A 576716-nucleotide genomic window follows, 5' to 3' on the forward strand; every position below is an offset into this window, starting at 1 on the left:
GCCCGCGGGCCGGGACCGGCCCGCCAGGCGGTCCAATCCGGCCCGCGGGACAAATGTTGGAGTTCCGTTTCTTTCGGCCCTCTCTCAGCAGTCTGCTGAGCTCACTCCCCCGCCCCTCCCTCACAGATTGAGTGAGCGCCACTTCTCCTCTCCCCCCCGCCCCTCCCTCCCTCCCTCAAGTTGCAGCGGACAACAGAGACACAGAGCCGCCGACTCTCACGTATTGACTACTACAACACAACAACAGCGGCTCGTTGCGTAGTGTAAGGACAGCACCGACATTCACCGCTAAAGTCCTGCTCTTGGTCCAGCTCGGCTCGAGTTCTCACTGGGCCTGAAAGTTAAAACCCAACACGGTCCGACCTGCTGATGAAGCCCCGGCGCGACGTGGCCGGAGTCATTAGCACAAATTCTCGATCCGAACCGGCGTGTCCGGTCGGGTTGGTGGGGCAGAACCGGCCTGGGGGCAGAACTGGCCCGGTGATAAGCCAGATATAACCTGTAGTTACGTATCCACGCACAGCTGGGAGCTCAAAGCAACAGAGGAGGGGAACAGAGAGAGAGGAGAGGGACAGCGCAGCTACAGGTGTGTGTGTGTGTGTGTGTGTGCGTGCGTGCGTGCGTGCGTGTGTGTGTGTGTGAGAGAGAGAGAGAGAGAGGGAGATGTATTTTTCCTATAGCTACAATTTAATATCAGCCCAATACCTACAATTGTCTGTGTCATTTGCCACATGTGGTTTTGACCTAGAACTGACAGCCTTTTTAAGGATTTGCCTCTGACAAAAATATTAAGCCACTACTGGCTGCTAATTGGTGGAAACTCATAATTACATCATGGAAATAGTATAAATAGGCTATAGGCCTATGTATATCCTATATTGCCATTCAGTTAAAAAAAATATTACAATATTACTTTTGGTTCATATTGCCCAGCCCTAAATTTCAGAATGTTCATATTTTTTTGTAAAAAGGATAGCTCATAAACTGTACACATCTTAATAATGTACTTTGCACAAAGTACAAAGGGAAAAATGTGGAGTTCTTGTTATTTACAGGTTAATATGCAAATGCGATCATTTTACTGTTCCGGCCCTCTTGAGATCAAATTAGGCCGAATGCGGCCCCTGAACTATAATGACTTTGACACCCCTGAATTGGAGGCATAGTGACAGGACCACCACTGTCACATAAGGAAGGTTGGATATAGGCCGATAGTTGGCTAGGACATCTGGGTCAAGAGAAGGTTTTTTAAGTAAGGGTTAATGACAGCCACCTTGAAGGCCTGTGGCACGTAGCCTGTGGCTAAGGAAAGATTGATTTGGTTCAGAAAAGAAATGTTAATTAAGGGGAAGACATCATTAAGTAGTCTTGTCGGAACTGGATCCAGCAGACATGTGGCTGACTTGGAAGAAGTAATTGCAGAAGTTAAGTCTGACAGGTCGATGGGAGAGAAGCTGTCCAAGTGTGTACCAAGTCTGGGAGGTGCTTCTATGGGTACTGTAATCTGTGGTCCATTACTAGCAATTTTTGTTCTAATATTAACTATCTTTTCGGTAAAGAAAGTTAGGAAGTCGTTGCTGCTGAGAGTTGGAGGGATGGATGGCTCAACAACACTATGGTTCTTGGTTAGCCTGGCCACAGTGTTGAAAAGGAACCTGGGGTTGTTCTTATTCTTTTCTATTAGAGATGAATAGTAATTGCTTCTAGCATTACGGAGTTCTTTTTTATATATTAATAAACTATCCTTCCAGGCTTGACGGTCTTCCTCATGTTGGCTGGAATGTGTTTTCCTTTCCAGCTGTCTGGTCTTCTGTTTCAAAGTGCGCAAGTTTGGGCTGTACCAGGGAGCTATTCTTTTCTGATTGATAACTTTCTTTTTCAGGGGAGCTACAGCATCAAGTGTTCCAAGGAGTGCTGCTGCAGTGCTATCCACAAGATAGTCCACCTGTGTGGGGGTGAAACCAGCATAACTGCCCATAATATGGTTACAGAATGTGGTGAAGTCAGCATCACTGCCCATAATATGGTTACAGGATGTGGCACCAAGCTCTGCTGGAATAACCCCTTTTCGCTCCTATAAATTCTGTAATATTCGCCTATCCAAGGCGTACCCAAAGTAAATTGAATGCTGTTCTTGAACTGTTTGGAGAATATGGATGGGCTTGGTCTCTTTTGAAAGGTAACACTCTGAAGTTTTTCCCCAAACTGAAATAATCACTATAAGTGCTATTATCATTGAGTAATCTAAGTTGGAACACACTGAATTAGAATGTTTTTATTCTCGCCTGAATTTTTTTGTTGCAATCAGATGCCTGAAGATGAGTGTAGCTGAGAATTTTAGCTGGAAAACACAATGGGACCACAGCATGAAGCCTTACCTGGCCCCAGTTCAAATTTGATAACAATCCTGCTAAAAATTAGTATTTTACACATGTTTTTCTAAGTGTATATCTAGGCGTTTTCCTAAAGTTGCCATTGAGAAACAATACATGCGCCAAAGTGCAGCATTTGCATTGTTACGCATGAAAATGGCAGTGCTGCCTTTTCCCAGGGACCGTGAATGCAGCACATCGTTTTTTTCGGAATTTCATTGGCTATTCAATGCATCAGTTGCCATCGGGATCGGTTCCTATTGGCTGAAGCCATTCAGCGCTGTCGGAGGGGATGTTCCTCATCAGACACAGCCACTCATTCGCTATTGCAGGCGGCAGCCGGGGACAGGGAGCTTGTGATTGGTCGAGTGAGCTGTCAATCGAAAGGTCAGAGTGCAGCGCCATTTTGTGAAGTGAAATAAACATTGTTTTCATGTAAACGCCGGACTTATGAGGAGAAATAAACGGATTTACTGGATATACAATGCGTAATTTCATAAGATGCAGCAGCGGGATGAGGCTATCTACCGGTACAACCGTGTGTTTTGGACTAAATACTTTACTGGATTGGATTTACTGGACTTTTCTGAATGTAACGACACCAAGTTTGTGGGGAAACCCTGTGATCCTGAGCCTGCCCTGACACAAATCGTGAGTTATATCGGCTTTTTACGAACTTTGTTAGCATGTTTATAGTCTGATTCGAGTGTTGCTGTGATGATTATATTTAGGAATGGTCGGCATATCTTTAATCACAAGAGTTTTAGCTTTCCAACGATATGTGGCATGACTATTTCAAGTGACTGGTGACATCCTCTATGACACCTCCCTGTTTAAAACCCCCCCGGGGGCCCGTGGGCGGGCCGTTGGAGCGGTAACTGGATAAGCTCTTTAAATCTAGAAACAGCAGTGTCAGATAGACATCTACTGTAGCGGGATTTTTTCCCAGGTAGGATATAATTTGTTAAAGTAAATTCAAATGTTATTAAAGAATGGTCAGACAAGACGGGGTTCTGAGGAAGAACTGTGACATGGTCAGCTTCTATTCCATAAGTAAGTACTAAGTCAAGGATATGATTAAAAGTGTGAGTGGGTTTGTTTACCCTCTGAGAGAAGCCGACTGAATCCAAAAGTGACTTGAATGCAGTAGCCAGACAATCATCATCAACGTCCACATGAATGTTAAAGTCACCTACTATAATGACTTTGTCTGAGCTCATTGCTAAATTTGACAGAAAGTCAGGGAATTCGTCTAGGAACTCAGAATAAGGTGCAGGAGGACGATACACTACAGCAAGTAAGAGTGGTTTTTCTGCTTTCCAGTCTGGGTGAGAGAGGCTGACAGTAAGGCTTTCAAATGTATTATATGAACTATTATGTCTAGGGTTGATAATCAGATTTGACTGATAAATAGCAGCCACTCCTCCTCCTCGGCCTGTGTTACGAGGCACATGACAGTTAATGTAACTAGGAGGGGTAGATTCATTAACATATTCATCTTGCTGCAACCAGGTCTCAGTTAGTGTTAATATGTCAATATGGTGACTTGTAATTAAGTCATTCACTAGGAGAGACTTGGATGGGAGAGAACGAATGTTGAGCAAACCACATTTAATAGTTCTATTAGTTTGGCTTGCTGGAGCAGTGGTTTTGATTTTAACTAAGTTGCTATAAACAACTCCTCTAGATTCGGGTTTAGGCTTAGACAGCCTCGAGGCAGACACAGTTTATATAGGCTGGGTGGGTGACAATACGAAGGACCCAGCAGAGGGGCGTGTTAAACTGCGGCTCTGCCTGCTGGTCTGAACTGTGGGTGCTTGTCAGGGATTAGCACGGCTAATAAAGTTCCCTATGTTACTAGATAGGAGGGATGCGCCATCCAGAGTAGGATGGACGCCATCTCTCCGAATCAGACCAGTCTTTCCCCAGAAGGAGGTCCAGTTATCTATGTAAGCCACGTCGTTATCTAAGCACCACCTAGACATCCAGCGATGGAATGAACGCATGCGGCTAAACATATCGTCACTCACTAGGTTGGGCAGCGGGCCAGAGAAAATTACGGAGTCCGACATTGTCTTTGCAAAGTTGCACACCGAAGCCATATTAACCTTAGTTAACTCCGACTGGCGAAGCCGGGTGTCATTAGCGCCGACATGGATTACAATCTTACTGTATTTAACCTTACGTTTACATGCCAGCAGCTTCAGATTAGCCTCAACGTCGCCCGCTCTGGCCCCTGGGATGCACTTTATGCTCGCTGAATTCTCTACCTTCACGTTCCGTAAAATGGAGCTGCCAATGACTAATGCCGACTTCACAGCGGGGCTGTGAGCAACAGAGTCAACATGTTGAGTTACGTTCTCAGCGGGTGTGTCACTGAATGGGGAAAAGCTGTTGGAGACGTGAAGGGGTTGGTGGGCCAACACAGGCTTTTTGTGTCTATGTTTCCCTCGGTTTGTTGTCACCCAGCCGGACTGGCTAGTAGAGCATGACACGGGAGTGGATTTTCACTCCCGTCCCATCCCACTCCCAGAGAAAAAATCCCATCCCGTCCCAATCCCGGGCCAGAGTAAAAAAATAAATCCCATCCCGTCCCACTCCTGTAGAATGACTCCCAATCCCATCCCGCTCCCACTCAAAATTACTCCCACTCCCATCCCACTCCCGTTTTTATTTTTTATTCATTATTCCTGACTTTATTCTGTAGCTCACACTTAACGGCTTCATCTCCTCCACCTCCCTCCATTGTTGTCAGGGTTTATATGATATATTATGATATTATATGATATTAACTCTGATATGAATTATATCTTATTATTTAACTACTTAAATTACAGTAGTATAAACTTATTTGTTGAACTCAGCCTGATGTAAACATTAAAACTCAGTATCCAGTCACACAAGCAGCTCCATGTCCCTGTGTGATGTTCAGGGACAGTCAGGACAGTTGGTGGACAGACAGAGAGCTTTAAGGTTGAAGAAATATTAATTAAAGCAGATAACAGCGGCACGGCCGTTTCGGCTAATGCTGTGTTCAAGGCAGGCTTTTGAAACCGTAAGTTACAGCTTCAAGTCACAACTACGACTTGGTAGCGTTCCAGGTAACCCGTAGCTCGTGTTTTTACCGTCCTGTTGTCTGTGAAAGTTCCCTATAACGGCCACTCGTAACTTCCGACCCGTGAACTCGTACCAGATCGAACTGGTATGACTTCACAGGAAGGAAAAACACAAAGTACGAGTTTCCTTGAACGCACCATGAGTTAGCAGCCCCCGCCCTTGTCAGGCATTAATTGGTCCTCGTGCTACGTCACCACATTCACGCGCATCCCTTGGCTGCACACACAGCCCTTCATGCCGTTCTCTCCCCTCATTGGATAACACTTGTATCCCACAAGGAAAATTTTCTCCTCGGGTTACAGCAGAGCAGAGTGACGGAGAGACTCGTGTTTAGGCTGAAATACTTCATGTAAGTGATTGCTGACGGAAAATAGGACTATTTAGGACTTATATTAACAAAAACATTCCACTGATATCTGCTTTAAGGGTGCACTGTGAGGCTGTGACCCGACCACATGTCAGCTTTAGGAGAGAAAACTCAGCTGTTCTCAGTTCCACCGCGACCAGCGCTTTTTTTTTTTTTTTTTTTTTTAAATAGCCCCGCGGTATCAACCCAGCTGAAACACGGGAGGACACGCTGTATTTATCAATGCTTGGTCGCCGTGCTTAGACACCGGGAGACACAACCCGAGACCGGACACCGGAGGAGAAGCAGGTCGGATGTGCACGAAAAAACAACACCGAATGCGCGCCGCTACGGCGTCGCTTTGGGTTGTGAGCGCACATGACGCGCGTCTATCTGCCTTTTAATCAAGGCGGCGCCCAAAATCACCAAGGCTGCTAAGTGAAAGAGTAGAAGAGAGAAGAGAAAAGTGCCACTGAAAGATGACTACAAACATGGACGCATCTGACCTTTTGGTTGTTTAACACGGCTGAAAATCATCATCTATTAATGGCGTTCCCGCTCCTGCCCGCTCCCGTTGATTTTTATTCCCGTCCCGTCCCAATCACGGGATCAATAAAATTTTGACTCCCATCCCGCGGGAATCCCACGGGAATCACGTGACCCGCGGGAATTCCCGACAAATGTCATCCTCTACTGGCTAGTTCCCGGCTGCACGGGGGCTGGGGGGGAACTGCTAGCGGCGGCTAGGCTAGGTGGCTCTGCACCGGCTAAGCTGGACTGTGAAGCTACTATAGCTGGACTAGCCTCCATGGTGCAGAGCCGGGACTCTAACTCGCTGAGCCTCGCCTCTAGAGCTACAAACAAGCTACACTTATTACACATACCATTATCACTAAAGGAGGCAGAGGAGTAGCTAAACATCTGACACTCAGAGCAGGAGAAGGAGAGAGAGGAGGGGGAGCCATAGCTAGTATGCTAAGCTAACTAGCGGACCTGTGGCAAATACAACAAGTTGAATGGAGAAATACAAAGAGAGTCCTGTTAAAGACTTAAGTGACAGAAAGTTGTGTAATGTAGGAAAACGTGGTGCACACTGGTGCTTAAAGTGATTAAATTAGCAGAACACTAGACGGAGGATTGAGAAAGTCTAACACAACACAGCAACAGTGCAGCAGGTACAGGCAGGAAATGACGTAACACGCTCACCGTAAGTCCAAACTATTTCCACTGTCTCCTTTCAACATAAAGGATTAGAGACTCGACTCAGCCTCCTCTGGCTGACCAAGCTCCTCACCCTATCTTTATAGCTGCACCCAGACACCCAATGGATGATCCTCCTGTCAGGTGCCGGAAAAACTGTCTGTAAATCTCCGACTCTATTTCACTCCCATACATGTCCAAGATGTTAGGATACTTGAATTATTCGATTTAGGGGCACCAACTAACCCCAACCCAGAAGAGGCAGTTTGCTGCTTTCTGGTTGAGAACCATGGCCTCAGGCTTGGAGGTGACTGACTCTCATCCCAGCTTCCTCACACTTGGCTGCAAAATGTTCTAGTGAACACGGGGGTTCACGTTGTGATGAAACCATCAAAACCACATAATGTACAAAGGGAAAAGATGCAACTCTGAGGTCCAATGAACAGCACAGACAGAATCAGGGACAAGGGACAACCTTGGCAGAGTCCCAACACTCAAGGAAAAAAGAGCTACTTTATATAGAGGCTGTGACACAGCTCTCACTGTGGTTTAACAGGGTCTGAATGGCTCTTGGCAACAACCCCTTGGTCTTGCATTCAGCCCATCTGCTTCTCTATTCTATAGACTAAAAACCGTCCACCTCTTGCCTCTGAGAGTGGATGGGGGTAATTGTGAGGAAGACAGAGTTACTGAAGTGATAATTTTTGATGTCATGAACGGTATGGAAATGGGAATTGAAATTTCTCAAAAAATTATGAATGAAACATTAGTTCTTGGCATTCGAACAAAACAATTTGTGCTGAATTCAATTGAAGGCAAGGCAAGGCAAGGCAAGGCATCTTTATTTATATAGCACATTTCATACCAAGGCAACTCAATGTGCTTTACATAAAGACAAAACATTAAAAAAAAGACGCATAAGACAGAATAAAAACAAACAAAACACTAAAAACAGAATTAAAAGCAAGAGCAAATAAAAGTAAAAGAAAAGAAAATAGATAAAGTTTTAAGTTCTCAGCTATAAGCACGAGAAAAGAGAAATGTTTTTAACCTGGATTTAAAAGTGCTTACAGTTGGGGCTGATTTCAGTTCTGCTGGTAGTTTGTTCCACTTGTGTGCGGCTATATAACATAACAGCTAAATGCTGCTTCACCATGTCTGGTCTGAACTCTGAGCTCCACTATTTGACCTGAGTCAGTAGATCTCAGAGCTCTACTGGGTTTGTACTCTACTAACATGTCATTCATGTATTCTGGACCTAAACCATTCAGTGATTTGTAAACCAGTAGCAGAACTTTAAAATCTATTCTGTAGCTGACTGGGAGCCAATGTAAGGTCTTAAGAACGGGGGTGATGTGATCTGATCTCTTTGTTCTGGTTAAAACTCGAGCTGCAGCGTTCTGAATGAGCTGCAGCTGTTTGATGCTTTTTTGGGGGAGACCAGTCAGAAGACCGTTACAGTAGTCTAGTCTACTGGAGATAAAAGCATGAATCAGCTTCTCCTGATCAGTTTGGGACATAAAACCCTTAATTCTGGATATGTTCTTAAAGCAGATAACAGCGGCACGGCCGTTTCGGCTAATGCTGTGTTCAAGGCAGGCTTTTGAAACCGTAAGTTACAGCTTCAAGTCACAACTACGACTTGGTAGCGTTCCAGGTAACCCGTAGCTCGTGTTTTTACCGTCCTGTTGTCTGTGAAAGTTCCCTATAACGGCCACTCGTAACTTCCAACCCGTGAACTCGTACCAGATCGAACTGGTATGACTTCACAGGAAGGAAAAACACAAAGTACGAGTTTCCTTGAACGCACCATGAGTTAGCAGCCCCCGCCCTTGTCAGGCATCAATTGGTCCTCGTGCTACGTCACCACATTCACGCGCATCCCTTGGCTGCACACACAGCCCTTCATGCCGTTCTCTCCCCTCATTGGATAACACTTGTATCCCACAAGGAAAATTTTCTCCTCGGGTTACAGCAGAGCAGAGTGACGGAGAGACTCGTGTTTAGGCTGAAATACTTCATGTAAGTGATTGCTGACGGAAAATAGGACTATTTAGGACTTATATTAACAAAAACATTCCACTGATATCTGCTTTAAGTTGATAAAAGGCTGATTTGGTGACTGATTTGATATGGCTGTTGAAGGTCAGATCTGAGTCTATCAGCACGCCAAGGTTTCGGACTTGGTCTTTAGTTTCTAAAGACAGTGACTCAAGGTGTTTACTGACAGCAACCCTTTTCTCTTTATTTCCAAAAACAATGACCTCAGTTTTTTCTTGATTTAACTGAAGGAAATTTTGGCTCATCCAATTTTTGACTTGCTCTAAACAGTGACATAATGACTCTATTGGACTGCAGTCATCTGGAGACAGTGCAATATATATCTGTGTGTCATCTGCATAACTATGATAGTTGACATTAGAGTTCTGTAGAATTTGACCCAAAGGCAGCATATACAGGTTAAACAGAAGGGGTCCAAGGACTGACCCCTGAGGAACTCCACATGTCATAGCCACTCGATCGGATTGATAACTACCAATGGTCACAAAATAACTCCGTTCCTGTAAGTAGGACCTGAACCATTTTAGGACTGTCCCGCTGAGTCCTGCCCAGGTTTCCAACCTGTCCAGCAGTATACTGTGATCCACAGTGTCAAACGCAGCACTGAGATCCAACATGACCAGAACTGACACCTCGCCTGAGTCAGTGTTCAGCCTTATGTCATTTAACACTCTAATAAGAGCTGTTTCTGTACTGTGGTGAGGTCGGAAGCCTGATTGAAATTTGTCAAAGAGTCCACTGGAGTTCAAGAAGTTGCTGAGTTGATTAAAAACCACTTTCTCAACAATCTTGGCTATAAAGGGAAGATTTGAGATGGGTCTGTAATTGGTTAAAATGGTAGTATCCAATGTTGTCTTTTTTAAGAGTGGCTTGATGGCAGCTACTTTCAGGGGTTTAGGAAATGTGCCTGATTGAAGTGAGCAATTTATTATTTGCTGCAGATCTGTTTGGACAGAGCTTATAATAGTTTTTAAAAAGTCACATGGTATTGTGTCAAGACAACATGTCGATGTTTTAAGATGCTGAACTGTTTCTTCTAAGGTTTTTTGGTCAACTGTATTAAACTCTGACATTACAGTTGATTTATTCCTAGGTGATTTTAGGGATTGCATCATTGTATTATTTTGCTGATTTGTGTTGATATTTAGCCTTATAGATTTGATTTTTTCATTGAAAAAGTAAGCAAATTCATTGCATTTTTCTGTGGAAAAGAGTTCTGAAGCTATCTCTTTTGGGGGGGTTGTAAGCTTATCAACCATAGCAAACAGAGCACGAGTGTTGTTGATGTTCTTATTAATCATTTCATTAAAGTGTTGCTGTCTAGCCTTGAATAACCCATGGTTAAAATTACAAAGACTTTGTTTGTAGAGGTCATTGTGGATTTGAAGTTTAGTTTTTCTCCATTTACGCTCAGCTTTCCTGCATTCTGTTTTCAGAGCCTTTATCACCAAAGTGTTCCTCCATGGTGTTCTCTGTCTGGTCAAGGCCATCTTAGTTTTAAAAGGTGCAATGATATCAATGACATTTGAGATTTTGCAGTTGAAATTATCCAGGAGTTCATCAACTGTCTCTGCACTCACAGTTGGTGACATGACTATAGCCTCCATAAACTTAACACTGGTATTCTCATTTATGAACCTTTTCCTAACAGATACAGAGGGTAACTGCATGTTCGGAGTTATCTGTAAGTCAAAGAACACACAGAAATGATCAGAAAGAGCCAAGTCCTTGATATCAACAGAAGTAATGTCAACACCTCTACAGATAACCAGATCCAGAGTGTGGCCTCGGGTGTGTGTGGGCCCTTTCACATGTTGGGAGAGGCCAAAAGTGTCAAGAAGAGAGCAAAGTTCTTTGGCATTTGTGTCCATGTTATTGTCTATGTGAATGTTAAAATCCCCTGTTATGATAAAAAAGTTGTAGTCAGTGCAGATAACTGACAGCAGTTTGGCAAACTCATCAAAGAATTTTCCTGGGTATCTTCCTGGGTATCTTGAAAGCCTTAAAGCAGAAGTAAGTGATATATTTGTGTTAATATAAGTCTTAAATAGTTATATCTTCCGACAGCAATCACTTACATAGAGTGTTTGGTCTGAAACACGGGTCTGTCAGTCCCTCTGCTCTGCTCTGAGTCGAGGAGAAAACATTTATCGTATCCTACAGTTTTTATCCAATGAGGAGAGAGAACGGCATGCAGGGCTGTGTGTGCAGCCAAGGGACGCCGTGAATGTGGTGACGTAGGGACGAGGACTGTTATGGTGCGTTCAAGGAAACTCGTTTTTTTCCGACCTGTGAAGTCGTACCAGTTCGATCTGGTACATAGACTGTACAAAAAGACGTACTGGTACGATTTCACCGGTCGGAAGTTACGAGTGGCCGTTATAGTGACTTTCACCGGTAAAACAGGTCGGAAAAACACGAGTGGGTTGCCTGAAACGCTACAAAGTCGTAAGTTGTGACTTGAAGCTGTAATTTATGATTTCAAAAGCCTGCCTGGAACGCAGCATTAGCGAAAACGACCGGATCACTCACTTCTGCTTTAATTGTCATTGCACATTAAAAATACAATGAGACTGGAACCCCTGCTCCCCTGTGGTGCATACAATAAATATAATAAACACAACATTAAAGCCCCGGTAGGGGAGAGTGGGGTAATGTGAGACACTTTTTACATTTGCTCCCCTCTAAGCGAGCTAAAATGATTTATAGGGGTGTGCATTGGCACTGCCCTCACGATTCAATTCGATTACGATTCAGCAGGTAACGATTCGATTCGATTCGATTCTCCGATGCATTGCAATGCATCAAAATTCTACTGCACTCAACAAGGCAAATTTTTCATCAGTCATGAGATATTGAACAAGAGATTTTATTGGCTGCTATGTGTGTATTATCACTCTCCTGTATCTTTGACAAAAATGTAATGACATAAATAAAATAAAATTGAATGGTATGTATTGGATATGGCATTTAAATCACTTCTAGGGCTGCCCCCAAAAATTTGCGATTGGTCGCAGGAAAAAACAAACAAACCTTTGGAGCCCTGTCTCAAATTCAATATGAAAGACTATGGGGCTTTTATTTTGAAGGGCCAGATACAGGAAGTCGTGACACTTTTTGTTGTTGTTTTTTTACACGGCACAGAGGTCTCTCTCTCTGTATCTGCATCAGAGACCCCCGTACACAGCCTGAGCTCAATCACTCCCCCTCCTCTACTGTGTTTATTGGTGATAACGGGCATGCTGCCTGTAGTAACGGTAAAACCCGACCGGCTTGTTGAATCTCGGACCCAACACGACCGGACTCACGAGCGTTAATTAATTAATTCTCAACCTGACCGCGAGTGAAAAAAAAAGGAAAAAGAAAGCCAGCGGCAACACTGCTACTGCTGGTGCTGCCGCTTAGCAGCTACAGGCTGCGCATGTCGTTGCTCCGTAAATGCCCCCGGAGGTAATTGTAACTTCACAACTTTATTTGAGGCCAGAAAATAAACAGTGACATAATCGATTATGGCACGTTGCCGCATCGATGCTGAAATCGTGCATGTCCCGCATTGCAATGCATCGCCGAATCGATTATTGTTGACACCCCTAATGATTTATCAGTAAAATTTACACATTTCCCATTAATTCAGGATGTTTCCTAGCAATGGAAATGATCAGAATGTATTTAGAACGAAGGACAGTGAAAATATGATAGTTTTTTAAAAAAAAAAAGTGGTTTTGTGTCTCACTTTACCCCAGCTTAGGGGTAAACTGAGACAAACCAGAGAAATCAATTGGGTAAACTGATCCACTTACTTTTTCCACTCTGAAACTACCATAACAACACATGTTGTAACAGTTAGAATCCTGACAGCTAGCTTGACAACCACACTTCCCAAAACTAATGTTGGACTAGTAGCAGAATCATGGGGATTGGTCAATTAAGCACTTTTTTTTTCTCAACACAAAGTGACTCAAGAACAAAATCAAATACAACACAAAATGTTTTAATTAACATTCAAATGACAGAACCAGTTAGATAGTCTGGAGGTCAGATTGTAGGTCCCGACAATTGTGACCATTTCGATCAAAAGTCCTCTTTTATGTGGGGGGGAGCCGACAAAGTGGAATGTGACTAAAATTGAATGTAACCAATATTAAGCGAGCTGACTGAAGAGCACATCATAACAAAGCAGTGTGGCTACAGATCATGCTTGATCACGCAAGATTTCTGGCTTGGGGGACAAGATTCTAGAGTAAATCTTTGTGTGTGGTGTGCTCACAGTGTCTCACTCATGGATTTATTAGGTATAATACATCCATGGTCTCACTTTACCCCGCAGCATTTGTCTCACTTTACCCCAACACCCCCATTTTAGAAAAAACGACCTCTCTTAGAAATTCTGGCTAATTTTCAGCCAGCATCATCACATGGTTTTATGTGTTGGTAGTTCATCATCATGTATCATAGAAGTTTTTCTACCTGAATCAATTTGCTTTGGCACAACAGTTGATTAAGTTGACAGCAAGAAAATTTACTTTTACATGCAAAAATCATATTTTTGTGAAAAAAACATGCTTTCCACAGCATTATGAGGTCCTCTTCTTCATGGCCATGGGGAAATGGAAGGGGCTTGAAAACATAATGGTCAGATGACCATAAACGCGTTCCGTTTTCTAGATACAGGGGGTGTCTCACATTACCCGGTGTCTCACATTACCCCACTCTCCCCTACAGAGCTTTCAACTGGATGTAGTCTCTGGTTTCTGCTGATGTTTCTCTGTTACCTACAACAGCAAATGAGCCCAAAGATACACTATTTCTAAATAGTCTAATTCTATACCTCTGGAAGGCATGGTCGGGTCAGACCACTGACGAAACGATACGAATAGATACATTACCTCATCCATATGCATGCTGCAGATAGCTGCTAAAAAAAAAAAAAAGTTTTCAAAGCAAGTCCCGTCTTCTTTCCGTCTCCAAGAGAAATCTACACGTGCTGGCCAGACAAACATCTTCACGACAGTGGGAAATGCAGTCTTCATTCCGGTAAAACACCACTGCTTTCGTCCACAGGGGCCACCAAAATCAACACTAAATGAAAAGTTTGCTTTACGTTTGCTTTAAGTTTGGTTTTAAATACAACCACATACGGACAACAATAAGAAGACATGTGTGAGGTGTCTATGATGATAATTATTCTTTTCTCATTTTTAAATAAATAATGTGTCCTTTCTCAAACTAAATACAGATTTTCTTGTCATGTCGAGTCATGTAACTATCACAATTACCAGGAGCTTTTTAATTAAGGGAAAAATGTACAATAGCCACAGGAAAAATCCTGCTTAGTTCCTCTTTAATGTTTCAACAGTGTTTAAATTCCCAGTTGTTTTGTCGTCCAAGCTGTTATCAATGCTTGGTGTTGAAGGAGCAGAGTCAGAGCAGGCAGCACAGCCTCAGTGTAGGTCATAGTATTAGACGAGTAGAGATTGAATTGTTACAATTTGAAGATTTCATAAGTGAAGGTTTGTCCTCTGACCATGGATAATGTCTCTGTTGTCAGAATATTCACTCTTTCAGGGATAAACGAGACAATGAATTACAGATTAACTATTTTCTCTCTCACTTTACTGTATTATTGTGTGATTTTGTTTTTCAACGTCTCTCTTGTCATCATCATTATATCAGATGAAAACCTCCATGAACCTATGTATATTTTGTTGTGCAGTTTTTGCATGAATGGACTTTATGGGACCACAGGTTTCTACCCTAAATTCCTCTTGGATTTACTGCTTTCTAGCTGCCAGGGCTTCAGTCCATGAGCCAGGCCACTACTCACAATTGAAAGGGTGGGCAAATTCTTGTTTCTATTTTCTTCTTCCTATCCCACTGTCCACGTTATTTATTGGTATGATAGCCTTTGCAGAGGAGTAGCTTAGCAATATTTGTCATGCATTCACTATTTTGACCATAAAAATGTCATATCCCAATAGTGACCATTCTCGTATGTTGTACATTTTCATAATTTTTGTGCCACTACTAATGATTTAGATCACTTTTGCAGTTGCAGAAAGGCCCTGCAGATAATATTTGTTTGCACCACTAGTTGGTGCCATTTCCTCTGGGTGCATGAGTTACACACATGGAAGAGTACAGGAGAAAATCAGCTTTAATACTGCTGTTAGTAGGTGGTTCTCACCCTTTTTTGAACAGACCATACCATGATCCTCTTACAGCCTCTTACTGCAGAATTTGTTGAAAATTAGTTTTAGTATAGGCTAATGTATTCAGAGATGGCAACACCACGCACACTTCACACGGACAACAGTGAATGAAAGATAAATAAAAGAACAGAAATCGCTCGTGCATCAATTAATGCGCTCTAGGCTTATTAAAAATTTGAAAAGGAACGGTCATTACCTGAGGACTGAGACACTGGCACCAAGAAAAAAAGTGCTTTATTAATTGAAAGTGTGACAGTTGACAGTCCTGTCACTATGCCTCCAATTGATCATGCGCCCTGGCTACTTGGCCACAGGGAAATCCCTTTGGTTGAATGGTCAGAGTGCATGACTCTTACTCGGGAGATTGGGATTCAAACCCCGCCGGGCCCTCCTACGTTCTGCCACAAAAACAACTTGTGAGACCCCTGTGCTTGGTGGGCCGCTGCCAGCTATTTCACATCTGAACACTGGGATGTTAGTTTCAGTCTGAGAGCGCCAGAGCTAACCAGGTTCAGACGGTTGCGGTATTTCGTCTGCATCTGGAGAGCTTGGTTGAATCCCTGTTTGACGAGAACGTGGGGAAAGCGAGGAGCAGGAGATGGACCCTCTTCCACAATGGGGGTAAACACTGACCTTGTGTTACACACATCGCACGCCAACCAGAGGTCTGGAACGTTGCTTTTGCCTCTTCGTCGTTCTAAAGATCAATGATGGCTCGCTTGGATTTCGGGCTAACAGCTGGCAGCATCTGCTTGCCATGGCTCCATCACCCAGTCAGGCACATCTAGCTGCTCGAGGTCCCTGAAATCGAAACCGAAGCTCAGGCACAGAACTCCTGGGAGTTCCTTTTTTTTTTTTTACTCCTAGGAGTTCCACATACGCCCCGCCCACTGAAGTACATGTTCCCCTGTGGGAATCCCCTTAGTGGAGATAGGAATTTTTGCATTGATTGAGGAGGAGAACAACACATTTGAAGCGGTGAAGGAGGAGGATTTACTGATAGCTTATTATGCGCGATTGTGGAGGAGATGGAAAGAAAGAGGCAATGTACCCAGGGGGCAAAGCAAAAAAACGGACACGGAGCGTTGTAAAAGGTTTGACACCAGAAATGACATCTAGGTACTTCAAGGATTAAAACCTGGGTGGACAACCCGGTCAACTAGCTGCTGGAAAGCTACAGGGGGCCAAAACCCCTTTCTTGGGTCATTTTGCTGGCGAAATGATGTAAATGCAAATATTTAGGTACTACAATGGCATAAATAGTCATGCAACTATAAAATTTGGCAGAGAGTATCTTGACACATAGGGGGAGGCATGAAAAAAAGATTCTGGGGTTTGTTGCAACTCGATTTTAAGATATCACCCTCAACATCCCAAAAAAGACCAAAAAAAGTACTGTTCGCCTGACAAATTCTCATGAAAATTATTATTTTTCAGCACTTTATGGAGAATATCTATGCCTAACATGTATATAGAAAATTTCCTTAATTCATAAGCTTCCATTTGAGTCCAAGATAGCCTTTCTATCTCAAAAGCCCCACTTGCTGTGGCCAACGGTCTTGTCTATCTATCTGTTCACTTTGGGGAGACCAGAAATAGAATGGTTTCTGATCATGCTAGTTAACATGTAGTTTTTCACAATAGGTGTTGCATTGTTTGGAGACAGCCTGTAGCTTTCCAATAGCTAGTAGAAGGGCTATCTTGGACTCAAATGGAAGCTTATGAATTAAGGGAATTTTCTATATACATGTTAAGCATAGATATTTTATATAAATAATAATTTTCATTAGAATTTGTCAGGCGAACAGTACTTTTTTTGGTCTTTTTTGGGATGTTGAGGGTGATATCTTAAAATCGAGTTGCAACAAACCCCAGAATCTTTTTTTCATGCCTCCCCCTATGTGTCAAGATACTCTCTGCCAAATTTTATAGTTGTATGACTATTTATGCCATTGTAGTACCTAAATATTTGCATTTACATCATTTCGCCAGCAAAATGACCCAAGAAAGGGGTTTTGGCCCCCTGTAGCTTTCCAGCAGCTAGTTGACCGGGTTGTCCACCCAGGTTTTAATCCTTGAAGTACCTAGATATCATTTCTGGTGTCAAACCTTTTACAACGCTCCGTGTCCGTTTTTCAAAAAACTGGGATTTTGCCCCCTGGGTAATGGAGGTGCCATGTCCGACCTCTAATATGAAATACCCAGGGACGGATCTAGGTTCATGGGAGATCCGAGGCTTAGCCCAGAGAGGAAATCTGCCTTTTTTTTTTTGTCTTTGACTGTGATAGGCCTACTGGAAATTTCAACATATCAACTTTAGGTAGACAAAAGCATTGTCCTGAAGGGTCCACAAACAGGTGTTACATCATAAAAAAAAAATATATAAAACATGATCATAAGCTAATCATAAGCTACTCAAATAAAAATGATAGCCTATGGCAGTGCATGTAATCCTGATTGACATCAGCCTCCCTACCCACAGCATTACGCTTTAAAAAAAGGAAAGAATCTGAATTTAAACTCAATTTGTCTGACTTACATTTACACAACTCACAAAAAGTTAGGGATATTTGATAAGAATATCCCTATAAAAAAGTTCATGCTACAGTGATATTCTATCATGAGGCCTTTTAAGTAGAAGGATGCAATGGTCATTTCTTTATCTCAAACAAAAGCTAACAGTGGTGGTTATAGCACAACAAAAATCTCAATGTCTCAATAACTTTGTGTTTTCTTGGTCTCATGATGTCAACATGTGAACATGGTGGAGAGGAGAGGGAGAGAGAAGAGGACTGTATACAAATTGTCATTGAACCAGAACATTACAACTGAACCACTAAATCAGAAGGTGCTTGTGATTTTTGTACTGTAGTTAATCACCTTGTTAGAGAACAACACGTTCTCACCCCCAGTGCGTCAACAGCCTGACGAACGGTCACTCTCCCTCATCGTCACATGCCTGACTCATTAGGTGCCCGTTTTTCGTCAGGTTTTGACGCGCTCGGCTTTCAGTTGATTCCAATGCAATCCCCTTCGCGGCGATATGTGACGCTCAGAGCAAGTGATCCAGCCGACCCGGCGTGCGGCACTGAAAGACGCTGTGAGCAGAGGAAAACTTTTTTTTTTTTTTTTTTTTTTTACTTTTCCTTAAAGCTTTATTGAACCTGATGCTGCTGTGTCTGACGTAGTTTACGGCAAGGACGTCCTTTCGGTTATCTATTTATTTATTTAGTGATCATGGTGTTTGGTGCAGAATAATCAATCAATAAATAAATAAATTAGGTCGGAAGCTACGTCAGACCGGGGGGGGGGGTTGTGGATTCTACAGGTGAAGACCACTTCCGCGTTCAAAAAGCTGCTCTGTTTAATCAATATTCTGAAGAAAGATCTGATTATTAGCCATAACGCTGTAACCATCCAAGGAAGACTGTGTAACAATATTATGTGCTTCTGCTGAGTCCAAACGCCCTGTGTAATATCAACTTTATTTTAAGAAAACACGTTTTGTGTCCAATGTCATATCACGGAGAAGCACTACATTACCCATAATCCTCATATTTATCAGCGACGTGTCTAATTGACCCTTCGCGTAAGCCCCGCCCCCTTGGTTACTGTTGCTACGCCGGGCAAGCTTTCACTCCCAGCCATGCTCCTGGCAATATTTGGTATCGATTCCAAAGGAAATATCAGCAAATGTCTGGATAAACTGTTCTGAGATAATAGAGAGAAGAAGTCACAAAGATCATTCATAGTTTTCAGTGACGTGACTCGCGCAGGAGGATAAAACATCTGTTCAACGACACGACTGGACAATATACAGAGCAGCAGTAAGGACCGGTAATTTTACCGTCTATCAACCCACGAAGACTTAGGTCATCTCACTGGTCATGAAACGTTGTCAAACTGCAAGTTTTTGGGCGATTGTGAACCACACACAGCTTTCGCTGCTGTTTTTTTCTCTCCCACCGCTGTATTAGTCAGTGAAAGCAGTCCCTGTCTGGAGGATCCCTCGCCTAAAAGCCCAGGTAAAAGCCGTAAAAGTACAGCTGTCATTTCGGAGGTGAACATATATGGTTATCCCCATATTTACACTTGCTCAAGTCGAAAAAAAAGTCCGCTCGTATCTGAACATCTCTATATTGCTGCTGCCGCCGCCGCCACCGCCGTAGTAGCAGCAGCAGCAACAACATCCTTCTCTACAAACAAATGTTTTTCGTCCTAGTCTCAAAATGTGTCCACAAAAGCAAACGTAATGACTCACTGCGGAAAGCTTGCCAGGCTTATAGTTACGGTTGCTAACGTAGGATTGGACAATAGCCGTTTGTGGGAGGAGTTGGCGAAGGGTCAATTGGTTGAGCTTGCTGTTACCAGCAAATGAAAAAATAAAACAAATTGAGCTTATATTATTTTCTTAGTAACTAAAAGGTCTTAACATCTTTTTTGTTTTCAACATTGAATAAAAAAACGGTGCTATATTGTTAAAATTCAACAATAAAGTGCATAAAAGTTGGCTTGACTTTTTTCTTTTTTTTCTTTTTTTTCATAATTTTCACCAGCATCTCTCTGGTCCACATCACATCACATTTAATGTAATTTTTAATTCAATGAGTGAAATTTTATTTTTTATCTGAAAAACATTATTATGAATTCAAGGGTCAGAGGTAACTGATTAGTGTTAAATGTAACCTTTTTGACCCTGTTTCCTTGAATAAATCACTAAGACTTTGATGCGGGAAGCTGAGATTTTGATTTGATTTTGTTCAGAGCACTAGGGACAAAGTTTCTGTAGAATTTCAGACCTGTCGGACGTCCAGAAGGGTCACAGCTGACCGTCCAGGCTCGTTTCTCGGCCTTCAAAGCCTAGATTTAGAAGCCTTCTGTCTAATAACGTCTACATCCTTGGGGTTATAAGGCTGAAAGTTTAATGTATTTGTCCGGGGCCTAAGGCCATCCACCATGTGCAATTTCAAACCCGTGCGACCTTCACAAGTGTCAAAGGTCACTGATTTGTGACCTTTTTGACCCTGTTTCCTTGAATAAAACACCAAGACTTTGATGCGGGAAGCTGAGATTTTAAAATGTGGTCCAGAATGTCTAGTAGATTGTGTGTGCAAAGATTCAGAGCTCTGTGACATTCAGAAGGGTCACAAATAGCCAAAAAGCAATGCTCCTTTCTCTGACCTCATATTAAAGGAGAAATGTTTAAACAGCAATTCTTTAATAGCTTCCAGATGCTTTGGCCTATCAGGCTGAATTTTTAGCTAAAGGAGCTGGTGTACGATCAGGAAGTAGGGGAGCTGTGCATAAAGCCAATTGGTAAGTGTCAAAGGTCACAGGGGTCAAACATCAAAGTGAATCCAGCCATTCCTGCTTTTTCTCAACAAAACATACACACTTTAAGTTATCATCATGAAATATAAATATGTTGTATATCAGAGAGTCCTCTATCAGAATATTTTGGTCCCGTTGCTCTAGGGACCCCGGGGGGCCACTTGGCTTTCCCATGCTCCCACAGAGTTGGGTCTCGGGGTGATGGATAAGGGCCTCACCATGAGTCCACAGGCCAAGTTTCAAGTGATTTGGTCGGTTTCTATGGAAACAGCGGCCTCAAGGATACAGAGGAATGCGGCTGTTTGAAGCCCCGCCTCTCGAAAAGTAATGGCTCAACCAGGACCGAACACACATCTACGCGTTCGTCTTGGGCCCCCGAACCATGTATTAAAAAAATCAGAACTGTACGACTTTTGGAAATGTGTTTTGTCTATTTCGGCCTTTCTGACTAAGAGGGTCTCTCATGCTTTAAGTCTGACAGACTCTGCAATGTAGCATACAGCTGTTGTGTAACACCTGTAATGTATACAGATAACTTGGACTAGTCTCTAGGTTCAGGAAGAGTGGTGAGTTTAGTGTTAAGAATAACAGACCACAGACCAGTGAGTGAGTTTTTAACTGCCGGCTTATTTATATAGAAAATGATCAGAAAAACAGTAAACATTAAATGGTACCAACATTCATACACACATACATTCGATAAGTGAAATGTTCAATCTCCCTTCAACCATTCAAAATGAAACCAAAATCCCAGGAAATCAGGTTTATTTATCCCTATTTATTTCTTCTGTGTTAATTCAACCTATTTGAGTTGAGATATAATTTTGGTTTAGGTTTCCTATTTTGGTTGTTTAGTTCTTGGTATCTATTTTGAGTTTGTTCAGTCTAAGTTCTCGTTTTATTCTCGGTTTAGGCCTATTTAAGAGTTTTAGTTCTATTTCTCTTCTATCCCTTTAATTTGCTTAATCAGCTATGTTTAAAGCAGAAGTAAGTGATATATTTGTGTTAATATAAGACTTAAATAGTTATATCTTCCGACAGCAATCACTTACATAGAGTGTTTGGTCTGAAACACGGGTCTGTCAGTCACTCTGCTCTGCTCTGAGCCGAGGAGAAAACATTTATCGTATCCTACAGTTTTTATCCAATGAGGAGAGAGAACGGCATGCAGGGCTGTGTGTGCAGCCAAGGGACGCCGTGAATGTGGCGACGTAGGGACGAGGACTGTTATGGTGCGTTCAAGGAAACTCGTATTTTTCCGACCGTGAAGTCGTACCAGTTCGATCTGGTATGAGTTCACCGGTCGGAAGTTACGAGTGGCCGTTATAGTGACTTTCACCGGTAAAACAGGTCGGAAAAACACGAGTGGGTTGCCTGGAACGCTACAAAGTCGTAAGTTGTGACTTGAAGCTGTAATTTACGATTTCAAAAGCCTGCCTGGAACGCAGCATTAGCGAAAACGACCGGACCACTTACTTCTGCTTTAAAGCAGATATCAGTGGAATGTTTTTGTTAATATAAGTCCTAAATAGTCCTATTTTCCGTCAGCAATCACTTACATGAAGTATTTCAGCCTAAACACGAGTCTCTCCGTCACTCTGCTCTGCTGTAACCCGAGGAGAAAATTTTCCTTGTGGGATACAAGTGTTATCCAATGAGGGGAGAGAACGGCATGAAGGGCTGTGTGTGCAGCCAAGGGATGCGCGTGAATGTGGTGACGTAGCACGAGGACCAATTGATGCCTGACAAGGGCGGGGGCTGCTAACTCATGGTGCGTTCAAGGAAACTCGTACTTTGTGTTTTTCCTTCCTGTGAAGTCATACCAGTTCGATCTGGTACGAGTTCACGGGTCGGAAGTTACGAGTGGCCGTTATAGGGAACTTTCACAGACAACAGGACGGTAAAAACACGAGCTACGGGTTACCTGGAACGCTACCAAGTCGTAGTTGTGACTTGAAGCTGTAACTTACGGTTTCAAAAGCCTGCCTTGAACACAGCATTAGCCGAAACGGCCGTGCCGCTGTTATCTGCTTTAAGCTTTAAATCACCTTTTCAAAACCCAACAATGTAATACCAAATTGGCACACAAGGAAAAGAAATAAAAAGAAATAAAATTAAATCAAATATCAAACTTACAACTCAATTCTCAGATCTCACAGATCAATGTAAACAATAACTCAAATTTCCACAGTGTGGTGAATAACCAGTCTTTTGATTGAGTTCTTTATCCAAATGAATCCACTGTGTTACTGCAAAACCAGTCAATTTTGTCCTACCACGATCCCAGTGTCACTGTCAGTGTATGTGTCTGTGTGTAGGCGGGTTCTGCAAGCAAGGTGCTCCTCAGTTCTCCTCCGTTCGGGTCCCGTCTCCTATCGTGGGTAGCTCGCCATCTTGGTTTCTCCTCGGTGTTGTCACGGTCCACCGGTCCCGACAAAAAACCTGGCCTGCCGTATAGCAAGGCAATGCACAAGCAGGCACTTTAGCATTATATAAATCAGTAAATTAAATAAAAATAAATTACCAGTACTGAAAACTGATTAATTACCAACATAAATACAAACCGCATCCTAACATGGCGGCTCTACTTTCGCTTTCACCTGGCCGCGAGGCAACTCGACCATGTATGCTCTGTCTTTTAGCTCTTAATTACTTATTACACACATGAAAATAAAAAATACACAGCATAACAGTAACCTAAGACTGCTTTAACTTAGCTGCGAGTTATATTGTTTACACACTGGATTCGTACGGCAAAGGATTATCTGCCGCAATACACACACATAGAAAATAGTTTTCACTCACCAAATCCTCGTTTGAAACAAAACAAAAACGATTCCAGCAACGTGGACAGCAGTCGAGTACAATATCTTCCTCAAAAAGTAAAGAAAACAGGGTATAAAACCTCAAAATACACACTTTTCACTCCTAATTGTTTCTCTTTTTTTCCTCTCACTCACGAGTTATCCGCCTGCTGCTGCCGGTAGCGTTCTGCTGTTACTCTGTTTATTCCTCTCCCTCCAGTAAGCGGCGCTATTCATGGGTTGCAGTGACGTCACGTCGAAGGGACCGCCGCCATATTTGTGTCCGATTTGACAGGTCTCCTCATATGACAGCATGCAAACCGCAGGATGGAAATTACCGTTTCTTGACAAAATGACAGGGTTTCATACATCCTGTCTGGGTTTATATCTCTATAACAACAGACTAACTCTATATTATCCCACTTATTACACAGTTTATGAATTAATTAATTAATTTGAGACGTAATGTTGATCAAAGTCCTTAGTCCGGTCACATCTCCGCTGTTTGCTCCTCACCCTCCTCCTGTCGACTCGTGTGTAGTTGTTTTCAATGGGCTTTTGATAATCAATCAGTAGATTGATGAATTATCATGTAAATGTTACGATGTGCGCATTTATGTAGTCCTGTCTGTCATAAGAGATGACGGTTACGGGACACGTTTGTGTCACGGACTCGCGGTGGCACAGACACAGCTGGTCACAGCTGTGACACTGCGCTGGCCCGTCCGCTCTGTCCGCTCTGATCGCAGGTTTGGTTTCCAGCAGCGGTGAGGGAGGCAGAGAGCCTCCACTCTCCCTCTAACAAGCTACAAGTCATTTTTCTAACATCACAATTAGTCTGAAGCTGGTAAAAATGAAACACAAGGTAAAAATCCTTATAGTTCTTCTGCCCTGCTCCGCTGATCAGAGCGGCGTCCCTAGCAACGGCCCGTTTTACTTAGCAACGGTCTGTTATACAGAAATAAAAGACCCTAAATGCAGAATCAGTGAGTAATTAATAAGAAAGTAATCAAAATGCAGAATTCAATATTATTAAAAAAAAAGTGAATCCCCTCTTTTTGTGTGACTTGTCACAGCCCATGCTGCCACTGATAGACTGCCTGCAGTCAACTATTTATTCCGCCTATAACTTTACGTCTTTTGGGATGGAATAAAACTGCAGTCCGGGGTTTTTTTGGCGACTGCTATCACAGTCAACAGCACAATATAATCCTTGCATCTTTCAAATAACGTCAATTTTCGGTCTCTTGCTGATTTCCTCCAACTACTCCACTTGTTCTGGTAGCGTGACATGCTGTGATCTGTGCCCAGATTGCCCTGATTCGGACACAAATATGGCGGCGGAGAAACACAGTGACGTCATGTGAATCTAATGAATAGTCACCTGACCGGCACTTATTAAAGGAGCAGTAAACATAAAATAATGATAAATTGAACAGTACTCTGCTTTTTGACTGCTTTGATGACATTCTGTTAAATTAAACACAATAATTATTATGTTTGCTTACTTTTAGGTTTGATCTTAATTTTATAAGTTTATTGTCTTATTCATCTAGGTTACAGTTGCTCAGTGTCCATAGACATCTCCCGTATGCGCTGGGCCACACACATTGCTGAGCGGGATGGCCTTGGTGACTGGCGCAGGGTAGCGCTGGAGATTGCCTCCTTTATTGCAGGAATAACTAGAGACTCCCTTAGAGTGAACGGTAAGCCAGTCTTTGTTATTAGTAGAGCTATATTATAAGATGCCACCAACCCGCTCTCTGTTTGGTTGACGCTCTGAGCGAACATGGTGTTGATCGTAGTGTGACAGTTGACGGTTCCTGTCACTATGCCTCCAATTGATCATGCGCCCTGGCTACTTGGCCAAAGGGATGTCCCTTTGGGTGACTGGCAAGCGCGCATGACTCTTACCCGGGAGGTGTGGGTTCAATCCCCGCCCGGGCCCTCTTCACCTTGCCACAGTAGGGTGCCTTGAATGCTGATCCCTCAGTGACTGGAAGGCTGAGTCTTCTGATGCTGATGTTTTTTTGACAGATGCTCCTGTAATCGCGACGGCTTCATTGCCTCATTTGAGAAAACCTGCTCACATAGCAGGCACATGAGCAAATGTAAATTAGTTGGTGATGGAATAAATCCATAATTTATGTAATTAGCATTGTACAGCAAAGGGGTTTCCAAGGGGTTTCCCGGGGTTTCCCTGCTGCTGTGGTTTGTTGACGGGTGTTACTATGGAGACCAATCCTGCTCGGCTCGTCCGATTGTGGTCAGGGAGCAGAGATTAGATGGAAGCAAAAAAAAAAACTGAAGTGCTAGTTGTTGCCCCTGACAGCATTTCCTCTAAAGTGGCTAGCTGTTGAGGGTCCCTCTCTTCAAATGTCAACTCCAGTTTGAGAAACCTGGGGGGTATTTTTGATCAGGCCATGCTTCTTGATGAGCACGTAAAAATATAACCCGTTCCTGTTTTTTCCACCTCAAAACATTTCCAAACTCAGACACATAGTATCCCATTCTGAGCTATGATCACCCATGCTTTTGTCTCCTCAGGTCTCGACTACTTTTCATTCCAGAACATGCGCTTCAACTGGGAGCAGCAAAGTCTGGTAGCTCTGAGTTTTTGAGTTTTTACTCAACATTTGCTTTATTTTTGTTGTGTTTTTTGTTATCTACTGATTGATGCTTCTCTGGGGAGAAGAGATTCTTCAGAGATGAGCTTCTTTCATTGAAAATGGACAGATCTGGAGGACACCACCATCCTGTCCTCAGATGATCTGAAGAGGTGCTTTTGTGGTGGTTGTTGTGCTGCTGCTGGTGCAAAGTTAAAGGCTTGGAGGTGGAGATGTCCTATCAGTCCTTTCTGAGGTCAGTCATCATTGGAAATATCAACTCTCTGCCCAACAAGAGTGATGAAGAGCTGGAGATATTGGTGAAGACTCAGAAATTCTCCATGAAGTTGTTGCTAGGATACAGACTAAACATCCTGAGGCACTAGAGCACTGAAGAAGGAGGAGGCAATTCTGGACGGCCTGGATCATCCACTTCATGGCACCTTGACTGACCAGGAAAGCAGCGGTGGTGGACGGCTCCTCTCTCCTTGCTGCAAGATGGAGGAATATAGTAGTGGGGCAGATAAGCAAAATGATTTGGCCCCTCCACCAATGATCCTGCTCCACCCAGCTGCCTCTTCACCATCGTTCCTGCTCCACCCGGCGGCCCTGCTCCACCCGGCGGTTCCTGCTCCATCCGGCGGTTCCTGCTCCATCCGGCGGTTCCTGCTCCACCCGGCGGCCCTGCTCCATCCGGCGGTTCCTGCTCCACCCGGCGGTTCCTGCTCCATCCGGCGGCCCTGCTCCATCCGGCGACCCTGCTCCATCTTTCTTTCTTTTTTGTGTCATTGTCATGTGAGCTACTACACTAATATGAATTTCCCTCCTCGGGATGAATAAAGTATTCTCTACTCTACTCTACTCTACTGTAATTCTCTCTTCACCTGTCTCAATAAAACTTCTATAGACCAACAATTAGTCCAGAACGCTGCCGCTTGGCTTCTGTCCAAATCTCACAGATTCAGTCATATCTCTCCTGTTTTGGCATCCTTACACTGACTCCCTGTTAATTTCAGAATCCAGCATAAAATATTAACTGTCACAGGGCCCTCCATGGTCAGGCACCTGCATACATAGCTGATCTTCTTTCTTGGCAACGTCTTGCCACTTCAGTCAGCTGAGCGCCATCTTCTCACTGTCCTTTGCAAAAAATTAAAAACCAACGGTGACAGAGCTTTTGAGGCAGTCGCTCCTAAATGGTGGAACACACTACCGTATGAACTAAGAAATGCCTCGTCGGTCGATAGTTTTAAAAGACAGTTGAAAACGTATCTCTTCAGGTGTGCGTTATGCTATTTGTTACTTACTGTAATTTTTTTTCCTCAATTTCTAAATACAGACCCCCCCCAAAAAAAAACAAAACAAAAAAAACAATATACACCAGTTTTCTTTTGAGGTGTCTATGATGATAATTCTTTTTTTTCTCGTATTTGAATACATCTCTCATACTTCTCAATCTAAATACAGATTGTTTTGCTAGGAAATCAAAAGTATGTGTACAGATTTATTCACAAGAATAAAAACAACTGTGTTTAAATTCCCAGTTGTTCTGTCGTCCAAGCTGTTATTAATGCTTGGTGTTGAGGGAGTAGAGTCAGAGCAGGCAGCACAGCCGTGCATGTAACGTTAGTGTAGGTCATAGTATTAGACGAGTAGAGATTGAATTGTTACAATTTGAAGATTTCATAAGTGAAGGTTTGTCCTCTGACCATGGATAATGTCTCTGTTGTCAGAATATTCACTCTTTCAGGGATAAATGAGACAATGAATTACAAACTAACTATTTTCTCTCTTACTTTACTGTATTATTGTGTGATTTTGTTTTTCAACATCTCTCTTGTCATCATCATTATATCAGATGAAAACCTCCATGAACCTATGTACATTTTGTTGTGCAGTTTTTGCATGAATGGACTTTATGGGACGACAGGTTTCTACCCTAAATTCCTTTTGGATTTACTGTCGCCCTCACCAGAAATCTCATATGAAGGCTGCCTTCTCCAGGCTTTTGTCATGTACTCATTTGCTTGTTGTGAACTGTCCATCCTAGCAGTTATGGCCTATGACAGGTATCTGGCTATATGTCGACCGCTGCACTATCATGTGTTCATGTCAAAGAGGAGGCTCTCTCTGCTGGTTTGTTTCTCCTGGCTAACCCCTCTCTGTATTTTCTCATTCTGTATTATACTAACATCAAGGCTTAAGCTATGTAGTTCAAAAATTCAGAAGCTTTTTTGTGTGAACTGGATTGTTGTTAAACTTGCTTGTCCTGAAGTCGACACCATTTCAAATAACATTATTTCATATGCAACAATTATTATCTATGTGTCTCATGGGTTTTTCATTGTTTGGACATACATACATCTTGTTCAAACTTGTGTGAGGTCCAAAGATGACACTGCAAAGTTTATGCAAACATGTGTGCCCCATTTAATTTCTTTAGTTACATTCCTTGTTGTAATACTTTTTGATTTGATGTACATGCGATTTGGCTCCACAGATTTACCTCAAAGCCTTCAAAACTTCATCTCTATGGAATTTCTCCTTATTCCTCCACTTATGAATCCTCTAATATACGGATTCAAACTGACCAAAGTACGAAACAAAATCCTGTATTTAATTCATATTGGCAGAAAGTGACATCTTCATTCGACCAACTCAGAATGATTTGATGAGTAATTGCATTTAACAGGGACATTATAGATGACCAATGTTAGAAAGAAGTGGTGCAAAAGAAATGTTGTATTGTGTGTCCAGATGAAACTAATTTCAGACCCCGTTGTCTGGCAAAATAATTCAGTGTGTTGACCTTAACATATGTCTGTGTTTTGAAAATGTCTTCAGTAGAGTGTGGTTTTACATGAGGACAAAGCTGAGATGTGTTCACTAACAAAGCATTACAAACTTCTAATGTTCTTCTGTTCGGCCATTTTCTTCCGCCTTTTTACAGTCTTCTTCTAGTCCTTCATACTTTGTGCTATTTCAACAATTCATATATCAAAACGTGCAGCTTTTTTTGAACTTTATCGGCATTACTTTTCTCTTTTTAACTATTTATTCTTTTTAAAATATTTAACTTTTTCTGCAAATTAAACTCTAGACAAATTATTTTCTCCAGTTTTGTAGCCACACTTGTCTTCTGGCTAAAATTCTGGTCAAAAATGCAAAGAGACTTAGATAATAATTTAAAATATTTTTTAAATGCAGCCAGGGAGCTCTCTGCTCTCATTCAGCCCAATGCATTTTTTTCACAGCAGCAGGAGAAGGAGCTCAACTTTGTAACTTCTCCACAACTCTGTCTGTAGTCAGTTGCCAACCCCAAGGTCACTAGTTCGAATCCAGGCTGAGCAATCTTGTTATGTGATGTTGAATTCTGCTCCCCTCCCCCACCCTCAATTGGTTACAGGTGTTCGTTAAGAGACGCATTAATTGCTTCTGCCACCGTTTGCAGCACATCATCACATTACAATGGCAACATGCTTATGTCTGTGCTCTCTGTGGTGAAGTGGCAGAGTAAAGGTTTATTGATCATGAGGTCATGGGTTCGATTCCTGCCTCATTCATGTCGTACTTTCTGCTAGAGACTTCATTCAAATTCTGATTTGTAGACAAACTTCTAATGGCTCATTTATGATGCTTTTTTAAGCATCATTGAAAAATCTCACATTCATCAAAGTCTCAACCTCCACTTCATCAGAAGTGTTGGAATGGCCTAGTGGATACGGTACCTGCCATCCAACCACAAGGTCACAAGTTCAAATCCCACCTGAGCAGTCTTGTTAGTGTGTCAGCCACTTTGAACTTTAACCAATACCACTTGGTCTGGTCACATGATCAAACTTGATAATGCATATGCGCCCCCACCTATTCTCTTTACCTCTTTCAATCTTGGTTTGTGTTAACATGTTTCTTGTTTATACCACTGCACTAAGATTGATTTGCACTGGAACTACAGCTTTGGGCTTGTTAACTTCAGAGTGAGACAGAGTGCAGTTCATCAACAGACAACAGTCTCTGCAACTGTGTGTACACTGTGGCCTAGAGGCAGAGTGAAGTCTGCTGACCAAGAGGTTGTGGGTTCGATACCTACCTTGGTCAACCATTTGAATGGTGATCACTGCTTGCACTATTTGCTAATTCTGCAACAGCGTTCAGCTGCTTTCAGCATTCACACGCATTTCCATCAGGAAATGCTACTTTATCTAGTTTCCATTAGACTAATGTTGATTTAATCTCTGGTTTGCTACATGCAACATGTAGGAAAATATGGACCTGTTCTGGTCCTCTCTGTGTATGTAATGCCGAATAGGAAATTTGTAACACTAAATCATACAAACTAAGATGAATGATCCAATCCTCTCATTTAGTCTGGAATCACAGCAGAGGATGTATTTTATATGTAAAATATTACCAAAGGAAAATAAATATGAAATACTGTAGAACTTGAGATCTGTACATATGAATATAATTGATAGAGTTACCATACAATCAGAGAACAGCTATTAATGTCAAAACTTCAGGTTACCTTAATGAGAATCTTGCTGTGACTTGACAAGACTCCCCCTGAGCACATCACTGACTCAATAGTTAACATAACTAGTGAACTGACTTTGATGATTTCGGCCATTGTTCATGACCATACTGTTTGAAAAACTGAGCAAAAAATGTGGAACTTCAACCCATTCATGGATGAATTCACCAATCAGGGCAACATGTTCTGTTCATGAATTCAACGATGAAGCATTTTGAAACTGCAGATTCTCACCCTGCTGGCTTTGTCCGAGGTTCTTGAGTAATTTGACTCACACCCAGATTGTCTTCAGGGTTCACCCAGCTCATCAGGGGGACTGCAGACAAGTTGTTGTTGGTTCAGATTATTGTTTGTATAACAAAACAAAAGAAAAATAAGAGGAAGAAAGAAAGAAATCTATAGTAGTAGGAAAATTTCAAGTCAACATCTTGTCTATAAACCTTACACTGTATACAACCTCAGCTTCTGCAATATCATATGGGCCTGTAGCCTAATTACCCAAAATATCTCCAGAAAGTATAATGTGTTTAATTCACTGGTGACAATGCTTTTATGTTTGTTTCCTTGCTTGTTTGTTTGTCTGTTTTTTATATTGTAAGAATGCTGGTACTGTATGTAGGACAGGCATTAAAGCAGAAGTAAGTGGTCCGGTCGTTTTCGCTAATGCTGCGTTCCAGGCAGGCTTTTGAAATCGTAAATTACAGCTTCAAGTCACAACTTACGACTTTGTAGCGTTTCAGGCAACCCACTCGTGTTTTTCCGACCTGTTTTACCGGTGAAAGTCACTATAACGGCCACTCGTAACTTCCGACCGGTGAACTCGTACCAGATCGAACTGGTACCACTTCACGGTCGGAAAAATACGAGTTTCCTTGAACGCACCATAACAGTCCTCGTCCCTACGTCGCCACATTCACGGCGTTCCTTGGCTGCACACACCGCCCTGCATGCCGTTCTCTCTCCTCATTGGATAAAAACTGTAGGATACGATAAATGTTTTCTCCTCGGCTCAGAGCAGAGCAGAGTGACTGAGAGACCCGTGTTTCAGTCCAAACACTCTATGTAAGTGATTGCTGTCGGAAGATATAACTATTTAAGACTTATATTAACACAAATATATCACTTACTTCTGCTTTAATATAAGCATTATGCTTCTGCCTGTGCCCTTTCAGTCACTACCTTTTGTTGATAATGTTTGTAGCTATTATGTGATGTGACTGAATAAAGAATTTCATCAATAATTTCATCATCACAATGTTGAAAGGACTGACTGACTTTGCAGGTTTTGAGTTATGTGAATGAGGTTTTGATTGCTATAGGTAATTTAGTCTTATGAGAAATAAATGGACTGTTTTGAGAAGTGCATTCTCAATTTGTGGGAGAGATGTATGAAGTGAATCAGAAAATTGTATTGAAATGTATTACATTTTTTAGCCACTTGGACATTGGGCACTGACATATTGCAGTTTTATTTTAGTTGATACTGTGAACTGCCTCATAGACACACTTACATTAATCTTGGGACAACTCTATCAGTCTCTCATACTTGGTGAATTTCCTTAATTTGTTCCTACACAGGGTTTGTTTAACAGCTCAACGGCTCCCTCTACTGTCCACTCCCTGCCTCTGAAGGTTGATGGATGTGACCATGCTCACCAGCCTGAAATGTTGCGACGGTAATGGATCCACCTTTCATGTTTTGATCACGTTCATGTTTTTTCCTCTTCTCCATCATGGTCATGTAGGACGATGCTCAGGTCCAAAGTCCTGTTAAAAGTCACATTGTATAAATAACAATTATTCTCAAATGTGGAAAAAAAATCAAATGAAGCTCAGGTCTGTTTTCCTGAGATTTTCTTGAGAAAGTCTATCCATGACGCTGAAAAATAGCAGAATTCCTAATGATTGCCTCCCAATCAAGGGGAAGTGTGTAGGTCTTAACATTTCAGACGACACATCCCAAAATGCTGTTTAAACAAGTGGACAACCATCATCTGTTAAAGACGATCATGTGATGATCAAACATCTACTTAATGGACCTTTTACTAGCAGCTGCTGCTGTTCACACTGTTTTTATATTTCTAATTACAGTTTTACTCAAATAATACACATATACGATATGTAGTAAATAACTAATATCAGACTGAGAAATATGAAAACTACTTTGTAGCTTTTTTAGTTATAGTTTATGGCTTGAGGGGAAAAAAAGTCATTTGAGTCAAGATATTTGACAAAAGCACGAATCACACTGTTTCAGCTTCCTCAGAAAGCCTTTTATTCAGATTCAAAGTCAGAGTTAATGCCACAGCTGTTGCATTGCCAGTCTTTAAAAGAGTCCCTGAGTCAGAATTAACTCGATTCAGTGACTGTGCAATAGTGCACATCATGCAAAAAGTAATGACAAAAGTAAGAAACCATGATTAATTATAAAGTCTGAAAAATGCTTCGTAAGCATCATCTGTGACTACAGCCTTCTGTCTGCGGCTTTTATCAGAAGAGAGGCATCACTGAAGGTATTTACAGCTCCGAACCAGACAGACAGTGAGACAGTGTCAAGTATAATGATCGTTGCAGATAATTTTGTAAACTGCACCCGTGAGGCCAGCTCAGTTTGAATCTTGCTCTGCCGTAGATTTTCATCATTGGTACATTTGGTTGTAGCCTGAATGCATGGTCCTATCATTCAAAAGAGCTATTGCAAAAGAACAGAAGAGCATCTCGGCCATTTCTAAAACTGAAAGTCATAATGATCATTTACATTATGTACACATTTATACAGTCTATCAACACCCTGTCACACTCTGTGTGACTGTACAGTGGCAAGAAAAAGTGAGTTAATCCCTTTGGAATGACCCGAATTTAAGTATAGATTTGTCTTCTTCTTTCAGGTGAAATTCAAGTCAATCAAACCCCATCTATTTAACCAACAACACACTGTGTATTGGTCTTGTCTATACTGAAATCCCTATTTAAACACTCAAAGTGTTGGCTGCAGTCAGATAATCATTAAATAAACAGATACTGTGTAGGAGTCCAGCAAAGATGAGTCTAAAGACACAACACACAATGTTTAGTTCAGAGGCTTCAAAGAACGATAGAAAGTCAACCATATGCAAATCATGTAACATGGTGTCCATGGATACTACAGACAAGGAAAAAAAAGAAGAAGAAAAACATCCTCCACACCTGAAGTTGTCAAAAGAGCATACGGCAATGAAAACCCACAGTGTAACTGGGAAGCTATTTAACGGACTGGTGAGTTGCTTGGGAAGATAATATAGCTCTATGGAGAAAGAGAAACACTGGATACCAACTTAGAAACATCAATCCAGAGATTTAGCGGATGAAGCGTCATGATTTGGGGACAGCTTGATATCGTCACCAGCTGAAGCTCTGTAGAACTGGTTTGGTGACCGTGAACTTATCTACAGAAAAATCTGAGAAAATCTTTTAAAGTGGCCCAGTCAGACCTCAGACCCTACTCCCAGTAGAGTAAAGGTGCAGGGGAACGACCCAAAGGGAGCTGCTCACACCTCACACACCCTAATAATACGTCTGATCTGAAGCAGCTCTAAAAGACAGGGTGGTCCGAGCTTCCTCCTGAACATGGAGCAGGTCTGACCAGCAGCTACTAGGAGAGCTTGTTCAAGGTTATCACTGCCAGGACTTTACTGTAAGTCACCAGCAATGTGAATGTTAAATGATTACATTTGTCTGTTGCAAGCTCAAGAATGATGTGTTCGTTTCAATTTGTGACTTAGACGAACATCAGATCTTATTCATGACCCAACAATATAGAAAACCAGGTCCGTCCAAAGTGTTTACAGACTTTTTCTTACCACAATGTCCTGTGGGTATCTGATGGAAAACTGGCTCATGTCATTCAGAGAGTCTACTGCAAAAGAAAAACTAAGTACATCTCTACAATTTCTAAAACTGAATGTGACATTCATCAATTACCTTATGTACATATTTTCAATTTACAGTTTCTACATACCGTCACACTTTGTGACTTTATACTGTAGCTTAATGGAAAACTGTGGCTGTGTAATGATGGAAGGAGGAGGATGGATGTCAGTGTGCCTCTGTGAAAATGGCTGTGGATGGAGAAAAAACATGGGAGAACATGTTTTGTGTGGATTTAGCTACCACTGCCCCCGTTGTTGTGCGGAGCTACAATCCTTTCATCCAAACTGCAACAAGAGAAAGTCACACAAATCCAAATGAGTCGAAGAATAAGAGTTGCTTTGTGATTAAATCCTTTAATATTCTCAAGTGTTTGAATTGAAGAAAACATAAAAATAGCCTTAGAAAACAAAACAAAAGCTGACGCAAGAGGTGCCACTAACGGACTTATATTTGAGGTTTAAAAAATGTCAAAATTGTGTCAATTTGTAAAGGTATTTGGTTCCAGTAGAGAATTCAGAAAAGGAGGAAAGCAACCACAAGTTACACTTATATTTCTTTACTGAATAAAAAACATCCAGTGAAAAAAGTTTTTTTTTTTTTAACTTCTAAATACTTGTTTGAAGTTCTCAGCATCCTTTCTGCTTTGGAAAATTTGTTTTACTGAATGACAGGATGGACCAGAGTGCATTTGTAATCCGATGCCGACTGATGGGATTTAAGGGAAAACGGACAACAGGCTAAGACCCTAAAGCTTTTCACAAATGTTTGAGGTAATGCAACTCCAAGAATCTATGTGTAAAAAAAGTGATGGATTAATTAGGAATCTGATGTTATCCATTCTCAGTTCTCTTTATTTATTTATGTTGAAACTTAAGAACAAGTCACTTGACAACTAATCCCAGCAACTTGCTTTTTTTTTTTTTTTTTACTATACTGGAGGACATTTTTCACATTTTGATCTTTCACTACAACAGGGGCTCAATTAGCTTCTACATTTTCACACAAAAATTAAGCAGCACTGTCTATTAAGGCTTGCATGAATTCTGTCTGGGTTGAGAAAACTCTAAAGAAAGTACACAACGTATCGCTGCTGAGGAGTGATGATCCCAAAAATTTTAACCGACTAAACAAAAGATGAGATTAATACTACATGTGGCACGGGAGAGCAGAGGGGGAAGAGAGAAGGGGACACAAAATATCCCCTCCACGTCTTGCTACTGTCGTGTGTATTTTGGGATGCGGAACGTGATCCACTCATATACTGCAGTAATTTTAAACTGTTAAAAACCACCAACTCTGATTCTAAAATTGTGAAATGTATGAAACTGAAAGTGCTCTGACGAAGGCCAAATGTTGCTGTGCCAAGTTTCTAGTGAAACAAAGTTGGCCTGATCATGAGTGTAAAGCAGCTTTCTGTAACGACTCCTCACAGTTACAAAGACGCCTTCGACAAGCCAACACCTTTCTAACTTTAAAGACTAAACACTGGTTTTCAATTATTCATACATTTTAGCCATCAGATCAGTTGAATGTGTGCTACTCCACCACACACTGTTGTAATGGGAGGGAGAGAGGGTGGGTATCCAAACATAACAGAGGTAAGAGGTGGGTGCTGTTTTAAAGGGCTGGCGAATAAGCAATCCCTTGCCTGAGCAAGCTTGATTTAAGGCAAAGGTTGAAACATCACTACAATAGATCTATGTCAGGAAAGCAAAACATAACGCTAACAGCTGTGAGGCTACATGAAGACAGTTGGTGACCTTTTTCTGGAGTCTGGGTCCACTGCCATTCAACAGCAGAGTGGCCACATCAACCCGAGCAGAGCGAGCTGCCGATTAACTGGCATCAGAGGGCGAGTAGTTTGTTGAACTGCTTCAGTGTTCAGACTGGGATTGCTGGTTGAATTAACGTCACATTTAGGGGTCAGAGATGGTCCAGTAATGCTAAAAGAAATGAATAATAGCATGTATGCATATTCCTATTTGTGTAAAGCGAGTGAAAATAGGAATGGAGGTTGGAAAGAGAACTGAAATGTTTTCGAATGAATCCGTGGGAGTCGGTGCTGCGGGCTACTAATGAGACCTGTAACAGATGATAGGTTTCCTTGATAAGGACAGTTTCACATTCAGAGCCCTTGTTGTAATTTAACAGACACCAGCATCTCCAAACCAGGATGTTAGTGGGTCAATTCACCAAGATCACAAGGTTTTAAAGTAAAAAATGACTTCCCATCTTCACCCCTGTGATATCTAGTCCTGGAGATGATGTGGGACTTTTATTCTGAGATCTCTCCTTTAAGACTTCTGCTCATACACTTATAAAACTGAGGTGAATTAAATATCACTGTGGGGGCTCAAATGATATGAAGTGATATTTGAAAACTTCAGAGAGAGATGGCTCTGCACAGAAACAGTCTGCCAGTAACTTGGATAATCCAGTGATGTCAGTGTGGACAGTTTTCCCTATTCTTTACATTCGAAACATAGTTTCTGACTAAAACTGTCAGAACTTATCCGAGTAACTGAGTCACCATTTCAAAAAAGACACTCAGCTGTTAAGTGTAAACAAATACAAAATGAACAAATGATTTGAGCCCCATTAATAAACTTTTATCCACCTCTATTTTTTGGTGTGGAAGTGGAAATCTCAGTGGTTTTTATATCAGACCTTGATTGTATACAAACGACTACAATCTACATTGCTAGATAAGTAGGGGATAAATGCATTTTTTTTTTTTTTGTGATTTGGGTGAATTGACCCTTTAAGTTTAAGGAAACCAGGCTGGGCCTCAAGGCACCGGTTCCCATTACAAGTCCCACTTAGTGAAAAAAAGGGAGGGAGACGTCCTGCATACATATTACAGATTGCTGCAGCAGTGACGCTCTGCCCCTGGATGGAGGATAAGATTAAAAAACAGATCAGGTACAGACCGATTTGTGTTCTGTGGGCTAAAACAATGAGCACGCCCCCCACTCCCTGATTGGCTGATGAATGTGACAGGGAAGTGGAGGTAGTTAGTGCAGAGCAGAAAATGGGCGGACTGGTTGTCCATGTGACCTCAGACAGGTTAGGAGCTTGACCTCGGGTGTTACCAGGATTTAATGGGGCTGGGATGGGGACTAGCTGGATTAAGAAAGATGCAGGCAATAGATATGGCACTGCATCTCCCCTTCCTTTTGTTGTGTGTTACACCGGAGAGCTTGAACCCCCAGACCTTCCATGCTCTTTCTCAAATTAGTGCCATTAGTATCTCTAAGTCTGGTCTCTATTATGTTTTCACAGCTGGGTCTCCTCCCCGGCCTACCAACTGACTCAACAGTAGGAGGGGAATGGAGTTGGGTAGTGGTGAGACACCGCAGGGCGACCACACAGAAATGGCCGTACATGGGAGGGGCGGGGTGACACACTCTAGTTTTGTTTCTTGGCCTCCTGGTCGCCATAACTGGAGCCAGTTTTCTTCACCTCAGTGACCCCTATGAGGCGACGAATGGCTACGGAGGCTGAGGAGAGAAGAGATTTAAAAAAAAAGAAGTGAATGAGAACAGCAATTCAAAATGTTTAATAACACTGAGCCTGGAACAAATTTAAGAGCTTTGAATTTAATTTCTTTTATTTCCAGGTGAAGTGATAATCGACCAGTTTACTAGTTGATCCTCAGGAGACAGAAAAGTTTTCATTTTAGTGTCAGTGATGAGAGTGTACCCACCTATGATGAGGAAAATGGTGAAGCCAATGATGAGAAGGGGGGAGCCGCTGACAACCACTCCACATGCAAAGTTGATGAGGGGTGAAAGCAGCAGAGTGGCCCAAAACAGGAAGTTTAGCAGCGTCCATAGTCGGCGAGGAGGGATAACTGTGGGTCCGGGGAACTTGCCTTCCTTGCTGTATGATTCCTGTAAGGCATCCTGAGAGGGACATAAAGAATAATTTGTCATGTAACTTGAAAAAAAAAACACAGAAATCTCTTGTCTATTTGCCTGACACATTCTGTAGAGTTTCTATTATAAGTAAGGGGGGCGTTGTTTAGCTCAGTAGGTAGAGCAGGCGCCCATGCAGAGGCTATAGTCCTCGCTGCCTGTATCGAATCCCGACTCAGGTGGCCCTTTGCTGCATGTCATTCCCCCTCTCTCTGCCTCCCATTTCCTGTCTCTCTCTCAACTATACTATCGATTAAAGGCAATAAAGCTCAAAAATATACTTAAAAGAAATGTAAAAAAAATAATCAAGTGAAGCATCAAATTCAGTAATAAGTCTTCTCACAAAAATGGTCATAAACATTTCCACTACAACATCCAACAGTAAGGAGAAAAAACTTTGTAAATGTCCAAACGAGCCTGACTATGACTTTCTAAATAGAAAGTAATCAGTCCAAAAGTGTTTTAGTCAGTCATTGGAGACTTCATTCAAATGTGACTTCTTAGTCAAAACATGAAGTTTCTGGGATCGGGTGTCTACTTGATATTCACAAACCACTTGTTTTAGTGTTGGGAGAAAATCTTACACACAATTCAAAGCACTAGACAACGCATACAATTTGTCCTGTTTGAATTCTGATCATAAATGGTTTAATCAATTTTACCTTCTCCTGATAGAGTTTGTGCAGCCAACTGGCACACTCCTCTTCATTATCTGGTATTTCCTCCACAGGGAACCGCCTGCATGGGAGAGAATATAGAGATAGAGGTGTCAATTTTAGTCTTGATGGCCAGAGACGCACACATAATGAATAACTAGCTCAACTTGCTCATTTTATGCTGCTATTTGTGAAAAAGCAGCAAATAAACAGATGTGGAAAAAATGGTGGATATACAGAAGCTGGTAGTTTAAAATGGCAGACACAGTCATGGCACAAAATGTATATTCCTTATTTTTTTTAAACCATGACTTCTCCTGCTCAAAGCTACAAGAATGTACCTTGATGATAATGGCTGTCGTTACAACATACAACAAGGGTTTAGTCTTATTTTGGAACTGAATGTTTTTGAACACGTTGACCGAAGACTGTACAATAAAAACCTCAATATTCACTCTCTGCCTCTGCCAGATTATAAGAGCTGCCACTAGAATTTCACACAATCATTTATATCAATGGGCTTGCAAATGATTTTGACTCACACACTGTGTGATCTTGACAACGGCCAGTGTTGTCTTCACACAAACATTATGACAAAAGTCTGAGTGGCAGAGGTAGTGATTCTAATTTGATATTAAATGCTACAGATGAATGTCGGAAGCTGTATATCAAGAAACAAAAACACAATCCTGTCTATGATGATACTAAAGTCATTTCATTTAAAGCTATTCTGACTTGCATGAACACGGGCTGACATCGCATCCACACCGTCACAACAGCACCACTGCTGAAAATACATTCGAGGGGGGAAACGCTGAAAAATGTATTCTTTCATTATTGACAGGCGCCACAACCTGAGCCTAAAAGCGCCTTTGTAAACAAATAAATAACATGTGTATTCTGATATAATGGAAAAAAAGATGAAGATACACTTCATGATCAGTCTCATCAGGAGGACGCAAACACACGGACACTTTCCATTTTCCTCTCAGCAGGCAACAGAGAATGTTTCATTATCAGTAATACCCTGCGTCAGACGTGGCCTGTTATGGCAGCTTCTCGCCACCAGAGGGCTCCCTCACCTAGAACTCACCTCCACTCTGCATCGTACATCATCTTCTTTTCCTGCCGAGTGACTTCAGCCACCAGGTCTATATTTAACTGACTCAGGTCAACTCAGTGTTCCCACAAAATTATTAGTAGGATCCAGCCTTCTCCTTTTTACTGTGGTTATCTGAGTAAAATTCACACAACACTATATTTTTCTAATTATGCCGTCTGGACAAAAGGCGCACTGCTCCTGGCCCTTTCAATGGGAGCCTTCGGAATCTGTTTCCTGCTCTTTAAAGTCAGGCTGTATCCACACTAATGCATTTACGCTTTAAAACGAAAATGTTGTCCATACAAATGACTCATTTGGCGCCGTATCAGAAATAGACTCTGCCCATAACGCGCCTGATAATGCGCACAACATAACCATTCATAGACACTCGGGGATGTGCATGCCAATGTATACAGGAAGCTGCTTGTCTGCTTTGTAGTTTTGTAGCTGTAGAAATCAGGAAGAGCTACGGGGAAAATGTTTAATTACACAGCTGCTCACAAAGACTACAAGGTCCACAAAGTGTTTAACTCATTATCCATGTTGCATTCACCACCGGTAGTTGGTTTTCGACTTGATAGGTGCGACATGTTGTGACTGATCAGGACCCAATCAGGATCCAAGCGTGGGTGTGTGTGAATGTCTGCATCACTGTTTCCATAAGACTCTGTTTAAGGAGCTTGAAAACCCAACATCAGTATGGACGGCAGGCGTAAACAAAGCAAAAGTGATGCGCCTGAAAGCTAAAATGTATTAGAGTGGATGCAGCCTGAGTAAAGAGTGTCTTCCCCATCAGAGTTACTGTTCTGAAACCATAAACGTGGTGGGAGACTGGCCAACATTTTGAGCACTCTCACAGTCTCCTTCATTGTTATAGAACAAAAATGCAATTGGAAGGAGGCCAAAGGTTTAAAACGCATTCATCATCTTCCACTTGAGGAGATTCAGAGCAGCTGACAGTGTAATGCATCATTACTACAATAACCCAGTACAGAAATACACAGAGGCTGAAGTAAACAGAGGGTATTGGTGGCACTCACCTCACACTCAGGTCAGCTTTGTATTTCTTGCCGTTGACGATGCCCAGGAGAGTCGGAGTCTGGTTGTCTTTGAAGTTCAGGGTCACATCGTACACGGCAGTAACTGTAAGACACAGTGAAATGTCAAATTTAGAACAAATGACCCGTGTGTTTTGAGCGTGGGGAACTTTGTGTGTTGTGCGTGCTTGTGTTTGTATACACCACCTGTGCCCTTAAGACACTGCAGCGTTGTGGTGAATCCTTTAGTTCGCGGTAGGAGGTGGTACTTGAGCTTGGGCAGGCCTTTACTCTCCGCAACCTGCATACTGATTTGGTGTTTCTTCTCCGTGAAGCGGGTGCCCTCGCAATACAGGAGAAACTGTGAAGGGAAAAGAGCTGCGTTAGTACCCCAGAGCACACGGACACACAGACACACGCACACACACCTATGAAGTGACCTCCTTTCTGTTGTCCCATCCACTTCTTCTGCTTGGTTGATCTGTGGATCAAGTTAACCCCAATGTTAACACAGAACTAAAAATCACTGTCTTATCTAACATGTATTAATGCAGACAAGTGAATGACTGCTCTACCAACGACTTTAGTTAAGTTACATTTGTTTATCTGAACACAAAAAGCAATGTCATTAGCAGTGGCCTGATGCTTGATTTAAGCAGTAATTAGATCAACTGCTGATCTGCCTAATCTCAGCTGGCAGAGTGATTGAGTCACTGTGAAAATCTGTCACACCCGTTCCTTTACACCTTGTACAGCTCACACAGCAGGACGTGCTGCCACCAGGTACCACGGTGGTCTGAATGTAAAGCACTTGTTTATTTAAACAGAGAAGAGCTGCTTTGCATCGGCGAGCAGGATGAAGGTCCACTCACACTCCAGTGCAGTTCATCAAGTTTCACAAGGGAAAAAAAAAAAAAAAAAAACCACACACTGTGCTGCTGAGAAATTTCAAACACAGCTGGTGCACACAGAGAACTTGGTGTGTGTGTGTGTGTGTGTGTGTGTGTGTGTGTGTGTGTGTGTGTGTGTGTGTGTGTACCACTGCCAAGATCAATGTAGGTATGAGAAACTTGGCCGAAGGGCAGCGTCAGGGTATTCTTGTATTCAGAATGGGGGAAATACATTTTCTTCAGTGAAATCTAAATAACTGCCAGTGGATGATTGACGGATATTTGCACTTAATCACAACTGGCATCATGTTTTTGGGGATTCGTAGTAACTTCACAGTATTCACTGAGGTGGGAGCTGAGATGTGAGGACACATGCAGTCAGCCCAGTGAGTCAAACCTTAATGTCTAACTTAACTGAATCCTCATTTCTCTGATCATTTCTGGCCCTCTGTGGTTCTTTTCAGCCACGTCTCCATGTTCAGTTGCTGTCACTTAATATAATTCAAAGAGTAACACTTACCTCAGGCCCAAGCATCTAAGTGTTAACTAGGAGCATTATATACAACCGAGTAAGGCAGTTGTATCTACATTTGTTATATTATGCATCTGTCAACAAGTGTTTATATTGCATCTGCTTAGAGCTACATTATATTGTGTAATAAACCATTCACCAAATGTTTGTAGAGTGCTTGTAAATGCTGAACTAGAAAATTTCCTCTCGGGAAATTTTGAATGGGCCACGGGGCTACTGCCAGTTGTGCCATCTCTGTCAACATGGGAATCAAACCCACGATCTTAAGGTCAAGACAGAGCTGATCAGACAGACACATGATCATCTTTCTATAAGCACTGATATGGAGGAGCTGTAACCACATTAGGTTAACTGTGTGTGTGTGTGTGTCTTGTGTAATAGGGCCAGGACTCAATTAAAACAATTAATCTAATTAATTAGAGGCTTTGTAATTAATTAATCGCAATTAATTGCATTTTAATCGCATATAAATATTTGACCTGAGAACAGTGAGAAGCAAGGTGGTACTTAACCAAGACCAACATGCAAATTATCGATTAATTCATTAATTGATATTTGATACAGATTTAAATGGTCTTTCCTGCCAATACACTATGATGATTACTGTAATATTTAACTAGGCTACATAAATCACAGTAGCATAAACTGATTTGTTGAACGGACCAGGTGATGGGCTGACTGGTCCTGTGTAACTTCTGTGTACTGGGTGCCATTGTGCAGGGTGTTAAGGCAGCCTTCCTCCACTGCAGTCCCTATGGTCCTGGACCCTCTGGCTGGTGGGGTGGGCTGCTTTCAGCTGGGGGGGACTCTATCAGCTGCTCCCACGAGACGCATTTGACGCATTTGACACCAACAAGGTTTAACTTTAAAACCAGATTAAATCATGGTTTAAGTTTAAATTCTGTTGCACGTTAACTGTGTTTTAATCACATGAAGGTGTGTGTGTGTGTGTGTGTGTGTGTGTGTGTGTGTGTGTGTGTGTGTGTGTGTGTGTGTGTGACTGTAATCACTTGAAGCTGGCTCTAGAGTCTGTGTGTGTGTGTGTGACTGACTTGACACATAGTTAGTTAGTAGCTGCATCCTGTGTCAGTCTGATTTAGCTGTGTCTCTGTTTATAAACATTTAAACGAGCGCCAGGTGGATTGTTTATGAAGTTAACGAGCTCTGGCCTGAGGATCAAAGAGGTTACCACGGCGATAGGGGCCCCCGCAGGCTGAGACAGACAGAAACGTGGAGAAAAAGAGCCATTTTCTGCCTCTGCACCGGTCTCACATTTAGGCTTAGGGTGAGAAAACGGTAACTCCTATCAGAACAAAACACAGATCACATTGCTCTAAGGACTTCCTGAAAAATTTGGTACGATTTGGTGTTTCTACAGTAAATATTTTGGCGACGCTGGCAGTTTTAAAACATCAGGCCGTTCTGCTTCTCTCAGAAAATATTTGTATTGGACTCAATGAGGAGCAGAGACAGACGTGGCCGCACTTAGAGGCTCAGAGTTTAAATTCTGTAAGTCTCTCTGATATTTTGAGCAGATGATGAGTGACAGGACAAGTTTGTCTTACAAATTCTGAAAAAATTATGTGTGTAGAGTGTAAATTGTGGCCGTTTGGAGTTTGGATAGAGAAAAAATCTGGAGTTTTTCTGGCATCTCTCCCACTCTAACCGATGACGTCACGCACTCTGACACGAACATTCCGTGCAATACACACCCATTATAATCTCATAATTTCTCCAAAAATGATCATGGTCATTGATCATGGATTGATCAAAAACTATATGACCTATCAAAACGTGGAGTAATACGACAATACACAAGACTTGTGTCTACTGTTTAAAGTTTAAATGGAGTCCGGGCACTACTGGTCCCTGCAGCTATTTCATAGCTTTTGGGACCAGTGCCCGGTGCGATTGCCCGTGGCCCTAATAAGGGGACTGGGGGAGGTGCTACTGCTAAAACTAAGAAAAATTAAACCTATGAACTGGAATTCTCCTTGGAATGAATAAGTCCTTATCTACACTGTGCACTTTGAGTCCTAGATGGAAACACTGATAACTACATTTCACAGCAACTGCATGAGTGATTTTTTTGAAGAAGTCAATGCCTAAAGGTTATTTTAAGCTGACTTTTAAAAAGCCTAGTATGGTATTTAGGTAGATCTTTTTTTTTTTTTTTTTATATATATCTACTCTCATAGAGATTTGTCAGAAAATGGACAAACACAGTATATCTGAGTTGTACCTACCCACATAAATTCAGGATAGTCCTTGAGTCTGCCCAGTCCTCTGTAGACAGTGTTTCGGTCCTCCTCCCACTTTCTTTTGCAGAAAACTATTTCTAGGAAGTACCAGGTCCAGCCAATCAGAGGAACTTTCAACAGCTCGTGTTTGGCTAACACTTTTGAACTCTGGAGAGGGAGGACAGATATCTGGTTTTTATAAGCGATGCAAAGAAGCATGGTTTTCTAATAGTATGGACTGAACTCATTCTCAACAGCAGATGAAGTTGGCAAAGTGTTAAAACAGAGACATAAATGAGTGTTTGAGCATCATTTTTACGGCACGTTTTACTACGTTACTGACCCCTAAGACACCATATCTTTCACACATGGTCCAGCCACAAAGGAAATCGATTTCGTAGTTGTGGTTGAGGATGATGATGACATGCTCTTTGCCAAATTTGTCCACCGTAGCCTGGTCAGTGTATAGAGTGCACTCTGTCCCCGACCACCACTCCAGCAGCATCACCAGCTCTGCACAGAGATCACAACACATCATGTCCATTAGCAGGACAAAAAAAATAGTTAATCACATCATTTCTATCAGTAACAATAATTTCACTAAAGCATGTTCATTTCTCCCCTGCTTTCTTGAATAATATTACAATGTTTCAGTATTTCTTCAGTGTTTCAGCGCTTTTAGCTCTTCGGTGCAAATATAACCTCTAGCTGAGCCTTGGCTCCTCTTGTTAACCCATTCAAGTGGCCACCTGTTGTATTAAGCTCTGATGAACACACTGCACACTTTCTGCCCAGCAACAAATGCTGGTTAAATAATGTTTACTGGGTCCTGGCGACATCATGAATGACGAAGGAGTTAAAGGGACAACAAGGAGTTTCTATTTGGTTATAAAAAAGTCTCACGTTAATGTGGATGAATCTAAGCTACCCACACTTGTTAATGGGCCCATTTTCGATAAATATATCGTTTTGTCTCTATCGTTATTTTGTTATTATTAGTGGTGGCGGAGATGCAAGTCGAGCCGACCAGCGTTTCCTTACTTTTGGTTTTGTGGCGAGTCATGAGAATAACGCCGCCGAATCGCCGTTTATGGTCGGAACTACGACGGTATGTGATCGTCTTCGAACCTCTGACTTTAATTCTTGATGAATGAAAACATGAGTCCATCTTGCGCCGGTCAAAGAATTTCACGGTGCGCGGAGGCTCATAAATGTAGAGTGAAAACGCTTTGCTTTTCCAAAACTCCTCGTTGTCCCTTTAAGATTTTTCTCTCAGAACTAAAAGGAGACTGCATCTTTGAGAAGTGGCCAGATCAAGTATCACAATATGAAAATATGAAAATACCACATTGGTGTTGTTGTATACTGAATTATAAAACTTGGTTTTCGCATAAAGAACAGAATATTTTATACAAACAATATAGTAGGCATCATCTACTCACGGCTCCAGAGGGAGTAGGAGAGCCGGCAGTTGATTCTGCGGTAGAGCTGTTTGTTAAATGGCCAGAGGACGCAGGTGCAGAGCTGGATGAAGTTTATGATGAGGCCGCTCACCACAAACACAAAGCCCATCAGCAGCTGCAGGATAAACAGGCTCTTCAGATAGGCCAGCAGAGCCATGGCTGAGGAGCCTGGAGAGCTGAGTCGGCTCCTCTCTATACACTATGACCAACCTGAGGAGAAACAGCAGAGGCAATGAGAACAACTTCAGTCAGAGCTGTGGACAAACAACAAAAGAGCACGAGGGAGGAGGGAGAAAATGATGGGAGGACAGAGTGGTAAACAATTAACAGTTTCATGGAACGGCGTAGACAGAAGGATGTGGCCCTGTTTAAATCTGTGGGCTGCTCTGAGAAATTCAAAGACGAAAAGCAGCATTTCTTACCACGGTGGGGTCCTTTTACAAGCCGCGTTTACACGGCCCGTCAGCCAACAGCACAGTCCTGCGGGCGACAGCAGAGGACAGGTTGCAGTAACAGTGGCAGAGGTGATATGAAACATAAAAGGCTACAGTTCGGTGTCATTAGAGTCAAACTTAATAAACGTATGCTGTGCTTGTGTCATCAAACAGGTTGAACTGGGACAGAAGGAACAGCCACCCCCCCACCGGCAACCGTTGAAAAACATAATTCTATATTTTATTAGGGGCCCTGCAAGTTTACGTCACAGTGCTGTGTATAGTATATATACATATACACTATACGTGTCTAAAATGTCATGTTAGTTTGGTTATGACTGTTCTGATATTGACATCAGCAACGTTGACCACTGCTGTTGATCTGTCACCGACGGTTCATAGATTATTAAAGTTATTTTTACCAGATGTAGAGCAAACAACGGTTCTTGCCCCGGCCTTAGTCCTATGGTTTACATGGCTGGTCCCTTAGATTTGTGAGACAGTAATTACACATGTCAGGCAGGAAATAACTCAGACAGAAATTTGCTCTTAAATAACTCAATTAATTAAAATCATAAACGTGGCGACCGGTTGATGAGGAAAATCTTCTGCGAGGGAGCCCTTCATGTTGCCAGTGCAAAGGTCAAGGGTCTGTCTGGGCCTGTGTGACTTTCCTTCAGGTGCTCCAGGGTCCTCCAACTGGACAGACTGGAAACATTTAATTGCCCCTCAGTGAGGATGTGGCCGTGTTCATTTGACTATGAATCCATTAGAGCAAAGCATGCTGGGACAAGATAAGCTAGATGAGGAGAATGAATACATTCAGGAAAAAAGGATGGATCTCTATTATGCAGACACCTGCCACGGAGATGATGTACATAGACAGTTTGGGTTCTGTCAAAAGACCGTGTGTACACAACAAGATGCTGTTTTGTTGTAGAACATCTCTCATTACACGAAATCCTGTCCAGACTCACTCTGCCTGTTCAACTGCTGTCACTATCAGACTATCGACAGGTGTTTTCCTTAGACGACTGCTATCAACGAGTACCCGTCAGGGCGCCTGGAGAGCGACTGGCCCTGAATGGATTGTTCCCACATCTGCATCAAAGCCCATTACAGTGTAGGTCAAGCCAGTTTAAAGCTGTTCTGAGAACCCTTTCTAATCTGCCTCATGAGGAGCCGCTTCTTCGTACACCCGTGGACAGATCTGTGGTCAACGGGGCCAACGCCTGCTTTGTGTAACATCACAGAATATGGCTGTCAAATATTTATAGGTCAAAAACTTGACTTCATAGATAGACAGATCTAATTATGATTCAAGACTTTGTTCACATACAATTTGTGTCTTCTTCAATATAAAATATCTGATAAATGGATAGATAAGTAAGACTAAGAGTTGACCCTAAACTGCTTGTGGAAAATGAGACACTTTCCTTGTAAACAAGGAGCACTTGATTTGATTCGCTACCGCAAAACCATTTAAGAGTAATGCATGAATATTACACACAAGGAAATTCAATTCATTGTGGAAGCCAAACCTTGTTTGCTCCTGACTGTTATTCGATTAACTTTGCCGTGCTAGCACCACCAACATATGTACAGTCACCTGCATTCACTGGCACAACTGTGTCAGCAAATCAGCTGAAAAAAAGAGGCCTTCTAGTGTTTGCTTTTTAGAACAACAGCCTGCAAGCTAGACAACAAGGGAGACACACAGAAACGCTGTGTGCCTGCACGTCACTCTGACATAGCAGTCTTCAACCACAGACGCCGTCTTGTTCACAGGGCATCTGTGATGACGACTTTCTTGTTTCTTCAAATATTATTGTTACTTCTTGTTCACAGTTGGATCTACATAGAACAAAAAAGCCCCAAATGTCCACTGAATACAATCCCAAACAGTTTCATCTATCCTAACAAATTATAGACCAGCAGAAATCCAACTACCCTTATTGTAATCTTCTTTTCCAGCCAACTTCACCATATCACATCCTTTTAAGGGCAAACTAACAAAATTGAGGCACATAGTTGACACAAGGCCAGTTCATTGTGGGTAGGCAACAGGTCTTACCCAGTGCAATCAATCCCTCTTACAACACTGCAACACAATACAGAGAATAGCCAAGTGGGTCGGGTGTGAAAGGAAGGAAATCTTACATGCACATCCACAGGACTCCAGCTCAGTCCTCGGGGCCAACGGACATAAAAATGTTTCTAAATATCAGGAGTTGGGACATGCTGAAGTGTTGAAATACTGTCACGTATTACTGTGCGTCACAAGTCACCCGATGGGTTTGATTATCAGTCCACACATCCACAGCAGCTGTCTCTGCATTATGTTAGAGATGTGAACTTTATTCTTACTGGGAGGAGGGAGAGAGTTGCACTATTGCACATTGCACTGGTGGATCTGGTTACGTTTTTGGAACGGTGGCAGGCTACAACGCTACAGAATCAAAGTGCACATTATAGACTCAGCAGACCAACTGTGTATTGGGAGGTTAATGTGTCACAGACATAGACAGAGCTATAGGTGTTTGGCGAGTGCAAGAAATATCTAACAGTCGGTTTCTGTAAGATCCTTCAACTTCATAGCTCATGTATTTGTCCACAGTAAAACTGTTTGATCAATGAATTGACTGCAGCATGGTCTTCTGTAAAGGCTTTGCTCCCATTAGTAGATCAGTCTTTTTAAAAGAATCCTGATTGTTTGCCTTGGAGCCTACATTGCATGCATTATTTGAGTGGGCTTAAACGGCAATACCCAGAAGATAACCAAAACATGTGTTATGTGTGTGACTTAGTGTTGTTAACTGCTGTGTTGCTCTTGTTTTCTACAGGTGACCCAAAAGGTGTGAACAAGTGTCAAGAGATTATTAATGTTGAATAACCTTTTTGTTTGTTTATTACAGATACAAATTCCAACAAAAACTATCCATGAGAGGACTTATAAAAAGGGTCAACCTTGGAGACTTATTTTTGAATGTTGGTTTCTGTCCACTTTAGTATTAAATGAGGATAAAGTTGGAGACTTGAAACTTTGTAGAAACGATACATTTCAGTCTGCATTGTCTGGCCGTGAACAGGCAATGGAGAAGTTGCCCGGCTGTGACAGCATGCAGCAACTCTCTGACAGCTAAGAAAAACATGCAATGAACTTTGTTATCAGTCTCTTCCCCCTTAACACTTTTTTTCTTCTATCAACTTAATTACCAAACACTGTCATTCAAGCTGTAAAGGCTGTATGTCGCTATTTTTCCGTCATCTTCATGAGTACATTCTTGTATTAATCTTTTATTCTTCACTTTTGCTGGGATAAAGGCCTGTTGTGGGGGGTTTTTTTACATTAAGAGATTTGGTTCATATATTGATTTTAAGTAAGAGATGTATGTATACTGCTAATATTAAATCTAACTTCTCAGCTCCTCAAGTATCTTTACTGTACAAAGAGTTACAATACTTCCCTTTAGCTTCTGACACATAAATGAGGTTGATGACCCTATAAGTTTCATTACAGTTGTATCAGTCATATGAGCTTAGTTGGGCTCAATGTTTGTGCAAATTTGTTGCGAACTGCGATGGGTTATGATTTCAGTTAGAATGGTAATTTTTGCATTTCATTTTTACCAAGATAAATTAAATGATAAGGGGATATTGTTAGGTCTTGGTAGCTAACTAGCATGTTCCTTTAGGTTTGGAGAATATGACTTGTTGACTGAATCATCATATCTGTAGTCATTCCTGTGGCACCAAAATGTGTTATCCATGTTATATGTTGTGAGAAAAAAAAAGTATTTAATCATTGATGGCATTTCAAAATGTTTTAAATAAATCCTTGCATTTCTGTACAACAATATCCTATTCTTAATGGCAGACAGAGACAGCCAGTGACTCATCTGTGATAAGAAAACATTGGCTGATAGTATCAGCCTGCTCTTCTGAGGCAGATTGCTATATGTCTGCTGAAACATAACAAAACGCTGTTTGTTTATTTTACCGTTTTCTACAGAATATTGACTACTACAGTGTATTTATACAAACAATCAAATAACCATGCCAAGATAAATCTTTCTCTAAACTGCAGGTAAACAGCTCAGGTCAAATGTGACTGATGGGATCAGTGCTCCATGGCTCTCAAAATTAAAACTAGGCAGTAAAAAACAATGATTTATCACATCATTATCTCTGATCACCATACTTAAGGTATTTCCTCATACACAACATTTCCCTTGCAGGGTCCAGAATAAATACACTTGATTTGGCACAGAAGTCATCCACAGTAACATATATTGAGTGTGACGGTGCCAGTGGTGGTGGTCAACTTCCTGAGGATGCAGAGCCCACCTGTGACCCTACTTGGCCTAAGGTGAAGATTAGAGCTGCTGACTGGGTTAAAGCTGCTTAAGGGTAGACAGCTGCTTCTGCTGTGAAATCACCTGAGTGTACCAACGAATATGGCTTGCACTGACTCTCACACATGAGAAAGAAGTGCTGAATTTGACCATAAAAAAAAAGACAGCTTAACATGAGTTAAGTTCAACCACATCCTGGCAGGTACCACACGTCGATTATCGTTTTTACTCGAAAACTGTCATTTGGCTTGCAACTGTCTGCGTCCATGTGTCACAGTGAATATCTGAGATAAGTCTGCGAGTTCTAAACCGACCGGCATCTCTTTTACAAGTTCTTATTAATCTTGTATGGCCCACCGTGGCCTGTTGTGGCCCCAAGCCAAACTACCTCTCTCTCGCATTCAACTTACCAGTAGACGTAGTAGGCCATTGCCATGACCACCAACGCCCCACAAATTCCAGTGAAGATCATCACAGCACTCTGGTTCAGCATTTTGGCTCCTGGTATCTCACCAAATCTCAGCCAGAATAAAAAATATATATATATAAAGAAAGGCCTGCAGAGAACGAGGTAGCGCGGTAGTCACAGCCTGCCCTGCTGCTTCATAACCATGATAATCTCACAGAAGGAAAGAGATTATGATGACAGCAGCCAGATCCCAAATCTTGCTGGAGGCACTGCCTAATCAGCGCAACAAGTTACTGAGGCCCAAACAATTTCCTGTACCAGAAAAAATCCCAAAGTGGATCTCCATTGACAGCACGTTAAAAAAGAAAACACCAAAAACTCCTAAAGGGCACAGGGGATTCTTATTACAGCCTACTAAGGGTTGCTAGATAGACTGATAGATGGCTCACTTCTGGAAGAAGAAGATGTACTCTAAGCAGTGTCTTACATGCATTCACATCCTCTAATCCAGTGGATCAGATTAGCGCTGATTAGCAGGCTATGGGCACCCTGGATGTGTCACATTTCATTAACATTGACAAAGAAGAAGGCTGGGCTCTACCCAACAAAGGTGGAGTTAGCAGAAGGGCATATGTTGTGCTACAGGAACCAATCATTATGTTGAATTTCTTTCCTCGTCTTGCCATTGGCCACCAGTTGGCGATGCGTAGCATAAGACAAGCATAATGACCTCAGAGAGAGGGTCAATGGTTTCTTGAAGCAGTCACCCCTCATGTGTTGCCAGGCTGTGCTTTGTTTCTCTTTGGTCAAGTGTAATTAGGAATTAATTAATCAAATGCCTGGAAATCAGTTGTTGATCCTCTACTCTACCTCCCTGAAGTCTTCTTGTCAGCACCTCAGGAACTGAAAATTGTTTACAAACAGATCTATCCTCGGCCACACAAAGATGGACAACAGGGCTTGTGGGGAAGCCAACGAAAGCCTTTAGGTTTTTCGCACGGAGCTAATGTCAAATAAGGTTCACACAAGCTGACAGGGAGACGCAGAAATAAACTGTCAAGCTTTTACTGGAGCAAATGGGCCAAAGGTTATAGTACAATCCTGAGGGCTTGCCACCGGCCACTAAAGCCAAGTATAAATAGAAATAAAAATACATTGTGATAGCTGGACAATGAAGGTCATGTTTCAAAGTATGAAGTGCTCTCAGCTCTGCACATAACACCACTATAATAGCCTCTATACTACACTTAACTGTGGTTTGTAATGTCAGTATGTTAGCAATGTGTGACACAGAGCCACATCATCGACCACCACAGCCAAAAGAACCCTTTGTGCTAAACTTTGTAGGTAAAATACTGAAAGTTAATTCACTTTCTTTGATTGCGAAAAAAAACCCACAAAAAAAAACAAAACACTCATAAGCCAAAAGAGCTAACAATGAAAATTAAACAACATGAAGTGAGACTTAACTTTCACTTGCTGTGGTTATATTCCAGCTCTGTGAAACTACTACTCCACAGTTTATATGACAAACTGATATTTTCACTCATGTCAAAGTTGTGTATGGCAATAATACAAGCAATATGCTCAGTGCATTATAATATCTTATTTTGGTCATTATTGATAATTGATGACATTATACACTCACAAATCCATGCATCCACCCAATGGCTGCGTTGCTTATCTGTGCAGGGTTGTGGTTAGGCTGGGGCCAATCCCAGCTAACATAGGGTGAGGGCGGGGCAGACCCTAGACAAGTCAGCCGTCTATCACAGGGCCGACATATGGAGACAAACCTATGTAGACAAACCCTACAGACATGTTGTACAAGTACTGCAAAACAGACATATGCAGTGCATTAAAATGTACTGTGAATAAGTTAGATGCAACAATGCCTACATGCACTGTACCTGACAAGTAAACTGATGAATTAGTGTAGAGACAGAAAAACATAATGCAATCACAATCACACCTATGGGCAAGTTGGAGTCACCAATCAACCTAGATGACATATCTCTGGACTGTGGGAGGAAGCCAAGCAGTAGATAACCCACACAAGCAACTCCCCCACTGCACCACCATACCACCCATAGTGACAAATGCAATAATCAAATCCAGCAATTCACTGGCCCGACTGACATGCATTATCTCTGCAGCCATCTACTGTTGTACAAAAATGCCACAAAAAAAAAGACTACTAACACAATAAAAATCCCATTTTTGCTGTGGGCACCAAATTACTTAGTACAAATATCTGTTTTTTCCCTTAGCAATGTAAACATGACCTGTGTCATTGGGCATGCTCAGCTCAGAGATCAAAATTAAAGAGCAAATTGCTATAAAATAATTTTGAAAAAAAGTAATTTTATATTGAGGTAAACACCTCATGCATTGCCTCAACAAAGGAGTTTATTTCAGAAGTCAAAATGTATTTCACAAATGAGGTGAATGGTTGGCAGAGTGGCCTTGCATCACTTAAACACATCAACCTTTCAAAGGTCCTTCTGGGCTCTGTTGTGTTGCCACAATGTGAAGACGAGTGATAAGTGTTGAAGATACATAAAGACACTTCTGGCTGAAGTCAGCAAAATAATAATGGGACTAACAACAGGAAGGGGAAAATGGGGCAATTAGGGAAGCTGCAAACAACTTGAATACTGACCCTTTATGTTGTACATGAGAGGTCAAAGTTACTTTGTAGTTCAGCAGATCTATCACAAGGTGTAAAATTTACAAGGTTCATTAAAATATGTGTCACTAGTGTAGGACCATAGTCTAACATGCACCTCCACAGATAAAGGCGTATCTGTGTATGTCTCAAAGTCCTGGAGGCCTCTTCACAAATGACCTTTATGCACCCAAAAGTGTAGTAGGGCGGCTCCGCTTGATTAACAGATAAAAGATAACATGTCATTGGACTTTATGCAAACAGTGCTTTTATACGATATGCATGACTCACGTGTCTAATCTGATGAAGATTTGAGATAAATGGTTCAATTTCTCCCTCAGTGTCACACATGCATGTCTTACTGAGCACTCACTGCTGTGCACACTAGATTTTGGAGGCCAAAAATGTTCCTGCCTGCAGCAGAAAATACAATACATTGCAACAAGCTCGGTCTTGCGGAGAAACTAGATTACTGAAGCCAAAAAAAAGGGGGGGGGGGTTTGGCTATTTCGTTTAAGTAAATATAAAAGACCCTGGCCTCTTGTTGGCCAGAAATACTTTTTACCTGATTGAAAGGTGAAAGGTTTGAATATTTTCAGCTGTAGACCTTGTATGTTACAGTCAGAATTAGTCTTTGCTATAGACTATGTTTTGTCTGATTAATTGATACATTGATTGAGGAGTGGTCATTAAGAGACTCTGTGGAAGAAATCATCAACAATGTTGTACTCAACAAAAAATTGACAGATTTGCGATAAAACTAAATAACTTGCTATATGATTCAGTTTTTCATCGGATAACCTCAAACCATACACATTTTGTTAAATAATAACTTATGACATATTGAACAGACAACTTTATGAGCTCAGCACTCCAATAGCCAATATGTATCTCTACAATACCTGTGTGCAACCAATGAGCCAATACAATACACATGTTCCCATCCAATATCCATTACTGCTTTACCAATCAAACCAAATGCTGTGGCAGGATAGTCACAATGTTGTTGTGACAATGGTAGACACCGAGGAGCACTTAATAACATTGTAAGCATATAAATGTCAGGAATGATGACGGTCACTGTACTTGCCTGTCTCGCACCGTTTGCCTCGCTGGTTAAAACTGAGCCTAAGGTTAGCACTGGCTTTAGAGAACCGCAGACTTGAATGAACTCCAGTAACCTCACGTCTGGCGTGAGGTACGACGCAGGTCAACTCTGAGCCAGCTGGCGCACATGACGTACAGCGGGGCACAGGCGGCTTGCACTGTAAAAGCAGTTTGGTTTTTTTTTTTTTCCATAAATGAACCCTGTGACACTTTACCATCGACTCTGGCACTCTGCTCAGTTTTGCAGCCTCATGGCCCCCCGAGTTAAAACGCACCAGTGTAGATGGGGAGCATCGGTCCGGCATGGCTGGACCCCCGTGTCTAGTGACTGGGCTTATCTTCTGACACATGTCGTAAAGCTAGCAGCCCCGGGAACTCAAAGTTGCAAACAAAAATGACTCTACGTCTTATTCTTAACAATAGAAAGCCAACATGCCTGATAAACCATTGATATGGGAGACGGCAGTGAGGTTACCGCCGGCTGACAGTGACACCTGCCTCAACCTGACATGACTGTGGGGCTCAGTGGAAGGACGGAGCCAGCTGCTAACGGCGCAAGCTAACATGCTAACACGGGGAGCAAAAAATAGTGCAGCTTGGGTAATGATTGTATTTGAGGAGGAGGATGGAGTTGGCATGTTTGTCTCTTCAGTGACAGACGAGTGCCAAATCCCCCCGGCATACATCATTAGTCAGCGGTCAACTGAGTCGTACCGCCTGCTAACGTGAGCCATGCTAGTTAGCCTGCTAACGTTAGCGGTCAGTGTGAGCAGCGGAGCTCCTGTCTTACCTGGAAATATGTTCAGCTGGGAGTCACTCGGCAGGGTTTGTTGTACTTCTTCACTGCTTTCTGGCGTTCAGGGCTGTGAAGTTACTCTGTCAAGGAGCCCCCTCCAACGTCACTCGTTTCCTGAAACGCAATAAAAATGACTTGAGGTAATGCGATTTGCAGGAGCGCTATTGTTTGTCGGTTAAAGCTCCACATTTCCTCAAAGCCCATCTGAAGGCAGCGTGTCCCACATCCGGTCCGGCCCCTCATTCATTTACCAAGGAATAAATAAAATACACATTATGTGTTTTATTCACTTGACGCACTGTTGTAGCCCTACAAGATAATAAGTAAAAGTAGAATAAGTATATTTACTTAAATAGGTTAAACAATTGTATTTTATTACTGATTTACAGTCAGGTACCTCAGTTTATGGAGCAGATTATTATTAACCCAATTAGCTGGTGAGAATTTCTTGAATATTACAATTTCATTTACCAAATAGAGAGTAGGCTATATTTTTTATTCAGAGTATTCAACGTTCATTATGAATTGGTGTTACACAGCTATTTTTTTTTTTTGTATTATCTGCAACATGATTGCAACTATATGCAGTCATAACCTGTGGTGCTACAGCAGTGTAAATCAAATTATTCTAAAACATTTAGCCTTTAATTGTAGGCTACTATTTACTGCTGGTGTCTTTTTTGTCTTGTGAGATGATATGCATACAATGCATTCACTTCTTTTTAACCAGTCCTTTTCTCCTGATTCTCAGCCTTACACACCAGTGTCATGTTGTCCTTCCCTTCCCCTCCCTAAGTAGGTGTGCATGTTTCATTGACTTCAGCCCTATTTAGCCCTCTGCTGGTGTACATGCATAGCTGCAGCTTCACTTGTTCTGTAACTTCAGGAGCTGAGCACTGCTGTACACAAACCATCAGAGCCTCGTGTAACAAACCTGGCATGTCTGAGGGTAATATGGCGTTTTATCTTTCTGAACAATCAGGATGTTACACACACCATAACGAATTCAAAATATCTCTTGCATGAAGCCTGCTGATTCTCATGTACATAGCCTTCCAGATATAAATAAAGCAACCTCTTAACTCTGTTAAGTGCATTCAGGTTGCAGGTGGGCAGACATGTTGGCCCGTCTGGTTATTTGGGTTAATGCTGGCTATTCATACTGTGGATTAGTGTTGGCAAAACAGGGCTGTGTCACCTGTCCCTAATCACACAATAAAATAAGCACCTAGCAAGACTTTCTTCTCTTCCTTTCTTCCATATTAGTCATACTTTTATTTTGATTTATCTCTTTGGCAATTAAAATCACAAAGTTTGAGTATAATTAAATGTTGTCATTTTAATTGCCTCAGGGATAAATTTGTTAGTTAATTTAATTAATTATTATATGAATCATTTAATTAAATGATTTATTTTGTCCATTTCAAATGGGTAAATTTTGTCACAGTCGAGACACAAGCAAAGCACACAGGCTTACTTTGTTTTTGATTGCAGAATCATGCCATTCTCCTCTTTTCCCCAGCTGTCAGAAAATAAGTGAACTTGATAAATCTGCTAGCATTTTACATTATTAAAAGAAAAAAAACACATGTTGTAATTTGATTGATTTGACACAATGAGACAATTGTCCTAAAAGCAAAAAGGTATATATAAAAAGAAAAAACACACCTCATCTCTAAAATGAAATAAATTATTCAATATAAAAACATGACATGAAACCCATTTTCAGTAAAAGGTTAACAATTTATTATTTCTGACCTTATAGTGATCTATATCAGAGCAGCAGCTCAAGGTTTGGCACTTCACTTTCTGACATTATGTGAAGATCAAATGTTACATTACACAAAAACATTCACAACAATGTTTTTTTCATCCTAACCCTGTTAAGGCTAGTATACAATATGGACTTCCATAACTGGCTCTTCTGGAGATATGACAACAGTCAAAAATGAACACAATGATCATTAGTAAATACATTAAAGATTATCTGTGCAAATACCTCAATTTGAGATGATTAAGACATGGACAAGTTACAGCATTGTGTAATAAAAAGAGAGGTGAAAAACATTCTTCAAGAATTTGTTAAAAGAAGAATTTTAGACATCAACTATTATGATCATCAGTAAAGTTACATTCTCTCTAAAACAAAAGTCAAATGAACTGTGTAATTAAACTGTGTAGACTACATACTAATTGCATAATATGGGAGGTACAATACATATCTCAGCACTTACAATGCATCCAATCTGAATGCATAAGGTTACTATTACTTAAAGTGCATGACATAGCACACAAGTGCAATATAAGCACACTGCATGCAACTGTATCTCTGTATCATAACTGTTCCAAAGTCACAATGCAATAAAATGCTCTGTGAATCTGATGCCACTGTTATGAAATCATACATATTCTTTCGATATTTTTTCTCACCAGAACGCATTAACACCCTTGCTTTTGTATTATGTATTTCTTCTGGCCTAACACATTATTTTTGATAATATTAGTCAGTATGTTAATGTGCTTATAATGACTTGTGAGCAACACACTGCACGCTTTAAGTACTTTTGACAAGGGCTGAGTTACTACTGAGCCAAAACAAGTGGAGGCATGGACATGCATGCATCACTGGTTTTGTGTATTTTCTTCTTATTAACAGAGATTAAATGTTGTACAGGAAAAAATCATTTTCACCATAATAACTACGATTCAAGTACACTTACGCTATCTTTGTTGGCTAACATCCTTTTTTTCTTTTGAGGGCAGATGATGTCTACAGGGGCCAGAGTACAGACACATGGCAGTGATTCCAGTGTGTTTGTGAGCAGAATGTACATATAACAAATCCCGCTGACCCCATTCATGAAAACAGAGATTCTGTAAGGCAGAGACATGTGACAGTCTTTGATATGAAAATCCTACATGGAGCTGGCTTCCCGCCCAGATTTGAAAACTGATTTGTACCAGCACGATGTGAACGTTCACAGAAACAGTGCTTTCAATGTGAGGACTTTTGCAGAAGCTTTGCTTCCACAACAATGGCAGGATTCTCGATGTCGGCTTTGCTCTGAACCATCCTCAACTCCAGCTGTGCAGGACTGGGCCTCTTCCCAGGGCCAGCCATCTCTGAAAGAAAGAAGGGAGAGACGGAGAAGCGTTAAAGGGGAATTTCCGTTTTTTACAATCTGGACCTTATTTCTAGCATAAAATACGATCATTTACTCACCCATTTGGTGTCATTACGAGTCGTTCCGACAGAATTAGATCCAGCAGAGAGCCGCGCATATCCATATAATGCGAGTCTACAATAATACGAGCGGAACGCAGCCTCTAAATAACACATTATCTGCCACGAAACTCATTCATTTCACCAATATTTTGTTATGATACGCTAGTGCTATTCCCCTCTGAGTCCAGGGTTAGCTGTTATCATTATCCGGGGTCTGTAGGTTGACCTACTGACCTCTGACCTGGATGATGTCATCTCTGAGCGCCGTGCGGCGCTGCTTGTTGCTACTGCTAATACTATGGTTCGTTTCTGCGTGTTTCCGACTTGTTTGAACAAAATGAGCAGCTTCAGCTTCCACAGGCTTCCTCTCCGCAACCTGGACTTACTAAAGCTCCGGCTAGTTGCACTCTCGGCTGGATCTAATTTCATCGGAACGACTTGTAATGACATCAAAGTTATCTGGGTGAGTAAATGATCGTATTTTATTCTAGAAATAAGGTCCAGATTGTAAAATTCCCCTTTAAGTAAAACACCAGGATTTTGGACTTTGGCTTATGGGTCAACCTAGTGTTCAGTGGACTGTTAATCATCTTGTAGATTTCAACATGCTGTATTTAAGACATTGTTCCTTCCCTCTTCTTAAATGCTATTTACTGAATACTTGACAATACCAAAACCAACACTATGAGAGGCCAAATAATGTTGAGTATTATAATCAGATGAGTGAGAGATGTGTGTCTTGACCATCATTTCCTTGAGAATACTATTGGTTAGCGTGTTATTTATAGCTAAAGGGAGCAAACAATAATAATCAAAATAATGATAATAGTAGTAACAACCAAGTAAAACATGAGCATTTTACCATGGGCATAAGTAATGGTCCTCTTAATGACGTGGTGCATGACTGACACAGTCTTTTCACAGGCAGCCTGTGACAAACCGAGGGGAGAATAGGTTACATCAAGCTGGCATTTGTTCATTACAGTACAACACTATTGATCCGAATCCTTCAGCTGCTGGAATGAAAGTAGTGTGTTGTTGACCTTCAGGTTCTTGGGGTGATGATGAGTCCAGGCTAGTAACATGGCAGCAAACAGGTCTCCAGTTCCAACAAATACAGCATCCACTTTGGGGATGTCCATGCAGATTTTCTGATTAGTGTTGGTCCCATCTGGTTTCACTGCAGTGGCAGGACAGGGATAATGGGTGAAGCTGAACTAAGTAACATGCTTATGGTGTTTTCAACCACTTGCAACAAAGGCTGCAAGAAAGCGCTGTGTAAATAAGGTTGGCCTGACACTTTACCTATCTTTTGACTCCCAAGAGCCACCAGGAACTGGTCTCCAAGTTTTGAAGGCAGATCTGTACTAGTGAGGACCACAGTCTCTGGTCCCATTTTATGAAGCAAGTCCATCACCTAGAGAATACACAGGAACACATGTTCTCAAGTTTTGTACTTCCTGGTGTCACAAACTAAATCCAAATACAGAAGAAATGGAAATGCCAATGATACTCACTTCTACAGCATCTTCCTCAGTGTTAATTTTCCTCCCAGTTAATAGCCTGTGTAAAAACATAAAGTATTCACAGATCTACCCGTGACAGCTATATAACATAACTATATTACATAGCTTTTCTTTCAGGTTGATGATTATAGGTTCACTCACTCTGCCTCAAACTGGTTGGGGGTGAGGATGTCGGCCAAAGGTACTACTTTGTCCTTGTAGACTGGCAGCAGGTTTTCTGGGACGTACTGGAACAGGCAAAAAATACAGCATTTTTAAAAACTACAGTACACAGCTACATCCATAAAATAACATTATTCTAAATGATGGCAAATAGTCATAAATGAAGGGGTAGCAGATTCCCCCCCAAAATGCTTTTTCAGACAGAATATCACATACAATAAAGTGTTTTGAAAGTTATTGCTATAAATCAGAGGAACAAAAAGAGTCTAGTGTTATTAATCAATATGATGTGAAAGAAAAACAAGAATCACAAGAGGAATTTACCATAGCACCTTGGTCTCCCATAACGGGATCACAAACTGGGGAGAAGAAAAACAATTAAAAACATAAGCACAATCCATAAAATAATATCACACCTCTAAAACAAAACAAAAGAAAATCTTACACTCACCATATACCAGCTTAGGATTGGCTTTCTTTAGCTCCTGAATAATGTCAACCACCATCTCCAGAAAGGAAGTGTCCCTGCTGTATCCTTGGGGAAGAATGCGTAACAATAATAAAATCACCACAGTACAACATAGAGTCTCTCTAGCTCACCTCTATACATTACTGCACTTAAGATATTCCAATGTCATCTCAGTTGTCATGAAATGAATGTGAATTCCTGTGTATTCAGGATGCAGCTCGAGGAGTTCAGTTCACATCTAAAAACACTGTAAAACCAAGTGTTCATAAAAATGTGTTGCTTGCTCGAGGTCATCATGTTTGAGCACCGTCTTTTTGTGTTTTTTTTATTTGGGTCTAAGGTCTCCCTCCATTCACTCACCTGTGAGGATGTAGTCATAGTGGTTCACCTTATTGAGCTTGATGCCCTCGTATAGCACATTCAGCTCCTCAGCTGTCAGTACTTGCCCCTTCCAGTGGCTGTAGCCTAGGATTCAAGAGACATATCAAATTCTGAATGCTGCTTGGATTTCATGGACAACACAAATACAGACAAAAAAAAAAATGAAAATGTGCAAATGCATCAACAAAAAGCATTCGTCACACTGAACAAATGCAGATTTCAAGTTTCAGATCCATCAAAGGCACTGTTTGACAGCGAAATCAAAATGTTTTCAGATTTTGAGGACAAGTGAGGGACAAAACCATTTTGTATTACTTAAACCAATAGAAACACTGTCACATTGTACTAGCCCAGCTGTGTTTAAATCTAATAAGAAGACATTCCCTTTTTGCCCTATCTCCCCATCCCCCCCTGTCTCTCTGCTGAGATTCATCTCCTGTGTGGTGTTGAGGGCCAAACAGGGCCTCCACACTGACTGAATGGGATGCTTGTATACTGACTGCCAGCTTCCCCCTTCTTTGTCCCCTTTTCACCATTAACCTAGAATAGAACCTCAAAAGCTGTTCGTGCTGCATGAGAAACTGAGATCACCCGAAACCAAAACTTGACCGTGAGCCAGTGAGAGCACCTCAAGCAGCGAGGACTTCAATAACAAGCTCCAGGCAAAGTAGAGGCATCTGCTGTAGTTGGAGGGGAAAGTATATACAGTACTGAAAGTAAACATTTCTGAATATTAAATATTGTTGACACAGAAGCAGCATTACAGTTTACACAGTTGTGTAATTTCATCCAAATGCTTAAAACTGGACAGTTTCCCTGTAGAGCAGATATATTGATTCAAGTGTTTTCTGTGCAAATGTCTCCTACCCCTGTGGTGAAAGCACATTCTTCACATACTTTGGCACATGAACCCTGATAATAATCCTATGATCTCTGCTGGTTGAACCAACAAGTTTCAACTTAAGAAATTATTCATGATCTTTCTGTTCTTAAGAAAGCAGTGAGTAACATTTTATTGGTAACTGTGATATGTGATCAGCAGGTTTCACAACACCAACAGAAGTGACTTTTTGCCGACTAGATGACATAGAATAGAACACATTAATTAGCACGCCTTTTACCCTGGCAGGTGTGCCCTGTTACTTCAGAGTTCAGCCATGAAGGAAGTAGTTTAAACACTGTTAAAAAGTATTGGGTAAAGGAGAGTTAGGCAGTTGTTGTGGTTGTGTGGTGTGACATGGAATTTACTCATCCCGTAACTACATGTATAGTTGCTCTGCAGACTGACTCAGGTCTAGTATTGGTTATGAAGATCCTCATACTATTTTCATTGCTTGTCTTTTGTAGTCTATTTCTGAGACTGAAAACCTCATCTCAATGCTTAAGAAAGTATGTTAATAGTGACTGTTAACGCTGTGTGTATTAAGCACTGACATTGAAATGTGTTTTCTGCATTAATTAAACTCTATTTCACTACAAAATAATTCAAATGTTTTAAATTATAACCTAAGGTATCATACAGTTACTTGAGTTTATTTTTTGAGACAGTATTACAAATTTCCTTTTTATTTAGTTGAGACTGCATTAGGTAAATGATTTTACGTAATAAAATACAAGAATACAGACTGTGTATAATACAGTACCGGTACCTAAATTACACAACACACCTCAGTAATGTCCTCTGTTGAAGTCTGACTGAACTCTCTAAGTTGTTCTTTGAAAACATTTAGCATACAATGTGATTCTCCGTTTAAAACCAAATGACCCCAAAGGTGGTATTTCACAGAGTCAGACATATCATGCAGAGTGCATCAGAGACTGAGAAGACAAAGTACGAGGAAGGACAGTGATTAACTCTGCACATCACATGTTTACCCCCTCCTCTAAAGACAGTCCTCCTTAGTTTGTTAACTTTGCATTGATTGTTTCCCACTTAAACAAGTTGAGTGCATCCTTAAAACCTATGATTATGTCAAAATGTTTACAACCCTGCATTGGTTGTGTGTTTAAAGCAGATATCAGTGGAATGTTTTTGTTAATATAAGTCCTAAATAGTCCTATTTTCCGTCAGCAATCACTTACATGAAGTATTTCAGCCTAAACACGAGTCTCTCCGTCACTCTGCTCTGCTGTAACCCGAGGAGAAAATTTTCCTTGTGGGATACAAGTGTTATCCAATGAGGGGAGAGAACGGCATGAAGGGCTGTGTGTGCAGCCAAGGGATGCGCGTGAATGTGGTGACGTAGCACGAGGACCAATTGATGCCTGACAAGGGCGGGGGCTGCTAACTCATGGTGCGTTCAAGGAAACTCGTACTTTGTGTTTTTCCTTCCTGTGAAGTCATACCAGTTCGATCTGGTACGAGTTCACGGGTCGGAAGTTACGAGTGGCCGTTATAGGGAACTTTCACAGACAACAGGACGGTAAAAACACGAGCTACGGGTTACCTGGAACGCTACCAAGTCGTAGTTGTGACTTGAAGCTGTAACTTACGGTTTCAAAAGCCTGCCTTGAACACAGCATTAGCCGAAACGGCCGTGCCACTGATATCTGCTTTAAAGTATCTTTCTTATTTTTCTTCTCTTTTACTGATTGTTCCTTTCCTGTCTTTCACCATTCACCACCACCAACAGCTGAGACTTGGTGGCATTGCATTTAAAGTGACACAGCAGTTGTCTAACTATTTCTTTGTAGATATGACCAGACTTTCAGAGGAAGTGGAAATCTACTTTGAGGGGAAATTGAGCCATCTGTATTCAGTTTCACACACAGAGAGAAGTTTAATATCATTCAGCCGACCTGTGTGATTGGAGAACTGGACAGAGTTGATAGAGTCTACTTCAAAGCCCAGCACCTGAGAAAAGAGAAAAAAAAGCAGCTGTTAAAGCAGAGCAGTGACGTCAGCACAGGGCCAACTCTATATGAGGTTCTGATTATTATATTGTGGGAACAACATGGCGAATTACTGTGACAGCCATTTCATCACCTTTCAATTTTAGTTCTCATTGATTATACACTCGCCATGCACTTTTTTTTAGGAATGCCACACTAACACTAGGTAGGATCTCTCTGTGCCTCTGGTTTTTGTGGCACAATATTGGAAACATCCCTGTGAGATTGCTGCACGCTGATATGACTGCATCACATCATTTCTATAGATTTGTCCGCTGTACCTTCATGCTGCCAATTCAATTCTACCGCATCTCTAAGGTTTTCTGTTAGATTTAATATCTGATAACAGGTCTGATAAGGAAGCTGCTGAAAGTCACTGAACTCTCCTGCTCACAAAACATTTAGAGACAACTTTTACTGTAAAACGGTGCATTATGGTGCTGGAGGTAACCGTTATAAAGATGGCAGACTATCGTTGTAAAGCTGACGGACATGGTCAGCATTAAGAGTGTGACTGGTCGGTATGAAGGAGTGAAGATGTGCAAAGAAAACAGTCCCCATGCTATTACACCTTCAACTGAATTCAGACTCATCAGACCAGGCTGTGATTTTTCAGTCTTTAACCATCCAGGTTTGTTGGGCCTGTGCCCATTGCAGGGTTCCTACACATTTGAAATTTCAAGATTCCATACTTTTTCCAGACCCTAATTTCCAGAGTTCTTGGTAAAAAAACAAAAAACAAATTATTTGTGATATTTGAGTAGATAGATGGTCATAATATTTTTTTAAAAGCATGCAATTAATCATTTGTTTTCATTATTCTGAATGTGTATGCCATTATGTGGAGATTGTAGCTAGGTACAATAGCGCATACAAAATAATTAACCCAAATAACTTCAGATAAGACCAAACCCAGATAAGTATTAAGATAAATATATTTCCATACAATAGTTTCCATTTTCCATACATACTCCTACTTGCGTAGGAACCCTGCCACTGCAAACTCAAATCTCTATTCTTGGCTGACATGAGAGTAACTTGATATGGTCTTCTGCCACTGTATACCATTTTAAGGTTTGACATTCCCAGATGCTTTTCTGTTTATTACAGCTGTTATTACATTCAGCTCACACAAGTGTGGTTATTCTATTCATTTACAAGATGTTTCTGTCTGAAGAACTTCTGCTCATATTTTCAGCTTTTCTCTGTCATTTTGAGGGGAGACTACTGTTTATGAAGGAAACCACAAGTCTGGCCCAATAACCACACCACAGTTAAAGTCGCTGGGTTCACTGGGTTGTGTGAACATTAACAGAGCTCCTTACTGTACATGTATCTGCATAATCCTAAGCACTGCTTTGCATGCCACATGCCCATCTGATTGGATAGTTACATGACTGAGCAAGTGTGCAGGTGTTCTTGCTAAAATGCTAAGTGAGCGTGTAATGCTCTGAATACTTTCTCCTGCAGAGTTACAAAAACCTGCTAGATAAGATAATCATAGGCCTACACTTCATCATGATGTTAGCTTTTCTTGTTATCTTACGCAGTGTTTAAATCTATCAAATCCATTGCACAGTCCAACAGTGATTCAATTTATCTGACAAGATGCTGTATTCACTGTTATCAGTTTACCACCTCAAATTGCAAATAGAGGGATTCGCATGGAAATCAAAAGAAACCAATCATGTTTTAAGTGGCAAATTAGAGGCAGAAATCTCTAAGTCTCCATTGTGCTTCTATGAATATGAAACTTAAGTCTGCACAACTTATCTTTTCACAGTCTACCCTTCAGCCTGGTAATATAATGTAACCCAACAAGCTTATCAAAATGAAGTACGGGTTTGGGAGCAGGTGCACTGTTTACAACCTGTAGCCTGGGTTAGAGTGAGTTGAGAAAGAGGGGAAATACCAAGAAGCATCTGGACTCACTGAACATGCTGACATATGTAACGGTGCTACTGTATGCGCTGTCTTTGAACAGCGCGTCTTTGAACTGAGTTTGGTGATGTTCAAGCATTAACATTTTTAAGTCAATGTGTATTGAGCTATAAAAACAAGAAAAATGTGAAAACAAACGGCCTGTAATATGTCTGCAGGGTGGTTGATTTATATAACATTATAATTCAAGACTTCTGTCGTAAACGAGGAAGCTGAAGTTATCTTCCGTGCTGTTTCCTTTAGCAGCTTTGTTTCAGTGTTTGCCCTCAGACACACTGAGCCGCTGCATGCAGCCACCTGCGGGGATCATCCGTGTCTTACCTGCAGCGGGAATGTTGCAGACTTGTTCCCGACGTATCCCCTGACAACATGACTCTGGATTGACAACACACGACACTCCATTACCGCAGCCGAGCTAACTGAGTTCACAAACACCGGGCCAAGACGAGAGACGCGACGAGTCCAGACTAAAGCATGAGACGTGCACAGGGGTTGACAGGTAGAAACTTAGCATGTGACGAACAACTCCTACATTGAAGGGCGAGCGTGGCGCTGCTGCGAGTGACATTTACAGTTTTCCTCAGGCAGCTGTAGGGACACCTAAAGTGGTGCGTTCAGGGGTTCACGAGAAACGTGGGACACGCCGGCTTTCTACTAGACTAAGTGAATGAATTAAAATATTATCGAATGAATGAGATTCTGAGATTCATTCAACCCCAAATCATTTGGACTTTTTAAAATCATTATTATTCTACTTGTAATTACAAAAGATCATTTTTAAATAAGGGCTGAATATAGCTAGCTATATAAGACTATGAAGTTGAATATGCTACTGTTCTAAATAATCATGGACATTGGTGGGCCATACAAAAAGGTGATTAACTTCAAATCTCAACCTCATTCATATGAAATGCAGCACAAAGTGCTTTATCATGTTAAAAACAAAAATATAATAATTATATAATTAAAATAATTATTATAAACTGGATCAAGACACCAGAGATTTAATTGTTTATTTTAGATCCCCATTACTGCCTCATCTGAATGTAGACTACACATTATCTATTAGCCTATATATGCTCAAATATAGGCCTATAACAAACACCACAATTATCCTCAATCCTAGCCTAAGCTAAATGGAACATGTATCAATAAAGTAACAATAACCAGAAACAAAACACTAAACTAAACTTGAACAAAAACAGGTGCAATGGATATAAATGAAGCAGACATAAAGTAACTCCTAACAGAAAATGATAAACTAGTTTAAGAGTTAGATGCAGTCTAAAACAATCTCTTTCTGTATTACATCTTTTCTCAGTGAGTTTTCACCAACTCTCACCCATTACAATTCATTATGCTTTTTTCGACACTGTAGCCTACCTACCTAAATGAGCAATGCAGTAGGCTACAAGTCTTGCAGCTCTATTTTGAGTATTGTTGGATTCTATTTAGTTGTAGTTTGGATGCATTTTACCAGACTGCTTGGCAATAGTCAAGATGTGACAACCCAAGGGATTTCATTACTTGCTTATATTGTGTTAGTTAGAAAATAGGAAAATTCTTCTAGTGATTGAAATACTTCTAGGCCTACTCATTTTTGCTACAATGTTATATAGCCCAGGAAAGTGTTTCATCTGTTGTAACCCCCAGCAATCTGGTCTCCTTACCTTGTTCAATATTAGCTCCAAGCAAGAAAATACATAATTTTTGCCTACATTCTTTAAGCATAATTATTATATTATTATATATTATATTATAATATGCAAATCCCAAAATGTTCCAATTTGGAGACCTGTAAATGCATAATGAGGAGTTGTTTTCTTCTGCCGTTGGTGCTGCTCAGTCTGCTAGGCATCAGGGGAAAGATAAAGGTCTCAGTGGTATGTTTTACATGTTTTACATGTGTTTAAAATTCTCATAACTATTAGTTCAACCTCCACATTTAGTCATTTGTGCACTTTTATCATTCCTCTGAACAAACTGCAAATTAGACAGACAGACAGGGACATCTGGATATGCAGGAATGATTTACAGTAGACTAGCCTATAGGTCCAGTTACAATATGTAGGCTACTGCAATATTGTGTAGAGTGCACAGCTCTACCCAAAGGGTGTTTATGTTTGTTGTATAAATGATGACTGTAGTTTTTCAACAACAACAAACAAAAACAAAAACAAAACAGCACAGGGAAAAAAAGAGACAACATTGCGTGTCACGGTACAGTGAGCACGTTGTTACCATTGATCTATTTTATGAACTTAGTAAATTCATATAGCAACATGGTTGTCACATACAGAGACACTGAGCTCCAGTGTCCCCCCGTCTTAAGTCCTGTTGAGTATCCCTCCGCCCTGCGCAGCCTGTATTCATCCACACAGCGCGGAGTTAGACCCTCCTCCTACGTCTGGCCGGGGAGGAGCCAGGTAGCCGCTCTACTGACACGTAAGAAACCTGCGTAGATTTTAAGGGACGCTTCATCTTTTCCTCAAGTGAACGTGGATACGGCTGCTTCGCCTCTGACTTGATGTATAGTTGACCGGCTGTCCCGGACCAGAGGCCTGTTCGGACTCACGGAGCGACGCGGGACTGTAGGGGAGGAAGAGCCGACGAACAAGATGAGATTTTCAGCGTTTATTTCTGTCCTGCGGTCGGTCGGCCCGGTGGTAATCGGCATTTCTTTAGGGTTTACGTTGAGTTTATTGAGTGTGAACTGGTCGGAAGAAGCGTGTCATCTGGATGGCAAACAGGGTGAGGATGTGACTTTGAGTCAGGATGGACAGCTCAAAGGAGCCCGAAAGCCCAACTCCATTTCGACTCTGAACGATGTGGAGTCCGAGGAGGATTTTGAACCAAGAATAGTCCCATATAAACAAGTCCAGCAGAGTGCCCCGAAGAAAGTTTTCAGGTAAGTTAAGCTTTTACTTGCCTGCTCGCTTTAACTGTTCAACCCTTTCTGCAAGTGGGCGGACATTATTGCACTATCTATTTGTTTTGAATTTAGGCCACATGATAATACATAACAGTGCAGCAGGCCGCAGTTTCATAACTGATCAATCATTGTGTTGGTCAACATAATACCAGGTGTACAGGTGTCACTGTCATGTGGCTGTGAGATTTTACAGTAGCAGCCTAATGAATTAAGGTAATGACAAAAAATAATTGACGGATAAAGTGTAACACAGGAGGCTTTTCCCTCCCCGTCTAAGATCAAATTACAGTAAGTCAACTGTCCAACTTCCTCTGCTGGTTTCTACCTGCTAACAGTCCCCTGGTGAAGAGCCAAGAATAACTACATATGTTGTGGCATGTCTCCAAGCTGAAGGATATGTGCTTTAACATTTTCTTTGTAAACAGGTAAACATTTCCAAGATTTCCTGGACACAGCGCTTAAATGAATGTTATCCCATATCAAAATAGTTGCATTTCATCACATTTCTGAGAAAGAGTTTTCCCTGAAGAAAAGTTCTGCCCAGGTCAGAGGTGTAGCGTTAAATCCCCGCGCTTCATAACCAATCATTGTGCCACAGCAGTTTGTACATAAGGATTTGAGCTGACTGAAACTTAATATATTTTCAAGATTGATTAATCTGATGACAGCTGTCTAGAATTAGCGATTGGTTTGTTAATGGAGTTGCAAAAAGTAGGATAAAATACCTATTTAGTGCCAAATTAATTCAGTTTTGTTTGATGGGTAAAAACTCATTTATCTAAAGCAGCTTTTTTTCTTGAAAGGAAAAAAAGGTTTCTCAGGATATCTGAGGATCAGTTTCCTTTCATCTGATAATACAGTATCTCTTACTTGAGGCATAACTGATGCCATTTACAGTACACAATGAAATTAAGTAAGGTTGGGCCTCAATTGCAGTGATGAATCACAGTGCAAGTTTGTGCATGTTTACCTTTCTTTTTTAAAACGTCAACCATTTCTGCAAAATTTGGTGGACAAATCCACAGGTTCAGTCTTAGTCCAGAAGTTTTGTGTTTCATAAACTTATATTTTGAAATAATGTATCACTGTTCACACTGATGGAATCAAGTGATACAGTAAACCTGTAAGGTACAGATATATTTAGTGTTGGTTTTAGTACAGCATTATTTAAAGCACTATTTATTCAGTCGCTGTTTGATGTCTCTTTTAGGGCAAGATACATAAGCACAGAGCTGGGGATGCGAGAGCGTCTCTTCGTTGGAGTCCTGACATCGAAAAACACGATCAACACCATGGGCGTAGCTGTCAATCGCACCATTAGCCATCACCTGGACTCCGTGATCTTCTTCACTGGCATGCGCAACCGCAAAGTCCCTCATGGCATGTTTGTGATCTCTCATGGAGACGAGAGACTGATATGGAACATGTTTCAGACCATCAAATACATTTTAGACCATTACATCAACGATTACGACTGGTTTTACTTTGTCCAAGATGACACCTACACAGAGGCCGACAGGATCAAAGACCTGGTGGCTCACCTGAGTATGGATCGAGAGGTTTACATGGGCAGTCCTGAGGAGTTCATCGGTGGGGAGATGGAAGGAAAGTATTGCTATGGAGGGTTCGGGTACCTCGTGTCTCGTACTTTGCTCCTGCGACTCCAGCCCTTCTTGGAAAACTGCAGGAATGACATCCTAAGTGCCAGGCCTGATGAGTGGCTTGGTAGATGCATCATTGACTACACCAACACAAACTGTGCCAGCGAATATGAGGTAGGCTGAGTGTAATCTTCACCATGCATACATTTCTTATCATTATATTTCTTTCAATTTATAGAGCTGTTTCTCTGCTTGTCAATCTGTCGTGCTCTGAAGAAAGAAAAAGAAGATGCTCGGTGTTAAAATGAATGAGAAGCTACAAAAAAGTGCTCTAAGACTGTCATTCAGAACAGCTGTGTGACAGGTTTCAGCAAAGGTTCTCCTTCTCGACAGAAAAACAAAACTGTCATGGCAGACATCATGCTTTCTCTCTGGGACAGCACTTAAAATTGACAGCCAGCCATATAAAACTGTAATTACCATGCTTGGTCAGAGGTGGTATTTATATTACAGAGTAGATTGCTAATAGCCTTTAGCCTTCCACGGCTCCAGCAGCACCGTGGAAGAGGTAAACAGGCAAGTAGAGCACAGAGTTTAACCTTGCCTTGGTTCAATGGTGTGAAAATCCCCTGTGGGTCAACATGCTGTGTTCCTGTAATGTCATTAGCATTTAAGGTCAAACAAGCTCTGTGGAGCCTTGATCTCTGGAGCCTTGTCCCAGTGCCCTTTGTGGCGATTGTTTGCTACAACAATTTGCGTCTCCAGTGAAGGCGATTGCAGTCTCTTTCAAGGCATGAAAATGTGTTGTTGCATAAAACTATAACAAAATATAACTTAATACATTCATTCTGGTCTAGATATTGTTGTTGGCTTATTGTGTAAATGCCCTTTTCTGCCATTTTCTCCCCCTTGGCCTTGACCCAGTGTAGGAAACCATCTTGTTTCACAGATGAGAGTGACTTGCATGGCTAACTTAAGTTCCCTGAACCAGAAGAGCTCCAGTGGAGCCCCTTAGATAAGAGAGAAAAGCTGGGGAAAGTTAAAAGGCCTGGTATGGGTGAAGAAAACAGCTTGAACACAGAGCCAGACATCAACTTTTCTGTTCAGAGAGAACATTGATGACAATTAGGCACGGACAATGCTTCACTAATAGTTCCATGACAGCCTGTAAGCTGTTGGCAAACATTTGCAAAACTGGCCTCACTACTTAGTTAAGCAGTGCTTCCCTTCTTTGTTCTTTTAATAGCTTGATCAGATGGGATTCACTTTTTTTAATCACCCATGCTACATAGGGGGTTCCTCTGCTTTCAGTGTAAATGACTGTGTCTTGAAGAGGGAAACTGCCAGTATCACTTTAACCTACTGTTAGGTTTCATGTTTGTCATAATGTTACTTTTAATGCAAGGCCACAGTGTGCAGAGTCTAGTGTTTTCACACTACATTTACCATGAGCCTCTGCACGCACGGTGAAATTCTTGGACCGTCTTGTGCCGTTTTCATTAATCAAGAATGAAAGTCAGAGGTTCAAATGACGATCAGATACCGTCGTAGTTCCGACCATAAACAGCGATTCGGCGGCGTTATTCCCATGACCCGCCAGGCAGCGTCCACAAAACCGAAAGTAGGAAACGCTGATCGACTCGCCCAGCATTTCCACCACTAGTAATAATAACGATAGAGACAAAGCGATATATTGAAAATGGACCCATTAACAAGTGTGGGTAACAGATTTGTCCACATTAATATGAGACTTTTTTTTATAACCAAATACAAACTCCTCGTTGTCTCTTTAAATGTTTCCAGAACAAATTAAGTTCCAGGAAACGACCAAAACTCTGACAGGAAAAATCTGTAGTTGTACAACAATAGTATTCTGTTCGTACCAAACGAATCTCAGTATTCACTTCACTATGTAATTATGGTTGAAACCAGTCTGTTTGCTATGGAAATGAGCCCAAGACGTTGCCTGGATAGCATGTAATGTGTGTTTGAATGGAGGTAGCGCAGTATGACAGCTAAGCTTGGAATAACATTAGGCATGTGTTTGTCACACCAGATTTAAGACAACTCATGAAAAGATCTCTGTTTCATCCCAGGGGCTTCAGTACCAGCATTATGAGCTGGGAAAAAATTCAGACCCAAGCAAGGAGCAGAGTGAACACTTCAAGAACGCTCTGACCGTCCACCCAGTGTCTGACCCTGAGCAGATGTATCGGCTGCACAGATACTTCACAGAGAGTGAACTGCAGAAGACCTACGATGAGATTGCTAAGCTGCAGGTAAGCTGATCTTCAAGTGTCACAATTCACCTGGTGTTCAGTCAGAAGTAAAACCTGGCCTCTCTTTGCTCACGGCCTTCACTTTTTCAGGTCCTGAATGTTTTATTTTTAGTGTTGCATTAGCTGTTTCAGTGGCAGGGTGGTAACTGTATAGAGCTGAACACTTCTTGTGTTTCCACAGGCAGAAATAAAGAATGTGAGCGTGGTTGCTTTTGAAGGCAACCGAAGTGCTCTGTGGCCAGTGGGGATCAATCCACCGTTTGAGCCCAAGTCTCGATTTGAGGTTCTGAAGTGGGAATACTTTACAGAGGAAGAGATATATTCGTGCATCGACGGTTCTCCCAAGTGTGAGCTGCGCGGCATTGACCGCATGGATGTCGCCGATGTCATTGACACGGCTGTAGGAGAGCTGAACAAGAAGTACAAGCCCGTTTTACACCTGAAGAAGCAGCAGCTGATTAACGGCTACAGGCGCTTTGACCCCATCAGGGGTATGGAGTACACCTTGGACCTTCAGCTGGAGGTGGTAAACCAGAAAGGTCACAGCCGTTCCATCACTAAGAGGGTTCATCTGGTGCGACCTTTGAGCCAAATAGAGATAATTCCCATGCCCTATGTCACTGAAGCTACAAGGATTCACATCATTATACCTCTTACTGTGCAGGACCGGAACTATATTGACCATTTTCTTGAAGTCTTTGCCTCAAATGCCTTTGAGACAAGTGAAAATGCTATCCTAACATTCTTGTTTATTTACGACCCAGTGGAGGCACAGCAGGTTAACCAGAATGATATATTTGCCAGTGTAAAGACTCAGATCAACGCTTATGAACGGAAATACCCCACAGTAAAAATCCCATGGATTAGTGTCAAGACTGAAACACCATCCCAGATCAAGTTCATGGACATCATCTCGAAGAAACATCCAGTCGACACATTGTTCTTCTTGGCTAGTGTCAACACAAACATCAATTCAGAGTTTCTGAACCGCTGCCGCATGAATTCCATAAACAACTGGCAGGTTTTCTTCCCCATCCATTTCCAGGACTACAACCCTGACGTGGCCTATCACAGCCAGCCACGTCCTGCCACAATCGATTTGGTCAAGGATGCAGGCCACTTTGACCGCTGGTCATTTGACGACTCATGCTTTTACAACTCGGACTACATGGCAACACGTACACGAATGGTAGCGGACGTCCAAGAGAATGAGGAGATACTAGAGACGATGGACATCTATGACATGTTCGTAAAGTATTCGGGTTTGCATGTGTTCAGGGCAGTAGAGCCAGCATTGCACCAGCAGTATCGTTACCAAGCGTGCAACCCACGACTCAGCGAGGACATTTATCACAGATGTGTTCAGAGTAACCTGGAAGGTCTCGGTTCTCGCTCCCAGCTCGCCATGCTGCTGTTTGAGCAAGAACAAGGAAACAGCACTTGAAAAAATGCTGTTGAAAAATCTGCTCCTGCACTTAAATGGATGCTAAAAGCTGCGTTTGTTGTGACGACACGTCGACAGCAGTTAGAATTTGGGATCAACATGAGAAATACATGTAGTACCACCTTTACCCTAAACTCAGCCCATGTTTGGAGATGTAGTTTCATATTGTATGTGAAGACATCTGACATCATCCACCTTCCAGTTTGCATTAAGAGTTATCTGGTTCGTTAGAGTTTTAGGCTAGTTTGGAAAAAACAAAACAAAATGAATGCAGTACATTCCTGTTGAATCCTTTATTTTATTTTTTTTAATGTTTACAATACTTGTCCAAACAGATGAGTACCTATAACCAAATGTTTTTGCTACTCTTGGCTTTTTAAAAGTTGCTTTAAAATATTTTGACCACTAGAGGGCAGGAACCCAAACACAACAGAGTTGTTGGTTTTTCTAGTTCTCATGGCGAAGGTGTCCACCAAAACACACATGGGCCTACACAGGGAATCCTTCTGTGTCATCTTCCTCGCCCCGCGTAGTTCCAATGTTCACTAGGATTTCACCTTTAGTTTGTCCCACGAATTCTTTGAGTAAATATCGTACGTTACTCTGTGTTTTTGCTCACAATGGGTTTGGTGGAACCGCAGCTGTCATGGTATTGTATACAACTGGTCGATACGGTGAGTATAAAATGGCAAAAAGCTTTAGTGGGTTGTTGCTGTTGTTAGTGAGAAAGAGAAGTACTAGCAACAAGGTTTCACAGAATGTTGTTTGATTTCATTTATCCCTTTTTAAATGGAACTTTATTTTATAATTCAAATATATAAACACTGGTGCGGCACATTGCACCACCCTTTGTTTTCCCTTTGAAATGCTGAGCTTTTGAAATTTTCAGATTTGAGTATTTTCAAAAGCACATCTTTCTGTGCCTTGACACTGACTATTCATATGCTGGCTGTTCTGAAATGTTATTACTCGTTCAGGTGTTGCACATTTAATGTTTTTCATTCGAAATTTGGGATTATTACGACATGAATACTGGAGATATTCTCTTTCACTGTGGATAAAGCCTGTTACATAGCTATGAGGATCATATGATTTATTGGTTTATTTACTTAACATTTTTTATTACTTGGAAATAATCCCAATCATCCACAGGTTGTTTATGTGCCTCAAACCAGGGTAAGGGTTCCCGAAAAATATCTACTGGTAGTCCTCAGAGGTTATCCTTGTCGATTGACAGTGTGTATTTGAGTTGAATTTTCCACTGAAATTTTGAAATAGGCGTAGGAAAATTCTGAATAATGGGGAAAAATTGCCTTGGTAAATGTCTAAGTGGTTCCCCCAGGTCAATTTTTAAAAACATTTTTTTAAGTGTCCTCATTTAAGCAACCGGTACTTTAAAACATAATTTAATTAGTTTAGAAATTACTGAAATCAAGAATGTATGAAATATTTTTCTATGTCAAAAAGTGTAGACTTACAGACTCTATAAATGTTGAACTGTTCCGAAGTCTTTTTGACTGTATTGTTAAAAGTTGTGTTGGTTGAACGGTGTCATTGGCCTCCACTTTCTGAGCTCGCTACTTCCACTCTAGTGGGAGGCCTTTTCCACATTGCTGAGTGGTGGTGGAGCTAGTGGTACTTGGCACCAAACAGTTATTAGCAGATTATAATGTGCAATATCACAGATAACACAACTGGACAGATGTCCGATGGAGGACAGGACTTTTAAGGTCAGAGACATATAGACTGCAAGTATAGCAGTGTGTATCACTTTGTTCATGACATCACATAAATTAAGACTCATTTTTGTTTAATGCTAAGTAAATACACTGTAAAATCTTTTGACAAGATCGTTAATGTATTTTGCTGACACCTGATACATTTTGACATAACACTTTGAAATGTACAAAGATAAAGGCAAGTCTTTTTATTTGACTTTAATTGGATGGTATACGATGGAACACTACATCCACAGTGATCTTACACAGTGTTTACTGTATTTTCTGCTGTGTGCACACAGACCACAGTCATTTCTTAAACGCATCTCTTTGTTGACGAGAGCAGTCTTTCACCGTGACATGAATGTTCACCTTGATTCTTTGAAGAGCATGATGATACTAGATAATGTGCAGAATTGGAAAATGAATCTTCCAAAAACCACTGTGAAAGATGGATGGCTGAGATTACAATATGAAGTTGTGGTAAACTGCATCGTCTTTGCCTTGAGAACATGAGAAGCCTAAAGTTAAGGGAGCGTAGCAGATTAATCACCCAGTGTTGTTAACACAGCCACCATCTCTGAGCAAAGTCTCCCAAGTATTTTGTCCATAACTTATTTATCTGTCATTTCTCTATGAATTATGCAGATTTGCAATACTTCTGCACTAACAGAGGCTTTCATGACATTCTCTGTATGTGTATGAATATTTTATAGACAGTATTTTTAAGCCTTTTTTTTTTTTTTTTTTTTTAGCTTTATTGACACAGCAACTGATATTTTATTGTTTTGGTGACACGATCAAACATGTGTTTATCTTACATTGTATTGTATTTTGCAAATCATGTCATTTGACCATGTAGACATGTAAAATGTGTGTATTTCCTTTCCAGTTTGAATCAACTAAATTGTAAAAAAAGAAAAAAAAAAGTAGGCAAAAATATAGGCTACACTTTTTATTTTCTATTTATGTTTAGACCCATGGGTTTACATTATTTTACACACATGGGTACTATTATAACCAAAGCAATACATTTTAATTAATGCTGAGTATGTTTAATTTTTTTTTTTTTTTTTTTTTTGCTGTAATTCCCAATGAACTGTGAATTATTGTAATTTTTAAATAAAGAATATTTGAATATAAAAATAACTGTTTCTCATCTTTATTGTGTGTGTGTGTTTTTTTAGGATAATAAAATAGTATTTTTATGTGCTGTAGCTACAAAATCCAGTTTGTCCTTTAGGTGTCAGCAGAAGAGCATGTTTACTATCTGCAGCACGGGTCCTTGAATGGCGCTGGTGGGCTTGTTGCTGGTGAACAGTGTTGCTGAACTAGAAATCATATTACAATTCCAATAAATGTAGTTATAGCATTCATGGGAGCTTGAGAGCATGTGTTCAGTGGGACTGCAGTTTACATTCCCTCTCATGTCAGAGCAGAGGTATTCCTGATGTCTGGGGTTGGGTAAAAACAGGGAAAATGTTGAAACCTTAATTACAGCTTTAGTTATTTCAGGGGTCCATATGCACTACCCTGAGGCATGCTGTAAAACATAACTACAGAGCAGCTGGGAGTTAATTGTAAGTCAGTATTTTGTACTTCGTTTTATGTCAGATCCCAGGACTTTCTCCTCCTACACGGGGACACAGTTGTTTCAAGTCCTCTAGGAACCAGTCCTAGAAAATGCGGCTTTTTCACAACAATTTGGGTTCACCTGGAGGGTATGTGAAGCAGAACTACACACACCTTTCTAGGTAATTATAAGAATAGTTAACAAATTTCTTTTAAAGCAGAAGTAAGTGGTCCGGTCGTTTTCGCTAATGCTGCGTTCCAGGTAGGCTTTTGAAATCGTAAATTACAGCTTCAAGTCACAACTTACGACTTTGTAGCGTTCCAGGCAACCCACTCGTGTTTTTCCGACCTGTTTTACCGGTGAAAGTCACTATAACGGCCACTCGTAACTTCCGACCGGTAAACTCGTACCAGATCGAACTGGTACCACTTCACGGTCGGAAAAATACGAGTTTCCTTGAACGCACCATAACAGTCCTCGTCCCTACGTCGCCACATTCACGGCGTCCCTTGGCTGCACACACAGCCCTGCATGCCGTTCTCTCTCCTCATTGGATAAAAACTGTAGGATACGATAAATGTTTTCTCCTCGGCTCAGAGCAGAGCAGAGTGACTGACAGACCCGTGTTTCAGTCCAAACACTCTATGTAAGTGATTGCTGTCGGAAGATATAACTATTTAAGACTTATATTAACACAAATATATCACTTACTTCTGCTTTAAGTAGATAATGATACTTCCTCAAATAACGTTGTTTGACTTGTCTTCCCAAAACTTACAGTACCTTTGTGATGTCTTCAGTTGCCTCCAGAATCCTTGAGGTGAAAAGGCTTTCACATGGGTGGTAAAACTGAAGTGTGTTGTACAGAAAAAATAGACAACATGAAATTACAAAGTGAACTAGGCTCTGGGTTTAGAAAGCACTGGTTTTTATCTAAACTTTAATGGTCATTGTATTTACCATATTTAACATTTATAAAATGTGTTCTAACAGAGGATATAATCACAAGATCACACTTCTGTACAAAACTAAGCATTCCTCGTTACTGCAGTGATGGCCCATTAGCATTTCTGTCAGACATGGGATGAAATTATATGAATTCCTGACAGCTGCTTGCATCTCCCTGCACTTATATGTTTCTCTTCTAAGATGACCTCTCAGGTCTTTGCGGAAAAAAAAAGTTCAGCTAGGGGGGAAAAGGACAAATAGCAGATATTTGAAATAAACATCAGTGGCTGGTTGGATTAAATTGATTTTTATGGATAATTTAATGAGCATACACAGGCTGAATGTTATGGAGTTATAAAAAGGTGGACTTAAAGAGCTGTGCAAGAACAGAGATTAGTGTGGCGGCTACCGGAATCTCAGGAATGTGAGCTACATGTTACCAAGCAGGGAAGTTGTCCCATCTGCTACAGTACAAACCTGCTGGCCACCACTCAACCCTGTGGCACTTCACACAGACTGCTGCTCTAACATCACCTCATCTGTATTTCTAAAGGTTTTTGGACTGAGAATTAACCAGGTTGTGTTTTACAGCTTAGCTTAACACAGCATGTAGGGGATAACAATCTTTTCTACAGTGACTCCAGGCTATACCATTCAAGCAAAACCCTACAGAGATAAATCAACCCTGTATTCATCCCAGCACACCAGTCCCTGTGACTTGTCTGAGGATAGCTACAATTATTGATGACAGAGGAGAAGATTGTTATGCAGAGCCTGTACAGGATGCCATCAGAGACTGTGATTGGGAACCTTTTGAAAATGTCAAAGTGACACATGATTATGAATATTAAACACCCATGTATAGCACATGATTACTTGACAGGAGAAAGGGATTTGACAGATGGAGGACTGTAGAATCTCACTGTGAGCAGAAGAGATGTATAGAGACACTGTGGCCACAAACGCACCAATCAAATTAACAGAAAAATAATTGTTTCATCTGTAAACATGGTAACCTGCGATTTGAAGTATGTCGTACATTTCCCAAACAGATGTTAAGAGTAGATTTGTCTGTCCCTGGCATTTGTATAATGACTTTATAACTTAGTCTTACAATTTTTGTTCACAGACAGGTGATGTTTGTATTTACACAAACAAGCCCAAAGTGCAGCAAGACAGCAAACTAGCAGCCTGTATGCTGAACATCTAAACCAAGATAAAAAGCATCTGTTGTGTTATTAAACCCATGTAGTCCCATGTGATAACTGCATGTGATTCTAGCTTTTAGCTTTCAGCATAGTCCAATATTTAAATACGTAAATGATGGGACAAGAGGAAAAATTATAACACAGTAATACAGCAACAAGTTTAACATTTTGCTCATAAAACATCATTCTGAATATTTCATTCTCAGTGAGGATAAACTGAGCCAGCAAATTACCACTAACAAAAAAAAAAGCAAATGTGACAGCACCATAACTTTAGATTAAAGCCCAGTGATGAAGGCAAAGGGAGGAGACTGTATTGTGAAGCCCAATTAACTCTTCCTACTTACACAAATTCTGTTGTCAGTATTGGTGTCAGGTCATGCTAGGTTAGCTGGTTTGTCCAGCAACTTAAGTAGCTTATTGTTAATGTGGGTAACTCACAGTCCAGCTCTTTCCACCACACAGACTTAATGAGACACGACATGTAGCTGTTGTCAATGGTTTTGTTTTTGTCTCCATTGTTCTTCAGCTGTTTTGGGAAAGAGAGCTAAATTTCAGCCTTGTCCAGGAAGTGATGATTAAAGTAAAGTTCAAGCACTATTGGGATTTGCCAGCTATAATTGGTCAGTCAGATGTGTTTAACTACAACAGACACAACAACAGTAACCATCTTTTTTTTTTTTTTTAACTAACTCTATGTATGTGGATCAGGGCAACTGAAAATCTGTGGTTCAAAGTGTTGGCTCCACTCCACTGACAGGCCTTTGCTGCTCCCAGTGTCTACAGCAATTTTTCCCATTATTGTCTGTCTCAACAATTCGTGTAACTTTCCTTCAAAATGACAGACTGACGTGATTTGTCAGGAAAGTTGATGGCACTGTTTAACAGTGTAAATTTATAAAAGAAGCACACAAGGAAGAACCAACCAAATCAACAAAAACCTTAGGTTTTTTTGTTTTTTTTAAGTCTGCTTGTGTAACAGGTTGTTAATTTCATTCTGTGGAAAAAGGCTGAAAGCAGCTACAGAACAAGTCAACCTTCCATCATGATGTTAGTTAGTTAGTTAGTTTTATTTGTCCACGATGTGGAAATTGACTGACGCCATTATAAATTAACTAATGTAAGGTTTCCATTTTTATTCCCACTTTTCAAACTTGTGCTTTTAAAAACTGTGGTGTCCTTGTCCTGCCCTTTTAGATTTAAGTAAATCAATAAACATATTTCAGGCTCCAGAGCAATGTTTACATTACACTCCTCTGTGCAGCTGTGGAACTGAATTTATTAGAGAAAACCCTTAGTACCGCAATAAAACTCTGCCAGCTTTCTTCTGACTCTGAGAACCATGGATCAGCTCAGCTGAGCCATGTCAGTCTAATGTGTGCAAAATGTTAAAGTGCACATGCAAACACACACACACACACACACACACACACACACACACACACACACACACACTGATGCCAGGTGTACACTGTAAATAACTGCTATACTTTTACAGTGGTTCTGGCTCACGGCTGAAGGAGATGACTTGGCAAAAAATTCAATTCTGTCTCTATGCTTATGTCAGCTTAAAGTTATGATGCTAACCAAAGTGAAGAGTTGGGTGGCGGGCAGAAATGAATCAAATAAGCAAGAATAATTTGAGTACGACCATGTTATAACTCAAAACATCATCCATTCTTCATCCCTTCGCAAACAATTTGGAGGTTGTCCTGGAAAGTATTTTAGGTAACAACTAAGTTGGCAAGTTTGGCAAAAAGTATAACATAAAGGAAATAAAGATAAAGATAATAGTCGAGATCCATACAGTCCACTTCTGTTCCCCGGACAAATGTACTGATGCGTGGCGGTCTAACATATCTGATGATTGTAAGTGTACAGTAATTGCTACAATCGTGAATGCTATTGTCATATAAAAGTCTTTTCTAAAATGTATAAATAACTAAAATCAATAGTACCTAAGTTATATACTAACTGAATATAAACAACAACAGTTACAACAGAACCTTTAGAACTTTCTCATTTTAAAGTTGGACTTTTATGTACAAGTACAGTGCTACTCACTAACACCTCAACCACAACCAGACAAAGTGTAATCATGTGGAAAGATGCTCCTAGCTCTGCTAAGCCAAGGTCACACATTTCAGCCTAAATAATTCCCCTCATACCTTAGATGGATGTAACACGAATAAGATCTGCTTACTCAAGTATTCTCATCTTGTATACAATATAGAACATATAGATAATAGTACCTCTTTAAATAATTACATAATTTATAACGTGTAATATGGTACAGTGTGTTTTCCATGAAGTAGAAGGAATTGTTGGAGGAGAGATAAATGGAGGGATACAGACAGGGGAAAAAAAATCTGAGATGTTAGTTGAATAAATAAATTATATTTTTCCTTTTTTTTTTTGAGTATAAACTGGATCAAGGTGACATGCAGTCCTCAAGTGGTCCCCTTGAAGTGATCATGTACCAAAAATTGGTCCTGAAATCACGAATTGCCTGATTCTCACATGAAGCAGGGCAACGCTGAGAGGGGTCCCATCCAGAGAGAGAGAGAGAGAGAGAGAGAGAGAGAGAAAGAAAGAAAGAGAAAGGAAAGAAAAAGCTGTGTCCAATTTGTGCCTACATACTGCACGTACAAGTGGTTTGTTAGCAGCACAAGTTTGGTGTTTGACTTTGGCTGTAGCTTTTCACTGGTGACAGCAAAGGAAGGATAGAAATGCCAGGGGTCTGTGCCTGAGCTCAACACAGACAGCTCATATCCTTTGTTGTCACCAGGACTGGAAACAACGGCTGGCTCTAGCAAGCAAAGTCCTCAAACACCCCGTGGTGTCCAGTGTGATGGTGGTGAGGGTGAGGGTGATGGTGGTTGGGGAGAATCGTGTTGGCGTACGCCCCCTCTGGGTGACTCCGTGTCATGTCGTTCGGCTCCTGTTGGAAGCAGAGGATAATGTCATTTAACGGATATTTTAGCACTGCAGACTCAGGTTTTTATTAAGTCAGATGATAAAAATTCAAAAACAGTTTCATCTGTGAATGATGAATCATGTAGAGATCAGAAATCTGAGTGAGGCTGAGTTAGTAGCTAAGTGTAAAGAGACTGAAAATGACAAACTTTGCTAAACGTACTGTGTGTGCAACACGTATACTTGGCCAGACAAGCAGCTTTGGTTGTGGTTTCTCATAGAAAGATGCAAGTAGCTAGGTCAGTAGACAGCAGCTTAGTGAAAACTGCTTCTTCTTTTTTTTTTTTAAGTTCCTTTCCTAATCCACCTCCAGGTCAACTTGAATGAATGATCAGTGAATCGTTAATATTTGAGTTTCCTGTCCACACTCTGAGCTAATTCTGTCGACCACTAAACTGAACATGAGACATTTTAATGTTAGCTGAAGGCTTAGAACATCCAAACTTGTTCACAACTGTAACAATTAAATGGTAATAAAGCAGATTGTTCCTTTTTTTTCTTCGATTGTTCCTGACTCACTTCAAAAATGAACACCCAGTCATAGTTTTATTTTGTAGGATGAAACTGAGACATAATTATGGTTGGATGTGCGAGAGAAGTCTATTGTTCAAAAATATGCATCTACAAGATAAAGATGCAGAATATTACTCTGAGCTCTGGAGGAGATTAATTAGGAACATTATTCTCTTCATTATTTCAAGAATGGAAAAATATTAATTTGCTTTCCCCTGAATTATTCTTGTCTTGTTTTCTAATGGAGTCACAGTGCTGCAGGGAAAGTTGTACACTTGGCATTAAAAATAATGCCTAGTGCATTCTGTTGTGGTACAGTATGTGCTGTACCTTTGCTTTCATTTCCTCCAGACCCACTGTTGCAACAGTGCTGGTCTGCTGCTTGTTCTTCTTCTCCTCTTTCTGCGGCCTCAGCAGACGTTGTAACCGGTGCTTGATCACCTGCTTTCACCCAGAGAGACAGGGAGGGCAAGAGAGCAGAGATGAGGAGGGGGAGACAAGAGACGCAGCGGAGTGAAGAGTTTATTCACCATGATGTCTGCATTAAAGTTCCTGCCTCTGACTTTGCTTTATTCATACATGTTTGGCAGTCAGCAGGCAGCTGGCTGGGAGGCTTAAAGGGGATCCAGCTGAGGCAGGAGTTCATTTCATGATCAGAGTTAGTAGCATGTCCTGAGCATAGCGGATATTAGTTTCTCCTGCCTGGAAATGAAACTTCTCACATGAATTATACGTGATAACATTTGCACTACTAGATTTTTGATGATTATGTCTGTGAAGAACATCGAGACACTGAGACGCCCAGTAACAGTTAAAGGGGAAAAAAAGGAACATTGAGCAAAATTAGGATAAATGATGGAGCACTAATGTGTTTTGTAAACAGTGACTACTGTGAAAAAGAGCAGCGCAGTAACTGATAATTATTACTAATTACACCCCAGCCACTCTAGGTCTGATTTCATATTGTGATTAGCTGGTGTGTGTGTGTGTTTGTGTGTGTGTGTGTGTGCGTGGGTTTTCACAGACACAGTACCTCATAGACATAATCCAGTATTTCTAAGATTGTCAGGATGCTGGCTCCGATGAATAAACCCATCTGTCCACCAATGTCACCTGAAAGGAGAGAGTATTTAAGGGAAATCATAATGGACACAGCACCATAACTGTTCCTGTTTGCTGCTAATGGCAATGAAAAGAGATTGCTGCTACTATAACAACGCCTTTCACTCTGCACTGGAAATATCTGCTTGATATTCAGAGGACAGAAAAATGCAATCTTACCTAATAAACCTGCAACATCATAGGCTTTCTTTTGCTCAATTGTTTCATAGTTCAGAGCTTCAAAGAAGATGTCTAAGACCAGGAAGTTGTCTCTGGAAAAACAAGGGCGAAGAGTGTGAATGGCATGAGAATGAGAAGAAATGCACTTTTGATTTTGTTTTAGATAATAACAATAATACCAAATTGAACAAATTTGTTTAAAAAAGAAAAAAAGTCATCTCTTTAAATTGTCATGATGGGTTTGTCACGCCTACAGTGCTTTACACAGATCTAACCAGCAACCGTGAGATAATGAGGTGTTTCTGGGTTTAACTGAGATGAGCAGAAGGAGCACTGACAGCACACACCGTCACTACCATGTCTGTGATCTCTTTGGATTTAGAGAGTCTGGCAATATTAAGCTTTGTGAGGCATCATGAGCTCCTCGGTTTAGACCTGTTTACACTATAACACATGCTCGATGATTAGGAATTAGAGTATAAACACACTTTTAATGTGCTGAATACATTATTATCAAAATAGTATTGAATGCTCCATAAAACATATTGTAGAACGTGATTAACAGCTAAAGCCTTGTTAGGGGTAGTTGCTACTTTATACCTGACAGAGTGCCACATGGAAAAAACAATATAATGACATTCAAAAAAATAATCTTAATGTAGTGTACTATGTTTTTTGTAGAGCTTTCAGTTGCATTTCACTCATCTGTACAAAGTATGCACTTTAAGTACTTATTAGATGGCAGATACTGAACAAGCCCAAGAAAACTAAGTAAGCAGACACTGTCTTTAAATGATTGTGTCAAGAATAAACTTAAGAGCTTAATATTTCAATGGCTGTGCTATTCCCACAACCTTAGAAATTATTTGTCCTAAAGGGGGCACTACAGGGAAAGCCATGAAGGTCAGGAAGTTCATCTCCTAATTTACTGCCATCTTTGGAAATTAGATTTTGAAATGAGTCCACAAAATTGACATTTTGATTTACAAGAGAGTAAAAAATTATAAATTTCTATTCTCTGGGGACCATTTTGCATCTAGTAAATTTCATAACAATCAACTTATTAGACTTTGATCTATTAGGCCTTGATTCATTTTTTAAACTTTTTTCTTGGCACAGTAGAAAGGTCATGGGGTCACCTTAAAGTTTCACACTCACCTGATGGAGATCATAAATTCTGTGTTGGATATTTATGATCTCCATTTCATAAAAATGGTCATCAGTTTTGAAGGCACTCAAAGTTTTTTTTTTCCCCAGGGGTTTTAATCCTGACCTAATGGTGTTGCTAAAAATCTGTACAAGGTCACCAAAATCACATGAAAATTAATGGAGTTAACATTAGCCATGCTGTGAGAGGCTTTATGTGTAGTGGCAATCCTACACTGGTGTAATTTGGTTGGGTGCACAGGCAGAGATGCGCATTGAGTATGCCCCCTCTACACACACACACACACACACACACGCACGCACGCACGCACGCACGCACGCACGCACGCACGCACGCACACACACACACACACACACACACACACACACACACACACACCTATCTATTGAACAACAAAGGTTGAGAAACATGTATATTTGTAACCAAGAGAGATGTTGCAGTGTGTGTGTGTGTGTGTGTGTGTGTGTGTGTGTGTGTGTGTATGTGTGCCTGATGTGTATCAATGGGCTCAGGTAGTTTAAGAGGAGACAGTGTGACCTTATCTCTGTAGCTACAATTTACAGATGATATTAACCTGGACCAGCCTTACAGCTGCTGTGTTGACAACATCTTTCTTAGGGAGACACACACACATCATTAGAGGCTTTTGGGCAGCAGCTGTTCATTGTATGGTGACTTTTTTAGTGGGCTGTCATCTCAATATGTGCCAAATTGAGGGCCAGTAGGTTTCTCTTTTTCCAGATTAATTTGAGGACCCCCTAATCCTTTGCCTGGTACACCTTCCCTGATCATGGGCCTCTGATTTTTTTTGTTCAGTTGACGGACAGACAAATACCCCCTAAAAGTTAAAGAAACCATTATGCATTTAAACAGGTGCCCGACAATCAGCTGCCCATTACTAGACGGAAACATAAATTGATGCTTCCATGAACAAGAATTGATTTTTGTTTATATTTATGCTTGTCTGTTAGTGATCAGAGATTGGAGGTCAGAGTTTATGGTCCTTTTTATTGGGCCCCACATCACTGCTCATAAGTGAGTTTAGTCGTGTTGAAGGTTCGCTCTCGCACCTGATGTAGTCCTCTGACTTGTCGTATTTCCTGGAGAGATAGCGAGCTGAGCCCTTGCTGGGGATTTTGACCATGGAGAGCTCTTTACCGTAACGTGTGAGATTACAGGGCGTCTCGCATGGACAGGTGTCCCCACTGTTCTTTTGTAGCTGTGCTGCAACGCAATGGAAATGGATACTGAGTGGGTTAGTTTAGTGCTGATTTCATTTTGGCAATCACTCTGTCAGAGAATCACAGAAAAACACAAGACACGACCAAAACACTGCACAATAAACACGTATAGGCTACACACATACACATTCATTACTCTTCCTCCCCATATAAAAAAAACATGGGGAGAGAGAGAAAGAGAGGAGACGCTAACATGTAGAGTTGAATGTCACTGCAGCCTTGGTGATAATGATGTGTGGTTTTGCCACTATGTGCAGCTCTTTTCACATCACACATAATCCTTTGATCCGTTGTAAAAAATAACAATATTGATTGGTGCAGCTTTAAAGTTGTCTGTTATTATAGTTCATGGCCACAGGCATGATGTGTTTCTGATCTGATCCGATCTCAGCAGGTGTCTGTTAAAAACCAACATTACGTCACCCCACTCCAAATATAGTGTTAATGAATAGTTCAGCCTTCTATATGCACAGGGCCTATTAGACTAAAGGTAACCATAGCAACAATACTTAAGAACATAGTCATTACCTGTTAACACTCACTGCAGTTTAAGCACAGACTGTGTATAATCTATAATAAGTGGTCACAATGTACAGAAAGTCAGTTGTCTGCTATAGTTATACAGTTATACAGATATACGTATTTTGTGTGAGTGTATTTATGCTGTAAAGGCATTTTGTCTCTCTCTCTCTCTCCGAGGTTTTTCCTGTGAGAAGAAGCAATAGTTTGTGCCAGCACTCAGCATCATTAAATTATATTACCTCCAATTCCAGAAAACTACTAGTTGTTAAATGCTTCTCCCAGTTGTATTGTACAAATTGTACAAATTCATTATGGCCTTTAAATAACAAATCAATATTTAACAAAATCATCTCAACAAAATGTGCTACATATTGTCTAGTTTTATGGACTTGTCTGGTAGTGGTTAGAAACAGACTGCATGACATTAACAGAACAATATAAATCTGCATATTTAAAGAGATGTGCTAGTCCGACCATGTTTGATGGTGTTTACAGTGACTCGGTTACAGCATCAGAGAATATGGCTAAAGTACAGTAAGTGCTAGAGAGGGTTTGCAAAATGCTACTTGAGCTTCCACCCTATTAACATGCAGATGTGCACTGCTCACACAATAAGAAATACAAATTCATAATTCTACCTCTAAAACAACACCACGTCCACAGGAGAGTAAATAGCTTTTTCCAGCCTCTGTTTTCAAATTCTAAATGCATTCGGTCCAAACAAAAACGGGCAGAGGGAGCAATGAAAGCAGTAATTATAATTTGATGACTTACGTATTATATAACTCTAACAATTATGTTATTTGTATGCAGGAGCATGGTGGCACATTCTACTATTCTTTGTCTGATGTAAGAACAAAACACCTTTACAATATAAATATATAAACTTTATTTTAATTTGTTACCTTTCATGGAGGGTGGATTTATTCACACCATTTGATTCAGTAATATGACTCACATGAATATGACCCATTCTTGTAAGATATATCTAAGATTTCATTCAGCCATATTTAAATGGGGTTCGAATTCAGTGAAGAGAGACATAATTAAATTTCTGGCTTTTTTGGATGAGGGATGATAATTCTACTTATATGTATGCGATGCCTTTAAAAAACCCTTTTTTACTGCAACTGTTATGCGTTTGAAACCTTTGTTCAGCCGCGATGCCTGGTGCAGGAGAGTGAGGTTGGAGTTAAGGCTGAGTGTGGGGGTGTAGGTGGGGGCGGGGGTAAGGCTGGTGCGGATACAAAGAACACAGCGCTGGTTAAATATTAACAGTTCAACAATGGCGGCAGCACAGCCATCAAGTTCTAAAGTGACTAAATCACAATGAGGAAAAGTCATTTCAAAATATCCATTCTACCTCCAGTTATTTGTGTAACAGAAAAAAAAATCCTTATCATATTTACTGATTGTGTTTCCATTTCCCTTTGAGGGAATCTATTGTAATGAGAAAAGAAATGAAGGAAGATTGTTTCTTACCGAGTGCTTTGTCAACACAGATGATTTTACTGGGAGGGCAGATATCTGCAGTTCCTGGAGAAAAGAACAGAAAATGAGTCTGATCAATCAGAAACAAAATGATCAGTGACCCGTGTCTGCTGCAATGAGGAACCGAGCCTGTGAACAACACTCCACAGATTATCATTCATCTCCAAATGAAGGCAGGCACACAGAGGATGACTTCTATCCATAGAGCCCGGGCCATCTTGGACGTCTATCCTTGATTGCACTGAGAAATGGAGCATGGTGGCTCCACCCGTGAGGCATATTTAGAAAGTCTTTAAAAACCAATCAATGAGTCACTTCCTTGCAGACAAACATATTGCTCAGGCCATTAATGACAGGTATTCATCAGCAACGAATTAATTGGCAGAGGTGTGTTTGTCTGCCTGTGAAATGCTCGTGAGGTTAATGTTTTGTGGAAGACTCCTTCCCAGTCACTAAGAAATGTTAATTGATACACAGTGAAATAATGGCTGATGACCGGAAGAGTGAGTCCCTCTGAATAGAGTTAGACTTATTCTACATGATTTATGCTTATACGTTTTCTCAAAGAGTAGAAATGTATTGACATCAGGTAATTCATCAATAAACATTATTTTCTGAGCAAAAAAAAAACACATTAAACATTAATAGGACATTAAAATGCCCTGTTTTTTTTTCTTTTTTCTAAATATTTAGAGTGAGAAGGAAAAAGCTTCATAGTGTCTGTGTATGCTGTCTACATATCAAGAGCAATAACAACTTAATAGCATTTTTTGGGTGGTCATCCAAATATAGAAATAGGCTAGAACACTAAAATATTAATCTCCAACCAAAGAATTCAGGAAAACACAGCTTTGCTTCTACGCCACACAGTGCAGGAGCTATGCAAAAACATGAAATGCTTTATTAATGGTCACATGGTGGTGCAAACCACCTTCCAGTCGCAGCGACTCTTCCTTGGACCTAGTTGCAAAGAAACTTTTAGAAGTTTGAGAAGTGTTTTTTTTTTGAGGGAATCCACCTAACAAACAATCACACACACAAATATGTCAGTGGAAACAATCTCAAGGACAGAATTAATAACAATCATGACCTGAAAACAACATGATCAACATGATTCAACATGAAAAAGAGAAAAAACAAGACACAACAGGCTGTAAACCAATGTGTAGAATTATGTAAACAGATGATGATAAAAATCTGCCAGAATATTAATTAGACAGTTTAACAGCTGCTGGATTGTCAACTTGAGTAAGAAACACGTGTTTCCTCAAAAACAACCTCGAATCTGAAAAACATAAATCTGTAACATCAAACTAACATTGCTGCTGTGCCAGCACATGATGAAAAAAAAAACAGACACTGCAAATTACATGAGGCAAAGGCCAAACTTTTCACTGATACAGCATGGTGTTGTCACACTAAGGCTTCAAAAAGATTTTCAATTCACAAGTTGTCCTTTTGCTCCCTTGGCGAGCTACCGAACCAACAGCTTCCTTGAACCCACTGAAGGAATTTCAGTGCACTGAATATGCAACAGTAAATGTATTCTCCATTGATAAGTGCAGTCAACTATTGCGAGCTGCCTGCCGCACCACCTAAGATCTCCCCTAAAGCCACAACGGGCAAATGGCCTGGAAAAACTACCACGTTTATTATATCTGATATAACAAATATCATATCTGATGTAATACATCACCACAGAAGGCAAAGAAGCTCTGCTGCCTTCTGAACACCTCTGTGAGCTGAACTTACTATCTATTAATTCTAAAGTTTCATGGGTTTCTGAAGTACAGGTTTTTTTTTTTTTTTACTTGTCTCATTGATTTGAAAAATTGTTCCAACAAAGAGTATTTTTGAGAAAGGTGCTATTTCTCCAGACAGCTGACTGGTGAGACAGAAGACCTTTGACAGGTTTGGATCTGATATCCAGGTGAATTGGCTTTGCAGCTGTATGAGACAAAAAGACATAGAGGGAGAAAGGAAAAAGAATGAGCGGTAAAGAAAATACGACTAATTCTATGCACCGATAAGAAGTTAATGGGTGAGTTAGCTAGTTTTCCCAAAACCTTGAGCTCACTTTGTTACTCCAAAGTCAGAGTCTTGTAGTGAGGTAGCTGCAGTCACCCTGCAGAGCACACAAACTGATTAGAGACGTGTCCAGCTCACAGCCTGAGATCAATGATTTGCTGTGATTTCTCTCCACGGATCAGAACAGCACGTTGGTCCAGCTCTTACAGCTTGTGAATGTGAGATGGATATTTAAATATATGACCTACAATATTTATATTCAATAGTTTGTCTTTGTCAAAACTCTATGACTCATTAGTTCAGTTGCTGCAGTATGGAGGTAAAGTCGTATCAAAACTTAATTTCTCTGTGTTGTTTATTCATAGAACTCCAGATATTTTCAGTTGTGCTAAATAGAGTCAGGTGCACTGTGGAGATATGGAAATGGAAATGATTCATGCTACATCGTAAGTTTCCTGCCTTAACTTCAAATGCTACCGCTCCTAAAATGCCCACTTGTTAGACACGTCAGACTAACAGCTTGCATTTAGTGATTCAGCTCTTTGACTTCCTGCTCTCTGGCCGTGATGACGCACACACTGACTGAGTCTGTGTTGTGTTTGTTGCCCTCACTGCCAAAGCACAAACACAAGCTGAACAGAAAAACTGGCTACATGGAATTACAGTGGCGAGCGTCCTCGCAGAAAGACGATCTGCCTGACACACGTACAGATGTGTCCCGTCGTCCACGTCCAGTATTTGACTTGATTATTCGAGTTCTGTGGTGCTCTTACCATCACACATCTGCACAGCTGCTCAGTTGAAAATAATTCAACCAGAAGTAACTGCTTCATTAAGAATGTGTGTTTATGTACTAGTTAAAAGTGCTGTTTTCCATTAAGTCGTTTTATGTGTTTATTTCAGTCTGTATTCACAGGAGATTTGGACCGACTTACCCATTCATGCAGCTAGATATTTTTCTATATCAAATACTATCACTAATTGCTTACACTAAACTGAGCCTCTCTCTTCTTTCATCTCTGATTCATGAGACATCCACAGATCCTGACTCATTTTACGCCACATCAACCAGTAGAAGATAAACATGAAAACAGACAAGACCAATAATGTCAATCAATCATAATAATTGATGTTGGGTACAGGAGCACAACACAGCAATTTCCAAACAGCTGAGATGGATGAGCGAAAGGATCCAAAGCTCAGAGACTATGGGCGGATGTGTTACTGTACCCGGAGAGCTGGCAGCACCGCTGAAGAGCATCCCACTCCAGATATCAAGCATCAAGGTCAGGCATGTGGCAGCCCAAATTATATCTGGGCTGCAATTTTTCAAGTGGGCCAAAAATGATGGCTTCTTTGCTCAATGGGTCATTTAATATCATGCAAATACTGGGTCAGCTGGCTGCTTTTTCAATTATGCAAGAGCAACCAATTTCAAAAACAATAGGAAGTACTTGAAAATACTGACTTTGCTGAGATTTTTTTTTTTTAATCTCTCAATGTTAGTTTTGTGTACGTGTTACGTGCACAAGCTGTTCTGTGACCTTGACATCATCACAAAACACAAAAAGAACCTGTGTTCATCATTTTGTTAGCAACATGGTTATGGTTCACTGTTCTTGGGTTTTCACTACCTGCCATTCTGCTTACTTGACATTAATTTTGCAGCATCGAATGCCTCTTAATTCATGCAGAGGCTGTGTGTAAATACAAAGGCAGGATCTTACCAGGCATATGTACCATCCTGCAGCTGCAAACTCGCAGGACCTCGTTGGTCTCACAGAGCAAACGGCAGGCGCTGATGCTGTATGTGTCGTATCCTGGGAACTTCTCTTTGCTGGTCGAGCGGCAGTTCCCCCAGGGCTGGGGCAGGTAAGTCAGCTAAGCACACAGAGATTTATTAGACCCCAGTTTTAACCACCGGGGGCGAACGATTTCAGGGAGAGGAGTAATCTGCTGGTGGGGGGAGGGGAAGTGGGGATGGTGTACTGTGATGAAGACGACCTACCCTCTGCTCCTGACATGAAACAAAGGTCTGGAAGCCTGGAGAGACACCGAAGCCCAGCTGGTGGATGTAGGGAGGCTCGTCTTGACTGTGGATCTGAACTCGGATGCCGGCCTCCAGGGATGTCTCATCTTCAGGATGAATCACAGAAGGAGCACGGAGCGTTGCAAAGGCAGAGTACAAGGGAATATCAGATTGCTGCCTCATCTGACAGCTTGGACTCGGTTTGATGCAAACTCCAAACCATATTTCAGTCATGTTTGAAAAATAAACCAGCAGGGATTAATATTATGTGACAACGAGAATGCGAGCACAAATCCAAGGTGGTATATTTTGTTCAGGAATCTCCTTTTACAAATCACATTTTTCATGTTGTGGGAATGCAATCAAAAACTGCATTATTTACAGTGTATGAACCAGAGAAATGGATGGAAATGGTTATTTTCTATTTAAAACTCAGTAGAGGTATCTCATGCTGTACCACAGTATAGGATTGCAATGGACAAATACAATGGAGGCTTACTTGTCTCTCTCCAGATGGGCAGATACTCATCCTGTTGTATATCCAGCATGATCTCCAGCCCATTTCCCATTCCGCCCTGCTTGGTTTTCCTCGATGTGGTCTTGTTGCCATTAAAAGTGTAGCATTTCCCATATCTGGTGTAAACCTGGAAGAGCATAGATTCATATCATGAACATCACCATAAACATGACAATGTCCACCTGCTGGATGTGACAAGTGTGGTGCATTGAAATGAAGCCATGGAACATAAAATAAACATAGCTGGGTCTCTGCAAGTTGCAGAATATTACCCACAAACCTCTAGATGCAGTTTGCTGGCTCCATCCTTCATAGACTTTGATAAGCTATATTTGAATGAATTCCCTGCGCCCACCACACAACCCCTGCACAGTGCTGCTCAATAGCACTACTATCCCACTGAAATATCAAATGGCATGAGAGATTCTTTAATCATACTTCAAAAGAGAATAAAAGACAATAAGAGAGACTCTGCTATAAATGAACTCACCACCTATCACAGGAGCTGTCTCTGTGGGGGACACATCACCTCTTTGTTTATGCCGCCCGTCTAAACTGCTGCGCTGCAGAATATATACATCTTACGACTTATTTATCTGGCATCTCCTCTGAGTTTTCAGAGCACAGTGTCCATGTGGTGACTGTGGTCTCACCAACAAGATCCAAAACACAGGATGTGAACGACTGACATGTCTCCTAAAATACAGACACAACAACTAAGTTATTAATGTCTCCAGCCTAGATTCAGGTCAGTTGTAAAAAAACCCCACAAATTTCTTATTTCATTCTACTTAAATAATCCTTCTCTGAGCTCCTCCACTGGCGGCCACAGTGACGGCCCTTAGCAGGACATTCTCATCTCTAACCCTAATGTACATTTAGTTGCAGCTAGTGAGTGTTTTTTAGACTTTCAAAAAGAAAAGGAAGAAGAACTGGGAGGAATGGATTCAATTTATCTTCCTGATAGAGGCTGTAATCAGAAACATGCTGAGCTAACTAGCTTAGTACCTCCAGTAACTGTTACTGTAACTCTGCTGCCAAAGACCCCACTGCATCATTACTGAGTTATATTAGTTTGTGAGTCTACAGCTATAGAGTTTTGGCTACGTTAGCAGATCTGCTCTGCTTTTTATTGGATTTAAAGAAGTTTGTACCCTAACAACAGCAGCCCAAGTTACAAGAGTTTGTCTTTAGTCTGTGCACAGCACCAGAGACATGATGGCAGCCCATTCCTTTGAATAACAGAAAAAGTTGAGTCATTTTATACAATCATTAGCCTATATGAAGGAGGACAGTGATGGGGCCATTAAAGCTGAGGTCAACTGATAAGGTGCCGGAGAAATGAAAGAGAAATAACAATGCAGCTGAACAGAAAACAGACGGCAGACATATCATTAAAGAGACACTGTTGATGGCCCCGACATTCACTGAAACATCGACGTCTGTGTTCTGACTTTGATATCAGCTTGATCCACCTAATGAGCACTGTGATGTCTAAATAAGGGACACTGGTGGAACAACACAAGCTCTCATTTACAGACCACAGGTTGTATTCACATCTGAAATGGTTGAACAACAAATCAAAGCTTTGGTTGTGGGGTTCAGTCAAGTAATTCTCTGGAACAGTGGGCAATTTTGCCATGTCCACAACAGTGATTAGAGAAAGAAATGAGCACCGTTTACAAAAGCTGCTGTTTAGACAGACAGCTGTATTTTACGTATTTTTAGTCCCCCCAGGCCTTTGATCTGTGATTGTGTGCATGCATGTTTGTACTCACTGAGGCCCTCATTTATGAAACTTGCGTACACCAAAAAAATGGGTGTACACCAAATTCACCGCAAGGATCGGCATTTATTAATCTGAGCGTGAGCGTACGGTACGCACAAATCTCACGCCAGCTCTGACCAGGGGCCTCATTTATCAAAGAGGGTGTAAAACTGCTACTAAAGTTTTGCGTACGGCGAAAAGACGAAAATGGCGTACACCCGAAATATTTACACCTTTTTCAGATCAATCAAACTGTGCGTACGCACAACTCTCCGCAATAAATCACACCGGACCCAAGAATGGTGCACACGTGAACACACCTCTTACTCCACCCCCGGAACGCCTATATACAACTATATATGGTCAGCACGTGCATATTTAATTAGCCATGTGCGCTCTGTGGAGCGGCAACAAAGTGACAACAAAGTGACAACGGAGACAATGGGCGGAGGGCGGGGGAAAGAAGCGGAACTTCTCCGCTTCTCCGAAAGCAGATACACGGGCAATAAATCAGTCAGAAAAATGATCTTGCATTTTAATAAGCTACAATAAAAACCAAAACCTCCCAAATCTCAACAAACAGGAGCAGAAAGAAGTATAATCTTATGTAATCATCTGCCCCTTTATCACAGAAAATCTTTTTTTTTTTTTTTTACACCTAGATGTTAAAACAATAAGCAGGGTTTCCACGATAGTTACCATTACTTTGAACGGTTACGTTGTCTCAGTCTTTATTCTCTCGTCAGCTCCAAACTCACGTGCACCTCGTTAACTCAGGTGACAGAATAATAACAGTCTCAGTAGCTGCAGATCAGTGTGCGCTGCTGCCGGTGTGTTTTTAAACTTGGCGAGTTTGATCCTTGTCGGACGTCACACTAGAGTGTGTAAAAGCAAAAAAGCAAAATCCTCAATCCGCTCTGTTTATCAATTAACATAAAGCCTAGTGTTATTATAGAGCGGGTTGGATTGCCAGCATCAACGGTCCACCACTACCACAATTCCTTCAAAGAAATCCTACTGTCTCTTCTAAATGTACTCCGCTCCTCTGTCCCTCTCACACTGCAGTTCTCTGACTCAGCAACGGTGTCGCCAATTCCTCATCAAAAAAGGCGTAAATCACGGTACGCCAGGGTCAAAATGGGTGTAAATGTCCGCACTTTTCCCCGTCAGGTTTTGGCTTGATAGATCCCAAATTTGGCGGAGAAAAGTGCGTACGCACAAAACGAGGGGAAAATGGCGTAAAAAAAGGTGTATCCACAATGATAAATGAGGCCCCAGGTCCAGCTGATCTCCGCGGCGGAGTGTTTTTTTTTTCTTCCCCGCCACCGGGACCTGTCAGCGGGACATCGGGCCGGTGTTTCACATCCCTCCATCAGCCGAACCATGCCAGCGGTGCTGATGGTCATAAAGTCGCATTCGCAGCAGTAATATGCCTATGATTTCTCCTCAATCACTTGTGTTTAGTAAACTGCAGGAGCGTTTCATGAGATCGCTGGTTTTCCTGACGTGGTCGGTGACACGTGCGTCTGCAGCCTCCATCCACCGGGATGACGCTTATCAATCACAAAATCTATCAATCTATCAATGTGCAGATATTTAATGTTGCCGCCCTCTCCCTGTTCAACGCGGTAACGCCAGTAAAGTCCCTCTTCTTGGCCGTCTTCCGTGTCTCCTTGTCGTAAAAGGGGCAGGGCGACGCCTCTAAAGCAGGAATATATCGGGGCGTGACATTTAAATTACGCTCGTTTTCAGCCGCCGGATTTATCACCACCACGCCGGTTCTACGCCGAAATCAGCAGCGTACACACTTTTAGTAAATCACACGTGACACTTGGCGTACACTGATATTTACACCAGAATCTACACCAAGACTGCGCAAGTTTGATAAATGAGGGCCTGAGTGTGTATGTGTTTTTGAATGCCTTACAAACAGTAGCCTTCAAAGTGAGTTTTAGCAGAGGATTCAGAGAAATGGGTGTCACAATAACAGATCTCAGCTCAGTCTGTGATGTGGTTCAAAGAGGTCTCTGCTCCCTGAGTTGTGAACGCTTTGCATTTTTCTTTTTCTTTTTCTAAATTGCAGCATCGTTCCAGTGAGTGTAATTAGAAAATGGGAGGTGACAGAGTGGGGGCAGGGGAGAGGGGAGAGGGGAGTACAAGTATTCAAGTGTGACTTTTTGACTGACATGTGCTATTAGGTTGAAATGGTTTAATCTCTATTTGGCTGGTGCGGAGCAGTTGAGAAGGTAAGCTGCACTTATCATTGATCCTCCCCTCCCCGTTCATTGACACACTTAAGCCTCTGCAGGCAGACTTTATCTGATGGAGCAGGCAACAGAGGCAAAAGAGGATTTCACTTTAGAAACGCTCAAAACACCCCGACCAAGTGAATGGGTTCCGCTCTAAAACTTTGGGCTCTGGAGAACGTCGGTGTGTTCACAAATAATGTCCCCAGAGAGAATGAGGAAGTTTTCCCATCATCTCACCCAGGAAATGGTTGCTGGCAGAGTTTCCACTGGTTTATTTCTCAGCCTGTGAACCTCACCCCAGTCCTCACTTTCTGCATCTGCTCCGCGATTGATGGAGCATTTTTCCCGTGTTACATCTCACACCAAATTTAGCAAAGGTAACAGGACTGACTTGAGCAATTCCCAAGTGGGGACTTGGCACTGCTGTTGACATTCTGAAACTGAGCAGCAGCATGGTGGACACAGACTGAATGAAAAGAAGTATTGTACTCCCCCGAGTTTATAAAATACAGCAGTACACATGAGATAATTATTGTTGCACTTAATGCAGCATTGTTCACTTTGTTGTCGTGTGGAGCTCTGCAGAGATACCATTGTGTGTGACAGAGTTTCGATGCTAATGGAAAATAGATCAAAACATGGGCTTCAGTTCCTCATTATCCCGTCACTTTGTCTTTTCACAAATCTGAAACCCTCTAATGTTTTTATTTGATATCAAAACATAATACTATAGGCAGTGTTCTGATATTACATGTTGTTCTACTGTGGACGGACTGTAGATTTCAATAGGCCTATCCTCATTGTGAGGTAACAACTGTAACAACTGTATCATTTTGGTCCAGTGTCATCTCTCTCATAGAATTATTCTTGGTTGCAGGTGGCAGCTGTTATCAAACCCACCACAGAACTAGCTGCTACCTGACACAGTTAGTGAGTCACTGGTGAACACAGAGGAACAACAGTCCAGAAAATCTGTTCACGCCAGTTTAATATAAGTCTTGCATTTTTACCTCCTCTGCATTCTCTGTTTTACAGAGGGGTCCCGTGTCCAAATGTACTTCTAACACCTTCATTGATTCAGCTGAGTGAAGGACAATATTTCTGAATAAGAGTAGTGGTTGATTTCAGCCTCTGGGCAAAATATAATGAAGCTGCCATGTCTGCATGATGGGCACAACAGGATACACACATAATGCAAAGGGAGCGGGAAGGATAAGGGCCCTTATTTTAACATTGTGCCCTTTCCGTGCTAATCCAGCTCTGCTTCTGTCTCCTCTCTACATCGTACATGTGACATCTGCTGGATGTCTGTCTGTCCTGGAGGAGAGATGCTCTCTTTTTCTTCCGAGGGATTTCTTTTTGTCAAAAGAATTTTTTCTTATTCACATTAAAGGTCCAAGGATGAAGGTGTTCACGCTGCAAAGCCCTCAAAGACAAGGCTGCAGAAATAAAGGAGGCTTAAGTTGACTAGTCTCCACAATGAAAGTAGTGCATTAAGATGAAGCTCTCATCTACAACTGTCAATTCATTAAGCTTTTTTGCCTGCGTTTTCCTCTCTTCTGAGATGCCTTAGTTTCTTCTCTTTATTAGTCTCTCCATGCTAAATGCATTAAGAAACCAACACCTTAGCATGTAATTCAAAGCCCTGGTGGGGGTAAACCCTTAAACACCCTCTTTATGACTGTGATCTGACAGTCCCATGGCACTTTTCCCTTTAAATAACCTGCAGGAATCACTTCAGTGCTTCTCCGGAGGACATCCATTTCCAGGCAGGCTGCGTGTCATCGGGTTGCTTTCTGAATATGAGGAAGGAGGATTTGAATTCATTTACACAGGGTGGTAGAATATGCCATAGCACTGATTGGCAGTTGAAAACCATTAAGGCTGCCTCATGCAGGTTAAGGTTGAGACAGTGTGTTCCTTGATTTAATGGCTTCATTACATCCTGCGAGTTTAGCGACTTAGATCACAATGACATAAACTGAATATTTACATATTTCTGATGTTTTCTCAGGACCAGTGGGATGTTCCACAGGGCTGCCAGTCAGAGTATGACACTGCACAAATATCACTCTCCTCCAGTTATTAAGTCTATTATCAACTTGTTATTACTAGAGAGAGATAGCGAATGTAGTGATCCAATCAACCGTTCATTTTGTTTAATCAGTCTCCAGAATCCAGGGTCTTCCTCCTTCACCATTCCAGCATAAATCTGTGAGGAAATTGGCTCTTATCATTGGAAGCCACGCTTTCTTGTTTACAGAAAAGCATATCACGACACAGAATGGCTAGCTGTGACACACACACACACACACACACATAGAGTAGAAAAATGGCTGTAATGTTATTTCATCACAAGCCATGAGCATCAGGGAGCAGTATGACAGAAAACAGCCCTTGCTCTCCTGCTGTAAACATTCATTCTCACTGCAGCTGAGGGCGTCCCAAACCACAGTTTTCTTCCATCACACAGATGTGCTGATATTTTCAAAAGGTCAAATAGCAAAAGCAACACTGAACCTCATTTTGTTTAATCCTAATTTAGATTTTTTACATAGGCGATACATGCAGTTTGTGTTTTGATGTTGAACCCTCCCAGTTAAACAACCAAAGAAATAAATAAATCAGCATCGCCATGACAAGCCATAAATCTTACATAATGCATCTGAGACAGTGTCATCATCATTTTTGCCCCAAAACTGCACTGGAGGACAAGACACAGACACAACAATGAAAAGAAAGCCACATAGCAAAGTTGAAAAGTACTCAAGGAGACACCTCAGTACAGTCAAAACAGTTGCTGCCAGCAGGCATTAGGAGGTAGACATGAAAAGGATGTGATGTCTTAATCTTAGGGTTCTTTCTGAACGGAGAAGAACAAAGTGTGACAAGTGTGTTTTAAAGAAAAAATAAACCTACAGAGTGAACATAGCCTTTAAGTGCAAGCACAAAGTCTGGGAACGCATTTTACTGCATCCCATATGCTTCATTGAGATAGAATGTGTTGCAGCACTATTGCATTGCATTGGACACAAGGCACCTCCTTGTACTTTATTTATTTATCTGACACACCAAAACCCCCTCCCCCCAAACACACAAAAATTGCACACACATAAATTCCCTTGAGACCAGATTCTTCAGGGATCTTGTGAAGTCGCGAGCGAGGCTCATAGCAAGGTTGCAGAGATTCTGAACATTGTTAAGCTCAAGATTAGGACAGAAAAAATTATATTGATGTGTTAACACGGCCTACATGTCGGAGAAACCGACGCAAAGTGATAAGAACTTGTTGCTAAATCTTTCATCTTCTCGTGCATCGCAGTAAAGCTGCATAATTCATAAATAATCTTCAGTCAAATGTCAGGCACATTACTTTATGGTCAGTCAGTGCTTTGAAAATCTCTGCACACGTACTAGTGGGGAGTAAATAGAAATCTGGCTAATATGAAAACCTCCTTCACTCTCCCTTTAGACATAATGAATAACAAACAGTCTGACTAACCAGAGGAGAAGCTCAGGCATGCAGACAGGAATGTGCGGCACACAAGTTTTGCACCATTAGCCACCATCTCAGTGTCAGCCCCCCTGAACACAGCACCGGGGACGCTGCTCTGGATTGCCATTCAACACACTGCAGTTATTGTGTATCAATTCCAACCTTCATTACACAACTGAGTGCCAAGATCTCAATTTAGGTTTAATACAGTTATTCAAGTGAGGTAAACACTGTGTAATCAGTGGGGTGTCACGGCTTGTCTCTCTCTGCTGTTGGGTGGGAAAACATGTTAAATAAAGAAGGGTGATTTCCCCTTGTTGTCATAAGACATGTAAATGAATGCTGGATATAATGAGTGCTCCCAGCAGACTCTTTGATTAATAGGAAGAGAAGAAAATACCATTCGTGATGATCCCTCTGTTGTCATTATTGGAGTGAGGTTTACACTACGAGGTGGTGAACTTGACCAATTTAAGAAGAATGCCTTCACGTTTTGCTCTCCCATTTGACTAAGTACCATACATTAAAATGATGAGCTTAGATGTGAACCTGCAGGACTTTCTTCAGTCATTAGTGTAGGAGTTCTTACTCATCTCCTCTCTCCCCTCGCTGCCCTCTTTCTGGTTTCCTCCAGCAGAGCATCAAAAATAAGTGGAGCACCAAAGTCAGAACAGTGCACTCAGCAAACCTCTCTCTCTTCAAATGTTAGCATTCCCATTCCCCCCACCTCACCCCCGTCCCTTTTTCCTCACAAGCTGCTATTCCCCGCATATCCAAGCATACTCAGCTAATGGGGCGGTGAGAGATGCTCTTGAAAAAGAGGTTGAAAATGGACAGACTCTCCAGCACAATGCAGCAACACACAAATAGAATAGGCCACTACTTACAGCATTGTCAGAAAATGTGTTGGAGGACAATGTGCGCTCACATCGCGGCCCATAAAGGTGGTGCTGTTTTATATGTGATTAGAAGCTACTGTCACGAGAGGGATAATTCATTTGGATCACCATGGTGGTGAGACAAGTCCCTAATCAGTCTTTATGTGTAATTGAGATGAATCATCTCCAGCAGCTAAAGCTTGTAGCGGGGTCCAACTAAAATGCTAAATATCTCTTGACCCTAAAAGTTGAACAGAACGTAGCTTATTAATTGTGCTCCACAGGGGACGGCAGCTGCCATTATCCATCTCTCTAGTTTAAAATGAGGGGCACAAGGATAGTCCCAGTGTTCAAAAGGTCCTATCAAACTGAGGGTTGTATAAGTCATTCAGACTCCTCCCTGGAAAACCTTTAGAGTGCCTCTGGTTAAGCTATGGTTATTTTTTGGCCTACGGTGCTTTCGGAACAATTTCAGACTATCTGTTCCTCCACAGAGCTTGAGGTCATGGCTCAGAGGAGGGAAGTACAGTACAGTCATGCTGAATTTAAGGTATAACGCTACTCTTATAATGGCCAAGGAGCATATTGCCTGATACACGAGCCAAGTGTGACTTCCTTTTCCACTTCACCTCATTTTGCCCACAGGTCTGATCAGTCATTCTGTATGGTAGACACTGATATAGCCAAGGAGAAATCTGCCCTGGGCACTGCACCAGCAGACGGTCCCGCCTTAGGCATTTGTCTAACTGTCGACTTTGTTTTTCTGCAGCCATTTAGATATTCAGGTTTAATTAAGGTACCTCTGTCATTAACACAGGATTTCATTTCCTAAGCTCTCAATCTCATACCGGCTCTCGGCTTCTCTCTGACTCTGGCACCCACTTCCACAACACAAACACTCCCACCCAACTGCCTCTGAAGAAACGCCGTCACAGTTCCCTGGCCAACCTTTTCTTTAGTATTCATCATAACCAAGACACCTGCTCTGTTGTTTTTCTTTCCCAGGGAACTCTGGGGAAATGATATCTGTTGGATTGAAGCCACACGTTAGGGTTGATGAAACTTCCGGAGAGGAAAAGCAGGATCTACTATCTCTTGACATGAAACATCAATATAAAATATGTTGTCCCTTTGGGGATACGAGAGTGATAGAGATGCAAATAAATATCAGCTGCTAGCTCCTGTCATTTTGTGACAAGTTATTCATAACTGAGCACATGTATCAACACATACAAATGTTTGCAGCTAAAAGTATTTTAGAAATGTGTCTGCTGCATGAGATAATTTTTTTTAACCTCCTGGGATTCCTAATAAAATGCAACACTTGCTTTATTCACAAGATGGTGCAATAAGTGCACTTACTTACCAACTTACTGACTCACTTACCCAAAACTTCTCCTATTGGTGAGTGCACCATGAAACAATATTTTCCTCTCAACCGTGTAACATTTATGAGCATGGGGATTTGTGTTTTTCATGCTACATAAATCATCCAAGTAAACAAGTCTGATTAGTGTTTTTGCTCATGCGAAAGAGCTTGCTGTGAGTCAAAAGCAGATCTCACAGTCCATTAGACTAAGCTGGATCTAAAGCCAGAGCCTAAGGAAGTCTGGCAGACACAGAGGTTTAAACCACACACCTAAACACTCCCAGTTTAAATTGGTCTCTAATCACAATCCCCTCAAATGGCTGCATTAAAAAAAAGGAGATAATGCAGCAATACAACAAAGGACTGGCAGATTGAATAACAATTGAAAACCTTGGACAGCCGGTCCTGTCCTTGACTGACTGTGATCAAAGTCACAGTGAGAAACATTTTTACAGGACAGAATGACCATATTTCTGCAGAGTGTTTCTGCAGGGGCCTGATAGAGTCGATGATTAATTTCAGCGAATTAATGACATTTGAGGTGGTGACATTTCTGGCATTATAAACTCACTTTCTGGTGCTTATTCTATTCTGGAACAAAAACTCCACAAGCCCATTCAACCTCCTACCCACACAAACACACAAACACGCACATACACACATCTGTGCATTGTCTTACAAATGAGCAACTGGCATCACATTTCATTTATGAAGACTTAACACCCATGCAAACAAAACACTAATATTACTCTGCAGCATAATTATTCCACTATTTATCACTTCTACACCAGAAATGTCTTCCTCATTCCTTAGTTTACTTGTATCCCTCTATCTCTGCCTCAGGCCCATCCATCACTATTGTTGCAACGCCTACTGTTAACCAATGGAGGTCGATAAAGATTATAGATGATGTGATGCCCCTTTAATACCAGGTTATTAAGAGTGAGAGCAGAGTAATCCCTGTCTGCACATCAAAGACAGGCCAGATATCTGGCCTGCTATTAGCTGAGTGGCTGTATGCCACCTGCCCAGATGTTTGGCATGTGGACTCCAGTTCTGCCAAATGGGGATCATGAGACCACAGGACGCCTTCCAGGAAGCATCTGAAGCTCCCAAACTTCAAGGACAAGCCTGCAGTCAGTTTTTTTTCTATAATAATGTGCCAATCCCTTTATATTTGCAGCATGCGTCCGTATGCTGTTCAATGTCCATTCAAAGGTTTCATAAAGATCAATTTCACACGTTGTTAACAAGGTTACTGCGTCCGTTGCAGGAGCCTTCAGAGGCTGATGACAGAGCTGCCTCACTTTCAAATTAAAATTTGCTATGAACATAACGTGCACGTTTGATATCCTGCATCAGAGACAGAGCTCAGTGTGGATTAGAAGGAGCTGATGTTGGACTCAGTATATCCCACAGTCGTGACAGTCCCAGGCCTGTTTCCTGGGCTCTGACTGTCAGTTAAAGAACTTGCTTGTGATAGGGCCTCAAAATATTGGAAGGCTTCCTGTGGTTACAGCCCTGACTGTCAATGTGCATTTGATCTCCGCGGAGTTAACTCACACTCAAGTTGTTTGTTGTTATTTACAGCCAAAGCCTCGGAGTGAGCCTGTGCCATTGTACACTCCACTAAGCTGAGGTGGAGGTCGAAATTGATTGTCACCATTATGTGGCCCATTACTGCAACACATTACTCGCTGTCTAAATTACAGACAGAGAGAAAGACCAATTGAAATGCTGCGTTCACTGACAATGACAGGGCTAGATTCTCACACAGATAACACGGTCCCAAATCACACACAAATGTTAAATATTAGTTAAATATTAGTCATTTAACAAATGTTAAATATTAGTCACTGTTATTTGAAAAAGTTATGAAACCTAGGTAAATATCAGTGGGGTGGTCAGTTTGTCCAGGGCTCCACAACTAGAGACTGCCAAGACACAACACAAACACAAATGATTTACCTGCTACTTCAGCAACATGTCATACAGACTTCCTGTGTAGAAATTCAGCAAACATAAAGACTGCATTTCTTACACCTCTCTACATCACATATTTGCTCTATCAACATACAACACTATGTTATTACATCCCACCAGCAACTTCACATGATGATATTTTTGCTGACACTATACACCTTCATGCTCACAACAGGATAAACCCCCGTGATTCAGGCAGGCACAGACGTTTATTCTGATGAAGGAAGCAGTAACCTTGAAGTTATCATCAAATGCCTGATATATGCAGCTGATATATTCTCAATGACTTTCTTTTGCTGTTAATATTTTTAATTGTTGCAGAAATAGGAGAAAATCTGTTTTTCTTTTTGCAAACAGTGAAACCTATAAGGCAGGGGTGTCAAACTCATTTTAGTTCAGGGGCCACAAACAGCGCAATCTGATCTCAAGTGGGCCGGACCAGTAAAATAATAGCATGATACCATATAAATAAAAAGAACATTGAATTGTTCCCTTTCTTTCAGTGCATTATTAAGATGTTTACAGTTAATTAACTATTCTTTTACAAACCAACTTGACATTTCTTGATTAAATGTGCAATTTCAACAATATTATGCCTCTTACAGTATGTCTTCTATATAATTTTCACAGTTGGCAAATTCATCCTGAGGGCCGGATTGAACCCTCTGCCAGGCCGGTTTTGGCCCGCGGGCCGCATGTTTGACACCCCTGCTATAAGGTATTTATACTGGGCTGAGCAATATATTTATTTCCCCTCCCCTGGTGTCACAGTTGACTGTGGCTTCAACACTCATAAAACCAAACTATCAAAAGGCATGCATTTTTTAAACACACATTTTCTCCTTGTGGATACATCTGTGTCAAATCAATTTCAGAGGTGGTAGCCTCGACTTTGACCTTGTTTCCGAACTGCTCAAATTGTGACTGAGTTCCATTAACACAACTCAAGAGCAATTTCATTGCATTTAACAGACACAAAGCCAACCTGAATACCTCTGGTGACAAGCTCTTTAGCAGATGGAGGAGGGCTGATATAAGGCAAACACTTTACATGTCTATCACCTCCAGGAATAAGTGCATTTTAAAGAGTTAACAAACTATTAGAATGTCTGGGCTTTAATAGATTCAGGGTCATGACTGAAGACACACAATTAATTTATCTTTTGCAATTTGATATTAAATCACCAAGCGTGCGGGAATATTTCTCTTGCAACAAGGTCATCTACACCCCCAATCCCACCACCAATCAGCTAAGGTGGGGAAGCAGCTGCCGTGTGTTTTGCTCTTGTGTTTTGCCTCTAGAGCACGTGTTGCATAAGTCCGATTTCAGCCCACCACTAAAAATGCAAGATTTATTTTGACAAAAACAAAGCTATAAACCAAGAAGAAGAATCGAGACTCCCGCATCTGTTATCTATAATTCACTTTGACAGATGTCACAAACAGAGAGTGTTTATTTTAGCCGCGCTCTGACAACAAGCTGCAAATATATCACTGAAGACAGACGTCAGACGTCTTTACATCCTGCAGCCTATGAATTCTGTGCTGTGAATGATTCAATCATCAGCAAGCGATGCAACCGTGGAGATGACTTAATTATGATTTCAAAGTCTCCTGAATGACGGAGGACGAAAGACCCACCAGACTGTACACAAAGCATGTCTTTACCCTACCAAGACATTTCAAACATGAGCAGCTGACAGCAAGCGGAGAGGAGCCAGGCCACACTGTTTGCACTCTAGACACCCCTCAGCATAATCACATTGGTTGTCATCATGACTTCAACAGAAAGTCAAGACTTCCTTTTTAAAAGTGACTCTGGCAAAAACAGTCAAAGTAGATTTTTTTTTTCTCTGAAAGAAAGAGAAAAAGAAGACGAAGGCGCTGCTGTGAAATGAAATGAATATGTTCTTTGTACTTGGTGACTTAGTCTGATAAAACCGTGTTCGGTGTCTTTCAGCTCCACCAAACAGTGGCAAACAGAATGTCTCTAACTGATCGGCATGGCAGTCAATACATCAGCGTGTGCATTGGGATGAAGAAATCAATGTCAGTGTATTCCCATGGCGCCTCCATCTCTGGCAGTGAGTTCTCGCACGGGGATGGAAAGCCATCAACTGAACCTACCCAAAGGGGGTACCGATATTGATGTTTGAAAGGTTGCCTTGGTGCCAAGAAAGCTCCGTGTAAAAGCCATGGTAAAGGATTACCCAAGCAAGCATGTCCTCCTTCAGCGCAGCCCAGAACACTAGTTTCCACCCTTGGAACCATTTTGAAGGGTCATTTTTAAACACAGCGAGGGATGAAACAAACAACAGGAGAAGCTAGGAGGGGCCATCCATCACTCCTACTTGCCTCTACCCTGCTGTCTGTTGAGCTGGAGATAAAGTTGGCCTTATCTTCAATTAAGCTTGATCAAACATTGTAAAGGCCCATTCTGTAATGCTAAATAAAATCGAGCCAAAAGCTCAATTTGGATAAAAGGAACACTGTTTATATCAAGCTGAATGACAGGCAATTGCAGCTGTGCTATGCTGTATAACAATCTAACCAAATCACATTAAAATCTAGAAATGTAAATAATATGATCTGAACTGTGATTGGATTGGTTTTCAAAAATCACTTAGTACCCTTAGTTAGATCAGCTGTCATCGGTTCGACACGTCTAATATTTCATGTCTTTAAATTCATAGTCTGACACAGAGGACAGGGCTCAAATATAATTAAATATATAAATAAAAAATTTCTCACTTTGTTAACAGTAAACCACAGAGCATAATATCTACAGCACTTCTTTGGGTCATGAGTCCGCTGAGAGATTTCTGTAGAGGTTTGGGATTGTTGCATGCAGCTGAGCAGATAAGATTGATGTGCCACTGCTCTGCCAAACAGAGAATGTAATTAAAGTCATGCAACCATGGTTTGTACCATAACTGAGGCACATGCAGCCATGTCCTGCTTCTCTTGTTATTCTTTTTTTTTTTTAAGTATATTTTTTGGCTTTTTCATGCCTTTATTAGATAGGACAGTTGAGAGTGTGACAGGAAATGGGAGGCAGAGAGCGGGGGAATGACATGCAGGATAGGGCCGTCCGACGCGGGACTCGAACCGGGGCCGCCTGCAGCGAGGACTTCAGCCTCAACACATGGGGCGGGTGCTCTACCAACTGAGCTAAACACCGCCCCGCTTCTCTTGTTATTCTATTGAGTGCAGTGGCGCAGATTCTGAATTGTTTTGTTTCTACGAGATGACACTTATTGTTTGAAAGTGGTAAAGCCTGGTGGATCCAGGAATAACACAGAATTTATTCTCAACATTTACAACCAACCATCGAACCAACTTGAAATATTAAAGTACATGTTTTGATTCATTATTTTTTAATCACTTATTTAGTCAACCACGTCATGTTAAATAAATGATTCAATAAATCTGTAGTGGGGGGAACATGGAACACAGGAAATTACTGATTGGGATCACTAGTTGTAATTGTGATGTAAAACAAAGACTAAATCATTGTGTCCTAAATATTGTTTGCCCTGAGGAATATAAACAAGACACACGCACACACTCATGCACGCACACACACACACACACACACACACACACACACACACACACACACACACACACACACACACACACACACACACACACACACACACACACACACACACACACACACACACACAAACACACACAAAGGCAGCAGTGCTATCTTGCCCAAACACTATCTGGCTATGCTGCTGCTAAATGCTCCACTATGTTCACCAGCTAGTTGCTCACTTCGTCTGTAGCTTGGTGCTGCAGGTAGAGCAAAGTGGGTTTATCAGGGCTTTTACGCTGAAAGCAGATGCCTGCTGTGCCCGCATACAAGGTTGATGAGAGTGGTGAAAATGAACCAAAACATTAAAGTTGTGGGGCACAAAACCAAAAACAAACTGAAATGCTCTCTAGCTGGGTGATAATCCTCAGCAGGCCTGTTGTAACAAATGACCCCTTTCACATTACACATTTTCCATTGTTAACATAAAAATATTGATCAATGCAGCTTTAAAATGTGACTGAATTTAATCAGGGGTTTTAGCAGAAACTTATTATGGATGCTCAAGCTGACATTAAGTTTGAATATAAAAGAGATTCACTGAGGAATAAAAATGATTAGTGATGTGGAGGGCATTCATGTAAGCCAGTCAGCTGGAGACACTGGCTGTGTCCAGAATCATTCACTACCCACTATATAGTCCACTGTATAGTTATATAGACCACTACATAGGGATTTTAACCCTCCTGTTGTCCTCCTGGGCCAAGGAAGGAAGGAAGGAAAGAAAGAAAGATGGAGGAAGGGAACAGATTGGATCAGGGAAGGAAGAAGAACGAAGGGAAAGATAGGAGGAAGGAAGTGAAAAGGATGGTGGGAAGAAGGAAGGGAGAAAGGAAGGAAAGAATGATGGGCAGAGGGAACAGATTGGGTCAAGGAAGGAAGAAGGAAGGATGGAGGGAGGGAGGAAAGACCAAAATAAAGAAAGGGAACAGATTGGGTCAAGGAAGGAAGGAAAATGATGGTGGGAAGAAGGGAGAAAGGAGGGAAAGAAGGATGGAGGAAGGGAGGAACAAAGACAGGAAAGGAGTGGAGAAAGGAGGGAGGAAGGAGGGATGGAGAGACAGAAGGAAGGGAGGAAAGAAGGGCCATTTGAAATAGATTGAGTCAGTTTGACCCAGGAGGACAACAGAAGGGTTAACCATTTTGTATCAGAATGTATGTCTGAGAATGAACCCTATATAGTGGATTAATAGTATCCTAAAATGCATCATGGAAAGTAGAATACAGCCAGTGGCCAGTGTTTTTCATTTATCCAATGAGCTCACTATATAGTCATCGACAGTGACATTACTTGAACACAAGATGTGTCTTTTAGTATATTGTTTAATGGAAAAAAGCACACAGAAAAAATGACTCATAAATATTTCTGGCTTTTAGTTTTTTGTGGTGGAGGGGCATGTTGATGTGACAGTGGAACGACGGGAAAGTGCATCACCAAAATCACCTGAAATCATTCACATGGACTCACCACGGGGGTCAAGCATTCAGGCCTGCACTGCTCTCTTGGGGTTCACCACATGTGCACTCTCGCAGTGGAGGAGTGTATGGTGAAGGATGACTCATCTGACCATATCACTTTGTTCCACATCTCTGTTGACCAGTGCCTTTGGTTTCTGCTCCACTGAACTCTCAAATGTGCATTCATCTTTGTAATGAGGGGTTTACACGCTGCAACTCTGCCATAACATCCCTCTCTGCGTAAGTGTCGATGGATTGTTCTTTCTGTCAGTCACTTGTGTCAATTACACATCGCACTAATATATGAGCAGCGCAGCCATCAAAGGTGCAGTGTCACCCACAATTTCCGACCATATTTACTGACGCCTCCCCCATCACTTTAGTCACTGCTCCTATTAAAACACTAGTCAAGCATGACTGGAGCGCTGCATCCGTGCCCCCTCAACTGGGCCTGCTCATTTCACAGAGTCTGATTGGATATCATAGGTTTAATTGGACCACACATATACATCTGCATTCTTTATGTTTCTTATTATTCAGTAATTGTGATGTTGGGTTGTGTTAATTTGTGCCTTTCATCTGTCACTGTCTGTAGATTCGCTGCGGTTTGCAGTGGTGGGATGTGAAATTACTGCTCTAGTAAAACTGCAAGTACTTAGGAATGATCATTTGTAGATTAGCGCAGCAGAGATATCAGCAGATTCAAACTGATGAGGGTGATTTTGTGGGACAAGAAAAGTCTTCACACATTCTTAAAAGGTTAATCTGACAAATGAGGTGGTGACATTAAAATCTGATAATTAAGGAGCAAACAGCACATTTTCCACCGTTAATAAAACAGTTGACACACACACACACACACACACACACACCAACCAAACACAGTTTTATCACCTTATCATTTTAGTTTATTGTAAGACATAAATCATCTCTATATCATACTTGCGAACTCCACATGTTTGTTTTATCCATGAGCTGTGACCTCAATACACCAAACTGTCTTTACAGAGGACCAAACCTTGGGTATAAACAGATAAATATGAGAAGTTGACCCCACTGAAATCCCTAGTTTAATTAATGCCAGGTCCCCTCTCTGTAATTTGAAGACTCCTTTATTAGAAATGTTAAAAGTGCTCTCTCCAGGGATCGTCTGAGTCACAGGGAAATTGTGGCACAATATGTTTTTAATTTCCCAGGAGGTCCTGGCACAGCAACTATTTAACGATGGAGCAGCTTTGCTGAATGAAACTAAAAGGTATGCTTTTTTTTTTCTTTTTGTCATTATGACTGGCCCATACATGAAATATTATGCCTATTTGCATGGTCCTGAGTTGCTCTCCTTCAAAGTGTGTACTACTTACTTTTATTTGCCTTCCACCGGGATGTGCACTGGATCAAACTACATTGCCTCAGCTTCAACTGAATGGAAATCTCATGTAACAATCAGTTTTTTAGCTCTGAATTGCTGCACTCTCTAAATCTTTTTTGCCTTTTAATTATGTAATAAATGGCATTTCTAAGTTAAAGCACAATGTGCATTAAACATTAAAAGATACACATTTTAGTTCATTATTTTGACATGAAAAGAACATTATGTTTGGGCACAGCACAACACAAGTGCCTATGTGAGTTTATAGACCAACATATTTGTCATGTTCTTGCCCAGCACTTATGTTGTTTAAAGAGCAAACATACTTGTGCAACTGACAAACAGAAACCTGAAAATCTATTTACACTTCTCATAATATAACATAAAATATTTCTAATGTTGTGATGTGTGCTGTTTCTTCTTTGTAGACTTGTGCTCAGTGCATTACAACAATAGCAATCCACCGAGGCACAAGTGCACCTGGCTTCTAAAGGGAATGGGAGATGACACTGTGATTGGGTTGTTGGATGTTACACCAAACACACTTGTACAACCCATTTGCACCGTACACCTGTTTTCCTTTCTCTCCATTTTTCTGTAAAAATAGCAAAGTGATAAGGCCATGTGTTCTAGACTGTGAACTTTGGGCAGTTAAAACAGAGCCTTTTATTTTTTTAAGTCCAAAGAGCAGAGTCTACATGGCCCAAAAGCATTTAAGTTGGTCTTTATCGCTTTTGCTACTTCAACAGCAACAAAAACAAATCAAAGTGCCATCTCCCCGCCACCATGAAGTGCTTGCACCAAGGCAGGTTGCTATCATAATGGAGCAGTGTTTGACACAAAGCGTCTATCTGGGGCAACTTGATTACATATTGTGACTGTCCAGTCGTCACAATCCCAACACACACAACCTAGTGAGTCCGGTGAGGTGAGGAGGGGCTGAGGGAACCAATGCACTGCACACAGCTCTACAGCACACACCACAATATCAGACATCACTTATGTTATATTATCAGAGGTGTAATTTGACACTCACAACAAATTGATGCCTCTGTGATGAATGTAACTTGTCGGGTAGTGAGAAGGAACTCCTCTCTGCAGAGCCTCATTTATGGCCATGAAATATCCATGATGCATTGCCAATGATGAACAAAGAATGCACCATCTACTGAAAGCTACAGTGTACACAGTGCAGTCAAACATCTGAGGAGCATTTTCAGCCAACTCGGCTAGAGCATTATCCATTACAGTATCTGTGCATTGTGTACCTACAGTATGTGGGCACATTATCTATCTTGATAACGGTGACACACAATTGCAATTTACCTCAGTTGTGCAATTACCCTACTTGGTGCTGCTCATTTTCACAGTGTATTTTTAGATGTGGTTTCAAGCAACATGGATGCTGGATGGGAAAATATCACCTGCACTTGTCTGAAACTTGCATTTCATTTTGCAGCTGGACATGTCATACAAACCTACAGCAATGTCCGAGACATATTTACATCTGTCTTTGGTAATCACAAATGAGCACAAGTTCAATTGTGAATGCATCCTGGATCAGTTGAGGACACATTTGAGATGTGATGACAGATTTGGAGGTGGTCTGTGCTACATCGAAGGTCCCCCTCACCCAGTGTGATCACAAGTGGATCCACAACACTGTGGTGTGAATCTATCTACAGTGTCTATCTACCTATCTATCTGAACTGGTTGTTTGTTTGACTATAATAAAACCTTCCCAAGAGTTTATCACCAGTACTGTATTTTGTTCTTTTTGTCTGGAACATAGACCATCAACGTTACCATTAACATATAGAGTAGTCAAAATGACACAAAAACGAACTTTTAAATACAAATATTTGTTCTTCCTTCAAAGTTTCAAAAATGTTTAGGTGAAATCTATTCAAGCCTGAGAAAGTAGATGGCTCAGAAAGACTCAAGGTTAGACAGACTTCCAGTCAATTTACTGATGGAGATGTCACTTCCGTGGCACCTTAGTTATTCTCGCATCAGTACAGCTCCATTTGTCAACAGCAAAACAGAAATAGAGAAAGTTACTTTGAGCTGTATTGTTGTTAAAGTGACAGTTTCTTTAAAAACTTCATTTCCAACCTAAAACAATTTACACAATTGGAAAAAGAAATCACATACACATCCTCTTCCTCTAACAGCAGATAGATTGACAGCAAAGTGACCATATAATCACACTGTTCCTCTGATACATTTTGATCTGGGTCAAAGCTAAAGAAGTTACTTCACGCAAGAAGTTAGATCCACAGGATAAGGATTCGTTAGGGTCTGCTCACTGTGATAGTGCCCTGTCCATATTTTTAATCTTTAGAGTCCGAGGACACATCCATCATCTGCTCCTGCAGTCTGGTAGGCAGCCTGCTGCTCTCAGTCTTACTGGAAGGGTTCAGTTAACAGATGTGCTGTCAATATCACTCAAACGTGAGTTAATGTTCAGCTCAGAGAGACACATTTTCACCACATGAGCTCCGTCTGTGTGAGACTGTGCGTATCACACAGTATGAAAGGGCACACATTTCCACCCTCACATCTACTCTGCCACAGTCTGACCTTGCTTTTAAGACTATTAACCTCCTAGGATTTCCTTTACCTTGTTCATTTTTGGCCAGTTGTGGTGATCACATCAACAACTTATTGTGGGTCATCCGCTATTGGATCAACATGGTTCAGGAGCAGCAGCTGAGGAGCAGCTCTGATCCACTGTTCAAAAAACACTTTGACTCAGTCTGTGATTCACAGGCCTGGGCTGCAGGATTTCTGTCATTTCACTGCACTGTTCACAACAAAACCCTTCTTATTATTGTCCCAGTTTGTACACTGCCCGGGGTCGAATTGCAGTGAGCTGGAAACATGAGACTTGCTCCCAAACTGGAAACGATGTGCATGTGCTTCCCTAGAAATGTGAGTCCAGTCAGCCAGACGGTGGCGCTGTAATTAAGCCCCAAAAGTCAAATTTGGAAATGATTGACATGAAGCTTGACACAAATCCAGCTCTAAAAAAGCCTCTTGGACTATACACCCTATCCACCATGATGGATCTCTTTGCTAATTTGCATTTCATAATATGATCAAACAGTAATGTGACAGAATATATATATACATACATACACACACACACACACACAAATATATATTTATGCACACCACAAATTGGTGTGTGGATCCTGATCTCTCTCGCTGTTCTCCTGTGTTTGATTCCATAGTGTATGTTTTTCTACCACTTGGAGAGGCAGCAGCATGTCAATCATAACTTTGTGTATTAATCAACATTAGCATTTGGGCTTGTCTACTGCAAGCTGTGTGTTCAGGATTTGCAGTGTTGGGATTACGAATCCATCACAAGCTAGTGGGCAACTGCTGGAGGTATGTGAGCAGTGCTGGGGTTTTATAATGAACCTACTTCATCTTATGATTTAGCCACATGCATGATTTTATTTCACTCCTCAAGATTATGAAAACAGAAAACATCGACCTCTGTATTATCTTATATCTTTTTTTTTTGCTGTTGCAGTGATAGTGCCCATTCAAGCTGGAGGAAATGCTGGGATAAGGAGCTTTGCTGGACGTTGAGCATGCCATGGTGGGCTATTTTTGCTCTGGTTCAGCATCTGTGTCAGTGTGGCATACACACTGCAGAGTCAACACACTGTCAGGCCTTGTGGTTTTTGCTCCCCAGTGGGAGACTTTAAGCAGACAAAGCACAGATGACTGCTCCAGTCACAGCGCTGGTCACTGCAACGCCAGTTCCTTCACCCCACATGCTGATGGTGAAGTTACATCAGATTTTGTGACCAGAAGCTTTATAAAGTTTCTCTTTGGATGTAGACCTTCTCAGCCCTTGCTAAAATACATGGGTATCTTTTTTTCATTATTTTGTGTGAGGCTTTGATGTTAGGGATTTAATGAGAAAACGCAACTACACACCTGTTGGGAAGAAACACATTCAGCAAATCAGTAAAGCAGCTAAGCATCTGTTTGAAGTGCCTTGCCCTGTTCTCTTTTCACCTTTTAATGTGGAAAGATACTGTCTTCTAATGTGCTTGTAATATACTGCATGTTCCTCACGATGACACAAATCAATAGATATACTAATCCTGGTGTATCCACCGGGGCATTCTCTTATCCAGCTGGATTTTCACACACTAACTTAAAAATCCAGTGAGTGGTCTTTAGGGCAAGTTTCTTATTCCTGTCAGAAGTAAGGGGGATTATGTACGATACTTAAAGCTTCACCCACTTAGAGTTGAACTTTTTTTCCACATGAGGCAGAAAAGACCAACTAAAAACAGACGGGTTTTACATTTACTGACATTGTGGGAGGTGATAAACAAACCTGAAAACAAGAGCTGTGCAGATTGTCCCATCAAACTGCCAGAGAAAATATCTACTGTTTTCTTGTTTCTTGTTGACATTTTTTGAAGGTGAAACTGCATCAACATTTTAGTTGCACAAGATAAATAAATGAAATAACCAGATACAAGAAATAAAAAAAGTGCAGTTGGTTTACACAGCTCCAGTCAGTGACCTTAAACAGCTGTAGAGGACTGTTCCTGTTGTCCGTTTTAATATTGTGTGAAAAATATGTGCCATCTAATGTATGGATGGCTTTTCAGCTTCCTTCCTCTGAGGTTGATACACTGCTATCTGCATCACTGTGACCAGTCACTGTTCATTTACTTGTATGAGAGGCAAGACTGTGATGTACAGTTTCCAACACTGCTGAGTCTTCTTGGTCAAGCATTGCCTCTTGAAGGACGAGTGCTTATACTTATAACAGAATATATTTGACTTTAATCCACTCCTGTGTTTGCCTCAGTGATCCTCTTACCAGAACTTATTCCACATTAAGGGTGTTTACAGTTGACATATTCCTCACTGCTCCCTCCTTCCATCAATCCACGACTCCAACGTTGTTATTTGTAGCTATTTTGAGAGTATCCAAAGAGGATAAAACAAGGCACCTTACTGATGGTAAATTATTCCCATCCAATCTTTGAACTGTGCGTCAAAGCTTAGATTTATGACTCAACTCACATCTAAGAGAGCTCGAGATCCGACATTGTCACAGAGTAAAGAGTTGGCGTGTAATTGAATTGAAAAGCACAAAGCTAGTGGTAGGTTGCACTGGAAATTCCCAAAGCCTGCAGATTTGAAACCAAGTCACGACCCTGGTAGCCATAAGTGCCATCCAAGTCAAATCCCAGTTGCTTGCATGTGTCTCTCTCTGTCACACAGAATCCAAATTCCCCCATCAATCGTGGCGGTGGGCAACACGATCCCTGACAACTTTTCACATCAGTCTGGGGATTAGAGGCACAAGGTTTACGCTGGCCTTGCCAGAATCCAGGATAACATTTTTTGATTCAGCAATTTAAACTAATTTCAAGGCTGGCTCTGCAGCAATTTTCTGGATCAATGGAATGTCATAGCTCACTTGGTCACTAGCCCTCTTATCACAGGTACCTAATGCAGAGGGATGCTATGCTAATTGCTTGGTTCGGAGAGCTGAGGATCTACATTTCCTCCACTTAAGTCTGACGTCTGATGGTCAGAAGTGTACATTTGATATGAGCCATTATAGTTATTTCCAGCCAACTGAGCAGCTATAGGTGCAAAGACAAGATGTAACATGACATGTTGTGTTGTTCACAAAGAATAATTTACACTGTGAATAGTCTGGCACTATTATAAGAAATAGCAGGATGTACTGATTGGATCCAAAATTGTCCACAGAAATAACTCGCCCCAGCTCTCAGAGGCTACTCTGAGCAAAGCTCCAGATGTGGATCCATTGGAATTTAGATTAAAAAAAAATATGTACTGTAAAAATAACAAAACTATAGTGTTTAAAATGTAGTTTTTTTTTAAAAAGAAAAATATATAACTGCAAAATAAGCCTTGGGCAAAGATAGTTGAAATGTATTCAGTTGTGAATAGATTCCAACATTGGGTCGTACGATTTATGGAAATGCAGTATACCATTCCATTTAAGTGAACTCGTTAAACCAGCACAAAATAAATAAATATCTGCAAATCGTTTCCGTAGTGTTGCTTCAGGGTGGCACAGCTGAGGACTATCTGGAGGTCTATTTATCGGGGCTTCTGGCTTCCCCTATTCCTTTGAACATGAATAACTCAAATGTTGCAACTGAATCTTCAAGATATTAAATCTGGCAAGAGCAAAGAGAAGAAGTAGAAAAAGTGACAAAAGTGACCAAAATTGCAGTAATCGGTGAGATATTCCACAGGGTTCCTTTTTTTCACTAGTTTCTGCAGACATGCCATTTCAAGTCTGTTTTGGGATGAGACCAGAAAACATTTTTTGGGGTGAAAAACAGTTTTTTCTCCCCATCCCTTGCAGGGCCTGCTCCATTTTCTTATGTTTCAATTGCCAAGGACAGAGCAAAGCCACACAGGGTTAAAAAGCAATTTCCCACATCATGACAACTGTACAAATGTATGGTGGCAAATGTTGGGAGGAGAAAAGGGGGGAGGTGGGTGCAGATAAGGGGGTGAAAGACACCACGGTGGCAGTGGCGGAGTAGAGAGGTTAATCCTGCTGTTTAATCTGTGGAGGTATGAGGGGGTCTTATCTCTGCCGCCTGCTGCCGTTGTGCTCTCCTTCAGCATCCAGCATCCCTGACTGTCTGACATCACTCAGCACTGGGTGGTGGTGTTAGGGGCGGGGGTGCTGGTGGGGGTTGTGGGGTGGGGGGGATGAAAAGGGGAGAGGAAACACAAGCTAGCTAAAGCAACAGTAAGTGCCATGTACCCCTGGCACATGCAGTATACCTCCCACGTACCCTGCCGCGCAGCCTTGTGACAACCACAGAGACTCAGATGCTGCTGATTCTCTTCAAGATCCTGTGAGACTCGGCGCTGACAGCCTCATTTCCATATTTGTTTTGGTGCAACTGCAACAAGGGAAGAGACCACCAAAGAAACGCTGGGACTTATTGGCCTGCTGTTTGACAAGACTGTTGGCGAACCTAGCATCTGTCAACTTACCCTCAGGCAGCAGAGAAACGAGAAGAATCCCACACGGGCATAAATTGTAGCGAGATTCTCTATTTGGAAAAACTAAAACAGGGGTGTTCATGCTCGTTGAGTATCACCACATCTCATTGCAGTTGAGTTTATGGCTCTAATTAGTAACTGTGTGGTATGTAAAAGTGAGGTTAGTACTGTAGGCCTGCAGCAACCTCGCCTCTACAGCACAAAACAACTGACCTGCCTAGAGGGAGACAGACAGGATCACAGATCTCAAAATCTTTTGATGGTGACTTCCACTTGACCTTACACCCACCATTTAGGTTTCAGCCAAGGATCCAACAAACCTTCCTGCAGGGCTCCATGTAAGAAACAGCCTTGACGACTGGAAATAGAGAGAGAGAGAGAGAGAGAGGTACTGTTGTACTCACAGTGTTCATTTAAAAATCAGCATAAGGAGAGAGACAGCATCAAGTGATTTCCTTCTGACTGCCTGTTCCTGTCTATCCGTTCTCGTTAAAATACCTACTACATCAAAACGTAGAAAAAATTTAATAAAGTTCTTTCTGTGTGTCTGTGTATGGGGGTGCATGTTCTTTTGGGGTTGGCTTCCTTTTTATTTCCCTTGTGTTAGAGTATTTTTCACCTTCATCTTGATTTATATATTTTTCTTCAACCATCAGTCATATTCCATTATAATTCTCACAAATACCAGTCACGCTAAGTAAATCGTTTTCCTAACTTCAAGAGTAATGTCATACCTGACAAATTTAAAAAAAAAGATTTTTAAAAAGCCAAATATACTGAAATAGGTTACATAAAGACGGCAGTTATTTTGACAAGTTAATGGTAAAAGTTCCTTTAATAATAACTCTGCCAGAAACCATTAGAAATAATTATTTTTTATTTACACACACTGTACCACTGATTTTTTTAAAGAGACTATAGAGGCTGGATTGGAAGTTAGATGCCCAGTTATTAACATAATCTAACTTTGCATATCAATTTATGAGATAACAAGAGGAAGAGTTACAAATGTTGGCAGGAAAGACTTTTGGACCTAATTAAAATGGCTTGGCAACCATGCTTTTCAAACAGTATGCTCATGCAGAAAATGGGCGACTCTTTGCTATGATACTGAAGGAAATAAACAGACCAACAAAACAAATCCGCAACCCGAGCCTCAGGCTAAAAAAACAATCACCAGAAAATCCATTTATACATATACAGCTTCCTATTCTTTTAATGACTCTATTAATGATAACATTCCATTTACTGGCCAAGGTCCCAACTCTATTGTCCATTTTGTTCATTCTTTTAGAGCAAAATGAGAGAAAGTGCTGTTTTGACTGACTGAAACAGCTTGTTGTCTTCACAGAGCAAATCTGCAATAAGAACAGCAGAATGTTTGAGATTTGGACAGCCCAGTCAATACTGTACTTGTTTACACAGACGACTTCCCCCGAGCAGCAGAATCGCGATAGCATGCTCTGAACATTTGCATCAAAACTACAATGTCTGGATACACTGGCAAATGTTGGTTAGACAGATTTAACAGGATCAGTGCCACGTGGTTGTATGCCTTCTTAAACCAGTCAAGCTGCAGTTAACATCCATGTCTGTCCAGGCAGAGAAGATCTACACAGTCCAATAAGCACAGTTTAAAGTCAAGGTTATTGTCACCAATTCAGTGTCTGACCAAATGTGAAATATGGTCAGTCTCCATCTCTCCTGTTCTTGAGTTACAGCACCGAAGTGTTTTTTATTGCATGAAATTATGATGTAACAGTGTGACATTTTGGACATAAATGTTATTTCATCACTTATCCTGTTAGACATTTCTGTTAAAATGTGTCATAATGAGTATATGATGACCCAGAACAGTTTGAGGTTATAATGACCTGTGGCCACAGACTTCTTATTTCATCTTTCAGACCAAGTGAAATTTCTGCTGAATTTCAGGCAACTCTGATGATGCCTCTGGCCAGCACGGAGGCATAATAATAAGATTTGTCGATATGAAAATCCACGATCCTAAGAAAACCTTTTACCAGGATACTATTGGCATCAACACCTGTAAATGGCTTTTTTAAAGCAGACAGATCCATGAACTGAAAGTTCCTGAAATAAAATTGTGGACCAAATGTTCCTGTAGAGCATTAGCTTTACTCTGTACCCGAACAAAAATGGGCAAATTAAACATCTCTGCTTGAAAAAGGTCCTGTGGACCGAAACGTTGTTTGTTTTATTAAAGTCTTTTGCAAGTGACTTGACAGTAGTCTAGTACGAAGAGGAGGGTATCATGCACCCCCCGGAAATATACTTCTAACCAGTGTTTCTAGATTGGAAAAAATGTGTAGAAAATGATGAGCTATGTTAAAAAGTTGTCAGAATGTCCCATGTATCATTTTTATGCAAATTAGTGCTGCCATTATCGAAAAAACCTAATTTCACTATATCTCAGCCAATACTGCAGATATCTGAACAAATAAGGTGTCTAGAGCCATGTTTTGGGGGTCAGAGATCACAATAAAACTATTCATAAAGTGATCACATGTTGGTGGCATGCTAGTAAGCAAACCTAACCCTTTTACCAATTACAAGACGCCAATATTGGAGATACCAAATAAGGTGTCTAGACAGAGGTTGTTGTGTGTTTAACCAAGGTTTATTTGGATCAAACATCATAATAGAACTCTTCTTGATGTGACCACTCTTCTCTTTCCCATGCCAGATAAACAGTCAAGTAAATGGTTCTCCACTATGCATCACTCATCATCGTTTTCACTGAAATCTTCAAAGTTAAACTCATCCTCTCCTTCCTCTTTCTCCTCCTCTTCCTGTTCATGCTCTCCAGTGTCATGGGGATCAACCAGTGAAGTTGGTAGGATAGGACCACAGGACCACACTGGTTTCAACACTCCTTCATCAGTCTTCATCCATCCCTGCCCCTCATCATAGGGTTTTGGTTTTTCCAGAATAGGTTCATCAGCTCGCTAGTACAAGGCGACACGGTAGTTCACACGTCAGGCATGTGGCTTCAGAGCAGAGTGGCATGGAGGAAGGCAAACCAGGTCAACCTTAGACTTGCAAGTGAGTTTCTTGTCCTCCCCCACCATGTTGCGTAGCAACTTGGCACGGACAACATCCACTGAAGACTCACAACTCTGTCCAGACATGAACTCACAACCTCTGACACCAAGAACCAGCGCTTAACTCAGTGAGCTAATTATCTGGAAGTGAGACATGGTGTGTGTCTTCTCAAATAGACTCAGGGAGTCAGTGTCCGGGCAGCAGTTGTGAACGCAGATTTCTGTTATCTAAACAAAAATCTGTTAATACATAAAATGCATTTAGCTTTAGGACATGTGACATTTTGATCTGTCATCATCATCATCACCCTCACTGGGTCTCGAACTCACAATCTCTGACACGAAGAACCAGCTCTTAACTCACTGAGCTAATTAGCTGGTAGTGAGACCTGCTGTGTAGCTTCATTTATCCACTCAGGTGAGTCAGTGCCCGGGCAGCTGTTGTGATGAAATGGTCAAAATGTCAATAATTCAGTCATCTAAACAAAAATCTGATAATACATAAATTGCATCTTGACAGCATGGAAATGTTGGTGATTTGTTTTTAATGATAAGTGTTTTGCTTCATAAGAGAAAATATGATGTTTAAAAATTCCACTCTCACATTGGCTGCAGTTGTTCCCATGAGAGCAGAATTCAAAATGTTCTCAAAAATTCAGTTTTTGAATTAAAATTCTGATGCAAATTGCTCCTGTTTGTTGCTCAGAATTGCCTAAATTTGCCCAAAAGTAGCCCGGACCCGACCCATCGCTGCGCAGCAGCTATAATTAGGGTCCGGGCAGCGCAGCTGCCAGGACACTATTGTATTCCTATGAATTCTTCTTCTTCTTCTTCTTCTTCTTCTTCTTCTTCTTCTTCTTCTTCTTCTTCTTCTTCTTCTTCTTCTTCTTCTTCTTCTTCTTCTTCTTCTTCTTCTTCTTCTTCTTCTTCTTCTTCTTCCAAGGAAGTCATACTTCCCATGGGCGAAAACTCACCAAACATCACAGAAACATCCGACCCCATGCTAGATTCACTCAACTCCAAGGACATGTGCCCCCACAATAAGCGTTTAAATTTAAAAACTTTAAAAATGCCTACCAAACCAACGGTAGATGCTACAGTGTTGAAACTTCACCACAATGTAGCCTCAATACTGCTGAAACTTTTGTCCACTTAAACTTATTACAAATTTAGTTTAGTTAGGAGCTGGTTCTTGGTGTCAGAGGCTGTGGGTTCGAGACCCAGCAAGGGTGATGATAACGATGACAGATCAAAATGTGACATGTCCTCAAGCTGTTTTGCTAGATGCAATTTATGTATTAACAGATTTTTGTTTAGATAACAGAATTTCTGACTTTTTGACCATTTTTGAAATCTGCGTTCACAACAGCTGCCCGGGCATTGACTCCCTGAGTGGATAAATGAAGCTACACAGCAGGTCTCACTACCAGCTAATTAGCTCAGCGAGTTAGGAGCTGGTTCTTGGTGTCAGAGGTTGTGAGTTCGAGACCCAGCAAGGGTGATGATGATGATGATGACAGATCGATATGTCAGATGTCCTCAACATGAAATACAAGACAATTGTCCTAATTGTCGCATCACAGAAAGCCTCTAAGTTTAAAAATCCAAATAGCTTGTACTGGACCATGTGCAAAGGCTCCTAACATCTTAGATTCATAGTAGATCTTTGACAAATACATATCATTATTTTACCTCAAAAACTGATTTTTCTTTTTACTGTGGTTTCAAATCTGCCTACACGACAGTGAATGGCTTACTCAATTTGTGAAGCCACTGTTGTATGCCACTTGTCAATTAGCTCAGTGCGATAGACAACAGTCTTTGGTTCCCGAGGTTGTGGGTTCAATCCTCAACTGATGCAAATTGAACATTATAAGGTCAACTGTCTTGTCTTCCTATTCTCCTGTTTGTTGCTCAGAATTCCCTAAATTTGCCCAAAAGTAGCCCGGACCCGACCCATCGCTGCGCAGCAGCTATAATCCTTTTTATAATTGTCTGTACTGGCTGTGTTCATAGTTTCATCATTAAGCCTTCAGGTGGATGAGACTCTTTGTAATTCAACAGTTTAACCTTACAATATTTCCACAACACGCAGAATATCAGTGTCCACTAATACAGCTGTTACAGAACCAGACATTTTAATTAAACACGAATGCCCCAGACACAGTTGCAGATGTTGGATTTGGTAGAAGAAGAAAAAAGTCACAAGCATGTTTGTTTATTTCCGAACAATTTAATAATATGATTATGAGTTTAAGTGATCATTTAGCATACTGACACTGAACAAACACACACTGACGACGGTGAGGAGGAGGAGGAGGAGGACGTCCACGGTTCTTCCTCCGGCCCCGGTGGAAGACGGGGAGCAGCTGCACCGTCAGGCCACACACACAACACACACCGACCATGGAGGAGAAGTCTCGGTTTACATTTTACCACCGTGGCATTAAGCCGTAAAAATAAATGAATGTGGACGTTGTGAACGGAGCAACAGGTGTTGGACATCAGCCGCGATGAGACACTGTTGACAGACACACACACATACAGCATAAATGTCTTATCAAGCTAAATTTACTGAAAAATATGAGTTTTACAGGAGCAGTAATGTAAAACAGTCCGGTTTCACGTCAGTAAACGCAGTCATTACGAGGCGATCTCATCAATTAAAACGTTACGTTTAAGAATACGAGTTGACAAGAGACTAATAACAGACATTAACTATCATAAAGTTAAATTAACTCGATGTGACCAAACAAAAACTCACCTTTGAGCCGTGTTTTCCACTTTTCTGAGTGATTTTTGCTCCGGACAGCGTCTCATTAGTTTCAGGCATCCTCGGTCCCGAGACACACACGACCGCGCACTGCGAGTGCACGGACACAACCGTGACGTCACGCCCAGAAATGAGACTTTTCTGTGGCAGTTCTGACCGTTAGAAAACATTTTGACGGATAAAAAGTCCATGACTTAAAAATATAGAATACAAAGATTAGTAATTAACGGAGGTTACAGCTGGAGGTGTCCTGTGAACAGTTTCACAGGCTTCTCTTTTACCATTGCGGTCTATGGGAAAAATCCTTTTTGGGCCCCATGGGATTTTTTGTTGCAGTACCACGGGTGGCCACTGGGAAAAATCGGCGTGCCTGCTGAGAGGATTACAGGGGGGCTGAGTCAGAGGTGCCAAGAAAAGTAAACAGTCCGAGTGAAGCGGCGGGTCAATGCTAGTTAGCGGTAGCGTTAGCATCCGGGACAGCTAGCAGGGCTAGTACAGTATCTCTCCTACTCTGCTGCACGGAGCTTCACCTGAGCTTTGTGAGCACTGGCTGGAGAGAAAACACAGACTCTCCACCCAGAAATGTCCCGTGCACAACAAAACATCTGTGACTTGTCTCTTTTATGTTGTTTTGTGAAGCACTTTGTAAACTTGTGTTTTTAAAGGTGCTATATAAATAAACTTATTATTCTTATAATATAGCAAAAGACCAAACTGCAGAGGTGCCACCACACAAGACTAGCCCATATGATTAAGCTGGATTTCATTTCTACCATTTATTTCCTCTAGACTGTACCTTTCAAATATGATTTATTGGTTTGCCCTGTAAAAATTAACCAAATATAGGCTACATCCCTCAAATTGATACAGAGAGTAAAGCAGAATGGTATTGAGGTAATAAACCTGATGTGGAAAGAAACTCTCATATCACAGCTGTATCAAACATCATATCGAACCGAATCTCTTTGTAATTAAGTCATATCGTTATCAAATCACATTTGAATCGCATCGCATCGTGAACAGGAGTGAATCGTATCGCATCGTATCGACGGGAGCTTTAGTGTATCGTTAATGTATCGTATCGGTGGCAGCGTATCGAGATGCGTATCGAATCGGCCTCAGTGGTGGAGATATACAACCCTAGTAGAGGGAGATTATAAACTCCATAAAGCAGACAGAGCCATCTCCAAAGGAGACGGTCCTTATCAGAAATTACAGCAAACTCATTTGTTCAAATGCTTTAAAGCAGCAAAGCCAGAAGTAGAGTGACGTTATACACACATCCAAGAACTTTCTGGGTGGTTTAGGGTGAGTGTGGGTGCTCCAAATATAAAACATCTTTTCATCTCCAAAGTTCTATTCCCTAGCTTTCAAAAACATACTCATTTTTGGAAGTCATAGGTATTGATTTAGTAACACATTTCCAGATGTTGTATGTAGCATGGAGTGTCTATGAGGGAAGTCCTGAACATACAAAGTTATTTTACTCAAAGCACTCATGACCAGACAAATCATCAAAACATTGGATGCCGATGCCGGAACTGATGCATTTTCAGTTTTGAATTGTGGCAAGGCTGCATTGCTTCCTCAGTGATAAGCCTGGGCTGGCGGTGTTAATGCACAGTTGATGTCTAATGATAGGTGTATTAAGTGATCATGAGATTTTAATGGCCACTTATTGCTGGCTGTCAAAGGCAAGAGTCTCCAGAAAGCTGCAGGGAGCAGCTACAGCAGCTGTCTGTCTGCCAAATGGACAGCTTTCTGCTCCCAGCCTCTCTGCCTGTCCCAAGTTTCTTTTTGACTTTATTCTCCTCCATCAAATGAACAAATTACACATTTAACTTAACATAGCACTTGTTTCGTTGTTCAAGAGAGGCCTCTGTAATATTTCTATCAAAGCAGTTTCAACAAGCCTGCCATTCTTTAAAGGGGACATATTATGGAAATATCACTTTTTGAAGGCTCTTTACCATATAATTGGGTGTTTGTCTTGCCTTCCAGCCCCCAAAATGTGACAAAAAAATCTGTAATGGGCTCCCTAGGTTGAAATCCACGTGGTTTTATGAGCTGTTCCCTCAGTTGTCTTCCAGTGATGTAACTAGGACTCTAATTTGCATAATCCCACCCCTACCTGGGACCGGTAGAAGGGGCGGGGTAAGCAGTGGTTCATTTGTATTTAAAGGGACAGACACTGAAACCAGCCATTCTGAACATGGCTGTTTAGAGAGGATGAAAAGAGCTGTGATGTTTGATCCTTTGGGTATTTTGACCAGAGCATGTCACAGACATGTCTTTAAGACACCTGGGAACTATTTTAATTTGTGGAAAGAGAGCATAATATGTCTCCTTTAAATGACAATACCAATGGAGTTTGATGTGCACATATTTAAAGCCTGCAGTGAAGCACAATACCTATTAGATGAGCTACAGATTATTTTTTTAATTTGCTTTTATCTAGGGTTACTTCCTACTGCAACTCACTGATAACAGCAGTTCTTAATTATTAGTCACTGCTAATATTTACATTTTAATAATAAAAGGCTGTACTGTAAGAGCAAAGAAGGAACTGCAGTCTTGTATATAGGCTAGATTTCAGAGTATTTCTAGTTGATAATTCAAGTAACAAAAACTGATTCAAGCATGCCTTTAGGAAACATAGGCTGCTTGCGAAAATAAAAATGACCCCGCACAGTGCAGAATGCCGTATGTAGATTTTATTTTTGTGCTAAAGCATGTCAGAGATTGTTGTTTGTACTAAAATCATGAGGTGGCAAGGTAAGGACTGTTCACCCTTGAACTCCGTATCTAAGAAAAAACAGGTAAGAATGCATTTTCTTCCCTTTTCCTTCGGCAAAGAAGATTTCTCATCGTCAGTCTCCTGGGGAACTTTCTAAAACACATCCAACACCCACATTACTTCGATTTAAGATTTGTACCTCAGCTAGTAACATCACAGACTAACATTTCACAGTATCCGGCCATGATGCTTCGTCTTCTGTCCCTGCTTTTGTTATGTACCTGTGATTACCTCTGGGGCATCGTCTCTCCGTTAGCTCTTGGCTGGACTCCCCTGAGGCAATATTTAGCTCCAGGTCTTTCAGACATAATGGTGTTTGGATGGTAGTGCGCTGCAGGTCACACAGCATGTTGAGATACATTATATAAAACCAGAGAGTGACATCTATCAGGTCAGCCTGTATTAATTCATTCTTTGGATCAATGTATTCCTTTTCTCTTGTAAACGACACGCATCTCATCAAGCCACAGCTGAAATGCCACTGGTTTTATTGATTTCCATTAGTTCAGTTCACGTCCCCTGGGCGATGCTACGGCCACGCTGGTCAGAATATTCAAATTTTCCCAGTGTTTAACACACCGCTGACTGTAAAGATCGCATGGTGCACTTCAGTATTCCTTTCTCCAACTGAGCAGGCATATATGGTAGAAGAAAAAAAAAATACTACATAGGACATATATTTGTCCTGCTCAGTGACATTCATTCACACCTGAGGACCAGCTCTATAGTGGTGCTCCCGCTCAGTGCAAAACCTAAGATCCATTTGGAAAACCAGAGACGATCTGTCCAGTCCCTGTAGGATAGCGAATGCACACAGCACAGAACTATTCGGTGGTCCAGGGGACATACTTGAATGTCATGTTGGATCACATCACACATACTGGGAATAAGGTCAGCATCAAAAAGCGTAGAGGACCTCGGTGGCTACAAGGACGAAGCTGAGTCAAGATGAGGGGATTATCAAACAACCACAGCTGCCTGACGGACTGTTGGACTGAAATGTCTCTGTCTCTTTGACTCAATAACTGTCAGAACAAACAGGAAACAGACGTAATTATCCACAGTTGTACAAATACAAAGCTGTCAGTCCTACAGTCAAATGTTTATACGGTATCTCTTTCGCATGAGGAAAGAAACGTTCCCCGAGAAATAATCACTATGGCAACAGCCAAACAGGGCGGTCTTATCAATTCTGCAATGGAATTAAAATGATCATATCGTTGTCTTCAGGATGCTTTTGGGCTTTTAACGATATATCAGTGAATGCGTTGGTTGTCTCAAATAGTGAGTGAGTGAGTGAGTGAGTGAGTGAGTGAGTGAGTGAGTGAGTGAGTGAGTGAGTGAGTGATAGTCAAAATAATTAATAACATTGGAAGGGGCATCAAAACTTGACATGCGGACAGAAAATGCGGCTGTCTAACTGGTTGATTCGCTGAAGTAAATGAAACAAATATTAGTATTTCAACATACAGCAGCTATAAAAATACTGGTTTTGTATCGGATATCAGGAGGAACCTGCTTCAATTTAATAACATGCATTGAAAGTGTGGTATCGTAACATACAGATTGAATGTAAATGCAGTGAAATGTACTGTCTAAACTTCTATGGCTCTATCATATAGATTAAACAATCAAGGCTTTTGAAGCTTTATCCATTCTGTCATGATCAAGACCATTACACTCATTCATAAAAAAAAAAAAAGCTAAATCAGAGACAGGATCTCAGCAGGGTGTTTCTTTGTCACCTGTCTGCGTGCTCTGGCTGCTCGTGTAATGATCATGTTTCTGAGCTGTGAAGATCAAGCAAAGAGCCACGTGTGCCTCTCCTAGCAAAAGCGTCACTATAACTGCTTTTGTCAGCAACATGTGAGCACCTTCACTAAAATGTCAGCTAACAAGCTAAAGGAAAAAGAAGTGCACACACACACACACACACACACACACACAAGCTCATTAAGACGTACTATGATCTCCCTGGCCTCCAGCTGTATCACTAGGTAGTTGTAAAGAAAATTTAGCCCGGGAGAAAGTCAATGAAGTGATGATGGAAATGAGCCCCCCTGTTGCAGCTGATTGATTTTTTCAGTGAAAAATGGCAGGTACGGGGGGAGTGCTTGTCTGCACTACACAAATCGCAGAGGGTGTGGGGAATCGTTTTTACTTGGTATTCTCACACCACCTGAATTTATCTCGGAGAGTGAGGGGATAGTGTACGCCTTGAGATGCAGAGCTGCAGAACTGTTTTGACCTTGACTGAAAAATCTGAGCCAATCATAGATTAGAAAACTCACTCTGGATTTATATTTTAGAGATTACTTTTGCTTACCATTTAGGGAAAAAAAAGGAAAACTCTGAAAATCTTCTTGGTGTGACAGATCACAGAAAATGTATTTATGGTAGAAATATCCAGAGGGTTCACGGTGCTTCATTTGGCATTCAAAGACCAGCAAATATTTAGACACTGAATCAATACAACAGGGTTAAAGTCGGGGTAAACAGTCATTATTTGGCATAAAGATTTTCTAATCACCTTTCAGCATATTGTAATTCATGTGGTCTGAGAACAGTGTAAATATCTGCCACTACTGTACTGTACTTTAAAGAACCCTCATCTGGAAGTTTAGACAATCACAAGTCTGATGTGTCGCTATCAGTGAGTCATTTCAGAAATGCAGAGAATTGTTCTTGTCCTGTACACGTGACAAGTCACTAACTTCATTTTCTGTTTCTTCTAAATGCGTCGTAGTGGTTGGTTGTTTAGGTAGATTTGCCATGGAAGCAGGTGATAGGTGACTATACTGAATACAGATAATATCAAGCATTTGTAAGCTTGTGTTGTGCACTTGTATGAAGCGTATATGCCCGTAAGGGGAGAGCTGCAGGCGGGTGGCTGTTTCTCATGATTTCTGCCTACCACAGCTTCAACCAAAACCAGAGTAAATAAATACAGCACCAAATCACCACTGAACCCATGTCTGTAGTCATCCAGAATTGCCACTTGCTCAATTTTGTGACATCAGGACATAAACCGTAGTCGATGCCACACGATGTCACCAACAAGGTGAAAAGCGGTGCTTCTCGCATCTTTCAGCAGCGGGAGGTACTTCTCAGATCAAGGAGAGCACACTTAAGAGGGAAAGAGACTTAAGGCTGATTTGCAGCCTTTCCATGTGGAAACAGACTGGAGTTTTCACTCTACTGGTGTGTCTTCACCACACTCAAAATGTAGAGTAAGAAAAAATGGAGGCGTATTTCAGGTATTTCTATGTTAGAGTGCAGATTTGTTTGATATAGGATGGTCACTCTAGACTCTGGAGAGCAACTAACTGGCTTAAGTAAAGAGGCTCACCACACCATACACAGAAGAAGAAACTGAATCCAGCGATTTAGGATTGCACTTTTTTCCATAGTTGTGGAACAAGGTACATAAATATTAGGATGAATACTACTGTAATTATGAGAGGCTGATATATTCAAACCTTTACTTAATCTTTCATTTCCCTCTATTCAACCCAGTAGTATGTTTCATGTTGCCTCTGCTTTAAACACCCATTTATTGTAAATCCCACATCTCCAGTTTCTTTTACAGATTTTTTGTAGAAAAAAAAAAAAAGGATAACCTTGAGGTACAGCTGGGAAATCTGGCCCAAGAACAAAATTTTAATAAATAAAAGCTTTCACACGACACCTGAATCATGATTTGAATCGATTTTTACCCCTTAAAACCAAACTACAAATGACAGTTTTTTCATGTCTTTGGTAACGTGAACCATTTCTGCATCTGCAATTTCCACTGGGATATCTTCTTCTCATACATGGCGCTATGAGAAAAATGATCCCGCTAATATTTTAGAGCTGCTGCCACCCTCTGCAACTAACAGACTCAGTCAAACTGCTGTTTTTATTTACCACAGACTTTTGGTGAACTGCAGTAGTGGTTTGCTTGAGGTCGGCCAGTAAAAACCCCACAAACTACTTCCAGACATCTAAGTTGATGTTTCACCTGGTTTAACTATAGTAGCTCAGGGAAGTGGTGATAGCTCTGTAATCGTAATTATTAAGTATGAATCAGACAAAATCAATAAAATTGATTCATCGTCCAGCTCTACCTCGAGGACGTGATGTTCTCATGTAGATGATCACTGTCCACATTAACACGTCTGGAAACACATACAGACATGACCTTGACTGTGCACAAACTCATGTAAGTGGAGGCAGATTGTCTGCTCTGCAGTTCATTAGTTGCACCAAATACAACAATCAAGAAAACAACAATTTCAGTCTTGTAATTCGTTATGCATGTTGCTTTTAACACAAGTCCAGAGTGATAAAACCGAATCGGGGAGTGACAAGGATTCTCTTTGTCATCTTGATTTTCGAATTTTCTAATACAACACAACCTCAGATTTTTAAAATAAGAGGCTTAGTACTGTAGCTACTGTGGATGTCGCTTCAACTCTCCTGCTATTATGAGAACATCATGTGGTGGGTATGCTGCCGCAAATGTACTTGTGTGCTTCAGATTTTAAGTGCGGAAGAATGTGAAATGAGGTATTCTGTCAGATGTGGAAAAGCTCCCTCTCGGGCCACAGATTACACTGCTGTTTTCATTGGCTGATTGGTTCCATTCATCATGAGGGAAGTGAAATAGGTGTAAGAAAAATAGGTGTCTTTGCTTCTTTACATTAAAGCAAACTATTCTTTTTTTTTTTTTTTTAAATCTGAGGACTGAATGTGATAAAATTATGTCTCGGGAGCACTGATGCTCGGAAAAAATGGTGTTTGTTGATGTAACACAATGAGGTGGCTTCAGATTGTTGCTGTTGTGAAGGCAAACATGTGACAAAGACAATCTCTGTAACGATTTTCCAAACTGAAGAGACATTTTGTGTGACACTCGGCGTCAAAACATTTCTTAGTTATGACTCCTGACCGTGATCATGCAGCAGGGACCAACTTTACATGTCATCCAGCACTATTTGTCAGGCTGTGAAATCATAAAAATGAGCATGTTGTTTACTCCATCTAAGCCCATTTGAACTCCTTCACACTCAACATGCTCTTAAGTGCTCTCAGCGAGCTGCCAGTCACTTACATGACTGATATATGGAAAGAAAAGATGAAATGGACTAACAGAGAGAAGAAAGCATCTCTAATAGCAGCATCAATAAGCATCTTCCAAGCTGCATTTTCATTGGAGTGGGAGGCCAGGGGAGGGGGCAGGCAGGCGGGAAATGTTGAACATCTGAACTAATGGCCTTTTGCTGTGTTTTACAGGACTGCAGCCTGGCCAGGATTGTTCTCTGCTTCCCAGAAGACACCAGTCAGCTGGCTAATGTTAATTAGAGTCTGTCAGCAGAGCAGCCTATAAAAAAGGGTCAGAGAAAAGGTCAGTGAGCTGTATTATAATTATTTTACATGTTTAAACCAAAGCCTGTTTTTCTCTTAGAAAAATGACACTGAAATGATCTAATCTTTTTTTTCCAGAGTGGTATTTGTCTGTCTACAGTCTCACCCACATTCAGTGTGATTCATTATCTGTGAACAGTCTAAACAGCAATTTACTGTACTTGACTGACTGTTGACTGATACAACCTTTGTGATGAATTACATTTTTTTTTAAAGCCAAACATTAGCTGTGTACTGATGGAAATTACCATTTATTATTTCACTGAAATCATTATTTTAGGAAATCGTCCTAAAAAGCCTGATATAACTTGTGTTTATTTCAACCTGACACGTTCCTCCAGTTGATATTGGAAATGCAACTCCTGTGTGACAGAAAATGGGGGGAAGTGTCCGTGGTGTCGTTTTAGAGTCACAAACACTTGAAGGGTTTGAGGTGAATCCAAACTCTGTCATTACACAGAAAAACTGATAATTAGAAGATTCAACAACACTGAAACACACACAGACTTTTATTTAATGTCCAATGTAATGATTTTCAAAACTTTTTCATTGGATATTGTTACGACTACACTACCTGTGTGCTGTTGTGGTGTAGTGTGTGATGAGATGGATGGCTGGACCTGTATCGAGGAGCAAGGGTAGGTTACTCACGGTGGCTGGCTGGGACGGGACCGGACGCCAGGCCTTCACCTGCTTCTCCCCGACGGCGTTCACGGCGAGCCCAAGCGCGAGGGCTGCGTCGCCTCTGTGGCTCAGCGTTCAGGTTTTATTAAAAGTCTCTTTCGTCGAGCGTAGGTGAGTCTCTAAACAATAGTTAACACACAACAAAACCCGAGGGGAGAGGGACGAGACGCCACTTCTTCTCTTCTCTCGTTTCTTCGTCTGTCTCCTCACAGGTGCACCGTCCGTCGCTTAATGCATACGTACGCCCTCAGGTACCCAACCCCGCCTCTTCCGGTCCAGCCAATGAATGACCTGCCTGAGTGGGTGTGATGTGGGCGTGTGTGCACTGTGTGTCTCATTCATAACAATATGGTCTGCACTTTAAGTATAAATTATAATTAGGGTGGCGTATAATTAACCATAGGTTGATGGGAGTAATGTAATTTTCAAAATTTGTTCACTTACATTACATTTACAATGTTCAAAATGGAAACATACAGTGTTAAATATCACAGCACAACTTGCCTGAGATTCCTCTGTGTTGCAGTAACATAACATTTGTCCTGCCATGTTCCACCAGAGACCCCCAGAAACTGTATCCTATCCTTTGCACTCATACCATGGCCCGGTGCCAGTGTTCACACCTGTAGCTGTGTTTTCCCTGCTCCCCACTCTGAGCCCTGTTTTCACCTGAGGCTGCAGAGAAACAACAGGAACAACACAACCAAACACTTTTTTCTTTTTTTATATTTTAACCATTTGCATTATCTAGCTGGTAGGGCTGTAAACTTTATCTACCATATGAGCTAGCACTAAAATGCCCATAATAAACTGCATTTTGGACATTTGGCTGCATCCTGCTCCATTAGGCTATTATTTTCTTCTAAATTCTCTCTTTCTCCTTCTGCTGCTGCCAGTGCATCCAAACCAATGTAAACAAACACGTACCATCACATCTCTGATAAGCCAGAAGAGTTCATAGCTGTTAATGGGTTATTACCTGATCAATTACACATTGTACCACTTGAGGAAGTGCTGCTCATTTACCCCCCTACAGTAAATATAGAAGTGGCTCAAACGCTGCAGTGAGGGCACAGTTAGTGGGATGGCGCAACAAGACATCTTCTACAAGTATATGGCAGATTTTATAAAGGTAACTTTTATATAGACAGTATGGTTAGCCTATACAATAATCCGTCCAGCCATGACTCAGAAACACCATTGTAAGTTCCTGACAACCATTGTGCTACTGGGCTTTAGTGATGTGATTATTTATATCCCTAGGAATAATGTTGATAATTGCCCAGTGTGCAGGAATTAGTGTGAACTATTTGTAGCCAGGCAGAATCTGTGCTCCCTCATTGAACTGAATGTAATGTGTCATCATTTTATGAACCAAAAAACAGAATCATAGGGCATCAGATTTTGTCAACTAACATCTTCAAGATAACCCATTATGTTTTCAGTTCAACTAAACATAATAAAAGACAAGACTTTTACAAATACTGTAAGTTGTGTAACATCAGGCCAGCAGAGACAAGGAAAGATTCAGCTGTGTCTCACAGATGTCTCTGTTGTTGGCTGAGCCGACGGCAACATTATTCTGAGGCTGTTAACCCACAATACATCAGGTGACATCTGCCTGTCCTGGTGCTGACCTTCCTATTTTGTCCTCGACCCGCTCCTGTCCATCCTCCCTGCCAGTGTCAGACAGAAATCTCCCAGGGCCAAACTGTGCCATGTCCATTCACTGCTTCCACCCTGTCAACCAGCAAACATCTTCAGATTGGATTTGTCCGACGCAACACACACCTCGCCGCCCCCCCAACCCCCTGGCTAAATAGATTGCCCCCCTTCCCCCCTCCCCACAGACAGGTGGAGACAGGTAGAAATGTGTGTCTGTCTCTGCTGGACATTTATCACACCTGCTTCCCCCTCTCTTGTATCCACTAAACAATGTAGCAGAGATAATACAGCATTAGAGTCCTCACCTTCATCATGCTGACATTTGGTACGCACCGGCAGAGCCGCTGTTTGATCCAGCGCATGTTTCAACATCACATCTTTAATCTGTGTAAACAAGTCAAAGGGCAGCGTGGTTTAGGAGTCGGAGGATGGAGACACATTATTCAGGCTGAGGCACGTAGCACATCGGGTGAAACCTGCTGGAGATTAGAGTGTATAGTCATGTCACGAGGAGTCAGGACAGTCACGTCCCGAGTGTGTGCACGTGCGCGTGAATGCGGCTGTAGCAGGTGTTTTCTCGGTGACATTCGAGCAGAGTCCTTGTTCAGATCCCTGTGTGGATTTCCAACCCCGGGCTGTACATCACAGGGCAGCGTGTGACGTTTGAAATTGACATTTTTAATCTGCACTGCTTCTCTCCATGATGTGATCTACTGTACTGTCAACAAGGCCTGGGAGGTGAGGGAGACATTACAGTAATCTAACAAACACATTTATTTTAAAAACATCATAAACCCACCCCCCCTCAAGTCTATGCACCTGATTATAGGTATACAATAATTCACCACGTCTTATGGGAAAAAACGCTGCCAGGTAATTACAAGCTGAAAGTAACATTATGTTTAGAATCATTTAGGAGTTGCAAAACACGTATCACCTCATATTTCTACAAAAGAAGGCATAATGAAAATCACCTGTTCACAGCTCTTGAGATTTCCATATTAAAAGGTTTAATTAGGCAGAGAATGGCTAAGAAAACACTCAGAGGTTTGTCTGGAGGAAGAATATAGATAATACATTTTTCAACACTTTGCTGCCGTTCTCCATCTCTCTAATGTCTGTTGCCAGCAACAGCGGACATTTGTCAATGATGACTAATGACTGGGGCGTAGATAGCAGACATCATAACAACCTGTGATGCATGTGGACTGTTACACTGTGTTATTACATTTGCTCCTCTGTCTGTTTATTAGCTATATGGTACATTATTAGCTATACTGTGCAAAATTTACTTTCAAAATGATTGGATGCTGATGGTTATTCTTCCAACTCTGTAATCGGTGCTGGGATTTACCACAATGAGCTGCTTTATTGGCCGATCAATTTAAAGGTGCGCTCAATTCATTCCACACTGTTGGTTTGTCTCAGCGTGACACAACCTGTGCGTCTTTCGACAGATGCAGGGATGAACAAATGAAAAACATAAAATCACAAGGATCCTCAAAATGAAAGCCCACAGCTGCAGCGGATCAGTCTAAGCTGAGACTTGACAGTGCATACAAGTTGGCATATCTACCCAAAAGCACTCCACAATTTTTCACTGACCAGTTATAGAGTGTGTGTGGCTCTCATTGAGCAGCACAGTAAAATGAGAACATCACTCAGAACAGTTTCTATTTGAAGCTGTCATTTTGTACAAAGTAAATAACAGGCTCACACACTCAGTTCCCCCATTTACTGTGCTGCATCTCCAGTGCAGCGTGGATCCACACCCATGTTGAACATGGACGATTTTTAAATCAATACAAAAGAGTCTCTGTGAAATTGACATAAATATTTTAAAAATGCGTTATTTCTCTATAAATCTGGTAGGTGGGTCCACCACTTTGCTCTGAACTGATGTACTATTTTAGATGGATGACCATGAAATTTTGATTAATTTTGGTGCTGGATTCAGTTTGAGTTTGGATATATATAATTTACTGTATGTGGCTGTTATTCTGAACCTTTGCTGATCTTCTCAGCGCAATTTGAAAACAATAAATGGAAATTATGTCAGAATTAAAAAACAAAAACAAAATCCTCATATAATTAAAGTTTGTCTTAGCTTTGTCTGATAGAATTTAAGGGACTATGTGTTTTATACATAATTGAAAACAGGCTATTTTGAATGTTATCAACATGAGAAATTAGTCATAACATTTAGTCCTGCAACTAAAACACCTAGCAGTTAATCTGAAAATAGTGACAGGGTTTTAATTAGGTTTAAATTTCATTTGTAGGAGCTTCGTGTTTACATCTAGATGGAATACTGCACTATTAGTGTATCGTCCTGCGAAATAATTCTTAGATAAACATCTCTGGAAGGGGCATAAAAATCTAAGTATATTTATAGATGAAGGAGGTAAAGGAAAAAAAAACAGCCTGGAAACGTCATCACATGATGCTCAGGTTTAATGCAATACTGCCCTGAAAACATGACCATTAAGCCATAGCAAGGCAGCTTTATGCTTTGTTAGTAAAGGTCAGGCCAGCACATTGATGATGTGCCTATTATCTGTCTCACTGGCAATCTGTTTAAAATTACCTCATTATGTTGATGACCAAATCAAGTGCACCCCTGGGCCTCATGCACTCCTCCTTAGATACTGCTTATGCCAAGTCACGGGCTACCAGTGCCGTCATGTTAGACCTGATGAGAGCTCCAGGGCATCAAATACAACATGTATGCCAGCGAAGCCATGAAATGTTATTAATTAAGTTAAAGCCCTTTTTGTCAGGCTGCCTGATCTCATTAGGATCACAAATAGGTGACACTTCCATCTCCTTCACCCACTCTGCATAATAGTACACGCTCTGTATGACCTCATACGTATGTTGAAAGTCTCCCAAAAATATCACTGTGTTACGAGAGGGGAAAAAATATTCAGCTGCAATTTGCACTAACGTTTCTCTAAATTTTCATTTGATTAATGTTTGCAGAATCCAGCTTTAATTATTTGTTTGTATCCTGTTTAAATCAGGTTCAATAACAGTGAACCAAAATAAGATGTAGAGGTGAATATACGGATAGATACGGTAATGGAGTACAGGGAAATGAATGAGGCAGCAGCTAATAGTATTCATACTGAGGCACACCCCTGGTTTTCACAGTTTATGTAAGACAAGCTTAACCATGATTACAAAATTACAAAAATCTTTGTAAATTAATTGTAAAGGTTAGTCCCCAAATATTTAGAAATGACGGCAAAGGTGTTTAGGGAGAATATACTGTTTGTGTCGTATTAATTATGTATGTATGTTAAATCATTTGGATATGAGAAAGGAAAATTAACTCTGTGGTACTCTTTGGAAATGCATTCACTGCAGTCTGAATGATTTACTTATTATTTTAATTAGTTGTGTCTTTTGAACCTATTCAGCCTGGGAATATTTATATGGACAAAATGATCATTCGACAAACACGCAGGTATTCTGACACCAGATAATTTAATATTAAGGAAGAAAAGCAAACCAGCTACTTTCCCTGAAACGGATTATGGAAATGTAGATGCCCTGATTATGTAGAATAAAATTATATAGAGAGTACTCCACATCCCTGCTTGCTGTAACACCTGGAGTTATTGATGTGCAGAGATTGTTGTTTAGCCTGAGGAAATCTCAGGTCAAAATCACATCAAAAGCTTTCAAGAAGTATTGAATTAGTAACATTTTTTCACCTACAGTACAGTAGTTCGATTATTCTTCCACTATTCAAGTTACTTGGCCCTTTGTTTGCAAGGAACTGTATTCGAATGAATGCATTCATGCAGAACATGTAAGTGGCCACCCAAGTTCTTATTGATCAGGCTACAACACGCTGAAAGACCTGACACTTACAGTCTTTTGACTGAAATAAAAAGCAGCCAAACCTTGACACTTTACCCACTGAGATCTGTATTATTAAACAGCTCTGTGTGCTGGGTCACATGTATGGTTGATGATGCTGGACAAACACAAAAAGTCAAACAAAAGAACCATTCAGCAGCAGGCCTAAACACACAACCAGTATGTCAATAAAATAAAGGTTAAAACTAGTCCCAAATCCACAAGCATCAACAGAACAGGACATTCAGAAAGTGAGCAAAAGTGCATTTACAAGCTATAATCACATTGAAGCCATATTAAATGGAAAAGAGTGTGATGAGAACCACCCAGATAATTCTGACCATCATTAACCTCTGGCTGACCCTAATTCAGCTTCACAATCCCCTGGATTCTGAGGATTAATGCTACATTTAAATAATTAGGGTCAGCGATGGACAAACACCACATATATAAAACTTGAGCTGGCACGACCGCTATTGAATTTAATAAGATTGTGCAGCTACAATGAGCTATCATCCTATATGGAACTGCTGAATAAAATGTGGTAGGAAATAACATGTTGATTAGCCTGTTTTATGCAGCCAGAATCATTATGTATTACGTCATACTGTATTACATTATTGAATGCTATTCATATACAAATATTTGTTTAAATGCATAACAACTACTGGCTTTAAAATTGTGTGAAAAAACCCTCCATATGATGGCCGATGGTCTGTAATGATGCCAATTCATAAAAACACATTAAAATACAAAACAAATATAACAATGAGAACCTACTGAAAATGAAAAGATGTGCTGCTGGAAGCCATAACAAATACATTAGAAGCAAACACACTGCAATTACATGAACAATACAAAACCAAAAACACACAAACCCTGAAAACAAATGCAACAGAAAAACACTGCTTATCCAGCTATTGAAAACTGCACAAGTTAACTAGGTCACAGGTCTTTGAAGTTTTTTAGCCTCTTTCAGCACTGTTTTTACTTAAAGTCCCAGTATGTAACTTATTTGGCTTTTTATTAGCAAAAATCAAATATTGCTTTCATAAATACGTATTTCACTGAAGTCGAATCACACCCGCATACAAATGAAAGCTTTCTGGTACCTTAGAATGAGTTGTTACAAGTCGTTACAAATACATAAGTGGGCGACGCACCGAACCGAGGCTGCCATGTTGCATCGCCATTTTTTACGTTCAGTGGCAGCGTGACCGTAGGTAACCATAGAAACTCACCGGAGCTGTCGGCTCGGGGAGAAAGTTTTCCAGGTAGCGCCTGTTAAAACTGTCACCACTGTGTAGTGTGAGGAAGGACGGATGCATTGATGTTGCAGTCAGGCAGACGGCCGTTGGCAAACCAACCGGATGTCATTTTACTCGACGAGAGAAAGACGGTATTTAAAATGTGGGTTAGGTAAACAATACGACATCACCATGACAACATATTGTCACGCCTGTATTGTTTTGCCTCGTGCTGGCGGACCACTTGTTTACATAGACGCTTGTTTATCCTGTTACATGCAGCGTCTGTTGTCTGTCTGACGTCTGCCCGATTTCACGTGAATGCAACATCAAGAATATGTTCCGATATGCAACCGCACCGCTAGATGGGGGTAATTCCTATATATTATACCTTTAAGGCTTAGGTGTTTTGGTCCAGTCACTGCACCGTTTCCTGGGGGGTGAAAACTGAAACAATGTCATACCCCCCACCGCTCTCACATGTAACCTGAGACACACCGCTACATATTACAGTCTGTAGACGTAACGTAACAACAACGGCCGACTACTGTCGGTCACTCAGGCACTGCAGCTGAATCTCACCTGTTAAATCATCACCGATCGTCATACTACATGACTCCCAGTCAACATTTAATCCACTTGTACATAATGTTTGAGTTTGAATACAGCGGAGAAGTTTTCCCTCTTAGTGTTACAGCGCCAGACATGCTCCACACAGGCCATGCTCATACAGTACACAGGTATGTACTATGCCTTGTTTAAGGACAAGAAAACAAGAAAAATATTGTTTTTGGTGAGGCTGCGTTTCAGTGTGGACAAGGCCACAAACTGCCCAGCATCAACCAGCAGACAACGTTAGTACGCTGATGAAATACTGTAGAAAGGCATTTCGCAGCTAAACAGACAGATATTTCTCTCACATGTTGGTGGAGACAAATGGGCCTAAAAAGAGAGTGAACATTGGGCATTAGCATTCCAGATTAATGCTAATGTTATTTGCTGAATATGTAAATGCACAAGTGTTGAGCAGAATTGACAATGTTGTGTTTAAAGCTGCGTCGGCTGCACTAAAGTGGCCAAATTGATGTTAAAATGTAGGTTTAAAGGATCTGTGTGGATTTTTTGACTGTTAGTGGTCAAGAGGGCAATACTATACAGCTATTCGCTAGACAGGCAGTGGTAAATAATTTGATTTGCGAAGAAATACAGCAATGCTCCACAAGGACACAGATCTACATGACTGCTAGCACATACCAATACCTTTACCATCTATCATCATGAAACAAACAAAACATCAAGACTGTATCTGAGCTTAAATCTGTCTTTTGAATCTCTACAGTTGGCTAATGTCCATCATGCATTTGGTAGATACGATTGGGCCAATGGGATACCATATTTCTGTGAATACTGAATGTAAAATACCCCCTGCATAATACGAGGCACCCTCAACAGCCCACTAGCAGTCATTGCACTGAATCTCATTTAACACCTGCTGTTAGTATTTTGGATCAGCGTGATGTAGAGCATTAAATGCCATATAAATCTAATGCAAAGTGTGTGCTTCGAGGCTCGCAGCTTAAAGTTGATGCAAAGTTACCCTAAGTTTGTGTTTTAAAAGAAAATGGTGCACAGTTCAGACTGCAAAGGTGAGAGTTAACTGTAGCACAAATAAAACAACACTTCAAATAGATAATTGATCCACTCATTGGGAAATATAATCTGAACATCTGAAATACTTTAGGCTTCTTTAGAAGTGCTAATTAGGGATATTGATCCCATATAATAATGTTAAAGAACAGGGAGCCCATTTCTCACCATGTAATCTAGTGTGCCAGCTCAACACTTTTGTGAAGGGCATTTCTCCCAGAAAGCTTTGATGGTATGTGTGTGTGTATGTGTGTGTGTGTTTGTGTGTGTGTGTGTGTGTGTGTGTGTGTGTGTGTGTGTGTGTGTGTGTGTGTGTGTGTGTGTGTGTGTGTGTCCAAGTGTGGATGATTAGGGGGAGAGGAAAGGGTTGGTAAACATTTCTCCTCTTTTCTGTTTTCTTTCCTTCAGCCCTTCCCTCTTCGGTCAGAGCCAATGTCTTTTAAACTATTTGAGGTTAAAATCAGTGTTGCCTTGAGCTGTAATGGCCGAGTGAGTGACAGGTCAGTGACAGGAAACAAATGTGAGCCTTCATCACACTGGGCATCCACATAAACACCCAGCAACCTCAGGGCCACGCTCTGAATTGCTAATTTGTTTGTGATGAGGACAACGGGGAATGTGTTTTGAGGGGGGAAACCATGGGTGCCACAAAGTCCAACCCCAGCTTCCATTTACAAAGTCATCAATTCAGTGTGTTTTTCACTCCTCCCACGACTCCAAGACAGAATGGACAGTTTTCGGTTTTCAAGAACATTGATCAGCCTCTGCGCTGCCGGGACTGGGGATATTAGAGGGAAAATGATCAGCTAGGCTGGGAGAAATGGCTCACCGCTGGGAGGCTTTGATTGACTTCCCTTAGGGAGGACACTGCCTTAGATCTACTTCGAGGTCTCTGTTGATATACTAGACCACGACGCAGCTGAGAGGACAGCAGGTATGTGTGTGTTTGTAATGGTGAAGAACAGGAGTAACAAAAGGCCAGAGCAGGAGAAGGTGGGATGTCTGGCTCACTGTGTGTAGGATGTAAACTTGTTTTCTATTCTGGGAGGAGTGGAGATGCTTTGTGTTTCATTTTTGAGGCAACAGCTCCAGCGTGAGAAGCTAACATGGTGGGAAATAATAAAAGGGCTTGAGATAGAAGTGTGTGCAGGGTAAACAGATAAGCCAAGGTATTTATTACCTTAACTCTCTTTTAATTTGTTCTATTTGCTTTGAATATGGAGATACTGTAATACAGGGGTTTTGAAACTGAGAACTGTGCATCACCATGGAGGCACAAGAAAGTTGCGTGGGGTGTGTGGATAGAGAGACGTGAAGATACGGAGGGAGGTGAAAGAGACAGGTGCACGTTGGTGTTGTGAAAACTATGGTACTAAAGTTACTTTTGTTTAGTTTAGCACATTGATTTGACACACAGAGCTCACGGCCTGTGGTAACACTCAATGCCCCATTGCTGCAATTTTCTTCAAAAAAACAACACATTTCTTCTCTGAGTCATACCGGAGTCAAATCTGACACAAGTATATTTTTATTTTTAGCGTGACACTTTCTCCCTGACGTCCGCCGCACGGAAGCACATCTTCATATATGTTTAGAAATGATGATGGCAAAAAAAAAAAACTTGCAATTTCAGACCTTCACTGAAAATCATAACACTTTTCAAGTTTCCATGACCAAGGTAATCCATTGATCAACATCTGAACACCCACAATCCTGGGCTTTTGCGTGAGAAATCATTGGTCCTTGATGTAAGCACCAGACCAGCACTCAACTTAATTAACATAAGAAGAGTAATATAAGATAATCTGCCTCTATCTCTTAGAGATAACTGTCCCCTTTTGCTCCTGTCTGTATGTCAGGGATATGTCCATCTATGCAAAAGTAGTCACTTTCACACAGCTCCCAATATCTATTTTTCCATTTCATATACTGTATTCCATTTGTATTTCTTAATCTGAATGTAACTAAATTAAATTTAAGTCATTAAATTTAACCAATTTAAGTAGCCAGAATACTTTACAATGCAAATGTTCTATTCCACCAAAAATCTGATAACATCTCGTGGGCAGGGTTCATACATTAAATATGTTTTATATTTATTTTATGGAATGTACTCACTAAAGAAAATTCATGTTCAAAATGCTCCCATCATCAGATTTGACCGCCTGGAAGAGAAGCTTAGCTGTGTTTCTGAGTTGTGTGTGGGTTTGAAATGTGCCATTTAACTTTTCTGATTATCAAATGGTGTTACAGGCATTTCCATTAAGAAGCAATACAGAAAATGCGACATGAAAAGCCTCTACACATGGTAAACAGCTGACAAGTGAACTCTGGGGGCTGCTCCACAAAAAAACAACAGTACAGCACTAAGAGCTCTTAGCAGCAAAGATACAGATTGGACTGGTGAAAGTCATTATAAGTGAGTCAATCTATGGCCCTTACATTTACTGACCAGAAAAACAATTGTAAGATAAGCAAAGCAAATAAATGAACCTCACTCAAATGGTATATTTATTTCCCGATTTATTAAGGCCACCGCAGGCATCTGTGTTAGTTTGGAGAGGCAGCTTCTCATTCACAATGAACCAAATAGATTTTTGAGTGTAATTTGTGCTGTGTGCTATTCATATTTGTTATTGTTTAATTTTTACTTTTAATTCAAACAAAGAGCTGATTGCAGACATTTAAGCAAGTCCTTTGACTTACTGTAGATAACCAGAATTCACTAGTCCCTATGACCCACACCAGCACACTAGTGACCTTTGCTGTCATGGTAACAAGACACAGCTCTGGTTAGAAGGGTAGGTCAACGTTTGGTTATATTTAGTTTCTCGGAGTTGTCTAACAATGAAATCACACTAGTCACAGTATAAGCCAATTACACAGACAGTCTCTAACCGTTTCTCTTATATTCATTAAAAAATAGCAAACCACACATATATGTATACTTTGAACTAAATACGACTACACTGCAAAGGAGGTAAGTGACTACTGTAGATGTTTTCATCTTTTTTCATTTGCTGTAACTGGATATCCTCCTCAGTCTCACTCCCACTCAACCTCCATTGACTGAGGATTGTCAGCCTCTTCTCTACACATAACTTGTTAAATAGTTGATTTCACCAGAATTTCCCTGTATGTCCCTCATACAAAAATAACCGTTACTCTTTTTGCGGAGGTTGTAGATAAGTGATTTACCTTCAGCTGTTTTCTTTTCTCCAATTACAAAGCTTACTCATCTCTTCTACTAAATTTATGGCTGATACTTCAGTGGATAGAAAGGACAAGATACCTGAACTGTGTTTTGGCAATGGTTATCTTTGTTGCGATTGTAAGTCTGTATATAAATCTCTGATGTTCTTGTCACACTGTGCTGACTGTGTTACAATGGTTATTTTGCCGTCAGTAAATGACAGGGGCTTCGTTAGAACATATATATACTGTATATATATATATATTTTTTTTTTTGGCGTTTTTGCCTTTTTATTTGATAGTGAGTGAGATAGACAGGAAAGGGGGAGGCAGAGAGAGGGGGAATGACATGCAGGAAGGGTCCGCCCGACGCGGGAATCGAACCGGGGACGCCTGCGCCGAGGACCGCAGCCTCTACATGGGGCGGCCGCCCCAACCACCACGCCACGCACCGCCCCAGAACATATTTTAAATGTCTGGCAAACAATATCATGCATCTGCTAACTTCCTTCATGATTGGTCAAAATGCTGAATAAAACCAACAATGAGAGGAAACTGATAAATGTCTCCTTGATCCAAAGCACCACGATGTCTATAAATCAGCCCATTTCCATTCTACACCAGCTCCGTCATTCTAGACTAATGGCAAAGAATCCCTTGTGGTGCAGCATCTTTTTCTATTTCACTGCCAATTGTACAGGACATCTTTCACATTCTGTCTCTTCTTTGACACTGTCCCCTTTTGGGTTGCCAAAGCAAGCAAGGAATACACAATACATAGCTGGGTCTTTGAGCTAGTGTCTGACTGAAATACTAAATAAAACCATGGTGTAAATGTAAAACATACACACTTGCATGCCAATGTTGTACTCAAACATGTTCATTTGCATATTCCTTGGGATCGCCATGTCTTGTTTGGGAAATATTGTAGCACCACACAGAGAAAACATAGTCTTAGTACAGTAAACCACTGTGAAGTCATTACAGGTGAGGATTATGGTGCTGTGGCCAGCTTCTGTATCAGAAGACGTAATGCAGATACCTGAGAAATAAGGTATAAATCCATATGCAACAGATTCCACAAGTGTCCTCCAGCACTTGCATAATTATGTGAACTGCAGAAAGCAAAAATAATCAAACATCCACTCCCTCTCACTCTAATCTCCATGACTTTCTGCACTATGGCTGATAAAGTCCATTAAGCTGTGTTCACACCAAACGCGATGAACGCGATTTTTTCGCGCGACAAATGACAATCCGTCGCGCTATCGCTTGTGTTTTGACGTGTGACCGTTTTGTGTAAATTCGCGTCATCGCGTCATCGCGTCCCCCCTCCCCTCCCCTCTACTGTCAATCCAGCTAACAGGACGGATGTAAAAATGTGTTGAGACACAGAAAGTGCACTCATTTTACCGTAGGCTTGACAATGGACGAGGTGAAGCTGATCCTTGACGTCCTGGTCCTGGTGTAGCAGGTAGAAAAAACTCCGCTCAGCCCCGCTCGTATCGCGGCCGTTGTACGGTACTTCAGACTGACTGTTGCTGAGTTTGACTTGCTAGCAGCTAGGGTTGTTGCCAGGATCTCCAGGCAGGACACCAACTAAAGTTACAGGCTCTTCATTTCAGCTGCAGAGTGCCTGTCCATCTGTCCCCGGTGAGTAGCAGTCGGTAGCAGTGTATTGTTGTGTCAGAATCTCAACGCTGATAGGCTGTCGCGTCACGGCGTCACGCGATGTCGCCGCAAAAGTTCAATATTTTCAACTCGGGCGTTGGTGCGATTTTCGCGGCATCGCGTCCATCGCGTCGCGTGTGACGCGCGTATCGCGTCGCCCGGCGCGATTTCGCATCTAATCACGTCTGTGCATTGACTTTACATGTAATCTCGACGCACGACAACGCAGCATCGCGTTTGGTGTGAACACCCCTTTAGAGTGAAGTTCATATATCGAGACTTGACACATTTGGCCTCTGAAGTTACGGCACCACGTTTCACCCCACACATCATCGGCAAGCTGACGGCAAGAAGAATGTGCAGCACATGGGGGAGCGGTCGACATGACACAGTAAACAGGCTCAGTGCATGAGTCTGAACAAGAGAGGTACAGTGAAGGCCTGGTCCCATGTGAATAACTAGTGTGTTGAGTGTTACTTATGCAGATGCACTGCGATGGCAGAACGCGCACGCACCTATTTTGCTCAGTAGTACAGGCGAAGATTTACATTGGTACGACCTGTAGAATTCAAAAAGAGCTTCCTCCCTGCGGGTTGCACCTTACGTCGAGTAGAACCTTGGTTAACATTCAAATCATGAGCCCCTTGGCTAGTTTTAAAAAAGAAATGTCAGGTCATTATAGATCGCACTTTTTGCCGGGGTAAAACGAATACATGAAACCTTTATTACCCACAAGGCACGGGAGGAAAGACACCATCAGAATAATTCCTTTATTCTCCCAGTTTACTGGTCAGATCAGAGGCTCCCCCCACCGCCGGCTCTCCCCGCTTCTTTTACAAGTTCTTGGGCCAGTCATGTCAGGGTCAGTGCCTAATCACATTAGGGCTTGATCAAAGTTGCAGGAGCAAGAGGGAGAGCAGGAGAACCTCATTTCTCACAGTGTGGGGATTAAACCTCAAGCAACATCTCAGGATCATCAGGGCCGAGCCACGTCCCCCAGGCCCCACAAAAGGCTTCGGCTGAATGGTGGGCGGTGGACAGGCAGCCGAACCTGTTGTAATCTGGAAGACAGAATACGGAGGGCAAAGCCTTGCTCCATGTGCCTGCCTGAGATAGATGATCGGATGGATAAAATATAAAATAAAATACAGGGAGTAAATCACTTGTGCGGATGTCTCTGAGGTGGGTGATCAAATGATCTTAACTTTCCAGCATGGGGAGAACGGTGGAGCAGTCGTTCCCAGACACACTTATCAATATTTCACAGAGGGAGTTAAGAGAGGTTGTTAAGATTATTTGAATCACATCTTACAACGCCTGCAGCAAACTGAGTGCCTTCATTTACAGATACATACAGCATATGCATTTTATCACGATCAAACTGATGAATCGAGAACTCCGTGGTGAAGCGTGGTTCAAAGATTTTAAGGGACTGATTTGGGGCATAATTCCCGCAAAAGACAAACATTGTCAAATTTGGTCAGGCACATATTATTAAAAATGTTTTCACTGATGTTTCATTTGAGTGAAATCACTCTTTTCATCGTCAATTAAATGTTAATTTTTCATTCAGATTTTTGAGTGTCTTTTAACAGAAAAGCACAAATTGAGTGCTTTTCCAAATCCAAGTGAAATAAAGAGAACATACACAGTGACATTTCTTTTGACATGATATTGTTAAAGCTCTTTGGTGTTGCAATTTTATCTGACACAAAAATTGCTAATCATTTGTTTTTTTCAAAGACAGTAATGGGCCTCTGTTTGGACATGGTGCTGTCTGGTAACACAGAAGGTAATATTTTGAATGTCTCCCTTCCTATTACTTGGTCCGGGCCGGTCTGCAGATGCTGCCTGCCAGTTATATCAAAGCAAAACAAAGGTTCTAAGTAGCTTTCCATTATTCAGTCTACACAAAGCTGTAGCATATAAATTCTTCTGTTTATTTCTGTTTTTCCACTGGCTGAGCCACTGCAGCTTTCGGGTTCAGTTCTGCTCTGTTTGATAATTTTTCTCTGTGCCTATGAATGTAAAAAAGAAATTACACAACTGGCCTCAATGGAGGGTGAGAGTGCCTCCCACCACTTTTTCATCAGATGATCCTTCTCTTTTCTTTTAAATCATGACAACAACAACATTGTCTCATGATTTTCCAGCTTTACTGACACTAACCGGGTAAACAAGTGGCAAACTCCATCTTATTCTCTGCAATGCTGCTGATTTAAGTTTACAGAAGTGGCTTAGTACTACCGTAGATACAAGTAGGAGGGCAGAAACACCCTTGATTTCTATCTGAGATGGCAATTACATCCAGTTTCACACATGGATGGATTTGCTCATTAACAAGTCCATCCAACACAATCACAACTGCACTGTAAGTACTAGGTTCCTGCAAAGAGAATTTTTAATATGTTCAAATTCGCCCAAACTTTGACCACAGTCACAATAAAAACACTTATCTCAACTGCAGTAACAACAGCGCGGTCATTCCAGGGTAGTGCAGGGTGAAAAGACAACACAGCAGGATAATACTCTGGTTAATTAGGGCCACTCATTAAAAACATAATTCACATTATTAACATGATGCATGTATTTGTCACATCTGATACAAGACAGAATACAGGAGAAGTGCTGTTAGAGGAAAAGACCAAAGGGAGGCGAGGATTACAGTACTGCTGATATGGCTCAATTAGCTTCCCTGTTAACTGCTGACTTTGCCATGAATGCCTCACACTCTTTGTCAACAACAATGAATTTCTGACACATACACACATGCACACTGGTTGTGAAACAAGCTTAAGATGACTCATTTTAGGTTGGTTTCAATGCTTAATTTGTGAAAAACAAGATTCAGTATCTTATTATTATCCCAAGGGTCTTAGTTGATAGTGATTAGTTGGACCAGCTAACTAACATCATTTCCCTTCCAAAAACTAGTCACACAACATGGGATGTAAACAACAGGTTTCTATGTCAGAACTGCCATTTTCCTGATGCATGAAGTCTATTTGTGGCCTCCATTAGTGACACCTGACTAACCATGTCTTCATGAGTGCAGTGGTGACCAGCACAGGAAACAATAAGAGCAATAGAGCACAGACTTGCTGCCACTAACCAAAATAACCCCTTGCTTTCATTTTTCCCTTCAGCTGCTGATGACACGTCACCATAACTGGGGGAGTTACTTAGCCTACCTGTCAGTTTTTGTGGCTCTCTGTTTGGCTTAGCTGATTTCTACTGTCACTGTGACTCCACCAAAATGGACATGAACATGACTCAAGCACAGCCTTTTTTTCTTCTTTGTACCTTTGTTCTAGACTAAAGGAGCCAGACAGACACAGTCACAGCTGCTGCCTCACTTATTGCAGACAGAGTAGTGTAATGTGGTGTTCCCATTGTCTGAGGACATGATGCATCATATAAAAGTTTAGTAGGTCAAAGTTTGGTTGTATGTTAAAGCAGAAGTAAGTGGTCCGGTCGTTTTCGCTAATGCTGCGTTCCAGGCAGGCTTTTGAAATCGTAAATTACAGCTTCAAGTCACAACTTACGACTTTGTAGCGTTTCAGGCAACCCACTCGTGTTTTTCCGACCTGTTTTACCGGTGAAAGTCACTATAACGGCCACTCGTAACTTCCGACCGGTGAACTCGTACCAGATCGAACTGGTATGACTTCACGGTCGGAAAAATACGAGTTTCCTTGAACGCACCATAACAGTCCTCGTCCCTACGTCGCCACATTCACGGCGTCCCTTGGCTGCACACACGGCCCTGCATGCCGTTCTCTCTCCTCATTGGATAAAAACTGTAGGATACGATAAATGTTTTCTCTTCGGCTCAGAGCAGAGCAGAGTGACTGACAGACCTGTGTTTCAGTCCAAACACTCTATGTAAGTGATTGCTGTCGGAAGATATAACAATTCAAGACTTATATTAACACAAATATATCACTTACTTCTGCTTTAAGCCAGGAAAAACTCTGCTTTTTGCCTTTTACCTCTCGTGATACTCTTAACCTTATCATATCCAAATGAAAATAATGGGGAAATATGTTTTAGCAGCACAAAGGTTTCAGTGTTTTGCCATTTGTTCACCATTAAAAGGATTTATGCCCTTTTACTTTTAAAGGACACAGCACAGAGCTACAGTTGGTTTTGCCCCCCCCCCCCCCCATACGTCGATGTTGTGTTTGCCCTTTTGCAACAGCTTCAAAAACCTGTATTAAACTGTTCACTATATGCCTGAGCAAAACCTCTTCTAACCTTTCAGCTGTAAGAGAGGAATATTTCCTGCAGTGAAATCAACTCATGCGACATTTCAAAATAACTGGGTGTCAACTGCTCAGTAAACCATCAAGTACAACTGTCTGGATAGTTGATTAAATTAATGTCACAGTGATTACTGTACATAGCAGGTCTGACACATTAAAAGATTAAGGCAAAATAAGTGAGTAGACAAATTAATGTGGGTATTAAAACATGCAGGGCTTCAATCTATTCAAAGAGAGCTGAGAACAAGTATATTTCTTAGCAAAAAAAACTATTTGGGCTGATAAGGGGCAGAATTCTTGGCAGGTATTTTTTTAGTTTACGGCCCTTGGCACTGAACTAAAAAGTTAATTTCAGACACTGACTACATGTCATAATGACAATACAAGGCGAGGCATTTTAACTTCAGTAAAATTCACAGTGCGAGTTCTTGCTCTGCTCAGGATGACATGAAGATTTTTATGATAGTGTCGTACACAAACAAGAAACAGTCCTCAGAGTTGCAGAGAGATTATGGGGACTATCAACAGCAACACAACGCTGCCATTTCAATCGAAATCCAGACTGCATCCTTGCCGTCCGGGGCCTCTGGAAGGTAGTTGTATCGTTTCACTTTACATATGGTAATATATGTTTCATAATGCTCATGGGAAAAACAAGAAGTAACATAGCAACATTAACCTTTGTTTTAAACTTTGTCCCTTGCAAGTCTGCAACATTAACCTCGCCATCCAGTGCTGCTACATGCTATTTGTGTGGCTAAATTGAGGTGGTGGTGTGGAATAGACGGGGCTGCCCAGGCAATCCAGGTGTTTCATATTTCATTCCTATCGGTCAGGTCTAGCACATCTCCCAGAGACATCTAGGAAATCAGTGTGGATATAAAGGTTTTTTTCCTACGTATTTCGGAGCCATGTGGGAAGAAAAAAACTGACAACCAAGTTTTATCTGAAATGGAGCACAGGAGCAGGGGACCACATGTTTACTGCAGACTGATAATCTGAATATCGTAAAATCTGGAGAATATTAGTAAATGAGGGTATGAATTTGTCTCTTCAGACAGAATATTACCACTGTTTTTTGGTGCTCTTGTCTTTTGTAGTTTGCTGCTCTGCTAAATGTGTTTACTTATCCGTAGGGAGCACAATCAAGGGGAAATTGCATGTTCATGGCACAGATAACACAGACTGACCACCAGCAGGAGACACTTTTGCTGAAGCCAATTTATCTCAGAGGCAGACTGTCACCAAGTTTTTCAGTGAAAGTATTCTCGAGATTACACTGTCTTCCAGGGTGCAGGGATCTTTTTTTTGCAATTATCCTACACTTTACAGGATTTAGAAGGGTGAATTTTGCTTCTGTTAAATTGTTTGTACCTTTAACTTACATCTCTGCCACAGTATTCTGTAATGATGCAGCATGTGTGACAGAGCTGGTGATGATGCCTCATAACACGTTCTCAGTATCTGCCAACCTAAATCTCTTAAAGAGGGACTGTGTTAGGAAAAGGACCAAACACACTCCCTGTTTTGCTCCATTTCTCACTCTTTTGTCCACAAACCACCAGCACAAGAACAGTCTAATGAGATGCTAATCCTGAAATCGTACGCTGGTGTTTGGAGGGGTGAGGGTTTTATTTATTCAGTGGCATCTACTCAGTACACAGGCGATGTCTGATGAGATCAGGCCATAGACTTGCATAACCTGCATTAGAAAGAGGCACGGTTAAAGGTGACCTCTTCGGAGGATCATCATAAGCTCTGTGAGGATCAGTTCTGATTTATTTTTTACATCATAACTGAATTCTAAGAGTGGTAAGTTCAATTATTCAGAGGGGTGCGAATGAAAACTGGCTGTGTTGTGGTCTAATTTAAAAGAAAATCTGAAGAGTGAAATCCACGTTGACACTTTTCTCCTATTGATATGCTGGTGAGAATGCATTCTTGCTCTAATCACCTGGAATATGTCGGTTGAACGAGTCTGACACTTTTCAGTCATCGTTAGATGTCATGCTATGGAGCCAGCAGCTGACACGAATGCAAGCTGAGTTGGACAGGAAGGAAATTAAACAAATAATGGCTCGATTTGGAACACTTGAGCAGCATACGGCAGGTGGAAACAAGGGGGGAGGCTCTAATTCTGCACTCAAACCAGCTGGTCCTAAAAGCGGGGCTGCAGCCAATCTCACTGACCGTTCTGTTTCCCACTGAGCTTTTTCAGCTGACAGAAGTCTGCCAAGAGGCGTGGCACCTTTCTTCAAATCACCTTTCTCAGGGCTTTACAAGGCAGTGTATAATCATAACATGATCATGTCCACTACATCTATTGATCTGTTCACAGTACGCCTCCACTGGAGCAGCCAAATGGTATCCTTAGGCGAAGCTCTTGCCAACAGAGATATAATGACGCCAATTAGATTACAGTGATATTCAAATACACAATGGATTTATGTGGTATAGGTTGTAGTCTCAAGTTTATCTGGCTTATGCTGAAATTTGCTAATGTATCCAGTTGTCACACTGTCCCAGAGGTCCCTCAATGTCATGCTAATTAATTATTTATCATTACCTAAACGCACTAATTAATTGCCAGTTTAAAGGCATACTTTCATGGAAGATATATTCAATATGTCTCTGGGGATCACTTTCATCATAGTATACGTACCAATTATCTATCAATAACCTGTTAATTCTTTTTAGGGTAGACAGTGAAGGTCAGAGAAGAAGAAAAAAACTGTGATTTGTGCGTGAGAAACCCACTGACATTTATCCCTTACCACGGACTTTCAAGATCGGTTTAAAAGGATGCCATTACCCCCTTTCCTTATTCTCAAAGTGAATGTCAAGGACATGGATAAACAGCAATGCCACACCTCATTACTGGTCATATTTATTCTAAGGAGATGCCCTTATCACAGTGTTTATAATTAAATGGATGAGACCCCGATTTTGAAAAGATCTGTCATTTTCTCTCCCTAAGTTCCTGGGGGGTTGTTTAACGGATAAGCTATTTGTCTTTCCCAGCCATGTGCATGTTATATGCTTTTCATTTCGTTGTAAGATCAGACAATCACAGTCTGAGTGGGTCTAATTATAGAAGCCTCCCATGAGTTGGCATTAAACTACAGCAGCTCGCCGACATCTCATATTCAAATAATTGGCACGCTTAGAAAGGGTCCATGGCATTTTACAGATGTTCTTGTGCACTGTTTAAAATGAGTCAAGACACCCATTAGCTGTTCTGCGCTGATGACCAAAGAGCAAGACACTGCAAGTGACAACACAAAGCCTCTAACTTGAAATGCTCAGCCTGGTGTTAATGGCACCTCTATTGCCACATCTTCAAGATCTTGAGATAAACAAGAAAAGAGATTACACAACAATGACTACAAAATGTCTCTTTCAACTATCATTTTTTACAGTATTTTCAAATTCATAACATCAACTGTTAGAATTATATTTTGTTTGTATTTTTCAATTTACAAACAAACATAGAGACTATGAGATCCAATTTCTCACAACACATCATAGGGTGCAACTCTGGCTGCTATTACAAGTGCACGTGTTATTTATTACACTGTGCAATCTGTGTTTAATGGTTTTAAAACAGGCTAAAATATTACTGAGAAGTGAAACAGACTGTGATCCATTACACAAGATAGATTTTTTTTAAAAAGTTGGTTTCATTTCACTTTGTATATGATGCTTTACCCCTATGTGTCTCATAAATAAAAGCATTTTATATGGTCTAAGTAAAATCTAGGACAGTAGGCTATTAATGGCCGAGGTACTCCTCTCCTGGGGCAACAGTGTTAATCGGAGCAATAGGTCTCCTTCCTGCTGGATCAATGTCAGCACAAATTTCAGATTGCTTTCCTGATGTGCGCCAAGTTATCTGTGATTCAACTTTAATAGGTTATTGAACGGAGCCAGCATTTAGGGAGCAGGGCCGTATTTCACCTTATTGACAATCAAATGCACACAACTTTCTCATTAGCATGCATTAGGAAAACACAGAATTAATCTTGACAACACCATTGGGGCACATGACTACAGTTACACGCTTGTTTAAACAAACATGCCTAACAGTGACTTGGTGGTCACGTGAGTCAGGGACATAAGGAATGTAGGTAAATATAGCTCGACAGATGTTACACTGGACAAAAAAGCGACCATGCTAACTGAAGGGGAAGCACAAATCAGGAAAGAAAAGAGAAGGGCATGGATGACAGGCTTATCTAAATATAAATTAAACATTGCATTATATATGTATGATGATAAAGCCATCCACAGCATCATTTTTAGTGTTTCAAGATGTCGGTACATCATGGCTTCCCTCACTGTCACTTTGGAAACATCAAGGTTTTCAACACAAATGCCAGCTCAGAGATTTGTAATCGAGCATCTCAGGAGGCCTGAATGTTTCACATTTATTCACCAACAAATTGGTATTAAAGCTAAAGAACACCATGTAATGGATTCATCTATCTTCATACTATTACATAGCAGATATACAGAAATACAGTAAGAGCTTTGTAAATGCTATGTCCAAATGAGATCAGAAACCCTGATGTATGTGATTCTCTACCTCTATGCAAGCTCATTATACTGTAATGTGTTTGCTCTGACACTTCCTAACCAACATGAAATGCTTGGATGACAAAATAAGCGGTGGCAATTCAAACAGGATGTGCTAAATCAGATGGCATTTTGCTGCACCTGAAGGTCAAGTGTTTTGTCAGCATGGACAGAGCCTGGCAACAAAGCTGCCAACATCAGGTGAAAGATTCACTGTCCACATGTTATCCAAACAATTCGGGGAACAAAACATGTCTCTGAGCAAAGAAAAAGCCGGGGAATGGGAGGTTGCTGAGAGGAAAAAGGCAGATATTTACACAGCAGTGAATGTAGAATATTACACTATGCACAGCATATTTATAACAGTGTGAAAAATTGCATTGCAACCTACATTGCACTTGGGATATAGCAGTAGTAGTAGCAGTAGATGTAATTGAATGGTAGTTATTTTCTAATTGGCATAGCAATTAAACCGTTATTATTGTAACAAGTGAAAATAGAATCACTGTGTCATGACTAAACAGTAACTAACAGTTTACTAAGCTAGTGACACAAATATTGGCTGCTGGCAGGAGGTGAATCATTTGATAAACAAGTGCATGGGCTGTCTTCCTTCTGTTTCCTGTGCCTCACATAGATTTTAATGTAGTTGGTGGAAGCTGTCTTGAGTTGGTGAGTGTAAAAGACAGAAGAAACAGAGTTGCTGTAATCTCCCACAAATACTGAATTCATCACCTTGAAGGTTTTGAATCAGGACCCTCACATTTCAGAGCTGTGAATCAACCTCTCCTGTCAGTCTATGAAGCAACTGTTAGCTCAAGCAGCTGCAGAGCAGACAGACTTGAACAGCAGTTTCTCAATACCAACAGGAGCTATACAGCTGTTAACAATGAATATAAAACCACTTTGAATTTGTGAATGCTAAGAGTAAAATAAACATCTGAGCCACATGGTCTGATTATATACAGGTTGTTGATACTTATTCTCTCAATCCCCCATGGGCCATTTCTTGATATCCTGGTTGGAGATGGGTGGGTATTGCGTCACTTGAGTCCCCCCCCCCCCCCCCCCCCCCCCCGGTTTATTTTAATTAGGGACTCACAACATCACCTAAGAGCTCAGTGATGACACCTGGCATCCCATGTGCAGCCCTCTCTCTTTTGTGATGTGATGGCTTGCCGGAGGGCTTGTCAGGACAGGGATTAGGTTCTCTAGTCTTGTTGCATGGTTCATCGGCTAGATCAGAGTACCTCAGCTTTTTGCACTCAAACGCTTCCTCCACTGCAGCATCCCATGGTAGTGTTAGCTCCATGATGAAGAGGTTACTTTTGGGGGGGGTCAACCACCTTTATTGGCAAGGAGAGACTCTGAACAAGGTCTGCTCGCCTCTTCCACTACCAGGCTGTTGGTATGTTGGGTTCCTGTGCTGATGGCCTCTTTGGGAGTTGTCCTTGTGGAACAAATACAATGAGGTTTCATATGCTTGGTGTTGGTGCACAATCTCTTTCCTTTCAGGGTTAGGGTCCCTTATTGAAATATCTGGTTGTGTTTCCAGGCACAGTGGTCGTAGAACAGGTTTGCTTTAGTGTGTCATTGGTATGTGGCAAACAGGACATGATGGATATTTCACCACTAGTTTAGGTTGTTGGGAGCCAGAAGAACATTGTAAGTGGCTCGCATTAGGAAGCTAAGTCTTCCTCCTTCAATCTGTCAAAGATCCTTCCAGGTGACTTTAATGACATGACTTTCCCAGGTTGTTTACAGGCCTGACCACCATTGTGGATCACCATTACATCAAACTGTTTAGCCAATTTGAACCTACGTGAACAACTAGGATAGATTATTTTATACTTGTTGGTTATATTGTGATTAAAGTAGCTCTGACTGATGCTAAGTGTTACCTCCAACACACAGTAGTTGAATAGCATTAGTAAAAAGGTGACCTGGATGAAATGTTGATGGAAATTTTTAATCTACCATAGACTCCACAAAGCTTTACAAAACAGCATAAAGACATAAACTGGGTCCCTTTACAGCAAATGGTCTCAAAGATGGCCAGTAGGAGCTATTGACACAAGGAATGCATTACCTTGAATTATTCAGTATTTTCCAACATAGCCTGTTGTTCAGTAAGCTTGGTGTACATTATTAAGTAATATAGAACGTCAAGGATTTTCAGTCAGTATGAACATTACACTGGAGGAAAAAAAAAATGCATTTTGTGCATTTGCCGCTGACCCAATCTCATAGCTATTTGACAAATCACTCCATGCATCTCCCGAGAGGAAGCCACAAGGTATGCCAAACATCATCAAGGCCCGTTCGGTGGTTTACTCCACAGAGCCATATACATTCAGACAAAATATCACACCTGTCATGACACCTTAGTGTTCATGTACTATAGTTCAAACCTTGTTTGCATTCACTCTAGCCAACAGTAATGTGCCCAGAGAGGGAAAAGGACAGAGAAAAGAACTAAAAAGCATATTTGACAACTTTATGTGAAATGTGTGTGGTTACAAACTTGAAAAACCAGTAAGGACCATGGCCAAGTGTGTGACATTAGACATAATTCAGAAATTCAGAAGAGTCCAGCCAAGTGGACAGACAAGGGCTTCATGTTAGGACTATGCCAGGGGTTAATATTTACTATGACATTTGTGCTGTATGCTATTACCATCGGCTGAATTATAGCTGACTGACATTTTCATCCAAGTCATACTTCTCATGATTTCTACATTTCAAATCTATTTAAAATATCAAATATACAGGGGGTGCACACAACGGGAGCGGGAACACCGAACAATAAACTGTGAGGTGTTCTTAATCCTACGGCAGCCTCAGATGTGATATGACACATTTCTAAAAGCCTTGTCACCATTTTAGGAGTTTCTCTGGCTGGCCTGCTAAAATTAACTCTCATTTGGAAATTCTATTTTACCTCAACTTGGAAATAGGAATAAACCAGCACACCAATTTGCATTATAATTATTTTTTCTTCCCTTAAAACACAGCAACCCCCCCCCTTCCAATCTTGGTTCAAATTCACAGGTGGCTTCAAGAAGACATGAAGCACTTCCAGGGAGTTAGATGCTTTCTGGTTTGTAGTCAAAATGATCCCACACATCTTTTCTCATTTGAAACCTCTAAATCTTGGCCCAAGTCCATGATCTGAAATGTACACTCCTTCTGCGAGTTACAGTACTTCTGTGCAGTTGGACATTAATATTTTAATAAAAAATAATGAACAGAGAGGAAAACAACAACCTTTCTCTGTTTCAGTCTGTTTCTTCAATGTTGCATTTTAGTTTTCATCAAAAAATGTAAAGCTATCTTTGTTGTTGTTTCTATTTTAGTGAACACACTGGATTCATATCAACTATAAACTGCTGTCGAACTGAATTCCACTGCAAGGTGTCTCTACTTTTTTGTCCAGTCTCTGCATGTGCTATCTCTCTCAAAGTAATTAAACCCTATGTGCGAGAGGAATGAAGAAGCACGAACCCATTATGTGACGGTGGCCTAAAAGCAAGCTTGGTTAATTTTTCAGAGGAATTTCCACTAATGCATTCAGAGACTGGGAAAGATGACAAAATAAAAAGCTCACACTGGCAGCTAAGAAGAAAAGTGTGCGTTTAAAGTGTGCTTGGCCAAAGGCTTCCACAATCATAGTTATCCACACGGAGGATGCTGTTCATCATCACCGTAAACTGTAAGAAAAAGAAAAAGGAATATATATACACATAGTGATGGAGGTACATGAGTGCAGGAATACTTCATTAAGCAGGATGGAGTCTGAGTCAACTATATTTTCAAGAAAAATGCGCACTCACTACTAAACTCATTCATTAGTTTAACTCCAACAGAGATTAAAGTCTTTTCCTAAATCCACTGGTTAATGAGTCCTTTTTAAAGGGATCCTGGGGAGTGACACCAGTATTGTGGGCAGTGGCTTTAGCCGGGATGAGATGTATTGGTTTGATAGGGTCACTGAAGCAGAGCAGCTGCAACCTAAATCTTTCAAACTATTAACATGAGGAGACCCAACTTGGAAATGCCACAACACTTAATTAGCACTGTTGATGTGGAAAATGTTTGCAATATGGAAATTGAGTACAGTAAAAGAAATGCTGCTTAAACAGGCTAATACCTCCATAATCCTGGAACATGAAGACACACGCTTTTCATTTGTAAGGACTTAATGCAACTTTTTTTTAAATTTCCCAGCAATCTCATCAGGCCCAAGGGTGTAATTTCCATCAGTTCCCTTTTGCTCTTTATTAGTTAGCTCCCAATTCAGACAGAGCTGTTTTCTGGAACACAACTTTTCACACAATAAAAAAACAAAAAAAACATTGATGCATTGATCAATTTCTTACGAAAAACTTGTGATTTCACTTTCGGACCGGTTTCAGAATTTTATTTCACCTTATCAAAACATTCATTCCTCCCCATCCCCTCACAGTTCAAACTGTGACTCATCTCGTAGTGCTCAATAATTTCAGCGCCCTTTAGGGAAAAGGTAGACAGTGTATATTGATTGATTTGGGCTGGATATACGCTAAAACAAACAGATATCTTGTTCTAAAGATCAAATTCTTCAGCAACTCTGGCAGCATTAACAAATGCAGCTGAGACTGGGCCCAAAACACAGGCACAGAATAATTAGTCACACCAGACTTGGAGTAGGAAGGGCAGGGAAGCAATCTGACTGAAGGATGTATTGATCCTCCAGAGAGGGAGGGGCACCCAGTCAGGAGTCATGATCAATCTTGCAAGCCAGCTCTCTCAATCTGTGATGAAACATGTGTGTGTTTGTATGGAGGGACATGCCTGTGTATGTGTACGTATGTGTGTGTGTGTGTGTGTGTGTGTGTGTGTGTGTGTGTGTGTGTGTGTGTGTGTGTGTGAAGCCACATTAACACTACCAACAGCTCGGTGTATGACTTGTCAGAAAGAGACAAATGTCTGTGTGAGTAAAAGACTCCCAGGGGTTAGAGGAGGGGGTTTAGCTGTACCACAACATCGGAAGCCTTTATCGTCGAATTAAAAGCGATCCCTTAGCCACAGATTCTCCTCATCAAACCGAGCGCTCCAAACCGTGGCACAGTGAGAGGTTTTAGAACCGGCTCAGGGGGCGATAGAAAAAAGTAAATCTTCGCAAATATAAACTGTTTGCATATTGGTATTATCCAGTGGCTGGTCACAGGTGGGTTTCATCTGATTAGACAGTGGTGATGCATATCGAAGGAGCAGCCGACCAATTGCACTGTAATTCATCTTCCTCTGATACACTGGAGGAGGAGGAGGAGGAGAAGCAAGGGAAGGAGTGGAGCGCGACTGAAGTGGGCTGAGAGAGCAGCAGTCCTGCTTTAGCGTTCGTTGTATAAAAGCGAGATACAAGATTACTTAGTTTACTTATTTCTTTTGCATTTTTCAGGACGGGTTAAGGGAGAAAACGCTTATTTGTTTGTTTATGGGTTGCGGGAAGGGGGGTGTAATAAGACTCAGCACTGGTCTCCAGGGTTGGGTGTGTGGATCAGATATCAGACAGCATGCTAAGCTGCAGGGACACCCACAGCAGTGGAACTGTAGACGGCTAATTGACAGGCTGTTGGAGACGAAGCCAGTCCAGATAGCAAGTCACTTTCACGCTCCCACACTCCTTGCTCTCCACCAAGGGGGAAGGCGGCGGGTGGCTGGGCGAGGTGTGTGTATGTTTGTGAGTGCGAGTGCGTGTGTGTGTGTGAGTGGGTGGGTGCACTGTTAAGGGATGTGCAGGCTTTGGACTCACTAGGGAGGTGGATGTCACTCTCACAGTCGTCTACACACACACGTACATACATATTTTTATGTATTGTATATATATAGATATGTATATAGATATAGAAGGGAATAAAGAATAGAACAGAATGGAGGATATAGATATAGAAAGAAAGACAGAGCGAAAGCATGTGCATGGGAGTTTTCACAGGACTCATACGATGGGAGAGGTCGGGGCTGTGTTGTATTTCTGTTGGTACAGGGAAGACCGCGCTCATGTACCTTTTGCAGACACATCGGCTCAGAAAACCACATCTAACACGCCGCGGCAAGACTGAGCAAAAGACTGACAAATTTTGTGACCTTGCACCTACAAGTATAACGCCCTTGTGTACGCTTCAACATGCCAGCAAAATGTAAAACTTGTTTCCCCGTAGAAAAGAGCAGCACATCTGGAAACCGAATGTTATAGTTTTGGTGACTCATCTTTGTTATTGCAATATTTTTTTGTCCTATGCCCACCTATTCTTTTTCACCCCATGAACCACACAAGGGCAGTCCCTTTTTTTATTGAGATCAACTCACAGTAATGTCTCTTTTGTGCCGTGTCTTTTAGTATTGATTTACATTAATGTGGTTTGAGATTTCATCCCACCATGAAAGACCGGGGAGCAGGGTGATCATCATCTGTGGTTTATACTATTAAACATTCAATTATCTATAAAAACACACAATAGGCGCTTCAGTCGGTGTAATGACAGATTGCAGGCTAAGAGCCCCTCTGTGTTGTCCCTGTTAACCCAGGTTTTTATAGATCACCTCACATGCCACCCTATAGCTGTTTAGTTATCTCCATGAATATATGCAAAAGGGATCTGTCCTTGCTGAGAGCAAAATCTGATAATGCAGCAGCAAACACAGCTGAGAGTCAGAGCAAACCAATTCAGAGCTCTGTTTAAAAAAAGCCAAAGGGCTCACTGCTCATCTCTGCGACAGCACCACACAATAGATGAACAATTATTCAGAGTTAGACTGGGAGAAAAAATATTAATCTATTTATTCATGGCTTGTTGAATCAGCTTTATCTTCTGTGATTAATCCAAGTCAATAATGTAATCTTTAATTATAAAGAACGGCCTTATTACCTACGTCAAATAATCACGGCGGCCGACGATGCTGGAAAGAGGAAAACAAATTTCACTGCTACGTGGGTATGTATTTTCCTGCCATAAATTAGAGCAGCCAGACTATTTTGTTTTGGCCCTGAGACGTGTATTTATTTAAGTCTTTTGGGCAGTAAATCAATGCACAGACAGAATAAACTAATAACTTAAAAATAAATATATTATACTTGATTTATAAATACATACACATACGTATATATAGAGGGAGATATGCAACTATTTGAAGCACACAGAGTTTTCACCAAATCTATCATTCATGCAACAATAAATTTAATTATATAGAATTAATTTGGAAGAGAATACAGCTGCATGCAAACATGAGGTGTGTTCCATATGGTATGGTTACAGAAAATCTATAATGTATATAATATCGCAATTATTCTTCATCATGCAATTTTCCCAAGACCCCACATTCACAAAGCTATTACCAAAATAAAACATCTGGAGGTCTCAGAATGATGAATTAATAAAAAACACATTACAAGAAGCCGATCTAGAAGGAGGTCCTATACAGTAGAAGCTTTAACAGTGAGCGATGTGTGCAGAAGACTTTTAGAGTGTATGTGGGTTTGTACATGCATGCATGTAATTAATAGCACATCACCAGCGATAATGGCTTCCTTGCTGCAACAAATGATGTTCGATTTGGAGTAACAAAACACACACTTACATAAACACGAAGAGAGGTGCGCGTGACTGAGTTTCATTTGTACTGAGACTTTTTTTACTCTGCTCTCTCGCCTGTTCCCACATCTCCCAGTCCTTCCTCCCTTCCTCTCTGTGCACTCCCAGTAGTGACCCCCACCAGGACTCAGAGTAAGTGATTTGTCATGCGTAGAGGCAGCAAGTAGCCTGTAACAAATCTAACTGACAGCCCCTGAAAATGCAGATCACATAGCCGACAGAGAGGAAACAGCAGCTTGGGGAACTTTCAACAGTGTCTTAATCTGCGATGAAGTCACTCCTTGTGTGAAGGGAGCCATGGGATGTTTCATTGACTGACATGGGACAGACATTTCCTGGATGTCAGAATTGTCTCCTAATTAATGTACTTAGGGAGGACTGAGTGTCAAAGTGTCAGAGGACATTGCCGTCAAATCTGCTAGAAGCACATTATAAACTTTTAGACTCATGTTGCCGCTTCAGACTGAATTTCGTCAAACTTTTCAGCTCCCCTGAGGAGCATGACATTTCCTTTTGCCTGATACAACAACTGAGTAAAATTTCCATTCTCATGTCACAGGTAATTTCATGTCTCCATGTGAGAGGCTGCCGTCAACAAAGACAAAACAAATACCATGGCAAACAGTTAAGGGATCCAAATGAGAAGCAGTGAAAAGCCATTTTTTCTTTGGTGTAATTTGGCACATCAGAGGTAATGTAGTGCCATCCTCGTGATAAGACAGAATCTTTAGGTCTCAGGAAGGTGAGCATATCAATGTTCAACATACCCAATTAAGACTTGACATCGGCACTTTATCATCACTAAAGCAATTGCATATTCCTATTCCTGCAAGAGAGATGGGGAAATCCATCTCCCGCAAGGACAGTGCCTTTAATAAATAGTGCACAGAACACAGGCACAAACTCTCCCTCTTTCACCTGATCCCTCTCTCTCTCTCTCGCTCCCTCTTTTGCTCTCAGACACATACACACACAGACACACAAACACACACACTTTCCCTCTCATGGAAATTGTTTCATTCCTTTTAGTCAATCTGGCTAATGCAAAAATCATGTATGTCTGTCTTTAAATATTTAATCTTAACAGCAGCAAGATTGAAATACAACGGAGAAGAAGCATTACTCCTTCCCTACTGAAAGGTACAAGAGCTGAGAGAGAGAGAGAGAGGCAGCTGCTCTGCATTGTCAAAAAGAGAGAGGGGGGAGCGACTGGGAGAGATGGGAAAGAGAGGAAGAAGAGACTCTGCTATTTTCGATGACAATTTTGTTGCCATGCACTCAGAGCTACTGGAGTTGGAGGCAGCATTAAAGCACAGTTTGCCTTGGAAAAGTATACAACCACATGCGACAGCTCTCTGTTTTTCTTCTCCGGGAGCAGCCTTTGTTCTTTGACATAATAGATTCTGGTACAAGCTGAAACACTCGGTTGGAGAGAAACACTGTTGCTGCTGCTTAGAACTTAGTGAGAAGGGATACAGCTCAATGACTGAGCCGAATCCATGAATCTTGCATGCAGAAATGTATCGTGGGAACCACATGGCCCCCGGAGAAGAGAACAAGCACAAAGAGAATTTCAACTCCTCTTCTCCTAAAATGCTCACTTTACTTCAGTACTTTTGTATGAACAAGACAATAATAGTAAACGATTCCTCAAAATGTTTAAAATGTGGACATTTTTATTTTTGAGAGACTTGTTTTATCCAGAAAGTTTCGATCAAGCCAATAAACCACGACAAAGCAATGTAATTTGATTACAATTGGGTGAAAGCAGAACTTTGAGTAACTTTTTCACTCACCACAGAGAAGTCCTCCACCGAGCAGTTTTGTCCACTGAAATTGCAGCTCATGAGCATCTCTTCTAACTGATGTCCCGTCCTGTTGAAGATGTCCTGCATGTCAGGGGCAGGATACATTAAATCAGTAGGTTTGTGGCCGTCCCTGTTTTTAGGGGGCAAACCTGTCAAGTTAGCCAGGTGGTAGATGTCGGCATCGGTGAGCGCAGAGAAGCGAAAGCGGTTGATGTTGCAGATGGTCACAGCGGGGAAAACCATCTCGGGGGTCGCCTCCTCATTCAGAGCTGTGACATGAGGGTGCTCCAGGTAAGAGATGGCACACTTAGCTGCTTGGTACAGAAATAGTGCCAGTGAAGTCAAAAAGGCAAGTGCCCAGAGAGTCTGCCGGATGCCCAGGCGACCAGAGACAAAGATGTGGTTAATCCCATGAAGGGAGCAGGAGTTAGCAAACCCGGCCAAGTCCTTGGCCGGAGGCGTGCAGCTCTCCTCGATCAGGCTCTCCTTGTCCCCATCCTGCTTGTTTTTCTGCTTCTCATCCTCCTCTGCAAATTTGATTTTGCAAACAAATTCGATAGGCATGGGGGCAGCCAGGTCTGCGTTTTGGTTTTGTTTTTGATGGCAGCTATCAGCCCTGGATCACTTCCCTCCTACTTCCTTGGCTTTTGTCCTCTGAGCAGGAAAGAACTCCACAAAGAAGAGAAAAAGACAGGAGAGAGTTTGTTGCTGCTGCTGCCGCCTGTGCTGTGACTGATAGTGCTGCTGCTGCTGCTTCTGCCGCCACGGCTCCTAGTGACTAGAGCGCTGCTGCTGCTGTGCTGCTACTGCTCTGAACGCTTGTCTCACTACTTGATCAGCTCACACAGTCTCGCTTATCAGCAGTAATACAGCTGTCAAAAAAAACCCACCCTTCCCCACTGCCTCAGACCCACAGATGAAAATGCAGCATTTTGAGTCGGGCTAAAATAGGCACAGGGTACTTAATAATTCATGAGAAGGTAACATTGTGATTATTTCCTCCTCACTGGCGCGAGTCACAAATTCCCCCGGTCATCCACATGCTTCCCGCAGACAGCCCCCCTCCTGTTTAATCCACTTGTTTGGACGGCGCTTTCACTTCTTGACCTGAATAAAGTTTGTGTCAGAGGTTGCTTTGCCAAACATCCGGCGTTTGATGTAAATCACCGGGGGTCACTGCTTTTTAATGCCACCCCCAATAAGGTCTCCAGAGATTGCCTAATTGAAACAATAATGAGGAGCGCGAGAAGTGGAATTGAGCACAAGGCAACTCCTGGCAATCAATCTTGTCTTTGCAACAAAAAAGTAAAAGGCTATTGATTGAGCCGACGTGTCTGTCAGGGTAAAAGGTAGTACAATGGTGTTCTCTTTTCAGGAACTAATGGTAGCATCACAAGACTCCTGCACGAATTTGAATTAGTGAATGCCTCCTGATCTGGACCCTGGTGCTGCTAAAGATGTTGAAATAAAGTATTGATCTGCCTCCGTCTCTACCCTTTACAGTGTGTATCTTAGTGCTGTTAATGGCCCTTTTCCAAGTTGCCAAACAAAATTATGCAAATGCGAGGCAGAAAAGTGAGAGCCCTAATGCATGTTATTCCCCTTTAAATGGAATTAGTCATGCGGGTCACATCACAAGGGGCTGGGACCTCTAGAGAAAAGGCATATTTAAAAGTGAATTCAACCGCTCTAAACAAACGTGCCAAGTCAAGTTCAAGAGAGATTCAGAAATGCGGAATTACTCAAAACTGCAGAGCAAACGAGGATACAAAAGAAATCTGCTTTTCTAATCCTCCAAAACCTCTCTTCATAAAGCTGAGGACTTGTAAAACATAATATTTCTGTCTATAAACAGAGGATTTTTGTACAATTAAGCAGTAAATGTAAAGAATGATCAGATCTTAATCAGGCTGGTAAGGTTAAAAATAACACAATCTCTTTTCTCTTGAAACATGAGGTAAAGACTAAAAAAAAAAAAATCCCAAACTGTGGCTGTTTTCTTTTATGTTTCCTTTGCCATGGCAGTCCCTCAGACACCCACTTTTTGTTTTATACCCGTTTAAAGCAAGATTGCCTTTTGAAGGTGTTTTCTCTTGATAGATAAACAGAGATATCGAGGATATTGCATTCACTTGATAGAAGCAAAGTGTCCATGGTTTAGCTATGCGTCTGGCAGACACAGAGGTCTGCTAACCACAGTGTTTTATGTAGTCATTCCCAGAGGATCCTGGTCTTATTTACAGTCTCACAGAGGGAATGAGGGCTCACAGTCCACACCATGACTAAATACCAAATGTGAATAAAAAACATGCAGGCACATCTGGCACATGAAAACCATTCAAAGAGTGGATGGCATTATATTTGTTTGTCAGAGCCAATTACACTCCAAACCCTGGGCCTGTGTTGTGTTTGATGCAAAAATCCCAAACCCAAAAATGAGATACAATGGCCTAAATGTCCTGACCTTCCAGTTATTTTAGACACTGTGAATAACATTAGCACAGGTTTCTGTGCCCTCATGGTCACATCTCATGCAGCCATGAACTGAATGTGCAGGTTTTGAGTGTTATTTCTTCCTTTCAAATACAAAGCTGTGAGTGAGAGTGCTTCGGAAGAATCTTTGAGGTTCAAGATTGCCCCTCCTGGTCTGTATATAGAGACATAAAAGTAGTTTGTGCAGCTGAAAGACGCGGACAAATGATGTCCTCCCTGACAACACAGGATGACACTTTTATCATCTCACCCAAAAGCTCCATCTATTGGACATCCCTCTGGTCAATTGTGGCATTGACATAAAGTGCAGTGTAACAATTTAAGACATGAATGGGTTTTATTTCTTTGCAGATATTTTCACAAATAAAATTCAACATAATTTAGGTTGTAATTGAATTACCAAAACACCACAGGGTAAAGCTGAACAAACGATAGAACAGCTAAAGATTCAAAGGTAAAAGGGGGGAAAAAAAACAAATAATGATACAGCCTACAGTTTCTACTGTCAACCAAACAATATTAGCCTACACCACAACTCAGACCGACCAGACCTCCCTCTTTCCCTCATTCATTTATTTTCCCTCTGGTTGGAAGGCAGACAACACGCAACTTCAGTTTTCAACATCAGTGAGAATGATGAAAATTTTTGTCTCACCCTAAATATACCAGCAGCAACCAGTGTTTTGTTCCTGTAGTGGAAATAGGCTATTATTCCAGTCTCTTACCAACTGTTGAGTGTTTTCAACAGGGCTAGAGAAGCATACAGTGCATGTTGAGACACCAAGCAAAATACAACATTGTATTTACTCTTGTTTGTGAGCAAAACTAATTAGTCCAAAAAGGGAGGAAAAGGAAAAACTTTCTGTGGCAAAGTTATGGATATTTATTTTGGTGTATACTGTTGGGCTTAAAAATCCTTAATTAACTGGCCAATAACTAACTGTGAGGCCAGTTTCTTAGTAAAAGGGTAGCAGCCAGGTGATCTTTGTTAAAGAGCACTCATTACAGCTACACCGTGATTTGAACCTCTCTTTTTACCTTCAAGAGGCAGCTGACAGCTGAACAGCAGCATCAGCCAGGAAACGGCTTCACACAAGCCTACAATTTCCTCAAGAGAAGACAAATTATCCAAACATCACATACTCGTGTGAGCTGGATAATCTGGCCTTGTCACAAAGTTGTGGGAGAAGCATGAAAATGACAGGGTTACTTCAGACAGTGACTCTACTTCCAAATATTACTTTTAGATTTGTAGATGCTCTGAGAGTAAGCAGAAGCATCTGAACATAATGATGATATGAAATGTGTTCACAGTGTTTAAATTAAAACAGAAACTCTAATTCAAAATGGGAAAAGTGGAGACGGATTCAGCCTTCAGTTTCTATGGCAATGAATAACAGTCTGACATTGCTCTCCACATCCATCAATTAAGGGTCAAAGCTATATTTCCTGTGGGTTTGATTTTTACATTTTGAGAGAAAGGAGGCTTGTGGCAACATTTTGATGTATGATTCTGAATGCGAAAACTGTGGGAGTCAGAACAATTTCCATTTTTTACTAGTCTTAAATCACACAGCCTCTGACTCTGAGAATGAGCACAACAACAGTCAGTCATTTCTAAGACCCACGTGTAGCAGTGCGAGAGGCCCCTGGAGACAACAACGTTCATTAAACCCTTAAAGGAGTCTTTATGGCCACATGTAATTATCTTATCCCATGGATGTGTCTTTTTTACTTTTAAACATTTGGTCTTTGGCAAAAGTACAAATTAATAACATCATTTGTAATAAAGTTTCTAAACAAATTGTTGTTGTTCTTTGTTCCCGAATATGAGTTTTTGAACATTTTTTTAAATCTTTTTGTAGTCAAAGAACCAGACGTTGAACTCTAATGGAGTTAAAAGGTTGACATGATTTTGTGATAAAAGGCAAAATAAATGGCCATAATTAGAGTGCATTCAAAAAGTATTCAGACCCGAGCACTTCTTCCACACTTGTAATGTTTTGTTACGTGTGTAGTTACCGGTAAATGTATTTAAATCTGTGCTCAGCACCCCATTGTGGCAAAGTTAAAATAACAAAAATGAAAAGAATTAAAGAAAAACTGAAGTATCAGACTGACACGTGTTTTCAGACCTTTTACTCAGTACTTAGTTGGAGCACCTTCAGCAGTGATTACAGGCTCTAGTGCTCTTATGGTGAGACAAGCTTTGCACACCTGGATTTAGGGATTTTCTTCAATTTTTCTCAGCAGATCTTCTCAATCTCTGTCAAATTAGATAGCAAAAATGAAAAAATGAATTCAAACCATTTTAACGTGAACCTGCAACATAACTTCAAGTGGAATAAGAGACGGGGTCTGAATACTTTCTGAATTTAAGCATTTAACACCATCCAGACCTTGGACACGAACTGGATATGATCAGTTCACCAAAAATCTGAAAGCACTCACTCTTGCTGTTCATGTACAACACTGATGAAACCTTTGTCTTTGATCATCTTTACATTGTTACATTGCACTTCTACAGGTAGTTTTGTAGCCAATAACTGTCAAATGCACATACCACTGTTGTTTACATGACATAACACAAAGGCAGCTTTAATTAGACATATTATGTAGTGATCAACTATTGATTATGAAAGTCCAAACCGCTACAGGCACACTGTTAATGCACAACATGGGTACAAGATGGGATTTAAACTAAGGTCAGCATATTTTATTTTAAATCGTTGCATGGCTGAACACTGCACTTCCTATTTTGAATGTAATCACAAATAGAATTAAAATTGGCAGCTGTCAATCATCCATCAATTGACTCTTCTCTATTGATCGGTTTGTATTTATTTTTTGCTGATGCTCTGATGTCAAACAGGAAAATATATCAATCTGAAGACACAGTGAAATTGGTATTTTGTATTTCGGGGCTATGCGGTATCTCTGCCTAAATCTTTTTATGATAGAGCTGTGTGAAAAAAATGATGCTAGCTATGCACTGGGATTCAATTCCCAAGGTGCAGCCTTAAGAAAGGCTATGCCTGTACTGACAGATTTTACATACACTTCCATAGATTTTGTTCACAAGCGGCTCAACTTTTGGACTTATATGTATGTCATTTCTCTCTGACAGGTATTAATTTGTTGATAACAAATAATGAAGGCTCAATGTTACAGAGACGTCTGCTGCCTCAGCAGTAACACCGGCAGGTATCTGTGGTCAACAGAGAACCTGGCACTGAGGAGCCGGCAGGGGAAATGTCAAATTTGCATAAAAGCCACAAAATATTGTATTTCTTGTTTTTCTCGATGTTTCATATTTGAAGGTGTGGAATTGTAGAGGCTGCAGACAGCAGGCTGATATTTACCTCTTTTTTTTTCCCTGAGCAAACATGAGAGATCTCAGCTCACTGAGAGGACAATTTTGATTGAACAGTTACAATTTAATGAGGAAATGTATTGAAGAGTGCTCAAGATAATTACGTTATTAATGCCTGCGTTCACACCAAGCCTCTCAGTCTAGAATTTCTTTTTTTTTTTTTTTTTTGGGTGGGGAGGGTCTCTGCAGCCCCATCTTGTAGTGCATACTTCTAACTCCACCTGTTACTATTGGCTGAAAAACATCTGTTTAAACTACATTCATTTTACAGGAAGTTTCCATCATTATAATTGATGGAATATTTTCATTAAAATCAACATCATAGCTCTTGCTTGGATGCACCTGCTCAGTTTATTTTGTGGGTTGAGCTTGGCACACTGATGTCTGTTCAATATAATTATGTTGTGATGGAAATGTCTCCGGTTTCTGGGCCTTGCTACAAACCAATCTTTTTTTTCTTGTTAAAAGAAAAACTATGTATGTCATGATGTGGCATAAACAAGCTATCATAAAGAGCACTGCATGCAAAAAAGCTATCTTCATGTAAGCAGAAAAGTGAATTCATAGAGGATGACATTCATGCCCCCTGAAACCCATTTGTATTATCAGGCTGCTCTGATCTGCACGAATGACATGGCAGCACCACACCACACTTTCCTATCTCGCTCTCGCTGCCCTCCCTGGGCTGTTCGATGATCATGTCTGGTCCATGCAAAAATTACAAATAGGTCAGATTTGCAGTGATGATGACAAAGCACCTCACTGTGAAACACCACAGTCACATTTCAGAGGATAATATTGGCAGGATGACAAGTCACAGTCATGGCATGGACAGTGCTGGAAGATTATGTCGTGTGTACTACTGTATATTGCTCCTGCTATATTATGAGACTGTGTCCTTTTTCACCAAGATTATCCTAGTTTAACACCACAAACTGAACATGGTCCCTGTGGAGCTGACAACATGTTAATTTTTGTAAACTGACCTCCTGTGCTCCACCTCAGACAGACAGACAGAATATTTACAGTTCACACTGCAACAGACTCTGACCACATGCTCTACTGCTGGAAACACAGCGGAGGATCTACCTCAGCTACAGCTTTGTCGTCTCTTCTTTACATGCTCCACAAAGCTCTGCCCTTTGTACAATCAATGTCCATTACTAAAATCACTGAACGACCAGTACAGTATGTCTCTTGTATTGTCCAGTGTTGCTATGCACATGGTGTCAGTGTGTATGTAGTTCACACATGTATTCAGTGTATAGTTGGTACAAATTGGATGTTGCTTGTGTGAAAATTTCACTTGAATGCCCCTCATCAAAAATGAATTTTGAATGTTTTAAAGTGGCTTCATTTTGCCATTGGCACACCTTATAATTAAAAGAAGGTTTAGGAAAATTATATTAAGACAGATCACAGTCATCTGTGGAACATGTAAATTCACTCACTGTTAGTCTGAGAAACTTCGATATGAGCTCCTACAGTCATAATTGTGTTCACAAGAGGAGAATCAGAGAGGGTTCTTGTTGTGGTTTCAACTTCAGCTGGTTGACCAGGCATCTGCACAGTGGGACAATAGTGGGAGGAATAGTGTGAACCTCTCATTCATTGCACTTTCCCAGTAATGCCACGTTCATGTCATGCAGAAATACAGAGGTCCTCCACAAACCACTCATCTGATTATTACTGTATCTATAAATCTATATTTGCAAACATGCTATTGCTAAAATACTGAAAGGTGAGCTAAGTGGTCAGTGAGAGGTGACCAGTTAGCAATATAAACTGTTAAGTGGATGAAATCTGAACCTCCTGCTCTCCAAATTAAAAAAAAAAAACATGTGCGATATGTGATAGTCGCGAGTTGTTGTTGTGAAATTAAAAAAAATAAAAACTGTGCTTCTATTTGGCAAAAGACACATCATCACACTTAACACAGTTTATGTCACGATGAGAAGACACAGAGGATCTGTTAAGTTTAGTTTCTCCAGTGAATTCATCGCAGCAACACTACAATAGGAGGGTGATAGTGTGAACATGAAAAGTTTTGTCTATTTCTAAAATGTACAATGAGCAGCATGCCCAAAGCTGATGAGGCACAACCACGGACCAATTAGTAAGCTTTGAGAGTTGAGGGGGGAAAGTAAGTAGAATGAAAATAATCAGGTCCCAAGCTAAGCTTTAAATGTTGTTTATATCAAATGATAAGGTCTTTGATAAGGTGAACTGATCAAAGTACCACACAGAGTCTGATCATCTGTGATTTTGAATTAGGCTGTTCCCACCGTGAAACTGCAAAGGGGAATTTGGGGGCATTCACTTCACTGTGATTCAGAACAGAGTTTTACTGTAGCTGTCATCCGTATGAAAACGCTGAAATGACTGGTGTAGCTTGCTAGGTAACATATCAGTTGGCATTAATGCTGAGATTGGACATGGTGTGGTTCAGTAGTTTAGTTCAGCCTTTGAGAGCATAATTTCTGCAACCATGTAGTAATAGTAGATGAAAGTCAGAGGTTCTTCTGCCTAATGAGAGCTCTCATTATTAAGGTTGTACTATCTTCTGAAGGACCATATGGGTACTCATTTTTCTGTATATGTAAGAATACACTGCCCAAAGGAAAGAGAGAAAAAAATAGGAAGCTTGTGCAGTGGACTGAGGAATTGCCAGGAATTGCAAGGTTCAGTGACTTTTTTATAGCCCTGAGGATCACTTCTCTTCAAGTCCACACAGACAGCGCCACTCTCACAGCAGTGTAAGTAAGTAAGTAAGTAAATTTAATTTATATAGCACTTTTCATAGATAAAATCACAAAGCGTATTGCACATACACACCCCTAATATTTGTATGAAAAACAGACAAAGAAGTTTAACAATTAACATGACCACTGTGTCCTTTACTGGAGATGAAAGAATTGTGTGTTTGCCATAACTTCTTTAGATGTGTCAGATCTGGAACAGGCCACTGAACTTGGCATTAATTTTTTTTTTTGTCTGCCGATGAATGTGAACGATTTCTCATGAATGATTTAAAACTACTCACACAAGAACAAAAGAGATGCAGGTAAATGTAAAATTATTGATTGAAATGCTGAAACAGTAAAAGTTGGCTGTTGACAAAGGGCACCCAAGAACTGCCTTGCAAAATAGCAGGGACCTGCCTTTATAGCTGAAGGTCACAGCAGCAAAGCAGGTAACTGAGGCAAGTCTTTGCTTAGTGCATTTTTTAGCTCTCTAAACTGACCCCCCGCATGAAAAATGAAAGAAAATGTCTCTCTCCCATAAGCAAGTGGAACAAAAGCTAAATGTCACGAGTTGAATCTTTTTTTTCTTTTTTTTTTTTTTTACAGAAAACCCATTCATGTGAAACATCGACAATATATAGTTTATAGTAAATAATAAATAAGCTTACTTTCTAACAGACTCACAAAAACACAAACTTTTCAGAGTTCATGGTGTCAGGTTGCGGGCTGCAGTAGGATGACAGCGTTTTGTCAAGAGTAAAACAATTGACTTTACTATTTTAGACTGAGTCAACTGAAGCTGGGAACAAACTTGAAGACCAATAGAAACAGACTAATAGAAAAAGAGATTAGCTAACACTGACTACATACTCCATCACTAGTCACTGTTTAAGAAAATATGCCAGAGTGGTACAGTACAAGAGGTTGAATAATAACCTGCATATTGTTGAAGTAGCTCGTAGCTCTCCTTGCTCGCTCTATCCCTCTGTATTCATCCCTACTGAAACTCTGCAGAAGCATAGCCAATGTTAGCCGACATGGAATGGATTTTACTTTTTTGGCACTTGCACAGACAATGACATTTTTCTTTATTTGATATGTCATCGTTTCTCCTGAGAATACTTGTGAGTGGATGAAAGCTATGCGACCATATGACAGAATACATTCCTTATAACAATTAGAGCTCTCTGTAGAAGAGCACGTCATTGCCCTGACTGAACAGACAAGACTATATTGTTATCATGATCTAACTGTTAGCATTTGATATCTCGATGCTGAGCGTTGGATCTCATTACTGGACAGATGCTGACTTGTTATTCTGCTCACAGCCTGTCAGCACAGGACAGATGGGATGGGGGGGACAGGATGGGAAGCCTGGGAGGTACCGCTGACCCTCCTCCCCTCCCCATTAGCTGCACCAACAACATGCCACACGCATCATGGGCCTGACCCATCCTTGACTCTGATGGAGGCTCACCTGCCCTCCAGTCCCCAGAACAATAGGGCGCGCTCCCCTGCCAGCTGTGTCGAACAGCCTGCACCACTGGCCCGCTGAAGCCTGAACAAATTCAACGCTCGCCACTGGGAGACTTCTCGTTGATTAGGCCTGTGACATTTTATAAACTATGGCATGAATAACTGAAAAATTATCAGATGACTGCAAGGAAAATAGGCTCGGAGAGGGTCCATGGAAGGAGCAATCATAGCTTTGGGTACTGACATCTTTGTTGGAGGAAGAAAACATAAGAGTTTTGCAAGCTATTTAAGATTAGATCATTTAATTCTCTTTTTATGGGTCCTTTTTAACATCCAACAGGGAAAACAAGAGTGTTTCAATTTTCTCATTTACAGCTCATTTTCTGTGGGTCGATGAGCATTACTCCAGCAAAATAAACTAACTAATAAACTAAAATAATACTGACAAATAATTACTTAAACCTAAGACATTTATCTACAAATTAGATACACTGCTGGCAGAAAGTTTAAACAAGGATAATAATCTTGCTTCTTTTTCAAAATAGACTCCAAACCTCACTTGGATGTCATTATATTTAAGGTCCCTGCTGAGCTGTAGAAAGCTCCTAATAAAAAAATGAAATATGAATCAAGATGTATTTGTTCTCAAATTCTAACCTGTGGCATAATTATTGTGTCAATGCACTCACTGTATACTGGCATCAATTCAGCATCTGAAATAACAGATTATTTACAGTCACCAACATGTTCCATACACTTCTTAATCACATATATTTAAATATAACTGTGTAGATCAGGCTCTGCTCACTGAAAAGTCTCTTGTATACTGCACGTAGTTAAAATCATAAAAGCCCAAAGAATTTTAGTATCATCCTATAAAGTTGTGTGGCTCACAAAACAGACTAAAAAAAAGAATCATCACATTGAAGTAAACCGTGCAGAGCCATTTCCCATGACACTATTCAAAAGTGAGAACACATCGGAAGGGTAGAAGTAGTAGTAGTGCTGTTCATGATATGTAAACTGAAGGTGTAAAGTTGTTTATCTTGTATAGTGTGTAAAGTGTGTCTGCTGTAGGGGATCCTGGTGATGAAGGTCACAGGCTAAAATGTTTACACTTGTGTCAGCTGCTCATTAAACTGAGGCCTCTGTATCATATGGTTGGCTTGTTTCTTTTCTTTCTTTCTTTTTTTTTGCAGTGTGAACCTGAAACCATTTACTGTCAGCTGTGCAGAACAGCCTGCTCCACTGCCCCGCTGATGCCTCAACAGATTCTCTGCTTACCACTGGGAGACAGTTTGACTGTGATTTTATGTTCATTAGGTTTGTGAGACTCTGTAAACAAATGGCATAAATGCAGCATGCACATATAGTGAGTATGTCTAATGCATCAGAAATCTGTTTTTCTAACTGATGAATACTAAAACATTATTTTGAAAGGTAAGATTGTATTGATTTGGTAAAATCTTGTCTTGAGAAATGGAAAACTGCTTATTTGATTGCTGTAGATTTTTCCATCCACAGAACGTAATTCATGTTGCTGCTTAGACGCGAAGTAGAAAACAAAAAGGACAAAACAGTTATCTATTGAAAACCTAATAAATATAAAAAGTGACTTTTCATACTGGGTTGGGGTTTTATTCAAATAGTCAGCTTCTCTGCTAAGTGGAGGCTGCCACTGCCTCTCGCATCCAGAGAAACTGAAGCTGGGATGTGTAAAGAGGGGCTAATACTTGGATAGATGACGAAAGTACACTTGGCTTAGACAGTCAAATCCCAGCCCTGACGCAAGATATTAGAACCTGAATAAATCATGTAATGTTGCTGTATCATCCCTGCCCTGATCAATCTTGCCCGATCAATACATCAGTCTTCAGACATGATATCTGAGGGACAGAAGAGCTGGCAACTGGTCATTAGCATCAGGTGAATGATTGGCTGACAAGGAGGCTCAGTGGGGGCAGGGGAAGGGGACTCATAGCAAGGGCAACGACGGGTGAGAAGCATAAATATTGCAAAATGGCCACCTGATAATGGAATTCTAGCAATTGCAAATAGAGACGGATCAATTTTAGCCATTTCGGGTAAGCTTTCACATAAGCCATCTGCTACGTGCAAACTCTGGAGATGGGTGCTCTTTATTATTTCTTCAAGTAACACCCTAGTCTAGGTCAGTCTTTTATAACTAAATCTGGCTATCCTGAGCATGATGTTCAGTTATCTGACGACACCTCATATTGTTCGGTCAGTTTATGAATGCACGTCGATTCTTATTTTGTTCTGTGGAGCAAGATAAAGAAAGCAATAATCCTTTGTATTAAAAGTATTGCCATGGCTCCTTCAGTTCATCAGAGCACTCTGTGGAAGAACAACATACTGTGATACTGGTTGCTGATTAATTCATGTTAAACTTGCTCACAGCAGGAGCGAAGCATCTCACTCTACAATCTCACAGGGACATATTTCCTCATTAGGGAACATTTTAACTACTGCGCAGCATTTTGTTTTCACTGTAAACAAACTGTACATCTAATCTAACCCATGTCAGATGCAGTGTCACTTTAAGACGATGACTCACCGGGTGGCTTTGTTTTTCTCCAAATATTACTCTGCAAATTGTTCCTGATAGTTCAGTTATTAGACACCAATTACACAATTAACTAATCCATATTTGTTATGTCGGCACATCAGTCATCACTTGAAAGTGTTCCTGTTTACAAAATGTTTTTCACAAAAAGACCCTTTGCCATGTCACAGCAAGAAAATTACACATCTAAATAATAAAGTCAATGGTGGCTGAATTTCTTTGAGCTTCTTTGTGGTCCTGTGCGTGCTGCCTCACTGGGACATTCAAACAAGTCTGGAAGAAATATTCCCAGAACCCAAATTAATGTTGGCTAAGCAGCTTGAAAACATAAGGGTGCCACCTTGTTAAGGCAAATCCTTCAGCGAGCACTAAGAAAACCTTTGAAAATAAGCACAAACCAAAAATTACATTTCTTGCACACTGCTAGTTTCTGTTGTTGTGTTTGTTTTGCATTCTTGCATGTGTTTTTGCGGCTGCATCGTTTGCCTTTGTCACCGTAGAAACCACACAGAAACACTGTTAAAGTTAAATTTTGTACTATTTTATAATATTTTATACTGTACTAGAACCCTGTTATCTCGACTTCAGTAGATCAGTTGTGTTAGTCAGAGGAAATTAATTAAACCTCATGTATTGGTGGGAGTATATGTTTTATAATTTGATGGCGCTCTACAGTATATGTTTTATTTAATATATATTCTTCGGCATTAGCACTACAAAGGAGACTGAATCTCTGTATCGGTTAAGTGGATATAAAAGCCAGAATTGAAGGGGGCTGTCTCTTTTATTAACGGGTCAGAAATCACAGAGTGAAAATCTAATTTCCTCACCTAAACAAGACTGGCCAGAAAATCAAAGACAGGGGGTATATTTTTAATCTATGAAGTATTTTGCCTATGAATTAATGGTTGGTCTTTTGACAGACGGCAGCACTAATAAGACCAGCACAACGCATAATGGCATGTGACCTTTTACAGTGCTTTTGGCTTCACCTCCAGATTGGAACATTTAGCTGTCGCTGTGGCCAATTATTTCTCAGGTACCTCCTGTTGTGCAGGATAATAACACTTAATTAGCCGGAGAACGCAGGGCGGGTTCTCTCTTTTTTCTCTCATCTGCTATTCCCTATATCACTCTTTTTCCTCCGTTGGAACGCAGCGCTCCGACAGGGATTGCAGTGAGAGTCAATCATGTCCACTCTACTGCCTCAGCACTCACCTGCACAGCGAGGGGTCGTGGGCCTGTGCCGTCTGGCCTGGCCATAATCAGGGTATTCACAGGTATCATGCTTTCAAGGGACGTGAAGGTCAGACCAGCGGCGGGCAGGAGGGAGAATGAGGGCCCATCTGCCTCTCTAGCTCAGAGCTACTGCCATCACCATCACCATCATCATCATCGATGTCGTCATCACCCTCATCGTCTAGCAGGGCTGAAACGTTGGAAGAAAGATTAGCCAACAGCTACTGAAATACCTTGCGTGTGTTCCCTCAAACTTTGATGACTCTGAGGTCAATAATCAAGAACATGGACGAACAAAGACAAGTTCAAACATAACTGTGCTTCAGGATGAGACAGAAGAGAGAAGCAAATCACACGTTCATGACAAATGCTCCTGGATTTGAAAGTTAGTTAACCATGTTCATGGTACAGTAACAGTTATTATCATGAGATCTTGTAATGTTTTGCAACACTTTATGTGCAAGCCATGTATCTATATGATAAGTCTATTATTTATTTACACAGAAAGTAAATCTGTTGTCTAAATATCATCCTCTGGATCAATATACAGCAATGTGAGTAGTGTTTATTTTTCACCATCTGTGTACCTGTACAGTATGTGTACAGTAGCAATATATCACGACAGGCCGTGGTATATGCTCATTATACCACGGCCCACAACCCCCTTAGAGTGGTATAATGAGCATATACCACGGCCTGTCGTGATATATTGCTTTTATAAAACGGTTACCAATAAAGGCAATATGAAAGAGGGATACGCAATCAATTTCATGTAGTTTTATTCAACCAGAAATACATATTATCCAATAAAATAGCCTCACTGTGAAAAAAATAGTCCCACCTCTCCAGACGTTAGCTCCTAGTTAGCTCTGCATCTCGTCTTTTCCTCCGCTTTTTTTCAGATGAAAGTCACTGCTCAATCCCCTCTACCATTGTTAACCCTCCCCGGAGGTGAAAGTTCACCTTAAATGTGTGGATTCAACTACTTTAGTCCGTTTTTTAACATCGTAAAAACATCAGCTGTCTTGGGCTACGGACTGCAACAGTCCGTTGTCATGGATACATGACAACAACTTCCATTCATACCAGTCATACGTGCCTGACGCGGAGTGATAGCTTACGCTGTGATAAGGCTTTAGAATAGTAGCCATGGATGTATTATATTAACTGGATACCGGACCGGAAAATGGCCGCCGTTCATTTCAATGAAAGTTGCTCGTGTCGCTACCAAGGGGGCAGTTGTCGGTCTGAGAAGTGAAGCTCACTTCCGCGTTCAAAAAACTGCAATCCCCTCGGATTCCTCTGGGGGCTGGTGTCAGAAGGGAGCATTCCCCATAGACCCCCATGTTAAAATCGCCGACTTTACATCCTCAATAAACATGTTAAAAGCCTGGTGTCAGAACGTTTTTTCGTCTCAATCGATAGTTTCTACCCCCGCACACACTCTGAGGGGGGTGAATTTTTTTTTAACTCTATAGTTTTACTGTTATTAGGTTAAAATTCTGGCCAATCAGGGCGCGGAAACGTTGAGTGACAGGTCCGAGCAGCTCCGTGAACAGCTGCTTCGAGGCCAGTGGGCGGGTTCTCGGCCGGCCAATCCAACATGGCGCTGTTCAGGCCGCCATATTTGAGTCACAAAAACGACTCCCCAAAACCAATGGGTGACGTCACGGACGCTACGTCCATTCTTTTTACAGTCTATGGTCGCTACCCGATCCGCGACGCTACCGGATCCGTGACAGCCACGTACGGCAACTCCACTTGGACAAACTTAGTTGAATTGACTTAGGATCACTGCCCTATGTGCGTCGCCACAGACGGTTTATCTTTTTATTTTATTTTTTTAAATACTTTATTAGTAATGTAAATTGAGGGTTGGTTGTGGTGGTCTGGATCTTGATGCTCAGAAAACAGGAACACAGGCGGACTTTTAATGTTTACTGTCCTCTTTTCTCGCCGGCCTCATCACCATGACAACCACAAACAATTACAACTACCACAACACTCACTGAATAAACGAGTCTGCCGCGGCTGTCTTATGACGGACCTACGCGGTTTTTATTTTATTTTATTTTATTTTTTTAATCATTTTCACAGTACCGTATTTTAATTTCACAGAACTTAAAGCATGTACGCAAATCGGGCAGTGCCCAAATGAAGTTTGTCCAAGTGGAGTTGCCGTAGGCAGCTGTCCAAGATGGCGGCCGGTCTGCGCATGCGCAGACCAGTTTTGTCACGGATCCGGTAGCGTCGCAGATCGGGTAGCGACAGCTCCCCCCAATTCCAATCCGCCCCCTAAAGACTCAAGCCCTGAACCCTCACTGACTAAAGTGACGTCAGCTCTAAGTGACAGAGTGTGAGAGTCTGTGAGGGTCCAGATGCTGTAAACATGAATGGAACAGCACTTACACACTCTCACGACACGTTACCTTGACAACAAAATGTTTTTAACTCCGCCCTTGGACCGATAAATTTACTGTACTTTCAATACGCATAGGGTGTGCGAGGGAGGCGGACTCAAAACAAAATATTCCTGGATCAGATCTGATCAAATCATCATCAATAATCAAAATCAAATTCCCTTTTTTTGGCTCCTGTCCATTAACAATAAAGAGACTGGCGGAGCTCTCTCTGACTACTTGGGTTAATTTCTTTTTTTTTTTAACACTTGCGTTCCGACGGCATCCCATGTGTTATGGTTTGACTTCACACCGCTATGAACTGTGGGTAATTCCCCTACCAAAGTCAGCATCGGTGCTGACTTACGGTAAGGGGGCAGTAAGGGCTCATTCACTGACTCACTGACTTGATGATCTGACAACGGAACAGCCCTCACACACTCACGGACTTCCCGTGAACGCGCCTCTAAGTCAGTGAGTCTGTGAGGGGTCGGATTGGAATTGGGCCCTCGCCTGGCGCATACGCCGAAAAAGTTTCTGACTTCCGGGTTTACTTCCGCGTTATCGGGCCCATAGAGCATGCGCAGTTGAGTCACCCCCCATGATGCTCTGCGGTCTCCCATCATGCCCTGGGGCAATGAGAACGAGCAACCGCCGTTCTAGTTTTGGCGCTGCGCGTTCATGTATGTGTTAGTTGTGGATTTAAGGAATGAGTATTAAGACTTTTACAGGACACACACGGACTTTAAAACAAAGATAATGATTTAAAATGTAAGACGGCCGATCGTAGGTTTACTACGGTCGTTTATATGATCGTTAAATCGTTTTGACAGTTAATTAATATACATGTTACACTGAAAACGAGTTATAGTCTGAACCTGTAAGCTTAAATCACAATGGAAAATAAATCATAATTAACTGTATTTTTGTTAAACATGACAGAGATGACCCCAGAACACCTCAAATAATGTAATGAGGCTTTACTCTTACCTTTTTTATATATTTAACTTGCTGCAAAGTTCACCAGTTGTTACAGGACGTTGGTGGAGGTATTATAAACTTAGTCACACGTGTTTTGTTTTTATCAACCACACTGTGATTAAAGAAAGTTAGAGCTCTTTGGCAAATGCATCTTCCTTTTAATAATTGTCTGTACTGGCTGTGTTCATAGTTTCATCATCATCATCATCATTAAGCTTCAGGTGGATGAGACTCTTTGTAATTCAACAGTTTAACCTTACAATATTTCCACAACACGCAGAATATCAGTGTCCACTAATACAGCTGTTACAGAACCAGACATTTTAATTAAACACGATGCCCCAGACACAGTTGATGTTGGATTTGGTAGAAGAAGAAAAAAGTCACAAGCATGTTTGTTTTTTTTCGAACAATTTAATAATATGATTATGAGTTTAAGTGATCATTTAGCATACTGACACTGAACAAACACACACTGACGACGGTGAGGAGGAGACTGGAGGATGAGGAGGACGTCCATGGTTCTTCCTCCGGCCCCGGTGAAGACGGGGAGCAGCTGCACCGTCAGGACACACACACGACACACACCGACCATGGAGGAGATGTCTCGGTTTACATTTTACCACCGTGGCATTAATTAAGCCGTAAAATAAATTAACGTGGACGGAGCAACAGGTGTAGAACATCAGCCGCGATGAGACACTGTTGACACACACACACAGACACATACAGACATCATTTGACACACACAGACACATACAGACAGCATAAATGACTTATCAAGCTAAAATTACTGAAAAATATGAGTTTTACAGGAGCAGTAATGTAAAACAGTCCGGTTTCACATCAGTAAAAGCAGTCACTACGAGGCGATCTCATCAATTAAAACGTTACGTTTAAGAATACGAGTTGACAAGAGACTAATAACAGACATTAACTATCATAAAGTTGATGTGACCAAACAAAAACTCACCTTTGAGCCGTGATTTCCACTTTTCTGAGTGATTTTAGCGCCGGACAGTGTCTCATTAGTTTCAGGCATCCTCGGTCCCGAGACACACACGACCGCGCACTGCTGGTGCACGGACACAGCCGTGACGTCACGGCCAGAAATGAGACTTTTCTGTGGCTTTTCTGACCGTTAGAAAACATTTTGACGGATAAAAAGTCCATGACTTAAAAATATGGAATACAAAGATTAGTAATTAACGAAGGTTACAGCTGGAGGTGTCCTGTGAACAGTTTTACAGGCTTCTCTTTTACTATGGCGGTCTATGGGAAAAATCCTTTTTGGGCCCCATGGGATTTTTTGTTGCAGTACCACGGGTGGCCACTGGGAAAAATCGGCGTGCCTGCTGAGAGGATTACAGGGGGGCTGATAGTAGCCGTGGTATGTGTCGCTACCCGATCTGCGACGCTACCCGATCTGTGACAGCCACGTACGGCAACTCCACTTGGACAAACTTAGTTGAATTGACTTCAGGCGCATGCGCATACCAGTTTTGTCACAGATCGGGTAGCGTCCAGCGTCGCAAATCGGGTAGTGACAGTATGTGCTCAATATACCACGGTTAACAACCAATCAGATCGCCGGATTTCACCTTTCCGTTTTATAAATATATATGATGTAAAATGGGACATCATGACCTGCAGATATCAAATTGACCCCTGCAGCTTCAAGTCACCATATATATATATAAGACCAGCACAAGCATGTCACCATATATATATATATATATATATATGAGGCTGTTAGTGAATTCAAATATTTAGGTGTGATTATAGACTCTAAACTTTCATTTAAAAATCATGTTAAAACGTTATCAAAAAAAATTAAATATCACCTTTGCAACTTTAAGCAAATCAGAGGATCGTTGTCAGAAGCAGCCGCTTTGATGTTTCTGCACTCTATGATTTTTTCTCATTTAAGCTACTGTATTACCAGCTGGTCTATGACCGGCTCTACTATCGTGAAACCAGTTGAGCTTCTGTACAAAAAAGCACTCAAAATTTTAGACAAAAAAACGTTATCTTACCATCATTGTAACATTCTAGTGAAATATAATTTGCTGAGTTTTCCTAATTTTTGTAAATTCTCCTCTGCATGCCTAATATATAAAGTACTTCATGGCCTGGCGCCATCTCCACTTAAAGAGTTTATTGCATTTAAACAAACAAGGACCACCAGGTCAATCACTAACAGGGACTGTGTGGTTCCGTACAGGAAGACCTCTTTCGGTCGAAATGCCCTGTCTACGAAGGGAGCTACGGTCTGGAACACACTACCTTTGCCCATAAAGGAGTGCCCTACTCTGTCTACTTTTAAGGGCCGCCTGAAGGTATGGCTTAGAGCCAACCAGGCATGTGATCACTTTTAATGTACTGATACTGTGGTACTGTGTACTGATACCTGTTAATATATATGTGTATATTGTATTGTACTGTAATGTGTTATATGTGCGTGCGTGCATGTGGGTGGGAGGGGTGGGGGTTAAGGTGTATTGTTGTGTAGTGATTTGTGTTATTTGTCTTAATGTGTCTTAATGTAATTTTTTATATACCTTTGTTTTATGTTTCATTGCCATGCTCCATCAGGCAGGGGGACTGCCAACGGAAATTAGCCTATTGGCTATAATTGGGTGCATTTACATTTTATTCTTTTAAAATGTTCATTAATGTACACTGTCCCTCTTAAACAAATAAAGGAAATTAAATTAAATATATATATATATATATATGGTGACTTGAAGCTGCAGGGGTCAATTTGATATCTGCAGGTCATGATGTCCCATTTTACATCATTTGATTTTCTCACCACACTGTGGCTTTATTTTCACAGTTAATTTAACAAGACCCTTGAAAAGAACAACTGGTCCTAGTTTGAGGCCTGTGGTTTAAATGGGCAACAAACACCTCTGGCAGTATTGCGTGAATGTGATTACAAGTCCCTTGTGTAAATTAGATTTTACTCAACTGCTCAATTAGGCAACTTTTATTTCTCCTGGCTCACAGTGTATCTTGGTGTGTGTCCGAACTGTTGTTTGTCCTGTGTGTAGCCTCTCATTTACAGTAGCTCAATTGTCCAAATATTTTCATAAAAGTATTTTTAAGATTTGTGACCCCACTGCAGTGCAGTAGTACTGTCACAGAAAATGTTTTTGTGAAGACACCATCAGAATCAGAATCAGATTCACCAATTATATTTATATTTTAAAAAGGTCCATTCACAGGCTATAGCAGTTCAGGTTTTGGCTTCAGTTCTTTTCTTCATGTATTTGATGGTTTTCACCAGCATAGAGAAATTCAACATTTATCACATCTTTTCAGCCAACTCTGGGCTAAAAATAGGGCACATACCATACATTTGCATAAAATCGCTAAATGGAACACACTATTTCCCTTTTGATGTGACCACAGAAAGTCAAAGCCTTAATAAACCAGCTGATGTCTGTGGTCTTGGCCAATCACTGGGCAAATGGCAAGCAGCAAGGAGCTGAAATGAGAACAATAGCGCAGACAGTCAGTTAAAGACTTTAGTCAGTCATCAATTACCCAGAAGACTATGTGGGAAGTACAAAAGCCACCTAATTACATTTAATCTCGACTCTAGATGTAAAACAGGAGGTTAACATAATATCACTTAACCATCTTCATGGTTCAGTGATGCCAAATGAGTACGCTAATGAAAGCCAGTCTGCCTCGCTAACACCCTCTGACCGGTCATTTTTTGTGAGACAAGGCACTCTTGAAAATCCAATTTTCTGTGTGCTTGGTTTCTTTTTTATGTCTGTTCACTTGTCATGTCTAACGTCAAAGAGATTATTATTTTATTTTATTTTTTTCATTTTTTCTGCCTCTTTCCAAATCTATCATTTACAGCAGGTACAATACTTGGATAGAGCAAATCCTTTCTGCATGAGCTCCCCTTCTGTGTCAAGGACTTGAAAGGGGATGGAAACTGTTGAGCAGAAGGAATGAGTTCTGGGGCTTTGAATATGTCATTGGCTTTATAATCTCAGGAGGTAAGACCACAGTATAGTGGAAAACACTGACATTAAGAATTGAAGTCATTTGGGGATCAAGCTGGAAAACCCTCGACAAATCGGACTTTAACAGAAAAAAAGTAAACAAAGCTTTAAAACCCACATCGGGAATATATAGTATATATACATAGAAATAAACCTATATCGTTCCAGGACTCCAGGACTTCTGTCTCACTGGTTTCCACATGACAATCATAGATCATGAAGAGTTATTACACCTGTAGCTTGTAATAGGTCTGTACAGGTAATGGGAGAATGGGCTGAATGTGACGGACAAATGGCCAATTTTCTCCCCAACCTCAGAAGGCCTATATGCTTTGTGCTCTCATAAGACATATTGCAGGACTTTGGAGCTCTCATTTTGGGCAGCACATTTCTGGTAGAAAGGACTATATGAAGGAAGACCTATCGGAACAATGGCTTTGTGACAAAGGATACATTGATGTGGAAAACCCTCTTTCAGATATTGCAGTGAGCCCTGTCACATTCACACAATTACACAACAATTTGCAGTTTACAAAAATTCTCCCCCCTGCTCTACAACTGTATAAAGGAGCATATAAATGCAGGCACACACACTGTTAAACTAAACCTATTGTAAACATGTTTATACGTGACTTGCCCCGAGGCTGACATTGACAGCAGTCAGTGTACAGATCCTAATGAATCTCAATTAGGCTTTTAGGGCACCATGAAGCTGATTTTGACCCTTTCAAAGACATTACTGTGTAATCAAGACGAGCGCTTCCATTATCGTCAATGGCAATAAAATAACATTACAACTCCTTATCTGATCGCTATTAACAAACAACTAGCTATTTTTTTCTTATTAAAGGAATAGTCAGACATTTTGTAAAATATACTCTCGTGGAGGGTTAGATGAGAAGATCAATACCACTCTTATCCTGGAATAGTTTCTGATTTAAAACATAGTATAGTACAGTATGTTACAGGCCCTTGGTCATGAAATAGTATAGTCTATAACCCGTATCATACTGCCCCATATTATCTTACAGTATACTTTGTTTTAAACAGAAAGTGAAAGTGTATTGTTAAGTGAGCTTCTAATGTGCTTGTTATCTTATTTTCATACTGGGTGGTTTTTATTGTCGAATTACATTGCATTCTGCTCTCAACAGTCCTGAGAGAGTCCAGACTCCTGTTTATCACAGACACCGCCTTTTTAACGGAAAAACACTGGGAAACTGGAAGCTTTTATTGTCTAACATTTTCTTTTAACCATCATTATGAACTTGTCAAAATCAATCTAAGCTAATAAAATTAACAGTGTCATGATATAAAACTGTCTCTTTCCTTAAGCCTCATCCACCTTTGTCAGTGTTTCCTCTGCTTGAGAATTACTGACCTTTCACGTAAAATCCTTCTTTGTAGTAATATAGATTGGACAAAAAAGAAAAGGATGGATAAAAAGCATGGCCCCTGCAGGCACCTTCTAGTGTCACGCCCCGACACTTTGCAGATACCTTATTCCAATATTCTAAACCAGCTGCAAGCTAGTTTAAGCCTCTGGGGTTAATCTGCTATTTAGTAGCAAACAAGAACACATTGAGTGGATTTCCACTCAACACAGTCCCCTGCAAGAAATATTCTACACTCTGATTATGCTCAAGGGCTTATGCTAAAAACAAAAGAGTAACTTGTGCCAAGACTATGCTGATTTTCATTCAAAGCGTTATGCCATCACTGGCATGAGAGCAATTGCTCTTGCCCTTTGTGATCTGTGTGCCAAAGTGCCCTTTTTAAAAAAAAAATCATCATTCAGCAAGCATATGCTTTTGCCCTAATGGGACACCTCCATGCTTGATTTTAACCCTAATGCCAAAGCAGAAGGGAATTGAAGTGGGCCAAATGACCCTATTCTGCCCATACTGCAGTTTTCTTCATTTTCACCCCTGCCCCTTAGGGAATCTGTGCATGCCACCGATTGGCAATGTGTGGCCAAACATAATTTGATAGTGTTTACTGCAGGAGTTTCTTTATTGTAATGTGAAAGATTCACTGCAGGGTGTAATGGCTTGTGAACCCTGTACTGTGGACCTGAAACACAGAATGTAAGAGAGGACTGTGTAAAGATATATTATTTGAACCTTAAGATTTGGCCTTGTAATAGTATGCAGCATCTGCTCCAAACATTGTCTGTAAATAACAGAAAGTAATTCCACTGACACAGGGCACAGTTGTGTGGCCTTGTCAGCTTTGTGCCGTTAAATACTGTACAATACATTGTGTTTACTATTGTTTAATTTTTTTCATCATTATTGATAGAAAATAAAAGATGAATGTATTCTGTGACCATACCTTCTGCATAAACTTATCCACTAATCCAATGCCCAGTGCTTACAGGCCATTGAGTATGTGAGCAGAATACTAATACCACCAAGAGGAGGAGGTTGCTTTGAAGTGAGCTGAAGAATCTTACACCATTTTCCACCATTTTATATATATATATATATATATAACAGGGTTCAAAATTAGCGGTCGCCAGTCGCCAGTGGCGACTAACTTTGATGCTTTGGCGAGTAAAGGAAGCCGGCTGACTGGCCACTCTGGCGAGTGAAAAAAATCCAACTACTTCGTTGTTGTTACTGTTCCTCCCGACCCGGCTGTGACGCTTGGGTTGTGAGCCGGTGTCCTGCAAGGAAAAAAAAAAAATTGGAGTGATGTTTTTTTTTGCCGTTAAATAAACATGTGCGCTGCGATATCTGATCAATGCCACATCCATTGTGCTCTGTCTCTGCTGATCGCGCTCATATCACTTTTCTTATTGAAAGTGCAGCCAAACACCAGACTGAAGAGAGAGGAGCAGCAGAGCTCCTCTGACAGCTCCTCTGTGGAGCTGCAGGAGAGCTGCGACGTCTTTTTATTTTATTTTATTTTTTCTATTGCAGCGCAGTTATTACAGGTGATGCACATCTATGTCCGTGTTGGCTACATTTATTGTCTGATCTTCCTTCATGGTGCACAGTGTCAGTCCTCCTGTGAAACTTTTAGCTACTAAATAATATGACTGAAGGCAGTGGAAGTCTGCACATGTCGACACGCCCCCATGAGTTGACGACATAAGGAGCTAATAAATAAATATATATAAATAACTGATAGTATTATTCAGTCAAGTTCTTGTTACAGGTTAATGGTTAAACGGTTAACTATGTGCATCCCTAAAATAAACCTTTTAGGAAAAAAAGGCAAACTTGACTCCTTTATTCCACACAAAAATATGCTAATAGCTATGATATGTGTTGAAAATGCTTATGAGTGTATTATAACAGTTCAACACAATGAAATATATACAAAACAGCTATACATAATTTTTGGCCAGTAAAAAATCTTTCTGGCCAGTAGATTTTTAAAGCTCACTAGCCAGTTGGCCAGTGAGCAAAAAAGTTAATATATATACGTATATAGTATCTATATCTACATACCTCATGCTTAAATTTCCTGTCAAGTGCATAACACACTTGGATGTGTGGATTACTATTTATCTTAAATCGCTAAAGTGCTACATTTTATCTTTAAGTATTTGACATCCATAGTTGGCAGTTTTTTAACATCCAGACTTGTTGAATGAATCAAGGCCACAAAGTAAAACTTCAAAACATGAAAAACCCATTTAGACTTAAAGCCTTAAACTTAAACCTTAAAACTACTGTACCTACCACCACCATGACCTCTATCAAGACTCAGCCCTCCTTTACTTTGGTGAGGCTTGGTTTCCCTTTCACTGTGTTCATCATGTAGTTTAGTTTTCATTCATTTGTTCCATTAATTCCTGTAATGTCTGGATTTTAATTTACATTACAAATCAATATTATGAATTCAATGTTGAACATTAAGAGACTTTAGAAATTATCATCCTTAAAAAGCAATAATCATCATCATTTAGAAATATAATTTACTGAGAGAGAATTTATCAGATGACATCATAGATATATACAGTATACGTACAGTAGACGCCGCATTGAGCATTGAATTGTACGTCAAAGTCGCCGCCATATTGGATGAGGCAAGGTGAAGCGAATGGAGAAGATGCCTAATTCATGTGCTGCATGGAATTGTATTGTAATTCTAGAACCCAGATCTCGTGGGATTACACATCACATAAGACTGAAAAAATACTTTTGATTGTATCTGGCCATAATTTTAAGAATGAAGAATTTTAACAGAATTCGCTGACTTTGTGGCTAATACTATGAAGCCCTGTGAATACTGTGGATTCCTGCGGTGAAACCACCAAACAAATAAGAACTCTTTCCTATATAAAGAGGAACTAAGCAGGATTTTTCCCGTGGCAATGCTAAATTTTTACCTTAATTAAAAAGCCCCGGAGTAATTGTGATAGTTAACTACATGACTTATTACAGAATGGAGGCTCTCTCCTTTCCATCTGGTGTCTCATGGCTGAAAACCAACAATCTTTTGTTTATGACAGTTAAGACTATACAGGTCATAACATTGTATATGTTATATAACATTATCCACTGCTCTATTGATTGATTTTTTTTACTTTTTCTTAGCAGCTCTTGAACAGAATCAGAACTAAGAGACGCTGTGTCATCAGTGAAATGACATGACATCATACTCCAGTAGGTCGTCAGAGTCCAGGATGAGAACATATGACCACCTGTTGCCCCCCCTCCCCCTGTACAGATATATCTATGTGTAGGCTATATACAGTATGTTCATCAATAACTGAATATCAAAATGATTAATCAAAATCAGTTAACGTCTGTGCTTATTCAGAAAACCCACCTGTCACATCTAAGGATATGGTTATTATAAACACAGATGTTTAATATTTCAAAATTTATAATTACATACATTCACTGGTGGCTGTAAAAACTCCAAAACATTAGAAAAATACATACCTTGGTTTGGTGCTTATATGTCCTGAGGAGTAAATAATCATCACATTAAAACTTACATGCATTTTTGATGCCTATTTGTTTCCCAGATATATAAGTGTGTGTGTGAATGGGTAAATAAAAGGCATTATTTTAAATCACTTTGTAGAAAGGCGCTTTATGAAGTTCGGTCCATTTCCTTGCATTAGTGTCCAATATGGCGGACACTAGGGGTGTGCATTGGCACTGCCCTCACGATTCAATTCGATTACGATTACCAGGTAACGATTCGATTCGATTCTACGATGCATTGCAATGCATTACAATGCATCAAAATTCTACTGCATACAACCAAGCACTGGTCGACCAAAAATCATTAGCCGACCAAAATTTCATTGGTCGCAGGAAAAAACAAACAAACCTTTGGAGCCATGTCTAGTCAAAATGAAGTCAAAATCTATATGAAAGACTATGGGGCTTTTATTTTGAAGGGGCCAGATACAGGAAGTCGTGACACATTTTTGTTGTTTTTTTTACAAGGCATGGCATCTCTCTCTCTCTTTTTTGTCAAAAGCACTGTTTCAACCATTAGTGGGTACTGCCGTGCCCCGTTCGCGTCCACAGCGCTCACCGGCGGTGAGTGTCACAGAGCAGATCAGTGATCGCCCCCGCTGCATCAGAGACCCCCCCACCCGCCTTACACAGCCTGAGCTCAGTCACTCACCCTCCTCTACTGTGTTTATTGGTTATAAACGGGCATACTGCCTGTAGTCACGGTAAAACCCGACCGGCTTGTTGAATCTCGGACCCAACACGGCCGGACTCATGAGCGTTAATTAATTAATTCTCAACCCGACCGCGGTTTTAAAAAAAAAGGAAAAAGAAAGCCAGCAGCAACACTGCTATGGTGCTGCCGCTTAGCATGTAGCTACAGGCTGCGCATGTCGTTGCTCCGGAAATGCCCCCGGAGGTAATTGAAACTTCACAACTTTATTTGAGGCCAGAAAATAAACAGTGACATAATCGATTATGGCACGTTGCCGCATCGATGCTGAATCGTGCATGTCCCGCATTGCAATGCATCGCCGAATCGATTATTGTTGACACCCCTAGCGGACACGCTGACGTATCGCAGCAACGGGCCAACCTGGTCAATGAGGCGCTGAGGTATGTCTATGGTGTCCATTATCAGAAATTAATGTACAACGCTGAGGCGAAGTCCATTAATTACTGATAATCGGACACCTCGAAGGGCATTATCCTGCTTACACCATGGTCACTTACGAAAGAAAGAAATATTACATCAATTATTAGAGGCTGAGCGGACTATTTGATCTCGTCAGCTTTTTTTTTTTAAAAAGGAGACCTGCTGTGGCCGCAGCATAGAGCCACAGTGACTCTGCCACAGCCTGATAGATGATCAGTGAAGGGAGGTGAGGTGACGGCTTAAATGTTACGTGACACAAAGTAGAGAAGGCCAGTGCACTTCTTACTGCTTGTGTGTTACAGACTCCAGTGTTATGAAGCGCTACCGACACAGTCCTTATAGGCAAGTCATGCCACTCAGCGGCCATCTTGGCAACGCCTCCAAAAGCCCAAAGAGACCAGACCCCTATCTAAATGAATGGGGACATGGTCAAACCCACACTTTAACGTGATAGCAGGACATAAAAAACATATATGCATGATAGCCAGTGAAATTAAATTCAAACCAAAACCAAAAAAACATCGACTTAACCGCAGAATGATGTTTAAAACTCTATTTTTCCACGGGGAGTACTCAACTGCACTTGCGCGGGTTTACGACACCACCTTCACTGTACGGCTGAGTCCGTGATCTAGCAGCCCGAGGCACACCCAGTTAAATTAAATTAAATGAGGACTGATCGGTTCATTGTAAAACATTTATTTATTGATGTATGTGGTGATTACGTAGCCCCGAGGTAGCGCTGCTCGTCTGTTCAGCACACACCTGAAGCTTCACTTTTCATTCAAACAAACTAATGTGACTGCCAGTTCATAGACTTCATCGATGAGACCAACATTTATCTCCTAAAAATAATTTAACCAGCCGGCGGTAAACCTCTAAAACTCAGCGGGTAAGTTAAACGGCTCCACCAGGGAAGATGATGACGCTGGTTGACCGACCAATAACCTCAGCGGTTGCTGCCTCTGACGAGCCACTCTCGGTCGCTGGTGGCTCTGCACTTCTCCGAAAACCTCGGAGCTAATTTTCAAACAGGCGTCATTTGGATAAACTGACCACATACAGCACATATGGTACTAATGCAGTATGTAGTAATATAAAAGTCCTTGTGCTGTTTCGAATACAGCCGTTTTATTGCTGCCACCAGGTAGGTTGGTCTGTGGTAAAGCTACTGCGTGGTGAAACAACACCTGATGATGAGGTACTATTAGACATGCCAAAAGGCCTAATTTGCTCATGTTTGATATGGGGTTGTGATATGACTGCAGGATCTATTGATTTAGGCCCCATTAACTCTGCCACTCCAGAATCTGTGCTATAATATAATAGGGATCATATCTAATGTCATGAAAAGTCAGAGTGTTGACTGTCACATGGAACCGCAGGATCAAGAGCCTGCTACCCTCAATGACATGAGAGCTGGAGGCTATGATGGTAGAAGCCTGCTTCAGGTTTTATATTGCATTGTTCCCAGTGTCACCAGGTTCAATAATGGCTATGTCATGTCATATCAAACCAGGAGAGGTGAAAAACTGATGCTGCAGGATGTTTGGAGCATACAAAAGAGAATATATATTTAGCCAGAGAAGAATAACTGATCCCATATTTACTCTGCTCCTGAATAATGTCGCTTTACATTCCCACAGTCTGCTTGTGTGCTATTTATTTGTCGAAACAAGAACAAGATGCACTACAGACTCATTTGTGATCATCAGAACCTCCCAGACTTTGGTTTGACCCACAAACCACTACTGGATGCAGAATTACAAGGAAAGAAATGAGCCTTGGCTTGTTATGCAGCACAGGATATGTATCATCAATACCAACAAACATGGCATCCCGAGGGACAAGATGTCACAAGCGCTGCAGGCCAGTCTGCACACTAGGCTAAAGGAAAACCTATTAAGACCAGCATTACCATCTGTGATCCTCTCCAGTGTCCCCTCATTAAAGAAAAAATGGATCACCTAAGACTCCTATAGATGATATAGTAGAAGATCAAGGACAGCTGAACTCTAATTTTTACTGAAACCTGCCTCCACAACCTAATTCCTGAGACAGAGATACAGCTCAAGGGTCTGATTAGCCTCCAGGTGGATGATATGCTTCATACTCCTGGAAACTCTGAACATGGTGTACCAGCTGGGATATCTGCTAAAGACATGACCAATCTCTGATCACATATCACTTAGGCTCTTTCCATCTTACACCACGATATTGAAACAATCCAAACCTGTGAAATAGGTAATACTCTGCATTTGTGGGCGGACCTCCACTGACCACAAGCTAATCCTGGAGACCAGTGACAGTGAACGGTGACAGGACCCTGCCTGACAGAGGCATTGAGGATCTCCACAACATTTCTTCATAGCTGATGTTCCTTTGGAGTGACGAGCAGTCAGCCCTGCCTAACCACAGCTGTAGTGTGAGGCACACTGTATAGAGTGAAATCTCACAATGCAGTCGGCCACAACTATAATCAAGGTCCAGTTTTAGGGGATGTGCAAACTAATAACCTTTCTCCCTGAGCCAGACCACTGTGCACTCTGGTTTCACAAGCAAAACTGGAATTGCATCTTGGACTTTCTGGGCCCTAGTTTCGTCGACCGAGCGAAGTCTAAGTGCAGCGCAGCTTCGCCACGCCAACAGGGTGTGGCCCAGGTCCATTTCGCAAGATTGGTGGGCCGCGCAGTCAGACTTAGACCAGCGCAACCCCTCCCCTCGTCCCTCCCACCGGCGCAAACGGTGAAGAGGGAAGAGACAGGGCGGGAGGGAGACAGGAGGAGGAGAGAAAGGCGTGGAGTGGGTTTGACACAGCCGAGTCAGATCTTCACCAATCAAAGGAGCTCCTCTCCTCACCTTTAACTGCGCGCGGGTGATGCGCGCTGCAAGTTTGTCATTTTATACTTGGACATGGACGGCGGAGACAGCGACGCCAGAGGCCGAACCTCTCCCAGGAGGAAACAGCTGTTTTGGTCCGGAGGTCCGAGCTCAGAGTGACCAATAATGAGTTTACTAATATACTTAACCAGGATTGTTCTGATACACTGAGAACGGCTGCCCAGTGTAAAAAAACAACAACTAATAAACTAATAAAGAAACTCACATTTATTCAAACCCTATGTACGCAAGATGACAGGTGTACACTAATCACAACATAAACAAAGACCATGTGGATTAAATCAGCGTGCGCGCTCTCTCTCTCCCTCTCTCTCTCTCTCTCTCTCTCTGTCCTCCTCTCTCTCTCTCTCTGTCCGTCTCTTTTTTTCTCTGTGATAGAGATGCTGAGTATACTGTAGTAGGCTATATGCTGACTATCTGATACCGAGGCTGTTGTGGTGGACTGAGAGAGATGAAGATTTGTGTTTTGTTTTTCATTAAGGCTGCGTGATGCGGTCGCTCTCTGCTAATGAATTAATAAGTAAATAAATAAATAAAGCGATCATCACAAGGGCAGAGTGGTATCTCAACACGGCAGCGACATGCAGTCATCCACCCTCAGTCCTGCTTGGGACATCCACAGCTGCTTTTCAGTGCCAGTTCGTCCCTGCTGTGTTAATTCAGGTGGAGTTTCCTTTACGCACCGACAGCCTTTGATCTCTGCTTTGATCTGACGTCCGATGTGACGGGACAATCTATATAGATATAAATTCACGTGTTGATTCCGTTAGTTGCATTAAATAGTGGTTATTGTGGATATTTATTGCATTGAAATGTGTCTGGAACTGTGGAGATCTGCCTGTGAGGTCTTGGTGACGTGTGTGCACTGCAGGTCAGTCAGCCAAACTTCCACTGCACCTGCTGCGCTTCGCTCTGCGCTGAGATTAGACCTGGTTGGAGGTGGCGAGCTTTCAGCGCAACCTCGGCGGGACATTTTCGGACAAAACTTCCACTGCACCAAGCTGAATCTGTGACGCCTCCCCCTGCTGCGCGGCCACGCCTATCTCAGCGCAGCGCGATCTGCCAATCTTCCAATCTGACTTTGCGCTAGGCTGCGCTGGTCGAAACTTGCATTAGACCGGCTGCGCTACCTTGCGCCACCTGCGCTGCGCCAGCAAACTAGGGCCCTCTGTCTTGATTGACCACGAGTTCTAATAATCTATAACAGCACCTACAACATTATTACACGGAGCTCCAGCTCCCCCAAGCAATGCATGCTCAGCCCTTTGCTATTGACTCATCAATGATGACCTTCGGCCGTGGTGGGTCTCACTCTCAGCAACAAATCAGCAAACAGCACAGAGGTGGAACAGCTCAGGCGAGCCAGGGACATCCACTCCTCTCCGCACAACATGGGGATCTTACACAGGGCTGCCATCCATGGTCAGGAAGGAACAACCCTTCTACTTTCCTACTTCACAGAAGAGTGAGCCTTCCAAGCAAACCCTCACTAGCTTCTCATTTAGAGGTTGTTTTATGGACTGCACTTCCACTTGGCATGGGCCATGTACCCATGCCAACAGCAGGGCTTTAGAGGCCCTGTCCCTGCTATGCAAGACACCGTCTGTTAGAACCAGCAGCATTGTGCTGGACCACAACCTCTTCACCAAGAGCTTCCACAGCCTGAAGGAACAGCCTCTCACCGGCTATGAGAAACCATTGGCACCCCCACCATCCGACCATTGCCACCCGCCCACCATCAGACCCTGGGCCTTTCTCCTACTGCATTGCCTCTGTCCTTTGTTCTGCTCACCCTGGCCACTTACAGTAACAAGTCCTGAGTTTTGTCTACATTGGACAGTATATTAAATGGGTATATAAACCCAATAAAACTGCATGCAGAGATAAAGGAAGCTGAATCAAATAAGTTAAAACATGCAAATAGTATCGAGAATAAAATGTAGAGATCAATTGTTCTTACAAATGAACTCTTTAAAGATAACTACACATTTACAGCACAGAACATGTAGTGTACAAAATGTGTTTATATTCAACAATAGCCTCTACAAACTTCAGTTAAGCCTCTGATCTTTTTCAATACTAAACTTATAAATATTGTGTTTCATGTGCATATATGTTGCATTATCCAGAGCTACAGCTGCCTATTGCATGCCAACTGTGTACACTATCTTCTTATTCATTTTTAATCTTATTTTTTCTTCTTCTTTAAATTTTTACTTTTTAGACACTTCTTAAGTTTAAAGTTAAACTACTAAACTAAAGTTATAGTTTAAATGTGTTGAGATGAGAGTAAAGGTGTTTCCATCGTTGTATTTGCTACAAGAGTGAGCTGGTGTATTATTTACTGTCCTCTAAATAATCTATGTACGTTTTTCCTAGTTTATGTTCAATGGTACAGTACCTGAGATTCAAGTTGAGTTTGGCAATATTTTACCAAAGTCATGATCTCTCCCTAACTTTAACCAACTGTTGTGGGTGCTGAGCAATGCTGATGAGAAACAATCTGGATCATATTTCTCCTGTTTGCTGTTACACATCAGAAATATTAGTGCATGTCGTTTGTCATGTTCTCTGACCTCTAGGCTGCTGCACAACTGATCATACACTTTACTGTAATCTGTAGACGCACTGTAATGAAGAACTCTGCATATTGTCATAATGAGGAGGATCGTCTTGCGGTACTCTGTACACATCCAGTGGACCAAACGTGCACTTGGTGTCTAACATAAAATCGTTGTTGAGCTGATATCGTGCAGAATAGTAACTGGTGTGAGCAAAGCTCTGGGTAAAATGCCAAGCAGCACTAGACCCATCAAAAATCATTTTGTTGCTTTATTATTGATAAGATGCCAAAAGCTCTATTTTTCTACAATCATAGGAACTTCCCAGGAAATCTTTTTTTTTTTCTTAATATGTAGTAATTACATGATAATTTTAATTTGTAAGATCTGAACTGATGTACCATTGAATACCACTCTCTGAACCTCTCCCTTGAACCTTGGACAGTTACCTGGGCTTTCAGTGTGTTTGCTTTGGGATCAGAACCCTCTATACCACAGTAAAGTGGAAAACAAAAAAGCACTTTTTCATAGCCTTGTAACGCTTTCTTTTCAACATTAAAGCTTCAAGTGAGTGGAAGAACAGAGGAATGACACATAAATCCCGCTGCATTCTCATTAGCACACAAAAGGCATCTAATAAAAGGCTGACCTTCACACCATGTTTTTGAAGGAACCTGCAGTTTTAAAGTCGAAGTCTTTATGCCAGATAAGCAGTAGTGCATTTTAATCCTCTCTCTGCTGAGTGGGGCATCTGGTTAAATAACTGCCTTTTCACCTCTTCTCTTTGTAGTGGGGATTTCTGTTATGACTGCGCTTCCCTTCGCAGATCCCCAAGACCTCAGATCCACCCATTGTATAGGCACATTGTGTCAAGCTTAAGCTCCTGCTCCAAATAGCCTTCACAGGCCAAGGCAGCATATTCCTGTTCATGGCATGAATCCCTACTTCCGGTGGGTTCAGATTATAAAACTTTTTTTTCAATATTTCACTTTCCATCTTATGTTTACAAAAGCTGCTGTTGGTCAGTTATGGTTGAATCTCAAAACCAATTAATTTTTTTTCTCTCCTCACTGAGCTCAAGCTCCTTCCAACATTATCTTTTGCAGTGCTTAGAGCCTCCAATCCAGTGTTTCCAAGGCAACAAGGCATCAAGCAAGAAGCTGTGAGTTTGCCATTTCAGGCCATCTCAACTTTAGCATTGCAGCCAGGTTAATTACTTATTAAAGATTTAAGAAGTGCACATTGACATGGTCAAGACATGTAGTGAGAAGTGGGTGGAATCCGGTAATGAACCTCATTATTCTTACCTTGCACTCACACCCTGATACAAAGCAAGGGAGGGTGCACCCTATAAATATGTATGTGCTGAACGTTTGACTGTACTACCTGGTAGGCAGTATGTCCAATCAAAGCTGTCTCCATGCCACAGCTGAAAGATCAGAGAAGGTGTCAGTGTATGACAGTTTGTATGCTGCTGACTTTGGTGATGCTGTGGTGATCTCCCTCAGGCAAGAGATCTTCAGCTAGTGCGTTCAGAGCTGATGTATGCCACCTGGAGATGTTACAAACTGCTTCAGCTAAGAGTCAGAAAAGTAGACAAACCCTCCTTAGCATCCCACCCTACTGCAAATTTCTCCTTTTCCCTTATTCTAATAATTCAAAAGCACCAACTTCCTTTTGAAAGCCCTTGTCAAGTGTGAGTTCCAAAGAGCCAGTATACAAAGTGTCTGTCTGTATCCATCAAATAAAACAGAGAGAGCCAGAGCATTAGCGTGAATAGCATCTTAAATTCAAGATCAGGTTGGTGTGACCTCTCTGCCAGTTGGTGTTAAAGTACAGGGAGTGAGAGCCCTGTTGAATGACCAAGGTGTACGGCCGCGGTCCCTGCTGACTGCAGTCATATTCTTACAGAAAGCAGACCCTGCTGGTAATCTGTACAGACACTTTCTTGTTCTAACACGTGATGGGGAAAATGACAGCCACCATAAACATTTCAATAATACAAATTCACATTGTAATTCTTAGAAGAAAATGTTAATAATTTTAATCATTAATGAAGAATGAAGCGAGCTGTGGTTGCAACCAGATTGGATAATCCTTTGCCCTCCAAACGCCTAATAGTGAACAGAGAATTAAACAATTACATTTTTAGTTTAGATAAATAATGTCATAGTAAACACACAATCAAAATATAAATTGAAATTATTCTATTTGCCATTATGTTCCATAATTAATTCCAAGAGCAGTTAATGTAACTTTAATTCATGTTTGGACTGTTTTTTTTTTTGTCTGCACAAATGTCATGCGTAAAATCACAGACATGAACTAGCCATAAAAATGGTCTTGATTATGATGTACTACCCTTTTTTTCTTCAAAATTTAAAGGGATAGTTCACCCTAGAATGATATTTCGCTCATTATCTACTCACCCTCATGTTGACTAAGGGCTGGAAGAATTTTCAGAGTCCACCGTCCCTTCTCTGAGTTACAGGGGGTCTTGGCGTAGCAGTGCAAAGGAGGAGGAGTCCAAATACCTCCATGATGCTCGTATGTAATGTCCGTCTTGTGCTGAAGCCCCAAATTGCGTAATTGTCCCGAAAAAAATTAAATAAGTCTATATTTTAAGCTTGTTTGTAGCGGAAGCTTCTCGAAGCTCCTCTTCCTGGTCCGTCCAAATCTCGCGTGATTTGCGCCGGCGTCAGTGCGGTTACTGCGAATCACGCGAGATTTGGACGGACCAGGAAGAGGAGCTTCGAGAAGCTTCCGCTACAAACAAGCTTAAAATATAGACTTCTTTAATTTTTTTCGGGACAATTACGCAATTTGGGGCTTCAGCACAAGACGGACATTACATACGAGCATCATGGAGGTATTTGGATGTTTTTTTGTGTGTGTTTTTTTACGAAGAGCTCTGGTGTCCCTTTGCAACCGTTGCATTGAAATGCACTGCTACGCCAAGACCCCCTGTAACTCAGAGAAGGGACGGTGGACTCTGAAAATTCTTCCAGCCCTTAGTCAACATGAGGGTGAGTAGATAATGAGCGAAATATCATTCTAGGGTGAACTATCCCTTTAACTAGAATTGAAGGAAATGGTAAAAGGTATATCTGTCATTAATAAAGGAGCTGCAACATCAGCTCCACTGTAAAAGATAGGCTAGGGTAGTACACACTCAAACTGAATACCTGACAAACAAATAACTCTGATAGGAACAGAACATTATTCAACAGCAATGATCCTTCTGTTCTACATTTTAATGACACACTCCCAGGTGAAGATGTCTTTTCTGTTTTTTGCATATTTTCCCTGTTGGACAGTTTGACTTTGAGACGGATGACAAAGACAGAGTGAGACGATGTGACAAAAGCCGCCGGCCTGATTAAAATCCAACTGACAGTATCGTTCCTACATTGCATTGTATTCACCTTCACCTGACTTATCTTATAAAGTTACAATGGCCAGTGTTTTCCTCTGACTTAAAAATAATGATAAATTCTTGTCATTTGTTGGTTGTAGTGGTAAATAATCTGGAATTAGGCCATTTTATTTATTTATCTACTATACCATTGTAATACTGTAAAATCTACATTTTTCATTGTATAACCATATTATGACTCTCAAACAGGAGATTGAATGAAACAGGCCAACAACATGTCAGTTAGCTTACCCCTGATAGTAATTGAAGGTAATTGGTTGTGTAAGTGACTGTACATGCAATTTCTTTTTTTGTTCACGCCATGTCTGCATTGGATCTTATAAAACCATTCTGAGAGTAAATAGAAATTTGACTGGAGCTCACGACACACCATTTAGAATGAACGTAATGAGAAAGTGCGAGGAACTGCAATTAACATTTAAAAGCGAGCCCTCCACATTGCTAATGTCTATGGTGCCATGTCTCTGTATGACTTGGCACAGCACAAACATTCAACAGGGTTCTCACTGAAATGGATGAATTTATGGGGGGTGATAGAATGTCATGTGTGAGAGATGAAATACTACATCTGCATTTTCCTCGAGGTGATTTTTTCGATACAAGAAGCTGAAAACAGAAAAAGATCAACAATATGTTGAAAGAGATGCTAAAAGTTTGAAAAGGATATAATACAACAGAAATCAAATCTGTCTGAGAGCTTACCAAAAGTAACAAAATGATTAATATATTTTCATACTTTATGAATATGTTTAGAGAAAAAACAGATTCAGGCTCAGACTGGTGCTTAGCATGGACTTAATAACAGCAATGAGGTGAAATCTGCCTGTTGAGTTACTGAAAAGGACTGAAGGAACTGAAAAGACTGAGTGCTGGGGTCTCATGAAATTCTACCTACAATACAAAAATACAAAAATGTTGTGAAAGCCATCTGCCACTCTCACAGTCGGACATATCAAAGAACATGAACATGCAATTTGAAATCCTCCATGCCAGCTTCATGTTTTGGCATATGCACATTTGTATGTACATGTTTTAGTTGACTGGTGATGCAGTAAAACCACTCACATTATACTACAGTATGTTGTAGTGGGAACTTTCAAAAACTGAGTACTCGCAAACAAGATGAACGTCTTGCCAGTTTATTCACTTGCAAGTGGGCGTTTCCGAACAGCAACAGTTAAAGCAGATATCAGTGGAATGTTTTTGTTAATATAAGTCCTAAATAGTCCTATTTTCTGTCAGCAATCACTTACATGAAGTATTTCAGCCTAAACACGAGTCTCTCCGTCACTCTGCTCTGCTGTAACCCGCGGAGAAAATTTTCCTTGTGGGATACAAGTGTTATCCAATGAGGGGAGAGAACGGCATGAAGGGCTGTGTGTGCAGCCAAGGGATGCGCGTGAATGTGGTGACGTAGCACGAGGACCAATTGATGCCTGACAAGGGCGGGGGCTGCTAACTCATGGTGCGTTCAAGGAAACTCGTACTTTGTGTTTTTCCTTCCTGTGAAGTCATACCAGTTCGATCTGGTACGAGTTCACGGGTCGGAAGTTACGAGTGGCCGTTATAGGGAACTTTCACAGACAACAGGACGGTAAAAACACGAGCTACGGGTTACCTGGAACGCTACCAAGTCGTAGTTGTGACTTGAAGCTGTAACTTACGGTTTCAAAAGCCTGCCTTGAACACAGCATTAGCCGAAACGGCCGTGCCACTGATATCTGCTTTAAGTCACCAGTTGGAAAGATGCGCACTGTCTCTGACAAAGAACTTGCTTATATACACGTCACATCACTTCAACACCTGTCAGTACATACGTCACTTCCTAACAGCTGTTACCCCTAAATGGTCTGGCACCGTATTGAGTGTAACAAAAACAGCCACGGGGGGTCGTAAAGTGTCTAAACACTAAACATACATTTCAAGGTTTTACCATACATAGACTTGAACCCTTGTAACAGCTTTACATAGAATGTACAGAGAAAAGCTAAAATAGAATACAGACCATATAAGGAAAAACCTCTAAGAGTGTATTTTCCCAATACACTCCACCCTCTTGAGTATTCAGTGCTCACATCAAAAAATAAAATACACTGCAAATTAAGATAACATATCACAGCACAACACAATCAAATTACACAGTCTCGTTATCGTCAGAATATGGTGGGATCCATCCTGGAACTGGAAACATCTCCATGTCATCATTAGTATGCAGTTGTACATATTGTTGCACATGTCCTCCTACAACATCTCCTAACCATCTATACAGTAATGCCCTCATGCATGTCAGTACAAAGGTACAGAAACATAAAATTATGCCAAAACATAACCAACTTGGAATTAAAAATTGCACCATCATTTGCACCTCATGGCCCTAGCTTGTCTGAAAGCCAATTGCTGAAACTGTAACCTGCTGAATCTGATGGACCAAAAGCATCTCTGATGTTTTGTAGAGCTTCTATTACATTGTTAAAGTTATCTGTATTGTCAGGAATCAAAGTTACACATTTGGAGTTTCATTTATCCTGTAAGGCATGTATTACATTTTAATAGTCCCATATACTGTGTTGGTATCTGCGTCTGCGCTTCTACTGGTGTCACATTCTTCACGTTTGGCCATGATTGTGGGCCAAAACTTTCTTCACAAAGCATGTCCCAACAACAAAAGGTTTTGTCCGATACATTGGAGTATGTTGCATTGATGTATACAGGTGCAAGTCTCTTGCAGCTTTCTTTAGATGTCGCCCACTGACGTCTTCCCTTGGGCTTCTGAATGTTAACATGTCCTGTAATTTAATTGCTTCACGGGTGCATCCTTCATCTTTTGTAGTTAGATTGAATAATGGATTCCATTGTATGAATATCATCTTTTTGCTAAACCTACTTCACAGATATCAAACTCTTGCCCTAAAATTGGCGGGGTTGTTGATTTCTTCACCGGGTTTGAGATGAGTGTACTTGGTGTACACTCCCCTTTGTAGCCGGACTTTCCCACACAACTGTTCGGCAATTGTCTGACACTGCTCCGCAAGGTTGTCTGCTGAAGAAGGGATGTCGTCTATTTTCGGAATCTTCTTACAATGGCTTGCATGTATCCACGTAGCCCTCTCTGCGGTCTTCACTGCTGATGCCGTGGTCAAAAGCACCTGATATGGTCCCAGCCACCTCGGTGATTTCCAGCCTCTTCTTCTGAAATCCTTCACCACGATCCAGTCTCCTGGCTTCAGGTTGTGCAGATATCCACTCGCCTCCTGTGGTAAAGCGTCCTTCACCTGTCTGTGAATATCACAAAGCACAGTGGAAAGGTGTGCACAATAACGCAACATCTCATCTTCACACATTGCAGTATCTGGCAATTGTCTCTTCTGGGGCCCTATCCCCGTATTCAAAGGTCTTCCAAACAATATCTCAAAGGGACTAAAACCATATTTATTTCTTATTCTTCCCCTCATATACATCAAGACCAACGGAAGAGCTTTTGTCCAACTAAGACCTGTTTCTTTACAGCATTTTGCAAGTTTGTTTTTCAAGGTGCCATTCTCTCTCTCAACCGCTCCTCCACTGGCTGGATGATAAGCACAATGTGTTCTCATGTCAATTCCCAAATACTCACCCACTGCAGTCAAAGCCGCATTTACGAAGTGTGTACCGTTGTCACTGCTTATTTTCCTAGGTATTCCCCATCTAGGAATAATCTCATTAATTAAACACTTAGCAAACGCACTCGCATCTGCTTTAGTTACTGGAAAAGCTTCCACCCATTTACTAAACATGTCTACAATCACTAGACAATATTTCTTACTGTCACTAGGTGTTAATTCAATAAAATCCATTTGCAAATGATCAAATGGCATTGATGGTGGTGGGTGTGCATTTGTTGACCTATACCCACATTGTGTGTTGCACACACAATACATTTTTGACAAAAATTCTGAGCAAATGTTGAAAACCCTTTTGTAAACCAATACCTGCTTATGTCTGCCTGCATCTGCCCCTTTGACGCATGGTCCTGACCATGTGTCAACTTGGCATAAGCAGGAAAAAGATGTTTAGGCAAACAAGGTTTACCATCCGGTCCATACCATACTCCATCATTGACACATGCCTGTGCCTTCTTCCACTGAGCCTTCTCCTCTTTTATGGCTCTACCCTGTGTCTCCTGTAAATCAATTGTAGGGGTTACAACATCTTGAGAAACAGACACAAGTTGTGGTGGCTTAAGAGACAGCCTTGCCGCCCTCTTGGCAGCTGAATCCGCTCTCGCATTTCCCTGTGAAACCGGATCAGACTTGTTAGTATGTGCATCACATTTACAAATGGCAATTTGTTTGGGTAACAGAACAGCCTCCAGTAACTCAGCCACCTGCTGATGATGAGCCACTGGCTTACCCGCAGATGTAAGAAACTGCCTCTGTTTCCAAATTGCTCCAAAATCCAAAAGCATATCAGCTATCAGTATAGATATTAACTGTTTTATCTATCACATATTTACATGCTCCAGTCAATGCCTTAAGTTCTGCTGCTTGTGCTGAATAGTTAGCTGGAAGTGACTCAGCTATTAAGGTCTCATGCTGTGTTACCACAGCATATCCTGCTAACACCTTGCCTGTGGCTGGATCACGTGAGGCTGATCCGTCAACAAACAACTCCAACTCTGCGTTGGGCAATGGTGTAGCCTGTAGATCCGACCTAGGAGAACAAACTTCATTAATAACTGTAAGGCAGTCACCTTCTGTAGGAAAAAGAGTAGCAGGGTTAAGCATGGTACATCGCTTCACCGTTAGGCATATCAAGCAAAACAGTATGATATCTTAACCACCTGGCTGCTGACAGATGAGCCGTCTTCTGTTCCAACAAAATAAAATAAATAACATGTGGTACCAAAAGAGTCAAATCCTGGTATCCTACCAAATCCTGTGATGCCAGCACTGCTTTCTCTGCTGCGGCTAACGCTCTTAAACACAGCAGGAGGCCAGTCCCCACTGTATCCAGTTTAGAAGAGAAATAAGCAACTGGTCTTGGTCTTCCTCCATGCTCTTGTATCAGTATTGTCATGAACCCATTTTTCTCATGCACCGTCTGTGTGAATGGTTTAGTCATGTCAGGCAGTCATAAAGTCGGAGTAGTCTGTAAAGTCTTTGTCAATTTAACAAAAGCTTCTTCAGCTTCGTTCGTCCAAGTCACAGTCTGATGCGCAGTCAGGCCTTTACCATGGATCATTGCAGAGAGTGGAGCCTCAGTTTCCGCATAATAAGGAATCCACTGTCTGCAATATGATGTCATTCCCAAAAAAGACATTATTTGTTTCTTTGTGAGAGGTTTAGGAATATTTTGAATTGCAGCTATACGCTTGGGAGAGAGAGCTTTACCCTCAGCTGTGATCACATGTCCCAAAAAGGTCACTTTTGGTTGAACGAATTGTAATTTACTTAGACTCACCTTGTGACCATTACCTGCTAAATGTCTCAATAAAACTTTAGTGTCCTCTAAACAAGTTTCTTTAGTTGCGGAACAAATCATCAAATCATCCACATACTGCAATAACGCACTTCCACCTGGAAACACCAGACTGTCCAAGTTTTCTTTCAAGGCAGCATTATAAATTGTAGGACTTTCACAATACCCCATGGGTAATCGAGTCCACGTCCATGTCTTCCCCTTGAAAGAAAACGCAAACCAGTACTGTGATTCCTTATGCACTGGAACGCTGAAAAAAGCATTTGCCAAATCAATAACAGAAAACCATTTACTTGTTGGTGGAACTTGTGATAAAATAGTATGTGGATTAGGTACATTTGGCACGCGAGCATGCACCGCTGAATTTACTGCCTGCAGGTCTTGAACAAATCTCCACTCTTCGGGCTGGCCAGCATCTCTTATTTTCCTGATTGGAAATATAGGTGTACGCACTGGTGATGTTTCACATGGAACAATGATCTCAGCCTTAAGCAATGACTCAAACACTGGTGTTATACCTTGTATTGCTTCTGGCTTCAAAGGTGATTGTTCTTTACAGGGGCGAAAAGATGATTTTGGTGTTACTTTTTAAGCACTGCCCCTTTGATCAATCTCTGTGGGAATAACGTGTACACTTCTGCGCGCGTCAAGACGTATACTACAATGACACTTATACGCTTTTAAGGCCTGGATGGTAAAATACTCCTTCACTTCCTCTCCTCTGCCACCGGTGGTCTTTCCTACACTGCCCTATCCACTGCTGCATCCACTGTTGCATCTTCTCCTCCAGAACCTGCTCCTGTACATGTTCAGTGTCTCCTATCGGAATATGCGGACTTCAAAATTGGTAACCTGGTAGAATATTTGTTATACTTCATCAGGTAATACCACTCCTATAACACAATTGCTCTCATCCCAATAGATGTAATCTGTTTGCAGAATGTCGCCTTCCTGCTCTTTGTTAAACCACACTCTGAATCTGACCCTATAGAAAAATGAATCATGCAATTAAAAGTATTTATTTTTGAAATTTGTGTCACTGGTATAGATCTCTGCCTTTTAATAGTGTGCATTGTCTAGACATTTCTACACCCTCTTTACTTGCAGTTAAAAGTGAGTCTAACACACACATAAGGTCCCAACCCTTATAGGACAACAAGATGAAAGGAGAAATTAAATTTTTATTTTTTATTATTTTTCCCTCACTCATCTTTGGTTTAGTAATTAGCTCTTTCTCCATTATTACTAATTCTGTTGCCCCGGAATCTACCAAAAATGAAATTTGTTGGCCTGCGACCTTTAGTGTTAGCTTGGGCATCACTTTATATGCATCATGCGTAAACATCGTGTATGTACTGTGATTGGTAATGTTGTTAGCTAATTGATCTTACTCCTGTACATGAGGTGTTTGTGTCTATGTATTGGTGTTCTCACATGCTGTTGTAGACGTAGCAGCACTTGTCCTCGACCCCTCCTCCAGTCAGTCAACACTCTCGTAGTTGTTGCCTAGATGAGGACACTCTCTGGCCCAGTGTCCACATGCTCCACAATTGCAGCAACCATTGCCACGTCCTCGTCCTCTCAGCCAGCGGCCTCTGCCTCTTCCTCTGGGACCAGGCGTCATATGCATAGAGTCGAGTCATCATGAGTCTATCGATGATTTCTTCTTTCTCCACCTTGATCACTTGTGGGAGGTTTTGGCAACCTTCTTCATATCTGCCACTGTCCATTGTCTATCCTGGAAACTCCCATAGTCATTTGCCACTTCCACTAAAGGGAGTTGTAATGTCCCATCAGAAGTGAAGGTCTGATGTCCTGCTTCTCCTTCATCACCACAGTATCTCTTCTTTATGCCCGTATCTTGTTGATACTGTCTTGTACGTCTTGTAGTATCTGGCTATCATTATTTGCTTAATTGTCCGGTGCAGGGGACTAGTCCATTGTGGCGGACCTCGACAGGTGGTACTTGCCCCTGAGTTTAGACTGCGGGGATGGCCAGTCTGCTTGTGACGTAGCAGCTGTGGATGTCTCAAGTGCTGGTGGAGAAGGTCAAAAAGTCAGAGTTGATCCTGATTTTGAGGAACTTGTACCCGGAGCCGCTGGTGGTGTCTGGCTTGAGGAGCTGGAGGACCTCTGTGGTATTTGTCTCAGATGTCGACTGCCGGTAGGTGGGGCTGAGTCCAAGTCCACGTCTCTAAATGTAACACACTGAACAAACACATTAGAGGCTGCTGTCCCTGCTTGTGACTGTCTTTCCCTATTTTTTTTTTTTTGTCAACTCATTCTTTCTCTTGCAATTTCCATTAGGGTTCTGTTAGTTATTATACTAAAACTTCCTCCAGCAGGAAACCCACATTCTGCAACCCAGACATCCAGTTGTTTACAACTCTCAGTCCCATAATTCCGCAACATGTAACTTACATTTGGAGCACCTCTATCAGGTTCTGGTGGTGCCTGGATAGGTGTGTTAGTCAGTACTGCTCCTTTGCTGTTAGTGGTACCCATCTAAGCGGTTTCTCTAGTGGTCCCTGACCTGCCCTAGTAGCCCCAGGCTAGAACCCTTAGTTATTTTCCTATAGGCAGTTTCTCTAGCGGTCCCTGACCTGCCCTAGTAGCCCCTGGCTAGAACCCGTTTTCTTTCTGAGGCCTCTTTAGGCAATTCCCTAGCGGTCCCTGACCTGCCCTAGTAGCCAAAGGCTGTGGAATCCCAAGGTGACTCGTCTTCTAGCGGTCCCTGACCTGTCCTAGTGCCCCAGGCTGACTAAATCCCTACACACAAGTCTTCCCTGATCATACTACAGAACCGTAATTGATAACCATAATTTGTTGTTTATCAGTTCGACATTCTGAGAATCACAGTGGAATACTGACCAGAAAGACGCTTCCTGTTTGCTTTCCACCAAGGTTTCCTGCCGTGAGTCGACCACGGCCTCAGTCCCTCCGGGTCCCACATCTCTACCCAGTTTTTCTTGGGGAGGTTTTGGGCGTGCACTCTTCCCGGTGGTCCTGAGTCCAATATCGACTCACGCCAAGGAAATCCCACTTCTGACACCAAATTGTAGTGGGAACTTTCAAAAACTGAGTACTCGCAAACAAGATGAACGTCTTGCCAGTTTATTCACTTGCAAGTGGGCGTTCGTGCGACTTTTTCCCGTTTCAAACAAAAGAGCTAAAACACCCCAAAAATATGGTAGGTGTAAAACAAATACCTTTATTTATTTTCCACACTATGGATGATTTTTAGTAGCCATTGTGAGCCAGGGTATGCGTTTATGTTACGTTGCCCTGGACAACGCTCCTTTTGCTCGGACTGTGAGTCATCCCTCATCCCTCAACGTGATGAAGGATAGCGGTGGTCGTGGACACAGAGAAACCGGGTAAACCATGTAGTATCAAAACAAACGGAGGTCAGAAGGACTCGACAATCCGTACATTACGTTAATCAATCCTGTAACACACACAGTGTGACCGCGGCACCGGCAGAGAGACAGACAGGCTGCAGAGGGACGAGATTACAGCTGTGACTCCCGACACTTATGGTGCGTTCATTACAACTCGGAAGTCGGAAAAAAAACAAGTTCCTCTTCTGAAAAACTCTGACATGTCAAACTTTAGGATGTGTTAGAGACTAATTCATCTGTTTAACCATCACAACTATTGACACTTGAAACGGTAAACACAGCTGATCCATCGAAAAAAAAAATCACCGCTGGAGTTAATTTATTTTCCGTGATTGAAAGCAGGTTCTTGAATGTAACTCGGTCAAAGTCAGATGTAACCTCACAATGTTTTGCTGTTCTGTCAGGTCATGCATGATAAATGTTGACAAAGTTAGACTGTCAGACTTCCTTGACTTTAAACTTTGGCGGCTCTGCCTCTCGTCTTTTTGCCACTCCGTGAGTGTTCTGCAATGACTTCTGAGTACCTACCGTGACTTTGACGGTCCTACTGCTCACCTCCGCTCATTTGAAAAAAAAAAAAAAAAACCTCCGCTCATTTGATTGTGCAGAACAGAAAGTAGGCAGATTTTGTATCAAAATAGTCTTTTTATAACGAAAAAAGACATTCTATGTAACAATTTATGCTCAGCAGCCGTGGGCACCCCCATATAGTCAGAATGGTATGGTCTTGGTTAGATTCGACTACGAGGTTCATAGTGGAATCAGACCCCTCCGAATCGAATCGTCGAATAGTCGACTTTTGGAGGTCAGCCCTAAAACATACATTTCAAGGTTTTACCATACATAGACATGAACCCTTGTAACAGCTTTACATAGAATGTACAGAGAAAAGCTAAAATAGAATACAGACCATATAAGGAAAAACCTCTAAGAGTGTATTTTCCCAATACATATGTCTAACAACCTGGGAAAATTACTACTACTCATGGGCCACATGGGCCTTGTTGTAAACAATACCAGATCCACATGTGTGGACAAGGGGAGCCAAAATCATGTTAAAAAAAGAAAAAAGGATGCATAACTACAAAGTGAATAGCAACAGAAATTCAGAGGTAGAGCAGGTATGTTTTGACCTATAATGATGACTGGCTTATAAGTCATTGGACATTATCAATCTTCATGGCTGTGTGCTGAGTTGGGTCTTGTTTTGGAGAAGGACATGGTGTCCAGCATTGTTCCATACGATTGCTGACCGCATTAGTTTTCTTCATCACAGACACAGAGTGTTCCCAGAGGGGACTGGCAGACTGACCAGGACTGTGCCATTAGTCCTTGCACTGTGCTTTGCCTGTTGTATGGGACATGATCAGCCGTACGTCAGCCAGGTACACAACGATCCATATGATGTGGTTGAGCAGGCTATCATTGAAGCACAATTTACAGACAGAGTCAGTTTCCCAGATGTAATCGGAGTGATTGACTGCACACACGCTGCTATGAAGGCACCATCAGAGGATGAATTTGCTCATGTTTAATAGAAAGCATTTCCATTCCATCAACGTGCAAATAATATGTGATGCACAAATGAGACTGACTAATATTGTGGCAAGGTAGCCCGTGATTCATTCATCCTAACAAACACCATCGTTGGGAACTGGCTACAGGCTGGGATGGTGAGCAATAGGTGGTTTCTTAGCGAGCAATTAATTTAGAAGTTAAATTACTTTCAAATCAGCTCTTCTGAAGCCCACAGGAGCTCACACCCCAAATATCATGTTGTCTTCAGAGTGTCATTATTTCTGAAAGGTTCGAGTCAGAAGCGTGCCATTTCAGCTTTCAGAATGAGCTTTTTCCAGTAAATCTCCAACAACGCACTACTGCAGACGTTTTTTACCTCACCTTTTGCCTGGTGCATTACTGCATTATGCCTGTATGTACATTAAAACAAATGTGTATGGTAGAAATAAAGAGTATATAAAATAAACCAAAGCTGTTTCGGCCATTTCAATCATGGGAAGGTGCATAAAAACAAATACCCTATACTGCAGTAAGAGCTTCCACCACTCTTTTATTTTTAATGCTAGGGTACTGACTATCAAATAATGTCTCTTCTCTGAACTCTACATCTGAAAGCTGCTTGGTTTTGCTATTCTTTTTATGATTCTGAAGAGAGCGATTGCTCAGGTATATTTATACATGTTAGCATGTTAAATTTGGGGAGTGAAAAGGTGGATGTGCACTCAGCTTCATATTGACTAAACCATCCACTGAATCCTGCATGTATGTGTATGGTTTCATACATCCAAAGTTTGGATGAATACGCAGCTTTCCAGCTTTGTGTGTATGCTGTGTTCATGTTCACTGAATTTTGAAAGGTTTACAAATCAGCTCCAAGGACACAAGTGCAGCCCTTACCTCAGACATACTTGTTATAAATACAGTCTGGGGGTGTATACTTTGTAATGATTATGAAGATCCTTGATTAATTTCATTCCACACCAGTCTCCCATGTCATTTGAAAAGTAAAGCTTCATGTGTTAATTACCACAAATGACCTGAAATAATACTGTTGCTAATTGAGACATGGTTTGCTTCGGTAATGTTCATTTTTAAAGATTGTCTTCTCTCTGTCATGGGCGTTAAAGGCATAGTTGAAATCTACAAAGCTAAATCTGGGAATGGCAAATCATAAAATATAAGATGTATGGACTGACATAATCTTGCTGATCTGTCCCATGGTGCATTGTGCATCTAATATTTGCTCTGCAGCTTCATCTCTGTTTGAACTTGCAGAATCAAACTCTGATGCTAAGGCCTTGCATTTTGGCAGTTTTGGATGACTATGAAAAAAAGCGCCGTCAAAGCAGGAGACACTACTTTATGAATCCGGACACATGCGTCAATCTTGTTTGACAGAAGCATTTCCAGTAGAGCTCATTCCCATGTCAGCTGTAGTTCTTTGATGTCAACAGTGAGGATTAGTTCAGCAAAACGCAAAGTTCTGGGAGGAGAGTGAGTGTGTCTGGGCCTACTGTCCTTCTCTACCCATTGTGAAGGACATTTCCCTCTTCCTGACTGCCCAATCAATCAGCATCCTGTAGGGAGAGGGAGCTTCCTTGTCCCTGTCACAACAAGTGATTGCCTTAGCTGCTATAGTAGCAGAACGTCACGCTCTCAGCAGCTCATAATTGTCCTTACCTGACTAAACTGTCTTTGCAGACACAGGTATGAAGCTGAATGAAACAGATATTATATAATTATATTATAATATATTTGATTACACTGTATTAATTTATTTGTCAGATTAATGTTTTAGCATATAAGCACATTAAATAAAAAACCTGTGTGCTACAATAATCAGCTGAAGGAAATTTGAGCCTCGGCGGAGATTGATAATGGTGCACAGTGAGTTCATTTTTACTGTCATTTTTCCTTTGATTAACTTTGCATGTTGACAGATTTGGCTAATTACAGAATCATCACTGTCAGTTTACATTTAACTCAGGCTCGTCAAGCTTGGATGGTTTACCCACTGACAGTATTTATCTCTCTTATGGCAGTGAATCCATAGGTTTGAGAATATTATAGATTACAGACTTCAACTGACCATGATGTGAAAATCCTTTTCACAGCCTTGCTATGTCAGATTAAATGGTATATTATCAGGTTCATCTGTTAAAAAACTGGTGTGGCCCTTGAAATTAATGATAATCCTGTATATGACCTTTTTGATGTGTGTATTCTGATTGGGAGAAATCACATATCTGGTAAGTATTTACAGACAACTCATTCCTATATTTTGTTGTTCAAATGAATGGCAAAAAGAAAGATGCACAGAACATGCATAAGCAACTTTTGTTCTTCTCAAACCTAATCTGACATCGATCCTATATTACTTGTTTTCTTGTTTTAGATAAAAATCCTTTAAGCAACTCAGAATAAATAAGAAAAAGATACTGTGCTTTCTGCATCACATGCTGGCTAATTAGGAAGCCACAGAGTAGATAGTGTGCTGAAATTAGGTTTTCATTACAAACCATTCATTTGCAAGGTTTTGAGGGAGACATTTCTTTAATGGTGCTGAGTTTGACTCTAGCCAATTATAATAAACGATTAACATGGCTTTGACATCTGTAATAACTTCTGGTCTATATTATGTCAGATTGTAAACCCATTTTGTTCCAAAATACAAAAATGAAACATGAACAAATGTAGAATGAGTGATTTAAGAGAGCTTGTCACATCCTCAAATTTTTTAATACTTGGATGGAGAGAAAGTATTCCAGAGAAATGTCAATCTGATGAATGAGTCAAGTAGATAGCCAGCCTTTGTGCAAAAGAAGAAGAAGAAAAAAGGAAATTAGTTTAACTTCAGTTTAAGTATTGCAATGCCTTAATCTTAATGAGTGGGGTTTAAATAATATGTTGAAATCAACTAAAATGAAAATAAATGACTAAAATGGGCTTAATGCAACATTAATGTTATGTTTCTGTTCCCGGTGTCATCATCACAACAGCAGCACAGAAAACATGCTATTCATTAACATAGCAGTGTAACATTGATTACTGTGTAATACTGCTACAAACAACAATAAATTGTACCTATGCTAAAACCATAGGGTAGCTAGGCTACAGGCCTGATGGATGGCAGCTATACAGTATCTGTCTCAATTAAAAAATATATATTATTGTTTCTGAATGTGAATGCTCCATTGCAACTTTACATTCTCTAGAAATACATGTATTTGTATTGTTGCAATTCCAAAGTTAAAAATGTAATTTCCATGGACATTTAAAGTTATAGTTGGTAATCCTGTTCAGAAACACGTTTTGTTATACTGGGCGAAATGGTTCTTCTATCCTGAGAGTAATCAATACAGTACATTATGTATTCAGAAAAAGGAACGACAATAATCAGGCCTCTGTGGCAGCTGCAGGACTGACAAAACTCTGACCAATCCATGCTTTTCACTCCGAAAAGGAAAAACCAATCAGATGCCTTCATGTCTAGTTCTGCCTACGCCCTCTCCCTCTCTCCCTCCTCCTGCATGCGCAACCAGTCTTTTCACCTACGTATGCGGAAAAGCCACACTCCAGTCTGATGGGTGGCAGTGTAGCTCTGATTAATGCGTGTTGGGCGTCTTCACCCACGTCCACGGAAAGGTGAAGGCGTGGCTTCAGAGAGCAGTCTGAGGAAGGGGGCTGGGACTTTTGACTGAATGTAGCCTTCTAGAACCATTTTTCCAGGATCGCCAACCCTGCCTTTAATGATCTACTTTGGAGTGTAAAACTTCTCTGTATGTGAATTACAGCAAACTTTATTTTGTCCCACTAGGATGATCCTTCAGTGATATCAAGATTCTCTAACATAACATGACTGCTGATTATACTTGAGTTGGGAGCTTTTGTATTTTATTTTATTTTTTATTAATGGGTAACATTAAAGCAGTACTAAAGAACTTTCAGTTTTGGTTGAGTTTGGCGGCACCTGTGGACCAAAGCGGTAGTGTTTTGCCTGAAGGAAGACTCCATTTCCCATGAACACTAGCATGAAGCCCTGTAAATATCCTGCATTAAAATTAACAGAAGACATCAAAACTAAGTTTCTGTTTCCAGTGGATCATTTCAAAGTGAAAACACAAACATAATCCATTGCTAAAGTGCCGTTTTGCCTGTTCCCTCCTTGTTGTGACTCGCAAAAGTGAAAGTGAAACTTAAGTGAGAGCAGGGTTCCTACCATGCTCCTCAAAGCTGCTTAGTGCCAGAGAAAGAGATACAGACCCCCTCAGGCCATGACAGAGGTGTCATTCAACTTGTTGTAAGTCGATGTATCATCACAAAAGTTATGAAAATATTTTATGAAGGTTGAAAAGTTCCTTAGTGTTGGTTTAAATGAAATAAAGACAGATAGCCATATACAGGACTTGAAGGTCATCAAGCATTCTAATGAAAATTAAAGCCGCAAGCGGCGATGATCGGCCCTCGCTCGACCCATGCGACCGCGGGGGCCTGAGGCGTGCGGGGGCCGTGGCGCGAAGCGAGAATGGCGAAAAAGCGCTGCGGGAGCGGAAAAACGCAACGTGCGGTTCGTCCACTAGGTGGCGCTACGAAGCCAGAAGCGGGTAGCGGCGTTCAGGAGCTGACCGGGATCAAGCACCTGAAGTTTGATGTGAATCGGACAATGTAAATGTAAAACAGGTCACTTCCTGTTACCACCAGGGGGCGCATTTGTATGAATCCAGATGTGGGTGGGTGTGTTCAGGGGCGGAGTGTCATCACACGTGTAACATTTGAAGTCGATTTGACAATGTAAGTGTAAACCAGGTCACTTCCTGTTACCACCGGGGGGCGCATTGAGTAAAGTGGGATATTGATATATCGGGCGAATCAGGGACTCACTGCCGTAATTGCAATTCAAGTTTGAAGTTGATAGGATAAAGTATGTGGGCGTGACAGCCAACCGAATTTGGATGGCAATCGAGCCCAACTTTGGCGCCCACCAGAAGCCACGCCCTTTGACGTATCGAGCTACGGAGCACAATCTTTACTCAGCTAGGTCAGAAGATGTTGTCTATCAAATTTGGAGCGTGTCGGGCGAATCGTTTTGGACGAGTTAATTTGGCGCCAAAAACGACCAATTCAAAATGGCAGACTTCCTGTTGACACTTAACCATGACATTAAGAGGCTTTTTTGTATATCTGGGTATGGTACATATATGTACCGAATTTTGTTGGTCTACGCCAAAGTAAGCGAAACTTAAAATTTGTAGGGGGCGCTATTTCGCCATTTCGCGTCGGACATGCGCGAGCAGCACAAAATATCGAATTTCGGAAGAAGCCGGACGTCCGGCAAAAAGTTCACGCATTTTCGAGTTGGGGAAAGGGGCGAAATTGGGGTTTGAAGGCGGAGAAGAATAATAATAAACAGCGCGATTTCAATAGGCCCTCCGCGGGCGAGTGCTACTCGCCGCTCGGGCCTAAATATCACAAATATTACCTCTATTCAAAATAAAATAAAAAATAAAAAAAACTATATGAGGAATAGTAAAAAGAAGTATTTTTTTTAATATATATTGAACGATATCTGATTGCTTTTGACTGATAGATTTTAAGATACATTTAATGCACTTGCCATACAACTGTCAGACAACATGATAGATTTTTTTTTGTATGTCTCATATTTTAAAATTACCTGTGGCAATAATGAGGTGGTGACCAGCCCTTTGGTAAAAGCAGCACAGGGTGTACGAGCTGCCATGAAGGTAGCCAAACGCAAGAGACATGGAAACAAAGGAACAGTTACAAAGTGAGAGTGGGAGCTTTTAGTGCTATTTCTGTCCTTTCTGAATCCAGGTGAGTGATGTGAAGCTGCTGCTTGTCTGCTCTATTCAGCCTCAGGCACCATTTTCTCCTTTCTTTCTTTCTTTGTTTTTTTCCCCCTTTTTTTCTTAAACACTGGATTGTCAAATAAGGCCTACTCTCAGAAGCAGAACCTTTTGCTTTAGAAATTGCAGCAAATAATTTCCAAAAAATACAGGCATACAGTGAGAGTGCAAAAACACATTGATGTCTCACAAAATATAGGACTAGATTATAGGGGAAAACATTATCCTATTCAAAGTTGTGTACATCCTATTCCACTCTCGCTGTGTAAATCTGTGGAAGTATTCTGTGTTGAGAGGGAAATAATCTGAGGGTTTGTGCAGGCTTCTGATTATTAGCATTTCTTTCCAGCTAATGTTCTCCTATACAGTGCTTGCCTTGCTACATAGGGATGGGGGAGCTAAAAGACTACCCTAAAGGTTTCTCAGAATCACCAAGAGATTTTGTTTTCATTTCAGGCCAAAAGGCATCAGAGTTGTGTTGTGCTCACTGAAAAGAGAATTATGGTCACATAAGTGCAGTATGTTCATGGTGGTAATAATGAAAAGCAAAGCTGAAATGAGTTTTGGGGAGGAAAATGTTTTCCTGTCTTTGCTTGGCAGTGCATGTTATACAGAAACATGACTGCGATCCAGATAACCTTTACTGCGTATCAGACGGGAAATCCTCTTTCATCAGGGGAGAGGCAATGGAAGACATGTGTCCCCACAGATGCCTCTGTATCCCTGTGATGATGGGTGGACACAAAGATCAGGGATAAAACAAGCAAGCCAGAGATGTAATATTTCCTCTGCAGCCCTACAGTAATATAATGGCTTGGATCTTAGCTGTGATAGATTTGGTTTGGGAACTGTAGTGTACAAAGCAAATTTCCATGTGGTCCAGTTTCTATCAGGAAGCACAAACGATGCTAGGATGGGTCGACAGCTAGTTTATTTGTTTCACGTTTGTTCTCCGCTCCCTGTGGGTGATAGTTTGCAGAGAAGTGTCATTGAATATAACAGACAAACATTTAAGCTGAGAGCTGCCCTGACTGTAAAACAGTCTCTGAAACCAGCTGTATCGATTTCTTGTCCCGGGCACACAAACACAGTAGCAGGGTAGAGTACCATCTTTATCTCGACTTTCCATCACTAGCGTGACTGATAGGAGAGGCCCTTTGCTAACTGGTCTGTCCTCTACATACATGGACAGTTGAGACCAGTTATACATTGTCCCCTGCACACACCCTGTCAGCCCCCTGAGCCAACAGTTACAGTATTTGACAAATGGACTGATGCTATCTCACTCCTCTATACAGACTTCAACAAAAAGCAATTCACAGGGACAATTCGGTATTTATAAATGTCAACTTAAGTAAAAGCTAAGGTCTCCTGGTCTAAAGGTTTTGTAATTAAAGGTCAGCATTTGTGATAAAGCTGTTTTTTCTTTTGCAAACAATTCCATTTTCTTTTTCTCACGCCCGCTAAAAGCAGTAAATACAATCTGAGATTAGGGTCGGCATTCCAGTAAAACCTTAGAAAAGCATAAGTGGGTGTGCAACAGATGACAATTTTAAGATTAGCCATACCATATATTTTTAAAGTTTGACAACAAAAACAGCCAAAGATAACGAATGCTAATTGAAGATGAGCTATTTAAATCACACCCCAACCCAATTGTTTTTCCAACTTTTGCGTACACAGCGATAACCTGCATTTGAACTGTTTGGACAACATGTGACGGTGACCTTCTGAGTAGATTAATGTCGCCTACTGTATGTGTGCCCGTCTGCCGCCCATCAAGCTTTTCCCTCGACATCTCAGGAGCTGACAGCCACTCAGCAGAGAGCACCAGTGGGAGGAACAACTCAATTTGAGAGGACCATGTACAGAATTGAAGCATAAAATATATAAATAAAGAAAAAAGTCAGAGAAGACTCGGAGAACATCAAATGAGACACCTGTTTCCACTCCAGTAACACAGTGACAGATGAAGCGGGATGGCCTCCCCCTGCACAAATAGACTCTCTACATCGGCCACATCTTACAGGGACGGTGATATGTATGATTAGCAGCAACTGTGCCAAGTTGCAACTAAGTGATGCACTTTAAATGAAATCATGCTTGAATTAAAGCAAGCTGTTATATCTTCGGTTTCACAGCTTTAGATTACCTTCTGATGCATTACACATCATTGCGTCAATGTAGCCTTTGACATGGGTAAGCCACTACACTTGACAGTAATGCAATTCTCGGAGGCCATTATATGAAATTAGTCTATATTTAGTTCACTCATTAGAAAGTGATTTTAACTATTCATGCAAACATCCATATTATTAACTGAGTAACATCATATTACAAAATATTGTTTTGGCAACATCAGCCACATGAATATGCATAATTATTACAGCAATTACAATAAATACAACTATTTGCAAATGTAACCTACAAAATGGAAGAGTTCATGTCGCTCACTCTTTTGTTTATTTACAACCATGAAAATGTGATGTTAAAGATACTACAGCAAACACTGTTTTCTGGCATTTTTAAAATTACACTACTGACTGAATGTTAGAGTGAGGAGGAGGAGGTGACAGATTGTACATTTAAAGTAGAAACTGCACTCCAGACATCGCTGTTTGCTGCTTGATGAAGCATATGGACCTGATGCATCTCACCACTTGTTGTGTCGCATCTATCAGTCGTCCCAGCCAAAGGGCAGAGCTACATTTACAGCTTGTGTTTTTTTGTTTTGAGTAAGAATTGTCATCAGGGAGTCTTGAGTTAGAGAGTTGTTGTGCAACATTTCCAGATCCTAAAAAACTAGGCTTGAATCTCTGGGGTGAGCAAAACAATGCAGGATTTGTTATTAATTCGGGCCAAAAGAATCTGATTAATCATAATATTCATGAGGCTATATGGCGACAGAGTGGGAGTGACCTTGACTTCTTTCTCAATGTGCTTATATGAGCCCCGTAGTCAAGAAATATCAAAGGGGACAGAGTCCTGGAGATCTGGGGCAGAGACATCACCCACATCTGTCACAGACCTCTCGGCTAAACCAACACTTAAAGGCTGAACTACACTCTGGGTAAAATATCAGACTTTCAGAGGGCTTCCTAAGTTGAGGTATTGGCCAAATCCTGGGTGGCTCAAAAAATGTAAGTGTGTGTGTTTGTGTTAGCAGTGAGTCGACACAAAATAAGATGGATATATAAGTGCAGCTGAACAAGAAAATAATCTGAAAACTACATCACGATTACATTTCCTTGATTAAGGAAGTCCTTAATTAATCAAACATTTCTAATTAATATGGTTCTCAGTGTGCACTTTTTATGATTCAGCCAATCAAGCATCAGACAATCACTTTGCCTGCACACAGTTGCAGGAGCGATTGACTGGAGGGAAAAGAAGGAGAGAAAACTAAATAGTACAAGAGCAGGACCAAAGAGGAAAAAACTTCCACGAGGAAACAGTTAATAAAAAAGTCACTTTGCATAAAGTGGATGCACTTTAGATACTAAAACTGTCAGACTCAGGCAAATTCACTCTCTGAGCCACATCTTAGTCCAAAGGAAAGCAGGAAAAATAACAAATATCTCTCTCTACTAAAGGCCCCATAAACACAGCAGGCCAGATTTATGTGCATGAGAGTGAAGGGAAAATTTGTGCTGTGCCCTTTCAGTCAACCAATGCTCACTGTCGGTATGACATTAGCACCTGATTAAGTAAGGCAGTGTGTAATTATGTAATCAGTGGCTGGGCCTGTCTCCTATGTGCATTCTGTGAGTGAAAGACCACTCAACAGATGCTACTCAGTGGCTGGAGAAAAGCAAACTCTGAAACGGAAATTGTAATGTCAGGTTGGAAGCCATTTCAAATGCTTGTCAAAATGTTCATTTTTCATTATTTATATTATCTGTTTCACTACATATGCATAACGTGTATTTTTCCTTACATTTCTTAAGGGGATACAAGGCCATGTTTCCTAAATGAAATGTTCTTTTGCATTTTTTCATTTCTAATATGCAATACAGAATATTTTGGTTGTTTTTTTCAGCCATGACAATTATCAGGATAGGATCTACACTGAAATACTAAAAAATAAAAAATACATTACATACAGTATGATGTATAATTACAAATATCTACATCAATGCTAGAAAATGTATCAACAGATACAATTTGTCAAACATTTCTAAATGTCTAGAAACACTGAAATTGTCAACATTGTATGTTTCATGCATCATGTTTTGAAGAGTTTCATTTTTCTATTTCAAGTTGTTTCTCCTTATATTCCAAGAAGACTATTCCAAGGCCACATACACATAAAAGATAAGATGGTGGTTTTATGTGATTTTGCTGCATTTGGCACTGTAGTGATGATAAAACATTTAATAATCCATGTGTACATTTGCACTGTGTTGACAGTCAATATCTAAAATCAAAACGCAATATGTCACAGAGGAGTGCCAAAACATGCTGGTACATTAGTGTCACCCAGGTGATGGCATTAAAACCACTTTTTTTTTCATTTTTTGACCAGACCAGTCATCACTCATACTGTAATAACATCAGTAATCACTGGGGACATCAGTGATTTGTATTCATTAGTGCTATTTCAACTTTATTAACTGATATCTGGTTTATCAGCATACAGTACCTGAAATGAAAAAAAACAGATCATAAAGGATATGAATTGACCTAAATGTACATCAGGCAGATTACAAGTAGTAGCCAGTGTATGCTGTACTAACTGTTTGCGTCCTTATCTGGAGTATCAGTGTCACGCTAAGAATCTTATTAATAGGGAGTGTTACTCATTGAAGCTATCTCATCTATTCTGCACTGTCTCCCATTTCTGTCAATTTATAGCACTCCAAGGGAGGCACCTGATGACCAGATAGACCAGCTCAGCCTTTCTTGAGGTACACGTACTGCAGCGCCAGCATTGGCTGTCAGGGACATTTAACACAGAATTTGCATTATTTATGAGCCTACCTTTGAAATGCTTTCCTTAATTATGTTCTAAATTTCCATATAGAACTTGTGCAGTCAACTTTAAACATCCTGAAAACACGCCTAACGCAGCAGTTGCAGGAACAGAGGTTGGTGTCTACACAAATTGAGTTGTGACACAGTTGCTGATTGATCATGTTTACCTCAACCATCTCGCAACTCACATTACAGATAAATGAGTTTTAACCAATTTACAACACTTAAAGCAGTATGGTTTCCTTGGTTACTTTTTTGGTCCAATCACAACACACAATGCCTGTCCTCACCCCTCCACCACCACAAGCCTATAAATGGCAGATTAAGTTAGGGGACTTGGATAGATCCGTTCTAAATAGCCTTAGGTTACACTAAAACAAGCAAAATAAGGCAGGAACTAAATTACCTTTGTTTGTGCCTGTGAATGATATCACTCAAAGTCACTTTCATACAGTGTATCAAGGGGAAATCCTCCTGATTGTTGGAGTGAATGCCTACTGCCTACATGTACCGAGGCAAAGCTTGTTTATTTCTACATATGACAACATTATCTTCTTCTATTAGCTCTATATTGTAGTGCAATAAAACAACAGCATAACTTCTATTTCATAATTGTTTTTCAGTGTGATTTCACTGTTCTCTCAAACCTTAAAGCTACAGCATTCCAAAATATGTCTAAGATAACAGTGTTTCTTTTTTCTTTTTAATAATCCATGCATGACACAGCTCTGAATCTATATACAAAGAACTGTAACGTGTTTTTTTTTTCTTTTTTGAGTCTCCTGAAGAGCCTACTTCTGAAGATCTATTACTGTCCATTATTGACTGTGAAAATGTTGTATCCCTGCCAAGTGAGTGATATAACATACAACTCACCAGTAAAGGATTTCATATGAGAATGTGTCAGGTTAAAAGGCAAACTACACCGTTATTTATTGTAAAAACTATAAGACCAGATAAACAGGCATTTGGCACAACTGGTGGTGGGAGAACAAAGACAAGTCATAGAAATAGCAAAGAATATAAATACATGTTCCTCAGCAAGAGCACCAGCAAAAGTACTTGGACATATTTCCCACATGCAGATGAATAACATCTCCTCTCCAGGTAACAGAGAAGTAATCAGGTGTTCCTTCAGCATCTGGCAGAATGATGAATTCCCTCATCAGATCCTTCACTGACATGTTAATGTATTTAAAAAACTGCAGTCAAGTCTGAAACTGAGATATTATGGGAAGGCGGGGTAGATGGAACGTTGTCATTTACCATTGTGCTATTTTAAATGCAACCTTATCAAATTTAACGGATATTGAAACCATAAATGGTAACAATGATGATAACAATGAGCCGTGTGATTGTTTTGAAAATACATTCTCAAAAGTCATCAGATAATATTAAGGCTCAAGTATGTGCAGGAGTCAAATGAGACACTGATGTTGAAACTGATCACAAAAGATCACAGTTAAGGTATAATGTGTAGGAACTACCCCCATCCAGCAGTGCGGTTGCATATCGGAACGTATTCTTGATGTTGCATTCACGTGAAATCGGGCAGACAGCAGACGCTGCATATAACAGGATAAAAAAGCGTCTATGTAAACAAGTGGTCCGCCAGCACGAGGCAAAACAATACAGGCATGACAATATGTTGTCATGGTGATGTCGTATTGTTTACCTGACCCACGTTTTACCGTCTTTCTCTCGTCAAGTAAAATGACATCCGGTTGGTTTGCTGACAGCGCAACATCGGTGCCTCCGTCCTTCCTCACACTACACAGTAGGGATGTGACGATTCTCCAAATCCTCAATTCGATTTGATTTTTGATTTTACGGTCACGATTCGATTCGATTCTCGATTTTCTTTCTTTTTCTTACAGCACAGAGTCTAGTCTATTATCATTGGTTTAATTCATCAAATTGTGTACAGTAAATCTTATTTCAAAAAATGGGCTACATATAAGTGATGCAATTTTCCATAATGTATTTATTTACAATATAAAGGTAACAATCCCCCAATTTTACCAAGAATGCCCCCAAAAATCATGATCCAGGGGCCAAAATTGCGCCCAAGGTTTCGAAACAAATATATTTATGTCTGTACATTATCATAATTTTATTTTCATTAATTTACCGTCGCACCATTATTCTCCTGATGTCGGCTTAATGTAATGTAAACAGATTGCGCTGTTACACGTGAGTAATGTGACAGACAGCAGGGCAGTGCTGCAGCTGCCGTGCTGCATGGACCTGATCAGACTGGTGGTGGCCCACAGTCAATCAGTCCTCCACCGTCACAGATCCTCAGAAAGCCCCCGCAAATAATACATCGACAAAAAGTTAAGTGGCAAGTTGCACCTTTTCGTCGACTTATTATTTGCTGTTTTTTTTTTTTTTTCTAATCTTATAACGTCACTGCAACATGCGGCTCTCAGTGCTTGTCGGTGTTGTGTAGTTAGAGCTGTGTCTCCCTCCTGTTTCCCAGGTAGGAGGGGGACAATAGCCCACCTAGGGCTGGGTGATAAAACGTTATAAATTGTGAAATTACTTTTCCTCGACAGAAATATGAGACGTGGTCGAGTCGATAGGTTTCATTCATCCCTGTTTTGGCAGACAATACAAATAGCCAATGATATTGAGAGTTCCGCTGCGCCGAACCAATCATGTGGCTGGAATAGAGCCAGTCAACATGTGCATTTGTTTGGGTTGCTGCAGACGTGCACATCAGCTGACACCGCCGGTAAAATAAAATTTAAAAAAAAGAGAGAGAGAGAATGAGTGTTGTCTTCAAAGAAAAAGTAAAGGAGAACTCAGAGGAGTGACTGAAAAGACGTGTGGTGTGCAATGGGGACAAAAGGCAGTTGTACCAGTGGCTTTTTTTTTTGGGGGGGGGGGGGGGGGGGATCGTCGATCCTCTCTTTGACTTCGATGCTCGAGACCATGACGTAATTTCGATCGATTTCGATAAAAAATCGAAATCGTTACACCCCTACTACACAGTGGTGACAGTTTTAACAGGCGCTAAAACTTTCTCCCCGAGCCGACAGCTCAGGTGAGTTTCTATGGTTACCTACGGTCACGCTGCCAATGAACGTAAAAAAATGGCGATGCAACATGGCCGCCTCGGTTCAGTGCGTCGCCCACTTATGTATTTGGAACGACTTGTAACAACTCATTCTAAGGTACGAGAAAGCTTTCATTTGTATGCGGTGTGATTCGACTTCAGTGAAATACATATTTATGAAAGCAATATTTGATTTTTGCTAATAAAAAGCCAAATAAGTTACAAACTGGGGCTTTAAAAATCTATAGGATCCACTAAAAGGTATTGGCTGTGGTTTTATACGTGCATTTACAAGAAGGTGTTGAGTGAAAGAAAGAGTTGCAATATAAGAAATGCAGGATTCTTTGTTTGTTTTCAAGGAGATACAGTTCTGTATGGAAATATAATGCTATAGTCCCTCTAAAGAATATTCAAGGCTTGCAGGGAGGTTAATCTCAGAACAGTATGGGCCAAGGAGTAAAAGTGAGTATTAAAGCAGGAAATCTCCATCTTCCAAGTAATGTTCGAGTCTTGAGACTGGGTCAATGTGGTAATTTCCCAGGAGAGGCATTGTTGGCTTTTTGGTCAATGACTGTGAAATGTGAATACAGGCAATATGAAAGTTATCTATGTGATGTGATAGTGACTAGTTATCAATAGGTGGCATACTGTGTGACAATACAGCAGGGATAAGTGGATAACACCAAAACAGATGGAGTGATGTATCCTGCCTCTACTCGGCTTTGCTGTTAATCCACCACATGTCTTTAAAGCACCATTACACGGATTGAGTACAAACCCTCCTCCCAGATGCCTTTGTACATTTCACACATATTCACAAATGACAGGATCTTAATGGTGGCACTTACAAAAAGGGGAGAGAATCATCTGAGAGTAGGCGGTATGACTCGATGTTGATGGGCAAGAGCCAGAGATGCGGTGAGAATGTGGGTAAGACATGAGGTGGGGGAGAAACCTCCAGGAAAATGGATATAGACAGAAAGAAAGAGAGAGATTTGGGAGATCTAAAATAAGAGTGACATTGTCTCTAGACAGCACTCATTATTTCCCTATTCAGTGAGCTCAGTGCTGAGGGGACATAGCTGAAATACAACTTCAGAATACATTTGACAGTAGGAGCAGAGATGAGGCGGTGGATTTACAGTGCCATACAGTATCAGCGTAATATTCAGCTCCTGTCATCACAAATCACAGCGTAGTGCACACTGGATAAACCCCACAACTTATTTGCAGAGAGATATTTTCAGTTTGTTTTAAAGGAAGATGGAATAGGGATAAAGGCCATTTGATTTAAAAGCCCAGGTCAAATCTTGTATTACAAACACCAAAGCAGATATGAGATCAAGTGTTAAGTGATTAGTGGGCCAACACTGTGTTTGAGTTTGTTTCAATAGCTATTTGACCTACAAATTACTGGCTATAGATAATTGCAGCATACAGTGCATACAGGAAGTACAGTATTCAGACCCCCTTAAATTTTCCCCCATTTGTTATTTTGCAGCTTTATGTCAAAATCAAGTATTATGAAAAGTGCTAAAAAAAATCATAAAGTACAATGTCAAGTCTTTGAATGTCTTTTGTGAGACATAACCAAAAATTGCATACCTTCCTTTGCTGCCATGGTAACTATGATAACTGTCATAGCTTGATTATAGGTACAAAAGCTTAGATTTATGCAAGAAAAAAGAAAATGTGATTTGGCTTTAAGGTAGGGGTGAGGATCTTGGAAAAATGGTTCCAGTAGGCCGCATATTGAAAAAACAATTTAGTAAAAAATGCTCCAGAATAGATCTCCAACCCTACCTTTGATGTAAGTATTTGTTATTACTATACTACATCATGGTCCTGGAATGACAGACAATAGTTGGAGTTATTGACTTAGGCATTACTCAACTTCTACTTGTTAATGCAATTAAAAATGTGTGCTCTTTCCAAATATGTTTAGCATTATACACACTGTGAAACACTGGGAGCTATTAGTTCACTGAAAGTCACCATCTTGCTTCTTTGTTCTGCGTCTTCCTTGCAAAAAACAGTCCTGTGATTGTGGCACTGCTCTGTAACAAAATAAAGAATGACACAGGAGTCCTTAAAAAACCACGGTGCTGAGAGTAAAAACAGGAGATAGAGGAGAGTTGCATTTTGTGAAGACATGAATAAGTAAGTAAAACAAATTTGTCTGCTCGACATGAGTGGCCCATATTAATCAACTAAATGACTGCGTATGAGTTGCCCTTTAAAATCCCAGCTGTCCCTGGGGAAGTGCTAGCTGTTAATATTTAACACGTACACGTGTATTGTCACAAATCAATCTGCCATACAAATTAGTTCTAATTAATTCAATTGGTGGTCAAAAAGCCATCTGATTACCATGAAGTGCTGACTTCAGTACTGTGGAAATTTATAGTGCAGTTGATCTTGTCACACTGGCTTCTCTTCTGTAACATAAAGCTGTTTTCACCGTTCTGTCCAAACTACACACAATGTCAGAGCAATTTTCTGAATTTTTGTGCCACCTTAGCTGTAAATGATAGCAGACTGTAACACGGTGGTTTGTTAAGGTTAACGTGGCACTGGCACTATTAACGCTAAAGGATTGTTTTGTTCTGGCTCTGCTTTGGTACGCATCTGACTGGGCCCAGTGTTAAACAGATATTTCTAGCTGGCGTCAAGGTGGCTGCACATCATAAATATGTATGTAGCTGAGGCGCTCATGGAAAGCAATAAGACATCATCATCACAGAGATCACCCTGCTGTCACTACCCTCTGCAGGGCCCATTAATAAACACTGACAATCAGAGCCCTTGACCTGCCCCTGCCACCCTGGAGGGTAGAAAGCAGTGAGCATCCCTACTCTGAAACCCTAAACACTGCTTTTAGGGGTTTAGTTTACAGCCTCTTCACTTGCGAGTGAAATGGCTGGGCCACACAGTCTCTCTGGTGTCCATAAACAAATTGCCACAGGAATATATTTTGATAACCATCATTACTTCATGCACCATTACTGTTCACCAGTGGCAGCCTCGTAGAACTAAAGCGAAGAATGATCAACCATCCTTTGTTAAGGTCTGTCTCATTACAGACATTGCGATTTGACGTAGCAGGAGAAGCAGAGGTGCAACGTATTACATTTGCAAATATCCACAGACAATGGTCTATTAGCAGCCTGATAAAGCAGACTGTAGAGCACAGCAGGTGTTCAGCTGTGGGTGAGTCATCTAGACACAAAATACACCAGACGCGGGTGTGGTGCAAAAAGAGTAAAAAAGCAATAAACCAAACATGTAACCTTGTGATTTGCTTAAGAACAGACAATTAAACAAAACACAAACAAAGCCCCTGATGGGTTACAGTCCAATTATTTAAATGCTAAAGGAGCAATGATTTCTTTTCATTTCAAAATTCATTCTGTACAGTCTAATATACACAATAATATATAAGTCTCCAAACAAGCTAAAAACTCACCCCCTTTCTGCTATCTCAAGCTGCTTATCAAAGGGATACAGACGAGCCTTTACTCAACAAAAGAAAATAGATAAAGTCAACATGCTTCCCCTCACCTGGAAAGCACCATGTTTATTCACCAACTCCACCCAACTAATTTGCATATTATGATCCAATCTCAATGCAGACAGATTTAAGACAACAAGAATCATTATTAAAACAAGTGTAAATGCAAAGTCCAGTAATCAACTGTCATTATTCGATCACAAATACAGTTAATGCCAGGTACAATATAAAATGAATAATCTATGAAACAGTGTAAAAACAGTTTTGTGGAAATTGAATCTTCCAAACGTATCTAACAGATTAATCCAGGGAAAGGAAACAATACTGTAGCTCCTTTCAGATTACAGTATAGTGGACCACACTCCCTCAAAGCAGCAACTGGGCATCTTTCAATTAGTATGGCTCAAATTAAAAGTTGATTTTTAAATTATTTCTTCACAAATATCTCTCCTTTAATGTTAAATGTTATAGATTTAAGTACCTTTCTATTTAAATGTATATATCATAAGCGACTTCACTACCCATGCTCAAACGGAGTAAACTGACACAAATGATGAAAAAAATATCTGAATTCCAGTGCAGAATTCCTCACTGCATTTCCACCCCAGGACAGCAAGTGTCTATCTGTGTTTAGGCCAATAGCCTTTATGAGGAGACAGGGGGATTTTGCCTCCAGGTAGCAGAGGCATTGGTGAATGAACAGGGGGCCTGTCACACCGGAGCTGTTCTCCTCTGCCTGTCTGAGAGGATTAACCTTTGTTTACCCTGACCTCCACTTAGAGGGCTTCCACAGCCAGCCAGGTGCCTGGGAGCTCTGGGAGAACCAGCATCCCCTCCTCAGGCCTCAACTTGGCTTCTATCCTTTCTTTGACATGTTTTGCTGATGTAACCCTTTATTAATGTTACAAATGTATTATCATTATTAATATTGATACATTTAAACTGAATTGTGATTGTGTGCTGTGATGTGAGGCGGTATTATTTCAATCTTATCTCTTAGAAACAACAACACTAATATTCAACTACTTACAAACAAGCGGGTTTTCAAAGAAGTGTAAAGTAAATTCTGGAGTAAATTGTCTATTACCAGAATGAGATGCTGCTAATTTATACATTTGGTAAGTTGCAAGTACAATGGCACTAATATGTTTGAGCTTTTATAGGGGGTTACATTCATTTGACACAAACCACCATCTTTCATCAGCATTAAGCTATGTGATTCTGTTGCCCAGAAACTAACCACAGATGGCACTGTGAACCCACCATCGACCTCCATCACCTCCTTGGGATCACATTTCCTAAAAATTGTATTTGCTGTTGGAGTTCAGTTGATTCTATTTAGTGCATGGACATTTGTGTCATTATGCACATTAGTTCTGTAGTAGTCCTGCTCAATATTCCTGTATATGCTGTGGTTTGTTTGTTTTCTTCTTTGTTTACCCTATAGGATAGCAAATGTTAAACCCACAGCCATTGGCCAATTTATTAAAAGTCCAGTTGATACCGACTCATTCATTTGGTCAACCTCAAGCTATGAAAAATGGTAAAGTAATACCACTGCATATTTGTTCATTTAATTTTGCAGTGAGCTACAGCCCGCATTTCTACTGAAATGCTGTGTGGGCAAACTTCATACTTTATCGTGACACCATGTAGTGAGTGTTAATCCAAATATATCAACCTACAATTTCATACACTGCAATATAAATGTATGCTAATAAAAGCTTGAGGTTACCATGTTCACTATGCTGATTTGTACATAACATTCTGGATTAAAATCTTATAAGATGTTTAAAAATACTGGTCAAATAGAAATGCACTTTGAAGATAAAGGCCTGAGGACTTCCTTTCAATAAATAAACTGGTACGTGAGGACATCATTTTACTTAGCACATGTCTTTTAGCTTCACTTCGCTTTCTCTTCTATTAGGTTCTGATTTATGGCTTCATAACTGTAATTGCTGAAGGACAGCTGCTCCATTGCATGAGTCAAGTGAGTTTCCTTGGTGTCAACTGCGTCACCTGCTGTTCTTCTTGGATCCAGACATCAGCATCTGATAAATAAAACTACGCTGCTCGTGGCTATAGTCAAGAACACCATAGCAAGAAAATGATTTGAACTGAAGGCAGAAATCACCTGGGTGTTTTCCCTTGTTTAATGTCATTCATCAAAGATGAACCCCGGACCCCCTGCATAAACCTTGTGATTTAGAGAAGTAATTAATGAGATTACTGGATGCGTCCTAATAGGAGGAGCCGGATACAGGAGATGGCTGCCTGCTGTGTGCTGTCATTTTAATACAGATGTACATTTACAAATATCTGATTAGAGCTTTGTGATGAAGTTTGCATCACCTTGCAAACTGCTGGAAACTAAACAGCCCTCCTGCCTTAAAATGCTGTCCTTGTTTTGCATTTCAAATGTAATCATGTATAATTCTGCCACCATTTATTAGAGTGACAGCATGACGGTGGAGTAATGACTGTGAAAATCACGTTGTCACTTCATATTCCAAACTAAAGATATCCAAACTGTGGGTATACCTTCGCATATGTATGTGCGTATGAATGTACTTATGTCTATTTATGTCTATGTATGCAACTGTATAATAGAAAACAGACCGAGAGATTATTTTTTTATAAGCCTACCTCCTGAGTATTAAAAAGCAACATTTTTAGCAAGTGAAATGAAGAAAAATAGACCTCACAACATTTTCAATATTGTTTCACATGCAGTTACTGAATCAATCACAAATTACAATTATAGCTGCTGCGCAGCAATGGGTCGGGTCCGGGCTAATTTTGGCAAATTTAGGCAAATTCCGAGCAACAAACAGGAGAATAGGAAGACAAGACAGTTGACCTTATAATGTTCAATTTGCACCAGTTGAGGATTGAACCCACAACCCGTGGAACCAAAGACCGTTGTCTATCGCACTGAGCTCAGGGTTTCCCGCAGCGCTTTCCTGTTAAGGCGGCCGCCTTAACAACGAAGAGCTGCCGCCTAAACTAACATCTTAAAAAAAAAAAAAAAGTAGCGATATTTTTTAATTTAGAGGCTTGCTGTGATGCCACCATCAGTACAACTGTCTTGTATTTCATGTTGAGGACATCTGACATTTTGATCTGTCATCATCATCATCATCACCCTTGCTGGGTCTCGAACTCACAATCTCTGACACCAAGAACCAGCTCCTAACTCGCTGAGCTAATTAGCTGGTAGTAAGACCTGCTGTGTAGCTTCATTTATCCACTCAGGGAGTCAGTGCCCGGGCAGCTGTTGTGATGAAATGGTCAAAATGTCAGAAATTCAGTTATCTAAACAAAAATCTGATAATACATAAATTGCATCTTGACAGCATGGAAATGTTGGTGATTTGTTTTTAATGATACGTGTTTTGCGAGAAAATCTGATGTTTAAAAATTCCAGTCTCACATTGACTGCAGTTGTTCCCATGAGAGCAGAATTCAAAATGTTCTCAAAAATTCAGTTTTTGAGATAAAATTCTGATATTTGCTAAACTTCATCAACCATGACTCCAGAATATTCTCATTTTTTTCAGGAAGATTGAAAATGTATTTAGCAAGAATTTGATGGTATATGTTTACAGTCAGGGTACGAAATTAAGAAAATATTTTGGGGGCAATTTTGGCCCCCACAGTCCAAAAAGTGGGGGCATTTTCAAAATACTTGGGGGCCATTTCATATATATATATATATATATATATATATATATATATATATATATATAAATAACAAACTATAAGCTATATAAACGCCTATCATAGTCTATAAACGATATAAATAATGGGTTATATATGGTTGGTCAATATTAGATATTAGATATTACCAGTAATATGAGAATATCACTGGTAGGTAGGGCTGGGCGATGTGGGGGGGCTGTTGTGAACTCAACAGTCGTTCTGGGGTGAGCAGCCAGGGCCGTTGTATAGGGGAGAAAGGTGATGATAATTCTAGTGGCCCATGCAGCGCCCAGTAGGGCCCACAAAAAACCCCAGTAGTCTAATCTTTGTATAACTGAATTATTCTGCATAAGACCCTGACTAATACTCATAGTAATGCTGCATTAGCATCAAAACAAAGTAGGCTAAATAAAAAAATGATAATACATACGTAGTCTAAGCAAAAAAGTGGAAACGTGAGGGGGCAGGGGCCCACTTTAGTATTCTTTCAGGGGGCCCAGAATTCCTAGTAACGGCCCTGTGAGCAGCAGAGCGGCCGCACCGTGACCACGGTCCACTCCAACTGCCTGGTGTCCCCATTGCACACCATGCGTCTTTTCAGTCACTCGTCCGAGTTCTCCTTACTTTTTCTTTTGAGACAACATTCATTCTCTCTCTTTCTTTTATTTTTTATTTTACCGGTGGTGTCAGCTGATGTGCCCGTCTGCAGCAACCCAAACAAATACACGTGTTGACTGGCTCTATTCCAGCCACATGATTGGCACGGCGCAACTCTCAATATCATTGGCTATTTGTATTGTTTGCCAAAACATGGATGAATGAAACCTATCGACCATGTCTCATATTTCTATTGAGGAAAAGTTATTTCACAATTTCTACCGTTTTATCACCCAGCCCTAAGTGGGCTATTGTCCCCCTCCTACCTGGGAAACAGGAGGGAGACACAGCTCTAACTACACAACACCGACAAGGACTGAGAGCCGCATGTTGCAGTGACGTTATAAGATTATTATTATTTTTTAAACCCTGCAAATAATAAGCCGACGAAAAGGTGCAACTTGCCACTTAACTTTTTGTCGATGTAGGCTATTATTTGCTGGGGCTTTCGGGAGATTCACTGTGGGCCACCGCCAGTCTGATCAGGTCCATCGCAGCACAGCAGCTGCAGCACTGCCCCGCTGTCACATGACTCTCACGTATCAGCGCAATCTCGTTTACATCAGGAGAATAATGAGGCGCGACGGTAAATTAATGAAAATAAATTTATGATAATGTATAGATATAAATATATTTGTTTTGAAAATTTGGGGGCAATTTTGGCCCCAGGATCATGATTTTTGGGGGCATTCTTGGTAAAATTTGGGGCCAAATGGCCCATGGCCCCCGCTAATTTCCGACGCTGTTTACAGTACTGTTCACAGTCAAACATTTTCATGCACTGTAGGCTCAATTTTTGCTTAATCAAAAATCCGAGAAACAAGTTTTGTGGAGGACAGTCTGGAGATGCTCTGTAGCAAGTTTGGTGTCAATTGAGCAAAAATTGTGGGAGGAGATACATTTTAAAAGTTTTACAGTTATTGAAAAAAACAGAGTGATGGACTTAATAATTTGTAATAAGTTTAAGTGGACAAAAGTTTCAGCAGTATTGAGGCTACATTGTGGTGAAGTTTCAAAACTTTAGCATCTACCGTTGGTTTGGTAGAGTGAATCTGGCATGGATTTGGATGTTTCTGTGAAGTTTGGTGAGTTTTCACCCATGGGAAGTATGACTTCCTTGGAGGAGGAGGAGGAGGAGGAGGAGGAGGAGGAGGAGGAGGAGGAGGAGGAGGAGGAGGAGGAGGAAGAAGAAGAAGAAGAAGAAGAAGAAGAAGAAGAAGAAGAAGAAGAAGAAGAAGAAGAAGAAGAAGAAGAAGAAGAAGAAGAAGAAGAAGAAGAAGAAGAAGAAGAAGAAGAAGAAGAAGAAGAAGAAGAAGAAGAAGAATTTTTTTGATTTTTACAACCACACTTTATTTACCAATCACAGGACATTATCAGCTGTTCCTTCTACCCAACTACAGACTCATCTATTTATTTACAACCCACACCAATAAACACACATACATACACACATACATACATAAACACAAACAACCCCAAATCAATCAATCAATCAACCCATAAATAAATAAATAAATACCTAAATAGATACTCTGTCAGGTTTTCAGCACACTGGTAAAAGCAAGTTCATTGTTTGACACAGCACACGTCTCCCATCAATCTATAAAATGCGAACTCCAGTCTGATCCTACAGCGGACGTTAGAGCGCCACACTGTGGACGCCTCTACACCTGCCTGGTCTTCCATTTTATTTCTCCTGGAGATGTAGATTGCCATTTTTGCCTCCCCCACGATAAAATTCAACAGCTGCCACATTGCCCTATTTTCTTTTCTATATCCCGCCCCATAAATAAACACTGCAGTTGTAAAAGTCTGATTAAAAAGGCTAAAAACACTTGTCAATAGAGTAAAAAACGCAGAGAGCCGGCCACACTCGCTAAAAATGTGGAACGTCGTCTCCCTCACTCCACAAAAAGGGCACTGGTTGGACACATTAGCGTTAAGAACAGATGTAAAAGAATTGGACGCAATAGCCCCATGGAGAACCCTCCACTGTAGGTCTCCAGTCCTCTTTTTCAGGGGGGGCTTGTACAGGACTCTCCACTGCGGAGACGCCCCTCCAAACCTGTCAGCCCATGCACATGGTGCTCTGCCCCCCAAAGTTTTCTTATTTAGAGCTTGCACACAAGCTCTGTAAAGAGTCTTTCTATGGACTGTGTGCAGGCTGAAGGCGGCCCCTCTCACCAGAGGACCCTCCTGATCAGTCTGTGGGCTGAGCTGGATCCCAGGGGGGGGGTCTGTAGGGTCCGGCTCCTCCCCTCTGCCAAATTCCCTAAGGAGCTGTTTCTCTGTCAGTGTCAGTTTTTCCCTCCAGAGCTGCAACAACCTCTGGACCATCCTGCGGGACTGGAGGCCCAGCACACGCCCCCCGCTCTCCGAGTCCATCAGGGCGGGCCCTGCGGCGTGGACCAAGCTCTGCAGGTCCACCGTCCTGGCCCGGCGCAGCGCCGCCGTCAGCCCAGGCGTAGCTGCACTGGAGATGTCCAGCCTGGCTCCATGAATCAGCGGCTCTTTCAGTAGCCAAAACAGAGAGCTGGAGCTTTCTTTTTCCCTGCTGCTCTTAAAGAAAGCCCACACCTTAAAAATACTCTGATAAAAAGGAGGAACCCCGTTAAAATTTAGAAATTTAAAATCAGTAAAAAACAGAGCAGCATCCAGTCCCAGATTACTCACCCCTCTGAAGATGCCGCTGGCCACACCCCTCCACACCAAGTCTGCTGGACCAGCTATGTACCTCTGAAGGAACAGCAGCCTAAACGCTGCCGTCCTGCTGGCCAGGTGGATGAGGCCCTGCCCCCCCTCCTCTCTCGGTAAAAACAACACCCCCTGTGGTACCCAATGTAAGCCGTCCCAAAAAAAGTTTACAATTTTCTCCTGGATCTTTGTTAAGAGCCCACTGGGCGGGTCCAGGCAGGACAGGCGGTGCCACAGTAGAGATGCACACAGGTTGTTTAAAACCAGGACTCTTCCTCTGTAGGACATCTGTGGCAGTAGCCACTTCCATTTCTTCATCTTGTCACAGATTTTCTCCTCTACTCCCTCCCAATTTTTTTGTTCCATGGCCTTACCTCCAAGTAAGACGCCGAGGTATTTTAAGCCCTCCCTCTTCCAGACCAGGTTCTGGGGGAGTGTTGGGAGGCCATTAGGCCACTTCCCAACTGCAACTGCCTCGCTTTTATACCAATTTACTCTTGCAGCGGACAGGCTTCTGTACTTGTCCGTCAACTCGATTAAACTGTTGACATCATCTTGATTTTTAACTGCCACGATAAGGTCATCTGCGTAAGCAGATAAAACAATGTTGCTGCTAAAACCTGGTAAAAACAGTCCTTCAACACTGCTGCGTATCCTTGAGAGGAGGGGTTCAAGGGAGAGTGCATAGAGCATCCCGGACAGGGAACAGCCCTGCCGGACACCTCTATGCACCCTGAACGGAGCACACAGACTGCCGTTGAACTTCAGTAGACTCTCAATGTCTGTATACAGCACACGGATCATGGCAATGAAACCAGGGCTGAACCCAAACCTCTCCATCACCCTCCAGAGGAAGTTGTGTTCAACCCGGTCAAAAGCCTTCTCCTGGTCTAGCGAAATGAGACCAGTATTACAGTCCAATGAGCTGGAGAGCTCCAAAACGTCCCTAATTAGGTAGATGTTATCTACCATAGACCTGCCTGGTACGCAGTAGGTCTGGTCCCGGTGGATGACCTGCTCCATGGCTCCCCTTAGTCTGGAGGCCAAGACTTTGGACAGAATCTTATAATCCACGCACAACAACGACACAGGGCGCCAATTTTCTATCTCCTGCAGGTTTCCCTTCTTGGGGAGAAGGGTCACCACCGCCCTGCGGCAGGAGAGGGGGAGGGAACCACAGGCCAGACTCTCGTTCAACACGTGCAGCAAATCAGAGCCCAGGATGTCCCAGTACTCTTTGTAGAACTCTACAGTGAGTCCATCAATACCTGGCGCTTTCCTACCCTGCATGCCCTGCAGGGCGGCTGCCAGCTCCTCCAGTTGGAGCGCTGCGCTCAGCTGACCATTAGTGCCCTCCGACACCTGTGGCAGCTCCGCACAAAACTCTCCTTCCAACTCTGTGTTTTCCTCGTACTCTGACGAGTAAAGCGAGGAGAAAAACTGCACGGCCCTGTTCCTGATCTGGCCTGGTTCCCTCAACTCCTGCCCTGTGTCAGAATGAAGTGCGTGGATTATCTTCCTCTGTCCACGCTTCTTCTCCAGATCAAAAAAGAAGCCAGAGGGAGCATCCATCTCGGTGATGTTCTGAACCCGGGACCGGACCAGCGCACCCTGTACCTTAGCGTCCAGCAGGTTGGCTAATGCCATCTTTTTAGTGTTGAGGACCTCAATATGGCCTCGATTTCCTGTGGAATAGCTAAAAGCTTCCAATTCCACTATTTCACTCTCCAGGTCCTTAACAGATCTACACATGTGCTGTGTGACATTGAGAGTGTACTGCTGACAAAGAAGCTTTATCTGCACTTTCCCATGGTCCCACCACTGCCTAAGACAATCAAACTCATTTTTTCTCTCTCTAAAACCACACCAAAAATACCTTAACACCTCTTTAAACCCTTTATCTAAAACCAAAGCAGAATTAAAATGCCAGTACGCGCTCTTCGGTACAACATCCTTAAAAAACACATCACACAACACCAAAGCATGATCCGTAAAACCGACTGGCACTATCCTACATTCTTTAACCACATTAAAATGGTGCTTAAAACAATACAACCTATCCAGCCTGGCTAGAGAGACCCCCCCCTCTCTCAGGTGGGACCAGGTGTACTGACGACAGTCTGTGTGCATCCTCCTCCACACATCCACCAAGCCATGGGAGTGGACCAGCTGCTTCAGGGTGTGCTGGGAACCTGGATGCGGCTCTGCATGATTGCGATCTAAAAGATCAGCCTCTGTACAGTTAAAATCCCCGCCCAAAAATAAAAAATCCTCCGAGCTGCAGCAGTTAAGTATGGAATTCACTGTCGTAAAAAAGCTCTTTCTCTCATTTCCATTGTTTGGCGCATAAATATTTATAAAAACCAGGGTAAAAGTATCAAATTTGGCTCTGACTAGAAGGCACCTCCCCTTGACCACCTCCTCCACCTCTAAGGAGGAAGGAGTGAACCTCCTAGAGAGGAGGATGCCCACACCAGCACTCAGTGTGGTGTGGTGGCTTAGCACCACCTGCCCCTCCCATTCTTTCTCCCAGTCCCCCTCATTACCCTGGTCACTATGAACCTCTTGCAAAAACAACACATCAATACGTTTACTCCTTGCTGTGTCCAACACAAGTGCCCTCTTTCTCACCTCCCTCGCTCCATTCACATTCAGCGTTCCTACTCTAAAACCATTCATATGGGAGATAAAGGAAAAATAAAAAGTACAAAAAATAATAAAGAATGGGAACACAAAACGCATCATCATACTCAAAGATGTAGTTGTTTTCTGACTTTTAACATATGTTTTCTTAACCTAAAGATTTCTTGATCAGTTAAGTCAGATGATGCTCTGTGCTTTATGACGTGCTTGGCCGTCAGGAAAAAGGTAAACTTGTCAGGGAAATGTTGATCAAAGTTGAGGTTTTTAACACCTTTTGTTCTCTGCAGAAAACTCTTAACCATCTGAGATGTGTAAAGTTCTTTCACCTGACCACCAGTGACTGTCTGCGTCTGTGAGAGGGCGAGGTCACTGCCGTCTGACATGGAGGTTTCACTGTCGCTGCTGTCTACATCCGCAGCAGCCGCCACACCAACCTCCAGCCGTACAGCCTTCGCTCCTCCCTCCCCCTGCGCCGTGATTTTACGTTTACTGTTCCTACGAGACGCCACTGGCCTCCAGCCTGATGCTCCTGCCCTCACCCCATCAGCCTGCTCACACACACTAGCAGGCTGCACACTCACACCTTCAGCCTGCTCACACACACTAGCAGGCTGCACACTCACACCTTCAGCCTGCTCCCACACACTAGCAGGCTGCACACTCACACCTTCAGCCTGCTCACACACACTAGCAGGCTGCACACTCACACCTTCAGCCTGCTCACACACACTAGCAGGCTGCACACTCACACCTTCAGCCTGCTCACACACACTAGCAGGCTGCACACTCACACCTTCAGCCTGCTCACACACACTAGCAGGCTGCACACTCACACCTTCAGCCTGCTCACACACACTAGCAGGCTGCACACTCACACCCTCAGCCTGCTCACACACACTAGCAGGCTGCACCCACACACCCTCAGCCTGCTCACACACACTAGCAGGCTGCACACACACATCAGCAGACCCACCACCAGTCTTCTCACGCACATCACCAGGTGCTTCACCTCCACCTCCTTCCTCCAACAGCTCCTCTACTCCATCATTCAGTTCCCCAATCTCCTCAGCTGACTTTCCCTCGACCACTGACACCCCCACCTCGCCTGTGTCCCTCAACTCACCCTCCTCCATCTCCTCACCTCCACCCCTCTCACTCACCTCCTGCTCCTGTCTCTGTTGCCCTGATTCAGCTGCTGCTCTCTCCTCTCCGTCCGAACCGGCGGTCGGTCCTCGCCGCCCGACGCTCCTCCGCCGCGGAGCGGGGACGGGTCCCCCACTCGGACCGGCAGCGGCCTCCGCCCCCCGCGCCGCCGAGGTCGACGGCGGGGAAGCGGCCCCGACCGCCGCCGGGCCCGCGGCCGGATCCGGCGGAGCCGAACCGGTCCGGCTCGGACAAGCCCTAATCAGGTGGCCCTCCTCCCCGCAACCGAAACATTTCGCTTGAGATGACGTAGCAAACAGAGTATAAGCAAAATCATCCACTCTCACAATGAACCGATAATTAAACTCTTCTGCCCGATTGTTAAGTAACATATAGAGTTGCCTCCGATGCGACACCACATGGCGAAGCAGCGGAGACTTACAGCCGGAGAGCAGCTTCCTAATGGGGGACATTACTTTACCGTGACGAGACAGCTCTCGGACCAGGAAATCATCGCTGATGAACGGGGGCACGTTGGACAGAGTGATCCGGGCTGCAGGCTGCATCAACGGCAGCACCTCCTCAAACAGCCCGTTCACCATCAGCCCCGTCTCCACCAGTTCCTTCACCTGCTCTACCTTCTCCAAAAACAACACCACAGACCGACTCATCCGAGCAGCGGACTTCACCGAGCCATGGCCGATCCTCTCACCCACAGCCAGGGCCACGTCCTCCACGCTGCCCGGGGAACCGGCTGCCAGCTTGATCCCATGCTTCCTCGACAGGGAGGAGAAACCCGCTGCTGCCATGATGGCCTCACCTGGCCTCCTCCCCCCGACCAGACAAAGTCTGGCCGCAAAAAAAACCCAAAAAACTACACAAAACAACTAATCTAACACTCAATAACCCTACAAACTAACAAAAAAATACCAATAATAAACAAACCCACCGTAGTGAGAAAGGATAGTAAATAAGAAAAAGAAAGAAAGGACAAAAAGTCTCCCAATCTCTCCACTCTTCCACTCTCCCTCCACTCGCACAGAAGAAGAAGAAGAAGAAGAAGAAGAAGAAGAAGAAGAAGAAGAAGAAGAAGAAGAAGAAGAAGAAAGAATTCCTAGGAATACAATAGGTTCCCGGCAGCTTAGCTGCCCGGACCCTAATTAGAAAAGGTTACTACAAATTGTATGCTTTGATTCTTGTTGAGTGAAGCTTCAAAGACGTCTGTATCTCTTTGGGTCCATGTTCATCCCCTCAGACACGTTGGTATGAAAAAGTCACCTTCGGTCATTGCTCACAGCTGACCTTTAATGTTCTATACCTCTATGCCATCCATGGCATTTTCCATTCGGAGTTTTGTGCAATTCAACACAGTAACGTTCAAAGTATAAAAAGGAAAAAATATTTTCTTACCGAAAAAATATTGATTTAATCGTTATAAATACGTTATAAATAATCAGTTTGTTTTTCGCTCATCAAATCTGTTCTTTTTCAGATCTCCCCTGCTTCCAAACAACAGAATAATGAACCAAACTAGAAAATTTCCTCTCGGGAAATTTTGAAAGGCCCACGGGGCTACTGCCGGTTTTGCCATCTCTGTCAACATGGGAATCAAACCCACGATCTTAAGGTCAAGACAGAGCTGATCAGACAGACACATGATCATCTTTCTATAAGCACTGATATGGAGGAGCTGTAACCACATTAGGTTACCTGTGTGTGTGTGTGTGTGTGTGTGTGTGTGTGTGTGTGTGTGTGTGTGTGTGTAACTGTAATCACATGAAGCTGGTTCTAGAGTCTCTGTGTGTGTGTGTGTGTGTGTGTGTGTGTGTGTGTGTGTGTGTGTGTGTGTGTGTGTGTGACTATGAGCTGCATCCTGTGTCAGTCTGATTTAGCTGTGTCTGTGTTTATAAACATTTAAACGAGCGCCCGGTGGATTGTTTATGAAGTTAACGAGCTCTGGCCTGAGAATCACAGAGGTTACCACGGCGATAGGGGGCCCCCCAGGCTGAGACAGACAGAAACGTGGAGAAAAAGAGTGATTTTCTGCCTCTGCACCGGTCTCACATTTAGGCTTAGCGTGAGAAAACGGTAACTCCTATCAGAACAAAACACAGATCACATTGCTCTAAGGACTTACTGAAAATTTTGGTACGATTTGGTGTTTCTACAGTAAATATTTTGGAGAGGATGGCAGTTTTAAAACATCAGGCTGTTCTGCTTCTCTCAGAAAATATTTGTATTGGAGTCAATGAGGAGCAGAGACAGACGTGGCCGCACTAAGAGGCTCCGAGTTTAAATTCTGTAAATCTCTCTGATATTTTGAGCAGATGATGAGTGACAGAACAAGTTTGTCTACAAATTCTGAAAAAATGATGTGTGTGGAGTGTAAATTGTGGCCGTTTGGAGTTTGGAAAGAGAAAAAATCTGGAGTTTTTCTGGCATCTCTCCCACTCTAACCGATGATGTCACGCACTTTGACACGAACATTCCGTGCAATACACACCCATTATAATCTCATAATTTCTCCAAAAATGATCATGGTCATTGATCAGGGATTGATCAAAAACTATATGACCTATCAAAACGTGGAGTAATACACCAATACACAAGACTTGTGTCTACTGTTTAAAGTTTAAATGGAGTCTCTAGGTGAAAGTATGCCTGAGCAGTAGACGTTTGTTAAACTCCAATGATTGGTCTTTTTCGCTCTTTTTTTTTCGCCCGTCCCATTGACTTCAATGCAAAATTTTGACTTATGTCGCGAAAAATTTGTACACTGTTGAGAAAAGTAATAGCCCACCGATCCCGATCAAGCCGCACGTTTTGATATATAATATGTCCTGCAACAGCGAATCGAAAATCGTCCGGAAGATGAAGGAGAACTAGAAAATTTCCTCTCGGGAAATTTTGAATGGGCCACGGGGCTACTGCCGGTTGTGCCATCTCTGTCAACATGGGAATCAAACCCACGATCTTAAGGTCAAGACAGAGCTGATCAGACAGACACATGATCATCTTTCTATAAGCACTGATATGGAGGAGCTGTAACCACATTAGGTTAACTGTGTGTGTGTGTGTGTGTGTGTGTGTGTGTGTGTGTGTGTGTGTGTGTGTGTGTGTTTATCTTGTGTAATAGGGCCAGGACTCAATTAAAACAATTAATCTAATTAATTAGAGGCTTTGTAATTAATTAATCGCAATTAATTGCATTTTAATCGCATATAAATATTTGACCTGAGAACAGTGAGAAGCATTTTTTTCACATGGATTTTAGTATACCATTGAATGACTGAATAGCTTAAAGCAGATATCATCGGCACGGCCGTTTCGGCTAATGCTGTGTTCAAGGCAGGCTTTTGAAACCGTAAGTTACAGCTTCAAGTCACAACTACGACTTGGTAGCGTTCCAGGTAACCCGTAGCTCGTGTTTTTACCGTCCTGTTGTCTGTGAAAGTTCCCTATAACGGCCACTCGTAACTTCCGACCCGTGAACTCGTACCAGATCGAACTGGTATGACTTCACAGGAAGGAAAAACACAAAGTACGAGTTTCCTTGAACGCACCATGAGTTAGCAGCCCCCGCCCTTGTCAGGCATCAATTGGTCCTCGTGCTACGTCACCACATTCACGCGCATCCCTTGGCTGCACACACAGCCCTTCATGCCGTTCTCTCCCCTCATTGGATAACACTTGTATCCCACAAGGAAAATTTTCTCCTCGGGTTACAGCAGAGCAGAGTGACGGAGAGACTCGTGTTTAGGCTGAAATACTTCATGTAAGTGATTGCTGACGGAAAATAGGACTATTTAGGACTTATATTAACAAAAACATTCCACTGATATCTGCTTTAAGCAACAAAACATTGTTTTTTTTTTCAAGGTGGTACTTAACCAAGACCAACATGCAAATTATCGATTAATTCATTAATCGATATTTGATACAGATTTAAATGGTCTTTCCTGCCAATACACTATGATGATTACTGTAGTATTTAACTAGGCTACATAAATCACAGTAGCATAAACTGATTTGTTGAACGGACCAGGTGATGGGCTGACTGGTCCTGTCTAACTTCTGTGTACTGGGTGCCATTGTGCAGGGTGTTAAGGCAGCCTTCCTCCACTGCAGTCCCTATGGTCCTGGACCCTCTGGCTGGTGGGGTGGGCTGCTTTCAGCTGGGGGGGACTCTATCAGCTGCTCCCACGAGAGGCATTTGACGCATTTGACACCAACAAGGTTTAACTTTAAAACCAGATTAAATCATGGTTTAAGTTTAAATTCTGTTGCACGTTAACTGTGTTTTAATCACATGAAGGTGTGTGTGTGTTTGTGTGTGTGTGTGTGTGACTGTAATCACATGAAGCTGGCTCTAGAGTCTGTGTGTGTGTGTGTGTGACTGACTTGACACATAGTTAGTTAGTAGCTGCATCCTGTGTCAGTCTGATTTAGCTGTGTCTCTGTTTATAAACATTTAAACGAGCGCCAGGTGGATTGTTTATGAAGTTAACAAGCTCTGGCCTGAGGATCAAAGAGCAGGCTGAGACAGACAGAAACGTGGAGAAAAAGAGCCATTTTCTGCCTCTGCACCGGTCTCACATTTAGGCTTAGGGTGAGAAAATGGTAACTCCTATCAGAACAAAACACAGATCAATGTTGCTCTAAGGACTTACTGAAAATTTCGGTACGATTTGGTGTTTCTACAGTAAATATTTTGGTGACGCTGGCAGTTTTAAAACATCAGGCCGTTCTGCTTCTCTCAGAAAATATTTGTATTGGACTCAATGAGGAGCAGAGACAGACGTGGCCGCACTTAGAGGCTCAGAGTTTAAATTCTGTAAGTCTCTCTGATATTTTGAGCAGATTAAGAGATCGAGGATGAGCTCGTCTACAAACGTCGCGGAAATTATGTGTGTAGAGTGTAAATTGTGGCCGTTTGGAGTTTGGATAGAGAAAAAATCTGGAGTTTTTCTGGCATCTCTCCCACTCTAACCGATGATGTCACCCACTCTGACACGAACATTCCGTGCAATACACACCCATTATAATCTAATAATTTCTCCAAAAATGATCATGGTCATTGATCATGGATTGATCAAAAACTATATGACCTATCAAAACGTGGAGTAATACGACAATACACAAGACTTGTGTCTACTGTTTAAAGTTTAAATGGAGTCTCTAGGTGAAAGTATGCCTGAGCAGTAGACGTTTGTTAAACTCCAATGATTGGTGTTTTTCGCTCTTTTTTTCCCCATCCGTCCCATAGACTTCAATGCAAAATTTTGCGCAGTTTTTCGCGACTTACGTCGCGAAAAATTCGTAAACTGTTGAGAAAAGTAATAGCACACCGATCCCGATCAAGACGCACGTTTTGATATATAATATGAAGAGTTGCAGGACTAGTAGCGGACCGAAAAAGCGTCCGGAAGATGAAAAAAAATAACTAGGAAAAAATCCACACAATAACAGTAGTGCCTGGTCCCTGCAGCTATTTCATAGCTGTTGGGACCAGTGCCCGGTGCGATTGCCCGTGGCCCTAACTAGAAAAAACATTTCCAAGAATGGAAATGGTGTGAATGCTGAAAGCAATGCTGAATGAGCTGAAGAAATTGTTGAAACAATGCTGAATGAGCTGAAGAAAGAAAGAAAGAAAGAAAGAAATAAAGAAGAAGAAAAGGACAGAAGGAAAGAAAGAAAATGGGAAGGGTAGATGGAGAAAGAAAGAAAGAACAAAAGGACAGAAAGAAAGAAGACACAGAGAGAAGGGTAGATAGAGAAAGAAAAAGGTAAGAAAAACAGAATAATAGAAGATAAAGAGAATAGAGAATGAATGAAAGAGACAGAGGGGTAGTAAGAAAGAAGGAAAGAAATTGGGGTGGATAAATGAAAGAGAGAGATATACAGAGAGCGGTAGAAAGAAAGAAAGAAAGAAAGAAAGAAAGAAAGAAAGGGGGTAGAAACAAAGAAAGAGAAAAGGAGTAGAAAGAAAGACAGAACAAAAGAAAGAAACAAAGAAGTAAAAAGAAATGGGGTAAAAGAAAGAAAGAAAGAAAGAAGAAAAAGAGAGAGGGGGATGATAGATAGAAAGAAGAAAGAGGTAGATGGATGGATGGATAGAGAGGGAAAGGTAGAAAGAAGTTATGTAAAATACAAATGAAGGAGTAAAAGAAAGAAAGAAAAAGAGAGAAAAAAGAGACAAAGGGTAGATAGATAGGACACATGTTAAAAGCTGCATCCTATGTCCTGGCTCCACCTGTAATTGTACTACTATTAATAGAGTTGGAAAGACTAAACGTCTGAACTTAAATTCATGAGAAAAATATAAATTGTTGGAGAGTTTAGAGAGTTTATTTATTTAGCACACAAATTTCAATGGTGCAAGGAAGGAACGAAGCCGGTTGGCTTGTACAGAGGTTCCACCCCTATAACAAATTACAACAAGACAAATTTCAATGGCTAACAAATAAACAGATGTTTACATCAAAAGTATAAAATCATTGAGAGGCTGATGAATGTGAGCTGAAAACCTGTGTGTGTGTGTCTGGGTGTGTGAGTCTGACAGTCTCTCTGTCTGCGTGTACATGTGCAGAAAGTAAAACTGTTGATAAGCGCCACAGAACTCCTCTCTCCCTATACTAATGATCTGATTGATTAGACCTGCGTGGCAGCCTGCCCTCAGAAGTTACCATGGCGACTGAACTAACTGCTTACATTTTACTGTGTGGAACAGTGTTGTGTTTGTGTGTTTGTTTGTTTGTGTATGTGTGCATGTGTGACTGTGTGTGAGCGTCTGTGTGTGTCTGTCTGTGCGAGTGTGATGCCTGTGTTTGTGCGTGGACATCCTCTGTCAGTCTGGTTTATCATGTGTGTGTGTGGGGCTGTGTTTAAAAACATCTTAACGAGCGGCCAGGCTGCACCTGCACTGTTCTATTTATAGACTTTGATAACGAGCTGGCCACTACAGCTGGACCAACTGCACAAAGAGCAGAGCAGAGCAGAGAGATTTGAGCTCTGTGCAGCTTCCGAAAACAGCCCATAAAAAGAGAACCGTACCTCTTATCAGAATGTGGCCATGACTACTGGGGCAAGGAGACCTTCCTGAGCACATTGATGTGCATTAAATGTTTGTAGGGCAAAAACTTTTCTCAGGGTCGCAAGGTAGAAAAGGGTGGCATTTCTGCTTTTCTAAAAAAATCAGCTCCTACTTTTATATTGAAGTGGATGAGCCACTGGAGCGGGTCTAGCTGCGCAATTAGGCTCACTGAGACAATTCTGTAAGTCTGTCTGCTGTTCTGAGCACATCAAATGAGACACGACAAGTGTGGCTACAAACCGGTGAGGAAATCATGTGTCTAGAGTTTAATTTGTGGCCGTGCTGGCAATTTATCCAGAAAAAATCCTAAATGTTTTTTCGATCCCTCTCACTCTAACGATGATGTCACTCACTCTGACCCAACCCCATACACACTCATTGAAAAGTGTGAAATTTGTCAGAAATCCTCATGTGCTTTTAAAGGATTTATCTCAAAAACGGTACAAGCTATGAAAAAGTTGTACATACAGGATGAATACATTAGAAGTTTGTCTACAGCTCAGAATTTGAATGAAGTCTCTAGCTGAAAGTATGTGGACGCTTTAAAGGCTGAAAGAAGTAAGAAGATTTGAAGAGTTTCAAGACTGTTCCAATGCATTCTCTATGGGGAAAAAAAAAATCAGAAATAGTTGAATATTGCAAAAAGTATGAATAGTTGAAAAGAGAAAAGACATAGTACACCTGTCCCGAAAAGGCTGAACATTTTGATGTGAGAATTGTTGAAATAGCACAAAGTATGAAGGACTAGTTAAGTGTCAAAAGTATAAAGAAAATGGCCGAACAGAAGAACAATAGTGTGAATGCTTCCAGCATTCACATTACTAATAAAAAGAAGAAAAAATCCACACAATAACAGTAGTGCCCAGGCTTTCATAGCTGTTGGGACCAGTGCCCGGTGCGATTGCCCGTGGCCCTAATAATAATGAGCCAGGAAACGAAGAAGTAGAAAAACGCTAAATTTTGCATTGTCACCAAAGTGTGTTATTGTCACAAGGTGAATATTTCAAAGGTCACCATACCTCTGTACTGCAGTGTCAGGTCCAGAAAAGTAATCTCAATACTCTTCAGCCAGGACGAGGAGAAGAAAGGTGAAGATGTCCAGGAACAATGCAGGAAATGGCTGAAAAATACAGGCAACACAAAATCATGAGACAGAGTAGGACCTAAGTACTGGAATACAAGTCACCTCCATTTGCCACAGTGTAAGGAGTGCATGGTTGTGCACTAGACAACATCAGCTAACAGAAGTGCTAATTCAACACAACTGTGAATGCATTATGATGGATATTGATCACTGACAGAATGAAAAGCTCTGAGTTGAATGAAAACACTGGACATGTGACGTATAATCAGATAAAATGTACGTGTTAGGCAAGTGCTGTCCACATACCCTGTCAGCGTTACACTAAGTAGCACTGTCAGATTTTCTCTTCCAGTAAATAAGATTTTGATTCTGAAGTCCACAATTCAGTGGTAATGTCAGTAGAAAGGCAGCAGCGATTCTAACTGGGTCACAAATGACAAAGTGTTCCATGTGATTTTGCTGCCCAGAAAAAAAAACATAAACAAAATGAATTTCCAAGCTCCACAGAGCGTCCACAATGTAATACATCTCATCTATTGATTCTTGGACAATGGAGCCTTGTGTTTAAACAATAATTGATTTGTTTCCTCACTGTGTTTCTGGAAACATCAATCTGAGCATGTGGTATTGTATGGTGCTAATCGGTTTGGGGGGCTGAGGGTGTGGGGGTGTCAGGTTCTTCAAAATGTCGTCAGAAGTGAAAAAATAGAGAAGGACTTTGTGTGATGTTTGTATGAGATAAAAGCTGAAAGGATTTAAGGTGTTTCCAGTACATAATTTCTGTCCGTCCCAAAATAATGTCCCTGGTGCAGACAAAAGACAAGTGTAGAGGTCATGGCTGTAGCAATTATTAACCTCGTTGGCGTGGTACGACTGTCATGGTCACAGTAATTATACTGTGATCCTGAAATAGCAAATTTTTGTTGTGATAGAAAAAGAAATAAAATCTACTGTGCATTATTCAATTTTTTAATACTGTTTCATATACATACCGGTAAATGATTTGATTTGGAGAAAATTTCATTCATAATTTAATAACACTTTAAATTATTTAATTTTCCTTCATATACTTTAAATAGCTCTTCTTTTTTTTCTTTTTTCTTTTTTTTGGAATTTTTTGGAACACATCACATTGTGAATTTGTTAGCAAACAGTTGTGTATGTTGTGTATTCATGCTAACCTGGGAAATGCAAGGCATATTTTCATTTGCTTTAAGTTTGTTTTGGTATATTCAACAGGTAGCTGTCGACTGTGTCTGTCTGGTGTTTTTAGAGCTTGTTCACTGAAATCAGCAGCCGAAAAGCAGCAAGTGAACCAAAACAATGAAGTTATAGACTTTGCAGCTAAACAGCGAGCTGTAACGTGCTGTGTAGCTCCATAAAGCTGAGGGGAGCTGCAAATTAAACTCATCCCTACAAGCAACATTTCTCTATGGTCAATGTCTTATCTCTTTACAAGGTGATGATGATATACTTGTCATAGATTTATCCTGCATTATAATTTAGCAGTGTCAAACTGAGTGTTGGGTATTCTGTATTCTTCCTTCATGAGCCTGCCTGGCCTACACTTTATCTTGCCCACACCTATTCGGCAAATAATTCTGAAAGGCCTCATTCAATTTGAGGTTCTTTTTTGTTAAGGTTTGTTTGCTTTACGTGAAAATAAAGCCTTGGCACAATTTACAGCACATTGGAGTAGCTGCTTTTGCCAGCACTTTGCTGTTTCGTGTAAATTGTTCAGTTTTCCACAGAGACCTGCCCTTCATGGGGTTGAGCTCTGAAACATCACTTGAGTATCAAACAGCACTGCAATGCAAAAAATAAAGACTTCTCCCAGCCAACACCCTGCAGTCTGAAATGTGAAGCCATCGTTTAATTGCCAAGATACATTTCAACCATTTAGAGTTTGAAGGTAAAAGTACAAAGTGAATGTAGATAAATCTTTGACTTGTCATTAAAACATAGCCAATTAAGAAGACAGACAAACAACAGTAACACTTAGGAAGAAGGTGACTGTACAAATGTTAAATAAGAGGGAAGGTAATGAAAACAGTGAAGTGGTGGGGACTGAATCTATAGAGATCATTCACTCGAGAGGAAATCAAGTGGGCGGTGCAGCTGGTACCATTACTACATCCTTACGACCTTTTTTTCTTTTCTAATTAATTTTAAAAAAAATACAGGCCAACTAGTCCCAGTGTGAACATCCTGTCAGCTTCTTAAAACATAATTAATAGCAGTTCATGTAACCCTGTTTGCCTGCTATTGTTTACTGTCTTGCTTGTGCTTGCCTGTCCTGTAATAAAAATTTGTCAAAGGGATCGCGAGTGTGCTGGCTTTCCTCCACTTTACTATTTTTTACAGTAATTACATTTGTTGGTGAAACAAGACAAAGGCAAAGAACGTGACAGTATAAACCAACTTATAACAACATGACCAGAAATGGACATAGCAAAAATCTGTGATTTTGACCAACCACCTGAAAACTGTCAGAGTTGGTTCTTTGCTGATGTTAGCTTGACCTGTATGCTAACAAAGTAACACGGCTGATTTTTGACCTTGTATCTCTGTGGCCCTCTTCTCCACCATTTCCATGTTTTTAAAAATTGTGCGTGATGTAATAGAAAAGGATGGACACTGCAGATATGTGGAAGTCAAATGAAAACCAACAGACATCTAACTCTTTGTGTATCACCATGTCCGTGTATGTTTTAGCACTGACCTGGTGTGAAAGCAGGCGAAATCTATTGTTGCTGTTAGTCAGTTATAGTTATTCATGTTTTAATTGTAGGCTATAGATATGTATGCTTTGTGCGCAGTTTCAGTGAATTATTTGAGGAGAGGTGTAAATGTATAATGTCCTACATCTTATTCAGGAATATGCTGAAGCACAAGGTATTAGTATAAATCCAAAGGATTCATTTGGATTAGGCTAACCAAATGTCTGATGAAAAGTGCAGTTGAGACTCTGACATATTCTAGATTATTTAATCAGTTTAATATATTTAAACCTTGAGTGGAAGCAAATCATCCTCTAGTAACAAATGAAATGTTGGATTTTAGGCCAAGTTATACTTTATGTATGTCATGACTCAAGGCAAATGTGTTACTGGTGCATTGTATTTGATAACCTTCTATGGTTGTCTCGCCACTGTGGTCAAAATATCATGACCTGAATCCACAACTCTGGACAGGTACATAAATATGTAATGACAATCTCTCTCTCTTGCTCGCTCTCTCTCTCTCTCTCTTGCATTCTGCTTCCCTCTGTTTCTGTTCCTATGTCCAACTACTACATCCTAATAAAAATAAGGAGAGAAAAAAACACTTCAGTCGTCATTTCTACTGACAAACATTTACAATGACTTGATAAGGAATAATGAGCACAGAGCAATTTACATATCAGGTGCAAAGACAAATTTCTTTCATCACTAATTATGATAGGAAGTAATGTGTAGTGCAAGCATTTGTCTAGTCAGGTTAAAAAAAGGCTTCTGGTGTCAATGGTGACAGGATTGGTCATTAGTGATTAGCTCAGACAGTCTCCTCCATCACTGCTGTTTTGGATAACATGCAGAAACTTTCTGAATATTGCTTCTTTTAAACAAATTGCCCAATGGTTTTACTAGAGAAAATCACCACCACACCGTTTTGCTTCCACTAAATTACAAACACAGCATTTCGTGACAGCAGTAATTTATCTTCTATAAGTTAATATGCTACAGCGTCAAACATTATCCAAACTAGGTAACTCTAAAGAAAGCAAATTGTTATTCTGATACAAGCCTCAGATGTTTTCCTTTAACCCCAGGACTTTATAATAATTTTTTTCTGTGTACTGTTTATACTGGTTGGCAACCGTGGTTAAATCCAAGTCAACAAATAAAAAAGAAAACACTTCAGAGTATTTCATCATAATACACTGCTACAGAGAGCTACTCTAAATGATACCGCTTTGCATGATGCGAATAAAACCCGACTGTCCCTGAGCTGTATTTACTGAAACCATATGGCTTTTTTAAATTTAATGGAAACACAGAACATGTTTATCTTTGGGCCACTCCCAATGCCATGTTTTCATCACTTTGCCTGTGATTGCTGCATTCCCCATGCAGATGATTGCATTGTTCTTTAGCAAGAACCAGACGCAAATGAATTCTGCAGTGTATGATCTATCAACATCGACCTACTGTTTTAAAATGGATAAACACAAACTGTAAGGATATGTTTACTCTTTGGACAAAGAAGACAAAACACACAAAAGGAACTGTAAGTTCTACTGTTTCTCAACTGTAATTCAGGTGAGCTATCAGGTCAAAAATGACAAGAAAAACACAAGCAGCGCAAATTTATGCAGAGTAAATTTCTTGTAAAATAGTTCATACGGTTAGGTAGAGGGCTGGATTATACTCCTATTAACATCTGTTCCATCTGTTGTTTTGTTTTTAGTAAAAAATAAGGTTTGTGCTACTCACATACGGTAATTGTACAGTTGTATTATCCTGTTGCAAGGAAATCTGACAAAATATGTACTGACAAAAAAATATGTATTTGGTCTTCCCTCTAACAAGCAATTCCATTCAAACACACTTCACAACCTCTAAAAAAAAATACTGCAACACAATTACATTGTGTTGTTTTGAACTGTGACCTTGAGAAAGGTACAGAACCTCAGTATTAAACAGGCCCTGGTACTAAAAGACCACGTCGATAAACTAAGGCCTAGTCCACACGAGCCCGGGTATTTTTGAAACCGGAGTGTTGCTCCGCGTCCACACGAGTGGTGTAATAAAAACACTCCGTACACACGCAACCGTGAAATCCGCTACCAAGTGACGCAATGCACGTGTGGAAGGCTGTTTTAACCAATCAAAATACAGTGGAAACCGCTTATGGATCAAAAGGCTTGGGACGGAATCATTTCTATACAAATGCTGTTTAAATAATTCGTTATCAAGAAATCCGCTTATAGTGTTCATTTTTGGTCATTTTATGGATGAAAACATGCGCAAAAACAATTTCAAAACTACGTGTAGCCTATTTATTTTATTTTCGGCGGTGTCCCTTTGACGTGCACTGCTGCAGCAGCCTGCACATGTTGCTGCGCTGTGTTGTTGTGCTGTGTGCATCACCTGGCTGGCTCAGCTGTCGGTGCGGCGCAACTCATTATCACTGGCTGTTGTGTTGTCTGTCAAAACATGGATGAATGAAACATATCCACTTTATATCGACCGCGGACGTCACAAATACATTTTCGGCTTTTGGCTCGTTCCTCATCTCCACATAGACTCTTTTTTATCACTGCATGATGCGACCCCCCCCCCCCCTCCCGTCGTACCCGGTCTGACAGTGACATAGGCTATTGCCTGTTCATTCATGAAAATCATCCCGAAAATAAACATATGTTCACGGTTTCAAAAATACCCGGGCTCGTGTGGACAAGGCCTCATACAGTATTAGTTACCTGCTATTCATTCAGGAGAAATTAAGAAAATAGATCTTCTTTTTATTATTGCTTCATAAAAGTTGTGTTGTGCATCCCACAAACTCAATTTGTGTTTAAGACCTTGATCTACGACGCATTTTTAATGTTCCCAATCCAGAAGAGAGATCTCTCCGTGTCTGAGCTTGTGTGTATGAGGGGCAGCTCTCTATCACACCCTGCAGAACTGTGTAGCACACACATCTACACACAGTGACCCTGCTACTGGTGGCAATGGGAGAGAAGTACAAGTTCAATATTGTGATGATGCGGGGCGGTGCATGGCAGTGGTTAAAGCGGCCGCCCCATGTAGAGGCTACAGTCCTCAACGCAGGCGTCCCCGGTTCGAATCCCGCGTCGGGCAGACCTTTCCTGCATGTCATTCTCCCTCTCTCTGCCTCCCCCTTTCCTGTCTATCTCACTATGTGCTATCCAATAAAGGCAAAAAAAAACAAAGAAAAATGATGCTTGTTGCCATAAGGGCAACAGGTCATTTGCATGTGAGGGTGTCTGCTGCTACCTGCTCATTCTAACTGTTGTACATGTCGTACATTTTTGGTTATGTTGGTTCTATGTTTTGTTATGCATTATGTATACATATTTCCACCAAGGTGGACATCAATCAATCATGATTCTTCTTCTCTTCTTGATTTAGGCCTTTAAAATACCCAAATGACAAAGTACCAGACTGATAAGTATAATCTAAAAATAAATAAACAAAAATGAAAAATACAATTTGCTGATTTTCCAGTTCACAGTCCAACGTATAGTTTCAAGTCAGATCACAGCGTTTCGGGTGAATAATAGTAATGTCTGAGCTGTACCTCAACTATTGGTGCTCAGCAAAAACTACATTTGCTGCTTATTCAAAGCTACTTTTTGCACAAGTTAGTTTTAATTCTTTCATTTCTACTTTTCTTCCTTGGTCTTAATGAGTAGATATGCTATTAGTACTAAAAGAGCACTAAAACACCACTGAGCTCTGTTTTTACATGTCTTAATGCTGCTTTTGCTTTTTACAAAATTGGAGTTTGTGAACCACAAAATATTACTAAAATGTACAACTTTGAAGTGTTCCTTATTGAAATAGTGTACTGTTTTGATTTGGAGGACTTCATGTTGAAAAAAAAGACCACAGATATATATATATAAATAAAGGGTTACATGAAAGAAAACAACCACACAGAGAGCTTGACATCCAACAGCCCCCTTTTTAAGCTTAGAGCCACTGTGCTCCCTGAAAGCATCCTCAGATTTTTCAACATTAATGAGGTATTATCCAACATAAATTTGCATCTCATCGGTACATCTTAGAATGTGTTAGTATTCACATGCTTTAAACAACAGTAGGTAAATGTGACCACAGTGTATGACTGCATTGTTAACAATATGCTGCACCTGATCATAATGTAGCATGTGACATTCTGCTATGCACTATTTAATGAATTATGTGTGGGTAATCCAAAGTGGGAAAAACGATCATCTACGCTACGCCGAACCTTAAAATGTACAAGAAGAACGGCCTCAGGCCACTGCCAACACCACTGAAGTTTGGTGAAAATGTGGCAAACAGCCAGTGCAGCTCACGGGGCGGAAGTTACGAGTGGCCGTTATAGTGACTTTCACAGGTAAAACAGGTCGGAAAAACACGAGTGGGTTGCCTGGAACGCTACAAAATCGTAAGTTGTGACTTGAAGCTGTAATTTACGGTTTCAAAAGCCTGCCTGGAACGCAGCATTAGCCAAAACGACCGGATCGCTTACTTCTGCTTTAAATATCACAGCATGCCAACAGTAGTGCTAAGGCAGTGATTCCCGACCTGTGGGCCATCAAATCATTTTCAAAATAGTATGGGTTTTGCAAAAATAAATAAATAAATAAAAATGTAATTACATGAAAATAAAAAGGGGAGTCTGGATGATTGTAACACTCTTTGTCTCATTCCTATAACTTGCAATGGGTTCATGGTAAGGCTAATGCCTCAAACTTCTCACTGACTGTGGAGCTTGATTCGCCTGCTTTCAGTTCAGTCTTTATCATTGAAAAAACAAAGTGCTCTGAGAAAGCATTGCTTGGGCTCCGTATTATTTATGGGGTCAGAGGTGGGCCGCAGACATTTTTAAGATTTTCAAGTGGGCCCTGAATTGGAAAAGGTTGGGACTAGGGCCTCTGCTCTAAGCTTTAAAACCAGTTGCAGTAAGTTACTAATCATGCCAAGTAGGGCTGCACGATTATGGCCAAAATCATAATCACGATTATTTTTGTCGATATTGAAATCACGATTATTAATCACGATTATACATTATGTTGGATAAAACATGTTTTTATTGCACTTTCTATTTGAAACAAACAATAGGCTATGTGAACAAGGCTTTCAGTTCAAAATAAAACGTAAAATAAAAATAAATAATAGCCTAAAATAAAATTTACCCAAGACAAAGAGCTAGCGAAAAATAAATGCCATTGCAGAGTGCAGAGGTGTCATTCTGTACAGTAGCGTACAGATACTTGTGTAAAAAACAAAAAATAAAAAATAAATCTGGTAGAAGTAGCTGCTGATTCAACTCCTTTACTCAAATAAAAGTAAGAAAGTACAGGCTCTGAAATGTAATTTCAAAGTAGGCTATAGTAAAAATTTATTTTTGCCATCAATGATACACAGAGATGTGTGGGCAAGAGTCTGTCTAGCATGGACCAAAGCACAGCACGGACGCTTCAGCAGCAATTTGGAACGAATTAAAAACATTTAATGAACAGACCAAGTGTTTTCACACAGGCAGCGTCCAGCAGGTCGGCCTAGCTCAACTGTGCTGCCACCAAAACGGCCATAGATCGCCGTTACCGGCCGTTATGATCACGGTCGGAACGTTTTAATTACACGACGTATGTAATTAACACCAAAACGGCCGCGTGGGGTGACGGGGTCTCGGTCCAGCTTCGAGACCACCCCGCAGCCCGACCTCGATCCGATCCAGAGAGAGACGGCGACAGTAGACAGCCTGAGGTGCTGCCTGACCAGACACAGACACACGTCATGTCTCCGTACTGTCACCGTCTGCTGCCGACATCGTCTCACTCTCACTGCAGAGTGAGATCCATACAGTCTATGAGTGAGACGTAACACCGGGCGCAGAAGGTGACAGCTACAGCAGCATTTGAAGGCGCAGACCGGCTGGGACACACACTCTGGACTGTAAACAACATGTAAAGGGAGGATGCGCTCGCTTGTTAGTTAGGCAGCTTCATGGAGCCCTGACCTCTCGTTCGCCCCCTGGTGGTTGGCGGACTATTGGTTGAGAAAGCGCTTGATTTGATATGCAGCACAGCCCGTTTTTTTACATGTTAATAATCGTGACGATCATCTTAATTTAATCGTGGCAGCCAAAATCGTGATCGTGATTAAAATTCGATTAATTGTGCAGCCCTAATGCCAAGTGATTACTCTAACTGCTATACCAAAACAACTGCAGCTCAAAACATTATTTAAAGAGGAACTGTGGAGGATCTTTACCTTAACTATGCTACATTTTTACCATAATTAAACAGCTTTGGAGTAATTGTGATAAATTGTGAAATAAATGACATGTATCTTGTTACGAGGGCTTCTGCGGTCCACCTAGTGTGTCTTGGCCGAAAACCAACCTTGCACCCGGTGTCCCAGCTCTCGTCTTGGCGGTACGCGACACAAACATGCTCCGTAACCCGTAATATCTTGTTTATGACAGATAAGACTTCAGATAAGACTTCATATACACATTGTAACCTGTATATGATAAATAACATGTCTATGTTTATATAGTCATAATATTCAGAGTGAAAGAGAGAGAACAGATACAATTGTTATCATAATATCTTTTCTTGGCAGTTTTGAATTTCATTCTTTTTATAATGAGTTTGTTTCTATTTTTCAGAATGATCAAAAAGTGTTATTCTGTTAAAATCCATTTTTCGTTGAATTAAGATTGAGTGCATTTAAATTCTGCATGGTAGATGATCAAATGGCAGAGCATGAGCTTCTATTAATTTAATTGACAGGGGCAATTATTATTTAGACAAAGCTAACACAAGCTCTATCGACTTTTACTGAAATTGGTTCCACACATATTGTTCGTGGATTGAGCTGGGAACGTGTTGTGGTTTTAAAACACAGAAAAGTACAATAAATACGGATGGCTTCTGCAATTGTTGGTGTGTGGAGAGGATTGAAATCACTGATGGGTGAAAAAATATTAAAGTCACCAATATAAAAATAAAGTCACCCAGAGAAATAATTCCCCACTTAGATTAATCCTAAATCAAAAAATTGTCTGCCTAAATTAACTGTCATTAATACAAATTACAGGTCAGAATGGAAATTATAAAGAAGTGAGGAGGGACATCCCAGTCCAAGTTGTAATGAGTGAGCATATGTCTGTACATGCATCGTTGCTCATGATTCAATCAGTGAAATTAAACTTGGAGTCAATAGACATGATCAAATTGTACCTAATCTGACAGGCTCATTCATCACCCAATGACAGATTCCTTCCCATCAGTGCCAGCCTGTAAATCTGTTCTGCAGAGCTGAACTGATTGAAACATGAAATTATTGTTTAGTGCAGGTATTGAGATTTTTCAGCTGATCACAATACAATTTCTACTTCAAACAGCCTAATGTATACAATGAAATAAAGTATTTCCCCTAATATTTAAACTCACCTACAAAATAGCACTGACAAGGGTGCAATTCTCACTGCATAACACAGTCCTATTGTCTACAGTACAGAGGGCATGTACAGTACAGTATATTACAATACTGTATCTCCTTCCATAAAAATAAAAGTCTTAGCAAATTAAGTAACCACAGTAATGGAAATGGAAACAAACACAGAAAAATATCCCAGAGACAGCCAGACGACCAATAACAGCCTTTGTTGGAGCCCGCTGCTTTGTCAGCATGATTGATTTTAAACAAGTCGTGAGTCCCGAGTCACAGTTTATGTTTTTCAGACTTTTTCAGATTCTATAATGGCTATAAATCTAACTATTAACTCATTGAGTGCCAGACCTTTTATAAAATGGTCAGTGCCATGTGCCAGCGTTTCGGGGCATTTTGAGTAATATGTCAAGACCCAGAGAATATTTTGTACTATGACTCTGAAAACACCAAACAGCTCAAAGGAAAGAGGAGACTCTCTATATAACTAGGGAAAAAACCCTTTGTTTGTACCTTGTTCCATTCTTGATTTATCTTAAGTTGAATAGAGCCTGGTTGCACAAAAAAGACCACTTTTTTTCTAGAAAGCTGAGAAAAATGCATTTTTGTGAAAGAGAGTCTCTCAAGAAAAATAGTGATTTATCCGTTTTAATTTTGGCTTCAAAAACATGTAAGACATCTGAAGATTTCATTTCACATGTTTTTTCATTGACCCACCCCACCAAAAAAAAGACAAAACAAAACAACAACAACAACAACAACAACAACAACAACAACTAAAATACAACAAGTACGAGCGGTTGCTGCCCCGTCAGCCTCTCCTACGCCCCCCTCCCCCCTCCACCCCCTCCCCTCCCCTCTCCTACTTCTCCTCCTGCTACATCCCCTCGTCTCTGAAGTAGGGAGGGAGACGTCATGGCGTCTCCAGCCTCTCTGCTGGACGCGGCCGCGGTAGCGACTCACCGCGCTGATCTCTCGGTTCGTCGTCACGTCGGTTAGACAGCAACTGGTGAAACTGACTCCGCGATCCGCTTTCTGGTGCTGATCATCTAGATCAGTTGACCTTTCCTGCCTCCTCCGATCACTTCATGCTGGAGCTATGCTAATAGTATCCGTGGCTAAGCTTTCCTCCAGCTCCACGTTACAATTGTTCCAGGCTCTGCCCGTCGTTTTTCTCTAGAAATAGAAACTTTTTCCAACTTTTTTATCTCTGTACCGATCGCGCTCGTCTTCTCCTTCTTCTTCACTTCTTGCTCTGATCTACAGTCTTCTTCACTCTACACATCCCAGAAGCCCCAAAATTACTCACAGTGTGCGCGAGAGCGTCCCCATTTACCAGCCGCAGAAAAGTGCATTTGACGTCTATGGACGTCAATGGCACTCAAGCGTTGGATTTTGATTGACGTCCATAGACGTCAATGGCACTCAATGAGTTAAGAGCTAAAGTGGATGACATCAAACAAATTCACACTGGCCATTCTGAAATTTACCTCAGACAAAAAATAAATAAAATCTACAAATTTCCAGCCTTGATGTTTAATTTATGCTTTATGCTCTCCAAAGCTCCCACTGAAGCACAATTCTAACAAAGCCCTGAAGTTCTTACCAAAAACAGAGATGAGGGAAGATTTTACACTGCAATGAAACCTTAAGCATGAATACTGGATACACATCTAATATATCATTGTCTTTATTAAGCAGGGTTTCCCCCAGTGTATTATAAGCCTGACGGCACAGTTGATATTATTTATTTAAATAGTATTTTTTTATTATTTATTATTTTTTTGTGGTTGATTGAACAGCATTTCAAGGGTGCAATCTATAAGACTCTGCTATAGCTAGTGTTATATAAATGCCTTATAATAACACATGATAATGGTAATATTTTCACATTTCCAGTCAACTTTTAATATTGATCTTAAAGGCTTCTAAATTCTACTTCTCCATTAATGAATCTGTTACCTATAGTGCCCTGCCATCAGTCAATGGTCAGGGTCAGGCCCCTGTCACAAAAGAACACGCTTGGGCCACCCTACCACCGCGGGCTTAACAAGTTTTCTGGGGGAAACCCTGTTGAGTCTTAAGTAAATGACGGTAGTAAAAATATTTCTTCCAATAAAACTTTTAGTTTTTCACCTGTGATTCAGATGTATGAAAACAAGTTTAAGTTGTCATCGGCCTATAGGGAGACAGAGAAGATTGTGAGTGCATATATTTCTCTCCTCCTCATGGCGGCCACAGTCACTATAGTAACCAGTGTCACAGTAGGTGTTACTGATACAGAGGCTGTGACCATTATCATTCACTACCCCTTATGTTCTATACTCATTATATAGCCAGGTTTCCATTTTGTAGTGCTGTGTGTAGCCTATGTATTAGTGATAATGATCAAACTTATTATATTAGACTCAATTATGCATTATGAAAAGTAAGGCACAACCAGTGGTCACTAATGAAGCAATACAACCATCATGCAATGCACTCCGGCTTACAATGACTCCTGATAGGTGGTAGATATCCATATTATTATTATTATAGTATTTCGTCAACAATGGAGCAGCAGCAGCGTATGAGTTTTGCTTTCACCGCACACTGCTGTCATGCATGCGTGCTTCTCTGTGTGTGTGTGTGTGTGTAAACGGCAATAACGGAGAAAGAGCGCAATGCGGAGATGAATGAACGTAACTATATTGCGTTGGTCAAGCCAAAAGCCGAAAAATCTATTTGTGGCGGGCCGCCACAAATAAATGAATGAATGGGAAACACTGAACATCTGTCTTCAACCCATGATGCACTGCTGTTTTGGTTTGCTTCCTGTATTTGGTCCTATTAAAAGTCTGATCACGTACTCACCTGAAGCGAACCGGACCGAGTCCCAACTTTATTGGGGGACCATGGTCCGCTTGTTTGGTCTGACAAAAGTCCGAACCATGGTCTGGGGGAGTGTTCACACATGAAATTTTGGTTCGGACTAGGGCTGGGCAATATATTGATATAAAAAATATATCGATATATTTTTTAATGGGATATGGAATTTGACCATATCGCATATATCGATATACGGTAGTTCAAATCTGCGCTGTGATCCTTGCTCCATTCAGGCTGCTGATCTGGAGCTCTCTGCACTGCTCGCCACGCTCCGCGCCGCCGCCCCTCCTCTTCCTATTTTATTCATGCTTATCAGACCGCTGCTTCACCAGCTGACCGAGAGGAACGCACCGAGTCCACGTTGACCGAGTTGCCGTTAACGAGCCGAGCCGAGCCGCGGCTGTAGAGGCTCAGTCAGCTGCTGTAGCACGGCTGTTAGCCGTTAGCTGTTATTAGCCGTTAGCCATTAGCAGGTCGTCCCCTGCAGCAGCGTCAGAGCTCCAGACCTCTGTGAGCCGCGGGGCTTTCACCAGATTCAGCTCGGAAGGTTCGCGTTTACACCATGGATCTATGATAATATAATACATCCATGGTTTACACACGTTTGTTTTCACTCTGGTCCAAACCGTGGATCCGTGAGTGTCACGTGACGTTTCCATGACGACTGACCGGAAAAACACGTGGGGCACGTCACGTGACTCCACATTAAAAAAAAAAAAAAAACTCTGAGAAATAACGCTACACTTTAACAGAGACACAAGGCAGTTGTTGTTTTTTAGTTTTTAGTGCAGACAATTGTTGTTATTAATTTAAATAGTTGTTTTTTGAATGGTTGAACAACATTTCAAGAGTGCCTTTCTATAAGACTCTGCTATAGCTGGTGTTTATGTTACAGAAATGTCTTATAATAAATTATACATGATAATGACAATATTTTCAAATTTCCAGCCAACTTTTAACATTGATCTTAGAAGAGGCCTTATGGAATCACGCCTTCTAAAGTCCATTATTCCATTACTTTGATTTCAAAAAAGGTACTCTTGTCAGGCAGTATTTATGTTTACATTTTGTTATTTGAGCCGCTGAACATTTATTCATGAACCAGATGAAGAAACCTGTTTATTATTTATTCATTTGATTTTGCAACTGTTCAGTGAAATAGCCGGTTTCAATAAAACTACCTGTGACTTGTCATATTTGGCTTTAACTTTGACTGAACATTTGCTCTCACTTTGCGGAAAAATATCGGGATATATATCGTATATCGATATTCAGACTAAATATATCGGGATATGACTTTTGGTCCATATCGCCCAGCCCTAGTTCGGACCAAACTGGAAAGTCCTAGGGCTCTATTTTCGTAAACTAGCGCAGGCGTTCGCTTCGCCAACGAGGCGTGTCCAGGAGCAGTTTGCAATTTTCCTTCGAAGCGCAGCGGGGCGCATCCGGCCTACTTCCCTCCCACCGGCGCAAATGGCATAGAGGGAGGAGAGAAGGCGTGGAGTGGGTTTGACACAGCCGAGTCAGATCTTCACCAATCAAATGAGCTCCTCTCCTCGCCTTTAAATCCGCCGTGCGCGCGAGGCGCACGTTTGATTTCACCGTGGAAGAGGGAGGCAATTGACTTGGTGCGCACACGTCACCAAGACCTCACAGGCAGGTTTCCACAGTTCCAGGCACATTTAAATGGAATTAATAATCACAATAACCCCTATCTGAATCAGCACATACACTTATATCTATATCGATTGTCCCGTCACACTGATGACAGATCAAAGGCTGTCGGCATGCGTAATGGAAACTCAACCTGACTGAATTAACACAGATGAAAGATGAGGATGGATTACTGCTGTGTTGACACTACACACCAGGGGTGCCCAAATTCTTCTCAGTGGAGGGCCAAAAATGGCTCGGGGTGGAGGGTCAAGGGCCAAAATTAGACATTCATATTGCGGTGCATTAAATTAAATATGCCTATGATATAACTGTGCAAAATAAACAGTCATACAAATTTGGAAAATCAACACTGCTGTTTATTGAAAGCAGAAAAATAATAATAAAGGCCTGTGCCTTCAACAACATGCCTCTATGAGACCAAAATATTATACTCTCCACTGCTGTGAACTATCATTTTTAAAGTCATAAAAATATAATTTTACAACAGCTTTATATATATTTTTTTTTATAAATCACTGGACTGTATTAACATATGCACCATACAGAGCAGAACATGCTCCAAAGTGACAGGTGTATTTTTTCATAGAAAGACATGTGGTGCAAAAATGCTACATTCATCACTGCCTTGAACAATCATTTGTAAGTAATAGTAATATAATTGTGCAACAGCTTTAGATTTTTTTTTATGATCACTGGACTGTATTAACATTAACCATACAGAGCAGAATATGCAAAAAAAAGTGCAATAATACTCTTATCACCAGACATTTGGTACAAAAATGCTACATTCATCACTGCCTTGAACAGTAATTTTTAGGCATGTAATCCTCAGTAACATGCAGAAGGCCTCTCAGTGGGAGACATGAAGCCTGCCCTTGGTTTTTAAAATTCTCTCAACATCAGGCTCCAGCTCACTTACTGACAAAGTGAGAATGTCACTTAAGTGAGGGTCAGACAGTGCATTTCCCAGTTTACACTTATTGAGATTCAACAGGCTGAAAGCCTGCTCACAGACGTATGTGCTTCCAAAGAGGGACAGCATCACCTGTGCATGTTTGCGGATCTTGGCATACCTGTGTGCAGGAACACGTCTGTAAAAGTCCTGTAAGGTAAGCTCTCTGAACTTGCTATGGAGGTCTGAATCAGCCTGAAGCTCCAGAAGTTCCATTTGAAGCTCCTCACTGACTGCATCCACAGGTACAGAAAAGGGTTGCGCAAACAGCTCAAATGCTGTTGCATTTTCTTGAAAATCTTTGAAGCGATTGTCAAACTCCACCACAAGATTGCTGAGAATGTCAAGGTATTTTGGCTTGTCTTCCTCCATCAACCCAACTTCTCTGAGGCTTGGAAAATGTGCCAAATTTCCTGAATGTAGAGACACAAAGAAAAAAGGAACAATGTAAGATGCAAGAAATTAGTGCTCCATTTAATGATGCAGCCTAATTTTTTTTAATTTGACACAACATATGGATGCATAGGTCACACAATTAACATGGTTAGGATCAATAACAAGCCTAATTCATTATTTTTTGTTCATTACAGTATTGAAATCAGACCTCACCTGTTGAGAGATGTCTGCTGAGCAACAGGAGTTTTTGCTTGAAGGCTCTGATGTGATCATACAGCTGACTGATTATCTGGTCCTTCCCCTGAAGCTGAAGATTCAGGATATTCAGTAGCTCTGTAATGTCCACGAGAAAAGCCAGGTCGGAAATCCAGTGTTTGTCGGAAGGCACTTGAATGTTGTTTTTCTTCGTTGCTTGAAAAGCCCCGATCTCCTCACGCAGTTCAAAGAAACGCCGCAAAACCTTTCCTCTGCTCAGCCACCTGACCTTCTGGTGGTACAGCACATCTCCGTACTGTGCCTCCATCTCATCCAGGAGGGCTTTGAACCGACGGTGTGAGAGCGCCTTTGAGCGAATATTATTCACGATGGCAACGACATCTTGCATCACGTTTTTTAGGCCGATGGATTTGGCACACAGCTGTTCTTGGTGTAAAATACAATGGTATTTTAACACCGACCCACCAAACTCGCGGACTTTGTCTGACACAAGTGTAGTGAGACCTACTCTCTTACCGACCATAGCCGGGGCGGCGTCGGTCGTGATACCTGATAGGTTTTCCCACTTCAAGCTGTTCCTATCCATAACTCGCTGCACTGCCATAAAAACATCCGTGCCTTTTGTTGTTCCTTTCAGTGTTTCAAGGCCCGCGAGTTCCTGACACACTTCAAAGTCCTCATTCACTCCTCGCAGGAAGATTAACAGCTGAGCTGAGTCCGAGATATCGGTGCTTTCGTCACATGCGATGGAGAAGGCAGCAAATCGACCTGCTCTCTGGACAATTTGGTCCCGAATGTCTTCGGCCATGTGCTCAACACGGCGGGTCACCGTGTTCCGTGACAAACTAATGTGGGAAAAAGCCCGCGTCTGATTTGGGCACACTGTGTCAGCAGCAACTGTCAGACATTGTTTCACAAAATCACCCAGAGCGAAAGGTCGTCCGCTTCGGGCAATGAGGGAGGAAATACGATAACTTGCCCGAGTGGCATTCTCCTGTTCAGTTGAGGGCTGGAGAAGGGTGCGTTGTTGGGAAGTTAGCTTTGCTAACAGGTCTGCAGCCTTCACCTTTCTCTCCTCTCCGGTGTATTTTGCGAACTGATGGGAATGCCGCGTTTCGTGGTGGCGACGAAGATTGTATTCTTTTAAAACACCGACTTTCTGCTTACAAATCAAACATACTGCCACGGAATCAATCTCTGTGAAGAAGTACTCGTGTTCCCAAGTTTTTTTAAACTTCCTCTTATCACAGTGCCACTGCCTCCCACGCTCCATCACAGCATCTTCTCACTCTTTTTAGTTGGTTGCTAACAGGTTGCTAACCGCCGCCGTTAGAAGAAGAAGATCTTCTCACTCTGTGGTCACGGCCGGATTTGAGCTGACGGGAGCTCAATAGCGCCACCCTAACCCCAATGTAATACAATGTTAATTTGTGGTCAGGAGAAGAAGTGCAACAATAAATAAAAGTTAAAAGAGATATTCCGACTGCTGGCACATAATAGTAAAAGTAATAACAATTCGAGCATGGGCAGCGGGCCAAAAATAATTGGTCGCGGGCCAACTTTGGCCCGCGGGCCCCAGTTTGGGCAGCCCTGCTACACACTGTGCCGTTGCGATGATCTGCTATATTTATTTATTTACTTATTGATTTATTGAGCCGCATCGTCACGCGACCATAACAAATAAAACTGAAAACAAATAAACTATCATCTCTCACAGCAAGTGAGACGGGAGGAAACTGATGTTCTGGTCCGGTCCAAGCTGGCAGTGTCCGGTCGCGCGAACAGACCTCGGGGAGCATACATCAGTCCGACTGCCCATAAGTCCGACGGCTCATTTCTCCGACTACCCATTCTACGGTGTTAAGGTTAGGTTTAGGGTAAGGTTAAGGGTTAGGGCTACTTAACTCGGAGAAATGGGAGTTCGGACTAATGGACGCAAAAATAAATAGGCTAAATGTATGGTCGGAGAAATGGGTAGTCGGACGGACGTCATGCGCCCACAGAACTCACGGGCTGATGATGCAAAAGTAGTCTGGGAGGGAGGAGGTTATGATGTTATCCAGGTTTGCTCTGACATATTGAGAGCTGTTGCCCAGTAAAAAAAAACAAAAAACAAAACACACACACACACCTTTTCCATTAATAAAGACACTCATATTTAGTAACCTATATTTAAACCCGTGTGCACAGATCACAACATAAACAAACAGCTGTGCGTAAAGGAGGCATCACGGAGCGTCTCGCTTTTTCTTTTTTCTTCAGAATTTACCTGAGATGGGAGATGTGAGTATCTGCTCACTATCTGATGCTGAGGCTGATTGTGGTTTGCTGTGAGAGATGATAGTTTATTTGTTTTCAGTTTTGTTTTTTATGGTCACGTGACGATGCGGCGCTGGCCTCTAATAAATCAATATGTAAATAAATAAATAGCTGATCATCGCAACGGCACAGTGTGTAGTGTCAACACCTGCTCTTGGGACATCCACGGCTGCTTTTTTGTCCCAGTCCCTCCCTGGTTTCATCTGTGTTAATTCAGTCAGGCTGAGTTTCCATTACGCATGCCGACAGCCTTTGATCTGTCATCAGTGTGACGGGACAATCTATATAGATATACGTGTATGTGCTGATTCAGATACAATAAATAGGGGTTATTATTATTATTATTATTATTATTATTATTATTATTATTATTAATTGCATTTAAATGTGCCTGGAACTGTGGAAACCTGCCTGTGAGGTCTTGGTGACGTGGGCGCACTGCGGAGCTGGGCAGTCAAAATACCAGTCCGCTGGCTGCGCTTCGCCTTGCGCTGAGAGTAGACCAGGTTGGAGCTGGCGAGCTTTCGGCGCACTCTCCGCGTGGTCTATCGGCAACAAATTGTCACTGCGCCAAGGTGAATCTGTCGACACCTCCCCCTGCTGCGCGACCACTCCCATCTCGGCGCACAGCAGTCTGCCAATTTACCGAATCCGCTGCACACGTTGTTGCACTGGCAGAAAATGCCACTGCGCCAGCTGCGCCCCCCTGAGTTGCGCCAGGAAAATAGGGCCCCTAAAGTCCAGACCAAACAAGACTAGTGTGAAAGCGACCTTAATCAAGAGGAGTTTAGGCCCAACAGCGGCTGTACTTCCTCAGGAGGCTGAGGAAGTTTGGGATGTCAACAAGATCCTTAGCAACTTCTACAGCTGCATGGATGAAAGCATCCTGACCAGCTGCATCACTGTCTGGTATGGCAGCACTACAGTGATGGACCGCAAACGCCTGCAGAGAGTGGTGAAGACGGCCGAAAATATCACCAAGACCCCACTGCCCTCTCTGCAGAGCATTTACCAACATAGAGTCCACAGGAGAGCTGCCTCCATCCTCAACGACCACACCCACTCCCAGCACAACCTGTTCACCCTCAGGCCAGAGGTACAGAAGTGTGAAAAGCAGGACCCCCAGACTAAAAAACTCTTTCTTCCCCTCTGCCATCAGACTCCTAAACAATAAGAGTTGATAATCAATCATCCACTACCTCATACAATAGCACCTTGTTAGCATCTTGTCTGCACATGCACAATTTGCACACTATTTATTATACATATTGCACACACACACACATCATACCTCATTTTCTCTTCTTTCATCTCTTTTATTACTACTGTTGCTGTCATTGTTGTTGTTATATTATTGTTGCTTTTAATTGTCTATTTTTATACCTATAATTGCCGGCGTTTTGTGATGTGGACATTAAAGTAAGAATTTCATTGTCAGGGAAACTCACTTTTCCACTGTACAAATATAAACACTTTTGACTTTTGACTTCTACAGGCAATGCATACCGCCACAATCAGAGGCACTCAAATTACCAAGCACACACTATCTCCATCACATAGGGTAGACAACTGAGGTTTCTGTGGTGAATAAGTTTGTTTCTACCAACACAGCCAAACACATATGGAATATCATAAAAAATACGTTAGGCTTCCCCAGATGAAACATGGCTGCGACATTGTGCTGCCTTACATTTGCACAAATACCCAACAGATTCTGACAGCTGATTAATATGCATCAAGCAGCTTGTGCACCATGCAGCAAACACATTCAAAATTTCTCCAGGAACTTTCCAGATGACTTATGTTATTGATTATTTTATTGTTAATATATTGGTGGAAATGGAGCACTCCACCTCGCTGGAGTCAACAATTATAAGAGTCTCAAAATGATTGAGACTTAGCCATACTAATAATTTCTTTACAACTCACAGAAAATTTGAGTGTCTGCCATCATGCATTCAGTTTGCACTGCAGAGATTAATTCCTAACCCAAGCCAGGTGATGCAGAGCTGCAAATAAACAATAGTTATCAAATAATTTACTTACACGCCTTATATCCTAATTAGGCATGTTTACTTTGGCAATAATCATTTTCAATTTCACGCCATTTTAACTTGAAGTTAATTAAAACAAGGTTGTTCATTAGCATGGTTCCAGACCCTTCCCTAGCCCTGCAACTGCACCATAATGCAATGCAAGTAGGTACCAAGGGGAAACTGAAGTGCTTTCACGTTTCCTTCAATGTAGTAAATGGCCAGAACTGAAAGGGACAAAACAAACCATTAAAAACCATGTAAATCCTCACAAAAAAGGCAAAAAACTGTTTGGATTAGTGATACGTGATTCACACGTCTCCAAACAGAGGGTTAGGGTTATTAGATTAATTCATATTTCATTGTTTGTATTATGTAAAAAATATTTTGTTTCACTGACAAAAAAGGCAAAAAACTGTTTGGATTATGCTCATTATTAAGAGTTTTTACTCAGAAAAAGAAACCCATCGTAGCAATACATTTTTATTTTATGAGAAGAACAATGCCAATTCCATCTTCATTAAAGCATGAAAATGCAGACCCTTACGTAGGTTAGTGCTGCCCTCATGTTAGAGCATCATGCAGATATCAGACACAGGAACAATCAGGTGCTTATCAAAATTTTAAATGAAATGCTCTCTAGAGGGCCATGTTTGAAAAATAACCCAATTAAAAGACGCTTGACAAATGACCTTTGTGAAGGTAAAAATAATGAGCAGAAAGGGTCTGGTAAACAGTTGTACTGAGAAAACAAAACATACAGGCTCCATGACTTGAGTTAGAGCTCGCGGCATCACTACTAAAATGACAAGCTCTTTTTTGTGTAACAGAACACATCTATTTTAATATAAGTTTCCTAAAAGTTAACTTTCTCAGTTTCTCTACACTGGTGGGAGATCATTGAAATGAACCTTGAAAAAAATAGTAGAGCACCCAACATTAGACTTCCCAAAATAGGGCCGTTGTACAATGGTAACGGTGAAGGAACACAGGCTATTATTACAGTGTTTCCTCCAGGATTTTTTCCTGGAGGAAACACTGTAATAATAGCCTGTGTTCCTTCACCGTCGCTGACTAGTCGCTGATGACATCATTCATATTTTTCCCATCATAACTAAAATCCCAGGAGGAGGGAAATGCTCTGCAACAATCTGTATTCACTGACTGACAGCTCACGCACAGAAATTAGTCTACAGTACAGCAGCTTTATAAACAACAAACTGTAAATCAGTTTGTTTTTTTGTAACATAGGCTACAGCCTACAGGTGCAAAAGAAAATACCGTAGCTACTGTCCATTAAACAATTAGGGAGGAAAACGACACACAGGCCTCGTCACCATCACAGTCCTCAGTCACAGTTTCACTCACAGTTTTTGTTTTTCCTGGTTGGTTGTTGCTGTTGTTGTTGTGCGCGACGTAAAGCTGTCGATATGAGCGGAGTTTTTTTTGTTTTTTTTAATTGCCGGCAGCCCGGACACACTGCCCGCGGAAGCGGCAGTTTCTCCTGCTCTCTCTCTCCACGCCGGTCAAACATCGACCTGTCTGTAGGCTACTCGGTTTTCCACACACACAGGTCTGTCTCTAGCGCTGTATGTAGCCAACTGACAAATATTTATAGACGGACAAGCAAACTTAATCATCATTTATTTTATTTTGAAAATTGACCGGATTCTCTCGCCTTTTCTGTGCCCAACTTCCTGTCTGGTACGTGCTCGTTCTATCCAGCTTGACGGCGCTCGTATTTTTTTCATTCAGCGCACTCAGCTGTTGTTTCAAGCCGCTACTCTTGTAGCCTACTGTTACATGATCAGCGACTAGTCGACGTCAAGCTAAAACGTCATTGTGGAGCAGGGGACTAGTCTGTGCAACCCCTAGTGGAAAACCTGCTTTACATTGTTTTAACATTAAAAAAAAAAAAAATCATCATTCTGAAGGTGTGGCGGCTTTTATTTTGCCGTGGCGGTGCGCCACGATCAATTACATGTAGCGGAAACCCTGTATTATTAATTCAAAGGACAAAATCGTTTCTACACTTCACCTGAGAAATCCCAACGATCCTGTGGTACCTTTTAGAGCATATTTTATTTTTTATTTAGCGAAGCAATTTACAGAAGGCTTAAATCTTGTTTGCCCTTTGCTGCCAAAAACAAACAGATCAGCAAAGGCCTAAGAGCCTTAATGATGCCCTCTTTGAAAATCTCAGAAGCCCTCCTGCATGATATAATAAACAAAGGAAATCAGTTTCTGTGACTCTCTTGTACAGTATATCCATATGTTTAGCCTGAAGTAATGTGATTTTAGTATTGTCGTGTCGAGGCTCATTGCAGGTTTGTTTATTGTAATCTGATCCCATTTGTAATAGGCCTAATGAACTGCCCCACCTCCTACAGTACGTTGAAGATGAAATGTGTTGTGGTGCAGCTGCGCAAGAACCGAAAATAGCAATGATCACTATAACTTATTTCCCGGTTCCACATCCTGTTACGCACCAGCATTAATGTTTACTTTCAGAAATGGGATTGTGGCTCTCACATGGCTGATATGCATGCAGCTCTCAAGGTTGTGCGGTGGTTTTTTACATGTGGGTGATGTATTTCTTTTGTATGTAGCAGCCATGTGCAGCGTCAGTGTCTTCATTAACGGAGCGAAGGAACCCTACTTCCCTCTGAGGCAAGTCTTGTTCACAGTGTGAAGAGTGGGGGTGGGGGATCTCTGGTGTTTCACAACCCATGGCTTCACAGACCATGCTCCCTGATTGATGTTTTTATAAGTAAGACCTTGCACTGCTTTCCCCCTGGGCCGTGCCTATGCTTCCTGGCATCAATCACATATCATTTCCATTCTTGTGCCGTCGCCTGACAGAAATACTGTAAAAGGTGATCTATGTGTGTGTGTGTTAAATAATTATTAAGTGTCCAGCTACACTAATAAATCATTCACATCATACCAATACCCCTCCTTCTAACCTCTCTCCTTTGCACCATTTCCCATTTGCCTCTTTACATTTTCTCTCATGCTTTCAGAAACAATATCAAAGCTGCAGAGTAGTAGCTTTGCTATGGTCCGTTTCATTTTCTCTGGAGTACAGTTGGTTTCCAGGGGACTTTTAATTGCAGTACAGCAGTCTGAGGGTAGGGGGGCATGCTGATCTGACATGTTAGGAGGCCTTGGACTGTGGTGGCGTTAATGAGATGGCTGCCATCAATCAAGGGCTGTGAGAGATGACTGTAAATAAGGCTGTGATCATGGGGGGTGTGTAATGACAGGCAGGGTTCCTGACCCAGTTTACTTCCTCGCATCTAACTTATATAAACATGTGTCAAAGTGACCGAGGTCAAGGGTTGGAGCAAAGCTGAGACCGATGATGTCCTTAAACCACAACCCATTCTGAATGAGCCCAGCAGCTCTTTGGGGAACCCAGAAAGACAGAGAGATCTGATGTACAAGTTGACCAACAGCAGAAAGAGCAGAGATAAGCATAGTCATAGCATGTGGGCTGTGGTCAGCCCGGTTAGTGATACGTGATTCACACGTCTCCAAACAGAGAGTTAGGGTTATTAGATTAATTCATATTTCTTTGTTTGTATTATGTAAAAAATATTTTGTTTCACTATAACACTATAATATACTGTATCACTGTAACATGTACTAGCTGATGGATTCAATTGGTCATAAAGCATAAGATGTGTGCAGGTAGAAGCCAAGAGTCATTTGATATTGCCATACTGGTTATTAATATTTTCAAATTCTCCATTCTGTTAAATTGGAAGCCTTGGAAAAGTAGCAAAATAACTCTCTATTGAGAAGACACCAGTGGTCCATATTGTGTACAGATTTTTTTTGAGCATGAACATGTGTCATAATGGACTAGGTGTGATAGGATCTCAGGCCATATGTTCAGAACAGTAGAAGGCATGAATGGAGACCAGAGGGCTGAAGGACGAGAGTTTCACTGAGGAAACACATTTTTCCCTCCAGTAGTTTTTCTCACTGCCTTTCCAGGAACATGCTCAGTGTCATCAGCTGGGGAGCAAGACGCAAGCATGTCTGCCGGTTTACACTTGGTTGCCTGTAGTATAGTTGTTTATTTCAGGTGTATTGGTTATCATGTATTTGCTCATTAAGGCCAATTCTGACTGCACTTAACATTGCTACTGTTACTAAATTTGGAGTAGCTTAAACAGTCACTGAGTCAGAGTTTGTGATTTCTGTGCACACTTTGTGAGAACAGCTGGGTTGTAGTGATCAGTGTTCGAATTCTACCTGTCACTGTTCACGTCATGAGTGCGTTTGCCCCTGGTATTGTCATTCATCTGGTGGTTAGGTTATTTGGTCCCTGTTAATAGCTTTGTATATCATATCAATCATTTATGAATATAAAATATCATTGATAACAAATCAGCCAACCCTTAAACCTGTTCTTACCATTGCACAACAACAGCTACATGCATGTGACTACATTTTTGTGTATTTGTAAGTGCACAGCAGCATTGTTACAGCGGAGATCTAAATCCAGCAGGAAAAGAGAAGATTGCAGCTGTTGTTGTTTATTTGCTGACATGCTGCGTTTTGCTACACTGCTGTTGTAGAACATGTGGTTAATTCATACCAAATTTGTTGGCACAGTTGAAATGTACTCACAGCTTCTCAGTTGGTCATTTTTAAATCGTGATTAAAAGTGGAATCGGATGTGAATGATGACTGAGAGATGGATATAAGCCAACCCACATGATACAGGACTACAAAACACTCAGTTTTCTATTTGCAGAGTTCACTAGTGACCCACAGTTGAAACTTCCACCAGTCCAGAGGTCCAGTCCACACCTGTATCAGACCAGTATTGGCATTTTTTGTTTTCTGTTTTTATTGTTAATAGGAAAAAGAGCCTCGCTCCAAACAGTTTGACAGTACAAGTACACAGGGATATAGCAAAGTCTAAAGTCTTCAGCTTGCACACTAAATTGGTATTCACTAATTGGTAAACTAATGTGTGAGATTTTCAGAAAGGATGATGCTTCATATACAACTGATATAAAAGTTGTGAGACTGTGCTTAGATGTTTTTGAGAACCATGAGATCTTGTGCCCTCACTGACACCTTGGCTGCCCTGCCTACCAGGCGGCCTCCCCTTTCCTTCAGATGCAGGTTGTTAACCACTTGTAGTAGTGACCAACAGTGGCCCTCTACCTAGGTCATCACCCACAGCCTCGTCTGTATTAAAAACTGACAGGCTGTAGTAAAGCAATACCTGCACAGTACAGTAGGCTATGTAGCCACACTACTTTGTCAGGGTGACTACAGGTATAAACAAGTTCAATTTAAGACCTTTTTAATACTGCTTTAAACAAAATTAAAGACCAAACCTGCAATGGAAATACAGACTGTCATTGTCCTAAATCATATTTACCGGTACTATAACAATAGGGTGCTTTCACACCAGCAGTGTTTAGGTTGACCCAGTTGAACTTTGGGCCTGGGTTGACTTTCTAAGGACTTGCGGTCACCTATTGTGTGCAGAAACAATAGCATAAGAGTGTTTTTTACAATAAAGGTATTCAGTGCAATATTAATAAAATTTGAACAAATTCCTTCAAGTTTTATCATGAGCATTACTGTACCTCCCAGCCACTGCTACAAAACAAAATGCACCACCGACGATGGAGCTTGTGCAGATGGAATTCAGATGGAACGTTTTCAGAAAAGCAGAAATCCAAGTGGGGTGATAAGGTGATCAGAGAGGAGCTTTCTAACATGTGTTTATACGTCTGCTATAAAGCATTTTATGTATTACAAACCCTTACTGTAGGGTTCAGAGGGCCCTGGATTTCAGGTCTCCGTATGCAAGCAGGCTATTTCTAATGCAAATTTGCTAGAAAAAAAAAATAGACTTCTGTTCTGAATTCAACTGATGGAATAAAAACGAAAGAAGAAAGCATCGGGGTGTGTTTTAACACCTCAGACAAAATACTGGTCAACTGCTTATGAAGATAGATTCAAAATCACCCACTACCACCATTCCAACCACTAAAATAGTGAAAGAAAATGTTTTATTGGTTGTTTCTGAGGATCACAAACCTTCCATAAAATATATGAATCAAATCTTCAGCATCAAACTTCTGTCTTCTCCCTCTGACAGAGAGTAACTCAACAAACATTGAGAGAAAAACACCATGCGATTTTCCAGAGTTCATAATATTGCCTAACCTGCTTCAGAGCATTAAGGCAATATTTTTCCCTACCCTTAGCCGCGTCTGCTTTTCTCGACAACATGCAACTTTTTCACAAAAACTAGTGGCTTTAAGCCAGTAGGGTTCAACAGCTGTGGTGAACTGAGCTGAAAGTCATAATCTACATGAAGGTAGCATCTTGAGATATCTTTCAGTGTAATTTGCCTTGATTACCAGTTCACATAGAGCTTGGGTTAGGTTGAGCCAGCAAAAGAAGCAGTCTTTCTTGTGCACATTTGAAGGAGCCATCAAAATGGGACAGCCTGAACAACAGAGAGGACTAGGAGAAGAGGTAATGGCGGACAATTTTTTACAGCAGTTTGGGTCTTATCTGTCCTATTTCCTGTTTCATCAGACATACAGTTAATATTGTGTTACCAATACCTACAGACTAAGACCATTTTAAATCTTTTTTTATTATTATTGTTCTAAGAAATGTTTGATTGATGATTGTGGAAAGCATTGAGAAAGTACACCACAGCAGACTAAATAAACAATATAATATGGATATCTACAATGCACCTGACAGTGTGGCATGTGGAATAAATAATAATAATAATAATAATAATAATAATAATAATAATAATAATAATAATAATAATAATAATAATAATAATAATAATAATAATAATCATAATCATAATCATAATCATAATCATGTTATATTGTTTATTATTTTTAGCACATTTCTTGCTTGGCCACATTTGTTCTGAAAAAAAGTCTGTGCTCAGCCCGTTATTCAGTCCCAGGCCCTTTTTTCTTAGGTAAGAAAATAGGAAACCGTTTGTGAAATAGATCGTAGGCTCGCAGTTCTTTTCATTCAGACATGGACAGGTGGGTGTTCTAAACCCTGCAACAGGCTATATTACTTTCTTTGGCTCCATGGTCATAATTTAGGCTTTGCTCAGTGACCCCACTCATGTGCACTGGGCTTAGGTTGTGAAGCCTTGACTGCCTGTACTCGAATCCTGCTTACCATCGCTACCTCCATGACCCTCCATCTTCATTAACATGAAGATATCCACACTTTACACACAGATACCATTCCTTCTTCACTGCATCCTCCTGTCTTCACCTTATGCACTTCTGACTGCACGAAAAAATGAAGAAGCATTGATTTTCTAAATCTGCTGTCTGATGTAGAATGATTTAGCAGCCCTTACACCCCCCTTGCTATGAACTCTATGGTTGAGCCTGTCCACAGCAGGGCAGGGCTGCATAACTCAGTCTTGCTGACGGATTTGGATGAGACCTTGTCCGCCCTCCTGTCTCCATAGCAGCAGTAATGATGGCAGCAGCGCCAGTTGTACTGCACACCATGCAGACGGCCTTCCATAGAGATAAGAGGAACAAATCACACCTACTGTCTTTCAGTGTAAATTAGTGTCCATCCCCTTGAATTACTGAGCCAACCCATGCCTTATCTGCAATTATCAGCACACCATGACCCACTACCACCTGGACAGCAGTGTTGCAATGAAATTAATTAATAAAATGAAATTAAGTCATAAAGTACAAACATCCCTTGGATTGATATCCACTTGTTCTCTATTCCTTATTCTAACTTCCTAGGGATTTGAGTTCAACAGCATTGACCGGTCTGTATATTTTATACTTTGAATATTGTATACTTTAACATAGCTGCATGTCTTCTACAGCCAACTAATTATGAAGGTCAAGAAGCTATTGGACAAAAACAGATTCAATTAATTTTAAAAAGTGATAGCTTTATTTAGGTGTCTTGCAAAGGGAAAGGGAATATAATTATGCTTCTGGTCTGGATAACTTCAGCTGTCAAGACTCAATCCCTTTAACTTCTCAACGCACACTTGAACATCAACCAAAGGTGTGTGAATAGTGATTTTCCAGTTTAAACACACAGGAGGAGGGAGGAAGCCTCCAAAATAGCCTGTATTCTGAGGGAGTTTAATATTCTGGGAAGGCAGCAGCACAGATGAGAGAGGGGCTCAAATGGTTTAGCTTGGGTTGCCGAATGAAACAGCTTCACTGTGTGTATATATAGTAATATAAATGTTGAGGTTGCTCTGTAATAATTAGAGAAAGGATGGTTCAGTGGGTTTAATAATATTTTCCAAATCAATTTAGCATGGCTATAAATGAAGCTGACTGCAAGACAGACAATAAGTCATGCAAACCTCATTAGGGTTTCCTTTTGTGAGTGTGTGTCTGCAGTAGTTATTGCATTTAACTATAATACAGATTATGTGATAATAGCTTATTAAATTCAGAGTTCACTGTGGTCGTGGAAATTAATTTCAAGCAGGGAGCATACCTCTCTGTAACATTTAGGTATGTCAGACTTCTTAAATTGCATGACAAACAGAACTACCCAAGCTGATAAGTTCATAAAAACACCAAGACAGCATTTTTTTCTGTTTTTCTTTGTTATGTGGTAGTTGAGTATTGCACTGTGAGACAACCACAATGCCTTGTGTTAAATCAATTAATGTTTTCTGCAGAAATTTAATTCATACAGTAATCAAGCATAACCATAAGCATTTTTCTCTTTTGTTTTACTTTACTATATCTTGTGTGAACTGATACAAATTCACAACTTTAGCTCACATTCACTTTCTCACAAAATGCATTCATTTGAAAAAATGCTGCGCTAGCCTCTCCTGCACTGTTTATGGTTGCTCACCATCACAGTATTGATCGATTTGCATTTGTAGACATTTAGGTACACCTATAGTTGCTAATAAGAGGTGCTTTCTGCAATGAGGGATTTTTTTTTTTTTGCACCAAGAGGAAAGCTGGTCACCTGTGCCCTGAAGGCATTGCCATTGATGTTATAGCACAGTCATTCTTGTATAATCTGCAGACTTGGCATTATTTCCACTAAAATACTTCGTGACACAACCATGGGTGAACATACTATACTGTAGAGTAAAGGAGTAACATTCCTGTGGTGCAACCGTGTTGCAGATTAAGGTGGATGAGTGATCCCAACCATGCTGTTCTGACTCAGTAAGGGAAAAAATCAAAACGGGCACAGATGGAGTGACAGAAGGACAGAACTCTGAGTGTTGCACAATTGTATTAAAGGCAGAACTAAAATCAATTAACTGAAATCTGTCATAGGTATTCCTCCCTTCTCAACGCCTTCAATTCTAATACGTCTGAGAAACTGACCTCGGCATATTTCTGCCTTACTGGTACAGGCATGATAAAAATCTAAAATTTTTGTTCATCCCCAACCCCTCTCTCTAGCTAAGCTAAGAAGCGGATCTTTGCATATACGCAGGTATATCCAAGTTTATAGAGGACTAGGTCCTTGGCGGAAGGTCTGCTTCTCATCTTTGTTAATAGTCGTCTCACTCGAATCATATCTTCCTTCTTGGAAACACATTTAGAGCTCTTATCCTGTCTGCAATTTTAGTATTTCTGTGGTGATCTCAGACCATCACTCTTCCTGAATTTCTGAATCAAGGCTAAGGAGCTAAAAACCTCTTGTGTAGTTCCAGCTCTGCCTTCATCTCTCTCCATTAGCTGTGTTGGCCTGTTGTTGTCTGATGAAAGCCACACACATACACAAAAACATCGATACATACACACAAAGCCACAGATGCACACCAGAGAGACACATCCACAGACTTACAGGTTGCAGATGGGCAGTGTCAGATAGCCTTGCTCTGCAAACAAGCTTGGGAGGACGACATCATGCCAAAACAGCTCATTAAACGCTATTAGCCTGTCATTTCATCTAAGTGAATCCTCTCGATTCCTCTGCTTAGCAAACAGCTTTGGGGTCACAGCTAAAGACAAAGAAAAAAAGACAGGCAAATGAAGCAGGGCCACTCACCCTAATGGTGCTTGTGGGAGTGACATAGAGGATAATGTGTTGTCAACGATCAGAGAACAGGATTTGAATCTAATTATACACAAAGAAAAGCGGTTCATGTTGGATGGTCGGTTTTGTGATTTTGAGAGCATCGCTCGCGTAACAAAAAAAAGGAAAAAAAAGAAACCCAGTTACTAAATGAGAACATCCAATGAGCTGCGTAACAATTAAATAATTGAACAATACAGATATCGGCAAAATGCAAAGTTAATTTCAAATGTTGAATGAATATATCATTTGAAGCAAAGCAAAGGAACTACAGTAGATTAACAAATGGTAGACGTGAAAAAAATGAACATAATTGTTTGTTCATCACACCATCTATTTCTAGAGCACTGTTAGTATGATAATGACACAGAGAGAAAGTGGGTGTGCATATACTGTAATATCTTGTCAAGCTTAAGTCATTTGAAGCTTTGAAGCGGATCTCACAAATAGCTTTAGATGCCAGGTAATTAAAATACTGTTTTCAAATCAATATAAATGAGAGAATATCTTCAAGGTCATCCAGCTTCAATGTTAAGTTAATCCAGTGGGGTCTGAAACAACCATTGTGGCCCTAGACTTTTGGATCCCACTGTATATTGGGTTTACATCCTCATGTCTGTGACACAAACCCGATTAACAAGGTCACAACAAAATTGTAAATCTACTGTCAGTGTTTTTCCTAAAGATCATCAAGGACTTCATTCTGGATAAACAGTGTGATTAATGTGTGTCTAAAGCTAGCAAAGCACATGCCTGCACATTCTCCTAAGCAGACAATGTTCTGGGGAAAAATTGAAAGTGAAACAAAATGGGAACTATTTGAAGTCCATGAACCTGTATGACATAAGGACCTGCAGCAGCCTTATAGTAAAGTCTGCTATGATGTTACGGTACCAATTTGTTCTTTTATTTTTTTTTCACTGACATACAGAATGAAATGGCGCCATTCAGCTGTTGTCTGGTGCCTCCATGCAGACGGCTTTATAAATCAATATGACTCCACAAAGTTAGAACACGGCCTAAACGGAGACTAAACAGATGATTAATATGGCTCAAGGTTTTGATAAAGGTCAATTTGGGAAAAGTATGCATCGGTTTCAAGCAATTACCACCAGTGATGTCACCCCACCTGCAGAATTAAAGTTGCCATGGATACTTGCTGAGCAGGAAATGGTGTGGCTTACCCTGCATGACAACATCTTAAATGTATTCATTACTTCTGTTTACCTATGGATGAAGTTAGACACACATAGTTCTCCTGAATATTCAACCAAAGAACCTGGATAGATTGCAGGATTAGTTAATATGTGTTTTTGTATGTAAGACAACCAGGTATAACCAAGTAGAGCAGAGTGACACAAATATATCACTTACTTCTGCTTTAATATAGGGCACAACAGAAAACAATATTTGAATATCGAGAAAGTTGTTAAAACCAGTGGCACAAAAAGTGGGTAGGCAGTCACTATATGCGGCAAATAGGGGCGCCAAAGCGATGGGGGGAAAATTATTTCAAGTAGGCATTTTCTGTATGTACTGTAACAGCTATTGTGCATGTGAAAATAACATGCATGTTACTGACTACCCCCCACCCACCCACCAAAAAGAAAAAAAGAGAGAGAGAGAGAGAGTGTGCCCTCGAAAGAAAATGTGAAGGAGAAGTTGGACGACTGACCGTGAAAAGATACGTGGTGCGTCATGTTTACATTACCCTGATTGATGATACAGTGTGCTAAATTTTCACAACAGTCAGACACCACCAGGCAGTTGGGGCAGATTGAGGTCCGGCCGCGTTCACACAACAAACGGAGCGCGGCGGCCACTCTGCCGCTCACCCCAGAGTGACTATCATGTTCACACACTAACACAAACACATGGCACTCTGACTCGGGCGTTGAGTTTAAAGCTCCAGTTGGTAAGTTGACGAAAGTGAAAGTAAACTCCGCGACTTGGTCGGAAATTTCAAGACAATACTCCGTCAGGTCCCTTTATGAACCTCTGCCAAGCGCCCCACACACACACAGACACACACAAAGTAGCCATGAACGCACCCACAGAGAAAAAAAAAAAAAAAAAAAAGATGTACCGTATCCATAGCACGACGTGTAGGAGCGGCGATTGGCTGCTCCTCCTGCTCCCTCTACCTGACTGGTGGAGAATCGTCGGGCGCGGTGGATTTTGGCAAATACGATTACAGGCTGTAGGTGGAGCCAGAGGAGTTGGATTTTGTCCTAAATTACTCATTTAATGTCTGACCATCAGAATATAGTGACAATTCCAGCAAATATGACTGAATAATTGTTACCAACTGAAGCTTTAACTGTGCTGACCGCTGCCCAGACTGAAGCAAGGGCTGACCCAAGACACTGACCGGGGTTTCTTATTTAAATAACCTAAACAAATAACCTTCTGATATCTTCAAATCTCACTTGTGAGTATAAAGAAACATTTAAACTTGACAAAAATAGTGATTCGAGTTATATCCTGATATCGATATCAGTGGCGTGCACAGACTTTTAGAAGGGCTGGGGCAAAAAAAAAAAAGGGCACATTCAGCGTGTCATGGTATCCAATAAGGATATTATTTAAAATTTCATGTTTTTTATATGCGGTTCGGCAGCTATAGTTTTGAAACCTTACAAGTTTAAATTAATAGTTAAATAGCATACTATTTAAAGGTGATAGCTACAAGTTTAATTCCTCCTGGCCAGTAGGTGTAGAACTCACACAGCCTGCTCTCGCTCCAAACTTCCGTTGTACTCGTTTGTCAGTTACAGCAGTTACACATGACATCAACGTTCTAATGCTGTTGCCACAGTAGAGCTGGGCGGTATGACCAAAAATTTATATCACGGTATTTTTCATAATTATATCGGTTTCACGGTATTTGACGGTACTTTTTTTTTCATGCATGACTGGGTGTTAACCCCATTTTCTAATAATTTAGAGAATAATTACTGCAGTAAATTGGCTTAGAATGACCTATTTTACTGTCACGAGGAGTGAATATTGTCGAGGAGCATTAGTATCCAGACAAGTATTAACACGGGTTTGAATGTTCCCACAAAATGCTGCTGTTCACAAAGAGGTGGCAGTGGCACTCATAACTGTAATGAGGTGAAGGAATCAGAATGTATGACTGTTGCAGTCAAAATACAGAAGCCTTTATTAATATAATACAGACTAAAAAAATAAATCAACTTGATTATATATAAAGATTTTTGCACGTGAGAATAATCATCAATCTAAAATGCTATCTAATAAATATCTGTTCTCAAAATGAATTCATGACATCAAATAAACATTTCTTCACACACAAAAAAAAAGTCCAGACAGTAGGGCTACTGCTTTGCAAGTCAGTCTGTGACTCGTAACACGGTGGCATGGGGGGACTGTGCTCAATCAGAGGTGTGCCTTCCGATTAGAACTCCAACAGGTTGAGAGCCAGAGGACTGGAGAACTCTGTCTGTGTTAACTGAGGCCTAGTCCACACGAACACGGGTATTTTTGAAACCGAACTTTTCTGGACCCCGGTTAAAAAAAAATTCGCGTCCACACCACCGGTGTGATAAAAAATAACTCCGTCCACATGAAACCGCAAATCCGTCTTCATGTGCATTCCAAAGCAGTAGGTGGAGATATCACTCCTAACAGGAAAACAGCTATAACTTGTACAGAGAGAGTGGAGGCTCAAACAGCTCAAACTGACCGGCACCGCGAGTCCGCGCTAACACACCCCGCCTGTAATCTCTTGTTTATGACAGATACGAAAATACACAAATACACACATCGTAACGATAATCCATCGATCCACTGATTGATTCTGAAAGGCTTCATTTAAAACAAATGTACAGGACGGAAGGAAGCAACACAGTGGGGAAGTGACCGCAATTTACAATTTGATAAAAGCCTATTTTAGCCATATCAGCATGGTGGGGTCCGCCCGCTATTCCGACATGTCTCTATTTAGACATCCCGCTATTAGACGACATCCCTCTATCTAGACATGCCGGTAGTACGACACTTTCTGATACCGCTATTCCGATTTTTTTTTTTTTTTTTTTTTTTTTCTTTTAACAGCTGCGATACCCAGGCGCGTCTTTCTCTCTTTTCTTTTCAGCATGCCTATCACTGGTTTGATGAGGGAGTGATGTTCTTAATTTCAACAACTCAACTATCAAGTCGCAAACAAAACTAACACACATGATAAACAAACAGAACTATGCTGCAGTTTGTTTGTCAAGTTAACCTGTCACCTTCAGCACCACGGACAGCGCCGCGGATGAGCCGTTGAGAGCTTCATCTGTGAGCGTCTGGGCTCTGGGCTCAGGGCCTGGGGCCTCATTTATCAAAACTGTAAGTAAGCAGTGTAAAACTGCTGTTACTAAATGTTTTGCTTAGGCCTATGGAGAAAAGACACCCAAAATATTTACACCTTTTTCAGATCTATCAAACTGTGCATGCACAACTCTCCGCAATTTCTCTTTGATAAATCAAACTGGATCCAAGAATGGTGTGCAGTTGTGCACGTGAACACACCTCTGCCCCCGGAACACCTAGACACAACCATATATGGTCAGCACGTGCATATTAATTAGCCATGTGCGCTCTGTGGAGCAGCAACAAAGTTATTCTCTCTTCAGCTGACTTCAGTGACAGAATAATAACAGTCTCAGTAGCTGCAGATCAGGGGTGCTGCTGCCGGTGTGTTTTTAAACTTGGAGGGTTTGTTTTTTCTTCTCTCTTATAGGCCTATGTATTTGTGTATGAGAAACAATGTCTCAGATGAAGAAAAAAAATCAGGACAGGTCTGACTATAACGTAGCCTAATCAATCAATGTCGGAAAAGCGGAATGTTAGTCCATGAGCCAAGACCCCAAAATTGGCCTCCCGCAATCGAACGGGTGGGCAATTTCTAGTTTGTTTTTTTGACTTGGTAGACATCTCTAGTGAACAGTTTGGCATGATAACCATTGCAAACAGGTAGCTTAGTGGTGGTTATCATGTGTTGAATAGGTGGACCGGTAGAGTGGAAACTTGAAAACTGTGTATAGTGCTTGTTCGGTATTATGCTGTTTGTTGACCACTCAGCGCCTAAATCACTTCAAGGATGTTTTTCCCTTTTATCAAGACCATACTGTAATAATAATAGACTCACCTCAGGAATATGTGAATGAAAATGTGATAAAAATTAGAACATAGTAGGCCTGGGACGATAATCAATAAATCAATTAATCGCACGATAAATGAAAATGAACTCGATAATTTTTCCGGCCTCGATAAATCGCCATGTGCATGCGCACGTATTTGTTTTCCTGGTCTCTGGCCTCCAACCAGGCTGGATGACAAGAGGCTTCACTCTGTGCATCGGTCTCAGCACCTGGGCCGTTTGTTTCATAGCAGAATGAAAGGAGTGAACCCTCTTTTCAGTCATCCAGGATCTTTGTTTCCCAGAATGCATTTCTCAGCAACCGGCAGCGCTAGCTGTAAAGCTAAGCAGCTAAAAAGCTATTTTACCGTAATTCTTGCTGCCGCGCTGTTAACACGTCACTTTTTAAAGTTTTAATATTTTTTCATGCGAGAAAGTCACAGTTTAGATCCCCAGTCTGTGGTCAGTTCATCCACATAACGCCTGTTAGGAGATTTCCTCCGACGTTTTTGGAGCTAATGTGGTAGCAGTGAGCAGGAGGAGCGGGGCTTCCCACAGTCTGCAGCCGTCTGCAGCAGCTCACGGGCCGGTCAACCTCCGTCATTGAGGGAGCAAACAACTAAAACTTATCAGCAGGTTTTTAGAGGTTTACCGCCGGCTGGTTTAATACTTTTTAGGAGATAAATGCTAGTCTCATTGATGAAATCTTACACCTGTGGAAGTCACATTAGTTTGTTTGAATGAAAAGTGGAGCTTCAGGTGTATAACGTTATTGGACAGAAGAGCTGCACTGTTTATTATTTTTTGTTTATTTTATTCATTTAGGATGGTAGCTATATAAGTTCTTGTCATTCCAATTACAATGGTTAAAAAAAAAATACTCATGAGAAATAAAAGTTTATCGCATTTAAAAGGGACTACTTACATTATTATGAAATATTATTATTATATTAGTGGTTAATTTGTTCTCAAAAAAATGTGTCAATAATATCGTTTATCGTCAATAATTTGTGGGACAATATATCGTCCAGCAAAATTTATTATCGTCCCAGGCCTAGAACATAGGCCTACACATGAAATAGCCAACGTTTTTAGAGTGTTTTACTTTTCATGCAATAACAAGAACAAACAAATATTTTTTTACACAATTAAAATCAACTAAAGAGCTTGCTCCTTCTGTCACAAATAATGTGGAGCATACTGCCAGTACAGTATTTCAAGTGTCCCTCTGTCAACGACCTACGCCTGGCCAACAGCCTGAACGAGTTCTACTGCCGTTTTGAAAGACAATGGGACAGACATGATATCCCCCACACCTCCGACCACCAGCCATCGATCAGCAACAGCTCCTCCACACCTGGATCACCTACACAGCCCCACACCCCAGTGCCACCCTCCCCCACAACTCTCACACCTCTCTCCATCATAGAAATCAAATCAAATCAAAGAAGGAGAGGTGAAGAGACTGTTTAAACGGCTGAACCCGTGCAAAGCTGCAGGCCCAAACTCTAGCCGTTTTCCTACTAACATCAGCGGGTCGACGCAGGTTTTTTAAATGCGGGTCGACCCGCTAACAATCGGCATTTGGCTCCTCTCCCATTGACCAAAATGAGCCGGGTCTGTCTGTCTAACCCCCGCATAAACCAGTCGCCCCGCTTTCATTCGCAGTGCGAGAAACACCGTGTCATGCCCCAGCCGCCCGCCACGGAGGACAGCGAGTCTGCCGCGGCCGCCTTATGATGGACGTCCGCGGCACAACATGCCAGTTAAACAGACTGTCGCTTCTTTTTTTTCAATCTTTTTTGGTCAGTGTTCTTTGATCTTCAAATCCCAGTCTTGAATGCTGGAGCATTTGTTTTGGTAGCCTACGTGAGACGCGACTGGTGCGATGATGTGGCATCACGTAACGCCCAATGTCATCACATAAATTAGCGGGTTGAGCCGGGTCTGGTGTTCCCACTGCAAGCCGATCAGAGCTGAGCCGATTGAAGGCGATTTTAACCCGCGTCGCTTGCCGAGTCATTTGACGCGGGTCGACGGGGGGGCATACATCAGTCAGATTGAAAAGTCCGACGGCTCATTTCTCCGACTACCCATTCTACAGTGTTAAGGTTAGGTTTAGGGTAAGGTTGAGGGTTAGGGCTACTTAAGTCGGAGAAATGGGAGGTCGGACTAATGGACTCAAAAATAAAGAAATGTATGGTCGGAGAAATGGGTAGTCAGACGTCCCGGGTTGACGCGGGTCGGTGCGTTTGTGGGTTTAAACAGGTTTTTTGGCCAGTGGGAAAGGGGTATAAGTCTCCCCCTCCACCCTGAAGCACTGAGCCAATCAGCTGTCTCCGGTGTTCACACACATTTTTAACACCTCACTGGAGAACTGTCATGTGCCAGCTTGCTTCAAGGCCTCAGTCATTGTTCCAGTTCCCAAAAAGACAAGGCTCACAGGCCTTAATGACTACAGACCCGTTGCTCTGACTTCTGTGGTCATGAAGACTTTTGAGTGCCTCGTCTTGACCCACCTTAAGGACATTACAGTTCACCTACAGAGCCAACAGATCTGTAGATGATGCTGTAAACATGGCCCTCCACTAGCACCTGGACTGGATCCTACGCCAGGATACAGTTTGTGGACTTCAGCTCTGCCTTCAATACGATCATCCCAGCTCTGCTCCGTGACAAGCTCTCCCAGCTTAACGTGCCTGATTCCATGTGCAGGTGGATTACGGACTTCCTGACAGACAGACGGCAGTTGGTGAGGCTGGGGAAGCATGTCTCTGACACCCAGACCATCAGCACTGGATCCCCTCAAGGTTGCGTCCTTTCTCCTCTGCTGTTCTCCCTGTACACCAACAGCTGCACATCTGGACACCAGTCTGTCAAGCTCCTGAAATTTGCTGACACCACCCTCATCAGCCTCATCTCTGATGGGGACGTGTCGGCCTACAGCAGCGAGACGGACCGTCTGGTGTCATGGTGCAGCTGAACAACCTGGAGCTGAATGCTCTGAAGACAGTGGAGATGATAGTGGACTTCAGAAAGGACCAAGCTGCCCTCCCCCCTGTCATCCTCTGTGACTCTACAGCGACCCTGGTTGAGTCCTTCTGCTTCCTGGGCACCACCATCTCCCAGGAGCTCCAATGGGAGCAGAACATCAGCTCCCTCACCAAGAAGCCTCAGCAGCTGAAGAAGTTTCACCTCCCTGTGAAGATGCTGGTGAACTTCTACACTGCCACCACTGAATCCATCCTCACATCCTCCATGTCAGTCTGGTGTGCTGCAGCTACAGCCAGAGACAAGGCCAAACTGCAGCGTGTCATTCACTCTGCCCAGAGGACGATCGACTGCAGCCTCCCATCTCTTCAAGAGCTGTACATCTCCAGGACCCGGAGACCAGAGCCAGAATAGCTGCTGACCCCTCTTACCCTGGACACAAACTCTTCCAGCCCCTCCCCTCTGGCAAAAGGCTCCGGTCCATCCGGACCAGGACCTCACGCCACAAGAACAGTTTCTTCCTCTCTGCAGTCAGCCTAATGAACAATGCCCCAATTCCCCCTAAATAACCCTAAACCTATGGATGTAATATGCTATAATGTTAATGTCATCTTTATTCACTACATCTTAGCCTTCTTAACCTTGGATGTATATAAACCATTAAAAATGTTCCCTGTATAATGTGATTTCACAAAAGTCCTCTGCTACTTCCTGCTAACAGCAGTATTAAAGCCGATTTTCCCCCTCGCTCCCTCATGCACCCAGTGGAATTAGCGCCAACTAGTGGTGCAAACAAATATTATCTGCAGGGCCTTTCTGCAACTGCAAAGGTGCTCTAAATCATCAGTAGTGGCACACAAATTATGAAATGTGCAACATCGGAGAATGGCCATAATTGGTGTATATGGCATTTTTATGGTCAAAATAGTGAATGCATGATAAATATTGTTAAGCTACTCTTGTGCGAAGGTTATCATACCAATTAATAATCTGGACATATATAGGAATAATAAAATAGCAACAAGAATTTGCCCACCCTTTCGATTGCGATTGGTGGTCTGGCTCATGGACTATGTTTTAAAAATAGTAAGTGCCCCTACTCCGACAATGAAAAAAAGAATCTCGGAATAGTGGGACGCTTGAAAAATAAAATTAGAAGTCAATGTCGAAATAGCGGCATGTCGGAATAGCAGCATGTAACCACATATGGTGACCACGCGGTTTTGTATTAGTGTCCGCATGTTTAGTGATTATTGATATTCACAGGAGCGTCTGAGTGGTCAGCGCATGGTCAGCTTCGAGAACTTGACGTGCTAGCAACAGTAACTAGGGAGGGCAGGGATTTCTGAAAAATGTCCGGTTTTCCTGTCCACACGTGAAGCTGAAACCGGAGTTTTCGAAAAAGTTCACCCTGGACTCCGGTTACAAAAAACGCCGGTTTCAGGAGCCCAGTTCTGCGGTTACGCAGGGTTTCCGCTACATGTAATTGATCGTGGCGCACCGCCACGGCAAAATAAAAGCCGCCACACCTTCAGAATGATGATTTTTTTTTTTTTTTTTTTTTAATGTTAAAACAATGTAAAGCAGGTTTTCCACTAGGGGTTGCACAGACTAGTCCCCTGCTCCACAATGACGTTTTGAGCTTGACGTCGACTAGTCGCTGATCATGTAACAGTAGGCTACAAGAGTAGCGGCTTGAAACAACAGCTGAGTGCGCTGAATGAAAAAAATACGAGCGCCGTCAAGCTGGATAGAACGAGCGCGTACCAGACAGGAATTCAGGCACAGAAAAGGCGAGAGAATCCGGTCAATTTTCAAAATAAAATAAATGATGATTAAGTTTGCTTGTCCGTCTATAAATATTTGTCAGTTGCGTCTGCACACAAGACACATCCATAGGCTACATACAGCGCTAGAGACAGACCTGTGTGTGTGGAAAACCGAGCAGCCTACAGACGGGTCGATGTTTGACCGGCGTGGAGAGAGAGAGCAGGAGAAACTGCCGCTGCCGCGGGCAGTGTGTCCGGGCTGCCGGCAATTAAAAAAAAAAAAAAAAAAAACTCTGCTCATATCGACAGCTTTACGTCGCGCACAACAACAACAGCAGCAACCAACCAGGAAAAACTACAACTGTGAGTGAAACTGTGACTGAGCAGGACTGTGATGGACGAGGCCTGTGTGTCGTTTTCCTCCCTAATTGTTTAATGAACAGTAGCGACAGTATTTTCTTTTGCACCTGTAGCTATATGTTACAAAAAAACAAACTGATTTACAGTTTGTTGTTTATAAAGCTGCTGTACTGTGGACTCATGTCTGTGCGTGAGCTGTCAGTCAGTGAATACAGATTGTTGCAGAGCATTTCCCTCCTCCTGGGATTTTAGTTATGATGGGAAAAATATGAATGATGTCATCATCTAGTCGACGATCCGGTCTCGCGCGCACCCAGGCGACAGGCGATGCCGGCAAATGCCAGGTTGGGTTAAACCATCTGGTGGGGGGGGACTCAGTTAAGTAAAAAAAAAACATTTACAGATTATGGTTGTTTGAGCAGCGTGAGATTTTTTTTTAAAGCCGAAGTAGTTCCTCTGTGGCTGTGACATTTTCTCCGTACATGTTATTCACCAGCTCAACCCAGGCATGCAGCTTGTTTGGTACAACTGCAAAACAGTCCCCCCCTCAAACAATGTCCCGCGGCGCGACGTTCCGCCGCTCTGTGTTCCCAACGTTTTGTATACGCTATATGAAAAATTCATATCATAAAAAAAAAATCTACTGCCCAGCCCTATGCCACAGAGATCATTCCATGCCGACGTTGCCAATGTAACCAGATGTAAATATTTATATATTTCGGACCCGCCAAAATTTATTAAACAATTATTTATATTATTACTATTTTTAAAAAATTCAGTAAAATTAATACTTTTATTCTGCACCCCTCTAGACATTCTGTGGATGTATTATTTTTGAAAAATTAATCCTTTTGATGAAAAAGTTGTAGCTATCACCTTTAAATAAACGTGTGTGTGCTTGAAGTGGACTGGTACGCACCACTGGCACTTGTTATTTCTATGTAGCATACCTCTATTTTTCTTCTCACTACCTGACAGTAGTTGGGTTTCCATCCAAGTCGTATCGAATTTAAAAGCGGATTTTGTGAAAATGCGCAAAAAGCAAATGCGAATTTATGCGCCGTGAGATTACGTCATAAGAGAGCGTGAATGTATCCAACAGTTGACACTCAGCTGACACTCAACATCATGGACAATTTACGTACTTTCCGGACTATAGACGCACCTGTAGCTATAGAGGGTATGCACATGACGTCACGGTACTCGGAAGTCGCTGTGGAACGTCCATTGAGTGGCAAAAAGACGAGTGGCAGAGCCGCCAAAGTTCAAAAACGAGCAAGTAACGAAGCGATTTTCTCCGAGCCCACACAAGTCTGACATGTCTAGCTTTGCCAGCATGTAAAGCATGCATGACCTAACAGAGCTGCTAAAAATCTTGAGGATATGTCTCACTTTGACCGAGTTACATTCAAGAACCTGTTCTCAATGACGGAAAGTAAATTCACTGGAGCGGTCATTTTTTTCGATCGATCAGCTGTGTTTACCGTTTCAGGTGTCATAGTTATGATGTTTAGACAGATAAATTAGTCCTCTAACACATCCTACAGTTTGACTGGTCAGAGTTTTTCAGAATAAAAGCAGCTCGTGTTTTAGTGTCGGGAGTCACTGTCAGGACGACAGTAACAGCTGTAATCTCGTCCCTCTGCACATTAACAGTGAGCCTGTCAGTCACTCTGCAGGTGCCGCGGTCACACTGTGTTACAGGAAGTGTCCGTGGAGCAGACGGTTTTGGGGAGCTGGTTGTCGATTCTTTTTGACATCAATTTGTTTTCATATAAGATATTTTATCCAGTTTATGAGTCCATCGCTATCCGCCAGCACGTTGAAGAACGCTTGTTTTGCCACTCAGTCCGATCGAACGGGGCGTTGCCGAGGGCAACGTGACGTAAACGCATACCCTCTATAAGCCGCACCAACTACATTTTAAAAGAAAATACTGTACATATAGGCCGCACTTGAATATAAGCCGCAGGTTTTCATGTTGTAACATGAGATATTTACACAGAAAGACAGTAGGAACTGTGCAAGTCCGCTCGCTTTTCCTCTGTTTTGTTTATGCTCCTCTCGCCCATGTGCATCTGTTTACATACGAAGCCGGTGAAAAATCAATAAATGTAGCGGTGGATAACGTTACATAACGATGTAACGGCGTGTGTTCGTGTAGTCTTAACCGTCATAAACAAAAGATTATGGGTTACGGAGCGCGTTTGTGTTGCGGTGCAGAGACGAGAGCTGGGAGACCGGGGCGTCGTTCTCCATTTGTTTGAACGTCGCTGGGTGAAGTCCAGCAGCACTTCACCCACAAACTCTGGCTCAATTCGCATAATCTGTTTCCATAATAAAAACTCGCATTTCCTTTAATCGATACGCTGACAAATCCACCCCCTCCAAGCGTATAAACTTTTATGCGCATTTACTGCCTTTTTTTGAATTTCTGGCGTTTCCATCCAAGTATTTAGTCGCAATTTTTGAAAATGCGAATAAAAAAAGGTGGATGGAAACGCAACTAGTGCTCTTACTGCTTTGCCATACCTTGTAACCCATTTTTTCACCCATTTCAAGCACTGCCTGCTCCAAATAACAAGAAGTTACTGTTTTTGTTTTCAATAAGTCTCAAATCTAGTGCATGTCTCAATCCGCTGCCCTGTTGGTATGTGCCCAAGGGGTCAGACATTTTCCCACTGCCAGAGCTGTTCCAGTACTAGAGGCTCTGTGGATAACTCCCAGAATGCACGGTCTGCTCAATATACTCATCAAATATCCCCATAGTTTAACCTTGACAGGCCCTTCTTTTAATTTTGAGAGGCCCGGCTAACTTACGTGGGTTACTCAAAGAGGAACTGTGTTACTATATGTCTCAGCCTAATAAGATTCATATTGTTTTTTGTTTGAGTACAGGAAGCAGATTTTGACTAGATATTTACAATGTAAAAGTTTAGATTATCAACAATAACAATATAGACAGCAATACTTTAGAATTAATTTACTACCGCAGATAGCATGTCACAGCTACTAATAAATCTTCTTGTACTATGGCAGTACTTCCAGTTACTCCTGTCTTTATGAGAACAATAGTTATTTACAGTAGGTTTTTCCTCCAGCTGCAAATCTGTTTCCCTTGTCTCAAGTAGTTGAATACATGAAAAAATCACACTTCCTATTTTTACATACGGTATAAAGCAAACTATCCGAAGTGGTCAGTTTATACATATCAGTTTGATACATTTCAATCTTTGCTATCTTTGCTTCATCTTACCTGGGGCTCAGACAGTATACATAATGTCAAGCTAGCAAGGGGAAGTCCTGATTTAGTGAACCAGCCAGGTGGAGGGGGAAGAAAAAACAAAAATCAAGGTCAAAAGTGTTGTTAAGATTTATAGCGGCCATGCAAAATGTGTAGGTGTGCAAATAAGATCCATATTTACACCGACTGCATTTTTTTTTTCCCCCTTATTTACTACATCAAACTATACATTTGAAAACTATATTTCTTTACATTAGGTATCTAAGTCTCTTGATGGACAGCATGGAAATTTACACAGAAAACTAAGAAGTCATTTGCACTGCCATGGACCATATATGCTCACAGATGTAAACTTGCATATTGGGAAGTGTCAAGCAGCATGCTCCCTCTAGCCTTGGGGCCAAAGACAGGTGTGAATGCTAAAACAAGCCAATCCTCTTAGTTATCCTCTCTCAGCAAGCCTAAAGGTAGATACCTCAGCATAACAATGTAATAGCTTGTCTTGGACATCTCTTGTTCGTACTATAGTACTGAAACTTGTTAAAAAAGTTATAAGCCACCTACATTATTCTTTACATTCTGGAGGGTATTCCACAAACACATTAGGGTCTTCATAAAACATAAGTGTTTCCTCACTGTTATATTAGTCTAGTAGCCAGGGGGGGTTCCCATGCACCCGAAAGATATATTTTTCTAACTTAGCTTTTTGTAATCCTTAAGGTGTCTGTAAATTAATTTTGATGATCCCCACGCCAATTATTGTCCCATGCATGTTTTTTTTGAACATCTTTTGTGGCCATCCTGGATTTCCGACTGTGAAAAATGAAAAAATTTAATCTATATAGCTCCTGAACTATACATCCTACAGAGACAACTGACCCCATTTTCTTTTTGTCTTGGCATGAGGAATTGGTAGAGATGAAGATTGCCATGATTAAATCATGTGTGGTACATAAAAAATAAAAAAAACACAAAAATAAGTTAAAACAACGGCAGAATTCTATCACAGGAACTCCTTCCCAATGCGCCCTATTGACATTTTTTTCCTAACTTTTATATTTTTACAATCTTCAAGATGTCTTGTTAACAAATTTTGATGATCCCAACCTGAAATATTATCCCATGTATGTTTATTTAGGCTATTTTGGCTGCCACCACCTGGATTTCCTAACATGATTTTTGAACATTCCAAAGTGTTTAATTTGGCCTTAAGTAGCTTGTGAGGGGTCAAACTAGGGGTTTTTCACGATTCTGAGTTGATTGCAAGCATTAGTTTTTCACCCAAAACACTCCTTGATGGTAAAAAAACAGCCATGCCCACATTTCCCGCTCATCGGAACCCCCTACACACACCCCACTCCCCCCACCACCAATACAATGTATTACAGAAAGGCTATTCCTTAGCATGGCAGGGGTTGTCTTTAATGTCACATGAATACGGTATGTATTTTTTTATATTTTTATAATCTTTAAGATGTCTTGTAAACAAATGATGATGATCCCAGTCTGAAATATTGTCCTATGTATGTTTTTTTTAGCTATATTGGTTGCCACCCTGGATTTCCTAACATGAAAAACAGAAATGTAAGATCGAAATAACTGTGAGTAGGGAAACATTACAAAAATCTGGGAACTAAGTCCTTACCAAGAAATTTCTTCACTATTGTGTTCAGGAAGGTGTGTAATATCACATATTAAAATGTTGAAATTCAACTCCCATGGGAAACCTCCTAAAAAAACGCTGAAAGTTGGGGTACCTGACACCGGATTTTTGAAAATTCCGAAATGTTTGATTTGGCCATTTAATCCCATCGGTCACAAAAGTGACCATAAAAAGTATTTCCAGTTGAAAGGCCCTAAATGGAGTATTAATATGTTTCCAAAAAATACTTAAGCAAGAAATCCTCCTGATCATTTATATGCATATGTTTAGTGAAAATTGTTACATGATCAGAGCTGATTATATCCTTTTGAAGATGGCTACATCAAAGCCTCAACAAAGAAGGTCAGTAAATAAGGTTGACATAAAGATAAGACAAAGATTTTTGGCACACATCATCTTTCAGGTGTCTAGTATTGACGTATGCATTTACAATCACTCAACTGTGTTTAGAGTGGTCACAGAATGAATAACTGTCGATGGCAACAATAGTGACCAGTGGGATTAGTAGCTAAAGCCTGCCACACACATAAAGATAATCGGCCTGATTTTGCTCCGATTTTCCCCCTTCCGACCACGGACAGACACCGCCCGATTATCTTAAGGTCTTAAGATTATCTTATAAGATTCTCTTGTAGTGTGTGGTGTGTTAAGTGTCAAAATTCCCCCGACAATCGGCTCGGAAAACGTTCGGCGCCGATAATCGTAAGTATTAAACATGTTCAATATTTACGATTATCGGGGCCGACTTCGGTGGCCGTTTCAATCAAAAGTCATCTTGTGTGTGGAGAGCCGGTGTTGTGCGGAGAAGTGCCTGCTCACCGAGCTCTGCATGCTGCTCACGGCAACAAGCCACTTCTCCGCACAACACCGGCAACCTCACAGAGAGCCACAGTGCAGCCCTGGCATTACATGAGGTTCACACAGACATTCACGCACACACAGGAGATTTCCTGATAGCCGATAGCAAAGACAGTAGCGCTCGTAGCCGGCAACAGCCAGCAATACAGCAGCCATGTTTAAACGATCATGTGACCGCCGCTCACAGCCCGTCATGTGACAGCGCACGGGTCCCTATTGGACAGCCGCTTGACTGCTCGGTGTCCGGAGCCACAGACACACAGACACACACAGATGGGATCGTTGTAAAGGCTGAAGTGTCCCGCTTTCATTAAAAAAAAAATTACGTCGCTCTCATTGTCCATTCCGGAAATAGACCCGAAAGAGTAGCTACAACGACACCCCTGGTATCGCTGCTGATGCCGGATTGTCCAGAGGGTCAAGATTCTGAAAAATCTTAATGTGTGTGTTGTGTTTGGAATATCACAGCACACCACACACAATACGATCAAAACTGTTCAATCACAGATTTTTTATCTTCATGTGTGGGGTCTTTCACAGATAATAAATCGGTTGAGATTTATAAAATCTTCATGTGTGTGGCAGGCTTAACTTTCTAATCTGTTCTTTTTTTTCTTTTTATTTTACTTTGAAAAAAGATGCTGTCCCCAGTGACTGTGGTCACGATGCATTAGGTACTGCAAGGGTGAGACTGGCCAATTGCCAGCCAGGCTGTTCAACAAAAGTTAAGCAAAAGATTATGAAAGACACAACATTATCAGGGATGATAACTTACCTCTCACCAATACCCCACTTCCACCTAGTATTGGTGAAGAGGCAAATCCCTCTCTACCCACCAGAACAGCCATGGGCAAACTCTTCCACTAAGGGCTGTGTGACTGCAGGTTTCTGTTGCAACCAAGCAGCAGCACACCAAACTTCCATCCATTTCATCAGCTGAATTTAGTCTTCAGACAGTTGATTGGTCAAACTGTGTGCTCTTGACTGGTCCTGGCCCTTTGTGGAAGAGTTTGCCCAATGTCTGCACGAGAGGGTCCAGACAAATGAGCCAAGTTGCAGGTGGTCAAAAATAAATTATAAACATTCAAACAAACTTAATAAGGTGTCATATCTCAATCAGGTCCAAGAAGTGGTGGGGGCCCACCTTTACATGGTCCCTCAACAATGCACTGATAAGCAGCCACCTCTTATACAGAGATGTTGTAGAAAGGAAGTCTCATATGGGTGAGTGACAAAAAAGGGTTGGCAAGATGAGCAATTCATGAATTTTCTTAAAATTTGTTTTAAAAGCATACATAAAATTAGTTCAAATGTACATTTTATAGCCATACTGGTTTTATCTCTTTTGAAATTAGATTTAAACCTGAAAACAGTAAGACTGAGGTTATGCTGAGTGACCCCTAGGTTTATCGAACTACGTCACTAATAATTAACATTTACAATGGTAAAATAAAAAGTGCATTAAGCAATATTGCACAAAAGTGCACAACATGAATATCTTAAATGTTGCACAAAAGTGACAATGATAATGTCCAGTCCTTGAACCAGTCCTCAGAATTCTGCACGGCCTTGCAATTTTAACGAATCACCGCAACTTTTCTGCAAATTTGCTGTCATAGACCACTGTGGCTAACTGTGGTCATGGGAATTATTAGGCTACAATGTTTCCATACGCTAAACGTACATACACACACGCACACGCACGCACACACACACACACACCCTTCACACTGCTGGGTACACGTAAATTAAAAGGATGCTTTATTGGTTTCTTTTTTTATTATTTGCCATGGTAAATAGGAGGTTTGGAGTTAGTGCCAGTGATGCTGAAGCCATTTGCAACCTTCGATCATTGACAGAATATAGCTACTGCTTTTTACATCTGCATGTCTTTTTTTAAGAACTCAAAATATTTAATGTCACTACATTGATAACATGCATAAGTAACTTAAAAAATGTCAACTTAGCTTACTTGTTAGTTGGCTAACAGTAAATAACATGGTTAGTTAACCAACTCCTATGTGTGTATTAAACACCTTAAACTGCATCTGATGACCATTTTATTTTCTTAAATGCTAGCTGACTGCCCCATTAGCTATCTAGCTAGGTTATAGTGGTGTAGGCAAGGGGGCAGTTGTCAGTCTGAGAAGTGAAGCTTAATTCCTCTCCAATCCCCTCGGCTTCCTCTGGGGGCTGGTGTCAGAAAGCAGCATTCTCCATAGACCCCCATGTTAAAATCGCCAACTTTACATCCTCAATAAACATGATGAAAGCCTGGTGCCATTACGTTTTTTGGTCTCAACCAATAGTTTCTACCCCCGCACACACTCTGAGGGGGGTGAATTTTTTTTAAACTCTACCGTTTTACTGTTATTAGGTTAAGACTCTGGCCAATTAGGGCGTGGAAACGTTGAGTGACAGGTCCGGAGCGGTCCGTGGACAGCTGCTTCGAGGTCAGTGGGCGGGTTCTCGGCCGGTAAATCCAACATGGCGCTGTTCGGGCCGCCATATTTGAGTCACAAAAACGACTCCCCAAAACCAATGGGGGACGTCACGGATGCTACGTCCATTCTTTTTACAGTCTATGGGTGTAGGCCAACAGTCTTACAAGGGATTTTTGCGGTTAATGGTAGGCTATTATAATAAAAGTGGTCTCATATTCCCCCTCAATAGAATATATTAAAGAGAACCTATTCCTGCATATGACAGGGGTTTTCTTTAATGTCTCAAAATACTTATATCACTACTAAATACTTATTATAATATAACTTATATTCTACCCTTTTTACTTTGTAGGACATTATAGTCTAGCACACACAGGTCTAACTCATGTCAAAGGAGATCCGTGCCGTGATACCATTTCATGTGGTCTGCAAGAAAAAAAAAAATCCTATTAATAATGGCCTGCCAGTATAGCACTCACATGACTCACACTACAAATCCCATAGTACACTGCAACAGCTACCATACGATCAGCCCTATCTGCACGTCATTTTCTCACTGATGCACACCTCCACTCTATCTTGAGAGTATCCACAGCTCAGGACCTGACCCCAAACATACAGTAAATGAACTGGCAACCAAGAAAAGATACCAAGTATCTGACATGCACAATATGACATAGGAGAGAAAACCTGGCTAAATACACTATATTACCAAAAGTATTCGCTCACCTGCCTTTACTCATTCTATGAACTGAAGTGCCATCCCATTCCTAACTCATAGAATTCAATATGATGTCGGTCCACCTTTTGCAGCTATTACAGCTTCAACTCTTCTGGGAAGACTGTCCACAAGGTTGAGGAGAGTGTTTATAGGAATTTTTGACCATTCTTCCAAAAGCGCATTGGTGAGGTCACACACTGATGTTGGTCGAGAAGGCCTGGCTCTCAGTCTCCGCTCTAATTCATCCCAAAGGTGTTCTATCGGGTTCAGGTCAGGACTCTGTGCAGGCCAGTCAAGTTCATCCACACCAGACTCTGTCATCCACGTCTTTATGGACCTTGCTTTGTGCACTGGTGCACAGTCATGTTGGAAGAGGAAGGGGCCCGCTCCAAACTGTTCCCACAAGGTTGGGAGCATGGAATTGTCCAAAATGTTTTGGTATCCTGAAGCATTCAAAGTTCCTTTCACTGGAACTAAGGGGCCAAGCCCAGCTCCTGAAAAACAAACCCATACCATAATTCCTCCTCCACCAAATTTCACAGTCGGCCAAGTGATTAGGACACCTGATTCTGATCATTTGAATGGGTGAGCGAATACTTTTGGTAATATAGTGTATATGTTTTTAGTTCTGTTATTGTTTTAACAACCTTTTCTGAAATCACAGTAAGGTTTCACCAGCTTTATCATATCTCATATATTCTCATTTTGCTTGAAGACATCATCAATAGAAAAAAAAGGTAAGTTATTTTTATTTTCATTCATAATATTCATATTTTTATTTTTATTGAGAGATTTACAGTATACTGGCTGTTCATATTCATATTTCTTAATCTGGGCCTGTGTGCTATCACACATGCTCTTACAGTGACTTTCCTCATCACTAAACCTATTCCACTGTCTCATCCTCTCTCACTCATGTCCTGAAGTTGGGACACATTTCCTGGACATATATGTACAGTGCTCAGCATAGATGAGTACACCCCCTTTAACAAGTAAGATTAATCAATATCTTAATGAAGACAAGAACAATTTCCTAAATCTTGGCAAGACTTTTAAGAGTTTTATAAAACATCAAATTGGTTAATGCAAAATGAATACACCCCACAACAAAAGCTACTACAACTGGTATTTTGTTTGACCAGACATGATTTTTAAGGACAGCACCAAGTCTTCTGGGTATGGAACAAGTTGGTGACACATTGCAACATCTATCTTTTTCCATTTTTCAAGAATGACCGCTTTTAGAGCCTGGATACTGGATGGAAAGTGATGCAAATGAACATACAGTATTATGTTTGCATCAATTTAGCACTGTATATATTTTTTGTGCTTTTCCACCCTTCTTTTCTAACAAACAGTTTTTGCTGGTATCTGAAATATGGTGCGTGCCTGGTGTCTTTTCTCTCTCCCTTGCTTGTTCCTGATCCGCATAATTTATAATACTTTTTTTTATAAATTTCGCGACATTGCAAAATCCTGGAGGTATGATGTCCTACAAAGAAGGGGTAGAATAGTTATATTATATTGAGTATTTAGTAGTAATATAGCTTAAGTATTTTTTGGAAACATATTAATACTCCATTTAGGGCCTTTCAACTGGAAATACTTTTTATGGTCACTTTTTGTGACCGATGGGATTAAATGGCCAAATCAAACATTTCGGAATTTTCAAAAATCCGGTGTCAGGTACCCCAACTTTCAGCGTTTTTTTAGGAGGTTTCCCATGGGAGTTGAATTTCAACATTTTAATATGTGATATTACACACCTTCCTGAACACAATAGTGAAGAAATTTCTTGGTAAGGACTTAGTTCCCAGATTTTTGTAATGTTTCCCTACTCACAGTTATTTCGATCTTACATTTTTGTTTTTCATGTTAGGAAATCCAGGGTGGCAACCAATATAGCTAAAAAAAAACATACATAGGACAATATTTCAGACTGGGATCATCATCATTTGTTTACAAGACATCTTAAAGATTGTAAAAATATAAAAAAATACATACCGTATTCATGTGACATTAAAGACAACCCCTGCCATGCTAAGGAATAGCCTTTCTGTAATACATTGTATTGGTGGTGGGGGGAGTGGGGTGTGTGTAGGGGGTTCCGATGAGCGGGAAATGTGGGCATGGCTGTTTTTTTACCATCAAGGAGTGTTTTGGGTGAAAAACTAATGCTTGCAATCAACTCAGAATCGTGAAAAACCCCTAGTTTGACCCCTCACAAGCTACTTAAGGCCAAATTAAACACTTCGGAATGTTCAAAAATCATGTTAGGAAATCCAGGTGGTGGCAGCCAAAATAGCCTAAATAAACATACATGGGATAATATTTCAGGTTGGGATCATCAAAATTTGTTAAAGGGATAGTTCACCCTAGAATGATATTTCGCTCATTATCTACTCACCCTCATGTTGACTAAGGGCTAGGGCTGCACAATTAATCGAATTTTAATCACGATCACGATTTTGGCTGCCACGATTAAATTAAGATGATCGTCACGATTATTAACATGTAAAAAAACGGGCTGTGCTGCATATCAAATCAAGCGCTTTCTCAACCAATAGTCCGCCAACCACCAGGGGGCGAACGAGAGGTCAGGGCTCCATGAAGCTGCCTAACTAACAAGCGAGCGCATCCTCCCTTTACATGTTGTTTACAGTCCAGAGTGTGTGTCCCAGCCGGTCTGCGCCTTCAAATGCTGCTGTAGCTGTCACCTTCTGCGCCCGGTGTTACGTCTCACTCATAGACTGTATGGATCTCACTCTGCAGTGAGAGTGAGACGATGTCGGCAGCAGACGGTGACAGTACGGAGACATGACGTGTGTCTGTGTCTGGTCAGGCAGCACCTCAGGCTGTCTACTGTCGCCGTCTCTCTCTGGATCGGATCGAGGTCGGGCTGCGGGGTGGTCTCGAAGCTGGACCGAGACCCCGTCACTCCACGCGGCCGTTTTGGTGTTAATTACATACGTCGTGTAATTAAAACGTTCCGACCGTGATCATAACGGCCGGTAACGGCGATCTATGGCCGTTTTGGTGGCAGCACAGTTGAGCTAGGCCGACCTGCTGGACGCTGCCTGTGTGAAAACACTTGGTCTGTTCATTAAATGTTTTTAATTCGTTCCAAATTGCTGCTGAAGCGTCCGTGCTGTGCTTTGGTCCATGCTAGACAGACTCTTGCCCACACATCTCTGTGTATCATTGATGGCAAAAATAAATTTTTACTATAGCCTACTTTGAAATTACATTTCAGAGCCTGTACTTTCTTACTTTTATTTGAGTAAAGGAGTTGAATCAGCAGCTACTTCTACCAGATTTATTTTTTATTTTTTGTTTTTTACACAAGTATCTGTACGCTACTGTACAGAATGACACCTCTGCACTCTGCAATGGCATTTATTTTTCGCTAGCTCTTTGTCTTGGGTAAATTTTATTTTAGGCTATTATTTATTTTTATTTTACGTTTTATTTTGAACTGAAAGCCTTGTTCACATAGCCTATTGTTTGTTTCAAATAGAAAGTGCAATAAAAACATGTTTTATCCAACATAATGTATAATCGTGATTAATAATCGTGATTTCAATATCGACAAAAATAATCGTGATTATCATTTTGGCCATAATCGTGCAGCCCTACTAAGGGCTGGAAGAACTGAGACCGACTCGAGTCTCAGTCGGTGTGCGAACCTTGCGCATGCGCGCTGGCAGCGGAAGACCGGACAACAGACACGGAGCTAATGCTACAAACATGCTTGGAATGTGGACTTATTTAATTTTTTTCGGGACAATTACGCAATTTGGGGCTTCAGCACAAGACGGACATTACATACGAGCATCATGGAGGTATTTGGATGTTTTTTTGTGTGTGTTTTTTTACGAAGAGCTCTGGTGTCCCTTTGCTACCGTGGCATTGAAATGCACTGCTACGCCAAGACCCCCTGTAACTCAGAGAAGGGACGGTGGACTCTGATAATTCTTCCAGCCCTTAGTCAACATGAGGGTGAGTAGATAATGAGCGAAATATCATTCTAGGGTGAACTATCCCTTTAACAAGACATCTTGAAGATTGTAAAAATATAAAAGTTAGGAAAAAAAATGTCAATAGGGCGCATTGGGAAGGAGTTCCTGTGATAGAATTCCGCCGTTGTTTTAACTTATTTTTGTGTTTTTTTGATTTTTTATGTACCACACATGATTTAATCATGGCAATCTTCATCTCTACCAATTCCTCATGCCAAGACAAAAAGAAAATGGGGTCAGTTGTCTCTGTAGGATGTATAGTTCAGGAGCTATATAGATTAAATTTCGGAAATCCAGGATGGCCACAAAAGATGGCCACAAAAGATGTTCAAAAAAAACATGCATGGGACAATAATTGGCGCGGGGATCATCAAAATTAAGACACCTTAAGGATTACAAAAAGCTAAGTTAGAAAAATATATCTTTCGGGTGCATGGGAACCCCCCCTGGCTACTAGACTATATGGGATGTGATGTATTGTCTATGAATATTCTCATTCATCGAGGTCATTGTTCTCTCACTCTCTCTCAAATTGAATCGGTAACTGGACTTCAAACCTTCATTTATTCTCGAAAGGACATTGAGGTTTTACCCTCATTTGCAATGTCGTCGAGATCACAGCAATATTCAAAGCAAAACACAATGCACAGCATAGGATAAAACACAGTTACAAAAGTTAAATACATCTGATTCATTACAAAATTTAAAAACAGTTACAGACTGTGGTAAAGGTTTGAGATGATATTTTTATAATGTTGATAGGATGGAGGAGCATTAATTTTAAGTGTGAGTTGAAGATCGTTCCAGGAGGCAAGGGGCATCATAGCAAAATGCAGATTTACCAAGTTCAGTTTGTACCCGAGGGACTTTAAAAGTAAGCCAGTCATTGGAGCGAGTTGAATATGAACCTTGATTTAAATCTAACAGTGTTGTAATGTATGGTGGGAGTTTTTCAGTAATGGCTTTAAAGGAGTCATCACCTGGTTTTTTATGTATCCAATCCCCCTTAAATTGCTTTGAATCAGTTCTTAAAACTTATTGGAAACATTTTTTTTTTTTAATTCAAACATAGAGCTTGTTCTGACACTTTTTCATATGGCAACTTTCTCTCATGAGAGTAGGCGCGAGGTTTTGACTGGTCCGGATGTTCATTGTATTAATATGTAATGAGGTGCGCATTGATTGGACACAGGGAGGACAGAGCCGGAATGGTGGCTGGCCCAGTGGGCTACATGCAGGCTGTATTGGAAACCGCATATACTATGCTGCTCTGTCGTGTACCGTAACCATGTTATAACTTCATAAAATAAAACAAAATTGTATTGGTTCATTGTAAAACATGTATTTATTGATGCAAATGTAGTGATTTCTGTACGAAGCCCTGGTGCAAAGCTGCTGCTGCTCTGTGTGAAGCTTCACTTTTCATTCAAACAAACTAATACGACTGCCACAATTGTTAGATTTCATCAATGAGACAAACATTTATCTCCTAAAAAGAATTTAACCAGTCGGCGGTAAACCTCTACAAACCTGCGGGTAAGTTAATTAACGACCGTTTCCTCCGTGGGCATGACAACGTAGTTTGACCGGTTAACGAGCAGCTGCAGGCGGGTTGCTGACGAGTCACTCTCCGCTCCTCTGCCTCGCTGGAGCTGCACTTCTCCCAACGCAAAGCAAACTTCTAAGCCGTCATTTGGATAAACTAACCGCACATTGGGGATCTAAACCCTTACTTTCTCGCATGAATAAATATTAAAACTTAATAAATTAACGACCCTTTCCTCCGGCGGCACGACGACGTTGTTATCGGCCGGCTAAACGAGCGCTGCAGGCGGGTTGAGGAGTCACTCCTCCTCCGCTCCTCTGGTGCTCACTGCAGCTGGCTGCACCTCACTTCTCCCAACGCGGAGCTAACTTCTAAACAGCCGTCATTCGGATAAACTAACCGCACATTGGGCATCTAAACCCTTACTTTCTCGTATGAAAAAATATTAAAACTTAATAAATTAACGATAGTTTTTTTCGGCGGCATGACGATGTCGTTCGGCCAGGTAAACGAGCGTTGCAGGCGGGTTGAGGAGTCACTCCTCCTCCGCTCCTCTGGTGCTGGCTGCAGCTGGCTGCACCTCACTTCTCCCAACGCGGAGAAAACTTCTAAACAGCCGTCATTTGGATAAACTAACCGCACATTGGGGATCTAAACCCTTGCTTTCTCACATGAAAAATTATTAAAACTTAAAAAAGTGACGAAATAACAGCGCTACAGTGGGAAATAAAACAACACGTAATGGCGGCGCGGCAGAAGTCGGGGTGGTGGAAGAGAGGTGTGTTTATGAAACAGTCTCCACGGTGACGTCACCGTAGGAGCAGAATCAAAATCTCGTAATTTTGTGGTGCGCAGCCTCATGAGCTACTCTGGCTTAAACAAAGAGCCCAAACGAAAAAACTCAGCCACTTTCAAACCCCAGGTTTTCAGGCAAGTTTCCACTGAGGTCCAACACCAGTATGTTTTAACAAGGAAAAATGCGATTTCCGGGTGATGACTCCTTTAAAGATGAAGAGATGCCAGTGATTGTTGCGTCTTTCTGACAGGGAAGACCAACCTACTTTTGTGTACAGATTACAATGATGAGTGCTATAACTATCGCCGGTAATGAATCTAAGAGCAGAGTGATAGACCACATCTAGAGGTGAAAGAATTGAAGGGGCAGCATTCCCATAAATAATATCACCATAGTCCAACACTGGCATAAAGACAGCTTCAACAATCCTCTTTCTGCAGATCATAGGGAAAATAGATTTATTTCTGAAAAAGAAGCCAATTTTTTGTCTACGTTTGCTAGTGAGGTTGTCTATGTGAAATTTAAAAGTGAATTTTTCATCAAGCCAGATACCTAGATATTTAAACTTGTATTTGTCTAGGAAGCCTCTTATCCAAGGGGCTTCATCAGTTCGTACGCATCAGTCTCACTAGTCTGCACTATACGTCTGACCAAGACAGTGGAGTTGTTGTGGTCTCATGTGAACGACAGTTGTTAGGGTCTTTTGCCCCTGTTTTTCAGTGTGACCTGAAATGGGCTGGGCTAAACATTTTTGTTTAGGATAGTGTTTTTTCTATCTCTCTTCTGTCTTTGTATATCTCTCCTGCCTTGGGCAACACCCACACCATTATGGAGGGGGTCTGCTCAGTGAGGTGCAGCACACCTCTTGCTGTTAAAAGAGACAGTGAAAGGCCCTGCCACATTCTGCCACCAACTGGGAAAAGCAGCATGGACATGCGATGGAGGAGTAAGTGATTATGTGACTTACAGTATTCCGTATTTGGACACAATTATGAACATGATATTAAATTGTGGACTACCAGATATAAATGAAAGTATTCACATCCACAAGAGACCAAAAGTAATTGGACAACTGATTCAAAAGCTCTTTCAGGGACAGGTGTGGGTTATTCCCTCGTTATTTCATCATCAGCGAAGCATGGTCTGGGGTTGACTCCAGGTGTGGCATTTGCATTTGGAAGCTATTTCTGTGAACCCACAACATGCGATCAAAGGACCTCTCATTGCGAGTGAAACAGGCCATCCTTAGGCTGCAAAAGAAAAACAGCCCTGGATGTCCACAAAAGACAATAGTGGTGGATGATTGCAGGATCCTTTGGTAAAGAAAATCCCCTTCACAACATCCAGCCAAGTCAAGAGCACTCTTAACTAGGCATACCATTATCGAAGTCTACCATAAAGGAAATGCTTCACAAGGGCAAATACAGAGACTGATACTTATCAAGCATGAAGACTAAACATAAAGCAGAAAGACCCACTAACAGACAGCAATCATTACCTGCAAGGGATCCTCAACAATTAAGATGTACATTTTATCGATGATGGGGGCAGTTTGCATAAAAATGGTTGCAATTCCTAAATGTTTTTATTTTTTATTTTTGTCCAACCCTGGAATTAAAGCTGAAAGTAATTGAAGAGAGCCAAAATTATTGAAGTTTTCCAGATATTAGTAGATTGGGCGGTACAGTAGTATGGTGATTGGCACTGTTGCCTGTCAGCAAGAAGGGTCTGTATTCAGTTCCTGGGCCTGGGGCCTTTTTGAGTGGAGTTTATATTTGCCTGTGCCTGCATGGGCTCCCTCTAGATACTACAGCTTCCTTCCACAGTCCAAAGACATGTGCAGAAGATTGAGTGGCCGTTGTCCAATGGTGTGAATGTGAGCATGTGTATGTTGTTTCTGTGATAGTGTATCCTACCCTCACTGATCAGCTGGGATTGGCTCCAGCCTCCCCACGAGTCTGCACGGATAAGTAGTACAGACAATGGATGGAATATAGATGAGCCAGTAGATTGTGGATACTTATTTTCCTGTCTTTCCATTTTCTGTCTTTAGTGGATTTTTTTCTTTCTTTCTTTCTTTCTTTCTTTTTTGCAATAGTTACAAACTAATTAAAAACAAGTTTGTTTTGGGATGGTGATTGGGGATGCTGAGGCTAAACATCTCCATTCATAATTATAACTTGGATGAAGGTCTGACCATGTTAAAGAGCAAATTTCTACATAAATGAATACCAAAGGGTTTCCTTACTTTACTTTCTTTCTTGCCACTGTAGATTAATCAAAAATTCTCATCCCCTCAACATAGCAACAAGCTTACCTTAAATAAACAAATATACACATCTGAAATAACTGCAAATGATTGACTTAAAGGTTGAATATGTAGAATATTTATTAAAAGCTATATTTTTTCAAAAATAATACATCCATGGGGCCTTTAGAGGGGTACAGAATGAAAGTATTGCTTTTCCATAAACATTTTTTTTTTAGTCTGAATTATTATTTTTAATATTTTTGACGGGCTCGACAATGACTTTCTGTCAACGTTCTGTTTACATTCGTACCTGCCTGTAGCCGACATGTGGCTCAGTTCTCCGCTGTTTTCCTGCCTCCTCCCGGTCGGATGCGTTTGTTTCCAACCAACCTACTTTAGTGATCAAGTAAAGCGGTAGCATCCACAGAAGCTACATTTCCCCAGGTAATTCTAAACCTTAAATGCAGCGCTTACATGTGACGTCATGTACCTCTCCTTCTGCTGATGCCCGTGAATTGTCGCAGCAGGTGACAGAGGGGGGAGAGAAGTGTGTATTCCAAGCTCATCTCGTGAATCATATTAATGTGGATGAATCTACGTTACCCACACTTGTTAATGTGTCAATTTTCGATAAATATATCGTTTTGTCTCTATCGTTATTTTGTTATTATTATTAGTGGTGGAAATGCTGGCCGAGCCGGCCAGCGTTTTCTACTTTCGGTTTCGCGGATGCTGCCCAGCGGGTCATGGGAATAACGCAGCCGAATCGCTGTTTATGGTCGGAACTACGCCGGTACAAGTATCTGATCGTCTTCGAACCTCTGACTTTCATTCTTGATGAATGAAAACATTCTTGGCAAGAATTTCACCGTGCACGTGGAGGCTCATGGGAAATGAAAACACTTCGCTTTCCAAAACTCCTTGTTGTCCCTTTAATATTATTGGTGCAGGTTTTTTTAAAATAAAATGTTGAACTGAACATTTTTTGCCTACAATTTTATTGATTACTACATAGCATTACTTGGAATGAAGTTGGTTCGATGTAACAGCTGAGCTTATAGCTTTGATGTAGTTAGAGCAGAAGTAAGCGATCCGGTCGTTTTGGCTAATGCTGCGTTCCAGGCAGGCTTTTGAAACCGTAAATTACAGCTTCAAGTCACAGGCAACCCACTTGTGTTTTTCCGACCTGTGAAAGTGCACTATAACGGCCACTCGTAACTTCCGACCCGTGAACTCGTACCAGATTGAACTGGTATGACTTCACAGGTCGGAAAAACACGAGTTACGAGTTTCCTTGAACGCACCATAACAGTCCTCGTCCCTACGTCACCACATTCACGGCGTCCCTTGGCTGCACACACAGCCCTGCATGCCGTTCTCTCTCCTCATTGGCTAAAAACTGTAGGATACGATAAATGTTTTCTCCTCGGCTCAGAGCAGAGCAGAGTGACTGATAGACCCGTGTTTCGGTCCAAACACTCTATGTAAGTGATTGCTGTCGGAAGATAGAACTATTTAAGACTTAACACAAATATATCACTTACTTCTGCTTTAAGCCAGTGTTTCTCAAACTTTTTTCAGTCAGGGCACCTTTCAAAAGTGCATAAAATCTCACGGCACCCCTGTGTAAAATATAATACAAAATGACACTGCATCGCCTAAATGTACATGTCCTGTTTATTTAGACTGGACAGTATTACAGTATTTATGCATAGGTGCCTCTGTAGCCTACATATGCACACACACGCACACGCACACAATAATCCGCAATGTGAGAGGAAGAGAGAAAGGTCTACATGCGCGCAGCGCAGGCACGCGCTCAAATGAACATCCACCGGCGGTCTCCGCTCCGTTCTGACTCCGTTGCGAACAATCAGAGAATTTCCACCGTGTGCACTGCAGAGTGTTTTTATACATCAAACGCACCGGAGTGGGAACAGAGCGGACACAGATCCACTGGAGAAAGGAGGGGGTGTGACTCACCATCAATGTGAGACGTGTGCCTGGTACTACGCATTTTTTTCATAGCGTCCGGTGTCCAGTGGACACGGCCCCTACTGCTCTGAGGACCTGTGACCAGTGTTGTGGGTACTTTAATTACTTTTTTCGTGTAACGCGCAACGTAACGCGTTAGTTTCGTGCGTTGAGCAATCAGTAACTTAGTTATTTTTTTAAAAAAGTAATCCGTTACTTTTCGCCGGATAAGGAAAGGAAAATCCCGACTGCAGCCTGCTTTTTGTCAGACAGTAAGGCTAGACTACTGTGCAACCTGCGGATGTGTCAGCCGACGCGCAGCGCTGTGATGCGTCTGTGCCCTGCTGACCTACGTGTGTGTGTGTGTGTGTGTGTGTGTGTGTGTGTGTGTGTGTTTCAATTCGCCAGCGAAAAGGACATAACGGTAAAATGCACACTGTGTTGGTGATAAGCTTCTGTCGACCGCAAAAAATCCACATCCAATTTAAGGGCCCATAGATCAGCTCCACGTACGGACCTGCTTCTCCAGCAGCAACAAGCAGCCCGGGCCGACTCTCAGTGCTTGCTGCTTTCAGCAGCTCCCTCTCGGCGAGCGGCAGCTCGGTTCTCCCCCGGTCCAGCCCGGATCTCTACTCATTAGCTGCCGTAGCAGCAGTGTGATAACAGTACATTTAACCGCATTTTTAACTTTTATTACACACAAGGCAGGAAGTTCACGTCTCGCCAGCCTCCCTCCCTCCTCTCCACACGTGAGTCCTCCGTTCAAACTGACAGACAGATCGAGCAGTGAAGCCGCTGAGAGGGATTCACGGTAACTCCTGAATCCAAAAAAAAAAAACCCGCTATGTGGCATATTTGACTGTCTTTCCTGTGAATGTTATCCTGTAGAGCTAATTTGGTTGGATGACTGATGTTATTCATTGTCAGGACTCGCTGCAAAAGGCTTTTCATTTTTAGTAACGCATGAGTACCCTAACGCGTTACTTTTATTCATAGGTAACTCAGTAACGTAACTGATTACTTTTAATTGATGGTAACGTTGTAACCTAACTAACTACTTTCCAAAGTAACTATACCCAACACTGCCCGTGACCAACGGCCGTGACCAACGGCCGTGTCCACGGAGCGCTCTCTCTCTCTCTCCCTCTCTCTCTCTCTCGCTGCCGAAACGAGCCGCCTCACGTCCGAGCCGCTTGATAAGTGCGGCGCTGTTCTAAAAGTTGAACATATTTAAACTCCGAGCGCTCTGAGCGCCGCGACAAAAAAAGAAAGCGCCGAGAGCTTTTTTCCGAGCTCCATAGGATCTGAATGGAAAGTAGACGCCCAGAGCGCTAAAAGGGCGTCAGGTGGACACGGCCCCTTTGCATATATGTAAAGAGAATGTATTCTATGAAATGTCAGAAGAGGCCGCGGCACCCACTTTGAGAAAGGCTGAGTTAAGCTGTATACTTTTGTAATTTCATTGTTGCTTACTGTAGCTTGCTATGTTTCTCTAGTGGGTAGCTTAAGCATAGTGAAGTGCTTCATTTAATTAGGGCCCTATGATTTCCACGATCACGGAATCACGGACAGAATCCCCGAATTGGCCAATTAACTCATTGAGTGCCAACCACGTAATTTCTCGTTTTTCATTCCCATGCCTTGAGTGCCAAAAACGAGATTTTACGTTTTTTGCTTTTTTTTTTAAATTATGAAAATAGACACTTTAACACACCTTTATGTGTAAATGCATGTAAGTGTAAATGTATGTGGATGCAGCGCAGCTGCTCTGCTCTCACCCGCGAGTCTCCAGCAGCTCGGAGCCAAAACAGGAAGCTCTCAGCCGACAGGCAATAATATAGAATACACTGTGACAAAAATCGTCAAAAATGGCCTAAATTGCCGGTACACTTGACTAAAACGTTGGAAAGGAGCGCGGCACTCAATAAGTTAACATGGAATCTGAAATTCATTTTTATTTAATTTGTGTAAATTTTTTGTCATTAACAAAAACACACTCCTTTTGGTAGGAAAATTAGAGTAAAAGGTTAAAAAAAAAGGAAAAAAAAGAGATTTCCCCAAAATTGAAATGGAATAAACGGAAATTCCAAAAATTAAAACGGAAAAAATTGAATTTGGGAAAAAATAAAACACATTTTATAGGGCCCTGTTTTATATAGAATACCTTGTAGCTCAGCTCACTACATTTTCCAAGTGCAATTTCCAATTTCCAATTTCAGTGATTACAGGCATATATATGCACTCCCAGGCTGGTGTCCCAGTTTGACAATTACCATGGACATTTCTTTGCACAGAATGTATGAAAAAATCTATTCTGAATCTGGCCTTGTCTTTTAAGTTAAAGTACTTCAACAAAAAGCTTATTTGGAACACAAGAAATTACACTGGAATAAAATAAAAGCAAAAATAAAATACACGTATAGCCTGTGACTCAGGTATGAGACCACTAGTCAAAAATACAATAAATTGCAGAAATTCTATGGTCTGGTCAGACATGGACATCAAACAAAAAAAGTTGTTTTCTTTGATGTCTACTCATCGTCCTCATAGATGGAATAGTTCCTGGTGATCTCGTTCAAAATGAGGCAATGTGCTCCCTCTCTATAGTGCAAGAAAAGAGCTGTGTGTATATAACTCCATTGTCCATCTTCTATGAAACCAATCACACTTTGAAACCAGGTAAAAAAAGAATCAGAGGGAAGTCTTTGATTCTTCAATACACTGTGGTTTGTATGCATATTTCTTGGTTTATTCATATCTCCAATACAACTGTGAGAGCCTTACGGCCAAAACCTCAGCTGAAAGGATTAAGTTCAAAGGCAAGCGAGAAAATTACTCACAGACTCAGTCTTGAGCCGTGCAGTGGGCCTTCTTAAAGTGACAAGACTTCACCATGTCCCATAGGCGGTGAGTTGAACGGTCATACAGCCTTTACCAGTCAAACTGTCCACAGCATGGAGGCTCTGCTTTAGTCCCATTGAAGTATTTGAAACTTTCCCTGTTCACCTCTTACACCGCACAACAGATGTTCTCTGTATGCTCTGCAGGTATGTGCCAGATCTGCGTCTGTTCTATGTCACATGCAGTGAGTGCAAACTTTCTAAGAGAATGTAGTGTACAGCAGCGGTCCCCAACCTTTTTATGCCCGCCAGTGGAAAATTTTTTTCTTGTTGGCAGGCGTCTGGTCTTCTGTCCCCGGCCTGGCGACTTGTGTTTTTCACTCTTTTATGTTTGTGGACCTGCCTGTCAATTGCGCAGCGCTGGAACGATGCACAAACGGAAGTGGCAAAATTTTCAAAATAAAACGACCGGAAGTGTGAAATAGACGAAACAAAACGATTTTATATCTTTTTCATCCTCTTTCTGCGGCCCGGTACCAAATGATCCACGGACCGCCCGGTGGTTGGGGACCACTGGTGTACAGTATATTACAAAAGGTAAAGCAGGGCCAGTTTTCTCTAACACCACATTTTCTTCAAACTTCATGATGTGAATATGAAATGTAATGTGAATTGAAACTAGTCCATACTTGTGCTAATGCTGTGGTAGACAAAGGAATCCAGACACTCAATGAAAACAAAGGTCCAGAGACAACACAAAACTTAAGAAGAGCCCTTGCTGATGACATCCTCCCAGGAAAATGTTGCAATCTCTGTTCTTCTTGATTAGAGTGAGAACCATTGGCACAGGGGGCTGACAAGTGAATATGTTTTTGTCCCATCATCAACAAAACTGAGGGAAATATGTGCTTTTATACGAAACATCAAGCAGGAAGCACAGAAGTGCATTTCCATTCAGTTACATTATCTCTATCCATAACAAAACCTTTTTCATTTGCTATCCACTTCACACAAACAGGAACAAATCTATGTAGCACATAATAAGAAAAAAATAAAAGCAAAGTTCAAGCAAAATGGAAGTTAATGAAAGCTCCCATTAAAAGCTTTCTTTTATCTGAGTGAGAGAGAGGAATTTCTAATGCAACTTGCTCCCACTGGTCTTCACAAAGACGCATGATAAAGGTTCAATGATCAACAATTAAGTTTAATTTCTCTGCCACAGCACCAATATATCTGAGAGGATTCAAAATGTTGTTTTGGGTTAAAAGCACCGCAACAAAACAAAAATATTCTGTCTAGCTGTGTAGAGTACTAATGCATGACAAACAACAGCAAATTCATGTTTTGGGGCAATTTTTCCCCAAATTTTTCAGACCAAGGACCCCATAATCACCAAGTGCACAGTCAGACTACAACACCGTAAGCCTGATTTTGCAGTATTGACAGAATCTAAAAGTCACAGACAAAGGCCCCAATCAGAGAAAAAATCTGCAGCTGATCAGTGAACCCCACTCCAGTGGCGGCTGGTGGTCAAATTAGTTGGGTGGGCTAATAAATAAATTATACCCATTAAATGGTTAACACAGCAGTAGCTAAAAGTTAGGGTTATCCCATCTCACAAAAGTAGGCCTATAGCAACTAACTAGGCCTACACTGCATTAAGAAGGGTCTAGTCCAAAAAAGAAAAAAAAAAAAGCTTTGCCTGGTTACGTACACACACAGTCTCTCTCTGTCCCTCTCTCTCTCACCCACACACTAGGGCTTTGACAACGAACTTCGATATTCGAATATAATTCGAATATTAAAAAAATAACCATATTCGAACGAATATTAGGGCAGCTCTAAATATTCAAACCTGTAATAAGCATTATTTTTGGTAAATGTGTTTGCCTGAAAACATATTTTTCAATCCAGATTAAAGGCTTTTTTCAGCCTGTTGAAGTTGTGAAACGCAAGCTCATTAGCCTTGATCACCTGGGGCTCCTGTACTTACAGTATGACGTTATCACGTCGTTAGCGCCTGATGATGGCTGTTCACACTTCTTCACTGATAAACAATGACGGAGGCTGCGAGTGCGACTCATGGCTCTATTATAATACATCCATAGTGCGACCGGACCATAGATACTCTACAAACCACGGAGGGAGAAGTTGAAATATAGGTGTTTCCTCTACAGTCATTTAGGAGTGGCGGGCCGTTTTTTTTTTTTTCTTAATTGTCACAAATAGGCTACACCACCGCTGCATGTCATCCGTCCATTCATCTCCGCATAGCGCTGTTTCTTATTGGCATGCGCGCGCACACACACACACACACACACACACACACACACACACACACACACACACATACGCACACACAGAGAGAAGCGCGCATGCATGAAAGCAGTGAAAGCGAAACTCGCCCCCGCCCCGTCCCGTCGGACAATCCGGTCGCTTCGGGGGGGGGGGTCAAAATATTATCAATAAATATTTGAATATATTCGAATTAATATTAATAAACAAACGAAGTTCGAATATGATTTTTTGGGCAAATGTCAAAGCCCTACCACACACACACACACAGTCTCTCTCTCTCTCTCTCTCACGCACGCACACACACACACACACGAACGCACGCACACACACCCGACGATATTGCTCAATTTAAAAAAAAGAAAAAAGAAGACGATATATGCAGCTCATATCGACGGCCTTTCTGGTATGTTATCGCCATGTCATTTAAGTCTGGTGCTCCCAGTGAGTTTAGAAACTAGATTCTCCACTTCGTTCATGTTAGAAAAGACAGTTTAGAGCAGTAAAGTTATGCTACCTGTGATGCTAGCGCCTAGCGCCGCTGTTTCTGTCTTCTCGCTCCCACAACAACACAACTTTTCCTCTGGTTCCTGTCATTGGTCTGAAAACAGCGGTGTTGGGCTAAATGAAATTAGCCCCAATGACAAGTGAATCAAGGGGGCGGAACATGGCGCCTGTCAATCACTGACCCTGCGTCAGCCCGCTGCTGATTGGTCAGAACCGCTCGGCCTGTGGGCTGAATGAAATTAGCCCAAACAGTCGGTCAATGGCGAGGGCGGGACATGGCACCTGTCAATCATCCACAGTCGGAAAATGAATGAGAGCAGACCATAGACTGTAAAAGGAGCAGACTCGGTGAGCTCGGGCTGATTAAAATTAGCCCATTTAGAGATATCCTGTGTTTTTCTTTAAAGTATTTAATATTGTTGCCAGTTCCGATTTTACTAAGACTTAGAACAATCTTTTGTATGTTATTTAGAGAATATTTTTTCCTCATCTTTTGTTGTGTAATGCAAGGAGGGCTTAGCCCCACTAGCCCATTGATACCAGCCGTCACTGCCCCACTCACTGTGTATGAACTCTTCAAAAACACGATTATTGAGGCTTGCCACTTTGTCACATTAGGGGTGCAACGGTATACGTCCCGTGCCGTCACGGTACGGGGGTCACGGTTCGGTGCACACAGTCACACGACGAATACGTCTGAGTGAATATTAAAAAAATAAAATAAAATTGAGTCCTCACTCCAATTTAGGTGGCAGTAATGAGCCTCAAAGCTGCAGCAACCGTCATAACAGACGAAGAAGAGAAGTGATGAGAGTAAAGTTAGAGGAGCTGCCTACTTCATTTATGTCACCGTGGCTTTTTTTACGAGCTCCGGTTGCGGCTTTAGGGGCTGTGTCCACCAGACGCATTTTTAGCGCTGACAGCGCTCTCAGCGCTGCTTTCCCAGCGCTTAGCGCTCTCTCTCTCCCTCGTCGGCGGCGCTGTTCTAAAAGTTGAACAGATTTCAACTTGAAGCGCTCTGAGCGCCGCGACAAAAAGAAGCAAGCGCCGAGGGCGTTTTACCGCCGAGGGTGCTGAGCGCTATGAGCGCCGAACTCAATAGGGTTTGAATGGAAAGTAGACGCCCAGAGCGCTAAAAACGCGTCTGGTGGACACCGTCCCTTATGCGGCAAATATGTGGCAAAATCCGCCGTTGCTTAAAGTCCCGAATGAAACGCGACGGCTCACGACCATAAGTCCGTCGGCCATGTTTCACGGATGTGTGGTGCGTCGCTAGATACGCATCAAACACGTTAGCGCATGTAGTTTTACATTCAATTAGTGTCTGTTGTACCAAAACCGTACCGAACCGTGACCCCCGAACCGAGGTACGTACCGAACCGTGACTTGTGTGTACCCTTACACTCCTATGTGACATATATAATGTTGTTGCATTTTACATGATTGGTTACTTCATTTCCCTCAAAAAAAAAAAAGAGCATGGCGTGAGTGGACTGGAGCATAAACCAGCCGCCCCACTTGTTTGCGGCTCTGGACCGATCTTCACGTCTCGAGAAACACTGTGTCGTGCCACAGCTTCCCGCCATGGAGTGTGACGTCCGTCGGTCTAGGGTGGACGGGGAGAGACTCTCGGTGAACTGTGGGGCACCAGGCGGAGTAGGGCTGGGACGATATGCTTTTCTCCCGATTCGATTCTTCTACGATTTTTTGGATGGCGATTCGATTTAAATTGCGATTCTACGATATTGCCGATTCTCTCGATTTTTAGTCTTTAGCATTTTTAACATTTATCTGCACACAAATACTGTAGGAGCCTATAAATTAACATACTCCATTATAAAGTGAACTTAAACCCTTTTCAAAACCTGGACTCTCTGTAGGTAAAAAAAAAAAAGGCTAACAAATGCACATTGCACAATATTTAAAAAAAAAAAAAAAAAAAAATCAACTTTTTTTTTTTTTTTTTCAAAAAAAAAAATTCAATTTTTGAAAAAGAAAATCGATTTAAAAATCGTCAAAAAAGATATCGCGATATTTATGTGAATCGATTTTTTCTCCCACCCCTGCCACGGAGGGCAGCGAGACAGAGACCTCGGCCCTCTTATGGCGGACGTCCGCCGCGGAGAAGCCTCCCACTCCGACACGGTGTTTCTGGAGAGCAGTCTCGCTCACCAGCCGTTCCTCCAGCCAACCAAGCCTCGGTTCTATCAGTAACTTTCAAAACAACGCGTTGTGGGCGGGTTGTGTGTTGCAAGGCTACTTAGAGTGTTGCATTCACATTCTGAACTACAGTAGGAATTTTGAGTGATTCTCCCAAAATGTGTTTTTCTTCCTTTTTTTGGGCTCAACCACGAGCCGGGCCCCTCGGGTAAGCCAGATGTGGTAAAGAGAAGAAGTTATGGAAAAACGATGAGTCATCTGTGTTGGGACCATAGATGTTAGCAAACGTAAGCAGTAGGGATGGGCATTTGAAGAACTCTTTTTGATCGATCTTCAGGAATATTAACGATCAATTATCGATTAATGGTTAATATTAATATTAATATTCATAATTAAAAACAAAATGCGTGCGGCTATGGCGTGTGCCAGTAATCCAGGGCAGTCCCCGTGAAGGAAGAAGGTCAGACAACAACGTACACGGACGTCTGTGTGCTTGTGCTTCACCTGTAGGGACGGTGCCGGTGCCGGCATCATTTAGGTTAAAAAAAAAAACCGTTGCGCTGCCTGGCTCACCTGCAGCTGAGCTGTCAGAGCAGCTCTGCTGTCCCTCTCTCTTCAATCATGCCCATCCCTAGTAAGCAGTATATCTAAATATATCTAAATGGTGGTATGTCAGAGTGGTGGGATGTCAAAATGATAACATGTAACCATCTAGCATGCTAAATATCTGGCCAAGTGGCCAACTAGGTACAGCCAAGAAGAGTGATGGACCCAGGATCTGACTTAAAATAAAACTCAAAGATGATAGTTTTTCTTTTTCTGCCTTCAAAATGAGTGAAGTGTGCTTTGTGTGTTTCTACTTCCCTCTGTTTCAGTTTATATACACAATCCCTTCATCTATAACCAACACACCTGCTTGCCATCAAGCCTTCACTTCCCTATCCACAGAACATATTGTTAAGTATAACATTATTGACACTTGACCTTCATAATGCTCATCCCATGGTCCAGATCCATGAAAGGGGTGAATCAAATGCTACTTTAAATGCACCCCTGGGTAATTTGGAGTTAACAACATTCCCACAGTCTTCTAGAACCTGATGAGCAACATCCTACAGGAAAAGGTTAGGATACACCCAGTCAACATAAAGCGGTCTGGGACTGCAAGAGACCTGCCAGCTGTAAGAAACTTAGGATGTCTCTTGGTTTTGATTTCTACAGAAATCAACAGACAATTTAATGCACTTGTGCCAAAAGCGGTTTTCCTGGACCTTGAGGACCACTTCAGCTCTGTGCCACTAGCACTGGGTGAAATAATCTACAAACTCAATCTATGATAGCCCCTCAGGTTACTTGTTTGTCCCAGATGTCTTGTGTGCTACAATGGGCTCACTGATCCTGGCATTACTCAAACTCTAGCATCTATCTAGATGGCAATCCATGAGAGAGAATACCAAGTTCTATGCTTCTGCCTGTACCGTCTGTGCTGAGGACAAGACTTCCAATCAACTTAGCTCCAGGTTTCTGCACCCCTTGCGTCTTCTTCATCTGATTCAGACTGTCTCTTGTCTCCCTAGATTTTTTTTGCCTTTGTCCAAACTGCCCTCTGCCAGAGCCATGGCAGTTCTTGTGATCAGGGAAAATTTCCAAATCTATGGCCTTTCTACTCTGCCAATCATGCCACTATAATCCTTTCTTATGGGTTGCATCCACAATCCAAAGATCAAGCATGGTCCACCAACCAATTCACAGTTGCCTTCAACTAGGCCTTTAACGATACACCAAAGTCACGATTCGATTCGTCTCTCGATTTCTGACCCACGGTTCGATACACGATTTGATTAAATTTGAGATTTTGGTAGCAGAATAGTCGACCAAGCACTGGTCAACCAAAAAAACATTAGCTGACCAAAATCTCATTGGTCAATTGGTCGCAGGAAAAAACCCAAACAAACATTTGGAGCTGTATCTTGTCAAAATTAAGTCAAAATCAATATGACTTAGCTGTAGCCTATGAAAGGCTATAGGGCTTTTACTTTGAAGGGCCAGATACAGGAAGTCGTGATACGTGACACTTTTTTGTTGTTGTTTTTTTACACGGCACGGCAGGTCTCTCTTCTTTTTTTTTTGTCAAAAGCAACTTTTTCCGATGTTGACTTCGACGTGGAAGCGCGTATCACCGCTGTTTTCAACGATTAGCGGGTGCTGTCGTGAGCCCCGGTCCGGTCCCACAGCGCTCACTGGCGGTCAGTCTCACAGCGTCACGGAGCAGAGACATGATAATCCCCGCTGCAGTCAGAGACCCGCACCACTCCACACCGCGGACCCCCACCCCACCTGTCTACTAGGGATGGGAAATCGGCCCTATATTCAGATCATTCGATCGTGGACACTGTCGATCGCCGATAGGCGATCCGATCGCCGATAGGCGATCCGATCGCCGGGGGGGGGGGGGTGCAGTTACGTCAGCTTTAAAAAAAAAAACTTGCTATATAGTTCCGTTCATTCATCTCCGACATCTATGAAGTATTTTGACCCGCCCCACACCACCGCATCTATTTTCACAACCATCCTCGCTGCTATTAAACGTCAAACAGCGGCTTTTTACTTTGAAAGGGCAGACAGAGGCGCTGTGTTGCCGGTAGCTTGTCAGTGTGGAGCTCATGAGGAGTGAGAGAGTCACAGTGCAGCGTGCAGCAGCCGCGGCGGCCACCTCTCCCTCTCCCCGCTCTGCTCTCTGCTCTCAGTGAAAGCAGCCCCGCTCTGCTGATGCGCCCAGCCGCCGTCTCACCCGGTCCCTTCACACCTCCGCCGGCTTTCCCGTCAACATCAGCGCGCCCCTGATAACACACTCTGGACTTCATCATCAGTTTTTTTAATGACCGCCCCGCCCCGCACAGCCTGCGTCCGCGGCATGCACCTCCGAAAAAAAGTGAGAAGGAAAAAAAAGATCAGGAATTAAGAGTTTAATATTCACTCCTCTGTTGCACAGATCCAAGGGCTCTGTAAGCAGACATGTTGCTCCACGAAACATTTTTCAAGTACACAGTAGAGCGCAGGTTCTAGAGATTATTTCTTTAACATCTTATGGCAGTTAATTAATTAAAGATCGCCTTAAAGATCACCATTTGAAAAAAAAATCACGATCGTCCCTTCGATCGCCGATAGACGATCCGATCGAAAATCACTCCATCCCTACTGTCTACTGTGTTTATTGGTGATAAATGGGCATAACGGTAAAACCCGACCGACTTGTTGAAACTAATCAAGCTGTGTGCAGAGCGATCTGGCTGTGTGATGTGTGTGTGAGTGACTATGGCGGAACGTGTCCGATGGGGGGGGGGGGGGGTCGCCAGTAGGGATGAGCGAGTACAGCATTATCTGTTTCTGTATCTGTATCTGTTAACCATATGAATTATCTGTATCTGTATCTGTACTCGGAGTGGGCGGGGCCTAAACCGGAAGTGGGCGGGGTTTAACCCAGAAGTGGGTCGGGTTGTCTTGAAATGGGCGAGGCTTTAACCGGTATGTTATTTTAAGCATGCAATTGATATGGGTTGATCAGAAATTGTTATATTTATTACTGATTAGAAAACTGTTTACAGGACAGCATCAGCATTGAGCTTCAGATCAATGGTTTTGATCATGATAGCAAACAAACTATTCATTTACACAACAAGTTTTGCAACAATGAATACAACACATGTGGTTGCAATTATTAAGTAAAATGTAATGAACAAGAGTTTTCATACTCAACATAACTTTCTTTTTTTTACTTTAATTTTTTTTTTAATGATCAGTGTGATTTTTAACTTTATTTTATTTCCACACCAGGTGTGTGTGTGTGTGTGAGTAAGAGAGAGACAGAGACAGCTGAATGTCAGCTACTCTGTGTATCACTCATTATTCTGTATCACTGATCATGAGAGAGAGAGGAGGGGGGAGAGAGAGAGGGAGAGGAGAGAAAGAGAGAGAGTGTGTGTGTGTGTGTGTAGCTTAATTTGTAATAGGCCTATTATTTATACCACTACTATTTTTTTTAAGAAATAGGCTACAGCAAGAAAGTGTCAGACACTCAGTGCGTGAACTGGTTAGAGCCAGCTGACGGTTTAAAAAAAAAAAAAAACTCCGACGAACGGCGGAGGGAGGGAGAGCATGTGTGGAAAAAAAAAAAAAAATCTCCGACAGGCAGAGACGCAACGCGAGTCGGCACCACGTCCGAACGAACCCACGTTTACCAGAACTCTACTGGTTCATAAGTAAGTGACTGAGGCCTAATAACAAAGCTAAAGCTGAACGTTAAGGGTAAAGACCGGCGAACCTGAGTAATTGAGGGAGAGACAGAGAGAGAGACAGACAGCTGTCAGCTGTTCTGTGTGTGAGTGATCAGAGCGGGACACAGCAACACACCTGCATGTGTGTAGGGGAGGGGCTGTAGCCTATCACAGAACGCAGACACAGTCAGCTACCCAATGAGGATTTTCATTCAATCTTTTTTTTTTTTTCCGAGCACAGATATTGACTCGTATTACTCGTATAATACTCGTACTCGGCAAAAGTGCTTTATCCGTACCGGATACTCGTTTTAGCCGAGTATCCGGCTCAACTCTAGTCGCCAGCCCTAATTATAACAATAATAAATTAAAAACAAAGAAACTATTCTCTTTTCTCAAACAAAATACTGTTAAAAAATAAACATAACTTAACTTAAAGCGGAACTATGCAGGATTTGGGCTGTAATTATTGTGGCTCAGAGTCACTGTGATGGTTGAGTGACCTGTTATGAAGTGAATGGGGTCGAGGCCAATGCGCTCACCCCCCCCACTGGCTGAAAACCGCACTTGCAAGATCAGTCGTCCGTCTCGGTGTTACAAATCTCGTCAATGGATAGAAGTATCGCGAGAAACTGCCTTACGGCAGTACGAGATAAGAACGCACATGACGTCATGCATGTCACGAATCGTGATTGGTTTGAGTTCGGAAAGTCGGAGGAAACCATGGAAACATGAAATGTTTACTGATCAAGTTCAGCTTGTGGCTAACGGGGAGCTAATGCTAACACAGATACACACACCATGGGTCTTTATAAGATAATGTAATACATCATGACACACACACACACACACCTTCGCGTTTTGGAACCTTTATTCCTGTGTGTGTATGTCTGTGTCTTTGTGTCTTTGTGCCTGTGTGTGGCTGTATTAGCGTTAGCTCCGTGTTAGCGTTAGCGCCGTGTTAGCATAGCGTTAGCTCGGTGTTAGCGTTAGCTCGGTGTTAGCAGGGCTTAGCAAACAGCAGTAAACACAAGCACGTGTAGGGGGGGTGGAGGAGGTGGCGGCGGCGAGTTTTTTTTTTTTTACGACAGTGACATGTGCCTCCCAGAACTGTGGGGGAGCTCCGGAGAGGGAAAAAAAGAGAAACCAACGAAGGAGCGAGCTATTTCCGGCCGACTTGCATTGTTCTGCTTTAATTGTGGAGACTGTTTAAGTTTAGGAAACAAACTTGCCGTCCGTGCCATATACCCAGGGGGCAAAGCAAAAAAAACAGACACAGAGCATTGGAATGGGTGTGTCGCGGTTCTGCCATTTCATTGGCGACAAAGGTTTGTGTCTTAGAGTGTCGCGGTTTCGGTTTCGACACATGCATCGTTACAGGCCTACCTTCAACTCTGTCCATAATATGCTCCCTACATCATCTACAGGTTTGTCTCCCCCCATTGCTTGTATGGATATCAGCCCAATCTTTCCTCAGGATAAAAGCATCCTAGTATGGCTATGGCTCGTAAGTACAGGCTCACATCCATCACTGCCAAAGGATCTGGCACCAATCGTTCTACCCTGCTCAAAGACACTATTTGATAGCATAGTGGACTTTTATCATGACAGTGTTTCCTCTACATTCATTTAGGAGTGGCGCGCTGCCATGCCTAAATCCTAGCTGCCACTCCTTCAAATTTCTTTTTTTTTTTTTTAACCGTCGCAAATACACCACCGCCGCATGTCTCCACCTTCACAGCAGAGACCTGCACTGGGTCGGGTACTGGCGAGTACTAAGGTAAACTACAGATAACTATTTTGCTCAGTATCTACTCTTTACACCTCGTCTGCACCTCGTTGACAGACCACAGCATGTTTTTCCGTAACTCAAGTTTGACAGAATAACAACAGTCTCAGTACAGATCAGTGGTCGCTGTTGCCGGTGTGTTTTTAAAATTAGCGGGTTTGATTCTCGTGTCGGACGTCATGCTCGAGTGCTAGTGGAAAAGCAAAAAAAACCAAAAACTGAGTGTCTCAGTCCGCTGGGCTTATACTGTAAACAACATAAGTTTAACAGGACATACCCCAATAATGTTGCAATTGCAGGGTTAAGGATATTTGTTTATGTTTAGGTAGGCTATATTTGCATATAATATTTTTTGGCAACCAGAAAAACAATGTTTGATCCAGCGTTAAATACAAAAAATATTTTGCTACACCCGCTGGATAATTGGGACTGGTGGGAAATTGGGACTCTGCCATTATTTGAAGTTTTATGGTACAGTTGTGGAGCACTCCTGGTTACATAAAAACTAATTTCATACAGTGTAAGATTCGGGTGACAAACTCATTTGGGTTGTGCTGTGGGTTAAAGTAGTACTTTATTAACTTTAGAGGAAGGTCCAACTGGTAGGAATTGAGTTGGCTTTAATTATCACTTCAAAGGTTGCCTGCAATTTAATTAACAGGTCACTCTTCTTTTCCATAATGTTAAATAGGAGCATGTTTTCATAGACAACCGCATGATAAAACTATAAATCTATACTGGTTGGTTGATCAACATACTAAATTTTCACGACAAAGATATCTGTCTTGTCAGCAACCTCCCCAAATTCCATTTTGTTTTCTACTTCACTACCACAACGTTTTGAATGAGGCACACAAAATGAATGCTGCCTACATTAACTCAATGTCCAGACCAAATTGTGTTACTCTGTTATTGTTTCCTTCAAAACAAGTAATAACACAAAAAAATAATACTTTACACACAGTTCAGCCATTTGATCTTGTAATATTGACGCTGATCATATGCTTGCACTCATTTAAGAATTAATTGAAAATATCTCTCTCGCTCATTGTTCATGATAGAGCCCCAGAGTTTCTGTCAAGGTTATCACAGATTCTGGATTAAACTCTCTTGTCAACCAATAGATGGAGGAAATGTAACATATGTTTCAAGAATTGACATTCTATTAGGTCAATTTATGTTTACTCAATTTTTTTCAATTATTACTATATTAATAGCTATTGGCATGCTGTGTTTCCATGGTGTTGCCTAGATCAGATCATTCACGTATTCACAAAATTATCACTTTTTGCAAGTTTGTTATCTGAAGCAAGTTGATGGCAGTCACAACACATCTGTACAAAGAGCCCAGCTTCATTTTATTTCCTTTGTGTAACCATGAGTGGTTATGAGCTCACGTAGTCTGCTAGACAAGGCAGTAAAATAGTGAGAAATAATAATCTATAATCTTCTTAGTGTTTGTTTATTGCAGCTGCATTGTAAAAAATATTAAAACCACAGGATGACAATGGACGTTCATTAAAAAGTGATAATGATTTTTTAATCTCATTCAATTTTGAATTTCTCCATAATGCTCCAAAATTATCTTGAACTATCTGAGCAGAAGCAGCCAGGGTTTTACCTCTTATCATCCCAAATGGAATAAAAAAACATAATCTTCCTATATAATTACTTTCACAAAATTATAACACCCAGCTAATTAATATTTTCATGTCTGTCCACAGTGAATATCGAATGATGGATTAAATGAATTAATTTGCCCCCATCCATGACTCATCATAAATTACTATATGTAAAAAGGGGGTATTTTTTTAATTTAAATATATTTACAAATTTGCTTCCTACACATTAAAGATGATGCCGAAGAATAACATTCTTTCTCCTGTTTGACTGTAAGGCCAGAAATGCCCTTCATAGAGTATGTCTTAAATATGAAATAAAGGTGGTGAAAAGTACTTGTTTCACTGCTGATGGAATCTGCTTCGTTATGAGGGAAATCTTTTGGAAAACCTTCATACCCCCTCAATCTATGGCTTACTAGTTTCAATGATTTTCCTGATTACTTTTGTTCAAACCTCTAATGCCAAGTAGTTGGATAGTCTCAAATAGTCACTAGCCCCTGCAGCCCACCTCAATATGTTCACAGCAGGTCCTTCCATCCATGTCTCCGACATCGTTCTGCAAATTCTAAATATTTGGCCTGTGGGCCTCGTCTACATGATCTTCTCCAGAAACAGTGAGTTCCCAACACAGTTAATTGGTCATTTTTTAAGACAAGAGCAGAACTGAGAGCTCCTCTTAAATTGTGATTCAGAAACTTTAGCTGCACCTGCAACTCAAACTTCAGTGCCTTAAAGCTAGCATACCAGTTGAGGTCCTTTTGAGGGTTTTCTTTTTTTGAGCCCCAGAGAAAGGCAGTATTGTGTTTTGTTTGAAGCTGTTTGCTCTAATAGATTTCAGTGCAGAAATTATAGTGTCAGCTACTGCCTTCAGCACCTGGTTATACACTGTAAAAAATGACTGTGAAATTTACATAGAAACTATGTAAAATCACTACAGAAAAGTATTGTAAACCCCAAAACATTTACTTTTTGTCTAAATCACAGCGAACATTTGTAAACTATTAAAACAGAATGTTTTGTTATATTTACAACAACAACATGCGATTTTAATCAAATTTATTTGTGAAAACTACAAATATTGGTAACAAAAACTGATAAATACTGTAATACTCATAACAAAACAAATTTGTTAATTTGGCATGCAAATATTGTAAAAACTATAGTTTTAGTCAGTTGTTTTGAAAAATACAAAAAAAATATGTACGTCACTTTACAAGTTTATGCTGTACTTTTAACATGATTGATGAAATAATGCAAATATAGGTAATATTTTCACACAAAAAATCATTGTGAATCTGAGAGGTAGACTAAAAAGTAATTCACAGCCTTATTTGAAAAGATCAGGCGACCACTGCTTTCCTTCCTGGAAAAGGACCTCCTGAATCCTCTCAGCGCTTGGGGGTGGGATTGGCTGAGGGGGTGGTGAGGGTGGCAGTGGGTCGTGCACTCTAGTTCAGGGTATCAGTTTGCTGGGTTTTTTATTTTTCCTTATTTTATTCAAGGGGGTCATGTTTTGAATATATTTAACTGTACATTGTTCTGTATTGGACCTCTGTTTTTTTGAAAATTAATTTAAAAAAAAAATTGAAACATTCAGGGTCTTATGTCACAATAATAAAAAAGTATATAGTCTTAATAAAATCTCTGAAAATCACAAAAGTGATTATTTGAGTTAGACATATTCAAATAAATGTTTTAAAATTCAACAGATAATTTTGTCTTATATTACTTCTATTATTTAGCCTATTTTCACAAAAGAAATTAGTATTTGACAAACAAATTATAATTTTAAGATATCCGTAATATTTTCAGTAAATACCAGTCAGAATATTTGAGTATGGAGCAATTACCGTATATTAATCGATTTCAAGAACTTTAATCATCTCTAGCAACAACTTCAGAAAATGAGTCGTTTTTACGCAGAACGTCATGACGTGCCGCCATTCGCGCGCAAAGAGAGTGGACTCATGGGATATCTAACGGTACCCTGCTTCTTTTGAAAAACACGAGGCAAATCAACGGTCGACACCACAGTGAAAACCACTTGGAGGACTCCATACCCTGGTAAGTAGAGCGTTAATATTTTATTTAATATTGACCCCGTCTTCCTACATACAACTATACTGTCACCAGCGGCACCAAGCTGTTGTAGGCTACGTAAGCTAACTTAGTTTACAGCTTTCCACAGAACTGCTCAGCTAACACACGGTTCATTCAGCTAAGGCACCGTTTATATAGCTAACGCCACCTAAAATGGACGCAAAATGGGTAATTTATTCATCAATAAGCACTTTACAACATGCTCAGACATGGCGAGGCTTTTCATCGCGCATGCTGAGCATAGGGGGGGGGGCTGTGTTTCTGTGGCTGCTGGTTGAACGTTACTTGGACGAGGGCTGCATCCCTGGTTATAAACGTGAGTGATTTCTGTACGGCGCGCGTGATGTATCAAGTGGCCGGGCTCTCATAGTGACGCCGTAGCTGCGCATTCACAGCTGCAGGGGACGACGTGCCAACAGCTAACAGCCGTGCTACATCAGCTGATTGAGCCTCTTGCAGCCGCGGATCGGCTCACGTTAACGTGGACTCGGTCCGCTCCTCTCGGTCAGCTGGTGAAGCAGCGGTCTGAGGAGCATGATGTCCGTGACGTGCCCCGTTATGCGCGACTAAGTTGTGACGTTGTCAGGTGATGAAAAAGACACCTGATCACATGTTTATGGAGTATAAAAACTGATTTAAAAAATAATAAACGATGCTTAGCCTGGCAGTGGGGCAAGTAAGACCGGCCAGGCTCATAATACACTGGGGGAAGCCCTGTAAGCAGAGAATTTATGGCATAGCAGTGTACATCCTATTAAAAAATATATGGAACAGTCTTGCATCTTATTCATCTCATTACAACTCTTTTTTGAGTGCTGAATGACAATAGATTATACCACTTTTTTTCTCTTTTCTCATCTCTCTTTCAGGTTAGCGCAGAATTTCTGAGGATCACCACACTGAATCTTGAGCTGTAATTCATGGCAATGTTGGACTTCAATACACCTGAACTGCTGAAGGATGGTGTCGCAGGAGAGAGACGTCTGACCCAAATTAGTGTTCTACTTCAGGTATTAAAATGTATTCTCGACCTATTCAATTTCTGCATTAACTGCTTTAATCATAACTTCACCTGTCTCATTCACATTTCTCTCCTTTAAGTTAATTACATACAATACATCTGTATTGGTTTCCTCCTCTAATGTAAATTCAGTTGAAATGTTTGACATGTTAGTACTGTTTTTCCAGAAAAGCAAAACTCTTAAACGCTTGAATAAGTCTTTCAGCAACTAATAAAATGTAATACTCTGCAGAGTGGAATCCCCATTCAACGGACGCGGGAGGTTGTCATCTGATTTCTGATCAACCATCTGGAAGAAGATGCCAGTGCCTTGTTCAATGACATTGAGGTTAGTTTAATACTGTATTTAAAGGGATATTTTGGATCTTTTTACATGAAGCTGTATGACATCCTTATTAGTAGTTACGTGCATCAACAGTGACTTTCCCCCGACTGCGTCGTGTGAGCAGAGTTGCGGCCTGGTTTTGGTGTAGACGAAGCAAGTTCGGCTAGTTGGCTGGGGTCACAAAAATAAAGCGTTTTGCTTCTCAAAACCATATGCGTTCAAAAGAGTAATAATTTTCATCACAAAACCGTTATCCATGAAAAAGTCTGACCTCACAATCACCAGGTACTATTTTCTGAAGTTGCTGAAGTTGGACAGTAATGCAGCACAGTCCGTGATGGAAGATCAGCCCGACAAATGAACACAGAATATCAGACAATCAGCGATTGAGGATGATTTGTTTTTCTTGCCGTTATAAAACATATAGCGAGCCTACACACCAGCCACGTCCACTGTGCTCTGGCTCAGCTGACCGGTGTTCAGATGGCAGTTAGAACTAGCAGAGGCTCCTCTGACAGCTGCAGGTGAGCCGCAGGTGAGCTACAGGTCAGCTGGCTGGAGAATGTAGCGCCATTCTATTTTTTTTTCAGCAGCAATGTCCTTGCAGGTGATGCACTATGTCTGTCTGAGAACATTTGTCAGTCTGATCTTCCACCATGCACTGTGCTGCATTACTGATCACCCGCCACCCTGTCTTCTCTGCTCCAACTCCATCTGACGAAGTTCAGCATCATATTCAGATTCATTAAGGTATCCCTTTGGCTCTGTGCTAAAACAAGGGATGGCTTCATCACTTATGTTTACGTTAACTATCCGAACAGTAAACTCTGTGAAACAGGTGATGGAAACGTGCACAGCTGTCTACAGGCGGCAGCGCGCAGTGATACGAAGGGAGAGAAAATAGCGCCTAGCAATTGTGAGGTTAGACTTTTTCGTGGATAACGGTTTTGTGATGCAAATGTATCACTCTTTTGAATGCATATTGCTTTATTTTAGTGACCCCAGCCAACTAGCCGGACTACATTCGTCAGCACCAAAACCAGGCCGGAACTCTGCTCACAGGACACAGTCGGGGTCACTGTTGATGCACGTAACTACTAATAAGGATGTCATACAGCTTCATGTAAAAAATATCCTAAATATCCCTTTAGCAATGTTAGTTTTAAAGTTACCACAATACTATCACAGTAGTATTGTTCAGGTTGTCCTCTTTATGTCCTGTTACACTCTTAATGTTAGTAGGTGCGGTGGTAGTATTTGTCTTGTAACATGCAGGTTGAAAGTGAGCTCCTAACGGTTATCTTAACAATGTCTGCAGGATGCTGCTGATGGATCTGTCGGTGTTCAAGAGGAATTTGCAGATGAGGTGATGAAGATTTACCTGCTGTGGAACCAAGATGGGTCAGTGGATGTCAGGATTGTGTTTGAGGGCAGTCACAGACTGCGCTCACCCTGATGTACTATTGTCTTAATGCTTACATAAGAGTTATAGTGAATAGTGATAGTGAAATTGCACTTGGTATTGTTTACTGTTGTGGAATTTTAATGTGAAGTGTCACTGTTCTTGGTGCATTTTAGATGGATGCAAAATGTCATTGTTCTTGGTGTATTTCAGCTATATGCAGTTAAGTCTGGCCTGATGCTCTCATAACATGGACTTTTTCACATACTCATTGGCAAGAATAATCATGGTTGAGTTATTCTAGATAAAATGCCAACAATTTTATCATGTCACCCATGTTGAGAGTTCTCTTAATGCTAAAATGTGTGTGTGTGTGTGTGTGTGTGGGGGGGGGGGTTCTTTCTTGAAAACTGGTCACCATTGGTTTAAGTGATTTGGGAGAAGCCGCAGAGTTCAATTCAGCTTGCTGTTTTTATAGCATGGACATTTTTTTTCCAACCTGGATTCAGTCATAGTTAAAAGAACCAGTTCATGTAGCTTCTTTACATGTTGTTGACATTGAAAAAAAATGCATCCAATTGTTTACAACTATTGATGATGGCTGTCAAATAAATGTCCCAAAAGTTATATTTTCCTCTCTTGTCTTTTTTCAAGATGTAATTTACATGTTTTGGTGTAGGTGTAGTAATTTTGCAGGTTTATAAATAAATTATGTACATTTTACATAATAACTTGATTATTAAAACAAAGATACAGCATATTATGAATAGATTTTATGTATAAAATACAGAACAGCTCCATTTAAAATGCAAAGTTTTATTGTTGTTCTACCAGTTTAAATTAGTTTTTTGTTTGATATTTTCCTGTTAATTTGATCATTTATTGATGCACAATAAGCAATTATTACATGTAAAAAATACAGGAAATGGTCTATTTATATACAACATCGTTATGCGAAATTAACAAATTATTTTTGTAGACTTAACAGTTTTTTAATGTGATTCAGATGTGATTTTATTCACTGTAAATCAATTTACAGATTTCGTCAGTAAAGTTATCTACTGTGCTGCCGTATTTTTTACAGGAATTCTCTGATAACCCCAGCTGCCAGCGTTTTCCTGTAAAAACGACATTTTTTTTTTTACAGTGTACCTTGCAGCTTAAGATAATGTCTAGTGACCTCTTGCTAGCTACAGTGGGTATGTTGGGGAGGTATTGACAAAACCCTTGCAAACAGGTGGGATGGTGGGAGGACATCATGCACTGCTAAACCAGTAACCTTTGTCTGTAAGGTTCCGACTTCCAAATTTCTGTCCTGCAGTTGTGGTCGTATGGTGTTTGTTGCATTGGTTGATTGTATGGTTCAGATTAATCCAAGCTCTTTGTGTTTCACTACAGAATTTTCCAAATTCTTGTTTATTGTTTAAACAAAGTATGGCAGAATGCCATACAGTTTGTTTGTTGTCCTGTAGTCCGAATATTTGATCCTAATTTGGGTAACAGCTCAATTCCTGAATAACCATTTTCGGTAACACTTAATAAGTACACACTATTAGTTAAGCATTAATAAATACTGAATTCTTCATTTATAACGCATGAATACTCATTAGTATGTAGTTTATAAATACAGTTAGTGCTTATCAATGATGGGTTTTTTTAACTGTTTATAAACTACATTAATGAGTATTCATGCGTTATAAATGAAGAATTCAGTATTTATTAATGCTTAACTAATGCTTAATAGTGTGTACTTATTAAGTGTTACCTCTAAAGATTTTCTTGGTCGACCAGTAGTCGTCATTTATGGCGATTAGTTGACTAACCCCCCCCCCCCTTTACTTAAATCCACTGGAACATCTCTGAGACAACCTGAAAATGGCTGTCCATTGATGGCACCAGCCTGATATCTACTTCTGGTTATAAAGGGACAAGCTGGTACGCAACTGATTTTTCTCGACAAGTCTTGCCACTTTGACAATGCCCTTGGTCTGACAAGACCTGTCTGAATGAATGGGACCAAGCCATTATGTCACATTACCACTCTATCTGCTTGACTTTGCTGGGAAAAATCACATTTTCCCAACAGGTTATATTTATGCTACAAATAAAGATTTTACAACACAGTTTTAGACCTCAACTGTGCAACACAATACAAAAAATACAACCTGATTGGCTTGATATGTGTCCAAGTTCCACAGAAAATGCATCCACCCTTATGAAATCTAAATACTTAGTATTTGTATCAATTTCATTTCTGTGGTATTGTTAAACAACACACACACACACACACACTAGGGGTGGGAGAAAAAATCGATTCACTTAAGTATCGCAATCATTTTTTTGACGATTTTTAAAGTTTCAAAATCCTTTTTTTTATTTTTATTTTTTTAAATATTGTGCAATGTGCATTTGTTCGCCTTTTTTACAGAGAGTCCAGGTTTTGAAAAGGGTTTAAGTTCACTTTATAATGGAGTATGTTAATTTATAGGCTCCTACAGTATTTGTGTGCAGATAAATGTTAAAATGTAGCAGTTTACCTCAGTCTATATCTCATTTTGTCAGAAAGGTTTCAGAAGCCTGTTTTTTCTATACTCTTTTATTTTTGCCTCTTTTATGCAGTCCAGGCTTTTGAAAAGAGAGTAAACATATATATTGCTGCTGAATGAATCTTAAAAACTGACTTACATGTAATGTGTATTTTTGAGGGAAATATGGTTCCTGGAATAGTCTGTAAACAATCATAATCATTCAACTGTTTCACTGGTGTTAAAAATGCAGATTAATTGAGAAAATCGGCAATATCGTAGAATCGCAATTTAAATCGAATCGGCATCCAAAAAAACGTAGAAGAATCGAATCGGGAGAAAAGCATATCGTCCCAGCCCTATAACACACACACACACAGTGTGTGTACCTACTAGGGTTGTTCGGTATACCGGTACTAGATTGGTACCGGGGACGCATTTAAAACGGTACCATACTGCGCTTAGATGGGACTGGTACTTTCATTCTGACGTCGCCGCGTGAGGTCGCCGCATTGTAATTTGAGCCGAGGCGAGCGAGAGAGCAAGTCACAAACGAAGCAAGGTGCTTTTTTTAATTACCGTTACAGCGCCACCTGTCCATGTGCCTGTGTTTGTGTGTGTGTGTGTGTGTGTGCGCGCTGCGCGCGAGAGAGACGGCCGCCACAGACTCGTTAATTAATGCAAACACTGCTGGTTGATAAATTTCGTTTTTACCGCGGATCACCACTGGCTGCATATTCTCTCTCTCTCTGTGAGTGAGTGAACACAGCAAAGCAGCGCTACACGGAGATGAATTAACGGAACGATATTGCGTTGATGGGGGGGGGGGGGGGCCGAATCAATTTGGTCTATGTATGGGAAACAATAGTTGTGTGTTTGAGTAAAATGAACGTTGTGTTTCATTCTATAAACTACTGATAACAATTTCTCCCAAAAATTACAACTGGTCAAAATAACAAAAAAAGATGCAGTGTCTTCAGACCTCAAATAATGCAAAGAAAACAAGTTGATATTCATTTTTAAACAGACTACTAATGTTTTAATTTAGGAAGAGTTCACATTAATATAGATGGACATTTAATCCTGCAGCAGCAGTAACTGTTTACTGATTTACTGATTATTTACTGATGCATATGTTATAGTTCTAAGATTTTCTATTAAAATAAAGCCAATAATGACATTTTTTGTATTCTCTTTTTATTTGGAAAAGTACCGAAAAGTACCGAAAAGTATCGAAAAGTATCGAAAAACATGTTGGTACCGATACCGGTACCAAAATGTTGGTATCGTGACAACACTAGTACCTACAATCTGTTATTCAATAACTAAATAAATAAATGTAGTCAAACATACATGTTACAGCAGAGAGATGCCAGGCTTCTTTTGACTGCAAGGTCAAGCAGAATCTTTCAGTACCCTTTGGAAATGTTGATCTGTTCATCAAAGGTCCTTCTCTTGAGAATAATTCTCTTGAGAGTTTTTCCATAAAAATGTCATCTTTTCAAATCCAGGTCCCAATGATTGGGAATAGGGAGTCCAGTGGGGTTGGTGATTGAATGAAGAAAACAACTCAACTGAATGACCAATTGTTTTCTAACCACCAGCTTGAGAAATGGTTGTAATCAATGTGAGATGTCTTTGTTGAATATTGAATAGTGAATAAGTGATGGTGTGTATATTAATGACTTATGAGAGTTGTCAGTTTGACAGTGTCCTGTGACGCAGTCACATCCAGTGTTTGGAGTGATGCGTCACTAGGCCTGGGACGATAATCAATAAATCGATTAATCGCACGATAAATGAAAATGAACTTGATCATTTTTCCGGCCTCGATATATCGCCATGTGCATGCGCACGTATTTGTTTTCCTGGTCTCTCGCCTCCAACCAGGCTGGATCATGGATGTATTATATTAACTGGATACCGGACTGGAAAATGGCCGCCGTTCATTTCAATGGAAGTTGCTCGCCTGGCGCATACGCAGAAAAAGTTTCTGACTTCCGGGTTTACTTCCGCGTTATGCGGCCCATAGAGCATGCGCAGTTGAGTCACCCCCCATAATGCTCTGCGGCCTCCCATCATGCCCTGGGGCAATGAGAACGAGCAACCGCCGTTCTAGTTTTGGCGCTGCGCGTTCATGTATGTGTTACTTGTGGATTTAAGGAATGAGTATTAAGACTTTTACAGGACTCACACGGACTTTAAAACAAAGATAATGATTTAAAAAGTAAGACGGCCGATCGTAGGTTTACTACGGTCGTTTATATGATCGTTAAATCGTTTTGACAGTTAATTAATATACGATGTTACACTGAAAACGAGTTAGTCCGAACCTGTAAGCTTAAATCACAATGGAAAATAAATCATAATTAAAGCCGCAAGCGGCGATGACGGGCCCTCGCTCACCCATGCGACCGCGGGGCCTGAGGCATGTCAGGGCTGCAATGTTTTGTTCATCCACCAGGTGGCGCTAAGCAGTTGTAGGTGGGTGCATTCAGGGGCGGCCCCTCATCACTCATGTGAAGTTTGTTTGTTTGAAGTTTTAATGGTTCGTCCACCAGGGGGCAGTAATGGGATGCGTGCAGCCGTGTTCAGAGTCAGTCCCTCATCACACATGTGAAGTTTCGTGGAAATTGGACAATGTTGATGTAAAATATGGCACTTCCTGTTTCCACTAGGGGGCGACATGAGTGAGATCGTCTACGAGCATATGGAGACGTTGAGGTCGTGACCCTTGACCTGTGTACCAATTTTCATGATGATACGAGTTCATTAAAGCCATCAAAAAGCCAAACGTATTTTAATGGCGAGGAATGGTCGCCGCGTCGCCACACGGACGCCATTATTCGTAGTAGAGGTCGACCGATAGTGGATTTTTTAATTCCGATATAATAACGATAGTTTGGAGCAGGAAAAAGCCGATAGCCGATTAATCGGCCGATAGCCTACCCCCCCCCCGCGAAAAAAAAAAAAAAAAATTATATATTAATAGTTTTTTTTTTTTTTTTAATAATAACATATTAGCTAGTGTAAAACTAAAGGATGTGGGACACTGAATCATCCCTGGACCCTGTGAGTGACGAACAGCCAAACTCCACACTAGAGTTTGTTTACATCAGAACAGCTGTAGTGACGTGACGCTGCAGGAGAGGAGACTGTAACTAAACAGGACAAGTTGGCTCGTGGTGTGGTTACGCCGTACATTAACAGGTGACTGTTTCACTACAATTAGCCTACTGTGTGGAAAACCCATAGACTGTAAAAAGAAAAACCACGCTGTAATGATCGTGATCGAGTTGCAGACGAGTGTGTTTGGAGCTGACGGGAGGAGAGAAAAAAGAGAGCGAGACGCACGTAGCGGCCGTGATATGACGACCCCGTCCCCGCTGAGGAGGAACTCAGCTGTTATGGAACAGGACCTAAACCAAGTCGAGTAGAGCCCATAGAGCCCAACTTTGTAGTGTAAAGAGCCATTATTGTGCGTCTGCCCCAACTCTGCGGCGCTCTCTCTTCCTCCTTCCCGTCTCTCTCTAGCTGTCCTTTCAAAATAAAAGCACAAAAAGCCGGAGGGAAAAAAAAAAAAAAAAACACTGACTCGTGAGCTGGTGGCGGTGAGATATTTAGCGTGGCAGCCGCCACCACATTATCTATGCAGGAACCCAGGCTGTACATATATGATTAAGAGAAAATACTACAGTGTTTCTCATTAAATAACAAGAGAGTTTCGTTCCAGTCAGCCCCTCCACCTGCCGCCTCTCTCTTACTGCGGTCGCACCGCACCTACCCTCACCTGGGTCACTTCTCCGCTGCTGCTGCTGCTGCTGCACATGCCCCGTCTCTCTCTCTCCCATGCTCTGTGTGTGTGTGTGTGTGTGTGTGTGTGTGTGTGTGTGTGTGTGTGTGTGTGTGTGTGTGTGTGTGTGTGTGTGTGTGTGTGTGTGTGTGTGAAGAGCAGCCCCGCCCCTCAGTGATCAGAGAGACAGACAGCGGCAGGGAAGACGCAGTTTATGGCGCTGTGGAAAAAACTGTAGCCATCGGCCACTATCGGAGCCAAGTTCCGCTGATTCCGATAGTTTGTAAAACGTCCTATCGGCGCCGATTAATCGGCCAAAACGATTAATCGGTCGACCTCTAACTCGTAGCTTCACAGCGTTCATGATGGAGCTTCACCACCTTAGTCTGCATGTTTTAGAAGTGGAATGAAGTTGATGGGGTCAACTATGTGCCATCAGTACACGTTAAAGGAAAACCTGGCCACTTCCTGTTACCACCGGGGGGCGCTATGAGTGACGTAGGAAATTAATATATCGGGATGTTCAGGGCGGAGCAATCATCATGTCCAGCAAGTTTGAAGTTGATCGGATAAAGTATGTGGGCGTTAAAGCTGTTCGAAGGTGAAATGGCGAGCAAACGAAAAGTCGCCAAAATCCTCAAGGCCCCAGAAGCCACGCCCTTTGACCTAGAGACCTGCGGAGCACAACTTTTGATCAGAGTGGCATCTCGACGGTCCGTAGCCAATTTGAAGTCAATCGGACGAAATCTGTGGGAGGAGTTAGATCAAACAGGTCAAAAGTTCAAATCAAAATGGCCGACTTCCTGTTGTGATTTCACCATGACATTAAGAGGCTTTTTTGTGCGTCTTGCCATGTTCTATAGGCCCACCAAATTTCATGCATGTAGGTGAAACGCAAAGGAGGGGCTGATGTTTTGAAATTTTCTAGGGGGCGCTATTCAGCCATTTGACCACGCCCATTCCCAAAGACTTTAAAATATCAAATTTTTCGCGAGTCCTGATGTGCATGCCAAAATTTACGCGTTTTGGGGCATGCTGAAGCCTCCAAAAATGCGATTAGGGAGAATATAATAATAAACAAAGCAGAAACAATAGGGCTTTCGCTGGGCGACTTGCAGTCGCCGCTCGGGCCCTAATTAACTGTATTTTTGTTAAACATGACAGAGATGACCACAGAACACCTCAAATAATGTAATGAGGCTTTACTCTTACCTTTTTTATATTGAATAGTATATTTAACTTGCTGCACAGTTCACCAGTTGTATCTACAGGATGTTGGTGGAGGTATTATAAACGTAGTCACACGTGTTTTGTTTTTAATCAGCCACAGCTGTGATTAAAGAAAATTAGAACTCTTTGGCAAATGCATCTTCCTTTTAATAATTGTCTGTACTGGCTGTGTTCATAGTTTCATCATCATCATTAAGCCTTCAGGTGGATGAGACTCTTTGAAATTCAACAGTTTAACTTACAATTTATACAATATTTCCACAACACGCAGAATATCAGTGTCCACTAAATACAGCTGTTACAGAAGCAGACATTTTAATTAAACACGATGCCCCAGACACAGTTGCAGATGTTGGATTTGGTAGAAGAAGAAAAAAGTCACAAGCATGTTTGTTTTTTTCCGAACAATTTAATAATATGATTATGAGTTTAAGTGATCATTTAGCATACTGACATTGAACAAACACACACTGACGACGGTGAGGAGGATGAGGAGGACATCCACGGTTCTTCCTCCGGCCCCGGTGAAGACGGGGAGCAGCTGCACCGTCAGGACACACACACGACACACGCCGACCATGGAGGAGAAGTCTCGGTTTACATTTTACCAGCGTGGCATTAATTAAGCCGTAAAATAAATTAACGTGAACGGAGCAACAGGTGTAGAACATCAGCCGCGATGAGACACTGTTGACACACACAAACACATACAGCATAAATGACTTATCAAGCTAAAATTACTGAAAAATATGAGTTTTACAGGGAAAGTAATGTAAACAGGGTATATACAGGAATCTTGAAGTTAATTTCAATACCTTTTTAAGACTTTTTCAAGACCATCTCAACATTTTTTAACACCTCACCACCACTTCAAGCTGTAACCATTTACATCAGTGACACTTTTCACTGAACAGTTTTAGATTTTGTGATAAAGACTATAGACCACTATGATACAACAGAATTTAAAAAAGGCTGGGATAATAAATCAAAGGCAAAGTTTATCAAAAAAAACATTGCTCAACTCTCAAAAAAACAAAAACAACAATCTTCTTTTCTTTTTCATGAACCGGTTCATCTTTGTTTTTTTGTCCGTTCGAGCAGTTGCGGTGCGTCCAAAAGTTGACCGGAGCTCAACTTTATGCAAATGAACGCGTCCGACGCAGGGTCACTGTCCAATAGGGAGCGAGATAGAGAACAGCTCGGGGGGGCGGGGGTCTGTTTGTCCACTGTCCGTTAACTCGCCGGTCTGTGTTCCCGCCTACCGAAGCGTCCGTTTTTTTGGAGGCGTCGCGTCCGGCAAGAAATCGCATTGACGCCAGTGGATCCTAGGCGTCATTGTTTCAGGCATCCTCAGTCCCGAGACACACACGACCGCGCACTGCTGGTGCACGGACACAGCCGTGACGTCACGGCCAGAAAAGAGACTTTTCTGTGGCTTTTCTGGCCGTTAGAAAACATTTTGACGGATAAAAAGTCCATCACTTAAAAATATAGAATACAAAGATTAGTAATGAACGGTGGTTACAGCTGGAAGTGTCCTGTGAACAGTTTTACAGGCTTCTCTTTTACTATTGCGGTCTATGGGAAAAATCCTTTCTGGCCGCATAGGATTTTTTGTTGCAGTACCACGGGTGGCCACTGAGAAAAATCAGCGTGCCTGCTGAGAGGATTACAGGGGGGCTGGGCTGGATGACAAGAGGCTTCACTCTGTGCATCGGTCTCAGCCATAGACTGTAAAAAAAAATGGACGTAGACTTCCGGTCTGAAAAGTGAAGCCAACGCGGAAGTAACTTTACTTGCAATCCCCCCGAGATCCGCTAGGGGTGTTTCCAAGAAGCCCTGGTTCCAATCCACTCCCATTCATTTTCAATCATGAAATACTCGATCAATAATTTTTTTTCACAACTGATAACGGTCTAAAAAGCTAAAGTTCCTCATCCTTAAATTTGACCTGGTGGTCCATCTGAAAAAAATTATATAATTAATTAGATATTAGTCCTTAAAGGTTGGTATAACTGACCAATCACCTTCCAGCACGGAATATGATTGACAGCCTGATGACTGAGACGTCACAGGTCAGACACAGTGGATCAGACACCGAGGATTAACACCGGAGGGGACCTCCCGTCGTTTGCGTATTGTGTTCAGTCAGTTTTAATTTAATTTCTGATATTTTGTCGATATGTGTGGATGATAGATAGCACGGGTACAGTGTTGGCAGTTAATTAATTTCACCCAGTTTTGTTTCCCAGAATGCATTTCGTGGCAACCGGCAGCGCTAGCTGTAAAGCTAAGCAGCTAAAAGCTATTTTACTGTAATTCTCGCTGCAGCGCTGTTAACACGTCACTTTTTTAAAGTTTTAATATTTTTTAATGCGAGAAAGTCACAGTTTAGATCCCCAGTCTGTGGTCAGCTTATCCACATATCGCCTGTTGGGAGATTTCCTCCGACGTTTTTGGAGCTAATGTGGTAGCATCGAGCAGGAGGAGCGGGGCTTCCCACAGTCTGCAGCCGCCTGCAGCAGCTCACGGGCCGGTCAACCTCCGTCATTGGGGGAGAAAACGACTAAGCTGGTTTTTAGAGGTTTACCACCGGCTGGTTTAATACCTTTTAAATGCTAGTCTCATTGATGAAATCTTACATCTGTGGAAGTCACATTAGTTTGTTTGAATGAAAAGTGGAGCTTCAGGTGTGTAATGTTATTGGACAGAAGAGCTGCACTGCACTGTTTATTATTTTTTGTTTATTTTATTTATTTAGGATAGTAGCTATTTTTGTTCTTGTCATTCCAATTACAATGGTTAAAAAAAAAAACTAATGAGAAATAAAAGTTTATCGCATTTAAAAGGGTCTACTTGCATTATTATGAATTATTATTATTATATTAGTCAGTGGCGCCGCCAGGATTCAATTTCAATGTACGCACAGAAACGGCAAATAGGCTACAACAATTTTTTTTTTCGGGGGGGGGGGGGGGTCGCACACCAGGCATTACAAGCACTGGTGTGCTTATCGTGCCACGTACTAGCAATGGGACTTGTCGCTCATTAATATACTGCACAACTGAAAATATTGTTGCGACCCCGCAGTAATGTTGTTGTTATGATGTGATTTCTGACTGACTGACTGTGAATGTGTACGGGCTAGGGTTGTGAACGATAAACCGATGCGACCGGATATTCGATTCAACAAGTGAGCGACTCGGCTGCATCGGTAGCAGACTCCTCAATCGATGCGAATAATCCATGAATTCCTAGCTGAATCGGTTATAGAGTCATGGATCGGTTATCGCGAGACTTTGAATCGGTTTGCGGCATTACAACATGCGCCAGCGTCTCTAAAACAACGCGAGAGCTGAAGCTACCCGCTAAACGCGGTAGCTGCTTAGCTGGTATTAGCACGAGTGATAAACAAGGGACAACACGGAAAATGGAGGCGGAGGAGAACGAAAGCGTCAGTCTGACCGAAGGTGATAATGGACCGAGAAGGATTTTCAATGCATCGGGGAGACAGAAATCCAAAGTGTGGAAAGTTTTTGGGTTTTATAAGAAGGAAGGGAAGCTCGACAGAAGCCATGCTATTTGTAAATTGTGTCGAGCATCGTTGACGTACACTGGCAGCACTACAAATCTCGACCAGCATGCAAAGAGGAAACACGGCCAAGAGTACGGTGAGTTAAAACCCCGTACCAACGAGCAGGAGTGTGCAGCAAGCAGTAGCACACAGCCAGGGAGCACCATTCCTAACTTATTCGGGCAACTTGGTCACAATTCAGCACGCGCTAAGGAAATCACAGCGTCAATTACGCGTTTTATCGCCAAGGGTTTATGTCCTTACAACATTGTTGAATGGGAAGGATTTCAGGATTTGATTCATACGTTAGAGCCCAGGTATAAGATACCTTCCCGAAATCATATGACCAACACGTGCATGCCAGCGTTGTATGCCCAAGTTAAGAGCCAAGTAGAAAAAGAGCTGGCAAATGCCGAGCGAGTGGCAATAACAACAGACGCTTGGACGTCATGTGCGACCGAGTCTTATGTGACGATCACGGCCCACCACATCGCTCCGAATTGGAAGTTAAATGTTCATGTGTTACAGACCAGGGCATTCAAAGGATCCCACACTGGGAAGAATGTGGGTGCTCTGCTGAAGCAGGCATGTGCTGACTGGAACCTTCTTGATAAAGAGCCAGCCCTAGTAACTGACAATGCCACAAACATGATCTTAGCTGGGGCAGAAGCAGAGATGAGCCCTCACGTCATGTGCTTTGCACACACAATAAATCTGGCCACACAGAAAGCCTTCAAAGTGGACACAGTAGCAAGGATGCTGGGGAGGGTGAGGAGAGTGGTTGGCTTTTTTCACCGCAGTGTCAGGGCAGCAGAAATTTTACAAGACAAACAGAAACAACTGGCCTTGCCTATCCACAAACTCATCCAAGACGTGTCCACCCGGTGGAACAGTACCCAGAATATGCTTGAACGTGTACTGGAACAACAGCCTGCCATTTCTGCTGCACTTATGTCCAGGCATCTCAGAAGAGGAGAAGAGATTAACACTCTTAAGGACAAAGACTTTTGCGATATTGAAGACATTGTCAAGCTGATGGCGCCGGTCAAACTTGTGACCACCACCATGTGTGAAGACAAGCGGCCCACACTCTCAATGATTTCCCCTGTCAGAGCAAAGCTTAAAAAGAACTTTGAAGCATCAGATGAAGACTCGGTGGTGATCAAAGATATGAAACAAGCATTCAGAAATGACTTGGAGAAGCGCTACACCGGCCTGGATGATCTCTTCTACACTGCAGCAGCTCTGGACCCCCGGTTCAAATCTCTGCCCTTCCTGACGGACCATGATGCTGAGCAGACGTTCACAAGCATAACAGCAGAAGCTACATCCCTGCATAACAAGGTAAATCCCCCAACACAAAATCATTTACTCAACACAAAATACATATTACAATGCATTCTCAAGTCTACTGTCATTAGATTTATTCTGACTGCTGTTACTGTCTGTTTGTTGTTTTGTGTTTGTCTTTTATATTTTATTTCTAGGCAACAGGGGATCCAGTCCAGAGAGGTCCACTGCAGACAAATCCATGTCAGACTGAACCTGCCCTTGGAGATCTGGACATCAGCATTGATGCACCCCAGAACCAAGAAGAGCCAGATGGTTTGTGTATTTTATAACTTGTAATCAAGAAAGAGTTAAACTTATGCTGCAGCTATAAAATATTAGCATACTACAACAACAACAACAACAACAACAACAACAACACATTCAATATTATGAGAGAATCGGCATGTAAAGAAAAAGAGTTTAATAATGACGATGATGATGATAATACAACTTTTACATATGTGCACAAAAGTGTAATTCATTCTGAACATCAGGTGACAATAGATGAAATGGTAAAGTCAGGTACAAAAAAAGCACCACTGAGGCATGGCAAACAAAGTCTGTAATATATGGTAATTGTTTTCTATTTCAGATGATGACCCTCCTGTCAAAAAGAAGAAAATGTCAGCGTTGGACCAGCTGTTGGGAAAAGACTTTGAAGTGAGGATTGCAGCTACATCTGTAAGAGACAAGGCCAGTGAAGAAGTCAAGAGGTACAGAGAGCGTGATCCTTTGCCCCTGCAAAAAAACCCACTACAGTGGTGGAAAGAGCAGCAGGACTTGCCACTGCTGTCATCTCTCGCTAAACGATACCTCTGCATCCCGGCCACCAGTGTGGCATCTGAACGTGTGTTCAGTACTGCGGGAGACATTGTTTCCACAAAACGTAGTCTGCTCAAACATGAGCATGTGGATCAGTTGATTTTCCTTAAAAAAAATCTGCCCTCCAAAAAAACAGAGGACAGTGATGATGAAAATGCACAGGCATAGTGTAAGTGAACTACTGCTTTTTGACCTGGGAAACGGTACCTCACACACAGTAGTTTGATTTTTTTTTTACATATGTATTTATTTTCTCTATTCTTTTACACAAAGCACTTGTCACTGTGCTCATTGTTGCCACATTTTGAGATGTGTTATAGGTGTGTAACTTGTTTACATTGTAATGTTGCACCTTTGTTACCTACCTCTAGTGTTCAAAACACTATATGCTCAGGCTGAAATATTGAATCTTTGTTACCTACCTCTAGTGTTCAAAACACTATATGCTCAGGCTGAAATATTGAATCTTTGTTACCTACCTCTAGTGTTCAAAACTATGCTCAGGCTGAAATATTGAATCTTTGTTACCTACCTCTAGTGTTCAAAACTATGCTCAGGCTGAAATATTGCACTTTGTTGTTACTATTCTGTGCTACTTTTACCTCTGGAGTTCCCATCCAACAATTCAGCCAGACTTTTTTTGGTCCATGTCTAAAAATAAATACATTGACATGTGATTTTGTTGTTCTGTTTTTTTTGCCAGTGCCATAAAGCCACAATGCTTGGGGATTTGGAGTCATGAATATTAACCGTCAAATCGAATCGTATCGTTCGGAATCGAATCGAATCGAATCGAATCGAATCGAATCTGTCTGTAATAAAAGGATATCGTTTTTGAATCGAATCGTAACCTGTGTATCTAGATGCATATCGAATCGTTTATCAGAGAGAGATGTGCAACCCTAGTACGGGCAGGTAGCGTATGGTTGGATGAGAAACTGAGGGGCCGGAGTGAGTGTGAGGAAGACCTGTGTGTGTGAGTGAGGAGGAGCAGAGGAAGAAGTGAGAGCTGTCAGATAAGTTTGTGTTATGTTGTTGTAGTTACATCGGCTCGGACTAGGGATGTGCACGGTTACCCGGGTACTCGAGTACTCGAGTAGCAATCTGCTACTCGGGTATGAATTTATTACTCGGGTACCCGAGGATTAAAAAAAACGGCACGTCAGAGCGCAATCTAGTGTCGGATCAGACTACATTATCATGCCCTGGTTCGGCTTTTTGTAGTGTTAAACAGTTTCGGATCAAGCAACGTGATTTTCTGTTGTGTAAAAGCGTTTTTGGATCGAGCCTCGGACTTTCAAACCTTTTACAATAATTCTCCCTCCCTCCCTCGGCGACGTACGCCGTCGGGAGGGAGACGACAGGTCTCAAGTCTGGTAGAAAATATACTTTCACTTTACAAACACTCTGAAACCTTCCCTGTTATTTCCTGAAACGATGCGAGGCAGAGAGGACCGAAGGCACCAACATGTGTAGTGTGGACTAATAAATAAGCACCGCTAATGATTTAAAAAAGAAAAGAAAAAAAAAGTTTTCTCCTCCGTGGCAGCCGCGGCATAAATGCGCTGCACTCAGCGCTGCACTCAGCGCTCAGAGCGCATGCAGCGCATTTATTCCCCGGCATAAAGATGCACATCTGCCTCGTGTGTGCATCTTAAACTCCAGTCTCTACTCTTATTATCCACCTGACATTGTGTGTGACGACGCTGTGTGTCAGTAATGCGGACTGTCTGACGGACAGAGCGCATTTATGCACCGGCTGCGCTCTGTCCGTCAGACATGACGTCATTTTATTTTTTATTACAGTACTCGATTACCCGATTAGTACCAGCTTCGGTTACTCGATTAGTAAATTAGTCGAAATGCCCATCCCTAGCTCGGACGCTACAATATCAATAACAACGTGTGTTTAACATAGACGTCGGATTGTGCCAGATGTGCCAGATGCGCCAGAGCGCGCACCTCTGTGCCAGGCTCGCGCTCTGCAGCGGTTTGTGTTTATTCATCTTAACAGAGCGCGTGAGATATTAACACACACATTCACACAGGCTACACACACAGGTCTTCCTCACACTCACTCCGGCCCCTCAGTTTCTCATCCAACCATACGCTACCTGCCCGTACACATTCACAGTCAGTCAGAAATCACAAACATCATAACAACAACATTACTGCGGGGTCGCAACAATATTTTCAGTTGTGCAGTATATTAATGGCTACAGGCCACAGGCTACACACTAGGGCTGCAACTAACGATTATTTTGATAATCGATTAATCTGTCGATTATTCCTTCGATTAATCGATTAATCGGATAAAAAAAAAAGGCACAAATTTGATTTACATTGTAGGGAAGAGAAGAACGAGAGGAGGAGTTGTTTCTCAGTTTGATCCAGCATGTCACTGGTATCATTTATTTCTTTCTCCCTAACTTTATTCAAAAACAGAATGTTATTCCAAATGGACAATATTAGTGCAAAAAATTGCACAAATACGTTTTTTTTTAAGTTAGTTGAACGGCCCAGAGCTGTTAAACTAATAATAATACATTAAAAAATAATAATAGACAAAATTCATTAGGGCACTGCCTGATTTGCTTACAAGTGGAAGTCTGCAGCATGTTTACATCCAGAGGAAAATTCTGATCAACCCTGAAAGTTGATCATTCACCGGATCAACCGACAACAACCTGACGTTACTCCAACAGTTTTCAGTTTGGCTCACACACAGCCCGCTTCCCCGACCGGCCCACGTAATCACACCGTGATAAACATCAGTCACCGTGGGGGGACAGGCTGGACCCTCCGCTCAGTCACACACCCACAACACACACACACACACACACACACACACACACACACACACACACACACACAGCAGCGATCTGATGTAAACATCGGTATTAACTGTAATAGCGCCCATCACCATAAAATAAAACGGGTAAATGATGATCAAATCTCTAATCTGAGTCCTCCACACACCGAGCTCTGAGCAGAGGAACAGCTGATCAAACCTCAAAGGAATATTTCTTACCTTTACTCCAGGTGTCCAAATCAGTCAGCAGCAGCAGTCATCAAACAGTTTTATAATCCATATTATTCCCGTTTACATCGCGGGCCTCGCGGCCAGCGGCTTCATTCATTTGCATTGTGTGAAAAAAAAGAAAAAAGTTTTAGCTAACGTTAGCTTTAGCTTTAGCTTCAGCTTCAGCGTCCTGACAGGAGAGGCTGACAGAGGAGACAGTGAAGCCTCTCTGCTGCCGGTACCGAGTCCAGACCACCGGTCCCGACAGTCCGTGACCATGTCCGTGACACACCGCGTCCGAGCCGCGCGGACCGTGTCCGTGTGGAAGTAACGTTGCACCGGGAGTAAACAACGCGGTGGAACCGGACAACACAGGTCCGGTTGATCAGAAACACGGCTGTTGCCGTCGCTAAAAATACCTCTTTTTTTTTTTACATGATGCAAATGAATGAAACAGGCTGGCCGCCAGGAACGCGATGTAAACGGAAATAATATTAGTGGATTATTGGAGCTGGATGACTGCTGCTGCTGACTGTTTTGGACACGGTAAAGATAAGAAATATTTTCTTTTTTTCCCTGGCTCTGGGCCAAGTTAATCGCTACCCAACAAATCGATAATCAAATTCGTTGCCAACGAATTTAATAATCGATTTTTATCGATTTTATCGATTAGTTGTTGCAGCCCTACTACACACACATACCCACAGACACACAGCTGATGGGCCGAGGCTCCCCCAGTGGGTGCTCAACCTGGTATCGGCGCTTATGAGTCCATAATCGCGGTGCAGACGAGTGAGTTTGGAGCTAGAGAGGAGAGAGCTTCATTATCGCTGCTCTGCTGCGTGTTTGTGATCGTGGGTTTGGATCTCTTTTATTTTCAAATGCCTGGAAAAGGCTCAACTGTCTTTTTGACATTTCTATACTGGACCAGGCGTAATCATCACATACCGGTAGTGTAATAGGCGCCAGAAATCAAAAAGAGACAGATGACATGATGTAAACGACAATCACTGGCTTTTACGTTAGGCTTCCAGTGATTGGTTTAACAATGAACTCAGCACGTTTAGCCTGTTACAAACAGCGTCAAAAGCGTCTTTATCACACCCCCTCAAAATAAACAAAATTGCTTCTTTTTTTTTTCCACCTATGAAAAAAATTGTACGCACAGTGCGTACAGGATTCCGGCTGGCGGCGCCACTGATATTAGTGGTTAATTTGTTCTCAAAAAAATGTGTCAATAATATCGTTTATCATCAATAATTTGTGGGACAGTATATCGTCCAGCAAAATGTATTATCGTCCCAGGCCTATGCGTCACAAACATAACACAATTACAGTAATGTATTACTATTTGCTGTAATGCAGTAATATAACACATTACAAATAAAATGTTGGTAATATTTTACCCGTTACAATCTAAGTAAAGCGTTTTACAAAGCATTTTTACTCGACTAGAGGCCTGGGGCCGTATTCACAAAGAATCTTAAGGTTAAAAGTAGCTCCTAAGGGCCGAATTTAGGAGCAACTCCTAAAAAAAAGTGGGCGTGTCAGTCTTAAATTTAGGACTCCTAGTTTTTTAAAATAAGAGTAATTCACAAAGTATTTTAGGCCTAAAAGTAGCTCCTAAGTCTGGGAGAGCTTAAAAGTCCTCGTGAGGACTCCTAACAGCCTGGTCGCACTGGACGCGGAACCGAAGCGCAGCGCCCTGGAGCGGAAGCAGTTTCAGATCGGCGCACATGTTAAAGGGATAGTTCACCCTAGAATGATATTTCGCTCATTATCTACTCACCCTCATGTTGACTAAGGGCTGGAAGAAGTTTCCGCTACAAACAAGCTTAAAATATAGACTTATTTAATTTTTTTCGGGACAATTACGCAATTTGGGGCTTCAGCACAAGACGGACATTACATACGAGCATCATGGAGGTATTTGGATGTTTTTTTGTGTGTGTTTTTTTACGAAGAGCTCCGGTGTCCCTTTGCAACCGTTATATGGACATGCACTGCTATGCCGAGACCCCCTGTAACTCAGAGAAGGGACGGAGGACTCTGAAACTTCTTCCAGCCCTTAGTCAACATGAGGGTGAGTAGATAATGAGCGAAATATCATTCTAGGGTGAACTATCCCTTTAACCGGTCTGCCTGGTCGCACATCTCGCGCTGTGGAGCGCAGTGCGCGCGCCTGCAGTGCTTCAGATCGGTTCATTTCTATTTTTCACGCGAGCCGCGCGCGCCGAGGGCGCTGTCTGTCAAGCTGGGTAGACCAGATCGTACCAGACAGGAAGTCGGGCACAGAAAAGGCGAGAGAATCCGGTCAATTATCAAAATAAAATAATTAAATTATGATTAACTAAGTTGTTGCTTGTCCATCTATACATATTTGACCTGTCCCTTTGCCCTTTGATGCCCAAAGTGCCTTTTTGTCTGTGTTTTTTTTGTTTTTTTTGTTACAGCAACAACATCTACAACATTTACGCTATAAAACGGGAGTAGTGACGGTGACTGACTGTCTAATATGTGCGTCGCAACGGTCGGACCGAGGTGACTGCAACCGCTGCGATGCAGTCGTGCTGATGTGAGCCAAAAATATTTTTAAAAAGTTGATGGGTGCGCTAGACACATACTATATCAGTTAGTAGTAATAGCTCACGTGATAGGGCAGCTCCTCCAGTAAACTAAACTTGTTGTCAGTCTGGGTTCAAATCCTTCTATAGGCTACAAATTAGGGTAATGCATTTACTTTTCTCATCATTATTATGATCACCATATATAATATTAAGGCTGTCAACGAACATGAAAATTAATATTCGAATGTGGGAAGAAAAAAAATCAGCAGCTGCTTTGCGAGTGTGCGCACTGACCCTCATAGGAGTTGCATTTGCACAGCGTCACTCTGAAAGTGGAAGTGACACGCGACAAAAACTGTAGCAGATGCAGATGGCAGAGAGAAACACGAATGGACAGAGAGTTCAGAGCCCAACTTGGCAGCAGAGAGAGTGGTTTGGACTCGAAGCAATCTAAAAAGCCCCGTCGCACCTGACGGCAAGAAAGTGGGGGGGGGGGGGGGGCGTCGGCACTCAACAACCAATCACCGTGTTGAGCGCCTCAAATTCGTGCACGAGAATTGACGCAATCCATAGCAACGGGGCGTCACCAGGGCGTCACTCTTACTTTGCTCTTAGTGATTTATCCTTAGTAAGAGTAGGTCTCAACAGCTTTGTGAATAGCTTTTAAGAAAAAACTCCTACGTAAAAACTTTTAGCGCGAGTTAGGAGCTAGGGATGGGCATTTCGACTAATTTACTAATCGAGTAACCGAAGCTGGTACTAATCGGGTAATCGAGTACTGTAATAAAAAATAAAATGACGTCATGTCTGACGGACAGAGCGCAGCCGGTGCATAAATGCGCTCTGTCCGTCAGACAGTCCGCATTACTGACACACAGCGTCGTCACACACAATGTCAGGTGGATAATAAGAGTAGAGACTGGAGTTTAAGATGCACACACGAGGCAGATGTGCATCTTTATGCCGGGGAATAAATGCGCTGCATGCGCTCTGAGCGCTGAGTGCAGCGCTGAGTGCAGCGCATTTATGCCGCGGCTGCCACGGAGGAGAAAACTTTTTTTTTCTTTTCTTTTTTAAATCATTAGCGGTGCTTATTTATTAGTCCACACTACACATGTTGGTGCCTTCGGTCCTCTCTGCCTCGCATCGTTTCAGGAAATAACAGGGAAGGTTTCAGAGTGTTTGTAAAGTGAAAGTATATTTTCTACCAGACTTGAGACCTGTCGTCTCCCTCCCGACGGCGTACGTCGCCGAGGGAGGGAGGGAGAATTATTGTAAAAGGTTTGAAAGTCCGAGGCTCGATCCAAAAACGCTTTTACACAGCAGAAAATCACGTTGCTTGATCCGAAACTGTTTAACACTACAAAAAGCCGAACCAGGGCATGATAATGTAGTCTGATCCGACACTAGATTGCGCTCTGACGTGCCGTTTTTTTTAATCCTCGGGTACCCGAGTAATAAATTCATACCCGAGTAGCAGATTGCTACTCGAGTACTCGAGTACCCGGGTAACCGTGCACATCCCTATTAGGAGCACCCCTAGCGGTAAGATAAAAGGCTTTGTGAATACGGCCCCTGATCTACTAAAGGTTTGCTTGTATAAAAACGTGTGCAAACTTATCAGTTGCAGTTACTGTGACTGCGTCTGAATTGAATACGTTTGAAAAGGAGGCGCTAATCAGCCCTGCATTACAAACAGTAGCAGAGTACATAACAGAAAATAAACTTCTCACGTTTACAAAAGGAACACATAAAACAAAAGGAAAGCATAATTCATATCATCTACCAGACAGGCAATTTATGAGCTGTTGGATCAACTAAAGGCTGATTTGGAGCCACTCACACGAATGAGTTACTTAAAGGCGAATTGCCGTTTTTTACAATCTGGACCTTTTAAATAAATCTAACAGCTGTTTGCTCGATTCTAGGGCTGTCCCAAACGATTATTTTTCTCACATACGATCTGCGTACTGCGCTGCGTCCGGGTGCACACAGAGCAGCAGCGGAGTGGATTGAAAAAAAAAAAAAGACAACACGAGGACGTGTTTACATAAAGCAGCGGAACCAAGGAGACTGTGGCGGGTGGTCTGATTGTCCGATGAGGGAGGGGGGCGCGGGGGGTCCGCGATTGGACCGTATGAGTTTCGTTTTTACCGTGCACCCTTCGCTCTGTGTGTGTGTGTGAGTGAGTGAGTGAGTGAGTGAGTGAGTGAGTGAGAGAGAGAGAGAGAGAGAGCGCGTCAATAACGGCGAAAGAGCGCTATGCGGAGATGAATGAACGAACGATAATGCAGCTTCAGGTGCTCGTTCATCGCTGTGGTACAGCATGTGTTTTTCTGCTGCACGTGTTGCAGTCTATGGTTCACAACCCGACGGTGTGTTGCACGTGTCGACGTATTTACGTCATCGACGTAATCAATTAGGTCGATTAATCGGGACAGCCCTACTTGCTTCTGGTTAACTTGTCGCTGATAAAATGTCTCAGCTGCAGGTAGCGAGAGAAGTCCTGTGCCTCTAGAGCATATTTCTCTTTAAAGTCCCTGAAAAGTGACACTGGATTCGTCTTCTGAGTTAATCACATCCTAGACATAGTATGTCCTATTAACCATCCTGCCAATTTTGGATGCTAGAAAAATTCGTTTAGTAGGTGAAATTAGGTTTTTAAAATCATGACTAAATGAGGCAGTTCTCACAGCTCTGGAAGTCTGCTGCAGGCACAGAAGCCCCGCCCACTTGCTGAGCTTCGTCAAGTTTCAACTGTCAATCAAATGGCCTACCGGCCAACTATGCTGGTGCTACTGCTAACTGTCACATCGTACCTGAGCAGCTACGGGTTTGAGCTATACGCTTGAGCTGGAGTCTGAATGTCTCGGATACACACTGAGCAGTGAGGGAAATATGCTGGGGCCGCTGCCGTCAGCACACGAATCTCCGCTACCCTGATAGTGTTAGCTCGCCGGCTAACACTAGCCCGGCGAGCTACCACATTAGCTCGCCGGCTAACGCGTTAGCTCGCCGGCTAGCCCCGTTCGTCCCGTTCACCCCGAGCCTCCGTGGTCCCGAGCCACTGCAGCATCCGACCCACAGCTCACCGCCACAGCAACGGGAGCCTTGAAGGCTACACTGCAACAACAATGAGGGCCGCCACCGTCAGCACAGGGCGAACGGGCCTAGCGTTAGCCGGCGAGCTAATGCTATCAGGGCAAGCGGAGATTCGTGTGCTGAGGGCGGCGGCCCTCAGTTTTGTTGCCGGTGTAGCTGTTGCTGTGGCGGTGAGCTGTGGGACGGACGCTGCAGAGGTTCACCTGGACTGTGGCTGTTTGGGCTTGTCTCGCGCATGTGCGACGAGTAAATTTGCCGATTTTTTTTTTTAATGACCACTGTGATTGGCTAATGTGTGAAAAGAAACGTGTGTTTCTCTTCTCTACATCTCAGAGCGGAGGAGACGTCTTTCCACAGCAGAGCTCCGTGTGAAACAGCAGGAGACACACAGACCGGCGGCCCGCGCGTGTGTGTGTGCTGAACATCACCCGCGATATCTTTTTTTCTTCCGATGGCCTGCTACAAACCTTAAACATCCCATAATATGCTCGCGCTCTCAGCAGCGGTACTCAAATCGTCACAAGGCAACGAAGCAGGTTGACTCGCATTGCAGAACAGCGCTGCACAGAGGCTCCCAAACGGAAATGATTATTGATTGATTGTTGATCGATAGTTTTTTTTGGCCGTGCGTGGGGGGGGTCGACGAGTTTGATGCCAAGAAGTCTGTGCACATGTGGCTCAGTCAGGGTCAACAGACAAGGAGGCCAAACTACAGGGGCTGTCCTACACAGGCACCTTGTAGGGGGGGTCTGTTCTTGGATGAGTTTACCACAAGTGGTGTGTCTGCATTTATCAAAGTATTTATCAGTAATACAGTGAAAATTTGAGGAAATGTGAAAATTTACTTTGCAAGTCGATTTCGGTGTGCGCCCCTAAATTTTCTGTCTGCGCTCCTAAAATTTTAAGTTAGGGGCCACTGTGCTCCTAGTAAAAAAAGTTAGTCTGGAGCCCTGGTGTGCTGTAAAAGAGAGAGGGAGATACTCCCACAGCTGCATCAGCAACATTAAACCGATTTATAACTTTTTATTACACGGCTCTATTGAATGCTGCTCTCTGATTGGTCCAGCGCTGCGTTCTGTTATTTCTGTATAACAGACCGTCGTCAAGTATAACAGACCGTTGCTAAGGAAGCCGCTCTGATCAGCGCAGCAAAGAAAAGAAAAACTATGCAGGATATTTACATTGTGTTTCATTTTTACCGTCATTAAACAGCTCTGGACTAATAGTGATGTTAGATAAATGACTTGTAACTTGTTACAAGTAGAGTGGAGGCTCCTTCCACATCGCTGCTGGAAACCAAACCTGCGATCAGAGCCTCTGACCCGGTGTCACAGCTCTCCTCTCGTCTCGGTGGCACCGCGGCTCCGCAACACAAACGCACCCCGTAAACAGTAAAGTTAATCTCTTGTTTATGACAGATACGACTACACACAATACACACATCTTAACACGTGTATGGTAATCCATCGATCCACTGATTGATTATCAAAGGCTTCAAATGCACGAACGGGAGGAGGCTCGGCAAAACAGCGGAAGTGACCGGTCTTGCAGATTCGCTAAATGCAATTTTAAATCGATGAAAGTCGTATTTTCATCAACATTATGTTTCAAATTAATTATTTCACTCGTAAACCGTGTAATAAGCGGGATAATGTACAGTTGGTCGGTTGTTATGGAGAAATAAACCCCTTCATGTTGAATGAAACCCATACAATCCATACAACCTGTCGGGGTTTATTTCTCCATAACAACTATACATTATCCCTTACGTAATCAGGCCATCGGCCGGTTCAAGCTACTTTGAGACCGATTCATTAGTCCGTCTACACCAATGCACTCGCATCGTTTAAATCAAAAAAGATTTTCCGATTCAAATCGGTTTTCGTTACACCCCTACGGCTCCCCATAGTGCAATCACTGTGTTTGCTGTTTAAAACTAATGTAATTAATTATTCAAGGGTATTATTTTCTACATTTAATCTATTTCCTGCATCAGCGATGCCAGTAATGCCTCCCGGAGGCTTCTGGCAAGCCATGCATTCACCTTCTCTGTCTATGACACGCTGCCATCATGACAGCCTTTCAAACTATTTCAACGCACATGCACACCACACAAATCAATGTTACACAGGCTTTCAGTGTTTAGCAAACTACTAAGTCAAATTCTGTTCTGTTCTGAAGTTGCTTCAAAGACATGACGTAGAGAGGCCACATTATAGTAGTTCCACTATAGCAGAATTCAAAAATGTGTTGGTTTTTGTATGACTTATCATCCTATTGCAGAAAATGTCCTGTAACAATTTTTCTGCATTTTTATGTATTTTGTCTGTCCCAAGGTTACTTTATTCCATGAAAACTGCTTGGCCTTTCACACAGTGACAAACAATATGACTGGATGGACTAAAATCACTCTAAAGTAGATCATGTTGGTAAAGATTTTCTTGGAAATAGAGTGCTTTTGGCAGAAAAACCAAATTTATTTGGCAGGATATATGGCATGACCATAAACACACAATGAATATTTAAAAATAAATATATAAAGAGGTGCCAAGAACACTTCTTTTAAGCAAATGAGGTACTCAGTAGGGATGATACAGTAGGTATATTTCTTAGTGACAAACTAAGCAAAATATTTTTTACCAGAAATTGCATAACCAGTATTTTAAGAGTATTCCAACCACTGACTGAACTGACCTGCATGGTTTTTAAACCTTAGGTCTAGGGATGTCCCGATCACATTTTTTTGCCCCCGAGTCCGAGTCATTTGATTTTGAGTGTCTGCCGATACCGAGTCCCGATCGACTTTGGCAATGCAGTAAAGTTTTTAATGTAGATCAACTGTATCATCCCACTATTTTTCTGTTTTCTGTGCTCTACTAGGGATGTAACAATATCACAATCCATACACAATAATACTCTACCTCAATATCAAGCCCATGACATTTATTGCAGTATTGTAAGACATGTCATGATATCAAACTCTCCCTATATGATATTAGCACAGTAGCTCCACGGTATAATATTAATTCCGTTATCCATAAGTCAACAACAAGAACATTTGGTCAAAAATAAAATAGCTCATGCCTTTCTCAATCACCAGCCTCTCTCCCCTGATCCCACCCTCACCTGCCTGTCTGCCCCCACCTCACTCACCTCGCTCCTTCTCCCTCTCTAACTTTAAATAAATACCTGGTTCTGTATCTGCCATCACACAACACAACGGTATTTTTTTTTCCAACAGTATTAAGTTTAACAATGTCCGCGAAATCTGCGCGGTCGGTCCGTGTGTCAGTCTCACGTGCGTTACGTCTGACTCGCTCTCAGTAGAAGCTGCAGTGACTGTTGTTGCTGAAGGCGTCTGTAACGCTTTGAAATCGCACCCTGGTAACAGGCTCCATTCATAAAATCTTTATGTTTTCGCGAGTTGTGTATGCACCCAACAGCGGCACATGTTGTCCCCGAAGGCATTGTGTGAACATATAATAAAAACACTACATGACCAGAAGTGAAAAACCGAGTCTCTGGAAGAACCAGGCATCATGACAACACCCAGCGTCATTCACAGGAATAGGGTGAGGGAATATGAATGTATGATTTTCAATGATTTGTTAACCGCAATTGCATCAGGAAATAAACAGCACCCACTTAACAGCAGCTTCTTTCTAACATTATCTCATTGGACACAATTCACTGTGAACTACTATCATAAAGGATTTTCTACTGAAAGTTAGAAAAGCAAATGCACAACTGAACTGCCAAAGTTTCTTTAACACTATCACCATATTTTTTTGATAATCAAATCTAAGACATCTTCATCAAGAATATTTATGTAAAAACAGAATACCAGTCCAGAATCTTTACAAATTAGCAGTAGTTTGGATGTACATCAATTTTTCCAACATAAATAATCAAGGCAAGCACTGGCTTATCCCTTGCCATAAAGAAGATGCTAGTGCATAATAAGCACTTTAAAATAACTAACAACAGGAGACAAAGGAAGATGAGATGCTTTAGTGATGCCCCTCACTTTGGATAAAAGTGTCTGCCAAACGACTAAATGTGAAAGTAAGATACAAGGCTGCCCTTCAAGTTCTAAAATGTAAAAGGCATTTATTTCTGCTATATGAAGGCTGATTTTTCAGCACCACAGAAATATCCATAATATTAAATACTGTCTGTAGGCATTCTATCACTTAACAGAAGCGTCACAATAGGTGATTATCTTGTTTTCTGTTCATCAGTTGTTCACTAGCTTGTGTTAATGTGGAAAGTTACTCTTGAAATATTAAAGATAAACACTGAATTGGTTTTTCGTCATTGTCTCTTTCCAGCTTGTACTATAAGTACAGCTAAATCAATGAATTCCCAGTGGTTCTTGAAGAGACAGGTAGAACCAAAGGCCTTTTGGTTTTGTAAAATTATGTTGAAGGGTAATGGCTGCCATTAACTGCCACCTAGAACAATGTGTTGGGAGGGAAGTTATTGAAAATGTTTCCTACTTAAAGAATGAGTCATATGATGGCTGACAGTATTTTATCACATCTGCTAATGCAGTGGCATACGGTTCATCATGACCACTAACAGCTCTGAACATTTCCATGTTCTGTCTTGACAACAGGAGCTTTGTATGAAGTGCTTTTGACACTCTTAAAGAACCAGTAATGAAGAAATACAAAGATAAGATTTTAAGAATCAGAGTAATTACAAGCCTGCCAGTCTAGGTAATTAGCTTTAAAAAGATAAGGACATTTCTCTGATACTTAGTTTTTGCATAGGTGAACCTTTGCAAGTCAGAAAGACTTGATGGAGCGTGAGACCTTTCCAGCTCATGCAACCATGTGCCACAATTGATGCACATCATTTTGTAGATACAGTATGCAAAGTAATGGTGAGTAGTGGGTGCGATCGATTTGATCAGAGATAGGGAGAAAAACTCTGACCAAAGTAAGAACATATCTTGTTAAAGTTTAAAACACTCTGAAGTCCAACTACCTAACTACTTTGTTAATAAATAATGATGTTGCATTCTGAGTGAAAATGGTTCTCAAGTCATTGAACTTAAAGCAGAAGTAAGTGGTCCGGTCGTTTTCGCTAATGCTGCGTTCCAGGCAGGCTTTTGAAATCGTAAATTACAGCTTCAAGTCACAACTTACGACTTTGTAGCGTTCCAGGCAACCCACTCGTGTTTTTCCAACCTGTTTTACCGGTGAAAGTCACTATAACGGCCACTCGTAACTTCTGACCCGTGAACTCGTACCAGATCTAACTGGTACCACTTCACGGTCGGAAAAATACGAGTTTCCTTGAACGCACCACCAACAGTCCTCGTCCCTACGTCGCCACATTCACGGCGTCCCTTGGCTGCACACACAGCCCTGCATGCCGTTCTCTCTCCTCATTGGATAAAAACTGTAGGATACGATAAATGTTTTCTCCTGGGCTCAGAGCAGAGCAGAGTGACTGACAGACCCGTGTTTCGGTCCAAACACTCTATGTAAGTGATTGGTGTCGGAAGATATAACTATTTAAGACTTATATTAACACAAATATATCACTTACTTCTGCTTTAAGGCTCAATATCCTGAATGCCCCCCCCCCCCCCCCCTCTCTCTCTCCCACACACACACACACACACACACACACACACACACAATGTCTAAAATTAATATATCTGCAAACTAATAAGTTGCCAATTTAAGGAAGTTGTCTGTAAGGTTGGCCAATCTACAGCTCAAAATGCGTGCTATTTCAGTAATCTAAGCCAAAATAATAAAGCCAGCATGATGCATTCTTTTCATGCCAATCATCTGATATCCAGTTTAAAGTGTTTTTCCTATTAGATGCAGTGTATAAACAGACTTCTGGAGGCAAATATTTTCTCTCAAGACTTAATTGCAGTAACGAGGACAATTAATAGAAATGTCAGTTTAGCCATAAACAACATCTCACACAGATAAACCCCATTTCATCTAAATCAATGTGCCAAGTAAACCCAATGTCTTATTATTGCCTGCTGATAATTTTGAATGTTTTATAAAAAAAAATAATAATTAAAAAAAGCTTTTGTAAAATCATAACAGATTCTGCACGACTGTCCTCCTCAAAATGACTTTTTTTTTTATCAGCAAGCCTTTAATTTTGAGAGAGAGAATCTTTCTATAATCACAACAGGATTACATACAGAGAAGAGACAGATGAGGAAACTGGAGGGGGCACCAATAATAATAATTTAAAAAAGTGTGTATGTATTCATGGTCAATGGGAGAAGAGTAAAGGAGTAGGGTGAAGATATAAAAAAGGTGGGTAAAAGAGAAAGATAAATCAGAAATTACACTGCACAAAGGGAGGAAGAGATCCATTAACATAAGTCTGCCCGTTTCTCATTCAAACAGCCTGCATTATAGAGACCGTGTGATGAAAGTATAGTCTAGCAGGGACTCACCTGCAAGATTTCAAATCATTCTTCTCCTCTGATGTATCAATTCTCATTTACATCACAGTACTTACAATTATATTCTTCATTTTAAATTTCAGAAAGATGTTCAAGCTGATTTTTTTTCACATTTGGTCTATTGTGTGTATTTGCGCCTTCATGGTACATCACTGCTCGTCCACAGGAAATGCCCTGCGCGAGATATTTTGGATCACATGTCTAAATTAACATCCTATGGATAAGACTGCAGTTATGAATGCAGAGAAACACAGAAACACCTGCATTTAGTCTTAGGCTTAGGCATGCATCTGCATCTAGCACTGGGATCTAATCTGCAGCAAAGGTTTGTTAGGTCAGTTAGAAATGTGATGTGCTTTAATTTTGTGTGTTTTGCTGCTGTGCTTACAGATGCAGAAGGAACACTACATGTGAGAAAAGGGGAAAAAAAAACTTGCTTCCCCGCAGCTTATTTACTAAGTGCCACAAAGTCAACCAAATACAACACAGCTTTGCTCAAACACTGTAATCACTTGGGGGTCACACTCAGAGACACATGTCTGGCCTTCATGAATACCCACAGTGCCCTCTACTGGGAACAGAGAAATGCACCTTTAAACTTCATCTTTGACAAGGGTAAGGCTGAACAGAGTTCCAGTTTAGGAAACAGGTGTTCACATCAATAAAAAATGAAATTTTGTTCCTACTTGTAATTGCATTGCCCGGAGCCTCAGCCACTCTGAAAGATTGGTTTTAAACTTGATTGGATGTTGAACCTCCGGAAATCTGTGAAAAGAAAAAAAAAAAAAAAGGACCAAATACATTTATTTTACATATTTTTCTTTAAAAAATCTCAACAGGGGGCGGTGCGTGGCGCAGTGGGTAGAGCGGCCGCCCCATGTAGAGGCTACAGTCCTCGCCGCAGGCGTCCCCGGTTCAAATCCCGCGTCGGGCAGACCTTTCCTGCGTGTCATTCCCCCTCTCTCTGCCTCCCATTTCCTGTCTATCTCTACTGTCATCACTATCAAATAAAGGCAAAAAGCCGAAAAATATACTTAAAAAAAAAAAAAAAATCTCAACAGATTGTGGACATATTGTTGCAATAATATTTCAGTATCATAGTTTAGACTAGAGCATAGACTCTAACCTGTTCTCTTTTTGTGTGGAGTAAGTATGCTGGTGCCACAGGCAATGTCTGGACAGACAATGTCTAGAAAATGAATTGCAGATGGGCTAAATTTGTCAAATTTGGCTATTGTGATGGCAACAAACCCTTATCTGGAGGTTCCCCTCAATATCAAAAAATCTGTTTCAGAGGTAAAATAGTTTTAGAGTCACAGTATAGTGCAAGATGGCTCTCATTTAGTTTAAAACTGAAAACACTTCTTTCTTTTACTGAAAATTTGTCTCCAACATAATGACAACTCAGACAACTGCATAGAACATATTCTGACTGCACCACGTGTGGCCAGTTCTAGCTGAGTTAACTCACTCAGAGGAAATGGAAGCTGATGTGTTAGTGAACATAACTATTCTTTGACAAGACATCAATGTACATAAGTCTATTTTAATGCAGGGGGTGTCTGACAGCTGCTGCCAGCACAGCAGAAGCAAACATCCCCTAGGATAGGGTGTTTCTCAGACGCTTTAATCTTAGATGTACAGAGTGTGCAAAATTATGATCTTATGGAAATGATGCAAATAATCACACTGCCATCCTCCATTAGTATGTGACAGCCCTGCATTATGCAATGCATAGCGTTCTGTCCACCCACTATTGCATTCAGAATGCAGTGATGGTGTGCATGTCTAATAAATATTTCAGGAGGATACATTTGGACCATCTACCCCACTGCATAAATCAAGAAGCTTTCCAACCCCACATTATCAAGGCTTCACTTGGCTGCATGGTTGCTTGGCCCTTCTGCTCTCCAGTCCCTGTCAGTTGTTACTCATAAGCCTCTATGTGACGTCTGGACTGGGACGCTACAGTATATAAAGTCTAATGTGTTTTTTTGTTTTATTTACTGAAATGATCAAATCTGGTTTATTTCATGCTGGCATATTTTCAGGGAATGTGGCTGCTTTGACTCTATGGGGCATGCCATCTCTGCCTGCCACAGCTTTGCAAATAAACGTGATTTTCATATGTATTATTTCAAATGCCTCCCCGGGAAAAAATATTTTTTACAGTCTTATGGTTCTACTAAAATGATTAATCTTACAGCTGTGAATGTGTGTGAGGGTTAATTGCTCAACTCAGATGGATGGAATTTGATAAAACACAACTTCATAACAATTGAGTGTAATATGAACTAAAACAACTGAGGTTTCAAAATTAGATTTTGACACAAGGTCAAGACAGGTGGACCCATCATAGTCGATAGCCTACTCCAGTGGTGCAAAATTGCAAATAAATCAAATTATGTAGCTAAATGCCAAAAACACAGAGTAAATTGTGGCTTTGGGGACCCTGGTGGCCTGAGGTCCCTGGGTATTTGCCAATCAAGTAACTCAATCATGGGTTCACAGATCCTTCCACAGAAAGTTGATCTAATTATTTTCATAAAAAGCTAGGCCTACTACATACAGTATTTTTGCATTAAATATTTTATACTACAATACTGCAGTTTGGCTTTATTTACAAAACACCTGTCTGGTCTCATGATGTCAAAATGTAAACAGCATGATGAAGAGGACTGTTTAAATACAAACTGTTAGCTAAACATTTAGGTCTAGTGGTTGATCCATAGATCTGACACTTGTGATTTTTGCATCACCTTGTAAGAGAACAGCATGTTATAAGTCAGCCTACTGAAACATTGAACACTTGGACATGTGCATTCAAAAGTTTACCTGTAGGCCTAAATGTTATAGTGCATTTTAGGTGTATTCCGAAACTTCATCTGAAAGCCAAATCTTCTTCTAACTTTTCGTGAGTAGGAGTGTATTTTGTAAGCTAGCTATTTAGCGAAATGTCCATTCACATGTTATCATAGTCCATGTAGGCTACTTCACCTATCAGTATTTCCACCAAATGTTAGGCTTAGTGAAAACATAATGTAAGAAACTGACACTAAAGTTATTTACCTGTGTGTAGGCCTGACATGACAGCACTATCTGGCTGGCGGGAAAAGCACAGGTGTAACTAATATTAGACCGACTCATTATTATTCCCTCCGTTGTAGAGCCAGAGAAGCAGTATGTTCAACACCGTGACAACCAACTCACCTGCAGCGGCTAATTAGTGAAGACACGATAGCTAGCTGTGGCTTTACCTCGCCTGTGGTTTGACGAAGTTGAATTAGGCTACAGTGGGTCTAATGAGCATCCTTTGACGTTTAAGTGATATAAATAAAATAAAAAAAGTTATGATAATGTGTTAAAGTTGCTTTGCGGTTTTCTACAACTCAGTCAACGTCAACGCTCGTTCAGACATCAGTTTTAACAAGTAGGCTGGGCCTAGGAGCCTATTGATTTGCTCAATGCCAAACTCTGAACCACTCTTTGTCCACACTTACCTTTGTGAGGACATCCTTTTTCCCGGTCGTGCATTAAAAAAGACTTCCTAGCATCAGTGGAAAAAGTCGTAGACGTAAACAACATGTTAGCTACATAGGAGGAAACCATGGACAACACAGACAGCGCCGTTGCTTAGCTAATGGGACGCACCTGTGTAGTGAACTCTTCACCTCTGACGCAATAGGCTGAGCTAGCCTCTCTAGAGAAGTGTCTACGCGTCTGCATATGTTGGTCAATATATCTCCTCCCTCTGTGATTGTGAGAATAAAAAAGCTGTTAAAACGTATTATCTTTGTAAGCTTTACAAAATATTTATTTAAGTTTATGTTTTTTCTGTCTTGCTGTCATCCCCTGGCGTATTTATGATTGTTTGGTTGTATACACTTATTTCATCTAACTGTATTCAGTCCTGTGTATACTCTTGTTGTAAATAAAGTTGTTAAATAAAAAAATAAAAAAGAAGTGTCTACGCGTTTGTTGTTACGAGTGTGTGTTCAACATAGAAACTAGAAGTAGGCCAGCTAGGCTATAGTTTGAATTGGTTTTAGGTTTAGGTATTGACATTTTTACCAAGAATAACTGAAGAACCTACTGTCACCTTTTTGGCAGCTTTGTTTGTCGGGTTTGTGTTCTTCATATTTAGGCAAATTTCATGATTGTTTCATGCAGGTCACTGTAGGCTTTTTTTTTTCTTCTTTTTTTTCAAACACTTTTTCTCCTGACATTATGTTTCATCAGGCTACACCAGGATAAGGAGTGGTGAAATGGCATGGCAAATCACACAAGATAAGCACTGGATATAGGATCCTTGATATAAGGTCATATAGCCTATATGGCATGAAACAAAGGAAAACTTAAAGGGTATACTACTTGCTTTTGTTCATTCAAGTGGGCTTTACTGTATAAGGTGAAACACATGCCATTTTCAAATTAGGCCTACTGCTTAAGATCAAGCTGCAATTTTCTGACATTTTGATTATTATAATTTTAAAGAAGAAAGTCACAAACAATTCATTGTCCTCTCAGTCCTGATGCTTTTTTGTCACATCTGTGGACTTTTCATTTGGCCTACTAATATGATCTGTCAGAGAAAGTGGACTTAGCCCACTCCAAAGCTTCAAGCTGAACTGGAGCTCAAGAGATACAAAGAGCAGCTGATGAAATCCGTCAAGTCAGAAGCTGTACGTAGTTGGAACTAAAATACGCCCACAGTCAGGTGGATGTGCTTTTAAGAAGCCTACTTCAAAACTAAGGCAGCCAGCCCATGGTAAGACTGTCAGAGAGCAACACAGTGGTTTTCATACTCAAAGTACTTTAATAACATTTCTGCAGGGGTATTGGATTTATTATCCTTGATTAAGAGTAAAAATCATAGCCTACAGAAAGAGGTACATTTTTCCTCCAGGTTAAGAAAATATGTGGTTGCAGCCGGACTCTCCAGCCATCACTCACATATTTTGTGCTATTTTATCATTTTTTAACTAAATTACAGTTTGATGTTTGCTTCTGTACAACATAACTCTTGCATCACTCAAGCACAAGCAGGTCATTTGAGTATTTTTAACCTGAGGGGAGGCTCAGACTTTGACACCCTGATGGTTTTCCAGCAGTTGCATTATGCATCTGGTCTGTGGTTTCTGGTCCATCAGTACAAATACACTGCATATTTGAATGATGGGCAGAAGTCTCCACTGGCTAATTTAGACCACAAGGGAGTCAATGTCACTCAGCAAAAGCAGCAAACTGTAATAGATTCAGTGCCCTCCTGCAAAAAAAAAAGAAATATTAAATGTCCTTTGTGATTAATTACTGCAGTGCTCATTTTTTCACTGATTGTCAGTCATTTCAGATGATTATTTTGTGTTTTTGTCTGTATTAGCTATGATAGAACAGATGAAGATATAACATTGTGGTATTGTTCTTATCACTGTATTGTATGAATCAATTTTTTCAATTCAATGTTTATTTTGAACATGTTTTTTTTTTTTTTTTATGAAATGAAGAGAACATTGGTTTCCAAGTTACAGATTTCCAGTACTTCATTTGATCTGTATTTTGATAAATAGATAAAAGTGGAGCACTGTAGGCTACACTTTGTCACCAGGCTGAAATATGAAATCATCTGGATATGTACAAAGATAAATGTTAATTCACTCCAATGGAAAATATACTGTAGGTGAGTGATTTGATGATATCCTTATCACCAGAGTATAATTTTATCAAAACCTGCACGGATGAACATCACATACAAAGCAGCCATAGCTACAGTTTGCCTTTTCTTAGTTTATATTAACTTTCCAATGAATCTGTAACTATTTTAGATATTCTCCATTATGTCTCCTCTCTGATTTACTACGGGCTTTTGGTGGAGGGGAGTCTAAAAGCCTAGATTTGCTCTTTTATGAATCTTTCTCAACAGCAATTTTAAAAATCTGCAGAGATGACAAAATAAAGTGCATTGTGCCTTATAATTGAAGTTTATCATAACATTGCACTCTGGCAGTATTTTTTTTTTCCAATTTAATGTTCATGCAGGTGCACTGCTCCATATTTAATAACTTCTCTTAGTTTCAGACATTGTTTGTGTTAAATCCTGTGCTAAGAAGTATTTGACCAGAGAGAGCAGCTGAGTTTATGAAAGTTCAGTCTGCTGAGAAGTGGAACTAAGGCTGTTTTCAATGTGGGGATTCTGACTCGGCTTAGCCCCTTAGTATTAAAGTTGGCAACGCAAACAGAGGAAGGCACAAAAACACAAATGGAGGTACACAACATGAAAATTGGGTTTTAATCAAATTCCATAGCAACTTCATAACTTAGTGTTTCTAAAGCCGTTACTAATGCTACATTCAAAGTCATATGAAAAATGTCAACTGTAAGAACATAATCACTACAATACAGCACTGTTTTTTCCAAAGTGGGTATAGTGCTATGAAGGTATGAGTCAGAAATGTTTGTCAGACTGTCAGCATTTGAGCAAAAACATGTCAGTGTTGTTGTTTTTTATCCGGCAAAACCTTGAGCCAGTTTGCCCTACAGTGACTGAAATGAGATGATGTAGCTGCAGACTCATCAAGGACAGTTTTCCTGAGGCTTGTCATCTTGTAAATAAAAATGGTGTGGTGATTATTTGAATTATTCAAGTTGTTTAAATGACAAAATATGAAGTCCAATGATATAATATTTTCAACTGCATCTCTCTATGCCCTTTTCTGCAATATACTGTGCCAAACACTTGTCAAGTCCCCCCTTTTAAGTACTCTCAGAGAGAACATGTAACTGACACATGAAAGATAGAGAGAAGACAGTAGAAGAAAACAGGTTTTTAGATACACTGTAGCCTACTGTATGATTCAGTAGCAAATGTTGCTTTGTATAGTTAAAGCAGAAGTAAGTGATATATTTGTGTTAATATAAGTCTTAAATAGTTATATCTTCCGACAGCAATCACTTACATAGAGTGTTTGGACTGAAACACGGGTCTGTCAGTCACTCTGCTCTGCTCTGAGCCGAGGAGAAAACATTTATCGTATCCTACAGTTTTTATCCAATGAGGAGAGAGAACGGCATGCAGGGCTGTGTGTGCAGCCAAGGAACGCCGTGAATGTGGCGACGTAGGGACGAGGACTGTTATGGTGCGTTCAAGGAAACTCGTATTTTTCCGACCGTGAAGTGGTACCAGTTCGATCTGGTACGAGTTCACTGGTCGGAAGTTACGAGTGGCCGTTATAGTGACTTTCACCGGTAAAACAGGTCGGAAAAACACGAGTGGGTTGCCTGAAACGCTACAAAGTCGTAAGTTGTGACTTGAAGCTGTAATTTACGATTTCAAAAGCCTGCCTGGAACGCAGCATTAGCGAAAACGACCGGACCACTTACTTCTGCTTTAAGTAGTCAAAATACATATTTCTGCACTGTGTTGACAGGATGGAATGCAACTTAAAATCCTCAAGGTTGAGACAAATTTGTTGTCTCGCTGACATTTCTGTTTCAGGGGGTATTACATTGCATTTATCAAAGTCAGAAGTCAAAAACTCTGACTTAACATTTCTGGAACACAGCACATCTGCTGAGTGAGGAACAAAGCCACCTGCTCTACATCCCCTGTGCGATCCATCTGGGGAACTAGCACTCTTTGATGTTTCAGAGCACAGTTTAGCAAAACATTAGTATTCACCGGTAATGCATGACAGCCAAATGCTTTTTTTTTCTATATGAATTTGAGCAGCGTGAGATGTCAGTTTCTGTTTGACAGCTCATTTGTCAGTCCTTTAGGCTTCTGTTAGGCATCATCCTTTCAGTGCACAGACACGCAAACACTGCACCTGTCCTCTCAGGTGGAAACATCCCTGGACATTTGCCCATAGTAAGTCTGGCCTCCACTGCCAGACCTATATGCACATACACACAGTAGCTGGGAGGAAGCAATGACCGCTGAAGCTGATTTCATTTTGGTTATTCTTTTAGACATTGAGTTTGCCCACTGTGGCTGCAGCCAATCATTGTAGTTGGCCGGGAAAATTAATAGTTGATGTTAAAAACAGCCGTTGCTCTCACATTGGTGTTCTGCTTGATTTTGTGTTTTTGAATGCTTGCAGTTTAGTGACAACATTTGTTTTCTGTCGAGGGCAGCCATATTAATTCACTGTCTCAGCAGGAACTGAAGTGAAATGAGTAAGTTACAGGAAAAAGGAAAACAAGGAAAGACTCAAATCTTGCATTGGGTGTAATTAAATACTATAATAATAATAGTGACAACAATCTCATCTTCACCAGCAGTTCATTCTAATTTTTTCAAAATGTACACAGAACAATGAAAGTGTCAAATCCTTCCTCTTAACTGTCAGTGTTTTTGCTTTGTCTTCTTTCCTGCATAATTTGAGAGAAGACGTCACAGAGCGCCTCAGGGGGAGAGCAGTTGGAGAGGTAAATGCGTATTTTTTATGCTCAGCAAAGTGGATCGTTTTCTGTGGCCTTGACAAGAATTTCTTTAAAGAAACTAAATGAGCCACTGACATTTGGGCCCAACACTCTAACTCCACAGCCATTTAATGGAGGCTTTGGGTACTTAGTGTTAGCTTAGACATTATTTTCACATCTCAAGTTGTCAAAGCACATACAAAAAGAATAGAAGACTTTGTTAACAGGATTTTTAAAAAAAATGCTTGAAGACTTCCTAAAAGCATTCATTCTACTCAGCACCAGTCCTCAGTCAAGTTTTACTCGTCTTTTCCAGTGTTTAAAGCATAATAAAAAATAATGTGTGATGTACTAAGATGGGGTGAGTAAGTAGCAACCGGAGGAGTTGAATGCTGCTGAGGCTCAGAAGACCAGTATACACAGACTCACATGTCATGCTACAAGACTTTACTGTATCTCTGTATCTACTGTATATCGTTTTTTTGAGGAACAGCCATGGAAAACCTCAAATTGTCAGTGGGTACTACAAAGTGCATGTGGTTGAATGAAGCTCAGTGGTCAGCAGCTTTCAACATTTGCACAAGCTGGACCCACATGGACATGACCTAAATGTCCAATATCCAAACTAATTTGGATATCAACATACATTATGAAATGCATTCGCGCGGATAGCTCTCTAGTTTACTAAGCTGATGATGTGAAATGTGGAGAAAAAAAAGAACCTGAGTTTGTGCCCTCAATTGTCTGTCTAGTTCCACCATACCCTCACTGTCACATTTTATTGCCTGAACTCTGATCAATTCATAACCCCCACAAACAGAACACATCCAACCACAGGAGACTGTCCAAAGGCTAATAGAGACACTTTGGCATTCCTCATGCTTCATTTAAAGAGGACCTGTTACATTGTACTGACTGCCCTGTTAAACACAACCCCTGGCACAACAATGGCTTGTCTGATTATGGCAGCTGTTCCTGTAAAAGCTTGAAATGAGGTGGAAATGTCATGAGAATACAGGGGTTGGACACCTACAATGTAATTATAATAATAATAATGGATTAACCAGTATTCATTCATACCACATTCACACTGGTGATGGTAAGCTGGTGGTAGCCACTAATATGCAGTCTGATACAACAGCCCCTCAACAAATACTACTGTCATGAAGCTTTGTGTTTCATTTAAGATTGTGAGAGTTGATTTAACGAAGTTAATTTTCTAAAATACTACTTTGTGTTAACAGAGAGTTGCAAAACCCCTGTAGCATGCCTGTCTTTACTTAGTAAATATTGTAGTGATGTGCAGATCGATACTAAAATATCGATACTTCCGATACCAGGTCTGTATGCTCTAGAATCGATACTCAAATGAAAATATCGATACTTTTGATACTTAAGTCATTTGTGGTAATGCATATCACAGTGAAAACACAGTGGAAAGTAACTAAACTATTGAGATCTGGTCTAAATGACACGCGGTTGGTAGGAACTACTTTTTAAGTGCGTAACGCGTAAGCGCAGCAGCATGCTGCTCACAAAGTCAGCCTGTGTAGAGTCAATGGCGGAGTGGAAAGGAGTCAGGCGTGGAGCTATTTCAGCGCCACAGACAGTGAAGCCGAAGTCTATCTGTGGGAAACTTATAAACAATATTATAAATAAATAAATAAATAAAATTATACCTAGAAATAATATGTTTATCATTTTCTTATTTAATTTATGGTGTTATTATTTCACATATGTTCTTTTTTTGTGTTTTAAACACTATTTTCGGCTATATTCTAAACGAGGCCACTACCTCAATATAGTTCAGAGTTTAAAATAAATATGTTACTCTTAAGTCTTGCATCCTTAGGAAGCTATGACTTACTTTTCATTTTATTTTATTAGATTTACCAGGCACATTAGGTGCATTTGCACAAAGTATCGGTATCGGATCGGTATTGGCGATACCAGCCTGAATTTTACTCAGTATCGGATCGGAAAGGAAATTTGTGGTATCAAACATCACTAAAATATTGTACTTCATAGACAGAGTCTTTTTTGTGATTTTCTATGGAATCCACCAAGTCAAATGCGCTGCCGGGCTTACTGTATTCAACATTTGTTTCATAAGGCCATTACAGTATTTCACAAGGGACAGTAAGAACTATTTGATTCTCCCCAACACACACACATACATTCATCTTTAAACTATCAGTGAAGATATATCCACAGCTGTGCAGGGTGGTTCTAGCATCAGCGCAGTCTTTAGCCTGTATTGGTACCAAGCAAGGTACATGTATATGGCTGTTGGATGTTTACCATTGCTGTTAATCTTAACATTAAGATTTCATTGTCGGGGCGGAGTTTAGCTCAGTTGGTAGAGCACCCGCCCCATGTGTTGAGGCTATAGTCCTCGCTGCAGGCGGCCCCGGTTCGAGTCCCGCGTCGGACGGCCCTATCCTGCATGTCATTCCCCCCATCTCTGCCTCCCATTTCCTGTCACACTCTCAACTGTCCTATCAAATAAAGGCATGAAAAGCCAAAAAATATACTTTAAAAAAAAAAAAAAAAAAGATTTCATTGTCCAGATGACCCTAGTTTGTACTGCACATCATGAACTTGATTGATTCTATGGCTTTCTGCAGACTTTTCTTTACTTTTGTATGTGTTTGAATTTTGTTGAATTGCAGCAGCATCTGAAGTATTACTGAAGTTATTATCTCAGTTTGTTGTTCTTCATCTCTGAAAGGTACTGGTGGTGATTCCTGTGTAGAGGATTAGAAATTTACACCTAACAATTTTCACATAAAATATAGAAATGATTGAGGATGTAAAAAATAAAATAAAATAAAAATACTGATGATAATAATAGCATCAGAAATAGGGATTCTGTGTTCAGACATTTCTTTAACATCATGGATTTGTAGTTTTTCTGAGAGAAGTTCATAACATTTTTTCACCTCACATTATGCACAACAGTGTTTTTTTTACTCTGAATATCAGCTAAGTGTGTCACCAATAATATAAACCTTACCATGACAGTCTCCCCTCTTAGCTGGTGATGCACCAGTGAATTTGAGACTGCTATTAATGAATAATAGTATGTCTAAATGTTGTCAAGTTATAATACTGACAGGCAACCCACAACCAGGAAAACAACCCCCTGGAAAACCACAGACAAGAAAAGTTGACATGTGGACTCAAAAGCTGAAAAAGATTGGTACACACAATTTCCGGCAGCTGCCATGTCATCTGACTCATCAAGTTAAAGTGTCTATCATGAGTCAGGATGAAGGGATTTGAATCCAACTTTTGTCACATCACCTCTGCTGTCACTCTGTCCTGTGCATTTACGTCTTGAAACACTCACATCCTCTCATCTGAGCTTCCTCTGCTGACCTTCTCTGAGACAAAGACTATGTTCTCCACTTGGTTTTCCTAAGATGCCTCAGAGGCAGAAGTAAAAAAAAAAACCATGAACACACTTTCAACAACATGTTGTTAGTAAGTGTTCAGCAAATAGTATTTGAGTTTGGATCTACAAACTCTACCCCCACTGGGAGCTCTGCATAAATAAATAGCAAATTTCACTGTTATGAGACTGGAAAGCCTATTTGATCTAACAAATATTAGGATTGCCTTTCATGTGAGGAGCATCAAGGTTTTAGCCCAGTTGATGAACATCCCACCAAGGGGAAAAACCACGGTAATGAGAGGCTCCAGGCAGATTTCTGAAGCAGTAAGGTACCTGAATCTATCTGAGAAGCACTGGGAGCTACATATGAAACCTGGAATTAACTTATCATGAATAAAAAATTTAAATTAAAGCAGATATCAGTGGAATGTTTTTGTTAATATAAGTCCTAAATAGTCCTATTTTCCGTCAGCAATCACTTACATGAAGTATTTCAGCCTAAACACGAGTCTCTCCGTCACTCTGCTCTGCTGTAACCCGAGGAGAAAATTTTCCTTGTGGGATACAAGTGTTATCCAATGAGGGGAGAGAACGGCATGAAGGGCTGTGTGTGCAGCCAAGGGATGCGCGTGAATGTGGTGACGTAGCACGAGGACCAATTGATGCCTGACAAGGGCGGGGGCTGCTAACTCATGGTGCGTTCAAGGAAACTCGTACTTTGTGTTTTTCCTTCCTGTGAAGTCATACCAGTTCGATCTGGTACGAGTTCACGGGTCGGAAGTTACGAGTGGCCGTTATAGGGAACTTTCACAGACAACAGGACGGTAAAAACACGAGCTACGGGTTACCTGGAACGCTACCAAGTCGTAGTTGTGACTTGAAGCTGTAACTTACGGTTTCAAAAGCCTGCCTTGAACACAGCATTAGCCGAAACGGCCGTGCCACTGATATCTGCTTTAACTTGTTTTCCCCTTTATTTGAGGGGAGACTGTTAAGAGCTTTGATCAAACTACATTGTGCTGCACAGTTGACATCGCTCCCTAATAGACACACTTGTTGCAATAATTGGAACAAAACTGCTGGAGTGATCATGAGGGGTCGAAGGCTTAATAAGTAAGTGTTAATTTGCTATCTATTATTTGGAACAGCTCCCTCAGTGATTGCGAACACAAACTTTAAGTATCTGTTCTTGCTGCTTATCCTAAGACCCCCAACCGAGTTTACATTTTAAAAGGCAGCATTACTTGATTACGAAGTAAATCTCACGCCTGCCTCAGACTGATATACTATTTACAATGGAGATACTGAAAGGTTTTAATCAGAGCACCACATAAATAATCATCTCGGAAAGTTAATCAGTTAGTTGTCATGATTTTTATTTTCTAATCATTCCATCACCATTCTCATGCTCAAGTAACAGTCTCAAACTGCAAACTGTGTCCTTGAGGAACAGAGCATGTGTGTCTTTAAACTCTTTTTTAACATCACATTACACCCAACAAAACAGTGTCCGTAGTCATTTTACAGTTCGGTAAAGTTAATAAAAAAAAACCAATATAAACCTCTGGCATGACAACGCTGTTCAAGGTGAATCAACATGCGTGATTAGCCTCTCTCCAACTTTGCTGACATCCAATGGTGCATAAAGACTTGAGGACAAATATATAAAAATCTATCTTTCAAAACTATTTAATGAAGGTCCCATATCTTCATTTTTGACATCTTATATACAGTAACTCAGAGGCAGTGCCAGTAGTCGTCCAGGTTCATCCTTCATCAGTGACAGTAAGTGGACAGAAGCACGAGGAAGATTAACTATAGAATAATTTGGTTTTTGAAACCACGGTTGAGGTCTTTATGTGGGAGGACAATTGAGTTGAGTATAATCACCTCTGAGGGGATTGTCACGTTACAACCTGAGGAGACAAAGCACAGCTAGAGTTAGTCTTTGCAGTGTAGTGCCAATATAACATAAAAGAATGATGTTTGTAATTTTATATTGTTATTTATACTGTGTTTAATTTCTAGTTTGCTTGGAAAAAACTGAAACCTCCTCCTGAAGAGACAATGATGAACATTAAACACAGAAAAGAGAGTAAATCACTGAGCCTCTTGACTATTGAGAGCACTGTTTTGAAAGGAAATGCTGCACAAAAAATAATGATGTGCACTTTGCAGGAGAGATGGAAAAATGCTTCTCGTACCACAGTAACCACTCACTGCTGGAAAAGACTAACATGTGCAAAAATATGTTGAATGGCTAATCCAAAAACATGCTGCAGACGAAACCCACCAGTTCTACATAAACTCCTGCAAAAACCAAAATTTGGAAAGGGTAAACATTCCCCTCATTCATCCATAAACTTTTAATTTCTGAGAACATTGTTTAAAAATTCTGACAAAAATACTTGTTTTGATTCTGAATATGATGAATATTTAACAATTCATTTGAGGAATGCAAGTTTCACTTACCGAGAATAGTAATTGAGGGAGTGAGTTTTCCATCTCTGAAGAGGGTCTCACTGTCAATCTTTGCATAGGGATCGTTAGGGTTTGGGTCGCTTGGGGTTCCTTCTACTCTTGCCCACTTTCCAATGGTGCTATCCCATCCCACAATGCTGTTCAAAACACAGCAGTGATCCTTCAGGAAGAACAATGTGACAAAAAGACACTTTGAGAAGAAGTTTTTAAATATTCACAATTTGTCAGCAAGATAAGCCTCCGAAGCATCAAAGACTTTGACGTCTCTACAAACACTGAATTAGACTGTGTTACCACATGTGAAATAATCGTGGGCATCAGCGCACTTGTAAAACCAGATTAATAACAGGGGGTGTTTATTTGGGCGTAGACCTAAGCTAACAAATTGTCCTCATAGGCAATATGCAGTGAAAGCCAATAAGTCACATGCAGTCTAAATTCATTTCAGAGGCTCTCAGTCATCACTTGAGACATGGGATTAAATTATGATGGCCTCAAAATCGTTAAAAATGACATCTTTGTGAGAGGCACAGGCAACAGTATTTCTGGTGTGACAGAAGAGCTTTAAGATTCATTTCAGAGAAGTCACAGCTGAAGTGTGGATAATGTTAGTAATAAAATGTAAAGATGTCACTGACAGTGAACGAGCAGATAAATTTGACTCCAGCTCGATTAGTTTGAGGTCCAGTTTAATTCCAAATTTGATGCCTTGCGCACTGTGACCAAAGTTAAAAGTTTCAGAGGTTGCTCATATTTAATCATAACCCAAACCTAACCTTGATCTTTAGTGTTAGCTCACCTGTTAATGCCACAAATAAATGAAAATGACATTGTCACTTTATGCATATTTTGGAGGCTAAAGTAAAGTGCAACTAACTCCCAGTGCAGCGCGTGGCAAGACACCAAAATACCAGACAAGCACAGACCATTAAAAAGCCCTCATGTGGCTGACGGAAATGCCACTTTGGCCAAGCAGAATGCCAATTTGTGTGACAACAAGCTTACACCCCTGTGTTACAACAAGCTGTGGCTGGTCACGCTTCCCTGTGAAGGAAAACTTTCCTCTAGTCTAGCTCATCTTGTAAACCACTGGGTCTTCACAGAGGCTCACCTGTAGATTTGCCCCATGGAGGATGACTGACTCTCGAACTCGGACCCCAGCACCAATAGTAACTCCAGTGCCAATGGAGACGTTGGGACCCAACTGCACAGAGAAAAGTAGAAATTACCTTTTAATGTGTTTGTGTGTGCAATACCTATTCATTGAGCTAAGCACAACACAATATGGAAGAACTCTTACCATAGCAGTGGAGTCAATGTTGGCTGTAGGGTGAATGTAGACATTACCTGGGGAAGGCATAAACAAAAAAATTAAATACATAATATGTTAAATACATTAAATACGTAAATGTGAGGAGAGTGGAGCTACACAAGGCTTTTGAATCGTACCGCTTATTTTGGGGCCTCCCTCCTTATTTACAGCCAGTCTCTCAGGATGGGTTTTGTGATACTGGTTGAGGTACAATCGACTGGCATAAATTGCAGACCTGAGAGAAACAACAAAGTAAGTTCACACTTCATCTTTGAGGTGTGATTGTGGGGTTAAAAGTGTCTGTTTTACAGAGATGGTTGCTCTCTTATGTTTGCGATGTGAACTAAATTTATTGTCTATGCCTAAATCAATTTTAAAGCAGTACTAAAGAACTTTCAGTTTTGGTTGAGTTTGGCAGCGCCTGTGGACCAAAGCGGTAGTGTTTTGCCTGAAGGAAGACTCCATTTCCCATGAACAGTAGCGTGAAGCCCTGTAAATATCCTGCATTAAAATTAACAGAAGACATCAAAACTAAGTTTCTGTTTCCAGTGGATCATTTCAAAGTGAAAACACAAACATAATCCATTGCTAAAGTGCCGTTTTGCCTGTTCCCTCCTTGTTGTGACTCGCAAAAGTGAAAGTGAAACTTAAGTGAGAGCAGGGTTCCTACCATGCTCCTCAAAGCTGCTTAGTGCCAGAGAAAGAGATACAGACCCCCTCAGGCCATGACAGAGGTGTCATTCAACTTGTTGTAAGTCGATGTATCATCACAAAAGTTATGAAAATATTATATGAAGGTTGAAAAGTTACTTAGTGCTGGTTTAAATACTATATAAACTAAGTTGGAATCCCATATTTATGCTAGAGCAGCATCCCTCTGATGGCACTGTGTGTGTTTGAAAGCTTACTTTATGTGCTGTTCAACCTGACAGTGTTTATGACGTATTCACTCACCCTGCAGATTTAATCTGGCTCCAGAAGCTGAGGGTTTTATACACATACAGTTTGCCCTGTCCTGCCAGGGCAGTGAAAATGTCCTGCTCCAGCCTGATGGCCTCTGCTCGGTGCCAGCCGTTGGTTGGCTCCTCTCTGCAATAGACAGATGATCAGTTTATAGCACTGAATTACAAACTGAGGCCAGGCGCCTTATCAAAATCAAACTTTGGAGTCAAAGTTAAAATGAATTCCAGGACAAAGCTGGTATTCATATTGAAAAAACATACTATAACATGAGAATTACTTTGATTTAGCTCCATTTAAAAGGTGACATCATATGACAAACGCATATTTTAAAAGAACCAACTGATAGTATTTTCGCATAAGTGTTAAAGCAGAAGTAAGTGGTCCGGTCGTTTTCGCTAATGCTGCGTTCCAGGTAGGCTTTTGAAATCGTAAATTACAGCTTCAAGTCACAACTTACGACTTTGTAGCGTTCCAGGCAACCCACTCGTGTTTTTCCGACCTGTTTTACCGGTGAAAGTCACTATAGTCACTCGTAACTTCCGACCGGTAAACTCGTACCAGATCGAACTGGTACCACTTCACGGTCGGAAAAATACGAGTTTCCTTGAACGCACCATAACAGTCCTCGTCCCTACGTCGCCACATTCACGGCGTCCCTTGGCTGCACACACAGCCCTGCATGCCGTTCTCTCTCCTCATTGGATAAAAACTGTAGGATACGATAAATGTTTTCTCCTCGGCTCAGAGCAGAGCAGAGTGACTGACAGACCCGTGTTTCAGTCCAAACACTCTATGTAAGTGATTGCTGTCGGAAGATATAACTATTTAAGACTTATATTAACACAAATATATCACTTACTTCTGCTTTAATTTTAAGTGCATAAACAGTGTAATCATTAAAAACTAAGTGCATTATAAGCCAATGATCCTCCCTTTCCAACAATGAAAACAATCAACAATTTTCTTTTGCAGACCAAACACATTCATTTAGAGGCTGTATTTCACTCCTAACCACCCATTTCAAATGAGTAAAACAATTTAGCTGTAATGAATGCATTTCGGTTATCTCTCTCTTTTTTTTTTTTTACTAGAAATTGTATGACTATTGAAAAATAAAAAGCGGAATTAGGAAAAAATAAAGGGTTTCAGTGGCTTTCTCCTTGCCCCCTGTGTATTTTAACTGTTTTTGAGAGTCCTCAAATATTTAGTTGAGTGGAGAAATCAACCAAGGAGCTCTGTAAACCCCAGAGTCTCTCGGAGCCAAAGAAAAACATGAAATTTATTGCCCTACAATCGAAGCTGCAGAATGAAAATGAGAGCAGCAAGTTAAAATGCATCACTGATACTAACTTTGATGGTGTCAGCGCTGGGATGAAACCAAAGCTGATTACCTAGTAGTGAACCAAAACTCAAGTGAAAGAATCTATGTGTTCCATATTAATCAGGGTTTCTGGCATAGTGTATTGTGAGAGCCCCAAGAAGAAACAGAGTGTTAAATATTGATGAAAAGAATATCTTAAAGGATTGCACCCATAATCAAAGTTTTACCAAAAAGACTGAGATGTGGTTTGAGGCAGAGTTGTCCCTCAGAGACTTTTGCAGTATAACACTTCTCATTTCTATCAAGTATCTCTGATGTGTTCAACAATTTTGCTGATTCAGTGCCCGGCTTGATTTAAGCGCTATTGATGTTAGTAGGTGAATTATGCGCAGCGTGGTTTGACCTTTTTGCAATATATTTCAAGTGTCCTTGGGGTGTCAAATGTTAGGTTTAGTTCAACACAAAATGTAAAAACACACACAAGTGTGAAGTGAAAAATAGTCAAAGCTCCAAACAAACCTTTAACTTACTCATACCCCCTGTGTTATTTCAGATTGTGTGCGTGACCGAGGCTCTGTACATCCACATGCATATATTGACTGTTATATGACGGGAACCTTTTCTTTTTTTCAGATATTCAGAGGGAGAGCTTAGCTGCTACTGAAGCAGCCAACAAACAGAGCAAGAATGGATGTGACACCAGACCAACACCAAATTCTCACTGCCAACGATGCATCACAAACTTTCCCCAAATATGAGTTATCTATTTAGTCTTTGCTAGTAACCTAAAGAAACAACATGAAAGATAATCATTGAATGTTCTGGTTGTGCCTCAAAAGATGAGCAGGCTGTTGCAAAATGCAGGATGCAGTGTTTGACGCTTGAGAGAGAAAGCAACAATAATTTTAGGGAAAAAAAATGAAACCTATAGACAAAGCTTTTTTAAAAAAAAAGAAAAAAGAAGAAAGAAATCTGTGGATGTGGATATTTCAAATAAACTTGTTTGTACATTTGAGGAAATCTGCTTCCTGGCTTAGTGTTAGATGAGAAGATCACTACTGATCTCATATCTGTCATTTAAGCATGGACAGCTGGTTAGCTTAACAAACAGAAAACAGAGGGGGGGAGCAGACATGGCTTAGCCCAAAGCTGAGAAAATCTGCTCACCAGAACCTGTAGGCTATAGCTCAGTTTTACTGCTTTGGTTTATACTTTATTAACACTAAATTTAAACACAATACTGACTTGGTGTATGTGTCAGACTATTTTCTTAGATCCCAGCAAGAAAAAAAGGTGATCTGTCATTTTTACATTTACCAAACAAACATGAGAGTGGTACCAGTCTTCTCATCTATGCTGCAGCAAGAAAACAAAGCAGCACATTTCCTAACATGTCAAACCTTTAATCTCTGACAGGCAAAGACATTCCCCAACAGTTGCCTTTCAAAGGGCAAAAATTGGTCAAAAGACACCACTATAATATTTGCTAAAAGACACAACTATAAATAAATAACAACAATGAATAAATAAATAATATCAAGCTGCTACGGAAACAGGAGCTGTATAATTCATCAAAAAAGGTGCACAGAAAAAGGGCACAGGCAACAAAAACACAAAGCATCCTATGCAAACTCAGCCTTATAGTGGGGTGGTCTTTCTACAGCTCACACCAAACATTAAGTGCTCTACAGACACACCGTGCAGCCTACATGTACCAACTTACCCATCGTATGGATATCTGATGAGTGTGTGAGGAAACGGAAATCATGGTGGGAGGGAAAAAAAGACAAATGAAGAGAACCAAAGAAATGGAGTAAATGGTTTTCACATGCATTCCCACACACAGATCCCCTGAGAGGAGAGGAGAGGGGAGGAGGGGAGAGGAGGAGGGGGGTGGGCTTCAACTCACAACAACATCTCCTGCTGATTCTTCTGGAAGACTGTGCCAATATGCTGGAAGATGTCAGGGTTGAACAGGTATATGCCGCAGTTGATGATGTCACTCACAAATGTGCTGGGCTTTTCCACATAATGCAGGACCTGCATTAACAAGTAGCAGCAGTTATGATCCAAGGTCACACAAGGATTCAGTATTTAGCTAAATAAAAAGTAAAGTGTTCAATACCTCATTTGTTTCCTCTTTTGCAACGATACAGCCATAATTGAGCGATTGTGTTCTGTTTGCCTGATGAGAGAAAAGCAATGAACGTTTTCGCACTCATCAAATTTCACAATTTGACGTGAAAGAACCTAAATTTGTTATAAACAAATAATAATGAATAAAATAAGTACCGGTACTTTCAGAGTTTTACTTAAACTATATTCTTGAAGTTCTTGTAAGACATTACTAACTGTCATTAATGAAATCTCACCGTTGTCCCCAGGATGACAAAGCTGTTAGGTTCTCCATGTTCTTTCTGGAAGCTGAGCATCTCTGTGAGAGGAAACGCTGAACAGACATCTGCATTCAGAACAAAGAAAGCCTCTGGATTGCCAGAGACAATCTGATCTCTGAAGTGATAGATGCCTCCTCCGGTGCCCAGGGCTGCATATTCTTGCAAATACCTGCCGTGAACAGTAAGGAAGAACAGCATAATTAAGTCATTGAGCAATGGTGGTGCCCTACGGCAAGAAAATTAGTGTCACTTATACATAAAAGACTGAGTTAAAAGAAAAGTATCTTGACATCTTAGCAGTATGAGGTTATAACTCCCACAATCCCCCAAATATATGGGAAGAAATACTGTATAAGTCACTGCTGTGGATGTGCAGGGAGAGTATGAACATAACTATGTTTATTTGTACTGGTTTAGCAAGAACTCTTGTAAACCAGTTTTTCAGCTCAGATATTCACCTGATGGAAATTTTGAACTCCTGCTGGGCATTAACCAGGAATCTGGTTAGTTCTTCATTTGGCTGATAAAAACCAATGAGCAAAATCTCCTTCATATTTGGTACCTGTAACAAAAAAGATGTAAGTTAATGTACTGATTTCATAAAAAGCTATTCTCTGCATCACAAGATAATTGTTCACACTAACTCTCACCTTGGCACATGCTTCAATGTGGTGTTGCAGCATGGGAACACCAGCGACTGGAAACAAGGGTTTGGGAACTTCAAATGACAGTGGCCTGAATCTCGTACCTGTTGAGTAAGTAGTTTGTTACTCACGTCCACATTACTTTTCCCCATGATTCCTCTGTATTTCAAAATCAATCCAAAAAGTATGCATATTTTATATGATAATTGTAATCACAAATGTGACATTTTAAATAGTCATCTTTGACCACAAGAAAGTAGTGCTACAATATCAAATACAAAGTTGCAATTACTTGATTTGTTAGTCAGAAAAATGATTTTGATAAGACTGATCATTACAGCAATTATTGATTACAAAAGGGTGAAAAAAGTGTTTCCATCCTCTCAAACACAAAGATTTCTTGTTTCTCTTTGTTTTCTATCATATTATGACAGTTGGTTGGACAAAACAAGACACCTGAAATGGATGAAAATGACAATTTTTTAAAAACTATTTTATGATTTTTTTTTTTTGCACAAAATGATTAGTGTAGTAATTGATCAAAAATAATCAACAGAGGACAAGAGTCAATAACAGCACCTGTTGGTCTTTCCTCTACTACCATAGGACTCTCACGTTTTTGACCATCAGCATTTCTTGGACTCTTTGTATTATGAGGGGTGTGTAGCCTACTGCGTTGGGAGCAGCACTACAACTTCCACGTCACTAATAGTTGCGCTGCCTGTTTTACCCCTTCCTTGTTCATTGTGTCATATCTCATGATGTAGCACGGCCCCCTCTGGCTCCTAAAGGAATCTCTACTCAATAAAGTTTGATAAACCGGTTTCCAGAGAGGCCTGGAGATGGGCACAAACACGCACTGGAATAATTAAAATTTTCAGCTGCAAGGCTAATAGTGCATTAATCTTTGAAAAAGTTTACACTCTGGTGATGACAAATGCAGACATTTAAGATAGATTACTGGATCAATAACAGAACTGTTACTGTAAGAAAACAGTGCTACAAACAGAGATCAGACCGGTTACTTCATCTCTGTTCTCAACTTGGTCCATTTCATTCTCACCAAATATTCATAAAAATTCAAAAGCAGCTGATGCTTTAATGAATATTCACAAATACTTTGTGCATGGGTTGTAACTCCAATACGCTTATATTAATTTACTTTGTCCAATAGCAGACGTTACACATGCTGAAACATAGCCCATGTAAATACTTAATTCTAAAATAGGATTACATGGACTGACACAGGCTAAGTTTAATGGGTAAATGAATAAGCTCCTGTAGGCTACAACTATTCATATCTACGGGTTGTCCCTTAGTTATGGTCATAAAATTTCATTATTTAATCAAGTTTAGACTGTTGTTTTCTTTCTGCTTGTGTGCTGTCACCTCCTGTGCCACGTCAGTGTAAACAAGATCACACCGTCTTGTTAGCATTAGCAGCTTAGCTTCCTTTACCCACACTCAGAGCCCAGTACAAAAACACGACTATGACGAGGTCGGTCTCTCACCTTTTTGGGGGCCTCCGATTAAAATAACCGCCTTCAACATCTTTACTGAGACGTAGTGATTTGTGACAGAACTGCCCGAGAGCCACCTGCTGCAGCTGTTTGGTGAGTGTTTCCGTTTCCACTTCCTTGGTGTGACGTCGCGGAGATCGCCCGGAAACGTGGAGCGGAGTGACGCTCCGGGAACGGAGTGGAGACTACAAAGACCGGGGGCAGTTTGGCTCTCACAGTAGCACTGACTGGAGAAGGCTATCTTAGCATTAGCATGCCTGGAGAGAAGAAGGCTTCAACACTGTCAGTCCCCTGCTACTTTCTCATGGCTGCGAGGGGCAACGTAACCAACTGAGAGCCGTCGTTGCAAAGGGGTGGGGTAGGTAGGTAGGTAGGTAGGTAGGAAGGAAGGTAGGTAGGTACTAGGTAGGTAGGTAGGTAGGTAGGTAGGTAGGTAGGTAGGTAGGTAGGTAGGTAGGTAGGTAGGTAGGTAGGTAGGTAGGTAGATAGATAGATAGATAGATAGATAGATAGATAGATAGATAGATAGATAGATAGATAGATAGATAGATAGATAGATAGTCTTTCTCTTTTATTTTAGATATAATATATAATGTCCTGACAGTGGGAAATAACATTAAAAAGCATAAATGCTTTAAAATGTATTAATAATACTTAACTAAATTGAAGACCTCAATAAAACCATAAAATGCTCACTTGTAGTTAGAGTTATGAGGTCATAGATTGCCAGAACACTCTGTGCAATTACTCATTACTCTATTTTTTTAAAAAAAAAAAGGGCTTCAGGGTGGGGTTGCACCAGTTTGGCGTATCTCTTTACTAAATTCAGGATTTAGTAATTACTAAACCACTACTAAACCCTTAGTAATTACTAGCTAGTTTGTAACTAGTTGTTTACTAATTTCGGTTGCACCACGCCAGTGTATGCAATCCCGTATCTAGTAAATGCTTAAGTGGTTACTAGCAGGTTACTAGTCGCATTAAGTGACGACAACAACTTGGCTACCCAATCAGCGTGCGGAGCAGAATGTACACAGGAACAGCTGGGCGCTTTTATTTTGAAGTGTGCGACACATGCCACCACATCCGGGAAGCCGGCAATGTTGTGGTTTTTCTACCTGTACGGGCAGCTGCACGTTGAGGTACTCACACTGCCACCCGACACACAGTACCGTTGTAGACTTGAATTGTGTCCCCAACCACATTCTGCATCGACCCCGTAGTGAAGTATCGCAGAGTAACAACGGAGGTAGAGCCCCGTTCGGACCCATGCTAAATTGCCGCAGCTAACGTTAGCATGTCCGTGATCCGCATTATGTGGTCGCGTATTTAAACGGTACCGACAGTAAATATCAAAGTCATCATATCCACCACTTTATTTTCGTCACACCACAACGGAAGTCGGTTTTCAACTTCTGTTTCACCCCGTAGTAGCATTCTAGTGAGCGGCTAACTGGTAGCGTTAGCGGCTAACTGGTAGCGTTAGCCACCAAATGTGGGGGCTCCGGGCTGCCAAAACCGCCCCGACTAATCTGATGTCAAGTCTACAAAACGAATTACCGAACAAACACCACCACTTCTGTGTGCACGCCTCTGCAACTAGTCTGGTTATCGTAGCCGTTAGCTTCGCTGCTGCTGACAGCTAACAACAGCAGCAGCAAACTACACGTCAGCTGTCAAAACCCTCCCGTTGTCGGACACGACATGACGCTACTCCAGTTAGCTCAGTCATGTTGTAACTAGGATATCCGCTGGGAAAAATATTTTTTTCATGGGCTGTCATGAGTTATTTAAGACACTGCTAACGGCTAACAGCTAACGGTTAGCCCAGCTAACGTTAATCTAAAATGTAATGAATGGAGTGTCATGGCGACACCCAGCGTCGTTCTCCGGAAAGTGGTGTGGATACATCAAAATTGTGGACTCTGTCTCTCAAAAGCCTTTTCCTAATGGCAGGTTCTCTGTTTTGTAAAGCAAACCTCTCTAAACGAGCCATTATAAGCTAGTCGTTGTTGTTTTTTTCAGTTGGCTTTGATCCTGTGTCGACTAACTGTAACTAGTAAACAGTTACACAACCCCTGGGGTAGGTGTAAATATATAGTAAACACTTAGTAATTACTAGCTCTATGTGATTCCTAGTAAAACTGGTGCAACCCATTTTAATTTAGTAATGACTAAATCTTGATTTAGTAAACACTTACACATTTACTAAGGTTAGTAAACACTTAGTGAGAGGTGGTGCAACCGGCTCCTGTACATGTTTTTTCCAGAGCAGGCTGTTTGACTGCTGTGCACCACAGCAGACCAGATAATGTAATTCAACTATCATTCATCTTATCCAGACTTTTACCTCTGCAACCAGTAAAAACATTGACAATAGTCTACATGGAGAAATAATAACACCAGCTGACCTAGAAGACATATAACTTGTATTTGCATTACATTGTTTGCATTGTCTCTTATGCATGTTTTTTTTAGTTTACTTTTCACAGTGATAGATTGTGTTTGTGTTGATCAAGGCAGCTGCTTCTGGCTGAGCTTTGTTTGCGATTATCTATTGTTTGTGTCATGAGTTTCTGGGGAAAAAAGCTGCTTCATGTTCACAGATTCAGTTTTCCAGGGAATTGTGATGTTGAAATCACAACGGTATTAGCTACCATTTTCCTTTCTCTCATATTATTATCTCATTAACTCTAAGATATTACTTTCACGTTGTCTCATTAAATCTAATAAAAATGACTGATTCTGAAGCAGATCTGCAATCTGGCACATGAGGTCGACTGAGAACACAACACCTTGTAATCCTACAGCTTCTTGCTGCTGTTGGGTGAAACTGCTTTATCCATAGCAAGTGCAGCTTACTTTTTTATTTTCCTTACATGAAGTATCTTCTAAACATGCTTTAAGTAGGTTATGCTCTTTGAGCGAAGGAAGTTATGGCAGTGGGAAAAATAACTCATCTGTCAGTTTTTAACATTTATAAAGACAACAAGTACCATATACACAGCTCTAATAGAGAATTTTACTTTCATATTTCCTCATTAAAACATAACCTGAAGTAAAACAGTCTCCCGTGTGTTGGTGTTTGTAACTCAAACATATGCAAATAAGGTGCAAAGCTGCATCAAACAAACTGAATAACATTTTAGTCAACAATCACCAGGGGACAAGGTGCTTTGGTACGCTCTCTTTACAGGAGCAACGGAGGAATCTGAAGCACTTTCACATCTCCTCAAAAGTTTCAAGGTTTATTCCTTTGCATCCTGACCCATCTCTACCTAAACAGAGGCTACAATGAACTTCCTTCATATAAAAGGCATACAAAATAACAACACAATACAATGTCTGTTACAATTAAATATTTTTCCTCCTCTTTATGGTCACAGCAAAATAAACCCTTTACTGTAATAAAAAATATCTAACAGTTTACCTTTGAGATCCATTACAAAAACATTCCTTCATTCGAGTGTCACAGTCAATGTCAAATCGTAGTCTCACATAAGAAAGAAAAGAGAAATTCAAACAACCTAAACATTATAGTTTAAACATCAATTCAAAAATATTGCAAAACATACTGTATATCTACAGATAGCTCAACCCAGTCCTGACTAATTATTGTTATGTTAACTAAAGAAATTATTTTTTCAAAAGGTTCGTACAATACAATGGAGCACTTGTTCACATATACTGCTGTTCATGTAGTGCCGCTACAAACAGGTAAAACACAGTTCTAAATGCAAAAAAACAATTACTTAGGCAAAAATCATTTTCTGGGAGGCACAAGAATATCCTAACATGAGAATCTGTTTTACCTTTGGCCCATTAGCAGACAATTTCTTTGTCTTTTTGTCTGAATTTTAAAACAAAACATCTCAGGGAAAAACAAGGATAGTACCGGTAGCTAAATAACATGCTCCATGAAGAACTAATGCTAATAACACAAGTTGAAATACAAGTGGCTCTTGGTTTCAGCAAACACATTCATATAAAAGGCTCGTGTGCACAAAGTTCAGACAGGAAAGAGCATAAGTACGAACAATTAAATAAAGAATACTATTATTGTTCTAACTTTTACTTTTCTACAACAATTCAAAAACAGTCATGTTCAAAATACGTAAGTCTAAGTCAAATGTTAGATGAATAAAGTACTTACTCTTCAGCAGCATGTAAATATGAAACTAGATACAGATAATCACCAAATACCGTTATTTTGACTGTTTTCAATTGCCCAGAAAAACCTGATGTTAACAGGTCTAAGCAAGTTTTTTAACCAGTGGAAAAGGGGTTTATAACACAGTACCTAACATGCTGATTAATCAATGTAATGTGCAGACCTGCTCTCACCCTGGGTCTCACACACCAGAATGAGAAATCTGTTTATACCTACTTGTGCAAACAGGAAGGTTCTCTGCAAATCTAAATAGTGTTTATGCCCCTGTGGTAAATAAGCAATAAATGAGCACTGCTCTGTCAATAAACACAAAATTATCACAATATACAGCATGTGGAGATCTAATAGGATTATGTGATAATGAAGTGGTTATTGAAACAGCTCATAAAGGTCAAAATTGACTTAATGCCCTGTGAGTCTACAAAATCGTTCAGGTTTTTATACAGTACCTCAGAGTTCAGCAGCCGGTCACTGCTTTCATACCACAGTCCAATAGAGGTGAGCTCACTGCTCTGTTCTGTCCTGGTCCTCAGTACTATCTCCTGTTGTAGAGGTCTTTGCGTTTCCGCAGCTCCTCGAGCACCCGAGCTCTGAACTGGGTCCAGTCTTCATCCTGGAACTGCTGGAGGCCCAGGGCCAGATGGAGCTCAGCAGTCTGGCTGCGCAGGAAAGGGTTGTACTGCTTCTCTTCTCCAATAGTGGAGGGACTCTGAAAATTAAGTGTATATCAAAACACAGCCCTTTTCAATCTCTGTAGTATCCACAATGATTTGCATGCTATTCATTCATTAGCACAATAATCTAATGGTAACAAGGGGTTCCTGCCAACTGAACACACTCAGCACAGCTTTGCCTTTCTGCAGCTCTGTCCCAGTTCACATCCTGCACTACTTCTCCTCATCAACAGTAAATCACCTACTTCATTTCCTGGTCATGTAATTATCAAGGCATAATCTGAAGTGTTTATTTATCTTATTCCATTTTATTATTGTATTGTGTTTTAATTACTCTATTTTCATTGTTTTTTAAAAAACTGTAAAACACATTAAGCTGCATTGTTTGTATGAAAGGTGCTATACAAGTAAATTAGTGTTTGCTAATCCACATGACACCTTTCTCACACAACAGTGAGGTTAAGTATAAATGGGTTTCTGTTCTTAAACTGTTTCATGTATCAAATCCTCCTCTCTACCACACTGAAAGTTAAGAAACAGTAAAGTAGCACTTTACTGAACTACCCAAGACTGAGATACTAAACCTAGTCTTTAGTACTCATCAAATGTTAAAGTAATAACGAGGGGCGTCGTGTGGCGCAGGAGGTTAAGCAGGCGCCCCATGTATAGAGGCTACAGTCCTCGCTGCAGGGGACCCCGGTTCGAATCCTGCATCGGGCAGCCCTTTCCTGCATGTCATTCCCCCTCTATCTGCCTCCCCATTTCCGGTCTCTCTCCACTGTACTATCTAATAAAGGTGTGAAAAGCCAAAAAATATACTTAAAAAAAAGTAATAACAAGGAGCACAGGTGTAAATAACAACATCAATAATGGCTGAATTCCATTTAGCTGCTTCGGGTGTTTTTAAACCTGCTCACTGCCTCACTGTTAGGGCGTACTGGAACACTAGGACAGAGTCACTGTTACTGGTAACACCTGTGTTTCCATAGATTTTCTTCAAGTCTTGCAATGACATTTAGAACTTTCTGTAATGATTATATACTGCTCATACATACTAAATAGAAATGTATTGTTTATGTGATGATCTGCTAAACATATTGTGTGGAATTAATCCAACAGATGAATATTGTAAAAGTGTAATAACAGTGGCTACATTTCATATTCAATTCATTCACATAATCCAGAGACAACAAGACAGTCAACCCCTTAATAAGTTTTGACTTCAGAAGTTGGCAAAATTCAGTGAGATGTGAACTTGTGAAATTGTCATGCTGTATTGATGGTAGATAAAAACACCATCTGAATTCTGGAGAGGCTCTTCACTCAACAGAGAACCTTTGCTCCGCTGCAGACGCTATCGTAGACGAGACTCAAATGTGAGAGCCTGGAAGAGGAGGAAGTGAGAAAAGAGCAAGCTCTCTGGGCACTGACAACATGAACACTGTACACAGGTGATAAGCCCTTCCTTCCCAGGTGCTAGACAACATGAATCCTTTTCTGGGGCGGTGTGCTTGAGAAGCATAACAATGGTAATATATCATTCTCACCGTGCACAGCTTCTGGCCTCGCTGCTGCAGCACCCACTGATATTTGTTTTCCCTGGCAGCGTTGCGTGGCTCAACCTCAGCAGCAAACAGCAGGTTGTCTTCTGCATACTCATGACCTGAGAGATAGCCACACAAAAATGAAATAAATAAATAAATAAAGATTCACGTCAATGCACATATCTGCACTGAAAAGTTTACACACCATGGGCGTCCCCTAGTAATCTCTATTAAGACTTTATAAGTGTGTGCATAGATGCAACAATATTAGGATCTTCTCTTGCTCAAAATGAGAAGGAAGTGATACCATCTTGATTGTCTTCATGCATGTGATGTACTTGTGACTGTGTCAACATTAAAACTGGCTCAAACAAATGCATTTTTACAAGCAACATATTTCAGTTTTAGTGAATTCCCTAAAAGGACATTCAACAATTTAGGAACAGCCACCTTGTACATTTTACAGAAATTCATAATATTTTAAAGGCTAAAATCTTTTTCTTTTTTTTTCTAGCTGATTGCTTAAAGGTTGGGTCTGGAGTTTTGTGCCCAAAAATAAACATTAGGCTTATACAAATGAAATCTGTCTTAAAGCTTCAGTTGGTAACAATTATTCAGTCATATTTGCTGGAACTGTCACTATATTCTGATGGTCAGACATTAAATGGGTAATTTAGGACAAAATCCAACTCCTCTGGCTCCACCTACAGCCTGTAATCGTATTTGTCGAAATCCACCGCGACTGAAGATTCTCCACCAGTCAGGTAGAGGGAGCTGAGGAGCAGCCAATCGCCACTCGTACACGTCGGACGAAAGTGAAAGTAAAGTCTGCAACTTGGTTGGACATTTCATGACAACAGACCCTTAGCTCCCTCTTTTCACCTAAGCAATCTCTCTTTTTGCTTGCAATGTTTTATATGATGTCTATTTGGATAAAGGGTGAGTAAAAAAAAAAAAAAAACTGGGCTCCCACTCAAGTTTAATCGATAAAATTCCCTGCACTGTTACTCTTATGTCTGTCCAGAATGTAATACAGGTACAGTATGTAATCATATCTGTAATATACTATTCTTTTATTATTATAGGTCCAGGACATAGTTTAAAATCAGGTAGTGTGAAGTGTTTTGAGAGGATGAAGTGACATTAATATTACATAAATGGTGGCTTTGCGTTAATACACTCTTAATCACTTTGCCACTCAATAAGCTCACCTTGGCTCCTTCTCCTGTCTGGCACTCTGCCTATGATCCTGTCACTGGTGATTCCTCTGCTTATCGTCGTGCACCACTTTCAGAGCCAACAAATTTATCGCACTTTGTCACTATCATGAGTTATTACTTATTAACTGCCAGCAATAATCAGGTGATGTATGCACTGTTTAACCTGACCTTGTGACTGTCTCTCTCCTCAGGATCTCATCTTAAAATAATCGCAGATGGGGATGATTTAAGAAACTGGATGTGCTTGAATGCAAAAGAAACAACGACCACATTACTGACATACAGTATGACGGGTTCTTTCTCGATTGTCAGAGCACTTTGTAAACACTAATCCGTTTTTAAAAATGCGCTATATATGAAGTTATAATCATTATCCTTATTCCTGCTGTGGGGAAAAGTCAGATGTTCTTTGGAGGAAATGCGTTGAGGGAAATTGTGACTGCTCTTCTTCAGCAGTGTTGGCAGCGCCTTTCCCGGTGCACTGTGCTGATAACATTACAGTGCTACTGCATCAGTGTGATGCCACAACTCCAGTTACTAATGGCAGAAATTCACCAAGTGAAATGCTTGTTAGAAAAAGAACCCAACAGAGTTTATAGAGAGCTGAGGGTGGAAGAAAACTTGACAGAGACGACCCCCTAATAAATCTTTACACAGGAAAACCACAAGAGCATCTTGCAAAGAATAGATACCAAACAACTGCACATTCAAACCATTACCACATGACACATACACTGACAATGAGTCTCTGATAAGTGAGGAAAGTTTTCCTACCGGGCCATAAGAGAGTATCGTCACTTAAGGAGCTGACTGTGTCCAGCGATGACAGCATTGTTGTTGCACTGCCTTCAAACATCCTCCCTGAAAAACAAGTTTTACTGTCATTTCAGATTCAAATTCAAAACAGGGCATTAAGCAGGCCAAGCACACTTTTCTGGATCATTTCATTACTACTTGGAATTGAATTTTAAACTTAAAGTTTTGTGTTTTAAGTGGCTGACTTGCTGAGAAAAGCAACACATATCTTTCAGATCAGAGGTCATGCAGCTTTTTAATTCAGGTTGTAAATGAGAAGTTAAAAAAAAGCCACGTTAGCAATTCTACTTTGGGAAGGACATTAAGTGGTGTTTAGTAATGCTGGTTGTGTGCTACTATGCTAGAAACTCCATCCTGCAGTGCACCAAACAGCAAGGATGATGTTGCTTTTTCATGCTGAACAAAACAAGCTTCAATTACTACATTCATAATTTTTAATTTTGATAAATGAGTATGTTTAATGTTTCCTGGGGAGCAGTAGATTTATTGTAATTATTCTAATGCAATCATATTCTTTAAAGCCACTACTGGACCAGGTAGTAAAAATAATAACCATAAACCTAACAGGCATTTAAAATCAAATAAAAAAATGAATACTGCACAGTAATATTGTATAGTTAAGATGAAAGTGATGTGCATTTATTCAGCACTAAATATCTTGAACTTGAGTGTATACGGGGGGGCAGGTGGTTAGTGTGTGAGTTAAGTAAAACACTATAGCAATAAAAGTTGCCATATGAACCACAGACATGAATTTTAAATACAATGCCTCCCTAAACCAATCAACAGCTGATCCAGAGCCGAGATACGCAAAAAAGACAACTGCACAGAGAGGATTCTTCTTGTGCTTGCAATTTTCCTGTTGACCCCATGATGACTGTTGCTATGGACATCATTAAATATTTTTTCACAGTATCTCAGTTGATCAAATATTCAAGTTAATCCTCCATGTGGATGTCTGTGTGAGGACATGTTAGGGCATTTCTCTCCTTCTGTATGTGGAACATGATGCTGAATTAGCTGAGGGCTAAACAGAGTAAACAGTCATCTGATTGTGTCCTTTATGGCGCTTTTCCACTACACAGTCACAGCTCGCCACGGCTCGGTTTAGGTGCTTTTCCATTATAGCTGAGTTCTTCATAGTTCCTCCATGGTGGGGTCGGGGTCGTCATATCACGGCGGTAGCCGCCCCGTCGTCTCTCTTTTTTCGATCCTCTCATCAGCTCCAAACTCACTCGTCTGCACCTCGATTACAGACCACAGTGTGGTTTTTCTCACAGTAGTCATTTAACTCACACGAAAGAATAAAAACAGTCTCAGCACAGATCAGTGGGCGCTGTTGTTGGTGTGTTTTTAAATTTAGCGGGTTTGATTCTCGTGACGGAAGTCGTGCTCGCGACTCTTCCAGCAGTGACAACGCTCTGGCCAATCAGTGGAAGGTAGTCGGCTGATGTCACGTTTAGTATCACTTTGGCTTGCTTGGAACCCAGGCTGAGGCGTTACCAAAAAAGTACAGTACCAGGTACTAGTGGGAAAGAAAGAAAAAAAAAACGAGTAGAGCCGTGCCGTGCCGCGCTGGTGGAAAAGTGCCATAAAATGCCCATTAGAGGGTTACAAGGATCTGCATTATGTGCTGAATGATTTTAGGCCTCACAGAGGTCAGTGTTGCTCTTTGGATTTTATGTGTAGTTTCTTTATTTTCCTGTGAACCAGGACACAGTGTTGTATGTTTACATCTGTGAATCCTGTTCTCTGTGTAACTCACCACATCCAGAGAGGAAAACCAGGTCACCAGAGAAGAGGCTGGAGGGAGCGCCGACCGCTTGGCCATCCAGGAGGTAGATCATGTGGCCCACTGTGTGTCCAGGAGTGAAGAGGGCTTTAAAGTGCATGCGGCCAACTGTCACAGCGTCCTTGTGGGAGAGAGGGCTGGGAACACAGAGCAACCATTTATAACTTATCTTATGATGTGGTCATTTCAGATCAAAAACTGAGATAAAGAGATGAACGGAAAGAAAGAGTGTGATGTGATTAAACAAAGAAAAAGTGAAGCAACAGTTAAAAGCTGATTCATGTGGGTAATTTTTATAGAGTCACTGACAATAACATACACTGAAAATGGAAAGGTTAACAGAAAATCTCTCTTTTTCAATCATTTTAATGTCAAAATGTAGTTTCCACATTAAAATGTAGGAAAATTGCAGCTGTCATTTTGGATTTGGGTTGTTTATGCCATCTAGCCTCAGTTGACCTAGCCTGATGCATAAGCCGCTTATTTCATTACATTTCATATAGCGTCTGAACACCAGCCACAGGGATTCGTTTGCTTCCGGGAGGCGGTTGCTTACATTTGCTTCAACTAATCGCTGCTGCTTGGTGGTCACGTGTGCTATACACCGGTTAAGCTCATAGGTTAATCTTGAGCGCTTGAGTTCAACGTCATCGCCTTCACTTACCCGTCTGTTCGCTGATTGGTCCGTCCGCTCTGGCGGACGGAGCAAACCGAAACGCATTGCTAGTGTCCTGACTACATGGTTGAGGCAAATGAAATTTGCCGGAACCAGTAGGCGGCGCTAGCCTGGCTACAGTTGACCTATGCTGTTAGGCCAAAACATCCCCAGAGATAACAGGTGAGTTTATCATAACATAATTTACTGTGAAGTCAGCTGCTGCAAGGGTTGACAGTGAAACAAGACAGGAAACCTTTACAATCAGACTGATTCTATAAGAGGCACTGTGCTGCACTTACTGTGTGAGGCCAGGAATGTTATCAGCTGCATTCCCATACACTCTGCAGGAGCTGTGAAGCCTTTTCAACCCTTTGTTTCCCCCGCTGTGATCCCTACAAACAAACAGCGAGAGCTTAAAAGTTTTGAAAAATTAGGCATTATTACATTAGACTACAGTATGTGTTTCCTATTCATTACATTCAAAATTCACATTGATATATTTAGCTCCATCTCCTAGTGTTTAAGTCATGAAAACAAAACAAAACAAAATTACAAGCTATAAGACAATCAAATAATAGGAATGTATACAATCTGTGCAAACTCACCAATGCTTGTGTGTACAGAGTATAGCTTCTAACATCACTCCCTCCTCCTCAAGTACTGCCTGAAAAGTGACAAGTGTTGTTAAACCTGTCAACCAGTTTAAATGCATGAATAATGTCGCTTGTTTTTATACATGTCAGTGCCACATTTGAGGATCTTTACAAACAAGAGAAAACTTATATCGCATACACTCTATACACACAACTGACAGTGGAGGCATTCACCTGAACTGTTTGAGGGTCTGCAGGGTCTACAACCACCGCAACACTGGAGGCTGTGTCAATTACAAGATAGCTGTAGTTGTCAGACAGTACCGGGATGGGTATTATTTTTATATCTGTGGGCAGACAAAGACATGACATATAACATATGGAGCACAATGTTAATATAAGTAGATGTGCAGGACAAATAAATACAAGTACATTTTTCATCTACTTGCGCATGTGCAGTCAGAGAATGTGCAGATTTTTGGGTTTGTTTTTTTTTTAACACTGGTGAAATTTGAATTTTGTGAATATTTTCTTGGCAAGTCGATTAGTGTGCGCCCCTAAATTTTCTGCTTGCGCTCCTGAAATTGAAGTGTGGGGCCACTGTGCTCCTAGTAAAAAAAAAAGTTAGTCTGGAGCCCTGTAGTAGGATATAAACATGTCCAGGTGTGCTGACATTTGTACAAAAATGAAAATGTACTTTTGCAATTAAAGCAATTCTCCAGCATAGGCATCATAAGAGAGCATGAACAATGTCTGACACCATCACGAGGCTTGTCCTGCTTTGATGATGAAGGCATCTCCCCACAAATAACAAAAGAAGACATGCCAACACTGTATTGACAGAATGAGCAGTAAAGTCCATTTTTTTCCACGCACCATTGAACTCCATGGGCTGGACAGTGGAGTGTCCACCGGGGTAATGTTCCCTGGCCTTTCTCATTTGCCTCTTGTAGTACATGTAGCCAAGTCTGGTCCTTGTGTAGAGTGTGTACCTAGGGAGGGAGTTCATGGGGCAAGTCAACATTGTGTCTGCTTGCAGGAGCTGACAAAGCTTAACCACACCACATAGTTACAATAAAGGGAGGGTCACGCCTACTCAACTATCTGCAAGAGCAGACAGAGCAGCCACATGCAGGCTACTCTTTTCTACTCTTGTAGACCACGTCTAACGTGATAGAATACCATCCAGCAGTAACTTAGTTTCAACAACTATAAGTTTTTACTCATCTGTATGCCGAGAAAACAAAGTCTTCCTACTGTTTAGAAAGGGCCGTCTATCATTAGTTAAGCTTCTTCCTTTGCATACAGATAACGCGACTTTACATGGGAACATATTTGGTGGGACGGCCCTCTGATGACACTTGCTAGTTAGATGTTGCTAAGCTACGCTAATGGGAATCAGCTCGACGACAACAAATGTTATTTCATTTAGGACAGTCGTTTAATACTCACGCGATTCGGAACAGTGGCTTCTCCGTGCGGGCCATTATGTTGCTCAGCAGGTTCCTCCAAAACAGCAGTCCTGCGCGCCTGTACCGTACACACAAACACAAGACACAGAAGAAGGATGCAAAGGCAATCAGCGTTGCCATCCAGTCGGGAGGCGCCATAGTATCGCAGCAGAACGTAATGACGTGTAAAGCCCCGCCACCACCCCGGAAGCGAGGACATAAACAACGTCCATAATAAAATCATGACGCCATGCATTTAACTATCTCTGTGGCTCATGTGACGTCCACTGTGTGAAAATAATCTCATCATAAAATTCAAATTGTGTTTTCCTTTTCCAAAAATATAACATTCATTTAAAATCCTGTTACCACTACTACAAAATGTGTGTTATAGCCTATACTTAACTTATTATAACCACATCAGTGACAGTGAGTGTCAGCTGAAATTCAGAAATGAAGAAAACACATCAACATTCTAAGTATTTAGCACATTTAGTATTTTTCATCTGTGATGTGTTTTAATTCCAGATGTAGGCCTAATTAATTGCACATCCCGATACAAATATCAGATCAAACAACATCTAACCTATAGTATTTTTTAATATTCTGAGAAGGAACCTGAGCTACCAGAGTCCTCAGAGACACAGCAGTAACAGTGTGAGTTTCAGTGAGCATATCCTATTACAAAGATGACATCCCCCTGTGGCACAAGGCTGCAAACCACCAAGGAGAGAAAGGACTGAAGAGCACAGCGGACACATTTTAGGCTTAAACCACCAGGTAAATACAATTCTTTCTTTCTTTCTTTCTTTCTTTCTTTCTTTCTTTCTTTCTTTCTTTCTTTCTTTCTTCATAATAATGCATAATACAAAATAATGATAGAACTCTTGGTTTGTTTGTCTATAATACTTTAGTTCTTCCACATTCATAATGACATTTAATTGAGTTATAGTCTCAATAAAATAAAAATAATTAGCCTAACTGGTTACTGACAGACATGAATAGGAAGGTTATAGTATTTTGTATTTGCTTTCCTTTTACATTATAGCTTGTCAAAGAATCATGTCAGTAATACAGTACTACAGATAGTATGGGTCTGATTTAGTAGGCTACTCACCCTTTTCTCTAGGTGTTCTGGCAAAAACCATGACATCTAAAAGAGACAGCCCACCGCCTTATGAGGACGCAGTGCAACATCCTAAGTATGGAAACCCCCAAGATCAACAACATGGCTCCGCTCTTCCACCACCTCCATCTTACAGCCCCAGTCCTGGCATGTGCCACGGCCCGCCTGGCTACTGGGGCCATGAGGGCGTCTACCCGCCGGCCGGCATGTGGTCAGGCCCTGGCTTCTCTCCATCTGGGATGCCCACGACAATACCAACTCTGTCTGCTGGAGTGCCACCAGCCAACTCAGGTTCTGAGGAGATGACACGGGACTTCAGCAAATCACATCCTTCTTTTTATTTATATGAACTTCCGAGAGTAATAAATACAAATTACCACTTCACTGTTCCCAATTCTGCAGGGGACATGGAGGATCTTCAGAGCAACCAGTGGGAAAGCACGTCTGTTCGGCATGCCTTCATCAGAAAGGTAAGGATTTTCATCATTCCCCCAGGCCAGACACAGACAATCCTATTAACATCAACAGCTGATATGTTTATTAAGTGCTCAACAGAACATCTTGGTTTTGTTTTTATGGCAGGTTTACTTAATTCTAGCAGCACAGCTTGTCGTCACCTTTTCAGTTGTTGCCGTCTTTACATTTGTGTAAGTGTCGCTTTTTTTTTTTTTTTTTTACCAAAGTAGCTACAATATCCCATCTTATCTACTGGAGAACGACCGTCAGTCTCCTAATGAGTGATGCTGTATGTGTGTCGTCATAGTGACCCAGTGAGGCTGTTTGTCATCACATACCCTGGCATCTACTGGGCATCTCTGTGAGTTACTTTCCAAGAAAATAAACAAAAATATCCATTCTGTGCAACTAAAAGAATGACTCAGTATTCACAGTGGTATTATTCTCATGGCATGATGTCAAATACAGTAACAATCATGTGATTTGTCTACCCATAGTGTGGTTTATTTTGTGGTTTACTGCATTCTCATCTGCTGCAAAGAAATAAGGTAAGCATGGCCCTGACATGACTGTATGAGAAAATAGTGTTATATTTTCAAGTATTCACAACCAGAGATAATTCTGTTTGTATACTTTAAAATATTCATCACATTCTTTGTGTAGGAGACGTTTCCCATGGAATATTATTCTGCTGGGAGTATTTGTAAGTATTATATCACGAGGCAGAAGCCAATGTTGTGCTGTGACCTTGCAAATCCATTTGACAAAACAAAGAAACATGACGTGAAGAGTTCGATAGTATTTGAGTAGGAGACTGAAAAAGTAAAGTAAAAATCAAACAAAGGCAGCCAATAGAAAAGAAAACAGCCTGAAAAAGGTTAGAACCCTCTCTGTCCTCCATGACGTACTGTTTTTATGTTTTGTGTTTCAGACTCTCGCCTTGTCGTACATGACTGGAACAATATCAAGGTTTGTTTTTGGCTCCAACTCAGGCAATACACACAGAGTTCATTTTCAAAATGATCATTATAATTGCATGCTTCGATGGTTTTTTGGTTTAATCCTGAAATCAATCTGTATTTTACAGCTATTACGAAACAAAAGCAGTGTTTCTTGCCATGGGAATAACAGCAGTAGTTTGCGTAGCTGTCACAATCTTCTGCTTCCAAACCAAGGTAGATGGAGATGTAAACTGTGTCTCTGTAGCTCAGTAGCCTGTGGCTTGTCAGAGGATGTCTTTGTTGTCAGTGTAAAAGAACGCCTTTGTCTCGCATTACAATGGGGCACTGAGTTCCTTTAAATATTTATAACATTTTTGGATGAGATGTGAATCCAACTTCTCTGTCTGATGCAACTCAAGATGAATAAGTTACATTTTCGGCTGGTGCATGACATATCCACCCCATTTATTATTGTTTTTTTTCCCCTTGTTCTGATCCTGTTTCAAATTATCTTGACTGCTCTTTCATGTAGTTTGAAGATGATTAACTTCACTTTCATCCTGCCAATGACTTGTTTCTCATCACAGGTGGACTTTACCTCCTGTGGGGGACTTCTCTGTATTGCTGCCGTTTTGCTCATGATCGTTGGGATTGTTACAGCCATCGTCCTTTCCTTCCAATATGTGAGGACTCCTTGGTCAAATCCTTTAATTTATTCCCTCTTCTCATGTTTCTCGGTGTGAGGAGTAGCAGCTCAGCAGGGTGTATCTGTTGGGCTGATTTCACATTCAAAGGCCTTTGTTATGTCACCCACAGGTCCCTTGGCTGCATATGCTGTACGCTGCAATTGGAGCCATCATTTACACTCTGGTGAGTCTGCACTCACATGAAGTTAAGGACAACTTGTCAGCCCGGTAGTGCAAGGTCATTGTGGAATAACAAGAGGCATAACACCCTTTACCCTGAAATACACTATTATTCACTAGACTTAACTTCTCAGCTACATATGACAATTTACTGGCAAAACAACACAGAAATCTTACTTATCAAATTATATTTCTGTTCGATTATTGTTTTTTTTTCCAAGTGTACCAATGGAAAGAGTTCATTTTCCTCATCCTTTCGATTTGTAGGTGTGTTAGCTCATGGAAGGCCAAGTGCTGGTTTACCATTTGGTGTATTTGCTTTGTTGTAAACCAAGATTGTAACCATTATGGCTGCTTAACACCAGCATATACGCATTATTGTTGAGTATGTCAACAAGCTAAAGTTAGCTCATAACACTGTGGTGAGTACAGTGTTACAGATCTGTTAGTGTGGCTCTTCACTCTAGAAACGTCTGCCTAATGGTAGAACTTGAGGAAATGGGTCAAGGGGTACAAAATTATCAGGGTTCATTCAGATGCAGGGAAATCTCGATCAATGTTGTGATAATCTGGCAAAGTGATTACATTCCTGTTAGACCAAAATGCTGGACAGGAATTAACATCAAAAGGACTTTTGCCAGCTGAATATTTGATAGTTTGTGGCTCCCCACTGAACTAAACAACCTCAAACCCATTTTCCTTCTTGCTTGACAACCAAACTTTCTTTTGTTTTTCTCTCTCTCCCTCTGTTAGTTTTTAGTTTACAACACCCAGCTTCTTATTGGAAACCGAGAGTTGGCCATCAGCCCGGAGGAATACATCTACGGAGCTCTCTCTCTCTACGTTGACATTGTTCACATCTTTCTCTTCATCCTTCAGATCAGTGGAGCTGCAACTGACTAAGCTCATGGTCAAAGGCTCACGGTTGTTGTATTAAGACTTTGCCTTTAAACACAATGCTACAGAAACACAAGTGTTTAAATTAGGATGCATCATTATCGACGATCATTGTTAAACTTAAAATTTAACTATACTGTATATATTGTCAATAACACTTGAGCACTTTGATTAATTCTTCCATGTATAAAGCTGGGGGAGAACTGAACACATGGTAGAGCTTTGCATTTCTGTATATTTGTTCTTTAATGCTAAGTTTTTTGTGCTAGTTAGTAATTTAGTAAATCCATACAAAACATAATTGAATGGGGTAGTAGTCTGAACTATCACTGCTGTCAAACCTGATGATTACTGAATTGTTGAGCAGCGCACAGTGTGATCCTAAATGCAGGGTACAACACAAAAAATCAACTATGGAGAGAAAACAATTGATGGTCCGAGAGGTTTGTTTTTTTATTATTAGAGGTTGGTTCAGTTAATTACATACAAAACACCTGTAGTTAACAGGCATGCTGCTGGAGACCACAATCATTAGTCCTAAGTCTGTGCTGGTAGTAGGAGGGACTCTGTATTAAAGTTGTTTTTAACATTCCCATAAAAAAGAACTTAGACAAATACTGACTCATTGATTTAAATATGGATTAAGAGTGTGCAGATTTCCAGCAACTTCCTAAAGTAACTGGCCAACCCCTCTTACTCTTTAATCTATCAGTTTGTTGTTGTCAGACAACAATACACACCAATCAATAAAGTACAACCTACTGTTGCAACCGTTTAATTCTTTCATCATAATTGTTATTAATAGTGGCACGTTAGAGTCACGGGGTGGCACTAGCTCCTATACCCTCTCCTTATCTGTCGCCAGCATCTGTGTGTTAGTCCAGTGATGATTGGGTTCATCCACATGGTGGCAGGTTCAAGGTGTCAGGCGCTTGGGGTCACGTGGGAACATGGAGGTCTGACGTACGTTGTGGAGACCAAGGTACAGCATGCACACTCTCTCCAGGCCTGGGAAGGATGAAAGCTCTGTTACTTAACTAATCTTTCATTCTTGCCATTAATAGGACAAATACAGAATATTCTGATGATAATTCAATATGAGCATGTCCTGTAAGACAAGGGATCTGTGTTCTGTACGCACCAATGCCTCCACCACCATGAGGGGGAGCTCCATACCGGAAGGAGTCAATGTAGGCCTTGATCTTCTCCAGATCTGTAGTATCATGAATGGGGAAAAAAGTTCAGTTATAAAAAAGGGGAAAACACTTCCTGTAACAATCTGGTTGATGTCATTGTTATTTCACTATTTATTTAACCTTCACCCCAAAAGTTGTATATTTATCAGATTGTTTCTTAAGAAACTGCAGGTCATGGTGGGGACAAAACTATATAAGTCCTCCATGGGTTTCCGACCTCACCTGCACATTGGTTTCTTTTTATATAATTCACTCTTCATAGAGTGATTTGCATCAAATGTAAACAGTTTTTTTAATTTTATGTGCAAATAAATATTTACTGATTACTAAATTGTGATGTAATAGCCACTTATCACCAACAGAGGGAGACAGAAACCATATGTAAATATGATTACCAATCTGGTGATGCTTGGCCCTGTCGGTGAGCAGCTCAGCATCGTGGATTCTCTGAGCTCCAGACAGGATTTCCTCACCCCTCATGAACATGTCGTAGGAGTTGGAGTATTTCTGATAAAAACAAGAAGAGACACCACCTGTGATATCAAGAATCATGCTTTCTACACCTCTGTTAATAAAAGGAGGGGGGGACCCAGACAACAAAATCATAGAGACATAAATATGACATTAAGTACAATTAAAAGAGGGATTTCAACTTGATGTTATCACAATATGGATGGAGAGTGGACTGTTGTGGAAGTCAGGTTAGATAAGAGCACACATCTAATGATATACCTTTCCCCCCATAACAATAAGAGGACAGGTTACAAACCTTACTAACAGATAAGAGCAGATTACTACAAAGCTCAATGAAATGGCAACAGTTGAGGTCAGTCAACCGCAACAGGTAACTTTTTTTTTTGTACAGAGATTCTACAACTGAAACAAAGTATGGTATATAAGCACATGCAGCAACCGCTGAGGGCTGGGGAGTCTTGCATAAAACAAATTTACAAAGCTTTACATGAACATTTGTTGTTGCACATTTCTCACTGTGTAGCTAACAGCTGTGTGAAGGAGTAGCTGAGAGACTTACAAGGTTGTTTGGATCAGGCATTGTGTAGAAGGGTCTAACAGCCAGTGGGTATTTATCCAGCACGTAGAAGTCGGTGTCATACTGAGAAAAGTGAGCGTAGACACAAACAGTCATTAGTCACACAACTGAGTGTTAACAGATACATTGTTCCATTCTTTTGAGCTGAAATACACAACTGAGTGAGTGTAACCCTTCGAATAATGATGTTTCGCTATAGACCAAGACAATTTTTTAAACGACTTCCACAATTGATCTCCAGTTATGCCTTATTAAAATTATGAAACACAACTGGACATACCTTTTCCTTGACAAGACGGCCCAGCAGCTTTTCATTGGGGGTACTGCAGAACATCAGAGAGAAACATTAATTCTCATACCAATACCTCTAACTTGCTTGAAACTAAATATTGTAACATAACAATATTCAGTTTCAAGCGAGTTTCTACAGACTATAAGAACGTTTCATAATTATAAAATGTTCTACTGGTCTGTTTACACCACCAGACTCAATCTGTCTGACTCAACCGCACCATGAACAGAGGACAATTTATTTGAATCTTAAAATATTTTTGAATTACTGGTGTGATCCTTCGCTCCCTCTTTCTTTAATTCTGGATGCTAAATCTTATTTCTGCTTTCATCAACTTAAACAATCTGACAAAAGGAGGTCTAAGTGGGGGGCCTGACCTGAGGTCCTCCTCGTCACCCATCTCCACCCCGGCCTCTCGCAGCATGGCCACGCCTTCGGTGTACTCCAGCCTCAGAGTGGGCTCCAGGAATTTGAAAGGCTCACTGGGGAACTGCTTGTTCACCATCTGGATCTCGGTCTGGAAGCTAATACACACACACACACACACACACACACACACACACACACACACACACACACACACACACACACACACACACACACACACACACACACACACACACACACACACACACACACACACACACACACACACACACACACACACACACACACACACACACACACACACACACACACACACACACACACACACACACACACACACACACACACAAAAATCAACTAACCATGGTTCAGAATTCCTACCCACACTGAAGACAAACTGCCCTTTGGTGGTTAACCTAACAAGGATCAAAGCACCTTTATAAACTCTTGCCTGAAACAGACTGAAGCAAGTGATCTGGTAAAAGGTGAGGTGGTAACCTACATGGACCTGAGCTGCAACATTACAATGCATGTGTTTGATTTGTTTTGAAACCAACGTGAGAAAACCAACAGAGCCTGAAAGACACCAATTCATCTGTTGCTGGAACATCAACCACATGCATGATATGCAAAACCAGTAAATGCGTCAATGATGGTACAGTCTGGAAAGTAATGAGGACAAAAGCCAAATAGAAAGAGGAACAATAGTCATGACTTGATCATGATGACTGGACATAATGAGTACAGTGTAAAAAAAAAGGCAGACTGAGACTATTGTGGCTACTTTGACGTGCGTGAACTAATTTGAACCGATCTGTGGTTCAGTGTTTGTCAGACACATTCAGTTGATCTGACAGTCCCAGGGTTTTTTTTTTCCCTGAGCTGGTATCGATACTGATGAGCACGTGTTTGTTCTTTGTCAGACCTCTTCTTGTTTTCTTCATGAATGCCGTGGCATTTAGAAGTCACATCAGGCCATCAGCCAAAGCTCTCTGGGAATTTTCATTTTCTGTCACACCAACTGCTTGTCAGGCAAAAACCTACGAGAACAGCTACTGAGCGCGCAGCATGTGAGCAACACATCATTAAAAGAGAACAAAACATTTAAGTGGTACAGTCATTTAATTGATGAGAATTTTTTTGGTGGAGTCAGCAGTTACATAGCAGGTATAAAAGATTGCATTTAACCACACAATAAGATTTAAGCAGCCTGTGTCAGAGAACCGAGGGGACTATTCTTCTGGATGTCACCATTTTCAAGTCAGTGATACTTTGAGGATGAGAACAAAAAAAAATCTATACAACACCCAAGTCTAAAAATGACTGCCTTTCATAGGCGTTTGAAGGCTGAATCCTGCAGGCTCCATACATAAGATGAGTTTCACCTACTCGTGTTTTTTATCCAGTCATCTGCTGCAACAGCTCATTACACTTGCTGCCCCAGTTCACACCACTAGGAGGCAATACAGCCACATCACTACTCTTCTCTTGGCAGGGAATCATTGAGAGCACACTGCAGCAGGGGACAACACTTGAATTGGATTCAGGACCTGAAATAGTTTTTTTTCTAAAAAGGTACAACATTTTAATGTTATGAAATCGGAAACCAAAACTCTGTTCTTTTGGTTGAGTAGGAGGGCAAAGCTGAGCCTCTGTGGCATGTAATTTGGATCAACTTTTAAAGCAATCACTTGAGCAAGAGTGTGAGTATAACAAAAACCATTTAAGTTTAAACAAAAAGGTCAGTCTATTACTTTTTAGCTTTAGCATAAAGATTGCATACAAATCTTATTCTTACTTGTCTCTCAGGCCCTTGAAGATCTGAACCATGGTGTCAGTGATGGAGTCGATCACTTCGTGGTAATGGTAGTTGAAAGCCATTTCAATATCCAGGCCCACAAACTCAGTCAAGTGACGGTGAGTGTTGGAGTCCTCAGCCCTGAACACTGAAACGATGATGCAGATTTAGACAAGGGAAGCAGAGGAAAAAGTGGCAACTTTCAACACTGAATGCAACTGTCTTTAATTCAGTGCTGGGCTGAGGCTGAGCACGTTGAATCCCTAGATCCGACTCGCAGGGCTGGAGCACCGTTAAAGGGTCAGACAGTCTGCTCCAAAGCTCCGACATGAAGCGAGGACAGTGTCAGCATGCAGATTTGTGCTTCATAGAAAAAACAAGACACACTCTCCGTGTGATACTGCAGTTGTTCCCAACCATTTTCACATCACAAATTTCTGGCGACCCCCGATCACGTGCAGTTATGTGTCGCAGCCGTCAATCATGCTTCAGCTCAGATATTTTTATATGCTGCATTTTATTTGAACTCGATTTATATTCGATTATGTGTGGTGTTTTTAATCATAATTTTGAAAATAATAATTGGTTAAAAGAATATTTTTATCAGTCTTTTTTTTGTATCACTTACTAGACATTTGAGGCGGCCCCATTTGAATTCCAGGCGACCCCACATAGGGTCCCAACCCCAAGGTTGGAAAACACTGTGATATATCCGTAGTCTTATTGCACGTTAAAATTTGTAATTTACACACTTTCATCTTCATCTTTCACTGCTTTGGATCCTTGATTGTAAAGCTCTGTGATTAGTCCTATAAACTTTAATCAAGAGGACGGTTAAGATGCCACAACTGATGGAGGTTTGCAGGTACTTGTGTGGTGAATTAATGTCATCCTCATGCACCACTGTTACACCTGTCTCTGGTTAATTATATGTAGCTCTCGTGATGACTCCTGGAGAACCTTACTGATGTCAAACTGAGCTGCTTCATGCTTCCTGTTCTTTTCATTTACAGGTGCACAGAGTGTGGAGCTGGTTCACATGCATGCAATTGGTTGATTAAATGTGTGTCCAGTGTCCACATACAGCTGAATGGAGAGGAAATCAGGCACATGCACATGCACACAATTTCACAATGACTAAGATTTATGGAAAAGAGCTATAAATATGTATGGCTTTAGAAATGTGAATATGCATAACTCAGCCTCTGAGTTTTAATCAAGAACCTACAGAGTTATATGCATCCGAGTCCTGCGTATATTCACTTAATAGACCAATAAAAAAAATAAAGCGGTACCAAACATGATTAACATGACCGCCCTGCTCCTCAGTGCTGAAGACCACAACATGTGTTTGGTCCCTGGTGAACCTCTAAGCGCTCTTAGATGGTGGCACTATACATTAAAACAAAGAGGAAACAGGGGAGTTGATCCCAATTCTCCTTTCTTGGTGAATCGGTGCAACTGTAACTACGGCAACAGCTGTGAGAGCATTGCTGCCTTAGAAGCAGTGATGACCTTAAGCTCTTTGATTTCTCCGGTGTACAGTAGCTACAGAGAAGCAAACAAAGACCTCACTCTTGTCTTTGGAATAGTGAGAGAGTGCAGCCTTCTCCCTGATGTGTTATTTGGCCAACAAAAAGGATGGGCATGTGTCGGAGCTCATGTATTTATGCATATTGTTTTGTCACAATGTTGTGTTCATTCAATCCAAGGGTGGCAGTGTTTTGTCACCAAGAGAGCTGCAGATACTATTAAAGCCAGACCAGCATCATAAAGACTTTTACAAGTCCCACTGTGACACTAACACACTAAGCAGCTCTGCCCACAGCGAAGGCAACGCAGGCAGGTCTGTTAAAAGTTTAATCATCTAAAATGCATTAAGCCCTTTGCCGCAAATGAAAGAACATGATGTGAAGGGACGCGACACGTGTGATTGGAGACATTCTTACCTGGTCCCACACAGAAGACTTTGTCAAAATCAGCACAGATGCACATCTGCTTGTAGAGTTGAGGAGACTGGGCCAGGTAGGCGCTGGTTTTAAAGTAAGACACCGTGAAGACATTGGCCCCACCTTCACTGGCAGCTACAAGTGGAAAAGACAACTTTTAGACATGAAATGTGATTTTTACTGTCCCACAGCACAAAATGATACTAATATAATATATAACTAGTACATGGTGACTTTATGGCACAATGATACACAGGTGTCTAATTTATGTGTCAACTTCTCACGAGACTAAATGAAGCACAACAAAATGAACTGGAGCTGAAATTATTTAATGAGTTGAAAATCAATTAGCTACCGTTTGTAGCTGTTTAAGTTTAAAAATGACTGTTCTCATGAGTCTATGAGAAACACACCTCACTCTGTGACACTCTGTGACCACTCATGGTGAAGCTGAGGTTTCACACTTTGACCAGCCCACTGATGAAGATGTTTATCACTTGTTCACTTTTTCAAGTTTAAATTCTCTCTTTTGAAAAATGCAGATATTTGAGGCCAACTGCAACAGAAACTGTGACAAACTGTTTGATGCTGATGAAGTCCATCAAAAATATTACACTTTCGATTCAGCTGGTAAGAACACCACATACAGTGGGTTGGCAATGTTTTCCAAAACAGATAAACAAACAAACAAACAGTATTTGAGTATTATATAACTCAAACTTATGTAACTCATTTGCGGTTCCCTTTTTCACAGACGTCAGAGGGCACTATCTCATATTCACTTGTCGTCAAAGATAGGGTGGGGGTTCACACAGTACAAACTGTTCACTGAATGTGCTATGGGTGGTAACCAGGCATGAGGATGTGGTTTTTGTAAAAGTACACATAGTTGACTGGCAGCTGCCGCCAAAATAAGAGCGGCAGTTTTGAATTTAAAAGGAGCAGATCTGGCTTATGTGATTGGCTCTTAAAAATGTGGCGAAACTCTCATTTCCTCTTTTCTTTAATTCAAATCTGAGAAGCACGTGAGCGGCTGAGAACTGGGGATTAGTGTGTGAAACTGGAGGAGTTTGTCTAACCCTTCTTCATCAATTATGGCTCGAGATAAAATTGAAATTAACTTTCTGTTCCAATTTATTTGCTGACAGCTGACAGTATCAACAATATATCAACTGCTATATGCTTTCTCTCTAGATTGTGTGCAAGAAATGTATGTCATCATAAAAACCAGAAACGTAGAACTGGTTCATGCAGAATTCAAAGACTCCTCTCACACCTGATGTCGAGAAAAAGATCCAAGAATGAGAGAGCAGTCATGGGGGGAAATCTTTCAAATGTTGGTGAGAAGATTTTTGTTTAAATTTTAATTGTTTTTTCTAGTCTTCCCTTCTTTTGGTGATGTGGGATAAAGCCTTTTGGGACCGAGCTTAAGGAAGGTCTCCCCTGTCAAATTAGAAGGGCATTGTTGGAAATGTGAGGGCTGATCGATGTATCAAAATTCCCTGTGGGCTGGATTACAATCCTGATTGGTCTGAAACAATAAAACTCTGTCTGATACCTTTTTTCTCTGGTATTTGTCTTAGACCGTGTTGTTCGGAAACTTTTTTTATCAGCTCTAAGTTTGGTTCCTAATTTGAATTGTACTCTAAAATAAAATAAAAACAGCCCAAAGAGGAAGTTAAGCTTACAAGTGTCACACGATGACTCATGAGACACCTGTGGGTGGTGATATTAAAGTGTGAATCAACTGAAACATCTAATAGAAAATGACTCAGTTTTGTTTGTCCCTTTTTTCCCCATGAGACAGCAGCAGTACAAGAGACAGTGTGTTTAGTACCTGATATGATTTTAGGAGTCTGAATCTCCACGAAGCCCTTATTGGTGAGGGTGTCTCTGAAGAGCTGGCACACTCCTGACTGCAGCCGGAAAACTGCCTGGCTGGTGGTGGTCTGGAGGAGGAACCATACACAAACACACAGCCACAAACAAATTGGGCATTTACCACAATTGACATGATTTATTACACAATCGTAAAGAGGTGTGAAAACACATCTGCCAATTTCTGCAAATTCTCTCGATATGAAGGCGGGAACATTCGAGTGATGGCAAGGTCAAGACATACGCTTAAAGCCAGCAGGAGCCCTGGAAAACATTATGAATGTAAATACTGAAATCCAGGTTGGTGAAATGAGAACTAAGTGAACCAGAAGATTACCGTAACACCTAAACCCCAAAACCCCCCAAAGTTGCAACAGTCAGGCGACAGAGCATGAGAAAACACAAGTGAACACTCCCTAGAACTTTCTGACTCATCTCCAATGACCACAAGCTTTCTATAAACGATCTCTCCTGGCTCTCCACTCATCTTTATAAAGACAGGCTCTTGTCCTTTCAGGATGCTCAGTTGTGTGTTAATTAAAAGGTTTGATTTCTACTTCTTTCCCCATCTCTTATGCCTGTCCGGTCCTGAATGGGCTTTGTGTGACTGACAGTTGGCAGAATGGAAAGGTGATAATGTCTAAATACTGGCAAGCTCATTAATCTGCAGACAATGCCTCAGGGCTGTCTGGTACAACCTTTCCCTCATTTCCAAGCTGAATGCATCAGTACATCCTACTGCAAAATGAAGAAGTGAAGAAAAACACAAAACTTTCCTGATTTAAAACACATATCAAAAGACTTAGAGGGGCAATGAACCAAATAAACCGCTCTGCCCCCACAAAACCCATGACTCATGTGTGTCACGTATCTCACTTTAGGCTGGTGTCCCAAGTGGCCCCTGAGAAAACCAGATGATAAACAATCATATTCAGAAATTAGATGGCATTTCCTGTTTACAGCAAGTGTGCTGGGTATTAGGCGCAAAAGTAAAAGGGTGGGTACTGGTACCTGCTGAAACTGTCAGTTTTTTGATGATGGTGCCCTCAAACTGTGAAACCTCAAAAAAGAGAAAAAAAAGAAAACCTGGCCTGAACCCCTGAACCTTGTACCTCTCAGTGGCAAACAGTCCTAGTATGAAAACCGCCTGTGGTGATGATCCACCACAGGAAGGTTTCACAGCTTCATTTTTAGTAATGCTATGCTACCAGGAGATTGTTATGTACTAATACACCACTAATATGTGGGTACATGGTGACTTTATAGCACAATGATACACAGGTGTCTAATTTATGTGTCAACTTCTCACGAGACTAAATGAAGCACAACAAAATTAACTGGAGCTGAAATTATTTAATGAGTTGAAAATCAATTAGCTACCGTTTGTAGCTGTTTAAGTTGAACTAATTACTTTCTGGCAAAAATCCAAATATTTACTTATTGAAGCTTCTTGAGTGTGAAGATTTGTTTTTCTGTTGTTTTTTTTGTGTGTGTGTGGAAGTAAACTAAAGCATGTTACTGCTACTCTGAGAACACTACTCACATGAGGATGTCAGCTTGGGATGCTGGGAAATGTGATGAGCATTTCTCATAATTCTCTTACGTTTCAGAGATCAAACAATTAAATAACTATAACAAGAATCAACTAAATCAAGAGAAGACTGATCAATACCAATGTTGCAGCCCTAAAATGAGCATATGGATAATAAACTACAGCTGGTACTGACACATACAGTTTTATGTGCATATAGCATATGCCTATAATAATAGGTAATGGCAGCCTCACTGCTCAGGATTTGTTTTGACTCTTCCCAACACCACCTAACCAGACAGGACTACTGTCCACTGATCATCTGACTGAGTCCAGCTGTCTCCTGCTGACTAAATTAAACTGAACAAAGTAAAGCTTTCCACTGTGCTTTAGTGTGAATCACCTTATGTTTAAAGATGGTCAAGTTAGAAGGGGAGTTCCATAGGAACTACATTGTTATTGTACTAGTTTTATGGTTCCCTTTTGGAGTGTCTCTCTGCCAGTGTGGGAACCACTTTATAGCTCCACTGAGTCTCAAGTGTAAAACTGATGACAGACTGGAGTCCATGAGCTCAAAGTGCACAGTGCTACAGAAACAGGTGTTGTTGCAAGTTTGTGAGCTGCAGAGCTCTGTAGTGTGGTGGTGGTGCCTTCCTGCCTGGCGCATCAGCCACGCAGGAGGCACAGATCAAAACAATGAGACACTTTGTGGCTTGGTGTCTTCTGCTGCTCATGTAGTCTTAACATGTCTCCCACACGGTGCACGACAGATAGTATCAGCCCATTAAATCACAGACTACCTATCCTCACTTTAGAGGTCTAGCGGCTGCTTTACATTTGAAAAGCTTATAGTGTCTCACAGAGTTTCCTGCTTTCGCTTTAATGTGAAGAATTATTATTCTGAATCTGTCCTTTGTTTTTAATATAAATTCTAATTCAAGTTACTCAATGCCTCTTCTTAAACACAACAAAGATTAATAACAGTACGCATTGTAAAGACAGGTGAGGCTTCAAATGGCTAAACTACCAGCTTTTGTCATCTCACCAGAGAACTTCACAGAGCTCTGATGTCAACATGCGACCTCTGAGATAAAAATTTATCACGGAAAATACTCTGCAGGCTTTGTCATGGATTCATGGTTTTTTTTACTTGTATTTCCCCAGTTCTGATAGAAACTCACCCTGAGATCAATCACCCGGTTGTCCAGCTTGGTGTCCTGGTTGACCGTGGCTCTGCCTTCCTGCAGGCAAATAGAAAACATATCATATCACCCAAAGCGCTCCAGATATGAAATATTCAGTAGTGCAACTGCTCTGTTCTGTTGTAATCAGCGACGTGTTAACACTTACAAAGGCTTTTCAGACCTCACACTGAATAATATTTGGGTAAACGTAATACAAGTATGTCATTTTTAGCAGTGGAATCACAGCTCAAACATCAGCTACACGTGGCTAAATCAGCTTGCAAAAACCATGAACTGCACCACATGAATTATTTTCTGAATTTAACTAAAACACAGAGCTCTGCACAGCTATCAGGCTCCACCAGCCTAAACATCTGCAAGGAACAAAAAAAGTCAGGTACTTTGTTACTTGGAGCAAATACTACAGGGTCAACTCCAACAAAAGACATCTGCAATGTTGGACAACAAGGCAATAACAGAGAAAAAGGACAAAAAGAGAAAAACAAATGAAAAAGTAAATGTTTCATCACAGGAGGAACCACTGCTTCCAGGGTCATGGATGTCAGGCTTCCTCATAGGACCCACTGGGGTTTGAGCTAATAGCCTGTGTAGCCACATCCTGCTCCATGCAGCCCCCACGCAGAGGGACGAAAGGTTAGACAGGCGGACGGTCGGACGGACAGACAGAGCTGTTAAGGCCTGTGTCTCTTGGGAAGACAGGTGCTGTAACAAGTGTGTGACTGGCATGTTGAGTCCCTGCAGAAAACACCTGGGATGCTGATACAGCTGCATGGATCGACTTACTAGATAAACAGACAGGCTCCTAAGCTGTCTCTTGTATGGCAACGGCCATGTATTGATTTCCTGATGATACTGTGTATAAGATTTGATAAAGCATTGGATAGTTTTACAGCTACAGAAAAACAACAGCTGTTGAATTGAGGCGTACATCGATTAATGGGACACATATTCCAAAACTGCATCGACTTTTGTCTGCGATACAAATGTTTGCATCAAATAGCTGCGGCCTCACAAAACTGGAAATCACTTTCAAACTTTTCAAAACTATTCAATTACCAGTGAACAAATGATAATTGCAACTCAATGACTCGAATGACTCCATAATACCCACATCCACCATTACAGATGCTGCATTTGACAAATGAGCAGGAGAGACACTGGCAGCAACATTTTGAATGTTTCCCTGATCATAATTAAAAGGCATGGCAGCATTTCAGAACCCCCGCCCAAAAATGTTCTGAAACATCTGCACTTGGTTTTTTTTGCAGGAAGAGAACTAAATAAATCAGTAAGTAAATGAACCCATTTAGAGGGAGCCTTTTTGGCTTGTTTGACAAGACACAAATTCTCATGCAGTGGCTATTTGAGCTGCTTGATGATTATTTGATGGTTATGGAGAGAAAATATCCAGTGCATCTTTTATGTGCAACAGTATGACAGGGAAATTTAAAACAAACAAACTATAATCTTTATTTATTTAGTAACCAATCCAATCATGTATCAAGCCGACCTTCTGCTACCCCAGTGACACTCCAGGATAATCAATAGCCTCCTAAGTTGTAGGAAATCATGGCATCTTAAATATATCACCATTCTCTCAAATAACTCAGATGTTTGATGTACAAATCTCCTTAATTGGAATTAGAGGCTCCCTGAACCCTGGCTGCCAGCTCTTATAAACACTGTGATGAAATTACATTTTGCATGCAGAGGGTCGAGTCGAACGATTTTACTCGCTGAATGTGATGTTAATGAGTACGAGCCATTCTGCTCTTGATCTCGTTTAATTTATCCAGGTTTAATTACCAAATTCTTGACTCTGCCAAAAACACGGGTACCTGTTCTCGTTACTGGCATCTTCAAACTGCAAAAAGGGAAGTTAATCCACCGCTTGGAAATTCTACAATGACGCTTTTAATGTGAAGTATTCAAATAGATTGAGCTTTAATTGTTAATTATGTTGTTGTGCCATTGTATAGTCGGACCAAACCTTTCCATGTGCGTCATGAGACAGTGAACTTCCACGCAAGCTGCCAGTCAGTTCCTCTTTTTCACACTGAGAAGCTGATGTCAGATTTTTTTTTAATTAAAGCAGTGTCTGGAGCAGAGTGAGTCTACAGCTGGGTTTTTTCCATGGCTGAGTCGGTGCCGTCTTATTGGCATTTCAAGCTGATTCTTTCCACCTGACAGGAAAAAAGTTTCACATAATGAATGTGCTGCACATGGAGGCTCACGGTATTCCAGTCCCTTAAATTGTTGGTGGGTGGATGTTCTCCTTTTTCAGCCAAAACAGCTAAATTACAGAGAACATGAGGCAATATGTTTTCATGAGAATGTTGCATGGTGGATCTTTTAAGAGGGTCTTCATCACCTACGTAATACCACTAAAGTTCCCCACTGTGAACTGCAGGGCATCGCTTCATTGAAAAGAATGTATGAGATCAGTCTTGGGTTTTGCGAACACATTAGAAGCTGTGGCGGAGAAAAGATGGCAGTGGGGTATCTCCACCTGTGAGGATCTCAAGTCCAGTCGTCGTCCCCCCTCCCCCACACATCCCTACATTCATCCTCACCTCTTCACCCTCTCCATCAGGCCTGACAGCATCGTCCAGCTGCAGGGGGAGACGAGGCTCTGCCTGGCTGATGACGAAAATCTGTGAGGAAGAAAAACACAAACAGCCTTAAAACACAGAAGGTGATTCACACAATGGAAACTGCACAGGCCCCACTTACAGTCTGGGGGAGTGTCAAAAAGAAAGTGAGAGCCTCATCTGTTGAAACCTCATCTGTGTGTGAGTCACCATGTGTTATTATAACTATTGGGTTTTTGTGTTGTTAACGAACAAATACAGCACAGGTGGTAGAAAGCAGCCTAAAAGCTAGCAGTATCTAATGCTTGTTTTGCATTTGGTCATTTCTGGTAAATGAATCAGACAAGTGCAGCAGCTGCAGAGAGTCTGTACTCATACCGTAAGTGTGCAAAAACAGACAAAGAGAACAATTACACCTCATACAGCTCTGGAAAAAATTAAGAGACCACTCCCAAAATGATCAGTGTCTCTAGTTTTACTATTTATAGGTATGTGTTTGAGTAAAATTAAATTATTATTTTTTTTGTTTTATTCTATCAACTACCGACAACATTTCTCCCAAAATTGAAAAAAAAAATATTGTCATTTAGAGCTTTTATTGGCTAATGACTAAACTAGTCTAAATAGCAGAAATATCAAGTCTTTTCAGACCTTGAATAATAATAATAATGCAAAGAAAACATGTTCATATTTATTCCTAAAGAACACAGCAAGAATATTTTAACTCAGGAAGAGTTTATAAATCAGTTTTTGTCATAATAATGATAATAATGATAATGTCAATGTTTAATCCCAGCAGTGGTTTTTATAATCTGCCTATAAAACCAGATGTGGTTCAGGTGATGACCTCATCAGTGTCTCATTAAGTAGAATGAGTTGTGTTTGTGTTTAAAAAAGAAAAGAAAAGAATGACTGTCATACATGTAGAGATGCTTTGAAGAAACATTTGTGAAAGTGGTCTCTTAATTTTTTCCAGAGCTGTATATAGTGAGAAGGCAACCAGAACAACTGATGGACAAATATACACAAGGCTAAACACCTGTATCAGGATATTATTATAATATTTATTCAGTATTTTATGGTTTTAACATCACTGTTATCATCAAAGTCAGTATATGCTGAGATTATTGAGGTGTGTTGGTGTTAACACAACACCTGTGTGGTTCCTCTGTGAAGATGTGTGAACAGACACCTGCTGCTTGAAGGATGTGATCGCTCGCAGGCAAAAATTTGCAGATGTGTTATTATTTTGATGGATGTGCTGTGGTGCGCACAAGAAGCAGCAGCAGCAGCACAGGTATTTATCTGCTCCGCGTTCACATGCATTGATGAGACCGCGGTGATACTATACACACCCTCTCGATGTGGAGCTCCACGTCCTGCTGGGAACAGCTCTCGATCCTCTGCTCCACTTTCCTCACCGACGCCTCCACGTCCACGATGCTTTCCTTGGTGATGCTTTTTGCAGACAGTTGGGGAGGGTGGAGGGTAAACAACAGATAGCACTTAGAAAACAAACTCCTCTGTGTGGGAGGTTAACTGCATGAGAACAGTATTTCCCTAAAACCGAAACGGTAGACGTACGTCTCCACTCTGCATGGTGTGAAGTGTGGGGGGTGGTGTAAGACATGGGTGAGTGATTTTTTTTTTTTCTTCACTTTTTGTCTCAAATTTACTACACATTCTAAAATACAACTGACATTTGCAAACTCGGGAAGTTGGGGGCCAGCTGAGATCCCACAAGAGTGGTTTTATCTTTCATAGTGAAACCACTGGCCCACTCTCTTTCTCTGTTCAACGGACTAGAAAATGTTTCACTGTTTCCACACACATCACACTGCGGACAAACATGAAAATTATGGAACGGCTGGGGGGATAAAATACCCCATTACACCACATTTCAGAATAAATCCCAGGGTCCTACAGTGATTCTTGTCACCACGTTATTTTTCAAAGGAGCCAATTTCACTATTTGCTTTCACAGAAATCACTGCATCGGTGCAGAGATTCAGCTGGTGTTGGCGTCACACTGTTTCTGAAGGGACTGAAGGCCTTACCTGACCCAACTGTCTATCACAGCATTACACCTGCAGGGTTTACTGTATGAAAAGTACTACACAGCATAGTCAAATATTTCTACTACAACTACTGATACTGATTTCTGAAGTAATTGAGCATTGGTCACCTAGGAGAAGTAGTAAATAAACAGAAGCGAGTAAGAGAGTGAGAGACAAGCTTTGACACAACTGAGTAGCAGCGTGTTGCAAAAGGGGTTGCTTACATCACAGTGAGCCTGTGGGAAGTACCAAGCTCTGCCACCATAACAGTTATTATTGAAAGCAGGGTGACAAATTCCCCCATCAACTGAAAGTAAAATACAGCATGCAAGGGGAAGCCTGGTTTAATTTTGTTACGGTGGGATTTCAAAACAAGACACCGTCTCCCTACACAGGTTCCTCACTCAAACCTCACAGCATCTTAAGAGATGCTTAGAACAATACTGATCATCATGCAGCGCAAAGGCCAGATGGGAAACCCGCTGAAATCCTTCATTTCTCCTCATTAAAAGGCAGTAATGAGGGACTGAACACTGGGGTACCGCTATCCCTTCAGCCCCACGACAGCTGCTGCCGTAGTCCTTCCCCTCTAGTAGGTGGATCAGTTAGATAAATAAATCCCCACATTAATAACCTCCACTGCAGGGCCCAGGGGCTGCTGACAACCCATTCAGCACACACACCAAGGGAAACGGGTTGATTAACTCAAGACCGAGATTTGACAATATCACATGCGGATGAAAAATTCAAGTCTGAGAGAAAAATGGGGAGAGGATCTGTGTTTTCTCTTCTGAGTCCAACGCTGCGGCGGTTTGGTGCACAGATGTTAATCTAGCAATAACAGGATACTACTGCAGATAGCACTGTAACTTTGGTTATGCATCACAATGTGACATAAGAGGAGAGTAAAGCTGACTGGTGCGTTTGGAGTGGTAGACCTGTCGTTTTTACTGTCTAGTAAGGGTCTCTCATACCACACCCTTATGCCTATTGAAGTCTGGAGTGCACATCGTTATTGTTAGCCTTCAAGGTATTCAGTGAAGGCCTAAGAAAAAATATTGAAATATTGTACTACTATATATTTATTTATTTATTTTATTTTATTTATTTATTTTATACAGTGAGTAACACACAAGTAATATTTTCTAGATCATTGTTATAAAGTTGGACTAATATTTCTTGGGAAACAATGGGTTAATATAATGGAACGGGAAATGGACCAATCACAATTTTTCTTCCAACGGTATCTGCAGTAAATCATCGACTCCCTCTGCAGGACCTTCGGTGGCTGTGACCGAAGGCCCGTGTAATGCAAGTCAATGTGGGCATGAATTTGAGATTGACAGGTGTCTTAGCCAATCATATTCCACTGAGTTGTGGGCGGGACCATACTACGACATCTTCCGGGTATTCGCGAATACCCAGCAGAACAACATAGCCGCCAAAATACTGAGGGAGCGAGTTGCCAAGTCCGCTTATTATACGTGACTTTGGGCTTGTTTTTCTGTGAAGTCGCTTATATTGGTAGTCGTGGGTTGCGGGTTTTTGGGCTTGTTGTTAAAGTGTAGTTACTTATTTAGGGCTGCTATCAGCTCCATGAGTTGTCAAGCAGATATTTTCGACATGTTATTTAAACGCAGGATAGTTTATCCTCCTGCTGGATGTGTCACCCCTGTTCCCCCCGCCCCTCCCTTTTCCCGTACACACACGACACTTTGCCACGGTGACAACAACAACGAGATTGGCTTTCACCCATGGATGTATTATATTGCTTTCACCACGCTGATCAAGAGAATAGTTACCGTGAATTCTCAAGGTGGGTCTATTTTTATTCCTATTTTTTATTCCTACCTCATAGCCCACGATCGCCCGTTTGAGCAGTTTCCAGTTTAACTGCTTCATCCGTTTCACAAAGCAGGTTCAACAAACACTGAGTCTAATCATGAACTCCTAGAGTTTGCCTCATTTCAGGGTTAACAGACTCAGTTTTCACTAAACCTGCTTTGTGAAACGGACTCCTGCCCTGACTGAGACTGACTGAGCGGGCGGTGAAGCTCCGACTCGCCGCAGTATGAGCACCGGCACTCGGCCTGAACGCAGCACCCGGTCATGTTGCTCGGTCCAGCCCGTTGAGAACTCCGGCCACCGAAGGAAAGAGCGGAGCCTACAGTCTGTGGCCGGAGCGCACATTTATTTATTAGAAGTTTAAATGGTGCTGATTAAACGCCTGACTTTAAGCTGGGTCAGTTCTGCTGTTGAAGCCCCACAGACCCACAGACCCACAGACCCAGCGCCACAGCAGCAGCAGCAGCAGCAGCAGCAGCAGCAGCAGCAGCAGCAGCAGCACAGAACTGAATTTGTACTGTAAACCTACAATTTTATACTGGTAGTTTGATAGCCATTAAGGCCAGTGAAAAATGGCTGAGCATTTACAAAGAGCTTGTGCCTTTTTCCCATTTCACCTCAGGAGGTGTTTGTTTTATAGCCACTTTTGGCAGAAATATTAAATCCACAGTGAAATTCAACTGTGTCTAAGCTCAAACAAACACAAAAAACATTATCATGAACAGCTCATGATTGACATTTTACTTTCATTCATTCATTACTTTCAAACATGTAATATGCCGACCATCCATGTGACAAGGCTCTGGCTATTATTTCTATTGCTATGTTTAATTTTTTATTGCTACATGGTCCTATTGAAGGCCCAGGGTCTGGGTCCACGGTTCGCCACTGGTTAGACCTGTTAAAAAGGTCAAAGCAGCCACAGTTCTCTTCTGCTCCACACACAGTGGGCCTCAAGTACTCCAGTCTGAAGATCACTTGATTAAATTGTGTGAGTGAGAGGAGGATGTCTCGGACATACAATATATGAAAGGGGACCTCCTCAGCAATGTCATCACAGCCCTCCACATGATTATGAGAGGATTTACTAGTAATCCAGGGTCTTACTCAGCTTGTCAATCATCACACCAGAACGTGTGAAACTAGTCCAGGGCAAGAAGAGTCAACAGGAAGTAATACTGGCAGCTGTTTTTAGACGCTGAAACGTGAAGAAAATTACATTTTCATCCACGTAGTAACTTTTAGAAAGCCTGGTTCTATTTTTGACTTTTGTTCACAAGAGCGTGTTGTCATGGAAACCATGTCACCACTTTCACTTGCTCCGCGGTCAGATGACAATGTATGACACAACCATCCAACGGTCCAACCACGATATTGCAGAACCAGATTGAGGAACTGCTGCACATGAAAGAAACTGTTTGACCGTTACAAAAAAGAAACATATTGAAACATAGCTGCTGTCCTCAGTGACACAGCCAACTTTTCTACAACATCTAACAACATGTAGTTTGAAAGAACCGACCTGTTCCGTCTTGTGTTCGGCACCATTTCTGGGGCTACAAATGTCAATGACGGCCCGGCGGCTGAGTGGTGGAGAGGAACTTTGGCACGGTCAGGGGGATTTTGACACAACTGACAAAGTGGGGTCAGTGGCCAGGCAGCACAGGTCAGGACTCAAGTCAGAGCAGCACTGACCTTGCCCTCATTAGAAAAATAAACTTGTGTCTCAGTTAAGCTTCTTGTAAACCTCAATATACCACAACAACCTGCCAAGAGGCTCCTAGTTTCTCATTTGTGAAAACACACGTATAATGAATGGAAGTGAAATGGTAATTTATGCACATTTGGATATTCATCAAACATTTAGTAGCTCTGACTGTTTACATATAACTCGGGCAGGTGTACTGTGTATATAAACTCCATCATTCATTATTTACTTCTCTCATTAAGGCTGTTCTGCCAGTATTGTCGCTTGTGTTTACTCAAAGTATAACATGAATTAAACAATTATTTGCTCTGCTGCTTATTGTAAATGCTATCTAATATAATAACTGCTTTTAATTCTATTAAGCAGAGTCTTCTGCAGATACTATGTGTCTATGTGTCTGTACTAATTGACCCAAGTGGGTGAAAAGCCAGAAAGAGAGACTGGAGTGGTCTCAGTGCAGGAGATGGTTTGGAAGGATCATGGAGCCTCATACATCTTTACTGAAACTCAAAATTGTTTTTTAATTATGTGCTCTTAAGTTAAGAGTTTTAATTTAACCGATTTCTTCCAAGTGTTTAGGTCCCTCTGTGTTGCTGAAAGAGCAGACACCAGTTCTGTCTTCAGTCTGGCTGGCAGCGTTTTTCGTGAAGCTGTTAGGCCGTAATAGCTGCTACTTAAAGCTGCTTGAAACACGCCAAGTATTAGGAAACATCACAGTCTCTGCATTGCATTGCTTTACTTCTGTTTAATCCGGTGTAATAACTGCCATTTTGGTTTGGTCAGATTGCAGTTCCGGGCGTTGCTCTTTGCTTAATTTAGCAATAACTGAGCCAGTTAAGTAATTCATGATAAGCTTCCCCATTTACAAATACTCAAACTAAACTAATCAAACAATGCTCGAAAGCGGTAATTTATTGTATACTTAAATAAATTACCTGAATCACACCCAATTATGTGGATTTAAAGTCAAACTTTTTTTTTTTCTTAATGCACAAATGAGCCCCCTTGCAAACCACATCAGCCTAAAGTGGCCTTAATACAAGCCTTACAGCCTTTAGGTGGTGGTCTCTTTAATAAAATGCATATCCGCTGATAATTGTGTTCATTCATAGACGACCAGTAATGGGCTACAATTTAGCTGCTGAGATGACTAATGGTGCTTGGCTCTTAAGCATTTCTTCCTCATCTTATCTAAGCTGCTCTATCTACCATCTCAACAGGAACCGAGCCATTAAAACGCTGCTGTATCCCGCCCTGTTAACAGCCAGCTTTTGTTGTCAAGTAGAAAAAATGATTGATTCCCCCACCATCCACCTCACTCGGAATGTGTGAAAATGGATCGACCGACGATTAGGGCCCAGGATTTTCCCACCATTGTTTTTTTCCCCCTCTCTGACAGGAAGAGCAGTCTCGGTACTCACTTTGCAGCAAACTTGACCATCTGCTTGCTGGCACGATCTCCCACTGCCACTAGTGCCTGCACGTTGAACTGCTGTTGACGCAGGACCAAGAAGCATTGCTTCCCTGAAAACAAAAAATAACAACAATGGTAGATAGTGTCGGGGTGTCAAGACCTCACTCAAACAAGCTTAGCAGGCTTGTCACGATAAAAAGGTTTGGGTGTTTACTCTGAAGCAATGCAAGTTTGTGCAGTCAGAAGAGGATAAGTGTTGCTTGGGATGAGGAGGGTATCCCTCAGCTGTAAGGATTCCTGTCAGCTACAGGTAAAGTGTCAAACATTTGTGAACAGAGTCTTCTCTTTGAAGATCACTGTGTGTAGAGAAGATTGCTCTACACACACACACACACACACACACAGACACACACACACACAGACACAGTGTGAATAAGTTAGTCAACCAGTAGACAATCGGACCACCCAGGTACTTTGATGTTTGTTGCCTGAGAGAAGGCAGGGCTGCTGGGGATAACAGTGGTGCCAAAATCCCACCAACAGATGCACCTCATTCCAGACAAAATCAGGATGTTATTCTGCTCACACGGACATCCTTACAGCGAGCAGGGAGAATGAAGACAGGAGCGGAGGGGAAGTGACTCTTGACTGTGGAAGTTATCGTGAAAGGAAACGGCAAAAAGATCATCACTGAGCCCTTGGTTTATTTGTTATCACAGATTTAGCACGCAGTGAAAAGGCTCCATCTTTCCTACAGAGATGTAATAATGTGGTGGAGCTCAGTGGGTTCATTGTATTCAAATAGAGCAGCTATATGGATGCCAGTAGCTGCAATGCAGCAAACAGAGGTTATCTGATCTTCCAGTTGGCAGTGATGCTAATCTGACAATGATATCAAAAACACCCTCAGGTTGTCAAACACTGCTTAACATGGAAGGAAGAGGAAAAAAAAACTAAGACAGTGCAAACATGATCCTGCAGAGGAATACATTTGAAGAAAAATTCCACATTTCACACTGTGGTGAGGTTTGGGATGTTCCTTCACAAAACTGACTAACTGAAGCTGTTTGAAAAGTTATTTTTGTTGTTTAGCTTCTGACCTTTTGCACTGATGAACCTGGGGGGGGGGGTATCAGTCATCAGGTCATGGGAACACTAACAACAGTCAAGTCAAAGCCAACTGGTATTGGCATTTGGTGTGGAAGATAAAGGAGTGATGTTGAGAAGTGACTCTTGGGAGACGTTTGAAACATTTCAGTACTGTAGGATTAGCACAGAGGTCATCCAATCTTGGCTGTTTTTTCTCCTCACACAAAGAAAATGCGCTCCAAGCTAGAAAATAGTGAACAAAGACGAGGTTGGGGGGGTGGGGGTTGGGGGAGGACGGTCTCACCTTTGGCTCTGCTGGTGTGGACTCGGGCACGCAGCCAGATTAGCTGGTCAGCTTTCTCAGGAGTGAGGTCTTGGACTCGGACCAATGCCCTGTCTGGCTCATGCACATACAAAAAAAAAACACAGACATTTTTTTTTTTTTAGAAATTACTTCAAAGAACTTCTACGCCTTCCCATCTCTGCATTAGGAATCTCACACCTCCCCCACCCCCCCTCCTCTCCTCCCTGCAAACTCCCAAAGGCGGAAAGAAATGTGAATAAGCATGCATGTGCGTGTGTGGACGTACAGCACAATAAAATGCTCGGATTACAGACGTGTCTAATAAATAAGACACACTAGGAGGCCTGCTGAAAGCTGTCAACTCGCCTATTCTCTCGGCTCTATGACAAATTGACTCTAGTTTCACCTGTGTCACTCTGGGGCATGCTTTCTCCTCATTATCGGCGAGCAGGAGAGGCAGACAACGAGGCTACACCAGAGAAAACAGAGCCGCCCTTTTGGCTGGGAACTCTGCGTCAACCCACATGAAAGCCCTCACCCCCCCTCCTCCTCCTCCTGTCCCTATGGCTGAGCTTGGCATGCAGGTGAGGGAGGCCCCACTTTGTTTGCTGCCACTGGAGCTGAAAGAGCATCCAGACAGATGGACGACCTCGACAGGTTTCGCCTGCCGCCTCGTTCATCTGGGAGTTATCATGCGCTATTAGTTACTGCAATTATCGCTGATGTCGCTTCGATTTGTGATAAGAGAAGGGATCAAACGCGTTTTTCACGATGCTTATCGGGTGAAGATCGTGCCACATCAGTAACGTTTGACGGCAAGGCGCTCGTGACCCCAGACATTCTGGATCAAGGATGTCATCATGTATCAAAACATGAAGTTTCGAGGATCTGCACGTTCTCCATCTCGTCGTGTCATTTGGATTTCTTCACCTTTAGAAAGGTTGTTCAGGTGAAATACCTGGGTTTCTCAACATGGGGTTGACCTGTTTGTGACTTTCATAAAATAATGACTTTCAAGAACTTTCTTTCACATTTATACAATTATTTCTAAGATTAACTCCATTTCAAAATTACTCACTTTGACATTAACCACCATCTAAGCTCTATGGCAGTACCAATTACATAACAATAAGAAGACACAGTTGATACAAGAAGCTGACAGATGCCAGATGACTGACAGGAAACTACAACGCACGAGATAAAAACTCTCACTAAACTTTGAGACATTAAAATAATATTTGTTCCAACCAAAGGAAGTCATTGTATTTACAGTGTGAACTGAATTCTGTGAATCTCGTTTCACACTGTGTGGGTGTGAATAAATGTGTTCTTCCGAGATGCATTTCTTTCTCTCACCGTGTTGACATTATGCAGACACGTTTGAAAAGGAAAGTGTCGACATAAACAGTAGGCACACAATGAAAAATGCTACAGGGAGCGATCAGTCTAATGTTATGCACTGAGAACAGCAGGAGCAGGGAAAAATGTAAATGATTCTATAATGATGTGTTTTCGTCTAACATGAAAACATCAACTATCACCTTACATGACAGAGAAATGGGAACTACAGTATGAAATCTTCAAAAAGGAAAAATCATCTTTGTTATGTTTAGATTTTTCTTCTGTGTTTTCAACCAAAAGCTGCGTTTGGTCCATGATACTAACCCAGCTTCTGTTGGGACTGGACCATCGCTGACACACCATAGCGGTCCTTGGCAAAGTCCTGAGAAAACAGAAGCAGAGCATCTTAGCAGAGATCAGCAACATCATAAAACAGCTAAATAACCCATCACCTCGTACATTTTCTGGTGTGCACATCAGCTATGTGTTGTTCTTAACAGCCACTCTACCACTTGGATTCCAGAAGCGTCAGTCTGTCTGTCTACTACATGCGAGATAACGGGCAGAACAGATAATGACGCTTATCGTGATTGTGTGAGAAAATTGTACAACAGAAAAACAGACGCATTGGAGTTCGGCGTGCTGGTATTTGCATACAAACTGTAGCAAAGGTGTGAAAGCAGAGGTTGAATCAAAGTCAGGCAGAGAGGCAGGAAACCCGTCTGTGGGAAAGGGTGAACTGTGATCTGTATGGGAACACTTACATCTTCCTCTGTGCTTTGTTGCTCAGCAGCCTGAAACACAAAGAGACGACAGGGGTTTAAAGGGCATCGCCAATAGCCAGGAAATAACAACAAGAGGACTATCTATTAAATTCTAGCATGAAAAATGTTCAAAAACATTCAGCTTCAAATGGAGCAACTTAAAACATTTTGCTACAACAGCCATGTAAATTGTGTTTTCATCTTGCGCTATCAGGGATTTGAATGAAATTAATAAATCATAGCTCCGTCCTGGAGTCAAGCCTTAGATCCCTGGAATGCACAGCTCTTTCACACATTACTCTAACATATCATAGACAATGAGCAATGGCAGCAGGAGATATTGCTTTGTAATAGAAACAGAATAAGTGGACAGATATTCTTTATCTCTGCACTGACGTATATGCAAATGACTCCCAGAGTGAGATGAGATCCAGCCTTGGCAAAGTTACAATTCCATTTTCTATGCAAATTGATATTGGAGTTGGAAATGGCTGGTGGCAGTGGACTGAATTGGAATCACCCATCCTTGATACGATAATACAGTCACATGATGGATGATGTTGCAGCTTACGATCAGCTGAATATAGACCTGCTGTGGCTATGAAGCAACCGCCACACACCGGAGAGACGCGTGTGACAAGTGTCAGTGAGAGAACGTCGACAACTGGAGATAACACAGCAAACGCCAAATAAACAACCCAGCTTCTCCTTGGTAATGCTTACTGAACCATGCCACTGTGGGTAGCAATTGCTTGTGCATTACACTGTGACAACACGTGCTTCTTCCATAAAGCTTGCTGACTGGGTTTATCCAACTGGAGGACAGGAAACATCGCCGCTTTCACCATGAAAAGCCACACGCACAGGCTGTCTAATCAGTCTTGGATAAGTTGGAGTCAAGCTGGATGACATAGTTCTAACAAGGAATACAGATTCCCTCATTAACATCCATTTACATTTCAAAGACAGTCTAAAGAAATTAGAAATTCACCAATATCAATCTGGACGTTGACCTCGTTAAGTTCATCTGGTGTCAGCCTAAAAGTCAGGTAATATTTTCTGTTCTGCTCCAACTGTGGTGCGTTGAGCTACTTCTGGTCACCAATCACTTCCTGCATGTGCTTCACAAATCGTGCATTTTACTGTTAAAGGTATGTGGTTAGGTAATGCCACCGAGGGTATGATCATATTCTGAAACTTTTTCTGGATGTAGTGTCAGTAATAACCCTAAATAACATTGAAGAAGTCATTTTTAAAAGAGAGTAGCTCAGGAGAGTGGCTCATAGACTGAGTTATTATCAGATGAACAGAATAGTTATAGCACTTTTGCTAGTTTAACAGGCCAGAAAAAAAGTAATGAGCGCACATGTGAAGTGGTAAAATAAACTGGTGCCTTTTCTCTCAGCTGGTCTGAGAACAGACAGGACAGGAACTGCAGCTTGGTTTACTGCAACTCACCTTGTTTGTCAGGTAGGTATCTGTACACAACACCACCTGCCACCCTGCAGCGTTTACTATGCGGCTTCCTGGCTTTATGCGAGAGCGGCCAGAAAGATGCTTCGTTGTCACAGCGAAGGACTGTCCACATGTATTCTTGAGCAAGATTGTAATAGTTTGTACAAAATTTTAAGGCACCGGTTGTGAATTTCTCTTTAAACGGAAAGATAATTACTCTAATGCAAAGTTACAGCCCTAATGTAGATTAATGAGCATTGTGAGTTTCTTATTGATGTGTGTTGTATTAGGTTGGTGCTCAGGAGCACAAGGCTGCCTGAGTTTGGGTGTTGACATTAGTTTTATCACAAGAAAGGATTCATGTAGTGTAGTTTAAGTATCCAAAACGACTTGCATGTGTGACAGTGAAGTGCACATGTCTGCAGTGCAGTCACTTCAGTTCACTTCAAAATAATGTGACACTCATTGTTCTGTGAAGATACAGAAGTACTTTAGCTCTGGCTTTGTTGCACATGAAGGAATATAGTAGCCAGTTTGCCTAGCTGTTGGTGACAACTCTGTCAAAAGCTGTTAAAGGTGGAGCCATGAAGAATTCTTCTGGATCTTTATATTCCAGCAGAAGTTTAACCCATGGTCTAACACACCGTGCCACAGAGTGGCCGAGAGTTTTTCCTATCCGTCTTCCCTCTCTGTTTCTAACAATAAATTAGCAAGTGTTGACAGGGAAATGAATGGAGTTGAGTTGCTCAAACTATCACAGTCAGCAAAGCGTGCTGCATTTTTGGAACTGAGCGTTAACTTTCTGGACTCCTTACTTTTCTACTGCACTCGGTAATCGACTCATCAGGGCTTCCCCACAACGAGCAAGCGGCTGGGGGAGAGTGGGTGAGTTTTGGTTTTGTCTCTTTCCAATATAAACCAGGCAAACCTAGCAGGTGTTTGATGCCTGGTATTATGGGCTGGGACTCTGTTTGTACTGTTGCTGAAGTTTGGTGCTGTTCTGAGCATTACTTTTTGATGCCGGTTGGTTGGTGGAGGAATCGACAGCAGTGTATTGCTATTGTGCGGTCTTTGCTGAAGTTGCTACAACTAAAGAAGCTAGCGGTCGGCAAACTTGATCCCCCGAGGGGGGGGGGTCTTACACGATGTCACAGTGTGTTAGACCATGGGTAAACTTGTGCCCGGACTACCCCTTTAAGTGAAAACACTTAGAAAGGTAACAATTTCAGCTTTAAAAGCTTTAAAGACTGAAACATTGTTTGTTTTCTGGTTCATTCCCTCTCACATTTATTATCTGACATAGTTATCCACATGAGGACTTCTGGAGGTCAGTAGCTTTGTGGTTAGTCTGATCTCCATTGTGTAGAAGGGTTGCAAATGCATGTTACGAGGGAGCTCGTGTTGTGCACTCAGTGTAGAAGAAAATAGCACTTTGTTTGGGTGGACATAAACAAAGTCAAAATGACAGGAATACTTAAACAATGGCTGCTCGTGCCCCCCTGCCGGCTAATCTACCCTCCTGGACCCACAATGCCCAGCAGGTCAGCACGTCACAGCCTCACCAGCTGTAAGTCAAGGAGGAGGTGACGGATGTCAGACAACAAACCTAAAAGGAAAAAAAAAAGGAAAAGAAACAAGTGCACGCCACGCACTGACCAGCTTGGCTTGTTTCTCAGCCTTCTTTGCAGCTTTCTCTGCTTCCTTCTGCTGTTTCTTCAGGCCTTTCTTTGACTGAGCCTGCTGCTCCTCCTCCGCCGCCCTGAAACAGGAAGAAACACACAACATAAACATTTAACTCAACTTCCGCCTCCTATTTCTCCTTCATCCCATGAGGAAGTCGTTGACCGCCTGGGAAAATTAATTCTGAACCATGGCCACCTTGGGCTTTTAAGTCTACACAACCTTTAATCCCATTGTTTTTTCACACAACACAGTGAACTGAGGGCTGGAAGGACAGCAGCTAAAAGCAGAGATGTCAGAAAGTAAGACCTGCGGGATAAACACCGGCTTTAAGGAAACAGTCTCACTAACACTTTCCTAATCCATTATCATAGCTGTGGAGAATACAGATTATCCGATTATGATAACATTTACTCTTATCTGAAAGTAAAGGTGTCTTTATTTGCTGAATACTTCTGCCATACAGCACACCACAATAACAGCCCTGATAAGTGTTTGACATTTGCCTATAAAGTAAAGTTTGTTTTGCAGCAGCATGCTGAGTAAACACCATCAACCAACTATCTACATGTAGCAATTAAGTCACAAAACAACATACAGGACGTCGGTGTCAGTTACGAGTTGTAAACCTTGGTAAACAGTTCAGTAACAGTTAGACACTTGGGCATATTGGTTCATGGTTATTGACTTTAACAACAGTATTTAAGATATAAAATACTGCATTTGAAAGTGAAAGTAAAATACAAATGCAGGTGTTGTATGCAGGCTGACATCAGCAACATAATCACTATTATCAGTCACCTGCTGGGAAGAGGTGAGCCTATATTTTAGGTCAATGACTAAAAAGCCGTAAAAGATACAGCTGCAATAAACCAGAGGATCGCAGTCTTCATTTTCGGGCGGTCTCTGAACTTTGCACATCTTCACATCAGACACTGCTATAATAAAAGTGTGCTTATATTGAGGGAGAATGGCTGAATGAGGGTTGTTTGGTTTCTCAGGCATCAGGTGTGTAGGCCTGAAGGAAGTCAATGAGCTATAAGGGAGCTGCTTAGTTACAGGAAATAACAAGGACCAAAGGGCAACTATGAATAGCACTGCAACTTCAACAAGAAACAAAAATCACAACAGATGATGGGAGGACTTTTACACCTTATGACAAACTTTAAAACGAACACCACTGGGTCGATTTCTTTTTATGAACAAGAAATAAATCATTCTAAGTTTGTGGAAATTCATTCTTATTTAAATCTCTCATCTATTAAACAAATTGTGAAACAAATATGAACAAACATAAATATGAACACCCTGGTGGCATCTTGTCTCACAGATGTGTTATTAACCTGGACCACATTTTAAGAGAAGCGTGTGGAGGAGATCAATAAAAATGCACTCCAGCTGGTTTATTTATATGTTATGCTAGCCTGTTGAATGTGTTAAACTGGATCAACAATCTTTGTTTCCCTGAGGCAAGTAAGTGAGTTCAGTCGTACTGTCTGGAGCTGCTGTCTACAAAAACCACCTACTGTCTCCTGTCAAACCAGTACACAGCATCTGTGGCTCCCTGTTCTCTCCACAGCTAATTAACACACAACACAGACAAATGACTCCATGTTGTACAGTAATGGGCAGATGTCTTTTCAGCAAATGTAGTCACTCAGTTCATTAGTAGCACATATCGTGATGGAATATAATATGTCCAGGAGAAGGTGTATTACAACCCAGACCTTCTACAGCTCCAGTGTCACACCTCGTTTTTACATCATTAAAAAAGGTTGATAAATCATTGGAACAGTTGAACATGAAACAAAATGTTATCAGTCAGTATAAGAGGCTTGGCAATCCAAAGTACACAAAGTCACTAGAACAATCGAAAGCCGTAAAAGTGATAGACAAAATGTTACAGACACGATTTAATGTACTCGATTCTGTAATATTGAAATAGCAGACATATATTATTATCAAGAAGATTAATTTGCTTGACTCCCTAAACATCATATTCTTCCTGTATCATGAACTCTTACTGAAAGCAAAGTGGCCTAGAGGGGAAACTGGCAAAGCACAGCAGTGGAATGTGGATGAGCATGACCTGACAGGTTGGAGCCTACAAACTGCTGCTGGAGAACTAAATGTGAGCTATTGATTTGTATGTGGCAAAAGAACATAATAATAATGCACTGCTGCACAGTGTGGTAGTGGTACTGACAGATCTACAGCGAGTGGTGAACAACCATACAGCAGATTGTGGGCTCCTCTTCAGCCCAGGCTGAGAGCCATCCACTCATACCTCTTCTGACGGGCAGACGGTATTAGAGAGACCCCGGTCACCCTGGTCACCACCTGTTCATCACACTCATCTCTGGCAGCCTCAAGCTGCTGGAACCATAACAATAACTGTTGTGTCATAAACTGACTTTGTTTGAGTTGTTGATTCCACATCTCCATAATGAGACCGCTGTGGCTACACAAATATGTGATTTACAGTAGCCTATGTTTATGTCAGGTACATGTGTGGAAAATTTCCACTCTCTAGGCTATAGGATACTCTATATGATGTAATGTGACTCAACCAGATTTCAAACAGGTATCAATGCAAATCCACTATGCAACACCCAGTTTTTTGAGTTTATAATTAAGATTTAAGTAAATATCCTTACATATAATACCTCTACTTTATATTCACCAAGTTGTAAATATGCCTGAAGTCACCAGAGCACTTGCTAGGTTTGTGAGCAATCTTGTAATGCATTTCAAGCAGTGCAGTGCAACCAACACGAACTGACAAACTTTTTCAACAACAACACATTCAGTCACGCTGCTTTACTGCATGGTTTGAGTTCTGCTGGTGCTTGTTTCTATATGTCTGACACTTTAAACATTTTGTTAATTTCGGTAAACGTTGTAACTACTATACTTAAACTGCCAGCTGATGCAATCTGCTGCACGTTCAGGCAACGCCAGCTAACTGCTAACCATGCTAACTTCACCACACGGCGATTAAAATGGTTTGTGTGCTGAGGGGCGTGAGTGGAGGACAGCACCGCTCCCACGCCAGCCTTACCCCTGAACTTCCTCTTTAGTCATGTCGAGCTGTTTTCTTGAAGAATGAGGAGAAAATAGTTCACGGCTGTCTGACAGAAAGGCAACACATCAGCTGTTCAGAGCATGGACGGACACAGGAAGGAAGGAGCTGTTTTGACGGAGCACCGCATATCGGTTGCTAAGGTGACCGGCTAGAAACAAATGACTGACGTTAGTTCCGACCCCCCCAAAAAAGTCAGGCGCAGACAGGAGCTGGACAGAATAATGGCAACACATGTTGAGAAATAAATAACAGAAATTGAATTATAATACAGTGCAAATGAATCAGCGACATTCAGCTCTATAAACATTTCTGGAAAATTACGCTACATTGATTGGTGAAGTGAGAATGGATTTGGTTAAACAATAGGCTATGTTCAGACTACACTGAAGCTGAGTGATTATAATGAATAATAAGTCACATCAATTTATATCTGTAAGCCGCAAATTCACAGAAGTTATTTCAAGGTAGGCTACTACTAAAAAAAAAGAGCAAAATCCCAGCATGTATAGGAACATTAACAGTGATGGGAGGCAGCAATAACAATGGTAATGGTGACTGCAATGCTACAACTGAAATTATGAGTAATAATTAAAGTTAGTAAAAGTAATAACGATTGTTATTAAATATAATTAATTTAGTAGCAGGTGTTAAACAGGAGACTGGATGGGGCAGCATTTGGATGACAGTTGCAGATCCAGATTCTACAGCTCTGTAGGTGGGTGGAAAGAGTAACAGAAGGAGAGAAAGAAAGACTGAGGAAGGGGGTGGGGTAGAAGGGTGGCAGGAAGGAGGCAGAGACAGAGAAGGGAGATAGAGAGGTGGCCTCTCTATCTCCCTTCTCCCCATATGGTTGACGGTTAGAATGATACAGTCATTTTCAGAAGGTTTACAGAATTAATACGTGTTGAATGGCATTCAACCAATGACATTAAAACATTTTTGGGGCATTTGTACATTTTTAATGAGATAATATGGAGACCCAAAGCAATAAATACCACAATATGTTGGATAAATAGTCTGTGGTCTAAAGAGTCCTGATTTAATAGTTCTTAATAGTGTGTGTGAATGGGTGAATGTGATGTACTGTAGAGCGCTTTGGGTATCGTTTCAGGTATAGTAAAGCGCTATATAAATACAGACCATTTACCATTTACCATTTAATGTAAAAAAAAAAACAAAACAAAAAAAACCTAAACCCTAACCCACAAAGTTAGAAATCATGAAAAGTTCAAAATACCTGAACTAAATAAACATAACTCTGTTAACAAGTGGCCATCATGTGTGGGCTTTTTTTTTTCTTTTTTCTTACAATCACCGTGAAATTACTTTCACGCCTTTGGTTGAGTGCACAAAGTACATCCAGGTATCCAGTGACCTTTGCAGGAATGGCCAGGCACAGTGAGTGATGGTGGCTTGAATACAGTGGGGGTGTCATCAAAGCCTTTCTCAGGCTGTTGACCACAGGAGCTCCCAGTGCAGGAAACTGCCTTCCTGCAGCTCACTTTTCCAGACAAAACAATGTAACCATTAATGGAGCAGGTCACTGTGTTGGTGTTGCTCTCAAACTTGATTTGCAAAAGCCCTGTGATTTTATCTCCGTAATCTGGTACATATGCTGTCACTCACAATTTAAATAATTTCAACAGCAAAACCCAAAAGAGTTCCTATCCAGACTGGACAATGGTCCCTGGCTCACTGGTAATGAATCACCAGAATAAACTATTTCCTGTGCATTTCAACAACGGCCAGCAAAGGCCAACAGCTTTGGCCCTTTACCCAATAAAGGAAACATGAAACCCCTGACTAGCACAGCACACACTCATGAATTTGTCTAAACTAACATTGGAAGTCAGAAGTTTATGATTTTTGCAGCATTGCACAGGAAGATGATGTTTGTGTTTTGCAAAAATGATGCAGGATCATGAGACTATCAGCCTCTGGATTAGAAGGCTACATCTACAATAAACATCCGTGTAAGGGAATACAGATGCATACTCGTGAGCTATATATTTTCTCACCACACAAAGAACATGAGCTTCAATAATGAAATACAATCTTCTTGAATTACTAAGGGAGTTTCTACTTAAAATGTGTGCTCTCAAGTGGGAATTTATGTGTTTTGAGTGTCTGTGAAAGGAATGGTTATTATTATTATTTAGAAAAACACTTTTAATACACATTCAACCAAATCCATAAAGCAAATGACATGTGAAGGTACTGTTGAATTATACTCAAAGCCCAGTCACGGCCAAGTGTTGACCACTAACAATGAACTACAACTAAATATTATATTCCCAATTATCAGTTTACTGTGTATCTCACAATCTACACATCAAATACAGATCCCAATCCAGCAACGAGGATTCCCCGATGAGAACCGAGAAAGAAGAGGATGAAGAGGATTCATTTGAGTACAGTGAGGTGTTAATCACAAATCTCTCTCTGCGTTGGTTGAGGCAGCACGGCTCTTATGCTAATGCTGAATCATTTGGGATCATTTCCAACTGAAAAAGCATCTCTTGTTTTATCCTGTTTCACTGCAAGAGACCAGAGCTCCAAAATACCCATTAACCTTGGGGCTTGATGGGGGCACTTCACACCCGTTTTACATGTAAAGAAATGGAAATCCACCTCCATTGGAGACTTGAATGGATGCCAGCACTGCACTGCACAGAGGCCATTTGACGACTTCATTCTCTCTGACATCTATTGTTGTCAGCTTCCTTTGGTCTCCAACTTGAACTTAGATTTTTATCATGTAAAGCACAGAGCCCACAGAGAGACTGACATGACTGTGTGTTAACACTTGTCATTTTTATGTCTTACATTGTCACCATATAATTCTAACAGATTAATCACCAGTGATATACTGCTTAAACCTCAGTAAAAGACTTTGACTATTTCATTTTCAGAATATGCGACCTGCGTTCTGAATGGTATTGTTTCTGTTTTGTGGGTCAGGCGATAGCACGGTTGACCCATTGACCCATTCAGTGAAGAGAACGAACGAGGTAAAACTTGTTTGCCAAAAATAATGGAAGCAGTAGATCTTGGGATCTTTCTTGAAAAGAAAAGAAGCCAAAGGGGAACTTAACGTGGTATTTTCTTTGTCAAGCAGCCATATGGCTGCTAATTATAACTGAAGACTTTAGCCTTTGTGTAATGGGTGCTTAAGATGTAAAAGTGCACAGATGTTGTTGCAATTACAGGGTCTGTCTGTTCAGTCCACCCTCTGCTTTGCTTTACAGCCAGATCAGGTGGAGACATTTGTGTGAGGAGACCCCCCACCCCCGATGCATCCACACACACACACACACACACACACACACACACACACACACACACACACACACACACACACACACACACACACACACCCCTTTTAACAGAGACACACCCCATCCCCCACCACCAACCCTTGAGGGCAGGAGGATCTGTTTTAGGTGAAAATGCACACCACACGGTTGTTATGAGAAGCATGGGTTTTTTATTTTTTACATACAAAAACAAAACAATAAAAACTCGACTGGTACAAAAAAAGCAGCATGCAGTTTGTTTCTTTTACAAAACTTCCAGTGTAAAGACAATAAATAATAGCTTCAAGAAAATCACACAACAACAAGTGCGAACACACAAATGCTACACAACTATATACAGGTTTCCAAAAGCAATGACCGTCCCTGAAAACAGACAGGAGCACCGTATGCCTCTGTATGCCTGAGCTTTGATACTGCAACACTGGTTGTAAAGAGGAAAACAGGGAAAATGGAGCTTGATTGTAAAGCTGGGTGAATTGAAATGAGGCACTGCCTGAGGATACAATCTGCTTTGTGGAATACAAAATTTACAAAAGTTGCAATTAAACAAACCTCACAACACACACAACTGCCGTAAACAAGGCAAACAAATCAAAATGTATAAAAAAATCTGTTTTTACATCTGTACAAAATGTAGTTAAGTTCTTTGAAATTGAAGCTTAATTGTTTTATCTCCAAAGTGTAACAAGTCACAGACTCTTTGTGGTGATTGTTAACTGGACAAAACACTTGAAGACTCAGATTCAGTCGACACAGATGAGATTGGCCCGCGTTTTTTAGTCATAAGAGTCACTTTCTGACTTGATCTGCTGTTGATTGTCAGTGCACTCCTGGCTGTTTTCTTAAACTTAACTCCCAGGAAAGCGTAGAGGATGGGGTTTAGACAGCAGTGGAAATAGGCCAGTGCCTCAGTGATAGAAATCCACTTCTCCACCGCCTGCTGCAGATCACAAGAGGAGGGGACCACGTTGAGCATAATGAGAGTGTCCAAAAAGATGCCAATGCAGTAGGGCAGCCAGCAGGAGAAAAAGCACAGGATGAGGATGACCGTTGTCTTCAGCGCTTTCTTCTTCAGTGCCTGGCCCTTGGTGCCTCGCGACAGCTTGGCAATGATGATGCAGTAGCAGATGAGGATGACCAGGCCGGGCAGTATGAAACCCACTAGGATGTGCTGGAAGCGGAAAACCACCGTCCATATGAGACTTGTTTTCTCGGGGTAGATGCGCTGGCAGATGATCCTGGAGTCGGTCTCGAAGCTTTCATCCATGAAGGGCACGTTGGAAGACTCCAAGGTCTCCACCCTGGCGAACACCATGTCAGGTACAGTCAGTATGGCCGCGGGCAGCCACACACCCACATAGATCACTCTGCTTGCAAGCAGCTTTCTCGTGGCTTGGCTGCTGGTGACCGTGGCCCGTACAACTGCCAAGTACCTGTCTAGACTGATGAAGGCCAGGATCAGCACGCTGCTGTACAGGTTGACTGTGTGGATCATGTGCACAGAAACACAGAGGAACTGTCCGAAGTACCAGGTCTTGACTGCATCCACGGCCCAGAAGGGCAGAGTGAAGACAAACAGGAGGTCAGCCACAGACAGATGGAGCCGGTACTTGTCTGTCATAGTTTTGACCTTTTTCTGGTAGCCCATGACAACAACGACTAATCCATTGCCAATGACTCCCAGAACAAATATTATTCCGTAAACTGTGGGTAGGAAGATCTTGTTGAATTCACTGCTCAAAGCTCTGCCACATGGCTCCTCATAATCCAGATCAAAGTCTCCAGACTCCTCTGAGCTGTTGTCTGTGCTGTTGCCTATGTCAAAGGACAGGTCAAAGTCGAACTGCAAGGAAAAGGAATTGCAAAATTAGAAAACTTTTCAACATCACATTGTTCATCACTTCACTTGTCAAACCAAGAAAAAAAAGTTATCAAAAGTTAGAGTTTTTTATTTTTTAACTAATTTGAAAAACAAAAAAAGTAGATACAGAGTGAGAATATGGTGAATTAAAACACGTTTGACAGATATTACTTAAACTATAATTAAACAGCCCCAAGTAAAAAAAACAAAACACGCACAACTGCCAAAAAATAAGCTTAGAAAAACAACAAGACAGTTAACTCACCTGCATGTTGACCACTCTTTGGTAAACCAGCTCTATGAGTGAATGTATGGAGGTGTCTCTGTGAGCAACGCAGGGGGATCAGTGAGTTTTCTGCCGGAGCCTACACATTCAAACATTAAATACCCCGGCCCCGCTCTGACCCCTCCCCCTTGAGGAGGAGCGACAGGTCGCGCACTCTCCCAAAACGGATCGACTATAAAACCAACTGCGCCTGTGGTGAGGGCGTCACTCTCTGAAACTTTCTGAACATCCGAAAAAAAAAAACTGTCTGTCTGTTGGCTCCTCGCCTTCAACAACGTGCGAAGCTGAACCAAGAGCCTGGGGACAATTTCATTATGACTTGGTCCCTGTAACGAATATTTCAATGACAAGAAGAAAAGAAAAAAAAGATTTTGGGGACTTTGGTTCCCTCAACAATTCAAACTTCCTTTTTATTTTGTTTTTCATCCATTAGGAAGTTAAGATATTTTAAAACAAGAACTGTAGCCTACTAATAGATTTTTGGAGGAACAGTCTGATAGGACGCACAAACATACACACAATTATGCTGCTGCAACAGGAACCTCTTGATAACACCAGATCACATGATTAAAACACAGCATATGTGTGGACAGATGTGGATTTTTATTGTTGTACAATAAGAGCAGATGTTATATTTGATCATATTGCTAATTATGATGTGGTGTACATAGAGCCACTATGTTATGACATACTATATAAAGTGTCTGCACAAAGTTATTGAAAAATGACAGAAATTGTGGGTTTACACAAGTCTTTCTGGTAATACATCATCATCTAGGCTGCCTCACATTTTGCACTTCCCTCCTCATTCAGCGTGCAGCAAGGACTGACATTTAGCTTGGTCGTTTCTCTCTCTCTCCTTCTGTCTCTCATTTTTCTCTCCACAAATCACTTTATTACTGTGTCTGATGACAGTTTTCATCAGCTGATGTCTGAATCTGTCCTCACCTGTACACACGCACTGTCACTTCTCAAGTGCTGTTATGTCTGCGCGCTCAAGTGCAAAATGACCCCCAGTGGATTTGAAAAGAACCACACACCCTGTAATGTGGGATTTCCGTAAAACGGCTCTTCGAGCCTCCGTGTGTTGAACATTCATCCCCTCACAGCTTCCCCAGCCCTCTCTGATTTCAGTTAAGGTTGTGATGACAGGGCCACGAAACCCCCTGCCCTGCCTTCAGAAGGCACTGAGGGTTGCCTGAAACTGAATATCCTACATGTGGCATACAAATACCACTTCATGTCTTTGATATATGAGAGAGGTGATGGATTCAAGGAGTTGATCAACATCACTGATTCAGTTGATGTCATCCCCATGTCCTAAAGCTACGTGACAGCATCAAATTTTAAAAGCAGCGGGACATGACCACATTTTCGTTGAACATAAAATTGTTATGTATCCACTTAGCATTAGCAACCGCAATATGAGACACATAATGTTACCCTGTTGTCAGAGTGAAAAGCCTCTATTTTACAAGATAAAAACCTTCTCAAGCACTGAAAATCGGTCTCCTCCGGATATTCCCACTATTTTCAGATGACAGTTAATGAGGTTTAACAACTACAAACGCAGTTACAACTAAATTTAGCACTTCACATTTCCCCCGAAAACCCCCCAAAACTTGCCACTGTCTATAAACACAACGGGGCATTTATCAAAACCACTGCTGTTTGTGGTGTGGCTGCTTGTCTTCCTTTCCCCAATATATAACGTCCAATGCAGAGGAGTTGCATCTGATTGCAGTATGTGTGGAGTTCAGTTTATAGCCACTTCATATTTCTGCATGCACCAGGTCTGGTTCAACAGAAATCCCCTGGTGTGAGGAGAAACAATGCAGTTTTCATTTTCAATTTCTTTAGAAAGAGGACAGGCAGCACATGAGGCACCCACAAAAACACACACACAGGTTCATTTACAGGTAATCTGAAGATGATTATTTAATGCAATAACACCACAGTCATGAATGAATAATCTAATAATAAGTGATAATTCAGCTTTCACAGATATGCTAGTAACACGTCACTGCATTTAAATGAATGAATTAATCCTGCAGTTGGTTTTATCAAAGTGGTGGTAGACTAATCCCATGTGTTTGGCGTCCTCAGATCCGCCTGCAGTCAGACTCCTGAGGAGAGGAACAGGGGGAATCTGTAGCTCAGAGAAAGGCCACTGTATTGATATGATGCTCTTATCAACGCCATTCAGCCACAGACAGTTGCTCTGTTATCTGTCTGAGAGCAGAACTCCTGGATTTCATCTGAATTACATATATTTTATACTTTACATTCTGCAAATCGTTTTCAGAGCACAGGGGAATACCTCTGATGCAGGTTTTTTCTCTGACGCTTCCAGAAGTATATAACCTCTAAAGCCTTGGTGTGTTTTCAAAAACTCCCCGGTTTCTCTTATTTCCCACGACTGTTTGTAGGGTCACAGTTAGGAGCTTTGAATTTATTCAATGTTGAGGCATTGGATTGATTGTGCTGACATCTGTGTGCAATCTTTGATAATTTCACAACACAATTTAACTTAACTCAACCAAGAAAGCCATAACCACCAACAATATGAGGGTCACATTTTGATTTATTTGTTCTTTCTTAAAATATTTTACATAAATTCCCACTCACAATCATTTATTCTTAAATACTGTGGTATTTAAAGTAGATCCTATGCACGGGGAGTTTAGGAAAATGTTCAATTGGTGCCATAACTTCATAACTTCATATTTGATCTTTGTCTTGGCACACAACAATTTCCAGAAAAAAGTACCAAAATCAATCCACTTTTAGACCTGACCTTTTATCTTCGTCGAGTGAATTTGCACGTGGAGCTTATCATTTTGTAGGATTTCACTCCTGATAATAAATAAAACCTTCTTTTTTTTTAAAAATGCATCTGCAAGATATCTGCAGCCTCCCCTGTCAGCATGAGGATTCAGATTGCTATCGGGCCGGCATACAAAAGATCTGTGAGCCTCTTAGAATACAAATCACAAGAAGTGTGAACGACAGCGAAGCGGGCTCTTCAGTGAAGAATGGCTATTGAAATGAAGCAGAAGAATGCCAGCAAGATAAAGAAAAGAATGAGCACTGCTGTTCAGTCAACACCAGCCCTCCAGTCCCAACTCATCCCGGCCCCCCTCAGCAAGTTGGTACGGGATAATTTTTCATAATGATACCTCTGCTCAAATATCACCTTCACTTTTTTTTTTTTTTTTGAAATCAGCACATAGAAAAATAACATCCAGCCTTTGTTGTTGAAGCTGACTCTGGGTGTTGACCATAAATGCACAAAAGGTTTTGGGCAACTCAAATACCTTTAATCTCTTGTCTGAGCACTGAAAAGTGGTTTAGACGTATTTCAACTCAATGTGTGCACAGACTAACTGGGTGTGCTTGTCAAGTGCATCGTGGACTCCATTGTGTAACAGCGAGAGGAGAGGATTTTATGTGAGTTCTGATAGGGCTCCATTTCACCAGCACTTAAGTGCACAAAAAAGTATGCTACTCTGCTTTGTTCCATCAGGCGTGACTCCCCTCATGTCATTATCCTCACGTATCATGTAGAGAGTCATCGGTAGTAATATTAAATCTGTTTTGCGGCACGTATGTTGTAGTTCCTGCTTCTTCATTAAATTTAATGACTCACACAATATTCCTACCGGGGGTGAAGACTGGAATCCGCTGTTTTTGAAAATGACCTCAGATGATGTGAATGTTCCTGCATGTTTGTGCAGTTATGCCCATTATTCACTCTGGAATGCATAACTTTTTTATCTATCTATCAGTCAAGGCTCACTCATGGTGCCTTTGTTTTTCTATGTCTACACGGTTGATGTGTACAGCCTCTGTTTTGTTTTTGGGGAGAAGGTTGGTCGTGGGTGAGAGTGGTGGTGGGGGGAAGGGAGGTGGGGGGGCTGACTGTCCTCGGCCAAGATGAGAGACTTATCCTTCATTCTCTCTCTGAGCCTTTGTTTTGGTTTTGTTTTGTGTCGAGACAAGAAGAATCAAGCCCCAGTGAGTACAACACAACCCCTCAAAATGATACTCTTATACACAACTTATCACTGGGGTTTAACCATTAGTGGAGACACCGTGCAGCAGTGACTGTAATCTCACAAGACTTTGCTTGATTTGAGTGACATGCAGAAGCTGTCAGAGGCATTGTTGGCACAGATAAATATTGATGATTGTATTTACACACAGAAAAAAAAAGTATTTGTAAAGGCATCCGCTTTGCTCGCTAGCTTAAATGTTTGTGTTTGAAGAAAGAGCTTGAATTTGAACAATAGACCCTCTTTAAAGACAAAGCATGCTCCTTATCTTTGAATGGCACCCACTTAAACTTCCTACTTAGCTGCAGGGCAGCATGTGTCTTTTAAAAACTCTTTCCTAGACCTCATTCAAGGTCACAATACCCCAGTGATTTCAGTATGAATTGCAAGAGCAGTGCAGAAACTCAGCCTGCAGCTCTATAGAAATGACATTCTTGCTCTCAGCATCCTGTGTTTTAGTGTTTTACGATCAAGCGTTACGTGATAATCATTCAGCTATCCATATGATATCCTGCATGAAAAACCTCTGTCATCAGAGGAGGAGAGATGCAGGCTTGTGCACAGAATGTCTTTAACCAGAGTTTTTGTACACTAAGGAATGATAATCACACCCTGATTGGAGTCTCATCACCCAATTAAAATGAGTTTAGTGGATATCCACGGTCAGATTAAGCTGTATTCATCATTCTGACAAACTGTAGTGCTGAAGTTATTTTGGAGTCTCAGCAGGATGGAAATACACAAGAGTCAAAATGAGGCCAAAGCGATTTATTTACATTTTTTCCCCTACTACGTACTAACAAGCATAGCCTGCTGCACGGCCACCAGTCTGACAACGTTGGTGGGCAAAAACTGGAAGGAGGCGACTCTCCTTTTAAAATTCCAGTACATTTTCACACTGATTACCCAGAATCCTGCTGCTGCCTGTTCTGACATGGACTCCCTGCAGAATTAGACAACAGGGCACGAACCAATAAAAACTGATATGGGTGACACTACCCTCAAGCAGTTAGTGGAGAAATACATATCCATATGTGGCACTCATCCAAAACAAGCCACAAGACTGGTTGAGAAACACAGCTAGTTGTTGCATAGGAAGGGTGTTTTCTAGTAGTCCATGTTAAATGCAAGCAGGGTTCCCTTTCCTTTTTCACCAACGTCTCCACTGTGGTTTTGCCTTGCGTCAGTATTAAAATAAGAAAAAATGGCCTCCAGTTCTCTCACGTGATAACACGTCACACAAATGCAATGCAAACTCTCTAGTTCAGATAATTTGAGTGTATTAATTTGCATGACAGTTCGGATTTGCAATTAACAACCTGTTCCTTTTAGGTTTCCACAAAGAAACAAGGTCATATAACTGTCACAGTCTGAGCGCATCAGAGGCCTGCCACGTTCTGAATGAGTGTCTCCAGTTTTCTCCAGACACCAGGAGATCCCCATGCCGCATTTCCATGCGACAGAAGATCACAGTGAGTGTTCTTTCAGGCTCTCTGCAGGTGGAGGTTCTCCATCTGGCCTGTGTGGACAGTGGAGGAGACTCGAATGCGAACAGAGGCTCAGCTAAGCCCTGATCACTTCAGATAATGAGGACAATGGACCAGATGACAGCAGATAAGCTTTCCAGAGTCAAATGACCAGAGGAGGGAAAGAGGGAATAAACCTGCTGTCAAGCCAGACCGCCTCATTACGTCGTCTAACATCAAGAGTCTTGAAGGAGAATGTTTTCAAATGTCAACAACAGTTTTATATGCTGGTGCAAACACTGACCAAACCCAAGTTTTATTTTCTTTAGTCCGTTAAACTTTTATTGATTGCCATGTAAACGTAAAATTGAACATTATAGCGTCAATCTCCCAAGGATCTATTTGGTCGTGACATGTGTCTGATCCTCTACTTCAACAAACATACCTAACCTAACGACAGTTTGTAATGTAAAATACTTTTATCTAGGATTTAGCAAAAGTGGTAAGCAGAAGTCACCTGGTGCTGTCAGATGTGACTTTGGCAGAAAATGGTGAAGGAGCTCATTTATTGTCACTAGCAAGAATCACCTTGCATGGTCGGATTATTGAAGTAAACATAACACTTTAAACCTTTCCAGAGAGGCTCTGTGCGTAGAAAGGCTACAGCCTCTGGCACTCTGCTTTTTGTGCTGATTTATAGCACCACTCACTACAAGCAGACAGGCTTCATTTATTATTTAAACACCGTGATGGAAAACTGACAAGCTGTATTTGAGTATATGGGCATCCTTATCGATGGACAGAGCTTCCTGTGATGAGTGACATTAGGCTGTGGTCTGGACTGAGGGGGGGGGGACAAGTGTCCAGCACTGGACCAGAACAAAGCACCAGTGGAGAAACATCTATCAGCCCTGGCCAGAGGGATGCTTTAACGCCCCTGTGGTGCCTCCGTGTCTGAAAGATGACACCGTCTACATTGGCTGCCTGAAGCTAAGAGAAAACCAATAGTTGTTTTATTTTCTTCTTCCAAAAGTCTTCAGGAAAGGACAGCGGGTTGTAAAAACCATCACTGTCTTTCAGCAAGGAAAAAAAAAATTGTTTGTCTCCACTCCTTTTCATAGTTTGCATTTTGTTTTTCTGCACACAGACTCATTCTCAGTTGATGAGTCACATGAATTAATCATAGTCTACTGATCGCACCGGAGCCTATTGTGAAGCAATTCAAATGATGTGCCAACTTTCTAGTTTACCTGGAGTAAATGCAGGTACAGGCATTGTTTCGCTAAGTGTTTTCTCCTGTGCCAGTGATGGCGACGCTTTGCAGCTAATACAGGGAATGTAAAAAACAAAGGAAGCTCTTGGTCTGAAATGTGTAGGTACATATTCTTTCAAAAAGAAGAGCAGCACAATGCCACTCTGAGGAGTCTCTTCATGTTTGTATTGAGGTAGACAGAGGAGAGCCTCTTGTGAATTAAAAATACCAGTATGTGTAGCTAAACAAATCGACCGCCTGCGCTCCCTCAGCCCTGTGATGGAGTTTTCTCATCGAGCCAACTCTACAGTCGAATCCTAAAGGCACTGGCTTGAGGCCCTTTGTACTCGGTTGCCTTTGGGTTTATTTTCTTACCACAATTGAAATCTTTTCTTCTCTAAAGACTGTAGATCCCTCCACTGATACAGAATTGCCTCCCCTCCCATTGCCCCAAATCTGTGAGGATTTTTGTGTTTTTGTGTAAACAAAGATGTGGAGTAAACAATACATCCGGATCCTCTCTGCTTAGACCAGCGCCTGGGCTTTGGACTTTTTCATTATCTAAGGCTTATTATTGTTTATGACAGGAAATAGGATGAGTGCTGGTCACTTTGTCAGTTTACCAACAGCACAGTATTCCCACAGGAAAACTACTGATCAGTCTGTGACAGGTGCAGTTTTTTTTGTTTTCTTTTAGAGTTTGTTTTGAGTCTTGTTCCTCATTATCCTTCTGGAAATGATGACGGGGTCTCCAGGCTGACTCAGCAGGTCTGTTTGGACTATACACACCCTCGTCTGAACAATAGTGCTGCAGGAAATAACTAATTAATTAATTATTAGCAGCACATGACTTAAAAACACTTCAAAAACCGCAAGCTTGAAAGGATTTCCTTTCCGGCGGGGACTGAGGAAGTTTTTCAGAGCTCAGGTGGGAGAGCGAGCTTCTATGAACTCGTGTTGTTTGGACTGATTCTTATCTGTCAAGCTGCGAGACACTTGGGTGTTTGCTTTGAGCAGCAGTGGTCAGAGAGGACGGCCATGAGGCAGCTGGCACAATGTGTCATTATCAGGAGTGTCAACAAAGCTTCTGGGTTATCATCCATAACATCTGTATGCTAGGGGGAGCAGGGTGTGAGTGTGTGAGCTTCAGTTAGCTCCCTGCCCTGCTGTGATTCACTGTTTACTCTAGTCTTGTACCCAGATAAAGCTTGTGTATTTTGGGAGTGTTTATTGCACATCAACTGGTGACCTCCCGCACCTTGCCTCTTCCACGTGCTAGTCCTTGGAAATCTTGACTTGTTTTCACTTGTTTTGTCACCATCCTTTGTTACCAAGCACTGCGTGGTTTCTCTGCTCTCCAGAAATCACCTGTCAATCACAGCGTGTGGACAGCACCAACTTTATAGTTTTCGTTTCTGTTCTTTTCTGTTGATTTCCGACGAGATTCAGATGCAAAACAATGACTTCCTGCAAATCACAGGGGTTTTCCTGACACATTTCAAACAACAAATCTGAAGGATTGTGTGCCCTGCATGGGTTTCAGCCTGAATCACTGTTGTTGCAACTGAGAAAAACAATACTCACTTTTAGAAACAATACACTTAACCCAATTTAAAACAGCCCATGGACTATGGTCTTTCTATAAAATGGGATCTGGTTACACATCATCTGTAAATTGCATACTGCCACTGGTGCAATGTGACCTTGTATGTACACTCAGCACTGTACTTCGGTATAATTTTGAGAGATTTCCATTTTATTGCTACTGTATAGTAGACCACATCTATTAAGCAACATGTCTGAGACAAATATTGTAGTTCTGACTTACTTATCTATCATCTTAAATTACAGATTTTACACACAAAAAACACAACTGAAGTTCTCTTTGAATACGATTCCTCTTTTAGAAAATAGAACTTGGCCTCCCCCAGCACGACTGCAACATTAAGTTCGGCTCAAAGACAATGCATAAGTAATAATAATGTAGCCTACTGTAATAAAACACTGCAGAGACATTCTGCATTTTTAGACATTTTCCCTGTGTTTTGATCTCAGTCTTGCACCACTTTATACAGCATTTTACTGACTGAGTCTGTCCGTGATCCTTTTATCTGAATCGACGGCAAAGACAGGCAACAGTTCTGACTCTTGTGGGTAAAGTCTGGTAAACTGCTCGCTGCTGTTTAGGAGACAGATTTTGATGTTGTGAAATTTTGTCATCACTTTGTGTAGGTGCAGAGGATTTCAGACAAGTAACCCAGCTGCCACTAGAGCTTTAAGATAATGTTATATTTGATGACTGCTGTGAAAAAATAATAAAACATTTTTTTGTACATATAACGTGTGTGTCTATCTGTGTGGAGCAGCAACAGCAACAGCTTGGAGATGGAGCGGTGGAATAGATGGCAGCTGGGACTGACTTTTTGTTTTCTACTCTGTGAATCAACAATTCATTTCCAGACCATTTGTACAAAAGGTGATTGTTAACAGCAGGTCCAGCCTGTCCACTTACAGTTTCCTAAGTGAACCCTCCAGACAGCCATTGCTCAATCATGGTTCACCTCTGTGGCAGAGGGCATGAACGCCGCCTTTCACACTCACTTCAAATCAAATCAGTGTCTGATCCATCATGGGTCTCCCGCCTTCAGGGCAGCTTTGGATCCGTTGGAACTACCCGCTGCCGTATCCTCTAGCTGCTTAAGTCTGGGAGGGATGTGTTTTTTATGTGTGTGCGTGTGGGTGTGTGAGTGTGTGCACAGAATAATTGAATTACAGGGGACCCTGTGCCTCTTGGGAGTTCCATCTGGTTTCGTATCGACACACACACTCACACATATTAAAGAAAAAATAGAGAAGTGACTAGGCCTACGTGTCTTCTGATGTTATTGACTGAAAAAAAAACTGTAGACATGGCAGTTCAGTGACACCCAACATTTGATATGAATAAACAAAACCATTACTTCCTGTTCCCTTTCTTAACCACTTTCCAGTGCCTTCAAATGGTGCATGTCATGAGATGGGATGGCATGTGACATCAGCTTTTCTCTTTTATATAACACAACAAAATAAGGGTCACACCCAATCTAAAGTTCAGGGTTTATGAACATAGACTATTTTTTTTAAAAATAGATGTGAAATATATTAAACTTTAAGGGCCGGATGTATTAAGGTCCCAGATAACGGGCGCTAAATTGTTTCCACCCGCTAAAATATTGCCTGTTTGGTTAGTGCACGCAAAACAGGTGATCTACTAAGAGTAACCCGCTGAATGAAAACACGTACAAACCGCAGTATTCAAATGAGGGTTTTGCGCGTGGTAATCGTTTCCGCCATGGAGAGAGTGGACAGAGAGCTGGATGGACGAAGGGACAGAATGACATTTGATCCGATGCATACAAAGAGAGCATGTGTGTTCATCTCTCTCGCGCTCTGTTTAGGTAAATAAGCACAAATCGCTACATGGCCCAACTCGTCATATAGTGACGAACAGGCAGCAGCTGCAGCGACAATCACACACCTATAATATCTGTGTGTGTGCCGCCCATGATCGAGTGGATTAATAGAGAGCTCAGGTGGGACACACGGATCTAAACGCTCTGACCACTGACCAGAGGGATCAAAGACGGGTGAAGGCAGCGGTGACGTGTCTCAGTCCGGGACCGGGACTGAGAGACGGAGCTGAGCAGCCAGGTAAAGAGAGGAGAGGAGAGGAGCGCACTGCAGGACAGACGTGCGTAACGGCGCGTAAAAGACTTTTAACACGGCTGAAAAACTGTTACAGAATTACCCAGACGTGAGGAAATGCAGAGATGTAAGATCATGGGGCTCTGACAGGTATCAAATCAATAAACGCATACGTTTTGGCAAAGTTGTATCAGTTAGTACATGGTTTTCAGACGTGGTAAATAAAGACGCAAAAACAGCCACCGCAATCTCTTCCTGGTTTGATAAATCACATTGCGTGTGCTAAATAAATCGATTTGCATCTACTCCTCCCAGTATTTTGCGCGTTCTGGCAGAAACGCCCATATTTACATATTCATCAAGGCAAACACGCTAAATGGATCGCACATGCTATTTTGCCCGTTCGAGAGACGCAATCCTCGGTGCATCCGGTTAGTAGATCAGGTTCCACGTGTGTTTGCGCGTTCAATCACGTTTGCACACGTTTTAATACACGCAAACCTTTAGTAAATCCGGCCCTAAGTGACATAAAATATGTGCACCTAAATGATAATCACAGGAGTTTATGCCAGCTCCCTCGTATTCCCTCTGATTCGACAACTCTGTGAAGAAATATTCTTTAAGAAAAGGTTTTAACACTTTTTGTGTGATTAAATATCTCTATTTACGTCTCCTTTCTAAAGTGTGACATTTTAGATGATTAATTTATTCACTTTCTTCCCAAGACTTTAATGAGAATATTACCACCATCATGTTTGCATGCTAAATATGATGACACAGCTGGCAGGCAGTTGGCTTATCTCAGAATAAAGACTGGAAGCTGTGGGACACAACTAAGTAGGAGACCAGATTATGCACAATAACATGTTATGTAGTCTCTGCGATGGCACTGAAGGAGTGGTCCTGAAACTCAGAGTGGGCTGCTCCACTGTTGCCATCTAAAAATGGGCAAAGATGAAAGATATGAGGCGTGTGTGGAGAAAAATCTGTATTGAAACCAAATTAGCAACCTGTTTCCCCTGATTCAATGTGAAATTGGCATCTAACTCCTGGTTATATAGGTCAAATGTCATATTTACACTTCACTTGTCAAACAAATTAAACATAGAGATTTCGGGTTGTTGATGGTGGAAGCATTTTGTTATGTTTGGACAAAGCAGGGCTGGCAGGTGAAGCCTGTTTTCAGTGTTTGTATAAAGCCAAGATAAATCGCTGCTAGATGTTATCTTGTGTTATGTACAGACATGAGAGGGACGATGAATAGATGATGAATAAGCTTATTTCCCAAAATGTGCACAGTTCCTTTAAGAACATGCCCTCTGTTCATTTGCTGAATAGTTCTTATTGACTGGTTTCTTTGTTAAATATGAGCTGGCAGAAAGGATAATTAATATGTTTGATTCACATTAACATGGAGATAGTCACACTGTATCACAAACTGGATCATCACACACATGTAATCACAGGCACTGATGTCGTAATTGCTCTGGTAAACATAAAGCAGACTTCCTTGTGCACCTGTAATCTGACCCCACTCACCTCTCTGTTGTTCAGACTTATTTGTATTACTCACCTGACATCGTCTGTACTCTGTGACAAGGCTCCAGTAATGGTGACTCATGCAACACCCACTGCTTTTTCCCTTTTCCCCTGCACGGCTACTTTTTTTTGTTATCGGCTCCCCTTTCCTCATCCTCCATGATTCATTACATTTACGGTGTTTGAATGCCCAACGGCTGGCTGCCATCATAATAGGCTGAGAAGGATTGCTTCTTCCATCATCAAGCTTCTAAATCATCTGCAGGGCTTTTCTATTTCTCCTACATAGATAATGATAGCACAGCAGCTCTGTGACACAGAAGGCAGCATGATATCATAAATCAAGCTCTTAAAAGAATCCATTTTAGATTTGGTTATATAAATGCATATCTCTGACAAGTGATCCGATCTATCTCCGAGCTGTCTGTCCTTTAATACTGTGCTATGGTTTTGTATAATGGAAAATATCTCCAAATCCAACCCAAACTTGTGCACAGCAAGGAGAAGAATCATTCAATCTATATTTTGTGATGTTACCACATTTTGCTGTCAGATAATCAGATAATTTTACCTCAGACAGGACAATGTCTGGACCAAATCTCTCACAAATATACCCAAGTGAACCCAGCGACTTGGCTGTATCTCAAAAGGATGTCAAGCATCAACCCAGTATCACATTTTGTTGGCACCATAGGACTTTTGGCAAGCACATTTTCCACCGCCTTGATAATTAAATGATAGCTCCAGACGCACTGCTTATCTCTTTTACTCCTGCTTTTTTTTAATACTCCAATGAATCCAGTTAACTCCTCAAGTGCAAGTAAACACTTACACCCCCTCCTCCACGTGCTCGGTGGTGGTGAGAGAGAGCTGCAGGCAGGGTGAAAAGAGAAATAACAACAGGAATACGACGGCGAGGCGAGACACAAAAACAAGTTTCTTGTCGAGTAACATTGTGAACTCTTAGTGAACCTGCTTGTCTTGCTCCCTGCTCCATCGCACGTCAGCACAAAAAAAACCACTTGGCTCTGCCCTCACTTCTCCTCTCCCTTGTGACTGTTGAACGCACCTAATAGATGCCACAGATGTCCACAGTGAGATCAATAGCCTCCCGATCCCTCCACCCCCGCTCTGATACGACCACGCGACACTAAAAGTCATCCATTGCCCAAGTTGCACTTCCCTAATCTCAGACTGCGTGAGAGGTTTGAAAAGATGAACTATCGACGGCTCCAGAGAGAGACTTGTTTTTGTCTCATCATGTTGGCGTCAGACTGTGTCAAAACACCAGCTCCCTTTTTGCGTGTGTTGTTGACATGACTACAATGTGTTTTGTCATAAATTATTACGCAACAAACGATTTCAAGTTTTAGCCGGCACGGAGCTGACCTTTGTGATGTGTTGCTTAAAAAAACCACAGGTGATTAAGTCATTCACACTAAAGCAGTTGAGCTGGGGCTTTGGAAACAAACAGTTCAGCCCTCTTGTTGTAGATGAGCCGTGGTTTGCTGTCGGAGCTTTAATGCGTCTGAAGAGACTGCAGGTCGTTTGACAGCGAGAGGCAGTGAATGAATTTTTAACAGCAGCAAAAGTCTTGCTCATTAGTCGACTTGTCTGATCTGGTCATTGTGTTTCTGTTTCTGAGGGCAGATGGTTGCCCCTCCACCAGTGATGGGGGGAGGGTACATGTGTGAGTGTCAGTATTTATGTGTCTTTTGTGTGTCTGCATCCCTCTGTGTGATTCCTTGGGTGTGTCATGTCTGTGTGTGGATATGGTGTGTTCACTTTTGTCTGTGGTTATGTTTGTGTGTATGTCTCAATTCACTCTCAGATGTGCATGCTTGCTGCCAGTTCGGTTAACTACAAATATAAATCTCCTTCATAACAAGTCATTTGTTCAATTATTGCAGTCTAAGATCTTTTTTCTTGTTAGAACAGGTGAGGAGACCCTGACAATTTCATCTGTTTTTCATCACGAACCAATTTCTGTGAAAAATTCCTCAAATTAAGTATCATTTTCTTGATATTTTTGATGCAGATCTGTCACATTCTGTCACTGCTGTGTTGAACACACTTCTTGTAAATGTCTCAAATGAGGAAAACTGTCACTCCACCAACAATTTCTTTTCTTATTTTGAGAAAAATAAGCCCTAAATGCATGTATGAGAATAAATGGCAGTGTTGCAGAGTTCAGTGTAGGCGGCGGGCACAAGCAGCAGAATCATTAATGGCAGTGTTTCTCATTTGTGAGTGTGTGTGCTTTGTTGCTGTCGACAATACAGAGCTGACAGCACATCTGGCATCATAGCAGGGCCACAGTGTTTGTATCCCCCCACCAGGATATGCTATCTGCACCATTAGCTGCTCACTAGGCAGGAAAAGACCAGCTACAGAGCTCCTACTGCCAGTCACTCATGATGCATCACTTAACACATTCAGCCCATGTCCTCGCCAGATGAAAAAAGCTGCATCCATGTTTCCACATCCAGAGTAAGGCATTTCATTCTTGGAAAGTTCAGCTTACGTTATCATTAAAATGATAAAACTGTAGAATATAATTCCTCCAGGTGAAGCAGCAGTCATTTCCACCATGCAGGATACTTTGTAGTGTGTAGCATATTTACCTCATCTTTATTTATTCAGAAAGATTCATTTAGACAAGGTCTTTTGTGAAGAGTTCTAAAACTTGAACTCGCGTGTTCGTTTGATGAAGTATGCAGGAGACGTTCAGTTACAAAATTTTAGATATTTATTTATAAAAGAATCAACTAGGAAAAGAGATCGTGTACAGAGCTCCGGACCAGACTAAGTTTCCCTGACCAACATGCCGCAGCAGCATCAGTTCACGAAGTCTGATGCTGTCTACTGTCCCTGTCCGGTTTTATAGTTACTGATTACACAAATGCAAGATATGATGTAATTGATGTAATGTGCATCCTCATTGGCTGGAGTCCGTACGCCATGACCTCGTGTTTGACTCCAATCTCATGCTTGGTGCTGATCAGCTGTTGATAGCTCCTATTAAACAAGGAAACACACAGAAAAAAGGACAGAGACACACAACCCCCCCGCATTCGTCAGCTTTCCCCTGCGTCAGCTGACTATCACAGTTAGGTAGGAAGACCAGATATCCCAATTGTTTATCAAACAACCAGTACACTCAGTCCCTGTGTGTATCTGCTACTTCCCCTGTCATGTGTATGTCATTCTCTGGGCTGTAAGAGCAAAACACAGTAATTACACCAATTATAGAAAAGTTGATTACATGCTTCATTATTAATCTGATTGTCACAAGCTTATGATATGTCTAAGGCAAATGTCAATATCCCAAACATTATAGCAATATACGATTTTGGAGTAAATATCACAACAATCCCCCTTTTGATCTCAGACTTTTCTGAGATCAAGAAAACATCCCCTGTCACTCTGTAAACACCGTCACCATCTCATCCTCCTCCTCTCATTCCCCCTCCCCCAGAAGTGGCATCTGGTAGGGAGGAGGAGGGACGTGTTTCCCCTCAATGGTGGCAGTGATGAGGTGGACACAGAGAAAACGAATACCGGGGACACAACAATACCCACCCAAAATCAACATACCTGTGACGGCAATCAGGGAGGGGATAACGGAGATCACCAAGTTTCGCCATTTACCAAACCAGTTAACAAATATGTCAGTGAATGGATTATTAATGCCTGGCTGTGGCTGTTAGCCAATCCAACCACATGTTTTTTTCAGTATAACCAGTAACCAATATCCTTACCTGTTAATTTGGCCAAGTCAATTTCAATAACCTTGTGTGTTTCTATTTCTGCCTCGGGTGACTGAGGTGCAGGTGTGGTCGTGATTTCAATTGGTTCTGGTGTCAGCATATTAACTTTGATCAGTCCCATTGTGTCGGTGCCGGATTGATCCACCCCCAGTGCTAAATACACCCAATTTTGTCCGCGTGCCCACAGTGAGTCAGTAGTTTAGTTCGATGCCCCCCATACTAGTGTAAGCCGGTGTCCTGTAGATTCTTACCCTTCTGATTGGCGTATTCTCGTTTTGGTCGAACCTGTACCTGGTCTTCGTGACCACCCCCTTTTCGTCCCGCCGTCTCTCATAAAAAAGGTAAAACAATTAGATAGCAATGCATGTAAAACCCAAAACATATCCCACTTCTCTGTCCCCATCTTGTAATGATATATTTAACCCTATGAAACCCAAATATAGTAAAACCTAGAGAAAAAAGGAAGAAAACAAAACAAAACTTTTTCAACCACTCAGATGTTGTAGGAGGCCTTTGAGGGTGAAAATGAAGTGTTAGGAACATTCTGTAATATTGCAACAATTATAAAACACAAGCTCTATATAAAATCTAGGGAAAATCCTCCACACTAATAATAATGTTCTTGGCAATTTAGTAAACACAACAAATTATGTGAGGCATTCTACAAGCTTAAATTTTTTTTTTCAGATTTAGTCCACTAATGCTGGATCTAAACTTTGACTTCTTGCCATCAGGGCAGGCGTGATATGCAAACTTATGGTTCAAAAACATTGTGAGTGGCTGCTGCTGTGGAACAAATCACACATCTTTTGCAAAACTCAGTGGCCTAATTTGTGAAACCTCTTGTGAACCAGTGTCTCCGCATCTCATTCACCATTACCCCTTTTGACACATGGTCCAACCCATGTGTCAATTCTGCAAAGTGGGGTGAAAAAATACCTGAGGAGACATGGCAGGCCATCAGGGCCTGTCCACAATCTGTCAACTACAGTGCAGCCTGCTTTTCTCCGAGTGACCTTCTCCGCCTGAGAGGCCTACTCTGCAGGTCTGCTATCTCTGCTGTAGTCAAAACTGGGAGAGTAGAATCATGGGTTAGTGAGGCACCAAACATCTCATGAGACAATGGCAGCCGTGTCCGCTCGTGCATTCCCTAGAGAGATGGGATCAGTGTTGTTAGTGTAAGTTTCACATTTACCCCCAGCAATTTTTTTAGGTAACAACATGGCATCCAAGAAAGCAGCAACCAGCACATGATGGTGGACATCAGAAACCACACCCCAAGCGTATCTGCTGTCTGTACAAATGTTGACAGATTTGCCCTCAGCCAGTTTACACACCTCTGTACAAAGCACCCACTCAGGTGCCTGAGATGAGTGTAAAGATGAGAGAGGTCGTGCAGTGACTGTCTCGTGCAGTGTTGTGGTGGCAAAACCTGCAATATTTTACCCATCTCTGGATCCCTAGAAGCTGAACCATTAATGAAAGATTAAAATCAGTATTTTCAACAGGCACATCTCTTAAATTCGGCCTGGGTGAACAAACAGAAGTTATAACCGCCAATCGCGAGTCTCTCCGTCCTCAGCTGTTGGCAAAAGAGTAGCATGGTTTAAAACAGTACATCACTTTACCTTCATGATGAGCAATTCCAACAGAACAGCATTATAATGAAGCCACCTCGCAGCAGACAGATGTGTAAGCTTTCTGCTCAAGTGGATCAGGGATACTGCATGTGGGACTAGCAAGGTCAAATCGGTGTATCCCACAATATCACATGATGCCATAACTGCTTTCTCTGCAGCAGCTACTACCCTGAGACAATGAGGCAGACCTGCATCCACAGCATCAAGTCCAGATGAAGAATAAGCCACAGGTTGTTGTTTTCCCCGTGATCTTGTAGCGGTCCAAGTGACAGATTTTTGAATCTAGGCCTTCTCCATGAGCAATTGCTGCTGATGGTGCCTCTATTTCAGCATAATGAGCAACCCATTGTCTGCAATAGCTTGTCATGCCCAAACATGACATTACCTGTTTCTTTGTCACTGGTTTAGGAATTTTCTGTATCGCTTCAATTCTTCTGGATGAGAGGGATTTTGCCCTCTGTTGAGATCACATGGCCCAGAAACGTGACCTCTTTGGTAACAAACTTGTAATTTGGACAAGCTGGCTTTGTGGCCCTGTTCAGCCAGGTGGGTCAAAACAATCATCAAAACAAAATGCAACCATAAAATCAAAATGCAAACCAAAATTGATTGTTTGAATGTGTGTGGATTCGGTACCATCAGCGCCCTGGCCTGCACAGCAGCATTTACAGCTTGCAGGTCTTGTACAAATCTCCACTCCGCAGGCTCGCTCTCAGGTCAAATCTTTTGCACTGGAAAATAGGGGTTCTCCATGGAGAACCAGCACATGGTACAATTATGCCGGCTTTTCAGCAAAGCATCAAACACAGGCCTATTGCTTCAATAGCTTCAGGTCTGAGAGGATCTTGGTTACGGCAAAGCCTGTAGTCAGATTTTGGTGTTATGACAACGGGCTCCCCGTTTTTTTTTTTTTTTTTTTTGAAGTGCTTCAGCAGGCACTGTCAGTGAGGCAGCACATTTAACATCATTCCAATATAGCCAATCTAAATGTAAACCATTCCTGTTCTGTATTATTTTGTTCGCAGTACTCTCATGGCGTTGATCTGATTTTTGTTGGAAATTCATGGTACAACATATATTAATTTATCAGAAAGTTTACCCCAAACTTTGCATCCTCATTTTTTCTTATGGGTACGGCTTCAGGCCAGCCTGTGTATGCATCTACAGCGACCCATAGATACCTATATCCTTTCCCTCTTTCTACCATGTCAGTGTAATCAATCACCATTTTCTGACCTGTGATAAGCACCATGTGTGTTTGTGTGTATTGGTCAGGCGTGTATCTAATGCAACAGACCTAAGTGACAAATTAAAGGACTCTGCAGTTACATCTTGTTCTTGTTTATCAGGCTAGAGTCACACTATCTTATCTGACTTTGTGTGTACACACATTAGGTTATGTACGTTCAAGTACAGAACACATGATATATTAAACCATACAGCAAACTATACAAACACAGTACATAATATCTCAGAACACAGCCAATTCTATCAATTCCCCCTTTTGACAGGATTTCATCCTGTCAATCAAAATAAGGTAGGAACGATATCCCTGTATTGTATCACATCAGCTGGTGGTAGCCATCCCAGCAGGCCCCCAAACTGCAGGTGACCACCTTCCTTAAGATGTAACACAACCAGGCAGGAGATTTTAGGTATCCCCCTTTTGATATAAATCAGTCATATCAACAATCAACTAAATCAAATATTGTGCGTAAGCAGGTCTTCATTGCAAATAGCAGCCTATATGTGAGCGACTATGTGTAAGCTGTTCTTCTTTGCAATAACCAGCAGCAAGCATTTCATCATTGCACATGCATGTGGAAATATTTAAACAGTATCATGATTGGTTAAAAATAGAAAAAACATTCTTTTAGAACCTTCCTTTACCAAAAAAGAAAACTATGTATCACGCCTCTATGTGTATGCAATAATTATATGTAAGGATGTATTAGACCCTTAGCAGTTCTCATTATTCTTTTAAAGTATGTTCGGGCGTCTCTTCTCGTGTTTATCTAACTTCTGCTTTGCTGCTGCCTTGAACTGAGCAAACAGACCAAGTAAACCACCTGTCTTCCCTTCACAATTGCCTTCCAGTAATTCGGTCCACAATACGTCGCACTGTTCGCTTATTTTTGTCTTTTTGTTTGTTTGTTTTTTTGTTTTGTTTTTTTTGTATGTCCACTGACTACCTGTTGTTTAACTAACCTCCACTGTTCTTTTAAGGGCAGGGTCGTCCTTCCCATCTTGGTTTTTCTGTGTGGCACCCTGTTCTGTCACTATGTGTGTGTGTGTGTCACTGTGTTTTGTTTCTCTGTGTATGCGCGTGTGTTTCTCACTGTTGTGGCTTCAGTGAATCTATGTGTGTGTGTGTATCCTTGCTCTCTCTCTCTCTCTGTGTGTGTGTCACTGTTTTGTCTTCAGTGAATCTGTGTGTGTGTGTGTGTGTGTGTGTGTGTGTGTCTCTGCGCTGTCTGTGTGTGTGTTTCTGTGTGTGTGTATGTAACTGCTCTGGCTTCTCATTTCATAGGTGTGGTATTGTAATTATTGTCAAAGTACAAAATTACAATATTCTCCCCAACACCTTGCTTGTTCGTTTGTTTCTTTTTCACTACCTTCACTCGTACTATGGAATTACTAAAATACTGTTACAGACACACATTCATATGTGCAAGCTGGGAAATGACGGCTCAGCAGCCGTACTTTACCCGCTCCAACACTTGATCCATTCTTACTAACACCCAATAATTCTAACACATTCAATTAACTTTGCACTATTTTACACTTCACACACTCTTACTAACACCCAATAATTCTAACACAAACATTAACTTTGCACTATTTTACACTTCACACACTCTTACTGACACACAATTATATTACCACATATTTACATTACCGAGGTGTACCTTCCTCGGGGATTTTAGGCCCCCGGCCAGGGTTTCCAACCAATGGGACTCTAACCCAATTTCAGTCTCTCGGATCCTCACTGGATACCTCCAATATGGAATTTCTTACAATGAGTTGAGAATCACAAGCTTAGCTTCCATTCCGGAGAAAACAAATTAACACACTCTGCAGCAGTCGCCCTAGACTACCGCTTCCCGCTTGCTCCTCTGATCCTTTAAATGACCTACTGTGCTCCACTACTCTCTGTCAATAGCAAACACCCGGGAGATTTAGGGTTACAAACCCTTGGTATCCAACCCTTGTTGGGATCCTCGATCCCATCTGGAAAGACCCAGCCAGACTCCCCGAACCCCGGACTTTCCTCACGCACGGGTCTGCGATCACCAGTTACAGTGTCACGTCGCGTGAGGGTCATTCTATAGAAATGGTCGCCTTCCTGTCCCTACATTATTCACCAGGAAAAGCGCTCAAAAGTGTTCTACAATGACACAAAATATACATGTTTTTTTGTAATTAAAGTGTTTTCTTGTTATTAAACCATGCATAAGACAGTTATAATGCACATTTATTTTAAAATATATCTTGAAAATCTGGTTAGTGACATGAATTTGGCTTGTCCCTCGGGTAAGGAGTCATGGTTCAGTGACATATTTTGAATTTAAATAAATGTTTTTCTCCTGTTTTAAAGATTATAATACAAAGGAAAGTGTTATAGCTATTTAGTATAATACTTTAGAAAATGAAAATATCAATAAATAATTTAAATAATTTACAAAAAATAGCTGTCCCTTGATTTCATGTCACTGGTGTTACAATTTGTAAAACCCTTTATTTTGAAAAACTACTTCATCTCTGCAAACATCTTCTGGGGTCAAGAGTTAATTGGAGGTGTGTCCATTTTGAAGAGCACATGGTTAGTCAGCACCTTCTCTTCATATGTTGACAATGTTAAGATTTAACAAGTTATTTCATGTGAGGACTTAAGATGCGTCACTGGTGTTATAGAGTTTATAGTTAGGGGAAAGGAAATTTTATTATAAGCTGATATATTTCCAAGTTAATAAGTGTGGTTTTGCCTGCAATGTCCACCATCTTGAATAGGCCATCTTGTCTGTCCATTTGTCACTGGTGTGACTGTCACTGGTGTGACTGTTCTAGTTAGTGACACCAGTTTTCGTTAGTAACACCAGTGACCAGTGGGTAACACCAGTGATGATCATTAACACCAACCACCATTAGCATTTTTTTTTAAATATAATATAATAGAAATATTAAAATACATTAAGCTGTAATTTATGTTGATTTATAATGGCAAGTGGTTAACTGTTATGTGACCATGTTTAAGTTGTTAAAAAAATAATACAAATGAAACATGAAATTGCTGTTCAAAAAGCTACCATTTTCATAGAATGACCCGTGAGCGTCCTTGACAGGCCTATAGTCCCGGGCTCAGTCCAGCCCCTCTGGAAAGACCCAGCCAGACTCCCCGAACCCCGGACTTTCCTCACGCACGGGTCTGCGATCACCAGTTACAGTGTCACGTCGCGTGAGCGTCCTTGACAGGCCTAGAGTCCCGGGCTCAGTCCAGAGGACTCAGGAGGTCCCCGACCGTCACTGAGATAAAACAAAGAAAACAAATAGGAGAGCAAAATCACCTCGGATGGTCCTCGACTGTCCCGAGCGTTTGCACAGTGAGAAATTGATGTCAAACTTACCCAGGGAGGTCCCAGACCCTTCCCGGAGACTGATTCTAGCCTCCACCATGGTTCACCACGATCTTTTCTCCCAGATTCTCCTTTGCTCTACAGACAATGATCCAGATACAAAAGCCAACTGTCAATTTTGTTTTAAGCCCAATGTGCAGATGTTTGGTCAAACAGGGATCTGCTTCCCCTTTGTTTAGTCGAGGCCTCGCAGTTGTCCTTGTGCCTGGGTTGTCTGAGTCAAAGAACTCAAAGCTGAGATAAGTCCAATTTCTCCGTTTTTGTTAAAGTCCTGCCTTCATCACGTCGGGGTCACCATTTGAAGAGTTCTAAAACTTGAACTCGCGTGTTCGTTTGATGAAGTATGCAGGAGACGTTCAGTTACAAAATTTTAGATATTTATTTATAAAAGAATCAACTAGGAAAAGAGATCGTGTACAGAGCTCCGGACCAGACTAAGTTTCCCTGACCAACATGCCGCAGCAGCATCAGTTCACGAAGTCTGATGCTGTCTACTGTCCCTGTCCGGTTTTATAGTTACTGATTACACAAATGCAAGATATGATGTAATTGATGTAATGTGCATCCTCATTGGCTGGAGTCCGTACGCCATGACCTCGTGTTTGACTCCAATCTCATGCTTGGTGCTGATCAGCTGTTGATAGCTCCTATTAAACAAGGAAACACACAGAAAAAAGGACAGAGACACACAACCCCCCCGCATTCGTCAGCTTTCCCCTGCGTCAGCTGACTATCACAGTTAGGTAGGAAGACCAGATATCCCAATTGTTTATCAAACAACCAGTACACTCAGTCCCTGTGTGTATCTGCTACTTCCCCTGTCATGTGTATGTCATTCTCTGGGCTGTAAGAGCAAAACACAGTAATTACACCAATTATAGAAAAGTTGATTACATGCTTCATTATTAATCTGATTGTCACAAGCTTATGATATGTCTAAGGCAAATGTCAATATCCCAAACATTATAGCAATATACGATTTTGGAGTAAATATCACAACATTTGCAAGAGAAGAGCAAATTACAAATTCACAACAAGGCGGGAGTGACACATAAAACAGCTATCAGCCAAGCAGACACAGCAGCTGATGTGATGGATGGATCACCACCACAAACAGAGTAAAGAACAAGATGAGACCAACATGTCCCCCAACCTAAACTACCACATAGGTCCTTTTTCAACCTGATACGACCCTGAAGTCCCCAAACACTTCACCCACAGTAACCTTCATGGTTACCATAACAAACATACCACTCCGAGAGCAGCATACTGATTGTTGTCGTGGTTGCTACAATAAAAACCATGGCCTGATTATAGGTACAGGAACAAAAAACACCAGGTTTGTTTGAAAAAGACATGACTTTGGCTGAAAAAAGTATGCCATTTACAATGACCTTTTTTTGTTGTCGTGGTAACAACTACAGTTTGGTAAACTTTTGTTTAAGGCACCTGGATGAAAGAAACAACCTGTTATAAGAATCAAACATTAGGGGTCTGTGACACTGTCCTGTGTTTTAATGACCCATTGTTTTGAGGTCCGTCAGAGAGGTTCATGGGGGGAGTTTCTGTGTCAAATTGGTGATGAACCCTTGAAACAAACAAACAAAACCAAGCCCACAGAGAAAGAGTGAAAGGGGAGCTTTGTGACCTCTTCCCTGCCTGTGTTTGTTCAGGGAATTTCAAGTCATTAAAGCACAGAGCCATGAAAGGCCTGATAGTGAGTAGCTAAAGTGACCCACAACTAATGGCTGAAAAGCGGTGACATTTGTACAATGACTTTGTTTGGACCTGAGTCTTTTTCACAATCAGAGCAACAAAGCTTTTCCAAATCGTTACTTGGTTTAGAGATTAAGTCTACCAGATGATTGGGATTCGGTGCACAGGCCCATTGAGCGCAGTTATGTCGCTGCAATTTAGTAGTGATGCATAACACCTCACAGCAGTCACACTGAGAAAACACAAAGCAGTTTGTAAAGGTAGTATGATAGGCGCTTAGCAGCTGCAACACTATTTAAACTATTAAGGCGTCTTGAGGTTAATACGCCACATTATTATTGAAATAGCTGAAAGAAGGCAATTGCAAAACATCATGAAATATATTTGTATGGTAGCCACTGCCGTGCCTTTGCTTCAGTTTTACTCCCCCAGTACCCAGATTTTATGGCATAAAGCCCAACATTGTGCTGTCACTATACCTGCCAAAGCAGCTGAAATTACTGCCCAGTAAATTTTGTTATAGGCCTTCCTCCAGAAGCTTCCTGCTCTCAACATGTGACATTAGCAACATGAATAAGTGCTGGTGTGACCTCTGTCAGACTATTATATCTTTTATTGGTTAACTAAGACAGATCAGGGTCATGGCTGCTTGTTTGGAAGATCTGTGATAAAATTATAGCCTTATAAAGCTCGCTGCCACACTTTTCCTTTATATGGTCACATGCCAAGGCGCACACACCAACCACAAACAGTATGCCCTCACCAGCTGGAGAAAACTGTAAGATGTTGATTGTTTTTCTGTGTTTATCCATCCATGCATTTCCCTTTTTTCTATTAATAGAACACAAACAGCCCTGAAGACATAAAAGTGACAGACTGCACTGGGTGGTATTTTATTGCTAAACATCATGTTGTAAAAGGGAGTTCTGTCTGAGCAGTTAGTGACCTCCTCACACTGTTGCATCAGAACCTGATGAGTTTTTCCTCATCACACACAGAGCGAATAAAGACCAAAAAAACTCAAAATCCACCAGATGGTGCTCATCACTTCCTCATTTCCCTTATTCTTAGTTTTTCCATATAATCTTTTATTAATTTGAGGGCTCACCTTGCACCCCCCCTGAACGTCTTCTTGTGTGCTCACGCTTGGAGCAGAGCGACTGTGATTGTCAGTGTTCTTGTTTCTGGGTTTACATGTCTGCTTTAATGACTTATTGATGGACGACTGCCTTTCATCTGAGTGGGGCTTTCTTGCCCACTGGAGTGTCCAGCAGCCGTTCCCATGTCTAAGGTTTCACTGCGCACTTTCTCCTTTTTGATCATCCCTCAGCCTTTTTCAATCTATTTCAAGTCGAGTAGGCCCACAGACCACCTCTCCGCCACAGTGCCTCTTTGAATTCTCTGTGAGGATAAATGTGTTGAAAGAAAGGAGCTAGAGGAGGGCTGACAAGCTTGTGTTACCAGAGAGAGATTTACATGGGGCCATAAAAGCCAGGGTGAAAGGAGAGGAGGTATAGCCCATATTAAAAGGTCAGTGTGTGTGGGGAGAGAGAGGTAAACTGACCCAGCCAGGATGAAGGCCGGACAGCCCACACGCACCACCTGCACACACTCCCATTCACGCCCTGCCCTGCAGTCGATAACTTTTTGGCTTCGGACAAAACACCCCCACTCAAATATCCTCCCTCTATCCCTCACTGGACTGTCTTCTGTTTCCTTTAGAAGAATATCCAGGCCTCCACATTATTTTATCATAGTCTCAAGCCCATAAATCATCAAGAGAAATGGTACCAGCTCCACCAGTACAGCTCAGCTTGTGCCTTGGAGCCACGTCAAGGCTGAGCAGTCCTCTGACACCCAGTATCCCCATGTGGGGCGGTGCGGATGGATCCCAGGGTACCATGCTGCCAGAAGAAACAAAAGAAACCTTGTAATATTGTGAGTGAGAGCCCACAGGCTGACTTGTGAGAGGGGAAAAAGCCATTCAGCTCTGAGATGTTTATGAGAGGCCTTGGGAGGGAAATCCATCATTGTGGAGAGAGCAATTTATGTCTAACACAAGATAGTGACTGACATCTCCCATCCTACAAAGAGACTTTCGTGGTTTTAGTGCAATGCATTTGTCAAGCAGGCCATTGCTCATTTGGGCAGACAACTGCAGTTGGTTTTTTATCTCAGGAGTGGCTGATTACAAACTGCTCAGTGAATTTTTTTTTTCAATATTAGGCGTTTGAATGAGGATCGCGTGTGACACAGTCTGGTGAGCAAACCACTTCCTCAAAAGTGTAGAACATATTGTACTCTACACACTCTCAACAACACTGTTTTTCTTTTAGTTTTTTTTTTTAGGTCTGTTGCTGACTTACTACGTAGGTTGTGATGTTTGCACATGTCAATGCGAAACAGTCTTACATAATTATAGATCAGAAGATTTTATGGTCACATTAAATATAAACAAGGAACGATCGTATCATTGTAAACAGCCCAAAGAGTAGCCCCACCCACCCAAATTCAAAACTGTCTGCAGCCGACTAACACTCTAAAGATAAATCACAAAAGCAATTAAAATTACTACAGATCAAATAAATCTGAGTTGTTAAATATATCATTAAAGATTTAAGTCTGTATTTTCTGGCTTTTTGAAGTAGACTTTTTTTTAACTGAGTTAAAATGATCCAACTCTAGGATCACTAAATTTGAAGTTAAATGATATAGTTTTTTTCCCTTCTTTCTTCTACATCCAGGATGATAGATAGGAACAAAGTACTGTAGCAGTCAGACCGCTTGCTAATCAAACATGACTCTCCTCAAGAGGCAACACAGCTGGGTGCAAGGGCCATCTAGTGGAAACATGTGCGTCATTACACACATGGATTGTTCCAGAGATTACGCATTCACAGTTTTCACTCTCTGATATGTGGGTGGGCTGTAAACTGATCATTATTTTAGGTTAACCCCCCTCTAAGTCAGTATTAGTCAACCCAAAACAAAAGATGAAACATCCCATGCTGAGAAAATAGTCCACTGTTTATGCTGTCACTCAGTAATTGCTGTCCACTGTGTCCAACAATTTCCACTCGCAGTTAAAGGGGAAATGGTTTTTATGTGATTGTTGGAAATGGCTTTGAAATGAATGTAGAGTGAATGAATTGGATCTGCACTTGCTCCCGAGTCCATTCCTTAAAAAAAAGACATGATGTGTATGAGGGTAACTGACTGGCTGTGCCATAGCTCAATGTGGAGTCTTTTAAACACATTCAAAATCGTATTCGTTTTTGGTGTAAAGCTGGATGTGTGATTGTGTAATAATCACACACTGGGTTCCATCAAGTACTCTGTACTGACCTACACTCAGACTTATCCGCTTATTTCTTTGTGTCAGGTGTTTTCTAAGAAATGTCAAAACAATGACCTGGACTGATGCACAGGTCTAAAGCTAAGTAAGGAGGGTGTTTTTTCGTGCACTGTGCAGTCCACTGTGTCCAGTGCATCGCGCTTGATGGAGAACCTAAATAATACAAAGGTGTTCATTGTTTGAATTAAATTGTCTGTGCATGAATTTTAAAATACAACGAATTCCTTATAAATGATGCAGACACATTTATTTTTGGAGCTACTGTAGAAGATGAGTCATTCAGCAACAGCACAGTAACTGTACATGTAGCTAACTATCCCACCGTCTTTGTTCCTCCTTGCTGGTTCAGTAAACAACATTTTTCTCAGCATTTTTTAAAGTTCAAGTTCAAAAATTGGTATAGTCTCTAGACATGAATACTGTTGAAATGAAATGGCCCATTGATTCAACATGACCAAGAGAAACAACAACATAAAAAAAAGCCAAGATGTTAAACATAAAAGCACTTTATAAGGTTTTACTCTGGATTATTCATACAAAAGCCAACTGTTGATGGTATGCTCAATGAATTATCCAGGACATGAACTGGAAACATGTGCTGAAACATTAACATGTAATTTTTTTTTGATGCAGTGTGCATCACAAACTAAATTTTATTTACCCTTCCATGCTCTAGTTACACGGATTGATTCAAAACATGAAACAAAAAGAATGGCTAATTAACATAAAACTAATTGGGTGAAATGACCCTTTAAAATAAAGGGTCATCAGAGGAAAAATTGGTTTTAATGATGTCTGGATAGATGCTGCCCTACATGAAGAAGTTATTTTTCTTCCTCTTTCAGTCTGAGTCTGAAATCTTTAATGTTCTGCACACTGTAATCCTCTTCAGTGCAGAAAGTCACAAAACTGAAAAGACATCCATGTCACCCATCACTATCATAGATTTGAAAGTTATGACTGATAATAAGCAATAAGTATAATAGTAAGTAAAAACATTAAATACAGTATAGGGCTGCAAAAGTAATTGCAATGTCATCAAGACTGCAATATAGTGCAATATCCAAATTACAGCAACTACAATATGTCACAACATTGTAAAATGTGTCACAACATTGTTCCATTGTAATAAGTGTTGCGTTGCCATGGCAATGCCCTGGTTAACAAATCATATTCTCAAGTCATTTAGGGACATGTTTGTGTGGAACAACAACAAAAAATCACATCATCAATTCTATATAGCCCAAAAATTAATTAAAATTAAAAATGGAAATGAAAAGCAAAAATGACCATTCCAGATGAAACAGCAATCACATCACAACTGCAATATCTGCCCATGTAATCTCAATTTAATGTTTTCTACATGTTGTGGAGCCCCCATTGTGTTTGCATTGTGTTGGTTAGAATTTTTGCAGCACATACTTCAGGCTTCACCGATTTCCATGTGTTGTTTTCCTTAAATCTGTCATTATAATAACTTTAAATATCGTCTATTATATAAAAAGATCCACACTAATTATGAACACGACACTGGACACAAACCCTGCAGGCTAAATGATGTTGGTGGGTGAATGATTTGCTCGACTCTACACCACACTGCAACATATTAGCCAACATCCCACTACTCTCTGCATTCATTTGCTAACACGCAGTAGCATATTGTATACGTTGTGACTTGTGACATTTTGGTTTTGTTCCTGTTCTGTCTTTGCAGTCACTCACTCGGTGTGTGCTCTTATTCACAGTATTCACATTTCAGTAAGATGATTTTAGAGAATATAAGCATCTTGTTTACCATGATAGCATACATAGGAGCATATACATACTGTGATCGTATATGACTACATTGAAGTGACAGGGAACAAGCTGCTATGTTAAAATGTTGCCAAAATGAAGAGCGCTTGTTGCTCTCTGTCATTGTCCTACCCTCTCTGATCTTTCTGCTTGTTTGGCTTTTTGCACCAGTACGTTTGGAGTTCCCGAGCCTTACTTAACTGGAACAAACAATTACTGAGCAGTCTTTTCTTCCCATCTCCGCCTACACAGAATGATTGACAAGCCTATTTAGAAGAAAAAAAAAAAAAAAAAAAAGAATTTCATTTGCAGTTGAATTACGACAGGGTTGATAAATGGCCATGCCAAAATATTCATCGTGCTGAATATCTAAGAGTTGACACTCTTGTAAAAAAATATGAAAATATGATGTCAGTTGGTTTTTAGAATTTTTTGTCATCCCAGAATCACATGATTATCATACCAAAAATGCATAATGTATTTGCAGAGGGCAGGGAAATTAAATGTGAAATTGAAATTTCTGCACTGACCACTATTATGCATAACTTTTCTTTTCCATTTAGCTTTTTTCATTTTCTTTTTGACACATCACTTTTTATTTGAGTTTTTTTACTCACCCTTTTATTGTGTATACCTTGCTGCAATGGTCAGTTGGGACACTGTGGTGAGGAATTTAATCTCAAGACAAAAAGTCAGAAAAAACTGTTTACAGCACATTATGATGGAGTGATACCCAACTCCACCTGAAACCATGTAAAAGCCCAAGTGTCTGTTGTAAGTGGGCTTCTGATCCACTGCAATCCAAACGTCTTCTCAGGCCTGATTCATTGAGGCATTTTTCCTCGTTTCCACAAACGGTTTTGTGTTTATCAGCCACAATTGAGATAAAGTTCTCTCATCTCACTAAGCATTCAGAAGGACTAAAGACCTTAAGTACATAATGACACCGACATCCATGATTATTTACTTCCTTTATTCACTGAGAGGACAAGAGAACAGCTTGGATTAACTCATTAATCTCCTGGTACAGGCAGTTTGTCCATGGAAATGGGATTACACAAATCAAGGTAAATGTGGATTGTTTTTCCTAATGTCAGCAAAGCTATTTGGGGACAAGTTGGCTAACCAAACTGCTTTGTCAAAGGTTACACAAGCCTTTAAATTACATTGTCAGCATTTATATCAGTTGTTCCTGGTGAAGTGGCAGTCATTTCTCCTGCTCTAAACCCTGTCTGGGTGCTGCCTCCATTTTCTAAACTTCCATAAAGTCTCCAAAAGGAGAGCAAAGTGATGAAGACAGGGTGTTGGAGGAGCTACCAGAGCATTTATCTGAATGAAATGGGGAGGTGACAGGTATATGCCAAAGTGACTGTGTAATAAACCATGCATCAGAGTTTGCTGCATAATAAAGTCAACTCTTTGCATCTCATAAACGGCTCACACCTGACATCAATGGCATAGGGTATAAGGTTTTTAATTTTTATATGCTTATAATTAAAGCTGAAAGTCTTGACATGACTTTGCTTTAATAGCATCACTTCTTTCTGCATGGATTGAGATGCTCTTAATAGTGTGGAGGATTGAAGTGGGCAGGTCGGGGAGCACAGTGAGCCAGGATATTGGCAACAAATTCCAACTCGTCTGTCTCACTCTTCATTTAGACCAGAATGATCCGATCCAGCTGGCTGGCAGCCAATTTATCTTGGACAAGATGAGAATGTGAGGGAAGTTCCTGTTGAAACGAGTCCAGAGGACATCCTAAAATGTGAAGAGGCTTTCTGGGGGGAAAACTAAACTTTTTCTTCTGCCCGATATCACCAAATGGCCTAGGACTAACACACCAATCTTCCAAGTCATTTCACGTGTGATGACTATGCATTTTTTTGCTTTTTGTGAGTCATTTCATGCCATGGCATTTACTTACTATCAAACCCTTAACCCTTATTTAAAAAGCAAAAGTAAAAAAAACAAACATGTTGGACTGAATGGTGTTAGACAATTTACTAGTATCTATCTGTCCATTAATCAATGAGCTAATTCACCTAATTTCCACTTTCTCAGGTATTTTTTTGAGACTGAATACTGGTAAGGATGAATGCTCAATTTTGTTGAATTTTGTCGAATTAATTACAATATTCTGCCATCGTAAACATGATTTCGATAGTTTGGTATCCAAGCAGCACAAAGCATTTGTTGATAGTTTGGCGAACAGTCCTTTAATTGTACATAGGATACTGGTTATTTAACCCAGGAAAACACAACTGAACTGATGAAGCCTCTTAGATGAGAGGTGAAACGTCTTCCTAGACAAATAACCAAGTCCAGTTGCATTTCCTTGAGATAACTATGACCTGGACAAATGAGAATATTGACAGGCCTTACAACTGAACAAAGATAACAGATCTCCAGCATTATGTTACTGTCTGTCATGTCCAGCAATGACAGACAAGCACTGAAGGGAAAATTATGCAGTTCAAATGTATACTCCTTTTACTGTTCAGAACTGTATTCTTCAGATTGATTTAGACAACAGTGAATCATTCTTGTGTTTTAAGGCCAATGATATGAGCCATTGTGCACTAAGGCTACACAGAGCTAAGCTTGCTTTTGTGAGTGGGAGGAAGGTAACTAGCTGGAGAGGGCTGCTGCTGCTGCTGAACTCAAAATAGTCGCTGCATCTTACTGGAGGCAGAATGAAGAACTACGGCCTTGCTGATGAATGGCTTTTTAAAAATGAATCTTTTGTTTGTGTGTTTTTTTGTCCCGCACTAATAGCTATCTGGCAACTGGAAACTCCTTAAGGTCCACCTACCTTTTCAAACACAACTAAAATTCACGTAGAATACTGCCCCCTCCAGTGCTAAGCCCATTAATGAAGGTAAATGAACTCAAACACAATCTGCCTCAACACCCTTCACAAATGGCATTACATATACACCTCCTCACTAAGTGAAACAAATGCAGCCTGTTTAAGCGCTTCTCCCGGCAGGTCAACAAATGCACAGAGGCAGCTCTATCAACACAGCTTCCTCTCTATTTGCATTTGACATGCCTGTAATATCAGAGAAACAAAGCATTCTGGAGGTCAATGCACAACCTCTGTGCCACCAGTCATCTACTTAACTGGGATACCTGTTGACACTCAGTGGTTGAAAATTTTAAATTTTGTTAATGCATATTAAATATTGAGAGTTCTGAAACTGGAACATTTGACACGAAGGTGCAGAAAAAGTCAAGAGATCATCCAAACATCCATTGTGGAGTGTTACTCTAACTGCTTTTTTATCAACACTATGTGATGAACTAATAAATGGATATAGTTCCACAAATGGAGCTTGTGAATGACTAATATCACCATTCCTGGACCAGAGAGAAAAAAAAATACAACAACAAATCAAAAACAAATCAGCATTCTCTCAGAAGAATATTATTCTTAGTTTAATGTAAATTGTTTTCTAACCTCACTATAACAGCTTAAAGTAATAACAGAAAGAAACTGGTTCAATTTTGCAGTGTTTCTTCTGAGAATATTTGTTCAGTTTTGCATATGACTGTACAGGAGATGAGGAAAAAACAATATCATTATTCTGCGGCTCAATAATTTCTCTCAATTATCAACATTTTTATTCAATCCCAGTAAATGACTTAAAGATTAAAACTGCACAGGAAAAAAAATCACAAATATTCATGAAAATCGACTTCTTGCAATGCTAAACACGCTGCGTGACAAACCCACTGAGAATTACAACCTGACTTTGTTCTCAGTTCATCCACCAATCCGCTGGCTGTATACTGCTGATGCATGCAGGGTCGTGAGAGCCAATCCCAGCTGACACAGGGTGAAGGCAGGGTGCACCCTGGACAGGTCGGCAGTCTATCACAAGGCTGACATATAGAGATGTACAAAAAGGCACACAACTAGGCAAAAGTGAAAACCACCTATTACAGTGCATCTGTCTGGTAACCCATGTCATTTGCAGCAGGTGTAATGAAAACCTATACACTGCCCCCATAGCACCGAACAGCACAAAGCAAAAGTTAGCAACTAGCTGCAGACAGATAGCAGTCAACATGCTGGCTGATACAGACATTTCACCTCAAGAAACCAAAACAAAGCAAAGGGGAGTGAATACTTTCAGTCACAAACACATTTCACCACCATGTTGTAGTTATGTGTAATATGGGACTCCATGTGGACTTACTCACTTTAGAAGGCAGCCTCAAGTGGCTATTTGAGGAACTGCAGTTTTTTTTTCAGCCCTAAGGCTCCCCTTGGCTCCAAATTACGTAATACTGATGTCACTTGGTAACTCCAGAGAATTCCTAATATTGAGATAGGATAGACTGGCTCTGGTAACTCTTATGTTATGTATCACCTTAACTTCCTAGAAGACAGGGTGAGTGTTTTTGAGTTTATGGCCTACTGCGCTGCCTCCAAGAGGCCAAAAATGAATTATTGCAGCTTTAGAGTGAAGAGTGCCAGTTGGGCCTGGGAGTTCATTAGTGTGGGAGGGGGGCTGGTGATATAGGAGAGAGGTTTTTGTTTTACAAAGCAGATCAAATACGAGGTTATATATACAAGTTATACAAACCAAATGGGAAATTCATACATTACAGATGTATTCTTCTACATTGTCTTTGACCCACTTACTAGATCACAGGCTGCATGTAAATCATATATACACTGTATTAAACTAAAGATCAAGGAGCCATCTGTGATCCATACACGCAAAATTTTATACAATCCATTCTGCTTCTAATTAGCATTTAAAAGCACTTCCATTATCAGAATAATCTTAACTTGCTGCCCTTCACTTTAGGCTGTCTTTACACTGCAGGTCTTGATGCCCAATTCCGATTTGTTGCCTATATCCGATTTTTTTGACGGTCTATTTACATGTTCTATCAGAAGTGACCCAGATCTGATAATCTGCATTTACACCTGCTGTGCTTGCATGAAACGACCCGCTGGAAATAAACTAGTGATTTCAGGAAATTGTCACGTAATAATATAAGAATATTTTTAAACAAAGGTGAGTCTGGTGTTCAGAGTTTATATCCAACACGTCACTTACAAAGTGAACGTTACAAAATAACGTTAGTGAAGTGGCTGCGTGAAACGTGAAATCTGGTGTTTATCTCGCGCTCCCTCGCTTGCCCTCGTATCGATCCGCATAGAAATGAATGTTACTGTAGTGGCTATATGAAAACAAGAACTAGTGAGGGGGAAAAAACAGACGCGTGGACACCACAAAAATTATTTTTTTATTTATTTAAACCTTTATTTTAACTCGTTGGTCACTGAGGTTTCCTTCATTTACAGGGACAACGAGTTTATTAAACACTGTAACGCCTGTGACAGTGATTTCATTTTGATTTATTTCATTCATGGTATTCTCACATAGTTGCACATATACATTGTGTACACATTTAAATTCTGATTACAGCTGGCCACAGCTGGCCACGGTAGTCCAGGTCAGCCCCACGTGTCAATCACGGACTACAGAGGTTCAGCGAGACGCGTGAGCACGTGAATTAATATTATCATTGATGACGTATGACACGCATTGCCAGGGAAGATTCGATCTGTCTGTTTAGACTGCAGACGCATTGGCAGAGATCCGATTTGTATCTGATTTATTTCCACATATAACGGGGGCCTGAATCTGATCTGACAATATCCGATTCCATGCGCATTTGTCCCGTTTACACATTCATGTTACAGATCCGATCTGAGCCACTTGAGAGAAAAAAATCGGAATTGGGCCACTTGAACCGTGCAGTTTATATCACTGATCCCTGGTGATTTCCAGCTCATTGTTTGTTGGCCCTTATGAGCAGCGAGGCTCTTTATGCATGAGTTGTTTGTTTCTGAGCATCAACAATGACCTGCCAGTCATCACTGTTCATCACTGATCCTTCCTGTTTCAACCTCCAGACTGATTTCCAGCTCCTCAGGCAATTACAGTTCATTTGGTTGCAAGGGAAACGACACTGCCCTACTTCTCAAGCTCTGCAGCTCTATTAAAGGTTGAAGACTGTTGAAGGTTGAAGATGCTGTACGACTACTTAAAAATGGCCTTCGCTTTTCCGCTGTTCTGTTCCATATGTCTGCCGCCTCCACTGGTCACATTCCCCCTGAAAAATGCATTTCTTCAGCAAACGATCTCTCTCTCTCTCTCTCTCCTTAGCAGAGAAGAAACGCCCAAAATATCAGCCTTTGTATCTCTGCAAACTGTGTTATGAGTTTGCTGCTTCAACACCACGCAGTATTAAAGTGCCACATTCAGAGATTAAGGGGTTGATATGCAGAGAAGAGAATTCAGCAAAATCGCAGTGGGCTAGATCCTTGTCATGGAGCCGGTGCTGTAACACAAAGACTGGAGCACTTTCTGTTTAATCACAAAAGGTTTATGTGCTGTCTGTGTCCCAGCGGCTGTGGTTTGTTCCAGTATGTCTTTTTCAGCACTGTTTTTTCGGTCTCCATTGTACGCTTCTTTGTTGTTCATCTAAGTGCTGTTGGTCCTCTTGATGCATGGGAAATCAATGGTGGTGTTCAGAATCTGTTCAGAGTTTATCTCCAGGCCATGATCCATATTCACAACCCTCCTGCCCCTCAACCTTTATTGTAACAATCTGTCATTTTTAGTAACTGCAGCCATTTGTAAATGCAACGCCAGATTGATCTATGTTGTTTACAAATTCAGCAGGTAGGCTGCAAAATTATCCCTGATAAATCATGCAGTCCTCCTGCTCCCCAAGATCTCCAGATAGATTCCCCACTCACGATGGCTTCCCTGTCAGATGTGGGGTGGGGAGAAAAGCAGCCACACTCAGCTGTCTGTATTCTCAGATGTCTTCTAATTAATCTGGACAGCTTCCAACAATGTGCAAGGCCCACTCTGGTTCATCTTTCATCTCACAAGAGGCGGAGTGAGTCTTGGCCAAACTGTCACTACTCAACACTGTTGAGTGTGAAGACAGTCACACTCTTTAACCTCACCCATGTTGGCCTGCATGGCTCATCGCCAAATTCTCTGAGCTGGCATTTAGTGGCAAACCTAATGCCAATGGAAAGTGACAGGGATGTCAATGAGAAGAGTAAAAAAAAATCTATATTATAAAAATGTGTTTTTTTTCTGAGGAGTTTGTTCTTCAGTCTTTATATTGGCAAAAAGAGATGAAAATGTTTTGAAAAGATTATGCTACCTGGTTTTACTGACCTATACCTTTCTTCTGAAAATGATTTTATAACATCTTTCTTTCCTCCTATTCAAATCCAGTTATCAGGAAAAAGGGCCAAAGATACTTTCTATTTGAGAACCACAGGAAATCCTTCATGCTCCTCTGGTGTCAGCAGAACATCTCACAGCAAAACTCTAATTTTGACGATCGTCTTTATTGAGGTCAAAAGACAGGGACGTCAGCGTATATTTCAGATATGACTTGTCAAAGCCTGAAGGGAAAACTCTATAACTAGAATGCCATAAAGTACCTCGGGTTCATGTTGCTTGGCAACAAAGAGTCTCTGAGAAGATTTGAATGCAACTCAGACATGGTTAAATGAAAAGCTGCTTGAGGTAAATATCTGCCTTAGCTGCGTCTTCTCTGTGATGTTCTCTAATTATAAGGCAGCCAGTATGCTGAGGAATATGTATGCTGCTGCATCACACCAGAAAAATTGGCTAATCTTTCCACCTCAGCTCAGCTCCTCGTGATGAAGCAACTTTACTTTTTTTTTTCCTTTCACAGAAGCTAGACTTAAGGTAGACTTAAGGTAATTAGCTGTTTGTTTAGGATGCTCAATTAGTATTGTTTAATTAGCTTTATTACATCCAGCACTCCACTCACTAACAGATTTGCCAAGCTCATTTTGTAGTGTAGTTTATCTCAGTCAAATGAAAGAAAAAAAAAGTTTATATTTGTGAACTCAAGCAGGGAGTCATTAGCTTATTTGTGGTCACGGTGCCAACATGTGGATCATTACAGAACAAATGCTGCACTTAGATTCTCACAGTCATTCAGAGGTTGACACAATGGTTATGAGGGATGACAGAATCAATAGTCTGAAAACACCTTACTCTCCAAGAACCTAGGTGCTCTCACCAAAAACCTTCATCAGCCAACAATAATAAAAAAAAGAAAATCAATTTTTTGCTTACAAGCAACAACAACAAAAAGAAAGGAAGAGAGAAAAAGAAACATAATGGATAATTCGAGGTGACGAAATACAGAGAAAACCATCTTCACGCACAGAGACACACAGAGACTGATCCGCCCCCACACTTATATTTCCACATTCTCTTCCACACTGACAAATCACCTACGGCTGCATGCAGAGTGAACCCCCCACCACACCCTCTCCTCCACGACCCCCTTCCTCCCACTGAGCTGCCTGGAGCTTTATTACACTCAGAGAATTGGTCTCAGCGATCTACTCTGCTGAGCAGGACGTTGCATGTCTTAAGTCCTGCCCTGTAGTCACACCAGCCACTACAAGCCACATGCAATTCTCCATTCAGTGCTCATTGATGCAATTAGAAAGGAATTAACATGAAATATGCATGCTGCCCTGAGACACAACACACACGGCAGAAAGTATGGTCTGCACTTGAGTGCCGAAGCGGCTTGAATTCAGACATTGTAATGGAAAAGAGTTGGCCTCCTCTCCAATTTTTTATTCTTTTGTGAAGGAAGAGGGAGAGCAAATGTTAATAGATTCCCCACTCCCAGGGTTTTTATTTGACTCAACCAAATTGGAAGCCATACAAAGCAAGTGGTGTGCTGACAAACGCTATCTGCAGTTGTCTGAACTGGTGCCAGTGTAATTCATTATTATATGACACAATTATCTCTCTTTCTTCTTGCTCTTTGGGTGAAGGCTGCTGGTAATGCTTGGTCAGCAGAAACAAGGCCAGCCAGCATGTGTGTCAGATAGCATCTTAAAGCTCCTGGTCTCCATCTGCCAGACCCTTATTATATCCTACCTCCAATTTGTCCACTGGATCTTATCTACATTTCCATTAGCCTCGGGCTGCGGCTTTCCCATGATTGCTAATTGGATGCACCAACCAGGCTAGGTCCACTGTCTATTCCTGTAGCCCAGGTCCGTCTGCTGCTTCCCATTAGTGCCTCATGGAATGAAATCCACTGTGGATGTATATAGTGTGCCATTACTGTACTTTTGCATTATATATTTATTGCACAATCCCTTACTAGTGGATCTAATGTTTCTGCAGTCCTGCAACTCAACATAAAGTCTTGGAAGTAATGAAGAATATGCATGACTATCACACTGGCATGATATGCAATTTCACTCTCTGAACTAGACTGGTTATAAATCAGATCAATTGTCTCCAGCTCTAAGTGCAAGTATTCTCTCTATATATGTCTGCATTATACAATCTCATGAGTTTTTGTTCTAAACAGAGAGAAAAGAGTGAAGGAGTCTGAGTTTGATCAAGATTGGCAACCCCATATGTATAGTTCTCTGTGATGACTGGAAACCTATTCACCTGTTTTCCCCTTCAGCTTGGCACAAACAGGACCAAGTAAATACTTTTAAAAAATTCAATGAAATTCAATGATTGCTAATTTTCAAAATCTGATGAGTAGACAGGGGCAATATCACGCTCTGATTAAGCTCTGCATTCCTGTCCTCTGTCCCTGCCTCATTACACCAGTCAGCTGGTGTAATTTATTTAGTCTTGTTTGGAGAGACAGATTTGTTTTTTAGAAGTGCCCGGTAAATAAATGCAAAGCTTGGATGCACACAGCTACTTGTTTACCCCATTATTGGAATTTTAAACCATCATACTGGTGTTGTTCCATCGCCGCACACTAGATGGCACAGTATCTTCTCATTATACATCAGCAGCAGAGGAGGGGCCACTCTCAATTCAGTGAAAGGAGCCTATATACACACGAGGCACTGAAATTCAATTCTGAACCTTTTGTGTACAGCTAACTTTGTTGCTCCAGTCTTATTCGTGGATGAATAATCATTCTGTCAGCATGTGGACTCTATCATAACCAGATCTCACTTAAGAAAAGATACATCTTAATAGTGACCTTTATTGCAATGGACAACTGGCAAGTCAGTTTTTTCAAGTCAGTCAGGGACTGAGATGCTTTCCATGGGTCCTTATTGTGTGTGAAGATTTGGAGTGTGTGTGTGTGTGTGTGTGTGTGTGTGTGTGTGGCAGCGAGAGGAAAGAGCTCATCACAGCTGTTGCTTAGTGAGGCCAGAGAGCACGCAGCAGGAGTCATGCAGGTAAAGCCGGACATCTCAAAGAGACAGCGATTCTCTCTGTTGGCAATTGGGTGCATTTACACAAATGACATTTAGAGCAAACTGCCACTGTCTAGATTTTTTTCTTAGACTTTAAGGTCTAAAGAAAAAAGAAAAAAAAGAAAAAGATGTCATCCGTGTCGCACTGTCAGCCACTTACAATGTCTGGCTCCTGTTGTATGAATGTGGTAGAGAGAAAAATGTTTATTTAGTTAGAAAGTGGACTGACTGAATGAACCTCCCACTTGCAACAGATGACATCCATCACCACCCTTCAATTTCTGGTCTGTTTTTTTCCTTCTTATTTAGGCTGACTAGCAATGTGGTGTCAGGGTCTCTGCAGGTTTCACCAGCTCAAATTTAAGACTTTTTAAGACCTTTTTAAGACCATTATGGATGAAATTTAAGACCTATCATGACAAATAAAAAATGTACAAAAGAAATGCGGAGTCACAAAACTAGAAATTGATTGCAATATATAAGTTGCGTGTTAGGCTTGTTTGTAGTTGAAAATACATTCAATAAAGTACAATGAAGTGTCGCAGGAGCATCTAAAGTAAACTATTTGGGGGCACAAAAAGAAATTGGGGAGTGAAATTAAAAATGTTATTTATTTAATTCACTGGCAACCAACAGGCTGATGGCTTTAAACCTTGAATAATGTTAAGGGTCACACGTGACCCATTTTTACATTGGAGAACAGTAAAAACACCAACACTTCCCCTTTGGCCTGAAATGTGATGACTTCTAAATGTGACCCAGAATAGACAAACATGGAAATATTTCAACTTCTTTGATCAACAGACACGAGCCACAACCTGTTCTGTATTATGACCAGCACAATATTTGACACATGAAGTAAATAAATTGGCTTTTGGTCACCCCTATATATTATGGTATTAAATAATGCTTGAATAAATGTGTACTACCGTATTTTCCGGACTATATTTCGCACCTGAGTATTAGTCGCATCTGCCTAAAAATACGTCATGAAGAGGAAAAAAACATATATAAGTCGCACCGGTTTATAAGTCGCATTTGTTTTTCAAACATTTAATTAATAGCCGGGTGTCATATAATGACCAGGCTTTGTTTAAAGGCCGGCACCTATAGCGCGCGCTGCTGTTATGCATGCGCGTTTCTCTGTGGTGTGTAGCCTATGTGTGTGTGAGGATGCGGAGATGAATGAAGGCGATCGTCCCAAGGGGGGGGCGGCGGCGGGGGTGAATATCGCTCCTTTTTTTTTTTTTTTAAACACGTTAGTTTAGGCGGCAGCGCTGGAAACCCTGTGATCAGTAACTCTTTGTGGACTGTCTGTGAAGACGGACGGGAGTGAAGCCGACCTCTCCTCTCCTTCAGAGAGGGACAGGCTTGCACTGTCGGACCTGGCTCTCTGCTCCGTGTCCGGAGCCCAGTCGGGACCGGAGCAGAGACCGAAGACGGACCGCAGAACACGCTGTGAAAATACTCTGAATTGACGGAGTGAAGCGCTACGGCGCAACGGAGACAGGTCAGACAGCGCAGCGAGGAGAACAGCACATGAGGAAGATGAAGATGAGCCACTGAATGAGGAGGGATTTAGAAATAAAAGCCGTGCTTCCCTCTTGTGGTCATAGCGTAGGGTTTTTTTTTTAATATATAAGTCGCTTCTGAATAGGCTATAGGTCGCATGGCCAGCCAAACTAGAAAAAAAACGCGACTTATAGTCCGGAAAATACGGTAGGCTATATCTTTTTATTTAAAAATGCTCGCCCATGCTGGGCATAAGAAAATTTAAGACCTGTCTAAAATTATTTAAGACTTGAACACAATAATTCAACAAATTTAAGACATTTTAAGGCCTAAAATTTAGATTTTCAAATTTGAGACTTTTTTAGACTTTTTAAGACCCCGCGGATACCCTGGGTGTGCTGTAATCTACTGGTTAGCATGCTGAAATTTTACAGGCTGGGCGCTTGAACCTGGAGAGACACACTGGAGACTGCAGATGTTTCTGTGCTCCTGCTCAAGCCTCTGCTCTATCTCGTGTAATTAGGAGATAATAAACCCCCGCCCCCTCAACTCTGCCAAATCATCTTCCAATGCTGGACTCAAAATCTACATGGGTGAGTCTGTTAGATCTTCCATGCAGCTTTGCTCAGCTTTGACTTCAAACTTGTCAAAATTTCTTCTCAGCGTTTGCTTGTTAAAAGAAGAAAATAAATGTATGCTCTCATCATGCCCGTCTGCTCACCCACACCCGCTCCCGAGAACACATCACCCCTGTCCTCCAGAAACTGCACTGGCTCCCCATCGCACACCGTATACAATTCAAAATCCTCCTGCTCACCTACAAATCACTTAACAACCTGGCCCCCACCTACCTCACAGACCTTCTTCACCACTACAACCCCCCCCGTGCCCTCCGATCCTCAGCAGGAAATCTCCTGACCCTACCCCCCCGGACCAAGCACCGAACCTGGGGGGACAGAGCCTTCTCCGTTGCCGCCCCCACCCTCTGGAATTCACTCCCCCAACCCATCAGAGACTGTACAGACCCCCACACCTTCAAATCACTTTTAAAAACCCACCTTTTTAAAATGGCTTTTAATCTATAAATTAAATTTGTGTATCTTGTTCTTGTATTTTAACTGTGATAATTTACTGCATTGTATTTTAAATTGTGTTTTTATGTAAGCATCTTTGAGCACTTGGAAAAGCGCGTTACAAATAAAATTTATTATTATTGTAACCCAGGTCCCATGTAGTTAAAAATAAAGCTAGAGTGGTTAATACGATGAGACTGGGCCTGGGCTCGTTGTAGGAAAATACAACTTTTTTTATGTTACTTCTAGAATGTGTACCTTTAATAATGTTTTCTACTTTAATAATATTCAGGGATGCAAACGGGTCAGGACCAAAAAAGAGAGGAATTTCCGGGCGCTCACCATTAACAAATAAGTACATTACAATTTCACGGAAAAGTCAATTTCCAATAGTTCAACCCCAACTAAGTATTGAGTGCATATAGATGGACATAGTTTTCAGAAGGCCAACATTTCTATATTAAAATGCTTTTTAAAAAAATCCTTTGCAATATTTCCATTTTGGAGATACTGATTTTTAGGTCTTCACTGAATGTTAGTCATAATTATTACTATTAAAATAAACTAAATAAATAAAGACATGGGATGTTTCATCCAGTGTGTAATGGACATATAGCCCTATATAATGTGTTAGTTTCACTTTAATTGAACACATTCTACATCGCGGAGGCGACGTCTTTAGGGCTTCCTTCACCTCTGAAACGGGGCATGTCCGGTGCACAGCTCCACGGACATGCACCGTTAATATAATACATCCATGACATGCACGGGGGAAAAAACAGCGTCGCCGTCGCACCGACTGCACGCGGATACGCGCCGCTTAATGAGCGCGCATGTCGCGCGTCTACGTTTGAGGTCGGCTGTTATCAGTATAATCAGAGACAACCATGAATGAGTTCGCCTCAGTTTCACGTGATTGTCACTGTCAGCCTGTTAGAAAAACATTTTACTGACCCCAGCTGAGACCCCCCCCCCCTCTCGAAAACAAAAACTCTTCGGATCTGAACAATTCACACAAGTCACCTAATTGGTCATGAAAAAAGCGAGTTTCGCTTTTCAGCGCGCTGTTTGCATCCCTGAATAATGACCACCACAACTGTACTTTAAATGCAAAAATATTCCTTCCACAGGTATTTATTGACTGGGATAGATAAAATAAGATTCAAATGTATTTTAGGAAAAATATATAAAATAAAAACACAGAATTATTCACAGTATGAATAAAGAGATTTTTTCAAATAAAATTCAGTTTCTTTTGATTTCACACTTTCCTTTAACTTAAAAGAAAACCCTTTTTTGTTAGATACGTTACAAAATAAAATACCTTTAGTACCTTTTTAAATACTTTTGTTACAATCAAAAACCTTTACTTTTCAAAAGAAAACCTTTTGTTTTTATACTTGAGAATAAATATTAGCCTAATCCCTTTTGCAGAATCTTTAAGTTACCTTCAAACAGTACTCTTTAATTCACAACACAAAACTCAAAAATGTACCTGTGGGCCCACACACATTCATATGAAACACTTAAATGAGATTTAACCCGTTGCAGGCCTGTTTATTGAAGCTTGTGTGCGGTGGGGCCTAAAAACTGTAATGGCCGCTTCACTCAAAGCTGAGCACAAAATAAAAAGCACGTGCATGTGTATGTTAGTACTCACGAATCCAGGGTTTTAGTTAGTAGGGGTAGAAGGGGAATGGGGGATGAAAGTCTCACGATGATAATGGCAATGGCGGTGGCAATGATGATCCAAACACACACTCGCGGGCAATGGCGTAGCGAAGGAAAACACACAGCAGCAGGACTCGGCACGACACAGCCGAACGCAGAACAGGGCAGAAGAACACACACAGCAGGGCCATCGGCTGGAAAACCCGTCTCTCTCTCCAAACGTCCGTCTCCTTAAAGCATATTATCCGAATTGAGCCACAACATCAAAAGCTATCTCATGGCGAATTAGCATTAGCTTTGCTTTAGCTTCAGAAATATCACAATGCAAAAGCTACGATATGCAGGCACATTAGCACCGAATGCTACCGCTAGCTAGCACGTCGCTAACCTCGTTACACATTCAGTCTCAGTTCACTATAACAGTTAGATATAGCACAAAATACAGGCATACACATTATATTCACCTCTTGCAGGTCACACAGAAGTTTATATCAGGACCACGAGTAGTCGACCTCCACGATAACTTAATGCTTCCCACACAACACGATGCCTCCTCTCTTTAGCTCTCTGGTCGATAGCTTCTGGTTCTTTCCTCATGCGTGCTCACTACTTCCCACACTAACGGGGTGTTCCCACCAAACGCGATGACGCTTCATCGCGCGTCGAGATTACATGTAAAGTCAATGCAAACACGCGATTAGTCGCGTCATCGCGCCGGGCGATGCGATGGACGCGTTGGCCGCGAAAAATCGCCTCGCGATGACGCTTCATCGCTCGAGTTCAAATAATTGAACTTTTGCGGCGAATTCGCGTGAAGACGCGCCGCGACAGCCAATCAGCTTTGAGATCGTCACCGACGTGCTGACGTACGGACGTACTGGTGTTCCCTTGGCAGCTTAGTCAGAGCGAGTCTATTGACAATATTAGAAGTTTTCTGGTTTAGTTTAGTTTATTACTCAGATCCCCATTAGCTGCTGCAAAGCCACAGCTCTTCACTGTTGCTTTTCCGGTGCTGTTAGAAACGTTTCTGATTTGGAGATTCGGACCTGAAAGCCCGTTATCACTGCTGTTTTCAACCAGCGGGCGCTGCGAGCCGGCCGCCCCGTCCCAAAGCACTCAACAGGCGGTCAGTCACACAGTAGTTCACGGAGCCGTCTCCTCCTCCTCCTGCAGCCAGAGACCCACACCGCTGTTCCTCTCCCATCTACAGGGACAGGAACAGTGCAGCAATAGTGGTTATCTCTGCCAGAGAATGAAATAGTGGGAGAAATGTTGTTGTTTGGGCGGGCTCGATTCAATCGCGTTCATCGCGTTTGGTGGGAACACCTAAGGGTGTTCCCACCAAACGCGATGAACGCGATTGAATCGCGCGTCAAATGAAATCGCGTCGCGCTAGACGCTCCAGTTTTGACGCTGGTCCAATATGCAAAAAACGCCTCGTCGCGGCATCGCGTCGCGCGACGAGCCCGCCCAAACAACAACATTTCTCCCACTATTTCATTCTCTGGCAGAGATAACCACTATTGCTGCACTGTTCCTGTCCCTGTAGATGGGAGAGGAACAGCGGTGTGGGTCTCTGGCTGCAGGAGGAGGAGGAGACGGCTCCGTGAACTACTGTGTGACTGACCGCCTGTTGAGTGCTTTGGGACGGGGCGGCCGGCTCGCAGCGCCCGCTGGTTGAAAACAGCAGTGATAACGGGCTTTCAGGTCCGAATCTCCAAATCAGAAACGTTTCTAACAGCACCGGAAAAGCAACAGTGAAGAGCTGTGGCTTTGCAGCAGCTAATGGGGATCTGAGTAATAAACTAAACTAAACCAGAAAACTTCTAATATTGTCAATAGACTCGCTCTGACTAAGCTGCCAAGGGAACACCAGTACGTCCGTACGTCAGCACGTCGGTGACGATCTCAAAGCTGATTGGCTGTCGCGGCGCGTCTTCACGCGAATTCGCCGCAAAAGTTCAATTATTTCAACTCGAGCGATGAAGCGTCATCGCGCCGGGCGACGCGATGGAGGCGATTTTTCGCGGCCAACGCGTCCATCGCGCCGCGCTATCGCGTCCATCGCATCGCCCGGCGCGATGACGCGACTAATCGCGTGTTTGCATTGACTTTACATGTAATCTCGACGCGCGATGAAGCGTCATCGCGTTTGGTGGGAACACCCCGTAACCTGCGGCACTAGTCCCGCCCCTTACACGGTGACTTTACTCTGATTGGCTTGTGAGTTTTAACCACCAAAGGTAAAACAGGAATGAAATGATTGACAGGTGACAAATAACAGGTTAGGTTACACATATAAACACGGCTTCTTCCTCTCTCTTTTTATCTCGAATCACAGTTATTTTACAGATTTAATGAACTTAAAGACCTTTATATGAATTTATCTTTTAACTGTAAATAGTCTTATTTATTAAACTGTACATATTATATTTATGCTTTTAACCAGCACACATTTTAACAGTTTTTAACTATTATGAACTCTATTTATTTATGAACTTTTTTAATAAAGCATATTATTATACTGTTAATTACTTTTTATGCTCTGTAACTTATATGATTTTTGTACAGGGCTACATTATATTATTATTATTATTATTATTATTATTATTATTATCATGCAGAATCAAATCTTACAGAGAGACACTGACAAAACAATCACGTAACACTTGACGCCTATCTCTATAACGCATTATAACCATACTTATAATAAGTTATAATGCAGTTATAGCACTGTTTATCTATAGTTATAAACACTCATAAATGATCATAATGCTTTATAATAATAATAATAATAATAATAATAATCATAACACACTATAAAGCATTTTATCATGACTTATAAGGTCAGGTATTATAATAGGTTATAATTGTTAGTAACTCGCTGACAATGCCCACATCGATAATGCATTATAAATATAGTTATAATGTGTTATAATTGGCTTCTAAACGTGTATAGGCCTAACTATCATTAAAAACACTCATAAATAATCATAAGGATTTATAACAATAAGCATAACACACCACAGAGCATTTTATAATGGCTTATAAGGTCAAGTATTATAAAAGAGTTATAATGCTCTATAATTTGTTATGCTTAGTGTTATAAAGCCCTATGGTAATTTATGAATGTTTATAATGATAGTTATACATGTTTAGAAGCCATTTATAACACATTATAACTATGCATTATCAATGTGGGCAATGTCAGTGAGTTATTATAATACCTGACCTTATAAGTCATGATAAAATGCTTTATAATGTGTTATGATTATTGTTATAAAGCATTATGATCATTTATGAGTGTTTATAACTATAGTTATAAAGTGCTATAACTGCATTATAACTCATTATAAGTACGGTTATAATGTGTTATAGAGATAGGCGTCAAGTAAAGTGTTACCAAAATGACAATGCAGAGATACGGTAATGTAATTGTATTATATCTCTTTTTTTTAGGGTCAAGGCTGTGGGCTTGAGTCAAGGATTCAGGAAAGACTGTGATGCCTGGAGCAAATCCTGGGACCTGCAATACGTACATACGTACTCAACATACCAAGACTCAACTTCCAAAACTGCCATCTGCAAATGTCCCATTGAGATGATGACAAGCAGTACAACAATATCAACAAAGTAAGGGACCGTTCAAAAAAAGTCACGCTTTTTGTTGTTGTTTGTTATTCTACTTCAAAGACCCATTGTACTTTAGTCAGCCTGAAAATGATTTTAACACACTGTGAAGATTATACTTTCATCATGAGAATATTTTTAACTCTGTCATTTTCCTTGTTGAAGTGTGACATTTTTAGTGATGTGAGTGCAGATTGAATGCATAGTGGTGCTTTTAAGGGAATGCTTTTGCCAAGTTGTCGGTTGACAGGAGGGAAAAATGGAAGTTGTCATCACCCTCATTAAAACCTCGTTAAACCATTTTAGCATAATGTATTGTTCAGCACTGACGACCTTTAAAGTCTGGATGCTCTAGAGTCTATGTTGTCTCAATGATCTCAAAGTCTGGATGTTGGAAAATCTTTTACAGCTGAGTTTTGGACAACCCAGTTTCAAAGAACATTAGGCCACATCTCAGGGAATACATTGTCAAACTGTCTAAGCCACTTTGGACCATCAGATAAGTCATGATTCTTGCAACTCAGAAATACTGCTGAAATCCCTTCAACATTGTTTGAGTTCATCATAGAATAACTCAACCAGGCCTTTATCTCCTCTCATCTGGATTATTGTTAGGCTGCTATTAATGCTATGTTCATATTTTTGTTCAAACGATCACAAGTGTTTTAGCACTGCACCAGAAACCATCATCTCCATCCATACTAACACAATTGATCATGCATTACATGACCATTCACATACACTGGTCATGTGTGTGCGCATGTGTAAATGGACTGCTCATGTGCTCTGCAGAAAATATTTTCAATGAGGAGCTGCAAAGTAGTTGTTGGAGACTGCACAACACTTGCACTCTGCCCCAGTGATAGAGATACACCCACAATCCAAGATGGCAGCACGTATGGTGTCTCTGTTCAGTGTTTGTCTGTTTTAAGAGTTTTTACTGGTTTTTAGTATCTTTTTTGACTGTTTCACTCATGCTTATAAGCATAAAAGCCTTTTGCTGATCTGCAATTGCTTGATTTCCAAACAAGCTGTGGAATTGGATAAGTTTGTGCCTGTCTTTGGAGGCTATCCCATGTCTGACTACTCCATGGGACTGAAGCTAGTCAGTACCTAGGATTGGCCTCTACTATGGGCTACCATAGATAGCCTCCTCTGCCTGTTCACAGACTTTGGGAGCTGCTGCAGTGTGGTTAGTTTTCAGCCTAGAACTGCAGCAGTATAGGAGCCAGAGGCCTACCTCCACCCACCCAGCCCTGCAGCCTGAGATCTACCTCCATCGACCCAGCTCTGCTCCCAGACTTTGGGAGCTGCTGCAGTGTGGCTAGTTTTCAGCCTAGAACTGCAGCAGTACAGCAGCCTGAGGTCTATCTCCATCCACCCAGCCCTGCAGCCTGAAGCCTACCTCCATCCATCCAGGCCTGCAGCCTGAGGCCTACCTCCATTCACCCAGCCCTGCAGCCTGAGGCCTACCTCCATCCGCCCAGCCCTTCAGCCTGAGGCCTACCTCCATCCGCCCAGCCCTGCAGCCTGAGGCCTACCTCCATCCACCCAGCCCTGCAGCCTGAGGCCTACCTCCATCCATCCAGCCCTGCAGCCTGAGGCCTACCTCCATCCATCCAGCCCTGCAGCTTGAGGCCTACCTCCATCCATCCAGCCCTGCAGCCTGAGGCCTACCTCCATCCATCCAGCCCTGCAGCTTGAGGCCTACCTCCATCCATCCAGCCCTGCAGCCTGAGGCCTACCTCCACCCATCCAGCCCTGCAGCCTGAGGCCTACCTCCATCCACCCAGCCCTGCAGCCTGAGGCCTACCTCCATCCACCCAGCCCTGCAGCCTGAGGCCTACCTCCACCCATCCAGCCCTGCAGCCTGAGGCCTACCTCCATCCACCCAGCTCTACACCTGGGCCAACTCCATCATGGCAAGTGTTATTCATGCCCTCCTAGTTTTGCTCTGTCTGTCAACATTCTCAGAGTATGAAGTTAACCAGGAGACCCCTTTGAGTGACTGTAACACCATGTTTTATACACGTTACATGTCATCACGCTCAAAGGTTACTGACTGTGCACAGAACTATGTCGGCAACCAAGGGTGCTGGATGTTTGGCATGAGCCTGGTTTCAGAACACAAAAACTTTAAACATCTCCTAAGCCTTCTTCTCCTAAGTAACTGTTTTATCCCATCAAACAGCTCTTGGTCAATCACTATGAGCAGTGACTCTAAGAAAATCAAGAAGCATTTTTATTATACACGCATGTTGAAATGTATTATTATGTTGATGTTGCTGATGTCAGGAAATGTGCAGCCTAACCCAGGTCCTGTGCCTGATGTGATATCTCTGCAAACCCCTGCTGATTTTTTAAATAGGTCCGGTATTGGTTTTGTACACATGAATGTGAGAAGTCTCTTGCCCAAAATTGATATGGTTAGAATCTGGGCCAAATCAACCAATGCTGATATTATGGTTTTATCTGAGACATGGCTGGGTAGTTCCACTCCTGATAGTTATATATATATGGATGGGTATAATATTTTTCGTACTGATCGCTGTGCTAAAGGTGGAGGGGTGGCTATTTATATCAAAAATACTTTTCAGGCAACAGTACAATTATCCAGGTCTGTGCCTAAACAATTTGAACTGCTTATTTTGAAAGTTGAATCCACAAAGAGCTGTGTTATATCAGTTGCAGGATGCTACAGACCCCCTTCTGCATCAAAGGATACTTTATCCTCATTGTCTGACTGTTTATCATCTATAAAGTATAATGAACTGGTTTTAATGGGGGACTTAAATTGGGACTGGTTAACTCCTGCATCTGATTCTTTTAAATGCTTCTGTGATTCAGCACTTTTGACCCAAATTATAGACTCACCAACCAGGCCAAATAATAAACATCCTGAGAAGTCAACGCTCCTTGATTTGATTTTAACAAATGTTCCGCAGAAATATAAAGCCATTGCTGTCTTTGCAAATGATGTTAGCGATCACTGCATAATTGCTTGTGTGAGAGACACAAAGTTGCCAAAGTGTAAACCACGCATTATACTAAAGAGAAATTTTAAATTGTTCTGTGAACAAGCTTTTTTAAATGACCTTTATCTCTGTGACTGGACCAAAATAAATTTGATCCCAGAGCCCGAGATAGCATTGCAGTACTTTAAATCATTATTGTTAGACATTATAAATAAACATGCTCCTCTTAGAAAACACAAGATTAAAGGACGTGATAACCCGTGGTTCTCAGAGCAACTGTCTGAACTAATTCATGAACGAGACCTTGCTTGGGCAACTGCAAGAAAATCCAAAAATAAGTCAGACTGGCAACATTTTAGGTACCTGAGAAACAAGTGTGTCTCCCAAATACGTAAAGCTAAAGCAGATTTTTATGTTAATGAAATATGTGATAGCACAAACAACCCTTCTAAATTCTGGAAGATGATTAAATCATTGTCTTCAGGCACAAGGGACACTGTACTTCCGAATACTTTAAAGCTGAATGATGAGATCATTACAGAAAAGAAAAGTATGTTAGATTCCTTAAACCAGCATTTTATATCTTCTGGTTTGTTGTTTGAGCAGGAAATGAAACAAGATATGAGTCAAGTGGATTACTCTCTGTCTGGTGAAAATGTACTTTGTGATTTTGATCTTGCTCTCATTACTAAAGAGGAGGTATACAATGCTCTCATTAAGTTAAATACCAAGAAATCCTCTGGTCCTGATGGGTTAGACCCATACTTCTTGAAAATTGCTGCTGAACATATTGCAGAACCTTTGACATATATTTTCAACTTGACTATAGAAACTGGAATAATTCCTAGTGTCTGGAAGTCAGCATATGTCACTCCTTTATTGAAGGGTGGTGACCGATCAAATCCTAATAATTATAGGCCGATATCAAAACTGTCTGCTTTAGCCAAAGTTTTAGAAGGGCTTATAAGTGACCAGTTGAAAGATTTTATGACAACAAATAGCATTTTAAATGAACTGCAGTCTGGTTTCAGAAAAAAGCACAGTACTGTCACTGCCACTATGAAAGTCTTAAACGATCTCATAAGTGCTATTGATTCTAAAGAATACTGTGCTGCATTGTTTTTAGATCTGTCAAAGGCTTTTGACACAGTTGACCACTTGGTCCTGTGCCAGCGACTGCGGGATATAGGAATGTCTTCAAAAGCTGTCATGTGGTTTGGAAACTACTTGAGCGGCAGAACACAAAGTGTTCAGGTTGATGGTGTATCCTCCAAACCTTTGTTGACTCAAAATGGTGTCCCCCAGGGGTCCATATTGGGTCCCATTTTATTTACTATTTATATAAATGTCTTGTGTCAAAATGTAAATGATGCCAAATTCCACTTTTATGCAGATGACACTATTTTGTACTGTTCTGCTTCATCATTAACAAGTGCCATACAAAAGCTACAATCTGCTTTTAATGTCGTTCAGAGTCATCTTAATCAATTAAGACTTGTGCTCAATTCTGACAAAACTAAATTGATGTGCTTTTCAAAATCAGGGAAGACAGATGATGCTTGTCAGATTGTTATACAAAATGAAAAAGTGATTGAACGAGTTTCAGTCTACAAGTACTTGGGATTTTACTTGGATGAAAATCTGTCTTTTAAATATCATATTGAGTGTCTTACAAAGAAACTCAGGGTCAAACTTGGTTTCTATTATAGAAACAAAAGTTGTTTCTCCTTTAATGCGAGAAAAAGACTGATTCAGGCAACTTTTGTATCAATACTTGACTATGGTGATATCTTATACATGCATGCAAATCTCTCCTCTCTGAAAATGCTGGATTCGGTGTATCATGCAGCATTAAGATTTGTAACAGATTTAGGTTTTCGTACTCATCACTGTAGTCTTTATGAGAGTGTTGGCTGGCCTTCTCTGTATAATCGTAGATGGGAACACTGGTATTGTTTTCTTTATAAGGCCGTCCTGTGTGACTTGCCTCCTTATTTGTGTTCTCTCTTGGTTCCTAAAGTCAACACCAGAAGCTGTCGTCTCAGGCACGATAGATTGATAATGTATACTATTCCTCGTACGCGGACTGTCTTTGGGGAAAGTGCCTTCAGAGCATTCGCACCCTCGTCCTGGTATAAATTACAGAGTCATCTTAAATTGGATTATCTCCCAAGTATGGAAGATTTTAAAGCTAGGATCAAGGACTATTTGACTAATGAATGCACATGTTCTCTCACCGAACGCAGCTGGTGATTATAATGTATTGATGCGATTTGCTGTTATTGTTTTAGCTGTTTTTATGTTTGTTTTGTTGATGTTGTCTAAATGTGGATGTACTGTGCTGCTTTCTTGGCCAGGACCCCCTTGCAAAAGAGATTCTGAATCTCAATGGGATTATTCCTGGTTAAATAAAGGTTAAATAAAAAATAAAAAATAAAAGAGACTGACAAGACTCAATCACTTCCAAAAGTCTCTCTGTTTGCCGGTGCAGAATAAACTGCAACCCTGGAGTTTTTAAAACTAAAATGGGGTCAGCAGCATTTTCAAATGTCTCCATTTTGGGGGCTTGAAAACACTGGAGCAGTGTGGGTGCAAGGCATAAAAATGCAACAGTATCGATGTAGTCCCATTTTCTCGTTCAAGTCTGCAACTTCAGTTGGTGTATTCAGATGCTCAGTGTTCATTTAACATGAACTGAGTGTATTGGTTTGCAACTACTGAACATTAACATGCACATTCTTTATTCAGGCGAAAGAGAACAATGCATTAGGTGGCGATCAAAGCCAACAATCAAAAACACACCACAAGAAGAACAGCTGAGATTTAGTTTTACTGATGCACTCAAGCGTTTATTGTACACAGTATTGTGCGGTGTGTAATGTTAGCAACACAACAGTACAGCAGGTAGTGCTGCTGAAGTCAGTTCATATACAAACAATTGAAAATCTCACAGCCAGGTTTAAACAAGCAGCCCCCATCAGAAACAGATTTGAAACTACACCTCAACTTTAACATCCACCAAGTCCTGAAATGCCTGTGAGTGAATGAATATCTCAAGAAATCACAGAGGAATCATCTATGTGATGCTGATGAAGTAGTTTGTTGATTTGGACTGTGAACTCAGTTTATATTCAAATTTGTGAGCTACGAACATGAACTAGTCTGTTTTAACTTTTGTTAACTGTGAAGTATGGACTGAATGTGTTCCTGCTTGTTTAGCTCCAACCGATTGGTCAGGTCAAATCAAGTTTGTGTCACTCAACCTATTTCGGCTGGTGGTTTTTTAAGAGACTGTTACTCATTCCTGGTGGTTTTATTTTGCACATTGTTATAATGCCTTGTGAAACATGTAGTATTGTTATTATCATCAGTTCTTAAATTGCCTGTTCTAGGCAAGAACCCCATGCCTGTGTGAAAAGGCACAAACGTGGAGTGGAGGTGCTTTGTTGGTCTGGCATTGAGTCACTGAGTCACATCGATGTCTGCCTGGAAGACATGGACATGGCGGTGAGACAGATGCTGACACTGTTGTGCTACACGTCACACCTCTTTAGTTTGTGATGTAATACTAATGAACAGATACAAGCAATTAAGCTAAAGAATCAGAGTCAGAAATAATACCATTAGTATGTTATTAACCGTGCAGAATGGGAAATGAGCATGTATAAAAAAGTAAATCTTGCTATTTAAGCCTTCAGTTATCATTTCTGAAATACAATCTAATAAGGCACTGGCTCTCCAGAGTCCTCTGAAAAAGCAGTTTAACTACACTTCAGCTGAGACCAGTTCGCACTTGCCTTTTTGATGGACCGGGAGCAGATTCACACACAGAGACAGACACCTGACTTTGAAAGAGAGACCTGGAAATTGCAACCTTTCTGCCACCGTATGGTTCATCCAACCGCTGGGTAAAGCTGCACATTGATTTCATTGACTGCTGATGTGCTAGACTGTATATACCGGGTCAGCAGATTTACTTTGAGTGTGATTTTGATCTGACTGCAGCTTTTTATTGCTTTTATCATTTTCCTGACTTTGTTCCATCAAAGGTTTGTCTTTGCTGTTTCCTTAGTTACTCCAGAGGCCACAGCAGATGTGCCAGTTATTCTTCTGAAAACCTTTGGCCAGCTCAGGTGTGTTTTATCTGAATACTGTACAATGGCTTGCTATTGCAGCTGTCTCTGCAGCATATTATTCCCTAAATGTTTAAATACACAGCAGTTATCTCAAATTGACCTACGAGCAGAAACACACACTATTTGGCCTCAACATCCTTGCTGCAGTTTTATTCAACCGTCCACTTTCGAGATTTTTCTCTCCTTTGTCTTGATTATAGCCTCTGTCAATCACACACAAGAACGTCTTCATTGTTTGAGAATGAAAGGAATCGAATGAAGGAGCAGAAAAAAAATCATGAACCTGCACTAAAAGACAGGAGCTACAGTCTCAAAAGGTTTATCACTAAAATGAGTTTTAATGTCACTGAAATCTACAGACAGAACTTCATGACATGAAAATCATGACATTTTTAAATCTATGAAAATAAAAAGGGTAAATAGCTGAACCCATAGATATTTCTATTAGCGCCAACTTCATGAATTTTCTTTGAGCTGGGTTCATTGCTTTGGTTGAACATGTGCTGTATGCATGGTTGGCAAGGAAATGTCAGCTTTCTAATCAGTGCAAAAACAAAAGCTAACAAACACCAAATTAGACAACCTAACAACCAATAAATTAAAACCTCTACAAGACACCACTGCTGTGGGTGTGAGAAGTCTGGTTTGTTGCAACTTAAAATATCCAAGACTGAATTTTTAGCAATGCTCAAAATGATACTGACAGTCTCTGAGAAAACCATCCCCAAACTGCCACACTGGACACGTGCAAAATGCCCAAATGAAAAAATAAAATTGTAAAAATTGCCTTCTATTGCTACAAGTTTAGACATTTCCATGTTTCAGCGGTACACTAGGTCAGGACAGCATTCACAGTGGGGTACCTCAAAAGAAACTAAATAAGAACATGTAGTGTGAATATGTGAGCAGAGCTTCCAGTGGAAAGAGACAGCAGAGACAGTGGAGGCAGACTGAGGGCAGACAGGTAAGATGCAGGTGCCCTTTTCACACCAAAATTATTCTGTTTTAGCAGTTTTTTTTATTAACCTGTTTAAAAAGGCAAGTGAGTTCTTTCTCTCTGCCAGACGAGTTTGCCTTTCTGTTCGCAGATTCAACTGCACGTAGCAATGTCACACGCAGTTACAGAGCACACACACACGGATTCAAAGAGTGAGATGTTAGCTGCCACGCAGACTGCTAAAATGGATCCGTGGCATCTCATCCTCTGGTTGCGGCTAGTGTAAGTGTCAGAACCTCCATGTGAAACACTTTGCGATTGTGTGCTTTTCAGACTTATTGAGCTCAGCTCCAAGTGGAGCTCACCCTCTGAGGAGGGTGTTTCTGGTGTAACAGCACTGTGCTGGGGAGAGACAGCTCTGTTTACAGTGTTGCTGTGGTTCGAGCCGTGTCACAATGGACATAAGAAAATGTATGTGTTCACCTTGGTCTTATATTTACATCAGGGCCGATGACAGCTACAGCTGATGAATACTGAAGTTACTGCATCATCTTTTGACCCAGGAGTGAAAGCAGTTTGTACCCTTTAACAATGCCAACAAAAGCAGGCTGTTGGCAAGCATGTTTTCTAACCAATGTAAAAGCACCTCAAGACATTTTATTACCCTAACTTTCCATAAGAATATTGCTCTTATATATTGTGATAAAATTAATATTTTCAGTTTCAATTTTTCCCGGATGGATAAAATAAAAACAGAAAAACTGCCACTCATCTAGCAGACAATCCTCATTAGCAAACTATTTTCCTGTCACCTCTCACCTAGCTGTCAAATCCCCAGATCAGATAACCTGAACTATCCCTTTAAGCACAAAAAATCCAATATCTTCCAAATGTCTCATACCAACACCAGCTGTCTGGGGTTTACGGCTACATCTGGGAGAAGCTTGCTGTTAACCACTACATTACAGGCCACAGTGGGATTTAAATTTCAAAGTATACAGTAATGATTAAATGTTGAAATTTGGTATTCAGTTGCTGATATGTTTCCAATTACTATAGGAATGATTTGCATCCATTTACAACTAGTGCATTATCCTTACCCCAAGCCTTACACACGCACGCACGTACACACATAAACATACTAATACACACACACACACACACACACACACACACACACACACACACACACCACACACACACACACACACACACACACACACACACACACACACACACACACACACACACACACACACACACACACACACACACACACACACACACACACAGTCCCCCTGAGTGAGGATTTTGCCCTTGCCCCAAGGAGCTTTGATTTAGCAGTGCACTTAATTTTCATTCTAAGATGCTAAAAGAGACCTATCACATCAGCTGTTATCTCTCCTCAAAGTTAGACTTGCCTTGACTTTGGGGCTGTAAACAAAGAAAACACACACACAGAGACACCAAACCTATCAGAAAATATTTAAATTTACTTGGGAAAAAAAATCTGCAGGCATGAAATAAGAAACAAAAACCCTTTTAAAGTCTTTGCTGTTGTTTTTTTAATCTCTGTCTTTTGTAGTTGTAGCAATTCCTACAGGTTATGATAACTGAGTTCTGCCCTGACTCCTGAATGAATGGAAATGAAACCAAAATAGAATTTGCCTGGTTATTTGACCAGTCTTTGTTTCTGTTTTCTGTAATAGGGTGTTAGTGTGTATCCAAGAGCAACAATGGAAAATAAGCAAACATGTGAAAGTGTATTTTCAGGGATAGTTATAGTTGTATACAACTAAGTGATGTTTGTTCATGGAGCAAGAAGCCAGATCTCATAATTTAAGCTTGTTTCCACAATATTCAGCTAAATTGCTGCTTATGAAGTTCATGATATGTTTTTATCAACAACCTTGGGCTTTTGTTGGTGGATAGCGGGAGCGTGAAAACTAGAAATGGAAACAGAAAATCAGAAAATCCAAAAACACTGGAATACAGGAGCATGACAGGTGGAAAACTTCTCAGAGGAAACTGAAGCAAAACAGACAAACTGTCAAAGACTTAAATACACAAGAGGTGAAGTGGATTCAGTTGAACACAGGTGAAACACATCAGGGCGGGGTAGACAATCACACTGAAGGGAAACGGGACAAACATAGGAAGTAAAGCAACCAATGAGACACACAAGAGAAGGATTACAAAATAAAACTGGAACTCAATCAAAGATTAAAGAGCCAAAATAGCTTGAAACCATCCAAAAGGGAAATGAGATGAAGATGAATCACAGCTCTGAACACATGTCCAAAGTCATGTTTGAACGTACAGCTAGGAGGAGGAGACTCTTAAACTGAGTTGATATGCTAAAGTTGTTTGAGAACATTATGGCAACTTTATGCTTTTTGTTGATTAGTCGTAATCAAGGCTATTGCTGTCTGTAAACAAGCAAATGCTCAGTGGGAAAAACCCCCAATATAGAGAGGTGTTGACAAATCACACAGTGATAATGTAATAGTTTACATTAGGTCTATTCCACTACACATTGGTCTTTCATTGTAAAAACAGCAGCTGTTAACATGTTGTAGTTTGTCTATCGGTGTGGATTTGTTAATTTGCTCGCAGCGAATTGTGATTACAGGTAGTTTATATAGCCTACTGCTGGGCAACTTGTCAGCTTCCCCCTGCATTGGGATCAATCAAGTCTTATCTGAATCTACAGTATACAATAAATCATTATGTGTCCACCGATTGTATTTGTATCATCAACTTGAATCTGCAAAACTAAAGTTGTTGAGAAGATAGGTGTGGAGACCTTGGTGGACTGGAAGCATAAAATATAAGAAAATGGAAATGTACTTACAGTACTTTCCACCAATGGTCACATGTTTGTTAGCAGTACATATCTTGACTATTCTCCCTTTCCTATGAGAGTTAGTACACTTAAATCTTTGAGCAAATTTTTTTATAAGACAGTGTCATCTCAAAACTTTTGAACCTTATATGGATCAAGGAAATGCCACATTTACATGATATTATCATACTGTGTTTTAATATTCTCTTTAATCATATTTCACATAATCAGAGGGTAGATTTTTCTGGCTTGATAAAAATGGGTCTCTTCTAATTCACCTCAACGACACAGTGTCACGTCTGCCTCGTCAAGTTCCTTGTCTTAATGTCATGTCTCTTTTCTTTCAGTTCATTTACGTATGTCACTTTCTGTTTTATTTTGGTCACTTACGTCTTGTCTCATTTCACATCCCTTGTCTTCCTGTCTTTGTCTGCTTCCCCCACCTGCCGTGCCCCTAATGTGTTCCACCTGTGTCTCGTTGTCTCCTTTGGTATATATATATATAGTATAATATATACTCACCCTCTACAGTGTTTCCTGCCAGTTCATCCTTGTCCCTTGTGTCAAGTGTTCCTGCCTTAGTGTTTTTGCGTGCACTCAGACTCTCCGAATCATTTATTGGACTGAGTTTGCCTTTTGTTTCTCAATACCTTTTCCAGACTTGATCTTTAGAGAGTTGAGTATTTTGGCAGCAAACCTTATGTCGATGGTGATACACTGGAAACCACATGACCACTCCCACTACACTTACACAGCATTTACAATCAAACATTAATCATATTTACATACACACCGAGACTGCTCAGACTGCAGTGGTGAACATGATCCAGCTGTGATAAGTCCAAACTCAATCAAAATATTCACTTGGTTCACCCTAACAGGATAATCAGCATCGGCTGTAGCTTTGTTTACTCCATAGTCCTCAAAGAGCGAGTGGTTAGTGGAGCTCAAATATGAGAATGTAGCGTAACAAAAATGAACTTCCTATATTAGTTTGTCCAACTTACTCAGTGTGTATGTTACTTCAGCTTCCCAGTTCCCTAACAGGAGCCTTTAACATTTTATACTTAAAAAGGATTCAGGAAATCATATATATCAGGCAAATAAAATAAATATAATACCTTGCACTTATGTCAGAATATGTGAATGAGTGTGTGTCATAGTGAGTTCTAGAATTTTGAGTCACACTGCAAAAATTCACACACTCTCCACCTGAACACATTTTGTTCATTTGGTCCTGAAGGACCGACTGTGTTTGAGTGCTAACTATGTTGAACTGATCGTTTGTCATTGCTCTGACACTTCAGCTTGTTCTATATTGAAGCAACATACTCATGGAGTTCATCAGTGGTGTGTACAGACCCACCTGGGTGCTGTTCAGCACACCCATATATCACATGCAGCTCTGCTGGAAAATGAGCTTCTAAGGCTCCAACTTCACTGGTGAACATGATCCAGCTGAGGTGACTGGAGGACATGACAGAGCTACTGGTGGAGCAGAGCAAAAGCATTCAGGGGATGCCAGGCCTCTTCTCTTGCTGGTGTGGGAGGAAAAAACCAGCATGAAGATGAAAGACATCGGATTTGAAGCCAAGGAGTTGGTCAACTCTCCAGAAGCCGGCATCCAAAGATCCTTCAAGGGGCTCAGGATTATGCCAGAATGCTGACAGAGCAGCAGCAGGAGGTGCCAGCAATGAGCTGCTTGGCTCCCATAATGTAGTCTTCAAGAAAACGTGTTCTGCAGGCCCTCCTCTATACTTGAATAGCAAATAGCAAAAGTTGTTCTGGACCGGATCTCCACTGCTCTGTCCACTATGCTCCAGCAGATCAGCACAAAGGTCAGAGAGGCTCACAGTACATCCTTATGTAGAAACTGGAGTGCTATGCAGCAGATGTGCTGGCCAACAGCACTGAGGTGGCAGCCTGGGAAATCTCTGTCCTGTTTGAACCCCATGGTTCAGACACTTGCAGCGTACATGTATGTGTGATGTGAAAGAAGATGCAGAACCAAGAAAACCAGACTGTGCTGCTGTTTCTCCTCCACCTTCATTCCTCAATGAATCTCTTGCTAATACTGACATCCAGTCTGAGCTGAGCTGCAGACTGGACAAAGCAGAGGAAGAACTAGATCTCAGTCCACAACCAACATCTGTTGTGGTTCCACCAGCTCTTCAGATCATTACTGATGAACCTGCTGTCATCACTACAGTGAAGGATGACATGACCACCAGTTGGAGCAACACTGAGCAGCAGGAAGAGGTGGAGAAAATGTCCAACACCACAACAGAGGTGAAGAAAAGAGTAGACTCCAATGCATCTGTGACTAGCTTTCAGCATGCTTGAGGAAGACTTCATTTGACATTTGATTTTGTTTCCATTGTTTGCTTCATTATTTCATTCATTATTACAAAAAATATTTATATAACATTGATGCATTGCAAATAGGCTTGATGATTTCTCTATTTATTTGTTGCATGGATTATGAAAGTAAATCTATAAGGTTCACACAGCTTTCTACAAACAAGCAGCAGAATATGATGTTGGATAAAGTCCAAGACCCCATGTATTCACACGGTAAGAGCTGAGAAGACTCTGCTTTTAAATGCAACATAAAATCAAAAATAATAACAATATAGCGATATTGTTTCATTAGCAGATGTGATGACTTTGTATAGGAAAGCTCCCCTCCTCAGGTACTGGGAAACTCTTCATCTGGTCACACACGTGATCCTCCACATGTTGAATGATTGTCTTTCATTATTCTCTCATTATTGTTGCAGCTTCTTTCAGTGTCATTACTGTTTTGTCTGTTTTCAGATGTGTTTTATTGCCTGACCCCTGAATATGAAAACGGAACACTTAACTCACTGCAACAAAACATGATCTGTGAACGGAAATGCACTGTTTAAAAATACATCATGACTAACTGAAAACAATGGTCACCATGTCACAGCAAAGCAGAAGAAAACTTATTGTTTCTTCTTAAAACAAACACAGTAAACACAGGCGAGATGGAAATAACTGATACCCATTAGTCCTTCTTATCCCCCGCCCACACAAAACGGACATCCCTGCACATGTCTGTTGCAACTGAAGGGGTTACTTTTGTGTTATCATTTGGGCCTTTTACAAAATAAGTGTGCCCGTATTAAGGGATCCACCTTTTAAAGGTTGTGGTAAAGGGCAGCAGCCATGGGGGTGGGCAGGGCCCCAACTGATATTGGCAGCATCTCTAAGTGATGTCTCCAGATCCTTCATACATTATTCAAGCATCGACTGGGGTGCAGGGTGGGAGGGGGTGATGCTCCCCAACTAGACTTCCCTCAGAGATTTCACACCAGCCTGTGTCTGTGTCAGCTTAGTTTAGGCTAAAGAGCATACCTGGAGGGAAAACGCACTATATTTATCTTTTACATATTTATTGGACGTTAGCATTCAGAATAAACCTGGCATCTTTTTCTTGGAGCGAAGCTGTATTATCGGTTAAAAAATGAAGCAAACTGCCATAAAGTATTGAGCAATGTTTTTGGAGACTTTTCAGTAGTCTGCAGATGTAATACCATTACAAATACAACTCATGATAGGTCACCTTTGTGCTAATTAATATAGATAAAGAATGAATAATCTGCCCTTATCTTCGACACCTGGTAATTATGTATAATAGTTCAGAATTGCATAAATTTCACATGCTAATTAAAAGCTTAGCATTTATGGATGTGCCTCACAGGTTGATTTTGTTCAAAACACACATTTACAAATGCTTTAAGCACTTAGGTGCTGAGGTGTTTTTCTTTAGATCAATGTTAGTCTTTCATCAACTGATGATCTTTTGGTTGCCACACAATTGTTCATTTATCTCTACAAGGGTGATGGATACAATTGACCTTCTCCTCCTAATGAAATGGCATTTGTACTGCCAAGCTGTGCACAAAGCATCTTATTCCTCTCAAAACAGTGTTGTAATTTTCCTCTCCTTTCAATCTTGCCACCAAAGGTTGAGGTGAATAAACACCTCTAGGATAAGTGGCAGTGAAATACACAGTCAGAACGTGGGAGAATATATTTGTATTTTGTAGCAGATTTTCAGCTGCAAGCTAAAAAATAATTATATAATTGCAAAACCCAATTTCTTCCATCAGAAGCAGCAGAGAGGAGCAGCCAGTGGCTTTGGCTGAAGAGGAACGACCCCTCTTGGGCTCCCAGCTAGCAAGCCATATATCCCCCGAGATGTCTGCTACATGACAACAAAGCAAGTTAACTGACTGATTGGGCATGGGACGCAAGCTCGGGCCTGATCAGCCTGTAGCTGGCCGCCTCTGTTGAGGGTGTATAGTGATAAAGGCCGAAACACCCAATGAGCCAGAGGAACACTACTGACGATGCGTCCCAAAATTTGACTTACCTACTTACTATCCACTATTCACCGGCAAGTCCACCAATTCTTTTGTATGTGCTCGCACAGAAAATTACATCTTATCCTGTGTTTTCTGAATCTCCACACATTAAGAGAGATTAGGATACTAAATACAGTGCATATGATCATGAGTCACCCTCTAGATTGTGTTCCTGATTCAGTAGGCTATAATTTGGACATTTGCAATCCCCAGTGATTGATGATTTTCATGTGTGAGTGCTTTACAGTTTTTGAGAATAAACAGAGATAAAGTAAAATGTTTTTTCATCTTATTGTGCTTCATGCATTTAATTTCTGCCTAAGTAGATACTGTATAATATATACCATGAAGTACAATATGTAATTCTGCTTAAAACTGTTAACTTCAGTTTAGAGTTTGCGTGTCATGTATCCATAGACAGGGAGGTTAGATTAGAGGTTGACTTCCATGTAGGTCTGTGAGAGTGTGAATGGATGTCTCTCCTCACAACCAGTGTAAGACCTGAGCTGCTTTAACCTTGGCACATGCATAAGATAATCGGCGCAAAATGGATGGATGGAGGTTATCCAGCCTATTTTTTAGGCCTTTTCTCGAAAATTGCATATCCATAATAAAATGAGTATATCTCTGCAACCACAAGGTCTATTTGAATACTTTTGGTGTCATAGTAAAGGGAAAAAAATGAGGAATTGCTGAAATGTGTAAATTTCAGTATATCTGTTACTGGTGAAGAGTAAATGAAGATGACACACAGAAAAAAATTAATAAAATTAATATTCGCCTAAAAAAAAAATCATATTTTTGATGAGTGCCCTTTAGAATAATGCTGATGAAGCTCAAACTCTCTATAAAATCATTGTACAACATGTGAACATTGTCTCTGCAGTGGTTGATTCTGATTAATTGAAGCAGGACAAAATGATTGAGATTTTACTACAAAATATCCAGGCGAACTTTCCAAAATGTCCATTTTTGGCACAGCTTGGAACCACCTGCTACTATAAACTATTGTTTAATCTTTATTTTCACACAATTTGGATAAACTAACTGAAAATAAATCTACTGGAACCGATTGTAAATAACTAAAATAGTGGATTCAGTCTCTCTGCGCCCTGCTGCACTCTCAGAGCAGCTTGTTTGGGTGGGTTTGGCTTTCAGCCTCTATCTCTGCAGCGCAGTGGTCGATTCGAGTGAGGGGCGGCTCATTTTAACCAATAGAGAGAGAGGAATGACGCTAGACCCAGGTCGATGTGATTGGCCGCACTGGCAGCCATGTGACAGCCATGAACCAGTCAGATCAGCAGATCCACGTGCAGGCCAACGTGGGGTTGTATGCGCGCGCACCAGGCTTCCGTGTAGGGTCCTAGCGCCGTCGGGTTTCGGCCCGGCTAGTTCAGATGTACACACTAGGCAGAGTTCAACTGGAAATATCGTGGATTTACCCATAACACAACCTTTTCACGGCAAAACAGCAAAGGTAAGAGCAAATGTACGACCATGTTTTGGCCACGCAGTGTCTGTTTTTGCTCGACTTTGCTGGTTGTTGTCTTCTCCCTCTGCCGTGCTGCTGCTAGCTGCTGCTGCTAGCTGCTGTTGCTGGGGGACGCCCCGATGTTCACGTTCAGATGAGAGGTCGCTGATGTGTTTTGCATTATGTACAGTAGTATACGAGCCAGAAATGTGGCGACTGGGTCCACACAGAGGTGCTTTATGAAGTTTGATGTCTAGTTGTTTGTTTGAGTAGTGTTTGGGCTGTGTTTGGGTCATATAAACATGGTTTTTACACGTTGTAGCCCAGCTTCTGCTGTTTAATTTGACGTATAATATGACCATATTCTTTCATAATCAGTGCAGTGGGGGCTTTGTTATTGTTATGCATGTCTTCAAGTCCCCCATATGGGGGACTCTGGATTAGTGTCAAAATGAGCTCTATTAGACCTCCAACTGATTTCAGTCCTTTGAATCCCTTTCGCTCCTGCCCCTAGAAGACTGTCAAGTGATGCAGGTGTATGCCGGTGCACTAAAGAAGAATGGAAAAAAATGCATTTTGTGTGATGCTGGCTGGTGCCACCATCCCAGATGATAGCAAGTGTTTCAGTGCTTTTCTTCCTGCTTGCTGCTATAATTTTTTTCTAGACAACAATGATTGAAATATTTCTCCTGAACAACAGGGAGCTAATGCCAACTGTTTTCTTGAGTCCATTACGAGAAATTAACGCTTGCATACTCCCTGTTGACACTGGAAAGGCTGAAGGTCCTGTACTGGAGAGGTCGGTGATATGAATATGCTTTTTCCGAGAAGGAGAGGACACAGCATGCTGCTGCTGACTGTTTTCTCTTTCTACAATAGAATAGATGAACTCAATTTACTTTTATAGGGTATGGAGCAATAAAGCAACACAAATGAATTCTGTCTCATTCTTCTCCAAGACCTCACTAACACGGTTGTGGATTTACCTGGATATCAACTTGTCAGAGTTGTCTGGGTCACAACACCATGCTTTTAAATCAATTTCAACTTTAGTGCCTGAATGCAGTAAAACACACCACTGCTGCTCAGTAACCTGGGATCAGTTTCTACTGTACTAAGCATATTGTAGAGAATTCTCATTTGTAAGACACGTGTTAAAGGGATAGTTAAAAATTTTGGCAAATTGGCCCATTGCCATAATCCTTAGTCGTAGCAGTAGGTTTGTTACCTTTATTTGTCGGTGCAAGCTATTTTTAGAACCGCCAAGTCGAGCAGCGAGCTGCTCAGAGCTACACTACGGAGGCTAATTGGATTTCTTGGTTTCCCTCATCAAATTAATCAAATACACAATCCAACAACTCCAAAACGCTCTCGTGGACAAGTTGTGACCTGCACATTCACCACGCTATGAGATAATAATGGAACGTTACGAGACAGAGTCGTTTTAGAGGTAAATTCATGCAAAACCGGTGATTCGCGTTGCCTTCAGGGACAGTTTTTCAGCAAGCAGTCTCTGTATTTACCTTGAAAAGAACTCTGTCTCGTAACGTTCCATTATTATCTCATAGCGTGGTGAATGTGCAGGTCACAACTTGTCCACGAGAGCGTTTTGGAGTTGTTGGGTTGTGTATTTGATGAGTTTGATGAGGGAAACCAAGAAATCCCATTAGCCTCCGTAGCGTAGCTCTGAGCAGCTCGTGGCTCCGCCCCACCGTTCTAAAATTAGCTTGCACCGACAAATAAAGGCAACGAACCTACTGCTATGACTATAGCGATTATGGCAAAGGGCCAATTTGCCAAAATTTTTAACTATCTGTAGCCTGGCTAAATTGAACCAGCACAGGACACAAAAATATCTTCTGGGGTCTTTAATTCTGAACAGAAGAATATGGTGTACAAATAAAATAAATGATGCAAGTTTAAAACTCAACTGGCTGATAGTCTTCAGCTGTATCTACAGTACTAGTAGAAACAAAAATCAGCGACACCACACTGTGCCTGGCACACGGGACGCTTACTGTAACTCTGTCTAGTCTGCTATAATCACTGGACAATGTCCGTAAACCTTAAGTAATTATCCTATTACAAAAGAGTACGAAAGTAAAAAATGTAGACTAGCACCAAAGAGTACAAAACGTGTCTTCTTAAGGTTCAGTACAAAAGAAATAAAGATAATAAATCTACAAACTGCTATCAGAGTGTACAAAAATGTCCCTATAAGCAACAATAGAGTGCAAAGAATTAACTACAGTGGCTCGACCCTATAACACAAAGAGCCCACAAATTCACATTAAACACTCATACATTCACAGGTCAAAACATCACAACGAATGTGCAGTATTGTAATACATAACGTTACTGACTTGTGCATTTTTTCCGTAGGCCTAGCACAAACAGCACTGACGACGGCCTGCTACATGACAACCGTTGGGTCTCTCTCGTCGTCCGTTTACCTGCCAACCACTAACACATATGCCCACATTAACAATAAACATTTCAGCCTGCAAACACGCATTACTCTTAAACATATCCCTTACACATCCCAGACACATTTATATCATATTTACCCTCATTAACCTCCGAAAACCGTAGTGTGGTCGCACCGCTGCGGGCAAGATGGCGACCTCCGGTATCTTTCTACCTGCTCTACAACCAGTTCACCAAACTGAGAAAGCGCCCTCTGGTGGCGTTAGTAAGCAGTTGCACTACATTTTCCCACCCGGCTACATATCCCTTTAATATTCTGTCCATCTGAAAAGCATAACACTTGCTGGCTGAACAGTGATCCAGCAACTATGTGGAACACAATCTCAAACAAACAGGACAACAACAATTAGAAGTGAAGCCTTCCAACCAACCCATCCTCTGACAAACTGACAAACTTAAAATCTTTCACACTAGGTTTGAGTTTTGTCAGGAATCTGCAGTCCATTCAAGCTATGGACTGAGTTCAGTCATTTACATTTTAGATGCTGTGGTGGCTCAGTACCAGAAAGACAACTCAAATAAACCTGCTAATGAAATTCCCTCCATCCATCCATCCATTAGCGATACCATTTATCCATGCAGGATCATTGGGGGGCTGGAGCCAATCCCAGCTGACAATCTCAGTAAAGTAATGTAAAGATTAAAACAGCACAAAGAAATATTTTCCATTAAAAGTAGGAAAAGATCAACTTCTTGTAATGTTAAACACGTTGCTTACAGGGACAAACCCTCTAAGAACCAGAACCTGACTTTGCAGTTCCCCTCAGTTTCTCCATTCAGCCATTGTCTGTAGGTACTACTTCCATGCAGGGTCGTAGGAGGGCTAGAACCACTCCCAGCTGACGTAGGGTTAGGACAGGGTTAACCCTGAACAGGTCGCCAGTCTATCACAGGGCAGACACAGAGAAAAACAATGTTCACACACCCTGATTCACCAACTAGCAATTTAACAGTGATATTACAATAAAAAAAACAAAAAAAAAAACAATGTTACTGGCATATGCAACAGACCTGGATCAAATCTAAGAATTTGTTCCGATGATGATGATGATGATGATGAGGGATTCTTTTAAATGTGATGAACATTGGTGCCCTTGTTGTGCATGGAGTAGATGGTTAGACTTCATGAGAGGTTCCAATGCCCTGAAACAGGGAGGACTTCCTGATAAGTGGAAGACTTCCTGACTGTGAGGCACTGTGGGCATAATGTGCTATTCCAGGGTCGGTATGTGTAAATGAATTGCCTGCCACCTGTGGGGGTGATGTCACAGGTTCCTGCTCGGGGCTTCATTATAACTGTTTGAGATGTATAATTGGGATTACTATGCTACTTGAAGGAACCTTTTTTACACTTTTATATTTCTGTGGCTTTTGGTGCTCAGAACCTTTTTGGGGTTGGCTTGTCTGTCTTGATGGAAGAGTTGACTGAAATTTTGTTTCAGTGCCTCTTGAGGACAGATTAGTCCAGCATGTGTTGAGCAAAGAATTTGAGATGGGTTAAAAGTTTTGTAGCCTCTTAGCTAACAGCTACTGGTAAAACTACATTTAAGAATTTCCCGTCAGTGATGTGATGATGTCGCCCTTTACAGTCCAAACAGAGACGCAAACTCGACTGGCAGTGAAAAAGAAGTCAAGCAGCTTCTATCAGCGTTTGAGAAATTACAACATAAGCTTAATGAATATGTGAAATAGAGAAATAGTTAAGGAAAGCTGATGAACTCATTTGTTGATACAGATGGAATGAGTGCATTTTTGCAACAACTTTACAATAATTTTCAACCATTCACGTTTCTCTTCTATTCCTGCTTGGCTGAGCAAATCTTCTTTCATTGTAATGGTGGACACTGGTCCTTTGTCAGGCTGGATGGGGTGCAGGGCTGACATTAAATCAGACCCTCTCTGTCCCGGGGGAACTGCTGGTGTTTCTGTGCATCAGATTTTCTCTGTTTCTTCCTTCATCTCTCTGTGAGACCTGCACTTATCTGTGCTGTTGATGGAGGGAAAGGCCCTCAGATTGAGACAGAATGGAGCTCTCACTGCATTAAAGGTTGGGAACAAAAGGCCTGCCATTGTCACAGTCTCCTTGTATCTCTCTGCAACTCTTAAAGAGGTCTTCTGGTGGCTATAGGCTGCTATCTCCCATGTACCCCCTTTAGCAGCTGTATGGGCCATTATCTGATCCGGATTCAGCTGTTTTCATTCCCCTTTATTGTAAAAACATGAGCGAAGTTAGCACTGAAGCGCTTACCACGCACAATCACAAATGGCTGCTTACACTGCGAGGTGCCATGAGGTTGCAGTGAAATTGAGGAAAGCCTCATTGTTTCCACACCATTTAAAAATACCATAGCAATGATATAAAAGCATAATTGAAGGTGTGTACCTCTGTAGACTGACTGAGAGGTGCTGTTACTTGTATGTGGGCCTCTGGTCTACACTTTCACATGCCTTGCCCCTGGTTATACAATATTGTATCCACTTATCCATTTAGCAAAGAAATATAATACAAGTTGTAAGAAAACAGAAGCAGATATAACAAGTTCTTTAGAAACTGAAGGTGAGTGTGACACATGGTGCTATTGTAGTGTTATTTTTTTCTGTTGTAGGAGAGGGAGAAACCTTGACTGTATTTTTAGTTTGCAGCCAGTGCAGACAGGCTCATTGTCATTGAGAGATGTCCAGTATTTTCCACATATAATTATCCAGCATCATACTGTATGTTTGAATGAAGTGAAGGTGAAATACTCTGTTCCTCTCCTGCCACTGTATGTCTTTCAACGTTTTGCACAGTCCCGTCAAAAAAAAAATTAAATTGCACTGATTTCCTCTTATTAGGGAGAGAAACTGTTTAAAACTGAACAGTTCCTTTTATGATGAAACAGAGTGAAATGACAATAGTTTAATGGCCTTTCTGAGTCTACATTAACCATGTGCCAGCTTGCACTTCTTTAGTTTGATGAGTCATTAATGCAGTGTCTCAAATTTTAAATTGCATCATCTTTAAGCTTCAGTAGGCTGTAATTTGTGGCAGCCGCACTCTTTCCAGTGACTTGTTTATGAATAATAAATAGCTGGCCAAGTTGAGATGTGCCACATTTGGAGAAGACTCATGATTGTGCAGGACGGGTGACCTATGTCAAACACCATCTGTCTCTTGTCACTGAGATGCATGGAACACAGCTACACAGAAATCATCCGACCAGACGCTGAGTAAGGCGGTGCTTGTGTCACACTATGCAGGGCTACATTAAGCTGAGCATTTTCCCTGTACAGTCTTGTTATATACCCTTGTTAAAGCTCCAAGATTAATTCATAAGCATATTAATGTTAAAGAAGCTGTGAAATCACAACAGCTAACATCAACTGTTCTGATTTAATGGATCTAAAGGTCTAGAGTATTTTTTGTCAGCCCGTGGCACAAAATAACCACAATAACATAAAAAAGGATTTCCAGTTTTTGTGATGAGTGCCAGTCACTTCCTCAGAGACGCTGTCTTTAATAGAGTAAGATGATTGGCTGCCAGATGTTGGAAATCTTGCAGATTCATAGTCAGGTCTGCATGCCTGAAAATGATGTCTGTAGGATGAAATTCATCTCCTCTACTGTAAATCTATAGTTAAATTGACCTAAAAAGTTATGGAAACAGTCTCTTTTTAAGTCGAGCTGATGGAAGCGGCTGTTACTTAACTGTTCCACAGAAAGACATGAGAGGATTCAGGTTGGTATGATTTTCATTGAAGAACAGCAGGGAGTCTTGCTCTTACACCCTTTTCAGACAGCTGGAAGTTAATAATGCTAAGCATGCATGAAATGGAATAGAAGAAGCTGCAGTTCACAAAGTTAATGGTAGATTTTCAAATAAAAAAATCTGTTGCTTTAGACACAAGTTTAAGACAGACTAGGTGAAGGGAGAGTTGTCCTATATGAATATGGTGGCAATGGATGGGTGGTCTGAGGTCTTGCCTTTCATTCTTGTAGCCAAGAAGTGCTCGGTAGCATCACAAGAGGAAAGATTTAATCCCCTGGATGAAGCCGCTCGGGATGCTCAGTTCTTGGGGTCTCACCACCTCAAGCCATATGGATTAAAGCTTGGGAGTCAAGGGCCCTCATTTATCAAACTTGCATAGGATCTGGTGTAGATTCTGGTGTAAATATCAGCACCAATAAATCTGGCAGCTGAAAACAATAATTTAAATGCTATACGCCCTGATATATTCCTGCTTTAGAGGCCTGGTCCTGCCCCTTTTACGACATGCAAGACGGCCAAGAAGAGGGACTTCACTGACATTACCACGTTCAACAGGGAGAGGGTGGCATAGTTTTTGGGATTGATGGAAGGGTCATCACTGGTGGATGGAGGCTGCAGATGCACGTATCATTGATGACATTAGGAAACCCAGCGATCTCATGAAATGCTCTTGCAGTTTACTAAACATACACTAAGTGTTTGAGAAATCAGAGCCTAATTATTGGCGTGAACGTGACTTTATAAACGTCAGCACTGATGGCATGGTTCATCTGATGGAGGGATGTGAAACGCCGATCTCTAGCTGACAGGTCCTGGTGACAAAAAACAAAAAAACAAACAAAAACAAAAAAACCCTCCGCTGTGGAGATGACCTGCACCTGGACAGGTCACACCGGAGCGGCTCCACTCCCTCCTCAATCAGGGCTCTGGAGAAAGAGACTGAGCAGCCGTTCATCACTATGTAGGCCATCTTGGAAGTTTCTGTCAGTGATCTAACAATGCAAAAATGAAAAAACAGCACGCACATCCAAAAACCCATGTCGGGTGGGTGCTGGACCAACGCAAGCACAGCAGGATACAAACAGAAGGGGTCCGCAACACCATGTGGCTCCAGTGCAAAATGTATTAAATCATGACATCATGACGTTTCGAGCTGCAAGCTCTTCTTCAGATGTTAAAGCAGAAGTAAGCGGAATATTTGTGTTAATATAAGTCTTAAATAGTTGTATCTTCCGACAGCAATCACTTATATAGAGTGTTTGGTCTGAAACACGGGTCTGTCAGTCACTCTGCTCTGCTCTGAGCCGAGGAGAAAACTTTCCTTGTATCCTACAACCTTTATCCAATGAGGAGAGAGAACGGCATAAAGGGGCGGTCCTCTGTGTGTGCAGCCAAGGGATGCGCGTGAATGTGGTGACGTAGGGATGAGGGCAGGGACTGCTAACTCCATCTGCTGACAAGAAGTTAGCCAAAACGACCGGATGGCTTACTTCTGCTTTAAGGGTACTACTATACAGACAGACGCCATATTTAAAAGTCACGTCACACTCACATACCTGCTATGTATCAGCCCCAATCAGTAAACAATCATCCATTAACCCTGACTGTGCACACATATTACTCGTACACATATTAAACATAGTACACATAGTAATATACAAAAATATCATTGGTACAAAAATATATATACATCTAATATGAGTCTACATAAACTCATATTAGATATGTTTGTGTTTGTATCCTGCTGTGATAACAATAACAGGTCTGTCATTGACTGTTTCTGTTTCCACAGCTGATTAATGACCATCTGTCACATCATAGTTTTTAATTCACCTCAGTTGCTCAAAATAAAAGTCGAGTTAAGTTTTCAACACGGATTTGATGAATATGTGGTTGTATCATATTTATTATTTTACTAATAAAAACAACAACAACATGAGATCCGCTGCATTAGTATGGTTTAATAATGATTAGGACTCAGCAGCATTCGTTCCTGCATGTTCTACGCTGGTTCAAATGTGCTTACACCTGGTCAGAGCCGGCATGAGATTTTTGCGTATAAGTACCCTACGCTCACGTTCAGATTGATAAATGCCGATCCTTGCAGTAGATGTGGTGTACACCCATTTTTTTGGGTGTATGCACGTTTGATAAATGAGGAGGAGGAGAAACCTTGCAGAATTATGTCTCAGTGTGAAGTGTCAATAAAACCAGACATAATGTGTTTTGAATTATGGCAATTTTGTGATTATATTGAAAAATGATTTTTCCCTGTTTTGGTAGTGATGTCTCTTTTTGCTTAAACAGTGCATTTGGAAATTTTGGACTATAATCTGAATGATTAGAACAGGCTTTGTGCAAAAAAAAAAAAAAAAAAAAAATTGAGAAATGTCATGTTAAAAAACAACAACAAACAAAACAAAACAAAAAATGTCATGTCAAATTGTTAAATTGTTAAATTTTGAAAATACTGGAAGAATGTTATGTCAAAAATGTAACGTGCAGAAAAAATGAATATGTGAGTATTGGGGGCGGGACTAGATAAGCTTTTGCTTCTCCCGCTTTCCCTTTCGGTCATGTGTATTGTATTAATTGGATTGAGATGATGTGTGATGATGATGACTAATTGACATGCCCGAAATGAACCAAATAAATAAATAAAATAAATAAATAAGTGCAATAGAGTGTAACCCCCTCGCTAAAATCAAATCAATAGCGGCTGTGCTGGCAGCAGTGGGTTAAAAGACATTAACAGCAGCAAGGAAACAAGACAGAATTAGGACAAATTATTCAACAAAGTGCAAAATGAAATGCTGTGCTAAAAAATCAAGAGTCAAAACCGAGTCAAGAGCATGCAGCGGGAAACCCTGCAGAAGTGACATTAGTAAGGGCACAAATTAAGGTTGTCATTGTTATTGTCCTTGAAAGGTAGAACAGAGTTTGTGACTGCAGGAGACTGTATAAGTGTCAGCTGATTGGTTTTATTTTCATTTTGTGTGAAGTAGGATCACTTACACACATGTGTGATCACAATACAGCTACAAACCGGGTGTTTTTCTTTTCTGATTCTGGCTTCTTACTTCAGTTGTCAAGAGGCTTTGAGGGAGGTTTTCGACTGCACTTGGTCTGCTTTAGTCATATCTGGTGGGCTGTCGAACTGTTTATTTGCCATTGATTAGCCTGTGAACACTCATTGCTACTCTTTATTATTAAAATGTGCCAGCAAGTTTTAAACTTGAAAGTCTGAGTGAACAAAGTTTCTCAGAAAACCTGCAGGTTTAAGGAGGCTTTTTTTTTTTTTTTTTTTCAAACATGGCTTAGGTTGCAGAATGTTTTCCACAGGGTGCCTTAGGTCTTAATCGGTTAAAGGCCAAATTCTCCAAGGTGGCAGTGACAGTGTGGGTTTTGAATTCACCTTAATTACTCAATTTAAATCTGAAGCTCAAATGTGTTGCCTGAAAAGCCACCAGCTCTCAATCCTTCCACAGAAAATAGCACCTGGCAGCAACAGCATCTGATCTCTTACCTTATCAGTCTGTTTGGTCTTTTCACAGCACCACAAACCAGCTGAGCTAGACAGCACTAGGATCCTGTGCGTCGTGTGACTGATAGCACCATATATGATGTTGAGATTAGGTCATTCTAAGACCCTCCCTGTTGGTTGTCTCTATAGAGAGCCATCAATAAAAATCAGCAATATTAACAAGCACTTAATCACATTTTAGCTCATTTGAAACAAGGCAGGGAGAACTCTTGTATTTGATGTATTTTTACACGGAGCCTTGATGCCTGCTCTCTGGGTGGTCCTTTCTTGGTTAATTTTAATCCAAACCTAATTTATGGTTCAGGATCCCACATAGCAATTGTGAAAAGAATCACTCCAATATCTCATGTCTTGTTTTAACAGCATGTTGGTGTAACATTGCCTCCTCAGCACATTAGCTATATTTACAACCACCCTTTTCTGCAGGAAATTGCCTTGGCAAAGTGAAGAAGAACTGGGGTGGGAGTGAGGGAGGGGTGATGGGGCATTTCTTGAATTAAAGTCCCTCTACATTTTATAAATGGGCATTTCTAAAATTGCATGTCACATTCCTAATTCCAGTTCTGTGTCTCCTTGCTGTGGCTGTAGACTAGATGCAGATGAGACTCTTTCCACTTTGATCTGTAAGTGCTAATAGTGAATGATGTCGGGGGCAGAATAGGAGTTGTCATGCACACTGGGTAAAATAGCATCTGTCACAAAGGGGTTAGAGGTAGACAGGGCCACATTGCGTTTGCTAATATCATTTTACATCATATGGTAATACCTATGCAAAGAAGAGTGACTCTATGTATGGAAATGAAGAGGCTGTAAAATATATCGAGATGGTTTTTTCTATGTCCTTCACAGAGAGCCATCATATCTCCCTCCATCAGCTATCTCTCTTTCTCGTCTATTTTTTTATATCCATGTGAATTAAACTATTAAAACTATAGATTATCTGTCAGATTTGATGCTACTCCCTGGTGTGTGTTTTCAGGATGCTCAGTGTACTCATTCCCTGTCATGTTTTCACACCTTGTGACCCAAGCTCCGATTATTTCTCCTTCACCTGTCCATCTGTCTTCACATGCGCTCACAAACTAGTCCCTGTTTGCTCAGTGCAGCAGTGTGACAAAGGCAAGAATGACTGCAGTGTGAATTTTGTTGTGCCCCAACCTGACATAGGAGGAGGTGTCAGAGATGATATACTGGGACAAACAGTTGCCTAGAAACTGTCAGGGGAGACGAGGGGCAGCTGGATCTGCTGATATGACCAAAGTTCTTTCGGGGACATTGATTAAGCAGTATTTTTTTCAGAAGGAGCATCGCGCAATGAGCAAGATAAACCGTGCGCCACAAGATGGAGAGTCGTTGCGGGCATGAGGAGGGTGTGGAGGAGAAAATCAGATACTTTGTTTTCTTGACTTTCAAACAGAACTTGTGAAGAAGAGAGAGCATGCAGCCTTACTGCTGATTCAAGCTTGACACTGCAGATACCACAGGCAGCCGCCCACACAGAGTGAAAATTAGACTATCTGGATAATTTCAATGAGACCCGAGATGGTCTGCTCTTGCTGATCATTCCATCATCACACCAGGGAGAGACATCTCTGTGCTCCCGCTGTGAGAGAAAGCTGAAGACCCTCCTCCTCATTTTACCATTACAAGATGGAGACGTCACCTTTAATCTGCATTAACTTCAGTGTTTTCAACCAAATTATTAATCACACATTCATCATATAGGCTTCTCATGCAGAGGTTTATTTGAATTTCGATTCAAGGTGTTTCTTTTAGCTTCCACCGTGTTTTTGTTCTCTCACAGCATAAACGTAGTGTTACAATGTGTTCTCCAAGCCTGTTTGACAGTCGCTGTTTGGTAGCCATAAAACACGCTTTCACTGCACATTCACCGAAAAAATCCAGCAGCACGTTCATTGTGACTGCAGAATAAAGATGAGTCTGAGTTCATTTTTACACTGTTGGTGGTAAGTTTTTTTTTTTTTTTTTTGCTCTTGACATGCATAGTAAAAAAGAAGCACAGCGGCACACAATTTTAGCAACACAGTATGACTGGCATTATGTCAGTCTACATGGTTATGGTTGGAGTTTTATCTCTTTGTCTTTTCAACTGCTTTGTGTGTATCTTGTATATAGCATACTAGAGGGGAATTCCTTCACTCAGTTCATTGTTTCGTGCTATTTGAGAAAGTTGTTATTATGGAGTCTATTCTTTTCATTAATGAGACTATAAGATCTCCAAAAATTGTTCTTTTTGCAATGCATCAGTTTTTGACAGAGGCATGCAGCATCTACACCCAGCACCTGTCGTCTGAATGTAAAATAACAGAGATGCTGGAAATCAAGCTGGCTTTCAGAGACAATGGCCTACTATGGCCATAGGGCAGCAGTAAACTACAAGATTCATGCGAACAGATTTTAAATCATTCATGTGACTTAAAGCTGCTCTTAGCTTAGGAGAGTTATAATTTCCAACGTTTTTTTTTTTTTTTTTTTGCCATAATAACTGCTCTCCTTACTTGTCCTGCATGGATTTGTAGCTATGATAGATTTTAATCCAAATTAAACTGACAACCTCTTCCATAGATGCGAAAACTACATAGCAATGTTGGGATGCCTTTGTTCCTGGATGATTCTTTGTTATAAAGTACTTTAATCATCTCGCCAATGGCCTTGCTGTTTCATATATGTCCCAAAGGAATACCAATCCTCCATAAAACAAAAGGGAGGAATTTCTGATTCCGAGGCACCCATGCAGGTAAGACAGAGTAGTTATTTAATATAAATTATTTTCTGGTACATTGGATTCATTGGAATGGGAACAGTACTTTCCCTGTAAACACATTTGTAATTGTGCTCACTTAGAAAAGGGATGTCTGTTTTATGAATTGCAGCTCACCAACACTGTATTTGAACACAGCACCCAACTGTTCTCCTGTCCAACTGCAGAGAAAAGATGCTGCAAAGATGGCACAGTGTTCAGTAAGATCTCAATCGCCATCTGAATCTTCAAAAACAAAGCTGTGTGGGTCAGCATTTACATCACCAAGGATGCACATTAGTCCACAGATGTTGCTGTATGCTAAATGTGGCAGTCTGTGTGTAAGTGTCTCATTATAGACAAGTGGAAGTTTAAAGTATTAGAGCTCTCTAGAGTATCAGTATCAAAGTAGTTCAGCCTAAATGCAATCACAACAAATGACTTTCCTGAAAAAGAATAGCCTGTGTGCACAAAGACTACTTGGATTTGTGACTACTGCTCTTAAATTCAAAAATACAGAAGACAGTACAAAAATTAAAATAGCCTTTGAACTGTAAGGAGGAACATGCTAGCTGTGAATGTGCACAGCCTAATTGCCTTATTGTGATGATTTGTAAGAGTCAAAGCCTATAATTAATTTACAGACTGGGGCTCAGCTGTTGTTAGAAAAATTTGAAAAGAAAAACATTTGAGTAAACAGGATCTTCACAGCTTAATTTTATTTAAACCTGTGATGACTTTTAGGTGCAGGATTTGCAGCTTCCTGTTCACTCATCAAGCAGATGGCAGCGATAGTAAACATTTTCATTTCGAATCACATACTGCCCACCAATATAAGCATAGTTTTACTGTCCTTTAACTCTGTTTGCTGATTAACATAGAAGTTCAACGCACACAGAGCAGTCAGAGGGTTAAGAATAAGAGATAGTTATGAAATTGTCCTTGATGTTATCACGCATTGATGTAACGTTTGCATTGGAATTAGCCTTACAACCAAGGGAAGGCATACAAAGGACAAACACACAAACAGAGGCGATGATGTTAAAATGTTAAATAATGAATTATTATTTTTGAGGATCATTAGTTCAAGAACAGAACAATGAATCAAGGAGATTCAATTATTAGTTGAAAGATGGGAGGAGTTTAAATTTAGGGAGGACTCAGGTAATGTAGTAGTGGAGTAGAGCACTATTTTGCTGTGAAGGCTCTGAATAGAATTCATAGAAAATTAAGGAAAGGCAGTGATGCAGTCAGAAATATGAAACAAAGAGTCATAAAAGTTATGGGAAATAAAGAGAATGAAAGCTGGCCCAAAAAATGTAGTGCTCTTTTGCCAGTTTACAGGTCAAGGATTAGTTCTTTAAAGAGGAACTAAGCAGGATTTTTCCCGTGCTATGCTATATTTTTACCTTAATTAAAAAGCTCCAGAGTAATAGTTAAAGCAGAAGTAAGCGATATATTTGTGTTAATATAAGTCTTAAATAGTTATATCTTCCGACAGCAATCACTTATATAGAGTGTTTGGACCGAAACACGGGTCTGTCAGTCACTCTGCTCTGCTCTGAGCCGAGGAGAAAACTTTTCTCGTATCCTACAGTTTTTATCCAATGAGGAGAGAGAACGGCATGCAGGGCTGTGTGTGCAGCCAAGGGATGCGCGTGAATGTGGTGATGTCGGGACGAGGACTGTTATGGTGCGTTCAAGGCAGCCCGTAACTCGTGTTTTTCCGACCTGTGAAGTCATACCAGTTCGATCGAGTTCACGGGTCAGAAGTTACGAGTGGCCGTTATAGTGCACTTTCACAGGTAAAACAGGTCGGAAAAACACGAGTGGGTTGCCTGGAACGCTACAAAATCGTACGTTGTGACTTGAAGCTGTAATTTACGGTTTCAAAAGCCTGCCTGGAACGCAGCATTAGCCAAAACGACCGGATCGCTTACTTCTGCTTTAACTACATGACTTGTGACTTGTTACAAGTGAGAATAGAGACTCTCTGCCTTCAACCTGGCGTCTCATGGCTGAACCTTACAACATACCTGGCTGCCGCTCCGGTGTCTCATCTTTTGTTTATGACAGTTAAGACTACACAAACACACACGTCATAACATTGTATATAACGTTATCCATTGCTCCATGTATTGATTTTTTGCTGGCTTCATTGTAAACAAATGCACATGGCCAGGCGAAGGGTTAGCAAAACAGCGGAAAAGCGACCAGACTTGCGTTTAGTTCCTCTTTTAGGATTTTTGCCCTGAGTCGCCTGCATCAAGTGTAAAAAATAGGTGCAAAGGTGGCAAGACATGTCTCTGCACACTTGTGACAACCACTGGAAGAACTTCAATTGTGTTGTACACCTAAATTTTCATTACGTTCATGTAATTGCATAAACTCTGATTCTTTTTTTGTGTGTGATGTTCTCTGACTTTCCAGTTCTTGTGTGTAATTGCATGTGCTGCAGTGCATTGAGCTTTCCAGGCCACAGCACATCAGTGTAAAAGGGGCTTCAGTGAAGCCGGATAACAAAAAGATAGCCATTATATGTTGAACTTGCTTCATAGTAGAGGGCTCTGGTTGCACTCATCATCAACCCTGCAATCACCTAAGCTTCCCTGCCCCATGTCTGTTCCCAGTTTCTCATTTTCTCTGCCAGTACTTATACCAGCCCTTGGACCCTACTCAGCATCAGATCGTCTGCTTTAGTTACTGTTTCCATTCCCCAGTGTTTCTGTGTATTGACCTTACTCCTTGTTTCCTGTGATTGGATTACCCTTTTTGTTGGATTCCTCTGTCTGCTTGCCAGCTCATCCACCCATATGCTTGTAAGCTCGTTTTTTTTTCATTTATTAAAGCTCTCTCACCACATCAATCTGTCTTTTGTGCCCATTTGGATCCAGAACAAATTAAACATTGTGGAGATTTTGGATTGTGTTCATATGCTGCTTCCTGTTTGCATGAGATGTCTGATTATTTATAGTCCGTAAAATGCATTTAGGGCCAAAGAATAGGCCAGTATGTGGTCTTGCTTAAGGCTACAGCAAAGTAAATCACTTGGTGATATAAAGCTGATATTTTCTTTTCTTTGTTGCACTGAATGGATTTTTAGATTATTTTTCATTTGTGCTGAATGGTACATTAACATATTTGGCTGAACTGTTCACAAACATATTTGTGTGAAAACTTTGGCAAAAACATGAGTCACTTTTATTGCAAACTCACTTTGGTTATGACAAAAACAAGCAAACTAATTGTTCTGCCAACAAACTGAAACTATGCTTTGTATGGAGACACATTATGGCATGCATATGGCAATGCACTAATTCATGCCATATCATTAACATTTTCAAGTTTTTTCTGCAAGAACACATGATTTCTCACCAGGAGTTGATTTTGCCAAGTATGATACAGTGATAAAATACTTACTATGGGAATGTGATGACATGGAGTGGCTGGGCCCCACCTGCTACCTTAGAAGAATAAAAGTATAAATTATAGCTGCTGCGCAGCGATGGGTCGGGTCCGGGCTACTTTTGGGCAAAATTAGGCAATTCTGAGCAACAAACAGGAGAATAGGAAGACAAGACAGTTGACCTTATAATGTCCAATTTGCATCAGTTGAGGATTGAACCCACAACCTCAGGAACCAAAGACCATTGTCTATCGCACTGAGCTAATTGACAAGTGGCAGTTCAACAGTGGCTTCACAAATTGAGTAAGCCATTCACTGTCGTGTAGGCAGAAAAAGAAAAATCAGTTTTTGAGGCAAAATAATGATATGTATTTGTCAAACATCTACTATGAGTCTAAGATGTTAGGAGCCTTCGCAGATGGTCCAGTCCAAGCTATTTGAATTTTTAAATTTAGAAGCTTGCTGTGATGCCACCATTAGGACAATTGTCTTGTGTTTCGTGTTGAGGACATTTGACATTTTGATTTGTCATCATCATCATCACCCTGGCTGGGTCTCGAACTCACAACCTCTGACACCAAGAACCAGCACTTAACTCAGTGAGCTAATTATCTGGAAGTGAGACATGGTGTGTGTCTTCTCAAATAGACTCAGGGAGTCAGTGTCCGGGCAGCTGTTGTGAACGCAGATTTCTGTTATCTAAACAAAAATCTGTTAATACATAAAATGCATTTAGACAGCAAATTAGCTTGAGGACATCTGCCATTTAAAACTATCATCATCATCATCATCACCCTCGCTGGGTCTCGAACTCACAATCTCTGCCATTTCATCTAAACAAAAATCTGTTAATACATAAAGACAGAAAAACAGCTTGAGGACATCTGACATTTTGATCTGTCATCATCATCATCATCATCACCCTTGCTGGGTCTCGAACCCACAGCCTCTGACACCAAGAACCAGCTCCTAACTCGCTGAGCTAACTGGCTTGTAGTGAGACCTGCTGTGTAGCTTCATTTATCCACTCAGGTGAGTCAGTGCCCGGGCAGCTGTTGTGAACGCAGATTTAAAAAATGGTCAAAAAGTCAGAAATTCTGTTATCTAAACAAAAATCTGTTAATACATAAATTGCATTTAGACAGCAAAACAGTTTGAGGACATGTGACATTTTGATCTGTCATCATCATCATCATCATCACCCTTGCTGGGTCTCGAACCCACATCCTCTGACACCAAGAACCAGCTCCTAACTCGCTGAGCTAATTGGCTGGTAGTGAGACCTGCTGTGTAGCTTCATTTATCCACTCAGGTGAGCCAGTGCCCGGGCAGCTGTTGTGATGAAATGGTCAAAATTTCAGAAATTCAGTCATCTAAACAAAAATCTGATAATACATAAATTGCATCTTGACAGCATGAAAATGTTGGTGATTTGTTTTTAATGATAAGTGTTTTGCTTCATAAGAGAAAATATGATGTTTATAAATTCCACTCTCACATTGACTGCAGTTGTTCCCATGAGAGCAGAATTCAAAATGTTCTAGAAAATTCAGTTTTTGAATTAAAATTCTGATATTTGCCAAACTTCATTAACCATAACTCCAAAATATTCTCATTTTTTTTCAGGAAGTTTGAAAATGTATTTAGCAAGAATTTGATGGTATATGTTTACAGTACTGTTTACAGTCAAACGTTTTCATGCACTGTAGGCTCAATTTTTGCTTAATCAAAAATCCGAGAAACAAGTTTTGTGGAGGACAGTCTGGAGATGCTCTGTAGCAAGTTTGCTGACAATTGAACAAAAATTGTGGGAGGAGATACATTTTAAAAGTTTTACAGTTATTGAAAAAAACAGAGTGATGGACTTCATAATTTGTAATAAGTTTAAGTGGACAAAAGTTTCAGCAGTATTGAGGCTACATTGTGGTGAAGTTTCAACACTGTAGCATCTACCGTTGGTTTGGTAGGAATTTTTAAAGTTTTTAAATTTAAACGCTTATTGTGCCCCCCCTAGGAGGGGGGGGGCACATGTCCTTGGAGTTGAGTGAATCTGGCATGGGGTCGGATGTTTCTGTGAAGTTTGGTGAGTTTTCGCCCATGGGAAGTATGACTTCCTTGGAAGAAGAAGAAGAAAGAAGAAGAAGAAGAATTCCTAGGAATACAATAGTGTCCCGGCAGCTTAGCTGCCCGGACCCTAATGATAGGCAAAACTAACACCAGCACTAGTGTCTCTTTCCTAATAAGTTTGATGCTGAAGTAAACAGCTGTTAAACCAACACTAAGGAACTTTTCAACCTTCATATAATATTTTCATAACTTTTGTGATGGTACATCGTAGGGCTGGGACGATATGCTTTTCTCCCGATTCGATTCTTCTACGATTTTTTGGATGCCGATTCGATTTAAATTGCGATTCTACGATATTGCCAATTCTCTCGATTTTTAGTCGCATTTTTAACATTTATCTGCACACAAACACTGTAGGAGCCTATAAATTAACATACTCCATTATAAAATGAACTTAAACCCTTTTCAAAGCCTGTACTCTCTGTATGTAAAAGAGGCTAACAAATACACATTGCACAATATTTAAAAAAATTCAAAAAAAAAAAATTCAAAAATTCAAAAAAAAAATTTTTTTCAAAAAAAAAAAAAATCGATTTTTGAAAAAAAAAATCGATTTAAAAATCGTCAAAAAAGATATCGCGATATCTATGTGAATCGATTTTTTCTCCCACCCCTAGTACATCGACTTAGAACAGGTTGAATGACACCTCTGTCATGGCCTGAGTGGGTCTGTATCGCCTTCACTGGCACTAAGCAGCTTTGAGGAGCATGGTACAGTAGGACACTGGCTCTCACTTAAGTTTCACTTTCACTTTTGCGAGTCACGACGAGGAGGGAGGAGGCAATGCGGCACCTTTCCGTCGGATTGTGTATGTGTGTTTACTGTGAAATGATCCGCTGGTAACAGAAACTTAGTTTGGACGTCTTCTGTTAAAGCAGAAGTAAGCGATCCGGTCGTTTCGGCTAATGCTGCGTTCCAGGCAGGCTTTTGAAACCGTAAATTACAGCTTCAAGTCACAACTTACGACTTTGTAGCGTTCCAGGCAACCCACTCGTGTTTTTCCGACCTGTTTTACCTGTGAAAGTGCACTATAACGGCCACTCGTAACTTCCAACCCGTGAACTCGTACCAGATCGAACTGGCACAACTTCACAGGTCGGAAAAACACGAGTTACGGGCTGCCTTGAACGCACCATAACAGTCCTCGTCCCGACGTCACCACATTCACGGCATCCCTTGGCTGCACACACAGCCCTGCATGCCGTTCTCTCTCCTCATTGGATAAAAACTGTAGGATACGAGAAAAGTTTTCTCCTCGGCTCAGAGCAGAGCAGAGTGACTGACAGACCCGTGTTTCGGTCCAAACACTGTAAGTGATTGCTGTCGGAAGATATAACTATTTAAGACTTATATTAACACAAATATTCCGCTTACTATTTCCATGCACCGAGATCAGGATGTTTACGGCGCTACGCGCTGGTGCTCATGGGAAATGGAGTCTTCCTTCAGGCAAAACACTACCGCTTTGGGCCACTGGCGCCGCCAAACTCAACTAAAACTTAAAGTTCTTTAGTACTGCTTTAATGCTAATTGGCTAACAACCACTAAGCTCACGCACTGTGGTTAGCTGAGTTCAGTTCAGTTCAGTTTTTTGTGATTCATCTTTATAAATCCAATAATAATAAATCTCTTCAATATAGTTCACAATAAAATTGCTCTATTTTTCACCTTTGAAATATTGCAAATCATATATATTGAGACCGGAAACTGTTTTTATTTACCAAAACAATAATTTCAGCTACAAGTTGCAAAGATTTACCAAAAAAAAAAAAAAAAAAGTAAAATTGACTTTTGTCACATCATAGATTCAGTGATGCAGTGAAGAGTCATGCGAAAACTTAAGGCACATCTGGCAGAGTGTGAGTTTAATTCTGATGTGACTGCAACTGCAATGATTATGAATGACCTTATAAATCGTACTTGGAAATATGTAATGATGGATTGCATTCATCAGCCCAGCAGTATGACTCTGCAGGCTCATTTTAATATGTTTGTGAAAATAATAAGAGCCTGTGACTCCAGTTTGGAGGAAAATCTAGACTTTACAGGTACTATCCTTCATTACTTCCAGCAGCATCACTGCCACTATGACTGTCCAGAATTTAAGCCTATCAGTCACATGACTTTGCCTGTCAAAAGCAGATTAAAAGACTGTTAACCCTGTCGTGAGGGAGTGGGGTCGGCATCAGAGAGAGGCTTGTCTAAATGTAAATAGGAAGAGCATTTCTGGGTGAGCTTACCCTCCTCCCTGTACTCTCAGCTGTAATGGATAACACTGCCAAGCCTGCAATTACTCACTGTCTCACGCCTGCACTGTTTTCATTACACCCTTTAGAAAGAAAAAGAGGGAAAAAAAAGATTAAAATGAACACTGTTGTTGATGTTTTGATGAAGAAAGATCAAACCTCTTTAGGTATGGCGCTACATTTGTGTCTTTATTATTCAATCAAAAAAAGTTGATTTTAACCAAAAAGACATTTTCAATCAAAACAAATTTCACTTCAATAAAAAAAAGTAAGAAAGTGAAAGAAAAAATATTTGAGACCCAAAAAACTGAGTTTGAACGCTTTTTTTCTTTAATTGAAAAGGCTCTTTTTGATTGATTAATATCTTTTTTGGGTAAAACTTTATTTTAAGGGGTCCTTGTTCCTGTGTATAAACCTAATTAATTACAGTGTAATTACCTATGTAACCGTATGTAATGACATGTACTTACATTGTAATTACATAGTGTATTTTCGTGTACTTACAGGTCCTTGTTACACTTGTAATAAGAAATGCCAAAGTGGCCTCTCTCTTTGCACAAGCATTTCTTATTACAAGTGTAACAAGGACCTGTAAGTACACGAAAATACACTATGTATTTACAATGTAAGTACATGTTATTACATACGGTTACATAGGTAATTACACTGTAATTAATTAGGTAGATACACAGGAACAAGGACCCCTTAAAATAAAGTGTTACCCTTTTTTGTTTAAATCAACTTGTTATAACAGAATAACAGCAATTAACGAATACAATTTTTCACAACAAACTAGGGCTGGGACTTTAACGCATTAATTACGATTAATTAATTACACAAAAATTAACGCGTTAAAAAAATTAACGCATTTTAATCGCACTTATTAAAAAAATTTTTTCTTTTTTTTTTTCTCACATGTGTTTACGTGCGGTGCGCCCGCATGCGAGAGAGGCGGCAGTTTGAGAGGCTGACTGGCAGAGATGAGAGCTGGTGAAACGCTAGCATGGTTATTTAAAGCTGCCCTGTGGAGTTCTGCTCATTACGAGCCATCAGCCGTGTTTTTTTTCGAGTAGGCTACTGCAACAGTCAGCCTGCGCCGTTCGATGACGTTGAACCCCCCCCTTCCCCCCTCCCTCCCCGAACGGTAAGTGCAGGTAACCAGGCAACCAGGTGACTGGCGAAGTAGGAAGAGAAAAAAAAGTTGTGTTCATTCAGCTTTGGCATTTATTTAGGGATGTGACCTTGTAGCCTACATGTGTAAACGTTTACACGGAATGAAACTGTAAACGTTTAGTAAAAAAAAAAAAAAAAAAATCCCTAAACGATATCTAGGCCTACACGCAATTTATTTTCATATTTTTATACATAGGCCTACATTTTGGGGGGGGGGCTGGGTGAAAAATAGTCCCGCACACTGTCTTAATTTAGAGAAAACTATGATTTAATAAAAATGATGCTGTGACGCGCTTCCCTCCTCCAAAATGTGTGTAAGTGCGTTTTTTCTTTCCTTTTTTCTTGTCTTTTTTTTTTTGCGAGCGAGTGTGATGGCGCCGCCACGCCGGGTCAAACATTGCTTTTCTGGTTGCCAAAAAATATTCTAAGCAAATATAGCCTCCCTAAACACAAACAAATAACCTTAAACGGATTGAAAGAGGTGTCTCGGGACATTAAAGACGGCCGAGGACCGACGAGACGCCTCTGTATTGCTCCTGCCCGGTCTGTCCACTCCTCTCATCCGCACTTCAGCACCTGTCCTGGGCTGCACCCATAGACTGCACCGTGTCGGCTCAGCTCAGCTCGCTCCTCGTTTTAAATGACTTTACTCCTTTTAAAAGTAGTGTAAACAATTTACTGTTCTGATCACTCATACGCGTGTATAGTTAGGCTATACGTTGCATTATTATTAGTTATAGCTACTTAAAAAATAAAGGACGGTGGAGCGAGCCAAGCTGTAGCAGGACAGGTGCTGCAGTGTGGGAGAGGAGGGAGAGACTGAGCTCCGCGGGGCTCTTGCAACTAGCGGCGGATCAGAGAGGGTGGTGGACCGACATGACAGGGGGTCTTGGTCTCCTGGTACCTGTGCGGTCCAGGACCGCGGAGGTCAGCGAGAGGGGGGGTACGGTGGTCGACTCTAACGCGCTCACCGGGCGGATCTCTCCAGTTACGGTGCGGTGCGGTGCGTGTCGGGGGGGAGGGGGGCGGGACGAATCCGCCGTCGGGTCTCCTCCGCTCCGGTGGCTGCAGTGTCAGTGCTTCCACCGGCTGCATATCAGACTAGACAAAAATAAGATAACATGTTCTTCTTCTCTTCTGTTTACCAGCGCTCTAAACCCTACGTCAAATCCGAACGTGTTGCGTTGCATGCGTAATTCCCTGTGCGACAGCGCGGGAAAGTCGCTCCTCAGAGGCAATTGCGCTCCTGGGTAAACCAGGGACTGTTGTGTGGTGGAGATACGTTCAATGATCATCCTAATAAGTCGTTTGGCAGTGGCTGCAATGTAACGGACATTGTTTTATATGTATAAACTCCACAGGCCAGCTTTAAAACACCATCTCTGATCTCATACATGCGCTATATAGCGCTAATTGCTCAGCTGCAGCGCTATATCTATGACCTGTGACTGTCACAGGTGCATCTCATCTCATTATTACAGGACTTCACCCTCAGAGCTGTCTGTCTTCAGACTGTCCTGACCTGTCCCTGAACATCACACAGGGACAACATGGAGCTGCCTGTGTGATTGGTTACTGAGTTTTATTAATGTTTACATCAGTTACATCAGTTCAACAAATCAGTTTATGCTACTGTGATTTAAGTAGCCTAGTTAAATACTACAGTAATCATCATAGTGTATTGGAAGGAAAGACCATTTCATCTGTATCAAATATCGATTAATGAATGAATCAATAATTTGCATCCCTAGTCTGTTGGTCTTGGTTAAGTACCACCTTGAATGCTTAAGCTTATGTATTCAGTCATTCAATGGTATACTAAAATCCATGTGAAAAAAAATGCTTCTCACTGTTCTCAGGTCAAATATTTATATGCGATTAAAATGTGATTAATTGTGATTAATTAATTACAAAGCCTCTAATTAATTCGATTAATTTATTTAATCGAGTCCCGGCCCTACAACAAACATTTTGTTTCAAAAGAGCAGAAAAAACAGCTTCTAGTGTTTGATAATGTCCAACATTTATTTGGTGTAGATCTGGGGTTCAGAGTGGTTCAATGCCATGGTTTACACCTGATGGGACTGAACTACCGTCATTAGAAATTTGTCTCACATGAGCTTTTCTGGCTATGACTAATCAGAACGTCTGCCATGAAAAATGTGTTTACCAGGACCCTGAAACTAAAACAGCCTAATTCAATTTGGTGATTTACATCTGCTTCTTCTACTGTCAGAGCATCTTCTCAAAAAAAGGGCCACTAGTCTCTGGTATTTGAGTGTAACCTGGGTAGTGGATATCGAGCAGTGTCTGTCAGTGTCGGAAAGATGCCTGCCAGCTAGCTGGCAGCCTTCCCAGTGAGCTACCTTTTTGTTGGCTGCTTGTCGCTTCACCACCACCCACCTGAACTATCTAACAGCATTCAGGCAGGACTGGTTGATGGTGTTGCAAACATGTTTCCCTCATGTTGGAAATCAAAGGTGATTGGAGTTGTGCACGGCAGCACTGGGAGATGGAATGAAAAGCCAAGCTGTGATAGAAACAGTGGGGAACACAATATAATTTAAACATGGGGGAAATGGTGTGTGTTGTCAGATCATCTCCTTTTTTGACATTTAATGTGTGACAAATTACAAAAGAGAGGCCAAATGTCAAATTGAGTGCTTAGCTCTGCACTCTCACTTCTGTGCAGCCAGTCAACCTTTGTGTGAAATGCAAAAGACTTACAGAAGATGCATGGTACAGACAAGCCTTAGTATCCAGACCAGTATCAGACGGACACTACATGTATCTGTTCGCGCAGCATGTAAATCATAATGTGAATTTGCCATAATTTACAAATGAGCTGCAGACCTTTGATTCCAAAGAATGAAAATAATAATAATTGTGAAGACAACCATTAAAAAAACAAAGGACTTCAAGTTCTAGTCAGCAAACCAGTGAGTGACTGTTTCAGTTATTGAGCTCTACAGATGTTGCTGCAAAAATCATCTATATGCATTTCATCTTCAGTCTTTCTTTTCCTATATAATTGCCAGTGTTTAGAACATTTTTGTTATACAGTATGCATAATGACAGTAATTACCGTGTGCAAGTATTGTTCCTTTTCAGCAGTAATTGGCTTTTTGTACCAGACTGACAACCACACCCAAACAACCACTTCTCACAACCCTTTGTGATTACTAATTTGTGTTTTGAGGAATTAAAATACAATTAACCAGTTAACATATACACTGTGTAATTTCAGAGAATGCTCTTTTCTTGATCACATTCTCACAAATAAAGTTGGCTCTAGTCTGAACATTTCTGGAACGCAAAAATGAAAAGTATGAAGCTAAATGTCCTAGTGTCCCTATACGGGTAAATATGGAACTTCAATTGGCTTTATGTTAAAGAGAGGGTATGTGACTATGTTTAGTCAAGGTTGGCCTAATGTCTCATTATTAAATATTTGTTCGGGTCTTCGCCCCAAACCTATCTAATGCCTTTTCATTTCCTTCCTGCTGGGTAAATGCATTTTAATGTCCCTTGATGAGTTATCTAATGCTGCTTATTTCTAATCTCCATTGACTTCTCATCTAGCAAATCTCCTTTCTCCCCTAGACTCCTTATCTGCTCATCATCATCTTTTAATATTGTAAGGCCAGCTACCAGTGAGTCTGATCCTTATCTTTACTCTGTTCATCTGTGCCCCATGTACTCCACTGCAGGTTTTGTAAACTGCTCTGTCCTGTCCATCAAGGCTTTCAGCAGATTGATTCCAAATCTCTGATATAGGCAGTTGCACAGCACACTGCCACTATTGATCGATTGCTAACAGGTGTAGATAATTTTGGTTTTCAGGTCCACCAAACTAGTTGTCACTACCCAGTCAGCATCTGTATCAAATCATCATCAGAAATGGGCCGCTCAGCATACCAGCTTTTGCTGTGAGGCCCCTCCACTGCTGTTATGTTGGGACCACTTTTGTAGATAGGGGATGTAATGGTGGATGGTGTTCCAAAATCATTGATCAGCAGTGTGTTATGGTACAAGGTACAAGCTGGCTATCTCAGTCTGTGGATGACATGGGCTTTCCTGACACTTGTTCTTTCACTATGTCTACTCTCTTATCCAAATAGGGCTTATGTTACCCAGGCATTCTTCATGCTCCCAATACCATCAGTTTACAAGAACATACTGTACCACTCCCCCTCTGGTTAAAATAAGACTCTCCCTTGGCACTTGATGCTATGGTGCTCCTGGTTCTGATCTCATGTGTCTATCATCCTGTTAAACCATTTGTTAGCACACATTTTGTGTGGCCCGCTTCTCCACCCACATGGACTGAGTGGTCCAGCAGCTATTTAGGGCAAGAGACTGAAAAGTGTAACTAACTCCTTCCCTTGAGGACTTCTGATGGTCCAACCCCCACTGCTTGAGCTTAGGGTATCTGTGATGTCAGACAGGAGTGTAGGCTGGGTTTTGAAATCTGCAACCCCAAAAATATAGTTTTCTTGGGGTGCTCAACTCCCCTCCCTTGTTGTGTAAATGGCTCTCTGGGATAACTGGTCTTTGTAAGTGTGAAGAAAGACCTTAACGTTCAGTTGGAGATGGACAAGCTATCTTCATCAGTTCTATTTTTATCTTTTCCAGGCTCATAGTCATACCAGGCTAGGTTGAAGCAAAAGTCAGCCAATTCCCCCACTCAGCAGTGATCAAGTGTGACCAAATTTTCCACTGTTTCCACAGGTTTCCCTCTGACAAACTGTCAGGGTTCTGGATCCCAATTCAGTGACTCTCAGCCTTCCCCCTGTTGCTATAGGATGGTTGTGAAGCCTTGCTGTGAAGAATCCATATGTAAGCTTGGAAACTCTAGCATCACAGACCTAGTTAGCATAGTGACCACCAAAGTTCTTAAATTAGGTCTGATTTCCACTGTAGACAATTCCAGTCTTTAAGCAGCACATCATCCCTTGTCATTTCTTACCACAAGAGGAAATAATTTAGTTGGGAATAATCTTCTTTATACACATTGGCCAACTCTGTTTTTTCTTTTTTGGTTCTTGATGTCTAACTGAACAAGTTAGTGGTGGTCATCTCAATGAAACTGCTAGTTTAGTAGTTGACTCTCCTGTAGTTCATGTACTGAAGATGCTAGTTCAATGATACTGTAAACTGTAACTTTTAGCTCTCTTGCCTGCTCCTGGAAAGCCGGACTGTTTTAAGTGCACTTATGTGTGCTTATTGCAGTTTGGCGCTGGGAGGATCCCTAGCCTTTGGTGTCTCTAACTTCCCTCTCAGGTGTACAGTGTGAAGGAAAATATCCTATAAGAGTAGCCGCATTTTTTTTTTTTTTTTTTTTTTTTTACGTCTGTGTCGACTTGGAACAGGATTTGCTGTTTGAGAAATATCACCTAACATATCACAACCTTCCTGTTCGGCACGCAGTTCTTCGAATAACTCAGTGCTGCTCTTTTTTGCTGAAGTGCGCCTGAAGGAACCCTCTCAGCTATGTTACTATGTTACTTTTACACACTCCTTGTTAATTTCCATATCCATAAAACTTCCAGGTTTTTACATTCTAAGGACACCTGGATTATTTCTGCATCACTGAAGCCTTCCTACATCCCTCACTCTATGTTTAATTTACTTGCTGATGTTGTTGTAAATTATGTCTGAGGAAGGACACCCCCCCCCCACACACACACACACAACTCTCTTTGCTAGTGTCTAATTGATGAATACTGATCTGATATATCTTACTTCATACCCAGGCTGTGGCTGATGTGGTGTGTAGAGAAAAGCTAGTGGGCTTTGTGTTATTATTACTGGACCATAGAACGGTCTGAGACACTTGTGTTTACTACCTTAGCTCCTTTATTAGCTTCATCAAACACTGAGCAAGCTCTCCTCCTGTAGTGTAAGCTGTAAGAGTCAGTCTGTGTAGCACTCCCACCAGGGCAAGCCCTAAGATCAGGCACAATCCCTTTCACAAGCACTTCTGTCATCCTTGAATAATAAAGCACTTTAGCTCAGGTAATTATTATACATGGATGCACTGATATACCCAAAGCAAGCCTTTTGATCTCCAATGGGTAACTGTCACTGTCAGACACTGCAGCACATCACCCCAGGTTTCTCAAATTGGTAAACCCACAGTCCTGGTTGAAGCTTAAGTGGAACCTCTAGCATCAGCCTCCGTGTTGGTTCAAGATGCCATTGTGCTGGATCACCCTCAGGCAAAGTCACAGTGCTGATACTGGACAAGCAACTGAAAATTTACAGAGTAATGTTACAGAGAGCTTGTCATTCTGTTTTTTTTTTCCATCAGTAATTTGCTTTTCAGGAACAAATCATTTGTGATAACATTATAACAAATAACATGTTGACAATGCACAAAGTTCATTTCACAAAATACTCTATACGTAAGTGTGCTATGAGGGAAAATGTATGGACATGCTTTTTTCACATAAAATGATACAAAAGTTTCTGGGGTAGGTAAAACAAAAAAGATACAATATTATATAAATGGTAAAATGATTTGGAATTGATGCATAAAAGTTTAAGAAAAACAACTGAATATTGCATCAAGTTTTTCATGCTACCTCAATTGCAAACCCCAAAAATATAAAGTACAAAAAGGCAAAATGTCAATGTTAATTCATGCACAAAGCACAAATGCAACAATAAAAGGTTAGCCTATAACCTGTTACCTTATATTAGGGGTGGGCGATATGGCAAAAATATCATATCACAATTTTTTTAAAATTAAGTCACGATTTCGATTTCATCACGATCTTAAATCGGAAAAAGAAAAACAGACAATTTAGGCCAAAGAACCTTTCTGAACAGATTTTAAAGGACAATTCCAGGCGAATTCAACTCGGGGGTGTATTTTCCTATCATTTTAGGTCTAAAAGAATGAATCTGAAGATTTTCAGTTTAATCGCTCCTGTTTTGCGGTAGTTGCGTCTGTCCCCGCATCGCCACGGCAGCAATGAATGGGAGTGGATGTAAGTTCCGCTGTTTAGGCTGTTTACAGCCCTCAAAGCCGCAATTTTTTTTCCACAGACAGTGTCAGATGGCTACTCAAACATGCACCGAGAAGTTTATTTACTTCAAGCAAGCCGACATGTTTGTAAAACTAGATCTAATTCAAAGTCTCCCGGAGTCTCGCGCGAGACCCAGTTGCCGTGCTCGGTGTGTTCAGGAGCAGTGGGAAAAGCTACCGTTTGTGTCATAAACACAGGAATATCAACTCTTTACTTGCTTCAAGTAAAAAAAACTTCTCGGCGCATGTTTAAGTAGCCACCTGACGCTGTCTGTGGAAAAAAATGTACACTTCAAGCAAGTAAAGAGTTGATATTCCTGTGTTTATGACACAAGCGGTAGCTCCTACTGTGCCTGAATACACCAGCACTGCAACTTCGGGCTCGCGCGAGACTCCGGGAGACTTTGAATTAGATCTAGTTTTACAAACATGTCGGCTTGCTTGAAGTAAATAAACTTCTCGGTGCATGTTTGAGTAGCCATCTGACGCTGTCTGTGGAAAAAAATTGCGGCTTTGAGGGCTGTAAACAGCCTAAACAGCGGAACTTACATCCACTCCCATTCATTTCTGCCGTGGTGATGCGGGGACAGACGCAACAACCGCAAAACAGGAGCAATTAAACTGAAAATCTTCAGATTCATTCTTTTAGACCTAAAATGATAGGAAAATACACCCCCGAGTTGAATTCGCCTGGAATTGTCCTTTAATCTAAATAGTTGCAGTTTTGCCAACATGTGCAAACAACGTAAACATAGTAAAAGATAAACAACACTCTGATAAAGTGGAGTCTTGCTAAATAAAAGGTAGTAGTAAAATATTAATGAAGACATTACTGTTTGTTTTATTCAACACAGTCATTTTAACAGGATTTTAAGTGTATCAAAACACAAAATAGCTGATTGAAAAGGGTCAAATAAAAATACAAACTAAAGTAACTGTTGTTATCTCTTTTAGCAAACTTTGCAAATGTCCTTTGTTTGTGCTTTGCAGCATAGAACTGCAATTTATAGAATGTGCCCCACGATCCTACGATCTCTGCACTTTGGCAGATCGTCTACACACTCTAATCCTTCAAGATCTAATATCGCCATATCACCCACCCCTACCTTATATGTGGCCCATAATACATTGTAACTTCTCAGAAAAAGGTACTGTAACCATCAAGCTCACACTAAGTAAAGTAAGTTCTTTGAATTTTGGAGTGGGGATATCACCAAACTAACACCAAAAGCACCTTTCAGAGTGTATATTTTGAATGGCTAGTGAATAGGCTTGACCTCTGGGGCTAGCACTGGTTCAGCTCTACACTGCTATAAAAGAATGAATCATCTTCCTCACCATAACTGTCTTGTTCAAGGACAAAATGCAACGCATCATCCAGCCAGATGCAGTTTATCTACTGTCACATCCTCCCCACAACACTGAGCCCAAAATCTTCAACCACCATTTGTTATTGAAGCACGTTGGTGGTCCTGCTCAATCATGGCCAAATCACACCACAGTGACAGCACACACTAACTGGCCACATCCCATTACACACAGTTCAAAGAAACAATAAAGACTATGCCATCACCCCATCACTCATGTCAGCATTGCCTTGACTCCTAAAGTTAGCCACAAATAGGTAGCGTTTGAAAACACATTAGTAGTAATCATGATAATATTCTCATACAGTATATCATAATTGTTGTTGGGCTTGGAGAGTCATTCTCCACATTTTAAAACCTCAAATTCAGGACATTGGCCATGTGATTACAGCTGGGCATCACTATAAGAACACAGCACTAAGCTCTATAAAAAACCAACAGTGTAGTTAAGGCGGCCGCCCCATGTAGAGGCTACAGTCCTTAACGCAACGCAGGCGTCCCGGGTTCGAGTCCTGCGTCGGGCAGACCTTTCCTGCATGTCATTCCCCCTCTCTCTGCCTCCCCCCTTACCTGTCTATCTCTACTATGGCTATCAAATAAAGGCATAAAAGCCAAAAATATACTTAAAAAAAACCCCCAAAAAACCAACAGTGTTTTCAGTTAAACATTTGTCATGTGGAGGAGACATATAGCAAGTTGGTAAAAGAAAAAAAAATGTGTACAGAGTTAAATTTTTTATTTTTGAGTGCGTTAATGGACAACATAATTTCTGAATCAATTAAATGCTATTTATTAACAGCAGCAGAGTTGGCAGGAAGTGGTTGAGCTGGATGGCAGCACAATGCTGTCAAACCAGACCAGGGCTCATATCCAGAGTCTTGTCCGTGGTTAGGTTTAGGCAACAAAAGCACTATTTTATAGTCCATTGCACAGAGAAGCTGATAGCAATGAGTTCCAACAGTACTTAATGTGATAGGTGAATTTAACCACAGCCATTTCAAGATATGGCTCCAAGAGCTTGCCTCTGGTTGACACTGACATGTGAGGTTAAATGCTTCAAAGGCAAACAGACAGGCAACCTGATGGAAAGCCTGATTGGTACTTGGAAAGACCAGCTTTTAATAAAACACATAATCAGATAGCAAACTGCAAGCAGCCAGCCATAGTACTCTGTGTGGTTCCATGGATGGAAAAGAGCATCCAGAGGATGAGATGCAGAGAGTCAGCTATCAGCCGCAGCAGTGTGATTTGAATTTACTGTCAGGATTAATGCCATATCCAGATTTCGATTTGGTCTATGGGTTTTCACTTTGTGACTGATTATTCAAAGAGCATTTTCCAGTCTGCGTAGCTAGTACTATATGGGAGTTCTCTCTGTGTGTCCTTTTGTGGAGGGAAACCTCAAGACAGTGATGTCCTGCGCTTGTACTACATATATACACTCTCTTGTGGATCTTGAAATAAAATAATGAGAGAGGACAACACTGGAAGTCATTGCTGATTCTTTATTCATTGCTTGAGGTTGAAAGCTTTGTCTGAGTATACTTTGCACTTCATAAATTTCCCAACTTGCCCTTTTAGGAAATGATAACATAAATCTTTTCACCCTCTGCACCTGAAGAAAGGAAAGACTCATTTGCTGTCAGATTAATTAGTATAATCCTGTTTTAATCATGCTGTTAGATACTATGCAGTGATGGGTCAGCTGTTTTGTGGCTCTTGTCAAATGGAAGTTTCTTGTTTCTGAAGAGCCGGGAAAGCAAGTTGACAGATACTGAAGAAAGAGAAAAAATCCAATTATCCTAGGTTATATTTCTCTTTGGGTAAAAGCATGAGGAATGTCAGGGCGGAATGACAAGAACTCAAGGGGGTTATCACTAACACAGCCAATTATCCTTCAGTGGGTCAGAGAGAAAAGTATGGGTCAAACAAAGGGAGTCCATCAAAAATGCAATAATGGAGGACAAGAAACCACCAATGGAGAAGCTTGTGTCCAAATGGTAAAATATTCCCACAGGAATATTACAGAAAGAGGGCTGTGATGATGCCTCATCCCATTTGGGCATTACTGTAATTTAGCATAGTAAATTGCAAAATACTGAATGAAGATAGAACAGACATGGAGAATGAAAATATACTGATTACCTTGTCCGGTAATCAGGTTTACCTATTTGTCAGTAGGATTATGTGGAGTACAGAGGGATTGACCCTACATATTCATAGTGTCGATGTGTATGATCTTAGTACGGATCCAGATGATGATGATCAGTTTGAAGTATAATAACCTGGTAGAAGAAGATGCTGCATCTCCATTTTATATTATTTATTGTGAGTAACAACAAACCAGTGTTATATTAGAGGCTAAATTTATTTAATGTGCAACAAACAAAATTAGGCTACACAAATTCTGTTTATGAAATAGAAATGGGACAGCTGTATGAATTGTATAGGCTAATGCTGACATAATCATGTCACACAACAGGTTATAAAACCACAGCTGCCTTGTGTGAGGACTGAAGATAGAATTCAAAATATACAGTAAATTAGTAGGCCTATGTGTACTTTTTAGCCCTGACCTAGCTCCATTCCAGATAGATAGATAGATAGATAGATAGATAGATAGATAGATAGATAGATAGATTTAAGCAATATATCACGACAGGCCGTGGTATATGCTATGATGAGCATATACCACGGACTGGAGTGATATATTGCTTTTATAAAACGGTTACCAATAATGACAATATGAAAGAGGGATACGCAATCAATTCCATGTAGTTTTATTCAACCAGAAATACATATTTAAAGCAGAAGTAAGTGGTCCGGTCGTTTTCGCTAATGCTGCGTTCCAGGCAGGCTTTTGAAATCGTAAATTACAGCTTCAAGTCACAACTTACGACTTTGTAGCGTTCCAGGCAACCCACTCGTGTTTTTCCGACCTGTTTTACCTGTGAAAGTCACTATAACGGCCACTCGTAACTTCCGACTGGTGAACTCGTACCAGATCGAACTGGTACCACTTCACGGTCGGAAAAATACGAGTTTCCTTGAACGCACCATAACAGTCCTCGTCCCTACGTCGCCACATTCACGGCGTCCCTTGGCTGCACACACAGCCCTGCATGCCGTTCTCTCTCCTCATTGGACACAAATATATCACAAATATATCACTTACTTCTGCTTTAAAGCAGAAGTAAGTGATATATTTGCGTTAATATAAGTCTTAAATAGTTCTATCTTCCGACAGCAATCACTTACATAGAGTGTTTGGACTGAAACACGGGTCTGTCAGTCACTCTGCTCTGCTCTGAGCCCAGGAGAAAACATTTATCGTATCCTACAGTTTTTATCCAATGAGGAGAGAGAACGGCATGCAGGGCTGTGTGTGCAGCCAAGGAACGCCGTGAATGTGGCGACGTAGGGAGGAGGACTGTTATGGTGCGTTCAAGGAAACTCGTATTTTTCCGACCGTGAAGTTGTACCAGTTCGATCTGGTACGAGTTCACGGGTCAGAAGTTACGAGTGACCGTTATAGTGACTTTCACTGGTAAAACAGGTCGGAAAAACACGAGTGGGTTGCCTGGAACGCTACAAAGTCGTAAGTTGTGACTTGAAGCTGTAATTTACGATTTCAAAAGCCTGCCTGGAACGCAGCATTAGCGAAAACGACCGGACCACTTACTTCTGCTTTAATCATTTATTTGGCTCCGCCAACAGAAATAGTTCCGCAACTGGAAGGGAGACAAGGCCGTTGCCAGGCAACACATAAACATTTCATACTAGCTTGCTACTAGCTACAAGCTTTTCCACCGAGCTGCTTCCAGTGCTGGTTCTGGTTCTGAGCCCGTGTCTGATTAGCACCGGAGCAACAGGACCAGCGTGAAGACATACAGAGATGTTATCGATACCGTATTACATTTGTTTATCTGCTATGTAATCAATATAAACACAGTTGAAGCTAAGTAGCTGAGCTACGTGGCTAACAACAGCTAACGCTAATATCAAAACACATCGCCGTCAAAACGTAGTTGCCCCCGCGGCGATTTTTTTCCAGCCGGGTTTAGTAGAGATTTATCTCCAATTAGACGGACCAGGTCAGATCCAGGTTTTAATGTTCAGGTCCGTTTCTAACTGTAGTAGCAGCAGAGAGATGGGGCAGCTCCTGTATGGGGAGCCTGGCTCTGACTTAGCTCCTGTCCAGCTGAACAGCGGAGTGATAACGTCCGTAAAAAGTTGCAGTGCTGTTATACTGTATATCAGCACTCATGGAACGTCTCTTGTCCAATCAAATTGCTCGGTTGGGACCGGTCGGAACTAACTGTTGTATAATATTCAATAAAATAGCCTCACTGTGAAAAAAATAGTCCCACCTCTCCAGACGTTAGCTCCAAATTAGCTCTGCATCTCGTCTTTTCCTCCGCTTTTTTTCAGGTGAAAGTCACTGCTCAATCCCCTCTACCATTGTTAACCCTCCCCGGAGGTGAAAGTTCACCTTAAACATGTGAATTCAACTACTCTAGTCCGTTTTTTAACATCGTAAAAACATCAACTGTCTTTGGCTACGGACTGCAACAGTCCGTTGTCATGGATACATGACAACAACTTCCATTCATACCAGTCATACGTGCCTGACGCGGAGTGATAGCTTACGCTGTGATAAGGCTTTAGAATAGTAGCTGTGGTAGGCTATATGCTCAATATACCACGGTTAACAGCCAATCAGATCGCCGGATTTCACCTTTCCGTTTTATAAAGATAGATAGATAGATAGTATAATCATATCATCCATAATAACTGATTCTGTATTTGTGGATCGTATGTCAGGTAGATGGAGTTCAATGTTTAAGATATTCAAAGATTTCACAGGGCGGTGAAAGCCATTTTTCACTTTGGAGTCATTAAATGATTATGGTTAAATGAGCAATAAGCTTATCAGCAACTATTTTGCAAGATTGGTCTACTTTATGCTGGCATCTTCACTAATGATTGATGATTGCATGCTTGAAATCGATAGAAACAGCCCCCCCCCCCAAAAAAAAAAAAAGAAAGAAAGAAAGAAAAGGCCTAACTGCGTCAGACAAAACATCAGCGCACTAATCTGAGAGCCCTCATTAAATTTACAACAAACAGCTACAGAGATCTAACAGAGATATTGTGATTTTTTTCCTCCTTTTATGCCTAATGTCAGTCAACCCCATAGCCTTGAAAGAAGTTTAATGATGCAACTTGTGTGTGGCAAGGGTAGGAGCCGTGACGATGATTGATAAAATACATGAATGTAAGAAGTGGTCAAATACACTCTCATAATTCCTCATCACCAGAAGCAGGTTCACATGTTAAAACATAATAAATGATCCTAAACAAAGAGACCAGAGTTAAACTTCCAATAATCAGGGTTGCTTATAGGCCTTTTTCCCCATATTGACATTAAAAAAAGATCTTAAAAAAAAAAGGAAAAAAAAGTTGTTGACAAAAGTTGTTTGTACTGTGCAGTTGTTTTTAAAACTGATTTTTTTTTAATGACTGCTATCCTCTGATGTGAATGCAGTCCAGTGACAATGGACAAGACAATTAATGAAAATGATCATGAGCAGGTTGGGGGTTAGGTGGACCCATGAAACACTGTTTTTATGTTTATAACAACAAATTTACAATTTAAGAAAAACACAATAAGCACAATAATAAGCGTTTAAATTTAAAAACTTTAAAAATTCCTACCAAACCAACGGTACATGCTACAGTTTTGCAACTTTCACCAAAATGTTGCCCCAATACTGCTGAAACTTTTGTCCACTTAAACTCATTACAAATTATGAAGTCCATCACTCTGTTTTTTTCAATAACTGTGAAAAATGTATCTCCTCGCACAATTTTTGCTCAATTGTCACCAGACAGGCCTATGTGGGTGAGGTTTTTATATAAGCCCTTTTGGGTTTCATACCTCCCCTTTGCACATCCCAGTTATGTTGATTGTCCATGTTGTATTTATATGACATCGTTTGTGCTAAATAAATTAAATAAATAATGAAATAAAAAAAACTTGCTACAGAGCATCTTCAGACTGTTCTCCACAAAACTTGTTTCTCGGATTTTTGATTTATCAAAAATTGAGCCTACAGTGCATCAAAATGTTTGACTGGAAACAGTACTGTAAACATATACCATCCAATTCTTGCTAAATACATTTTCAACCTTCCTGAAAAAAAATGACAACATTTTGGAGTCATGGTTGATGAAGTTTGGCAAATATCAGAATTTTATCTCAAAAACTGAATTTTTGAGAACTTTTTGAATTCTGCTCTCATGGGAACAACTGCAGTCAATATAAGAGTGGTATTTTCAAACATCAGATTTTCTCTTGTGAAGCAAAACACTTATCGTTAAAAACAAATCACCAACATTCTCATGCTGTTATGATGCAATTTATGTATTATCAGATTTTTGTTTAGAAACACAATTTGTGACTATTTGACCATTTTTGAAATCTGCCTTGCCAACAGCTGCCTGGCCTGTGACTCCCTGAGTCTATTTGAGAAGACACACAGCGGTTCTCACTTCCAGACAGTTAGCTCAGTGAGTTAGGAGCTGGTTGGTGTTGGAGGATGTGGGTTCAAGACCCAACAAGGGAGTTGATGATAACACATCAAAATACCAGATGGTCTTTGTTAAAAAACGGATTTTTCTTTTTACAGTGGTTTCAAATCTGCCTGCACGACAGTGAATGGCTTAGGCTACTCAATTTGTGAAGCCACTGTTGAACTACCACTGGCTAATTAGCTCAGTGTGATAGACAACGGTCTTTGGTTCCAGAAGTTGTGGGTTCAAGCCTCAACTGGTGCAAAATGAACATTATAAGGTCAACTGGCTTGTCTTCCTGTCTATTCTCCTGTTTGTTGCTCAGAATTTGCCTAAATTTGCCAAAAAATAGCCCGGACCTGACCCATCGCTGTGCAGCAGCTATAATTTTCAGTGTTATTGGTTTGGTTATCAGCTTTTTTGTCTGGCAAATCTGTAGGCAAAACCTCCTACTAAATGATGATGTTTCACTTTAAACAGGCTACTCTGCTTGCTTCAACATAGGCTACAAAGCTAGTAGTGTTGCATCTCCATTATTTGAGTTGTCAGTGAACAAAATGCTGATTGTTTCCCCTGCTCTGCTCCAGCTTCTTTTCTGCTGCAACTGCTGCTGCTCATTCAGCCCATAGACTGTAAAAAGAATGGACGTAGCACCCGCGACGTCACCCATTGGTTTGGGGGAGTCTGTTTTGTGCCGCTACTACGGGGGTTTGAACCGCGCCATGTTGGATTCTACTTGCCATATTTGGAGAGGTGCGGCCGTTGGCCGGCCGAAAACCCGCCCACTGGCCTCGTAGCAGCGGTCTACGGACCTGTCACTCAACGGTTGAGACCAAAAAAATAAAATGTACCAGGCTGTAAATATGTTTTTTTAAGCTGTAAAATCGGCTATTTTAACATGGGATTCAATTGGAGTTGCTCCCTTCTGGAGCCAGCCCCCAGAGGAAGCCGAGGGGATTGCAGTTTTTTGAACGCGGAAGTGAGCTTCACTTCTCAGACCGACAACTGCCCCCTTGATTCAGCCCAAACTTCACTCCTGCTATCCAATAACAGTAGAGTAGGCCCTACTTTGCATTCTGGCAAATGTCCAGTGACGTTTAGTGACTGGCCAGTTTGACTGTGGCTGTGCCCAAAATCACTCACTCATTCATTAATCTGTACTCACTATCCAGACGCTTCAAGGTAGGGGATGATATCGTGAGGTCATCAGAAAAAAGAAAAAAAAGAAAGAAAAAAAAGAACTCGGACGCTGCCAGGGTGATTTTCTCTGCACTGATTTTCTGTCTTTCAGTGTGATGGTGCATTTTGCGTGCATTATTGGTTGTCAGTGTAACGCGTTATTAGTAACGCCGTTACTTTTTTCAGTAACTAATAACGTAACGCGTTGTTTTTTTAAATCAGTAACTCCGTTATCGTTACCAGACGCTGCGTTACTCCGTTCCTTTCCGTTCCTTTGGTGAGGTTTTACAGCGGCACACACTTCCCATTACATTGTAGCGATCAATAAAGTTTCATTGAATTGAAAGAAAGACAGAGCACACTAACAAAGCGCTTGGTGGCCGCCCTCTAGCGTCCCACACGTAATCAAACACGCTCCATGAAGAGGACTGGACAGAGCACGGCATGATGGCGAGCTAAGGTAACGTAGCTAACGCAGCATCCGAGACCGAAGCTGTGTGTCAGTTCAGGCTGCAGCCCCTGAACCGGGACACAGCTCCAGAGTCACAGCAAGACACAAGCACCCACTCCACCCGAGCAGCAGCGGTATTGGAGTCCGACCAAGGGGGCAGTTGTCGGTCTGAGAAGTGAAGCTCACTTCCGCGTTCAAAAAACTGCAATCCCCCCGGCTTCCTCTGGGGGCTGGTGTCAGAAGGGAGCATTCCCCATAGACCCCCATGTTAAAATCGCCGATTTTACATCCTCAATAAAAGCCTGGTGTCAGAACGTTTTTTTGTCTCAATCGATAGTTTCTACCCCCGCACACACTCTGAGGGGGGTGAATTTTTTTTTAACTCTACCGTTTTACTGTTATTAGGTTAAAATTCTGGCCAATTAGGGCGCGGAAACGTTGAGTGACAGGTCCGAGCAGCTCCGTGGACAGCTGCTTCGAGGCCAGTGGGCGGGTTCTCGGCCGGCCAATCCAACATGGCGCTGTTCAGGCCGCCATATTTGAGTCACAAAAACGACTCCCCAAAACCAATGGGTGACGTCACGGACGCTACGTCCATTCTTTTTACAGTCTATGAGTCCGACAGACGGACGCCTGAAACGGTAAACACAGCTGATCGCTCCGGGTAAACACAGCTGATCGATCGAAAAAAATTACCGCTGGAGTGAATTTATACTTTCCGTCATTAAATCAGGTTCTTGAACGTAACTCGGTCAAAGTAGTATCCTCAAGATGTTTGCAGTTCTGTCATGCTGCTGTAGGCTACATGCTGACATCATGCAGCATGATGATGATAAAGTTTTAAAGATAAAAAACGTTTTTTCATCAGCATCAGTACAGAACTGAAATGAGGTTAGAGGGGAATTCAATCAACCTTTATTTAATGGGAGCATTGGGGGAAAAAAAACGTTTTAAAGTAACGAAAAAGTTACTTTCTCAGTAACGCATTACTTTTTGGTTAAAGTAACTGAGTTACTAACTGAGTTACTTTTTTAATGAAGTAACTAGTAACTGTAACTAGTTACTATTTTCCAGTAACTAGCACAACACTGTTGGTTGTGCAATGATGTTCACAATAAATTGCTGGATGCAATTTCAGTAGGACTAGGATATTAGGCTAATCCAATATTCACCAATAGGGAGTAGAGTGTGATATCAGACACAAAATGTGTTTTGGTGTGTACTAAACCACTCTTGTCTACATTAAGTACCTAATTAAATTTATGAAACTCTTGAGGAAACTTCTGTTTGCACCATATGGTGTTCTCATATTGCTTGGCTCTTATGACAAAAGATGATGTAATGTATGGCAATAATATGTAGCCTACTCCTAGCACTGTCTGTCCTTTTTCCATCCTGTCCTCTTTGCAGCAGAGGTGCTACCTGATCAGTCATCAAGGTAGTGCATCAGAAGAGGGGAGGCTTTCTTGTGTGGGCATTGGGCAATGCTGGTCATGCTCCCCCATGTATCTGCAACCTTATGCCTATCGTGCTAATATAACTTTACCACCCCCTGTGTGCGTGTTATAACCCGCGTTTCCTTTACTTTGCTATAGGCAGGGTGTTACTTTAAAAATGTATTCCAGTACAATTACAAGTTACCTGTTAAAAAATGTAATTAGTAACTTACTCTAAGTATCACAAAATTGAAGTAATGTAACGGATTACTTTTAGTTACTTTTGGATTACTTTAATACCAAACATATGCAAATTAAGTCACGCAGCCATCACGCATCAATCCCATAATACATCCATGATCAATCCATGTAGACTAGGACAGTGGTTTGCACTTTGCACAGATAAGTCTTAAAATGTGTGCATTGCAACACCTTCTCATCACAGTCCACGCCATCTACCGTACACAGATCAGCTGTTATTAAAACCCAACTCATCAATAACAGGATCGTGATATTGGACCACTGCTCTCATTAGCTACACAACAAACCGTTAACAATTAATCCACACTCAAACCAAGCAACAAAAATGTTAACTGTACTCAACAAACTATTATTACAAGGTTTACAACAGACAACCTGGGCTGTGTGCGTGTGTGCGTGCGTGTGTAAAGAAAAGAGAGGGAGAGTAGTCCTTGGGCCAGACCAGATACCGGTATCACTTGAGTGGGCAAAACCTTACCTATACTAAATTGTTTTTAGGGTCAATATAAGTAAATTAAAATATGATAGCCTTTTCATGGGAGCAGCTTTTTATTTTTTTATTTTTGCATTTTGTTGTTTTCCCATATAGGCAGATTGTCATTAATTCCAAAAAGAACACAGACAGCCAATAACACATTAAAAGTCATTAACACTCTTTTTGGACATCACACATCATAGTTTTTTTCATGGTCCTTCGAGCCGGATGCCATGCTGGAAAATAGACCCATGACCCGTTCAGCAACATGATGGGAGAGAGCAAGGGGAAAGGCCACAGTGGGAGAGAATGCCTCCAAGATATCTACATACTTAACTTTATGGCAGGCCTCTCCAACAACCACGGGCCAGAGCGGCACCTGTATCACAGCCTCCTGAACCTGTCCTACTGAGGCTGGAAGTGGCACAAGTAAGGCTGTCTTTACACTGCACGGTTCAAGTGGCCCAATTCCGATTTTTTCCTCTCAAGTGGCTCAGATCGGATCTGTAACATGAACGTGTAAACGGTGTTTCATTTTCATGGTGTCAGAGCGTCTGTTTTTGTCAAGTCTATGCAGATCGATACGAGGGCAAGCAAGGGAGTGGTAAAACAGAGAGCACGCGAGAAAAACACCAGATTTCGTTTGAGAAAGGCCCAAAGTTGTTAAAGTGAGACTCTCTAACAAGGACAAAACCTTTGATACCTATGCCATCTTAGATGATGGATCGGAGTGCACAATGTTGTTACCTGGTACAGCAGAATATCTGGGCTTGGAGGGAGCAACTTGAGCTTCGTACAGTGAGGCAACAGACCAAGAAACTTGAAGGAAGAACCTTAGATTATCCGCTGCCTCAAGCCCTGAGAAAAATATACTTAATTGACAGGGCTTTCACATTCAAGACCAGGGGCCGTATTCACAAAGCATTTTATCTTACCGCTAGGAGTGCTCCTAACTCGCACTAAAAGTTTTTACGTAGGAGTTTTTTCTTAAAAGCTATTCACAAAGCCGCTGAGACCTACTCCTACTAAGGATAAATCACTAAGAGCAAACTAAGAGTGACGCCCTGGTGATGCCCCTTTGCTATGGATTACGTCAATTCTCGTGCACGAATTCGAGGCGCTCAACACGGTGATTGGTTGTTGAGTACCGGCGGCGCACACCCCCCTCCCTCCTCCTCCTCGCCGCCCGCTCCGCTCCACTTTTTTTTTGCCGTCAGGTCCGACGGGGCTTTTTAGATTGCTTCGAGTCCAAACCACTCTCTCTGCTGCCAAGTTGGGCTCTGAACTTTCTGTCTTTCTCTCTGCCATCTGCATCTTTCTGCTACAGTTTTTGTCGCGTCTCACTTTCACTTTCAGCAGTGAGTGATGCTGTGCAACTGCAACTCCTATGAGGGTCAGTGCGCACACTCGCAAAGCAGCCGCTGGTTTTTTTTTCTTCCCACATTTGAATATTAATTTTCACATTCGTTGACAGCCCTAATATTATATGGTGATCATAATAATGATGAGAAAAGAAAATGCATTACCCACATTTGTGGCCTACAGCAGGATTCGAACCCAGACTGACAACAAGTTTAGTTTACTGGAGGAGCTGCCCTATCATGTGAGCTATTACTACTAACTGATATATGTGGCTAGCGCACCCACCAACTTTTAAAAAATATTTTTGGCTCACATCAGCATGACTGCATCGCAGCGGTCGCAGTTACCTCAGTCCGACCGCTGTGACGCCTATATTGGACAGTCCGTCACCGTCTTATAGCGAAAATGTTGTAGATGACAAAAAAAAAAAAAAAACACAGACAAAAAGGTGCTCCAGCACCCCCCTCTGCAGCAATTCGCAGTCCTCCATACATTTGCCTGGCTGCAGCCATTTCCGATTCTTTGTGAATAGGTCTTACTGAGTTAGGAGTCCTCACGAGGACTTTTAAGCTCTCCCAGACTTAGGAGCTACTTTTTGGCTTAAATACTTTGTGTATTACTCTTATTTAAAAAAACTAGGAGTCCTAAATTTAAGACTGACACGCCCACTTTTTTTAGGAGTTGCTCCTAAATTCGGCCCTTAGGAGCTACTTTTAACCTTAAGATTTTTTGTGAATACGGCCCCAGGTAGCCTAGCCTATTAAATAAAGTGCAGTGAAAAAGTATTTGCCCCTTCCGGATTTCTTTCTTTTCACCACCACTGTTCTAAGCTTTCGCCATTAGTGGATAAAGGATCTCAACACCGGCACCCACACGCACACACACACACACACACACACACACACACACACACACACACACACACACACACACACACACACACACACACACACACACATACACACGTTTTAACCAAGGCACCTGTCATCTCAATTCAAGTTTTCTGCGTTCTGCCGATACATCAACTTCCCGCGTGTCATTTCAAAATAAAAGATGACCGATATGGTTATCATGCTATTTAGGCTGTGGCTTCTTCAATTTTTTTCTCACTGAAATTTTTACCGAGGTCCGGACCTCGGTGACCTCATAGCTGTCTACGGTCATTTTGTTCACATTTTATTGATCTGCGTTCATCATTGTTCAGTTACCAAAATAAAGGACTGAACTGATATCTGGATCCAGTATTTAAAGGTGTACAGAAAAGAAAATTGAATTTAAGCCCACTCTGGGTCATAAAATTAGTGTAATAACTCATCTATCAGACGATGTAGGCCAAACTTTGTGCAAAATTCTATTTTTGAGTAAATCCGGGATGAAAGTGTGTATTTTAGTGTAGTTTTTTTTTTCGCATTGGATAATGCAGGCGCACGGATTATACGTCAGCCTGTACACGATTCACCAGCCACTGATATTGGATCCGTCTATCTATCTATCTATCTATCTATCTGTCTGTCTGTCTGTCTGTCTGTCTGAGTTATCCATCACTGCTGTTGAATTAGCCACTAAACTGCTGGACGCTAAAACCGAGGGGGCCGTCTGTGTTTACAATTCACGACAGCAACGTGAACGTACGAGCTGCTCACAGTAGAGAAAGAGGCAGCGTAGCCCCACACGGGGTCATCCCTATGTTCCCACAGCCCTATGTTCCCTCAGCCCTATGTTCCCTCATTTCTAACTTTTGTCGTCACTGAAAATTAGGCCCTATGTTCCCTCAGCCCTATGTTCCCTCATTTCTAACTTTTGTTGTCACTGAAAATTAGGCCCTATTCCCACAGCCCTTTGGTCCCACCATTGGTTGGGTTTAGGCAATGAAGAAAGGAGTTGGTTAAGTTTAGTAAAAAGACCAGGTAGAGGCTAGACAGGCCAGATAGACAGAGTCCAGAGGGAACATAGGGCTGAGGGAACATAGGGCTGAGGGAACATAGGCACGCTCCCGCCCACACACACACACCGTACGGGCAGAAGAGGCAGAGGAGCTCTGTGCCTCTCCTCTGAAATAGTAAGAGACGGCGAGTGGCTTCTACGGCCGCTCTATAGCCTGTGGTTGATTTTTAAAATGTGAAGTAATCAGCCAAGTAATCTCCGTTTTCATCAAAAAATTATTATTTTTAATCTGATTACGGGTTTTTTCCCCCATGTACTTGTAACGGACTACAGTTACCCTTTTTTTGTATCCTGATTACGTAACGCCATTACATGTAGTCCGTTACTCCCCGAGCCTGGATGGCACAGTGCAGTAGCAGTCAGGAGGACAGGACTCATAAGAAGTCCCTAAAGGAAGAGACCCGCACACAGGTGGTGGACAGACCATGGGGACTTTACTACTGTAGTTGACAGGAGGTCACCCAAAACAAGTCGTGCCACTTGTGCCCTCCTCAGTCCCAGTGGATAATTTCAAGGCTGAATTGTTTGTTTCCCAGGACTGTTCGTGGAGCTGGTAACGTCGGCCTACTGGTCTGGACCGACAGAGATGGAAGTGCCCCGGTTTGACTTCTCAATTCGTAAGTAACTTCTTCATCATATTACTATGGAGTTATTTTTGTCTCATTAATATCTGTAAACGCACAGAAGGTGATCTACAAATGTTCCTTGGTTTGCACACGTGTTTTGCTATCCACAAAGGGTGATCTACAAATGTTCCTTGGTTTGCACACGTGTTTTGTTATCCACAAATACAAATTTCTAATTTGTAACTTGTATTTTGGTTTTTACAAATAAATGTGTATTTGTAAATATATTGTATATTTGTAAATGTATAATTTTCCATTTGTAAAAACAAAAAAGCCATTTGTAAAACCGAAAATTCTGTCTGTGAAGTGTGACTCAGCATTTGTGGATCACCAATCACACACACGCATCTCTTTCCGCAATGACGTATTTCTGAGACAATCCTGCCGAGATCCACACAGAATCCACAAACTCACAGCTGCTGATTCACAAAGGGCCGCTCTCCTCACCAGGAGGGGCAGTGTTGGCGAGTAGCTGGATGAAAACTAACGAAGAAGACTGCTATTGGTTTATCTCGAGAAATTATTTTAATTCCCACTGTTAATGCGTCACTTTATTAAGTTTTAATGTTTTTTCATGCGATAAAGTAACTGTTAAGACCCCCAATATGCGGTTAGTTTATCCAAATGACGCCTCTTTGGAAGTTTCTCCGCCGTTCGCGGAGCAGTGAAGCTCCATCTGTGGAGCAGCTAAGCTAACTAGGCTACCACCGGACGAGCGGTCTATCACAGAGGCTACCGCCGGGCTGCTGTGGTGGTCGGCCGGCTAACCTCCGCTGTCATCCAGGTCTCCCCCGGCTCGTTTTTTCCCCCGGAATGATGAAGCTGGTTAGCCAGCCCACCGCAGCAGCCCGGCTGATGTTTAGATCTGATTAGATGTTTAGATGTTAGACTGTTTAAGATCCCCAATATGTGGTTATTTTTATACAAATGACGCCTGTTTGGAAGTTTGCTCCGCCGTTAGCCTAGTTAGCTGCTAACTAGGCTACCACCGGACGAGCGGTCTATCACAGAGGCTACCGCCCGGCTGCTGTGGTGGTCGGCCGGCTAAGCCGCGGTCTCCTCCCAGGGGAGAAAACGACCTGCATTGTTAATGTCAACTGACTGACCGTTTCATTGTAAAACATTTATTTATTGTTGAAGCGGTGGTGACTGTACATAGCCCATCATAGACTAAATAGTTTTGTTTGTTGATATAGCCTACAGACTACACCACTGAATGAGACAACATGTATCTCCTAAAAATAATTCATCCAGCCGGCGGTAAACCTCTAAAAAACTGCCGGTAGATTGATGGGCTCCTTTTCTCCCCTGGGAGGACGACGCAGATTAGCCAACCGACCACCTCAGCAGCCCGGCTGTTGCTTCTGTGATGATCCGCTCATCCAGAGGCAGCAACCGGGTTGGGGCTGGTCTCTCCCCTGGAATGACGCCGCGGCTTAGCCGGCGGACCACCACAGCAACCCCGGCTGCTTCCTCTGTGGTGATCTGCTCATCCAGAGGCAGCAACCGGTTTACTGAAGTGCTCGTTTTCTCCCCCGAGAAGACGCCGCGGCTTAGCCGGCCGAACACCACAGCAGTCCGGCTATAGCCTCTGTAATAGACCGCTCGCCCGGTGGTAGCCTAGTTAGCAGCTAACTAGGCTAACGGCGGAGCAAACTTCCAAACAGGCGTCATTTGTATAAAAATAACCACATATTGGGGATCTAAACAGTCTAACATCTAAACATCTAATCAGATCTAAACAGCAGCCGGGCTGCTGCGTATGGAGGACTGACAGTGCCACAATGAAATATATAAATACACCATTAAATAATTACTTAAATGTGTAATTAATTAATTAAATGTAGAATTAATTAATTAAATGTAGAATTAAATACATAAATAATTTATTAAATGTGTCATTAATTAATTTAAATTGGTATTAAATACATAAATAATTTATTAAATGTGTCATTAATTCATTAAATACCAATTCATTTCATTTAAAACATATATTTAATTATTTCACTATTTAATTAATTATTTCATGGTACTGTGTTGCAGGAAAGTGCCACAATGAAATAAATAAATACACCATTAAATAATTATTTAAATGTGTCATTAATTAATTAAATGTAGAATTAAATACATAAATAATTTATTAAATGTGTCATTAATTCATTAAATACCAATTCATTTCATGTAAAACATATATTTAATTATTTCACTATTTAATTAATTATTTCATGGTCCTGTGGTGGTTGCAGTGCACCATGAAATGTCAATCTGTCAAACTCACCCATCAAAGTCAGTGGGCGGATTCCTAATACCTGATTGGTTACCCTGCACATCAAGTCAAGGCATATCGATTCCAGATAAAATGGATTGACGCAGAGCTGGTGAACACACTCCTAAACACTGGGTGGCGCTATTCACATTAGATTCAGAGCATGCGAGGTGCAGGAGGGTCATGGATGTATTATATTAACTGGATACCGGACCGGAAAATTGTCTGAATAATTGTCTGTACTGGCTGTGTTCATAGTTTCATCATCATCATCATCATTAAGCCTTCAGGTGGATGAGACTCCTTTGTAATTCAACAGTTTAACCATACAATTTCCACAACACGCAGAATATCAGTGTCCACTAAATACAGCTGTTACAGAACCAGACATTTTAATTAAACACGATGCCCCAGACACAGTTGATGTTGGATTTGGTAGAAGCAGAAAAAAGTCACAAGCATGTTTGTTTTTTTCCGAACAATTTAATAATATGATTATGAGTTTATGTGATCATTTAGCATACTGACACTGAACAAACACACACTGACGACGGTGAGGAGGAGATTGGAGGATGAGGAGGAGGAGGAGGAGGAGGACGTCCATGGTTCTTCCTCCGGCCCCGGTGGAAGACGGGGAGCAGCTGCACCATCAGGACACACCGACCATGGAGGAGATGTCTCGGTTTACATTTTACCACCATGGCATTAATTAAGCCGTAAAATAAATTAACGTGGACGTTGTGAACGGAGCAACAGGTGTAGAACATCAGCCGCGATGAGACACTGTTGACACACACACACACACACACACACACACACACAGACACAGACACATACAGACATCATTTGACACACACAGACACATACAGACAGCATAAATGACTTATCAAGCTAAAATTACTGAAAAATATGAGTTTTACAGGAGCAGTAATGTAAAACAGTCCGGTTTCACGTCAGTAAAAGCAGTCATTACGAGGCGATCTCATCAATTAAAACGTTACGTTTAAGAATACGAGTTGACAAGAGACTAATAATTAAGCAATATCACACGAGAGGGAGTGCTGTTGTACTGTATATCAGCACGGCTGTGATTCGGTCGTAGGCACGAGGCCGCAGGCCGAGTGCCGCAGATAATCACACCGTGCTGATATACAGTACAACAGCACAACCTCGAGTGTGATATTGCTTTTATACAACAGTGCTACGAGCGCATTTTAGAACAGTAATAAACTACAAGAGATTATGATTTGTTTGTTTATTCATCATTTATTTGGCTCCGCCAACAGAAATAGTTCAGCACCTGGAAGGGAGACAAGGCTGTTGCCAGGCAACACATAAACATTTCATACTAGCTTGCTACTAGCTACAAGCTTTTCCACTGAGCTGCTTCCAGTGCTGGTTCTGGTTCTGAGCCCGTGTCTGATTAGCACCGCAGCAACAGGACCAGCGTGAAGACACAGAGACGTTATCGATACCGTATTACATTTGTTTATCATCTATGTAATCAATATAAACACAGTTGAAGCTTAGTAGCTGAGCTACGTGGCTAACAACAGCTAATGCTAATATCAAAACACATCACCGTCAAAACGTAGTTGCCCCCGCGGCGATTTTTTCCCCAGCCGGGTTTAGTAGAGATTTATCGCCAATTAGACGGACCAGGTCAGGTCCAGGTTTTAATGTTCAGGTCCGTTTATAACTGTAGCAGCAGCAGCAGCAGCAGCAGCAGAGAGGTGGAGCAGCTCCTGTATGGGGAGCGTAGCTCTGACTTAGCTCCTGTCCAGCTGAACAGCGGAGTGATTATGTCTGTGAAAAGTCCCAGTGCTGTTATACTGTATATCAGCACTATGGAATGTCTCGTTGTCCAATCAAATTGCTCGGTTGGGACCGGTCGGAACTAACTGTTGTAGGCTATAACAGACATTAAATATCATAAAGTTGATGTGACCAAACAAAAACTCACCTTTGAGCCGTGTTTTCCACTTTTCTGAGTGATTTTAGCACCGGACAGAGTCTCATTAGTTTCAGGCATCCTCGGTCCAGAGACACACACGACCGCGCACTGCTGGTGCACGGACACAGCCGTGACGTCACGGCCAGAAATGAGACTTTTCTGTGGCTTTTCTGGCCGTTAGAAAACATTTTGACGGATAAAAAGTCAATGACTTAAAAATATAGAATACAAAGATTAGTAATTAACGGAGGTTACAGCTGGAGGTGTCCTGTGAACAGTTTTACAGGCTTCTCTTTTACTATTGCGGTTTATGGGAAAAATCCTTTTTGGGCCCCATGGGATTTTTTGTTGCAGTACCACGGGTGGCCACTGGGAAAAATCGGCGTGCCTGCTGAGAGGATTACAGGGGGGCTGGGTTACTCCAGGCTACTTCAGACCAAAGCAATGGATTAGGCTAGATCAGCGTTAGCCCCGCCCACTGACTTTGATGGGTGAGTTTGACAGATTGACATTTCATGGTGCACTGCAACCACCACAGGACCATGAAATAATTAATTAAATAGTGAAATAATTAAATATATGTTTTACATGAAATGAATTGGTATTTAATGAATTAATGACACATTTAATAAATTATTTACGTATTTAATTCTACATTTAATTAATTAATGACACATTTAAATAATTATTTAATGGTGTATTTATTTATTTCATTGTGGCACTTTCCTGCAACACAGTACCATGAAATAATTAATTAAATAGTGAAATAATTAAATATATGTTTTAAATGAAATGAATTGGTATTTAATGAATTAATGACACATTTAATAAATTATTTATGTATTTAATACCAATTTAAATTAATTAATGACACATTTAATAAATTATTTATGTATTTAATTCTACATTTAATTAATTAATTCTACATTTAATTAATTAATTACACATTTAAGTAATTATTTAATGGTGTATTTATATATTTCATTGTGGCACTGTCAGTCCTCCATAGCTGCGGTGGGCTGGCTAACCAGCTTCATCATTCCGGGGGAAAAAACGAGCCGGGGGAGACCTGGATGACAGCGGAGGTTAGCCGGCCGACCACCACAGCAGCCCGGCGGTAGCCTCTGTGATAGACCGCTCGTCCGGTGGTAGCCTAGTTAGCTTAGCTGCTCCACAGATGGAGCTTCACTGCTCCGCGAACGGCGGAGCAAACTTCCAAACAGGCGTCATTTGGATAAACTAACCGCATATTGGGGGTCTAAACAGTTACTTTATCGCATGAAAAAACATTAACCCTCTATTGCATAGTGTTGCCATATGGCAACAATTACTTTATCTTCATTTTTCTAAAAAGCTATGATATTTTTTTTTATTTTTACAGTTAGGTGTGAAAAGGGGGCTTTTACTTTGAAGGACATACAATTTATGAGGTCAAATGACCAAGATGTCCTGTTTGCCAGTCCCTTTTGCTCATGGACATGTGCCATGTAAACATCACTGTGCGGGGCTCCCGAAGACTGTCTTTTATTCAGAATTTTGGAAAATTTTCATCAAATAAAAAATTGAAATCACTATCTGGGGAAAGTAAACTTTATTTTTTTTAAATTTAATTCAGTTTTGATGTAATAGTATTTTTGTAATATACCAAAATACAATTGTTGCCATATGGCAACAGTATGCAAATATGGAAAATTCCTGGTGCATTCAACGCAGTGGAGTCCCATTGACTTACATAGCATGAACCTATGTTTACAACCTTTTCTTATATTTTAAAAGGTAAAAACATTATATTTTTTCATATTTTGTGATTAAAGGTATTTTGTAACATTATCTAAATGGACTTGCACTTATATCTTCTAGATAACTGAATGAAATGACATAAAATGAGTGATTCAATGTACTTCATTGAGACGGGTTCCAGGTTCCAGGTTCTCAGACATTTTAGATAACTGTTGAAATTATACAATGTTTTTATTGTATAAATGTTTGTTTGTTGGTTTTGGTTGAGTATGAGATGGATTTGTTGAGTGTTGCTTTAAATAAAATTAGTTTTTGGTCAAAAATGTTGATTTTATGGGACTTTCCACGATTGCATATTGTTGCCATATGGCAACAATTTACCAACGACCCCCCCTTTACAAAAAATTTAAGATTTTTTTTAATATTTCTGTTATTTAGACAATTTTAAGTAATAAAAACATGCAAAACATTTTTTACCATGCCTTAGTAATATTTCATGCAATAGAGGGTTAAAACTTAATAAAGTGACGCATTAACAGTGGGAATTAAAATAATTTCTCGAGATAAGCCAGTAGCAGTCTTCTTCGTTAGTTTTCATTCAGCTACTCGCCAACACTGCCCCTCCTGGTGAGGAGAGCGGCCCTTTGTGAATCAGCAGCTGTGAGTTTGTGGATTCTGTGTGGATCTCGGCAGGATTGTCTCAGAAATACGTCATTGCGGAGAGAGATGCGTGTGTGTGATTGGTGATCCACAAATGCAGAGTCACACTTCACAAACAGAATTTTCGGTTTTACAAATGGCTTTTTTGTTTTTACAAATGGAAAATTATACATTTACAAATATACAATATATTTACAAATAGCCTACACATTTATTTGTAAAAACCAAAATACAAGTTACAAATTAGAAATTTGTATTTGTGGATAGCAAAACACGTGTGCAAACCAAGGAACATTTGTAGATCACCCTTTGTGGATAGCAAAACACGTGTGCAAACCAAGGAACATTTGTAGATCACCTTCTGTGCGTTTACAGATATTAATGAGACAAAAATAACTCCATATATTACACGTCTTTTTTCATTTGTGACCGTTACAAGTAGGGATGCACCGATGCATCGGCCGAACATCGACATCGGCCGATGTTCGGCTCGTTGACTGCCATCGGCCATCGGCAAAAAAAGATGACATTCACCGATGGCAGTGGCCGATGTTTATGTTGGTTTAAATGCCGCATGAACAGCTGTGCTCGGGAGGAACCTTTCTCTTTTCCTTTTTCTTGGGGGGGGAGATATTAGTGGTGCAACTAAGCATCATTGATCCCTGATCTGTTCGGATCAATATCTTCAGTTCGGCACACATGTGATCCGCGAATTGATTTTTGAAAAAAAAAAAGTTGCGTGCATGTTTAATAAACCCACTTGTTAAGTGCAGCGCGGTCATGGCGAGCGGAGGAAGGAGGAGCCTGAACGCCCCGCGTCATTTAAATCCCCTGTATGGGCTTAATATACCGTTAGAGAGGGACTCGTCTTTTTTTTCTAACCTCCGCCGGGCCACATGTATGTGTTTACAACGACGCCAGCGAGAAATCAATAAATGGAGCGGTGGATTACGTAACTGTCATAAACATTACGCAGCGCGTCTGTGTGGCGGTGCCACAGAGACAAGAGCTGAGACACGGACACCGCGGGGCAGCGGCCAGGTAGACTACTACACTGATGTTGCAACGAGAGAGACGCCAGGTGGAAGGCAGAGAGCCTCCGTTCTCACTGTAACCAGTCACAAGTCATGTAGTTAACTATCACAATAACTCTGGGGCTTTTTAATTGAGGTAAAAATGTAGCATAGCCACGGGAGAAATCCTGCTTAGTTTCTCTTTCAGTGTACATTATACAGATTATTTTAAGTTCATCAACCATTTGGAGAAAAAAAAAAACGTTCATCATTCTGTCTCTGTGTTACTAAAGATAAAGGGGGTTAGGGAGAGAAGTCTAAGTAATTTGACATATTTGAGCATTTTATTAAAAAAACAAAACAGTAATGCTATAGTTAGGCTACTTTTCCTGGTAACTACTTTTACCATCTAGCAACTCTACTAACTCTAGGCCACTGTAAGTGTTTTAAGGTTATGTCAACTAAAAATTGACATTAAAGGTTGTTTTTGTTTCATAAATTTGTCTAACTGAATTTGTGCTCATTAAATAATAATATGAAGAGCTGAAAGGCTTTTAAAATAGTTCAGTAATGTTTCTGTGGCACCAAAGACGGAATAAATAACAAAAAGAAAAAACATCGGCATCGGCCATCGGCCAAGTTGTTATTTTAAACATCGGCATCGGCATCGGCCCAGAATTTCACAATCGGTGCATCCCTAGTTACAAGTTATCTTTAATACGTCTGCTAAATTTCTCTCACTATGGTTTGCATGTTGCTTTGGTAGCTGCCTAAAGTCAACAATGAATGTTGGCTAACAGTTGTGGCTAAAGTGTGGTCTGCTCAGTGCACTTGTGCTTTTTGTTGCGTGTTGACTTGTGGTCACTGGGCTTTATTTTGGATGTGTAGCCTATTGTGGAGACGAAGGTTCAGTCTGATAATGCTGTAAACAAATAGCTAGACCTAAACGAAATAGCCATGGGCTTTCTGGATAAAAAGCTTTAAGACATTTACATTTTACAGTTGATTTCAAAGAGTAGTTTTAATATTAAAGTGCTTATGTGTGGAGTAAACAAGTTGAGGCTATACCCCCTGTTTCACTTAAGGAGGAGTGTGCATTAACATAATGTTTACATGAGCTGAATTAGGCTACTGACTTATAAAAACAGATGCAATGAAATAGTGAGACACAATGGCAGTCAGTTTGTTTTCTATATTTTTGTAAGAAGTGGATTACATGACATGGACCTGAGATGCTGGTAGTCTAGTGCCACATCTAGTGGCAGTAAGAATTGTCACAGGCTTTTAAAGGTGTTTTTTGTGGTTAACTTGGGCCATCAGTGGACCCCACACAGCTGCCCATGGGTGGGATGTAGCACTAATCAATTACTGTGGCTGCCCACTAATGGCTGCCCCAAACTTGCAACAGTTTGCAGGGAACAGTTTTGATTTGAGCATTTTGACTTTAAAATGAAACCCATCCAGATGTGTAAGAAATGTAAAGAAGGGTTACTCATCCAGACCACATTAAGTTTTACATTGCTTTGGAGTGATTGTTCCCTTGGAAACCAATAATTTAACTGGCATTTGCTGTTCTTCGACGCCTCATAACTGACTGCTTATTACACTGTGTCTTTCTTTGGTTGACAATATACAAAAAAAAAAAAAAAAAACAGTGAATTATTTGTACTGAGCAGAAAATTTATTTTCTCTACATTTATCCAGGGTATCTCTGAAACACCACATAACTAAAGCCCTTTTCACATAGGGCGCAGTGAGCGCAAGCTACGCACAGCTTACCACTCATTGTGTAGGCTATGTGTTGTGCGCCGCAGATACGTGCGGAGCAGCGCACAATGCCCACGTGCCGCTCTTGTGCGTTGCGCAGAGGTTGAGCCAGGCTCAACTTGAGCACAGCGTTCTGTGACGACACCACGCATCCAATAGGGTAGGTGCACAAACTCTACTACTTCCTGACAGGAAGATAGCATCTTTATTTCCTGTCCCATACTATTGGATTAAGTGATTAATCAGGTGAGAACTGGGTGTGCCCAAGAGGTGCCGCACACCTGCTCAATCACCTAACCCAATAGTATTGGTCAGGAAATAAAGATGCTGTCTTTCTGTTAGGAAGTAGTAGAAGAGGTTGTGCACCTACCCTATAAGACGGACTCCCTCAGTTTCCTGATAGAAGCCGATCATGCGGCGAAAACGGGACGAGTTGAAACTTTCCCAATTGAGCCCCGAGGGTTTCATGAACCCACTCCCTCCCCCTTTTTGTGTTTGCTGCTACTCGTCTCCTTTTCAGAGAAACTAATGGCGGGATTTTCTTTGGCTTATTTGTCAGATGTATAGGGCATCGATATTATAGGCATAGGGGGAAAGAAACACTTCCTGATGCTGTTTTGGTCACCCAGCAACACTCAACGTGATTTGTGCCAGGGTCCTGGTGCACTCTTGCGCTGCAGTGCGCATGAAAAACACTGTGGGCTTAAAGTCGAAGAGATCGACAGACATTCCAAAAACAGTTGTTTTGTGAGTAGGCGATAACGGCTTCTATAATAACTCATTATAGTCAATGACACCACTTGAAAAATGTAATTGATTCGTGTATGTATCTATTAAATTTTACCTCCCACGATTTAAAATTGTAATAGGAGACCAGGAGTAATAGTAGCAGAAGTGCTTCAGTGTGTGGTTAGTGGTTACATCAAGCCAAATGATTAACTGTAGGATGGTTTGTTGACTAATTTCTGACCACCTTGACAGTGTGCTTTATCAAACCTTATCAAAAACAAACAAAAGAGGAAAAAAAGAAGAGAAAAAGCGTAGACTGTAAATATGAACACATTTCTGCCACTTAAGCATCGGTTGAAGGGAATTGAAAGCAATGAGTGCCTTCACTTTAGAAAGGATGCTTGGTGTGATCATGGTCATTATCTGCCAAGAGAGGTTCTCTTAATGATAGCTGAAAAATTACATGCTTTAAAGGGTAGCTCTATATGTAATGCAGAATATGAAAAAATAACCATTGTCCTTTAGTTTTAAAAGCTACTGGGAAAGGGGGGAAATATCTACAGCTCAATTGAAAGCTGAAGCAATTTCTTCCTGCAACAATTGTGAAAAATGACAAAGCGCATATAGGAAAGGACCTCAGAGAATAAAGAGATGGAAGTGGTTTGGAAGAGAGCAGGAGGAGGAGATGCAAGACAAAAGGGGTGAGAAAGACAATCTGCACAAAAAAATATGTGAGTCTAAGTGCCTGTGAACGCATCTGCTTATGCATGTGTGGTGAAAAAGGAGGAGGGGGTGTGTTCACTTGGAGACAGCAGGGATGGCTTATTAGGAAATCATCTCTCTTAGCCAATGGTTTTTAAGAGAGAGGCAGATGTCATTTGACTGAGAAGTACCACCTCCCAGAGCCAGCATATCCACCTCAGTGTATCGGAGCGCTGTGAGCACCACTGTCACTGCGCTCTCTCTCTCGCTCTGTCTGTTTCTCCCTCATTGTCCACAGACACTCTCTCTCTCTTTCTCTCGGCTCGTCTGCGCTCCCTCTCCGCACCTGCCTCTCTCTTTCCCTTCTCCTCCTCTTCCTTTTTCCCCTAACTGTGTCCCATAAGCAGAGATAGGATCTGTTACAAACAGCAGCAGCTTCACCAAGAGCCCAGGTAAGAGCTTTTTTTTTGTGATTTATTCACTTTGCACCGAGAGGTTATAAAATCAGAAAACCTCATTGCTCACTGTCCAGTGTGCACAAATTGATTCCTCTCTATCTGTAGTTTCTCCTTGGTGTATTTTGCTGTGGTGAATATGAAGTGGAGGTCTGATTGCCTCCATAGAGAAACAGTGGGAGCTAAGTTGTTTCATACATTTTGCAAGGCACTTGAAGGTGTGCTTTTATTCCTTGTAAACTGTGACAGTGACAACTTTCTGAATTTGTCTGCAGTCGGAAGACCGCATGTGAGAGGTGCATGTAGGACAGTGTATATTTCTACATGATACAGAAGTAACGCACATGGTACAGAAACAGAGACGGAGATAGAAGAGGGCACAGGGAATGAGGAAACACAGCTGCCGAACAAGACAGACTGGGAAATGGGCATTCGCGGATCAAAGCTTGTGGTGGGAAGTGAATTAAGAGTTGCAGGAGCATGAGCTCAGGTGAACGTTCACAGATCAGCAGGTGACGAGTGGACTCTGTATTGATCTGGAGTTGGCATCCTCCCAGAACTAAGCTGAGGCTAAATCCGGGGAGGCTGATGTGAGAGATTGTCTCTTTGGTATATTTATGGAGTGTTCAGGTGGGACTTCATCTACAGCAAAGAGAACCTGCTGGTAAGTCGATCTGTCTGTGTGGTGCAAGAATAAAGCTTGCAGGACAGTGGTTCTCATCCCCAGACGCTCTCTGTTTTTGAACATTGGTGGTAGTAATTTTGAATGGATTTTCTGCTGCTAACTAATTGACACAAACTGTAAATTTGTGTGCACGGAACATTAAGTCTAATGTGCTGGAAACTGAGAGAAAGGAGGGGATAATTAGATTTAACCCACGACTGTGCAATACACCAAAAGGTTAGGTCATAGTGGAGTGGCTATGTAGTAATTGTTATTCATAGATATTTATAGCAGTGGTGAAAATAGTTCAATGTCTCAGTGTATGCTTTGAAATTAATATGTGAATTTGCATAAATGACTGAAGTAGCCCTTTCTTCTTGTCTCAATCATTTACCAGACGTATAAATGAGTGTAAAGATTGCCTGAGAGCCATGTGCAGCCTTTGAAGTTTAAATAAACAATAGGACCGACAATGTGATGTTACATTTGAAATGTACAACAGTGAAGCACATTAGTGTCACTTGAATTATGCCTCATTGTGGGCTTGATGGCTGTTCGCACTGCCGTAGAATTACTTGGAGGAGCCTTGCTAGAAGGTTTTACGATAATGATTGATGTTGACATTACTGGTTAGTTGAAAGGTGGTCTTTCCTGATAAGTAATCTGTGAAGTTCATCTTTACCTAATATTTTCTCGTGGACTGACGCCCCACTGCCTACGTATAAGAATATTCATCACACTGACAAATTTAAATCTGAAAATAGCTCAGAGCAAAGTTGTGTTAGGTCTCATAAGTAATACAGCGGTGTGCTTATATTTCATTCATGACATAGTTTGCTGTGCTCTCTTGGACTGTGGAGAGAAATGAGAGAAATAGCTTTGTGATGTGAAAAGACATTGGTTGTTGAGGTGAGAGAACATCCAAACACGCTGCAGTGGGAACATTAACAGCAGGAGCCAAACCATCAGCTGTGCTTTAATCAGAGGTACCCTGCTGAAACTTGCTCATTTTACCTTCATTGGTGTACAGTGAAGTCTACAAATTCAGTTTGTAGTGCTGATTCCATATGGCGGCACACAACTGAAGAAGTACCCCGGGTATGGGCTTTCACAGAGCTATTAATAACACATTCTTCACTTTCAGCTGCACAGCCACCAGCATAGAGATATAATACTGTCAGTGTTGAGTATATTGAGCATCTTGTTTGCCATACACAGATATAAAACAATGTTTTAATGTTATCTGGAGCAAAAAGAAGCTGCCTCAGCTACTTGCCTGGCACAGCCCCTGTCATTAACCCAGCACTCAGCCAGAGACCCAGAAAAATATCCACGTTCTTGAGGAAATTAGAGTCAGAGAAATGGGGGAAGCTGGTGCCTTTTCAGTCCGCTGAGGGTTCTCTGCTGACAGCTACACTCCGTCTTTTTTTTTTTTTTTCTGGTTGGTTGTGAGCTGCCCCAGGTGTGACAGGCAGCCGGAGTAATGGGGGATGTTTGACAGATGCATATTTCCAGCCTTGAATGCTTCATATAAAGAAGATAGACGGCTTGGATTCAGGCTGAGCGGGGGACAAACTGTTGGGCTGTGAATCACCCCAATGAGTGTGCCACCTCTCTGGTTGATTGATCTTTCACGTGACTCTTACAACCCTTCCAAGTTACTAATTGCATCCCATCGTGATTATTGATTGAAATATGAGGGCGGTATATTGGTATTCTGGAGGCAGGCAGTTTTTTGCACCCAGTGAGGCTGGTGGTCAAATTACAAGCAGCATGACCCTAGAAATATAAGCAAATTGATGATTTTGGAAAACAAACGTATTGAAATAAAAGCATGACTTCCGCACGGATGGAGAGAGTGTGTGTGTGTGTGTGCGTGTGCTGATTTCATTCCTCCAGCATCATGGGGGATTTGTACTAATATTGGAGACTTTATGTGATAATTAATCTTTTATAAGCCTATCAGGGCACATAACCAGGAGCCAAGGCCAAGAGATTACATTACAGTTTGTACAGTAGAGCGCAGTGTTTCTTGGCAAACAGACTTCAACTGGCAGCCAGTTTATTCAGAGAGGAGGCTTCAGCTCTCCCAGTTACTATACAGTATTGTCCCATGTGGGCCCCTATGTGTGATTTGAAAACGTACTACATTTTCACTTTACATGTATATCTATCTGCTAGTGCTCATGCTTGTTGGGTCATATAATGAACATTCTAATTGTTTTGTCTTGCCAGTCTACATTTTCATTAATTTTGAGTCTAATACAGTACAATATAGACTGCAAAAAGGCTATTCATTGTAATTGAGATAACAACTTAAATGCAGTAGTTTACAGCCATGGTAGTGGCTCTTAGAGGTTGTACCAGCACAGCTGTGCCTTGAGCAACAGTAATGCTGATAGCAACATCTTAACATTCTCACAACGCTGATGATGCTAACACATGTAGTTCTGCAAAGTTAATGGATCAGATGGAGGCTGGAGTTCATTGCTTAGATGAGGCTTAACACAGGAACAGCTCTGCGTATTACACTCTTGCACTCAAAGCTCCACCAATCACCATTTCACACTCTGAGTTATGCCATTGTGGTGATTGGCAGAGGGATAAGAAACGTTGACTCTTCTTATACAGAGCTCTCATAAATTCATAAATTATACGTGAGAAATTACAATTATGACCTGCTGCCTCTGATTAAGATGCATTGTCAGGGAACCATGGATGTCTCAAGATTTTGTGCCATCCCATCTAATGAAATTTTTTACTGGATAAGTTATAATTTGTATCCAATGATGTTCCCTGTTTGGACCACAAATGTCTGAAAACTCCATATTAATCCACTAAATAGTCATTGAGATATTTTGGTTTGGACCAGTGTACTTTAACAACTAGGCTAACCAAAGATGCCATCTCTAACTGTGCGTTCACACCAAAAGCGTCAGGAGCGTTGCGGCGGCCGGAAGTCATTCATTTTCAATGGAGACTGGCGTCGACGGACGTCTCTTGAGCGTTGAGAGCGTCAAATTAGAAGTTGAGAGAAGTTCAACTTTATGCAAATGAGGAGCATCGCTGCGGCGGCAGCCAGTTGCAAATCGGGAGTCTCACAGCGGGAGAAATTGAGAGCACCTGAGTGGACACATCTTCCGCACTGCTTGAAAGTCCCGCCCCTTTGGCCGCTGGAGCTGGCAGGCCGTGAGATGCCAGTGAACAGAGCGTTGAGACTGTCAGACTATCAGTTGGCTGACAATTGCCATAATGAAAAAGATGAAAGAATTGCATAGAGGAAAGATACACAAAACCACCCTCTGGAATGATTTAGTTAAACTGGAGATTAAATGAAACACAGACATTTCTGAAAATATTCAAGTCTGATATTCTACTCAAAAGGACAGCTGTAAAGTAATCTCAGCTTTCCCTTGACTGCTGAGTAAACAGGTGGCAGTCCTGTATTATTATTATGTCAATCAGAAAGTACCTTCATGAACTGCAACTGCAACAATTAGACCGTGCGAGTCTCTTTTACCGCCCTCTACTGTCATGCATGCGCGCTCGTCTGTGTATGAACGACAATAACAGAGAAAGAGTGCTATGCGGAAATGAATGAACGGAACAATATTGCGTTGGTCGAGCCAAAAGCAGAAAAATTGATTCGTGGCGGACGTAATTCATTACTGGCAGGCCGCCACGAATAAATAAATTATGGGAAACACTGCTCTAAAGACTCAGTACAACTGCTGAAACAACTCTTGCATGTTCATTATTCATTCATTTTTTTTGCGTTTTTAAGCCCCAAAAACCGTTGCAGTCTAAACAAAAGGCACATCCGATAAAATATTGTCATTTTCACCCGCGAGTGTTGTCGTGTAAACTACCTAAGTGTATTCATACTATGACCAGTCATTCTGTGTTGTAAATGACGAATATGAATGAAGTTACAGAACAGTTTTCTTCTCTTTATGGGAAAGGTTTTCTTGTACAAAACTGTGGAAAAATGTTTATTTTACACACATTCAGCTCTCAGGGCACTAGGCTGCATCTCTGCCCCTCTATGATGCAATGAAAGGGCAGAACAAGTAGGAGGCTATTTGTCAATGACATCCTTCTCTTAATAGGATTACATGCGTCTAAAAAGGAACCCTTGAAACGGCTGTATGCAGTGAATGTGCATATCATTGCAATGATACTTTGGGTGGGAGCTCATTGTTGAAAGGCAATAATCCGCCTGTGCTAAATTCAGTTGATTTGACCAGATTTGGAAAGGCTCACACCTGTCGATATACAGTGTCACAGCTGGCAGTACATGTCCAAGCCATGAGTTGGATGGACAGACACGATTGTCTCAAGGCACAGATCAGGGGAAGGCTACAAAAATTATTTGCTGCATTGAAGGTGTCTAAGAGCATTGTGGCCTCCATAACTCCTGAACAGAGCCAGGACTCAACCTGGAGCAGGTGGCCAAAATGAGTAATTGGGGAGAAGGGCCTTGGTAAGAGAGGTGACTAAGAACCGGATAGTTATGTTGGCTGAGCTCCAGAGATACTGTGGGATCAGCTAAATTCTGATGAGATTTTGTTCAGCAGCTTCATATCACTATATTATAATATGAATCCACCAAAAGTCAGTTGACATTGAAACTATGTTGTCACAATTTCAAGAGTTTTTACATGTTCCTAACTTGCACTTGGTAACAGTAAATTCATTTTAGCTAGCAGCCAAAGGTCTCTCAGAGATGGAATGCTTCTTTCTCCTTTATTTCTGCCCCCTATCATCATCATCACCATCATCATCGTCATCATCAGGCTGAGATCAGTTCACTGATTCTGTCATCTGCCATAACAAAACTAGACTAGAACCATAGCAATAGAAACACAGAGATTTCATATCAGTCAGAACAGCACTGTCATCTGTGACACAACATTTGCCTCTTTAAAATGACATTGTTTTGCTTGAAGTGATGCGTCTCAATCAGGGTGTTTTTTTTTAGCCCCTGATCCAAACATAAATCCAAATCTGATACAGTTTTTAGATGCATCAAACAATGTTTAAATTAGATTTTGTTTATTTTCCCTTGTGTCTGCACTGTGAATCAAACGAAAGTAAGTGTATCTTAAGATTTTAAAAACTGTGCTATGTTTGACAGATCTGCAATAAGAAAATATAACCTGCGTCACAGCTTCCCTTTGATGGTTTCCTTTAATACTGTGTGCTGAGGAATGTCAGTGTGGATCTGTTGTGACAACCTCTTCATCTCCAGACTGAACAAATTACCGAAGTTCAAATGCAGTTTCCAACCAACAGGGGTACTTCAGAGGTGTGGTGCAAAGTGTTGCTTAAGAGGTTTTTTTTTTTTTTCTCATCACAGCTTTACTTGCATTGCTTGCTGAGGCATTCAGTGGTATTGTTAAAAAAATTGCTTGCTGGGTGACAATTGCTTTTTTTAGGCTGGGAGGTGGGGGTAATAAGTATTAAACTCTAGCCCCTACTTTGTGGCACTTGAAAGGTGATTTTCCATGTACTGTAGAGGTCTAATCCTCTTTGAGAACCAAATGGTGGTCAGCTTGAGTTCTTGATGATCTTGATTATTATGGCAAGTTTCACAAAAGGCACTAAATCTTAAATTGAACTTCCCTCTTTCCTGCTCCTCTCTAGAATTGACTTGCTAACCCTTAATTTTCTGAAATGTCCATATTGAAAATGAAACTTATTTATAGAAACAGTACCAGTGGAAGAAGAGACAGGCAAATTTCAGCTCCGGAGAGATTACCATCACACCACATGGGGATCTTGCAGTGCAAACATACAGTATGCATAGAAAATGAATAATTATTATAGACTTGCAGCACATTCATCCTGAGAAACATGCATATAATGAGTAAGAGCCTTTGCTTCGGCTTCCTCGTTGCTATGATGGTTAACACTGTGAACAGTAGCACATTTGAGTAGACTGAGATTTATTTCAGAAAGGATGGGATGGCTGTGTGTGTACATGGGCTTTTGTGCGTGCGTGTGCACATCAAGTGATTAACCATGCCAAGAGCGTCCAGGGAATTCTTGATCTCATTACCTCTGCTGACACAGGTCAGTAAAGCATCATATCGACATCAGATGAAGGTCAAATCACTCTAGGTATATGGTAAATGGTCTGTGTTCATATAGCGCTTTACTATACCTGCAACGATACCCAAAGCGCTTTTACATCATACATTGCATTCACCCATTCACACACACATTCACACACTGATGGCGGAAGCTGCCATGCAAGGCGTGAACCACGACCCATCAGGAGCAAGGTGCAAGGGCTCTTGGGGATCTTGCGCCGCCATCTTTATACGGCAGCCCAAATGGAAATCCAGCCAGCGAGAGAACACATTTCGCCTTCATAAATAAACCAACAAAGAAGAAGGCGGAAGGAAAGGAGGAGTAGGAAACAGCAGACATAACGTAAAATGGTTTAGATCTTCACCTCATCGCTCCATGCTCCCGAAATACTCCCAGTCGTGGTAAACAAGTTCTTTTGTCCTCGGAGGCCACCATCCCTTTGCCGACGGGAAGGGTGAGTGCGAGCGAGTGAGAATCTGAACACTAGATGTGACGGTTTTCCCCCCATGTTACACACTGGACCTTTAAAATAATGTTGCGTGTCATTAAGCCACTCACAGTTGCAGTGTCACAGGAAGGTGATGGAAACAACTTCTCCCTAAGCTTGGCTTAGGGAGAAAAAAAAATCACAGCCCTTTTCATTGTGGTTCAAAATACCTGAATCTTCAGAAATAATGGAATCCTTGATATGATAGTGGGAACCTTTTTTAGTGAGCGTTACCTTTGACATAGTTAGTGGCGATGATTTCATGCTCACCCCCTCCTTACATCAGTCTGATCTGGAAGGTATTATTTGGCCTGAAGAATCATTATGCTTACTCGGGCTATTGCTACTTCACATTGCTACTCAGACCACAAACACTTTTTTTCTCAAGTATATTGAATTTGCTGACCCCCCAACACCCCAACAGTTTTCAATTACATTAGCCCCCATCCCTCCACCACATCCCCCTCCCCCACTTGGAATACAAATGCAGCAGCTCGAGCAAGTCTTATCTCAATGGTCTTTGTCAAGTAGCTACCTCATTTGTCTGTTGCTCTTTTCCATCTGGCCATCCAGGGTATTCTTTGAGTGTTATGCAGTTGTCAGGCAGCTGAAGGAAGCTGTCACAAAACCCCGGTCAGTCTCCTTACGGCCCATTGGCCTTTAGCTTGGATCTCCTGCCTCCATCACCCCTATTAACTTTGGATCACTGGCTATATTCACCAAGTCTTCCTCGCACGTAATAGAATTAGTGCAGCAATACACTTCCCTCTTAATGGTCAAATGTATCTTTTTCCCCCACCTCCTGTACGGACCCGTCTGTCTTAATTGACATTCTCTTTTTTGTGGGTCTCCTGCTGTCTTTGAGGTGTCAGTGGTAATTACATCTAATGAGAAAGGAAAGGATTTGTTCACCTGAAGAGAACACATGACCTTTGGTGAAAACATGCTGTTCCTGCCATCGCTCTAATGGAAATGTGCAGCTGCAGCCATTCAGATTTGATCTCATGTCACTTTGATATTCAGGGTTTAGCACCGGTTTTTGAATCCACACTGCCCTTTGTGTCCTGTGGATTTTGGAAAAGATGATATTTCACATGAGTGGATGACACAGGTACGTAATGACTGACAAGTGGAAGATGTACACCTCAACACTCCATAATGCAAACTCGGGCTGAGGAAGTGAGAGCGCAGTGATTCCATTGCAGCTCCATAAAAGTAAAGGTCTTGTATTTCAGTGAGCCTCATTTCAATGCCACACTTGCATCATACCTGCTTTCAATAAGAGATTTCCTCCAAGAAGAAATTACAAATGAGAGAATGTGTAATATGTAATCTTGAGGGCTCCAATGTGCACATCAGGGACAAGAGGTGCTGTGTACATTCATGACTAAACTGTGTACACACAAAACCAGACACATGCGTTGGCATTCTTTTCTTCAGAAGTATAAGCTTTCGTTCTGCTTTATAAATAAATGACACTCATTGGGGAATGCGAGAGATGCGCAACTAGGGCTGTCACAATCATGACATTTAGTTGATGATTAATTGCCATACAAATTGCGATTAAGGATTTAATTGTCTTTTTCTGATAATTTCATGCCACTAATATAACATAGTTTAACTAGAAAATTTCCTCTCGGGAAATTTTGAATGGGCCACGGGAGCTACTGCGGGTTGTGCCATCTCTGTCAACATGGGAATCAAACCCACGATCTTAAGGTCAAGACAGAGCTGATCAGACAGACACATGATCATCTTTCTATAAGCACTGATATGGAGGAGCTGTAACCACATTAGGTTACCTGTGTGTGTGTGTGTGTGTGTGTGTGTGACTGTAATCACATGAAGCTGGCTCTAGAGTCTGTGTGTGTGTGTGTGACTGACTTGTCACATAGTTAGTTAGTAGCTGCATCCTGTGTCAGTCTGATTTAGCTGTGTCTGTGTTTATAAACATTTAAACGAGCGCCAGGTGGATTGTTTATGAAGTTAACGAGCCCTGGCCTGAGGATCAAAGAGGTTACCACGGCGATAGGGGCCCCCGCAGGCTGAGACAGACAGAAACGTGGAGAAAAAGAGCCATTTTCTGCCTCTAAACCGGCCTCACAATTAGGCTTAGCATGACAAAACGGTAACTCCTATCAGAACAAAATACAGATCAACGTTGCTCTAAGGACTTACTGAAAATTTCGGTACGATTTGGTGTTTCTACAGTAAATATTTTGGCGACGCTGGCAGTTTTAAAACATCAGGCCGTTCTGCTCCTCTCAGAAAATATTTGTATTGGACTCAATGAGGAGCAGAGACAGACGTGGCCGCACTCAGAGGCTGATTCTGTAAGTTCTGTAAGTCTCTCTGATATTTTGAGCACATGACATGAGAGATAACAAGTTTGTCTTACAAATTCTGAAAAAATTATGTCTGTAGAGTGTAAATTGTGGCCGTGGTGGCAATTTATCCAGAAAAAATACAGAATGTTTCTTCACTCTCTCCCACTCTAACCGATGATGTCACGCACTCTGACACTAACATTCCATGCAATACACACCCATTATAAACTCATAATTTCTCCAAAAATGATCATGGTCATTGATCAGGGATTGATCAAAAACTATATGACCTATCAAAACGTGGAGTAATACGACAATACACAAGACTTGTGTCTACTGTTTAAAGTTTAAATGGAGTCTCTAGGTGAAAGTATGCCTGAGCAGTAGACTTTTGTTAAACTCCAATGATTGGTCTTTTTCGGTCTTTTTTTTTCGCCCGTCCCATTGACTTACATGCAAAATTTTTGCGCAGTTTTTCGCGACTATGTCGCGAAAAATTCGTAAACTGTTGAGAAAAGTAATAGCACAGCGATCCCGATCAAGACGCACGTTTTGATATATAATATGTCCTGCAACTCTTCGAGTTGCAGGACTAGTAGCACATCGAAATCTGGCCGGAAGTGGAAAAATAATAATAATAACTAGAAAATTTCCTCTCGGGAAATTTTGAATGGGCCGCGGGGCTACTGCCGATTTTGCCATCTCTGTCAACATGGGAATCAAACCCACGATCTTAAGCGCAAGACAGAGCTGATCAGACAGACACATGATCATCTTTCTATAAGCACTGATATGGAGGAGCTGTAACCACATTAGGTTAAGTGTGTGTGTGTGTGTGTGTGTGTGTGTGTGTGTGTGTGTGTGTGTGTGTGTGTGTGTGTGTGTGTGTGTGTGTGTGACACCAACAAGGTTTAACTTTAAAACCAGATTAAATCATGGTTTAAGTTTAAATTCTGTTGCACGTTAACTGTGTTTTAATCACATGAAGGTGTGTGTGTGTTTGTGTGTGTGTGTGTGTGTGACTGTAATCACATGAAGCTGGCTCTAGAGTCTGTGTGTGTGTGTGTGTGTGACTGACTTGACACATAGTTAGTTAGTAGCTGCATCCTGTGTCAGTCTGATTTAGCTGTGTCTGTGTTTATAAACATTTAAACGAGCGCCAGGTGGATTGTTTATGAAGTTAACGAGCTCTGGCCTGAGGATCAAAGAGGTTACCACGGCGATAGGGGCCCCCGCAGGCTGAGACAGACAGAAACGTGGAGAAAAACAGCCATTTTCTGCCTCTAAACCGGCCTCACAATTAGGCTTAGCATGACAAAACGGTAACTCCTATCAGAACAAAACACAGATCAACGTTGCTCTAAGGACTTAATGAAAATTTCGGTACGATTTGGTGTTTCTACAGTAAATATTTTGGCGACGCTGGCAGTTTTAAAACATCAGGCCGTTCTGCTTCTCTCAGAAAATATTTGTATTGGACTCAATGAGGAGCAGAGACAGACGTGGCCGCACTCAGAGGCTGATTCTGTAAGTTCTGTAAGTCTCTCTGATATTTTGAGCACATGACATGAGAGATAACAAGTTTGTCTTACAAATTCTGAAAAAATTATGTCTGTAGAGTGTAAATTGTGGCCGTGGTGGCAATTTATCCAGAAAAAATACAGAATGTTTCTTCACTCTCTCCCACTCTAACCGATGATGTCACGCACTCTGACACGAACATTCTGTCCAATACACACCCATTATAATCTCATAATTTCTCCAAAAATGATCATGGTCATTGATCAGGGATTGATCAAAAACTATATGACCTATCAAAACGTGGAGTAATACGACAATACACAAGACTTGTGTCTACTGTTTAAAGTTTAAATGGAGTCTCTAGGTGAAAGTATGCCTGAGCAGTAGACGTTTGTTAAACTCCAATGATTGGTCTTTTTCGCTCTTTTTTTTTCGCCCGTCCCATTGACTTACATGCAAAATTTTGCGCAGTAAATCGCGACTTACGTCGCGAAAAATTCGTAAACTGTTGAGACAAGTAATAGCACAGTGATCCCGATCAAGCCGCACGTTTTGATATATAATATGTCCTGCAACTCTTCGAGTTGCAGGACTAGTTGCGAATCGAAATTCGTCCGGAAGATGAAGGAGAATAATAATAATAAGAAGAAAAAATCCACACAATAACAGTAGTGCCCGGGCTTCGCCCGGGCACTGGTCCCTGCAGCTATTTCATAGCTGTTGGGACCAGTGCCCGGGGCGATTGCCCGCGGCCCTAATAAGAAAAAATCCACACAATAACAGTAGTGCCCGGGCTTCGCCCGGGCACTGGTCCCTGCAGCTATTTCATAGCTGTTGGGACCAGTGCCCGGTGCGATTGCCCGTGGCCCTAATAATACACATACACCTTATGAAGAAGTTGAAGAGTAGCCATTTATTGGCATTTAAGTTTAGTTTGTTTAGTGAACGTTATTGTCAATCACACTATATCAATTATACAGGGGCAGTGTTTCCCACACATTCATTTATTCGTGGCGGCCCGCCACAAAAGAATTATGTCCGCCACGAATACAATGATCGTTCCGTTCATCCCCGCATAGCGCTGCTTAGTTTTTACCAGCTGTTTTAAAGGGCAATTCCGGGCGAATTCAACTCGGGGGTGTATTTTCATAGCCTGGCTCTCGCCAGACCCTTGTAGTTCCGCAAAGCTCCACCAGAGGCGCTACGCTCAGCTTCACACAAGGGTCTGGACTCGAGGCCAATGCAAACTTCTTCCCCGGAGCAAAAAATAATGAACCAATCAGGATCGCCGGGCGGGACTTTCTGAGGTGTGACGTAGCGCTGAAGCGACTGTTTGAGTCAAACAACAATGGCGGCTCGCAGTGAGGAGTCGTGCGTTGGCATTGATTCTGCTATTTCAACTGTTTTGTCGAATCTATCGAATATTAATTCTTTGAAAGATGAACAGAGAACGATGTGAGTGGCTGAAGTAGCACGTCATTCAAGATAACGGACAAGTGGTTTATCCAATCACATACAAGATTTTTTTTACAAGGCCCCGCCTTCTGAAATGAATCGCCTATGGAGCAGTCCCAGACCCTTGTGTGGAGCTCAGCGTAGCTTTGCGGAACTACAAGGGTCTGGCGAGAGCCAGGCTAGTATTTTCATATCATTTTAGGTCTAAAAGAAGGAATCTGGGTGGGGTTGCACCAGTTTGGCGTATCTCTTTACTAAATTCAGGATTTAGTAATTACTAAACCACTACTAAACCCTTAGTAATTACTAGCTAGTTTGTAACTAGTTGTTTACTAATTTCGGTTGCACCAGGCCAGTGTATGCAATCCCGTATCTAGTTATGCGTAAGTGGTTACTAGCAGGTTACTAGTCGCATTAAAGCAGATATCAGTGGAATGTTTTTGTTAATATAAGTCCTAAATAGTCCTATTTTCCGTCAGCAATCACTTACATGAAGTATTTCAGCCTAAACACGAGTCTCTCCGTCACTCTGCTCTGCTGTAACCCGAGGAGAAAATTTTCCTTGTGGGATACAAGTGTTATCCAATGAGGGGAGAGAACGGCATGAAGGGCTGTGTGTGCAGCCAAGGGATGCGCGTGAATGTGGTGACGTAGCACGAGGACCAATTGATGCCTGACAAGGGCGGGGGCTGCTAACTCATGGTGCGTTCAAGGAAACTCGTACTTTGTGTTTTTCCTTCCTGTGAAGTCATACCAGTTCGATCTGGTACGAGTTCACGGGTCGGAAGTTACGAGTGGCCGTTATAGGGAACTTTCACAGACAACAGGACGGTAAAAACACGAGCTACGGGTTACCTGGAACGCTACCAAGTCGTAGTTGTGACTTGAAGCTGTAACTTACGGTTTCAAAAGCCTGCCTTGAACACAGCATTAGCCGAAACGGCCGTGCCACTGATATCTGCTTTAAGTGACGACAACAACTTGGCTACCCAATCAGCGTGCGGAGCAGAATGTACACAGGAACAGCTGGGCGCTTTTATTTTGAAGTGTGCAACACATGCCACCACATCCGGGAAGCCGGCAATGTTGTGGTTTTTCTACCTGTACGGGCAGCTGCACGTACTCGTTGAGGTACTCACACTGCCACCCGACACACAGTACCGTTGTAGACTTGAATTGTGTCCCCAACCACATTCTGCATCGACCCCGTAGTGAAGTATCGCAGCGTAACAACGGAGGCAGAGCGATAGTCGCTCTGAACGGAGGTAGAGCCCCGTTCGGACCCATGCTAAATTGCCGCAGCTAACGTTAGCATGTCCGTGATCCGCATTATGTGGTCGCGTATTTAAACGGTAGGCTACTGACAGTAAATATCAAAGTCATCATATCCACCACTTTATTTTCGTCACACCACAACGGAAGTCGGTTTTCAACTTCTGTTTCACCCCGTAGTAGCATTCTAGTGAGCGGCTAACTGGTAGCGTTAGCGGCTAACTGGTAGCGTTAGCCACCAAATGTGGGGGCTCCGGGCTGCCAAAACCGCCCTGACTAATCTGATGTCAAGTCTACAAAACGAATTACCGAACAAACACCACCACTTCTGTGTGCACGCCTCTGCAACTAGTCATGGCTATCGTAGCCGTTAGCTTCGCTGCTGCTGACAGCTAACAACAGCAGCAGCAAACTACACGTCAGCTGTCAAAACCCTCCCGTTGTCGGACACGACATGACGCTACTCCAGTTAGCTCAGTCATGTTGTAACTAGGATATCCGCTGGGAAAAATATTTTTTTCATGGGCTGTCATGAGTTATTTAAGACACTGCTAACGGCTAACAGCTAACGGTTAGCCCAGCTAACGTTAATCTAAAATGTAATGAATGGAGTGTCATGGCGACACCCAGCGTCGTTCTCCGGAAAGTGGTGTGGATACATCTAAATTGTGGACTCTGTCTCTCAAAAGCCTTTTCCTAATGGCAGGTTCTCTGTTTTGTAAAGCAAACCTCTCTAAACGAGCCGTTATAAGCTAGTCATTGTTGTTTTTTTCAGTTGGCTTTGATCCTGTGTCGACTAACTGTAACTAGTAAACAGTTACACAACCCCTGGGGTAGGTGTAAATATATAGTAAACACTTAGTAATTACTAGCTCTACGTGATTCCTAGTAAAACTGGTGCAACCCATTTTAATTTAGTAATGACTAAATCTTGATTTAGTAAACACTTACACATTTACTAAGGTTAGTAAACACTTAGTGAGAGGTGGTGCAACCGGCTCCTGTTTAATCGCTCCTGTTTTGCGGTAGTTGCGTCTGTCCCCGCATCGCCACGGCAGCAATGAATGGGAGTGGATGTAAGTTCCGCTGTTTAGGCTGTTTACAGCCCTCAAAGCCGCAATTTTTTTTCCACAGACAGCGTCAGATGGCTACTCAAATATGCACCGAGAAGTTTATTTACTTCAAGCAAGCCGACATGTTTGTAAAACTAGATCTAATTCAAAGTCTCCCGGAGTCTCGCGCGAGACCCAGTTGCCGTGCGCGGTGTGTTCACATGCAGTGGGAAAAGCTACCGTTTGAGTCATAAACACAGGAATATCAACTCTTTACTTGCTTCAAGTAAATAAAACTTCTCGGCGCATGTTTGAGTAGCCACCTGACGCTGTCTGTGGAAAAAAATGTATACTTCAAGCAAGAGTTGATATTCCTGTGTTTATGACACAAACGGTAGCTCCGACTGCGCCTGAATACACCAGCACTGCAACTTCGGGCTCGCGCGAGACTCCGGGAGACTTTGAATTAGATCTAGTTTTACAAACATGTCGGCTTGCTTGAAGTAAATAAACTTCTCGGTGCATGTTTGAGTAGCCATCTGACGCTGTCTGTGGAAAAAAATTGCGGCTTTGAGGGCTGTAAACAGCCTAAACAGCGGAACTTACATCCATTCCCATTCATTGCTGCCGTGGCGATGCGCGGACAGACGCAACTACCGCAAAACAGGAGCGATTAAACTGAAAATCTTCAGTTTCCTTCTTTTAGACCTAAAATGATATGAAAATACAGCCCAGAGTTGAATTCGCCTGGAATTGTCCTTTAATAACAATTATGAAAAATAATTGCGATTAACTCAAATAATTGTGATCAGACAATTATAATTGTGACAGGCCTATGCACAACTTTATTTATTGGGACTGCATTTTTATTTATTCTTTTTTATTTGCAATTACATTTCTTGGCCTTTTTTTTTTTTCCTTCACTGAGTGTAACTTGGATCGCTCTGGATCGTCGTGAGGGGCAAACATTCGCTGGAATGTGGGAAATGACATGCATGTTTTTGTGTGTATGCATCATTAATGCAGGCCTGGCCCCCGGTGTTACCAGGGCTTAAGTTGATTCCCTCTGGATGACACATCACTGCCTATCACATCCTGTGTCTTCAGACACCCATACTAGTCATAAGTGAAATACAACACCTAACATGAAATGGTAAGAGACAGAGAGCTTGAGACGTATTATATTTTCATAAGGTTTCTGCCTTGTATTTTAGATATTTAATGCAGACAAAACAAAACATGTTGGTTTAACAGAAATCACATCAAGTGATGTTGCTGACTGACTAAAGATGGTTTCACTGCAGCACAGAGCTATAAAAGTGAGATGCACCTTCATAGGCAGGGATTAAACACTATGATATAGGATAATTCAGCTCATCTCTGTGCTACACATTTTTATTGAACAAGACATGCAAAGCTAAAAGTTCAGCTATACTGTAATCCAGGAAATAGATGTACAGTAACATGAGTTTGAATTTTCACCAAGTGTTAACTCACAAGTTTTCTCATTATTTTTTTCAGTTAATTATAGGTTCTTATTGGGAATTATATAAGACACTTACAGGGTTTCCCCCAGAAAACTTGTTAAGCCCATCGGCGGGCCACCGGTGCCCAAGCGTGTTTTTTTGTGACAGGGGCCTGACCCTGGCCGATGGCAGGGCCCTGTAGGGAACAGATTCATTAATTTAGCAGTAGCATTTAGCAGGTGTGATTCCATAAGGCCTTAAGATCCATGTTAAAAGTTGACTAGAAATTTGAAAATATTATCATAAACATCTGTTATTATAAGACTTTATGTAACATATTTAAACACCAGCTATAGCAGAGTCTTACAGAAAGGCACTCTTGAAATGCTGTTCAATCAACCACAAAAAAAGTAGGCCTAATAATTAGGCTATAAAAAAATATTTAAATAAATAACATCAACTGTTTGCATTAAAAACTAAATAACAACTGCCTGGTGTCTCCATTGTTAAAGTCTAGCCTTATTTCCATGGATGTATTATAGATCCATCATCCATGTTTTTGTTTTTGCTCCGAGATTTTTTACATCTGGAGTCACGTGCACATGACGTACCACACTCTTTTTCTGGTCAGTTGTCATGGAAACGTGACACTCACGGATCTACGAGAGCAAACGTGTGTGATCGCGAACTTTACGAGCTGAAAAATGAAACAATGGATCATTTTCACTTCAGGTGAAAGCCCCGCTGCTCACAGGAGTCCGAAGCTCTGACGCTGCAGGGGACGACGTGCTAACAGCTTGCAGCTAGCAGCTGCTACAGCAGCTGATTGAGCCTCTGGAGCTGCGGCTCCGCTCACGTTAACGTGGACTCGGTGCGTTCCTCTCGGTCAGCTGGTGAAGCAGCGGTCTGATGCTGTCTATTGTCTGATGAGCATGATGTCTGTGACGTGTCTCGTTATGTGCGACGAAGTTGTAACGTTGTCAGGTGATGAAAAAGACACCTGATCACGTTTATTGAGTATAAAAACTGATTAAAAAAATTAATAAACGATGTTTAGCCTGGCGGGCGGTCAAGTAAAGCCTGGCGGGCCGCCAGGCTTATAATACACTGGGGGAAACCCTGACTTAACCCTGCTAGGCTGTTGTCACTCACTTGTAATCCACTATTTTCAACAAATCCCTTGAAAAGACCACAACCAACTATGCATTGGCACTTAGCCCCAAACCCACTCATTCCTACTGATTATGTAAACTTTAGACAATGTTCAGCTGACATACATAATACGCACTGTACAAGGAACTGACTAGAAATTACAATGATTGTCAGTGTGAATCTGATGTGGATCTTGGTTATTCGCGGCGCTTCCTCGCCCAGTGTGTACCCGGCATGAGCGTTTTTCAAGGGGGGCGGGGGCCCGTGCAATAGAACGGTAGGAGAAACACTGATTGTACAAAATTACAACTAACTTACGTACTTACTTCAACGATAATTACCGTTTTTTACAATCTGGACCTTATTTCTAGCATAAAATACGATCATTTACTCACCCAGATAACTTTGGTGTCGGAACAAGTCGTTCCGACGAAATTATGTTATCAACATCTGGGGTCTGTAGGTTGACCCAGAGCGATAGATATAACAGAGTGGTGACAGCCTTTGATGTCGCCGCCAGCGTGGTTACGTGGTTCATGTAGCTCCCAATAGTTCCAAACGAGGCTGCCGCTGTCATGTTCTTCTATGGGACAGACAGCACTGAGCTTGCTTTTGGACGGTAAATATTAAAAAATAAACCGTACAAAGGTATATTTACAACTGTTACTGAATTACTGTATGTACATCAATGTCAGTTTTCAAACAAAAGGCAAAATCTTCTTGCTTCAAGGTTTTATTTGTCACTCTAAAGTGAAGATTAGCCTGCCCTACAGTAAAAATGGCATAAGAAGAGGAGTAAAGCAATATATCAAGCGGGATTATATATATTTAAGCATCAAAGATGTTCAATCAAACCCACACAGTTTGAAACAACGTTCAAAACACACACAGCCAGTATCACAACTAAACATAAAGCCCGCTAGCTTAATGCTAACGTATAATGCAAAACCTCATAGACGGGCTAACAGAAATTAGCATCGATATCGCCATTTCGCGGCAACCGAGCCATAGCAGTAAAGCTGCCAAAACCTGGCTTTAGCGCTGTCAACACGTCACAGTTTTAATATTTTTTTCATGCAAGAAAGTCACCGTTTAATCCAGAGTCTGTGGTCAGTTCATAACGTTTGTTAGGAACTTGCACCGATGTTTGTTCTGGGAGAAGTGCAGAGTCTGTGTGAGCTCCGACCGGGGACCAGGGGCAGCGGCTGTCACAGCAGCAGCAGCCGCTCTGCTGACCTGATCTGCCGGGCCGACCGTCCGTCCTCCCGTCGGAGAAAACGAGCCAAGTAACGTATCCGCACGCTTTTAGAGGTTTACTGCTGGCTGATTAAATTCTTTTTAGGAGATTAATGTTGGTCTCATTGATGAAATTTAACAACTGTGGCAGTGGCATTAGTTTGTTTGAATGTGAAGTGAGCAGGGCTGCCTCTGGGTTACGGACTGAAATCACCACAGTTACGTAAATAAATAAATGTTTTTCAATGAACCGATCAGTCTAATAATTTTTATTTTGTTAAGTCAACATGGTTACTGTACTTGGGAAAGATTATTACCACTTTATAACTTAAAATTGGTCGGTATTTCATCAACGTAGCTCAGTAGCTTCTTGCTGTGCAGCCATAGAAACAGACGTGGTCCAGCGCCACGGGAGGAATGTTTGGAACTATTGAGGGCTCCATGACCCGGAAGTCGGCCCGCCATTTTTTACAACGGAGTCCTATGGGAGTGTCGCCACTCTGTTATATCTACGTATCGCTCTGGGTTGACCTACTGACCTCTGACCTGGATGATGTCATCTCCGACCGCTGCCCGGCTCATTCTGATAATAATGATTCCGCTTCAGCATTCAGGACCATTTTTAGCGCAACTAGCCGGAGTTTTAGTAAGCCTAGGCTGCGGAGAGGAAGCCTGTGGAAGCTGAACTTCATCCAGCTGCTCATTTTGTTCTGACAAGTCGGAAACACGCAGAAACAAACGATAGTATTAACAGTAGCAACTAGCTGCGCCGTGCGGCGGTTGGAGATGACATCATCCAGGTCAGAGGTTAGTAGGTCAACCTACAGCTAACCCCCGGACTCAGAGGGGAATAGCACTAACTAAATATTGGTGAAATGAACGAGTTTTGCGGCAGATAACGTGTTATTTAAACGTTTTAAACAGACCAGGGTTCGGATAGTTCGCTTTGTTTGGGCAGGTTGTGAAAGCTCATTTGAACTCTGGAGCAGACCAAACAAGTGGACCCTGGTCCGCATCCCACATTTCTGACACTGTGACATAAACAGACAAACACACCCACACACAGATGTACTTGTAATTCCTCTTAACATCTCTCACATTTTCTGACTTTGAAAGGAACTTTAGTTTAACAGTTTTAAGATTTGTATGTTAAAAAGGTGTGTGTGAGGATGAATGTGTCAGTTTTGGTGCCCCAGCACCATGATCTTTCGAAGCTGATGTTACCACTTCCCCCATCCCTCTCTATCCAGCCTTGATTATTCACCTGAAGTCACTCTGTCTTTTGTCCTTCTGGTTAACGGCAGACTAGCATTAATGCAAAGGACTCCAGAATGTCACATTTGTAGTAATATACTGTAGGAGAGAGTTTCATGGACCATTTATAAGTATTTCTATCAAATCCAGTCCCATCCTCACACTCTGACTTGCAGCTTTAAAATGCTTACTGCATTTTAAAGATTGGAATATGAGAACATTTAACCAGGCCATGAAATGCTTTAATCAGCTGTCCACATTGACAAGTCGAGTAAAATCTTTTTTTACAAGTTAAATTTAGCAGCACAAAAATACTGATTAAATAAAGAAAATGTTTGAACAAAAATCTTGGCTACCTGCCTAAATGGCAAGCAGAGCTGACAGATACAACCTAGTTACAATTTCACACTGTGCTTATCTTGTTTAAATGCTTTATATGCAATGAAGTAGTGAGGCTCTCTTCAAAAATAGAGGCTAGATCGGTAATCGTCTCTGTTAATGTGATATGCAGTCAAGGGGCAAGGAATGCATGAAGTAGCAGGGAAGACAACAAATTTATGTCTCTTCTGATGCCAAGTCCTGTGAGGAATCCAGCCAACATTACATAAACATCTTTGCTGTCTGCACAAAGAGCTTAATCTTTTATTTACAACCATTTTAATTTATTGCTGTTTTGGTCTTTCAAGATGTGTGGATGAGCTGCTGGGAGGATCAGTTGCTATCGATCACATTTCACCCCCATGTCCTGACACTCATGGTGCAAGGATCAGTGTTGCAGGCCCTTTTTTGCTCTCCCACAGCAGTTGTTGCCTGTTTCAGAAGACCGCCTGTTGATGCACTTTGCTCACACTAGGAGAGGATCCCATGATAGTTCATTATTTCATTACATTTCAACCTGCAGCAGCGTGACATGTTTCTCTATCCTCGTTTGCAGTGCCACTAGATACAGTTTCTCTACTCTTTTGCATCTAATTAGGACAGACTGTGTGCCTCCAAACAATGGGATAATGACTGGCACTGGCTGGTGTTGTATACTGGTGCCGAGTGCCTCCTGGCTGAGTGCCAGATCCTTAGAATGGGAGTCACTTCTTGCTCTAATGTAGCACAGTTTCGAGTGCCAGAGAGCAATACCCACATCACCTCCTGCACTTTGGTGGGATTTGTGATTGGTTGATGTTTTTCATGGATATTTTAGGAAGAAGGCTTTTAGAATGTAGTTAATTTATATTTTTTAGTTAAAACTACACTGTTAAGAATTTTCCTGTAAAATAACAGTAAAGAACTGGCAGCTGGGTTACCATTATGATACTGTAAAATTTACAGTTTTTTACTGTCATGGAAATTTACAGCTTTTTACTGTTAATGAAGAAAACAGTATGGGACTGTTTTTTTATTATAAAAACAGTAAACAACTGGCAGCTGGGTTACCATTATGCTACTGTAAAATTACATATTTGTTACTGTTACTAAAAACTACAGTTTTGTACTGTATTTGAAAATTACACTGTGTAGGCCTACTGTTTTTTAAGATTACTTTAACAATACTTTACAGTTAACTGATTTGTTTAAAAATACATTATCAGTCTTCACAAAATCTACAAACTACAACAAAATAGAAACAGAGCAGCATGTAATTGCAATATGAAAAAAGCACAGCTTCTTAATACACTTTGACTTTTATTTCAACATGAATTTAGAATCTCCACATTCAGACCACATTCAGACACCTTCTTTAAAAAAAGACGTTACAGACAATTGAGCAATAGATAAATCATAAATTTACAAAGCTCTCAGATGTGTCTGCCCTTTGTATCCTCTTGTAATCTGCTATTGTAATGTGGTCTATGAACATAAAAATCAAAGAAAAGCCACAAGTCCAGAAAAAAATATCCAAAGTCCTGACCTCAGACAGTCAAAAATATGCCAGAATGAAACATTCAAACAGTTGTATGTTCAGAAACAGACACAAATAACTTGGCAAGAATAACAGCAAGGGACTTTCAACTCTGTAAAGGAGAGAGAAAGAGGGTGAGATTGAGAGGGAGAAAGAATTAAAGCAATGAGACAAGATGGTCTGTGTGTGTTATGGGATTGAATAATCTCACCTAAATGAAGTCCTGCTGAAATTCCATGAGTCTTTCAGCATGTGGATACAGTACATGTGGTTTGACTGCTGTCATTCTTTTGCTTGTGGTGCTGGTGCCCCATCCAGCCTTTGGTGCCTCTCAGGGTTTATGAAGCACCTGCAATTAATAGTGTCTCATCAGACAGTGGGAAAATCATTGCACATATTCATTAACAACACAATAAAAAGCAGCAAATGTTAATTTAGAATAGCATGCTATTGAAAAGATGAAAAAAACACATGTTATAGTGAAAATACCTGACGTTTGGGTGAATTCAAGGGCACAGGAGGCATCTTCCTGGTTGAAGATAGTAGGTGGAAAATAAGGTGGGTTGGATTCCCTCACATACGACATGGCCCTCGATGCTGACCATCCAGCGCTGAAGTTTCCTGTTGTTTACCTGAAACTTGACCAAGAATTGCCCTGGTAAATTAAGATGTGCTCACTGCTTTCACCTGCACATTTTTGCAATTTGCAATCAGGCAGACAACACTACAGGTCTAATATTGCTGTGACTTTTCATGTACCCCACATAGGCAACTGAGGTGCATATACCTGACAAAGAAAAGATTATTGCAAACTTGACCATGATTCAACAAACAGGAAGCACCGTGCAATATGAACAACAACTCACAAATACTTACTGTGATCAGTAGCGCAGCAGCAAACAGTCTTCAGTAGGCCTATGTGTAATGTCAAAGAAATATGTCAAAAACTGTACCGTAAATGACGCTCAAAGAACTCAGCAAACATCTTATGGATCATGAGCCCCAATAGATTCATTAATTAATGGCAAACATGGTAACAACAACAGCAACAACAGTGGTCTTATACTGACTAGAAAAAGTACTAAAGCACTAAATTTCTGAGCTAAAATTTAAAATCTGGAATACCTCAGAATGAACAGACCTCTTATGTTGTGGTGTGTTACACCATTAAGGCATTATATGAATGCTTCATGAATTCACTTCATCTATCATCTGTGAAAATTTAGCTAGCTACCGAATCATTCTGTCATGACATGCACATTTGCAATAGGCTGATGAAAACAAACTGAAAACACTGCCAATTTACTTTGTACCAATTTACAAATGAAATAAAACTGCTACTCACCAAATAATTTGCTAGATGGGGGTGGATGAAGGGTCGACAAAGAGAGGAACAGATCCGGCTTCACATGTGTAGTTTCGGTTAAATTTCCCACAATGCAAAAAATACAACATGATACCGTGACTTAGATGGTTTAGATGAAAGATTAGCGGTTAAGTGCTGTATATTAGGAAAACAGTATAGTTCCGTTAAAAGAACAGTAAATTACCTAAATTTAACAGTTTTTGTTTATTTTAACAGTAGAATGATGTATTTAAAAATAACAGGTTAATACTGTTGGAATTCTGCTGTAAATTCACAGCTTTTTCTTACAGTGTAGCCTTTATCAGAAACTGTGGATATCTATGGAAAGGTAGGAAAAGTTACCATCTGGAAGATACCTTAGCAT

The 576716-nt window shown here is 41.3% G+C and overlaps 13 protein-coding genes, 2 long non-coding RNA genes and 1 pseudogene across 20 annotated transcripts in view; 6 read left to right on the top strand and 10 right to left on the bottom strand.

Moving 5' to 3' along the window:
- Positions 1–4192: 4192 nt before the first annotated feature.
- On the bottom strand, positions 4193–6789 carry LOC146964751 (uncharacterized). Its single transcript, XM_085765338.1, has 3 exons — positions 6530–6789; positions 4730–4850; positions 4193–4684 (listed from the first exon to the last, which is right to left on the bottom strand). Exons 1-3 carry the CDS (start codon positions 6754–6756, stop codon positions 4193–4195), a joined length of 840 nt encoding a protein of 279 aa, XP_085621464.1. The 5' UTR covers positions 6757–6789.
- A 20965-nt stretch (positions 6790–27754) lies between these two features.
- On the top strand, positions 27755–28686 carry LOC146964752 (olfactory receptor 4E1-like). Its single transcript, XM_085764647.1, has one exon. The coding sequence runs from the start codon at positions 27757–27759 to the stop codon at positions 28684–28686; it is 930 nt and encodes a 309-aa protein (XP_085620773.1). The 5' UTR covers positions 27755–27756.
- A 6137-nt stretch (positions 28687–34823) lies between these two features.
- On the bottom strand, positions 34824–56298 carry agpat3 (1-acylglycerol-3-phosphate O-acyltransferase 3). 4 transcript variants are annotated; one of them, XM_085765967.1, is made up of 10 exons: positions 56087–56298; positions 46746–46803; positions 46303–46533; positions 45204–45373; positions 44867–45028; positions 41406–41559; positions 41202–41304; positions 39066–39141; positions 38193–38391; positions 34824–37986 (listed from the first exon to the last, which is right to left on the bottom strand). In XM_085765967.1, exons 3-10 carry the CDS (start codon positions 46478–46480, stop codon positions 37895–37897), a joined length of 1134 nt encoding a protein of 377 aa, XP_085622093.1. In that variant the 5' UTR covers positions 46481–46533; positions 46746–46803; positions 56087–56298; the 3' UTR covers positions 34824–37894. The 4 variants fall into 4 exon arrangements, with proteins under 4 accessions (XP_085622093.1, XP_085622094.1, XP_085622092.1 ...); XM_085765968.1 differs by lacking the exon at positions 56087–56298 and adding an exon at positions 55280–55316; XM_085765966.1 differs by lacking the exon at positions 56087–56298 and adding an exon at positions 51523–52035.
- A 2472-nt stretch (positions 56299–58770) lies between these two features.
- Positions 58771–67222, bottom strand: LOC146964754 (pyridoxal kinase-like). Its single transcript, XM_085764687.1, has 11 exons — positions 67011–67222; positions 64656–64710; positions 61836–61940; positions 61458–61541; positions 61331–61365; positions 60986–61071; positions 60836–60881; positions 60624–60735; positions 60362–60498; positions 60181–60247; positions 58771–59215 (listed from the first exon to the last, which is right to left on the bottom strand). The coding sequence occupies exons 1-11, from the start codon at positions 67089–67091 to the stop codon at positions 59088–59090; spliced, it is 936 nt and encodes a 311-aa protein (XP_085620813.1). The 5' UTR covers positions 67092–67222; the 3' UTR covers positions 58771–59087.
- Positions 67223–69102: 1880 nt separating this feature from the next.
- On the top strand, positions 69103–77812 carry chpfa (chondroitin polymerizing factor a). Its single transcript, XM_085764218.1, has 4 exons — positions 69103–69597; positions 70832–71396; positions 73319–73501; positions 73683–77812. The coding sequence occupies exons 1-4, from the start codon at positions 69308–69310 to the stop codon at positions 74943–74945; spliced, it is 2301 nt and encodes a 766-aa protein (XP_085620344.1). The 5' UTR covers positions 69103–69307; the 3' UTR covers positions 74946–77812.
- Positions 77813–79162: 1350 nt separating this feature from the next.
- asic4a (acid-sensing (proton-gated) ion channel family member 4a) lies at positions 79163–166560 on the bottom strand. The gene is made up of 10 exons (XM_085764219.1): positions 165664–166560; positions 94141–94285; positions 93621–93748; positions 93340–93493; positions 89576–89629; positions 87401–87554; positions 85163–85254; positions 84915–84994; positions 84212–84322; positions 79163–83333 (listed from the first exon to the last, which is right to left on the bottom strand). Exons 1-10 carry the CDS (start codon positions 166237–166239, stop codon positions 83202–83204), a joined length of 1626 nt encoding a protein of 541 aa, XP_085620345.1. The 5' UTR covers positions 166240–166560; the 3' UTR covers positions 79163–83201.
- Positions 166561–170236: 3676 nt separating this feature from the next.
- On the bottom strand, positions 170237–248819 carry LOC146964757 (uncharacterized). Its single transcript, XR_015034574.1, has 3 exons — positions 248721–248819; positions 179567–179777; positions 170237–170434 (listed from the first exon to the last, which is right to left on the bottom strand). It is a non-coding gene; the product is annotated as an uncharacterized LOC146964757 (long non-coding RNA).
- Positions 248820–264358: 15539 nt separating this feature from the next.
- On the bottom strand, positions 264359–265880 carry LOC146964758 (general transcription factor II-I repeat domain-containing protein 2B pseudogene; annotated as a pseudogene).
- Positions 265881–326699: 60819 nt separating this feature from the next.
- LOC146964759 (uncharacterized) lies at positions 326700–329850 on the top strand. The gene is made up of 4 exons (XR_015034671.1): positions 326700–326837; positions 327743–327883; positions 328127–328222; positions 329538–329850. It is a non-coding gene; the product is annotated as an uncharacterized LOC146964759 (long non-coding RNA).
- A 10455-nt stretch (positions 329851–340305) lies between these two features.
- LOC146964760 (E3 SUMO-protein ligase ZBED1-like) lies at positions 340306–343121 on the top strand. The gene is made up of 2 exons (XM_085764767.1): positions 340306–342348; positions 342668–343121. Exons 1-2 carry the CDS (start codon positions 340447–340449, stop codon positions 342737–342739), a joined length of 1974 nt encoding a protein of 657 aa, XP_085620893.1. The 5' UTR covers positions 340306–340446; the 3' UTR covers positions 342740–343121.
- Positions 343122–371205: 28084 nt separating this feature from the next.
- Positions 371206–380602, bottom strand: gmppaa (GDP-mannose pyrophosphorylase Aa). 2 transcript variants are annotated; one of them, XM_085764513.1, is made up of 13 exons: positions 380483–380602; positions 378978–379075; positions 378786–378889; positions 378304–378496; positions 378057–378116; positions 377841–377971; positions 377655–377669; positions 374602–374736; positions 373785–373882; positions 373636–373682; positions 373447–373539; positions 372327–372495; positions 371206–371770 (listed from the first exon to the last, which is right to left on the bottom strand). In XM_085764513.1, the coding sequence occupies exons 1-13, from the start codon at positions 380520–380522 to the stop codon at positions 371670–371672; spliced, it is 1284 nt and encodes a 427-aa protein (XP_085620639.1). In that variant the 5' UTR covers positions 380523–380602; the 3' UTR covers positions 371206–371669. The 2 variants fall into 2 exon arrangements, with proteins under 2 accessions (XP_085620639.1, XP_085620640.1); XM_085764514.1 differs by lacking the exon at positions 377655–377669.
- A 2889-nt stretch (positions 380603–383491) lies between these two features.
- On the bottom strand, positions 383492–393622 carry pnkd (PNKD metallo-beta-lactamase domain containing). Its single transcript, XM_085765167.1, has 9 exons — positions 393412–393622; positions 392836–392951; positions 392194–392306; positions 391972–392030; positions 391666–391758; positions 390682–390845; positions 388875–388961; positions 386884–386999; positions 383492–385371 (listed from the first exon to the last, which is right to left on the bottom strand). The coding sequence occupies exons 1-9, from the start codon at positions 393567–393569 to the stop codon at positions 385198–385200; spliced, it is 1080 nt and encodes a 359-aa protein (XP_085621293.1). The 5' UTR covers positions 393570–393622; the 3' UTR covers positions 383492–385197.
- A 426-nt stretch (positions 393623–394048) lies between these two features.
- On the top strand, positions 394049–398466 carry LOC146964763 (protein lifeguard 3-like). Of its 2 annotated transcripts, XM_085765506.1 has the most exons (12): positions 394049–394190; positions 394540–394827; positions 394939–395006; positions 395119–395183; positions 395300–395353; positions 395490–395540; positions 395656–395695; positions 395924–395961; positions 396080–396167; positions 396521–396616; positions 396750–396803; positions 397553–398466. In XM_085765506.1, exons 2-12 carry the CDS (start codon positions 394557–394559, stop codon positions 397700–397702), a joined length of 975 nt encoding a protein of 324 aa, XP_085621632.1. In that variant the 5' UTR covers positions 394049–394190; positions 394540–394556; the 3' UTR covers positions 397703–398466. The 2 variants fall into 2 exon arrangements, with proteins under 2 accessions (XP_085621632.1, XP_085621631.1); XM_085765505.1 differs by having other exon boundaries at positions 394540–395006.
- dars1 (aspartyl-tRNA synthetase 1) lies at positions 398125–428414 on the bottom strand. The gene is made up of 18 exons (XM_085765504.1): positions 428293–428414; positions 425208–425310; positions 422097–422126; positions 421657–421714; positions 419992–420084; positions 418606–418708; positions 412930–413032; positions 411557–411637; positions 408960–409019; positions 406207–406318; positions 404370–404504; positions 402421–402568; positions 400613–400759; positions 400224–400266; positions 399926–400006; positions 399288–399399; positions 398838–398909; positions 398125–398704 (listed from the first exon to the last, which is right to left on the bottom strand). The coding sequence occupies exons 1-18, from the start codon at positions 428313–428315 to the stop codon at positions 398613–398615; spliced, it is 1596 nt and encodes a 531-aa protein (XP_085621630.1). The 5' UTR covers positions 428316–428414; the 3' UTR covers positions 398125–398612.
- A 3374-nt stretch (positions 428415–431788) lies between these two features.
- Positions 431789–433872, bottom strand: cxcr4b (chemokine (C-X-C motif), receptor 4b). Its single transcript, XM_085764945.1, has 2 exons — positions 433760–433872; positions 431789–433476 (listed from the first exon to the last, which is right to left on the bottom strand). Exons 1-2 carry the CDS (start codon positions 433763–433765, stop codon positions 432346–432348), a joined length of 1137 nt encoding a protein of 378 aa, XP_085621071.1. The 5' UTR covers positions 433766–433872; the 3' UTR covers positions 431789–432345.
- A 119002-nt stretch (positions 433873–552874) lies between these two features.
- thsd7ba (thrombospondin, type I, domain containing 7Ba) overlaps positions 552875–576716 on the top strand; it is a 214034-nt gene continuing 190192 nt past the window's right edge. Inside the window, exon 1 of the mRNA XM_085764206.1 lies at positions 552875–553107. The gene's annotated coding sequence lies outside the window, so the exon portion shown is untranslated. The remainder of the gene's footprint in view (positions 553108–576716) is intronic.

The sequence above is a fragment of the Trachurus japonicus genome, chromosome 21 (genome assembly GCF_045865225.1).
Source record: "Trachurus japonicus isolate A0001 chromosome 21, Traja_1.0".
Taxonomy (NCBI): domain Eukaryota; kingdom Metazoa; phylum Chordata; class Actinopteri; order Carangiformes; family Carangidae; genus Trachurus; species Trachurus japonicus.

Coding starts and splice junctions, on each gene's coding strand:
- LOC146964760 (XM_085764767.1), top strand. CDS start 340,447: ATGGATCGGTTATCGCGAGACTTTGAATCGGTTTGCGGCATTACAACA. Junction 342,349..342,667: donor GAACCAAGAAGAGCCAGATG/GTTTGTGTATTT, acceptor TTTCTATTTCAG/ATGATGACCCTCCTGTCAAA.
- asic4a (XM_085764219.1), bottom strand. CDS start 166,239: ATGCCTATCGAATTTGTTTGCAAAATCAAATTTGCAGAGGAGGATGAG. Junction 84,995..85,162: donor TGATGTTGCAGGTTTATTAG/GTAAGATTGCAT, acceptor CTCTCCTTTCAG/GTGACATTGGTGGACAGATG. Junction 84,323..84,914: donor TACTGGATTATGTCTATGAG/GTACTGTGTCTG, acceptor GGGTGAAAGCAG/GTGATCAAGCACCGGTTACA.
- LOC146964751 (XM_085765338.1), bottom strand. CDS start 6,756: ATGTTTAGCTACTCCTCTGCCTCCTTTAGTGATAATGGTATGTGTAAT. Junction 4,851..6,529: donor GTGCAGCCGGGAACTAGCCA/GTAGAGGATGAC, acceptor ATGCTCTACTAG/CCAGTCCGGCTGGGTGACAA. Junction 4,685..4,729: donor GTGACACACCCGCTGAGAAC/GTAACTCAACAT, acceptor CCCGCTGTGAAG/TCGGCATTAGTCATTGGCAG.
- LOC146964752 (XM_085764647.1), top strand. CDS start 27,757: ATGGATAATGTCTCTGTTGTCAGAATATTCACTCTTTCAGGGATAAAT.
- agpat3 (XM_085765967.1), bottom strand. CDS start 46,480: ATGGCTCTGCTGGCCTATCTGAAGAGCCTGTTTATCCTGCAGCTGCTG. Junction 39,142..41,201: donor AAAGCTGACCTGAGTGTGAG/GTGAGTGCCACC, acceptor TCTCCCATGCAG/GCGGTTCCCTGTGGAGGAAA. Junction 38,392..39,065: donor ACAAACTCTATCAGGAGAAG/GTAAAATTGATT, acceptor TGTCCCTCTCAG/GATGCCTTACAGGAATCATA.
- LOC146964754 (XM_085764687.1), bottom strand. CDS start 67,091: ATGGAGTGTCGTGTGTTGTCAATCCAGAGTCATGTTGTCAGGGGATAC. Junction 64,711..67,010: donor CTGCAACATTCCCGCTGCAG/GTAAGACACGGA, acceptor CTCTTTTCTCAG/GTGCTGGGCTTTGAAGTAGA. Junction 60,882..60,985: donor CCCAACCAGTTTGAGGCAGA/GTGAGTGAACCT, acceptor GTTTTTACACAG/GCTATTAACTGGGAGGAAAA.
- gmppaa (XM_085764513.1), bottom strand. CDS start 380,522: ATGTTGAAGGCGGTTATTTTAATCGGAGGCCCCCAAAAAG. Junction 379,076..380,482: donor AATCGGAGGCCCCCAAAAAG/GTGAGAGACCGA, acceptor CTTACTCAACAG/GTACGAGATTCAGGCCACTG. Junction 373,683..373,784: donor GGGAGGCCCCAAAATAAGCG/GTACGATTCAAA, acceptor TGCCTTCCCCAG/GTAATGTCTACATTCACCCT.
- pnkd (XM_085765167.1), bottom strand. CDS start 393,569: ATGGCGCCTCCCGACTGGATGGCAACGCTGATTGCCTTTGCATCCTTC. Junction 388,962..390,681: donor GGTTTTCCTCTCTGGATGTG/GTGAGTTACACA, acceptor CTTGTTTTTCAG/GGAGGATGTTTGAAGGCAGT. Junction 385,372..386,883: donor GAGGCCAGAAGCTGTGCACG/GTGAGAATGATA, acceptor CTTAATTTTCAG/AGTCCCTCCACTATTGGAGA.
- LOC146964763 (XM_085765505.1), top strand. CDS start 394,557: ATGACATCTAAAAGAGACAGCCCACCGCCTTATGAGGACGCAGTGCAA. Junction 395,007..395,118: donor GGCATGCCTTCATCAGAAAG/GTAAGGATTTTC, acceptor TTTTTATGGCAG/GTTTACTTAATTCTAGCAGC. Junction 395,354..395,489: donor GGCATCTACTGGGCATCTCT/GTGAGTTACTTT, acceptor GTCTACCCATAG/TGTGGTTTATTTTGTGGTTT.
- chpfa (XM_085764218.1), top strand. CDS start 69,308: ATGAGATTTTCAGCGTTTATTTCTGTCCTGCGGTCGGTCGGCCCGGTG. Junction 69,598..70,831: donor GCCCCGAAGAAAGTTTTCAG/GTAAGTTAAGCT, acceptor TGTCTCTTTTAG/GGCAAGATACATAAGCACAG. Junction 71,397..73,318: donor ACTGTGCCAGCGAATATGAG/GTAGGCTGAGTG, acceptor GTTTCATCCCAG/GGGCTTCAGTACCAGCATTA.
- dars1 (XM_085765504.1), bottom strand. CDS start 428,315: ATGACTAAAGAGGAAGTTCAGGG. Junction 418,709..419,991: donor CCACACCAGCAGAGCCAAAG/GTGAGACCGTCC, acceptor TTTTGTTTTCAG/GGAAGCAATGCTTCTTGGTC. Junction 398,705..398,837: donor TCATGGTGGTGGAGGCATTG/GTGCGTACAGAA, acceptor CATCCTTCCCAG/GCCTGGAGAGAGTGTGCATG.